Source organism: Eulemur rufifrons, chromosome 7 (assembly GCF_041146395.1).
Source record: "Eulemur rufifrons isolate Redbay chromosome 7, OSU_ERuf_1, whole genome shotgun sequence".
NCBI classification, from domain to species: domain Eukaryota; kingdom Metazoa; phylum Chordata; class Mammalia; order Primates; family Lemuridae; genus Eulemur; species Eulemur rufifrons.
The window spans coordinates 183,320,850-183,869,758 of NC_090989.1; the positions used below are offsets into that span (position 1 = coordinate 183,320,850).

The 548,909-nt window shown below is 43.3% G+C and overlaps 2 protein-coding genes and 1 non-coding gene across 4 annotated transcripts; 2 read left to right on the forward strand and 1 right to left on the reverse strand.

Annotated features, from left to right (window-relative positions):
* Positions 1–10,197: 10,197 nt before the first annotated feature.
* ITPR1 (inositol 1,4,5-trisphosphate receptor type 1) lies at positions 10,198–330,723 on the forward strand. The gene is made up of 62 exons (XM_069476048.1): positions 10,198–10,406; positions 11,251–11,326; positions 31,584–31,691; positions 35,590–35,660; positions 124,776–124,891; positions 133,990–134,076; positions 136,418–136,576; positions 138,452–138,550; positions 139,705–139,788; positions 139,906–140,052; positions 145,440–145,535; positions 146,958–147,002; positions 150,541–150,695; positions 154,141–154,240; positions 155,223–155,383; positions 155,897–156,038; positions 158,075–158,233; positions 160,540–160,712; positions 161,985–162,104; positions 163,066–163,260; positions 165,864–166,115; positions 166,620–166,761; positions 167,510–167,690; positions 168,728–168,915; positions 172,469–172,607; positions 173,319–173,377; positions 174,548–174,709; positions 174,796–174,966; positions 175,449–175,514; positions 176,219–176,356; positions 178,384–178,509; positions 181,944–182,144; positions 183,574–183,825; positions 187,979–188,104; positions 190,942–191,070; positions 195,261–195,381; positions 197,910–198,094; positions 202,009–202,157; positions 203,155–203,266; positions 208,597–208,629; positions 216,642–216,677; positions 218,239–218,286; positions 223,532–223,664; positions 225,654–225,844; positions 255,550–255,730; positions 257,234–257,487; positions 263,543–263,743; positions 265,285–265,395; positions 267,440–267,535; positions 270,004–270,126; positions 271,164–271,268; positions 274,233–274,425; positions 280,493–280,615; positions 286,380–286,555; positions 290,579–290,743; positions 295,540–295,735; positions 297,104–297,196; positions 298,763–298,902; positions 299,370–299,535; positions 303,093–303,253; positions 320,747–320,908; positions 329,632–330,723. Exons 3-62 carry the CDS (start codon positions 31,600–31,602, stop codon positions 329,716–329,718), a joined length of 8,274 nt encoding a protein of 2,757 aa, XP_069332149.1. The 5' UTR covers positions 10,198–10,406; positions 11,251–11,326; positions 31,584–31,599; the 3' UTR covers positions 329,719–330,723.
* LOC138388929 (U7 small nuclear RNA) lies at positions 73,259–73,320 on the reverse strand. The gene has a single exon (XR_011234384.1). It is a non-coding gene; the product is annotated as a U7 small nuclear RNA (small nuclear RNA).
* Positions 330,724–435,176: 104,453 nt separating the features above from the next.
* BHLHE40 (basic helix-loop-helix family member e40) lies at positions 435,177–443,073 on the forward strand. Of its 2 annotated transcripts, XM_069476046.1 has the most exons (7): positions 435,177–435,994; positions 436,171–436,348; positions 437,680–438,013; positions 438,181–438,250; positions 438,516–438,623; positions 439,515–439,638; positions 440,963–443,073. In XM_069476046.1, the coding sequence occupies exons 3-7, from the start codon at positions 437,934–437,936 to the stop codon at positions 441,817–441,819; spliced, it is 1,239 nt and encodes a 412-aa protein (XP_069332147.1). In that variant the 5' UTR covers positions 435,177–435,994; positions 436,171–436,348; positions 437,680–437,933; the 3' UTR covers positions 441,820–443,073. The 2 variants fall into 2 exon arrangements, with proteins under 2 accessions (XP_069332147.1, XP_069332148.1); XM_069476047.1 differs by having other exon boundaries at positions 435,177–436,348.
* Positions 443,074–548,909: the final 105,836 nt, after the last annotated feature.

Below are 548,909 nucleotides of genomic sequence, written 5' to 3' on the forward strand. Positions count from 1 at the left end.
TATATGGCCTTTTGTGACTTGTTTCTTTCACTTAGTGTAATATTTTCAAGGTGTACCCATGTTACAGCATGTATCTGTAGTTCATTTTTTATGGTTGAATATTCCATTTCATGGATAGTCCATGTTTTGTTTATCAGTTGGTGGACATTTGGGGTGTTTCCACTTTTTGCCTATTATGACTAATGCCACTATGAATATTCATTTATAAGCTTTATGTGGATGTATGTTTTTATTTCTCTTGGATAGACAGAAACCTAGAAGTGGAAAACTCTGGGCACTTTGACTCCACTCTACTTGTGGCCATGATAGGCTTCTGAAGCCTGGCCTATCTAGGATACAAATAACTTACTAGTTAGTATTGGCTGTATCTGAATTTAATAAACAATTTTAAGTGAATGAATTTTTAACATATGTGTTACCAAGCAAGCAATGGGTTCCCTGCCTGACACACATAAAAGGCAATACCATGTCATTGGCTTTTGAAAAATAAAAGCTTTATTGCAAGTTGAATGGCAAGGAGACAGGCGGCAATGCTCAAATCTGTCTCCCCAAACTGAGGGCTGGAGAAGGATTTATGGGCAGAGGGTAATGCGGCATGATTTGATTGGACCTTGCAGTGAGGTGATGCTGGGAGGTGTGATCTGATTGTAGCATGCCAAGAGGTGATGCTGAGCCTTGTTTCTTAATTCAGTCCCGATTCCTCAATGCAAGCACTTTGGTTCCACCTGTGGTAGACTTAGTTCTGGCTGGCTCTGGGGTCACAAATTGGGCACCCTTGGTTCATCTCGGTGTGCTCAGATTATGTGACCTGCAACCTGGGTGTTCATGGCAACTGAAAAATAACTCACCATTTTACTATACATAGTTGAACCAGATTGGGCTGGTTCTGTGGTTACATATGTAGTTGAATATTAAATAACCAGGGCCACCTAGTTTGTTTATAACAATTTAGGGATCTCCATTATCACTTTACCTGACACTTAGAGATCCAGATATTCCATTCATATAAGTGATGCTAAGAAACATAGTAACTACAAGTGTTTACACAATAAATATTTATTGAGTATCCACTATGTCCCAGGTGCTGTGGTGGGAACCAAGGAACCCATGGAATCAAAGGACATAACATTGGAAATTATTCTGAAATCCACCTGTGCATTCTAAATTCTACTCAAATCTCTTATTATTGTGTGCTTTATTGATGCCAATATTTGCTAAATACATAGCTCTGAAGGATGTTTCATCCTATGAGCAAAAAGTTTTCTACACTTCCTGAACGAGCTGCTTCTTTATGGGGTAATGATAAAGGCCATGATTTCTTTCCCCCAAAATAGACCTTTAAGGCAAACTCTACTATTTCCTCATTTCCCCAAGATTTTTCTGCTCCTACTGCATTTTAAATGCGATGGTGACACAAACTAAGAATCATAATTTAGTGGCTACAGTTAATCAAAACTTACTTGCTCATTAAGAGTTATTCCATGGAACACATGACACGTTTCTCCTCTGCCTTTACCTTCTAGTATGAATTAACATGTCACCAAGTGCTACTCTTTTGCTTCAAAACATCGTTCCAAAGTAGGTTAGCATTATAAGAAGTCTTTTTTTGCCTTTTCTTTTTAATATTGGTGCCTCTTCCCTTGTGATGTGCTCTGAAATTAAGTTAAGTGGAAGAGAAATAAAGGCCAATTTAACCTGAGTACATAGTTTCTAATACTGATTTTGGGTCAGAATGTATACACTCTTCTTTTAAGTAAGAACAACCAATGTAATAAAAAGATTTTCTAATAGCAACTTTTCTCATCCTACTTCTTTAACCAAGTGAAATTTTCCAAAACCAGATGAACTTAAAACATTTTGCTTTTTCTGAAGGCCAAATGATCATTCAATAATGCACAAGTTTAAAATGATTAGCAAATGCTTGTGGAATTCATCCTTTTTCTTTCTTTCTTCCCTCTCTCCCTCCCTCCCTCCCTTCCTTCCGTCCTTCCTTTCTTCCTTTTTCTTTCTCTCTTTTCTTTCCCTTTATATTTTTTAGAGGTGGGGTCTCAGACTCTGCCACCTAGGATGAAGTACAGTGGCTCTATCATAGCTCACCACAGCCTGAAGCTCCTGGGCTTAAGCGATCCTCTGGAGTAGCTGGGACTGTAGGTGCACACCACCAGCCCAGCTGAGAATCCTTTTTTAGAAGACCAAATCTATCTACCTGTTTCTACATGGAAATCTTTTCACTGAGCCTTATTACAATGTTTCCTCATTCAGGTACAAAACAATATATTCAGAAACTTAGAAAGAAAGGCCTTGCTTTTCTCATGAGTGAGATTCTTTTGGAAACAATAATATTTTTCTTTTAAATACCCTTATTTATTTTTGATGTTAAAAATACTATATGCTTATTTGATTTTTTTCTAACGAACACTGATCTTTACAAAATGGCTAATTTTCTTCAAGATAGCCAATATTTTCTGTTTCTTAAGATTTTTCAGATATTGAGTAAGACTTAGACCACTTTTAAAATTGATTTGCTTTCTGCTTCCTCCCCTTCCTCCTGCTCCTGAGAGGTAGCACAGTTATAAATTTAAATAAGAGGGCTTGTTTGGGGGAGAGTTGAATAGAGAAGTTACCCAGAAGCAGCTACTTCCTTCCTTCACTTGCTGCATTATATTCAATATAACTGTTTCAATGACAAAGGTTCATCTTGATAATGTGTTCATTTAATGGAGAAATATTGCAGTGTGAACGACAGGTGTCTGGATGATGGTGAAGAAATCAAGGAAGACCAGAGGACCTGACAGCATCTGGGCTATTTCCTAGGTCACAGCTACTATGTCTACAAAATGTTACTGGAAAGAAGAAACAAAGAAGGAAATGTCATGAAAGACTGGCTGATGACTACAACCTATGTATGATTAAAAAGTAGCCAGCTGGGCACAGTGGCTGTGAGTTTGAGTCTAGTCTGGGCAAAATAGGGAGATCATGTCTCAAAAAAATAAAGCAGCCAATTTTGTTATTTGTCATCCACTAAGCACCACGTTTGAAATTCCTCTGGAAGGAAGGTAGTGATCAAGAAAAAGGCAGACAGCAAAGCTCTTTGTGTTCTACTCAGTCTTATCAGTGCCTATCATAGTACCTGTAGAGTAGGTAGGTGCCTATTAAATATCAGTTTAATAATGACAGCTTGGCACTTAAGCAACTAACCAAATGTACCCGGATATTTCCTGCTGCCCTACCTCCCACCCCCTCAATCCTACTTCCCTGGGCGGACTCTTCCTAACTGATCTGTTTCATTGACCTCAAACTCCCCATCTTGGTTGAACTCATGATACAGGTTACCCATATCCAATAACTACAATTAGAGAAAAATACTACTTAAAACCTGGGAATAAAATTAAGTGGGAGCAAAAGGAAGCAGTTAATTTGCTTGAGTCTGGATACACTGATAAAGCATGGGAAGTGAAACAAACGATATTGATAAATGAATTAAGTAGAATTTAGTGCCTGGTTTAGTAACTAGGTTTATTGAGTATCAAAAAACTTTCCCAAGAGAAGGGAAAGATGAAGCCTGCAATAATTCTCTAGTTTTCCACTTCCTGTTTCTTATGCATAATTCTCCTTGCTTTTCTGGTTGAATTAGAAAGACCCTAAGAAGGACATACTACAACAAATAGAATTACTCATAACTCAGAGACTGTTGACACAAAGTTACTTAGTTGTAGTAACTAGCTTGTTTTGCATTTTACCCAAAAAACTAAATGTACATTTTTCAATAAGTTATTGAACCATAACTTATCACCTTCAAAAGTAAAAAATAATTACTTTTCTAGCATAACTGTGAAACTATCACAAAAATGAGTATAGAAATATCTATAAATGTGGCAAGATTTTAGATGGTTTTTTGAATAAGATAGACAAGTTTAAATGTATAACTTTTTAGAATAAATAGATATGCACTTTTTGAGAGTGAGTTTCAGATACCAAGAGATTTCACTTCAGAATACTTTAGGGTCTATCCTTAAGGACAGGACATCTTCCTACATAGCCAAAACACCATTATCACACCTAAGAAAATTAATTATTCTACAATTTTCAGTAAAAAATAGTCTATATGTAAATTTTTCCAGTTCCTCAAAAATATCTTCTATAGATTTACCTTCTTATTTCTTTCAATCCAGGATTCAATAAAGGGTCACATGTTGCATTTAATTGTAATTTTTGTTTTGGTCTGTCTTTTTTCAATTTAATTTTTTATTTATAATCGACACGTAACGATTGTATATATTTATGGGGTACAATGTGATGTTTCAATGCATGTGTACACAGTATAATGATCAAATCGGGGTCATTATATCCATCACTTTAAACGTTGTAATCTAGATAATCTTCTTGCCATTTTTTTTAATGACATTGATTTATTTAAAAAGTCCAGACCAATGGTCTTGTGGAATGTCCCACATTCTAAGTTTGTTTGATTGCTTTCTCATCAACATTTTTGGCAAGAACATTTCATATGTGTGTTGTGTACTTCTTTTTCTATTTTTTGAGACAGAGTCTCACTCTGTTGCCCCAGGCTAGAGTGCAGTGGCGTCATCATAGCTCACAGCAACCTCAAACTCCTGGGCTCGAGTGATCTTCCTGCCTCAGCCTCCTGAGTGGCTAGGACTACAGGTGCGTGCCACCATGCCTAGCTAATTTTTTTTTTTTTTGGTAGAGACAGTGTCTGCTATGTTGCCCAGGCTGGTCTCAAACTCCCGGCCTCAGGTGATCCTCTTTCCTCCGTCTCCCAAGGTGCTGGGATTACAGGCGTAAGCCACTGGGCCCAGCCAGTTTTGTGTACTTCTTACAGAATTTTACTGAGAGATAAATAGTGTCTATTTGTCCCAGTATTGTTGATGGTGAATTTGATCACTTGGTTACGTGAGTGAATCACGTGGGTGATTGCCATGTCTCTTCATTGTAAAGGTCCATATTTCATTTCATAGTTAGTGGGTAATGTGCGGGGTTAATTTTTAGGACATATGAATACCTTGTTCCCCATCAACATTTCACCCAGGGTGTTTGCATCTATTGATAATCTGTCTAAATAATCACACTGGAAGTTGCAAAATGGTGATTTTCTAATTTTCCTAGTTCTTTTACAAGTATTAACTGAATTCTTCTGTAAAGAAGAGCTTTTTGTTTTTCTTTTGACATACAGCAGAAATCTGACACACAGATTTCATTTCAGTTCAAACACTAGGATAAGATAAAAAGGCTTTTCCTGAGATTTCTTCAAGTCTCCAGATCTAGCTTGTCTATCAGAGCAATTTAGGATGACAGTCTTGCAGATGAGAGGCAGGAGATGGGGGGAATGTCTGAGTTTATAATAAACCCCTGGTTCTGCATGTTTCACAGAAAAATAATGCATAAGATAGTAATAGGTTCTCTTTGCCTATGTGGTTCTAGACAATATTGGCAGCAGTCATCAGAGATGGTATAGCAGCCACTTCTATATGGTATAAAGTACTAGTAACTGTAAGTTTTTCATTCTTTTGCAGCTTTTATGCTGCTTTCCAGATCTTGAATCTTTGACAATTTGTCCATGCTCTCTCCACTCACAAGGTGACTGACCAGCAGTCTCTTCTGCACAGCAGGGATGGGACAATAAAAATAGGACCTCTCCCTATTCGTGTCTTCTCTCAGTCTCACAGGATGCTCGGAGCCTAGATTCAGAAACATATTACTTTTCCTAGCTTCATACCAAATTGTTCTCTCTCCTGCTCTTGTTTGAACACCAACTATACTTTTCCCATGCCAAGTAGGGTTGCTGTGTTTCTGCAGGTCATTTCTTCTGGTCACCCTAGTAGTTCCAGTTAGCGGTTACTGAACACCTATCCCAGAGCTGAACTAGATGCTACATATTTATAGGACCTAGTTCCAATCTATCTTCAAAGAGGTTATCTGGTTGGAGAGAGAAAATCACAAAAAAAGTGGAGCTAAAAGATAATCTAGTCTTGTGGGGTAGCTATGAATGAATTTTGGGAGATTGGTACAAGAAACTCCAAGAACTGGTACTAAAATTTGGAGTATGTGTTGTGCTAGGGCAAGAGTCCAGGGACTTTACTAATATAAGATTTTCAAAGAGGGCTATTACTCCATCCCACCACCACAAAAAAATTAACAATGATCAAAAGAGATTAGTTGGAGGACTAGCTATACAGTAGCTATTTATCTACTGATATTTCTCATGGTCAATAGTAGTCTATCACACTAGGTAATATACTGTCAGCACCAAAAAAAAATAGATTGAATTATATGACTTGGGCCTTGAATATTCTTTCTTGCTATTTAAGTGTGACTTAGAGAAGCTATTAATTAAAGCATTTAAGGCTCATTGTGACATTCATAGGTAATTGAAGGTTTATACCTGAGAGAAAATTTGGAATAGTGCTACCCCAATATTCTCAGCTGAGTACTGGTTTGGAGCTGAGTACTATATCAAGACATGTCAACATCATCTCCATCCTTGTTGAGAATGTTCTCTTACTTTGGTATAGCTAGGGTGAGTTTGCAAAGCCCTTTCACGTCCAACGATCCATTGATCCACTGAGGTTGGCAAGGCAAGGATTATTGGATGCACTTTATCAAAATAGAACAAAAGTGGATGTTAAGGGTGCACCTGAGTGTCAAACCCATTTTTTCTGACCCCTGCTTTCTCTAGCATATCTTGCTCTCTTAACCAAGGCAGCATTTGAGAGTGGGCTTCTAGGCAGATGAATTCAGTTGCAGTTTTCAGCTGTGTACTGCTGATGAAACCTGTTTTTATTTGTAGGTCTTCCCTGGGGGTAGGCTGGTGTGCTAGTTTTGGACCTTCTTCAGACTTCTGCTTAGTCTATAATGCTGTACTGACTCTGCAAAGCCCTGCTACTTCCCTGCACGAGCATTTCAAAGGCAAAGTCATAAATGGTCATTTTCATGGCTGGTCATCATCTTGGACTGTGATCTGAGGATTCAGATTCTTGGTTTCTTAGATCAGCGCTGTCCAATAGAACAAAATATGAGCTGCATGTGTAATTTTTAATTTCCTAGTAGCCACATTAAAAAAGTAAAACTAAGCAGGCAATATTAATTTTATTAACTATTAATTTTAATAATCTATTTTATTTAACCCAGTATACCCAAAATGTTATTTCAACATGTAATCAACACACAAATTATTAAAGATATAGTTTGCTTTATTTTGTACTCTTTGAAATTCAATGTGTATTTTACAGCTACTTCACATCTCAGTTAGAACTAGCCACATTTTAAGTGCTAGCAGCCTTATAGTGGAAAACACAGGTCTAGAAAATTCTTCCAGAAAAAAAATAAAGTGGAAAAATAAAGCAGCCCCCTTCTCTCTACTGACAATGAAGAATGAGTTGGGCAGTGACTCTTTTGCTCTGACATTCATCATCATCATCATCATTAATCACACATTATCATAGACAACCTCTTCACATCATAGCAAAGTTAGCCATATTACTCTCTAGTGACCTAGTAGCTTCCAGAACTTGCAAAATGTTGGATAGGACTATCCACACACACAGGCAGAGAAAACAGGCTATGATATGAGTGGGCTAGAAGGCTTATTTGTTCCAAAAATAGCTCATGTACCCTGTCATACACCAGACACACCTTCCATTAAAATATTTTTTAACAAACATTTTTTTTCACACATCTCTTAAAATGTGCAGAAAGAAGACTAAGTCCTGCTGGGTCAGGGGAGGCAGGAAGTACAAGCATGAAAAAGACAGGGACCTTGCCTTCAGTGAAATGTGTGGGCTCGGAGGGAAGGCAGTGGATAAGGCGGGCAGGAGACAAATGTTCAATGTACGATGAGGATGAGAATTGTCCAACTCTACCTCTCAAACATGACCAAGCGCTCTTCAGAAAACCCACGTTAAAATTCCACTGTGTTTCTGAGTTAGACACACATGCAATACCTACCCTTCACTATTTACCAGTTATATTAGCATGGACTGATTTGTTGAATTTGCTTGAGAAGTAGAGCCAAAGACCCTTTGAAAATGGAAGAGGTTGTTTTCATGGGGGAAGAGAAGAGAGGAGACAGATGAGGAACAGCTCCTTTGTGTGGCAGGCTGGGGAAGTTTCGTGATGAACGGTAGGGGAAGTTTGAGGCATTAGGCACTAGACTCTAGTGCCCAGTGCCTGGGGATAGTGCTGAAAGGGAGGAGGGGCAAGAGTGAATAGAATGAAGACAAACTCTGTCTACTTCAGAGCTTTGCCTCTTCCTGGACAGGTATTAGATGCTTCTGTGAGCAAGAAAATAAATACAACATCTATATTTACATTGGGAAGGCAAGAGAGTCAGGCAGCCCAGCCACCTGTGTGACTTTGGGGAAGTGACTTCGCCTCTCTGTGCCTCCCTCTCAGTTTTCTCATAAGTAAAAAATGGTCCGTTAATAGGATATGATAAGGTGATATACATAGTTTAGAACAATGCCTGAGGCATGCCGTGCACTCAGTAAATGTCAATAATTATTATTAATTTTGCTCCTCTAATTTGTTCCTAAAGTTTCACAAAACTCTTGACTCTCTCTATTTAGCAACCCTGATAAAAGCAAATGCTAATCAGAATCTTCCTAAGCTGGCAAAACTAGGGCAAAGAGATGAAAATGACTTGCCCAAGGGCTCAGAGGCTGCTCCTAATATGGGGAGAGAGGCCATTGGAGGTGGTGATGATGGATTTCCCCAAAGACAAAGGCTTAATACGCTTACGTGCTGGAACCTGAATCCAGGCAGCACTGCTTAACTCACAATATCATTTTGGGAAGTTACCTGAGTTTTCTGAGCCCTCAGTTGTGCACCTGCCAAATCAATATAATAAATATACCTAGAGTTGGTAAAACTCAATAGCATGATGCATGAAAAGCGCACCATGTGGTCTGGGCTCAGTTGAATCAGCCTCCCCATTTATTGCCATTATCATTACTGTTGCTGTTGTTACCGCAGATCTTAGGCGGCATCAGGCAGTGCCTATCCTGTCCGGGATGCTCTGATGTGTGCTGGCTTACCACTAAGGCTCGGCACCCGGCACCCCGCAGACACTTAGGAAACGTTTGTGGAATGAATATACGTCAGCTGAGACAGGGAGGGCAGCAGCCTGACTTTGCCTCCGATCGTATCCCTTCTCCTCCTTCCAAAAGCTGGGGCCCGAAGCATCCTGTAGCCCGGGAGTGCGGGCGCTACTCGGCAGCGGGCTGAAACCACCTCGCCCCAGACGCCCCTGTCGGAGCTGCCGCAGGGCGCCCCGCCTGGACGAGCACCTCTGTGAGCGGCTCCCTCCCAATCCCTTATTTTTCTGGTTTGCGGTTTATTTACTTAACCATTTACAGCTCCCAGGAACAGAGGGGCTGCTAGAAGTAGGGTCACGACCGAGGTGGCGGTTTGACTTTATTTTCTGCCTCCCAATCTCAGTGCTGGCAAGTCACAACACAGCTCCTTTCGTCGTGCACCGGAGAGGTTTGTGTTTCTTTACCTCCCGCGAGGCGACGAAAGACACACGGTTTGGGTTCAGAAAAGTGCTCTCACACGACTTGCCCATGTCCCCGCTTGCGTGGACCGTCGCTCCCAGACTCAGTTTTTCGTGCAAATCCGAGCAGGGCGAACCAGGTTAAATAAAGACAACCTCGCGCTTTTAATCCTTGACCGCAAACACTGGCGTTTCTGTGCCCCGGATTTCTGAAATTCTTGGCTCGGGGACCCAAGGCAGGGGGAGGGGGGTAGCAGCTTGTAAAAACTTCCCAAAGCAGAAAGCCGAGCTCCTCCCCTCTCCCTGGCCCCCAGGGACACCTGCATTCCAGGGAAGGGGGGGCAGCCAGAGAAGAGTCCCCAGGGGCTGGGGGTGCCCCCCAGGGGAGGCTTGGGGTCGCGGGCTCCAAGCACCGCCGACCCTCCCAAGGAACTAGCTCCCCACCCAGGACAGCCAGCAGGACGCCCCTCCCCGATCCCCGCGCGCGTCTATTTAGAGCCCAGCCTGGGAGCCCCGGGGATTCTGGGACTTGTAGTCCCTCCGCGCAGCCCCAGGCGCCGCCGCGACCCGGGACTCGGACTACATTGCCCAGGGAGCTTCCCGGCCTATATAAGGCGCCAGGAGCCACTTCAAAGTGCAGTAACCATGTGGATGTGCTGCTGAAGCGTTTCCTCAAGCTCGCTGGGGTGGGAGGAGAGGAGGAGGAGGAGGAGGTGGTGGAGGAGGAGGAGGCAGGGGGAGGAGAGAGAAAGCGCACGCCGAGAGGAGGTGTGGGTGTTCCGCTTCCATCCTAACGGAACGAGCTCCCTCTTCGCGGACATGGGATTACCCAGCGGCTGCTAACCCCTCTCCTCGCCCTGCTCCCCCAAACCGGCGTGGCTCCCCGGGCACCAAGGTAGCGGTTGGGGCCGGGCAGAGGGCGCGGGGAGTTGGCACCGGCTCCCCAGGCGTAGAAGTTTTTGCCCCGCTCTCTGGGAGTTCTTGGTGGATGTGCATGCACTTGGCATGCATTTGGGTGTTTTTTTTTGTTTTTTTTTTTTCCTGCGGGCAGTTTTTTGGGGGTGGGGTGGGGAGGTGCTCATTTGAGGCTTAAAAAAATCCAAATATCCTCTACTTTAGTGCGTGGCTTTGAGGACTCCCCATCCTGGACTGGAATGGCATTCCCCCAAGTTGGAAACTGTTGCTGCAGCTGCAGGAAATAGTTTTTTTTTTTTGGAGGGAGGTTGTGGGGGTGTCATATGCGTCTGCTCAAGGAAACAGCCTTTCTAAAAATGTAGCCCTCTCTCGCGCTGTATGGTTGCGAGAATAATGCATGTGTGGGGGCCCCCGTGGGGAGGGTTTTAAAAAACGGAAGAAAACCGGGGGAGCGGTGAAGGATGAAGTGTGGACGAAGCTCATGCCCAGTGAGGATGCGGGCTTCGAATACTTGGCCTCCGCTCTGGGAAACAAGTGCTTTGGGATCTGCCAGACACTTCCCTTAGTTCCATCCTCCAGCACTAGCACGTTCGAAGTTTGTGCGTGCCCTAGTCGCACTTGTCAGTTACAGACTGGAAATAAGTCAGCGTGGTTTCCTGTGATATTCGCCCAAGTGATCCCACCAACCTGCCTGCCAAGTTTGGAGGCGGGTCTCTCCAGGGAAGGAGGCTTCAGAAGGTGGAAACCTGGAATTTGGAGCCTTTCTTTTAGAGACCTACCTTCTCTGCTCTCCTACTCAGTCTTCTTTCTTTTTAAATATCTAGGAGCTGACTCCAGAGGAGCAGGATTTGCACCCCTGGCTGGGCCTGTTTTGGCAACAGAGTGCCTGACTCCGGTCAGGTGAGTGCTGTAGTCAATAATGAGTTTTTTGTCCTAAGCCTGTTTTAAGTCCTCTCTAAACAGCCATGGAGGTGGGGAGTAGGAAAGAAAAAACAAACTCCATAGCTCTGTCTTCGAAATTTGTGACTGCCTTTGGCGAGGGCTTTAGGGAGTGGAGATCCAGTAGACAGGCCCTAGCACTTTCCAACATGGTTCAGAACTGAAGCAGCCTGAAGGTTTATGAGAGAGGAGAAAGAAAAAGCCATTAAATAAAGCAATAAAGGGGTGGCCCGTTGCTGGCCTGAGAGGAGTGCTGGTGATTTGAATTCTGAAGGATGCAGTGCATTTCATCTGCCAAGATATGTAAGCAAAAATTAACTGCTCTCTCTTTCAAAATAGTCACTTTCTTTTTTCTTACTGTGAATGTGTACTTAATCAGAGTAGGCTGGATTGCAAGAAATGAAAGTGGTTGCTGCAAATAGAAAGAATTTGAACTTTAAAAAGGGAAGTAAGTTCTTAAAATATAGATACTAGCTTCCAGCCCTTAACTCAACCCACCTGAATATCAGAGAATCTGAGGGGTCCGTGTTGTTTTGGTGCCTGTCATGGAATATGAGCTGAGGGCAGCATTTATCTGTAAACACAATAATTCCTGTTTTTTCCCCAAAATGGTCAGACTGCACTTGAAGAGAGGGAGGTTTCAACGGGTGCATGTACATCCCCATTGCTGCAGATTTGGCCACCAAAAGTCTTTTCTTTTGAAATGGTCAGGAACAGGGTAAACATCAGGGTAATGGGAGTGGGGTAGGGGTGAGTGGCTGGGTCTTAGTAACTTCTTCAACTTTCTAAATATTTAGCTGTTCCCTGGGCTACAATCTTTGGGGTTTTCTAATTTAGAAAATAAAAGTCAGACACTTCATTATAGTAGTATAGTGCTTTTGTTTCCTGTTGATAAGATCCTCAGGAGTACTGGCGGAGTGAGAAGCCTTTGGATATGTGAGGTCTAGTTTCTTCTTGGAGTTCTTTTATTGACTCACATGGCTGTGTGAGCATTCAGAGGGCCAAGAACTGGGTCCAGTTCCCCTCTTCAGAGTAAGCTGTAGATAAGGAGAAACTGATCCACCGACTCTTCTCTAAGAGAAGAAGAATATTAAGATTGACACATTAAATACTTGTATGCCAGGTCCAGAGCCATTTATCACAGAAACCCTGTGAGTCGGGTACAGGTGAAGAAACTGGGCTGCAGAGAGTGCCATCGTTTGCCTCAGTAGCTAAGTGTGAAGTGGAGGCAAGGTAGAAGCCCAGGCGGTGGGATGGACTGTGCTGCGTCCCACACGTGGACCTAAGTGGGTGGTGGGGGCGGTGAGAAGGATGCTGGGAAAAATGGTAAACTTACTGCTATTGATGAAATAACTTGCTCTTGTCTCACCAGTGGTGAAATAACAATACTTAACCTTGATGTAAGAAGGGAATGATGTAGCCACAGACATAGGGATAAAAGTGTGGATATTTGAGGAGGCGTTAGATATTGTAATGAGTTCATTTTGGAAAGCTGTATGTTGAAAGCCTGAAATGAGGAGAGTAGAAAGAAGCAAAACCAAACCATAGGGAACATTGTCTAAGTTGAGCATTAGGCTCGTGGCATAAACTGAAATACGTCTTGATCATCTACATCAAAGCATCTGAGCAGGTTGAAAGGATCGGGTGTTTCTCCATCTGAGTAATTCGAAAGTTTAAACTGTAGTTAGTCTGAACTGTGAAATGTTGATATCTTTTCATATACCCTCCAATTTGTTTTGTGACCAGTTGTGCAGAACATTTTTCTTTTTCGTTTCTTTCTAGTACATTTGCGTGTATGTGTGTTGAGTGCAATCTGCTCGTTGAATAATTCAAATCAGAACAGAAAGACTTCACCCTTATCAGGCAGGGAAAGTTCTTCATGTTCTAAATGAATTACTCTGGCTTCCACATTGAAACCCATGAAAGTCATTTGGGGTTGACAATAGTATTACCAGTTTAAACAAAGTGGGTGTTTTTGGAAGGAATTGGCATCTTTTCTTTAGGAATGAGAAACGGAATGGTTGCTTAGAAGAGAAGAAATAGGTGAACTCCACAAGCATCATTTGTCTTTTTCCTCAAGTTATTTTCAACTGAGGAAGACCGGATATGAGAGGGAAAGAATGATTGAGGGAAAAAAAGAAAAAAGAAACCTCTACTCCAATGGTGTATAACCAACTGATTTCCAGAGAAAAAAATCACATTGCTTTTCAGCTCATTTATAATGATCTCATGGAAACTCTGACTTTTTTTTCACAAGCAACTCTTAAAAAAAAAAAAAAACCAAAATGAAATAAACACCAAATATGAACAACAGGAAAAAAAACAAACAAAATAAAAGTAGGCCTGGAGTTAAGTTTCTAGGTCAAGCTGTGTTTGGATACATCTAATTAGGGAGTCTACACAAGGCCAGTGTCCCATCTTGTTTGCTATTGGTTTGATTTTTTTAAAATAAAACACATTGCATTTGCAGGCTTTCTGTTAACTAGAAGTATATGCAATTTTTTTTATTGTTGCTGTTTTAAGTTTTTGCATGGTTCATTTGATGAATGCAATTAAGGCTTGAAGTCAGTGAGATTAATGACATAACTTCTGTGATTCCTTTCAATTGTCTTAGTGTCTGTGGTTCTGAGATGATTGCTAATGAGGATGAGCTGAATAAACTAGTGAAACCATCACCTCTTGAACTTTAGAGTCCCTAAATTGGACGTAGTTTAAGGCATTTGGTATGATAAATCTATTTATCAGATTCTAATGCCTGTTAAAGTTGCGATTCAAGTGTTTTATTCTTTATTCAACAAATTTCAGTATGGGGGTCCCTCAAAAAAAAAAAAAAGAAGAAACATAGAATTACCATGTGATTGGGTGATTCCACTTGTAGGTATATACTCAAAAGAATTGAAAGTAAGGCCGGGCGCGGTGGCTCACGCCTGTAATCCTAGCACTCTGGGAGGCCGAGGTGGGCGGATCGTTTGAGCTCAGGAGTTCGAGACCAGCCTGAGCAAGAGCGAGACCCCATCTCTACTAAAAATAGAAAGAAATTATATGGACAGCTAAAAATATATATAGAAAAAATTAGCCGGGCATGGTGGCGCATGCCTGTAGTCCCAGCTACTCGGGAGGCTGAGACAGGAGGATCGCTTGAGCCCAGGAGTTTGAGGTTGCTGTGAGCTAGGCTGACGCCACGGCACTCACTCTAGCCTGGGCAACAGAGTGACACTCTGTCTCAAAAAAAAAAAAAACAAAACAAAAAAAAAGAATTGAAAGTAAAGTAGGGACTTGAGCAGATATTTGTATACCATGTCGATAGAAGCATTATCAAGTAGCCAAGAGGCGGAAACAACCTGTGTCTTATCAACGAATGAACAGATAAACAAAATGTGAAATGTACATATAATGGAATATTATATAATACATGTATGAAATAATTCACCTGACAAAGGAAGGTGAATGTGACACATGCTACAAAATGGATGAACCTTTGAAAACATTGTGCTGAGTGACAGAAGCCAGTCACAGAAGGACACATACTGTATGATTTCACTTATATGAAGTACCTAGAGTAGTCAGATTCCTAGAGACAAAGTAGAATGGTGCTGGGTGAAAGAGAAGGAGAAATGGGGAGTTTATTTAATGGATACAGAATTTCAGTCTAGAAGAATGAAAAAGTTCTGGAAAGGGATGGTGGTGATGGTTGCACAACAATGTCGGTATACCTAATGCCACTGAATTGTAACCCTTAAAACTGGTGAATTTTATGTTATTTTACTCCAGTATGTAAGAACAGCAACAAAATGGGGTAAGGGGTGTTAAGGGAGCACTCAGGTGGGGATTGCATCTTTAATATGGTGACATTTGAGCACAGGTGTAAAGGAGGTGAGCTAGTTCGCCCTGTAGATACTGGGGAAAAGGTGTTTCACATATCCAGAGCAATGAGTACGAAGGCCCTGAAATGGGAGCAGGTGTGACATGTTGGAGGAAGGAGGGGGGCTCCAGGGTGGCCACAGCCTAAGGAGCGGGAGTCAGGGACCTATGGCATAGAGGCTGGATTTTGCAGGTCGACAGTGATTTACCTGAGGACTTGTGCTCTTACAGAATTCACATTGTGGTTTTCAACATCACTGAACTACATTGTCCTTTCTGAAGAGACTCTGGTGAGGCTGGCAAGATCACATACCAGATGGGAACTTGATAGGGGGTAAAACCCAGATTTCTAGACTGTCTGGTTAATCACATGACTTAACCTGGGATTCACTTCAGTAGGAGAGCAGTCTTCTTTGATAAATGGGTGAACCTACACTTGGTTCAACAGCAAATTCAAAGAGCCTAATGATAATCCTGGGGCTTCAACACAAACCTATGCCCTATTGCCACCCTGCCGTGTGTCCAGTGTCATTTTGAGGGAATTACCCAGGAGGACTGATGTGCTCTCCAGTGTCCTTGGGAAATAAGTTTTACATCAGTGATTCTCCCTCCCGATAAGTGGATCCCTACATATGTGCAAAACTTAAACCTCAAATTTTGTCACTTATTACATAAGATATGCACATTCAGGCAGCACACACCCGTAGTCCCAGCTGCTCGGAAGGCTTAGATGGGAGGATTGCTGGAGTCTGGGAGTTCAAGATGCAAGGAGCTTTGATTGCAATGAGCTGTCATAGCCACTGCGCTCCACCCTGGGCAACATAGCGAGACTGTATCTCTATAAAAGAAAAAAAATTTAAAGACAAAAAAAAAGATATGCATACTCATTGTAATGAAACATTAGGAAATAAAGATAAGCAATATAACAAAACATAATCCTTTCCAACCATCCAAGATTAGGGTTCCAGGCTTTTCCCCTTGGTATACATATGTAAAAATTATATGTGTATTTAAATATCATAAAAAGGAACTTAGAGTACCTCCCATTTGGTAATTACCTTTTGCCCACTCAGTACATCCTGAACATCTTATCTTGTTAATAGACATCTGTGTCTCATTTTTACAAGTGTCCCTTTGTTGGGATTTCATTTTTATTGAGTCTGTGTTCATGCTTCCTTGAGATACATATGTACATACATACATGTTTGTATAGAAATACATATAATTTACACATACACTAAACAGTTTGAATTAGGATCCAAATAAGGTGGATACATTATAAATGGCTATGTCTTTATTAATCTCAATATATCCTCTATACCTCTTTTATCTCCATGCTTTTTTTGGTTGTTATTGAAGAAACTGAGTGACAGATGTCCCTACAGTTTGGATTTTGCTGACTGCCTCAGTGCGGTGTGGCTGAGCATTTTTCTCTCTTCCCTCTATCTACCCTAATTTGGTAGTTGGATGTAGAGGCTTGGTCAGAGTCAGGCTCTTTCTCTCTCTCTCTCTCTCTCTCTCTCTTTTTTTTTTTTTTGCCAGGTCTACTTTGTGAACTTCACTCAGAGGAGTATGAGATGTCTCCTCTGGTATTGCAGCAATTGATGCTCGTGCCTCAATCCATTAGTTCTCTGGTCAGCAAGAGAGAGGCTATTCAGTTGGTTCCTGAGATGTTCACACAGCCCTTGGAGTCTCTTGCTTTCTTGCTTTCTGTATGACAAGGTGTTCTAGGCTCACCTTCTGTTTCTTGTCCCAGACCTGGAATCAGCCTTTTCTCCAAGGAGTCCTTGTTCTTTTAAGAAAAATGGTCTTAGAGATCTCTGTGTAGGGCTAGATAGGTACTCTTATCCTTCTCATCTTACAGGTGAGAAAACAGAAATTAAAATGAAGAAAACACCTGAACATTTTTAACATAGGCATTTCCAAAATGCAATTAACACTTTTTTGCCTTTTTGCAAAGAATTCTGAACATAATCTTAACTTTAAAAAAAAAAAAAATTAGTCTCAGTTTAGCCTTAGTGCACTGTGGCTAAGACACAGTAGTCCTCCCCAGATAGGCAGAAATGTTACTTTTGTTCTGCATCCCTGTTTTTCAAACTGCATGGCAACTCACAAAGAGGTCGTGAAATCAATTTAGTGGGCCTTGATCAACTTTTTTTTTTTTTTTAATGAAGTAGACTAGAATAGAAAACATCAACATGTATCGCATGGGTAGTTAAGAACTGTGTTCATTGCAACAAAATTCCCCCTCTCTTTCTGTCTCACACATACACATACATGCGCACACACAACGAACATTACTTTGTAAGTTCAATACTTGTCTTACTGTAGGTTGTAGTCAAAAGTTTGAGAAATACTGTTCTGTATCTTTGCTTCTCCAAGTGTGGTCTCCAGCCCAGCATTATTGGCTTCAGCTGGGAACTTGTTAGCGATTGCAGACTGTCAGACCGCACCCCAGACCTACTGAATCAGAACCTGCATTTTAGCGAGATCTGCAGGTGATTCACACACACGTGAACGTATGAGACAATCTGTACTGGAGAATGCTTGCCCCCGTACTTTTTCAGTACTTGTCTTTTTATGGTTCCTTTGTTTTTTTCGTGGCTTTCACCTGTTGAAGCCGACCTTTGTACATACACCTGGCAGTTTTTTCATTTTCAATTAAGTGGAAAGGCAGGCTACATCACCAGCCTAAGGTGAGAGTGAGTAGTTCTGGGGGAATTCTCTGTCAAAAATAGGAACTTTTATGCTTACATTTGGAGGACACTTTTATTGGCTGTTCACATAGAGGTAGATAGAGACCGAAACTACATGTAGAACCTACTTAGGGTTGTGAAGTCACCAATATAAACCAAAACCAAATCTGCATTTTAAGCTACTGCTGTCAGATACCTAGAGGAATTTATGTCTTATAATGTTTTCTGACCTGTCCCATTAGCAGAACTTCTTGATTGCTTGGTATAAAGTTGTACATCAGAGAAAGATGAACATAAGAAAAATACCACTAGCCTCCAAGTGCCGTGGTGTTCGTTTGCATTTCAGGAGGAACTTTATCTGGGAAGTGATTTTGTTTTGCAAGAACAGCTTAAAAGCATCCCAGGCACATATTTCTGAACAGAAAAAGCTGATACAACACCCAGACCAGGGACATTCATTTTATTTGCCTTGTCGTGTGTGTGTGTGTGTGTGTGTGTGTGTATGTATATGAGAGAGAGAGAGAGAGAGAGATCATGTTCTGACTGCTGTACCCTCCCCCACCTGCTCTGTATCTACCTTGCCAAATCCTTCTGTTCCTTTAGGGCCTACCCAAATGCTTCCTCCTCTGGGAAGCTTTACCTGGTACTTGAAAATCTGTCATTTGAAACTCCAGGGCACTGAAACCTATTTTCCTCACAGGACTTTGTTTTTTTTTTTTTTTTACATCCACAAGACTCCCTGGCACATAGGAAGTGCTCCCAAAATATTTGTTGAATGAAGTAATTTATATATTATACATGTTTTGTCTCCTGTTAAAGGCTGTAGTCTGCTGTTTAGAAGAATCTAGTGTTTTATAATATCCCTCCTCTGATTAAATATTTCTTGAATCGGCATATTGCTTACAAAGCCGGGGAGAGCGAGGTGAGGACCATGCAGAAATGTATTAAGCAGTTTCTTATGGTAGCTCTTGAGATGTTCAGCACAACTCTCGAGAGGACGTTTGGCTTGGGGGATTGTTGAGTATTAGTACCAGGGAGTGGGAGGAAGAATCAGGTAGTGAAACAAGGCTGCTTTCAGGTTGTGAGGGTATTGCCCTGCCGAGCCACCAGCTGGGGACACGGGAGCACACGGTGGTGACTGTTGACTGCTTCTAGGGTACGGGCAAAACACGGAACATCTGTGCGTCTGTTTCCCCTTCTGTAGAATAGGTGTAAAAATACCTGCTTCGGGTCATTGCTGCCAAGTCGTATAATAATAAATGTTTGCAAAAGGTCTTAGAGATAAAAAAAGAAAAACAAAGCAAGACCTATGTCCTAGAGCAGTGGTTTCCAAGGCAGGGGCAGGGGTGTGGATGGGGCTGGTGGTGATTTTGGTGATTTCCAGGGTTCCTTTGGTATTGTCTGGAGGCATGTTTGGTTGTTACATCTTGGGGGACCAGGGGGAGGGGGCTGGTGGCTCCTTGTGGGCAGAGGCCAGGGACGCTGTTCAACATCCTACATTGCACAGGACAGTCCCCCCGCCACACACACAAGGGAGAACTATCTGCTCCAAATGTCAGTAGTTCCAAGGTTGAGAAACCTTGTCCTCCAGTGAATTTTTCAAGCTTAGTGCGATTTTTATCTCTCTCTGAGGATATTGACCTAACTTGATTTGCTGGTTTTTTGTGGTTTAGGCTGTGTGGGCAGAGAGGTGTCTCCTCAGGCTGGGGCTGACTTCAACTTTTTAACAAAATAAATAACCTTTCCCCACCTCCCACTAGCACTGGCCTTGGTATCGCGAGCCCTGTGGTCCAGGTTTGGCCACTGATTGGCTGTGTGACTGGACTTCAGGTTGGTTGGTTTTTCTCTACGTATATAATGAAGAATTTTGGCTAAATGATCCTGTACCCACCAGGTCTAAACTTCTCTGGGCAACTGTGAACTTTTGGTTGGCTTCTCTTGCTTTGTTTGGCCTTGAGGAATGAATTGAAGAGCTGAGAGCACATGTCAGTATTGGCATCTTTTTTGAGCAATAACTGTGTGTATATGGTGTACCTGTTTTGAGAGTAGGTTATTTAGCGGACATGTTTGTGAAAAAGCGAGTAGGTTTACTTTTGTGTGTCTGTGTTGGGGGGATGTATAATGAGCAACACTAGAGAATCGCTCCGAACTTCAGATTTACAACTGCTGTTTCTGAGATTGTCATGAAGGGCCTCGCTTAAAGTTGAAACTTCTGAGTTGGTGACTTCCTTTGGGACTGGCTGAAAACGAAAGCAGAATGCAATTTTCTATGCTGTGAGAGCCGTGCTTTTTTGCGATAGAATAAATTGTCTGGTGATGGGGACACGAGACGTGCCTGAGGACAATCTGATGAGCAGCTAATGGGACAAGGAGTCAAGGAGAGGGTGCTTGAAAACGTGTGGAGAGCAGGGGGGCATCGTGTCCAACTCAAGAACGTCTTGCTCTTCATCCTCATTTCACAACAAAGATGATATCGTCAGGCGTCTTTGCTCAGAGGAAGTTCTGAAATTAACCCCGAGAGTGCCCAGTAACAGAAGCAGAAACTGTTGTAAAGAGAACCTTTTTGATCCCTCTTGGAAGAGTCCACCGTAAATGTGTTAGGTTTTCTCTGCTCTGTATTTACAGCCATATTACCATATATGTACCTGGGTGAGGACGTCGTAGGAGACTTGTGCTCCTCTGGAGGGAGTTTCCTTGGCCTCTTGCCAGGAGATTGATCAAATGCCAGAAACTCTTCCTTTTTCTGGGCACACTGTTGTCTTTCCTCTGAAAGACCTTGTGGTTTGCATGGTTCTGTCCATGGTTAACCTGCCCCTCTGGGGGCTGCTTGACCTAAAAATGGAAGCAGGGCCTTTTTGTGTTGGTCTTTCTCCGTGGTCCAGCAAGGGCCAGCTGCCATATGGTCTCTTGGCTCTCCAGATGCTTTTAAGCCTTCATGGATATGCCTAACTTTAAAGGCAGCTTTTTGATTTTATTGTTTTTAAGGCAAGCAGTAACGAAACCAGCACCAAAGGACTTTGGCAAGGGCCCTTTGTTTTTTAGGAGGTGGAGGGAGTGTGGACATGCCAAGAAAGAACAGGGAAGGCTGATGGATTTTCATTGGCTACGTTCTTCAGCAGAAGAATGACTGTCCAAACGCATTGTGCTTTGGAGCCAAGTGGCAAAGCTTGGTGACTGAAGGGTGGACACAGAGGATGTTATGTGAATGTGACGCAATCATGCGGTCCTCACCTGGCTGTGCTTTGGTGGTTTTGGTATTAGAAATAGCAGGGAGAATGGCCTGTTGGAGTTGGCACTGACACGCTCAGGTAAATGCATTTCATTACATTTGCCTTTTTTATGTTCATTTAAAACTTGCTGGTTGGTAGGGCTGATCCTCAACTGATTGTAAGCCCTAAGAAGTTTGAAAAGAGTAGTTTATAAGAGCAGAAAACAGAGCAGATTAGAAGTAGAATAATAACAGCAAACAGGAGCATTTCTTGTGTTCCCCTTCCCATGTGCTAAGTAAGCGGATTATTTTCTTATTTAATCCTCAGCATAACTGTATGAGATAAGCCCTCATTTCCCCCACTCTGCAGATGAGGAAATTGAGGGCCAGAAAATGTAAGTAACTTGATCAAGGTTATGATCTTCCCATCATACTTAGAATAAAGGGCACACTTTTCACGCTGGCTTGTGAGGTCCCACTGGCCCTGGCTTTTCTACCTGACCTCACCCTGTACTTTCTTCTTTTCCCCATTAATGCTACCGACTTTGGGCTGGCTTTCTGTTTCCCGAACTTGCCAAGTTTTTTTCTGCCTTAGGGTCTTTGTACTGGCTGTTTGCTCTACCTAAAATGCTCTTCCGCCTGAGTTTTTTGCATGACTGCCTCTCTTGACTTTCAGGTCTTAGCTTAAATGTTCTCATCTTGTTTGCTCTGACCAGCCAAAATTAAGCTGTCACTCAATCATATCATCCAGTTTTAATTCTTTGGGTGTGCTTATCACTATCTGATTTGTCTTACTTGTTTTATCTCATGTATTTGTACGCTGTCTGCCTGCCTTCACTGGGTTACAGGTGTCATGTGAGCAGGGGCCTTGTCTGGCTTGGCTTGTCCTGTATCCCCAACGCCTGGAGTAGTGCTGGTACTTAGTAGCTATCAATAAATGTGCTCAATAAAAAAGAGGATTTAGGTTTCAAATCGAGGGGTACACTCTCCAAAGCCCTGGCTGTTCGGTTGTATTTTTTACATTTTCATACTTTTATATAAATTTATGAAGTTTGTAAAGTGTGAGTTCTAAGCACACATCCAATGCCAGAGAACATCTTAATCAAAGAAAAGTTTATAGCAGCATTTTCCAAACTGTTGGCTCTCAGGAGCTCTTTACATGCTTAAAAACTATTGAGGACCCCAAATAACTTCTAGTTGAGGTGAGTTAGTTCTGTCTGTGTTTACCGTATAAGAAATTAACACTGAGAAAATTAACACTAAGAAAACATTTAAAAAACCTGTTACACATTAACATAGTAACTTTTTAAAATGAATAATAACTATGTTTTCCAAAACAAAACGTTTTATGAGAAGAGTGGCATTGTTATGCACTTTTTTGCAAATCACTTTGAAGTCTGGCTTAATAGAAGATAGCTGGATGCACATATCTTCTATCTCTTCCTGCCTTCAGTCTGTTGTGACATCATATGCCTTGTAGCCTCTGGAAAACTCCACTGCACATGTGTGAAAGATGGAGCGAAAAGGCAAATAATACCTTGGTGTTATGAAAACAGTTTTGACCTTGAAGTTTCCCTGAAACTGGAGCTGCTGTTGAGAGCCACTGGCTCATAGGATAGATGGGTAATTTGAAAGATTGGGTGGTGACGTAGAACATTTGAGAGAGGGAGAAGTTGAGGGCTTAAGTGGCAGGATGCAACTGAACATCCCTAATTCTGGGTATCGTATCAGATCTTTCTGTTCATGCATGGGAACACCTTTCAGTTGTTTTTGCAAAACAAAATTACTTCCAAGCTAAAGCTCCTCCTGAATGCAAAGGAACACTGACAACTTGGAAACTGGTGGTATCAGTTCATCTTTTTGTGATGAGCAAGGTTATACCAAACAGTCCAGAAGTTTTGCAGGGGGATGGATCATTAAAAAATTATAAAGCATAGTTTCCTCTCTGTGCCTAAGAATAGCAGCATCTAATGCAACTTCCTTTATAGTTGTTAGTCTGCAACCCTTACTTGATTCTTCTTGTGGCTTTTGACCTCAGGTGAAGTTGTGTCCTACAATAGGAATTGGATTGTCCTTGACACTTTATTGCTTTTAGGTTCTGTTACAACTGGTGTTACAGGAACCAGCTGGAATTTATTAATAATAAATGAGATATAGTCCTTGCTAGCCAGCTTAACTGTTTAAGAAGTGTAAATGATTACAAATCCAGGCCTCTGGGGAGTAGTTTGCATGTATGTGTCTTGGGTGATGTATATAAGATTCCCACTGTTAAGGTAATTGGGTGTTAAAACACATGGGTGCTTGGTCATTAGGAAATCAGTGGTGCACTAGGGGTGTAGGCATGGCAGGGGGTCCTAAGTGTCTGACCCCCAGTGCTTTGCAAAGGCCTCATTAAGGTCAGACTGTCAATGGGACTTCCCTCACCCCCCAGAGAACACACTGAAAGGCAGGCTGTTCACCCCAATGGCCAGGTGGCTTCATCTTAATTAAACAAGGGAGGATTACCTCTGTGTGTCAATAAAAACCTGCACGTCTGTAGTTTTGGGGTCTGTTAACTGGTATAAAGTCAGTTTCTGATTTTCTCCCATGCCCATCTACCCTTGAGGATGAAGTGATACCTTAGGTAACTTCTTGCTTATTGAAAGTATTCTACTTTAGTCTCAGTTTCAGGAGTTGCTAACTTTTCAATTCTAAATTGTGTGTAGGCGAAAGTCGAGAATTTTTTTTTTTTATAAAAGTGAATATAATGCAATTAGTTAAGTGTGTGCAGGAGAAATAATAGGTGGAAAAAATTCCAATAAATGAGTTTTCTGACACAGTCAAATGAGTGAGTTTTCTGCCACATTCAAAGCTTTTAGCAAAGAAAAAATCTAAAACCTATCTTGAGCTGCTTAAAATTAAATGAGCACATTTCTTTTTTGGTGAGGCTGTGCTTTGGCCTGTTTTAACACCAAAGTGGAAGAAGTTCTAAATATTGAATTATCATCCCTTTGAAGAGGTTTCCACCACCACTCCCAGCAGGGACTTGGTTTGATGTTAGAAGAAGGGGGAGTTGAATTGAGGTTTGGCTATCTTGGGTGTTGTGGATTTGGGTACCAGAAGCAGTGATACTTTGGTTGTGCTTTCCCAACATCAGCCACCTCATAACTTACAGAGGATTTAAACAATTCTTCGGATGTGTTTCCAACAGTGTTGACCAAGTAAGAAGCATATATCAAGTTAGATAGCTGAGTGAAAACTTGGAACAAAAGTGGATGTTTTTCTTTCAGTCTCATTCAAAAATATAAAAATGAGCACCTAGTAAAGGCCAGATATTGTCTTGAGCACTTTGTGTGGATTATTTGATTTACTCCCCACAAGGACCCAGAGAAATATGAAGGGTTGCCCCCCTTTTTTTTCAACAGATAAGGGAGCTCAGGTTCATAGGAGTTATGTAAGTTGCTTAAGGATACACAACTGGTATATTGATAAAGCAGGAATTCAAACCCAGGTGTTCTGTGTTTCCAAGTGTACATTTTTTCTTTTTTTTGAGACAGGGTCTTGCTCTGTTGCCCCAGGTGGAGTTCAGTTTGCTGCAGACTCAAACTCGTGGACTCAAGTGATTCTCCGGCCTCGGCCTCCCGAAGTGCTAGGATTACAGGCATGAGCCACGGTGCCTGGCCTCAAGTGTACATTCTTGTCAGCATTCACAGCTATTTTGGACATAAAAAAGGATTGGTCAATGGGGATAAAAGTTAGAAATTTTGTTTCTTGCTCCCAGATTTCTTGTAGAAATCTGCTGTAAAGGGCAAATCGGCTTCTGTTAACACGACAGTGTAAACTTGGTTTTAATTTGTTTGGGAAAACAATTACTTAAAAATCAGTGTAAACTCTTCTAGGCAGCGTACAGGATGGCACTACAGTGACACTGAACTCAGGTTTGATTGCTGTGTCCCAGGCACTGTACCAGGTGGTTGGGTGCAGTCGGGAAGATGACAACTGTAATCCTTGCTCTCGTGGGTGTGCACTCTTGTGGAGAAGACAGATAAGTAAACAAGTGAATAAGCAATGTTAGGACAGTGGTTGCGGCCCAGGTAGGGTGATGGGATGCTACAGAGAGAAGTATGTTGGGGACATACAACCCAGATTTGGGAGGTCAGAGAGGGCTTCCCAGTGGTGGTGACGTCAAACTGGGGCTGTAAAAGTGAATGGGAGTTGGCTGCAAGTAGTGGTAGGGAAAGGGGGTAAATGTCTTAGGCAGCATGTGCAAAGGCCCAGGGGACGGAGGGGCGTACAGAATGTTGGGGGGCCTAGAAAAAGTTCATTATGGCTGAAGTATGGAGGGCGGGGGTAGACGTAGGCAGGGGCTAGATCATGAAGAGTTTCAAAGAGATTTTGGAAGTTTTTAAGCAGGGAATGGTGTGGTCTGATTTATGTTTCTAGAATATCATGCTGGCTGTTGTGTGCAGAATAGATTGAGGAGGAAAGACAGAATCAGAGACATGAGTTGAAAGGCTTTGTGGAGTCCAGGTGAGAAATGATACTGGCTGAGACTGAGGTTGCAGGGTGGCGTTCAAAAGAGTTAGAAGGTTCAGGGGCTATAGCAAAGCTTAAAATCAATGAGATTTGATGCTTGATTAGACTTCTTCATTAATTGGCTTGACAGATTTTTACGGAGCACCTACTATGTGCCAGGCATTGGTGTTGGGAATACAGTTGTGTACAAAATGGATCCCAAACAGGTCTCTAGAATGCAGTGTGTGCCTTGTGCGGGTGTCAGACAGGAATTACACAAATAAATGTGAATTTGTGATTAAGATGAAGGCTGGGAAGGAGAGATCCATGGTGCAGAGAGGTTGTAAAAGTGGAATTTGACCTTATCTGGGAGGTTGGGAAATATTTTCTGGTGAAAAAGGTGATTGAATTGAGATCTGAAGGGTGACTTGACTTTAACTAGAGCAAGGGGTGGGCTAGGGATGAGAGGGCTGTGGGCTTGAGAGCACAACATGGGCAAGGGCCCTGTGCGGGGACAAGGAGACAGGGAAGACTGACAGTGCCACCAGGCTTGGGGTGTGGTAGCTGAGAAGTGGGTATGAGGAGGAGGAGCAGACAGGGGAATTCTCTGTGCTATGTTAAGATGCCGTGGGCAGCCAGGAGCAGAAGCCTAGTGGCTCTTGGCCATGAGTCCTCGTCATGTAGTGCTGACTGGAGCCAGCAGAGTGGACGAGAAGACTGGGAGAGGTGCAGAGGAGGCAGAGAGCAGCACGACCACCCCTTCTGGTTTCTGCGCTCCAAGGACATCTCTGAATTTGTTTCTATTTGGACCTTTCTTAGGAATAGCTTCAAATGTCCCTTTTCTTAACACACTGCTTGGGGAGCAGTTTTGGTGGAGAGCAAAGGGAGCTCAGCCAGGGGTGGTGGGAGGCTCAGCAAAGCTGCTGTGGCCTCCATCAGCATGTATATCTCCCAAAGGCAATAATCCACCTCTCTTTGCCCTGGGCAAGCCACCCTGGAAGAATCCTACTTTAATGGGTGATCTGACTGGTCAAAGTGGGATTGGGTGGGGGTGAAGGTCTAATAGTGATAGTTTACGTAGATTGTACACCTGCTTCGTGCCAGATGCTTGCCCAATGCTTTATAAACACCGTCTTGCTGAAGCTCCTGACAGCCTGCTAAGGTAGGTACCCATTTTACAGCTGGGGAAAGCAAGGCTTAGGGAAGTTCCTGAACTTGCCTGAAGTCCTGTGGTGAGTAAGTGGCAGAGCTGGGGCTTGAACCTGAGCACTTTGAATTAGGAACCTCAGCTCCTGCCTCCCAGGGGGTGAGGGGTACTCCTGAGGGCCATGCCCCATCAGGAATGGGGGAGGATGGTGACACTTTGTAAAAAGAAGCAAGTTTTTTGTTTGTTTGTTTTAAATAAGACAGGATCCTGCTGTGTCTCCCAGGCTGGAGTGCAGTGGCACAGTCAGAGCTCAGTGCAGCCTCAAACTCCGAGGCTGAAGTGATCCTCCTGCCTCAGCCTCCTGAGTAGCTGGGACTACAGGCACATGCCATGTCAACTGGCTAATTTTTCTATTTTTTTTTTTTTTGTAGAGATGGGGTCTTGCTATGTTGCTCAGGCTGGAGAAGCAAGTATTACGGAAAAATAAGCTAGATAGCATTCACTTGTTTAGAAGTCTTTGATGCATCAGAGAACAGAAGAGTAGCAAAAGTTCTGGGAGGTGGCTCTCCTTTTGTGGGGGTAGGGGAGGGTACAGGAACAATTTTTTTTTTTTTAACCAAGGCTGTTTGAATATGAAATTGCCCGGTGTTTAAACAGAAGCTGAGACTATCCACAGGAGACGTTATGGGGGGATTCCATTACTGGGCGAGAGATGGAATTATATGCTTTACGGAGTTCCTTCCAACTTTTATTCGATGTTTCTGTGTATTTGAGAAGGCCAGAAATGCTCTGTGGTTGGGAGTTGAGTATAATTTCATATTATTCAGCTTTTTCTCAACAGTAGAATTAGGGAGGATAATTATCTTCCCTAAAGTGAAATAGATTGTCACAGGTCATACAGGAGTTCATTTGTTATGATACCTAGCTGACTTTTAACAGAGGATCTTTTCCTTTACTGAGTTTAAATTTTGAAGCTCTAGAATCTTCCAGAATTCCACTTTATCTCTTACTAAAGAATAATAAAAATAGCTAGCATTGAGCAATACAAGTATGCCAGCCACTGCACCAAACATTTTTCAGGCATTATTTCATCTATTCCTCACAGCAACCTCTTGAAGTAAGTATCATCCCCATTTTACAAACGAGGAAAGGAAAGCAGAGAGGTTTACAGGGGCTGGGAGGCAGAGCTTAGAGACAGAGAGCCAGGGTGCCGGAGCTGACCACCTGGACCCGTCCTCCTGTTTGTCAGACACGGCTTGTCAGCAAAGAGCCCTGGGTGTCCACACAGCCTTGGAAGTCCCACAGTCACCCAGTTCCTTGGCAGGTTGGAGCGGCTCTGTTTCCTCGTAGGTGGTCCCCTGTCATCCTGTGAGTGACACGGGAGCCCTGAGTGCAACTGCTAGAAGGTTGCAGGCACAAATGGCCCACAATCAGATAAAGAGGCAGGCTCTCCCACCCTGCTTCTGAACAACAGGAAGTCTTCCAGAAGGTTGCTCCCAGGGCCATCCCTCACAGGCGGACTTTCCACCTCCTCCCCTCCCGCCACAGAGGCCTGAGCTATTGACTTTCCCGGCCTTTGTTTTTCCTTCCAGGACATCACTGATAATTGCACCAGGACATCTCCCCCCTCCCCGGCAGCTCTTCCCCCACTCCACTGAGAGGGGACACCGCCAGGGGTTTCTAGCCAGACAAGGAAGCCTTCTGCCTGGTCCTTTGTGAGGGGAATTGTTGCCTGAGACCCCTGGGGAAGAATCTGTCCTCCCCACCCTCGTTGGTTGTTTTTAATTGGGACCCCTGGCAGATCGCCCAGTTGAGGATCATTAGCTGTGGTGGGTGTACTGGCCTGTGTTTTCAGGGGGAAATGGGAAATGTGGCTAAAGGTTACTCGTTCAATTATCTTGTCTACTTAATAAGCATATTGGTTAGAAAGAAGATATTTAATTTTTTTTTCTGACTTAGGAAAGTATTACATGGCCATGGTAGAAAAATTAGGAATAGAATTGTGCATAAAGAAGATACTCAGGGCCTGGTGTGGTGGCTCACCCCTGTAATCCTAGCACTCTCGGAGGCCAAGGTGGGAGGGTCGCTTGAGGTCAGGAGTTCGAGACCAGCCTGAGTAAAAGCGAGACCCCCCCCCCATCTCTACTAAAAATAGAAAAAAAATTAGCCTGGCAACTAAAGATAGAAACAAACAAACAAAAAATTATTTGGGTATGGTGTCAAGTGCCTGTAGTCCCAGCTACTCAGGAGGCTGAGGCAGGAGGATCACCTGAGCCCAAGAGTTTGAGGTTGCTGTGAGCTAGGCTGATGCCACAGCATTCCAGCCCTGGTGACAGGTGAGACTGTCTCAAAAAAAAGATACTCAGTTCTTCTTAATCTTACCACCCAGAGAATAAGAATGGTTAACATTTTATAACATTTTAGCTCATGTTCCGGGGATCATTGTTGATAAAAAGCTCCACTTAAGAGTCAGATAGACCTGAGTTATAACCCTGGCCCTCCTCCTTGCTAATTATATGTGACTTGGGCATCTTAATCTCTCTGCACCTCAGTGTCCTCAACAATAAAATAGCAACAATGGTAGTGCCTACCTCATGTTGTGGTCATGAGGATTCAGTAAGGGAACATTTGTAAGACCCTTAGCACACTGGTGGGCATGGTAGTGCTTGGTAAGTGCTAGCCAGTATTATCAGAAATGGAAATACGCAGAGCCGGGCTGTAGAAATGCAGTGTCCAGACATCCGTTGCAATTACTAACTGCAGGCAACATTGGGTACATCATGCTTTGCCATTACAGAACACTGAATTGTGTCTGCTTCTTCCCATTGAGGGCCTGGAATCTTTGACTAAGGTATCCAGTTGGTGGCAATAGTTCAGAAAACAGCAGTCACACTACTATTTCCTGGCCTGGTCTCCACTGGGGCCAAATGCTCATTCGAAGGGCAGTCCCAAGAGGAGGGCGTTAGTCACACTGGACAAGGCTCTAGTCCTCTTGCCGGAGCACATACCTGCTCTCTTACACTTGGCGACTGCCCGGTGTCCTTCTGAGAGGCCAGAGTGTGCAGACGCAAATTTGGTCTGACTCAAAATGCAAACAGAAATTGTTTTCCAGTAATTGGTCCCGGGAGTACGCTGACTTCTCACCCTTTATCATAAAGCTTTTAAATATAGGCACATAAGGGAAATATTAATGCCCCTCAATGTTTTTCATTTGTACAGCCTTTTTGGATGTTGTTTAAAACATTGGTTTGCCTTTAGGTGTAAAATATCCAGTTAGTAAGAAATGATGCAATGATTGACAGGGTTCCAGAGAGGCGTACTTGGCAAACTGTCCCTCTGCACATCATTTGTGTGTCTTTCCTCAAGGTCTGGAGATGCTGGCTCTTTTGTTTGAGAGTTTATTCTGTTCTCAGTTGCTGTCTCCCTCTACAAAAAAAATTCATGTTCAATAAAATGCTCTTTATCTCTCTTGCAATGTCTGGGTTGTTTGGGGCGGGGGGAACAAATTAGCTTTTCCCTGTGGCTTCTGACAAGCAGTGAACTGAAGTTCTTTAACGATTTGTTTTCAGCAGCTGGCATTCCAGCTCAGGTAGGAGGATGCTTCCCGAAGTTTCATGCTGATCATTGCTGCATAATTCTTCCTAAAAGAATACCTGGCACCCGGAAAGCAGTGGAAGGACAGGCAGTACTGTTCCACACCATCACAACTCTTGTGGCTGGTGTGGGGTAAATGGTTTCTGGAAGGGGAACTTGAGTAAACAGATGGCAAAAGGTGTCTAAAGGGGTCTGGGTTTGGAGGAGGGGTCCTTGGGCAGACCTCAGTTGCCCTGGGCATCAACACACCAGGAGTCTGAGGAAACTCTGGGCAGTTAGCTGCAGTCCACACCAACACACAGTCTGCCCACATGAGTTTGTTTTTTAAATGTCAGTTTAGCTTTTTACAATTGGCTCCCACTCCTCAATATTTATGGCCCTGATGAAAGCTGTTTCTGTGAATCACACCAATATTTTTGTTGACATTTGTGTGTGTGTTTAATGATTTCTGGGCTGTGTAGAGATTTCCTGAGACTTAGGTGCCTTTCTAGGACTGGCTCTAACTAGCTGTGCGTTCCCGGCCAGGGAACCTTATTATTCTTGCTCGAATACAGAAGGGGCTGGGCCAGGTGCCCTCTAAAGGCCTTTCCCCCTCTGGAAGTGTTTCTTGGTGAAGGATGAGAAGCAAAGACATTTCAGTAGCATTTGGGTGAAGCGCGCACAGTTGTTGAATTCTTAAAAGGCCGCGGGACTTTGTGGTATTTGTTAGCGGGTTTCCTTTTATTAATTTCATTTTGTTGCTTTGGTTCCTTGGCCTGGGCCCTATGGCCTTGCCAGACCCAAGTTTTATACCAGGTGTTTCCTTCTGACTTAACATTCCCTGAGGCAAATTGAATATGTTAATGTTTCATAAGTCAGACTTTCCAACTCCCTAATCACTGCAGAGTTCTTGGCCGAGTTCCCTACAGCCTTTCTATTCACTGCGGTATTTATCATCGAGGGTCCTCAACTTGTAGAATCTGATCCAGGCGTGGTTTTGTTAGAAACAAATGTTACTGTGGTTGGAATATCCTGAAATTAAATAATATATGGGGAAAAATGTTGTTGCATATGTCCTTACTTGGCTCATTGAATTGCCTGCCTGTCAAACTCTTATTTAAATTTGACTTTTAAGTAAGGCGCTTTGGAAAATTGAGCTCAGCCAACTCTTAGTGACTTTTTTTCCCCCTCGGAGCATTTCTTTCCTTCTAACAATGTTGCATATTTTACTTTGTCTAGGATTTTCGAGAAAGACATGTCTGACAAAATGTCTAGTTTCCTACATATTGGAGACATTTGTTCTCTGTACGCCGAAGGATCGACAAATGGATTTATTAGCACCTTGGGGTAAGAGCATGCAATTTCTTGTGTGGCGGGATTTAAGACATCATAACATCAGCTTAAAACTGTGATTTTTCTTAACATAAGAATGTCACCATTTTACTTGGCTTTCCAGGGGTGGTTGAAATCACAAATATCAAATCCTATGTTGGCTAAGTTTAACCTCTTATCCAAAGACACAATTTTCTGTTATTTCTGAAAGAGCAAATCCTCGTTAGTTTAGGACTCTGTTAATTCTGAATTCATTATAATTTGCTGTTCCTTCCTCTATAAAGGGGAAAGTGCTAAGTGTATGGAATAAAGTTTAAAGATGAATATTTATAGACTCCAAAGAAGTGCTTTTCAGTTTTATAAAAGCTCTTCTTTTCAAATAGTGACTCATTTGTAATATAAGCAAAGACCAGGACTTCTGGGATGTTTATCTCTCTTTTTTGAAGCAGACCTTTCCTACTTTGAGCTGCTATATGCATTTGAAAGTTATAAATTGCACAAAATTCTGTAAATCAGATTTTTTGCTCTTTTGTGCTTTCTTCAATCTTTATATAACTTTTAAGGGTATTAAATATATTCCATAATGTACTCATTTGATTATCTTCTCCCTGCTCCTCCTAATCCTATTGTCTGGAAGAGGAAATGAGAAGTGAAATAGCCCCAAAGGCGGACAGAAGCAGAATGGAGAATCAAGATGGTTAACTTCAAAATAGTCTATATTGTCGTTGTGTAGGAAGGAGTAGTTAGGCCTAGGGTGGCATTGTTGAATTTGGCAAGAGCTGGTCTCAACTAAATGGGGGGAAGGAAGGCCAACAGCTTCTCTATGAACCTTGTTCTTATAGCAGCCAAAACCTTTCAAAAAAAAAAAAATTCTAGCTATTATTTAAAGCATGCTTGTTTTCTGGTATTTGTGCAGAATAAGTATTCCCAGGCTCTCCTTTGAGTTACTCCACCCTCAAGGAGTAAGTTATTTCAGATGCACAATTAGAGCTCAATTAAACCTGTTCTCTCATTGTATAAAATTTCATTTTCGAAAGTCATCTAATAAAACGAAGTCACCAAATCCAATGACCGTTTCTACATTTGACCACTCTATGTTATGGACCCACCCTTAACAATTTACCTTATGTGGCATTTGGCAAAGAGGCCTCCTGCTGCTCGCACGTTTCTGACTGCCCCTTCTTGGCCGGCTCCTTCCTCTTCTCATCACCCATGTTTTGAATCTTCCACCCTCTTCTTGTTCTCAGCAATAACAATAATAAATGGCACTCCCTGAGCCCTGTGGGCGTTCCCTGTGTGCCAGGCCCTGTGTCTGCGTTGTCCCTTAATCTTCAGTCAGCTGTTCGTGATGAGCATGAAACTGTCATTATCACTGTTTATGGAGGCAAAACCTCTGAGCTTCAGAGAGGAGAGGTCACATGCCCAGGGTTTCACAGCTCGGAAGACTCAGTGCTCCAAGACTAAGGCTGCTAACGGTGACCCTGTGCGGGGCAGTGTCTTCCTCCTCCCTGTCTGCCCACAGCCCCTGTCTGGACGCCCTGTTAAGCCTCAACGCCACCATATGCCACCTTTCCCCTGGGACCTCTGTCCTCCCAGCCACCCCAGGGCCTCCTGAGCCCCTGAAATCTTAGCACCTTCTTTGCCTTTCTCTCTTGCTTCCTGGGCATCTATTCTTAAAATTCATGTGAAGTCCAAACTCTTTGCTTTATAAGTGTTTTCCTCAAGTATTAGAAACAAATTAATGATGAGCACCCCCGTCCTTGTTTTTTTTTTTTTTTTTTTTTTAAGTGAGGATGGCTCATTTTTGAACCTTGGGTCACTAATACTTCCTTCAGATGAATACTTTATTTTCTTGGTTACCTATATATATATTTGAGCACAGCAAGTTAAAAATGGATTTGAAAAGTAGGTTTGACCTCCCTTCCTCCTTTTCATATTTTTAACATTTCCGGAGTACTGGTCCTGGACCACGGTGAGTGACTGCCAGTCTTCATGGGACTTGGTGTCTAGCTCCACAGCCCCATCTTATCTGTGTAGGTGGTGGTGACCTCTGAGTGGTTTTCTTGACTCGTGGAACCTTGGAACTGCAGCAGGACTTTGGAGAGCCAGTGCGTGTGTGCATGCGCTCATCAGTGATGCGCTTCGGAATCACCTTTGGAGCTTAGGAAAAATAAGGGTTCTCGGGTCCCGTCCTGGAACACGGCTTTAGTAAACTGGGATGACAGGGTCCTGGTGTCAGTATATGTAGAAACAAAGTCTGATGCATCCCCCTAGTTGAGAATCCTTGGGACCAAGCCTTTCATTTTATAGGTGAAGAAACTGAGACCAAGAGGGGTAAAATGATGTCCTCACGGTCATGCAGAGTCCCATCTACTACAATTCATTTGTCTTCCAGACTCAGCTGAGGCCCTTTCTCCTACCACATTCTCCTTGTTTGAGAACTTGATTAATTAACCCAGCCCTACCTGGGATTCTGAGCCCGCCCTTTCCAGTATTAAGTTAGCTCTGGTGGCATTACTGTACTTATGCTGGCAGGGGCTCAGGGCAGGGGCTTTACATATGCACATTCTGCTCTTGATTTTTGCATAAGAACTCAGGCCATGCAGTGAGGTCTTATACGGAGGCAAACTGCTGGTGAGCTACTCTGGACGCTTTGATTTACCCACCAAATAGATACCAACCTGATAACGTTGGGCGGCTTCTGGGCAGCAAAGCAGGCAGCTTACTGCTTTTGTGGAACTCGTAGCCTGGTGCCCCTTTGGAGTCTCAGTCTGTGAGGTTGGGAGGACAGAGGAGGAGAGACAGGGAGTGGCTGGGGCAGGAAAGGCTTGGGGGGACTTTGTGCAGAAGGTAGAGCTCTGAATTGGGGTCTTGAAGAACAGGCAGGACCTTAAGAGGTGAATTTTGGAGGAACAAACAGTGAGAGTAAAGGCTGAACGGTACCTTGCCTTTGGGATACAAGGCAGCACAGAGTAATGGAAGCAATCCTGGAGGACCATAGCATGTTAGCTGGGAGCAAGTTCTGTGGTCGCTTGGAAAATGAGCCCGTCCTACTAATACCAGTTTTAGGAACTTGCCCAAGTCATGTAATTTCACAGAGCCTCAGTTTCCTCATCTATTAAAAAATATATTTTTAAGTGGTTCTCCTAAAAGAATCATGCCAGTTAGATTGATAGGTCAGGACTTTAAATACTGGATCTTGATGTAGTTTAGACTTATTTATTTGTGATGTTTTGGTACTTTCCCCACTAGTTGCTTTTGAAACTCCGCAATCCTTTCATATCCCCCTGTATTTGTACTCGAGGTTCCCTCTACCTGGAAATGCTTCCCTCTTTAGCCTCCCACTCATATTTCAGCTCTTCCAGTAGTTCTAACTTCCTCTGCCTGCAGCTTCTCAGATGGCCTCAGGCACAGTCCACTTCTGGCTGTATTTTTTTCTTCCTTCTCTTGCAGCCCGTAGATTGTATTTTCTTTATCAGTTGGCTTTTACAGCTCCTGCACTAGCCTTGAACTCCCTAAGGGCAGAGGCCTGGCTCATTTTCATCCTCATCCTCGGGTCCCCAGACCTAGTACAGTGCCTGGCAGAGTTGCCGCCTCAGCTAGCGTTAGTTGGCTGCACTGACCCCTTGCTGTGTCTCCCCACGTCAGCATGCTGCGTGCTGTATGCAGATCCATCGTGGATGTGGTTAAGGGAAAGGAGCATCACAGAAGCAGAACCTTGGGCTTTTGGATTAGGTTTAGCTCCATGCATAGGAAACCTCTAGTGTAAACAGCTCCCTGGCAGGAGAATATGGCATAATTTTCTAAATTTTGCACAGGAAAAGCCCTGGGATATCTGATTTTTGCATAGTGCTTAGGGTTCTATTTTTCTACCCTTGTCTTGATATAGCTTTTATCTGTGTCTTCTTTGCAGCCTGGTTGATGATCGTTGTGTTGTACAGCCAGAAACCGGGGACCTTAACAATCCACCTAAGAAATTCAGAGGTAAGGTGGTGGCCTTCCTGGAGTGGTCACCTTGACTCACCTGAAAATTCGTGAAGTGTGTTGCTGTGTGTATGTGGGTTTTTGTTTTTTTTTTTTTTTGTAAGCAATTATTGGTTTGCTACCTTATGTATTTTTCAGAGTATGATTTCAATCCAAGCTTTATAACTTCTTGAAAAATGCATAAATAAATCCAGTGTCAAGATTGGAATGACTTTTATTAGAGCCTTAATTTGTCTATTGAATAGATGTTGGTAAGTGCTAATTCAGTTTAAAGTCTTAGATTTGTGCAGGTTTTTCTTCAAACAAATAGGATCTATGGATCCAGTCACAGGGAACATATGTTATTTCAGCAGATCTCACTGTCCCTTTGGGGATGCTGATATTCTTAGATACCTTAACTGGAATGAGAAGTTCATTATTGCATTTGCTTTTTGAGTCAAAAGACGTAGGCAGGGCAGCTTTCCTACCAAAGTTGGCTTTCTCTTCAGGCTTCCTGCATTTGGTGTCTTCCTTGAAAGGTACCTTAGTTTATTGCAGGAGGTGTTTAAAATATAGTTGGTATCTTAGATGGTAAAATTTTTGTTTTTTGGTGGTGGTGTGGTTAGCGGTTCTCAGCTCTAGCCATATATTAGAATTATCTGAGGGAGCTTTTAAATTAAATAGATGCATAGGGCCCCACCCCAGACCAATTAAATTAATCTCTGGAAGTTGGGGCTGGAGCATTTTTTAAGGCTTCCTTAGTGATTCTTATATATAGCCGGGGTTGAGAACCCCTGGGTTAGGTATTTGATGCCCTCGGTATCAAACGACTCAAATCTTGCCATTTGCAGATTGGATCATTTGAGTTACAAGTTCTTATTGTTTAGTGGTTTAAAAACTGACTTTTTTGGATAAAAGCTAAAGAAATTAGAATAAAATAGAAGGCAGACATCCAGATGGAGAGAAACCATTTGGAAGACATTGTGTTGAGCCGCATCCAGTTGGCAGGAGACTAGCAGGAGAATGTTTTCACCTGGGGTGGGGGAGGGGAGCGGGCTGTTTAAAAAAAAAAGAAGCTGTTGCTACAGGCCCTGAGTAACAGAACCTGAAGTGACTATTGCCTCTGCCACCTTTTTCTTCTCCATCTCTCCTCCATGTCTCTTTCCTAAACAAAATTTTGAGTGCTGCAGAAATAAGATTTGATCCACTGATCATAATCCAGTCACTCATAGAGTTAATTCCCCTCTCTGAATATTAAAAGGGACAAGATTGGTTGACTGTAGCAGGCACTGTGCTGACGACTGTGCCTGCGTGGGCTCGGGGAGCCATCCCTCCATCCCGCGAGGGGACTGATGTACTTAGAGGTCAAATATCTCGTCGGGGGTCACATGGCTGGTGACGGATGGCGTAGGGGCTGTGGTTTCAACTTTGGCTGCAAGGGGAAGTTACCTGGAGAAGTTTCAGAAATACTGATGTCTGAGTTCCATGCCCAGGGATTCTGATTTAATTGGGCACTGGGATTTTTGAAATCTCCCCAGGTAATTCTCTTGTGCAGCCAAGGTTAAGAACCATTGCTAATAGAGCCTGGGCTATCAACTACTGACTTTTATTACTCCGGGAAGAGCTGATCCAGGCTTGGCTTTTGCAGCTGGGGCCAAGTGGAGGAATGTGAATCAGAAGCACGTTGCTTGGGTCCAGCGTGAGCTCTTATCCCATCCTACACGCTGGCCTTGGGAGTTGGGACGTGAACCTGGGAGAAAGTTTAATGCATTGTACAAAGTTAACCTAAAAAACGAATACGTTTTCTTTCTTTTAAATATGTACATATATTTTAAAATTTGATTTATTTTTAAATTGACAAATATTGTGTACCTTCATGGTGTACAACATGATGTTTTGGAATGTGTATACATTGTGGAATGGCTACATGGAGTTATTAACATATGCTTGATTACCTCACATACTTCTCATTTTCTTATGGGGAAAACACTGAAAATCTACTTTTAGCAATTTTGAAGTATACAATGCATTGTTATTAACTATAGTCATCATGTTATACAATAGATCTCTGGAACTTGTTCCGCCAGAGTAACTGAAATTTTGTATCCTTTGACCAATATCTCCTCCATCCCCCACCCCAGCCCCCGGTGACCACCTTTCTGCTCTTGTGTCTGTGAGTTCAACTTTTTTAAGTTCCACATACAGTGAGATCGTGCAGTATTTGTCTTTCTGTGTCTGGCATATTTCCTTTAACATAATGTTCTCCAGGTCCTTCTGTGTTGTTGCAGATGAACCAGTGGCTATTTAAATACGGGGTTAGAACCTTAAAATAAAGGACCATAGGGGAAGTTGGAGGAGATATGTGTTTTTCTGGCACTAGAGTATAGAAGTACCTGGTGTTTGGATGTATATCTGGTGGCTGATTTGAAGGGACTGTTTTGAGATAAAAGCGACAGTCTGATTAGAGGCCATTTGGAAAGAACTAAACCTCTTTTATGGCCTGGCCTGGTTCTACAGGTAGTCACATGACAGTGACTTGATTTGTTGACTCCTTTTCTCCATAAATTAAAAATAAAGGTCTCTAGTTTGTGAGCTGGTTTGTACTGGTGGGAAAATCTGGTTCAAAACAAGCTCTGCCGCAGGCTTTGTAAATATAGGTCAGGACTTCCTTAATTCCACGTGCTAAACCTGAGGCCCCCTGCACACAGGTGAGGGGCCCAGGCAGAGCTGCCTTTGGAAGCTGCTGGAGTGCTGGAAAGATCTGCCTCTCTACCGTGGAACTTGGGCAGTGAGGTTTTAAAATTTTTTCCAAAGCATTCCTTGAACTGTGGTTCAGCATACTTAAAAAAAAAAAAAAAAAAAAAAAAAACCACTTTTTTTTTTAATGGAGAAAAAAAATCTCTTTTGGAAGGGATCGCTGCATTTTCAAATATATATTTGAAGTTGAAGTCATTTTGATGTTTAGAAATCATGCATAGGGCAGTTGGGCAGTTTGGAGGCATTTTAAGTCCATTTCCTTAAGGAGCCATTGCACCCTGGAATTTAACAAATACATATGGAAAAGCGAGGTCGTGGTAAGTAGCCAAGTGGGATGATGGAGTCTTCATCTGAGCAATCGGCAGAGCTGAGTGTAGTCATTTGGGTTTGCTCTCCCTTCCATTGTTTCTTTGCCAAGTTATTTCCTATATTGAGAACCATCATAACCTGTTCTTAAGTAAATGGAAATCAAATGCCTGTTTATGCAACATTCCGCGTGGCTTTGGACTTTGGGTTTTAATTTTGTGAGCTGCTCCTGAGATCTGCAATCCTAGTGTTTAATAACATAGCTTCTTAGATCAGGCTTCCTGGGTTCAACTCGAAGTCCCGCTAATTCTTAGCTGTGTGACCCTGGATAGATTACTTACCTCGGTGAACCTTGGTTTTCTTATCTGTAGAATGGGAGGTGACAATAGTCCCTACCTCATAAGGTCATTGTGAAGATTAAACGTGTGCTAAGAATTTAGTACCGAGGGAGCCTGGCCCTTTGTAAGGCTTAGTTATTCTTTTCATTCCCAGTACTTACTACAGAGCCTGGTACTCATAAATGGTGGCAGAAGGGAAAGGAACTATATATGAGTCCTTTAGTGATGTAAGAATAATTATGTGTTTTAAGGAAAAGTAGGCAACTAAAAAAAAATCATTATGCATTGTTACTCTTTTTGTCTTTAAATGTGGGTAGGGGTGTGCACGTGGACCCCTGGGCCTAGCCCAGTGCTCCCATATACAAGCTGTGTAACCTTGGTAGAGTACATACTTTTTTTTTCAGCTTGTTTCCTCACCTGTAAAATAAGGGAAAGGAATTCCTTCCTTCCAAAGATAATAGGATTAAAGATAATAATGATAAAGAGCTTACTAGAGTGCTTGGTGCACAGTAGTGGCTCAGTGACTGGGAGCTGGTTTCTTCCCCCAGTAGACGTAGAAGACTTAAACATTGCACATACTTGCTTCTCCCTGATGATTAAAAGTACACTTCGAAAGAGAATTGCTCTTTTGTGTGTGATTTCTTTGAATATATCTCCTGCCCCTAATTTCCCCCGTGAGGAGGAAAGATTGGCTACACATGTGTTTTGCATAAGTCAAATCTTTTTCATCATCTGAATGAATTTCGGATAATGTCATTGTCCTCTAAGTGATGAGGAGAGCTGAGATGTAGAATAATTCAGCTACTTTAGTTCTTTTGTTGATGTGGTACCATTTTAAAGCCCTAGTGTCCATGGAAAGTAAGGCAGAATCCCTTTTCCCCCTGATTTGTGTTGGCTTTGCCCATAATCTTGAAAGAATAGGGAAGGCAAACATCAGATTGAAACCAGGAATAGAAACGTTGTGGTTAATGAATTCCTTTTTCTGTATTATCGTTTCCTCTTCCCACTTCTACCCATCCCTTCCTCCCCACCCCGAGAAGCTAAATATAAAGGCATCTTCTACAAAAAAAAGATGGAAACTAGCAACCAGTCTCTGTTCTGATCCCAGAGTCTCTGCTCTTTTACATATAAGTAACCTGCAGGGTTGTTGGAGTAGAAACAAGGGAACTGGGATTTTTGGGAAGTAAGATAGGCTTTAGTGTTGATCATATCATTTATTGTGTAATCTCCTTTTTAAAGATCGGGGCAATGGTCAAGTCCTCGCCCTCAAAACTTCATCTGCTCCATTTATGGCAAGAGGACAGTCTTGGCTGAAAATTCTTGATGTGGGACAGATGTTATCACATCAGTGGTACCAGAGTGTGTGGCTTTTAACTTTACAGGAAACCCCTTAGTTTCAGACTAAAAGCTGTTTGAAGGGAAAGTTACAGTTTAAGATGGGGAGAAGTTTGGACAGGGAAAGAGGTGAGGTGAAAGGAAGTATTATTATATCATTAAGTGGTTTATATGAATCGGGGAGATCAGCTGTCAGGCTGAATGTGTGGATCTTCTAGATAAGTATCTTCCCTGCTCCCTGTGTTCCTTTTCTCTTCCCCTGTTCTCTCCCCCAGTGAAGTCGGTTTCCAGCACAATAAATGCAATCTAAGCTAACGTATTGTGAAAGTGAGCGTTTACCTTGGGCACTGAAGCTTGACGATGTACCAGCTGCTGGCTTTGGTGATAGGGGGGCGAGATGAGTTACCGTCTTCCTTGCTTTCAGGAGTCTTAGGGTTTCATGGAGAAACAGATCCACATTATAAATTACAATAGCAAAAATTGATAGAGCATTTACTTTGTGCAAAGCACTTCCCATGACTTATATCTTTTAATCCAAGAAACCATCTGCCAGATGCAGTTATTGATGTTCCCATTATGCAGATGAGGAAATAGAGGCTCTAAGAAGTTGAGTAACTTGCCCACAGTCAGCTAAACATCACTTCTTAGGATAATTATCATTCATTCCACAAACACTTACTGGGTACCTCCTATGTGCCAGCCATTTATACTCCAGGGAGGAAAGATACAGATAGTCCCAAGGAAGTCCACACCAAGGCATAGTTAAAATCCCTAAGGAACGTATTTATTGTCCTCGTGGTAGCTGTTTATATGGAAGTAGAAGCAAAGCAGGTAAAATATCCTCCTACATAGATCTAAAACTTGCCCTGCTGGGACAAAGTAGATGGTGACACTTTCCACGTGCATGATCTTCTTTAGCTTTGCAGCACCCCCTCAGACCAGGGCACATGTATTTTATCCCTGATGCCATTTGGGCTGACGAGTTGGGAGCTGGCCCAGCATCATATGATTTGAGAGTGTCTGAGTTAAGCCAGAGTCCTCTGCCGAAGGCCTGGCCCAGTGCTGTTCCCCCTCTTGCCCTGTGGACGCTTTTCTACCCACAGCACAAAGGTGCTCTCAAGCTGCAGCCCTTATCACTTCTGCAGTCTTTAAATGAGAATGGGCCGAGGTATTACTTTTCCGCTATCTGCCGAAGCTCTTCTTAGCTTTAATTTAGGACAATTTAAATGAGGAAGAATGCCAAGTAGAAGGATGGAAGTCCTGGACCCTTTTGACTTAATGCACCTTTAGGCATTGCCAGGACAAGCTATGGGGTATGCAGCGGGTTACCTATAACATAACGAGTCAGTCCCGTTTGTACTCTGAATGAGGGTCTGGCCTAGCACAGTGTAACCCAGTCACTGGGCATTTCCACAGGAAAACGTTGGCTGAAGATCTCTGGTTCCTGAACATGTACCCTGCTTAAGACAGTGACAGCCTGAGTATTGTGCTGTCAGGATGATACTGGGATGGAGAGGAGTATGTTGCTTGGCTACAACATGTCACTCTTGGCCCTAAAGCATGGCCATGAACTGGAGGATCAGACTTGCGGCCTTTTAATTTTTACTGGATCCTTCTTTCCCGAGTCCCAGAGTGCATGCACTGTATTAGCTCACCTGCTAGGGGGCTTGTGGATTTAGTAGGATGGTTTTGTTGAGAGAGAAAGAGAAGAGTTTCACATCTCATGCAAGCTCTTTGTGATTGGCCTTGAAACCTCCCAGCAGCTTTGAAAGGGGCCTCAAATAAGAATGACGTTTTTCATGGTCTGGTGATGAGTAGTGTTTGAGTGTCAATAACCTACTTAAGCGATCGTCGTCTTGCCTGCAATTTAGGTAGATTAAGGTAGGGAACAGTTCTTAGCAGATGTAGGAAAACTGCCAAGATTAACATAGAGGAAGCCATACCATCTGACTTCAGAACTAGTGTCCAGCCCAGTGTCTGCCACTAACTGCTCTCATACCTTTGGGGGAGTCATTTCATCTCTCTGATCCTGTTTCCCTGTCTATTCAGTGGAGTAGTAGAGTTTAGGTCAAGTGACTTCCAAGATCTCGTCCAGCTTGAAACTTTGCGATTAGTGGCAGAAACAGGCTGGTTAACATTTCACAAGAAGGCTGTGGCATTCAGGAGCCTTATGTTGTCCAGAAGTAGGTCCCTATTTCTTTAGGATTACAGGTCGTCTTTGTCAAGATATAATGAATGACGAAATAGCCATGTCTTACCCTGAGGCCAGATGGGGACATAGCCAGGATCTTGGGTCACAACGGTCATCTAGGGTGGCCATAGCAAACTCACTGGCTTAGCTTTCTTTCAAACCACCCTCCTTTGCTGCACATTGTTTTAATTGTTGCTAAGCAACAGTATTTCTTCCTTTTTTCTTTGGCAAAGCATGGAAGGAATGAACCCATATCTTACTTAGTTTTAAATACCCTCATGCAAAGGGGAGGACCTAACTTAAAATCTTGTTTGTTCTTTTGATTCTAATCCATGACAGGCCTTTCGCAGAGGGGGTACAGGACTTAGTTTCTGCCTGTCTTGTTAAATAAGACGGAAAAATCAGTCTATTTAAGGTGCTTGTCAAGTACATGCCTTGAGGCACATTGAAGGTTTTGTGTGTGTGCAGCTGCCTCTCAGAGGGTCTCTTGCAACTTGTTCTGTATACGTAAAATTTAATAAAAAGATTAAAAGGTTTTTTTATAATCTTCATTTCAGATTTACAAGTTTATCCCAATCGTGCACCAACAGACTCCGTTTAAAGGGAACAAAACTGTAATTTAAATCAATTCCCTGGGCAACCTAGAATGTTCACAGTGTGTTACACAATCGCTGGGGACGGTGCCTGCTGCTTGATTATGCTGGAGTCCCACACACTGCAGCATATCCCGTGCTGGATTTCTGCCTCCTTGCTCAGAGCTGTGCCGTGCATGTCGGAAGCCTCTGGGTACCCTGAACATGGGCATGAGGGAGCTTTTGCCTACTTTGATGCCCTGCATACTTTTTTTTTTTTTTTTTGAGTACCTGAGTTACTCATGGAAAGGAGACCTCAGATCCCTGTTTTATATTCATTTACTCTTACAATTTAGTTGCTAATGAAGAAAAATTTTCATCTCTATGTGCATAAAATGCTTCTGGTCTAACAAATATATTTATCTTATATCTTGTCATCTAATTGAATCACAGTATTGCTATTATGGCTTCCTCCATCGAGGGTGAAATTGATTTGGAAATCCTGGAGAGTGTGATGGGGTCACATTGTCATATTGTTATATGGTTCTCCTGAAAGCCCTGTGTAGTGGTTGATTAAGGACTTTTTCTTTTGGCAAAGGGTTTTATAATCCTGTCATCAGAGCATTGATGAAGATGTGTGGTGAATCACTTGAGCTTATGATAACTCTTTCCCTTTCTTATTTGACAAGTGAGGAAATTGGAGAGATTTAGGATGTCTCCTGGGGTGAAAGAGCAATGCTGTGTCAAAACTGGGATTGGGACACATTTTGAGTTTCCACCCGCACTGTCTTTAGGCTTCTGTTTGAGCCATGAATTCAAAATAATTTTGGTCCCATCACTCTGTAATGATAACCTGTGTTGTATAAATGCAAATAATAGTGAATACCTTATATAGTGCTTACAGACATTAGTTGATTTAATCTATTTATTTAATTTGTAGTTTGATTTATGTACACTATTTAATCCTCATAATAACTCTATAAGGCAGATGTACCCTTTTAAGATGAGGAAACATGTATAGGATGTTGAGTGTTTGGTTCAAGATCACATAGCTAGTTATGGCGCAGCCAGGATTTGAACCCAGACAGTCTGACACCAGAAGCCCTCCTCATACCAACTACTCTAAAGTGCCTTTAGAAGGGACTGGCCTGAAATATTCTTTGACAAAATTACTGGATTTCTTAATCAGTTTCCTCTTCTGTGACCCTAAAACATGTCATTCTGAGCTGCACTGACACAGGAGCAAATGTCTGTGTGCTAGAAGGGTATGCTAACCACCTACTTAACAACCTCGAGTACAGTGTTCCAGCTGTCTTCTACTTTTGTCTCCTTGGGTAGGTTTTGGAGCACCTGGAGGGACCAAATCTTGCCCTGCACTCCTGAGCCAGTGCCTGGCATAATGTCAGTCCTTAGTTAAAAGCTGATTGAAAAGGAAGGGGTGTTTTTTCTGATACAGTTTTTCCTGTTCCTGGTTCTATAGGTGTTTTTGTTGGTTGTAGCGGCATTTTCACTGATGACATTTTAAGTCAACTGGTTGCTGATTGTTTTACACTGAAGCCTTAAGCGATCCTGTAATCTTGCTCCAAACTGTCTGAGTATGGCACTTCTGAAAAGCTTTCTTGTAGTTGACTTGTCTTCTCCCTGGAAAGTAGACTCTTATTGGCTTCATCCTCTGCGGGTGTCTTCTCTTTGACCCTCCAATGTTTAATCTTTTTTATCTCTTTCATGCATATAGTTTTGAGATTCCTTGGCTGCATTCAATGTATGATCATGAAAAACAAACAATTATGAAGTGCCTGGCCTTGGCCTTCTGGTAGGGTCATGGCATGCTTTTGCTCTTGGCCGTTGGAGCACCCCGGTGACGTAAGTGGTGGTATTGTCCCACTTTACAGTTGAGTGTCCTGAGCCCATAGAGGGCCAGGAATCAAGCTAGGCCAGGGATTTGAACTCACATCTGGAGGACTACAGAGTGTCTACCACTCATGTGAACTTAAAGAGTTGTGCTGCTCAGAAAACATCTGGGGCCTCTTCCGTCCTAGGTTCCACATTTAAAAAGCATATTGCTCAGTGGGAATAAAGCTAACGGGGGTAACTAGGAGGATAGGTTTCAAGTCAATACTGAATTAGGACATCTAATTCAGTCACCTCCAGCAACATTGTTTCTCCCCCAAGTTGCTGTAACAGACTCTTCCTCTGTGTCCGTAATTCACCCTTTGCCTCCTTTGTGCCCCAGCGTGGGTGCCGCCTCCAAGCCACCGTTCACTGCAGCTGGAGGAGTCAGGACAGGTTGGAAGGTGTCGCTCGGCTGCTTGGAGCCCCTTGTTGCTTCCCAGTTGTGCTGGGGATAAAAGACACACTCAGGGTTCCCAGCACTCTATATGAGTCGCTACTGTCACGTCTCGGCCTGATCTGCGGTTTCCGCTCCACGTTCCGTGCTGCAGCCAGACTGGTTTGTTTCCTCCTGGGAGTCAGTGTGCTTGCTCTGCACTCTGGGCCTCTGCATGTCCTTTTTCTTCAGTCTGAAATTATCTCCCTATCTTAATTGTTCCTCCCTGGGCCCCCAGTCTTTCTTTTTTTAATTGTTAAAATTTTTTTTATGTATTTATTTATTTATTTGAGACAGGGTCTCGCTCTTTTACCCAGGCTGGGTGCGTCATAGCTTTCTGTAACCTTGAACTCCTGGGCTCAAGCGATCCTCCCACCTGACCTCCCAAAGTGTGGGGATTACAGGCGTGAGCCGCCGCACCTGGACCCCCTGTCTTTCTAATGCCCACTCATCTTTGGAACCCCAGACATCTCCTCTGGGGCACCTTTGCTGAGCCTTTGTGTGCAGGTGAGCTGTCCCTGCTTGGGCTCAGACTCTGAAGCCAGACTGTGTGGGTTTGACTCTCAGCTCTGCTTTTTACTGGTCATTTCATCTGAGACATATTATTTAACTTCTCAGTGCCTCCATTTCCTCATCTGGAAAATGGGGAAATTATTATATGTGCCTCATAGGGTTTTTTTTTTTTTTTAATTTAAATGAATTAATCTGTGAAAAGCACTTGTTGGCGTACTTGGCCCGTATTAAATGCCATAACGCTGTTCGCTCGTTTTTGGCTTTTAACTTTTAACTGTTGCTGGTTTTGACTTATCACTTATCCCACTCCTTTAACTGGGAGGACAGAAACTGTGCCTGTTTCCCCTTTCTGTGGAATGAAAGAGAAGAGACCTCTAAGACATTGCTTCAGAAACTTGAATTTGCACAGGAACCACCTAGGATCTTATTAAAATGCAGATTCTAATGCAGTAGGTCTGGGATGAGACCTGAGATCGTGCATTTCTAACAAGCTGTCATGCTCCTGCGAGGCTCTAAGGAGCCACTGACAGTTGTCTTCCCTTATTTGAGGGCTGTCATATAGAAGACAGATGCTCTGAGCCCAGAACAATAGAGAGTGAGGGCTAGTGGATAAAAGTGACCAGAGGGAGAGTTTTAGCTTTAAGGAACTTGATTCTGACTGTAAGTTATTCAGGGAAGAGGCCTGCCTTAGCTAAGTTTCCCCTGATTCAAACGGGGCTGACCATCTGTCAGGGATTTTGGAGATGGAATTTCTGCTCTGGGACAGAGGTTAGGTAGATGATCCCATTTGACTGTGTCTGTGTTTTCCCATCGAAAGTCCCAGCTGTTCTTCTGCTTTTGCTTCCTGTGAAAGCCGTATGGCTGGGAGCATTGGGTCAACAAATAGCTGGGAGAGCACAGATCCCCGCTCTAGATGAGAAGCTCTCTGGAAACCAAATGGGTTCCGTTCAATTGGTAGACAACGTTGTAAAGTAGTGGAAAATGGAGTTATTGAATATTTGGAAAGGTGAACAAATAGAAAAAACAAATATCTTTCCAAGTCAAGGTCCTGCCGGATCTGGTTTGAATCAGTAGGCAAGTTATATGGATCGGGGAGGCAGTAGAGCATACTGGTTGGGAACTCTGGCCCTGGAGTCAGATGTGGGTCCAAGCCCCTGCCCCACCTCTTACTAGCTTTGTGACCATGGGCATGCTACTTAATGTCTCTAAGCCTTAGTTTCCACACCTGGCAGCAATGGTTAATAAAAGTATGGAACTGATGGGATTGTTTGAGGATGAGATGGTGCGTGTAGCACAGTTAGCAAACATGCCTAACACAACCTCAGCATTCCATAAGTACGAGCTGTTGTGACTGAATTTGCAATTAGCAGCTTTGAGGACATCCCTTAGGGAGATCAAACGGCCCTTGCCATCTTGTAAAACATCGATTATTTTAAAAATTCAGTGCATGGAGGATACAAAGATATCCATGACCAGGCTGACTTTAGCCTTTCTGAATTTCCTAGATTTTATTGCGTGGGCCTGATAATCAGGAGAACCCTCTGGAGCCTGTGTCCTTTCAAAGAGAAGCCATCAGGCCATTTTTCTCTTTGCATAAGCCTGGATTCGAGCCTCAGTTACTGATGGGTCATTTGCTCAAGGTGGTAATCCTGCCTTCTGTATAGAGAGTTATAAGCCTAGCCAAGAGAGGAAGTTGTGTTTATCTTACCCCAAACAGCAGGCATTCCAAGGACTCTTGACAGACAGGAGGAAGATATTGCCAATCTGCTCTTTCCCAAGAGCCTCCCTTCCCCACCCCCCCTTGTGTTTTTTGCCAGTTTGGAGAAGTGCCTGCCAGTAGTGGCATTCTCTACCTGGCTTTGAGGGCAGTTGCACTTCCAGAAGGGATGTCCAGTGGCTGCTTCTGTAGTGTTGGCCAAGGTGGGGGCTTCTCTCCCCCAAGGTGAGAGGTCAGCATGGCTCTTACATGAGGCCAAAATTGTGCTCATGCCCATTGGCACTAGTTTGGGGGAGATGAGTGGAGAGGGGCCACAGATATGGAGAAAAGAATACATCTCTTCAAAGAGCCCATCTTTTTCCCTTTCCAAAGCAATAGCTGGAAGTCAGTGCAGAAAAACTCCAATCTGAGCAGTTGCAATAGTTGAAAAAATAAGTTGGGCAATTATTCCTTTTACTGAGATTTAAAAGTTTCTTTTTTCATCTGGTATTTTTCCGGGTACATTTGAGTTCCAATTTGGGTGCTTCTGAAATGTCTGGATGTTTTGTGCTGCTAAAATTATATGTGTCTAAAAATGTTATCAGTGATGACACTTATATATAAGCTTGCTTGGACTTATGCTAGCGAATTTCTGTGACACAGGTTCCCCTCCTCCCACCGTAACCATTCCCAGAAACGTGGCATTTGAGGTAAAGGTAGGAAATAGAATAATCCAACTTCGGTTTAGCCATCAAGTGGAGAACTGTCATTGGAGAACTTTGCTTCAGTCTTGTCGACAAAGAATACTGGGGTTTTGTTGCCATAGTTTCAGTGAAAAATTTGACCTTAGCTACAATAACATACAGTTAGAAAGAACTAGCTAATCGGTTTTCTAAAATTAGTGTTCTCTAGTACATAAACCAGTAGGAGCAGAGTATTTAATTAAATATTATACAAGGATATAAAAGCCCAAGGGAATGCAGTCCCTTGATCTGGGCAGGGGGAGGGACGAAACCCATAATCCTCCTTTACTGGTCTCTTGCAAGCTAGAACAACTTCACTTTAAGAAAAAAAAAAAAAAGTTAGCATTGATTTTATTTTCAGAACTGTCAGGAATGAATTTATACAGCTTGCTGAGAGAGCAAAACAGAACATTTCAGCATTATTTCCCGTTGTCCCCTACAGGGTACAGACTAACAAGGCAAGTTGTGAAATCGATGTTGGGCCAGGATTCTGATCAGGACACTTGTTGGTGATCTTTTAGTCTACTTGGTGTGGAGGAAAGTTATTTCCTATCAGAAATCTGGGCATTGTTGAGCAAGCTGGTTCCTAGACCCTGGTTCCTTTGAATGCTTAGTGTGTGATTAAATGGGGCCAATATCTCGTCCTTCTAAGTACAGCTGTGTTCTGTCTCCCTCAACCGTTAGTCATTGATCACAGGATTTAGCCCCAAGCAATGATCTGTATGTAGATTTTGTAAAATTTGGCATCTCTTGTCATGCACCTATTAAGAACTGCAGTAGCTCATCTTTCTGAGGATGGCTGAAAATGTCACCAGTGTGTGTGAACTTGGAAAGCTGTGGTACCATTTTTGGAATGAAGTGGCATTCTTGTCTAATTTTTTTTCAATCACCTGCCATAGATGCTGCAGAGGTGCAGTTGAATTCATTTGTTTGCCAGGTTTATTGCTGATAGGAAACGTTGCTCTCAGTTTTCTTGAACTTACATCGTTGTATCTCCTTATCAATTACATATTGATAAACTTTCTATCTTTATTTCATTTTTATGATTTCAGCTTTTTAGTTTTATCTTAAGGTAATTGTTTAATAGAAGTTCAAGGGTGAGGTATATTTAAGGGAATATAAACTTTTTCCGTTTGACCTTTTCTTTTTTTTAAAAAAAACCATTTTGCATGTTTCTGTAGTGGCAACTTGAGTGTTGCAATGCAAAATATGTCCTTGGCGGGACTCTTAGAAACATAGCCCCAGAGGTCATTGGATTGTGCAAGCTTCTCGACTATTTACAAGGTCACTTACCTGAATGAATAGAATTCCCTGCCCTTAAGGAATTTGCAATCTTATGAGAGATGAGTGAGAACTACTTTGTGGATTATTCTTGGAGAATGTTGAGCTTTTAGTCCCCTGGTGTTCATTGTTTTCATCTACTCTGTCAGGTCACTGTGCCCAAATAATTTGAACTCATCTTAATAACAGCTTAAGAAAAAATGCAGTTAGAGAGCTTGCTGGAAAAGTGACAGCATGCATTTTAAATTACTTCTGGTTGACCTGACTTTCATTACCCATACATCCTCAGGCCCTTCCATTAATTTGGGTAATTGAGTTGGTATTTAGCAAATATCATTGAAGAGGTTAGGTGTGTTAGGTTGGTTGGTGGAACGGTGAACTAGCCAGACCTTTGATTTTGGGTGGTAGCCAGCGTGAACTAGCTTAAACAGAAAGGGAATTTTATTGGGTCAGACAATCCCAACTGAATAACTGAATTGCGTGAAGGACAGGGATGCAGAAGAGGCTCAGAAAGAGACAGATTGAGGCATCTGAGTACCCTAGCGGCCTGTTGCCCATATCCTGTCTCTTTCTGTCTCTCTATATCTTTTCTTATCCTGTCCTCTTCTGGTTTTGGTATCCAGGTTATACCACACTCTCAAAATGAGTTGTGGAGTATTTCCAGTTTTTTCTGTTCTCCAGGAGAGTTTGTGTAATGTTGGAATTATTTGTTCCTTGACTGTTTGGTGGAAGCTGTGAGCAAAGTAGCCTCAGCCATTAACTACTTATTTGAGATTCCTTATGTCTTTAAAGGGCTATTTCTTCTTGGGTCAGTTTTGTAAATTCTATTATATTTTTCTATAAATTTACCCATGTTGTCTAAGTTTTCAAACCTATACTATCCTCCTATTATTAATTTCTGAAGTGACTGGTTTGGTCCGTGTGTGTGGTAGGCTGAATAATGGCCACCACTGATGTCCTCATCTGAATCCCCAGAACCCATGAATATGGTACATCTCATGGGCTCTTAAAGATCTTGAGATGGAGAGAGTATCCTGGAATTCCCGGTGTGCCTGAGGTAATCACAAGGTTCTTAGAGGAGAGGGGTTAGTAGGAAATGTGAGGATGGAAACAAGAGGTTGGAGTGATGTGGCCATAAGCCAAGGAATGCAGGAAGCTGGAAAAGGCAAGGAGATGGATTCTCTTCCGAAGTCTCCAGAGGATACTGCTGACATCTTGATTTTAGACTTCTTACCTCCATGACGTTGAGAAAGTAGATTTGTGTTGCTTTAAGCCACTGTGTTTTGGTTGTTACAGCATCAGTAGAAATACTATAATGTTTGTGCATTCTTTTTTTTTCCTAAGTATTGACACGTTTTCTGTCTTACTACTTTTTTCATAGAAACACATTAATTCTTTCTATTGTAGGTTGGTTTTGAAGTTCATTTATTTATACCCTTGTCTTCATTATTTTCTTTTTTCTATTTCTTTGGATTTATTCTGTTCTTCCTTTACTGCTCTCTTAGGTTGCATAATCAATTTACAAATACTGAACACTTCTCAAATTGTAATGTTAAACACTTTGAGCTATAAATTCCCCTTAAATATTGCTTTAGTTGCCATCCTACACATTTTTGACGTGTAGTATTTTTCTTACTGAGTTCTAATTATTTTCTTTTATCTGTTATCATTTCTTATTCCCGTGAGTTAATTAGAAGTGGTTTTATATTTCCAATTGTATGAGGAGTTTCTAGACCTCACTTTCAAAAAAAGTTTTGCAACTTAGTTGTATGTTGGCCAGTTAATATCTTTGTTTTATTAGTCCTTTACAACTTGAGAGGCTGTCTTTATGTCCTAGTGTGTGATCAGTTTTTGTACATGTTCTACTGTGCTTGAAAGTGTGTTTTTTCCATTCTGAGGTGCAATATTTATATATGAGTTTATTAGTTTTTTTTTTAATCTGATCTATTCAGTGTTGAAAGACATTTGTTAAAATTTTCCACTATTAATTTTTTGGCTTATGGAACTGTTCTGTATCTTGATTATTGTGATGGTTACATGCATGAATGTAACCATGAATGTATATATACATTAAAACTCAGAACTGTGTACCAAGGTGCTATGGTTTAAATGTCTTCTACCAGGCTGGGCGCGGTGGCTCACGCCTGTAATCCTAGCACTCTGGGAGGCCGAGGCAGGCAGATCGTTTGAGCTCAGGAGTTTGCGAGCAGCTTGAGCAAGAGCGAGACCTGGTCTCTACTGAAAAAAATATAGAAAGAAATTAGCTGGACAACTAAAATATATATAGAAAAAAATTAGCCGGGCATGGTGGCACATGCCTGTAGTCCCAGCTACTGCGGAGGCTGAGGCAGGAGGATCGCTTGAGCCCGGGAGTTTGAGGTTGCTGTGAGCTAGGCTGACGCCACGGCACTCACTCTAGCCTGGGCAACAGAGTGAGACTCTGTCTCAAAAAAAAAAAAAAAGTCTCCTACCAAAACTCATGATGAACTGGATGAAGTGGCTCACGCCTGTAATCCCAGCACTCTGGGAGGCCAAAGTGGGAGGATCACTTGAGCTCAGGAGTTCGAGACCAGCCTGAGGAAGAGCAAGACCCCGTCTCTACAAAAAATAGAAAAATTAGCCAGGCGTAGTGGTGTACACCTGTAGTCCCAGCTACTTACGAAGCTGAGGCAGGAGGATCAATTGTGCCTAGGAGTTTGAGGTTGCAGTGAGCTATGATGGTGCCATTGCACTCAAGCCCTGGTAACAGAGTGAGACCCTGTTTCAAAACCAAACCAAAGAAAACAAACAAAACAAAACAAAACAAAAACTCATGTTGAAACTTGATTTCCAGTGTGGCAGTGTTGAGAAGGTAGGCTTTTTAGGGGGTGATTGGATCATGAAGATTAATTCATTCTGCTTTATGAATGGATTAATTCATTCATGGATTAATGGGCTAATGGATTAATGAGTCATCATGGGAAGGGCACTGGTGACTTTATAAGAAGGGGAAGAGGGACCTGAGCTGGTATGTTAGCACACTCAGCCCCTTTGCCATGTGAAACCCTACACTGCACTGGGACTCTTCGGAGTCCCCACCAGCAGGAAAGCTCTCATCAGAAGTGGCCCCTTGACCTAGGACTTCTCTCCCTGTATAAATGTAAGAAACAAATTTTTCTTTTTATTACCCAGTTTTAGGTATTCTGTTATAAGAAACACAAAACAGACTAAGATGCAGGAAAAAAGTGAATTACTGTAAGCAGATTTTTTAAAAGAGAATAAAAAAATTCCCACTATGACAGTGGGTTTGCAATTTTGCCTTGTAGCACTTTTTTTTTGTTTTTTTGTTTAGTTTTTTCTTTATGTATAGTGAGGTTATGTTAGTAAAGGGTTACACTTACAAAATTGTTATAACTTCCTGGTGAACTAAATGTGTATTATGTAAGAAACATTTTTATCTCTAATAATGTTTTTATGATGCAGCCTGTTTTGTCTGATATTAATATATCCACATCAGAATTGTTTTAATTAGTATTTGGTTTGGTATAAGTTTTTCTTAATGTGTAAATTGTGCCATTATATGCTAATAAAAAAACATATAATCAGATTTTTAATACTATTCTGACCATCTTTTTTATTAATTAAAATGTTTAATCCATTTACATTTGTTATAATGTATTTTGATTTACAATTTTAGCTCATTTTTTAACCTCTTTTTTTGTATTTTTGTATTTTTTCCTTTCTAGCCGTCTATAAACTTCCTTGAAGGTTTTTTTATTGTTTTCCATTCCATTTTTTCCCTTCTACTGATTTGGAGGTTTTTTTTTTTTTTTTGTTTTTTTTTTTAATAAAAAATTGAGACAGAGTCTCACTTTGTTGCCCAGGCTAGAGTGAGTGCCGTGGTGTCAGCTTAGCTCACAGCAACCTCAGACTCCTCGGCTTAAGCGATCCTACTGCCTCAGCCTCCCGAGTAGCTGGGACTACAGGCATGCGCCACCATGCCCGGCTAATTTTTTGTATATATATATTTTAGTTGTCCGTATAATTTCTTTCTATTTTTAGTAGAGACGGGGTCTCGCTCAGGCTGGTCTCGAACTCCTGACCTTGAGCGATCCACCCGCCTCGGCCTCCCAGAGTGCTAGGATTACAGGCGTGAGCCACCGCGCCCGGCCAGGAGGTTTTATATTATATATTATAACAGTTACTCAAGATATTTTAATGTGCATATTTATTAATAATTAAGCCTAAAGTTAATAACTATTACTATTTTTTCCTATAATACTAGGACATTATAGAACATTTAAACTTTTGTCATCCTCTCAGTGTATGTTATTGTTGTTTATAATGGTAGTGCTTTGTTTTTTATATAAACTTGCATAGTACATATACTTTTGTTTTATACTGTCATTTTTAAATTGATTTACATATTAGTATTTATCAGACCTTCTATCTTGAATAATTTCTTTGTGCCTCAAGAACATCCTTTAGAATTTAGAGAATCTCTTAGTAGTAAATTCTTATTTTGTTTGAAAATACTCACTTTTATTTGTTTGGAAAAAGTTTTTTTATTTTCAAATGATAGTTTTGCTTGGTTTAGAATTGTGGAGTGATGGGTAGTTTCTGTCAGTGTCACTGTTGTTTGACTTACATTATTGCTGTTAAAAGCAATTGGCAGAGGCTTTGCTCTGTTTTTACCTCTAGTTGACTTTAGGATATTCTCTCTGCCTTTAATTTTCTGCAGTTTTACTAGTATGAGTTACGGGTGTTGGTTTCTTTTTATTTATCTTGTGTGATATTTGTTAGATTCCTAGATTTGAGGTTGTTTATTGTTAGCAGTCATGGAGAAATCTGAGCCGTTGTCTATTTGAATACTACCTTTCCCAGTCCACTGTCTCCTGGAACTTCAGGCTGTTTTTTAACTTCTCTATCTTTTCCATCTTTGCTCTGTAGGCTGGACTTTAGATTACTTCTCATCTATCCTTCTTTACTATTTCTGTTCTATTCTAATCTGCTCTTTATTCTCTGAGAGTTTAATTTCATTATTTTTCATTTCTAAATGTTCTGTTTGGGTCTTCTAAAAATGTTTGGTCATTCTCATTCCTCCATAGTTTCAAGCTTCTGTTTTACTTCCTGTTACAAAAAAAGCATACTTTAAAAATATACTGTCTCTAAAAACTCCAGTAGGTGAAATCTCTGCAGATCTTATTCTATTTTCTGCATTGGCTTCTTCTATAAATGGTATCTTACTTCCCCGTGTGTTTTGTGATTTTGTGTCTCTTGGAATTCCATTTGTGGGAATTCTTTGAGGCCTGGGTTAAAATTATGTTCCTCCACAGAAAATTGTTTCCTTTTGCCAGTTGCCTGAGGTGCTGCCAACATAGGACGACTTTAAATCATTCTCTGCCTGAAATTTTAAAAATTTTTGTTGTGGGTATTTTCTGCTTAAAGTTTTGGGGATTTCCTACATGGTGTGAGTCAGGGTGACAAACCAATATGAGGTCCCATGGCAGTTTTGAATTATTAGAGTTTTCTCTTCCATACCTAGTGCCCTTACCCTCCTACTTTTTTAGGGTGAGTTTGTTTGTTATTTACCATTACATTGAAGGTGTAGCTTCTCGGGGGTCTGAGCTTTTTGCAGGGGTCTCTTAGAAGACTTTGGACCTTGCTTAGGCTCAAAGCTTTATTTCCTCTGCCCAACACAGGTATCCAAATGGAAGCCTCAGGTCACTGGGCTCTCCCGATGTTCGCAGAGTAAATGCTGGCTTTAGCACCGACTGACCTCCCAGGGGTCTTGTTTCTTTATTAGCCTCTCTGGATTCCCTACTAACTACCTAAGTAGATGGTTTTAAAATGTGTTTTAATAGTTCATCCAGCTTTTTGTGTGTGTTTTAACTGAGAGGCGCATTCTGGGTACCTTGTCTGTGACACTGTAAGAAATGGAAGCGCGTACCTGCTTGCTACCTGCTGCTGTCGGTCTCGCTGCAAACCGTCATTTTTTGTGTGATGGAAAACATGACTGCCAATAGCTCCTAAAATGTCTAGTCTTACAGTTACAATCCTTGGAGAGAGACTAATCTCTTGAGTATTCAGAAATTCTACTACTAGGAAAGGGACTCTGTGGTTGAGCTTGGGTCAGATTTCCTCCTTGGGATCAATCTGCTTAGGCTGCTGGATTAGGGTTACCTGTGTTAACATGGAAGTTCCCAAGAAAACCCCTGGGATAGAATCGATTAAAAAAAAAAAAAAAAAAAAGAGGTACTAGGCATGCAATCCAAGTGTGTACTGCAATGGTAATCCGGGGATGAAGAATGGTATTTGAGTCTATTAGGAATGATTCTGACTGCAAGTAAGAGAAAAATCCACCCAACAGCGTCTTAAGATATTAGGGCATTTGATTTTACGTAATTAGAGATCCAGAGACAGGCAGTGTCAGGTAGAGTGAAAGACGCAAAGTCCTGCCTTTTTCCTCTACATACTTAGGGTATGGTAGGCTTTTCCCTGCCATGTGCTTGTCCCCTCACCGTTACCCAGTGGCTGTTGTGGCTCGAGGCATCCTGTTTGCTCTCATGGCAAGGAAGGAGGAGCAGGGGCAGCACAGCAAGCTCTCCTCCTATTCCTGTCCATTTTATAAGGCAGCAAAAGTTATCTTCATGTTCTCAACAGTCTACTTTTATTTCTTTGGTCAAAATTAGGTTCCATGCTTACTCCTAGCTGCAGAGAGTTTAAGGGGAAGTGAGGTTCTGTCTTTTCGGCCTTTATATTAGGAAGCAGCCAGGGTGAGAGGTGTTGGAAATGGTTTGTGCAGACAACAGGGTTTTCATATTATGGTCTGTTGATTGCACATCAGAGGCTTCACGTGATTTTTCCTTCCATCTGGTTTTTAGTGACTTGGATATTGAAGAGCATTGGGCTTTTATCACTAGTATAAATAATGCACCTATTGGTAAGAACAAACAGATCTTTTTCTAGTTGAAGTTACCCATGCAAAGACATCTTAAATGGATGCAGGCAACCATAGGTATTCACCAGGTGCCAATATTCACCATTAATAGTATGACTATTAGTAACAGCAGAGGATTTAATGGGTAATAATCACTTCATGTGCTTTATTGGCTTGCATATTTAGTATGCTGCAAGCTAATAATTTCTGCTTTTTGTATATGATTCCCTAGTTTGGCTAGATAAGTGGGACTAGGTGGAGAAAAGCATTTCCTACCCATGACTGGGTTTCCGCTGACTGAGAAGCATCCCCTTAATTGTTTTGGAATGATGCTGCCAGTTTGCAAAGGGAAATGGATAGTCCTATATTTTACCTTTATCTGTCATCCCTCTTATGTGATGGTGTTGTCAGAGGGTCATTCTGTTAGCTAATTTTTCCCCCTCCAGGATGGAAGAAGTAATTCTTTTCTTTGGGAGGATAGTGTTAGAGATCAGGAAGTATCTTCTCTAGGGAAGATGCTAGGATTGCTGGTGCATTAGAGTGTGTGTGTGTGTGTACTCAAGCCTTTCATTTACCTTTGTATCATTTTTTTTCCTCCACACAACTTTGTGAAGTTGGTGAATTATACTCATTTTCTAACTGAGGGAAGATGGCCTCATAAGCGATGAAGCTTGCCCAAACTAAAAATTCTAGCAAAAGGTAGGGACAAGACTTGAAGTTAAGAGGCAGTTCCTGAATCTTTCCTCCTCTTTAGAAGTTCTTGCCTCAGACAGAGCTCAGGCATCTGCTTAAGCTCACTGTCCACCCAATGTTCCTCTGACCACTCAGGGGCAAATGTGTGCTCTGCCTTCCGCCCACAGAAATCAGCAAGCAGTATCATATTTTTTTATTGTTTCCTCTTAAATGTCATCTGCTTAAAAGGGGTTGTGAGTCTGTCATAGGAGTGGACAAATAATTTAATGGCAGAGGTGTAGGGTGGTGATTAAAATTCAGTGAAATAAACCAAGCACTGGGAGAACTCTGGCTATTTTTCCCCCTCTTCTGAATTAATGTGTGCTGCATTCTGATGTAAATCTTGACAGACCACCCTGGAGGAATTGCTGTGTTAGGAAGTACGAGCAGATAAGATAGGACAGGGAACCACTGGGCTGCCTGAGGGCTGACTTTGAGTGTTCAGAAAACAGCCTTGGTTTAGGAGCTGGAGGACTTGAGTCCCAGTCTTTGCTTTGTCTCTGCCTAGCAGTGTGACCTTCAGCCTTGCTCTTGACCTGTCTGGGCCTCCGCTGCTGCTTCTGTGAGGTGCATATGTTGGACTAGATAATGAAACACAACAAAACTTGTATTGAGTGTCTGTTCCATGGAAGGCCTGGGCTAGGCACAATTTACATTGCAGTTGTATTTACACCTCTTCCCTCACTCAGATCTCTCATGTTCCTGATAAAGTTTAATCTCTATTTTAGGAAGGATTAGGTCTAACATTTAGTTCTTGCATCTCAGTTTTAAGAAACCCATAATAATCCCTCAGATTTAGCACTCACATTTATAGGAAAAGCAACTTATATGCATTTATGAAAGCCACTTAGTAAAGAAGTTAAAACATTTTTCTAAACTTACCTATAATGGGAAGCTCAAACGTGAGCGATGAAAAGACCGTTCTTCGTTTGTCCCTTGTGTTACTGCTCTTGGATCCTCTGCTTCCACTTCCCTCTAGATGACATGGATTTATCTCTCTTAATTATATCCCAGTCCAGTGTAGCTTCAAAGGACTTTGGCAGGTAGGGAGGCAGAATAGCTTGGTGGCGATATCAAATACTTTGTAGTCTGACTTAGGTTCACATGTAATACTAGCTTTGCCATTTATTACGTGTTAATGCCTTTGAAGCTCAGTTATTTAAACTGTGAAATAATACCCACATCAAAAAAGATAGTCCGTTATGAGTCTTGTAGGCACATAGTAAATGTTAATTCCCAACCTCCTTCCTATCCAGTTACACTGAGAGTCTGAGTCACTTACCCAGTCCAAGAAATTGAGCCTCAAAGGCACCAAAAACATCACCCTCACCCTCCCCTCCTTGATGGAGACTTAACAGTAGTAGTGTGATAGATGGAATATGAAACAGAATACCAGCCTATTTCTTTGCAAGAGGGCCTAAGGGTATCATTCAGATTATTTAAATGCAAATTACTTCTGTATCCACTTAGGAAGCAGCTGCAAGATTGGGTACCTGCCTGTGATAAACCATCCCACTTCCTATTTCTTGTGTTGAATTCACAATCAGACTCTCTTTGAACTCTAGGCACTCATCAGAATATGTGGGGTGATTGGGTAAGCACTGGCTGAAGGGTTACTAGAAAACACCATTTAAAAATATTCCTTTAAATGGAGTCTTCCCCAGCACAGTTCAGGTTTGTTTTTAGTAGAGGATAAAGTTAATAAGATTTTAATCTGACTGTAAGTGGAAAGACAGTGCCAAGATTAAATTGCAGTTGAGTTAAAACCGGTGGAATTGGATTTGGTTAATTAATTGACCATTATGTCGCAGTCAGTGTTCCTCTTGAGTTTTTCACCTTTGTGCTGCAGTCAGACATCAAGTTTGGGTTGCTTACACATTTGGAGTTCCTTTTCCGCAACATTTTCTAGCAACATCATCCAAGAGCTTGTGAAGTAAGAAGGGATGTGCATGTGTGTGGAACTAGGATGTTCTTGTATTTCTAATAAATACTCAGTCCTTTATTTCTCATTTCTCCAATGGCACTTACCTTTAATTTGGCCCGTTTAGCAACTGTTTAATTTCCCTCATGCAGAAAATAAATTTCAGCACCTTTTCCTGAAGCCCGTATGCCTCCTTGTGAAATGTACAGGTAGTGATGAATGAACGCTTTGTCCTGTTTATTGGCATTGTGCCGGTGACCCTTCTCATTGGTCACTGCATTTCTTTCAAGGTGACATGAAAGGCATTTTATTGGGGGGAGTGTCTCACTCTAGACAGGCGTTTCATTTTGGGGCTAGTTGGCACAGTGGTCTTTTAATATGAAATAACTTCTTAGAACCCTACATTCTCTGTGAGAGACACAAACTTACAGTAAGTGTTTGTATTTGACACTTGGTCCGATTCTCAATCTGTGACTGCTGTTAAGAAAATCTGGGTTGTTAACTCTCCCTTCTCAGTAAAAACTGACTTCTTGAAATAGAAGGCTGATGCGTGTTCTCACGTTACTAGGGACTCACTTTTCAGGTGAGTAGGACTTGTTTTCTTCTTGGTCACAGAGTGCAAATAACACCAGGACACTCTTGGTTATCAAGTTAGCAGAAAAGAGCTTAAGCCCTCTTGATTTGTTAATTTTTAAAAATTATTGGTTAATATGAGAGCTATAGTATGGAAATGTTTTTTTTTAAAAAACTTCCAATATTGACTTACTCTATAATAAATAGTTTAAATAAATATGATACTTTTCTTTTTCATAGTAGACAAATGGGTATTTAGTAATACCCAGTAGACTGATGGATATTTAGTAATCGTCCCTAACGTTTTGTCACAGAATAATTTAGAGACTGATGTCACAGATAATTTAGAGATTTATCAGATTAAACAGGGGGTTGAAATTATTTTTCTCTGGCAAAAAAATAAATAAAAAATGGACTTTCAAGGTTCTAAAATCCTGATAGCTCCATCATAAATGAAACATTACAATGGTCTGTTCATTTCCCACATACATCAGTCTTAAAGTTTGAGGGTTTTTTTTGTTTTTTTTTTTTAACTTGGAACATTGTGGTGTGTCTGAACGGATGAATTTTTCCCAAGTGAATTAGATGCTGTCTTCCATCTGAAGAGTGGGACTGCTGTACTCTTCTGGGGGACAGAATTGAATTCTGGGGAAACCAAAGTCTTTGATCCTTCATCTCGGGTTTTCTTCAGTAGCCTCTGGCTCCTTTTTTCTTCTGAAACTCTGCCCTGAATTGCTGAGAAGTAAGAATTTTTGAGAGCTAACTACCACTTTCTATCCCTTGGCCATTTCTCTGTATTTTCTCCCATGGAGTGATTCTGATCTAGAAAATGCCGCACACCCATGGGATCCCTTGGAGGAAGGAGGTCGGAGAAAGGAAACGGATGTGGATATTCCTACTAACTGAGAAGCCAAGGGTGGTTGCTTTTTCCCTGCCCTCAAGAAAGTAAGATTTTCTTCTTGAGACAACCCTTCAATGCCCGTTTTCTTTGGAGAACTGTTTCTGCTGATGAATTCAGTGTCTGCAGCATTTCCTGTGTTTTCAATCTCTTTCTTTTTTTTTTTGAGACAGAGTCTCACTCTGTTGCCCAGGCTAGAGTGAGTGCCGTGGCATCAGCCTAGCTCACAGCAACCTCAAACTCCTGAGCTCAAGCCATCCTCCTGTCTCAGCCTCCCGAGTAGCTGGGACTACAGGCATGCACCACCATGCCCGGCTAATTTTTTCTATATATATTTTTAGCTGTCCATATAATTTCTTTCTATTTTTAGTAGAGATGGGGTCTCGCTCTTGCTCAGGCTGGTCTCGAACTCCTGAGCTCAAACGATCCACCCACCTCGGCCTCCCAGAGTGCTAGGATTACAGGTGTGAGCCACCGCACCCAGCTGCCAGAACTTGCCTCTAGACCAATCCCGGCCTCAATCTCTTTTTTTATAGTATAACATTCACCTGTCATTGAATCTGCTAACAACTTGGCACATGCCAGAAAGAACTGGGTTCTTGGCTGGGTTGATTTCTTGCTATTTAAAAGTTCCCTGAGACCCCAGATCTCTCTGAGCAGGGCCACGTTAGAGATTTCCAGCACATGTGCTATTTAGACCCAACGGGCCACAGCAAGCTCCCCCCTCGCAGCAGAAACAGTGTAGGTGCAGATGTCCCAGAGCACCAGTGACAGCAGATGGCCCCTGACAGGTCTGCCCTCAGAGCACGCAGTGACTGTATAACCCACAGACATGCTGGCGTCTACCTGACAGAGTTGTGGCAATGACTTTATTGGGTGCTTCATGAAAATCACGTAGTACCTGGTCTGTAAAAAGTAATTGCAAACTATTGTTATTCTTGTGCCTGGCACGTAATAAATGTTCCTAAGTTGTTAAATGAAAAAAAATTTCCCCGAGAGTGTAATTAGACCAATTTTCTTCAAGTTAGATTTCATCCATGATACAAGGCACGTGCTTTGCCAACATGGGCTGAAAGAAGTAAATATTCAGCACTGACTTGAGAAGATGGCGATGACTCCAGCAAGAGCCAAGATGGCTGGAGAAGAGGAGAAGGGCTGAGCACAGAATAGTGCTGCCTGGCTTCGTGTTTGCGTCTTCCGTGGGGCTGTCTGCCCTCTGCACAGAGCAGACATAGCTGCAGTACTTGTGTATCCGTTTGTCAGGGGCAGTGACTTGGAAGAGAAGGTGCCAGCTGTGGCTTCTCACAGCGGAGGTTTGGAGGCCACGCACAGGGCTGCAGGGGAAAGCCTCTTCTACGGCCTGTGTTTGGCTGGTCTTATTCTGGTTTTGGTCTGCATGTAACACCAACAACAAAGACCATCTGGAGTCTGGAAGAGAAAAATAATGGGAAAGGAGAGTGTGTGTTAGAATCGGTCCAGCATCGCTGTATTTATGGGAAGAGCTCTTTACTTGACTCTCACTTTTGGGGCTGAGATTTGACAGAAATGAAATCCTAGAGTGATTCGGAAATGTGTCCTTAGGAAAACGCTGTCTTCCGGTAGCTTCAGCATACAGGGCTTTTTATGAGGACAGATCTTTCTAATCTCTCAGTGTTGCCAGCAACATCCGTGCTGCTTATCTGGAGAGTTTATTCCATGTTTTAATTATTAAATATAAAGGGTTGAGTAGATGTTTCAGGGTTGACGGTCCTTGCTTATGAAACAAGGTCATAACAGAGCTAGCCCCTGGCCTTGGCCAATGACTTACCATTCATTCAACAAACATCTCCCAGTTGTTATATTTACAACATGTCCCCATGCAAAGATAACACCATGTGTGCAGTGCTTTTAGCAGTTTCTGAAGGGTAATTCTCTTATTCCTATGAGGAACCTGAAAATCAGAGAGGTCAGGTCAAGGTCTATAGCTGGTTAGTCAAAGAGCCTTAGCTGCAATGAACCTTGCTCTTTTTGCTTTTTCTCTGCTAAGACCTACTCTCAAACAACTTAACTTTTAACAGAAGAGATAATTTGATTGACTCCAATGAATGCTTATTAAGTATACTCTGGAGGCACCATGTTGAAACAGACTTGTCTTTAATCTGGATCTCAAGACACAGAAAGTAATCCTGTTTGTGTTTTTATGCCTTTAGGGTGCTCATCACAAGTCAGATGCAGAAATTACTTGGGTCATGATTTATTTTATGCTTACCTCCGTTGCCAGGCTGTGGGCATGGACTTTATCTTTCTTGTGGACCCCAGCATCCCCAACACCAAACGAAGCATCTGTCACAAAACAGGTCCTCCGCAAAAGCGCACTGAATGAGTGCACTGTAGGGAATAGGGTAGTCCTGTTTCGCTGGCGTAGCAAGTGCTGTGGGACGTAGATGGAGTCTGTTGGGAGGGGAGGGGGCGCTGTCGTGAGCAGGGAAATGGACAGAGAAGACATGTTATGTGGGGCCACGAAGGACAGTGGGAGTGAGGGGTTGGGCTAGAGGGGTTCACATCCTTCCACTGTGAATTACAGGACCAGACCCACAGAAGGGCAGAAGTGAGGTTTGTTGTTTAGTTTTTTTTTTTAAGTAGACAGGGCGTGTGAGGTGGTGGTTGATTGGTGTGATTTTGAAGCCCTTAATTGGCTAAGATGTTGGATTTTGTTCTTAGTACTATTAATTTTAAAAAGCATTTGCTATGCTAAATGCATTATGTACGTTACCTCATTTAGTAGTGAGGGCAGTCCCACGAGATGTAGTATCTCCATTTCATAGATGAGGAAACTGAGGTCAGAGAGTTCGAGTATCTTGTCCAGGATCACAGTCAGCGAGCGGCAGAGTCAGTGATGAATTCTGTTCTCCTTGGTAGGAACAGAGGCCCACTGCTGTCTGTGAGCCCCCCTTCCTCTGTGAGGATGGGAGCAGTGTATCATTCCTTATATTATCAGAAATGAGCAAAATGCTTGGCACATTATAGGTGCTCCAGGTTTTGAGAGAGTGAATTTTTGTCTAGTCACAGAAGGAATCAGTACTTTGTTTTAGGAAGATTAGTTTAGTAATTGTACGTTGGCCGAGTTAATAGATGGTTTTTGTGGATGTGAATCAGTGTTTTTTTTTGTTTTGTTTTCAGACATGGTCTCGCTCTGTCGCCCAGGTTGGAGTGCAGTGGTGTCATCACAGCTCACTGCAACCTCAAACTTCTGGGCTCAAATGATCTTCCCACCTCAGCCTTCTGAGTATCTGGAATCACATGCCACCGTGCTTGGCTAATTTTTTTTTTTGTAGAGATAGGATCTTGCTGTGTTGTTTGGCTGGTCTTGAACTCCTGGCCTCAAGCAGTCCTCCTGCCTTGGCCTCCCAAGGTGCTAGGATTACTGGCATGAGCCACCGTACCTTGCCCAATTAATATTTTTGATGCTGGCCGTGTGCCAGGCACTGTTGTAGGTGCTGGGGACCTACAGTGGTGAGGTAGCAGTGGGTTGGACTGGAGGAACAGAGGTCATAGGGCAGCCGGAAGGCCATTTGGGAAGGAATGAGGGTGAGGTTGCAGGTTGCATCAGTGGGAGAGAGCATGATGGGCAGCCAAGGAGACTGAGGACTGAGGTTTTGGTTCATCCATTGTGACCTAGAATCATGATAGGGGCTAGTGACAGAAAATAGCGCTCTCAATGGTCATTGGATGGAGGATGGTACCCTGATTTTAAAACAGCAGTTTCTTGTCATCCTGTGTGTGGGTAGATTAACTGGGTTACATGTGTTTATGAACAACAGTGTAAATATATTTCTGATGACAGCCCAGAGAAAAAGCAAAAATAACAATTAAAGGAACTGTTGCTCATATATCAATTGATAAAAGCAGTTCTCTTCAGTAAGAGCACATGGCACCAGTGTGGAGGCTGGGAGTGAAGAACGATTGTGTTACCGAGAGCATGATCCAGGGATGGAGCTGTACCCACACGGTACGTGTCTCCATCTGGCACGGGCTGTGCTTTTGAAACAATGCACCATGTTCCGTAGGGTTTCTCATAAATACTTAGCAGGATGGGGTGTTGAAGAATTCAGTGTTTTTATTTATATAGAGCACCAACATCCCATAATCAAAGTCAGGGTATTTGGGGGCTGAGATACAGCCATCTCTACCTCCACTCTCCCTCCTTTTAAGATGAGGAAACTACCTTAGGTGTTTCCTAAGTTGGTGACTCAGCCAAGATTGTGCAGCCAGTTATTATAGAGACAGGACTAGAAGCTGGGTCTTCAGAGGTAACTGATCACTTTTAGCAATTTGGTACCTATCTTTCCAGAACATTTCCTGTTCACTTGAAGGCATGTTAAAAAATACAAAAATGTATATTTTTATGAATTTTTTTAAACCTGTAATTATTCCACAATTTGCTTTTTTTCACCTGACAGTACTACTTTAACCTATTTTTTTTTTTTGGTTAATGTCTGTGCGTACAGATCGACTACTTCATTCTTTTTAGCTGTTGAGGATTATTCCATGGTATGGTGTGCCAAAGCGTAATTAGCTGTTCTCTAAATGATATACATTAAGTTGTGTATTGTTTACTATCATGAGCAGTACTGCAATTTATTTAGCAAAAATTTATACAGCCCTTTGTGCCCTGTGCTGTTCTCAATTCTGTGCACATATTAACTAATTTAATCCGTGTAACTGAATAATGAGTCTTGTCTGTGTTACAAAGAAGCTGAGGCAGGGGCAAAGTTAAATAATTTGTTTAACATCACATGAGTGTGAGTCAGGAGTTGAACACGTGCAGTTCAGCCCCAGGGTCCGTGTTCCTGGGCATTGCATTGTTTTGGCTTTTATCTGTGAGATGCTTTACACAGCTCTTTGTTCACATGTACAAATGTTTCTCCACGGTGGGTAGCATAGAAATAGAATTATCAAATAAACTTTTTAGTTTTTAAAATAAATTTTATTTTTTAGAGCAATTTTAGGTTCGCAGTAAAATGGAGAGGAAGGTACAGACATTTCCCATGTGCCCCCTCATCCCCCCAACATCCCTCACCAGAGTGGTATATTAAAATCAGTGAACCTACATTGATCCATCATTACCACTGAAAGTCCATAGTTTACATTGAGGTTCAGTCTTGGAGTTGTACATTCTGTGGGTTTGGACCAATGTGTGATGACACGTATCTGCCATTACAGTATCACACAGTAATTTCACTGCCCTGAAAATCCTATACATTCTGCATAGTCATCCCATCCTCCCTCCTTTCAAACCCTGGCAACCACCGATCTTTTTACTGTCTCCATAGTTTTGCCTTTCCCAGAATGTCATAAACTTAGAATCTTATACTGTGTAGCCTTTTCAGATTGGCTTTTTTCACTTAGTAATATGCGTTTAAGTTTCCTCCATATCTTTTCATGGATGGATAGCTCATTCCTTTTTAATGCTGCCTAACCTTCCATTGCCTGGATGTGCCATGGTTTATTTATCCATTCACTTACTGAAGGTCTTCTTGGTTGCTTCCAGGTTTGGGCACTTTTATGAATAAAGCTGCTGTAAACATCCATGTGCAGGTTTTGTGTGGACGTAAGTTTTCAGCTGCTTTGATACCAAGGATCATCCAAGAAACTTTATTTATGGAGAAATGGTCAAGCATTGAGACACAAGGAGGCTTTTGAGTGTTGATAATAATCAGTGACTGGCCTTTAACACTGCGCTCAATGCTTTATATGCATTACCTCGTTTAGAACTTAAAACATGTCATCAGATAGAAACTCTTTAAGGAAATGACAGTGTAGTAAGATTCTTACGGTGCAAGATCACCCATTTAGTAAGTGACAGTTGATGACTTGAACCAAGAGCCTCCATTCTTAATCGCCATTTAATTTCCTTTTTTTCTTTTTTTTTTAAATTGTCACAGTATCTTGCTGTGCTGCCCAGACTGGCCAGTTTCCTTTTGCCTGTGTTCAGTTGGGTCTCCTTTTGATGCAATTTTTTTAGCTAAAGCTTTGACTGAACTTCTAAGTAGTTACCTGTGGCTTGCTAGCTTAAAGAATTTTATATATCTTTAGCACATGGAGATAAACTTGCAAAATAAAGTAATTCTGTTTGAGGTTTCTTTTTCCTTCAGATTATTTTTGCAGATTTTATACTTTTTTCCTCCATCAAAGTTACAGTGTAGAGATATGACTCAGAAAGCCAGGTGGGGGTAGGGGTGTTCCCAATTATTCTAAATGTAGATGTGAATTAGGGGCTCTATGTGGATGCATACCTCACTTCTGTAGAAAATGTGGTTATTTTAGTCCTCACTGTAAATTCACTGATATTTATAAATTCGTGGTGTGAACCCATCTAGTTTTAAAGTGAGCCTTATTAAGACCACGTAATATGCTTTTTACCCCCTGCTTTTCTTTTTCCTACAAGAACATCCTCTGCCCCCTCTGAGTAAGTTTATAAAAGTGTTTGGGCCATCCTCAATGTGGCCAATTTCTCAATTCAGCTTAAAAACTGGAAAAACATGCTTTGAAATAGATGTTCTGAGTGAGAATTTCTTCTGTCATTTGACAGGTTTGGTACGTGTGAAATGTAGGGGGAAAATCTTAACTGGAAATAAAGCCATCCAGTAGAATGCCTGGGACGATGAAGAGTTTGAAGAAAGTTGTGAGGATGTACCAAAAGCAAATAGTGCAAGAAAAAAGAAAAGCAATTAGAAACTCCAGAAAAAACTTAAGCTAAAATGGAAATGTGTTCATATTATAGTATTTAATATGCATTAAACAATATTTACATGGTCATAGTATAAACACAGAATCAATTTGTAGATAAAGCGCAAAGCTCATGGTTATAAAACAATAATACTAATCAACCTTGATGATATAAAAATATACAAGGTAGATGGTAAGAAATGGAAAGATATGGAGAGGTGAAAGGGGTACTAATAATCTCAAAGTCGGGCAGGTAAGAGCTGCTGTAGGTGATACAACAGGAATTTGCATTTTTAAAAAATAAATGAAAAAAATACATAGACAAAGAAATAGCAATCTTTTTATTTACTTATTTTTTCCTAAGCCACTTAAACTTGTGTAGTTAGAAACAATATCTTTTTAAAAGAGGAAAATAACTACTAAGCAATAACAAAGAATTAAGAATATGTCTTCTCTGGAGAAGGTAGCTGGGGAAAGAGGCTCCTGGGACAGGTCAAGGGACCATTGCTTCTCATTTTTAAGCTAATTTGATTTTAAAAACCTCTTTTCCAATGGGAATTCCAAAATCCAAAAAAAAAAAAAAAAAAAAAAGAAAAGTAATAATAAAAAAAGAAAAAATGAACTCCCAGGGACCTACCAGCCTTAATAGTGTTCCACATTTTACCATTTTTGTTCTTTTTTCTTCAAGTATCTTAAAAAAATATCATGCCATTTCACCTGGAAATACTTACAAATACATCTCAAAATTTAAAAAAGACATTTACTTAGATAACCACAATACCTTTATAATATCTAATAAAATTAACAATTCCTTATTATTATCATATTGAATTTGCTTTCGCTGAAAACAATTTTTTTAATTTTCTTATTTTTTAGAGATGAGGTCTTGCTGTATAGCCCAGGCTGATCTCAAACTACTGGGCTGACATGATCCTTCCACTGCCTCAGGCTCCCAAGTAGCTGAAACTATAGGCACTTGCCATTGTGCCTGGCTGAAAAAAAAAATTTTTTTTTTTGAAAAAAATTTTAATAGTTAATATGTTCAAATCAGCTTCCAAACAAAGCTCTCGTTTATCGGTGTTATGTCTCTTTAGTCCTTTTTGAGTTTCTTTTACTCTAGAATAGTAACCGTTTCCTTTTTATCATACCGTTGACTTACTGCATAATATTTGATATTAAAAATGTGTGCATGCATTAATTTGATTAAAATTTTTAATTTAAACTTTGGTTAAACTTTTAATTTTAAAAACTTTTAATTTGATTAAAAAATTTAAGGTTTAAAAAATAGAGACAACTTTATATATTTTTAAAGCCTTATGTTCTCCTTAACTTTACACGCTAGTAAAAATTTATTTTCAGTGACTAAATTTAAGCATCTGTAACGGAGGAACATTTATTTATCAATTATTTTGAGCAGGATTCTTTGTGTGCGAAGAAGAATGAAAACTTGTTCTCTAGGATTTTTTGGTGAAGTCAGAGAGGGGGCAGTTCATGGATATGCCTGCCAAGGAGTTTTGCCATATGGAATTGTAATTATTTTTAAAGCTAACCTCACACTATGGGAGAATTCACTTTATACACATAAGGAACCTGAAGCTCTGAGAGAGAAAGTAACTTTGTGTAAGGTCACCCAGCTAGTAAATGACTCAGCCTATATATATGAATGAGGTCTTTCTGCCATCCAAGTACTACCCAGGCCCAACCCTGCTTAGCTTCTGAGATCAGATGAGATCAGGTGCATCCAGGGTGGTGTGGCCATACACCAACAATGTCTTTCTTCTGATGCTCTTAATCACTAAGCTGTATGGGGCCTTCCAGTTTGACATGCTAGTCTCCCCCTCAATGGGCAGTGTTGTGAACTCGTTCAAAGTGTGGGCTTTGGAGCCAGACTGCTTGGTGTTTTGACCCTCGCTCTGACACTTAATAGCTCTGTGACTTTGGATGAGTTATTTAGCCTTTCTGTGTTTCAGCTTCCTTGCCTATAAAATGGAGATAGTAGTGCTGCCTTATAAGATTTAATGACTTCCTGTTTGTAAAGACTTTGGAATAGTACCTGGTACATACATAAATAAAAAAGATATTTAAATAACTACAACCAAAAACATTGTGCTTGGTATATATATGGATGGATGGGTGGACAGACAGATGGACAAATAAATAAGAAAAAGTGGGAAGCGAATTGTAGGCTATTTTCCTTTTATTTCATCAGTTAAGGGAACCTTCTCCCTTTTATGTAACAAGAATCTCCATCTGGTCCTAGAATATTGTATAGGTTTCTTTTCTAAAAATTGTAATAAAATCTCATTGATACTATACACACACATTACTGATTATTTTGTAAATTTCTTTATGCTCAATGTTTATATCAACTTTCTGATCATCCCTTTTCAATTTGTTTTGTTCATCTTCATGTGAATAATCAGGAAGCATAAGAGGTGATTATCATGTTAAGATTTCTGTGGAAGGAAAGAGAACTGGGTTTGGGATTTTCTCCCAAGGAGAAAGAAAAAAATGTCAGTCACTTTACACCCTTGAAAAATCTTCTTGAAAGGTTCTGGAGGAACAGATTAACTTTAGTGTGTGGGTAGTAGATGAAGTAATTTAGCCTCTGCCACGTAATCTATCCCCAAGCTCTTATGAAGAGAAGAAATAGAAATGGCAGTGGATAATGATAATGCAAGGGAGTGGTTGGTGGTCACTCCAGAATGCCTATCTTGGTTTCACTGCCTTTTTATTGTTGTTTTTTTAACCTATTGAACTTAGCTAAAACATAATTTCTTTGAATGCAGCAGCCTAGACAACTTGAGGACCCATTAGTTGCTTCCAAGATGGCACCTTGCTGCTTTGAAGATGCAGGCTGATGTGACTGAGGGGCCTGTGTCCATTGCTACTGCTGGAGGTGTGCATAGGACATGGTGGAGAGTCTTGTGTTTAATGTCTCTTAATCCATGTTCAGCAGCTGACCTGGTTGGCTGTCATTTGTCAGTTACTCTTAGGCATTAATAGTATAGGTTTGTAAGTGCCAAATCGTTTTGGGTAAGTAGTCTCAGATGAAATGAGATGATCTGTTTGGCCTAGTAGCTGATTCTTCCTGTAATTAGTAAGAATGCGAGTAAAATTCCATCTTAATAAATGCAACAACTGCCCTAATTGAGAAAGATGATGTGGAATTTCCTTTCCATTGTCCACCTTTATTGTCCTGAAAACATTTGACCACTTCTAGTGACCGATAATGATGATGTGACTGAGTGGTTAATGATGGCTCAAAAATTCCTAGCTTGATTTCACTGGCCTATTTTTTTTAGTAACCTCTTGAACTTTGCAAATACATAATTGTTTGGATATGTGTACTAAGAACCAGAACTCATTAAAGTACATTTCTGGGTTCAGACTTACTGACTTTTGGATTCAATGTGATATACTGACCAAAAGGAAGAAAAAAGAGAGCAAATAAGAAAGAATGTATATTAGCTAATTTTATCTCTGATTTTTGGATCTGGAATGGATTCTGGATAGTGTTAAATTGGCCTCGGGACTTTTTTGGGTTTTTCTTGATCCTGGCATTGGCTTGTAATATTGATGGTTTAGCCTGAATGACTTAAAGGATTTTATTTTTAATTTAATGTGGGTTAGAAGAACATGAGCAAAAGACCTGCCAATAACTATTTTAAGATATAAACAGATAACTGTTTGTTTTGCTATAAAGGTCACATTCAGGATTCAGAACTCATGACTCTCAGGATGGCAGTTTTGCTTAGAGGAATGATTCAGACGAACTGACTTGAATAGCTCCTAGGTCACTGACATTTATTCAACTTTGTCTTTAATGCTTGTTTACTTTTTGGACATGTAAAAGATTGGAATTTCGATACATCTCATCAAGAATTTTGATACTCTATCCTGGAGAACATTTAGGGGATTAAAAATAAAATTAAAACAAATTTTGATACTCTAAAAAATTCTTAATTCCCAGTTTTTATAGAAAAACTATTAGTCTGTTATGTTAAGTTGCTACAAGTATATTTGCATTTTGGATTGTAATAGCCCCCAATTTTATTAAAAGCTTATCTTGTGGTAACCACAGATTTTTAATTTTTACTGATAGGATGTGCAAAAAATATTGAGTCAAGCAGTTAGACTAATTGTTTAAACTGAGATTACTTAGGAAAGGATATCTGGCGTGTTTATATTACATTGAGCAAATTGTTTATAGTAGAGATCATTTAAGTATGCATTACCAATATCTCAGGTGTTAGATTTGCCAACCCTGTGTGCTGAGATTTTCCAGAATCTCGTAATTGCACTGGCTAGTAGTTCTCACTTGAATAAACTTCAGCACTTGGTACTGAGCTGAAAATAGCTCACCTTTGAAGGTGATATTCATTCAGAAAAATATTAAGTGCCTCCAAGGCCCTGTGCTGTAAGCCCTGGAGATACAGTGTTGAATGAGACAAATGTGGTCTCTGCCCTCACAGAACTTACATTCTACTGGGGTGAGGCAGACATCACACAAGTAAATGATAAATAACGAACAGGGTCACACCAGAGAGTGATAAATGCTATGAGGAGTATAAAATAAAGATGATGTGATGCGGCATGGCCGGGGGTGGCCAGGGGGGTGGCGTGGGCCAGCACTGAATAGAGTGGTGGGGGAAATCTTCTGGAGGAGGTAACATACTTGTTGATACTGACAAGTCTGTGAAGAGCCTGCCACGTGTACCTGTGGGGACATGGTGTGCCAGGCAGCAGGAACGCCGAGGGTAAGAGCCGTGACATGGGCACGTGCAATGTAGGAGAAACAGAAGGAAGGCTGGACTCAGGGAGCCAGTCGGCATGTCCTGACCCATCCACACCACATGGAGTGGTCGAGGCCGTATAGAAAGTAATTTGTCCTCTCTATGCGCTTATTGAGAATTATCCCATAAATTGGGCTTTTATAAGCTGCATAAAGTTGAGGCAATAAAAATGTGAGTCGTACCAAATTGCAGAGTACTTGTCCCAGTGCCCTGAGCTGTGTGGGTGTCCAGTTCTCATTCCCCTTTCTACTCTACTTCCTCTTTCTTTGCCATCGAGAGGAGACCGCTAGGTTTATCTGTGTGGGGTGTTTTGGGTATCTGTGAATTGACAAGACCAAAATGCTTGTGTTTAGGATTTGGTGGGTTCACGGTTGGTTTGTTAAACAAAATTGATTTTTATTTAGAGGGTATATTCTCTAGGGCTGCTGCAACAAAGTACTGTAAGCTGGGTGGCTTGAAAAACAGAAATTTGCTGTCTCACCTAAGTTGAAGTGTCATCAGGGTGAATGTCATTGGAGTAAGGTCCCACCCTACTCCAGAATGACCTCCTCTTAACCAATTATGTCTGTCATGAACCTATTACCAAATAATGTCACATTCTTCTTTGGTCTGAATGTTTTTGTCCCCTTGAAATTCATATATTGAAACCTGATAACAACCAAGGTGATGTTATTAGGAGTGGGGCCTTTGGGAGATGATTAGGTTATGAGTGCTCTGCCCTCACGAATGGGATTAGTGCCATTATAAAAGAGACCCCTTGTCCCTTCTACCATGTGAGGACACAGCAAGGAGGTGCCGTCTAGGAACCAGGAACAAGGGCCTCAACAGACTCTGAATTTGCTGATATCTTGATCTTGGACTTCCCAGGCCCCAGAAATATAAGAAATACCTTTCTGTTGTTTATAAGCCACCCAGTTTATGGTATTTTGTTAAAGCAACCTGAATGCACTAAGACACAGTCTGTGGTACTGAGAGTTTGGACTTCAACATAGGAGTACCTTTTTTTTCTTTTTAAAGAGTTTTCTAGTGAAAACTAGAAAACGTGCTGGACAAATTCTAAAAGAGCTGTAACACTTGACATGGGAATTTTTGGGGGGAGAGTGAGGAGGAGACATAATTCAACTGATAAACAGAGGTGTGTATAATTTGGCTAAACTCACTGTCTCTCACAAATGGAAAAAATGAACAACGCCTACAAATTTCTTGAAGCTGTCTAACCCATTTTTTCAGCTCAGGCACCTGGAAGCCATGGCCCCTTCTTGATTAATAACAGCTGATGTTTACATTACTGGGCAGTAGGCTCGTGTGTGACAAGGTCTTGACAGATGTTACCTTGTTGACACACCCTCTGGAGGTGGTTTCATAAGCAACCCCACTTTACAGTAGAGGGAACTGAGGCTTAGTTCTGTAAGGAACCTCTGGTTCATCACCACATCAGCTCTAGTTTGAACAGTATTTTTCATATGGATTTTAAATTCCTAGCGTTGGTGGAATAGCCATAACCGCTAACATTGGAAGCTGCCATAACCACTAACAGCACCTCCAGGTTAAAGGAGCTTCTATTGTTGGGTAGTTTCTTCTCTTCCTAATTCCAACGCCTGGTCTGTTTAATGCCTCCCCTGTTCATGATCCCTGAAAGATCTTAATGTAATATGCAGCACAACTGATAAGATTAATTAGTTAATATTTGTGAAGCACTTTGAAGATGAAAAGCTCATGAACACTTAAAGTTAGATTAAATTTTGTCTCCTGGTGCCAAGGAATAAACACTCTCTCTTTCCTGCGTGGGGTCAGAAGTGCCCCTTGGCATGCAGGAGGGCACGTTCCCACAGAGAACAGGCTGTGTCGATTGTCTTCCCAAGAGGAAGATCTGAATGGCTACCCCTTCTCTTTTAAAATGGATTGGATTCTGCAAACTATTGAAGAGTTGACTCTCTACTAAATAGAAGTGTGATTGATACCGAAACAGGATTAAATTTTTAACTTCTAGGGAATTGAGTGCAACCCCAGAAATTTGGAAATGAATGTGAAAATGGTCTGAAAAGCAATCTCTTGTTCCAGTGACTGTATCAACACCCAGAGTGATATTGATGTTTCAGAACGTTAGGTTGCAGTTAGCTGTTTCCTTGTTCTTTTCACTTGTTGCCATTTGGACCTAAGGTTTATGCCAGGAAGTTCAGATTTGCTCCTCATGAATCTGAGTGGCATAATATTGGCCTCTTCTTCCCCATTGCTCTTCCTGGTAGCCAGATCCCTGTGCGATGAGCTGTAACATATCCTCAGATGAACTTCATAAAAGCATGTTGGAGATGGGAGAGGAGATCTATAAATTCAGAGGACGAATAAAATGTCAGTGACTTGTAAGAAGTTGTAAGCCAAGTTAGGAGCCAAATTGGAAACTGAATCTTGGATTTTTTTTTTTTTTTTTTTTTTAAAGGCTTTATTCTTTCCTTCTCCTGCTGGCTAGGTCTTCCAAGTGCTGCCCTCAACCTGTGAGTCTAACAATTGCTTTTCAAACGGACAGTTACTTTAATGAGCCCTGACTATATATTCGAGCAATATTTTGTTGCAGAGGAGTTGTTTTCCCAGAATTTGTTGACCTTTATTCCAGTCTCCCCATTGAGCAAACCTCTGTCTGTTGAATCAGCTCCTGGAGAACCTCAGCTCTGAGTAAATAAAGAGCTTAAAGGTAAGAAATAGGTGGGTCAGTTGAGCCAAGTGGGGCCAGGTAAGATCAGAGTTCAGACCCAGGTCAAAGTGAGGAGAGGAGAGAAATAGCCAGCACTGTTTGGCCCAGGATGCATGGACACACACACACGTTTAAACACACTGCAAAAGTGGAGGTGTTTCCCGAGTTCTTTTTTTTTTAGGCAGAGTCTCACTCTGTTGCCCAGGCTAGAGTGCCGTGGCGTCAGCCTAGCTCACAGCAACCTCCGACTCCTGGGCTCCAGCAAGCCTCCTGCCTCAGCCTCCCGAGTAGCTGGGACTACAGGCACGTGCCACCATGCCCGGCTAATTTTTTCCATATATATTTTTAGTTGTCCAGCTAATTTCTTTCTATTTTTTTTTTTTTTTGTAGAGACAGGGTCTCGCTCTTGCTCAGGCTGGTCTTGAACTCCTGACCTCAAGCGATCCTCCCGCCTTGGCCTCCCAGAGTGCTAGGATTACAGGTGTGAGCCACCACGCCCGCCCCGAGTTCTTAACATACCGAATGCAATGCAGGTGTGTTCCTGCATCTTGCCTGTGTTGTTCCTGTAGGACTGTAACCCGGACACCTGGACAGTAATCAGCCCACCCTTGGCCACTGCTAGATACTCTCCTGGCACCAAGAGCCATCCAGACCAGTTCTCAGGAGAGTTGCATGTTTACTAGGCCCCCCTCTTTTCCTCTCTCTTCCTCTGTTCCAACGTAGGTAATCCCCCCTTCCACGGCCTTTCTCTTGGATGTGCATCCTGAGGATGGTACAGTGTAAAGACTGCTTGGGTTGAATCCTGGTTCTGCCACTTACAACCTGTATGACCTCTAGAAAGTCATTTAATCTCTTTGCCTCAACTTCTTCACCTGTAAAATGGGGATAATAAATTTCATTGGAACATGAAGAGTTAAATGAGTTAATATGTGGAAAGCCCTCAGGGTGCGGTCTGTGGTGTGTTCAGTTAGTGTTAATTGAGGAGGAAGTGAAGTCGTCTCCCCTTCAATTCCTACCTAGGTGACATTGGACAGTCTCATACTTACCATCATTATTGTTCTAAAGCTCTTCCTCTTTCTTACCTATTCTGGTAGCACTAGTTATGAGGATAAGAGACCTCATTGCTAACAGATTCTTTGTTGAATTCCTGGAATGCTCCAGGTTGAAGGTGAAAAGATAAAGCATAAAGATAAACTCCTTTTTTTGGAACTTAAATTGTTATGGGAAAAGAGGCATGTCAGCAAGGGATTGCAGTGTAGTGCGGAAGGTGCTAAACCCCAAGTGCAAAGCAAGACTGGAGACAGGCAAAGGAAGACCATAGTGAACCCCAGGGAGTGGGCTTGGGGGTGGGGTTGGTCACGGAGGGCTTTGCAGAGGAGGTGACACTTGAGTTAGTTCTTAAAGGGGTGAGAGTTTCAACGATGGAATATGCAACTCCATCAGTACCCCTGATAAGTCAAATATGTTCAGGCGAGAAAGCTGCTCGTTAGATTTAGCAGATGTGTGGTCACTGGAAATCTATGGCAGGGTCGCTGCAGTGGGGGAAGGTAGAGGGAGCCTGAATGCAGGGATCTGAGAAGAGCAGGGGATAAAAAAGTCTGTGCCTTTTTACAGACTGGGGCCCTGCATGCCAGGGTCCTTACATAGAGTTTATGATAAAACTTGCTGGTGCTAGCGATGTTGTCTCAGAAAACTGCAGAAGACAAAAAATAAGAGCTTTGATGGGAACTGAGGCCCAGTGGAAACTACTCGTACTCTCTTGCTAAGATCCTCACTGTCTTCCAGGACCTGTGCAGCCTTTCATCTTTTTCTGTTTTAACTTCTCTTCACTTCCATTCACTCCCATTCCACAGAGCTTTGCTGAGCGCTGAGTATGAGCCAGACACTAGGGGATCCCAAGCTGGGTGAAGGCATTGTTCCTGCCCTGGAGGTGACCTTGAGAGGGGAAGACAGTTCCGTGAAGAAAGAAAGACAGTGTGAAGTGTGGCTGGAATCAGCACCGTGTGTGAGGAGGGAGTGTGTCCTGGTCTAAGACAGGGGTGGCCTCGGGGTGCGCGAGGTCTTGCCATGGGGGTGGGTACTGACGGAGTGAACACAGGGACTCCAAGCAAAGGGAACGAAGCCTGCAAAATCATCGGAGGAAAGGCCTTAGCTTGAGTGAGGAATGGGCTGAGTTGTGTGGCTGGATTAGAGGGTGCCGGGGTCAGGCAGGAGGGGTCCCAGGTGAGGCTGGTGTGTTGATGAGGGCTCTACGGGGCAGGTGCTTTTAGGCACACGGACTTTATCATGTGGAATCCAGGGATCCCGGGAAAGTTTTTAAGCCAGAAAGTTACATTATTAAATTAGACTTTAAAAAAAAATAAAAAGTTAATTCTGGTGACAGTGTGGATGATAAGTTTCCTTATATTTAATCTTTCATATACAATGTAAAATTTTTGAGACATTTAAAAATTTCTAACATAACAGTCTATATGTCTGTATATGTTCCTAACAGTATAATAATATAACATTATAACCATTCTTTTATAAATGTATAAACGATGTTTTAGGTTTTTGTGAGTACATTTTTGTGACCACAGTTTCTATGGAAAAATGAATATTGAGTGTCAAAGAGCAAAACTTGGTGTGTGAGAGGTTTGTACATTGGTGATCTTCTATGTTGGCCTTATCCATAAGGTAAAGGACCTTAAACTCAGATCTCTGGCGCGTTTCTTTTTGTGTGTTAAGAAGGGTCATGGAGCTCCTGACCCCAACACTGGGAAGCAATGATTCCATGTGTTTGCCAGCCTAGGTAGCACAGCTGTTTTGTAGATGTCTTTAAAAGAGTGCACGGATATTTTGGTATTTGAGAATAGGTCTTGGAGCTTGTCATGGAAGTTGCATAGTTTTTGAAATTAGTCCTTAACCTTAAACTTTGTTCACATTGAACTCTAGAACAGCTGTGGTTTTTGAAGACCAGCTGTTGAATGCATTCATGCATATTTAATTAAGTTTTTTTTAAGGGCTATTAAAGATCTGAAGACAATTATATTCAGGTTCAAGGAAAGGACTTCTTGTGGGAGTTTAATATTTTTAAACTGTTGACTGACCAAGGACTGGTATTTACTGATGTTCTTGAGTTCACAAGTCCCAAGTATAATAGGTAAGGGATCGTGCTGCTATTCAAGTCCTTTCTTCTCCAACTCTACAATTATACTACTCTTCAGTTTGGAGTATTGTATATTTTCACACTTAACATTTTGAGGCTATTTCACTGTACAGTACAAATACAGTTGCTGAGAGAATATGATAAGATTTCAAGCTTTGTCAGAAGCAAATATGAGGTTGTTAGGCATCTTTCAAATTTCTTAAGCTCCTGAACCTGATGGTATTATCAAATTAAAGATATAGACTACTAAAATCTTTCAGTTCATTGAAAATTTTTGTACTTCTCATAAAATAGCCACCACTTAAATGTTCAAAATTTCTTATAATCTATGATTTAGCATTTATGAAAACTATGTTAACATGAATGCATTTTAAATCATTCTGTAAGTAATGCCTTTGGAAGTCAGTATGAAGTTTTACCTAACAGTACAAGTAAACCATGTAACCACTTATTAAAGATGAATGATATTTTTATGCTGAAAGAATAAAAGACTGTTTCTTAAAAGGAAAAAAAAAAACCAGACTGCTTCTTGAGTTTTTCACCACTGTACAGAGTATCATGAATAGGAGAATCTGAATGCCTAGCAGCCGTCTGTATTATTTTGTTTATTTATATATTCATTTAATTATTTTACAGTAAATCTTAAAATTATAGCTAATTCTGCAGTAGCTGGGGACATCAGCCAAATCCTGTACATCTAGATATTTTTGAAACTCTCTTTTTTGCTCTATCAATTACTCTTTGTCCATATTTGGCCATTTTTAAGTAGCCAAGTTGTCCTTACTAATCAGTGGTGATAACTGTGGATAGGAAAAAAGTCGATCAACTGCAAGTGTGTTTTTACATATGATGTATTAGTTATCTTTGCTACACAGCAATTACAAAACTTTGGGGGCATACAACAATACATGTTTATTGCTCGCGTGTCTCGGGTCACAGAGGTTCTGCAGATGTTGGGTGAGCCTGCTCACGCGCCTGGGTGTTGGCTGGCTGTTGGGTGGGGTGAGGTGACTGAGTGACTTGGCTCTGCTCCAGCGTCTCATTCTCCAGCAGTCATGGCAATGACAGTGGCTCTAGAGAGCAAGCCTCAGTGCACAAGCCCATTAAACCCCTGCTTGCGTCACGTCTGCTGACCAAAGCACGTCACTTTGGGCTGAGTCCAGAGGCAGAGTTGGCCACCTGACTGTGGTAGATTGTCACTGCAAAGTTTTATGTCAAAGGGTGTGGATACGGGGAGGAGTTAAGAAGTGGGGCCAAATGATGCAATTCACAATTTTTGTTGATAACAATTGATGTCCCTTCTTACCTGTCACATATGTTATCTCCTTTCTTTAAATCTTCATCAGGATTATTCGGTGGCAAAGAACAGAAACTCATTCAAGTTGGTTGAGGATTACTATAAACAGAGCAGGCAAACTTGCAGGCATATAAAAGTAGGAAACCAAGAACAGGCAGGTCTCACCAGAACTGGGACTGTTAGATACTAGGCTTTGAGGTTATTCTCTTTTGGCTGTGAGGGACCATGGACCTTCTTTCGTCTCTGCTCCTCTCTCTCACGTATGACCCAATGTGGGCACCTTGATCCCAATTCTGTGCCACTTTGTGGCTCAAGCACCCACTGTTATCTCACTGTCTGGGTCTAATTCATATCCCCACATCCTAGCTCATGCATTGGTTATTGCTGGGTCTACTCTTAAGTCTCCCAGGACTGAGTGCTCGGTCTTCATCTCTTTACTCCTTCACGTACGGGTAAGGTCCAGTCCTATGACTTTAAATGCTGTCTTTATGCTGATGATTCCTAAGGTCTGTCTCCAGACTTGCATATACTACGTCCTATTCACATCTGCACTTGGATATATCTCATAGACATGTCAAATGGATTACTTGATTTCCTCCTCATAAACCTGCATATCCCAGTCTTTTCTCAATACATGGCAATTTCAGTTTTCTAATTGTTTAAGTCTTGGAGTCTTTTTTGTAATGCTTTATGAAATATTTTTAAATTATGTGCACATATTATAGCTCTCATGTACAGCATAAAAGAAAGCAAATTGGAAAACTTAATATGACATGGGTGAAATAAAATAGATATTGAAGGTCTTAGAAATTAGGATTTTTAAATTTACTAATATAAGCAAAAAGGATATTTAATGGGTTTTGTTTTTTTTAATTGTGATAAAAAACACGTAACACAAAATTTACCATCTTAACCCTTTTTAAGTGTACAGTTCAGTAGTGTTAAGCATATTCACATTGTTGTAAAACAGATCTCCAGAACTTTTTCATCTTGCAAATCTGAAACTCTGTACGCATTAACAACTCCCCTTTCTCCCCTCTCCCCAGCCCCTGGTAACCACCATTCCACTTTGTTTCTATGACTTTGACTACTTTAGATAGCTCACATAAGTGGAATCATATAGTATTTGTGTTTTGTGACTGGCTTATTTCACACAGCATAATGTCCTCACAGTTCATCCATGTTGCGCATGTGACAGGGTTCCTTTCCTTTTTAAGGCTAAATAATCATTGTATGTAATACGACATTCTGTTTATCCATTCATCCATCAGTGGGCCTTTGGGTTGCTTCTACCTTTTGGCCATTGTGACTAGTGCTGCTACGACCATGGGTGTTCAAATACCTCCCTGAGACCCTGCTAACAGTTCCTTTGGCTGTATACCAGAAGTGTGATTACTTGATCATATGGTAGCTCTATTTTTCGTTTTTTAGGAACCTCCACACTGTTTTCCATAGCAGTTGTACCATTTTGTGATCTCACCAGCAGCGCACAAGGCCTCTAATTTCTCCACATCCAACCAAGCCTTGGAGTCTTTTTTGACCTCTCTCATCCCCTAATCTAGTCCATCAGTAAATCCTCGTGACTTATATTCAAAATATATCCTACACCTGACTGCCTCTCATCTTGTCCATCACTGTCACCTTCTTCCTAATCCTGGTTGGCTCTTGTCTAGACCATGGCACTAGTCTGCTAACTGGTCTCCCGGTCTCAACCCTTGCCCCCTACAGTCTGATCTTCAGAGAGCAACCAGAGTGATAATTGTAAAATAGAAGCTAGATCTTGTCACTTCTCTGCTTAAAACTTTCTAATGATCCCCATCACACTGGGGATAACATATTCAAAGTTTATTAATGGTTTCGGTTTAAAACGTCCTAAAAATTCTCATTACTTTGCTCATTTGGCTTCAGATACAGTGATTTTCTACTGTGCCTTCAATACACTAAGATTGTTCCTGCCTCAGAGCCTTTACACTTGACGTTTCCTCCACCTGGTGGCTTTATTCAGACCTTTGCTCGATTTACTCCTTCCTTTAATTCAGGTGTCTGCTCAATTGTGACCTCTTTACAGAGGCCTTTCCAAACCACCCTCTCTAAAAAGGTACTCACTACTCCTTTTCCCTCCTCCCTTCTTATCCTGCTTTTCCTTTGAGCACTTGCCACTTTCTGACATCATATTGCATTTATTTGTGACTTTCTTATGGCTGTTTCCCCCAAGAGAATGTAAGCACCATCAACACAAGGCTTCTATCTCAGCATCTGGATGAGTGTCTGGCACTTAGAAGGTGCTCAATAAATATTGGTGGAGTGAATGAGCAAAAGAATGCGTTGTCGTCTTGTGCCTAAACAGCTTTGGCCATGGTGACAGAGGTAACCTCGTGTACACATGGTGCCCTAGGTGGGGCTGATTTCCAGGGAAAATGCTTGCAATGTCTAACCACTTCCAGTTGATTTCTCCAGGTAGAAACCATTTGTTGGCTATTGCTCACAAGGTCTGAGTGGGAAAGTATAGGTGGCTCATCCAACCTCTTACTGAAAAAAACAATTCAGGGATTGATGGGAATTGTTTCCCTCTGTTCTTTTGGCCTCAGATCACCCTTTCTGAGCCTTGGCTGTTCTTTTTTTTTTTTTAACCTGCAGTCACATTTCCTATTGTAATGTGAGGGCAATGCCTCATTGTACAATAAATGCTGGAAATGGATTTTAAAGCATCACAAAGCAAAGCCAGAAATTCCTCCTGCAGGGGAGATGGTAGGTTGACAAGTCCGAGAATTATATAATGGGATCTCCTCTTACCCTCCTTGTAAAAGATATCCCTCCCCCCACAAAAAAACCCCACCAAAACAATGGGCTTTTCTTCTCGGCTTGTTTGGGATATTCCTGGCATCCTCCTACCTACTGTCCTGTACTTTGGGGCTCTGGGATTAGAATCATGTATAATAGCTTTGTTTTTCCCCCAGCTGGGTTTGTGAGGAAGTTATTCTGATGAAAACAGTCAGTTAATTCTAAAGGATCTGCACACGCTTGCTGAGCAGAGAACTTCTACCTTAAATGGTCTTCCATGCTGTGGAAGGGAGCTTCTGATGCGTCAGTCACAGTGATAATGTCATAGGATTGGAACATCATCTTTGCCCGTTCACGCCTCTCCATGGCCTTGAGGAGTCTATTTCATTTTCAGTCTTACTAGTCTGTTAGAAACAATGATATTTAAGATGGGTCTGAAGGCTCCTGGGGTCTTGGGATAGGTGAGCAGAGCTCTGTCAATTGCAAGAGATTCAAAGATGACTGCAAATGCAGTCTGAGGGGCGCTCCCTGAAGCACCACCCCAGTGTGAGTGAGGCTTAGTTTTTTTGGAGTGGGTGCTGCTTACACAAGTGTGTTCACATTGTGAAAATTCAGCCTCCCTGCTTATGATTTCTTTGCTTTTCTGCATGTGTGTTATACTTTAGGAAAAAGGCTTTCCTAAGAAAACAAACCAACCCTGGTTCCTACCTGCAAGGAGATCTGGTGGAGCTATTTAAATTTAAGATCACGTACTCGGATTAGTGGTAGGATTAAGGAAAGCATATTATTATGGGAGCACAAATAGAAGAGATCAAACTCATGTTTTGGGGGAGGACGGAGGAAAATCAGAGAGAAGCTTTAAATGGGATTTATCTATAACCTTTTCCTGGCTTCCTCCATATAAGATAAGGATTTACATGAGGAATCCAGAATAAGTAGTTTCCATCCTAGCTTTGTGGTAGCATGCCTGAGGTTAAAACACGTTTGGGAGGTAAAATATCATTGTCTAAAAAAGCAGAAAATATGTTAAAAATATCACTGCTCTCAGGGACTTCGGTTATGTCCCCAGACGTACCTCACTATTGGCATGGATAACCAGATGGGTGAGTGAATAAGAGCTGAACCCCAAGACTGAGTATTGCTCATCAGTGTGTTTTGTTAATGTGAAATATTTAATTTTATGAAGAGCTGGCAATGACCCTGTATTGCAGGAGGGTCAGGGACGTGTGTGTGTATGTGTACAAGATTATAATAGGAATAATTAGCAAGCATTGCAAGGTGGTGTAAAATGAATTTCTCTACTGTAAATACGTTGACCTCATAGAAGGAACTGATGGCAATTGGATTCAGAGCAGATAGTACTCAAATTGACTTTTGGACAATAGGTTCCAGGCTTGTTATCTTGCTAACAAGTTAAAGATGTAGATTCCTGGGGTCCTGTCCCTGGATTCTGCGGGTCTGCGGTAAGGCCTAGGGTTGTGCATCTTCACAAACAGGTTTAGGTGTAGGTGGTTCACAGACCACAGCATGAGAAGTGATGACTGGGCATTTGGTAGGGAGAGAGGGCAGCGCTGGTGGAAGCACATGCTTGGAAGTAAAAAATGACAGCATTCAGTGAGGAGCCAGGCTAATTCCTGAGGCAGAAAAAGAACATTTATCTAGAAGCAGCAAATATGGCAGGCAGTCCCTAGCGTTGGAGGGACTGATGGTGGGACAGGTAATGACAATTGAGCCTGTTATCCACAGGATGCTACAGTCTGTAGATAATGTTTTTCTTTGAAAGAAGCTTCAGAATGAGGTCAGTATTTAAGTGAAAATATCACTCTTGAGGAATTTGCATCTCAGCACGTCAGAACTGGAGCAAACCTCTTAGAGGTTATCTTCTTTTTCCACCCTGCCACTTAAGAGAGAAGACTGGGAGACCAGAGCCCAGGAAGTCACTTGTGAGGGGTGAGCAGAGATTTGGCTGAAGCTCAGAGATTTCCTGATGAATAATGGACACTAGTATGTTCATTCATCAAACTCTTACTAAGCATCTACTCTAAATGCTCAGTCCTAGGCTAGGCCCTGATGGAGTTTACAATCCAATGAAGGTGTCAGTTGTAGAACAAGTGTGGCAATTTCTCCTATGGTGATTTGTGTTCTCCATGATGCCAGTTAAATGTGGCAGGGTTATTTTATTGGAAAACAAGCTTTGCATTACACAGACCCCTACTGATAACATCATTGAAATGAGGGCCTGGGTACACGGTGAGCCACACTGCTCTCTACACGGCTGCACTGTTTGAGTGGCAGTTTCATTTTAGTGCAGTCTGCTGTGATTGATTTGGATAGTGTACAGCAGTGCTTCTTAACTTCAATGTGCAAGGCTTTTTACCCAGGGATCTGGTTAAAAATGCAGATTCTGTGGGTCTAGAGTAAGGGCTGAGATCCTGTATTTCCAGCCAACTGCCAGGGATGCTGATGGTGCCGGTAGGTGGACCACACTGACTAGCAGGAATCTAGGCACCTGGAGATAGATCTTCAGTGACCCAAAAGACCGCTACTATCGAGATTCGTTTGGTTTTTGTTAGTTTTGATCAAGCGATCTGTACTTTTTCAGCTTGTAATAACAAGGTACACTATAACTACAAAAATGCCTTTGCTGTTGAAATTTGTCCAGAGAAACAGCTTTATAATTGAAAGTCCTCTCCTCTCTAACCTCTAACCTCTTTGACCTCATTGAAAGAAATAACATCACTTTGGATAAAACAAGATTTCTTGATTTTTACCAACTGTCACAAAATAGCAGAACAGACTGTAATTACAAGTGTGACAAATGTTATAAAAGAAGTGAGGCTGGGGTGTCTATATTGGGGTGCTCTAACTGTGGTACATTTGGCTAGATGCCATATTGGTGTTTTTTCCCCATATTAGTTTCTTGTTCTTCTCCTCCCCTCACCCCAATCTTACATTAGTGCATGAGGTAGCATATGCCGGCACAGAAAATGTTGAAGGATAATTGCATTTTTACCTGAAGCTCATTCAACAACCAATGCCAGTAAAACAGCACATTCCAAATGCATTTTGAAATACTAGCCCTTCCGGCTCATAGTTTGTTTATAACAAGCAGAAGGAGAAAAATTATTATTTCAGATTGCTATAGTGCTTGACACTGTGGGGCTTTTTAAAGGGCATAAGTGAATACATTGAGCTTTTGTGTAAGCATGTTTCTTTTTAAAAATTGTTTGATATGAGATTAAAAACTTAAGTACATAAGATTCTATAGAAAGCAGACTTTTTTCTGCTGCTTCTTTGTTTCCAGTTTGATTTTTTTCTGTCTTTTGAGTGACAGGATCAGAGAATGCACAAATCATAGGAGGGAGCAGTCTAGTTCGACCTTCTTGATGCATTTCCTTCCATTGTGTATTGGCCTCCATGTTCCAATGAGAAGTTCCCTGTCTGACGACAAGGTTGCTAATCCGGTTGTTACTCCAGGTGGCTTTGCCAGTGAGAATTGTGGATCATGATTATCCCTAGAACCCAAAGACGCTTTGGTGCTTTTCCAGCCCAGTGGTTCTGTGTTCTGCGTGGGCAGCTTCAGTGTTTGCGTTATCGTGGTTTACAGAGCCCCGTGTTCAGTAATCCTCCAGCCGACATTTGGGCTTGGGATTTAAGCGTGGAGGGCGCTCATGATTGCCATGACGAGAGTGGCCGAGGAACAACAAGGAATTATGGATGGCCAAACCTCAGAAGATTTTTCTTATTGTGGATTTTGAATGTGTTTTAGGTTTTATCTGTGTGAGCACACAGCCCTTATGCTGGTCTATGTAGACATAAAGCAAATGAAGTAGATGACGGTGAACTTTGCAGTGTCATCAAGAGAGTAGGGACTCCAGGGGTCAGGCATCTTCTGGTTTTTGTCTTATTTTCAGCCTTCTACAATCCTGACTAGAACGAAAATTCAGTCGACCCATGTGCTATTGCCCTTTTTGACCTATCAAAATGTTACATTTGGTCCCACCTAATCAGTCATATGAGCTGTGAGTGCTGTCGTGACCTGAGCACTCTGATACAAAGCAGCACTGTTTGGGCAGTGAGGCTATGTGGTAGGCTTGGGGTCGGGTTCCAGCCCCACAGCTCGTCAGCTGTGTGATGCTGGGAAAGTTACTTAACCTCTTCCAGCTGCAGTTTCTTCTAAAAGACGTGCTGGTTTGATGATGAAATGAGATACTGTAAAGTACATACATAGTACCTCGAACATTGTAAGCACTTAATTATAGTAATGCTGTTGAGCATTTGTTGACTCCTGTAAATATTAGTTATATAATTCTGATCATAATACCTTAATGTCAATAAATACCTCTAAATACTTGCTATATTATTAATATAGCAATATATTAGTTATATCAATTATATAATTAACAATATATTATATATTAACATATATATTACTATGATATATAAAGCAGTTTAATATGTGTGTATATATATCTGTAATATATATTATATTTAAAAGTTTAAAATAATGGATGAGAGGAAGCACCATGTAGATTCTTTAACTTGACCAACAACTATCTTTGTGGAAATTTATTTTCCCCTTTTAGGTTAAATGGCTCTGAAATTGCTGGTTGCTGGCTTGAGTGTGCATAAAGAAAGGGAATCTTGGTCAATTACCAATTGAGTATGTCCATTCTGGTGGTTTCCCTTTAAATAGAAAGTGTATCACTGATCAAGTTTCCTTTCTGTAGGAGAGTTTGTATTAGACAGGTATTGAACTAGGATTTTTGTTCTAATGAGAGTTGAAAGTTGGCATTGTCAGATGGCATGGTGGGTTCTTTCTGGTGCCATATGAAGCTAGGTTGGACGTGGGCTTTGTGGAATTGCTCTCCTCCATTACTTTTTTATTAAAGTACATCCCTGCCCCTTGCAGATTCCAGGCATATTTTGTCTGGAGTGGGCAATTAGATATAACTGCATTTTGAATGTTAAATCAAGCCTTAAATTTTTTTTTAACCAAATGATATGTTTTAAGTGCTTCTGATAGAGGATATTAACATTATTAAGCCTTCAGGGGTGAGGAGGAAGGTTACATTTTAGGTTATATAAGGAATCGTCTGGTTTATGGTTCAGACAAATGATTTTTCAGATTGACTCATCCAGCCATTCCTTATGACCTACATCATCCTTTCAAAGGGGAGACAGAACAGAACTCTACAAATCTCCCACATTATGTTTTGTAAGAACTGCCAAGCCAGTTGTTCAAATCGACCTCGTCATCCTAATATCCCTGGCAGGAGAAACGGGTGTTCTAGGAGGTGACAGATGACCAGTGGAGAGCTCACCGTGCCTGTGTTCCGCAGCTCACTGTAAAGTGTCAAGGATGTGGCTTTTGCTGTGTTGTCCCAGAGGTCGTTCATAGTTCCCCGCAACTGTCCTTGTTGTCCCCCAACCTCTTGCCAAGACAGAGTTTCCATGGCTGAGCTGGGCAGAACAGACCCTGTCTGTGGGCAGGCCTCGGGGGCTGAACTGAGCATGCCAGTCCTCTTCCCAGGCCCTCCTATCACTGATTGGGGCCGCCTGGGTGCGGGCAATTGAGGGGGAGAGTAGAGAGAGTGGTGCCCTTGGGCAGATTCTTCCACCACGGAAACATCAGGCAAGAGAAATGAAAGTTTCCAGCTTGGACCAGCAAATATTTATTGTTTCTGTAAATACCAATCATGTTAGGAGCCAGAGCAGTTAATTAAACTCTGTACCTGTGGACTCCAGAACCCATAGGACTTAATTGCACTGACCCTGGGATACAATCCAATCCCTACCTCTCTGCATGCTAAGCTTAAACGTTTCACAAGGTTAAAATACCACCTATTTCAGGTACAGATGAAATTTCTAAGTAATTCCCCCAAGAATTACCTCGAAGGGGACCCAGATCCATCCTGACAGCCCAGCCTCCTTGGAGAGGGTTTTTGCTGAGGCAGCATTGGCAGGGTAGAGGAGGATTGTCACATGCAGCACTGCCTGTGCTACAGAGAGGTCCTTGAGATTCTCGTCCAAGCGTGGAGAAGATTCTTGTCTGTGTGGACGAAACACATCAACTGTGATGCTATGCTCATCTCTGTCGTGAGCTTCCTTCCCTGGTGTAGGGTTAAAAACTCCCATAAAAGACTGCTTTGATGTTCTCAGACCAGTTGGTTTACATTAATTTTTGGTTGCTTGCCATATTCTATATGAACCTCTTTTAGGAAAATTTGGGATGCTAGTGGTAATCTATATTGGGAGCCATCTCGACTCAGTATTAAATGAGTCTGGGAAAACAAGCGACGCCTACCCCATTACAAGTTTTATACGAAGCAAACATCTATTTTTGCTTTCTGCAGACTCCACTGTATGAAGCGCTAAAAATAACCAAATGCTCAGAAACCATTTATGATGCAAAAATGACTGTAGGGGGAACCGTGTTGTTTTCTGCCCTGGTTATAACTAAATAGTATAGGGCAGGAATTGTGCCCCAGAACATGTTTTGCAAGGTCATTCTGAGGCTTTTCTGGTGTTGGAGGGACCTACAGTTGTCCCTGTGGACTTGAAATGTCATCTTGCCCACACAAACTGTTAAAGAAACTTAAAATAATTTTGACAGGCTTTTTTTTTCTTTATTGCCTAAAAGCAATAGTCTATTTGGGTCTTGAAGATTTTGTGAGGTTTTTTGTTTTGTTTTTTTAGGACTCTTTAAAAAAGGCAAATGGAAATAAACAGACCATAGGTTACAGTAACCAAAAGACGGGGTCGTTAGGCCTTTTAAAATCTTTGCCACGTTTCCTAACGCTGACGTCGTTTCTTAAGCTGTGCTATGCATGAGACTTGGATACTCCATAGCTTCCGTGCCGGCCTGAGTTGTATTACCAAGAAGTGTATTTGCCAAGGTGGTCACACTGGCATTGGGAATCAAGCTCTGAGCTCAGAGGGTAGACCTCTTATATTTATCAAGCAGGCAATTTTCCTCTCCCCCAGCAGAGAAATAAAGTTTTGAATCCAGAAATGTTGGAACGTACTAAAGGAACGGCTGCTTAGTTTAATGTTTAAAGGGTGTGTTGCTGTTGCATCTATAAGAACCTCCCCCAGCACATCTGAATGTGTCCAGGAGGAGTCAGGTGGACCCAATTGTTCGCGTGCTGTGACGAGGGGGACAGTCAGCTCCACGGCGCCCCGCCCATGCACATATATGCATCCAGCTTGTTCTCCGGCGTGGGCGTGGAGATTGGCATAGTGTCTCGTGTGCCTCTCTCTTCTGCTGAGATTTGTATTATCTCCAAACTCAAGGAAATAAGATCCAAGACGATAAGTGACTGGCTGTGTTGCTTGAAAAGGAAGTGGACAGAGAGGACTCACATTCTGGAAGGGACTAGCAATTGACTGGACAGTGTTTTTTCTGAGCTTCTTAACCCTTTAAATACACCCCCTAAGGGCTGTGAAAATTTCTTGCCTTCTGTTAGATTTTTCTGTGAGCTGAATAGCTTTCAGAAACCTAAATGACTCAGGGAAAGTGAAAGCAATACTAGACTTTCTAGAAAAATTTATGGAATGTGTTCTTCTCCCAGCTATGTGTGTGCTTCAGGGAAACTGCTTCCTCTGCTATTAATACGACGTGTCCATGGTTTTGGGCCTGGTGTCACATCTGAAAACCTGCAGAAGACTTAGTGGCGAAATCTAAATCAGAACCTTACACAGATCTTCTTTTTTTATTTTTTTGCCCCCCGCCTTTATTTTAGCAATCTTTCTCTCCAATATTTATTTAAATTCTCAGCATATAAAAGACTCCTGGCATATGGGGGGAGAAAATGATTTTTAAGAAGTCAAGCCATTTCTCCTATAAGGGAGATTTGCTAACACAGGACATTGGATTGGACTTTCTTTGGTCCACTTTTTTGGTAGCAAAAAAATAGTTAAATAAATGTTTAAATGGAAGTAGTCTCATAAATATTTTGACTTTGAAAAATGAAAATTTATTGTGTAACTTTATAATAATGTCTGTGTTATAGCTGAACTTCATGCTTATAAAACTCTACCAATGAGAAATTGGGAAAAAAAAGTTAAGTGTTTGAGTCATAGCACCGACACCCGTTCAGTTTGCGTTTGTGCGTTTTACAAGAGAATGTGCAGTAGCTCAGCGGGTTTGAGCCTTCCTGAAGGTTGCTGCGGGGCTGGGATGAGTGCATCACAGGCCTCTGGTGAAGTGTTCTTCCGTTGGTAGTTTCTCAGCATTTTCCCTTGCCATGCGCAGTCCAGGCTAGTGGAATGGGGATACTCACATGTCTGTCACCCAGCTGGCTAGTTTTAGGAAAGATACGCTCGAGCCTGTTCCTCCTTGGCTTTTAGCTTTCACTTGCCTTATTTGGTAAAGCTGTGGGGTTCCTGATTCCTGGAAAGGGCTGTTTCACCAGTTTCAAGGACTATTTCCCACTTCCATCTAGTTCTGAGCTGGGAACTGGAGCTTGCTTGCAGCTCTGGGGTGTCTGTTTTGAACTGGGGCAGTTGCAGGGTTGGGGTGTCCTGAAGAATTCTTACGGTGCACATGGCTGATGGTGAGGTACCACTCACTAACGAGATGTTTGCACATCAGATACATAATTCAGTGTAAACTTCCCTTTGAAACTAGGAACTCCTGAAAGATTCAGGCTTTTTTGCCTCGTCCAAGGGCCCGAGATGGACATGCCCTTCTCACTTTCCCTAGAATCTTGCTATTTCCACGGTCCTTTCCCCCAATTATTCTTCCCGTTTCTGCCTTCTCTCTACCTCTTTTGGGGCTTTTTCCTTTCCCTTTTAAGGAATAGATGATTTTGCTCACATTAACGCTCCACATCCCAAGTTTTAATAGAGCTCACGGTTTATTATTCTCTGAGCACCTCTTCTGATGTTATTTATAGGGAAACTTATTCTTATCACGTTCATTATATATGAAGTCATGTTCTTAGCACCCACCTCACCCCGCCACCCCTTCTAAACCAAGTGGAGTCTAGAATCCTGACAACACACCCTTCTCTGGCTTCTAAGGAGCATTGTTTTAAAAATAATTAGCTTAAGTTTTGCAGAGATGAGAAGGTGTGGCTTATTTCTTGGAGCATATGTCTGTTTTGTGTTTTAGCCTAAAAAGGGAGTTTGGAGGCCCTCTATCCTCAGAAAGTTAGTTTTATTCTTTCTAATAAAAGGTGAGGATGGAGAAAGGGGGTCGAGGGAAGAGAGGAAGTGAGGTTGATGTAAGCTAATCCTTTGCTCTTTGCCCAAAGAGAATTTTCTTTTTTTTTTAAATTTAAAGTAGAAGGAAGTTGACTTTATTAAGGGTTTGGAGGGAGGGGGCTGAAGGAAGCGGTTTTCCCTCCCAGCATGCGGAGGCTGCCACTCAGTGGGAGAATCGTGAAGCTCCGAACGCACTTTCATTTTCAAGAACTTGGTGGTGGAGCCTTTTTTTCCTGTCTTTGCTGTGTTTCTCTCTTCCAGCCCTGCCTGTCACAGGAAGACCCCTGTTTTTCTTCCTTGCCCTGCACTTCCTTTCTGGGGTGTGTGTGCGAAGTGAAGGGATCGTCCTCATCATAGGAGATCCCAAAAGGCTAATGAGGGGGCCCATGTGTGACACCCAGAAATTTACTGGGGTGGGAGGTAAAGGAGGAAGACAGAAGAGCAGCCTCTGAATTCAAACACCAGAGTGTAAACTGAGCTCACCACTGTCAGAGCACGTGACTCGCCTACCCAAATGGGTTAGAGGCACTGGCGTGACCCACCCTCCCAGTGCTCATGGCGTGCTGCTGTTCCCTGCCCGGGCAGTTGTGTTGGCATCTGGACACTCAGTTCTGTCCCATCTCATCTGGGTATTTCTGTTTCCTCTTTGCAAAATAACTAGCACATTTGAGAAGATTCAAAGCAATATGCTAGGTATGTTATGAACAAGTTTGCCTAACGCTGGGCCAAGCATGTAAACCCAGCCAGTTATCTCTGCATACAGGATATACGGGAGTGTTTTGATTTAACTACCTTAAGTCATTCTTCCCTAGAGATTAATGTCTCTTGGCTGGAGTTGGTTCCTTGGTCCTTCTTCGTACTCATTCTTATCTGTCCTGGTGCACATAATTCTTTGTCATACTAATAATTACTACTGCTACTAACACGTGTATTGAACGCTTGCATTGTACCTGGTCTTTACTGAAAGCTTCGCCTATTTCTCCCCATTTCTACTGCACAGCAACACCACAAGGCTGGTGCTGGTCATATCCTTGTTTTACTATTGAGGAAACTGAGGCTTAGAGGATTAACCTGGCCGTCTGACTCTAGGCATGGTCTTGCCACCTGCTTTGCTCTGCTGCCTCCTACCACTGTGTAAGTCACTGGCTGCAAGTAGCCTTGAGGGCTTTTTAAAATTTAACTAGTCTCTGGAGCTCCTGGTAGAAGAACTGCCGAGATTAGATGCACGCCAGTGCTTTTGGTGGTTGGTGTTTCTTATATGAGGTCACCCCTTTGCCCTCCTTTGCTGCCAGGTTCTCTTTTAAACTTTTAAAGTGACTGTGGTCACTTTATTGTGTGCTTCTTTGACCCTTGTTCACTTTCCTGTCAGGTAGGTCTCAGACCTGCAGGTCCTCTAAGGCTGTGGTCCCCAAACCCTGGGCTGTGGACCGGTACCCGTCTGTGGCCTGTTAGGAAGCAGGCTGCGCGGCAGCAGGTGAACAGCTGGCGGAGGGCAAGGGAGCGAAGCTTCATCTGTATTTACAGCCACCCCCCATTGCTGGCATCACTGCATAAGCTCCGCCTCCTGTCAGATCAGCAGCAGCATTAGATTCCCATAGGAGCTGAATCCCACTGTAAACCGCACATGCGAGGTATCTAGGCTGCACGCTCCTTATGAGAATCTAATGCTGATGATCTGAGGTGGAGCTGAGGCAGTGATGCTAGTGCTGGGGAGCAGCTGCAAATACAGACTATCATTAGTAGAGAGGTTTGACTGCACAATAAATGTGATGTACTTGAATCATCCTGAAACCATCCTCCTGCCTCCTGGTCCGTGAAAAATTGTCTTCCATTAAACCAGTCCCTGGTGCCAAAAAGGTTAGGGACTGCTGCTCTCTAAGGCATTGGTTCCCAAGCTTGGTTATGCCTCAGATTCACCTGGGAGATTCAAAAAATTACATTCTTGGGCTCTATCCCTGCAGTTGGGATGAGACTTGGGAATAAATGTTTTTTCATTTCCCTGGAGATTGTGATGACCAATTTGCTTTGCTTTAAGGCAGTGTTTCTCAAACTTTACAAGCAAACTGTGTGAGCCTGTTAAAATGCGGAGTCTGAAATAGTCAGTCTGATCTGCAGTGGGGCCCAGACCCAGCGTTTTCTGACAAGCTCCTAGCGGTGCTGGTGCTGCTGGTTCACAGTCCTCATTTTGAGCAGCTGGGGCCTGGACCATGCGTCTCACACACTCCCTTACTCTCTCAGTCCATTTAGTGAGTTGGATCTCATCCTGGCTGGAATCTGTGGCTTCCAGCCACCGTCTGGAGGTAATTGCTTCCAGGGTAAACTGAGAAAAAGGAGAAAGATGGGAGGATATGGAAAGAGAAACTGTCTAAGTTTGGGAAGGACTTGTTAAAGACAGGCATTGTTAATTAGTAGCTTGGTATCTAATCTTTGTTGCTGAAGGCTGCAAATCATGCTGCCTGGAGTCTTGAAGACAGCTTCTAGCTGCAGAGGTTTTTAACACCTCTCATCTGACTTTTGTTAAATAGCCTGCTGGAATCCAAAATAGAAGCTGTGTAGGGAGATTCTCCCTGAGCCTATTTCAGCTGCCAAGCTTGCTATGTTAAGGCTGTATTGATTTCCTCCCCGCTACCCCCCGTCCCGTTGGTATGAAATCAGTTATATGATATCACAAAGCCTCAGAGACATTTGGTTCAATTGGACGCTTGCTCGAGTGTCCCCTGAGGACCCGGGGATCCCTGCACCTGGCTGCCCAGCAGAATCATGTAAGAGGTTTAAAACACTCTTTTCTAATGTATAAGAAATGGACGCATACAGTCTCCTTGTGAAACATTAAGGCATCGCTGCAAAGGCTGAATTTTCCTTGTTCCCTTCCTGACCCTAGCGTTAGCCACTATTCTCAGATTGCTCTGTGAACTTCCTGACTTTTTTCTTTGAATGTATTCACATATGTATGTACCTGTTTTTTTTTTTTTTTTTTAAGTCTATTACTGGGGGTGTATTTTAACATTGCAGTGGGTTTTTAACCCTGTATTTGAAGTGGTGGTGAAGCCCTTTCCCCACTTGGCCTTGCAGACATGGTTCTGTGCTGGTCCTCCTGGGCCTCCCCGACTCTCTGCCTCGCCCCCGCCTCTAAATGTCGGTCTGGTCCCAGGCTTCGGCCTTGGCGCTCGTCTCTATCTGTGTTCACTCTCTAGATGATCTCATCCCGTCCCAGAGGTTAAATGTGCTGATGACTAACAGATTTGTTTCTCCAGTCCCCATCTGTTTCCTGAGAGCTAAATGCACATGTCCAGCTTTCTGAGTGACACTTCCACTTGAATGGACCTCAGAGGCATATTAAACTTATAATCTGTCTCAAACTGTCAGGTTCTCCCTGCCTCAAACCTGTTCCATCCCTGGTCTTCCCCATCTCAGTGCATGGAGACTGTTTTGGCTTGTAGTGTCTGATTCCTTTCCCTGCCTCACACATCATGTCTTAGCTGTCTGAGGCCACTTTGCTCTGCCTTCAGTTATATTCCCCACCTGCCTACTTCCCACCACTGGTCTGTAGCCCCTACTCTGCTCTAAGCCACCATCATATTACTCAGACCAGTGTTTCTCAGGCTACTTTGAGTGGACCTTGGAGCAAGAAACGTATTTCAGCTGGAAGCAGTGGTGCATGCCTGTGGTCCTGCCTGGGAGGCTGAGGTGGTAGGATCTCTTGAGCCCAGGAGTTTGAGACCAGCCTGGGCAACATAGCAAGACCCCATCTCGAAAAAAGAAAAAAGAAAGATATTTCATATTGAAATCCAGGAGACATATTTGGACATATAAACAAAAGGTTCAGAAAACAGTCCTTATCTTTACTGTTTGTGGTATACCCTGATATTTCATTCTCTTCGTGAAAAAAAAAAAATGGTAGTTGAGACCCACTTAATTCATGTTATGACCCAGTTTCAGTCATGATCTGCAGTTTGAAAAACACTGGTCTGGATCCTTGGTATTTAAGGTGATCTGTGGAGCCAGCAACATTGGAGTTAACTGGAAGCTTTTTAGGAATGCACATCTCAGCCCGTCTACTGACCCAGTGAATCATTACCTGCAATGAAGGAGATGCCCAGGTAATTTGTAGGTACCTGCAATGTGAGTGGCACTTGTTCAGAGTGACTACTGTGGTCTTCCAATAGTACATCTTGTTGCCAGCCTTGCCAGCAGTCTTTTCTGCTGTGTGTGGAGCTAGAGTGGTCCTTATAAAGCCATTCAGGTCATGCTGTTCCCCTGCTTACCCAGCTGCTCACCTGGAACAGAACCCTACAGGACCCTATGTCAAGCCAGGTTCTTAACCCTGGATGGCTGCCAATTAAGATCACATGGAGGAGTTATAAAACAAACAAAAACAAAATCCGGTGTCTGGGATGCATCACAGGAGAATTGGATCAAAATCTCTGGATATGCTGCCAGGATTGAGAACAGTTGTTTGAGAAGATCTAGCTCCTGCCTACCTCTCAAAACAGACCTACCTATGATGTGTCTCTGCACAGATGCTACCACCCCAGGGAGACCTCCCCAACCTTCCTGTCTTACTGCCTTTATCCCTTTAGTTACTTCATCCCTTTATGTCTCTCTGCCTTGCTTTTTTCATCTTTATAGCAGTTGTTACACCCACCACTGTATTTTGTGTTGCTTCCTTGATTATTTATTCTTTATCTCCGCCTGTAGAATTTAAGTTGCACAAGGACAAAGACCTTATCTGTCTTGCTCAACACTGTATCCCTGTATTCCTAGTACCTGGACCAGGGTCTGAGCCAGAGGAGATGATGAATTAGCATTTAGGAATGAATGAGAGTAGTATCAGTGGTTGACTGTATTATGGTTTTTCTGGCTTTTTAACCACTGAGTTGGTCCTCGTTGGACAGAGGCAAGAAGAATGCTTCATTCCTAGGAAACTGTCACTCAGGTCCTCTTCATGTTTTGTTCCTCTTTATTTATTTATTGTTATCATTATATGAGAGGATCTTGTTATGTTGTCCAGGCTGGCCTTGAACTCCTGGGCTCAAGCAATCTTTCTGCTTCAGCCTCCTGAGCAGTTGGAACTACTGGCATGCACCACCATGCCCAGCTCAATTTTGATTCAGGAAAATGTTTCCTTGTTCCTTCCTAGGGGAAGAATATAAAGAGAAGAAAGAAAAAAAAAATGGCAGGATAATCTGATTATTTTCCTGAAGCAATTTGAATTTCTTTAGACCACCAGATCTTTGCCTTGAATTGGATTTGCTTTTTGATAGGATTTGGAAGACTTTTTTATTTGACCTGGGAAACTTTTTTTTTTTTTTTTTTTTTTTTTAAGAGAAGCTTATGATTACCTACAGTAGTTAAGATTGATATTAGAGTGTTAAATGTCAGGGGTTATTCTGGCTTGGATTTGGAGGTGATGTATTTAACATGATGGCTTACTTCAATTTAGTTGATTTTTTTTTTTCAAGTCTTCATTTGGAGCAATGTCAGTTTAACAGTCAGAAATGACATAACTGTATTACATAATCAGACTTTTCAAGGATGCAAATTGAAAAGGCTTTGCCAGTTAGGTTTTAGACCTTCTTTTATTTTGTATGCTTTGAGATCTATCTTCCTGCTTTTGATCTTTTACCCTTGATCCATCCTTCTTCAGTAGGTTCATTCAGAGCTGGGGTTCTGAGGACTTCTTCAATTTAAAAGAGAACACATGAGAATAATAATGTCTATGTGTAATAACAGCAAAGTTTGGGTGAGGGCAGGGAATGGGAGTTGTGTCAGTTTTGTTTAAGAATTATCAGTAGTGCCTACTTGCCTTACCTGGGAATGCCAGGAAGTTGCTTGAGCAGTTGTTGTTCAGGTGTGAGATTCAGTCCTGCACTTACAGTGAGGGTCATGCTTGATGTTTTGTGTTTAATAACAGTCGGTCTCTGTTATACACCCTGTCTTTTAGTTCCAGCACATCGATGGATTATTCATTGTACATTAAACATTTGCATCAAGTTTTGCTAGTTATGGTCTTTGGTCTACTGTGATACCATTTCTTCTTATTAAACAAAGTGGTTACTCTTGCTTTCTCTCCGCAGTCTTTATATTAAATATTAGTCATGATCCTCTGGAGGCAGACAACCAAAAGCCCAGCACATACAGCAATTAGTTGGCTCCCATAACTGGCTGGAGCCGAGGGGCTGAAGTGATGTCGCTGTGTCTCTGGGGCAGGACTCTGCCACCCTCCCCCTGTCTTGTCTCTGCTTCCTTCTGGGCGGGCCTCATTTTCAGGCAGCTTCTCCCTTTGTGGCATCCAGACCATCGTCTACAGCTCTGGGTTTGCATGCGCTTCTCAGCTGTGCCAGGGGAAGGAGAATGTCTTCACCCGGTTCCTCGGCTGGTTAATCCCACCAACTCTGGGGCCACACGGGTCGTGGACGTTAGATCCCACGTTGACTAGGGTGAGGTCGCAGGCCCCCCTTTGGAGCAGGGAGGTTGAGTGAGCCCCACCCAAGCACATGGGCGCTGAGTGGCGGGAGGCTGGCTCCCTGAGGACATGTGGGAAGTATTCCTGGAAGAGTGGGGTATTGGTCTTAGAGAACAACTGGCTTCCCTGTATAATCACTGGAAAGCGATCTGTGGTCTCATAACTCAGGACGTGCTATGTGCTGGACAAGACTTGCTTTGAGTCAGGAGATTTTAGCTGTTCTTTTTTGTGTGTGTGACATAGGACTCTAAGTGCTTCTTCATTAAGTCATTGAACAGCAAGGTGTGGTGTTGGGTTGAAGGAAATTCCAGCTCTTCTGATCGTCGCTTTGGCACTCGGTGCCGTGACTAACGAACGCATTGTTGGTGCTTTACCTGTAGGTTCCACATGTGACATTTATTTACGTGTTTTTGTGAACGTGTTATTTACCTTCTCTGGATAACTATTGTGTTTGTAAACAAGAGGCTTAGACAAGGTCACTTGTAGCTGTACAACTTTATGTTGTCATTGAGACCACTCCCTTCATTTACAGTAAGAGAAGGAATGTTAGCCCCCCAAAGGGTGAAAGATCAGAGTTGGTTGCATTTTATAATTTACCTAGGAGCCGAGTCTGGGTTGTATTTTATAGTTTATCTAAGGGCTGAGGTTTCCAGGAGCGAACACAAGGGGATGGTAACAGATGTTTTTCTTAAAGCTTTGAATTCAATTCAGAAACATAAATTGAATAATTACATGTAACCTTCAGGTGCAGGTTCCTTGAGAGAATGCAAAAGTAGGTAAGATGGGGCTATGCTGCCCTTCAGGCATATAGAATACTACAAAAGAGAAAGAGTAAGTCTATTTTATTAATATTATAGTGCCATTATAAAGCATGATCAAATAAATACTAGCCAGACTTGTAAAATATACCAGGAGAGACCAGTGCAAAAGATGTGTTATTAGAGACACGCAGGGCAAGGTGGGAGAAGAAGCTGGAAATGTGGTTGGAGGCACCTTTATTCTTGGCAGTGACTTTGATGAGTTCTCCACCTCCGCTGGGGCTGGCTGTCTGTAACACTGCCGAGAGCTGGGAGCGTGGAGCCAGGGAGCCTGCCAGGAGAGGCTCTGTGGGAGAAGATAGGGGAAATGTTGGGACTCAGAACCCATGGCAGAGGCAGCAAGAAAGGTGGAGGTGGCCATAGGTAGAAGGTAGGAGAGAGAAGGTGAAGATAATTTTAAGCATTCTTTCCTGATTTAGCAGGAGAGTAGAGTTAATCAAAACAGATGGTTAGGAGAAGGAGAAGATTTGGGATGGGGACAGGGACAGAGAATGATTTGAGGCTGGTTCATGTTGCCATGGCCATGAGGCAGATGTCAGCTGGCCGCATCCTGGAAGGCTGAGGTGTGAGCAAATGTGGAGGTACGTTGTAGGCACTTAAATTCTGGAGTTCAGAAGAGAGGTTAGTGCTGGAGATGCTGACATGGGGATGTCTTCAGCTAAGAAGCTGCATTGCTGAGAATGTGGGCTGGCTGCCTGTAACAGAAACACAAACCACAGGGATTTAAACAGGATGGATGTTTAGTGCTCTGCCTGGGTCCCCTGGGATCCCCACGTGTTTCTCCCTGGTTTTGTGGGCATTTGCTTCTTGCAGCCCAAGCCCCTGGCTCGTTGTCAGAGGACTGCCCAGGGGCTGTACAGCTACTTTGTCCTAAGACTCAGAGACCCCAAAATGCCAGGGTGTCTCTGTCCTTCCCCACCCTCACCAGGAACTGACTGGTACAGAGGAATGAAAGCCCAGCAGCCCAGCCTTAGGTCAGGATAACAGGAGGCATACTGTGTTTTCCAGAGTTCCTCATAGGATCAGGCTGAAGCTGTCCTTCATAGAATTTTGCCTAAAATTCCATCGTTAGAGGCTTTCCCACCTTCCCTTTGTCTTGCTTCCTTCTAGGTTAATCGTGGGAGCACTTCCTTAATATATCACTTGTATGTGAGTCTTTGTGCCAGGGACCCCTTCTGGGGAACCCAACCCAAGATAGAGGTTAATTTTTATCTCAGGTAAGTGCAGTGTGGTCTGGTGTGGCAGCTACGTGGTTAACAAGAGCTGGGTCTCTTTTCTCTTTCTGTTCTCCCATCCTTAGTGTGGGCCTGTTCTCAGGGTGTCTCCTTATCTTAAGATGGCTACTCTAGCTCCAGCCATCACGTTCACATTCCAGGAAGCAGGAAAGAGGAAAGGGCAAAAGGACGAACCTACCCACCGAGTGAGTCTTCTTTTTAAAACCCTTGGCCAAAAGCCCCACTGCCCCACTGGCCGCCTCACGTGGTATCTGCACGTGAGGCTGGGAAGCGTGTGGTGGTGCTGTTTTCAACCTGGGGCCATTGCCGTCTCCCATGCTAAAGTGGTCTTTAGTAAGGAAGAAGGGGGGCGTGGGTACTGAGAGAATGCAGCAAACAGTCTCTGCCACAGAAGTTAAAGCTGAAACGAGGGTATGGATGTTACCACTCATGGGAGCCTGGTTGAGGAGGGGGAAGTGACAGCGGAGTGATTGAGGATGGAGATTCTGGATTGAGACTTGGTTTTCCTTCTCCGGGGCTCCTGTTTACCTGATGTATAACTTGGGCTAATTACTAAGCCTCAGTTTCCTCATCTGTAACGTGAGGATGGTGATAATAATGGGACCTAGCTCCAAAGGTAGCTAGGAGAATTTGTCAAGGCAGATACCGTAATAAAGCTCGTAGCAGTGGACCTGGTCTATGTTACAGTTAATTTTGGCCATTTTGTATATGAGGATCGGGGGCATTGGCTTAGGAATGTTTTTAAGAAGCAGAGAAAGGAAACAGTGAAGAGGCCTAAAAGAGACAGCAGCACCGAGAGTCGGGGATTGGGGATGGCAGGGAGGTGGATGCTCCAGCGGGAAGTGACGAAGGTGTCACACTGTGCCAAGACTGGGGAGGATGCCGTCTGAAAAGTCGGTTGACTTTAGCACTTAAGTCATGGGTGACCTCTGAGTGAACGTGGGTAGCGTGGTTGTGGCAGAGTGTTCTGACGTCGCAAAGGCCAGTGTCACCCTCATTTCATAGATGAATGTGGTCGATGTTTGTTTTTCTTTGGAATTTACCCAAGTGCACCCTGCCCTGCCACTCCCACCACCCCAAATTAATCAGGGTGAGACCAGAATGAAATCCAGACCCCTTGATCTGTGAGGGCCCCGCTGTGAGTACCGGCAACATTTACAGAACTGTGAAACTCCCAAATTACAGACGAGTACTGTTCTAAAAAGTTCTCTGCATCTCGGAAAGCTCACCAAGCTTAAGTTGGTATCTGTATTTCAGTTGAGTCCCTACCATAAAATTCCCTGATAAGCCAAGAATTGGGAAAAAAGTCCCTAAAGTTTGTTGTAAAGGGTCTGCCTTGATGGTGGAAAGCCAAGTCCGTAATCAAACAGATAAACTCTTTCCATGAGTGTTTCTCTCCTGCTCTTAAAGTATTAGTTTTTAATAATGTTTATGTCTACTCTATATTTCATAATCTTTGGTTCCAAATCTCAGATGTTTTAGCTGAGTGAAATAATAGTTTATCATCCCACATGGGTGATATTTACACAAAGTGATACTTGTGCTTTGCTAATCTCTTGTTTAGAGAGGGCAGGGTTACAACATGAGGTTTATTTATGGTCTGAAGGGTTTAGTAACTTGGTTGCAGGTGGGTTTTTGGTTCTCGGAACCAAATTGTTATTGTAATAAAGGTGTAAAGTGTCACCATTTCAGTTTGGAGTTGTGTGGGTCATTTGCCTGCCTCTTTGCTAGGATCCTTTTAATTCTAATATATGGAAATCTGCCTCCTCCCTGAAATCCTAGACAGCTTCTTTGGGATCAGAACTGCTCATTAGTTGCTGGTCTTCCCACAGTCTCCTTTCATTAACATAGCCTGTCAGTGTCTAAACCCAGCAGCTGCTCCATGCTCGTAATACAGGGCAAGCCAGAAATCACTCCAGCGGGGAATGGGAATGTGATTAGAATTCACATTAAAACAGGTTGACTTTATATTGTTTCTCTGGGTCGGTAAAAATATGTCACCTTTTAGAGGCTGATACTCTCAGTGTGTTGACACGTCAACAGGGGTTTGTTGCTTACTTACGTTCAGCAAGCGTGAGTTAGGACTGCAGAGCAATGAGTGAGTGAATTTGCTGAGGACTGGGGCAAAAGAGAAAAGGAAGTGTGTGGCCTGTCTGAAGGGGTCTTCTTATTCACCTCCAACCACTTGCTGCCATGCAGAAATATGGGCCCAGTGTTGCCAAACCTGGGTTTGTTTTGTTTGTTTTTTAATGAAAAGCTGTGGAGGTAGATTTTAATGTGAAATTGCCCGCTTGTAAAAATAGTGGCAATTAATACAAATCTGTTCAAAACATTGTACGGGCCAGGTAGAGCATTGTCCATGAGCTAGATTTGGCCTGAAGTCCACCAGCTGGCAAATTTTGCTACGGTAATGTTTTTTAAGTGAAGCTCCTATTAGTAAAGTGTCCATGTGTGCAGAGCAGTGAACAAGGTTTTACGGGGCTTGGGGTATATGGAGATGATGAAGACATCATTTCAGCCCCCACAAAGCTCGGAGTATGGTAGAGAAATGAGACAGTAATCTAGGGCCATATGTAAGAAGTCTAAGAGAGAAGAAAAAAGGGCCGTGGAATTGTCCAAGTTGCAGAGATAGGTGACTTCTGGCTGGTGTCACCGAGGAAAGGGAGCGTTTGAGTCCTGTTTTCAAGGAGATGGGGCAGGGGAGGGCATTCTAGGCCCCGAGGAACATGAGTAACATGGTGGGAGTGAGAGAGAGAGGAAACTGTGTTTCGGAAATGGCCAGTGACCCAGTTTGGCTAGAGGTGAAGTGCTAGTTCCCTCTTATCTGGAGGCTCTGACCCTGTGTGATGTGTGAGCCGTTTTAGCTGCTGCTCATTGCAGGCCACCTCCTAGCTTGGCAGATCGCTCCTGGATGTCTGGCTGGAGTCTAAAGTACACAAAGTCACAATGGTCTTCTCGCCGGTGTTGATGCCTGCACTTGGCTTTGCAGACATCCATAGAGACGTGTGCATTGGGAGGCTATTAGTGTTAGAAGACTCAGATTCAGAGAGCTGGGTTGTGATGCGTCCCCTGCTGTGTGATTCTGTGACTGATGCCCTGCAGAGTCTTCTTTCTGTGTCTGTGGGTTGGCACGTGGCATGGGCTTTCAGCATCTATGCCAGGTCTGTGCAGCCTTGCATGGCTCTGGATAGCAAGGCAGGCCGAGCTTCACTGTCACCTCCTGGTTAAAATTTGTACCATCCTTCTCCTCTCCCCTGGCTGTAAGGAAGCAAGGCCTCCTATGTGACCTGTCACTGGCTTCTGCACATGTGTGACAGTCAAATCTCTCTACTTAGATAATGCATGATTCTTGAGTGCAGCAAGGAGGTCTTCTCCCCACTGGCTTCCCTGGATGTGTTTCAGTTTGACTGGAGAATTAAAGCATAAAGGCAGACAAATTTTAGGAAACGTGGTTATCACCTCCATCTTTGTGATGTTCATAAAGCAGGTGAGATATATTTGGTTATTAAGTACTAAGTCGCTATCTCTGACATTTCACTTTGACATGTCTTGTTTTATGTTTATTGTGAAGGTGCATCCTTTGTCTTTCAAACACACATTTTGGCTTGTGATTATCTTTCACAGTTTTTTAAAAAAAATTTTTGTGAAACCATAGCTACGTCAAAAGATTCATGTTATTTTGGAATATGAATTCCATTGTGGAACCAGTGCAGCACAGACAGCTGGAAATATCAACAAAGTGTTTAGGAGGGATGTGGCTACTGAATGCACAGTGCATTGAGGGTTTGAGAAGTTCCATCATGGTGATTTTAATCTTGAAAATGAGCCACGTGGGCAACCTGAGACAAGGTGGATAATCATGAGCTAAAAGCTGTAGTGGAAGCAAATCCATCTCAACCTGTGCGTGTGTTTGACATTACTATTCCAACAATATTGGACCATCTGAAACAAATGGGCAAGGTAAAGAAGCTGGATGGATTGGTACTGCATGAATTACACTAGCATCAGAAGAGAAATCATCTTGAAGCTTGCCTTTCTTTGCTGTAACAACATAAAGGTGAACCATTTCTATACCATATTGTTACATGTGATGAAAAATGGATTCATTTTGACAATCACAAGCGTTTGACACAATGGTTGGATAAAGATGAAGGGCCAAAACACAGTCCAAAACTGAATATTCGTCAAAAAAAAGCTAATGATGTCTGTTTGGTGGTCCAGTGCTGGTATTATCCACTACAGATTTAGGAAACCTGGTCAATCGATTACAGTGGATGTCTACTGCAACCAGCTGGATGAAATGATGAGGAGGATGCTTGCGATTAAGCAGCCGAGATTGGTCACTAGAGACAGGCCAATCCTCTTGCAACACAATGCTTGACCATATGTCACCCAAACAAGCTGCTCAAACTACAGAGGCTCGACTTAGAAATTCTCTGTCATCCACTGTATTCAGCAGACCTTGCACCGACTACCACTTCTTCCAGGCTTTGGACCACTTCTTGCAAGGAAAAATATTCAGTTCCCAACAAGCTGTGGAAAATGCCTTTCACGATTTCATCCAGGCTCTCCAGGCGTCTTCACTGTTGGTATAGACAAGCTCCCATTAAGATGGCAAAACTGTCAATAATTTAGGTGCATACTTTGATTAATTTTCCTGCTTCTTGTTTGAGATATAATAAACTACACTTTTGATTCAAAATTGGACATTTCATATTTAATGACCTAATATTAAAGGCTCCATGAAGTCTTACAGTAAAATAAATTGTCTTAACTTTGTCCAAACGAAGTTTCCAAAATTACACCTAAATGTTTGGGCTCTAGATTAGGGTGCTTCAGTTCAGGTGCAGTCTCATGTAGGTTACTCAACTTCCCTGAGCCGCCCTTTCCTCTGAGAACATTGTCAAGCTTGGCATCCTGGTACCTCTCAAAGTGGCCATATTCACTTTATCTCTCCTACAGCGTGGCTTCCAAAAATAAAGGTCAAACATGTAAAGGTCCTAGTGTGGGCTGTAGTGCATAGGATCATTACTGATGAGTTGTGTATGTGTGTGTCCGTGTGTGTGTGTCTGTGTGTATTTTCCCGGCCATCACCTATTTTTGGAAAAATCTCATTTGGAGATTGGTATTGAAAATATTTACTGAGAGTTTCCTGTGTATAAAACCTTTCATTTTTTCTACAGTCCTCAGAGGGGGATTCTTTATTGTCAGCCACATTTTGCTGGTATGGATATGGGATCTCAGAGAGGTTGGAAACATTGCCTAAGGTCACAGAGCTAGTGGAGGTAGAGTCTGTCTTGAACCCAGAACCTGTGTTTGTAGTCTCGCCATCTACAGTTGCAAATCAACAGCCCATAGGCTGATTCCTGCTCATACTTGTCTTTTGTTTAACCTGTTCAGTGTTTTAAAAATCGAGTTAGCTCATTTACCCTTACAATTTTAGAGATTTTACACCAAAAAAGAAAGTTTTGGCTTTTGGGGGGAAACACGGAAGATCTAGCCACATTGGATTGGCATTCCTGGATGGCAACAAGTGTCAGAAACTCAGTAGCAGCTTTCCCCTTTTGAGGAGACAAGCACTGTGTGGTTTGCTGACATCCCTCTGTTAGTACTTCTTCTGGCCCTCACCTTGCAGTTCTTGGGTGGCTGCTGTAGGCAGTTGGGTTTGTGATGCATACTTGATCCATGAAAACTATGGGCAAGAGAAGTAATCAGTTCTGAAAATGGAAATTGTTGAATGAAAGTAATTGGCTGATACCTCCACCTACTCAGTGGTGGCATTTTTATAGTTGGGGTCCTTGGGGTCCTGGCCTTGACTTCCCTGATGCTAGCAGGGGACATCTCTCCACGGAATCAGGCTTGGCGTAGACAGTGTCAGGTTTGCATGTCAGTACGCGCTGTTGTACGATAGTAGATACAGTCGTTTTGTGTGTATGTTTTAATAGCTTTATTGAGGTATAATTGGCATATAATAAACCCCACGTTTTAAAAATGTACAATGTGATAAGTTTTGATACACATATACATCTGTGAAACCAGCACCACAATCAAGAGAATGAAGATCTTCATCAGCTCCAGAGGTCTTTTCCTGCCCCTCTGTAGTCCCTACCTCCCCTCTTCCTTACATGCCCCTAGGAAACCCCAACTGCTTCATCGCTATAGATCAACTTCATTTCCTAGAATTTTGTATATAAATGAAATCATACAACATGTCCTCTCTTCTGTCTGACTCCTTTCACACAGCATAGTGACGTTAAGATTCATTCATGATGTTGCATGACGATAGTTTAGTCTTTTTTTTTTTTTTATGGGTCTGCACTGTTTCATTGCATACCTTAGTCTCCAGTCGAGGCAGATTTGTGGACATCATGGCCCCTGGTTTCTGGTCCCCACAGCCATTTATCACACACATCCCTCAAGTTCCCTGGTGGGTTAGAATTGGCATTGAGGATTTTAGTGGTCTTACGTTGATTCTGTGATTCTGAGGAGACGCCCGCCCCCAGGTTTTGCTGTGGGTGGCCTTGCTGGGGGAATGTGGGTGGGCTCTTTGAGGCCCACAGGCTGGAGCTCAGAAAGAACAACATCTCTGTGGACCTTCCTGTTGTGAAACAGCTTTAGTTTTGAGCTCCTAAATCGAGAACACTTTCCTGGCATTTGACAAATGTATGTGAGTGTTTATATGTCTTCCACATAAAATGATAGTCCGTGGGCTGTTTAGGAATTGTCATGTGGAGATTACAGTGTGAAGGGTGGCATTCTGGGAATGTAAAGTTAATAATGGTAGATACCTTCCTTGGAAGGTCAGGATTGTGTCATACGAGCTAATTTCTATGGCCATCCCTCTAAGATTGATTTGCTCTCCAAGAGTGAGTCCCACAGAACGTCAGTAGCCATCACATCACAGGAAGGGAGAAATAAAAATATGAGCACCACTTAATTTTTCAGTTGTGTGGTACAGCTCATGAAACCACATCATGATTTTGTGGTCTTCAGAAAAATTCATTCAGTGTTACATGGAATAAATAAATTCTTAGTGAATTTTTAGAATTTTTACAAAATAAATGAGAAATTCTTTTTCTTTGTTTCTGGTGGTTGAGTATGGGGAGGGTTTGGTGGACATTCATTACCTGTTAGAAGTAAAGGGGAAGAATACCCATAGTTTTATGGACAATTGGTTTTCAACATAGGTACCAAAGCAATTAAATGGGGAAAAATGTTCTAATGTACAAGTTGTGCCCGGATGACTGGATTTCCATATGCAAAAGAATGAAGTTGGACATCTGCTTTATATACAAAAGTTCACTCAAAATGGATTAAAGATCTAAATCTCAGAGCTAAAGCTATCAACCTCCTTGAAGGAAACATAGGTATAAATCTTCATGATTAGGTGATAGGTGCTTAATATGACCCCAAAAGCATAAGCAACAAAAGAAAAATTAGATAAATTGGGCTTCGTCAAAGTTAAAAACTTTGGTAATTTAAAGGATATTATCAAGAGAGTGAAGAGTCAACTCACAGAAAGGCAGAACATATTTGCAAATTATTTTTCTGGTAAGGGACTAGTATCAAGAATATATAAAGAACTCTCACAGCTCAACAATAAGAAGAGAAATAACTGAATTTAAAAATGAGGAAAGGATTTGAATAGACATTTCTCCAAAGAAAATATACAAATGGCCAATAAACACATGCAATATGTTTTATGTATGTGCGTAATATCATTAGTCATTAGGGAAATGCGGATCAAAACCACAGTGAGAAATCGTTAGGGTAGTTATAGTAAAAAAGATGGACCATACTAAGTACTGGTGAGAATGTGGAGAAATTGTAATCCTCATACATTGCTGATAGGATTGTAAAATGAGGCAAACACTTTGTAAAACAGTTTGGCCATTCCTCAAAAAGTTAGACATGGAGTTACCATATGACCCAGATTTCTACTCCTAGATATATACCCAAGATAATTGAAAATATATGTCTGTGTAAAAATTTGTACATGAACATTTAAAGAAGCTTTATTCATAATAGCTAAAAAGTAGAAACCACTCAGATGTCCATCAACTGATGAATGGATAAACAAAAGTGGCATAGCTTCACAATGGAGTATTACTCAGCCTTGAAAAGGAATGAAGTACTGATGCATGCTACAGCATGGGTGAATCTTACAAACATGCTGCGTGAAAGAAGCCTGTCACAAAAGACTACCTATTTTATGATTTCATTTATGTGAAATGCCAGAATCCGTAGAGGTAGAGAGTGGACTACTAGTTGCTAGGCTCCGAAGGGAGAGGAGAAGGAGGAGTGACTACTAATGGGTATAGGATTTCTTTGGAGGGGAGGGAACAATGCAAATGTTCTGAAATTGGATAGTGATGGTGTGGTACCAACTCTGAATTTTCCAAAAACAGCCGAGTTATACTCTGAATTTTCTTGGATATGAGTGATGTCTTAATAAAAAATGACTACATGTGAAAAATGTTCAAGCTTACTGGTAACAAAGCATGCAAATATAACAACAGATGTATCAAATAAAATAATGAAGCATCAACTTTGGACAAACAAGTGAAAAAAGAGGTAAAGAGGAAGGAAATAAGGCAGAACCTGCTTTTTTGGTTGACAGTTTTCTAGTGGTGTCTGGGGATATATTTTAGATGGGAGGTGCATTCATTTATCAGAGGTCATTGAAGGCTTACGTGCTGGCCAGGCCGTTTGGAGCACAGTGGTGAGTAAGGCGCAGGACCGGTGCTGTGGGCGTTCGCAGAGTTGTGGAGGTGGGAGGGAGGTCTGGTGGGGAGGATGGGAGTAAGACTGAGGCTCGAAGACGCAAAGGATGTTACATTCCCGAAGATGGGCCAAGGTATTTAAGAGGGTGTTAGAAGGTAAAACTGGATTACTTGGAGTGTGGTTATGTGTCTCCCTGGCCTGGGAAGAGATAGGGGGTATCTGATTCCGACAAGAGATTGTCTAGGGGATGAAAGGGGGGGTATCAAGCTGCGTTTAACAGCAGAGTCAGGGAGCATTTCTGCTGTGTTGGCATCATCTTACCAGAGCAAGAATTCATGACTTTCCATTGCCAGATACGTGCCCTGTGTGAATGAGCTGACAGGGGGTCATCTTAGCTGGAAGGGGCCCTGCACGGAGGAAGACCTAGGGGTGGAGTGCTGGCTCTTCAGTGGCCAAGGGGGGACTGTGACTGCCAGAACAGGGGCAGTGTAGTGGAGGGGCCTCTAGAGATGGCAGGCCGATCTCCAGGATGCCTGGGCAGGTGACAGCAAGAACAGATGGGCACCACGAGTCTTCAGATGTGACGCCCCAGGAAGGACACGGTACTCCTTGTGTGGCGTTCCAGCTGGAATCTAACCATGAGGAAACATCAGACAAGCTCCAGATGAGGAGCAATTTATTATTTTTTTAAAACGGGGACTGTGTTCTTCAAAAATGTCCTGGTCATAAAAGACAAAGAATGACTGTAGAAATGAGACAACCGAATGCAGTACCTGATCCTAAACTGGATCCTGGACTGGAGGGGGAAAGTGCTAGAAAGGACAATTTCGGATCCTATGACAAAATGGGAATGTGAACCGTAGAGGAGATGAATGCGTGTGATCGTGTTAATTTCTTGACATTAACTGTGCTGTAGCCATATCAGAGAATAACCCTATTTCTTTCCAAGTGGACACTAAAATAAGGGCATGATGTGTATGACTCGACTCTCACATGGTTCAGGAGATTATTTCGTAGGTGTGTATGTGCACATCTAGAGAGAATAGGAATGGTGGAGCAGATGGGCAAAAGGTTGACAGTAGGTGACTCTGGGTATAGAGTAGTCTATGTACCGCTACTCTTGCAACTTTTCTGTAAGTTTGCAATTGTTTTCAAACAAAAATCCGAGAAAGAGTGCCCGTGAATGAAAAAGGCAGCTTTTAGCATCTTTCATGGAGGCCTAGAGTGTGAAGCCAACCTGTCCTGCCCTGCTCGTCACTCATCTGTCCCCGTGCGCTCTGCCTCCTCCCAGGTGGGAGGGGAAGGTGAAGCAGCAACAGGGAGAGGTGGGGGAGGTGGGGGCGAGAGGCAGGAAGGAGAGAAGGGGCGTGGGGAGGAGCATCTCAGCTTGAAATACAAAGCTCCCAATAGTGAGTCTAGATGCTTTTAATTTTTGGATTGGCATTGTTTGTAACCCTCGCTGTTGCCAGAGGCTTGACCAACTTTTTCTTTTTAATCCAGTAACAACGGAAAGAACCATCCCCACTGAATAAAATGTTAAAACAGCAGTGGAAAACAAAGATGTTTTCTGATTCTATGACATGAGTCCTGAATGGCCACCGTACCCATTGCGTAGACATGTCGTAAGGCAGGACTAGTGCAGATGCTGTTTGGGATTGGAGGAGGGAAGGACGAGCCGCGTGCGGTAGGGTGGGTAGGACGGAGGGCAGGAAAGTCTCCCCGTGGGAGCCGAGCTGTGAGGTGAGCGTAAAGCATGCGATGAAGGGTGGAAAATGGCACGGATGCTGGCAGAGGGAAGGAACGACTCGGTAAAGGCAGAGAAGAGTGATATATGATATACGATGCGTATTTGTGAGAACTGTAAAGAATTTGGGAAGGCTGGGACCAGGCATGGTGGCTCATGCCTGTAATCCTAGCACTCTGGGAGGCCAAGGCAGGAGGATTGTTTGAACTCAGGAGCTCGAGACCAGCCTGAGCAAGAGCGAGACTCCGTCTCTACTAAAAATAGAAAGAAATTATATGGACAACTAAAAATATATAGAAAAAATTAGCTGGGCATGGTGGTGCATGCCTCTAGTCCCAGCTACTTAGAAGGCTGAGGCAGGAGGATTGCTCGAGCCCAGGAGTTTGAGGTTGCTGTGAGCTAGGCACAGCACTCTAGTCCAGGCAACAGAGTGAGACTCTGTCTCAAAAAAAAAAAACAAAAAACTGGGATGGCCGGAGTGAGGTATGTGTGCAGGAAGCATTTTGAAGCAATGCAGCTGGAGAGGTGGCCGGGCCAAGTGAAAGGCCTGGCATGCCTGGCTCATGGCCTGTCCCCCACACCAGGCAGCAGTCATGCCTGAGGCCTTCATCAGTAAGCTGAGCTGTGCCCCCACGGGACTTGGGAACCACCACCCTGACTGCTGTTAGTGACTGGAGCCGGGTAGAACCTCGCTACTCAGAGTGGTCCAAGACCAGCAGCTTCTGCCTCACCGTGTTAGAAATGCAGAATCTCAGACCCTTCCGCAGACTTACTGCATTAGAGTCTGCGTTTTAGCAAGATCCCCGGAAGATTTGACTGCACATTAAAGTTTGGGAAGTACTGTTTTTAGAATTCAATTATCCTGTAGGTCAGTGTGTCTCAAAGTGTGGCTGGGGGCCACTTGCCTTAGAATCACCTGGAAAACTTATTAAAAATGAGTAATCCTAGGCCCACACTGTCCACCCAGGCATCTTGTTTTAATAAAGTCCCTTGGCCATGGTGACACCAATGGGGGTGGGGTCCTACTGATGGCTCACCTGTAGAGCCAGGGATGCTGCTAAGTGCCCTACAGTGTGCAAGGCGGCCCCCACGTCGACGTACACATGGTGCCCAGCGTGTCGGTGGGTGTTGAGAAACCCTGTTGTCATCTATCAGCTTTTTGAGGGTGGGGGTCGTTCTCGAGGTGCCTTCCTTGAGAATGTCTCCTGTTATAAGCCACTATTTGGGGTGGGAACACGTTGTATTTTTCAGGTGGGTGTTCTGGGGGAGAGAGAAAGTTTGACAGTCATTGTACTTGGCAGATATTTTGACTGAAAAAGGCTGCTGGGTGGTAGGCTGTGATGGCAACGATAAAAATAAAGTGTTGGTAAAGGAAACATGGGTCATGAGATAAATTAAGAAAGCGACTTTTCTCTTTGTTTAGGGTACGTATGTGATGTCTTTGAGTCCTAATTTGTTTGATTAGTTCGTTTTTGTTGGGCATAGGGTCAGCGAAAGGGTCTCTTTGGAAGGACTGTTCACTGAGGGTATGTTGAGCATGTAGACATGTCAGAGCTGTGTGAGAGTGGCCCGGCTCACGCACGCACGGCAGGGGCTGGTTGGGAAGTGCTGGGATACAGGGGAAGGACTGAGGTGCTCAGGGTTGGGTCACCACGTCTTGAACAGGAAAGAACGGAAGCGAACAAGGTGAACGGCGCGGTGCCTTCCTTTGGTCCTTGTCTGAAAGCAGTAGTGACAGCTCTGTTTAGCTGGCTGTGTTGACTTGAACCCCATGTGGAGAACAAGTGAGGAAAAGACGTTGTGGTCCAAGGGCGATGTCCAGTCCAGGGACAGGAGGGAGGAGGGCAGCAGTCGGCTACACTGGCCATTTCTGTTCTAGACGGTGGGCCGTATCAAGAGGTCTGGCCCACTGCACAGAAGAGTAAATTCCTTCCGGGGCTGTTGCACTGGCTAGAATGCAACAGATTTCTCTGGCATCTCGGTCTCTGTATGTCATCCATCCCTCTTCCTGCCCTGCCCTTTGGCTTGGCCACTGGTCCTGCAAAGCCCAACAAGGAGCCTTCTCTCCCTGCCTCTCCCGTCTCTACCTGGGTGGGGTGAGGTGCCCTCTGTGCTCCAAACACCCTGGAGTTACCTGTTGGTTCCTCTGTCTCCAAGATGACACTTGGGTCCAAGTTTTACTGGCTTTATCTCCTGCACACAGGCATATAATAAATGTTTGAACAAAGGAAAAATGAAATTACTTCAAGAGAAACAGTTTGTTTTTGCTTTGTGTAATGGGAGTTTCTAATGGGAAAAGTATTTTTCCAGGAGGATCTCGAGATGACCAATCCTGTAGCTTATGTAACTCCTTTCATGCCAGCTGCTTCAGGCCTTCAGAGTGCCCTTTTGTAGAAAATGTCTCACATCCTCAGAGGTTCCAAAGTGCTGTAATTTTTGAAATAGCCAGGCTGTGCATGGTGAAATTTCATTTGCCTTTAACCCTGAGGGGTGCTGAGGATGTAGAGTTCTACAGCAAGGGGTTTTAACTCAAAGTGCACAGTATTGTTTGCTGTTCACAACCTGGCTTACAGCAGGACATTCTCTCATTTTTTTGTGCATTTCTTATTTGACAGGTTCATCTGGCTATGTCCTGTCCTTCCTTCCAGAATATGTTGGTTTTCAGGTGGATCGGCAAATTGGACCTTCCTTCCTTCCCACTGAATGTTTGTTTTGTTTTTGTAAAAATTTCATACTTTAAAATTTTATAGATGATTTTTGAAACTTTCTGTTATACAAACATATAAGCCTACGTGTAAGTTGAGAGAATGATGGTATAATGACTCTTCATGTACAGTCGGCCCTCCAAATTGGTGGGTTCTACATCCGTGAAACTCAACCAACCTTGGATCAAAAAGATTTGGAACAAAAACCAATAAAAATAACACTATAGTAAAAAATGATACACATAAAAACATAACTCTTTATATAGTGTTTATATTGTATTAGTATTATAATTTATTTAGAGATGATTTAAAGTATTCAGGAGGATGTGTATAGGTGTGTATGCAAAAACCACACTATTTTTGTATTGGAGGCTTGAGCATCTGTGGATTTTGGTATCCAGTGGGTCCTGGAACCAATCCCCCAGGGATACTGAGGGATGACTGTAGTCAGCACTCACCTTTAACACGTTGACCGCCATGTGAATTGTATTTAACTCAGGCTAGTTTTGAGCCCAGGGCCACGTAAAGCAAAACTTTGCAGTTGGTTTGTGAAAATCTTACTTGTTGATGTTCTTATTGTTATAATTAATATTGACAATTCTAAAAACATGGATTGCATTGCATATAATTCACACACAGAAAACAATAAAAAAATAACAAATTAGAAAGGATCATTTTGTTTCAATAAAACACTGTGGCCCCAGGTAAATTTTTTTTTTTCTAGTGTGGCAGTCAGTGTGTTAACAATGACCAACTCTTGGCCAATCTTGTTTTTTCTATGTCCTCTCACTTCCCTCTCCCTGATTAATTTGAAGCTCATATTACACATCATATCATTTCATTAGAGATTATGTTTTTAAACCACTGCTTACTAATGTCATAAATCTATATGAGTAGAACAGGGAATCAGGGAAAAGCCTCTCTCTGTTGTGGCCCTCTGGGCACTGGGCCAGGGAATACCCATTGCCCGAGTGTCCTATGGGTGACACAGATAACCGAGGGAGTTGATGATGTAATCTCTCTCCCTTCCTCTTTTCCTCTTCTCCATCACAGACCAACAACCCCATAACCCCAAACCCTGAAAAAACATAGCATGTTTTTCCAGCGATGGAAATCAGACACTGTTGGTAACCTTTTAAATGAAGGGAAAACTTGTTTTTCCATTATTAGTAAGATCATTCTTCTTTTCATGATAACATGAAAAGTATTTCATTTTCATTTTTTATTGAGGCTCTTCATATGTATGTGTGTATGTGCGCCTAAATGTACAAAGCTCATGTATAGCTTGGTGGAATTTTGCAGACCTATATGCCCACATGCCCCCCACTCAGACTGAGGTAGGGAATATTTCCAGTCCTCCAGAAAGTGCCTCTTCCCAGAAAATACTGCCCCTCCCTGCCGCCTGTTGTCATTATAGATTAGTTTTGCCTGTTTTTGAACTTTATATAAATAGATTCATTCAGTATAAGTGAACTCTTTTTTTGCTTTGGCATCTTTCACTCTGATGATGTTTGTGAGATTCGTCCACGTTGCTGTGTGTAGCAGTAGCTCAGTTTTTCTTGCAGGGAGGCCTCCTGCGTCGCAATGCAGTATGAGTTTCCATTAGCTTATCCCTCCTGTCATTCCACAGCAGCTGTGTTCATTGCTTACCCTGGGCCAGGACCTGTTTGAAGGTCTTTAAGAGAAGTAGTTAATGTCATCCTTTAAGTTAATTTGTGAGTTAGCCCTTGTGGTTTAGGCAAGAAACTAAAACTGATAGAGGTTGGGTAATTCCCCTCAAATCTTATGGCTGACATGTGACAGAGCTGGGGTTTCAGCCCAGTCAGTCAGATTCCAAATCGGTGAACACTTTAATGCTTCCAGATCCAGATTTTCTGTTAGTTGCATGACGTACAACCTGAGCTTCCACACGGGACGTGTCCCGAGGGAGGAGCTGTTGTGGACACAGAGAGCTTTCGTCACCTGGATGAGGCTGCTCAGAGCAACCAGGGTGGAAAGCCAGGTCTCCAGATTCCTTGTGTCTTATTTTTTTTGGCGTTCTCTTTGGTGATGGCGAAAGCCTTTGTTTCCATTGCCAGCAGTGTGAAATACGTCTTATCAGTAACTCTGCAGTTTAGCTGGGACTCTTGGTTGGGAACTGGTTTGTGACTGCCCTTCCCTGGGTGAAAGCTGATTCATGCTCAATAAGCCTGGCCAACAGGTAAATAAAAATGTAATCACCCAAGGTAAAGTAGGTCAAAAAGGAAGTTTCTATGTGTATTTCCAGTTTATTAAGGTGTTTGTGAGTGACGGTCCTGCAGGCAGGAGCAGTAATGATTAAAGACAGAGGGCGGCAGCCTTGGGTGTTGTCAGCCTGGGTTTTCTGTTTAGAGAAAGCATCTGATTATCTGAAGTGGGAAAAAATTACCTCGTTGTCCTTTGTCTCTTAATAACAATGTCTACATTTTTTGCAGGCAGGTAATGGAAGGTTTATTTGCCAGCCCCAATTGGAAAATGTCACTTCAAAAGCCTACTGTCATGGCTTGGGAAATGTGATTAGCATGCAGCATACACAACAGTGTTTTACTGGTTTCCTCTTCTAGTGAACTGGAGTTAATTACTTGGTCGTAGAGCGCTTTTGTTGGAAATTTGAGCAGGTTTTCCTCTTGCTAACTGCTGTTTTAGGTTGTTCTTCCACCTTGAGTATCCATGCATTTATTCATTGGCCCCATATTTACTGAACGTACTGGGGACAAAATAAGAAATAAAGCAGTTAAGCCCTACTCACATGAGGTAATATGGTCTAATAAGTTTGAGTTGGAAAAATTCTTAAAATATGGCTTATTTTATATTACCCTTCACTACTACTTTTACATCTTAACCCCCTTGGTGGGGAGTTAATACTCCTCTTTCTTTATGTTAATCACATTATCTTTTAATTCTGAAATTTTTATTCTGTTGCTTCTTATGCTCTTCAAAAAAAAAGGCAAGCTATGCTCAACGCTTAAATTTCTTATATTTGTAGCTCATAGATATTGCCCCTTGATCTCACCCTATGTAAAATTGCATTTATATAATAAATGCTGACTGAATAAAGAATTTTTAAAACAATGGTAGCTTGTTGATTGTTTTTTTGGTCAATGAGATAGTTTTGAAGAGTTCAAATTCGGTAAGAAAAGGGACTGTGTCTAATTGCTTCAACTCAACCAGTGGATGGGGCCAGGGGATGGTGTGTTAAGAGAGAATAAAATGGATTATTTGTTAACATGAAGGACACACTGCAGCAGGGACTGGCTAGGTGCACAGCAAATACATTTCTTCTTTCTGAGCACACAGCTGAACTGTGTTTCTTAGCTCTTTGCTTGGTGGTGGCGTCATGTGATTGGTTATGCTGACGATGCATGATGCAGGTGTTGTCGCCTTCAGGTCTGCGAGAGCTGGTGTGCCTTCTCGTCACTCCCTTCCCCAGAACGGCCTTCTGCGTGTGGATGTATGAGGTCTGGGGACCTGTGTGAGGATTTCTTGGGAATGTGGGCCCCGGGGCAGAATTGCTGGATTGTATGTTCTAGTTGTGTGTGTGTAGTTACTTTGACTCATGCCAGGTTGCCACCCACAGTGGCTACACTCATCAGCCGTGCAGACAGGTTTCTACGTCCCCATTGATACCTGGCGTTATCCAGTGTCTCCGTCCGTTTGTGCTGCTATAACAGAATTCCATAGACTGGGTATTTTATAATGAACAGAAATTTATGGGCTCATGGTTCTGGAGGCTGGGAGGTCCATTATCAAGGCACCAGCAGGTTTGGCGTTGGGCGAGGGCCTGGTTTCTGCTCCCAAAATGGCGCCTTGAACACTGCATCATCCAGAGGGAAGGGATGCTTTTGCTCATATGGCAGAAGAGAAGAAGAGTGAGAGAGACCCGCCCCTGCGAGCTCTTTCAGTTAGGCAGTAAACCCACTCATGAGAGGGGAGCCCTCTAATCATCTCCTAAAGGCCCTACTTCCCAATACCATTATGCTGGCAATTAAATTTCAACATGAGTTTTGGAGGAGACAAACATTCAAACCATAATATCCAGTTTTTATTACCTTTTGTCAGTCTGTAGTTGTAACGTGATTTCTCAGCAAGAATTGAACATCACTTGAGTACCAAAAGGTAGCTTAAAAATTTGCATATTTTCATTGGTGCATGCATATCCTTTCAACAGCCCGACATGAGGCGTTGAGGGGGATGGAGAGTAACTGCTTAATAGGTACAGGGTTTCCTTTTGGGGGTGGTGAAAATTATTTGGACTGGATAGAGATGATGGTTACACAATGTTGTATGTGTACTAAATGCCACCGAATTGGTCACTTCAAAATGGTTAATTTTATATTATGCAAATTTCACCACAAAAAAGTCAAATATTGACAAAATACAGAATAAAAATAACAGTCTGACATCTCACGCCTTCTCACTTTCCCGAGGCAACAATTTCAAATATTTTAACATTTTCTTCTGGTATTTACCACTGTGTTTCTAGGTGACGTGCATCTCTTGATGTCTGTAGATTAATCTATTTTAAATACCATTTGTCAGCTTATTGTTTTTATAGATGAAGTTGGCTTTATGACACTTCTTTGTTCTTCCTCCATCTTCCCATTAGATTTATATCCCATTTTGGGGGGGGGGTGCTAAACCAATACTCAGTCTTAATATTTTTATGACCATGTAAATATTGTCTGCCATGGAGCCAAAGACACTGGATTTTAATATGCAGCTTTCCCCTGGCGTTAGTGGTAGTCTGGGTTTTCTTTATTTGCATAACCCTCTATAGCATTTACTCAGTCTTCCCTCTCTCCAGAAACCTCACTGTGTTTTCCCTGTGGCAGATGGATGGGAAGATCTGTCCCTCTTGTGCCTCACCACTGTCTTCTGTCCCTGGAGTCCTTTGTCTCTCTGCTCCAGGTTGTGGTGGGGTGATGTGCCCTGCACAGTGTCACTGTGGGACTTTCTTCACCTGATCTATTTGTGACACCGATGACCAGAATTAAGAGTACTATCTCTGCCAAAGAGCAAGGGTTGACATTTGAGCTGGTCCAGGACAACCTCTTTGATAACCAAATGACTGTTCACCCAAAACTGGAGAGGATAGTTTTTTTTGAGTACCACTTCCAGCAGCTTCTTGGTTTTGTCTTGACTGTACTGTACTCTCGTGCCTTGTTAATTTAATGCAGTTCAGGATTCTAGGTTGAGAATTATTTCCAGACAGGATTTTGAAGACACTGCTCTATTATATTTGAGCTTCCAGGGTTGCTGTGAGATATCTCATGTTCTTATTCCCTTTCTTTTGTTTGAGCCTATTCTTCTTGCTGGGGGCCTTAAGGATCTTCTCCATGTCCTATCAGTCTGAAGTTTTGCAATGATGTGTGTGGGTCCTTTTTTCCTTACCTTATGCTGGGGAGTTTGTGGGTTCATTCAACGTGGGGAGTCATGGCCTCCAGTTCTAGGATATTTCCTTGTATTTTTCTTTGATTATTTTTATACCTTCCATTTCTTTCTCTGACATTCCTCCTAGATGTTGGGCCTATGGATTAATCTGTTAATTCTTTCTTATTCTTTTCTTTCTTTCCCTTCCCTTCCTTTTTCTCCCCTCCCCTTCCTTTTTCTCCTCTCCCCTCTCCCCTCTCCCCTCCCCTCTCCTCTCTTCTCTTCTCTCCTCCTCCCCTTCCCATTTTCTCTGTGTTTTTTGTTTGTTTTTTACTTTCTGGGAAAGTTTCTCAACTTAGTTTCCAACACTTAGTACCTTTAAAACTTTTGGTCATTGCATTTTAAATTTCTCAGAGTTCTTATTTGGGCACATTTTAAAATTCCATGCCTTTTTTTTTTTTTGCTTTATGATTATAATTTCCAATCTTACCTCTGAGGATATTAATTATAGTTTTTGTTGCTTTCTTTTTTGACCATTTCTTCTGTTCCTTGTAATTGTCTCTGTTTCCTCAGTTATTTGTGTCTGTTGTTTCATATCTGTCTTTAATGCTGGAAGATTTTTATCACGTGTCCTGCTGACCTTGGGTGCCTGGTGAGGTTTGAGAGTGAAGCCCACAGAGCTGATTGAATGCTCTGTGGCCATGGGCTAGGGCTTGTGGAAAGGTGAGTTTCACTCAAAAGTGATCAGGCAGCAAGCTGTTTTCCTCATGAGAGATCCTCCAGGGGCCAGACAGACAAAATTGAGGATGATATCATTATTATTATTGTTATTGTTATTTGACAAGAGGGAAAACATGCTTCCACAAATTTTTTTATTGGTGAGATTTATAACTTTCTTTATGGAAGCTGAAATTTGAATTTCACATAATCTCACATGTCATAAATATTACTTTTTAAAAACTTTTTTCCAACTATTTAAAAATGTAAAAACCATTCTTAGCTTCTGATCCATGCAGAAATGGGCTGCGGTGGACGAGATCTGGGCCTTGGGCTGTAGTTGGCAGACCGGGTTCTGGATGCTCGGCTGGAGAGGGGCCTGGCTGGGGTGGAGCCTGTGCATCTTCCTGTCCTACGTGTGGATTTTCATTTAGTCCCTTTATTTCTGTTTCCATTCCTCAGTCCTACATGCCTTCACTGTACTCGGTCTGTGCAGCTGCAGAGCCTCGATGGTCCATTTTCTCCAGAAATTCAGCCTCCTGCAGGGTTCGAGAAGGAATAGTTGTCTTGATTGTGTGGGGTGGGTGGACATGGGGAGATAACTGCTTTTCTCTGTGTTTTCAGCCAATCTCCCCCTGCAGGCTCCTCCTCCCGCTCGTGCCCCCCATGCTGCCTGGAGCCTCCAGTCCCTGAGCCCTTAGGGCTCTGCAGGGCCAGTTAGTTGCTTCTTATCGGTGCCCCTCTGCAGAAGCACAGGCTTCGCTTTGCTTCATCTGCCAAGTTCCTCCTCCATCCTCTTTCCGTCTTCATTTATTGCAACGTGGGAAGATGGCTTTGGGTTTTCTAGAAGATGGAGTTGGGTTTTTTGTTTCTATTTTCCTTGCGTTTTTGTTTTGTTTTGGTTTTGGAAGAGGGTAAAGGAAGTAGAAAGGTCTTGATTCTGCCCTATGAAAGCTTTGAATCACGTTCAAGCTTAGATTAACATACTGTTTATAATTGAGGAGGGAGCCTGGGGGTCTCCCTAGTCCCCTATGGATTGCCGCAGTGCATTTGTAATGCTGACTTCCTCAACTTTACTCTCCTCTCCAACTCCCCTCCTTCCTCTTCTCCTTCTGCTCCCCATCCCCTGCACCCTTAAATAACTGACTGTTCTCTATTTTCGTCCTGCTGGTTGATGGACGGCCTACCCACTGCTCACCGCGTCAGTGTGGATGTTTCCGTAGGCATCTCAAAGTGACACAGCCAAAATGAAATTCTTGGTGTCCACTCCTCTCCCCCAAGCCCACCCCTCCCCAGCCTTCCCTTCTTAGTGGGCACCGTCACTACTAGAAAGCTCCCTTAGATGCATCACCCAGACCAGGCTCTGACTGTGCCTGAAGCCCTTGAGTGCTCTCCCACTGCTTCAGCAGAACTCAGTCCCCCTGCGTGGCCGGCACACCCTGTGCGGTGCACCCTCTGCCCGCCTCTCACCGTGTCTTCTGCACCTCTCGCTGCCCGACTCCTGCCAGGCCCTCTTTTCTGTTCAGTCTACCAATCTGTCGGGATTTTCCTCCACCTCAGGGCCTTTGCACTTGCCATTCCCTCTGCCTGGAAGACTTTGCCTCAGATTTTTATCAAGGCTGGCCCCTTCCTTCCCATCCTGCACCCCATGTCCAGAGGCCACAGGCCCAGAGTTGGCTTTCCCGATGCCCCTGTGGGAAACACCACTTCCCCGCCTCAGCCGCACTGCGTCCCGATACAAATCTTGCCTGCAGAGTACTTTGAACATGCTGTACTCCAACTTGTAGGTTTGACTCGTTCGTCTCTGTCACTAGGAGTGTATCAAGAAACTTGTGTGGCTAGTTTATGTTGTATGTTCAGCCCCTAGTCCTGCACCTGCACAGAGTAGGCATTTTAATAAATAGTAATTGAACCGGTGATAATTGGAAGTCTAGAACGGGAAGTGAACTTTAGAGGACGTATCTGCGATTGTTTCTGGAGCCCTAGGGATTGTAGCTCACTTAAATCACTAATTCAAGCCCGTGGTTGTGCTCCTACTGTTCCTGGGCCCTGGATTGCCACAGCATACCAAGCAGACAGAAGTCTGTGCCCTCAGGGACCTTACACTCTAGAGGTGACAGTTGTAGAGATGGGGAGGAGGGTGTGGACACAGTGGAGTTCAGCGGTTCCAGCAGCTTTTACTCTGATAGTCACTGAGGTGGATTCCTCCAAAGGTCTACTGACTTTTCTGCTCTCTCTCGTCCCTCTGCGCCCATCCCAGAGTGCTTGGAGTATACCTGTGTTTCACTTGCCCCCATCTTCTCTCAGCGGTGCCCCACAAGTCCTGCCTTGATAGTTCAGCTCCTCTACCCAGCACAGTTGAGCGTGCTCCCTCCAACCAGGCTCCACACCCCCTTTGCACACTGGAAGATGCCTGTGGCCTGTTCTGTCCAGTTTCTAGCCCACCCAGCCCTTTAACATGTAACCCAGCCCCCCATTAGCTAAACTCTCCTTTGCCAACTCAACGTGGCATATGCTAAAGCTTTGGAATATTCCAAAGTAGTTTTTTGAAAGCTTAGTTTAGCTTATTCCTCAAAGGCCTGAAAGAACATTTATCACCTAAGGTACTCTTTGTGGCATTTCTTTGGGGCGAGATCAAACCACAGTGCGTGTGTGTGTGCGTGTGTGTACACACAGATACCTACATGTATACATTCTCCCCTCCACCGGAATAGATGGTACTCTCCTGCTGGATTTCCTGTTTCTGTATATTTATATTCTTAGTGTTGTATTAGGACCCAGTGGAAATTTAATTTTCCCTGCTGTTCCATCCAAATAGCAAAGGACAATATGGAGCCTCCAAATTGGAAAATTTAACCTTACATTTGAATTGCTTAATTTAATTTTTACTTTGAATCAGTTGCTAAGCAACTGGGAAGACAGGGCAAAATCAGCAAGGCTAATTTAGTTCTGTTACTAGTATTTGGCATCTCTTATATTTACATAGACAGTTGGTTGTAAATACACTTAATCCAATGCAATGCTCTGTTTTGCCCAAGGAGATTAGTTGGTATGGAAGTTACAGGAAGGCTTTGGTGGATTGACAATACTTAAATTCACACTCTTACCTTGGGTGAATGTAAAGTTATCTGAAGTTTCGAGCCTGTGATGTAGCCCGTTTCTTTGTTAGGTGAAGTGCTTGACTTGGTTACACCGTGAACGGTTGTAAAATGGTACTTTCCATTGTATGTTATCTCTTGGCCTCATGGACCCAGCCTGATTGTTCCCCAAATCAACTTTTAAATCAAGTTTTTTGAATGCATACCATTTAGCTATCATATGAAGTATGTTGGAGGAAACAAAATAGGTCATTTTACTGTCTATATCTTACATCTTATGATTAATGAAAATTGAAATTGTTAACCTCATTTGGTCCCTAAAGTAAGTCATATGTCAAATGTTAATGCCGGTGACTTAAATATTTTTTGATACTTTTTAAAAGTCATGTGATTTCAAGGAAGTCATTCTGGCCTAACCCAGATGCTACTCTCTGTCCTGTGTCAAAGATAGGAATTTAATGCTGAGCAGTAGTGTCACGGTGGTGTGTGATCATTCATGGGGTGAATGGAGGGTTCACGTATGTTGAGCTGATAGAAAAGCTGTGTCTCTTGCCGTGATGTCATGAAGTTGGCACTGATACAGCAAACGACCAGCACGTGTGCCTTTCATAAGAGGTGGAGAGAGCAGTCCTGTCTTTTAAACTGGTCTGCTGCTGTGCCCTTTGTTCTGTAAAGTCCTGGGCAGTATCTTTCATATGCAGTACAAATTACTTTCAGTAGATGGATTAGATTCTTGATAAAGATGGATATCAGTAGTCTTATATGTACTGTATTACTGCTAGTGACCAGGTGGAAATATTTAATGATGAGGGAGATTATAAGAATGGGAAAAGTACCTGTTACTCTACAATTCAATGATACTTTTATTTTATTTTTTTTTCCCTGACCAATGTCAGATTATTTGTGCAGTACATGGTAATAGTTCATTCATCCTTAGAAGAAAAAGTGATGTGAATTAGAGGAAAGTCCTAGTGTTTATGTACTTCACAGCAAATGAATTTTTTTTACTTTGAGATAGTTATTTGGCTAGGGCAGTAAAACTAGGTATTTACCTGTTCAAGGTCCTTTAAGGGAATCTGTTTTTAATGAACAGATAAAAATAAATGCACAATTAGTAATTTCCTTAAGAGCTTGTTCTGACCTACTTTCAGGGTGCAATTTTTCTGAATCTGAATATTCAATTCAACTTTATTAATTTTACTCTACAAGTATTTACTGTTTGAAAACCCAGTGTGTCAAAATGTAAACGTTTCAAGGGGTATGTCAGTTTTAAACATTAGTTTCCTAAAGCAATTATTTGTTGATGGCATATCCCTATCAAAAAATTTGATGACTGAGGCAGGAGGATCGCTTGAACCCAGGAATTCAAGACCAGCCTGGGCAACATAGTGAGACTCTCATCTCTAAAAATAAATAAAAAAATAAAAATTTTTAAAAATTTAAAAAACTTGGCATCTATATTCCTAAACTCTGTGTGTATATTTTAAAAAGTTATATACATGTGTTATTGTACTAATATATTATATACATTATAAAACAAGCAAGAAAATAGAAGTTAGTAAAAAAGATGTAGTGCCCTATTATTCATGATGTCTTCACATTATTAATACCTAAGGCACATAGGTGCTTTAGGGTCATGTCCATCATTAAAGACAACATTTTAAGTGATTTTCTTTATGATTTTTAACTTCTGGGGGATGTTTTCCAGATCCAATTAGATCATCATTCTCTTTTCCTTATATTGGCTCACAGGCAGTATAAGGGAAGGGTTGCTTCTGCCTTTTTTGTTTGCTGGGGTTGCATCACTACTATCTTTGATGTTTTGATTTCTCTGCGGAATTCTTTTGAAGCCACTCATCTGTGTTGTGAGGGTTGGTTATCTACACAAGATAGTGCATAAAGTCATTTAAACCCAGATGTGCTAACTGGAAGCACATAGAAATGCACTGAGAGTGAGGGGACAAGGGCACAGACTCTCCAACGCGAGTTCAGATGCTTTCTTCCGCACTCTAGAGGGGCATGTTGCAGATGACCCTCAAGAGACCACTGCCCTACGAGTCCCTCCAAATAAGCTTCTGTCATTTTTTTCTTTAAATTCAATAGAACTGAGGAGAGTTGGATTTGTATGAAAAATAATTTTAGCCGTTGTTGTATCCAGTGAGGACTATTTGTCCTTACGTTTGCCCGTCATAAAGTAAAGGAGATAACTACGGGATAGTATTAAGAGCACTGGATTTGGACACTGAATTCCACCTCTGCCACCACCTAGCTCTGTGGCAGAGTGATTGACTTTCTGGCAGCCTTGGTTTCCTGGTCTGTAACCTCACACAGTGGTGGTGAGAATTAAATTTAAAAAGAGAGATTTGTAAAAGGGCTTTGTACCATCATTTAGACTTACGTATAATGTGATGTATAATGCCTTATATAAGTAACAGTGGAAAGCCTGTTTTTCATGTGTGGCGTGTGCATACACCCTCGGTAACAACTTTGCTTTGTTTGCTTCTCTTCCAGACTGCCTCTTTAAGCTATGTCCCATGAACCGCTACTCCGCCCAGAAGCAGTTCTGGAAAGCTGCGAAGCCAGGGGCCAACAGCACGACAGATGCAGTCCTGCTCAACAAACTGCACGTATGTTCCGTGAGGGCTGGCGGTGCGCGCGAGTCTCCAGTGGCCACTTGGGTGGTGTCTGAGTAGATGATGGTGGGGACGGGTTGTGCAAGCCTGCTGCCTCTAGCTCTAGGCTTTCTCACTTTCTAGTGTGCTTTCATAAAGGGGAGAAGGGGAGCTGACCCTGGGGAGGGATAGGTCCGAGCCATCGTGCGATGTCTGGAGAGTTGCTCTTTTCTCAGCCCCTCCCTATTGCAGGGGTAGCTTTGAGTAAAGAAGTGGTTGTGAGCACAGACTCTGGAAGCAAACTGCCTCGACTGCAGTCTGGCTCCACTGCTCCTTAACTGGTGGTCTTGGGCAAGTTACGTAGCTATTTTCCAACTCTTGTTACCTCATCTGTAAAATGGAAATAACAGCATCCACCTGAGGAGGTCATTGTGAGGATTATATAAAAGGAGACATAAAAGGCACGTGAACAGTGCCTGGCACATAATAAATGCTTTATAAATTTTGGCTACTACCATGGTATAATATTTACCCTATTATTTGGCATATAAGAGATGTGCTCATTCTACTGCTGATACGCTGTGTGATCATAGCATTTTTTGGAGCCTCTCTGAGCTTATTTCACCTTCTGTAACATGATGACGTAATTATTCTATTGCCCTGCACTCTGAGGCTAATCTGTGTTGACATTTTCTGAGATGTTTAAGAGGACGTGACATACAACCAATGTAGTGGTATTGAAATTGCAACCCATTTCCTGTTCCCCCCACAGACCTGCTTTATTTTTTCCCTTCATCTATCATGATCTTTCTAATATACTGTATTTACTGACTGTCTTCCCCTGCTAGAATGTGAGCTCCGTGAGGGTAGAAGCGTATGTCATTTTTGCTTGTTGGTGTAGCGCTCATGCCTACAGCTGAGCTGGGCACATAGCAGGCAGCCACATGTTTCACCCAAGCAGCAGTGATGTTTCCTGGGGCTCAGTGATGACAGCTGAAGACCTATCGGAGCACTGAGGAGCTCATGGGGTCATGCATCTCAGCGTGCTCTGTCACTGACTCGCATGTGGCAAAGTCCCCGCCAGCTGCGACTGGGAAGGCGGGGCTCGTGTGGAGGGACTCCTTCCTTCAGTGGATGCTGTTTCAGACGAAGTATGAGAAAAGCCCAGGTTCCTCACCTGCCCTTACAGTCTGGTGTGAGCACACGGAAGCCGTCACTCCCGTCACACCTAAAATGAAATCAGGACTTTCAGTCGTCATCTACGAGATCGCACGTCCTGGACCGTGTCGTCCCCGCTGAGGCTTCTGAACTTCACTCCAGCCATCCGAGCTTTATTTTTCTTAGCACCCCAGACTCTTAACAGCCTCATGACCTGTGTGCTCTCAATTTGTCCTGTTTAGAACATTCTTCTCCTGGCTCTTCCTAAGCTGGGACCTTTGCATCATTCACATCTCAGCTGAAGTGTCATCTCAGCAAGGTCCCCCCCTCCCTTATTTAAGAGATGTCTTGCTTATTTTTCTCCCTTACAGCACTTTGTTTATGTCTTTCTCAGCACTGATCATAGTCTGTAATTACATTTAGTAGTTTCCTTGATTATCACATGTCACTCTTTAGAATGACAGCTCCGCAAGGTCAGGGGCATCGTCTCTCTTGTTCACTATTGTGTCTCCAGCTCCTATAAGAGTGTCTGGCACGTGGTAGGCACTTAAGAAATATTTGTTGTATCATGAATGAACACTGTGCATGCTAGGTGCTGCAGATGGAACTGTGACAGTCTTAACCTGCTGGGAGCTTAATATTGAATAAAGAATAAAGAGGTAGTGACAAGGCATTGTGACAAGTGCTATATTACAGGGCACACCACCCGAGGCTACGGAAACACTTAGAAAGGGCACAATATCTGACTTTGCTGGAAAGGGGGGTGATACAGTAGTTAGAGGAGAAGGCTTCCTGGAGGAAGCAGAATGTGATAAGTAAGCCCCAGTCTAACGTAGCTGTGGGATTTAGAAGGCAGAAGAAGAAGAAACAATGGAAACAGAGTCTTGGAGGCTAGAGATTGCTTTGGAGACTTTAGGAATTGCATCATTATGATGATGATGATGATGATTATATCAGACATACTCAATCTCAACAGACCCATTGCACCTTCTTAGCAAATATTATGTAACTTTATGAACATGAAATAAAATTCATAAATAATACATACCAAATTTAACAAAATAAATTGTAAAGGAGGAAGAAAAGGAAAGTTATAAATTGTATACTTTCATTAAATTAATGCTCAGGGATGATTACCCTAGAAGACATAAGGAAGTAAATGCTTGCATCTATTTGTTTAAACCCCATGAACGAAGCAGCTATAGGCTGTGACCGATGCAGGTATATGATATTGGCAATACAAAAAGTGTGTTACTTGTGACGTGATTTTCCAAAAGAGTTTGGATCATAATCCCCAAAGACATAATCCCAGATGATGAAATCTCTAAAGATCAAATTCCAAAAGTCTAAATCCTTAAGTCCAAAATCCCTAACGTCTAAAATCCCAAAAATCCCAATCATAGGATAGTTGCGTCATATTAGACCAGCTCTTATGGACTATCTCCATGCAATTGCTCATAATCTGTTCCTGTAATGTACTTTTTCATATGTTGACTTTTCTTTTCTTTCTTTTTTAGTTTTCCCCCCCACTATTTTAAATTGTCAGCATTATTTTTTACAATTTGCTTTGCTGCATGTTTCATCTTCATATCAACTGGCTGCGCACAGTTACCATCGGTAGTGATATGCGTTCATACATTTCCCTTTCTGACCTATTTCTTGATGGACACGGTTTGTCTGCTCATAACCCATGTGATTGTTAATATACTTGCATGTTTATGCTTGCAAAAACATGTAGTTATTGCCTATTATATTTTGTAAAATGGCCTAGGAAGTGTTTTGTTGTGTTTTTATGTTTCTCCAATAAATCCCCTTTAAAAATGTAAATAAATATTTTTTAAAGAATTTTAAAAATTATTTTTTCCAGAATTACGTTTTTTTGGGATTTCTATCTTTTGGGATTTTAGATTTTAGGGATTTTGATCTTTCAGGGTTTCAACATTCGAGATTACGGTGTTCAGGATTGTGTCTTTGGGGTTATGATTGGCTTTCTTTCCAAAATGGTCAGCAGCTCTTGGTAATATTATAAAGAATGCAAAGTACACCTTTTTTCATTAAGTAGTTCTTGCATTTTTGGAAAAATTAACAATACTAGTAATAAAACCATGCTTTGTGTTGATATGTAAAATGGGGGGGTGCCTAGGTTCAGATAATTACAGATAGCTTTTAACCTCTGTGAATGTCCAGCCAGACATAGAATGGTGTGGGGTGAATGATGGTTTATCCTTGTATGGAGCTGCACCGTGCACTAAATGGCACCCAGCATCCCTGGCTCCTGTCGTCTGAATTGCGTATCAGTAGTACCCTCGTCCTCTTCTAGACATTTTGTCCATCCAGAATCCCCCAAAGTCTGTGCTGGGAGCATGGGAATCTAGTGCATATGACTGGGGCTTATCTTTGTGAACAGAATGATCTGTGCCTTTAGTTGTCTTGCCTTTGCCTTTGTAAAGATCATTCTGTTCAGTGAGATCTTATTAGTACATCTGAAACTGTTTCTTCTCCTATCCCTTTTACAACAGGGGTTGTCAGTCAGTTTCCTCTTGGCCAAGCAGGAAGCTGACAGGGGCAAAGCGGGCTTGGTGGGCAGTGCTGCCGAGTAGAGGGCATCTGCGGGTGGGTCTGTAGGGGCAGCTCCACCCTGCGCAGGGGTGTGGGCTGAGAGCTGCTCCCAGGCCATCTGCTTTTTCAAGAGAGGATACAAATCCATGCTTTTATGTATAATATCTCAATTTTTTAAAAAATGTTGGCAACTAATTCAATTAAAGGTTAAGACATACACTCAACACCAACACAAAACGGCTTAGGCTGAATGTGGTTCTTTAGCCTCATCTGTGACCTGTGATCTATATGTTGTTTCATCAGCAGTTCCTTTTGATGCTTCTTCCTGCAAATGAACTGTGAAAAAGCAGCTCAGTTGAAAAAAATCCAATCTTAAAGCTGATGAAGAACTTTTAACTCTGTATTCAAAAGAGACAGAGAGAGAGAGAGAGAAAAAAAATTTCATGCTATTTGTGTTTTTAAAAAAATTATAAAAGGAAACCAGTTCTTTTCCTTGATTTAAGATTACTGATGTGAGTTTCAGGGTTTGAGTGTTGACTTGGTACTTTACTTTGTGCAATTCCTATTTTCCAGCGTGGTTGGGACTTTTTCTCTTAGTGTCTGAAAGTCATCTACGTGTTTCAGTGCAGTCATTAAAATGTTGTATTTTGGGCAGCCACTTGCCTTTTGGGGCTGATGGCCAGTCTCCAGTGGGTTTTCATTTTTATTTTTGTCAACTGCTGTGCAGCACCCCAGTCAAAGGTCAGATTATTTTAAATTAATGCCATTTTAGGAATTAGTTGTCTAGACCACTTGACTTCCTTTTAACTAGGGTAAGCAACATAAACAGCACTTTGAAGGAGAATGACATCTAGTGGTGGGTTACTGTGTGTGTCCTTCCCTTCTGCAGGAGTAACTGGTCATGATTTCTCAAAAGTCTCTTGGCAAAATGAGTTTCCCGGATTTGTTCTAAAAGTCTTTACTACTGTTCTCTGACAGCAGTTTACCTGTTACCTTGAAGCAGGCACCTGCATGGTCTGGGTTCTGAAAAATGATCACTTAAGTTGCTGCGTTGACGAGCTGGGAAGAACGGGAGGGGTGACAAGTCTTGATTGTCTTTTAAAGGCTGGGGCTTGCACTGCTTGTTTTCTGAAGCCTTGATTCAGTATCATATTATGCAATTCAGAGCTTGTTGACCTTCAATAACCTTTCCCTACCATTCCAGTGACCTTTCTGTAGTAATTTAATAATTGTTTTTCTATTTCTGAAATAGAATAACGGGTGACTATGATGGGGTTGACCTTGGTGTTGCTTAGGGAGCATGGTGAATAATAATGGTAGAAGCCAGAGCATAGAGTGTTTTTCCCCCTGGAAATTAAAAATGGTCCTCAACCCATTATGCAAGGGAAAAAGGGTAACAGGTATTTAAATTATCAAGATTTTAATATAATGAAAAGGTAGCAAATTTAAGATGGCTTTTAAAAACAATTCAGACTACCTGCCACAGAGAGATGATAATGTTTTTGAAGAAATTTCACCACGTGTATTGTAGGAAAAGAATTCCAAAATATGTATGAATAGGAAAAGGAAAAAAATTAATTGATGAGATTCGTAAATTTTATCCCTCAAAGATAGCCTTGGTTTTTACTTTGGTGTGTTCCCTGCTCCCCCACCTTCTATTGTATTCCCGTCTCTACATTTTAAACTATCAGTGTGCGCGTGCTATCTTACTTCCCTTTCTTTAACCTGCTTTTTTTTTTTCTTAATATGTAATGAATAAATAGGAATCTCTATCCTCATTTTTAACAGCTTTGTGGTACTTCATTAGGTAACGGTACTATAGTTCCAGGTAACCAGACCCTACAGGGTCCTGACAATGTTGGCCATTCTGAAAAAAAGTTGCATGGTCTTGTGCATATGACAGGTTATCTGCTAGGAGAAATGCCTAGAAGTGGAACTGCTCAAAGCTTTGCCCACTGGAAAGTTTTTTGGTCACTTTTGCCAAATTATCTCCAGAAAGGTTGTACCAGTGCCCTGTCTTACAGTATGGGCTCCTTCCTGGGACACCCTTGAGGAATTTAACAAACCAGACCTCATTCTTTTCAAGGGTAGAAACAACCTCGATCATTGGGCCCAGAGATAGTTTGTACCTGGCTACCTTTTTATCTACCTATTGCCTTGCCTATTGAACCTAAATATCATGATGGATGTTTTTATCTAAAAACTAAATTTGGTTTATGTGGGGTGTTTTCTAAGGACTGATGTGTGAACTCAACACACTTGATATTTATGCCGTTCGTAAAAGGTGAAATGGAGAGTTTTCTCTTTAAAGAGAATTTATAGGAAAAGTGAATTCTTCAAAAATGGCCCATAAGTTTAATGAGCGTAATGTTTATTGAGTAGTGATGTGCAGGTTCAGTTATCATTAAACTTTATAACAGTTAAAGTAGTTTTAACTCTTAGTTTAACAGTTTTAAAAGAGTTTTAGATGAGATATTTGAGAATATCTTAAGAGAAATCTTTAGATATTTATTCTCCAATTTTGTTTTAATTTTCGGTTCTACTTTTATAGATCTTTAGACAAATGCGCTTGCTCTTTAGATCTGCTAGTGTTTAATTAATCTTTAATATGGAATATACGCCTTCTTGATGACTAATTTGTCACTTCTTTTTCGATATGATAGTGACCAGTGAGTTACTGCCTTTCTTCTGTATTTAGTCTAAGCACAGGTAGGAACTTCATATTTTAGTGTTTCTCAAACTGAACCCATTGGAAATTTTTGAGAGCAAGGGGAATGTCTGTGAGAATTTTCCCTCTTAAAGAGGAGCTCTTGTCTCATTTGAGTACAAGAAATGCTACTGAACAGTTCTCTATAGGTGAATCCTTTCAGTGTGATGTTTTGAGCAGAGAAAAACTACATTTGCATGTTGCAAAATGTTGTTTTATTTTACTGAATCTGCTGGTTTTTCTTCCTTTGACATTTCCAGTCAATGTTAGCTGAGAAATGCTTAGCAGAAAGAACAAATGGCTCTCCACAAAAGCATAAAACTTCATTCCAAATGGATTCAGTCCAGTGTTTTGTTTGGAAAACTACCTGCAGAGCCTGTGGCTACTGTAGAGATCGCAGGAGGGGGTATGAGGCACAGGCATGAAATTAGGGGGAACAAGTGGTGGGAGGCCACGAGGGAGCGTGATGTAGGGGAAAGAGAACATTCAGGGAGCTGTGCTGACGGCAGCTTGGAGGCCAAGAATCGCCGCGTGGTCAGCTCTGGTATTATTTCTGAATGTGTCTTGAATCCAGCGGATTTTATCCTTGTGTAACTGGGAATAGCAGATTGGAAACTGATTCCAAAAAAAAGAGAGGGCAGCCTCTGAATGGCCCATTGTTTTCAAGAGCCGATGCACATGCGGTCAGCTTGCAGTGATCCACACCAGCGTGTGCAGATCATTTCCCTCCTGTCATACGGTTTCATTCTGGTCTAGGATTGCTTCCTGCAGTTTCTTTTTCTCTAAAGATGTACCTTCCTGATAATACCTATGCCCCAGGTAGAGGTGGAACGGTTGCTGAATTTGAAGGAAAATGAAAGATTCCTGCCCCAGCCAACTTAGGTCACCTTTTGAAATTTTCATCATGAGAACATTTCTTAGTTTTAGAAACTGATGTGTAACAATAATGGTTAAAATTTATTATTGAATGCCCATTATGTGTCTGGCATACATTTTCTCAAATCTTTACAATAGCCCTGAAAGGCTTGCGTTGTCCCCATTTTGTGATGAGAGTACTGAGTGAGACATGGTGACACTAACTGATGTGGCCAAGATGGTAAAGCCAGTATGTAGGGGACCCAAGACCACATCCAGAAGGGCCCTGTGCAAATGAATATGTTACCTAGGAAAGAGGACCTGTTGGCATCTGGTAGCGTCTTGCTTTAAGGAAAGGGGAAGCTCTAGGAAGAGAAAGTTGGAAACACTTCTGAAGTACATCATTCATCATCGGGGTTTTACCTCCCATCAGATTTGATACTAATTTCTTCCTTGTTATTTTACTTCTCTTTCACCCAGTCTAGGTTTGGGAGACAGGCCTTCGAATACCAGCTTGCTGATTGCCTAGGGTGCATAGTAACATGCTAACAGTACTTTCAGAGTGGTACAGGTGAATGAATGAAAAATGGCTGTTCAGGATGGTGGCCCTGGCACCCTCTGTCCAGCTTTGCCGTGCTCACTAGCTTGCCAGGTTTGGCTGGTGATGTGTCTCAGCCTCTAAGTTACTCGTAATATAACTGTGCAAATTTGTAGTTAACCCAAATGTGGACTTGAGGATTATCTCTACCTCTTAATAAATGTGTGATTTAAAAAAAATTATTAAGCAAAATTTCAAATGTACACAGAAGTTGAGAAAATGGTATAACAAACCCCCTTTGTACCCATCATTCAACCAGCTATGCAATTTTAATCAAATTTTATTTAAAAATTTTTTTTTTGTTTTAATTTTAGAAGCAGAGTTTTGCTCTGTCACCCAGGCTGGCATGCAACGGCATGATCATAGCTCACTGCAGCCTCCAACTCCTGGGCTCAAGGAGATCCTCCAATCTTAGCCTGTCGAGTAGCTGGGACTATAGGCATGCACCATTGCACCTAGCTAATTTTTAAAATTTTTTTGTAGAGATGGGGTCTTGCTATGTTACCCAGGCTGGTCTCGAATTCCTGGCCTCAAGTGATCCTCCCACCTAGGTCTCTCAGAGTGCTGGGATTACAGGCCTGACCAAACTTTTTAATCTGAGTCTGTTTCTTCTTTAAGATTGGACAATGGTCTTCCCCTCAAGGAACTACCATGAAAATTAAATTATAATTAACGTTTCACAATAATACCTAACACTTTTTGTGCTGCAGTGAACAGGCACTATGCTGTGTGGTTCCTATGAGGTGTAGGTACCATTTTTATCCTCATTTTACAAAAGAGAAAACTGAGGCTGACTGATGTTGAATAACACACTTAGGGTCACAAAACCACAAACCACCGCAAACCAGCATTTAAATCTAGTTTTATTTAACTCCAGAGCCTTAAAGAGGACTTTTACAATTCATAAAAAGGCTATGCAGATTCCCTCCCACCCCTACCCTATTTTCTTTAAAAAATTTATTTAAGCTTTTGGCTTAGTCTGTCCCTAAGCAAACGTCCATAAATTCCTTAAAGAAAAAGTGCATTTTAAAGAAGCCAGAAGGTCAACAAAGCAAAGGCAAAGTGGATTGGCTTCTCAGACTCCTTGGCTCATTTCATGTAGCCTTCAGGGTGTACTCAGGATTTTGCTCATTTCTGTGATTCTTGTATTAACTGGTGACATTTGTTTAGCATCACTGCAGAGGAATGGAACCCATTGTTTCCTCTTTGTGACCAGTCTTTCTTTTCAATGTACAGCATGCTGCAGACTTGGAAAAGAAGCAGAATGAGACAGAAAACAGGAAATTGCTGGGGACTGTAATCCAGTATGGCAATGTGATCCAGGTAAGTCAAGGCGGCTGTTCCCTTCTGGAGCTGCTGTGTTATCACACAGAGGATGGAACTGAGAAAACACACACCTGACACAGGGCTTGGGCACCTGTACAGTAGGACTCCATGGAGACAGCCAGTTTATTGCAAAGAGTAGAGTGTTTCTTGTTATGTATGATGGACTCTTAGGCTTTTGTGTTGGTTATGTCTCAGTGTGAGAATCTATTAAATACTTTACTCTCCCTGTGGCTGATAATTTAAGGTATGTGTAGATATCTCCAATGAGAAGCTCCCTACCTGAAAAAGAACCTGGCTGTTGCAGTTTTGTTTAACTTTAACTGCTTGAAAGTTCTTCGTATTTGGTGAGAATTGTCTTCCCTGTAACTTTTATCTGTTGGTCAATAGCTGCTTACTAGAGATAATAAGAGCAATTTTCTACCTTCAGAATTTTTTAAATAAAAAATATTTATCATTTGGAAAAGTTTTATACTTATCAAAAATATGATTGTTGTCTCATGGTTGTGAGGTTTATTTGCTTATCTTTTGTGCCCTTAAATTTGGCATGGGGATAAGACACAATCCAGGAAACAGCTGCTATAGCTTTTGCTATACAGATCCCTCTGGGTCTATCCCAGTTTGAAGAAAACTGGGTGAGGAAGCCCAGGGCCAAACGTGGCCTTCTCGGTGTGTTCTGTTATCAGATCATTTTGACCCAGGCACAAAGGGTAGTTGGTAGTTACCAACTTTTGAGCACTTGGACCCATTGGGTTCTTTTGCTTCATTATTTTTCTTTTTGAAAGATTTTGCTTACTATGTAAATGTTCCTAATTACAAAGGTATTCCTTCCCATTTCTATTGCTGTTAGGTATAGAGAAGTACTAATCAGGAGGATCGGAGAACTAGTTTAAAAAAATTGGTAAAAGCAACCTTTTGGGGTTATTCATAATTAGGCCTTTTGAAAATAGTAAAAGTAACTTCTAAAATCTGCTTCTGAACTCATCTGAAGATTAGTTCCTGCCAGTCCCACTCCCCCTCCTCAAGTTACATCCACTTGAGAAATGGCCACAAGGGTCCACATGGGCTCCAAGTTCAGCCTCAGCTCTCTTGCTGGGCCAGGCCAGTACCTGAAAGTTAGGACTCTCCGATTGAGTCAGATCGGAGAATATGGCTTGGGATGAAGATGAAAGAGGCGCACAGAGACTAAGGACACAAACTCTTAAATGCATTCGAATTTGGGTTTTGTGACTTACTGTGAGATTTAGGGCAAGAAATCTTACCGTGTCTCAGTTTGCTCGTCAGCACAGTGGAAATGCTAACGGCCTCTGCTTCCTGGGGTGGTCGAGAGGTGCCTGTCACAGAGGAAGCTGTGGATACGTAGTAACTAATCTTAGTTATTATTACTTCCCCAAAGCCTGGACCTTGGGTTCCACCTGTGGGTAACTGGTTTATAAACCGAGTCTAAGCACCTGGACTGGACAGGTGTGTGCAGGCCCAGGGTAACAATGGGGGCTTAGGAAGACATTGCCTTCCCCTTGTTTATCTTGGCCCAGGGTGCCGGGGACTCACAGATCAGAAAGATTGCTCCTCCACTTCGAACAACACTGTTAGAAGATTTAGGGACCTCCTAGGAGTATTCTAGCAAGTGTATCTGTTAACATGTGAAAGTGGGGATATTGGCAGTTAGCGACGGAGTCCCGTGCAGATCCTACCTTTTCCCCAGGGCTGGGGAAGCCTTTGTATTTCCTTCCATTTTCTCTCAGAGCCTGTTTAGTTGGGAAGCCTTGGCCAACTCTTCCTGGTCTAGACCAACTATCAGACATACTGTTTCCCATCTAGATCTTCAATCTTTCCCTATATCATGTAACCGTTACCCAAGAATCAAAACTAAAGTGTTTGGAAATTCAAGCCATGTTCCAAATGAATGACAACCCCCTAATGCGGTTGTCTTCTACATCAAACTGTTTCTTGTGCTCAAAATTGTCTTCCTTAGCTGCACATTTGTGTCAGGTTACATCGGGCCATAGTTCGTTAGTCCCTTTACACGAGGTTAGGCCTGTCCCACTAACAGATAGCAGATGGTGGTTCAGTGGACCCAAGCAACGTCCGTCTTGTCCAAGCCTATATTAAGAAAGAAAAAAAGGATTTGTTCCTTCTATTCTGCTCTCCACTTCTGCTCCCTTTACTCTTCCTCCTGTTCAAATCATTCCAAGCCTCAGGCACTTTGTGATTCTCTAACTTCACAAGCAGCCCAGTGTGGGGAGGAACGTTTGATACGTAGTATGTATGACGGAGAGAGAAATGGTAGAAAATCCAGAGATTTTCTAACATTCACGTTTTTCTCTTGGTGGGTTTGTAGCTCCTACATTTGAAAAGTAATAAATACCTAACTGTGAATAAGAGGCTTCCGGCCCTGCTGGAGAAGAACGCCATGAGAGTGACATTGGACGAGGCCGGAAACGAAGGCTCCTGGTTTTATATCCAGCCATTCTACAAGCTGCGGTCCATCGGAGACAGCGTAAGTGTGGATTCCCTGCCTGGAGGTGCTCCGTGTCCCGCCTCCAGCCACAGCTGCGTATTAGAGTCAACTAGCAGAAGTTTGGAGTTGGAACCAGAAGCTTGTCCTGTATGCAGACAAGGGAATTGCTATGGAAACTAGTGTTTGGGAAACAGGGCAACATGGGGAGACGTGTGACCTAAATACAGTCGCTATGCTTTTCCTGCTGGACTTCTGAAAAAAGTGTATGACCTGCCTATTACCCCAGTAACTTTACCAGGAAAACAGCTATTCTGTATTAATGTCCTAGAAAGGACCCCTGCCATTCCAGATCTGCTATTGGAATAGTAATGTCTTTCTATTTTAGACAAACAGTTAGTGAGGGAGGGGGGATGGGAGGAGAGTAGACCCGGGGCTTGGCCTCCTTGGTTCCCGCGTTGGTCGGCAGGCCGGTTCTCCATCTGCTGCAGCAACTGCAGTCGGTCCGAGCTGGGCCTGCTCCGGGGGGTTTTCCAGGATATAAAGCCACAGGAATTCTTTTCAGGGCGACTTACAACAGTTCTGATATTTGTTAGCTAAATTAGTCAGCCATTACGTGGGCATATACTTAACAATGAATATGTTTAAATGCTCTCAGCTATATTTTTGACCTTGTTAAAGATTCTAAAGTAGTTGCTTTTTTTATTAAAAAGAAATGTGTGCCTTAAACAGCATGAAATCTTCTCAAAGTGTTCAGCTAGCCTTAACCCAAAAGTAGGTTTTGACATTTTTTAATAGTGCCATTTAAGTTTGCAAGATTTGGACAGTTTAAATATGTTTGTGTATTTGTATGTGGACTGCGTTGTGTATAATATACCAAAGGCACCCAGTACCCCACTGTTCCTTCCCACCTGGTGTCCGTGACTACCGATCCTTAGCTGAGAATAGAAGGAAAAGTCCAGTAAAATTTAGGTATCACCACAAGTGTTGGATTTCTTGAATGAACTTATATTCATCTTCTGAGTTGGAGAAAGTTTAATTGTATGCGCTCCCCCAACATATCAAACTAAAAACAGATGGGTTTTCCATCTTAGGAAACCATCTTCTCCACTCTCCTTCCTTCTAACCCCGTGATAAAACACAAGTGTGTTGTGTTCTGAATTTTATTTTCAGCAAAACCTTTGCTTTCCTATGCTTTAAAAAATGAATCTATTCAGCCATGACTTAGTTGAGAAGATAAGATGGACTTGAATAGTTATGCTTTTAGAATAGTGTTTTTAAAACTATAGGTCAGTTGAAATCAGTTTAGTGGCGTGTGACTTTCATTTGAGAAAGTGGAGCAGAATAGAAAGTGTCAGGCTGTGTCACACATAGCGCTAAGTGTAGTTTTGGGTGGGGGTAACTTTTGTTCCAGTTATACGCATATGCATATGAGTCTATGGCTGTGTGTATGACTTGGCCGTAGTAGAAAATGTATTTCTTTATGTGAGTTGTCAAAATATGAAAGTCATTGCTTTAGAAACATGAAATCATGGCTTTATTCTTTCATAGATAAAGACTTACCTTAGACCATATCCTGTTGTTTCTAAAATTTAGTTAGAGCTTATTTATATGAGTCCCTCAACTGAGCCTAACAGAGGTAAGATTTTTTTCTTACTGCTCCGGACTGACTTTGAAACATCTCTACGCAATCAGTGACAGTCATGGAACAAAATGCAGCCTCAGCCTTGTAAACACGACCCCCTGCCTGCACAGGGGCAGGTTTGAACAGCTGTGCAGTATGTGCTGTGTCTTTCTGCTTGCTGGGGATGGGCGTTCCTCAGTACAGGCTTCTATGGCTCCTCTAAGACCTACCCCGTAGTCAGTCTGCAGTCCTGATCGGTTTTGTGAAAGCTCTATTGCTCCTTTCCATTCCAGGTGGTCATAGGTGACAAGGTGGTCCTGAACCCCGTCAATGCTGGTCAGCCTCTGCATGCCAGCAGCCACCAGCTGGTGGACAACCCAGGCTGCAACGAGGTGAGGACATCAAGTTATAGCTTGTGGGTGGGGTCCTGCTGCAGGAGCAGGCCTTGCTGGGGCCAGTGTGTGAGCATGCTGAGAGTGGCTTCAGCAGTGACTTCGGGCAGTGCTGTCCCTTCTGCAGGTGAGGAAACTGAGGCCCAGAGTCAGGGCTGTCACATAAGGTTATGCAAGTCTGTTTAGTAGGTGGGGGCTTATGTTCACCCCAGTGCTCAATTTGCTAAGCCTCGTGGCACTGGGGGATAGATTTCCATTTTCTTTAGCCAGAAAGGACCCCCTTTTACTAAATTTGCTGGGCCAGAGTGGCACTTTTTTCTAGTTTGTCTCCCTAAATAGCGTGCCTTTCTCCGATCGCTAGGAAAGGAACACTACAGAACATCAGCAGCCCTGCAAGGGTGATATCTTGCTTTTGGCAATACATCTGCTTAGCCTCTAAATTGGCAGCTATAGGATACAAGGACAGTAGCTAGCTTGTGACATAAATATTTTGTCTGATGGTTAAGGACACAAACTCTGGAGTGGGACAGATGTGGGTTCAGACCCCAAGTCTGCCATTCCTAGCTCTGTGATTGTGGGTTAGTTGCCTAGTCTCCCTGGGCATCCCTTTGCCTGCCTGAAATGGCGGTGATGGTTGGACCTATTTTTAGGGTGTTGCTGAGGACTGTGAATGTTAGTACTTAGCTGGGGGCCTGGCATAGATTCTGTGCACAAACAATGGCTGCTGCTTTAATGATGATCATTAACATTTTCAAATATATACACTGGACTCTTTTTTTAATTTTATTTTTTTTTGCCTTTGTAGCTCATTTCATTTTGTAAGTACTTGTTTTTGTTAGGACTTTACCTTCTAGCTGTAGAACAAGAGACTTGGAAGAAAAGGAAAATACCATTCCAGTAGGGCAGGAGAAGGTTGGTTCCATTAGTCATGCTTGGAGCGTACGTAGTGATTGGTGCAAATGAACCATTTATTGCTGAGCACTTCTAATAGGCCAGTGGAATTTGCAGGTGCTGTGATCTTAATGGTGTCAGTCTTCGGGGTTTTAGGCTGGAGCTCAGCCATACTTTCTTGGGCTACAGTAAGGAATTTGGGGGCTGGATGTCGTAGTTGCTGTGAGGGGTATGTGAAAAAATGACTCCAATTTGTTTTCTAGGTCAATTCTGTCAACTGCAACACAAGCTGGAAAATTGTCCTTTTCATGAAATGGAGTGATAACAAAGATGACATATTAAAGGGAGTAAGTTGGATGCTTTTTGGGCCAGCAGCTTTTTGCTACTTAGCTCTTCTTGGGGCAGAAGTTTAGTCCTCTTTTTAAGCTCATTTTTCCTTAATTCCTCCTTGCGTTGATTTGCAGGGTGACGTGGTGAGGCTGTTCCACGCAGAGCAGGAGAAGTTTCTCACCTGTGACGAGCACAGGAAGAAGCAGCACGTCTTCCTGCGAACCACAGGCCGGCAGTCAGCCACGTCTGCCACCAGCTCCAAAGCCCTGTGGGAGGTGGAGGTGAGCGGTAGGGTGGAGAGCAGGGAAAAGGGCCTGTGGGCTTCTAGGACATGAACCTGTAGATACGCTGTGTGTGTGTGTGTGTGTGTGTGTGTGTGTATATGTGTGTGTGCGCGCGCGCATGTAAGTCACAACAGGTGCTTATGCCCACTCCATCCCCAAAATGGGTTGGAATGAGGTAGCACAGTGAGTGCATCACGACATATCAAAAGGGTGCCGGATGTTTTCGTGGAGGAAAATATTATCTACTTTGGAAGCAAACTCAAAAGTGAAATTGGAAAATTCTTTCCCTGGGACATCTAATTATGTCTTCTATTTTTTTCTCTCCCTTGCTTGTTTATCTGGCACAACAACATTTAATCAAGTGTCTACTTGACATGATAGATAGGTGACTCCCATGTCAGGTGATGGGATGGAAATGAAAAAATTATGCACCAAGATAACTGGAACACAGCAGGACTGGAGAGGTGACAAGAGGCACGTTGCACATGCCCAGGAGTTTCAGTGAGGGAAGAACTGGCTGTGTGAGGGATTAAGGAAGACTTTCTTAGGGAGACAGGTGGTGCTTGCAGGGCGATCTGCATTTCAGAAGGAAGAGGTGAATGGAGTAGTTCACTTCCTGTAAGAGAATGGCACAGAATTGGAAATAGGAGGCAGCCTTGGGATAAAAGTCAGTAGCCATTTGGTGAGGAGAACAGGACAGGCGTGAGAAATAAAACAGAAATTGTTTGGAGACAGGAGCCATATATCCAGGCTGTAGAAAGTTGGGATTTAATTTATAGGCAAGGGGAAAAATGTGGAAAGTTGTTTTGAGCAAGAGAGTAACACAATCAGTGTGCTACTTAAAGAAGATAGGAGATTCTGCCCACGGCGTGTAGATTATTGAAAGGAGAGACTAGAATCGCAGGACCGAGAAGGAAATAGTTTGAGTGCTTGATGACAGAGGCAACGAGAGCGTGGACTAATGTGGAGTTCAGTTCCTCACCCGGGTCTTCCTCTCGTAGGTGTGTTTCTCTGTTCGCTGCCTCTCTTCCTCCTCCCTAGCTTCAGCTGTGTTATGTTTCAACTGCCGTCTAGCTGACCTACCGTGAAGTGCCCAAGTCAAAAGTGCCAGCTCAGTGAATCTTTACAAATACATTCAGCCATGTAACCAGCACGCAGACCGAGAAACAGAACAATAGCTGCACCCCAAAGGTCTTTTGAGCCCTTTTCCAGGCAGTGTCCTTGTTTTCCTCTTGGAGAGAGAACCGCTAATTTGGGGTCTATCTCTGTAAGTTAGTAGTGCCTGTTCTTGAACTTGATATAAATGAAATCACACAGTACATAGTCTTTGTTTGGTCTGATTTTTTTCCCACTCAGCCTAATTATTTGAAGATTCACCCATGTTGTTATGTGTATCAGATCGCAAATTCCTCTCTGTTCCTGCTCCGTGTTCTATCACATGGATGTCCCACAGTTAATATGTTCACCTGTCGATGGACATTTGAGTTGCTCCCAGTTTCTGACTATTACAAATAAAGCTTCTAGGGACATTTGTGTCCAAGCTTAAGTATGGACTTAAGCTTTCCTTTCATTCCTCCTGGCAAGATAACCTAGAGTGGAATAGCTGGGTCATATGGTAGGTTCATGCTGAGCTAATTAAGAAACTGCCAAACTGTTTTCCAAAGTGAATGGACCATTTTACATTCTCACCAGCAACGTATGAGAATTGCAGTTCTTCCACATCCTTACCAACACATGGGATGGTCAGTCTTTTCAATTTAGTCATTTTGATAGGTGCGTAGTGCCATCTTACTCAAATATTTTGGCTATGTTTAAAATTGTCTCAACACTCTTTTAACATGGAAATTGTCATAAGTTCATCTTGGCCATGGTATAGAAAAGTTTCTACAGTTGACATGATAAAAAGGAATCCATATGAAGTTTTTGTTAATTTCCACCCTCTATCCCTTTTCCTCCTCTCTACGCTCATGGCATTTGCCCTCTAGTTATCGTAAGGACCTGCCCATCCTGCTAGATTATAAACTCCTTGAGAGCTAGAACCTGGTCTCGAACTTTGTCTTTGATCATTGATGTCCCTATGGTCCTCGCCATAGAGTTTTTAGTACATTCAAAACTACCTCTCAGAAACACTTCTCATGTGTGATTTGGATACTGTTGCAAAAAAATGGGGGGAGACTTTCTCATCTTCCCAAGTTAATGCAAAATGGGAAAAATTGAAAATTGAGAAAACGGGAAGAAGTGAGCTGCCGTTTCATTAACTTAATATGCCCAGTTCCATGGAGTTCTATGAACAAGATATTTTTACATAGTTGACATCATTTTATAAACAACTTTATACCTTCCTTTAATGTGCTGTTATAAACTGAAGAAATTTAGAAATACCAAAACCCTACAGAAGTCACTGTGGCTGACTTTAGTACCTTAAAAGCAAGTACTATGTCTCACTCAACATTGAAATGAATAAAATATGGTGACTTTCTGTGGAGAGGTTTTTGAGGTATGGACTCCTAAAAATTTAGGTACTTTACTTGACAGTCCACTTCAGAGCATTTTGTATTTTTTTTTTTCTTCTGAGAAGTAGCAGCTGTCTAATTCTGATTCTTTGAAAGGTTGTTTCCTGCCAGTTTTTCCGCTTGAATTTCCTAGGAAAACACATTGACTGTCTCTCTTTTTAATTTTTTTTTTTTTTTTTTTGGCAGATTCTGGAAAATAAGGAAGACAACACCATGTATTCTATATTTTTAGTTGTGATCTAGGGTCTATATTACACTTCTGTAGCGTATTGCAGTCAACTTCATATCATACCCTATTGTTTACATATGACAGAAGAACCCTTAATGGTGTACTTCTCTTTTCCCTCCTGTCCTTTTTGTTGTTATTGTCATACGTTTTACTACTACATATGGCATAAACCTCCCAGTGCATTTTTATTTTGCCTTGTTTAAATAGTCACTTATATTTCAAAGGCATGTAAAAACGAGAGAATGGTAGTCTTGTATATTTACCCATGTAATTATTCCTAGCTCTTAATTCCTTGGTATAGATCCAGGTTTTCATCCATTTTCATTTCTTCAGCCTCAAGAACTTCCTTTGTCATTTCTTGTGGTGCAGATCTGCCAATGACAAATCCCCTCAGCTCTCATTTGTGTGAGAATATCTTTATTTCACCTTCACTTAAAAAAAATCTGTTTATTTTCCTTTTTTTAAAGTAACAGCTTCATGGGGCTACACTTCACATTACCACACCATTCACACACATAAAATGTACAGTTCAGTGGGTTTTAGTAGATGTACAGGGTTGTGTGACTATTGACACAGTAAATTTTAGAACATTTTTTTTTTTTTTTTTTTTTTTTTTGTTGAGACAGAGTCTCACTTTGTTGCCCAGGCTAGAGTGAGTGCCGTGGCGTCAGCTTAGCTCACAGCAACCTCAGACTCCTCGGCTTAAGCGATCCTACTGCCTCAGCCTCCCGAGTAGCTGGGACTACAGGCATGCGCCACTATGCCCGGCTAATTTTTTCTATATAGATTTTTAGTTGTCCATATAATGTCTTTCTATTTTTAGTAGAGACGGGGTCTCGCTCAGGCTGGTCTCGAACTCCTGACCTTGAGCAATCCACCCGCCTCGGCCTCCCAGAGTGCTAGGATTACAGGCATGAGCCACCGCGCCCGGCCAATTTTAGAACATTTTTTTCATTCCCAAAGAAACTCTCTTCTCATTAGCAGTCACTCCCTGTTTTCCCTTAAAACTTCCCCACCCTGCCGCCCTTGATAGCTAATCTATTTTCTAGCTCTGTAGATTTGCTTATGCTGGACGTTTTGTGTAAATGGAATCCTACAACATGTGGACCCTTGTATCGGACTTCTTTTACCTAGGGTAATGTCTTGGTCTAATTCAGACTGCTATAGCAAAACACCACAAACATCAGAAATTTATTTTTCACATTTCTGCAGGCTGGAAGTCCAAGATCAAGGCACCGGCAGATTCAGTGTCTGGTGAGGGCCAACTTCCTGGTTCATCTGCTGTGTCCTCACATGGCAGAAAGAGAGTTAGGGAGCTCTCCTGAGTCTCTTTTCATAAGGGCACTGCCCCCATCCATGAAAGCTTTGCCCACTCATAACCTAATCACCTCCCAAAGCCATCTCCTAACACCATGACCTTGGTGGTTAGGTTTTAACATAGGAATTTTGGCAAGGAGACACAAACATTCAGACCATAGCAGGTAATATTTTCAGAGTTCATCCATATTGCCACATTTATGAGTACTCATTTATTTTTATTGTCAAATAATATTCCATTGTATGGCTGTACCATATTTTATTTACCCATTTATCATTCAACAGCATTTGGATTATTTCCACTTTTTGGCTCTTGTGAATAATGCTGCTACAAATATTCATGTACAAGTTTGTGTGTAGATGTGTGTTCTCAAGCCCCTTGAGAGTGGGATTGGGGTTTGTGTAGTAACTCCAGGCTGTCTTCCGAAGTGGTCGCACCGTTTTATATTCCCCCAGCAGTGTGCTAGGGTCACAGTTTCTCCGCATGGCTTTCATTTCTGAAGGATGTTTTTGTTGGATATAGAATTCTGGGCAGATAGGTTTTCTTTCTGTGCTTTAAAGATTTGGATCCACTGTCTTTTGGCTTGCGTTGTTTCTGATACTAATTAAGTGGGTTTTAAAAATCTTTGTTCTCTATATAGTGTCGCTCCCACACGGCCTCCCCCAGCCATTGCTTTAAAGATTTTTTTATTTCTGATTCACATTAATCAGATTACCATGTGCTCTGTGTGTGTGTGTGTGTGTGTGTGTGTGTGTGTGTATCTTGCTGGATTTCACTGAGTGTCTGGAATCTGTTTTTCCTTTAAAGAGTACTGAATTTTTCTGTTTTGTTAGTAAAGTTACTTGTGGATCAATTTGATCCTTTGGAGGCTCGTTTTCAAGCTTCATTAGGTCAAGTGTAGTGTAGCCTTAATTTGGGGCTAGGTTAGCCCTACTTCTAAAGTGGGACCCTTTTGATGTCTCTGTTAATGGCCAAGGTGTTCCCCAGGGTCTCTCTGCTTTGGCCTGTCCGAACCAGGGCACCTCCCAGCCCCATGTGAGCTCTGGGAACGTTGAGCTTTCAGCTTTCTTGTTCTTTATTTGGCCATGTTAACTGGGAGACACTAACTCTTCTTTGGAGAGACATTATTTAGTACTCCCATATGTCTGAATTTGGTTGTTACATGTGACACTTGCAGGGAGTTTGTTGGAAGATGCTGATTTTTTCTTTTCCAGCTTGTAAATACCACTCCTGAACTGTGACTTGTGATGTCTCAGATTCAGTGTCATCCTGAGTATGGGTTGATATTTCATCACCTCCTGGTGATCATTGTTCTTTTTTGCAGGTGGTCCAGCATGACCCATGTCGGGGCGGAGCTGGTTATTGGAACAGCCTCTTCCGTTTCAAACACCTGGCCACAGGGCATTACTTAGCAGCAGAGGTAAGTAGCAGCACCCATGGTTTTCTCTTTCAAGGCTGATGCACCTAACTAACCACCTTTTCCTCACTCTCCTGTAGCCATTGGGTATCTAAAGACTTAGGGAAATAGTCACCTTGCTTTTTCTCTTGTTTTTCTGTTTCGTTCTGCCTCATTTCCCTAGAAAGAAAGAGGCAAAAATTATAACCACATTTTAGGACTTGACAGGGATTCTGATCAAGATATGGGGAGAAAGTAATTAGAAAATAATGCCAATCTACCTGGCTCTGTGGCATGATGGACAGCGCATTGGACTTCTAGACAGAAAATAATGCCAATATAGGCTTTTAGAATTTTCTTTCTGTTTTGCTCTTGCATACTTCCCTCCCCACATCTTACCTGCCAGCCCCACTGCTAACGTGAGTAACTGAGTCTCGGCTGCAGCGGAAACCTGGTATGTAAAGTCGGAAGCCTGGAAGCTTTAAGACGTGTACAGTTAGACAATTTTATAAAGAAATCTGATTACTCAGAGCATGAGGGAAATAGACAGGGGCTTATCTTTTACTTGTAGGAATGTCAGAAATCACAGAAATTAACTTTAATGTCTGTGAAGGGTTTTTGAGGACAGGAAAGACTCAGTACTGAAGGATAGGAGGAATTTTAATTTCCGTATCAAATTAAGGAGCCATCCTACTGTGACAGATGCTGAGTTTTACTCTGATCTGCTGGAAGATGTATGATGCATATTCATGTCAGATTCTAGTCGTACATCAAAAGACCCTTCCTGTTGTCTGGCACCATTGGTGAGACCACTCAGAGATTTCCAGGGTGACACGTGGGCGTCCGACGGCTTCTGCGACCAACCTGAGGAATGCTGAAATCTAAATGTGTTCATCCCCGGGGTGCCTGATATGTGTATGAATGACAGTTTTGAAATGGTTAAGAACTGAAGATCAAGTCTAAGTTTAGATTTAAGATGGAGCCGTGGGGGAATCGTGGACCCAACTAATCATCTGTCAAAAATGTTGATTTATTTGGTGTGCCAAAGACTAATGGTGATTGTGTTATCTGTTATGTTTTGAGGCTAATGTAGCTCTTTCTGGAGAACTAAAATTTTTTTTAACTAAAAATAAGCAGGATCATCATTGACTGTGTATTGATCTTGTATTTATCTCAGACTTTTAACTGTTGCTTTGCTGGTGAATTCATTGTGTTTCTCCGTCTACACTTGAGAGACGTCTGTTGGTGACTGGTAGATTGTTCCATGTGTGTTGTACCCATGTGACATGTGTCATTGTTGTAGCATGCTGTTTTCATGAACAGAGGGAAGGGACAAGTTCTTAGCTGTTCAAGGATGTTTGCAGGCCTGGAAGTCTCCTGCAAGTGGGGCCCAGTCCTTGACAAAGCAATGGATGTTTTAATTTCCTAATGATTCTTTTTCATCAGGTAGACCCTGACTTTGAGGAAGAATGCCTGGAGTATCAGCCCTCAGTAAGTATGGGCAAGAGCCTTCCTGTCTTCATCCCGTAGGGTGAGGCCAAATGACCTGGAACCCCATTTAAGAAACTGTCACTGTGGCCATTGAGTGCTGGGGAAGGAGAAACCTGCTGCCTTAAAAGAGGGTCATGTTCTTTTCTTCCCTTGAGGGGGATCATATCCCTTTGCGTCCTGATTGATCCAAGGGTCTGTTGGTCGTGGTGCTGCTTCTGTGTGCCTGGTCGAGGGTTCTCTGCCTCCGAATTGGAAAAGTTTGCAGTATCACTTGGAATACTGCTGGCTTGGAGACAGTGACGGCCCATGTAGAAGTTGGCCTTTTACAAACACTCATCTTACTGCTGTTGACCTCAACCTATGACTCACTCTGATTTTTCAAGGAATAATCGTGTGAGGTGGGTAGTGTCACTGAGACTGTTCAGGTGACACAGGTGTGGTGCACCTGGCGTCTGAGTAGACACTCAGTTATCTTTTCTGTCCTTGCTTTCTGCAAAGTCAGAAATAGGCTTTTGTTTATAACGTGGTTTGTGGAATATTAATGCCAAGTGGAATTTTCCGTGGAGACCCTGTGGCCAAGTTCTGCTGCTGTGTAGGCACTTGGGGTTCAGGAAGGCAGTGGTTGTGTTACGTGGAAATGGTGGGTATAAGTAAAACAGTTTTCTTGTGGAGTGCCTGATTCTGGTCTAGGATAAAAAACAAACCCAACAAAGTGAAAAACCAAGTAGATATTGCTCTATTTGACATATGTGTCTGTGTGATGATCTCAGTAGTGGATATGGTAGGCAGTATTGAGGGTATTTCTTTTTTTCCTTTGTTTTAAGTTTTTAAAAAATTGGAAGGACTTTGACATAGGCACATGAATGGAGAGGGCTGGAGTGGAAATAATTCAAAATGTCGTTGTCCTTGGGAAGCGTTGTGAATCCTGCAGTCACAGTTACCGTCCAGTTGTGTTTGGGACGAACGTGAGTTTTGCAGGAGACGCGGGGGAGTCACAGCTGAGGGCTGCTGGTTGGGGGACTCGCTGGGGAGCTTCTCCTCCTTTTTCTGCCCCTTGCTGGAGCGCCTGAGACTCACCTTCCTTCTTTTACCCTCATCATCCTCACTTTGGGAGTCCATTGTGAAAGCTTTCCTCCCACGGTTAGTATGTCTGGGGAAACACTGACCTAGTCCCACTTCGTGTCGGTGCGCAAGGAGTTTCTGTCAACGCTCTTGCAAACCCACTCTGCACGGCATTCATGGAGTTACTGCTTGAACACTTGCACTGGCAGAGGCGTTATGTGTCCTAAAGCAATTCTTGTCCCTCGCACCTTCTTTATTTCAAGAGAAGGAACTACCCTTGTGTGACTTGTATCCAGTGGTCTCCATGCTGCTGTCTAAGGGAACACAGAGGAAGTGTCACCTCTGAGGTTGAGCAAGCCCTGGCTTCATTCGGTGACAGCTGGTGTCTGAGTGCATCTTGTGCTCTGGGAGCTATGGGGCTGCTCCCCTGACCCTTTGGTGTGTGAGGGAAGACTGGCATTTGCAGTGTAGGAGGAAGAGCAGAGTGATGAAAAGCAGGATGGGGGAGAAGACGGACCTGGGTTTAAATACCAGACCTACCACTTATGAGCTGTGTGACCTTGGGCAAGTTACTTTCCCTCTCTGAGCCTCAATGCTTTCATCTGTATAAATGGCATGTTTTAAATTGTCCAAGATCAGGCAGATCTAGATTTCATTGGTCTGGCTACTCCCCTACAGCTCAGACTGTGGTCTGCCTGTGGAGGAGGGATGCGTGTTAATATTGAGAGACTCCTGTGCCCTTCACCCTCTTTGTGGCTGGGAAACTTGGCTGGAAAACCTAGAGTTGTTTACACGTGGGAGAGGGAGCACCCCGTTCTACCCTGCTCACTGGCTTCCCCGAGACTGGCATCCAGTGCCGTGGTGTTTGCCTCAGACCCCATTCAGCTCTGTTGTGCTTGTCCTTCTAAACTGAGCACCCTCAAGTGCGGGCTCTTGCACATGTGCCTTTCCTCCCACTAGGTGGCAAACGCCGACTGCACACTGCAAGCGTGTGAGGCTGCGGTTTCTCAGTCACTCTCCAGACACAGTGGACTTAATGCGATTGTAATTTTCCTCCAGACTCCCCGCAGGTCTCCGCTGTTTAACTGCCAGCCTGTGGCCGAGCCCTGTGTCTCAGACCATCCTCGGGTCAGAGTTTATTCTGAAAGTACTATGGGGAGCACTTTGCCAGGTAGTGAGGAGAGAACAAACGTTCAAAGATCTTTCCCGAACTGAGGCTGTAGAGGTGTTCTGTTGCTCTCTAGTCGACTCTTATTTTTGCGTAACTAGAATAAAGGGTCTGGGGTTTGTTTAGGTAGAGGTACGAGTTATAGAGGAGAATGCGTGGAGCAAGGAAGAAACAGAGGTTTTGGGTATTAAAAGAACTATTTTGTATATATATATATTTTCAAATTTACAGACAGAAGTTGTGGCCACTGCTGAGCGGAGAGAGCAGACTGCAGCTGCGCTCCCACCTCTAAGGCCCCCGGAGTTAGGTCTCAGGCTGTCCCCTTAGCCTTTGCTTTCATTTGCTGTTCTGGATTCTTTTGTTTTCCTGGTGACCTCTCCCGCCTCCCAGTTTGGAAAGGAGGCAGGGCTTCGGCCTAAGAAAAGCGAGCCAGTGACAAAGACAGTGTGGTTTCCCAGCAGATGCAGGTGGATGCTGTCACCCTGCAGGCGCGTCAGGGGTTGAGAATAGTCCCCCGAGAGCGACAGCACGGAGGGAGCCGGCAGAGCGTCCCAGAGCCAGCGCCTAGTCGAAGCCCTCCCCTTAAATCTCCTCAGGCAGATAGACGGGCTCTGGCTCCTAGAACGTGCTTTCCCAGCCGCTTGGGAAAGCTCCGGTCACCGTCACCGTGCACCAGCTTTCACTCACATTTTCTGCAGTCTCCGCCAAATCCCTGATGCAGCTGGAGAGGCCCTTCTTGTCCGAGTTGTCATCAGCCGCCCTCCCAATTAATTATGGACATTTTTTCCAGGGGTAGGCTGACTTCTCAAATAATTTATTTTTTGGCCACGCTGAGATCGCTGCTTACGAACACTTGGACTCAAGTTTCTTTTATTTTTGTCTCCTGGGAAGTAGCTGTATGTATCATATTGTCAGCAGAGAGTTATCACCATAGATTCACACAACTGCCCATGACCAAATCCACGGGATAAGTTTCCTCAACGCGCGTCCCCCTCCCGCAGCTGTGCAGATGGGTGTGGCCCTGTGGAGTCCTTTATCACCACGAGCTCTTTCCTCGGCCATCGATTGTTGTTAACTCCACGCTGTTGACACATTTTTATCGCAACACGAGGAGGTAGAGAGTCAAGATCCTTGGCTCACAAGGCCAGTTATCATCTTCTGGGACTGCTCTGACACTGTGGTCCTTTTCCTGCCAACTGTTGACACTCACTAGCGTTTCTTCTCTGTTCCCGTGGATTGTGGAGTAACTGTAGTGAGTGAAGAGGTTTGGCATGCAGAATTCTTGATTCGATGACTTTTCCTTCTCAGGTGGACCCTGATCAGGATGCATCTCGAAGCAGGTTACGAAATGCCCAAGAAAAGATGGTGTACTCCCTGGTCTCTGTGCCCGAGGGCAATGACATCTCCTCCATTTTTGAGCTAGACCCCACCACTCTCCGTGGAGGTGACAGCCTTGTCCCAAGGTATGATTTTTAAAATTGCTTATGCCAGGAGAATCAGGGCCAGTATATGCAGCCTGACCATGGCTTATATGATTTGAAGCAGAGCATGTAGCTTTTTAAAAGCTTCCCTTTTCATTGACTTCCTCCTTATTACCTAGCTACTTTAGGTCTGTAGAACCCAATTGCATTTCAGTTTAAGTAATTGTTTCCATATGTTGTGTTCTCTATTCTGGAAGTTATTTAATGAATTTTTCTTAGGATCCCAGAAGACGGGAATGACATTTATATAATATGCTAAATGGTTTAGTTTGTCAGGAAAAGAACAGAAGCATGTCATTTAAATTATCACATTGTTCCATCAGAAGATGCTTCCTGGCATACTCTTGGCAAAGAGGGAGCGAGGTGCTGCTTGGCCATGTTCCCCAGTGGGTTGGAAGCGATCCCCATGATCCTGTGGGAAGGGAAAGTTTAAGTTTCTGGGTCAGCCGACTGACCAGGTTGGAGACCCCCTGCTTCCATATTCTCTCCATTCATTACTGTTTTTTCTTGGCAAACTTTCTTTGTGGGGAGTTGTCCTCAGACTGATTCAAAACTCAGAAGCAGGAAAATCTTTGTGATCACCCAGGAAAAAGCATCTGGCATGGTCGACCAGTGTGTTCACTTACGATCTTGGATTGGGTCTTTGCTGTGTTTGCTTGGAATGAATTTTTATTCATTCTTGCCCTTGGCCACCAACTTCAGAGCCAGAAGAGAGCAGGGTATCGTGTTCATTGATCCTGTGGAGTCATAAAAAAACCTTAGGTGCAATACACTCATTTCTCTCCATCTTAAGTTGTGTTAAATTTTGCTCCTTTAAAGATCAGAAAGTCTAGGGTTAGATATATGAATATCCATAAAATGTTACAAGCAAAGGCAGTTTTGTAATAGTCGTAGTTAAAAGAATCTTTCAGAACCAAAGTGAAAGAAATAATGGCAAATCCTGGATATACTAAACAAGATTATAAAATTGTAGCATATGTAAATTGTGTGCGTCAAGTGAACATTGGGAGAGCATCCAGCTCTGTGGCTCTTTTGGAATTGTCCTGATGTCATGGCTTTTGAGTTAAGGATTGGGAATGGGTCTTTGGAGGAATTGACAGAATGTCCTTTTGTGTCTTAAATGAAATTCGACATAGAACTCTATGGAACGTAATCATCCAATTAAAAGCTAAGCCCTGAGCACTGGTAATACTTTGAAAAGATGGAAATGAATTCAAGTCACTCAGAATAAAAAATGCAAATCTCTTTGTCAAATATCTTGTTCATGTTGTTTAACTTATATTTATGCTAGTCAAGTAAATATCACTATGGTTGCCCTCTCCTGGCCTAACTTACAATGTTCAGAACAGTTACCGTGGGGAAAAGAAGGGATCTACTGAAGAGGTATGACTGGTTCCATCTTGTTGCCCTTTCTCGTGAGCATGGTACGCCGTTGTTCTAAATGCTTTTTAGTGCAAAAACTTGCATTCTCTTTTCTCTGCCCCTGCCCCACCAACGTTTAAAGTTCCAGCTCAAGTTTTCTGTAACAGAAAACTTTTGTGACTCTTTTGAGTGTTCCTTGACTATCTCCCAAGGTAGCGCTCTTTGCTGTGTGTCCGTTATTTACGATTGCCTGGTGTGCACTGACCTGCTCTCACTCCTGGGATGGTAGGTTTTTTAAGCACGAGAATTATGTCATTATTTCTACTAGTTCTTCAGAAGACAAGCAAAATTGAAAAACATTGTAAAAATGATTCACACTCACTGTGAAAAGAAACAGCAACAACGTTTTAAAACCTCATGGAGAACAAAGAAGCAAATAAAAAATCACATACAATTCAACTATTCAGAAGTAACTACTGGTAACATTTTGGTTTATGTACTTTCAGACAGGTCTCTGAGTATACGGAGATGACTATATAATTTATTATAAATGGGATCATATACTATTTTTTAAAAAATTTTTTTTTACTGAATATTTTTTATATATTTCCAAGTAAATGAGTCTTGATTATCATCATTTTAAATAACTGTAGTATTCCATTTGTATGCACTTATAATTAACTAGACCATTATTGAGGCATTGGATTGTTTACAGGTTTTTACTATTATAAATAATTTTTTGTTGAACATCTTTGTGCCTCATTTCATACCTGTGCTATCATCTCTTAAGGAAAAATATCCAATAATGGGATTGCTAGATGAAATGACAGACACGTTTTACACATTATATATTTTATATGTTACATACAAAGTGCCAGACTCCTTTCCGTGGTTTTAGCTGATTACACTCTCACCAGCAATGCACACGAGAACTTATTTCTCCAAGTTTGTGTTGATAATGGGTTTTATCAGTTAAGATCTTTGGAATATAATACAATAAAATGATACATTGTTTTAATGTGTATAAAATGTATGTAAGGTTGAATGCTGCCATTGATTGGCCATTGGTATTTCATTACTAAATTACTGATCCATGTTCTTGTCCAGTTTTCATTTCCAATATTCATGTTTTCTTACTGATTTTTTAAAGCTCTTTATAATATGTGTGGATTTAGTAACGTTTTTATGCTAGAGGGTTTTTTGTTGTTGTTGTTTTTAAAGGATAGAGTGCACTGGTGCTGTTATAGCTCACTGTAACCTTGAACTCCTGGGCTAAATGTTCTCCTGCCTCAGCCTCCCGAGTAGCTGGGACTATAGGTGTGTACCGCCACACCTGGCTAATTTAAAATTTTTGTAGAGTGGGGTCTCACTATGTTTTCCAGGCTCAAACTCCTGGCCTCAAGTGATCCTCCTGCTTCAGCCTCCCAAAGTATTGATTTTAGGTGTGAGTCACCATACCTGGCCTAAGGTTTTTCTTTCAACTTTGTTCGTGACTTTTTTTTTTTTTTTTTTTGCTGTACAGATGATATAAACCTTAAACTATTTAGTAAGGTTTATCCATCTTTTACTTTTAAAATTTAGGAATCTTACAGTTCTCCATGGGGTCTATTAAAAAATAAAATTTAGAAATCTTATATTTTGTTACATGGTTCAAAAGTCTTTTACTACCACAAGATTAGTAAATATTTACTCATTTTTCCCAAGTGAAATTCGTGATTTCACTTTTTTGTTTTATTGATCCATATAAAATTCCAGTCACTGCTTTATTATCTCTTGTGATCAACTCAGTAAGTACTTTATGTTGCTCTGTGTGATGGTCAGTCTGTGCTGAGATGCTCATTTACAGGGTATGATCTTGTATTTGGAAATACAGCCTTAGAGTCACTGTGAATCGTTTTCTATCTTAAGTGCCTCAGAAGGTAACTTGGCCCAGAACCATTTGTTCCTAAGTTATATAAAGCATTTTGGCATTCCTTGCTATTTTGATAAAATAAATTCTAGACCCAGGACTGTGGAGTAAACCTAAATATTCCTGTCCCTAAGACCCTTCGTTTTTTCCCTTTAGGAACTCCTATGTTCGACTCAGACACCTGTGTACTAATACCTGGGTTCACAGCACAAATATTCCTATCGACAAGGAAGAAGAAAAACCCGTGATGTTGAAAGTAAGTCCCAGAACTTGGCCGCCTCTCCTTGGTCTCATGTTCCCTGATGAAAGGGCTCCTTTGAAGACAGGCCAGGGAGTGTGGCGCTGTGAGTTCTTGTTGCTTTGGCAAGAGTGTGGTCATGCCAGACTTGAATGCAACGAAAAAATTCTCTCCAAGAGACCTGAGTGAAGCAAGCTCAGGGCTTTTGAAATAACCAGAACCTTTTATTTTATTCCATGGCTCCTGCCCTAGTGGTTGAGCAATTGTCAGGATTTCATGACTGTCTCAAGAATGCTTTTGGCTGGGGGAATGTTTGCTTGTGCCCTGAGGCATATCAAATGTCTAGTTGATTTTCCCCAATCCTTATTATTTATTTCTCTATGTATTGCAATCTACACTTTTATTTCTTGAACGTTCTCTCAGTCCCTTTACTTTCTCTCCCTACCTTTCCTTCCCCACTGTCTCCAGGTGCGTAGAGCATAATTATACACACGTGGGGTTTTTGTTTTAAAAAAGGGAAGTATACTCAAACAGAACTGTTCTTTTGATGTGGCATTGGAGAAGATTATGGGATTTTTTTCTTCTACTTTCATGAACATTTTCGGGTTTATAGAAAAGTTGGAAGAATGGTGTCTATCCTTATGATACTCCCCACTTAGAGTCAGTAATTACCATTTGCCATATTTGCTTTTTATCTGTATATTTCTATGTAGACATCTTTAATTACAAGAACCTTACATGTTCCCTGTGATAAATGAAGTCGCAAAATGATAATAGCATTCCCTTTCCTGCCTCACTGGTCCCCATAATACCAATTTCCAGAGATGATAATTGTTAACCATTTGGAGTACGTCCTTCCACATGTTTTCCTGTGTTATTTTAACTGCAAGATAGCCCCATGTTTTTTGAATTGCCCAATATCCCATAAGTACAGTGTTTGATTAATGTCTTACCCTCTGCATCCGAGAGACTGTCTCACAAAGGCCACCTTGAATTTCAGATTGGCACCTCCCCCGTGAAGGAGGATAAGGAAGCCTTCGCCATAGTTCCAGTTTCTCCTGCTGAAGTTCGGGACCTGGACTTTGCCAATGATGCCAGCAAGGTGCTGGGCTCCATCGCTGGGAAGCTGGAGAAGGGCACCATCACCCAGAATGAACGAAGGTGAGCACCCCGCAAGCCCAGCACGGCCGTCCTCCCCACCGCGGCTTCCTGGCCGCCCTCATGGAGGGGGAGGGTGGCGACTCTGCACAGCTGAGTGGGAGGGCAGCCTGCCTTAGCATTTATGGGTGGCTTCAGCTCGTAATTTTCCAAAAACAGTACTTTTGCACTCAATTTTTGAGAATCTCTAAAGTTGTAAAGATGTCTTTCTCTCTCTCTCTGGCTCACCCTTGGTCTCTAGAACCATGTTACTAAATGTCATGAGATGAGGTTACTCTGAGATAAAATTTGATAGCTGGTGTCTTGTGAAGGTGATCATCCTTTTGTGGACAATAATGTGTTTTCTGCATTTCACTCTTTTTGGTGCTTGGCCTTGGTTGTCAGTTTCAAGGAAATTGGAAGGAATGGGTCTGGTCCGGCTTAACTGGTTTGTCAGTCCAGAAGGCTCCCGAGGTGAAGCTTTCAGCCTGTCGAACGTTGAACACTTCTGTCTCTAACAGCTTTTTTCCTCCTAAGGTCTGTAACCAAGCTGCTGGAAGATTTGGTTTACTTTGTCACCGGTGGAACTAATTCTGGCCAAGACGTGCTTGAAGTGGTCTTTTCCAAACCCAACAGAGAACGGCAGAAACTGATGAGAGAACAGAATATTCTCAAGCAGGTCAGTGAGACATGATGTGGGGAGGTAGTGTCATAAGATGTCAGTGATATCACTGCTCTTGTGGAGAGATTCTCACCTGGAAGGCTTGATCAACTGCCGTTTTAATAGATTTTATTTTTTAGAATAGTTTTAATTTCACAGAAAAATTGTAAAGTAAGGAGAGGCCCAAATGCCCCCCATCCCCACACATACGCAGCCTCCCCCACTATCAAATTCGTGCATCAAGGTGGTCCATTTGTTACAATTGATGAACCTACATTAACCCATCATCCCAAACCCATAGTTTACATGGGGGTTCACTCTTGGCGGTGTGCATTCTGTGGGTTTGGACAAGTGTATAATGACATGTACCCCCATTATAGCATCATGCACAATAGTTTCACCACCCTCAAATCTCTGCGCTCTGCCTGTTCATCCCTCCTCCCCAATAACCTTTTGCGACCATTAATCTTTTCACTGTCTCCATGGTTTGCCTTTACAGAATGTGATGGAGTTGGAATCATGAAGTATGTAGCCTTTTCAGATTGACTGTCACATAGTAATATGCATCGGAGGTTCCTTCATGTCTTTTCATGGCTTGACAGCGCAGTTTGATTTTTTTTTTTTTTGGAGACAGTCTCACTCTGTCGCCCAGACTAAAGTGCAGTGGTGTCGTCAAAGCTCACTACAACCTCAAACTCCTGGGCTCAGGTCATCTTCCTGCCTCAGCCTCCTGAGTAGTTGGTAGTACCGGCACACGCCATCATGCCCAGCTAATTTTTTTTCTATTTTTTGTAGAGATGGGATCTTACTCTTGCTCAGACTGGTCTTGAACTCCCGGCCTCAAGAAATCCTCCCATCCCAGGCTCCCAGAGTGCTAGGATTACAGGCGTGAGCCACTGTGCCTGGCCTGTTTGATTTTTACCATACTTGTTGAGTATAAATCATGTGAGAGTTTACCCGTTAGGAACCTCAAGTAGCAGTCAGTTGACAACTTTATTTTCCTCAAAAATATATAAAGTGCAATGTGTCCTTAAGGTTTTTTTTTTTTTTTTTATGTTTGGGAGAGTTGGAGTATTTGATAAACTTGGAAGGCCTATATTGGCTCTTACAGCGCACCCTATAAATCACCACAAAATCTTTCCATAAAGAATGAGTAGTGGTTTACTAGAAATACATAGATGGTGTTATTTGAAATCAATGTAAACAAACTGTTGTAAAGACAAATTGAAGGCAGGAAAGTGCCAAATCCAGGTTGGGTGAAATGCACAGAGATGCATATCTTTCTGTAAACCTACTGAGATTGACCCACAAGCTTGGTGTGGAAATTTCTGGCCATCAAAGCTAAAAGTGAAACATATTAGGGCAAGTCTCACAGTTTTCCTTTAGGAACATGAGATTTGAGAATACTTTCTGCTTTTGCTCTGTGATATAGTCAAAATTTATTAATGCATCATGTTGCAACAAGGATTTCAAGTCCAAGAATAAATTATGTGCAGCTGTTTTGTGCAATGACTCCCAAATCAGATCTCTGGCTTGGTGCACATTTCTATGATAGCAATTCCTTGAGGGGCCACAATAATTGATTCAGTGGCAGGAGCCTTCATTGATAGTGTGTGTCAGGCTTGTTACCCCCCTTTTCATCCTTGTAACACCCTTGTGATGTAGGTATTACTCTTGCCATTTTACTGGTGAGAAAACGGAAGTTTACTTTGACCATGATCTGTACTGCGAGGAAGGAACAAGATGTGTGATTTTAACCTAGAATCTGCCGATTCCAGAGTCTGTGCTCTTAACCATTTTGCTCTAAGCACTGCACCATCAGGTGTGTCAGGACCGGTCGGGTCCAGACAGATTAAATTCACGAGTACCAGTCTGAGTTGATGGGCGGAATAGTTTTCAGGTTATTGGTATGTTTAGCTAGAGAAACTTTCCCACCTGGTCCAGCCACCACTGAGCTTGTATTCTTCCCAGACAGAGGCTTAGCCTTGGAAACACCAAATGATGTTTGGAAACACCAAATGATGGCAGGTTTTACTCTTTCCTTTCACAAACAGATCTTCAAGCTGCTACAGGCGCCCTTCACAGACTGCGGCGACGGCCCAATGCTCCGGCTGGAGGAGCTTGGGGACCAGCGGCACGCTCCCTTCAGACACATCTGCCGGCTCTGCTACCGGGTGCTGAGACACTCGCAGCAAGACTACAGGAAGAACCAGGTTGGGGTTAAGGATTGATGGGAAGTGACTGTCAGTCTTCTCCCTGAGGTTTAGGAACTTTCCTCGTGAATTTTAAGCATCAAGTGTATATTTATATAAGAGATAGAGAATAGTTAAGGGTTGTTTGCTCTTGGAAAGGAAACACAGATTGTTTGCAAGCCCAGGAAGAATATTATTACAGAATCCTTAAGAAAAAGGTACCAGAGAATTCTCCTTCTGCAGCCACCTTTCCATGAGATTTCTGTTTTGGAGTTGGTGGCACATTTGTAGTATTTTTAATGGCATATTCCCTTAAGGCTTGGGGGTGAAATGATCCAGTGTGTTTATATTAAAGATATAGTGGAATCTCTTCCTCCTGCCCACTCTTCTATCCTCCATCTTTGCTAGGAACATTCTCTTTATTTTGGTTCTGGCTTATGTTTTATGATATTCTAAGTCATTATCTATAGATATGTGTATGTTATACATAGGTATACATAGTATGTGTATATACTTACACACGTATATACTACATATATATGTGTGTTGTTTTTCTCCCATGAAATAAAAGTTCTAACCTCTTTGGGGGCTCCAAATAACTATGAGATTCTAAGGAAACCCGAGAACTGTGTTGCTGCATCATTTGTTCTCAGTTGGGGTACTTTTGTTCCCCATCGACATTTGACAATATCTGGAGACCCTTTTGAGTGTTCTAACTTGCAGATGCTACTGGCATCTAGTGGATAAAGACAAGGGATGCTCTTAAACACCTAGCAATGCACAGGACATCCCTCCACAACAAAGACTCATCCTGCCCAAAATGCCAGTAGTGCTGAGGTTGAGAAAACCTGTACTACATGAAGTCCTGTAGACCAGTGGTCCCCAACCTTTTTGGCAACAGGGACCATTTTCATGGAAGACAATTTTTCCATGGACCAGGGGGTGGGGCGGGGGGGGGTGGTTTTGCGATGATTCAAGTGCATTACATTTATTGTGTACTTTATTATTATTACATTGTAATATATAATGAAATAGTTATACAACTCACCGTAGGTTGGGGACCCCTGCTATAGACATACAAAAGGATGCTTATTGTAACCTTGACTCCAGTCACTTTATGTTAATTATCCCTGCCTTGTGGTGCAAGAGGCTTTTGTTTTTAAGGTTTCACCTGCCTCTGTAATTGGTCTTTAAATCTAAACTTAACTTTGTAGTTAAAGGTTTTTATTGTGTCATCAGAAAGGTAGTGTTGACCTTAAGTAATGCTTTAGAAATTTAACCTTGTTAGCAAACTGTGGTTACTTCAGTGTGTTGATATTAAACATACCCAAATAGTGCCAGAGGGATTTCATACTGCTCCTCTCTTCCATCTTCAGATAAAGGAATATCAGGGTCTGTAGGGTGTGCCAGGACATTTTGCTTGTACAAGAGGAAACTAAATCAGTCTCCCTTGCTGTTGCTTAGATTGGACGGCTTTGCTTAGTTGTGTACAGACCCTATGTCAGACGGCAGATGATGAATTCCCAAACATGCATCCTTACTGAGTGTAGGCTGAGAAACATGGCCTGTATTCACCAGGTTAATCCTGAATAGTTTCCAGGATTTAGGAATTAATGGGAAAAAAATTAAGCAAGTTTCAAGGGCCACTTGAACTTTGAGCAAGCAGTCTGTCCTGGGCAGGGACATATCTTTGAACAGAAACAAGCAGCTATTCATCAGAGGTTTCCTCGAGTTCACAGATATTTCTATGGAATGTGATGTCTGATCCCAAAAGAGAGAAGCAAAAGTTGTATTCATATTTTCCACGAACGTAATTGATTATCTTAGGTATTCCTGACTGTCTTGTGCTACCCACTGACTTTTAAAAATGTATTTTTAACCCAGATAAAGAAAATGAAATGGGGTAGCATTGGTCCAAATTCCAGGTAGGCTTGCCCTGTGTTTATTCAGCAGCATAGAGCAATGGGGCACAGTTAAGTCCTCTTGAATTAGTAATAAATTCAGAGGTAAAAACAGCCTTTGACCTTTAAAAAGAAAATAAGTCACTAGATTAAAATTTATACTGTGCAGTTAATAAAATATCCATATGTAAACACAGGATGTTTTGCTTAATTACATTTGTATGGCAGGTTTAGTAAAATGAAGGATGTGAGGGAGTCTACAGCTATTGACCCAGAGTAGAAAGTTGTAGAATGATGCTCTGCTCCGCTGTAATTACCCTTATGAGTGGTCATTCTCACCAGGGAACGTTGCTGCTTTGCCTGTTTTAAACTTAACCATGTTGTCTTTTCTCCTTCCTGCTGACCTTTCTTTTCTCTCTCTAAAAGGAGTATATAGCCAAGCAGTTTGGCTTCATGCAGAAGCAGATTGGCTATGATGTGTTGGCTGAAGACACTATCACTGCCCTGCTCCACAATAATCGGAAACTCCTGGAAAAACACATCACTGCAGCAGAGATTGACACATTTGTCAGTCTGGTGCGAAAGAACAGGGAGCCCAGGTGAGGTGGGAGTGGGGTCCCTGGGGTGGGAGGGCGTCTGTGCATTTAAGATGTGGGAACTAGCTGGTGCTTTTTACTAGGATTCCTTTCCTCAGGCTCCTAGGGACAGGTCTTGATTAGTTAGGTATTGGGAGGCTCTTTTGATACCTAACAAGTAGGCAAGAACATGGCATCAGAATTATTGGAATGAGTCGGGGGTGAGGGTTGGGGGGTGAAATCCTAGCTCTAAGTGTACCAGCCAGTGACCTTGGCTTTTTTCCTGGGCTTTAATCTCCTCATCTGCTAAATGGGTAGGTAGTTATGAAAGTTAAATGAGAATAAGTACATGTAAGGTGCCTGGCACTTAGCAGGTGCACAGTAAGAGACAATGTTCCTTGGCTGCTCGTTCACTTTTTAGCATCCACTGATTCTCAGTTAAGACACGTGCCAGCGCCTCCCCCCGCCCCCCCCCCCCCCCGGCAAATTAAATATCAATAGCAAGAATCTTTTGCAAACTCAGTTGTTCCCTGAGTGTTGTTATTGGCATCACTGAATTCTGTCCATTCTGTCTCATTCATGCAGATCTTCCACTCTCCCCTCCCCGCCCCTCCCCTTCTCTTCTCCTTCTAATTAAGACTCACACTGTTTCAGGAGGAGTGGGAAGCCGTTTACCGTGTGGGTGTCACAGATAGTCACACTGGAGATGAAACCATTTAGGGTTGCTGTAAAAATGCCTACTACCACCCGTAAAAATAGCCAGTGTTTTCCGGAGCCCGCGCACGTGCCGGGGAATGAGCTGAGGAGGCATTTCCATGAATTCTCTCCCTTGCTCCTCGGGACGGCCCTCCAAAGTGACACGTCATCCTCCTCTGTGGATGAGAAAACCGAAGCACAGTGAGGTTAAGGAATTTCCCCAAACAACGTCCGTATCAGAACTTGGTGACGTTCCCACCAAGCAGGCGAACGTCAGGGCCTCGCCCCTCACAGCTCCGGCTCCCGTGCGCTTTCTGGTCCTTCGTCGTGTGACCCGCTTTCTCGTCTTGTTCCTTCCCACTTTTTCCTCCCCTCTGCCTTGACCACAGCCACTGCCATCTCCCTCCTTTGCTTCTGTCTTCTTCTGTGTGGCATCTGGGTTTCTGGTGGTGCCGTAGACACTGGCACCAAAACCTAAAGTGTCACTGACTTCTGTTCAGGGGATGTTGGATGTGTCCCCCAGAGAAGAGTCAGGCTCCAAGAGCCAAGCCTCTGCTCTGTCTACAGAAAACGTTTTGCTCTCTTTCTGTTTCTGGATAGATTCTTAGATTACCTCTCTGACCTCTGTGTCTCCATGAACAAATCGATTCCAGTGACTCAGGAACTGATATGCAAAGCTGTGCTGAATCCCACCAACGCCGACATCCTGATCGAGACCAAGTGAGTGGGGTCCGGGTTTACGATAAAGACAAGGAAGGGGTCGAGATGGAAAATGTGTGGGTCAGTGGATATTTGTGCTCGTGAGTAATAAAGCCTAACCCCTTAGTTTCTTGAGTTGGTCTGAAGTCAGGGTGGTTGGCATTTGATCTTCCGTTTAGAAAAGTCTTGATTTAAAGAATTATTGAGTTTGTTTTTGGTGTGGCCTCTTCTGCACAATGGTGTCACTTACTTTACATACAGGTTTAAAAGTCACGTAAACTCACCAGGGAGCATTTTTACACACACGTAGTTTAATCTTAAGAGTTTAAGATTCTTTAATAAGTGTGATCATCAATTAAAAAATCTAAAGGGCGTAATTAATATTCACTGTTATTATAGTAAGTCGGTGTTGGGAAGAGTTTTATCACTGCTGAAAAGGTGTTTATTTGTCCACAGGAGTTTTGGTGATTCATTTCTGGCAAAGGAGCAGTTTTCCTGACAAGTATGGTGTCAGTAATGTGGATAGCGTTTATAGAAAGTGCTAAATGATGCCCTAAGCTAGTGATTCTTTTTTTCCCTCATGCATAACTCCATGTTGGGCTTGGGCTGATGCAGGATTTCTCAACCTTGGCATTTTGACATTTTGGGCTGGATAATTCTTTGTTGTGGGGACTGTCGTGTGCATTGTAGGATGTTCAGCAGTGTCCCCAGCCTCTACCCACTAGATGACAGCAGTACCCCTCCCTTTCTGTTGTGACAACCAAAGATGTCTCCAGACATTACCAAACGTCCACTGGGGACAAAATCACCCCAGTTGAGAACCACTGGGTTACAGTGTATGAAGAGGTTAACATTAGGCTCTTTGTGGCTCTGCCCATGAGAAAGATACAAAACCAAGTGGCTGTGTGTCTTTATGCTGAAAGCAAAGCTAGATTTATAACGATGTCAAAAATAATGACTTTTCCCTCGTCTTATTTTCTAGGTTGGTTCTTTCTCGTTTTGAATTTGAAGGCGTGTCTACGGGAGAGAATGCTCTGGAGGCAGGGGAAGATGAGGAAGAGGTGTGGCTGTTTTGGAGGGACAGCAACAAAGAGATTCGCAGTAAGAGTGTGCGGGAACTGGCGCAGGATGCCAAAGAAGGGCAGAAGGAAGACCGAGACGTTCTCAGCTACTACAGGTGAACAGGAGACGTGTGGGGCTTGGGTTGGGTGCCCCGAAAGGGCGGCACTTAAGAATGAATTGCGTATTTGTTGTTTACTCCAAGGAATCATAAGGTGTCTTAGGGTAAGATTATCTAACAAAAAGCCAGATGTGTATTTCAGGAGTTTAGAGGATGAGATTTCAGCGATCCTCAGTCACTAGACATCAGGGTGTGGCTGGGTCACAAGAAGGGTGGGTGGTTGCATCAGCGCCTGCTGGCAGTTGTCAGCAGCACGGCACGGAGATGTGGCAGTAGGTGGGGGCAGGCTCCCTGGGTTCAAATCCCGGCCTCTCTGCTTGGTAGTTTTTTAACTTTGGTCAAGTTAGACTTTATGCTTCAGTTTCTTTATCTGCAAAATAGAGGTGATAGTGCCAATCCCATGGAACGTTTACAGACAGAGGTGGTGGTGGTGGTGGTGGTGGTGGTGGGGTGGTGTATTCCCACGTATATGTGTATTTTTATATAAGTACATACACACATCTATTTCTACATCTGTCTATACAAATATGCAATGAAAACCTTGAGTTTCCACTCATACTTCCAGTTCTATCCCAACACGAAAGGGATCACTCCAGCCCCTTCCGTTTCCTAACTCCGACTGGCCACCGTTGTTCCCGGTGTGCTTACCTGTTTGCTTACCTGTTTGCTCATCCCGCTGTGTCACCAGCCTCACCTCTGCTGCTCGTCACCTGGGTCCCGACCGGTGTCTCCTTGGCTCCAGCTCTAGGACCTGCTAGCCCTGCCACTGGGAGGGAAGAGAAATGAACCAATAAATACTTACAAAAGTGGAAGGATACAGTGCTTCCAGTATTTTTTAATAAAATAAATAAAACTTTGCAGTTAAAATGCTTTTTCTTACCTTCTATATTCTATTCTCCTCCCTTCCATTCATGCGTGGGATGTGCATCCTTTCACATTCTCTGTGTATTTCTATTTCACTACATTTGAATGCATTCATAAATCATACATGGTATTTTATCTGTTCTTAAAATTTTATGAAAAATGTTAAGGTACACCAGTAAGTACCATACTCTAAATGCTATTCTAAAACTTGCCTTATTTATTTAATATTGTTTCTGAAATGTATCTGTATTAATAGAGGTAGATAGATCTATTTCTTTAATTTTGATGGCTGAATAGTATTCTACTTTATTAATATATCACATTTTCATTGCTTGATATTTCATCATATGACACAGTTTAGTTCTTCATATCAGGGAACATCCATGTTCAAATTTGTCTGAAAATGTGTGCGTGTGTGTATGAGTTTTCATTGCACACCAGGAGCTGGATTGGAAGATATTCACATTTTAAACTTTAATAAACAGTCCTAAATTGGATGTTTCAGTGTATATTCCCACCAGTTGTAGATGACCACTTTTATTTCCTCGTGCCTTTGCAAACTTTCAATTTTGTGATACTTTTTAATTTTTGTTAATTTTGTGAGTGTGAAATAGAATCATGTCTAAGCATTTCCCTGATATTTAGTAAGCCTGAGAATATTTTAAAATCGTGGTTATTGGTAACACATAGAATTTTAAATTCAGAAGCCAGTATCTGCCTGCCAGTTTGAAAGCTTATGGCTTTACTATTATTTCACATTGCGTGCATGTTTACTCTTTCAATGCTTGATGAATCTTCTCACAAGTCAAGGAGAAAGAGTTGCCTCAGCAGGTCAAGTTGAGATTAGCAAAGTTCACTTGTAATTTGATGTAATTGAATGAAAAAGAAAAGTAAGGAGTCCCCTACTTTTGTATATCAAATTTTTTTCACATGTCATATAAGATCCTAAGAATGTTATAAAATTTCTAATTAAACTCAATGTGGGTAGTACCTTTAGCATTTCCTACATGGTTTTTATTCTTATTTATTTATTTTTTTAGCGACAGGGTCTTGCTCTGTCGTCCAGGCTAGAGTGCAATGGTGCAGTCATAGCTCACTCTAACCTTGAACTCCTAGGCTCAAGTGATCCTCCTGCCTCAGCCTCCCAAGTGGCAGGGACTATAGGTGCATGCCACCACACGTGGCTGATTTTTTTTTTTTTTTTTTTTTTTTAATTTTGTGTAGAGACAGAGTCTCATTATGTTGAACAGGTTGGTCTTGAACTCCTGGCCTCAAGCGATCCTTCCACTTCAGCCTCCCAAAGTGCTGGGATTACAGGTGTCAGTCCCCACACCCAGCCCCTACATGGTATTGAATGTACTGTATAAAAACAGCTGAAGAGAAAGAAATAGACAGCCATCTTAGACCTAACCCGTCTTCTCCCATTTATTTTATAAGATAAGGGCCTAATAGAATCAGATGGTGACATAATTGCTCCGACACAGCTGAATAAACGTGTGTTTACTGTTAGCTGTCAACCCACACTCTATGGCATAGCTCGAATTGTTCTTTATCTGCTTGGTACCAAAGCCAAAATCCGGTGTACGAGAGCAATTTAGGGGTGTTGACGTATAAGTTCTGATGACTGAATGTCACTCCTATAAAAGTTGGGGCCATCTGAACTATCCCGCAGTGTGTTTCCATTCATCCTGAATGTCTCTGGAGAGTGAGCCTCACGTCACCTTTCTTTCCTCCAGGTATCAGCTGAACCTCTTTGCTAGGATGTGTCTGGACCGCCAGTACTTGGCCATCAACGAAATCTCAGGCCAGCTGGACGTAGATCTCATTCTCCGCTGCATGTCTGACGAGAACCTGCCCTACGACCTGCGGGCGTCCTTCTGCCGTCTCATGCTTCACATGCACGTGGACCGGGATCCCCAGGAGCAGGTCACGCCCGTGAAATACGCGCGCCTCTGGTCGGAGATTCCCTCTGAGATCGCCATCGATGAGTGAGCCTGCCCCTTCTCCCTCTGGTCGCTTTAAAACCTCATGTTTGTAATACTCTGTACAGCAGTAGATAAACCACAAGTGGTCTAGTTAAATCACAGAAGAAAGATGAAGTGATTTTTTTTCTTTAAGCTTAAAATAAAATTAAGTGGATGGCAAATATTTCTTCCCTAAGGAATGTAAAGGATGGCATAATTGTGTTTTTATATCTCTTGTTTATCTCCCTCTTTCATTCTACCAATACTTAAGTGTGTACTGTGTGCCAAGGACTATATCAGTGAGTAACCTAGAAAACTACCTCTACGCTAGTTGGGGGAAGACAGACAGTAGACAAGATAAGTGACTAAAATATGTACGCTGGTGATATGTGCTAAGGAGATAAAAACAAAGTTAGAGTCAAAGGATAGGAAGGGTTGGGGGACGTTGACTTTTGAGGCTGAGAGGCCCGAGAAGGCCTCAACAGGAGGAACCTGAAATTTCCTTTCCTTTCCTTTCTTTCCTTTCAGCTATGATAGTAGTGGAGCTTCCAAAGATGAAATTAAGGAGAGGTTTGCTCAGACCATGGAGTTTGTGGAGGAGTATTTAAGAGATGTGGTTTGTCAGAGGTTTCCTTTCTCTGATAAGGAGAAAAATAAGCTTACGTTTGAGGTAAGTCATAACGAAATGATCTATGTGCGTTATCTGTATTTCAGTGGTCACTTTTCTCTGGGGTAAATAGAAAATATTGGAGTGGGTGGTGATTTTTTTTATCATGATGTTCTAGTTTTTTAATGAAAAGAAATTGAGCTCAGTTTTTCCAGTGTAAAATAGAACTGATAGGAGTCCCTTGGCTTAGTAGTAGTTACATTCTTAAAAGAAATACGCACAGTGAATTGAATCACATAGAAGGATAGAACATCATGCATACTCTGTACTTTGTATTAACAATGACAGGAGAGAAACAGACTGTGCTTGGGATCTTCCGTAGATTAACCATTTGAGGAACATAGATCCTTACTGCCTTTGAGTGAAAATGTTTCTGAGACCACTTTTGCCTTGTAAGAGTTATATTTCTGAGGACTGCAGTGTTGTTTTCCATGTCCTTGCTAGGAATAACTCTTCTTGCCCAATATTATTCCTGGGAAGCCGTGCAGACCAAATGGTTAGGTCATTTTTTTAAAAAGTTAACTAGTCATCAAAGCAGGTCAGTAGTTTTGCAGGTTTCCATTTCTTATTTTTCCTCTGTATGAAACCAAATGAAATGTTATCAGAAATTGCAAGCAAAGTATATACCTTCCCTTACTGTTAGGAAGGCCAACATCTGTCAGTTTTAAATTGTCAATATTAAATGGAACTGAAGGATGCAATTTATAAAATACCATCGTCTTCTTTTTTTTTTTTTTTTTTAATACAATAGGTTGTAAATTTAGCTAGGAATCTGATATACTTTGGTTTCTACAACTTCTCCGACCTTCTGCGATTAACCAAGATCCTCCTGGCCATATTGGACTGTGTGCATGTGACGACCATCTTCCCCATCAGCAAGATGGCGAAAGGAGAAGAGAATAAAGGTAACAATGATGTGGAGAAGCTGAAGAGTGAGTATCTGATGGTGCCCATACATCTGAGAGATGCCCTCCCAGCCTTTCCTGTTACACGCATGCCATACCTTATGTGTGACGCCGTCTTCTTTCCTCGTCTGTTCCTTCCCAACTTTCCATCGTGAACATTTTCAAATACTGTTTAAAGAAAAGCAGAAAGAACAGTACAGTGGGGTCCCATATACCTATGACTTAGAGTCCATGATTTTAACATTTTGCTGCTTTTCCTTTGTATTCATGTATGGGAGTCTGTGTATATATTTTGTTGAATAATTTGAAAGTTACCTAACATTTTGAATGTTTCTCTTTCAAAAATGCATGTCTTGTCATTGTTCTTGATATTCATGAGGCCCTTGATGACAATATTCGTATATGACGAAATAAAAGCCAGGCTTGTTTCTTGGTAGCTATTTCCACTTTGTGAATTCTTTGGATAGGAAAACCTGCCCTCATGTGTTTATTTCTTCCTCTGGTTCAGGGTCAGAGTAGCACATGTTTGTTAGATCACGTATAGATTTTTGTTTAACTGGTCTTCTACAGCTAGAAGAGAAAAAGTACATTGATTTATCTCCCACTATTTGCTAGGTCCTGTGTTTAGTCATTTTGTGTATGTTATATCATTTAAGGCTTTTGTTGTGTATACTGTATCATTTAAGCCTCCTTTATTTTCATTTTATGAAAGAGGAAACTGAACCTCAGAGGTAATATAACGTACCCAAGATCAAGCAGCTTTTGGTAGCAGTACCAGGATTTGTGCCTTGTTAACTCTTATATCCCTAATTCTGTGCATAGTAACAAGCACATAGTTGGTGACTGATAAAATGTGGCAGATGAATTAATATACAGAAATGCTCCTTTGGGGATTTCAGAGCCCACACTCTTTCCACTATCAGAAGTCCCAAGTTTTTGGTGTGCATTGACCTTTTCAGGTTCCCAGGGGCCTGAGAGTGTATTGCAATAGGGACATGTTACAGAATGACAGATGCCTCCGGCTGTCTACAGATGTGACCGTGGTCTGTCCTGGCCCTTCCTAGGCAGTAACGTGATGAGGTCTATTCACGGAGTGGGAGAACTGATGACCCAGGTGGTGCTCCGGGGAGGAGGCTTTTTGCCCATGACTCCCATGGCTGCCGCCCCCGAGGGCAACGTGAAGCAGGCAGAGCCAGAGAAGGAGGACATCATGGTTATGGACACCAAGCTGAAGATCATTGAGATACTCCAGGTACCCATCAGCCAGGGGCAGGGGCTTCACAGGGGCACCCTCCAGATCCAGTCTCTCTGCTTTGACAGAACCCAGGGCTCTCTGGGAAGAAAGTGGGGGCCACATTCTCAGTTCATCCCTCCATGTCATTTGTGCGCTGGCTTCTCTTAATCCCTTTACTGTCATCTCCACCCTTCCCCAATGTGGCTATCGCTCCAGCCAGGCCAGAACATCCCGTAGTGACCTCAGCTTTCCATAGTCCTTGGCCTCCCTGCATCCCCTCAGCTTAGAGTTCACTTACCTGCTCCTCCATGTGGCTTATTCATGATTCAGTTCAAGGTTCCATTAACTTTGCAGAGCCTCTTTGTTCCCTCCCTTTTTCATTTTGTATCCATTCATTCATTCAAGAAATATTTATTAAGACCAACTCTGTACCAAGTCCCTTTTCGCACTGGGGACCTAGCAAGGAACAAAATAGATTAAATTCCTGCTCCCAAAGAACTTAGATTTTGATAGGGGGCGTAGGCATATATTAAAACCAAGTGCTATGAAATGTTAAAATATAAAGGAGGGTCAGGATGCCTTGGAAACTGTGGGGGATGTGGGCCCAGGGATACTGCATCTGATGGGCTTAGCAGAGAAGGCCTCTCCAGGAAGGTGACCTGAATGAAGCAAGGCACTGGCCTTGTGGATATCTAGGAAAAGAGTGTCCCAGGCAGAGGGAACAGCAAATGCAAAGACCCTGTGTTGGAGCAGGTTTGGGCACAGGTTGGGTTCAAGAATGGGAGAAGATGATTCCAAGGAGTAAAGATATGTAACTTTTTGGTCAGATGGACTGTAAAGATGCACAGAGAAGTGGGGGGATGGACAGAGAGCGATTGTTGGTAACTGGAAGGTTTCATTTTTGTTGCAATTTTTAAGTGGGTAGATTTAAGTTTGTATGGTGAATGGGAATGATCATGTAGAAAGGGGGAAGTTGATGTAGGAAAGAGAATTGTTAAGAGCAGAGTCCTTGTGTAGGCGAGTTGGGGTAGCGTTCTAGCCTATCCGTGTGAGATCCTTACCACAACTTAACCCCGACAACCTGTGCTTCCCTCTTCTGTACCACGCAGGTAATTTTTACTCATCAGCAAAATCCTCTGCTCCTAAATGGAGAGAATCATGTTAGCACCTTTCTGTTTTATCCCATGTCGCCTAATCTCAATCCTACGAGATATAGTAGATATTTATGACTGTGTATAGACTTGAGGATTTCTTTTCTTTTTTTGAGTCTGAGATCACATTTTACCAATGCTTTGAAAGCATGACTGGGACTCCTCAAAGTCTGCTTAGGACAATAAAGAATAGCTTTAAGTAAAGGAGAAACGTTAGTGAATTTATGCCGGACCAAAAGTAGAGCAAGGTTTCTTAAGTTAGTGTCATGTATGCTTATTAGAAATGACACAGTGCACAACTTGGTTGCATCTTGAGGTCTGCTTACCGTAGTGGTGTGAGAATGACTGGCGATTGAGTCATTCTTTCCGCAGGTGCTTACCGGCCCCTCCTGTGTCTGAGGCACTTTGCAGGGTGCCGTGAGGAATGCAGAAAGGATTCGGACAGGGGCTGCATTCACAAGGGGTTATAGTCTAAGGAGGGTACAGTGTGATGAAGCTGTGTGCATTTGGACATGAAACCATGAGAAAAGTGTTCTCCTGAGCCACAAGTGTTCTCACGTGACTCTGAAGGGTAGAGATCAGAGAAGGTTTTACAGAGGAGCCTTCAAGCATGGACAGGCTTGGTGTGTATGGAAATGAGAGGCTCTTCTCAGGTGGATGGAGGGGCTTGAAGCAGGTGGCCGTGGGGTGTGGGTCAGTCAGCAGTTCTCCTTGGGCAGGGCAGACATGGACTGTTGAAGGGCAGTTATCAGAAATGAGGTTGGAAGGGAGAACCGGGCCACATTCTAGGGAGTTCTGGGTGTCTCAGGTGTTAAGACTTTATTCTGTGGTGAGCTTTTGAAAGTCTTCAAGCAGGGAGCTCACATAAGAAAAAGCACCTTTGGGAGGTAGGTGTGATGCATTTGGTTCTGTTGGTGGCCCAGGTGGGAAAGGATGAGGACTTGAGCAGGGATGAATGGCAGCAGGGGAGAAACCCGTGAGAAGTGGCAGACGGAGAACCACCAGGCACAGTCTCTGATTGGATGTGTGTATCCAGGAAGGAGGCGCTGAAGATCCTGAGATTGACTGAGGTTAAGGGGGCCCAGGTGAAAAAGTAGATTAAGGCAGGACTGCCACTGTTAGGGGGTTAGTCAGGGTTTTCCAGAGAAACAGAACCCATAGGATATGTGCAGATACACAAGAGGGCATTGGGTGATGTAGTTATGGGGGCTGAGAAATTCCAGTGTGGTCTGCAAGCTGAGACCCAGGAGAACCAGTGGTGTAATTCAGTCCTGAGTCCCAAGGCCTGAGAAGCAGGAGAGCTGGTGGTGAGACTCTAAGTCCAAGGCCCAAAGCCCGAGAACCCAGCGCTCTGGTGTCTGAGGGCAGGAGAAGATGAGTGTCCCAGCTCCAGAAGAGAGCAAATTTGCTCTTCCTCCACCTTTTTGTTCTTTCCGGGCTTTTGAGGGATTCGATGGTGCCCACCCATTCTGGGTGAGTGCAGACCTCCTTTACTCAGTCCACAGATTCAAATGCCGATCTCTTTCACAAACACCCTCGCAGACATACCTAGAAATAATGCTTTACCAGCTAGCCTAGGTTATCCCATAATCCAGTCAAGTTAATGCCTAAAATTAACCATCACGGTTGGTTTTGCACAACACTGAGTTTGAGTCTCTGGGAAGATACCAAATGGGTGTCCAACAGGCAGTAGGAAACATAAACTGAGACTTGGATGCTGGCCAAGGATCTGTCTCCACCTGGGAGAGGTGGCAGCCCTGAGACTGGGGAAGGTTGCCAAGAGGGCAAAGCTGAGATAGGGAGAGAACACAAGGAAGAATTTCAGTGAGATCCTTAAATAACACCAGCTGGTCGATCTTTCTTCTTGGTTCTAGCAACAATCCTGGAAAAAGTGACCGTGTGCTGGAATAGAGGGTGAGGGAATATAGGAAGTGAAAGACGTCCCCGAGGGCTTGTACCTGAATCAGAGGAAACAACTGGACATAGAAAATATGAACCAAGCTAATTTTCAGGAGCAAAAACAAAGCTCTGTCAATTCTCTTAAATTCAAAGCAGGCAACTTCACTCTTGTCGGTGTTGAGCCCAGAGTTGGCCTTCAATACTTAGTGCCATGAAGTAATGCTTTACAGAGGCTGGAGCCAGGAGTGAGTGATTTAGTGTTCCAGTTGCTAAATTCATTGCCAGGATGCAGAAGTTTACAGTAGACGCTAAGGTGCTGTGGGCTGATCTGACACGCCCCATGGAAGTCTGCTGCTGCTAAGATGACTGTTGAAATCTAAGCCAAATATTTGACTCACTTAGTGCTTAAGGTAATGGATGCAGCTGATACCAGGCCCCGCCAGAGTGCAGCGGCTTGGCAAAGTGTTCAAGGTGGCATGTTAATGTAACCAATCTGTTTCCATTTCCACTTGAATCTTTAGTTTATTTTGAATGTGAGGTTGGATTATAGGATCTCCTGCCTCCTGTGTATATTTAAGCGTGAGTTTGATGAAAGCAATTCCCAGACTTCGGAAACATCCTCTGCAAACAGCAGCCAAGAAGGGCCCAGTAACGTACCAGGTTAGTGATTCCAGAATGGAATTTCAGCCATGGGGTGGGACCTGGGTCTGATGAAAACTGGGAATCCAAACAGTTGTAGAAAAAAGGTAAAAAATGAGAATGTTTTGGAGGATTATTGTATTTTAATACACAATATTACTCTTTTTGGGCAAGGGAATAATTGAAAGAGCCCAGATTCCTCCTGGGATGGATCTTGTTTCCTTCCCTCTTGGAGGGTCTTAGGCATCGGACAGCTGAGGTTTCTAGTGTTGCGGTTATCTATGAAGTCCCCCCCCAATAACCCAAAATGAAAATAATAACAAATAAAAACTCTCCAAGAAACCTTATTGTCCAGTAGCATCTTTGATTCATTATGGTCCACTAGCAGCTTTGACTCATGTTGGAAGTTTGCCCTGCCCAGGAGATAGTGGTGAAGGGTAAGGGAGAGGGTACTGGTACAAATAATCCCACGTACCAAGCCCAAGCTTTCTTGGAGGAGGTCATCACTCCCCTTTAGCAGGGGGCCATGCAGTGAGGGGAAAATGGCAGCAGGAATGTGGGACATTGGATAGCATCATCTGGGCTGGCTGGCTTCAGAGTTTTACAATATATGATTCTGGAAAATTTGGGGTTAACCCAATAGCTTTGCCCCTGTAAAACTTTTTGATAAATTCGCCAGCATCATATTTTCAGACCTTCCTGCATCTGAAGTTGTGTTCTCTAACTTTTCAGGTGCTCTTGACTTTGAACACATTGAAGAGCAAGCAGAAGGCATCTTTGGAGGAAGGAAAGTATATTTTCAGTTACTGTTTTATAGGTGGTTCTACAGTTGGGAAGACTGCTCTTCTATAGCTCTCAAAGGCTGTTCCTTGACTGTATTAGTAAATATTTAGTCTTTGGAATTAGGTTGTTTTAATGCTTTCTTTGGAACTCTTAGTACACAAGTCAGAGTTATCTCAGTTGGCTTGGTGGGTGAGTGTGTTTCCTGCCTAGGACAGAAAGGATTTAAGGAGGTTTCCCAAAACATATACATTACAAGATTATTTTTAAATGGTGAAGAAATACAGTCAAAAGAAAGAATAGAGAGAGGGGGCTCAAATCAGAGTGAGGTTAGTGAGATTATGTCATTTTGCTGCTGCTGGGCTGTTTTATCCCTGAGCTCTTTATAGGCTATGCAACAAAGAAAGCACAATCTTTTCTTTCATTGTTCCTGATATTAAAGTCTGAAGCCCTTTTAAAAATATCACATTGCTCAATTTTGACTTAAAATGTTACTATTATGAAACTGATATACCTATCAGCATAAAATACCCTATGCACATAGTTCTTGTAATTGACACACTTGGTTTGATTATCTATTGCTGTATAACATATTACTCCAAAAAACTTAAGGATTCAAACAACAACCATTTTATTGCCTCTCTCAGCTCCATAGGCTAACTGGGGCTAAGCCGGCTGGTTCTTCTGCTGGGCACTGTTGGGTCTGTCATGCAGCTGTAGTGAGGTGGTGACTGGGGCTGGCACCTTGGCAGGGATGCCTGTGAGGCCTCTCCCTATCCTCCTCCTCCACCCTGTCCCCCTCCTATTGCTAGCTTGGGCTTCTTTGTAGTGTGGCAGCTGACTCCCCCAAGGGGACAAGCCAACAGGGTGCAAGCACTAATTAAGGCTCTGCTTGCGTCGCATTTGCTAATGTGCTATTTGTCAAAGCAAATCCCACAGGCATATGTGGGAGGGGAGGGACTTTGGTTTAAAAATTGACAATTGTGACATCCCCCCACAATATAGTTGCAGAAAAGCAAAATTGTATTGTTAAAGGAGCTAGTGTGAAAAGTCAAGTCACATGACTTGAGCATACCGTGTTAGAAATCTAACTAGTTCAGGTGTCTCTGGGTCCCAGGTGCGGGAGCGGAGGCGGCTGTGGTTCATCGGGCCTTTCCCCTCCCACATGCTCCTTTAGTGAGGAGAACACCCCGCTGGACCTGGACGATCACGGCGGCAGAACCTTCCTCCGTGTCTTGCTCCACTTGACGATGCACGACTACCCGCCCCTAGTGTCGGGGGCCCTGCAGCTCCTCTTTCGGCACTTCAGTCAGAGGCAGGAGGTGCTCCAGGCCTTCAAACAGGTAGCTCAGCTTGCCCGTTGGTGTGTCCTTTGTGTGTCGTGTGTCCCAGAAGCTGCTGTGTGCGCCTAACGGATTGCGTTCATTAGGTTCAGCTGCTGGTTACCAGCCAAGACGTGGACAACTACAAACAGATCAAACAAGACTTGGATCAGCTGAGGTCCATTGTGGAAAAGTCAGAGCTCTGGGTATACAAAGGGCAGGGCCCCGATGAGACCATGGATGGTGTGTCTGGTGAAAATGAGCATAAGAAAACAGAGGTGAGCGGAAACCCAAGTTACACCGCCAAAGTAGATGGGTGGGCTTCTCAAAACAAGTAAGCATCCTGCTCTGGTTTGAGGTATAAGTGCAGATTATAGGATGTGTTTTATTTTCATGAGATCTGCTTGTTAAGTAGCTAGGGTGACAACTGTTTCACTGGGAAATAAGGTACAAAATCAGTTCAGCTGTGTCTCCTGTGTCACCATGAATCATGTAGAGGAGACTTCGGTGCTGAGTGAATTAGCACCAGGCTTCCCTCACAGACCCACTTGGGCATAGAGCTGTGCTCTGGCCTGGCCCACTGTCCTCGCCCAAGGGAGGAGAGTTGCGAGTAGGTAGATGACTCGGGCATGAACCCAACACGGCTATTGGAAAACAGTATAAAACTCCCGTTCTTTCAGAAAGGGTGCTGCTAACCCTAACCAACTGACGGTAGCCCAGGGGTTGTACAAACCACACTTATGTTCACTTTGGTCCCTAGGAGGGGAATAACAAGTCACAAAAGCATGAAAGCACCAGCAGCTACAACTACAGAGTGGTGAAGGAGGTAAGTCCCCTCCCCCACCACCATTTTTCCTTCTCTGTGAATTCTCTAAGGAGCTTTAGCTTGGGATGGTCAAGTTGAAGGTACAGACGTGAGCTTTTTTCTTCATATCGTTTAATAGGGAGAAAGCAGAGCTCAGAGGAAGCTCAGGGGTTTTAGCATCAGATTTGGGCTCCAAACCCAGCTCTGTCACACGTTATTTGTGTGTCCTCGGTTTCCTCACCTTTCCTTGGGACAACCTTTTATACGTACCACATATTTCTGAAGCTTTGTGATTGAATTAAGGACCAACTGATATTCCGTCCAGGATTTATCTCAGGGCCAGTGCACAGTGTCCCCAGTGAGAGCTGTAGTTCTTTAGAAATCTTTGCACAGGTGGTTCAAAGTTGGGGGGCTGGGAGCTCTGTGTGTTTTACTGCAGAGCAGCAGTCGTGCCAGGCTGCGCCGTTTGTAGCAGTCTCTCTGCAGCTGCCCCACTGGCTGTTGAAGCCCTAACCCAGTGCTTGTTCTGGAAAACGTGTTCTTAGTCTTACACAGATTTGGTTTGATGCAGTCGACAGAGATGCTACATATTGGAGGAATTCCCTCCATTTTAGGTTTTTAATGCATTGTGATCCCTTTTGTCTCCCTGTCCAGCATGACCCCTTACAGTCTTTTTCCACCTCTAGTTCCTCGTTTTCTGAGGTTCGTTTCTCTCTTTCCACCAGATCTTGATTCGACTCAGCAAACTCTGCGTCCAGGAGAGCGCGACCGTGCGGAAGAGCAGGAAGCAGCAGCAGCGACTGCTGCGGAACATGGGCGCGCACGCCGTGGTGCTGGAGCTGCTGCAGATTCCCTACGAGAAGGTGAGTGGGCCCCACGCGCCCCCGCAGCGCCCAGCGTGGGACAGACCCTGCGTTTCCCCACACCCTTTACGTTTGGGTGTCGTTGGTGAAGAACTGCAGCTCATGTGGCTATCATGACTACAAAGCCATCTTGAGTAATTTATATGAAACAGCATCATGAAAATAAAACCAAACACCCATAAACAACCCTCATCCCCAATTTTAAGACTGTATCAAGAAAGAGTCCATTTCCTCTCCCTTACTCCTAAGCCACGTTGGGTGGAGATAGCAAGGTCTCTTACCAGGTCACAGGTGTGTCTGCACGTGGGCTTGTGCGTCAGTTTCTCTTGCAGTGTTCCAGAACAGTGGAGGGGTCCCCGAACAGGTAACCTCTTGTGATACAATATGTGATGTGATTGGAGATTTCCTGCCTTATAAAAATCCACTTCAAACCACAAAGTCTCTTCAGTCCCCTTGTGTGCCGGCGGATCCTTTTTTAGTAGAAGGAATGGAGGCACAGAACTGCTCACTGTGCCTCTGTCAGCCCGCAGTGGCTGTTGGTCCCCAGCCCTCTGGTTTCATGGAGCTAGAGGGTTCACCAGAGTCCCCCTGTTAATGAGAGGCAAATGTATTTCCCCACTCTACCTTACCAGGACGTGCTCCTAAGGTCCTCTTTAATTTTCCTGTTTTGGGTGCATTGTCGAAGCTGGTAGCTGAGATTTCTTCTTTGACTTCTTGACAGATGTGTCCTGTTTTCTCAGAGTTATTTCTAGACCAGGGGTTAGCAAACCACAGACATAGGCCAAATCCGGCCCACTGCCTGTTTTTGTACGGCATGTCAGCTAAGAGTGGTTGTTACATTTTAAAAAATAGTTACGTGAGTACCTGCATAATGTCCTTGATTTTGCCTCTTGACCCACTAAACCTAAGATATTTATTGTCTTGCCTTTTAAGAACAGGTTTACTGACCTCAGTCTAGACCACAACCAATAGCTAACACTTACCAAGTAAACGCTTTATAAGCACATCATGTGAGTTTTCTCATTTAATCTTCCTAACAGCCATGTAAAGTGTGCACTTTTATTATCTCCATTTGAAAGATGAGAAAACTGAGGCTCTGAGAGGTTAAGTAACTTGCTCCGGGTCACACAGCCATGAAGTTGTAGATGTGAGAGAAAGCGAGGCTATCCGGTTTCAGGGCCTGCGTTCCCAGCTGCCGCACTCCCTGCCTCTGGGAGGAGGTTATGGCTGCGAAGACCTAGGAAGACCGGTGTGGGCTGTGTGACTATGAAGGATGGTTTCCATTTTAGGGATTCTTGTTCTGTTTTTACTATCTTGAATGTTTGCTTGTTCAGAATTGGACAAAATGGCAGTAGGTTTTATGTCTCTGTCTTATTACAGGATATTTAATTCTTTACAAATACTGTTTATGCTTTTAATGTATGAAATGAGAGTCACATAATTTTGTGTGTGAGAATCACACAGTCACCCATGTGAAATGCCAGGGCAGGTATTGTCCCCATTCTGCAGATGGGAAAACGAAGTCTTAGGTTAAAAATCATGCCTGAGGTGGCAAGGAAATGAGTTAGGGCAACTGCGCCTGCCCTAGTTTATAATCTAAGGAGATTTCCACTCTGCCACGTTATCTGCTGCCAAAAGTTATTATGTGCCATTGGTTGGGCAACTTAAAGAGGTGAGTTTGGGGAGCGAGCGCTCACCATCATGAGGAAGTTGGCCCCTGCTCTGCTGTCAGTCCCTGTTTGCAGAAGTAGGTTCCGAAGTCTCAGCCGTTGCTGGGCAGGGGACTGGCAGAGGCTCTCTGTATTGCTCCCCTTGTTCCCCAGTGCAATCTTCGTTTTCATGGATGAGGCACAACCAAGTTACTGGCTTCTTTTCAGGGTCAGCAGTACAACACCTAGTATGTACCCGCAGCAGGCCCTCAGCAGACACCTCCTGACTCCCACGTTAGCAGAAGCATTAGGCATGGGAGAAGCTGGTCTCCTGGCCTAGCAATTTATCTGTCCTTTCATCTTCCTCCTCCCACACAGGCCGAAGATACCAAGATGCAGGAGATAATGAGGCTGGCTCATGAATTTCTGCAGAATTTCTGCGCAGGCAACCAGCAGAATCAAGCTTTGCTACATAAACACATAAACCTGTTTCTCAACCCAGGGGTAAGATTTGAGGCCTGTGTACAAATCTGAGGGGGGAGGAGGGCAGGAAAGAGGGAAGAGGAACAGCTTGTTCTTTTGCTGTTGTGGCTTCTGGGGCTTTTTACAGTGTATCATTCATTCCAAATGGGAACATTTTTACCATTATCAGGAAGACGTAAATACTCCTCATCTTTCGGGGCACAGGATGGCCAGCGGGTCGAGGGTGGAGGAAGGAGGAAGGTGGTGAGAGCAATAAGATACATTTCTATTTTTTCCTAATAACAGCTCTTCTGTCAAATTTCAGCAACACAGAAGTGCTAAGTCTCACTTTCCAGACACATCTTCTGAGATCATGCATGAAGTTTTCTGTTTGTACAAATATGTAATATATCCATATAAAACATATCTACATTACTTGTTAGTTTGTTAAATATGTTGTTTAAAATGTATGTGTATTATACATTTTTTTAAAGAAAAATGATGCCACATACTGCACATTGTCTTGCGTTTTGCTTTTTTCATTCAAGATATCTTGGCTGCCTTTGAAATAAGAGATACATAAAATTTTCTCTTTCTTTTTGATGGTTAAATGACATTCCATAGAATGGCTGTAATTTTTTAAAAACCATTCTTATATTAATGGACAATTAGGCAATCTCTAGTTTTTGACTTTGTAAACAATACCGCAAAGGACATCTTTGTATATGTGTAGGTTGGTGCAAAAGTAATTATGGTTTTAGCATTGTTGAAATTTGCCATTTGATATTGGAATACCTTCTTAAATAAATGTTAGACATCATTTTAATGTGCATTTCTCACTTTATGGTTTTTTGCCAATGACTTATTACTTGCTGTTTATTTTATATGTATTTTAGAATATGGAAATGATGTTAGACAAAAAGCAAATTCGAGCAATTTTCTTATTTGAGTTCAAAGTGGGTTGTAAAGCAGTGGAGACAACTCACAACATCAACAACGCACTTGGCCCAGGAACTGCTAACGAACATACAGTGCAGTGGAGGTTCAAGAAGTTTTGCAAAGGAGACAAGAGGCCTGAAGATGAGGAGCGCAGTGGCCGGCCATCGGAAGTTGACAATGACCAATTGAGAGCAATCGTTGAAGCTGATCCTCTTACCAGCTAACAAGGTGTTGCTGAAGAACTCAAGGTCGACCATTCTACGGTCGTTCAGCGTTTGAAGCAAATTGGAAAGGTGAAAAAGCTTGATAAGTGGGTGCCTCATGAGCTGACTGAAAATAAAAAAATCGTCATTTTGAAGTGTCATTTCTCTTCTTGTACGCAACAACAACGAACCATTTCTCGATCGGATTGTCATGTGCAACGAAAAGTGGATGTTATACGACAGCCAGTGACAACTAGCTCACTGTTTGGACTGAGAAGAAGCTTCAAAGCATTTCCCAAAGCCAACCTTACACCAAAAACAGGTCATGGTCACTGTGAGGTGGTCTGCTGCCAGTCTGATCCACTGCAGCTTTCTGAATCTCAGTGAAACCATTGCATCTGAGAAGTCTGCTCAGCAAATTGGTAAGATCCACCGAAAACTGCACCACCTGCAGCTGGCATTGGTCACCAGAAAGGGCCCAGTTCCTCTCCATGACAATGCCCGACTGCATGTTGCACGGCCAACACTTCAAAAGTTGAACGAATGGGACTATGAAGTTTTGCCTCATCCGCCATAATAACCTGACCTTTCACCAACCCACTACCACTTCTTCAAGCATCTCGACAACTTTTTCCAGAGAAAACGCTTTCACAATCAGCAGGATACAGAAAATGCTTTCCAGGAGTTTGTGGAATCCCGGAGCACAGATTTTTACGCTACAGGAATAAGCAAACTTATTTCTCATTGACAAAAATGTGTTGATTGTAATGGTTCCTGTTTTGATTAGTACATATGTGTTTGAGCCTAGTTATAATGATTTAAAATTCACGGTCCAAAACCGCAATTACTTTTGCACCAACCTAACACATAAATACATACACACACTCTCACTCATTAGTACTGCTAATGCTTTCCAGAAAAAGGATTGATGAATTGTAGGATAATACAGGTTCAGTAGCCCAAACCTGAAAATCAAAAATGCTCCAAAATTTGAAACCTTTGGGTGCTAACATGATGCTCAAATTTCAGATTTTTGGATTTGGGATGCTGAACCGGGATGGTATAAAGCAAAAATTCTGAAATCCAGAACACTTCTGGTCCCAAGCATTTCAGATAAGGAATACTCAACCTATATTCCCTCTTTTCATGTTAAGAGAAAGAAAAGGCAAAAGATAAAAAGATTTAGAGCCTCTACCAAATGTAAACTTCAGCAACTCTGGGTAAAAAGTAAAAAACAAATCTAGAAGATAACATACTAATATCTTCAGGACTGTGTTATAGGCAAAGTTTTCTTACACAGTATGCAAAGAACACTAATTACTAAGGAAAATACTGATAAATTGGATTTCATTATAATTAAGAGTTTCTGTTTGTCAAATGACACCATTGAGAGTATCCACAGGCAAGCCAGAGAGTGGGAGACATTTGCAATGCATGTGATCTGCAAAGAGTTCATATCCAGAATATGTATAACAGACTCAAAAAAGTCAGTGAGGAAAAAGACAACCCACTTTAAAAACTGGCAAAAAACTGGAATGAACACTACAGGGTATCCAAATGGCCAATAAATGTGACAAAGTGCTCAACGTGATTAGTCATCAGAGAAATGCAAATGAAGTTATATATGCACGATAGGATATGACTAAAATTAAAAAGACTGACAATACAAAAGTGTTCGCAAGGATATGGAACAGCTGTAATGTGGAATATAAATTAACATCTTTCAAAAGCTGTTTGGTAGTGCCTTCTAAAGCCAAACGTATTTATACTCTGAGACCCAGCAACTCTACTCTCGGATGTAAACCCAACAGAAATGCATATGTTAAGTTTACCAGAAAACATGTACAAGAATGTCTAGAGCAGCTGTATTTTAATATTTGTAATACTAGTAGTGTCGCTATTTATCAAAACTGTAGTACCCCAAATGCCCATCAACAATAGAACAGATAAACACATTGTCATGTGTTCCTGCCCTAGAACACATGTATCAGTGAAGAAGAGGGCACGAAGTTCAAGAACAGACAAAACTAATCTATGGTAATAGAAGTCAAGAGAGTAAACTGGGCTGGGGCATAAAGGAGGCCTGTTTTGTTTGTTGATCTGGGTGCTGATGTTCCCTTTTTAGTCTGTTTAGTTGAATAATATTGATTTATTTACTTTTCTGTGTGTTATTATATGTCACTGAAAAGCTTTACCACGAAAGAAGGCAGTACAAAAGCAGGAATGGAGAAACATGTCTTCGTGGCTTTAAATGCTTCTTTTTCTCACTTTTTTAGTCTCTTCTATCTTCCTTTTGACCGTTTCCCTGTGCTCTTGTCCCCCTTCTCGTGCCAGATCCTGGAGGCACTCACGATGCAGCACATCTTCATGAATAACTTCCAGCTTTGCAGTGAGATCAACGAGAGAGTCGTTCAGCATTTCGTTCACTGCATAGAAACTCACGGCCGGAACGTCCAGTACATAAAGTTCTTGCAGACGATTGTCAAGGCAGAAGGGAAATTTATTAAGAAGTGCCAAGATATGGTCATGGCCGAGGTGACAATCATATATGTCTATACCTTTATCTGGTGTTCTGTAGAAATTTTAAAATTATTTAATCTTGTCTGTATGAACTTGCACCCTCTTCAGGAGCTATATGGAAGGGCAGGAAAGTAATTGTGTGGTGATCTCAAATCTATTAATTCTAAGGCAGTTTGGCTGGGATTCTTCTAGTTGGGAGAAAAAAAGAGGAAAAATGAACTAAAATATAGTGAATGGGGATTAAATGTGGTCAGGGCCCAGTTAGCCAGAACAGCTTCCCTTCTTGTGGATTAGGACTTTTTAAAAAAATTATTCATCTAATGAAGCTGAAAACGTTTTGCCTGATGATTCTCAAGGAGCAGCTAATCTGTGGAATCGAGGAAAAGTCTCAATATGGTTCGTTATGGGAAGTCAGCACCTGTGCATGTTGTCCCTTATCAGAAAGGCCCACTCTGCCACCCACGTGACTTGACTTTAATCCTTCCACCTTTTTAAAAAACGAAATCGCCAGTAAATCCACCTATCACTTGGATTTGTAATCCCGTCTGCATTCTAGCTCCAGTGGCAAGGAGGGTGGTGTGATTAAGAGGTGGCTCAACCTGGGCTGCAGATGTCAGCTGAACCCCTTTAGTGGCCGTGGGATGTGTTCCGTGAGCTCTCAAACCCTCAGTGAGCTTTTCCATAAAGTGAAAGTACAGCAGGATTGATGTGAAGAGTGGCTATGCGGATTAAATGAGATGATGATGACATTAATAGCTAACATTTTTTAAGAAACTGAAACACAGGGAATCCATCTGAAGAGTGTATCTTGGCATCTGGCTCATGATTAGAGCTCTTGACTTCCGTGCCAGCCCTTTTTGGATCTTTGTATTTTATGTAGTGCTGAAATTGATTTATTCTTACATAGATTTGTGAGAAGCCACACACCCTAGGGCACAGGTTATGAATAGGAAGGCCTTGACTTTTTGATGTGTTTTGGGAGGAGGGTCTGTCTTAATTAGAAGTGGACAGTTTGTGATGGAAAAGATAAGACAGTGGATGAAAGACTTCTAAAGGAGATACTTTATAAAGGTGTAAAAAGAAGATGGAAACATTTAAAACAAGAAAAAAAATATGGCCTAATTATTAGATTTGGAAAGACAAGTGTAAGCTTGCAATCTATATTTCCACTTGATAAGCTAATGCAGATTTTCTTTCCCCCTAATATTTTTTTATGGCCACTGTTGTATTTTTATCTCTGTGGATTAAAATTATGATGTGAAGATTTTTACTTGTTCACTTCTATAAACGAATACAATCTAGATGAGTTTAGTAATATAGGTATAAGACTGATTTAGGAAGGTAAATGCTAGCAGAACACCTTTCTTTCTCTGCGAATAGATTTTGTTATTCTGCCTCCACCCCTGCAAGCTTGTAATATAAACAAGCCCTGTCCTTTTTGTAGCTGGTCAATTCAGGAGAGGACGTCCTTGTGTTCTACAACGACAGAGCCTCTTTCCAGACTCTGATCCAGATGATGCGGTCGGAGCGGGACCGGATGGATGAGAACAGCCCTCTCATGTACCACATCCACTTGGTCGAGCTCTTGGCTGTCTGCACGGAGGGCAAGAACGTCTACACGGAGATAAAGTGCAACTCCCTGCTCCCGCTGGACGACATCGTTCGCGTGGTCACCCACGAGGACTGCATCCCCGAGGTGAGTGAGCCCAGCGCGGGGACACCCTTCTTGTCTCTCTCTACGTGGTGTGTGAGGCCATGGCTTGGTGGAGAGTCGTGGTGGGTGGTCTGTGTGAGCCCCCACAGTCCGAGAGCAGCAACTCATCTTGTAGTGGGATTTCAATTCACGGAAACATTTTCTCGAGCATTGATTTTGTGTGAAAGAACATGGGGAAAGATAGTCTTTCCTTCTGTCTCCTGAAGAAGAGCTGGGGGGAAAAAGCTTCAGCTCTGCAGAACTAATTCAGGCCGTTGAGCAAAGAGGATGGGACCTGAATGAACTTCTCAGAAATGAGATTGAGAGTGGGTTGCAATATAGTTCCTGCGAATGTAGACTCAGTCTGTAAGTTAATCCTTTAAAACAAAAACTCTCATTGCAGAAATACTGACTAACCATTATAAAAAAAATTAAGAGCTACAGGTAATCAATAAGAAAATAAAAATAATCTATAATTCTACTCACAATGAGTAAGTTTTAAAGTTAATCCTTCCAGGTTTCCTTTTTTTTTTCTCTATTCATGCATTACTGGTTATTAACAAAAATCGGATCATATAGTATATATTTTCTCCTTGTATGTTTTAAAATATATAAAATTAGCTTATATTTTAAACTAAATATATATAGTATGTACAGCGTATGTAGCACTATCAAATGTATTATTTGTGTTTTTATATTTATTGTAAAAAGTTAATACAGTCATGTGTGGCTTAACAATGGGGGGTGTGTTCTGAGAAACTCATCATTAGATGATTTTGCTGTTGTGTGAACACCATAGAGTGCACTTACACAAACCTCGATGGCAGAGCTTGTTACACACCTAGGATGTATGCAGGGCCCGGTGCTCCTAGGCGACAACCTGTACAGCACCTGTGCTGAACACTGTAGGCAGCTGCAACACAACAGTAAGGATTTGTTTATCTAAACATAGCTACATATAGAAAAGGCACAGCAAAAATACAGTGCTATCACATCGTGGGACTGCTATCATATATACAGTCCTTTGTTGACCAAAGTGTCATTATGCGGCACATGACTGTACATTTTGGAAAGTTCACATATCAAAGACTCTAAAGGGGTAAACCATGAAAACTCTCTTAAATCTGTTCCCCCCCCACAGAAAATCATTTATTATGTTCTTGTATATCCTTCCAGAGATTTGCATATCAGCCCATGCAATATGGAACTTTATGTCCCCACCCCCCTTTTTTTATAAATACAAAAGGTCACTATCCTGTACCTTAACACTGTAATTTCTTTCCAAATCAGTTCATAAAGAGATTCCAGATTCCTTTTTTACTATTGCATAACATTCCAACATAATTGCTCTCTGTGAGTGTTGAACTAATTTATAATAGGAGGAGATAATAATAAGTAATAATTGCATTTTTCACACAACCTTGACCACACTGTGTGTTACCAAACTTTTGGATTCTCATGTATCTGATAGATGAAAACAGTATTTCAAAATAGTTTTAATTTTCTCTTGTTATGGGTAAGGGAGGTAGAATATTACAACTAGTATTAGGGATGAGGGGACTATAGTATTATAACAAGCTTTGGTTTGTTTTTTATCCTTTTTTATTTGAAATACAATAGAAGTACAGAAAAGTATACAAATCTAAATTGTATAGTAGAATGATTATAAAGAGAACAGCTTCATAACCACCACCCAAGTCAAGAAACATAGCAAAAACCTCCCCCACACCCCTTTCCTGTCTTCAGTTCCCCCCACCCCCAGGGCTCCCTCCTGAAGGTAACCATGAGCTGACTTTTACGTAATCTCATGGCTGCTTTTATGTATACATCCATTCCTAAACAATATAGTCTAGTTTTATAAGGTTTTGAACTTCCTTTATGTATCATTTTGTGTCTTTTTAAGTTCAGTTTTGTGTTGTGAAGGTTCATACATCTTGATGTGCGTGCTGTATCCATTTCCTTTGCTTTAGAGCAGCGGTCGGTCCCCAACCTTTTTGCCACCAGGGAATGATTCATGGAAGACGATTTTTGCATGGACAGTGCCGGGGTTAGGGGGATGGAGGAGGTGATTTGGGGATGATTCAAGCACATTACATTTACTGTGCAGTCAAACCTCTCTGCTAATGATAATCTGTATTTGCAGCTGCTCCCCAGTGCTAGCATCACTGTCTCAGCTCCACCTCAGATCACCGGGCATTAGATTCTCATAAGGAGTGTGCAGCCTAGATCCCTCACATGCACAGTTTACAGTAGGGTTCTCGCTCCTATGACAATCTAATGCTGCTGCTGATCTGACAGGAGGTGGAGCTTATGCAGTGATGAGAGTGATGGCGAGCGGCTGTAAATACAGATGAAACTTCACTTGCTAGCCTGCTGCTCACCTCCTGCTGTGCAGCCCGGTTCCTAACAGGCTATGGACCAATTCTGTGGGGGTTGGGGACCGTGGCTTCAGAACATTCCTTTCTTTCATGGCACCATGATACAATTTTCCATGCTTCTATTGTGTCCAGCCGTCGGGACCAGTGCATGCTTCCTGGCCCACACACGTCCACTTCTGTCCAGGGCGTGTGTATACTCAGAAGTACAAGTGTGGGCTTGTGGGGTGCATTTTTTCAGTTTGACTTGATAATATCCAATTGTTTATAGCATAATTGCTCCAGTTGCCATCCCTGCTAACATTTGATATTATCAGATCCTTTAACAATTTTTTTTTCAATGTGTTGGTTGTGTAAGTAGTATCTCATAGTGGCTTATTTTAAGTTTTGGAATCTTTGTAGAGATGTCTACATTCCATATGATTCATTCATTTAAAGTGTACCATTCAGTGGTTTTTGATATGTTCACAGGGTTATGAAGTCACCATCACAATCTAATTACAGGATATTTTCACCACCCCAAAAGAAACACCATGCCCATTAACAGTCACTCACCATTTCCTCCCCAAACCCCTAATCCTAGGCAACGGCTAAACTTTCTGTACGTACGGATTTGCCTATTTTGGACATTTCCTATAAATGGAATCATACAATTGTGGTCTTTGTGACTGGATTTTTTCACTTAGCGTCATTTCTTTCAAGGTTCATGCAAGTTGTAACATATGTCAGTACTTCATTCCTTTATATTGCTGAGTAATACTCCATTATATAGGTACACCACATTCTGTTCATCCATCAGTTGATGGACATTTGGATTGCTTTGACTTTTTGACTATTGTGAATAATGCTGCTATGCACACTTGTTTACAAGTTTTTGTGTAGATACATGTATTCATTAATCATAGTGGCTTTAATTTCTATGTCCTAATTCCTAAATGAAGTTGAGCCCCTTTCCATGTGTTTTTTAGACACTTGATATTCCTTTAAGAAAATATCTGATAAGACTTTCTGCTTGCTTTTTCTCCTGAGGTGTCTATGTTATATGCACAGATCTGTAGGCATTCTTCATTGCTATGTGCATTGCAGATATCTCCCAACTGGTGCCATTTAACTATTTTTTAATGATGCCTTTTCATAAACAGAAATTATTAATTTTAATATAGTCAAACTTGTCCCTATTCTGTGGTCAGAGTTTTTGCCTCATTCTTTTTTTTATTTTTTTTTTTTATTTTTTTTTTTTTTGTTGAGACAGAGTCTCACTTTGTTGCCCAGGCTAGAGTGAGTGCCGTGGCGTCAGCTTAGCTCACAGCAACCTCAAACTCCTGGGCTCAAGCGATCCTACTGCCTCAGCCTCCCGAGTAGCTGGGACTACAGGCATGCGCCACTATGCCCGGCTAATTTTTTCTATATAGATTTTTAGGTGTCCATATAATGTCTTTCTATTTTTAGTAGAGACGGGGTCTCGCTCAGGCTGGTCTCGAACTCCTGACCTTGAGCAATCCACCCGCCTCGGCCTCCCAGAGTGCTAGGATTACAGGCGTGAGCCACTTTGCCTCATTCTTTATCCCGAGGTCATGAAAATATTCTCTTCCAAAAGCTTTATGGTTTTTAATTTTATAATTGTAAATTTCAAATATAAAAAAATGATAGATACGAAAGTTGGCAGAGGAACAGAATGACCATCTTTCTTGGTCCATTGTTGTCACCATGAAGATGAAGCAGCTAATCAGTTCCACACATACCAAGTTGATTTTTCAGAAAAGCTTGTTTGTATCTTGCAGGTTAAAATTGCATACATTAACTTCCTGAATCACTGCTATGTGGATACTGAGGTGGAAATGAAGGAGATTTACACCAGCAATCACATGTGGAAATTGTTCGAGAATTTCCTTGTAGACATCTGCAGGGTAAGGCTCTCTGGAACTAAGGGGACAGAGAGAGAGAGAGAGAGAGAGAGAGACTCTCTCGCATCCCTGTGCAGACATCAGGAAAACAGCGGTATCGTTTCTACTCTAATTTGTGGCATGAGGAGGCATTTGTGACTGTTATCCTTTCTAATATCTCATTTCTTCTTACCTTGTGCTCTTGGCTGAGAATAGATCTTATTTATCAAGCTTTAGGGAGGCCTAGGTTATTTCTGGGTTTCTTTTTATTAAATTTCAAAATATTAAGGGGCTACAAATGTTTTAGATTACATGGATCAACTTTTGTAATGCTAGAGTCCTGGCTAAAGGTGTGAACACTTAAATAGTGTTCATAGTATCCACATTAGGTAGGTTTTTGCCCCCCCCCCCCCCCGGTTGATTTCCACTGAGTTTTACTATTTCTGGTTTTCATTTGACCCCTCTGGATTGATTTGTGAATAACCTGGGCATATTAAAATGGAATTTATAAGGATTACTTTTCCTTGATAACATGTCTGTGCTTGAAAAATACTTCCCTGAGCCTGAGCATTTATCTCGTGCAATCTGTGAGGGAAGATTCTGCAAAGCACTTCACCTTCCGTTTATTGCTTTCCTGACCCAGACGCGTGGTGGCCTTCAGGACACCTGATTTGGTTTTGCACTGAGCTTGCTGTTCATTCTAAAGCCACAAGACTACCACATAACAAAGCACACGGTGGACTGAATATGAGTTATGTGGTGGGGAAGGTGGGGAAGTGGGGTAGATAAGAAGATTTTTTCAGAGAATTGTGAGATACATTGCAATTTCAGAAACATTGTGATGTTAAAAAGAAAAAAAAAAAAAGGAACATTGTATAATAGAATTCTAGAATGTGGTATTATCTGCTTGATTGTGCAATTACCAGTATGAGGCAAGAAGCCTGCGAGAACTTACTTTCCGTGTATGGGAGGACTATATTTAACACTAGTCAGTTGCTGGTGTCAGAGACATACTTTTTTTTAAAAATTTCAGATTCCTTCCAGTCTTTGAATCCCTTTAGTCTAGGAGTTTTGGGTTTGGAATGGGAGGCCTACTTTGTTTCTATTTCTTTTTTTTTTTTGAGACAGGTTCTCGCTCGGTTGCCCGGGCTAGAGTGCCGTGGCATCAGCCTGGCTCATAGCAACCTCAAACTCCTGGGCTCAAGCGATCCTCCTGCCTCAGCCTCCCAAGTAGCTGGGACTACAGGCATGCGCCACCATGCCCGGCTAATTTTTTGTGTGTGTGGGTGGGTGGGTGGGTGTATAGATATATATATATAGAGAGAGAGAGATTTTTTTTTTTTTTTTAGTTGTCCAGCTAATTTCTTTCTTTTTTTTTTTTTTTTGTAGAGACAGAGTCTCGCCCTTGCTCAGGCTGGTCTTGAACTCCTGAGCTCAAACAATCCACCTGCCTCGGCTTCCCAGAGAGCTAGGATTACAAGCATGAGCCACCACGCCCGCCCTACTTTGTTTCTTAAAACCAGGGCTCTGTGAAATTTTCTGTAAAGGACCAGATAGTAAATATGTTTAGTTTTGTGGGCCATTTATCTCTGTCACAGCTACTAAATTCTGCCTGCATAATATGAAAGCAGCCATGACAAACAGGCATGGCTGTGTTCCAATAAAACTTTATTTATAAAGACAATCACCGGTCCTTACTTTGCTCTGAACCCTGCATTAAATTGTTCAGAAATGCTGTAAAATCAGTTATTAATTTCGTTCTTTGCATGTATTCTCAAACTGCTTAGTATTTAAGGTCAGAACATGAATGTCTCTTAAATAAAATTTGATTTTTTTAATCCATTTTCTTTATTATAAGCAATTTTATATTTCAAATTACAGAACTAATAAATTTGGTAATAAAACCTGATTTGAAGAGGTTAGGTGCAGTGGCTCATGCCTGTAATCCCAGTACTTTGGGAGGCTGAGATGGGAGGATTTCTTGAGGCCAGGAGTTTGAGGCCTGCCTGGGCAACATAGTGAGACCCCATCTTTAAAAAAAATTAGCCAGGTGTGGTAGTGCATGCCTGTAGTCCCAGCTACTTGGGAGGCTAAGGCGGAAGGATTGCTTGAGCCAAGAAGTTCAAGCCTACAGTGAGCTATGATCGAGCCACAGTGGCACTCCAGCCTGGGCAACAGAGCAAGACCCTCGTTCTTAAGAAAACAAAAAACTTGATTTTAAAACTTTTGTTCTTTAACCCTATAAATGGCTAATCTTATTCTAAGTAGCAGAATTAAGTAGCTAAAGATGAAATCTCAGGTGTCTCCTCATCCCAAAACCTGTATAGTCAGTTATTCTGAACCATGGTCTGCTATTTTGAACAATGTTGTGTATCAGTAAAATTTCTACTGAAAGGAAGAGTGCTGTAGGATTGGAGGCTGTCATGCACGCTGGACCTCAGTTGGATGGAACCATGGCCTAGAGTAGGAGAATGGCTTAACCAGGAGGGCACTCAACTTTTATGGGAAATTTAAGGTCCCTGTAGTTATTAATATTATGCCTCTTACTTCCTTTTGGGGTTTTAGATTTGCCAGACATGGGTAGGAATTTGCAAGTGATGGCCTTGTTAATCCCATGTCAGTTTTAATGTTTTGTGATTCTACATCATGATATCCAAGCTGATCTGCTTCTCTTTTTCCATGATTTATTTTTTTAATCATGGAATTAAATTAATGTTACCTCTTAAGGGGAGAAATATCGACCTACAGGCATTTTTTTTTTTTTTCATTGTTAAGGATAATGAACAGGAGGGGTTCTCAGATTTCTGAGTATTTTGGTGTAGGTTTTGGTACAAGGTTGCCAACTCCCAATTGTCTTCCAGGCCTGTAACAACACAAGCGACAGGAAACATGCCGACTCAATTCTGGAGAAGTATGTTACCGAAATTGTCATGAGTATTGTGACTACCTTCTTCAGCTCTCCCTTCTCAGACCAGAGTACGACTTTGCAGGTAAGAAATACCAAGGTAGAGCAGATATTCGCAGACCTTCAGCCGCTGCGCCTGCTGCTAATTTTGGAGTGAGCAGCTGTCAATGCGCCGCTCTGCAAGGCATTAATAAAAGATGCTTTTCTCTTGGTGGAGGACGGCTCTTACAGGGTCTCTCCAATAGAGAATTACCTGAGGATGTTCTTATACTGGATGGGTCTGTTCGTTGTTGATTTGCTCCTTAAAATCCTTTCCTTTTTTTACCCCCCCACCTTCTGTGGTCTTCATCCCTCCCCCCAATCCTAGAGAGCAGCTCTCAAATAAACGTTAGCGTATTATTAACACTTAATTTTTTTAAAAATTGAAAACACCTGAAAATCTCTCTTTTAACTGGGAGTGTGTACTTGGAGTTCATCAGAAGTGCCGTGTGGCTGGCGTGAGAGCCTGTCTGGCCATGGCGGGGGCTGCTGCATCGCTCAGCTCCCCGCACCATTCATGGGGAATCTGCACACGGTGCCTCCCGCAGTCGTGCAGTGCCCAGTCCTGTGACCCTGCACGGGATTCTCGGCGTACTCCCCACATCAAAGAGCCTTGGATCCGTGGGTCTGGGGGATGTTTTCATTATTTTTTTCTACTTGGAAAAAATAACTGTTCTTTTTGCAACTCACATCTGGTCTGTTGGCGTGGTGGTCTTACCGCAGGCCCGTTTGCACAGGCTGTGCAGCGAGAGCTGACCTTGGTCTCCGGTGGGCAGAAGAGAAGTATTAGCTGTCCTTGTCACATAAAGACCTGTCGGCTATCCTGGGGCTGATGCCCAAGGTAGCTGGATTATAGACAAGTAATGAAAATAAATGTAAATTCTCCAGGGGAGGATTGTTACATTTTTTTAGCTACTGCTATATTCTAGTAACTGTGTAAGAGTTCATATAAGCCTAGAACAGCCTGTGAGGTGAATGGTATTATCCCTGTTTTGAAGCTGAGTACACTCAGCGCAGAGGATTTAATTACCACACCAGCCACAGTCACGGCTATTAAGTGGCATAACTTATGATTTCAACTCTATTCCGTCTCTAAAACTTGATTATGAAATTTTTAGTGAAGGACTGAGGATAACCTTCTATTTAGTTTAGGTGTAACTCTAAAAGCCAGCAGTTAAACTAGAATATGCAGTTATGATGCTGCCTTCAGAATGTCTGAACATACCTCCTAAGTACTTGGTGGACAGGAGCTTGTTAGATCCCAAGCTCGTGAGTTACGGGACTTGTTCCTTACCAAGTGCTTTTATACCAGGAGCCCTCCAGGAAAGCTGCTTTGGTGGTAGTAAGGTTGGACTTCATTCTCTTATAATATAGAGTGACAATTTCTGTGGCAATGCCCATTCCCCAACACACCATGAAACAGTATTGCAGAACCAAAATGTCAGAGTCAGTCAGTCAAATTAATGGGAAAACCCTAAACACATACTTGTGTTTCAGTTTTTCATCTTGGCCAGTAGTTTTTCCTCCTTTTGCTACTTTGCTTATGAACCACTTTTAGCCCCAACTGATACGCAGAAATTGTCAGAGAAGTAAATCCCCAACATAAACATTGTTGTCAGTACCTAGCAAGGTCCAGATTGTCCACATATATTCAGAATATAAAGTCCAACTTTTTTAAAGAGGTGGCTTATGGATTTCTGGGACATTTGTTGTCAACAAATACTACTTTTGATGTTCTCATAGCGTTTTTGGTTGTCATTGAAAGGCATCTTATCTGCCTAGATAGATGCTCCCTTCCTTCTCTGTCTCCTTCCTCCTTCTCTCCTCCTCTCTCCTTCCCGCCCTCCCTTCATTTGTGAGGGAGGAAACTGGTGAACCTGGGTCTGGCTGTGTTGTGTTTAAGGTGCCAGTGGAATGTCTAAGAGGCATATGGAAATGTGGGCTCCGGAGAGGAAGAAAGAATTCTGGAGGTTTTAGAACAGGACAGAGTTTGGTTAAAATCCATTTTGCCCTTTACCAGCTCTGTGAACTTGAGTATGTTACTGAACTGCAGAACCTTTTTTCTTGTATGTCAAACGGGAATATAGCGTCAACCTTGCAGGCTGTTGTGAGAATTAGAGATAATGTTTATGAGACAGCTAGCACAATACCTAGCACGCAGTAGGTGCTCAGTAAATGGTATCTTTTGCTATTCCTGCTAGACTGCAAGCTACGTGATGACAAAGTTATGCTGTCTGTGGCTGGTCATCTCACATACTGTCCTATCCCTTGTACCTGGCATCGTGACTGTCACCGAGTCACTAAGTTGTTGAGTAAGCAAACGAATAAATGAGACTCGGGAGTGTAGTACAGACCAGAGATAAAGATTCACTAGTTGAAGCCTTAGCCCGGAAAATGAAATGGCAGACGAGAAGGGACCTGGAGTGAACACAAATAATGAAGGACAGAATGTGAAATTGGCCAGAGGAAGGTCAGGGAGGCATCGTGCAGGCAGGAGAAGATTCAAGAGGAAGTGGGACCTCAGGAAAAAAGACAGGGGAGAATTTTAGGAAGAAGGTGATGGTCACCCATGGCCTTTTGCCCAAGAGGTTGACTGAGCTGCTGCTGCCAGATCGCACATTGAATTTGGATAATTAGGAGAGAGCTGCCCTTACTCGTTTTAAATCTTTTGTATATCTGGGTGTCAGATGGGAGCAGAGCAAATGTTCAATGAATATTGGTTCAGTTGAATAAATTTAGTCAAGAGACATTTCTTTCTTTGAGTTAGGCTCTTGGCTCTTTCCATCCTAAATCTGGCACTTATCAGCCAGTAGACTGGGTGATGATGCCACTGCTCACTTCACAGGGTGACGGTGCAGCTGAGTGAGATACGTATGTAGCACTTAGCACAGGACCCAGTGTGTAGGACATGCTTGGGGTGAATGGCAGCTCTCATTGGGCACTTTGAGTTAGCTCAGCAGCTCACAAGCAGCCACAAAACTCAGGCACTAAATATTAGGTTTTCCTGGCCAGTTTCTCAGGCTCTCTATGCTCCTGATACAGTTTACCCAGGGCTGTGAGGACTGACTAGGGCAGGAAATACTAGAGAAGGCAGTGGGAGTCTGGCTCCCAGGCGGACTCAGTGGAAAGAGCGTGGCTTGTGGCGTCAGAGAGCCCTGCAGTTGACGCACTGCTTTGCCATCGCTTCTTTTTGCTTTTGGATACTTTATCCTTTCTGTGCCTTTGTTGTTCAGTTATGATGTGAAGGTAACTCCTATGTCACAGAATAGTTACTGAGGCCCAAATAAGATCATACGGGCAGTTCCTGGCACATAGTGTGACTTAATAAATGAAATTTTCTGAACAGTGGTTATAGGAGGAGTTCTGAATTTTTAATTAAAGTCCTTTTTCCCCCCCTAATACTTTCCATTGTTTTTATTTGATCTCAGAAACCTCTTCAGAGTTTTCCAGTACTTATTTTTTGTTTTGTTAACTCTGACTACTTTTTGGAGGGCTGTGCAGGCTATCTCCCCCTAAACCAAAGACTGATGAAACAGCTCACCATAAACAGTTATCTTTGCCTTGCAGGTCCACAGCTGCCCTTTGGATGGAGACCAAAATTACAATTTTTTAATGCATTCGGAAAACCAGTCAAATTGATTAAGTGGACGTTTGAGTTCTCTTACTTCAAAATGAGTACAAACTTATACCTTCATAAAAAGGAATAAATCCTCCCATATAGTTAACTTCTAAGTACTCATCTATAATGAATGAATATTTATAAAGAATAACCATCAGAATTCTCTTGTCTGTCAATGAAGACATTGCCAAAAATAAAGAAGTGGCATTATAGCAGAGATCCACTTAGCAGCTTGTTTTTGCTGATTAAAACTATGGGTTCTAGTCATGGGATAATGTCTGGAAGGAACTGTGGGGTTAATCTACCTCAGTCCACTTTGTTCATATATCGGGCAAAGCTAAAGCTCAAAGAGGTGAAGTATTTTGTGTAAAATCACGCAGCTGGTGGGTAACTGGACGAGAATGGCCGTCTTGGGACTTTGACTCCACTGCTCCTTCTTGTGGCCAAACTTAGCATCAAGTTTGTGCATTGCCTTAAAATGCTTCTAACTTTTTCTGTCTTGGCTGGGCAACTTCTGGAATCCAGCAAGGCAGTGTCTGTCTGATGAGATCACCGGTGATCTACAAATAAAAGTGGTCTTTTCACATCGCCTCTCTCTCGGCCTCTCTTTCCTGCAGACGCGCCAGCCGGTCTTTGTGCAGCTGCTGCAAGGTGTGTTCAGGGTTTACCACTGCAACTGGCTAATGCCGAGTCAGAAAGCCTCCGTGGAGAGCTGTATTCGCGTGCTGTCTGATGTAGGTAAGATACTGAGTCAGTTTGGACAGAACATGATGAAGATGAATTGCCTAACAGTAGTAAAGGCTACCATTTATTGAGCACTTATTCTAGCCTTTCTAAGGTTACACAGACAGGAAGTTGCAGAGCCAGACCTGGAACCCAGATCTTCTTGATTCCTCAGCCTTTTTTTTTTTTTTTTTTTTTTTAAATCTCTCCTAAGCTGGCATCTCCCAAAGACCCAGTGGATCCCAAAGTAAGATAGGCTTTGAAAAACAAGATTCGATGGTTACATCAGGCAACTCTTGGCAAGTCGCAGTGCACACAAGCATATGGGACGTCCCTCATTTGAGGGACTACTTTGTTTAGTCCAGCAAAACATATTTGACCATGTGGAAACTGTTTTTTCCTGCGAAGCACCTGTCAGATCCCGAGGCACACCATTTCTCACCAGGCACACTGCTCCCTCTGCCACTTGGTGAGAAGCGGTTCTCCGTTCCTCTCCACCCCTCATGTCTCACCTCTCACAGGCAGCTTTGGAAGGAAGTTAGCACAATTGCCTCTCCCTTCACCCAGACTTTATCAGACTCTATTATGCTTCCCTTTCCCTGACCCCTATAAATGCTATGCAAAGGGCTGAGCTTCCTGCTTACAGTTGAGAAGAGAATAACTTGCCCGTAGAAGCTATTTAGATCCCTGCAGACAGTAACCAGAAGATCAAGATAGGTGTGGTTCTTAGCACTATTTAGTGGCTGTCCTGCAAGAATAGATTGTGTTTATTAGGACCTCTTGCCTGATTTCCTTTACTCTCGTGTGGTGTGTGTTGGTGTCTTTTTATATTTATTTATGTGGCAATATTTCACACTAGGACATTAGGCTTTGACAGTATATACACCACAGGTTCATGATGTGGTATCTCAGAAACAGGGCCCTGCAAGGGAATCCCCAGAGAACCCTATACTGTCTCCATACATGATCATCCACCTTAAAGGATGTGCTTGTTGAGGCCAAAGGAAACATACAAGTGAGTCCTTGCCAGGAAGTTAGTTGTTGGTTAAAATTTGAGCAAGTCTCTGACTTGACTAGCAGCTCAACCCTTATTAGAGGGGTGAAATCTTTTAGTTGTCTCAGTGGTGATAAGAAAAAAAGACAAGGAGAGTTGATGTTTGTGAAGTGGTAGGGCATGAAAACAGCACAGCCCATTAACTCTAAGAACTCACTTTTATGTCCCTTGTGGAATTACCTCTTCCTGATGAAAACCACATCCAGAGTCCACTGAGTTCGTTTAGCTTGTAATAAGGTATCCAAGACATAGGAGTTTCTAGCTGAGAACAGTGTCTCCTGCGCATCTTGCTTTTTATATTCTTTATATTTTTTCCCCAGATTTCTTGCTTTCTATATTAAACTGTTACAAAGTTTTGCTGGCTGGCTGATGGTTCCTTTCCCTAGACTTTACTTTTTTTTATTGAGATTTAAGTGACTGCTTCTCAGATTCCCCTCTCAGGATGCTGGAGTTGTTTTTACAGTTAGATACAGGTGCCAGAGCACCTTCTTTGCTTTCCTGTTTTGAAGCATTGAAGACAGGAAATAGTTGTTTTTTGGAGACACTCCCACATGGGAAAAAGGATTATTAGTCTTAGTTACCTTCCCTTTAAAGATTTTAGATGCACAGGAAAGTCACAAAGATAATACAGAGAGTTCCCACAGACCCCACCCCGGTTCTCCCAGCGTCAGCGTCTTGCATTATCAGGGCGCCTTTGCCGAAACGAGGAACTCACACTGGCACGGTGCTGTTGCCTGAACTCCAGACTTGATTCAGATTTCACCAGTTTTTCCACCGATGGCCTTTTTCTGTCCCAGAAGCCAATCGAGGTGACCACATTGCATTTAGTTGTCATGTCTTCCCAGTGTCTTCTGGTCTGAGACAACTTTTCAGTCTTTCCTTGTTTCCTATGACCTCGACAGTCTGGTCAGGTGTCCTGTAGAATGTCCCCTATTGTGGGTTTGACTGGTGTTTTTCTCATGGTATCCTTTTTTTAAGAGGGAAAAAGAAAGGCCTATATTGAAAGAATAGCTTATGTCATTGTAAATGCTATCTTTGGTATTATGTTTGGCTTAAGTCAGTATTTTGTAGACTATTGTATAGAATAACAAACTTGAGAAAGAATGTTTAGAAAAACAGTTAATTGGCCAAATAAATTCTCTGTCCTGGTAATTCTTAAAATACGTGAACATATCAGCAACCCTAAGACGCCATTCATTGAGGAAACTCATTGGACTTTGACTCTGACTTGCCCACACTTTGTGACCTCGGAGCATCAGAGCATCTTAACATTCCTTGGAGCTACTGTCCCCCAGAATTCACATTGGGAAACCTTAACGTGAAAGATGGTGGAGTAGAGTTGAGCTCCTCAGTCTTCACAGTCGATACCATGCAAGATGGCACGTTATGGGCATGGAAAAAAAAAATCTGCCTTATGGGGGATGGGGAGTTAAGTCCATCTCTCTACGACAGAAGTTGTGGTCTCACGAGTCGTCTTTCTCCCGTACAGCCAAGAGCCGGGCCATCGCCATTCCTGTGGACCTGGACAGCCAAGTCAACAACCTCTTCCTGAAATCCCACAACATTGTGCAGAAAACAGCCATGAACTGGCGGCTGTCCGCCCGCAATGCTGCTCGGAGAGACTCTGTTCTGGCAGCTTCCAGAGACTACCGGAATATCATCGAGCGATTGCAGGTAATGCCTGGTGCTGAGAGGAGTGGTGCTTAGCCTGGCCTACGGTGGTTCCCACAAACAGCAATGTGTCTTGGAGCCAGGAATATCCACATGGGGCCATGGGGAGGTGTCAGGGTGGTGATGAATAGTCAGTGTTACAACGTATGTAGAGCCAAGAGTGCGAAGCTACTCAGGAAGAAAAAGTTCCTGACAAAGTGATGGTCTTTAAAGGTTATTCATATATTTACAGATGTCTTTGTGAAGAGTGGGGACTTTGATCTTATCAGGAAGGAATATGTATGTATTATAAGGGGATGCTTAGAATAAAGGTTCTGTTTTTTCCATCACTCTGGGATATTTAGACTCTTGAATCAGCAGGTAAACAAGTGCAGTGATACATGAGAGAAGAGTTTTATATCAGAATGAGTCAGATGAAAATAAAAATATTATACAGTCCTAGCTAGATTACATTCTTTGTTTCTTAGCACCTACCAGGAGATCTGTTCTCCCTTTGTTAAGGGGAGGGTAGCAAGTATTAGGTAGATGTTAAACACTTATACATCCTAACATTATTGTCTTTTTTTAACAAGCACCTGAAATGATTCTCTCACAGGTAGTACATGGACCACAGTTTGGGAGTCACAGATCCTTTGGATGAGCACGGCACGGTGGTTAAGAGTGTGGTCTCAGGCTAGTGCCCAGGGTAAAATCATGGCTCTGCTGCTTAGAAATGGTGTGACCTTGGGAAGTTACTTAACTTCTCTGTGTTTCAGTTTCCTAATTTGCAAAATAGGATAATAGTACCTCAGGGGGTGATGTGAGGATTTAAGAGCGTTGATAACACATTCCATTTATCTGTGTCTCGTGAAACAAATTACAACAGCAATTACTTTGTTCTCTCTTAGTGTTCTAGGGGTTGACTTGGCCCAGTGAGGTGTTTCTCACTCAGGAGGTTGCAGGCAGATGGTGACTGTGGTTGCACTCATCTTGACACCCTGCTCACTCACATGTCTGGCGGTTGATACTGGTTGTTAGGTGGGGTCTCAGATGGAGCTGTTGACTAAAACATCTATTAATACGTGTAGCCTCCTCATGTGGCCTGGGCTTCCTTACAACATGGCAGCTGGGTCCCAAGATGAGCATTTCTGGAGAGACACAAGTGAAAGCTTTGTCATCTTTATGACTTACCTTCAGCAGTCACATAGCATCACTTCTATTGTGCTGTGTTGGTCAAGGTAGTTTCAAAGGTCCACTGAAGTTCAAGGTGGGGGGGATCTAGATCAGCATTTGATGGGAGGGATGTCGGTGTCACATTGTAAGAAGAACATGTGAGATAAGATATACTGTGGTGGCCATGTATGGAAAATACAATACACTTAAAGCACCTAGAACAGTTCCTGGCATGGAGGGAGCACTCAGTTGAGAGCTACTATTATTATTACTATTGTTGTTGTTAATACTATAATTACTATCATTAGTTCATCGATCTCTGTGAAGTTACATAACTTACACTGATACATTCATCAGCCTCATGCTAGGACTGGGGATGGAATGGTGAGCAAAACCAGAAATGATATTTGTCTTCGTTGTGTCCAAGTTTTGGAGGGGAGAGGGAGAATAATTGTAAGCATAAAAAGATGAGAAGGACAAATGTTACAGAGGAGAAGTGAGTAGTGCTTAAAAGATTCTGATGAAGATCCTAATCTTGCCTGGGGTTAGGGACGTGGGAGTCATGGAAGGCTTTGATAAGGAAGTAACATTTGAACTAAGATCAGAAGGAACAGTAGGACTTAAAGAGTGAAAGGAAGGGAAACCGCATGTGTAAAGACTGTTACACAGAAAAGATAGTGCAGCCAGAGACCAAAGGAAGGGTGGTGTGGGTGTTGTGGCTGGAGCCCATGAGCTGGGGATGTTGGCAGGGTTTCACGGATCGAGTTAAGAATTTCATTTGAGGTTACAGTGAGCCATGAGGATGCGACTGCACTTTACCTGGGGCGACAGGACGAGGCTCTGTCTCAAAAAATAAAAAAAAAGAACTTCAGCCTTTGTCAGGACAGAACCGGTCTTGATTCCAGATGGAGTGCTTCCTGAGCCCACGGTGCTTTTATTAACAGAAAGGACAGGGATGCTGTAGACACATACCTGTAGGAACATACAATATTTTCCTACCTGCTGAAACTAAATAATATCTGCAATCGAACACACCAGTTTCTTGTGCTTTTCTTAGATTTATTATGCATGTTCTTGGGAAATGAAAGAAAAGACATAAATAGATAATACTGTTATAAAGACTTGGCCAGTGGCCTAAGGGATCCTCAGTATCTGAGCATTTATTGTCTCAGTCCCTGTAGTTGTGAGATTGCCTAGTACAGCAAAAGGTGTCATAAGAAATTCACTCACACACTGACGACTTATGTAATTAATCCCCATTTAGACATCCCCCTCGCTTAACACTGGCATTTGCCCTACCCATCGCTTCGCCATCTTTGTTGGTGTCTCCCTGGTTGCTATACATTTGACAATACAATGCAAATCAATTGCAATGTAAAGTTCAAACTTTGCAAAAGATGCAGGATTTCATGAAATACATGAACATTATATTAAAGAATGATTTAAATCCCATGAAAATGCTATAGCCAAAGATTTGCCAGAGTTAGGACCAGTAACTACTGGAGAAGAGAATATTGACAGGGTGCTTCCAAAGGGGAAACTGTTGAGGAAACTGATAAGACCCTCAGAGAATTTTGCAAAAATGACGCTGTTTTTGACTTACATGTGAAAATCAGCATGAATTAAGGGATGTTGCAATGTACTATCTTATAATCTGTTGAGAAAACTACCCCTCCAAAGAAACCATTTAATTCATTCATGCATTCTTTATGCATCCTAGACATTATCGAGTAGTTACAATTATCACCCAAATTTTGTTAAATATAAGATGAAATTATCTTCATGTGGTTTAGTTTTAGTTTCTGGGTAAAAGACCAGTCAGTTCTTTCCTTGACCCTAATTGGGTCTCCAGTTGAGGTGAAGGCAATTTAAATGGCATTCGTGTGCAAACGTCCTTGGATAACTAGGCCCTCCTGGATTAACCAATGTCCTATGTTCGGCCCCTGTTTTAGCCAGCATGCCTCTAGTTAAGTTTTGAGTCACCAAGCCATAGAGCAGGCTTTAGCATCTTTTGAAGATAATTCCGCATCTGTTTTCTATCATTTGCCTTTAAATGGTGTTTGTTGTGTTGGTTTTGCTGCTCTTTCAACTTCTCTCTGTTTTCCTTTCCTACAGCTATGTGTTTTGCATTTGAAGACCATCATGCTATCAGGGTACATGTATTTAGCATGTTGATACAGCATGTTCATTCATTTGTGTTCTCATGTTTGTATGACTTCTTATTATGTGAATAATTCATGCTCATTGAAAATAATTAGACAACACTGACGAGTATCTCTGTATAGAAGATTAGAATCACCTATAATCCCACCACCCAGATAAAAACAAAAGTGATGTTTTAATAATATTTGATGTTTATCTTTTAGATATTGATGTTGTTTATAAGAATAGGATCATAGAGTTCATACTATTGTTTGACCATTTTTATACTCATATCGTAGACATCTTCCCATGTTGTTAACCGTATTTTTTTGCTTTAAATTTTAAATTGTATAGAATGATCCCTTGCGTAGGATAAGGCCATCTCGAAAGAAGGGGTGGTGGGAATGTTGACTTGTTTTTACTTTGTTTTCTGCATCAGGGGCTCATGCTTCAGGTAACCACTGGGCAGTGTCTGATAATTTGAGATAAACACCAGATAGCGCTAAAGTTACTCTAACCTGGCCTAGCCTGTGCGTCATGTTTTAGGACAGAAATCAGTGTTCTTCCCCTCCTGTGGCCGGTGTCTGCCTGAGCTGTTGACCGAGGCTGTGCTCCCATTGCAGGACATCGTCTCTGCGCTGGAGGACCGTCTCAGGCCCCTGGTGCAGGCAGAGTTATCTGTGCTGGTGGACGTTCTCCACAGACCCGAGCTGCTTTTCCCGGAGAACACAGACGCCAGAAGGAAATGCGAAAGTGGCGGTTTCATTTGCAAGTAAGCAGCCTCTCTCTCGGGGGTGGTCAGTTGCCAGACCGTGATGACCAGACAAAGCATTTGTTCCTGAAGAAGGAGACATTGTCCTGGTTTTTAACTTTGATGAATGCAAGGTCATATGCTAAAGTGCAAAGTAAGTTTGTCTATGAAATCTGACTTACTGCCACTGTTTTGGTTTGTTCTTTTGTTTTCGGTGAGAATTTTTCATGTTAATTGCATGCCCGTTCATTTGTTTTCCATTCAACAGATATTTACAAAGCACCTACCATGTGCTGTGGTACAGACATAAAAAAAGTCATGACCCTTCAACCCTCAGAAATCTTTGACCTACCCATGACCTCATAAACTTTTCCTAACAATTTTGTAGTTTCTTAGTTTATGCCTTGGGGCATAATCTGAAAGAAGCAAGTGGTTCCATGACTAGAAATCTCCATTAGACTTTTGCCCTAAGGTTAGTTGTTTGTTTAGCTTGAGTCTGGGCTCTGCCTGTGAGGTTAGTACTTTTCTGGGCCCCCTAAGGACAAGCCTGTGGATAAGGGAACAGTGTGTGTTGGCCCCAACCATCAGCCTCAGGAGGTGTTTTGTTTTTTTTTTTTTTTAAAAAAAAAAAAAAAGAAGAAGAAGAAAAAAACACTGTTGGCGTGTTTTAGCCGTTACTGGCAGCCCTCGGTGGATAAATAAGCACATTTTATGACCAAGCAGGTTTGAGAGGACCTCTGTCTCCTTTTTCCTCCCCTGATAATCTCTCCATTGTACGCGCGGCTCCTGCCCGGTGAGCCTGTTTGCCGTTACCAACCAGCAGGTGTCGCTGTTGAGACACAGTCGCTCACAGGCGGGTCTCAGTGCAGGGAATGCCCTGAAGGATGTTTAAGCTGGGAGCCCTTAATAAATACTTGTTCGTTAACTGCGACTAGTTACAATAAATTGCTTGTGAAGTGTTTTTAATTGAAAGATAGTTCCGGGGATGTAATCCGTGGCTCCCCCCCCCCCCATGCAGGTTAATAAAGCATACTAAACAGCTGCTAGAGGAAAATGAGGAGAAGCTCTGCATTAAAGTCCTACAGACCCTCAGGGAAATGATGACCAAAGACAGAGGATATGGAGAAAAGGTACTGCATTTTACTTTCATGTTGAAACCATGTTCTACTATTAAATTGAAGGGGGTGGTATTTAAAAACCCACCTTAGTTCAGGCATTACTGACTGAGGAGTTAACTTTTATTTTTAAGCTATTTATCCTGTCCCTAAAGGTAGTCAAATCGTATGACTGTTTCCTTTAAAAGTCATACGTGCTTAGTCATCTCTTATAGGCTGCTGCTTGCCACATAATCTAATGTCAGAGAAGTAATAACAAGACTTTTTATCTGTTAAATTTCCAGTGAAAAGTAAATGCCTCTTGTGTATCAAAGTATGCATTCCTGAATTTGGGGTTCCAACTAAGCACACCTGTGGGTTTACTTCATTCAGATGAAATGTTACACAGTCTTTCCAGGGCATCAAGAAACTCCCTCCGGTTCTGACTGGTACTAAGGCAGGCAGACCTGTCACCATTTCTGATGAAGGTTGTGAAATGGACGATCCCCACGACCTGGTAATTCTTAGTGCATGCAGTGAGCTAGGATATGGCCAGACCATTCCTCACACCTCCGATACTGAGCAAAGTAGGACAAAAACAATCCCCATGGCCCCTCCTTTCAGCCCCCAGCAAAAAATCAGGAGCATAAGTTTAAATCTTACCCATTTTAATTTGAAGGTAACTAGTTGTCTACTGGCCACTATTAGCAATATCTCTGTAGATAAATACACTGATATGACTGACTTAATCAAAATACCCAGCCACTTATTTTTTCAGCTCTGGGAAGAAGCCTTGATAATTAAATCACAGCCTTCCTTGTCCAAATGGATAGGGACAACCAGATCGTCACAAGTATGAAAGTCTGTCTACAGGAATGTTGTTTCCTAACCTAGGCAACATTTCTCATTAATATTAGAGCAGTGTAACAAGTGAGAGTCCTTGGATAAGAAAACGGGAAAGTATACAATCCTTATTGCAGTGTCCGTTCCTCCACTGTCCCCAAATCACAAGGCTTTTAAATGTTACTCTACATTTTAGAAATATATAAATTAAAAGGTGAGTAAGTGTTGACTAATTAGAAAACAGGTTTCTGTAACTCAGTAGGAATTTTGCGGAGGAAACCTTCAGACAAATGTTTATAAATATAAATAATAGAAGGGAAGAACCCTGGTAAGGTGAGAAGTGGAAGGGTGGCCTCTTCAGACAGATACTGGTATAGGCACCTGGGGAGGTCTTGCTCTATAAAAAAAAAAAAAAAAGAAGGAAAACAGGGGAAAGACTGATGGTAGAGAATGCACTTACCAGACACATAAATAATAACCATTTGTTTCACAAGATCTTCATTTTTCTTAAAATGAGCTTTTAGAAATGTTTGTAAGATATGATTCTGGTTACAGAAATTCATTCACCATAATAAGGTCAAATCTACCAAAGGAACCAGCCTTAACCAGCAGAGTGAATATATTTGCATCTGTGAGCATAAAACTTGATTTTTCAAATATGGAAACCACAATTTTCTCTTATTTGGACTCGCTGGTCTTTTTATAATCGAGGTATTGAACCCTGGTGTCTTCACTGTCATGAATGTTTTGAGTTGTGATTATACACGCAGTTGCCTGCAGTTGTCTTTTTATACATGGAAGTACTGTCCCAGAGTTTCCTGAGTCTCTGTTGCATGGCACACAGGTATTTTAGGGTCTTTGGGGCCAGGTGGAAGGTGTGCTGCCCGGCTTCCTGTCCCCACCCATTAGTGCCAACTGGGAGCACGTCCCAGACCAGTGAGGATGCCACATTGGAGGCATCATAATGTTGCCTGTTACAAAACTGACAGAGAATGACAGCAGCTGGGGTTAAGAGGACCCCCAAAGGAGATCACTGTGAAAGAGTAAATCATCAGGGTTTAGCAGAGGTTCCTGAGCTCAACTCACATCCCTTTCAGCTGGTGAAGAAATTAGTCACACCTAAGCAGAGAAGCTTGGAGGAAAGATGACATTTCTTTCTAGTCTGGTTGGAGCTATCATCCCCCTTCGTGAAAGTGAAAATACTATTGGTCAGTATGGGAAATGCCATGAAACTGAGGAAGACATTCTAGAAACCTATGTTAGTCAGCAGCTCCAAAACCTACAGCACATTCTGTTTTTTTTTTTTTTTTTTTTTTGAGACTAGTCGAGTGCAGTAGTGAGGAGGGAGGAAAGTAGTACAACAAGGAGCTCAATCTGTAACTGACTGTGAACATCTAACTCACTACCTTCGGACCAGCCCTGCAGCACTTTCCTGCAGTGCTTCTGGCCCGACGCCTTGACTGTTGGAAAACGCGACTTAACCATTCACATTGATTGAACCTCAAAAGAGAGAGGCAGAGACAGAGGCAAAGAGAGGCTCGCCAAAGCACTTTTGTTTCTCCCGACCTGGTAGCTGGTATTAACTTTGTTTCACTAAGGCTTTTTGAAGATGCCTTTGATGGTTTACTGGCTCTCCCCGTTTGATTAAAGAAGCTTGACGCACAGGGCAGGCCAACTTTTTCAAGGGTGGACATAACCCTTTCTCAAGCAAACCAGTTGGCATCAGTGGATAAAATGAATGAGGTATTCTTTGGCCTGGGTGCTGAGGACACCAGGGTGAGTGTGGAGGCTGTCGCCCTCCTCCCGTCCCAGTGTTCCTATTAGTTGTCTCTTACGTGGAACTAGCCTCATGACTAATGCCTTCCTGGGGATGTCCAGGAGGGTGCTGCCTCCCCGCCCTCCCCTGAGCCTTCAGAGCCATAGGAGCCCTGGCATCACCTCATCCAGCCTTCCCTCCGCACACGCGGGCTCAGAGCCGAGACGGCTGCCCGAGGTCGTGGAGGCCGTCTGCAGCAGGGTCAGGCCTGGAATCCAGGTGTCCCGACTCCCAGGGCAGTGTCCTTCTGCCCCCTGCAGCTGGTGTCCACTGCGTGCAGGTCACGTTTTCTTGTTTTTTTTTTCTAAGCTATAATCCTTAATGGTGATGAGACTTAGGTGCCTTTACTCATCTCTACTCTTTCATTCAACCCTGGGACTCAGTCAAGGTCACCGATGAAAAAGAAAGTTGGCATCATTCTTCGTTATCTTGTTCAGAAACGTTGGTGTGCTTGTATGGGTTTACTTGCCTGGAAAACAAAGAAGGCCATTGAGAACTATCACCTGTGTTACCAAATAGACTAAAACATAACAGAATTGCTGTAAGACTGACCTATACTTTTTAAATGTCACACATACCCACCAGTTTCCTAGAGTATGCCACGAGTAACAATGTTAACATTTATCGACCCCGTTATGTGCCACTCACTATGCTAAGCACATTTCCTACCTTATCTCTGATAGGCTCAGAGATGGATATCACTATTGTTTTAAACTATTTTCTACACAAGGGAGAAAATAGAGACTCAGAGAGGTTCAGAAATTTGCCTGGGGTCACACAGCTAATAACAAGGGAGACAGGAATTCAAAACCAGGCAGATGGTCTGATTCCACGGCCTCATGCTTCACTTCTGCGTCACCAGTGAACAGACTGACACCATTGAGTGCTTTGACATCCACTTACAGGTTGAACATTTAAGTTTCCATTATGTTACACAATTATTTGAACCATACGGGCCGGTGGCCCTGAGAGCAGAACTTGAACTTGTGAGCTTCAGCTCAGTTCTGATTTTTCACCTGATTGATAACAGTCTCCAGTTGATGCCAAGTGACTCCACAAGTTGTGATTGTCCCAAGGTCATCTAACACCTGCAGTTTTGATCAGCTCCCACACGAAGGAGTCAGATAAGCGAGTAGCAAGCGGTTGGTCCACTTGCCTCGATCCCCTGCCCCAAGAAGTGCCCACCCAAGAACTGTCACATATGCTGAGAGTTAGGGGCTGGCAAAAGATTATCACAAGATTTTAATCATGATCGCTAAGGAATAAAAAAAAAATCTTTAACTGTTAGGATTCTAAAATGCAAAGGATTACCAATGCATAGTCTTCTCGGAGTGGTAAATATAAAATAAGAAATATTTTAAATTATGACCAAAATAATAGTGAAATACATTTTTGCATTATGCCTACAGTATCTTTCTGTCCCGTGTATTCAAAGTTAATAAGCCATAAAGTTATACCAGGACTTTACAAACACAGTCTGTGTGCAAAGCCTGCGAAACTCTGCTTTTAATCTGCAGGTTAAACCGTGTCTGTGTTGTAAAGAAAATAACCTCCCGTAGCTAAATATCTCTAAGATTTCATTTGAATCTCTCTATAACTCAGAAAATCTGCAAGCCCCTAGACCCTGCTTGAAAAGGGAGCATAGTTATTTTACGTATTGGCTACTCTGTAGTTTACTGTAAGTTCTTTATTTAAATGCTGTTGACTTAAGTTATTAGTCAAAGAGTTTTGGAAAGAAATTCAGAGACCAGGAATCAACAGATAAGGATATCTTAGAGTTTATTTTAAATCTGTTTTCCCTTCTGAATAGTAGTAGCTGTTTTAGTACTAGAAGAGTATATGACCTCAGGTAATACCAGGGTTTTCATTTCGTACAAATTGTCAGTCCGCTACTAATGACCAAAGCTGCTTTGCTCTACGTGAATAGAGTACTAACATTTCTAACTACTGATGTATTTGATAGCAACTTATTTGCAAAATGTACTAAATATTAACAAAGCACAATCAAATCAGTTGACGATTATTCTTCTATGCTTAAACAAGCACAACTGTGATAATTCTCTTGTTTTTTTTCCCCCTGCAACTTGATGCTAATGAGTCCATGTTACCAATGTCACTTGAGTCACTAAAGCATCTCAGGGGGAAATGTTTCCTTTAATCACCTACAGTGCTGGGATCTGGCACATCAGCAGGACCAGGCTGGGGATATGTTGGTCTTATCACCTGCTGAAGTGAAAGCTTGGTGCAGTTTGTGTTCCTCACTCCATTGGATTGTAAAATGAGTCTCAGGAAAGAATTTACTCCTAAACACAATTAATCCTACTCTAGTCTTTTGCTCTACTCATCACCCTCTTCTGGAAAAAAAAAAAAAAAAAAAAAATTGGGGAATTTGGCCGTGCTCCCGGGTCAGTCCAAGTTTTCACGTGTACGAGTGAGCACAGGGCCGGGTGGACTGCAGGGGCTGACACCTGACATGTGAGTAGAGCGTGGCGGCGCCCTGCCCATTTCGATCCCCAGAGGATATCACTGTGAGCTGTGGCAGTGTCCAAAGTGCCTGAACCTCTTAAGACAGTCACCATCTAACAATGTTTTAAGGTGAAAGAGTCAGCAATAAGAATACTTTTTACAAAATCTCTAATGCTTGGCTGGCTTATATTTCCTTTCTTAACGTTTCCTTCTTTTTCTCTCCCCTTTTTTTCTTTTCCAGCTAATTTCCATTGATGAATTGGATAATGCTGAGGTCCTAATTTCGTTGTTTTTTTGTTCTTAATGTCCCATGGTGGTGTTTCCATGCCGCTCCTCCACTTAGCCCCGTGATCCGTCCTCTGGTGTCCTCGGCGTCGAGTGTCTGACTTTGTGTCGCGTACTTCCGGGAGTGAGTGGAGTCTGTTGTGTCAGTGTTAGCGTTTCCCATGAGTTTGTTTGACATTCGTCCTTGGAGATCCCATCTGAGTCTAGATAAAGATTTCCTTCACTGCAATAAGATTTCAATCATTCACTGTCTAGAATCTCAACTGAATTTGTGGTTGATGCTGGCCATTAACGTATCTCTGAAACTCAATTTTGGCATTAGTATAAAGAGCCCCTCTATCTGTAGGGAAAGCATCTAATGCAAAAAGGTACAACTGCATTGGTGTAGTTTGAAAGTAGAAAAAAAAAAAAAGGCCAACACTACTCTCTTGGTTTGCATGTTGAAAAGCATTGAGTGTTCATATAAAAGTTTTCAAAGTGCAGTGTGAATTCCAAAGTGCGAGTTGAGACTTGCCACCTAAAGGCTCACTGGTGAGATTAGGAATGTCCTAGATCCTGGCTTCTCTTCTAGGAGGACTACCTGTAGATCCAAAAATTGAATGTTATTCAATGCCTACTGTACTTATGTATCAAATTAGTTTCACTTCCTCAGAATTACCCTGGAGACTGACAAGTGGTTGTTTTGCTTGGGATTTGGGGACTTCTTAAATAACTTTTGTTTTGAATGTTTTTTTCAGCATTCCTTGCCATAGTTTTTTGGCTACAATACATGCTAGGTAAATGGTACCAGAAAAAAATTAATTTGGATTAATGTATATAATTGAGAGGATTTAATGGGTTGGCACATATGGAATAAAATTTTACTTAACTTTTAAAAATCACTTTTCTGGTCTACTTATCTGTTCTTCTTTTGGTAGACCAATGAATACCTTATTTTGGCTGAGACAGACATACCAAATAGAACATGCTGTCTACTCTAATACTATAATTTCAGGAATACTAAGAAATGGTTCAGATATACCTAAGTAGGGTCTGAATTACAGACTTGAAACTGAAAGCCAACGAGTGGTTATGAATTTGGTCCACTTGCCTTAGGATGGAGCTCAGAGCGGTTAAGTGACTAGTCTTAGCTCACACAGCTACAGAGTGGCCAAACTAGGACTAGCCCATGGCTGGCTTGGCTTCTGGCCTGATGTGCTCGCTGTTCTACCACAGGAAATTCCATAAGTACAGAATTTTCCTTGTTTTAATCAGGCACAAACAGGTAAGGAGGCCATGCCTTCTGGGATGACTAGAAGGTGCGAAAGACAAAAGGGAGTACAGCAACTTAATTAATTGTTCTGCCTAGGGCGATTTTTACCATTTCCTGTTTAGCTTTCCCTCTTCTGGGTTATTTGTATGCCAGAAAAATACGCTATGCAGATTGCGTGTTGGTACCCTCTGGTGCTCTTGTTTCCACCCAGAGTTGTGAATGCCTTGCTGGGTTAAATTTTTCCTTTGAAATACTGAGGTTGAGTTTCTATCTGCTTAAGTGCAAATTAAGTCAGGGAAGGAAAACCTTCCCTAATCGGAATCTGCGGTGTTATTAATATACTGTTTTGCACCATAGTAATCAGTTGATGTGTTTGCTCGCTCAAGATAGAACTTGGGTCTCCTGGCTCGGAGTTTATTGCTCACTTATGGAAAGATTCCACAGTTAGAGCAGGTGTGTTTATAATTATACTCTAGGAAATAGAATACTGTCTGTTTATAAAAGAAGAATGTCCTGGCAGCCACTTGGATTCTTTGAAAATTCCCTGAAGAAGCAACTGTGGATCCCCTTTGCGTTGTTACCCGTGGCAACCGTCAGAACCCTGGGACACTAACACCCTGTCCCTGGTCCCTCAGGCTGGTGGATCTGGCCCTCTCGGAGGAGATGCCTCATTGGCCTTTGTCATCGATGCTGTTCCGGAAGCCACCACAGCTCCTACGGTTTCTCTCCCCCGCCCAGCCTTTGCTCGGCGTGTGCTCCTGAAAACCTGTAGCCACGTCGGCAGACACTCAGTGAGAGCTGCTGCCGGCCCAGGAGCAGGGCAGGGCCGCACACCCAATGTTCTGGATTCTGAACACGGGAGGACAGCCCCTGAGGTGGTGTGAGGCCTATCTGGCGGGCCCCGGTGCCCGGATGGAGGAAGGGCCACCGCCCTTTGATGATGAAGGCCAGTTGGGCTCTCAAGAGAGATGCACAGTGGATAGGCTTGAATAAAAGCCCGCAGAGTCCGCGTCACTGTGCTGAGAAAATAGGGTGAAATGAGGATAATTAATTATAGATTCCCTGCTAGATAAGTGCATGGGTTGGGGCCTTCCCAGCTGCCCTCTAAAAAAATTTGTTTAAAACCAGGAAGAGGAAGGGTTTTTGTTTTTTGGCAGACAAATAGAGTCTCGATCCTTACCCCTTGGTTTTCTCCTTTCCACCGGGGCTGGGGTCCGGGGACAGATGGAATGAAGGAGAGACAGACATTCCTGGCCTCAGTCTTCCTTCCACTCAGAGCTTGCTGAATTGGTACCTGTGTGTACAGCTGTGTAGCCACCGCCTAAATCAAGATACGGAATGTTTCCATCGCCCATAAAGTTCCCTTGTCTGCCTAATCTTGGCTCAAAACAGACACAAGCTGATGCTAAAGACATTTGTTTGTGACCAATATTTGAGTGCCTTCTTTGTTCCAGGCACTGTGTTGCAGGATTTGGGTACAGTGGTGCCCCAAATGGGCACAGTGTCTGCCATTCTGAAGCTTATAGTTTTGTGGGGCAGATAGACAATAATGCATATTAATGTAAAATGACAGCTCTCAACCCTGAGAAATGTTTGAAAGGAGGAGTGCGTGGAATCATGGGAACGTGGAATCCGGGGGCTTCTCCCTAAGCAGGGAGGTCAGGTAACAGCTTAGGAGGTCAGGTAATGACAGGTGAGGAGCCCCAGCAGGGGAGTCATGTGAGTCACTTCTCTAAACTGTGAAGTGCCACGCTCATCAGAAGGATGATTCTGACGAGATACTCAAACTTGGGGCAGAAGGCGGTGAGCGGAAGGGAGTGCGCCTGGTTTTCACGTGTGACTTTGGGAAGGAATGGGACACTCAGGAAGTGTGTGCTGTAGCTCAGTGCATGTGCCCATTTCTACATATTTGGGATGTGATCCCCACTGAATCACTATCCCTTGGAACCATGGGACCTCTGAAGCCACTGGGGTCAGCTAGCGACTTTGCTGTCCTGCATTGCAGCAAAAAAGCTAAGTAACGTTCCCAGTTATTCGGGGTGGCTGCAGCCTGCTCATATTAATACCTCATTTGCTTCCACCTTGAGTTGCAAAAGATGCCACTAACAGGGAACTTTGTAAAATTCAAGGGTGGTGGGGGGAGAGGAGAAACACAGAATGATTAAATTTCACCTTCAGGGGGCGTTCTCATGACGCCCAACCCAGGGTGGAGGTGTCCTACTTTTTCTACATTGCTGTGAACTGCTGGGTTGGGCACCTGCCAACATTCAGGCGGCAGTTACATAAGAGCTTTTTTTCCTGGAATTTAGGCTCACTGCTGATGTGTGACCTTCAGCAGTAATTGCCAATAAATGCAGTGGGGCTGTTTACTGTTAGACACTGGCAACCACAGAGCAAGCTCCACTCGGAGCATACAGAAGCTATTGCCGAGTCTGTGCAAGGTTTTTTTTTTTTCTTTTAATGCTGAGATTATTCCATAATGATTGAAGTTGTTTAGTTTAGTCATGTCAGAATGCATTTTTGAAAAATGAACTTCGCTATTGAGTTCTGATGAACTTGTTCTGTAAAATACAGGTGAAACTACATTATTGGAATTAAGTAACATTTACTTAGTTTTGTTTCTAAAAAACGAATGCAGTTAGTAAAGAGAATTGCCTTAGCTGTTATGAAGATTTAAAATTGTTCTACTGAAATGCTAGATAATTTCTATTTTAGCTTAATTTTCCTTAAAGCTTTCTCTTCTCTTGAAGTGGGTTTTCAAAGGCTGAGGAGGGACAGGGCCCAGCAAACATATTTGCAAAACCCATTCACTGCTTGTGCCTCCCTCCTCTGAGGTTATGAGTGAATGAAAAGGAACTCTGAAGATGTTCAGGAGGGCTGGAGGTGTGAATTCCCTTCGATATGCTGATAACTGGGTCTGTAATGCAGTTAACCTTTCTGGAATCGCATTCACTTTCTGCCCATGGTGGTCCACAGAAAGAGACATTCTCTTTCAAAGGAAAATTCTAGAAGCCCAAGGGCAGCAGGGGGATTCCTGCTGAGGGCTGTAGAAAACAAAGGGTGCTTGCAGGCTGTGCTCTGTGCTGGCCTGTGACAGGCACGCAGAAACGGATGGATGGAAAGATGGATGGAAGTGGGAGGGTGCTGTTGTGCAAACACCAGAAATAGTAACGCTAGGAAGTCTGTGGGCTTCTTTTTATTTAAGAATGACAAACTACCATTTCCCTCATTTATAGTAGAAACTCCTCCCGTGATGAAGCGTCAGGCACGTTATGCATGTGTTGGAGGTGAATAGAGCAGTGTCTTCTCTGTACGTATCCAGTTACTACTCAAGGACCTTTGTTATGATGCCCTGAGCTCTGGCCACATCCAGGAAGGATGTCTAGGATTCAGTGACTTGAGATGCAGTTGAAGATCAAGGAATAGATATGCTGAGGTGATGGGGGCAGCCGTTGGTTTCCGAGCTCAAAACTCGGCCACGTCAGATCATTGTTGATCCCCCGTGGGTGTGGGAGACGCACCTTGATTGGAGGTGTCGGCACCGAAATACAGTGACTGGTCCCGGGACTAAGGAGGAGGGATACGAAACGAGGGTGATTCAGACACGCCCGTGCTCTCCAAACATTCTCCCTTAAAATGTGTTCATTGAGGGCTTCAGCTTTCATCTTAAAAAAAAATTAACTTTGATAATAAAACTGTGACTCCATTTATTAAACATAATTTTTTGCTTTGGGTATTATACATGATATTTGTGTAGCTTTTATCTTATTTGAACATACATAGTTTATTAAAATGCTTATGTTTATCAAAATTGGAGCTTACTACTGCTGTAAAATAAACCTATCCTCAAGGAAACATAGCGAAAATCCTTATAGGAGGAAGTGTGCAGTCTAGGCTGTTGGTTATTTTACCAAATTACATACCAGGTATGGTCTGGCCTTTTGTGTGACTGAAAACATTTTGTGTCCTAGCAAGTTGTATTATTTAGGAAACTTGCTTGTTAGGTATTATGAAATGAAGTTTACTGAAAATATACCGAGCATTACTTAATATTTTAGCTGGAAGGAATCCTAAAGAATATCTGTTCCAGTCTCCTTGAACTCCTTGAACAGGTCAGCAGCCTGTTCAGAGAGGGTCAGTGACTGGCTCAAGGTCACACAGAGAGCCAGAGCCATGCTCTTAGTGAGCCATGGTCACATGACCTCTGTCCAGTGCTCTCCGGTTTTCTAGTCTATTCTATAAATGGATCGTACTAAAAATTGTCCTTCTGGTTAGATACTGAATCCTGAAGCTGTAAAGCATCCTCTCTTGTATCAAACAACTTTATGAAATTTTTAAGGAAAAAAAGATAATTTAAATTCATTTTTTAAGAATTAATTAGGCCAGGCAATGTGGCTCATGCCTGCAATCCTAGCACTCTGGGAGGCTGAGGTAGGAGGATCACTTGAGCCCAGGAGTTTGAGGTTGCTGTGAGCTAGGCTGATGCCACCGTACTCTAGACTGGACAATAGAGTGAGACTCTGTCTCAAAAGCAAAACAAAACAAAAATAATTAAACTAATTGTAAAATAAACATGACAACAATTTATGAAGGAAACAGTGTCAGTATAATCGTAAAACATAACCCATGCCCTCTGAGTGATTAAGAAATAGATATATACTACCTTTGGCCATTCTGAAAGAATTCAAGATGCTTCTCTGGACAAAGCACAGGCAAGAGAATTCAAGCAGACAAATGACATACTAGTTCCAGTTCCATCTTCTTTATTTTCTTAGCTTTTGTTTTGATTGGCAAAGGAGTAAGAGGGTAGGTAGCTCTGTGGGTTCCTATAGTAAATCCACGCCTGTAACCCTTTTGTTCTAATCATATAGGATTAGTGTAAAGGATGTGTTAGTGGGAGTGTGGCTGGTGCAAATAGTAGAAAATAAAGTTTCTTTCCGTCTAATCTCTGGCTGCTTTAAAATGCACGGGCAAGCCAGGTGCGGTGGCTCACGGCCTGTAGTCTCAGCTACTCAGGCAGGAGGATCGCTTGAGCCCAGGAGTTGGAGACCACCCTGGGCAACAGAACGAGACCCTTGTCTCAAAAAAAAAAAAAAAAAAAAACTACAGGCAGTTGCTTTAATTCTGCTTTTTCTTATGTGTTCATTTTGCACTAAGAGCAGGCAGCAAAAATGTTTACACAATTTTAATTCTTTAGCCTATGCATACGGAATGCAAGGGTAGAGTTAAAAATCCAATGTTGGATTGTGATATTATGTATACCATTTAAAAAATACACATACTTGAGCTCTGTTTTTACATTCCTTGCCATGCACAAGTCCTTTCTGCCACCGTGTGCCACCACCCCTAACAGGAGGGTGAATACTTCAGAGGGAATCTTCTCTCTGAGGCTGGTGGAGTTGGACTCACACCTGAAAGGTCTTCTGTCTGGAATTGAGGGAGCAGCCCTCCGTGCATGCCTTCTTATCTCCAGTGAAGTATTAATAGTTTAAAGTCCAGGATCTTTATTTCATTTTACTTACTGGGAATTAGAGAAAAGACAGAAATCATTAGGTTACATAATATAGCAGCCCTGTATTAAGGATTTTTTCCATCTTGAGGGTACTGCTGAGCTGGATAGAGACACCACCACATTTCACAGCTTCAGTCCTTCATGCTTTCAGCAAGGCTCTGCCCTGCCACCCGACAGCCACCTTCTGGCCTCGGGAGGGGTGTGCTGCGTCGCTGGGGCACTGTCGGAGGCCAGGGTCACCCAGTTGCAGTGAGAGCCTTGGCTGCATCCCCTGGCCCCAGACTGTATACCTCGCACCAGTCTGCCATGCCGCTGCTGTGTGACTTTGGTCCTGAGCGGCCCGGGAGGGGTGTGGCGGTCATGTCTGACATCAGTTCCCTCCTCCGAGCACTGGTGGGAAGACAGCTTGTGGCGCTGTCTTCACGTGGAGCAGTGGACTCGTCTCCAGACACAACCTTCTCGCAGCCACCACATGCGCCCTCATGCTTTCCTTGCACGTCCTTCGGAGGCATCCTCTTGTCTGTCATCCGTGGGTTGGAAATGACGGACTGGAGGGAGGTGGCTGTGTGGCCTGGCAGGGGCGGGGCTGGGAACCCAGTCCATGAAGCCCTTGAGGGAAACACGGGGGTAGGATGGCCATCCTGAACTGGACGCAGGGGACATTGCTCCTCCCAGAGACACTGGACGGGAAGGCTTCCATGCCTGAGCCCGAGAGCTGGGGTCTTACTCTGCTGCGAGACAGGATGTGGGGAAAGGAGAGGCTCAGGAGAGAGCCCTGTGCTCGTCACAGTGGGCATGCGGCCCTTTCACAAGCTTTGGGGCCCTGCTGTTATCTCCCCCCCCCCTTCTGCCCTTCCCAAGCCTCATGGGATGCATGGATGCACGCTGTCACTGTGGCTCGCTCCCAGATGTGCGGTGGTTCTTCCTTTGACACCTTCTGTTTTAAGACATAGTTCCTTCTTGGTTAGTGGTAGATTTTTTTGTTTCTTTCCTTATTTTAAATGTGTTTTTCCATCTCAGGCCAATTTTCTCTTCCAGCACAACCACATTCAGTTTGATCTAAAAGTATTTGGTCACTTTGATTGCTGAAGCCCGCTTCAGTGGGTGACATAGCAAGGTCACCTCCTCTTTGATCTTTCCTCCTGTGTTTTGTCCTTGAGTGTTGGTCTGTGGACTTCTTTGTGGCCCACGTGGTGCAAGTGCTGCGACTAATGAGCTTCGTTTTGCTCCCAACTAGCTGCCGCCAGCTCCGGATTCTGAGAACGCCACAGAGGTGTGTTGCCCACCTATATTTGTAGTGCCAGTGCCAGCAAATATGGGTGCTTCCCAGCTGTCTGGTTGAGTGTCTGAACTGTCGTGATGAAACGTCTGTCCCGGTGGTAGGTGTAGGAGGGAGGTTTCTAGGCTGCCTGGGAACCGATCGTGGCTCTAGTGGACGTGGCTGTGGCTCTCGGTGTAGAAGGAAAGTCCTAAGAAGCTGGCACTAAACCAAGCATCCTCCAGGCGGGAGGACGGGGCTCTTTGAAGGTTCCCACATAAAACTGGGAGATGTTCACTTGAGATGTTCACTTGAGAAATTTGAGGATGTTAAGACCTCACTGTTGTTAAACAAAATTGACTTTGGGTCCTGTGCAGAGATGATGCAGTTTTGAAGTTCTGGATATTAATTTACACTTTTAATGAACACTGTTAATAAATTTGTGGTTTCACAATGTACTTTTTTTTGTTCCGTCCTTCCTGCCGCTAACTAAACTTGCTAAACGAGCGACTAAAATTTATTAAAGTGTGTAAGATCATAGAGAAGCTTTTTGAGGAAACACATTTCCAATTTTCAAAATTTAATTTTGGGAACTTAAAAAAATCACAGTAGTTCAAGGTAAAGTATACTTTATTTGAAAGGAGTCTATTAAAAAGTGAAAACAGGCCGGGCGCGGTGGCTCACGCCTGTAATCCTAGCACTCTGGGAGGCTGAGGCGGGTGGATTGCTCGAGGTCAGGAGTTCGAGACCAGCCTGAGCAAGAGCGAGACCCCGTCTCTACTAAAAATAGAAAGAAATTATATGGACAACTAAAAATCTATATAGAAAAAATTAGCCGGGCATGGTGGTGCATGCCTGTAGTCCTAGCTACTCGGGAGGCTGAGGCAGTAGGATCGCTTAAGCCGAGGAGTCTGAGGTTGCTGTGAGCTAAGCTGACGCCACGGCACTCACTCTAGCCTGGGCAACAAAGTGAGACTCTGTCTCAACAAAAAAAAAAAAAAGTGAAAACAAGAACACATGATCAAACAGCCAAGTTGCAGTGTGGGTGTTATCTAAGGATCAGTCTCTAATATTCTAATCAGAGCTCTTCATTGCTAACAGTTTTTATTAGAGTACTTGTCTACTGGTGGGTGGGGAGAGCCGTGGTCCCATGTCTGTGTCTGCTCAGAAGCGTGTGTATTGATGTCCTTATGCATGTGCTCTGCGATGATGCATGTATGAACCTTAAGGACCTGCCCAGTTGAGTCTTGCATTACATCCCCTTTTGGGTTAATGTAACAATATATAATATAGAACTTTCTTTTCAGGATCTTTGCAATGAAGTTGGCCCAAAAGTCCTAATATTTGCCCATTTTAAATAGCACACAAGGGCGAGGGTGGGGGTGGGACAGTTGTTACGCAGTGTCTGAAGAGTCAAGCATGATTATTTGGGGGAAAAACAAAAACAGACCTGTTCTCCTTTTGTGTAACTCTTGGCTGTATATGAGCTCTCGATGTATTTTGCTTGTGTTGATGCTGAAGATGGTAGTGTCTCCCTAGTGTGGTACTTAAAATGGCATTTCTGCGTACTTAGCAGGAGGTTGAAGCAAGTCCACCCCTGAGGCAGCTGGAAGACCATAAAAGGGTACGTAGCCTTGAGTCTTGGTTGTTGGGAGCCGATAACCCTAACGCCTGCCTCAGCCACACAGTGATTGAAGGGCAGCTTCTGTTGTTGTTGATACTGTTAAAGCGTTAACTGACTCGAGAGCAATCATAGCCCTGTGTGTGAATGACACTAACCGGCAGTTCTGCCTCTTACCTACCTGATCAGAGCACTGTACCCAGCCTCCAAATAATGACCAAGTAAGCTTTTCATGTCTGTCCTTCTTTTTCTACTTAGGTGAAATCTTAAAAAAATTTTTTTTTCTGTAATGACTGGTGATCATTATAGATAATTCATAATAAATTATAACGAAAAAAGACTCATAATTACATTACCTGGCCATTAGAGCCACCAACATGCTAATATTTCCTTCTACGCAGCCGTAAGAGCTGCTAACATTTTCATAAATATTTCCTTCTACCCAATTTTTTTTTTTTTTTCCACACATGAGCGTGTGTGCCAGCAGGCACAGCCACACTTGCATTGCCATTGGGATTATTCTGAGTATACAACTTTTGTACCTTGCTTTTGTCATTTTATATCTGAGCATTTTTTAAAAATCTTTGAAAGTTAACAGCTGCCTGAACTCCCCGAAATTAACAACTGGTTCATCATTTTTTTCCTTTGACAGGGACGTGAGCCAATGTGTGCATCTTTGAATAGATTCTAGAGGAGGAATTCCTAGGCCACAGGGTAGATACTTCCTGAGGGTGCTGATTGTGCACTGCCAGCCATTTTCTACTAGGCTGTACACATTCACGAGCGTGCCGATTTTTATGTTTCCCATTTTTGGAAGATAACTACGCGTCCCGGTTTTCTGAGAGTTTATCATATGCAATTGCTGTGCTAAGACCTTTACCTATGTCCACTCATCAATTTGTATTAATGCTACACTGACCCAGTGACACAGCCTTCATCCCCACTTCACGGATTAGGAAATTGAGACTCAGAGAGGTTAAGCACCTTGCCCAAGGTCATGGTGTCAGAAAATGACCCATCATTGCAACAACTGCCTTGGAGTTGTGGGCATCGGTGTCCTGGAGAATTTGTGCCTGAGATATATGGGTAGCCTGATGCTTCATTCTGCTCACACACCCTGGCCCCCGCTCAATCCCACCACATCCCAAATCCCTTTCGTTCTCGTGCCCTGATGGAGAAAGAAACTGATTTCTCAGACTAGGACCAGAGAATAGTTCCCAGGAAGTTGGCATTTCAGCAGAGTTCGAGGTGCAATGCTGTAACCTGCCCAGGATGTCTGGCATCCTGTGTCTCCCACATCTCGTGGACCAAGGACACCTTGAATTCACATATGTTCCTTCCTTGTCTGCTCTTTAACAATTGCCCTGGGTGTTAGGAGTAAAGACCTTAGGCAGAGGCGCACAGTTGTCCCTCATGTCCTGAGCTCTCATGGGACTTAATATTGAATGCTGCCTGTGCCCATGAACTTCGAGTGAGAAACAAGTTGATGTTTCTTTTTGCCAGGCACTAGCTGTATGATTTGAAGCAAATATTTAACTTCCCTGTGCCTCAGTTTCTTCCGCTATAAAATGGGATAATAGACCCCATTCCTTAGGACTGTCTACTGAGCTGTTTGAAAAGCACTCAGCACAGTGGCTGGAATATGATAAAGGATATTAACTGTTATATTAAATAGTTACCTTGCAGATTGAGCTACACTTAGGTGATATTGTAGGCAACAGGAGTAGGAGAAGGAAGGTATTTTTAAATCCAGTCACTACCTCAGTGCTGACTAAGGTGTGAGAGGCTCACAGCTCACAGGAGAGGGTGATCTTGCCTGAGGCACATGATTTTTAAGTGGCTGGAACTTGGGAAACAAAACGGTCAGTTCCCTCTGCTTTGCGTGTGGCGATATTAACTCCTTAGTGCCTTGCTCAACACGGGCTCTGCTCCTACACAGTTCATTAGCCTCATGTTTAATTGACATAGGTGAAACTCGTTTTAGTGCAGTGGCGGGGTAGGAGCTTGGTTTCATGGCTCCACATCACTGAGCTACCAGTTTTCATTGTTTTAACCTGACACTTATTACAAAGGAAACACTCTTGACTTTTTCTTTTCTCAGTGTTAGGTAATAATGTGTGTGGAATTTCTTACCGAGACAAACATCTGATATTTGTTTGCATACTGTAGGTGTAAACTGCTGGCAAAAAAAACTGGTATTATTTTTAAAAAGGGTTGCACAGCCAAATGTTAAAGCTGAAGAAGTGACGTTATTTGGGAAGTCGTTTTTTTTTTCCATCTGCAATCAGATTTCTCAGCCTGGTACATCGTGAACAGCTTAGTGTTGTTGAGTAATTTATATCAAGATGATTAGGAAGGCTTTTCTCTACAGATTTTAATTTTTCCCAAATTAAACCACTGGCTGAGAAAAACAGAATTTTCCTTGAACCCAAGTTTTCACACTGGGGATTTGCATAACTTTTAATAATTCTTATCCATTTTCTCTTTCTGTCCCCTTTTACCTAAAATTCTTAATCTTTATTCTTTAAAAAAATGAACGAATCTCATCCATTCGTTGTTTTAAAAAAATTCCACTTGCTTTCTGGTTTTGTTTTTTTTTTTTCCCCTTGCAGTTTAAATTTTTTGTGTGTAGAGGTGGTGAGATGAGTATGTGCCAAAAACCTTATAATTAAGAGGGGAAAAAAATAAAAGTTTGTGGGGTGGAATTTTTTTTCCCCCATAATGAGCACATTTCATGATATTCTCTTATGGGGGAAAATGTACCATTTGATGCATCGGTTGCTATGGTAACTGCTAGGGTTTTTCTGTGGAAGGAGAGGCAAAATGGTAATGTGAGATCCCTTTGTAACTTCAGTTTGGCATCCAGGCTGCATAAATGTGGACTTCCAGTTCCTGGAGTCCACGTGCTCCTTTCATTACCTCCTGCTTGCTTGATTGCAAACTGACCAGGGTCTTGCTGTTTACCCTCAAAACCACAAAGAGGGGAGGAAAAAAAAAATACAAAACCAACCACCAGGAACCGAAAATCTAACTGAATCACTCCAGCCCCAAGTAGAGTCGTGGAGCACAGGCTCTAGTCGAGACCTCCTTGAGGGATGCCTGTTTGTTGACTGGTCACCGCCATACTTCTTTGGACTTGGCCATTCATCCCTGTGTTCTTCCAGATTCTTGTTGTGATGGCTACATTGGCCGTCTTCCCTGGCTGCGGTTTACAGGTCTCCCCCAGCCATCCACCTCTCAAACGGTGTTCTCAGGGTGCCAAAGGGGGTGTAGTTAGAGAGTTAGGATGTTAACTGCCGGCCATTCCTGTTGTTGGAACCAAAAGTCTGTATCTTGTTGAGAGTAAATCTAATAGATGCATCATGATATTAAAGAAGGGAAATCACATTTAATCTATCATGTTCAACATGGTGGGAATCTTTGCTTTCCCTCATTTCTTTCTCTGTGGGTTTTCTTGAATGTTCCTTTAAAATTTGTGTTTCTCTTAGGAAGTCAGCCTTCTAAATCACCCCGTTCCCAGTGACTGCCTTGGAGGGCAGTGATGGGTTTGTACTGGTGCCTGAGACTGGAACACCAGTAAAGCCGTATCTTTAAAACGAAGTGGGGTTTTCTAAGCCGTTAAAGAATCTTGTGCTGAATTTTTTTTACCCCACCTTTGAGCAGTTTGTTTAAAAAGTACTTGAAACATCACAAATAACATCCCCATTTGAAGCACTCTTGGAATTTTGAATTTACAGTCAGTCCAGGTGGGGAATGAGTTTCACGAGCTCATGGAAATTACCCTCCTTTGCCGAACTACGATGAGAGATGTATTTGTGGGTCCAGTGGAAAGAGGAAAGTTGGGATTTTCTGTTTCCTACACATTCATTTAAAAATCAGTCCCCTTTCCTCCATCTCCCCTGCCTCCTCTCCTCTGTTACCCCATCCCAATCAGTCCCTGGAGGCTTTGACTAGCAGCAGGGATTAAGAGATAAAGCTGGCCGGTAGCCCTGACAAGAGCCCAGAGTTTTCTGCTTTTCCGCCTTCCTTCCGTGGTCCCCCAAACCCCCCCCCCGCCCCGGTTTTGCAAACACCTCACTCGAAATCTCCAGACCTATTCTCAGAGCTTATTAACAAATCACTTTAAATTCTACTGACTCATGTTCCAGTTGCAGGTCTCTTCAGAAGAACTTTTGAGTCTCTATTTTAGAGACCTGCCAGATTTTAACACCTCCCCTCTCTGCTAGACTTCTCACTCACCTCTCTTGACGATGCACCAGAGGAACTCCATGCCTTACTACTTTGTCCTGGGGGAATTCAGCCAGCCTTTGACTTTTAGAAACCTACAGATGAGGAGAGGGTCTGAGCATCCCTTGGGAGCATGGCTGAAGGTGTGACAAAGCTGGGACTGTGTGCTGCCGGCTTGCCACTGTCCTCTAGTATTACTGAACAAATCAAAGTGTGGGTTTTTTTGGTTAGAGTTGTGAGAAAGCTGTTAGATCCCCTGTCCAGGATTCTTTCGATATTTATATTTTTAAAACTTTTGATTCCGAGAAAGTTGCAATATACACAAACAAGTCAGAAGAGTTTTGACAGTGCCCATTCATAACTCAGCTTCAACAGCTATCAACTCTGTCCCTCCCCACAACCTCTTCTCCCCTGTTATTTTAAAGCAAATCCCAGACAAAATGGCATTTCATCCATGATGATTATTTTTGGTGGGACATATCTGATATCTGCTACTAATTTATTTCCCATACCGTTATTTTTTCTTTACCATTTGGCCCATTGACTATTTTTGTAAGAAAGGCTTACTTTGGATTTATTACATCATTATACTCTATTGCTCTGATAGCTTGCTATTTTTTAGGACCTTGGGAATAAACCCCGTGCTTGAAATAACATTTTCATATTGGAGAGTAGAAGCTGACCTGTAAAATTTTCAATTTGTCCAAATTTTATCAACTTACCCCAAAGGGATTTTTATTGTTCGTTGCCCTTCAAAATTAGTCTTCTGTCTTATCACTACGTGAGGGGGTACTTCAGATAGTCAATATTCTAGATTTCTTCCTTAAAAAAAATGATCTGGTTTTCTGAGAAAATATTGAAGTTAACCTCAGAGTTTCTAAATGCTTTTATTGATAATTTATCTTTTCACTGAGTGAAACTAGGCCAATTATAACTGAGTACCCCTGTGTTTTTTTGAATATTAGTCTCTCAGTTACACATTAAATTCAGAACCTGATTTCATTATCCTGTTTGAATTAAGGGTGAGGCACTCAGGCAAATTTTGGTCAACCGTTACTATGGAAACATCAGACCTTCAGGAAGAAGAGAGAGCCTTACCAGCTTTGGCAATGGCCCACTATCACCGGGAGGACCCAGCAAGCCTGGGGGAGGAGGTAGGCTGTGTGGTGTGCTGATGAACTTCTTGTGTGAATCAAGTGTGTCACGTGACAGCTGCATGTTTCTGCCTAACAGGTTGAAACTCTAACAGCAGATGAATTTGTGTTGTAAGTGCATTTTTTAGCAATTTGTTTTGTCTTTTGGTCTACCATTAAATTGATGCCTAAACGTATTTCCCTGCAAAATAGCATTTCCCTGCACTTAGGTATTGGCTATGCCTTTTGCTCCTCTTTCCCATGCAGTGAGCCTCTTGGTGATATTCGAATGACTCAAGGTACTTGATTTTATTGCAGATTTTCCTGTGGTCGTTAGCACTCATGTCATCCCATAAAATGATGATGGTATTGGCAGCAAGGATAGTGAAAGCTACCGTTTATTCTGCACTTACTGAGTGCCAGGGGCTTTCCTAAGCTTGTTGCATTCTTTATCTCATTTTCTCCTCCAAGTTACTCATTCAGTGGCAGGTACTGGCTTCATCCCAGTTCAACAGAGGAAATGGAAGCTTGTTAATAGCTGGTCTATAATTTGAATCTGATATCTCTGATTTTGATGCCCATGCTGTGTGCATCTGCATATTCTTATAGGAGTTTACCAAAAACAGTCCCTGTACAGAAGTGCTTAAAAACAGATCCTTCAAAGTGTTTCAAATCATTTTAAGCACAGTGACAGGTAAAAGTTGCAAAAACATGGAACTCAATGGTAGGTGTTGCCTAGGTGGGCTTTTTAGGGAGCTCAATGCTCAAAGTGCAAATGTGATTCCATCTTGTGGTGATGACTGTGGGGCAGCTTCTGATCCTCAGTGGGTTCCATGCTCAGTGTTTGGTAAATGTGTCCTGGCAAATTCTAGGGAGGGAGCTTGGATTTCTCACCAGATGAAAAGTTAACGTGTATCTTGCCCAGTTCCTAGGGCTGTACAGGTTTCAGGGTAGACGCAGTTCTCAGGGCATCTCAGAGATGGAAACTGAGCGTTTCAAAACCCCAAATTCATGCGGGAGTTCCTCACACAACCTCTCAAAACTGTTTACTTCTGTAGTGGGGTCATTTAACAAACATGGGAGGCCCTTGGGAGGCACCATGAGGGGAGTTGGAAATATAAGGCAAACGTTGCTCTGAGAAGCTGGAGCAGGGAAGACGCACGACCCAGTTTCTTCCTTGCACTGTGGTTTTAGGGCCACAATGAAGGGCAGGCAGCACAGAGAAGGAGGCATTTGAGCTGAGCTCTGCAGAGAAGGACCGATAGATGATTTTCCACTTTCTGAAACTGATTAGCCCATTACGTGTTTACTAATGTTTCCGTTATTGCCAATAGTAATGCAAGGCAAGTTCTCAAATGTGTACTTTCCAGACATAATCAGAACCCACTCTACTAAGTGGCTCAGGTACTCTCTTCTTAAGGACAGTCATCTCATCTCAAGCACAGTGAGGATGGAACTCGGTTTTGTTTACTCCCCTACCCCAGCTCTTGGCTCCATGCCAAATACTGAGTAAATATTGAATGAATGAACCAACAGATACATTATGTGAAAGGGTGAGTTTGGGGTTGGGGGGGGGGTTGTAAGAAAGAGGGCCAAAATAATCCCTGTAGGCTAACCTTTCTTAAGAGTGTTCTGAGAAGTGTTTGAGTTTGGTTTGTCTCTTCAACTCAAACCAGTTCTTAGTAATTCTGCCCCAAGTTATTGTGCATTACGTAAGGGAGAGTCCTCGCTGGATGGATTTAGGTCACTTGCTGGAAGTGTCTCTCTCACTCTTCATCTTATCTGCCCAAGTTCAAACACCGTCTCTCCTGCTTACAAGCAGTATCCTTAGACAAGTGACTTCATCTCTCTATGTTAATAATTAGTGTCTTCTTTGTGGTGCTGTTAAAGAGTTAAAAGAAATAATATGGGTAAGGGGTTTAGTGCGTAAAGTATTGGTGCACATTAAGTATGCGATGAACGTTAGCCGCTCTGATTGTACTGAGTAAAAACAACGTTCCATCTTCCTAGGGGGAGGTTCCGGATCCAGTTCCACGAGCAGGGGTGAGATGAGCCTGGCTGAGGTTCAGTGTCACCTTGACAAGGAGGGGGCCTCCAATCTGGTAATCGACCTCATAATGAACGCGTCCAGTGACCGAGTGTTCCATGAAAGCATTCTCCTGGCCATTGCCCTTCTGGAAGGAGGCAACACCACCATACAGGTAGGAAGACAGCTTGGCTGCTGGCGTGGCATCCCTGCCGAGCAGGAGGAGAGCCTGTTCTGGGAGCCAGATACCCAGGTGGTGCAAGGGACAGCTCATTCTTAGGGCACGATATTCTGTTCTGAAAAACAAATTCTACTGACATCCTGCTGTGATCCATTTGGTCATAATTCAGACTTGGTTGCAAAACATGAGTTACATTTGAAAACTGATAAAATGGTGAGGATGTGCATAGAAAATTGGCCCAAGATCTAGGGCATAGTGGGTATTCCATAAATGTTTGATGAATGAATGATTGAAGTTTATTTATGGTTTTTATCTAAGATTGTAGGGAATGCCATCACAAGATGACCCGAAGGGGGTGTGGACTGTGTGTGTTATTTAGAAGAATTAATTTGTATATCTATAGACACTACAGCTATTGTTTACTGTAAATTTCTCAGCCTTTTAACTGAAAATTCAATAAAATCAAACCAATTTGAACTAATATAGATGAATAGGGAAAAGGCAGGATTAGTAAAAGATTAGTCAAAGTTTAGTCAAAGATGAGTAGATGATTTTTTGGAAGCTAAGTATGAAAGCTTATATTTAAAATAATAATAAAAACCAGAATTCTTGTAGAAATCTTTAAAATATCTTCCAGTTTTAATGATATATAAATAACACAACTTTTATGTAGAAACAGCATTTAAAATGACTCCTTTAAATATTTCTAATACCTCCTTCATGCAATCTTTTTTCTTTATTGGCTCTCTGAGCAACAGTTTACTTGGAGATGTGTGTGTGCATATGGGTGTACACATATACACACGTATTTTGATAAAAGCTTGTTGGGATCTAATTCACACACCATAAAATTCACCATGAGATATATATATATATATATATATATCTGACCTGACATATTCTTGGCCTTGAATTGAAATTCAGAGTCTGGATTAATGAAGTCTTGGTTCTTTGTGCAAATTAGAAAGGGCGTTTCTTCCTGTGAGTCGACGTGCCCCAGGCCAGGGCACCTGGCTTGGCAAGTGCAGCACAGGTGAGATTTCAGGCCCTGCCCACTCTTCCAGCTGGCACCCTCGTGCCTTACACAACCTGCGCGGCCGACCGTGGTGGCCCTTTCTTCTCGCCTTCCAATCCCCACTGGCCCCAGCACACACTTCGGAAGTTTGTTACTGTGCATTGCACCCAGGTGAGATTTGTGACGACAGGTTAGTCGCCTAGGCCGATGGCAAGGTCCACAGCTGTCTCAGTTGTTGCACAGGTACACGAGTTGTAACTTGTTGGGACTGCTCCTTGATTTTGTCCCGTGGGTGTGAGCGGGTCCTGCAGTCCTTGTCATGGGGATGTTGCCCCTCCGCTGCCGTGTGTGTGGCGTCCGGGTTCACGTGTTGGGACGAAAGCAGTGCTGAAATGCTCCTTGCCTTCGCGCCACATGACTTCCTGTGACTACATCAGTTGCAGTAAATACTTACCGAGCACTTTATATACATGTTACTTCACACACTGGGGCCCGTCCGTCCAAGAGAATTTTCTCTGGGCATAGCCAAGTGTGAAAAATGAGGGCAATGTGGTGAATTTTTCATAAATCAATGTATTTAATTTGAAGGACTATCTGACCATTTTATCCTGAGATTGTATCTCTCTAGTTTTTATTTTTAGCTCCAGTGTCTTTTTAGTGCAATAGTGTGGATTACGGATGATAGATTTTTTTGTTTCTATTGGCCAAATAAGAAGGTAGAACCCCTAGGTCATTCCCTCCCTTCCCCAGTATTTTTTAAAGCTTTACTAATTTGAGAAATCTCAGAATTCCAGAAGCTCAGTTGGTAAGAAATTGGGTGTCTAGGAAGGAGACATGCACGTGGAAAGCTGTGTCTCAAGGGTAAGTTTCGTGCTATCCGAGAGGTAGCAGTGATCACTGAAGAAGTACCCACATCTCTGTGAGGACTTTGCGCAAGGTCTTTGGGGAAAATGGGCTTTGAAGGATGAGTGCAGGTCTGAATGGCGGGAACTGGGCATGGGGCTGGGGCGTGGGGAGCGTCTGTCACACTGGAAGGGAAGGCCCGGAGCCGTGGAGCAACAGTTGTGTTCTCAGAACAGCGACTGGGTCCTGGAGACGAGGTGAGGCCAGAGGGCCTGGGTCGGGGCCTGGGCTTTGTGCTGAGCTGCAGTGGCAGTTCGGCCGCAGTGCAGCCCTCCAAGGGGCTTCAGAGCTACAATTTAGGACTGTAGATCTGGCAGTACAGGGACAGGCACGTTGAAGAAAGCAGGGGCCAGAAGGAGGCAGTCTAATGATTATTAATAAAAAGTTACCTGGCGGTAATTTAGGGGAGAGCCAATGAGAGCCTGAACTCAAATGAAATCTCTGATTAAAAAGGTCATAACTTGGGAGAGGGTATTTTCTGGAAGGAACACAAGGCAGCTCTTTGGGTGCCGGCAACATACTCTACCTCTTCATCCGAGTGGTGGTTGCACAAGTGTGTACATGTGTAAAACTCAGTGAGCCATACACTTAAAATGGGTCTGCCTTAGTGTACCTGTATCGCACCTCAATAGAAAAAGAAAAGAAATGGGGGGAAGATGAGAGTCTGAACCCTGCTGGGACGAAAGGGTGGCAGGGTGGGCAGGATGTCACAAATGGAGACCTCGCTTCCCTGCTCCGGGCCCCGGCCGGCCTCATAGACACTGAGTAACCGTGGGCTGAAGCGGCTCCCGATGGCGTGTGGGAGAGAAGGTCAGAGGTCCCAGCTGGCTCTGGGGGCCTCGCGGCGGGTCTCGCCAAGGCGCGGAGGTGCGTTGATGGAGGAGGAGCGACTCAGCCTGCGGCGGCTGGCGGGGCCGAGGCTCGCTGGGGAGACGAAGTCTGGGGCTCTGGCGAGATGCCGTGTTTTTCACGGTGTACCCCTGGTGGTGACGGCAGGCACACAGAAGCTGTTTTTCCTTCAAGTTCTTTATCTTGTAAAGTAATTATGAATATTAGTTTCATGTTTTCACACATTCATTACTCATATGCTCAGGCTCCAGATGAAATGCCACGATGCAGTTACGGCAGTTCAGCCGCCTGGGGAGGGGAGCCAGGGTTCTCATGAGTGGCCAGGCTGGCTGTGGGGGCCTGTGGGCCCCCTGCCAGGATGGGGGGCCAGGGCCCCGAGGCGTCACGTGCGTGTTCTCGCTCTCCCTCCTCCCAGGCTGACCCCCACTGCCTCACAGAGGCCTGTGGTTGCAGGAAAATTGCCCCCAGCCTGGAGTTGACTTGTGAGACCCCCTTGGCCCCGAGCTTCTCTTTCTCTGGAGAAAATGATGTGGAACTAGGGTTGTGTCTGGGGCCAGTTAAGGACAGGAACCCTGAAGCCCCAGGGGAAGTGATTCAGAGTTTCGTCGTTCCGTAGAGAAGCTGGTTCAAAGTAGTAAATGACCAGCTGGGAAGCGAGTCTGACTCGGGTTGAGACTGCAGTGGCGGCTGTTAATGATTGCTGAGATGCCGTCATCCGTTAAAGACAAGGCCGGCTCCAGCCGGAGCTCGCTGATCAGTATCACTCCCGCACAGTGTGATCCCTGCGGTCTCAGGATGCAAAATCCGTCTGTGGTCAGGTGGGCTTCTTGAGGCTGTTTCCCAACGACAGGTGGTAGAAAGGGGAATTGCAGGGAAGCAGTCAGGGCTACATGGTTCCAGAACTGTATCTCTGTATTTGCCAAGTTCTGCATGTATGAGTTCTACATCCGTGGATTCGATCAGCCTCAAATTGAAAACACTTAGGAGTAAAAAAAATAAAAAATACAACAATAAAAATACAAATTTTAAAGTACACTATAGCAACTATTTCCATAGCATTGACATTGTGTTAGGTATTACAAGTAACCCAGAGGTGATATAAAGTGTGTGGGAGGATATGCATAGGTTCTATGCAAATACTGTACCCTATTATGTAAGGGACTGGAGCATCCATGGATTTTGGTATGGGGGGGGGACGGTCCTGGAACCAATCCTTCGTAGATAGCGAGGGACAACTGTGTGGCTTGTCCAAAGATAGGGCTGCAGAGAGCTCTTATATTTAGTAGCACGTCCTGTCAGGATTTGGAACACGTTTCACATGGGGAAGAGAAATGAGACCTGCTTTCAAGTCCAGTTTTGTGTGAGATTAGGGAAGTTATCCTTGGGCTTCTGTCCCTTTGTTTATCAAGTGTGGGGCATAGGTGGACTCCTGGGTCCCTTGCAGCTTTGAATCAGGAGGTTTCAGCAGTCGTTAGATATTTTCCCAGGGACCCTTAGAACCCAATAGCAATGGTTGGCTGGTGCCATTTCTGAAGTCTTCCTTGGCTCATGAAAATAATTATTAAAAGTAATGGCAATTAGATAAACCATAGTACAGCCAAACAGTGGAATACTAGTGAGCAATAAAAAGGAATAAAATATTGATAAATGTAATAACTTGGATGCATCCCAAAAGCATTATGCAGAGGGAAAAAAGCCAGTCTCAAAAGGCGACATACTGTATGGTACTATTTGTGTGACATTTGAAAAGGACAAGACTCTAATGAGGGGAGAACAGATCAGCATTTGCCAGGGTTCAGGGTGAAGGGAGATTTTGACTATAAAGGGATAGCACAGGGGAGTGTTTTGGGTGATGGCACCCTTGTGTGTCCTGCTTTTGGTGGTGGTCACACAAATCTACATGTATGTGAAAATTTATACAACAGTACACCAAAAAAGTCATTTTTACTGTATGATATTTTCAAAAATTTAAAAAAGTAAAAAATGTAACAATGATAATAACAGACACTTGTGCTTAAGGGCTTTTCATGTATCATCTCATTTAATCTTAACGTCATCCCTGCGAGGTAGGTGCCACGATTATCCCTTTCTATGGATGAGGAAACTAAAACTCAGAGTGGTTAAGGAGCTGGTCCCAAATCAAACAAGCAATAGGTGGCAGAGCCACGATTTGAACCAGGGCAGTCTGGCACTCCAGACTCCTCCTTGCCCTTCGTGGTTTCATTCTTCAGGATGATCTGAGGAAGAACGGCAGGTGCTTTAGGAAGGAAGATGACTTGGCTCCTTGCAAGGTAAATGCTTGTCCTCTCCAAAGACCAGAGGCATAGGAGGGTCGGGAATGGGTTCGTGGTTGCAGAGCTCAGTAGAGGAGACAAATGTGACTAGCGTCCAATTTCATTCTGCTTGGTGATACACTGTTTATGAAGTCTTCTCATTTAAGAGATCTCATGTGGGTCTCCTAGTTCCCCTCTGGAGTATGCTGGGCCTGCATTATCCTCGTTGTAGAGATGAGGACACAGAAGCTCCAGGAGGTTGTAACTTACTCAAAGCTACAGAGCTAGATATCACCTGTGCTAAATATACTATGCCATGTGTCCCCCGACCCGCATCTGCCATTTTAGTTATCTGTCCCTGAGTAACTAACCCCCTTAAAACTTAATAGCTTAAAGCAATGGCCATTTTGATGCCAGTTGTGATTCTGTGGGATTGGGCTCAGCTGGGTGGTTCTTTTGCTCTGTGTGGTCTTGGCCGGGGCTACAGTCATCAGGATTTGAGTGGTCTTAGAACAGCTAAGGTGGCCACTGGATGGCTGTGACACTTGGTGCTGGCTCTCAGCTGGGGCTGTTGCCTGGAGTGCCTTGGTTCTCCATGTGGCTCAGAACCCAGCATGGGTTCTGAGAAGTCCTGTTTCAAGAAGCAGGAAGTGGAAGCTACTAGCCCTTTTAAGGCCTGGGCTGGAATTCCTAGAATGTCATTTCTATCACATTCTGTTGGTCGAAGCCAGTCATGAGTCAAGCCCAATTTGGAAGAGAAGGGAGAAAAGCTCCACCTCTTGTTGGGTGGGGTATATAGAAAGAGAAAGGGAATTACCGGGGACAACTTCTGGGAACTGGCTCTCTCACTGCCAGCCCCCACTATAATTGCTTGAACACCTACCACGGGTCAGTCATGCCCCTGAGCTGCAGAAAAGGGAGGTACCATTGTCTCTACAGCTGGGGAGTTTGGTTCTCCCTGGACACTCAGTCCTTTGCAAAAATATTGACTCGTGTCCTCCTCCTTTTGGATGGTGTGTGAAAACTCAATCCTGTCTTGAGGATAAGGTCACTGGGGACCAGAGCTCTCTGGAAATTCTGAATTTCATTGCACAGGCCCTAGAAGATTCAATTTGTGGGAATCCAAAAGTAATGACATACAGGGCTTGCTAGGCACCCTTAAGGAGAGAGTTTGCTCCCTTATTCTGAAACCTTGTCATCTGTCACATTGTCACCTAAAGCCCTGAAATGCCTGGATACCAAATTTAGGCTATTTCCCAGTCTGGGATAATGGGCTCATAGGGAGAGTATCCCCAAGTCCTCTGGCACCTTCTGTCCCTGTCCTGGCTTCTCTGATAGTGGTAACATCTGAGGATGGATCTTACCTCCCAAACTTCTCCTTCTCCTACCTAGTTCCTATCAGAGCAGCTCGGGCTTCATGTTAAACCCTCTGCTTATAGGATCAAGGAGATGGTACCACAGCCCTGGGAGTCTCCAGAAATGGATGACACGTTGTCAGGCGATAGGATCAAGCTTGTCTTGACGAGTACTTCCTGCTTGCTTTCTTCCCACTCTGGTGCCACCCTCTTCCTGCCAGCCCCCAGAAGAAATATTTCCTTTCGGCTTGATGTTTTGTAGCAAGTGGGAAACTATAAAATAAGCATTTGCTTATGAATTAATTTTTGGCACAGACAGGCCTCAGCAGGGCTCACGGCACTTTCATATCCGTCCCTGGAGTCCTTGCCAGTTTCTGTGTTCCTTCCTCCTAAGATGTTCCCACCAGCACCCGGGGGAAGTTCCCTCCGCTTCCTCTTCCTTGCAGGAGGACAGTGGCTGTCCTTACCTGGAACGAAGGGCAGGAGAGTCTATCTTTGAACATACCTAGTTTGGGGGGTTATTTTTTTTAACCCAATACAGATGTTTGGGCATACATGTGTCAACGTGACCATAGAAAACCTCATAGCAAATTAAAGGGATAGATATTTGAAAAAAAAACTTTTTTTTTTTTTTTTTTTGGGCTAGTTGCTTCTGGTTGCAGAAGCACAGGGAATTTTAGGTATCAAATGGCTGCCCGTGGCTATTTCCTATGCCAACGTCTCGTCTGCAGACACACCCGAAAAGGGTTTTCTTTTCTGCACGTACGCAGCTAGCGATGGAAAATGTGAGAAGTGCTCCATCAGGAAACCGGCCTGTGAATTCAGCAGAGAGAGAGAGATTCCTAGTTTGTGAGGCGTTTCCCCCACCCCACGCTTATTTTTGAGATTGGCTTAAGAAATCAGCCCAAGAGCCAGTATTAGATAGGAAGCGTCATGCCCATTCTAGAAGCCACCACGGACCACGGTGTGGGGGGAACACATGGCTTTGGTCACCTCTGACCCCGGTCAGCCGAGACAAGGGCGGGAAGGGCGACTGGATGTGCCTGTGCTGGAAACGGAAGGCCAGGCGGTGAGGAAGCTCAGCCTGGCGTTGACAGGGCAGTCACCCTGAGGAGGAGGAAAAGATTGGTGTGTGAGCAAGTTACGTAAATGGGTGTTGTTTTTGGCAGGGAAGTCAGAAATGAGTCACTTCAAAGTGGTGTTTTCTAACCTCAGGTTTTATGTATGTGGGAAAGGAGCAGAGCCGGCAGTGGAGGCAGAGGGCAGCTCTTCCCAGCCAGTGGGGGTTTGGGAGCTGCTGGCGTTAGAGAAAGAGGGAGGCAGCTGGCCTGTCCCCAGCAGGCCTCCCCCAGGTCGCTGCCCTGGCTGAGCTCAAGGACAGTACAGGGACCACCCCTTTGGGCACGGCCCTCCTTTGAGAATGGGTGGCATAAAGGTTGGGGATCTAGGGAGAGACGCCCTAGAAGGAAGGGGAGGGAGCCTGCCACGTGAAGGGACTTGGCCTCCAGACTAGCGTACTTATGTCGGATTCCCAGCTCTGGCCCTGCCGGCCTTGAGTGGCCTTGGATTTTCTCAGGACCACATTGAACTCAGTTTTCTCATCTGTAAAGTGAAGATTAGAAAAACCTAGTCCCTTCCTTACAGAGTTGTTGAGAGCATTAAACAAAGAACGTGGGGGTAAAGTTCATGGGGTGCTGATTTTGTGGAGTGGGAAGGCCCAGGTGCAAGGCCTGCGTCTGTCGTGCCCACCTCAGGACTGCAGGCAAAGTCCTTCCCATCTCCCAGCCCAGTTCCTGACCTGGAGAGCAGGATGGTGACAGTCCCCACCTCACCTGGTGCCTGGGGTGGCTAAATAGGACATTCACAGAGGGTCCTCACACGGTATCTGGCTGGTATAAAGATCTCAGGGTGTGGTGGTTCTTATTTTTATTAATAACATTTTTATTTATTTATTTTAGAGATGAGGTCTCACTCTGTCACTCAGGCTGGAGTGCAGTGGCACAGTCACAGCTCACTGTAGCCTTGAACTCCTGGGCTCAAGCGATCCTCCTGCCTCTGCCTCCCAAGTAGCTGGGCCTGCAGGTGCACGCCACCATGACCAGTTTTCTGATATTTTACTTTTGTGTAGTGATTTATCATACAATGGGCCTGGGGGAATGCTCTGTTTTATGTTATTTCCATACTCAGTTAACCTAAATCCCTCTGATTGTCTGTTGAGAGCAATTTTAAAAGTCCGAAAGATTGAAAAACTTCATTGCCTTGGGTATAAGTTACTTAGACTCTGAGAGACGTTCTGGATGAAGCACAAAGAAAAAGGTCAATCTAGTCACCTGGCGGTTTAAAGTGCTGTCTGGCACAGGCCGTTGTCTTTCCTTTCCTCCCTAATAATGCCTGTGACATAAGTACCTTACCCTTCCTCTCCATCCCCAGGAAACTAGAGTGTCCTTGAACAGGGTCTTTAGGATTATTGGTCTACACCCAGATCTTAAGGTAGAAACTCAAAATTCAATAGCAGTTACCATCCTTGGGCGCATATCAGACTTGAGTGGACTCGCCTGCAAAGGAGAACAGTAGCTCCCGCATCTTGGTCCTGGCCCTCACTGGTGTAGCTCTCCAAGTGACAGTGGACACTAGGTAATGCCTGGACATCCTGGCACTCAGTTTTGCAGTTCAGAGTGAGAAATTCTTGCAGGAATTGTCAGCCTTATTCATTTGTGTTTCCTTCTAGTTTAGTTATAAGAAGCACAGTTCCTTTGAGAGGGTCCCAGGGGAATGCGTACATCCTGGTTTCATGCTTCCAGAGGAATTGGAGACCCGCTGTTATTTCTCTTCTTTCCTGAGGAGCAGAGCCAGGACTATGAGTAGAAGTGGACAGTTACGTATGTCTGCTCGTCCGGCCTTCCGTGAGAGGACTGTGGTTGTTTGGGGGAAGGGAGGAGGGGAAGATCTCTGGAAGTAGAATGTTAATCTCCTTCCTTCCTGCAAAACCTGTAAGCAGCAATTAGCTTCTAAGAGGAGATGCCTTTGAAGGAAACCTCAGGTTTGTTTTCCTTGGTCTCCAAATTTGACTACGGCCCAGAGAAGACTTGAGAATAGTTGTTAATTGAGCCATCACTTTATTTTATCCTATTGTATCCACAAGAGGTCCAGATTTTCCTAATTCCTTTCTCTTCCTTCAGCTCTAGCAAGAGGTCTGTGCTCTTCCTGGCTTTCCTTAATGACGTCTGAGTATGGAATGCCTCTTGCGAAGTGCCAAGCTGAAACCGGAATGTCCTCTGTGGGTTTGCAATATGTCCAGGGCTTGGTCAATGGCGGCACCTGGGCAAAATCCAGCCAGCCGCCTGTTTTTGTAGATAAAGTTTTATTGGAACACAGCCACACTCATGCCTTTGCTATTGTGCATGGCTGCTTTTAGGTTACGAGGGCAGAGTTGAGTAGTTGCAACAGAGACTATGCGGCCCTCGATGCCTAGAATGTTTGCCATTTGGTCCTTCGGAAAAATGTTTGCCAACCCCTGGTTTTGTTTAATCTTCACTACTTGAATATTAAGCTGCTTAAGGGAAAGAACCATGGCTTTTCCCCTTTGTTCTGTGTTCTTCATCCCCTGGTAAGGCAATTACAGGTTTTAAGTAAATATTCACCAGATGAGCAATATCTTAAGACCCAAGATATTCTGGCCACTTACTCAGCTAATAAGTGAAAATTCAGAGAAAGAGTATTCTCTTCGTTCTCTTTCTTTTCTTTCCTCTTCCTCTCTCTCTCTCTTTCATTTTTGGTTGGGGAAGGCCAGGTTATTTTTAGAAGATGTTTTCCTTCCTAGAGGTGATCTCCCCTTTTCCTCATTGCCTCTGCTGGGTGTATTCCATCACCTCTGTTTACCACCTTTCGACACAGGTTTGGGATGCAGAGTAAGGTAGAGCCATTTCTTGTGGCTTGAGGGTCCAGACACCTGAGATTCCAGACTTTTGATCTGTGAGCCCTCCCCGACCGTCCTACCCAAAAACATCACGTTTCAAGGTTAGTCACTTCCCCATGGCCTAATGCTGTGCTATTTGTGCCTCCTGCAAAGGTGGTGCTAGTAAACACAGGGACTCCTCGGGGCATACACCATGGGACTTAAAATATCTCAATCGTGGAGCCTTGTCCTCAGCCTATTTGTCCTCTTTTTCTACAAACTGCCCAGGTGATCGAATCTACTCCCAAGGCTTCTAGCTATCATCTGTGCCAACAACTCCTGGCCTGCCTCTCTGCTGATTTCTAGATTTCTGCTCACATCCCAGGTGGGCATCTCCACCTGCGTCAGCTCTAAGCTAGCAGGCCCCCGTCACGCTGTCGCCTCCCTTCCTCCACTCCGTTTTCCCTTTCGTGTTCCATTGTCAGTGGGCTCAACTCCGTGAGCCCTGCAGTCACCCAAGCTAGAGACCTCGCAGCCAACAGTCTTCCTTCCCTCTTGCTCTCCCCCAGGAACCAGTTCCGTGCCCATCGCACCTCCCCACGGTTCAGCAGCCAGCATCCAGAGAGGTTCGGTTAGGACTTATAATGGGCCAGGTAGTCGGCCCTGTAAAGTCAGCGACGTGCCCGGAGCCGGGGTCTGAAACGAGGTGCTATGGCTTCAGAGTTCATGCTCTTGACCACTGCGCTCTGCATCGGTTGCCTGTGCTCTGAGCCCGATGGCCTTTCACCAGGATGATGGAATCTCTTCACGGCCTCCCTGCCCTGGGGTGCTTCTCTCTTCCACATGGCTGTCAGTGATGTCCCCAGCAGAAACCTGACTGCCGCTTCCCCTGTCTTGACAGCCTTCTGTGGAGGACGGAGTCCCTGGCCACCCTGATGAAATCCGGGCACTCTGCGTGACCTGCCCCACCCGGGTTTCTACACTCCCCGCCCCCACACTCACTGTTCTGCAGCTGCGCCTCACGTGTGCCAACCCCTGGCCGAGCCGTGGGCCCAGATGCCTTTGTTCCGTGTAGGATGTGCCCTCTTTCCCTCTGCCTGGCAGGCTCCCCAAGCACCGACTGAAATGTCTCCTGCTCTGGAAACTTCCCCTTCATCCCCTGAGGCAGAGGCAATGGTCTCCGTCTCTGGTCTGTGCTGTCTTTGCTTATAGTAATGACCACACTTGAACTGGAGCTTGACTGTAAGACCTGACGGGTCAGAGACCAAGTCTGTCTTCACCTCTGAGTCCCCTAGAGACATCACCACATGTGCCGGATGAAGGGTGCTCAGTGGGTCCTCGAGGAGTCAGTGTGGGTGATCCTGCCCTGTTAGGGAAAGCACTGAGGTAATGCGCAGAGAGCGCTCAGCTCAGCGTGGTGCTTAACACATAGTAACTGCTTGTAAATAGCAGCTCTGGCTCCTTGCTGGTGGTTTATCTTTTCTCTCAATCGCCCAAGACCAGTTTCTTCCAGGGTCAAGCCTCCGCCTGCCCCCCTGCACGTGGACTGTGGTGGGTGTTCAGGGAGTGTTCACTGAAGGACTAGAAGTTCTGACCCACCATGTTACTTAAGCCTTATCACCGTTTCTGATTATAAACATGAGAATGTGAAACGTGAAATTGTGTTGTTAATGGTTACTACCATTTTAAAGGGGAACTTCTTTAGAGGTGGAAGGGAGTTATGTTGACCTGAGCCCAGGGGAAATACATAATGTCATTTTGGAGAAATATCCTTGCGATGCCAGCGACACTTAAAGGGTTTATGTTCTCCCTGTTTTCTTCTTAATGATAACTGTACGTAGGAGAATACACTTGATCTTAGCCAAAAGGCCGAGAAGCGATGCAGACAGTAGTATTAGTAACAGTGAGGGCGTCTGCGGCAGGAGCTGGGCTGGGTCCTCTGCGTGCTCTCATTCACTCTCCACGCCGCTCCTGCGTGGTACGTGCTGCTGCTGGGACCCCTTTTTGCTAATGAGGAAACAGAGGACCTGAGGGGTCAGGTTCCTTGCTCAGGGTCACAGAGCTGGCTGGTGGTTGTGTCAGAGAGCCTGAGTTCTTCGCCTCTCTGCAGTGCTGCCTCCTTACGTGAGAAGCCTCCGCTGATTTCCCGAGCACAGACACGGCCCCCCGCAAAGACCTTGCTCCTGTCGGCCGGGCAGACCGGAATCTGCGGCTTCACTCTCTGTTGTTGTCTTTGGTGGTGGGCTCTTCGTGGGAGGCGCTCTGCCCTCCTGATACATCAGAGACAGCTTGGGCAGTTGCAGTATTTGCTTTGTTTATAAATTTGGCCCGTTAATGCTGGAGGAGGAAACCATGAAAGACTTTTCCTTTCAGGCTGAGCGTCTCGTTTACCAGATAAAAATTATGCATGTGCCCTACGTGGAACTTCACTTCCAGCAAGTTCCAGGTTCCCAGGTCTATGAAAGTTCATGACAAGGAGACTGTTTTGCACAACTTCCTCACCGTGGAGATTGAGGAACCCTCATTGAATTAGGGTTCTTGTGAAAAGTTATTAACAATTTTTGTTGTTTCTGTACTTGCATCTGAAGAAGCATGTTCTTTAGCACAACGTGAGGCTTATTAGATCTCAGCTTTTGCCTGTTTCACTAAAAGATGCTGCATGTACCAGATTCTCCCCATTCTTTGCTGGTTGAAGAATATTTGTGTTTGGGGGAAGGAAAAAGAAGGGGGGGTTACTTCTTGTCTTTATAAAATGCCCGTCACTGTATGTGATGCTGTTAAAGGTACTTTATCTGGACTATGTGGGATAGCCCCAATTACAGATGAGGAAACCGAGTCTCAAAAAGAACCACGTGTCATACCCAAAGTCACCCACTTGGCAGAGCTGGGATTTGAACACAAGGCCCTCAAAAATCTCTCAGCTTTCGACCATGCTAGACAGGCTTTAAGTTGCTGGGGTCTAAAGTGAGGGAGCTCTTCAGTGCTCTGTGTCCTCTTCGGTGCCCTGTCTTGTTCTCCTTGGGGGTGGGCGTAGGCTCACTGGTTATTTGATCTGAGAAGCAAGTGGTCACTGCTTGGTTATCCAATGAGTTTAAAGGTAGACTTATGAACCCAGACAATGGAAGCACATTCGGTTTTATAACAATGTATGAGCTTTCCTGATGTCCTTGTGAGTAGCTTCCTCACAGTAGTCAGAGGTGAACTTGTCCCTGACAGAAGGAAAGCTCTTGCTCAGTTACTCTCTTTCTTTGGGTTTTCTGGAATTCGTCTTGTGGGGGAGAGTGAAAGCTAGGATGCACTGCGGATCGCTGTTGCAAACCCCTCTACTACTTCCAATTAGTGGATGCTTGTGTAAGTTGTATGCCTGTCTTATATTTACAAGAGGAAGTATCCCATTTAATTTTATTTTCACACCAAAAGCCCAAGTGTTAAGAGAACACGATGTTTTAACACTCCCTCGGTTATCAGCTGCAGAGCGGAGGTTGTATATTGTCACATACAGTTTTCGGAGTGTATTTCTACATTTGTTACCTGGCAACATTGCCGCATCGGAACATGAAGCTGTGTTGGTTCCTACCAGATCCTCGCTGTTCACGCTGTAGAAGGTAGAAGTTGCTTTGCTCTGCAGGGATTTTAGAAGAGGAGAAGGCAGGAGGCTAGTGGGGCTTGGTTGACAGATGGGCTGATGTGCTTCGGTCACATGACTTAGGACGACCAGGCGTTGGGCAGGGGATGTGGACTCCTTGTCCCCTCTCAGCAACAACTCAGGTTCCTCACTCCTCTGAAGAGGTGTTGTGTTAGGTAACCTTGAATACTAATAGGTGGTTCTTTATCTTCTTAGAAAACAAAACAACAAACTCTTGTTCTGGTCATTTTATGAGTCATCTAGATACTTTTAATACTGTAATGGCAAATGGCTAATACATGAGCATCTTTTTAATTGCTTGTGTTCGATACCCAATATCTTGCCTAGATTATGCCTTATTGTGTATGTGACCACTTACAGGCTCTGATGAGAAAGGAAATCTCATAGTAGGAATGACAGTCACAGCATCTCTTGCTATGGTAACCCTCTGAGCTGACCAGAGCTCTATGGGGTATTTAGTTTTGCTGATACATTATACATTGAAAACATTGTGTATAGAGCTTTCTGAATTCCTTCTGAATTTAAGAGGGCTTTGGGGAAAAAAGGAAAGAACTTTTTCAATTCTTAAGTAGGGCCTCCGCTCCATTTGACCAACACCTAACTGCCTGACCCTTGAAGACATTTGCATTTCAGACTTTTGCATTATAGGTTTGAAAGTCCTCTCAGTTAAAGCCACACATTCTAAGACTCAGGAAAATCTTACTGAGACCAAGGGTGTTGAATTCATCAGCACCTGTAGCGTTTCTCGAAGAACGCTTGCTAGGGAAAAGTTCCTGTGGTAACAGTTTTTAAAAGAGTTTTGTGGCATCAACAGGTTAGACAAGAAATCAGAATCACGGGGCTCAGAAGTGTATCCCATAAACACGCACTCATTTTGAACTACCTTCTGACGAAGACACTGACGCAGGAGTCTGTTCATGAGCCTCAACAGGTGCTGGAGGGTCTGGCCATGTTGGGCCGCATTTCAGGGCACCTGATTTGTGTTTTCCTACGTAGCACTCGTTGATATCAGCGTCTTTAAGGAGGACGCCTTTTTCATCCACTGGACTCTTATGTCTTGCCTATTAAGGAAGAAAAAGACAACCGATTATGCCTAGAGGGTATTTAGAAACTGTCAGCTTTAAATATATATATAGTCTTGGGTTTTTAGAAAACCCAAGATGCCATTTTAATGATTCTTTGCTCTTGGGTGTTACATTTACTCCTTAATTTTCATCAGGAAATGTTCTGAGAGGAAGCCACTGGATTCCTTACCTGATTTTTTAAATAGCTAGTGGATTTTTTTTTTTTTTTATTTGTACCTGAGGAGGACTTGACCCTGAGGGTTCCGAACTTGGACGGGCCATCCTGAGTACCCTTAACTTGGAAATCTATATCCTGCTTTTTAAACTTTAAGATGATTCCTATCTGGATGAAAGTCCTCAACTGGCAGGCCGAGGCAAACTCTAAAGAAAAACAAGGTCAGGCTGCATTTTTTTGGTAAGCACAGGAATCAACAAAGAGATGTTATATAACTTCTATTTATATCCTCCTTGCTCACTATCTGCAGGCAGACAAGAGTCGCTGAGAAGGGATTTAATGAGCTCTCTGGGTTTGCTCACCTTCCTGAGCTGGTAGGAACCAGCTTGTTCTCAAATGCGTCAGTAAAGAATCTGGCTGTGGGTGGGCGGCCAGGGTAGGTGGACTGAGTGGTTGCCATGGTGTTTTTTAATTCTCCTGTCTCTCAGAGATCTCACTCCCCCCTTCCCTGATTCTTTCCTTTTTCCTCCTCCTTTGCTTTGCTTTCTTTCTCTCTTTCTTCTTCTTCTTCTTCTTCTTTTTTTTATCTGTAAACTTCCGTGTTTCTCACACCTACTCATGATTCTTGACGCTGTCTCCGGAAACAGCATATTTTTCCTCTCCTTCCGAAGAGCTCCCCCGTGGCATGGCTCTGGACATCAGAAGAGGTTTTTTCCTAAGCTGTATTTTTTACACATTCCTCTATTTCTTTTCCCGTGATTTTTTTTTTTTTTTTATTATCAGCCCCTCCATTAGAGGGACCAATCCTAGAATTCTCCCATCGTACCTGACAGAAGCTCTCTTTCCCAAGCAGGGAATTTGGATTGCTCTAAAACCTGGTGGATTGTGTTGCTAGCGGGGCAGTCGATATGGCCCGGAGGAGAAGGGCTGTTTGTATTTCCACACATTCTCTGTGCTCTTGCCCTGGGTGGAGTGATGTCTGCTACTTCTCTAGCACATTGTAAAATAGAACCACATGAGGACAAGAGAATGGGTTTGCCCCACAATAATTCCTGGAGCTTGGGCAACTCCTGTTACCTGAAGGTTGCAGGTTGAAATCACTCAGCCTGCAATTTTAAAAGCTTGGCTGCTCCATCACATGCTCAGCAGGGAAGCCAAATGTGCAGCTCTGAAAACCCTGTGGCTGCCCAGGGCCACCTGTACCCTGGCCAGCCTGACCGTGGCCACAGAGGCTCCTGGGATGACTCTGTGTTGTGTGTCACATTCCCACCAGAGCAGAAGATGCGAGTTAGGCAGGTTAGAATGAAAAGGTCTTAGAAAAAAAAAAAAATAAGCAGTTGCATGAGGAGAGGCTGAAAAAATTTTTAAAAAGCCAAGCCTACCCCTGCCTTGCCCAAGAGTTGTGCAATCCTTAATAGCAGTAGCCTGTTTGAATAATCAAAGGCAAGCTGACTTCCCCTTATTGGAGACATCTGCATAAAATATCCCCGGATTCCAGACCAAGTAGGTAATTTTCTTTTTTTTTTTTCTCTCTGAGTAACCAGAGGGACTTTCCTTTTGGAAATCTTCCAGCAGAGTCAACTGCGTGGCTGAGACGATTTTCTCATTAGAAAGTTGCCAGCAGCTTAATTCCTGATGCAGGACGTTAAAGGTGCCGCACACACAAACCTGGAGCCCCTCCTTCTGAGAACTGACTCGATATTCACAGTCGGCTCTGGTTCTTCTGCCTGGACCCTCCTTTCACAGAGAAATCTATGCCCACTTAGATTTCCTGAGGTCCTCTACCTTCCTTTTTGAAACCGTCAGATGCTCTCTCGAAGTTTCTACCACTTTCTTATGCCTAGGCTTTAAACTTTTCATCAAGACGGCCCAGACACTGAAGAGTACAGCTGTCTGAAGTCTTTATGCCTCTTGTTTCCCTTTGAATTCAGGACTTAAAAAAAATTATTGCTCTTTGGGGAGGATATATTTCAGTTGCCCTCACCATACGGTGTTTGAGAAATGTGTTTTTATTAGCCTCCTTGCAACACAAGCCCACAAACTGTTCAGCCCAGAGCTTGTAGCTATCAAGTCTGGGGAGGGAGCCAGGTTCTGAGACCGAAGGCCCACAAATGGCTGCCCCTCCTGCACTGTAGTTAGCAACGCCAGCTGCTGTGTCAGTGCGGCCGGAGTAGTTAACAGTTAACTAGGTGGACTAAGGATGCCCAGCCAGGCCGAGCCCATCACAGAGTTATGTGCAAAAACCTGATAAGCCTCTGAGAGGTGACACCGCCACGTCAGCCACCTCCGGCTGGTCTGTGGCATGCTGCATTTTCCCACTGAGCAGGACTTTGAGCTTTCACATGCAGGGATCTTGTGGTCACCGTGTTAAACTTCAGCTGCTCAAGTGATGCCCCTGCGTGCTGGGACGACTGGCGTGCACCACTGCACTCAGCTTAATATAGTCAATGTTTATTGAGCACTTACTGGGTGCCAGGTGCAAGGTGGCCATGATACAGTTGGAGAAGAGATTAGCCTGGGCCCTGCCTTCCAGGAGCTTACAGTCTCGAGGGAGAGGTAGCTAGGAAACCAGTTAACAGCCAGCTAAATCACAGCTTGGAAAGTGTGATGGGGGAAGCAGACAGGGCCTACTGAGGGGGGTCCCGGAGGGCTTATCCAGGGAGGTGCCATTCAAGCTGGGACCTGACAGCTGAGCAGAGAAGCAGCCCTGTGAAGAGCAGAGAGGGCACGAGCATTCCAGAAAATGGCTGGCGTGGGCGTGGCAGGTGGCAGCAGCTGAAGGAAAGGGGCCAGCGTGGTGGGCGCAAAGCTGTTGGGGGGTGGCAGAGCAGCATGAAGTGTCTGCTCCACCAGGGTACCGCGCTTGTCGTCAGGTGGGAGGCCGGATGAGGTGATCTCCGAGGTCCCTGCCAACCCCTAGTCAGTCAGTGCTTCTAAAGGGCACCAAGTTGGCTCAGGTCCGTCACCTGCTTGGATACGCGCGCTGCTGCCAAAGCCATAATACACAAAGCGGCACTTACGCAGATGAGCGCCGTGTAATTTCACCCTGCCCCTGTCCGTCCACCGGGCCATCTGTGCCCCTCGCCCTCTGCTGCCAGGGACGCACTCCGCGGCCCCGTGGAAGTTCCCTGGCGGCCAGCACGCAGCAAAATGGGCCTGCGGGGTTGCGAGACATGAACGTTCCGGAGGGAAACCACTGGAGGCTGGGCTCTGGCTGTGCCCGAGAGTGAGTGGAGTTGAGCAGAGGGACGAGGGTGACTGCAGGTCCTCCACCGGGGACTTACTCACTTTGCTTGGTGTTTTGCTACTTGTGAGCTGGTGTCCTTGCCCCTGGCACTCGAGGGCATATTGATTTTTCTTCAGATTTTATGGTCGAGTGGACTTGTTAGGTGCTTGGAGAGCAGGGAGGAGAATGTGGCTGATGCAGAATACCTGCCAGGTGCTGTGTGGGCTCTTACCTGTGTTCCTTCCCTTACTCCGTCCAACAGGCCTCTCAGATGGTTCTTATCCTCCTCCTTCCCCTTGCAGATGAGGAAACTGAAGTCATTAAATAACCTGTCCAAACCGACCCAGTTCCTAGCTCACCCCTATTCGTACGTTTCTACCTTGCTAAAGATGCAAGATACAGAGCTCTCCCTCTGAGCCCTGGGACTGCACAGAAAATGGGTGGGCCAAGGATTAGGCTCGGCATGAGTATAAATCACACATTGAGTTCCCTGGGAACCTCGGAGTGTTGAGGGCAGGAAACATCAGTCAGTGTTGATTCATCATCCCTCAGGTACACACTAAGATCTGGAAGGTTTTTCCCAAAGTGCAGCTGCTGCTTCCGTCCCCTTTCCCCATGACACAGATTGACCCCTGAGGGAAGGAACAGTAGCCAGGTCACCACCGGATCCTCAGTCCTGGACCCTCGTCACAGCAGGGAGCTCCCTGCCCCCTGCACCCTCCCGTGCTGATGTGCAGGACGCATCTCTTGGTGGTGGAGTTTCCCAAGCACCTCAGGCATCTTTCTTTTCAGGTCTCCCGATACGGGCTGGAGGCCTGATGAGAAGGCCTCCGGGTCCTCCCGTCCACAGACTCCACAGCCAGCCTGTGAGTGGGCCGAGATAGGACCTGAGAGTGACACCTGTAGCTGAGCCACAGAATCAGCCCTGGAGCCGTCTTGAGAGGCTGTCGTGTGTCGCTTGGAGCCCAGACGTGCAGTTCACATTGCTCACTTCCTCTTCTCTAGTTGAGTCGATGTCCGTGGACTGAGATTCTAAAGCCTCCCTGAGTCCTTTGACAAAAGTCCTTCCTGAGATCTGACCAAACTCGCCTTTGCTTCGTAGTGCCTTTTTTATAAGCCACATGTTGGCTTGAAGAGCTGCCGAAACACCTCCCTGCGCTTCTGGAGGATTCATCTGGGGGCTCCCTGCCACAGTCTCCTTCCACTTCAGGCAGATTTGTGGGTTGCGTCTGTCCCACTCTTATTTTTATGGGTGTCATCTACTTTACATTCCACTGGTCATCTTCGTTTTTTTTTCTGGAGGCTTCCCATTTTCTTCTCTTCACTTTGGCTAGAAGGGACAGACGGGTGCCAGTGTACCCTGACACAAGGTGCTGGCCTTTGTCATGCATAAGGTTTGATCATTGAACCCAGAGGAAACTTGGAGTCTCCTTAACATCTTGTTTCTGGGCCAGAGTCCCAGGTTCTTCCAGAGTGGCCCACCTCCCTGAAATCTGTCCAATTGTACTGTTAAATATTACTGGAGACCACGGTCACTGATGGCCTACGTCCACAATCAAGGGCTTTGTAAGAGTGCATCTTCTGCATTTATCTTTAGGACGCACAGCTTTTGGTTGAGATGTTGTTGATGAACATGTGTGGCACTTAGCATTCTGACCCACACAGGGTCATTCTGACCCACCGTACTGCTTGCCAGGCAGGGCAGAGGGCTCTCAGCAAGTGCTGGTTCCTGTGGGCACGGGGAGATAGCAAAGGAGAGGCGTTAAGCTTTCTGTCTCAGGGGAAAAGTGTTTCCTATAGAAAAGGTTGGACTTTGCTGCTTGCTGAAGACCGAATTAATTCACTGGGAAGCATCATAGAGATCCACGGCTTTGGCCTTGATCTTAGAGCGCAGGCCCTTCCCTAGAGCCCAGTGACCAGATTAATAAGAGTGAGGGTCTCCTCGTCCTCCACCTTTGCTCTCAGAGTCAGCCATCAGCAATGGGCCTCCGCCCAACCCTTGCCTGGCAGAGGAGTTGAAATGGCGTGTTTGTCTCTAAGTCATCAATACTTAATGTCATCAAGTGATCAAGCCATACTGTGGCTCTACAGTGTGGACGGGGAGGACCTCGTCTCAGAAAAATGAAGTTGAAATGTTGATGCCTTTCCAGTGCAGACTTGCTTCGCTCCATCCCTTCCTTTCTGCTTTGACGTTTATATAATTTCTGAACTCATGAAAGCTGGAATCATCCTCAGAGAGGTCGATAAACTAAGAGCTCCAGATGTTGACTGGGTGAAACCCATCGCACTTTGCAAAAACGTTCCTTCTTTGAGTGATAATTTATGCCAAGGGCGTGTTCAATTCTGAATGCCCATTTCATTAATGATTAGACCCTTTTCATACATCCAACTTCCCCTGAAATCAAGAATGGTTGAAAATGCTGGGAGACAGTTCGTGTTGAAAGACTTGGTTGGGGCTGTCTCCGAGGAGGGTCTGGCACAAACTTGCATTCTGCCTTGGGGTGTATTAAACTTTGAGATGTGGAAGCAAAAATGTTTATCTGTACGTGAACAGAAATCTGAATGGCTTTTACAGCTAGTGAAATTCCAGCCAGACTTTTTTTTTTTTTTTAACTTCCTTTATTGTGACAGCTATCGGGAATTGCTGTTCATTGTGTTTTGCTGTCACTTTAGAGGCCATCTTGACCTTCCAGAACCATCTGGAATTGTTTATTGTTGGGTGTAATTTGGACACTAGACTTTGGTCATTGCATAACGTCAGAGCAGTGGTGGAGCCTGTCTTACATTTGAATTCCTTTCCTTAGAAAGTGTTATTATTGTTAGATAACAATGGCACCTTGCATTTGAATTAGTGCTCAGCAGGAAAGCGTTTTTCACACTTAATGTTTCAAAACTGCAACCTTGCTGGGCCCCCAGCTTCCATGTGTTGCAGACAAGACGGGTGGTAAGACCCTCATTTTTCAGGTAAAGAACCCAGGGCACAAAAGAGCATAAGTAAATTGCCCAAGATCACATGGCTGGGTAGCAAGGAGCCGAGACTGTGATCGAGGCTTCCTGACTTCCAGTTCTCCGAGGCTCACTGTGCCCGACCGGGTGTGTTTTATTACCTAGTTCATGGTTCCTGATCTTTGAGTTTTGATTGTTATCATTGGTTTCTAAGAAAAGGACTCAAGACCTACAGCAGTCATTGTATAACAATGGTTTTGTTAATGATTTATACTCTCCAGCCCTGGCAAACCTTCAACTAGCAGAAAGAGGTTGTTTGGGAGCCCATTTTAACAAATGTATTAAACGTCATAGGAAACTTGGGCATTCATGTGTGAACCTACCACAGCTATTCTGTCCTATGAGAGGAGTCTGTATTTATGCCTCTGAGAGACTTAGGGGGTAGGGGCAGGGGCAGGGGCGGGGGGGGATTATAAAATGCCAAAAGGTATTTGGAGCAGGACAGACTCTTGCTCAGGTGAGAGGTGTTTACCAAAGCAGGTGGTTGAGAGCAATGGAGCTTGTGTGCCGGGCACCATCACCACTCACCAGATGTATGACTTGGCAAGTTACCTAACTTCTTGGAGCCTCAGTTTCCTCATCTGTAAAGTGGGGATGATAACGGCACCTGCCTCATGGGGCAGTTTTGAGGATTAAATGAGATAATGTGTATAAAGCACTCAGGCAGTGCCTGGCAAATTGGAAACATTAGTTGCCACTCACCTTAATGTAACTTGCAAAGAGAGGATTCCCAGGAAGGTGGTGAACTCTCAGTTACAGGTGTAGGAAGAGAGTCAAGGTAAACCCCTCATCTTGGTGGCCATTGACATGGCTCTGTCACCTGCAGAGCTTCTGGTCCAGCTGGGCAGGAGCGGGTTGGTCTGATTGGAGACATCCCCGCAAGTCCCAGAGACTTCCCCAGCAGGTGTGACTGAAAGAGAAAAATCAAAGACTCTAGGGAAGAACTTTCAGCCCTTGGAAACTCCAGCATGGGCTCACTGTGCAGCAGCCACATTTTTCAAATTCTTGGATTTGGCCTGAGAATTTAACTAATTTTGCAGCAGGTAAGTGAGCAGCCGTGCCGAGTGTCACGGGCTGCGTTGGTCAGGGCATGTCTTGCGAGGCAGTCAAGCGGAAAACCTCATTCTCTGGATTCTCTGAAGGCCCAGAGTGAATGCTTCTAAAAGGTGGATAGCTGCAGGGTGGAAATGCCTGCCTTTGGGGAAGGATCAGTCAGGCAGTCAGGTCACTACGGGCTGCCTGCCCCAAGGCCATCCTGCCTGTTCCCACCAGGCTCCATCCTGGGACACAGTGTCTCTGCTCCCTGCCACTGCCCTGTCCTGCAGCCAGGATGCCCACAGAGGGGCTCCTCCCCTCCCATCACAATGGCTTCGAGCCCCACCAGGTACAGGCAGTCTGGCTCACATTCCAGGAGCATCGTAATCCTTGGAGTACAAGGCCTGTCTTCTCTCGAAGTTCCTGAATTCTGGGAAAGGTGCCTTCTTGATAAGGAAGATGTTTGCTGCTCCTTCACTTACCTTCCTCGGTATGTGTCCAGGTCATGGAGAAGGCTTGTATCTCCCACTATTCTTCTCCCCACCACCCCTCACCCACGCGGTCTAACTGAGGCTGGGACCTCTTGCACCTAAAGAAAGGAGTATCCACCCCACCCCACCCCCTCCTGCCCTCTGCCTTCCTGCTGCCTGCAGGGTAGCTGCCACTGTTCGCTGGCCCCGACCTCTCGTTCTGAGGTGAGGCAGCTTGTCACAAACCATGCTCTGTTTCTTTGCATGGACTTGGGGGTGGGGAACAGGTAGTAGATAGCTGCCAGGCTACTTGAGCAATATTTTATTATTTCCAAGACTGATCTGAAAAGGTAGTTTTATTGTTCTTTTAATCTAAGGCCCTGATTCAGTGGCCCCTGTACAGCTCAGTCAACCCAAGGCAGGGAAAATGTCCATTTGACAATTATCTGTGGGCAAGAATGTTAACTCAGGCTGTCGTTTCCACTAACCCCAACCCAACGTGGTCAAAAGCAGCTGGCTTGGGCAGTCAGGTGAGGGAGGTTCCACATGGCCTTGGCAAGTCCCTTTCCCTTTCCCTTTCTGGGCCTCAGTTTCCTTGTCTGTAAAATGTGGAAGGACGGACTACCGTGGTTGTTTTTAATGCTGTTCTGCAGAGCCCTTGAGTTCCAAGGAGTTGTTTCGCTGGCGGGAGGGAGGATCCTCCTGGCCCTGTTTCAAACCCAGCCGTTCTCCTGTCTCTCCCCTCCCGGGGCTCTTTATCTAAGATGGTGTTTGGGGAGGGGAGAGAGCAGGTTTCCCTGCTGGGAAAGGCATTTGGAAACTGGAATAGAATGCCTCCAGCTGCAGCATTCTGTGATCTGTGTCCTCTTAACTCTTTTGTTTGGTTTTGAAGCTTGGCTTACAGTGGCTGTGCCTCCTGCCCCCGACCACCTGCCCTCCAGAGCCGCATGGAGATGGCCACGGCCAGCGGTCACTGCCTCATCCGCCCCTGTCCCTTCCTGAAAGCATGTCAAGGGCAGACGTGTTGTCAGGGACTGGCGCTAAGGATCTGCCCCCACCAGCTCCGTTTCCTTCTCCTCCCCAGCCTTCTGCTCCTGCCTGGCCACTGGAGCTGCTTGTCTTTGTGTTGGCTAAACATGCGGGCAGGGGGGAGAAGGAGGAGAGTTTGTCGTGGCTCTGCCACAGGTCCCTGACCTGCTCTAACCCCAGCTCCCTCGTCTCTAATGTGACAGACATTATGATGGTGATATCTGTCTTGGCAATCTCCTGAGACTCCGATGAGACAGCATATACGAAAAGGGCTTTGGAATCAAATACGATTTGGAGATAACAGGATGAGGAAAGGTCAGCCGTGGGGGAGGCAGACGCCCCCCCTTGGGTTGGTGGCCTCTGCGGGTGGCCCCTTACCTGGACAGCTCTACCTAGTTCCCTCGCTCTCTGGGATCAAAGCTGACTTTCTATTCCCTCTCTATTTTTATTGTGATACAATTTACATGAAGTAATATGCACAGATTTTAAATGTAGAGTGATTAGATTTGCCAAATGTTTTTGTACTTGTCTTAGTTTTCTGGGGCTGCTATAACAAATTACTACAAACTTAGTGGCTTAAAAGTAACCAAAGTTATTGTTTTACAAGTTCAATGTGAATCTTACCAGCCTGAAGTTAAGGGGTCAGCAGGGCTGTGTTCCTCTCTGGAGGTTCCAGGGGAGACCGTGTCCTTGGCCTTTTCCAATTTCTAGTGGCCACCCACACTCCTTGGCTCGCGGCCCCTTCCTCCATCTTCTAATTTAGCAGGGGCGAGTGGAGCCCTCCTGACGTTGCGTCTCTCCGTCCTCCTCTTCTGCCTCGCTTTTCCATTTTTAAGGACCCTTGTGATTACGTTGGGTCTGCCTAGAGAATCCAGGCTAATTTCTCTACTGATTAGCAGCCTGTATTCCATCTGCAACTTTAATTCCCCTTTGCCATACAAGGTAACATCTTCACAGCTTTCAAGGATTAGGACGTGGATGTCTTTGAGGGAGCCATTGTTCTAGTGTAACTACCAGCCTGATCAAGATGTCTCTTTCACTCCAGAAAGTTCTCTTGTTCCCCTTTGTGCTCACTTCCCACTCACATCCCCCAGAGGCAGCCACCGTTTTGATTTCTCTGAACCACCGACCAGTGTTGCCTGCTCTAGGCCAGATTTATGTTGAAGGGCTACCTCCCACCTGCCGGGGGGCCCGGAGTGGAAAGTTTGGAAAAGTGAAATCTCTCTGTGAGGGTTTGCTCTTGGTGCTCGGGGAGGGTCGATGAGCTGAACCAGGGAAGTGGGCACCTAGCCATGTGCAGAGGCCCCGCGTCAAGAGCCTGAGGACTGGCAGGCTCTGCGCCCACCTGCTCTGGTCCCCAGTCCCGGCAGCACCTAGAGATACAGTCCCGAGCAGCGCGTTGCCGCTCCCCCTCCCAAGCCCTGCAGATATGTTATTGCAGAAAGAGGTTTAATGAGCAGGTCCATGAACTGTGCAGGGCCCTGGTCTCGCTAAGTCTTGGCAACACCAGACATCAGAGAGGGCAGGTGAATGCCTCCAGCAGCCACAGCCAGGCTGTTCCAGAAGCCCCTGACTGAGGACCCCCGTTCCTCAGCCTCCCTCCTCTCCCATGGCCCCCTTTCCCTCTCAGGGGAAGGATCTTGGGTCTTCACCCACACTACTGTCATTTTTGCTTCTACTCTCACAGAAGACACCACCGCTTCCCTTGTGGAAACCAAATTTCTTCCTTCCAGGGTGTATTTTTTATGTTTTTTAGAGACAGGGTCTTGCTAAACTTGCCCAGGCTGGCCTCAAACTCCTGGGCTGAAGCAATCCTCCTGCTTCAGCCTCCTGAGTAGCTGGGACTACATGTACATCACTATGGCTGGGTGGGAGTATCCTTCTAGGGTATCTTCCAGGAGACCTGGAGCCTAAGGCCTTGCCTGTCCTCTCTGTTGTACCCTTTTCACCTGGGTGCCCTGGGGAGGCTGCATTCTTCACAGTTTGGGTGTCTTGGGGGTGTGCTAAAACAATGTGCATTGTCTTTCAGGGTCCCCTGATCTCTCTAAAAGGAACAGTAATTGTAATACCTCAGCAGGTTGCTGCAGGAAATAATGCATGTGAAGGCTTGCCCGAGTTCCTGGCACCTCATAAGCAATCAGTAAATATTAGGCATCGTATTATTATGATGATCTCTTTGGGCCTTCCTGGCCACGCATGAAGTGCTATTATTGTGCCCATTTTGCAGGTGAGAAGATTCAGGTTTCAGACGTTGTTACTTTCTAAGGTGACAGTAGCTATAAGTCTCTCTAACCTAGAAACGGCCCTCACCACCTTGCTCTCCTGCCCTAGCTGCTCATGGGGTCGCCGTCTGCGTGGGGTTTTCACGTCCCCGTGATGTAGTGGTAGCAGGAGAGCAACACCACCAGTGGGCACGTGATACACAGACGGCATGCACCGTGGCAGCCCCTTCGCGTGGGTCTGTAGGGGCTGCACCTTGCCCCCGGTCACAGAGCCAGCAGGCGAGGGACCCGGGATCCAGGGCAGGCAGTCCGACTGGAAAGTCTGCCCTGCCAACCCCTCTGTTAAGAAGCATTTTCCTTCTGTGGAGGCCCTGGTTGTATTTCTCCTTTTGATACTAACAGGCATGGACCTCGGAGCCAAGCCTGAGACTGTCCGGAACCATCTCTCCCATCCTTCAATTGCCAGCCTTTTCCCATTTTAGCTTTCTATGCTGACTCATGTCTTCTGGACCCTGTTGTCCATTTTATTATTTTACTGAGCATACGTGGTTGATAAAGCTGCTTTGGATCTGTGCAGAATGAGCACGCCGGCACGGCAGAAGCGCACAGCAGTGCGGAATCCTTGGTCTCTTGCCCTTTCCCATTTCCTAAGAGCTCCCCTTACCCCGACAGTGTCAGGTGACAGCCGTTGGGTCAGCTGGCTGGCCGGCAAGCGGTGCGGTTTGTCACAGGCCACCCGTGTGTGCCGTGTTGCGCTGCTATCGGATGACAGATGGCGGGCTTTATTTATTTACTTACTTGAAGTGCTTTTGATTTTCTTGAATGACCAGATTGTCTCAAAATGCTTTTAAAGCTGCCTCCATGCAACGAGAAGATTGCTGGGGTAGCCACCAAAGCAAATTGTCCTGCGCAGCCACCTTCTGGCGGGCCCACAGCTTCAGCTGGCAGTCCCCCATGACCCCCTGTGGTGGGGAGATGTCAGATGCCTTGTCTTGGTGGGAACTTCAGTCACAATGAGAAGGTGGAGGTGACTCACGCCTGTAATCCTAGCACTCTGGGAGGCCGAGGCGGGAGGATCGCTCGAGGTCAGGAGTTTGAGACCAGCCTGAGCAAGAGGGAGACCTCGTCTCTACTAAAGACAGAAAAAATAGCCGGGCATGGTGGCGCATGCCTGTAGTCCTAGCTATTCCGGAGGCTGAGGCAGAAGGATTGCTTGAACCCAGGAGTTTGAGGTTGCTGAGAGCTAGGCTGATGCCACGGCACTCTAGCCTGGGCGACAGAGCAAGACTCTGTCTCAAAAAAAAAAAAAAAAAAAAAAGGTGGCTAGAGAGTGAGTTCTTCATCCACACACCTCGTGTTTCTTTTTCTGTTGTTGTTTTTTGTTTTTTTGGTCTGTGGTGCATGATCTCTCAGGAGAACGACTGCAAGTTGCTTTCTCTTGTTTGAGTGGTCTTCTAGAATTTATTTAGGGGATTTACCTCTGTCACGTCCACTGAATGGGAAAAGGATCTGACTGGGGGCTCCAGCGAGGAGGAGCCGTGAAGTGATGGGCTATGCTCGTGCTGTGCCTTCTGGGCCTCTTCCGGCTGCTCTGGAGGCACCTGGACACCAGACAGGTGCGGCGTCTGCCTTCCTAGCGCCTGTGCTCCGTGTGCAGCAGACAGGCAGGGGACACACAGCACCACAGTGCGATCCAGAGTGTTCGATTGCGAGGGAGAAGGTAAAACAGGGGCGTGTGAGAGTGGGTAGGAGCCGTTTTCGGGACAGCCCCCTGAGAAGGTGGGACTCGTGGAGACACAAGAAGAACCTGGCAGTGGCACTGTTGGGGCCGCAGCACCGCAGCACCAGGCATCAGCAGCCTGGGGGCCGCCTTCATGAGGACAAAGGGCTGTTTTAGTAAACGGTCGTTAGGGTGGTTATCGATTCACTGTGTTCTCCTCACCAGCAGCTGGTTTCAGGGGAGGGTCCAGGCCCCTTTTTGCTCACTGTGGTTTCTCCTGTAACTGACACAGTGCCCGAGTCGTGACAGGCACACAGCAGTAGTGGATGGGTGGACGGCTCGATGGACAGGTGGATGAAACAGCAGGCAACCTGAAAGAAATAAAAAGCAGTAAAGGGCAAAGGAGGATGTGAAAGACTTAGCTTGGTTCCAGAGCGAGGGTCGTAGAGGACTTGGTGACACACGGATCCACGAGGCTGAGCATGGGCAACTGGTGGTGTTCACTTGCCTGCTGGCATCTGGGAGCGGCTGGGGGGAAACCAGAGAACCGGGGAGCACGGGCAGGAAGGACGGGTCCCGTGCTGTGTGTGAGAAACAGCCAGAGGTGAGGAAGAGCAGTGAGAGCAGGAGAAAGCACATGGCCAGGAAGAGCACTGTGGGCAGATGGGACAGATACGTGTCAAGATAGCGTGTGGGCTGGTGTCCGGAAGGGTCAGAGTGATGGAGTTGCACGCTGGCAGATGGACGCCTGGTGGCCCCTAGGGCCTGCTGAATCCAGCGTGGGCGTGTGTGGGGGTTGCAGGACTTGGGGGCTTCGACAGCCTGGTGAGATCTGAGTCCTTTCTGAGACTGGAAGCCTAGGGCTCCCTCCTGTAGAGAAGGGCCGTCTTTCCTAATGGGAGGATCTGAAATGGCAGAAAGATCCGACAGGGAGAAGTAAATATCGTGCATTGTTTGGAGCTTTGTTTTATTCCTCTGGAAATGACCGTATTGTATTTTTATGTAAATAATTTGCAACAGCAGGATGTTTGCAAAGGGGTGAAAAGCAAATACTCATAAATGAAGTTGAGACACCATATTGTGTTTTTACATCAACAGTGTACACTATTGCTTGCAGTGGGTCCAAAAACAAACGTGTATCCAAGAGGCGAGATACCTGTTAATTTTGAGCTTCTTCATCTAACCACTGTTACCTGTTCTTTGAGGCCTGATTTGAAAATCACCTTTTTCATGGATTTTGGGATCACTCCAGCCCAATGTCATCCTCACCAGCTCTGAGCTTCTCTAATACGATCGTGTAGCTTCCTGAGCAAATTATGTTTACGTGTTTAGTTTGACTTATGGACGTGTCATCCTCACCTGTTAACGAGCCCTGTATGGGCAGGTAGCACATCTTATTCATCTGTATATATGCTCCAGGGGAGGGGCACATAGAAGTTCTTGAACAAATGACTGCAGTAATCACCAAAAATACAGTCTGTGTCCGTGGTTAATGGAGTTGTTTTGTGTGTGAGCAGGGGTGGCAGGGAGTTGTTCTCAGCTGGCTGAAGTCTGCCCACCACACTTTACCATGCTCCCAAAGCCTGCATGACTCTTCCAGCCATAGCAGTTTGTTTTAAAGGCTCTGCGTTGAAAACCTCAGGCCTTAGACCCCGGAGAGCAATAGTTCGTGGAGCAGTGTTCAACCCTGGTCCCTCGATTACTTGTGAGTGAGGTTTTACAGCTGGCTCTGATCGCCATTAGGTTTTGGTGTCGTGAGTGGGGTTTGGTAACTAGTCTGTTACTGTGTTGAAAATCTGTGGGTTTTCCTTTCTAGCACTCCTTTTTTTGCCGGTTGACAGAAGATAAGAAGTCAGAGAAATTCTTTAAGGTCTTTTACGACCGAATGAAGTTGGCCCAGCAAGAAATCAAGGCAACGGTGACAGTGAACACCAGTGACTTGGGAAATAAAAAGAAAGATGATGAGGCGGACAGGGAGGCCCCAGCACGGAAAAAAGGTAAACGTTCTTCAAGCTTCAGTCAGCAGGGCTGTGAGCAACAGGAGTCCCTTGTTCCCGTTATTATTATTATTTTCATTATTTCTAGACTCCAAAAGCATTGTGACCTGGCTTTCAGGAGGAAAAAAAAAAATCTGGTTCTGATATTGTTCTTAAATAACCTGAGCTGAAGTTCTGCTTCTTGGGAGGATCTTCTTGTTTAATAAATTAATGAACATTCTTGGTCAAGCTTAGAGTTTTATTAGCAGGGGATCCATGAATATGCTTTTCTTGTGATTTCCATATAACGTTAGAGAAAGTTGGGGAAATGCATCCTTTCAAACTGGGTGTCCTTTGTCAGATAATTTTCTCTTATTTTCTAAGGCATTTGAAAGTTTGGAAAGCTTTTTAACCATCATCCCACTGGAAGAAAAGTAGTTCCAGGAAGTGGACCCACAAGTTATGGAGTCAGATGGCCTTGAGCACGTTTTCCACTCTAAGCTTCACGTTTCAAGTTTAGAACAGCATTTCTCAACCACAGCACAGTTGACATTTGGAGAATTCTTTGCTGTAAAGGCTGCCTTGTGCATTGTAGGATATTTAGCAGCATCCGTGGCCTCTACCCGGTAGCGGCCAGTAGCACACCCCGAGCCCCAACTAAAAATGTCTCCAGACATTGCCAGTTGTCCCCTGGGTGGGGCAAAAATCACCCCTGGTTGAGAACAACTTGTTTAGAATGGGACTAAGGAGAAGAAAAAGAAGAAGGGTGAGTAAGTACTTAGTACTTACTTAGATTCGTAGTAAGTACTTAGTATGAGGCACTGTTCAAGGTTCTTTTTGTATGTCAGTTCATTTAGAACGCAAGTCAACTCTGCAAAGTGAATAAAATTGTTGTCCCCATTTTACAGATGAGGAAGTGGAGGCAGAGATGTAATGAACTTGTTAAGGACGTGCAGCTAGAAGGCAGTGGAGCCAGTGTTTGAAGCCAGGCATCTGGCTGCAGAGGAGATGCTGCTGACTGTGGTGCCACAGCTTCCTCACAGGGTTATTCTGCAGATTGATTAGAGGAGATAACACACACAGAGTGCTTGATCATGGTGCCTTGGCACCTGGTAAAGGGTCAGTCAGCTGTTACAGTGGTAGTCATTGCTGTTGTGATTAGCATTATGTTGAACCTGCCAGGCACTCTCTCCGGGTAGAATTCACCAGTGCCCCCCCTTGTACAGAGGAGGAAGCTGGGGCCCAGAGCCTTAGACTTGTGAGGCTGACAGAACCTGAACTAAGGCTTTTCCTCTAAAACACGTGCAAGCATTGGTGAAGCATTAGAGCAAGTAAGGCTGCAGGCTTGACTCAGCTTTCATGCTGTCTAAGGACAGAGAGAAGATGGTGACTTCTTGGAGTGTTCTGCCAGCCTTGAGGACCTCCAGTGGACACAGGACCTTGGGTTTCTGAGTGTCATCCTCGGTGTAGTGAGTAGCACTCCTGGGGTTCTGTAGCGCTGACTGACTGACGCTTGCCTTCTAGCTAAAGAGCCTACGACACAGATAACGGAAGAGGCTCGGGATCAGCTCCTGGAGGCATCCGCTGCCACTAGGAAGGCCTTCACCACCTTCAGGAGGGAGGCCGACCCCGACGACCACTACCAGGCCGGGGAGGGCACCCAGGCCACGGCCGACAAGACCAAGGACGACCTGGAGATGAGCGCGGTCATCACCATCATGCAGCCCATCCTCCGCTTCCTGCAGCTCCTGTGCGAAAACCACAACCGAGACCTGCAGGTGAGGGCCCGGGCGGGGTGTGCAGGGAGGGTGGGCGGGCAGGGCCACCGGGGCCCGGCTTCCTCTGACAGCTCAGCTCCCCTCACTTTGGCCAGATTGCTTGAGTTGAGGATCGAGCAGCGTTCACTGATGTGAAAGGCTAGGCGGCCAGTGGGCTGGTGTGTCTCCTGTCTGTCTTCCCCACTGTCCCCACAGAGCCAGGGACCACGTGACTGGTTCACCAGGGCAGGTGCCTGCTCCACATGTGTCTGTTGGTAACATGTGTGTCTTGTAGCTTGCCACTGTTTGGCATCTAGGTGCTCGGGTAAAAATTGGATCGATGAATGGCTAGATAATTAAATATATTAAATATAATAGATTTACAAAATCAGATACATAAAAAGTTCTAATTAAGTATTTGTTGGTTGGATGAATAAAATGGCTGCCTTTCAGTGTTTTACACAAATAAGGACTCCAGAATCTTTGCTGGACTGATTATTCCAGAAATCTTTTGTTCATTTTGTTGTTTTTGGATGATAACAATGGCCAAGTTTTATTTGGTACTTAGAATATCCTGGATGCTATGCATCGCTTATGTTGTTCTACTTCACAGGCGAGGAAACCGAGGTGCAGGGGACCCAGTTAGGGAGTGCAGAACTGGGACTTGAACCCAGGCAGTCCGATGCTAGAGCTCCTGCTGTCACCCAAACCCTGAGAGACAGAGGGCATGTTATCTCCCTGGCCAGGCTTCCCAGCAGCAAAGGCTACTTAGGAAGGGCCAAGGATGGATTGCAGAGATCTGCTTCTTCCTCCCGGATGGGCCTGGGTTTGTGGAGGTCCATCACTGCCCTGGAGAAGCACACTGGGACGCTGGGTCCTTGGCCACCACTTGGTTTTGTCACCAACTTTTGGACCTAGGGGAACCACCCCTTTCTGCCTACATGGTGTGAGAATGAATAAGTGTGTCTGAACATCTCCTCTAAGATGGAATGGAACGTTTCCTCCAAAGACACACACGTCAGCCGTGGTAGTTTTGTGTACTTGGATTATGATGGTATGGGCAGGAGATGATGCCCGTCCAAATCTAGCAAGGGGCAGGTGCAGCCTTAAAGTATTGGCATGGCTGCTGTTATCTACCCGGTGACTTGATGGCCTGTCCCACCTCGGCTGTGGCCAGACCATTTGGTGCTGCCACAGTGAATCGCTCTCACTTAGCACCTGCCACAGAATCCATGTGTGGATTAGCTGAGTAAAAAATTACGTTGTCAAACAGTAAGGCAGAACATTAAAATGGAACCAGGAGAAATCTGCATTATTAATACTTTCCTGTGGTTTTTATGTTTAATAAAATTGGTCTGAAGATCCTGAACTTCAAAAAAAAAAAAAAAAATCTCCTATCTGAGGTCGTCAACTGGCCAAATCTGACTCATATGTAAAAGTGCAGGGATTTCACCCAAACCCCGCTGTTGGCCACGCTGGACCCACAGTGCCGCGTGGTTTGTTGCCAGCAGCGAGTGGCCCCGGCAGATGGGGTTGCTTTCTTTCTGCACTTGGATGCCCAGCCCATTTCAGCCAGTGACATTTCCTGCTTGATCCCTGTGTGTGTGGGATCCTGGCTGTCAGTTTTCTTCTCTTGTCAGTCCCTTGTACTTTCCTACTTTGGGCTTAGAAAGTAGCCCTAGATCCACTTGCCCGGCACTGTGTCTCTCGGTGGGGTAGAGCAAAGCCCTCATGCTCAGAGGTGCAGGATCTGCGTTCCATCTCAGTGGCTGGTGTCCCTGTCTGAAGGCCACTGTGTCCCTGCCATTGTCTACCCTCCACCTTACATATCTATACCCTGAATCATGAGGAGACGGGCCAAGGGAGGTGTGAATGATCCATGGAGAGCCAAGCCTGAGCCGCTTGGCTGTGGCATCTTTGTGGCTGGGGCGGGGGGCAGGGGGGAGGGTCTGTTTCTGGCTGCTGGGGCTGTTTCTGGCTGAGCATGGTGGTCAGCGTCCCGTACTGTTCCCCTGTGCAGGTGTCCCCCAACCTTTGAGGGGATGCCTATGCATGTGTACGTCACTGAATCAGTATGGGTGACCGCCTGCTCTGTGCCCAGCACTGGTGGTGATAGGACTTCACCCCTCCCCTTGCAGAGATGAGTCTAGGGCAGGAGTCACTTGGGCCAACCGGAGATTGCAGTGCAGTGTGCTAAGTGCTGCCATGCTGGGATCCTCAGGGCTTTAGGGGATCAGAGGAAGGGAACCAACCCAGTGCCCAGCACACGCAGGTCCGGGAAAGCTTCTGAGAGGAGCTAATATCTGCGCGGTTCTGAGCTACTGAAACACAAGACTTCCTTAGGTAAAATCCTGCCATGAATGTCAGAGGGGGCAGTGCTCACGTGCTTGTTCCCGGGCAGGGTTCTGCTTGCATGGGCTCCTCTGCCTTCGATCTTTCCCTGACCTTCCCTCCTTCACCAACACGCCCACCTTCCTTCCACTGTGGAAGTAGAGTAAGGCTTTAATCGCACAATCGTTATTTCTTATTTGGAAGTCTTCAGACTTTTAGTTTTGTACCTTAGCTCTTCAAAAAACTCTCCTTCAAACTGATGCTCTGAGAACCCCACAGGCAGAAGTGCCTTTTGATAAAGTCCTTCCAAAACTCGGTTCTCTGATACATTGCTCAGTGGGAAACAGTGCTGTGGGGGGTTGGGGCATATAGTATATTTTAATTTTAATATAGTTTTTAAAAAAGATTTAGCAACTCAATGTTTGAAGGTACCATAAAGATTATCCAATTCAGGGTGTTAAACTTTTAGAGCTTTTTTGGCCACAAAAACCCTTTGTGTTTGAACATCTTATATAGAAATGTACTAAGCACAGCAGATAAGAGCAAAGCTGCTCTGTTCAGAGGAGAAGCTAGAGAATCTAGAGCTTTCCTTCCCTCCCTCATCTATAAGACCCCTGGGATGGCAGGGGTGGAATTCCAGGGAGCCCCCAAGGTTCTGCAGGGCCCAATTGGAAGCCAGTGATTTGGACCCGTGGTTCACAAGGATGAAGGTTAGAATCATCTTTAAAAACTCCCACAAAACATGTTCTGATGAAATGATGCTTGTAAGATTCCAGTTCTCAAAATAACGGCTTCAAGCAGGACTCAGCTACTCCGAAGGCCGTCCTGCTGGCGATGTCCTGGAACGCGGTGGATCACTGGGTCAGGGTTCCCGCGTGGATCTGGGGGAGGGAGGAGGCATTCTCACAGGGAGAGAGTTTTCAGCTCCCCGGCATAAAGAAGCTCAGAATAAGTCGGAGAGAGAAGGAATCGAGCCTTTTGAAGCAGCACCCTCTGGGCTTGTGCCCAAAGTTTCTTGTCATATTTATAACCTTAACTTTCCTGTTGGTAAATGTTCAGTAGAGATAAAACCACCAAGTTTGACTTTGCCACACGGGCAGTTACTGCCTTAAGCAAGCCTTGTTTACAGTACTCAGAAATGCATGGGAAGGACTGTTCTGGAACCAGTTTGCATGTGCTTTCGGACCGTCCCCCGAGCAGCTGGCTTTGCTTTTCCCTTGGGTTAACGAATGCAGGTCTCGCTCTTTCTCCACCGACGTCTGTCTAAGCACAGACTTAAGGTCCTTCCTTTCCTGTCCACCCATCGCAACTTGATCCCTGGCCCTCTAAGGAAGACTGCAAAAAGAACAGGATTTCTCAACCCCGGGCAAGGCAGGGTGGTGTGTGTTGAAAGGTGAATTCCGTTCTCTGAGAAAGAGTGTCCGTGTGCCTCTTAGTGACATTTTCTGTGAAGCACAAGAGGAAATGGGTCTGAGTTAGGGAAAGGGAGATTTGGGCTAGACACTCTAAAAACCGCGAGAGCTGGGAGAGGCTTTCGAGACAGGGCAGCCAGCTGCCCTTCCTGGGGAGTTTGAAACGTGGGCCTGGTTAGCCTTCCCAGCATCCATTCCATTTGATTCAGGCTTTTTCAGCCCGTGTTTATAAAGCACCTGGCAGGTGCCAGTGCCCATGCCAGCTGCTGGGCACACAGTGCTGTCGGCGTGATCCTGCGCAGAGCTGACGGGCGTCTCTGTGGGCGCGTCACCTAGCGTGACCGGGGGCTGAGAGTGGCGGGGTGCGGGGCTCCCATCTCATTGGATTGGCCCTGGAGGGTTAGGGAAGGCTTCCTGGAAGTGACTTTAGAGACCACATCCTGCAGGAAGAGGAGTTAATCAGGTGGAGGCCCGGAGAGAGTGACGGGCAGAGGGAATCACCTGGTAGAAGCCCAGGAGGCGAGGGAATGAAAAGTGCTTGGCCAGCAGGAAGAAATGCATTGCTGCCAGTCAGAGGGGCGTGGTGGGAGCAATGACGTCACTGAGCAGAGAGGGGTGTGGTGACAATGATGTCACCGAGCAGAGAGGGCATGGTGTGAGCAGTGATGTCACCAAGGATAGCGGGGCATTGTGGGAGCAGTGACACAGGAATTAAAGAGGCAGGTGGGCCTTGAGGGCCATGCTGTGAATTTCGGCTTTGGCCAGCTGGTCCTCTCCACAGCTGCCCTGGTCCCGAGCATTCCTCCACCACCCCTGCAAGGTGAGGGGCTCAGAGGGGTAGCATCTTCCCTCCAGGACCTGGGCAATGTAGGAATGCCTGTAAAACTCTCCTCCAGCCCTTGGAGAAACAATGTATCACCTCATGAAAGCCTACACAGTGATCCAAAATCATCTGTTTTTTCTCCACCTCCCACTAGGACCTGAACTTGTTATTGAGTGAAAGGGACTTAGGTTAAGTTTGGGGTGGGGGGAAAGGCAGTTTGCTTATTGAGTAGAGCATTGAACTTGGTTTCCAGCTTTTAATCTGTGTATTCACACGTCTTAATTATACAAGGAATACTTGAATATATTCTTTTTATAAAGGCTCAAATGAAAATAAGTATTTAGCTATGAATTACCTCTCTTCTATCCGTAGAGAACTATTGTTGATTTAGACTATTTCAGTCCAGTCCTTTTTCTGTGTATTTGAATGGAAGGATTTGATGTCCATATTAATCTATTTGCCTTTTTTTAACTGTATGCTCCAGAGGCCTTTCCATATTGACACACATGGATCTACTCAGTGTTTCTAATTTATCATATTGAATGATATTGATATACTATAATTTATTTAGCTACTTCCCAGTGGATGGGCATTTAGGTTTTTCCCAGTTCACTGTTACAAATGGTGCCATAGTGAACATCCAATACATACTTTGTGAGTAGAATTACTGGATCAAAGATTACATCTGTTTTGTCTTTTGGTTATATCCTTTGGTATTACCTATTTTCTGTGTTAAATATGTGTCAATTTTATGACTGTGAGAAAAAGAATAGAGTTAATGTTTGCTGTTTTTTTAATGAACAGATGAGTGGAGTCTCTGACAAAAATCTCATCAAAATACTTTATGAGGTGGTTCAATGTGGCTTTATTTTGTTGAGAGACGTATCTTGCTCCTGTGTCTCTTGCTAACATTGCAAGTTTACCTGGAGAATACATCCCCAGGCACAAGTGCACACACACTTACTCATGCTCACCCCTTCCTTTCATAATGGAAGTAGGCAAACAAGATAGTCCAGGCTCCTGCCATGCTGATCACACCTCCTTTTATGGCCAACTGTCCCCAGTACTGGGCTCTGGGCCTTCAGCACCCAGACCGCGCCATCATCTTTTCAATAGAACCACTGCACTTGGAAATGTCAGATGCCTCTGGACTTAATACCTGATGGAAAGGAGCTGGGTTGGGCAGGTGCAGAGAAGGGGTAAGAAGGGAGTGGAGAAATGAGGACTGAAAAAGAGTATAGGTATCCGAAGCGGCCCTCACGGAGGAGTGCCACATTCAATGTAAAGACGCCCTGGCGAGCAGGCCACGGTGTTGGCAGCCATTGCCATAGACCGAGTTCACTGGGTGACCATCGTGGGGTACTGGGCCCACTCTTGTTGCGTCTCTCTGCATAATCGCTGATCAGTCCAGGGTGCCAAGCTATCAGAGACAGTCAAAATGGCAGGATAAATGCTGTTTTCCTCCTTCCCTTTGTCTTTGCTTCCCACCCTGGGGACTGCCCACTTACAGAACTTCCTTCGTTGCCAAAATAACAAGACCAACTACAACTTGGTGTGTGAGACGCTGCAGTTTCTGGACTGCATTTGTGGAAGCACGACTGGAGGCCTTGGTCTTCTCGGATTGTATATAAACGAAAAGAACGTAGCACTTATCAACCAAACCCTGGAGAGTCTGACCGAATACTGTCAAGGACCTTGCCATGAGAACCAGGTAATTCCGTTTGTATTGGGGATGGAAAAAAAAAAAGAGAGTAAGTTTCTCATTTTGGAAATGTTGACAGAGACTAGTTCAGAAGTCATGCGGCATCGGCCCATCAGCCCAGGGAGTCAGTAGGACTGAAGGCCTTTTTCCAGTGGTCAGAAAGTAGCCGTGGTGCATTATTGCACTTCAGAACTTTACTAATGGTGGGCATTGGAGAGGCTGTCCTTGGTCTCTGCACTTGGCTTGATATGGCTTGGTATGGTTTGGTTTGGTTTGGTTTGAATGTCCAACTATAACTTGACTTTTAGGGGTAGATAATAAAGTGGGGGTGAAATTAGAACCAGATGACACTGACCTGTCGTAAATACCAGGAAAAGTCAAAGGGTGGCTACTGGAAGGGGGTTTAAACCTAGCTAGGGAGAAGAAAATTGCTGCACAAGACAGCTTGAAAGTAAAATGAGGACATTTTTAACACCGTGGACATTCAGGGAAAAGAAAGACCAATTGGTCTTGACTTTGGCCTCTCAAGAAGTATGTATTTGAAGTAGAATCCAGTAGTTTTTTTCTCGAGTAGAGACATCACTTGTACATGGTATCTTGAAGATTTTGTGAGTTTTTTGCACCGGTGCTGGGATGAGCATGATTTTTAACTCCCAATTATAGCTTTGTCCTGGCTGAAGAGGGTGGGTCTAGGCTTAAAATGGCCAGTTCTAAACCCAGTGGCCAGGGAAGGTATGAGAGTCTGTGTTACTTAGGGAGCCAGGACCTTAATTCAGAGGAAAAGAGCAGTTGATGGGAGACAACTTGCTGCCTATTAAAAACCTGGTCTTGGTTGTCTGTGAACGTGAGGACAGCATTTTGTCAGATCCATTTTCCGCTCCTGGTTCCCTGATGAAGCAGATGGTGTAGTCCTAGTTAAAATGAAAAGGAACAAAAAAATACAACAGGCTTGGGGAAAAGGCTTTATTTGACATCTAAGTGAATTTCCTTGTTACCTCAAGTTTGCTTTTCTGCCAAACAGAGGCCTGTTGAAAGGAACAGACCAGAGTGGATCGTGCTGCAGATGGGGATGGTACCTGGGGGGAGATGATTAATTCTGATATTGTGTGCGTGAAGCAGGAAACTTGCTTTCCAAGCTTAAGCCTTTACGCTAAAGCACAAAATGTGAAAAGTGAGTGATGTAGAGAGAACGGAACACACCTTGAAAAGGGGAAAAAGGGCTCAGAACCCGGTTATCAGTCACACACCATATTTTCCTTTAAGAACAAAAGCCAACTGTGCTTGCACGATTTGGATTAGACACGACCAATTTATCAGTTACGAGTTACAGTGCATGGGGACTTTCCTACTGTTTACTGTTAATTCTGAAACTAGAGATTTTCATCTGTCTTTTATTTTTACCACTTTCTCACGGAAAATTTGCAGCTCTCCCCTAGAGACATTACCGGGAGTGGTAAGCACTGTGTTGAAATAGCAGGTCAGCCTGTCAGCCTTTGACGTCTGATTTATGACCAGCATTTGTGTAAACGTCTGTGTGTGTCTTTGCTCAGAACTGCATAGCCACCCATGAATCCAATGGCATCGACATCATCACAGCCCTGATTCTTAATGACATCAATCCTTTGGGAAAGAAGAGGATGGACCTTGTGTTAGAACTGAAGGCAAGTAGGAATTGAAAGCAAAAGGCCGCAGCATGTGGCAACAGTTGCTTTTGTGTTTTGCCTCGGCATGTGCCATGGTCATTGTGGTGACACTGAATATTAAAGACAGTTCTTTTAAACCCAATGAATAATCCAAGTTGCAAGTCCCGACTAAAATGTGTAACTTCAACCTTTCCCTTCCAAATAAAGGTCTTAGGAAGGTCACCTGGAATGAAGACTGCTCACTCCAAGCTGAGAAACAAATTCAAACAGCATCCAAGTGCTGAAGCCTTGGTTCTGAAAGGCACAAGGAGAGAAATGGAAACTCCATTTTCTCTATGATATTTGATATTTTTCCCCCTGTGAGGAAAAAGGGCCACTTGAAGAATAGTACAACTAAGCCTATCTAGGGGAAAAAAAAAAAAATCTATTTTTACTTAATCAAGGGAACACCTTTTTCTATTCTGTTATTGATTTAGCAGAAGGTTGGTTAATAATGTTGGTTTAAAATAAGGAAAATTACACTGACCAAGCATGTGCCTATGGGCCCCTGCTGCGTTTCTCTGAACTGTGTACAAACAACACGGCAGGTGGCTGACACGCAAGCCACTGACACACGACTGCCTGTAGCGCTCACGTGGCTTTATGGAGCACAGGTAGTGACTTCGAGGCGCTAAGCTGCTGCCTTTACGAGCTAGCCTCTTGGATGTGTCAGAAGCTGAGATACGATTCCAAATGTTGATTTCTTACATGTTCCCCCCAAAATCACCCTGTTTAGGGGTTCCACAGGTTCTGCAAGAATCCGAAGATTCAATTCTAAGAATTGAACTTGCAACCCCTCAAGTGTCCAAAGTGTGTTTTGAAACATGTTGGTCCTACTGCGCACATTTCCTTTTTAACTGCTCCCATGTTGGGGCATGTTGAGATCTGTCTGTACCCACACACAGCAGTCCGCACTTCATCATCATGAAGGAGTCTGGAACCACGGGGTCTGGCTGAAAAGCTGATCTCTGTTTATTGCATGGAGGGTGGCACAGGAAAGAACATTAGAGAGAGTGTTAACAGAAATCCACAGGAATAGCACAGTTATTTTTATTTTTTCTTTAGTATTTAGAACTGAGAGTCTAATAATTGATTTGGGTGTATGGTTTGAATGGATTTTTTTCTTTGCTATTTTTTTTAATGCATTTTGACAAATTTTGTGTTAGAATTGACTTGAAAACCATCCAAGCTCATGTACCTGGCTACAATTTATCAGAAAGGACACAATGAGAATTTCATGTGCTCCTGTCAGCATTTCAGTGACTTTTTCAACTAATCCAGTAATCTATGGATTATTATAGAAATTCCTGTCCCGTGATAACACAGCAACCTCCCTGAACGGCTGTGCCCTGAGTTTGGGGAAGAAAAAGGCCCCCTTCCCCTAAACATAAAAAACAACTTTGGAGTCCTGTACACAAGGAAGCATACAGGTGATAGGCCCAGGGCCTAACACGAGGTCAAGCCAGGTCGTGCAGGGTGTGGACAGGTGCACGCTGGCAGTGTAATGGGAAGTTAAGAGTAGGCATGCATACAGCGTTCCTCCAGATCGCTTTTGTTAATTATTATCTGCTGTACTCTCATTATAACATTGGGGGTCATGAGGGCTGATAGAAACATTTTAAGACAGGAAGGAATTATCTTTATTACCTGTCTTCTCTGACCTGCAACTCTGAATAACAGAGTTTGTAACTATACCCACCCTGGAGGCATCGTGGTTCTATATAGCAGGTTCTTCTTGACCGCTGTCATCATGAGGGTGACGTGCATTCACAAGCACCCATGTTGAAGTTTCCAGTGTCTGCTAAAACTTGTACCAGCGAACAAATATGCCTGAACAAATACTTGCCTCTCTGACCCAAATCAGACTCTGCGCACGTTTCTGGGGTCTGCAGCGGCACATCCTCTGCCTGGTGCGGGTGGTTTTTGATGTACTTGATGCAGGGCTTGTCCATGGGCACTTGCACCCAGGCCAGTCATCCGAGCAGCCCCTCTACATGTCCTCTCCCTTTGTTTCTCCAACTAGAACAATGCCTCCAAGTTGCTCCTGGCCATCATGGAAAGCAGGCACGACAGTGAAAATGCAGAGAGGATCCTTTATAACATGAGGCCCAAGGAACTGGTGAGTTGGGAGACTGAGCCCCTGACCTTGGCACCAAGGAGCATCGGAGCAGTATTTGGGGCAGAACAGAGGGTCTCCTTCCTTGAGCTTTCCTGAAGATTCCCCAAATCAGAAGTATAGGGAACATTTAACTCAGCCCCTTCACTGAGAAGTGAAGTTTGGATTGAATGCCTGGTGTTTTACCCTCTTCCTTGAGCATGCACCACGTGCGGAAGCTGCCCTCCCCGTTCCTCCCTGCTGGGGATGGTGTGCAGAGCATGGTCAAGGAGCCCAGCAGACCTGAGTTGAAGTCCATAGCTCTGACTTCATTGCTGTGTCACCTTGGGTAATCACTTGACCCTTCTGAGCCCCCATTTTCCTGATCCGTAAAAGGAAGATGATAACGTTACGGGGTGGGGGGTGGTTGCTTTGAAGACTAGATGGGAAGATTCACATCAAGTCCTTAGCACAGTGCCTGGCGCATGGTAGACCCCCAGTGAATTAGAGCTCCTTTTCTTCTCATTCCTCATTTACTGCTAGCATTTTAGCCGTATCTTTGTCTAGTGCTGAAGAATTCACATCTCTTCTTGGTGCCAATAGTCTGGGCAACAGAAGAGTGTTTTTTGGATGCCAGTGTTTGTTTCTTATAAAGAAAACATGATCTGGTTTATTTTTGAGGGGTGATATTCACAATTGGCTGTGACTTGCAGGTTGGGAGTTAGAGCTGCGAACTGTGAGACAAGCAGCTGTCAGAGACAGTGGCATGAGTTGAGGACAGAACTCTCTATTTGGACTTTTCCCCATGCAAATAAATTGTAACTGACAGACTTAAATGAGGGCACTAAAACATTTCTGCCTCCTGGTGCCCTGAATGTGCACTTGGGGCCAGGCTAAAGTCCCTTTATGTATTCCTTTAAAGAAAGCTAAGAGCAGCCCAGCTCTTTGATCTCTGAGGTCGGGGAGTGAGTTCTCAGCCCGAGATGGAAGTCCTCTCCAAGTTTACATAACAACTTACGTAACTGCGGGTTACTGGGGTGGCTAGGGTTTGTCCTTCTTGAGTAGGGACAGGATGACTTTGCAGAGACCCCATTCCGGTTCCCATGAATCAAGAATCAAAAACTTGCCCCAGTTCTTCTGACCTATCTTAGGTGGGAAAAATGTCAACACCCAGTGCCGTGGCTGCCACCGGCTCCGGGGTTGCCCCCTTGTGGTTGGAGAGCATCATTCTGGCTCATGGGAAGAGTCAAAGGCTTCCTGGAACACACACTGTTCTACGAATTCAAATAGCAGGAAAGCTCTAATATCATGCGTGCATGCTTGTGCACGCACACATGTGTGTGTGTGTTCTGGCCTTGATGTCCTGTCTGTGCAACATGTTAGCTGTTCTATTTGGTATTAGAGAGAACTGGCAGGAAAAAAAGGGAGCGAGACTCTTGTCTCCAGAGTTATCTGCAGGGCCTGACTTGGTGTCAGTACGGAAATGCGTGGCCCTCTGCGTGCTGGGTGTTGGATAATGAGAGTTCAGGGTAGTGGCCTGGCAGCAGCGCAGGAGCCTGAAGTGCCTTGTGAATCATCAGAGAGAAGGCTTAGATTTGATAAGTGCTGGCCACAGAGTGCTTTGTCCAGGCGGGGGTGAGGGGGGTTCAGATAGGGGCGGATCCAGTCCCTGCTCTCCAGAAACCGAGGTAGATGGGAATGCGAAGACGGGTCCAGAAATGTGTGCTGAGCGCTAGGTGAGCCACGTGCGTGGGTCCTCTGGGGACAGAGTCATGCCACTGTAAAGGCTCACAGGGCCAAGTTCAAATCCCAGCTCACTGGCTGTGACTTTAGGAATGTCCTTTAATCTCTTTGACTCTGTTTCCTCATCCATAACAAAAAAAATAGGAATCTCTGATACCTCATAAAATGTTTGTGAGCGTTAAATGTTTTGAAAGAATGTCAAAATACCACACGTAGTGCTTGGCACGTAGTAAGTGTGCGGTAGGTATTACTGGTTCATGCTATTACTTAATATTTTCACGTGGAATAGGCTGTGGGGGACAGGGAAAAGTTCAGAATCAGAAAATAGTTTCACCAGCTGTTCCTAAAAGCTAGTGGGTTTCGTGTTGGTTTTCCCCGAAGTGGCAAGGGTTGGGAGTAGGGAGAGCTGGTGGGAGGAAATGCACAGGTGGGAAAGATCTGGCTTCTAGTCCACATTCAATGTGATACTGCATCATTTCAAGGTATTTTTTATAGCCATCGCCCCTTTCTAGAGTAGCAGGGCGTGAGCCAGCCGTGAGTTCCATCAGTCGCGTCAGTGGAGGTGGGTGGGTGGTGACCGCCCGTGATGGTGTTGGGAAGGCTCCCGAGGCTGTGTCCAGGCCTTGGTAGGACGGGTGCCGAGCGTCACGGGCAGTGTCTGCCCCAGAGGGGAGACAGCTCATGTGCATGTCCAGTCTTGCGTGGTCTTCCTGGAAACAGGAGTGCTATTCCTTGGGCCTTCCTTGCAGGTGGAAGTGATCAAGAAAGCCTACATGCAAGGTGAAGTGGAATTTGAGGACGGGGAAAATGGTGAGGACGGAGCTGCCTCCCCCAGGAACGTGGGGCACAACATCTACATATTAGCTCATCAGGTAGGCCCTGTCCCCAGCCCGCTCCAGCTGCGGCTTCCCTGTGGGCCAGTTCCGAGCCAGAGGGGCCCTTAGGCTTGGTTTTCCTTTGAGGCTTTCACATAGGGCTGTCTGTCCCCGGGAGCATGTGGCCCACAGGTGCTTTTGGCAGCCGACCCAGTGTGCTGAGTCCCAGGACTTCTCCATTTTTCCACTGTGGTAGGGTCACGGAGTTGGAAATCCCCACGCGTCTTAAATGCATTTGTCCCCAGGAAGTGACACTTTTATGACCTTGGAGACAGTTGAAAGGAGCCTTAGGCTTTTATAAATACTGATGAGTCTCTCAACAATCTAAAGAAACAGGCTTCAGCTTCCTTGCCTATCGCATTTGGAAATCTGTGGGATCTTGTCCTTATGACTTCCTTTTGTTTCCCTTTTTGGGGATATGATAATACTTTATGTCCTGGCACCAACATGCCATATTTCGTCATTCTCTTCCCAAGGGTCTGGGTTTTTGAAGATACTTCCTCCTTGTGGATGTGGATGTGCCTTGAGCTTTCTGGTGTGTAGGGGCGGGCTGTGACCCTGCTGGAGGCTTGAGTTTCCTGTCCCTGTTACCTCTTGTAAATTCAGGTATAGGAACTAGATATAAAATGATGTGGTATTGGGCTTGAGGTTGGTAGGTCCCTCCTACTGGCTAAAGAATTTCAGACGGTCTCCCGCCCCTTATCTCCTCCGTGACCAGCATCCAGCCACTGAGGTTTCTGGATGGAGGCTCCATGGACTGTGCAGAAAACCCCATCTCCCTCCTGTTTAGCTAATGAATCAGAAGAAAGTGGAACCTTACATGGGCATGAGCTTTCCATGCTTTTCTACCAATGTCCCAAAATAACTCCTGGGCAAAGCACACCTTGATGGGATGGAGCGAGCCTCCTGGGGCCTTTGCCCTTCGGCCTGCCACTGGTTATTGTGCACTTTTTTTATACCCAAAGTTAGAAAGGAGCTTGTGTTCCTGTTGTGAAGAGACACCGACCCCCTGTATTTCTGTCCTTGTGTTCTAGTTGGCTCGACATAACAAAGAACTTCAGAGCATGCTGAAACCTGGTGGCCAAGTGGACGGAGATGAAGCGCTGGAGTTTTATGCCAAGCACACAGCACAGATAGAGGTAAGAGCAGAGAAAGTCCAGGGCACGGGCCTGCGTTCAGCGTGTGATGCCCCACTCGGGGGCTGGCATGCATTCATTGGTCTGAGCAATAAAAATGTGTGAGCACCTACTGGATGCTGAACATCCAGTGATGGCCAAGACAGTGAAGATGGCTGCTCGAGGTCTGGTGGGGATGCAACACTGAGCAAGCCCACGTGAGTGAGTCTCATTCGCTGCAAATTCTGACAAGGCCACAAGGACAGGTGGGAAGGCATCATAAGAAAGTCCAGCAGAGGGACCTGCTGTAGATTGTGATGATCGAGGAGCCCTGTCCTGAAGACATGGCATCCAAGCACAGACTCTGGAGGTGGGAAAATTCTAAGGGAGGTGGAGGAGCTGAACGAGGCCTCAGGGCTCAAGGCAGGAGGTCAGTGAGCCAGAGGGAGAGCAGCTGTCACACGCAGATCTTGCAGGGCTGCGTGTGACACATCTGGGCTGCACCCCCAGAGCAAAAGGGGACTGTGGGGAAGTATTCCCCAGGGGAGTGTTGCAATGCAATCTGTGTTTAAAAAACAACAACAACAAAAAAAGGAAAATCATGATGTACTGTGAGCATGGAGATGGCCCTCATGAGGCAGGGGAGACTCTGCCTAGGGCATACTAAGATTCCAGAAGCAGGTGGTCAGAAGACATAGGTTAAAAAGAAGACAAGCTGAAGCCACATTTATCAATATTACATTGAAAATTTGACTTGTTAAATTCTCTCAATAAAGCTTTATAATTTTCTCTGGGAAAAAAAAAAAACTTACTAATCCTCTGAGAACTCTGAAATAAGGCTCAGAGAGGGGGTGTCACTGGTCCGATTACCAGTGACAGAGCTGGAGTGTTAGTCCTGATCTGTCTGGCCCCGGGGCCCACGGGTGCATTTTGTGTTACCCGCATTGTCTCTTAGCATCTGGGAGAACAGATTTCTAGCTCCAGGTTCTAGGAAGTAAGGGATGGGTGTGCCTTGTTCTGATACTGAGGAAATGCACAGGTCTAATAGTAGCGGTGGAACAGAGGTTTTGAAGAACTAATAGACTCCTCTGGGCAATGTAAAATGTCCAGAATGGAGACATTTCAAGAAAGTGTTCTTACCCGATGTCTCAGGTTTCTGGGTTGTCCTCACAAAGTGCCTCGTTTCACTGATTACCAACCATGCCAGTGTACATGAGCAGATGCCCTTGATTTCCCGTTAATGCCTAGAAGCTTGACTGAGGGGCCAGTTCTGTCCTTAAAAGATAAGCCTCAGGTGTTGGTGACCTAATGTCACTGGAGGATAGAAGCTTGGGGCTCATCTCAGGGAGCCCCTTGGCTTGCTTGGGAGAAGACTGAGGCCTGATCAGGTTAAAGGGGTGTGTACAAGGTCCCCCAGCCCGTTAGGAGAATGTATTCTCCTGCCTCCCAGTTCTAAGTCTACTAAAAAAAAATAATGGTATGTATAAGTCTTAAATGACAGAGAGAAAAGTGGCCAGGCATGGTGTCCCTAGCTCTCAAATCCTGCTCTTGGCCAGTCACTCATCTCTTCACGTTTCCCTAGGGAGGTGTCTGTACAGAGCCAGGGACATGCTGTCATTACCTGGGCTTTCCTCCCAGACCCAGTGTCTTCACTCCAGTGAGTTAGGAAGCTGGGTGGCCCTGGAGCCAGCAGGCCCCTTCGTCTACTCCCCCTTTCCCTCCGGAACCCCGCTGCACACCTCAGATCGTTTTCCTTCGGTGAAAGGAAGGACTGATCCCGAGCCCGCGTGACTGTGTAATGCAGGCAGCTCCTTGTGGCAGGAGACTAGGGTTGGTCCCTGCCTGTGTGCACACCAGGGTCACCTGGGGAGCTGGCTGGTGTGCACATTTTAATGAAGGACCAGAAGCAGTATGGTAACTAAGCGTCCCAAAGCCTGACCTCCAGCTGGAAGCGCTAGTCTAAAAGCCACATCCTTCAGAACTTAGGGAACCAGTACTGTGTGGGAAGCTGTCTCACCTCTGAGAGTTTCCCACTACAACTTGAACTGAGTCACCTCTGTTGCAGCGTCAGGGAACAAAGGTATTGGGAGAGTGAGAACCAGCTCTTCTTGCAGAGGGCGTTTTCCCTGGGCCTCACCTGACTTCTCCAGCCTCTGGGAGGAAGTAGAAAGAGAGGCCTTGCCTCTGTTGTGCCGCAACCCATGGCAGAGATTTTGAAATCAACACCCGGCATGACTGTGACATGGTCAGGTGTCCTAGACCTTGAATAACCCAGACCAGACTACCTTCTCTCTGGAGATTGAGCCAGTCTAGGAAGGGTACCTGAGCGCAACGAAGCTAGTGTAGGAAACAATGAGTGCTGTCCCCGAGTTAAGTGGGCATATTGGTTCATGTGTCATGTTTTAGATGCTTTGACAAGAGACAGGAGGTCATTGCAACTGGGTGTAAACCAAAGATCTGTGTAAAGATCCTATCTAGGAAAAATAACCCAATTTTGCTATCTGAGAAAGGGTCTTAGGTGAAATTTGCACCACTGCCTAACCCTATGCTCTCCACTATGGTAGTCACTAGCTGTGTGCGGATATTGAAATTAAATAAAATTAAGCATTCCACTCCTCAGTTGCACTAGCCACATGTGACTAGTGGCTATCGTTTTGGGCAAGACAGACACAGAATCATTGCATCATTACAGAAAGTTCCAGCCTCCTCTGAATCTGCTCCCACAACACAGAGTAAACTGTCCCAGATAAAAGTTGGTCACATCGAAATTAATGGGTCTGAGGTCAGAAAAATCTTATGTCCGGCTTACCAAAACTATCTTTTTATATAAATCTAAGAGACCCACAGGCCCAGTCTGGGGTTATAAAATCAGAGAAGATCATATCATACTTGATCTGGAACACTGAGTCCACCACCAATAGCAAATAGTCTTACTTAGTAAGAGGTTTCAAAGATGAGTGTCGAATCTCGTCTGTTCTCTCACCCTAGATTGTCAGATTAGACCGAACAATGGAACAGATCGTCTTTCCCGTGCCCAGCATATGTGAATTTCTAACCAAGGAGTCCAAACTACGAATTTACTACACCACAGAGAGGGACGAGCAAGGCAGCAAAATCAACGACTTCTTCCTACGCTCCGAAGACCTCTTCAACGAGATGAACTGGCAGAAGAAACTGAGAGGTGGGTTGTGACACTCCTGCAGCAATACAGGGACATGTGGTTCTGGGCTTTCACAAACCTGGGCTTGATGGTGCGTTTATCTCGGAGCAGGAGCCGAGCTAGTGTGATTTATGATGGTTTGCACTCCGGCCCCCAGGAAGTCATAGACACTTCTGTAGCTGATAAACAGGCTCCTGAGTGTGGCAACTTCCCTGAAAAGGCTTGCATCATGCAGCATTTGACTTCATTGGGGAGCTCCATAGATGACTTTTAAAATGCCTCTTTTTGCTGTCTCTATGTAGAAAATAAAAGGAAGGAGAGGAAAAAAAAAAAAAAAAAAGCAGGCCCTTGAGCTCACAGGATGGTTCACTTGAGCAGGAAATTCAGACAGCTTGATGGCTCATTTACTAGCACACCTGCCTTGGAGCCTCTCATATTTTCCCTTTTTATAGGGTAGCTCGGATTTTAGACCCTAAATCATTTTACAGGCAGTGGAATCATTTGCCACATAAGATGCGTCGCTGCTCACCAGTGAGTCCCATTGAGAAGCCCAGCCAGTCGGGTTGAAATTACTCATCTACAACACGTTTATAGGGCTTCCCCAGACGGCTTCTCTGCTCCTGGTTTTCACTGGGGTTTTAATGTGATCCTTCAGTACTGGCAGTGCGCTTGGCACCGGCTGTTAAGATCAACTTAAAAAGGATCATGCTTTATTTCTGTTAGGCAGGAGCCAGATTTTTTATTTGAAACCCTGGATTCTGGCTACAGTGGGTGAGGTTTGGAGCTCTTTCTGTGGGGTGCGGCTGGCCTGGGGGAAAGCCGGGTTGGAAGTCAGTTTCTGGGAGCTTTTGTCCTTTCCCTGATTTCCAGTCTGAGCAGGGACAGACCTGCCTCCCTTACTGTGCGTTTCTTCTTCCCTTTCCTCCCTACCTCCCCGCAGCACCAGATTCAGCTGGTGGTGGAGAGGGTTGTACAGGCAAGTTTGCCAAAAGGCCTCTTTCCACCCCTGCTGCATTCTTGCCTCCTCTGAGGGGCACCTCGCCGCCCAGCACTTTCAAACACTGTGAAATGTCTGGTCAGGCCAAACCTTGGCCTCACCCAGCTCCATGTCTGGAGCCTGATCAAGGGCGCAGGGCCCTTTAGCAGGCTGGAATGCGTGGCTCCCCTGGTATGGACCTCAGGAGACCTAGGCTGTGATTCTTCCCGGTATCGGAGTGTCCTCATGGCCTGCTTTGTGCGGGTTCCTCTAAGACTCTTCCAGCTCAAACAGCATCACGAACGTGGAGACTTCCACACGGCACCATGCTCGGACAGTAAGAGAAAAAAGGTGCCCTGTCCACAAAAGTGAGGTATTCACAGGCCCATTCCATACTCATATTTTCAGCTGTTCTCTTATATAGGGGAGAACCTACTTGTTGCTTTTGTCCTTCCCTGGGGTATTCTATAATTCTAGCATTAGGAGATAGTCCTGAATTCATGTGTCCAAACCTCCATAATAGTTAATAAACTGTAGTTTTACCCTTATCAGTATGTGTGTCTATGAGACTGGTCAGTATATTCATTCTTTCAGAATTGTGTTATCAAATATTTGTATCTAAAATGTGTATTTTGTAGGCTGTATGTTTTCGGCTTTTCTGGTGAGGGGAGATCTCTCCTGCTTCCTCTTTCTGAGATGTCATCGGCAGCCTGGGTAGTAGGAGTCCCTCAGCCCCAGGAGTGGGGATCTGAGCTCCAGTCTACTTCTGCCACCCACGGGCTCTGTGGCTCTGGGGCAAATGACTCACTCCCAGGCCCTCACCTATAAAGTGGGGAATTAAGATAACCTGACTGATGTATTCCAGCATGGCCATCTCGTTATTCCAAGACATATTACATTGTAGCTAATACTTTCCCTTATTTCAGTCTTTCTTTTTTAGAAAACAGTTTTTGTTTCAGTGAAGCTTAAACACAACTGTAGTTGTCAACTGAAAGATTTTAATTGGCTTCAAAGCTATCTTCTGGTAAGAGAGGAATTGAAAATAATGACTTGAATTAAACATGATTTGCATATTTAGGGAGGGGAGAAATGTACTCGTTAGAAATACAACTAAAATGAAATTCATTTTTTCCCTCTCAATAGCTTATTTCTCTTCTGATAAGTCTGCAGGAAAGATTTTTTTTCTGGCTGATTCATGTAGTTGCTTTATCTTTTCCCGAGTGTCACAGAGGATCTCTGTCCTGCGGTAAATCTGTAGCTAGGATTCGGACACAGAGTAGGGTGGGTCTGAGATGGATGCTGCTTCGCATTTTCCTCTGCAAGGTTAAAACCCCCAATTGCCCTGCTCTTCTAAACCCTCTTCCCTGCTTTGTTTACACAACAACACACACATACTGCTGTATGCATTCAGACCCTCTCTGACGTCTTCTCCTGAAGATCCTCGCCCTGGTAAAGTGAACACTCTGGGCTAGGAAACCTAGGAGATAGTGAGAGAGGAGATCGAAGCCAAGTTGGATATGGTGATACTCTCTTGCTTGGGGTTTTCCCTCATGGTTTTCACACTCATCAGCATACATGGAGTCCAAGTCATCCGGCAAGACTCAGTTCCTTTAAAACAAACAAAAAGACAGGCACAAATGTTACCAAGAGATGCCCTGGGTTGCAGTTATTAAAGTTGCCTGTGTATGCAGGATCACGGCACTCCACCTACAGTGTAGCCGGTGTGTTGGTCCAGCCAACTTTCAGCCCCTCCTAAGGTGAAAACATGCTCCAAGGTATAGTGGGGAATGCAACAACGTATAAGCTGTGACTCCTTCCCGCGATTTACCACCTGAAGTGGGCAGACAACACGGGTTTAAGTGGCTGTAATGCCAAGCCGATTATGACCAGAACTATAATCAAGCATTGACACGTTGTGGAAGTGTGGGAGAGGAAGGCCTCCCAGAAAAGGTAGGGTCTGAATAGCATCTAGAAGGATTGGTAGGACTTGGAAAGACACAGCCTGAGTGACTGGAGGGAAGGGGGAGGTATACTGGTCTCCTACTGCTGCTATGACAAATGACCACAAAGTTTGAAGCTGACAACAGCATGAATTAATCATCTTATAGTTCAGGAGATCAGAAGTCTGAAAAGTTTCTTACTGGGCTAAAATCAAGGCATTGACAGGGCTGTGTTCGTTCTGAAGGCTCCAGCCTTTTCCAGCTTCTAGAGGCTGCCGGCATTCCTTGGCCCTTGGCCTCTTCCACCACCTTGAAGGCTATCAGTGTCCAGTAGAGCTGTTCACATTCCGCATCACTCTCACTCTGACGCACCTTCCTCCCTCTTTCACTTATAAGGACACTTGTGATTACAGTGGGCCCACCCAGGTAATCTAAAATACTCTCCCCATCTCAAGATACTGAACTTAATGATACCTGCAAAGTCCCTTTTGCCATGGAAGGTAACACATCCACAGGTTCCAAGGATTAATGTGGCATCTTTGGGGGAGCCAATATTTTGCCCATCACAGAAGGTAGGGTGGTTGCTTTCTGTTGCTATGTTCACAAATTACTCCAAAATTTAGTGGTTTAAGACAATAAATGTTTATTTTCTCACAATTTCTCAGGGCGAGGAATCTGGGAGTAGCTTAGCTGGGTGGCCCTGACTTCAGGGCCTTTCACTGGGTTGCAGCCAGGTTGTCAGGCAGAGCTGACATCGTCTGAAGGCTGGAGTGGATCTGGACAATCCACGTCTTAGCACTCTTACGTGGCCTTAGCAGGAGGCCTCAGTTCCTGTCCACAGGGACCTCTCCGTAGGTCTGCTTGAGTGTCCTCCCAGCACAGCGAGTGTTCCTCAGAGCCAATGATGGATTCAAGAGAGCGAGCGAGGAGGAAGCCACGCAGCAATGATTTCACTCTGCTTATTAGAAGCAAATTGCTAAGTCCAGCCACGTTCAAAAGGAAGGGAAATAAACGGCACCACTTGAAGGAAGGAGTAGCAAAGAATTTGTGAACATAGTTGTAAGTGTTCACAAAGGGCGTGCACAGAGGCCGGAGAGTACAGGGTGCGTTCGGGGAACACCACCAGACAGGGACGAAAAGCAGAGTGTTTGGGGAAGGGGAACGGGAGAAGAGTCTGTAAAGGTAGATAGGGACACAGTTCCAGGAGCCAGAGGAGATAAAAGATAACCGCATGTCAAGGTTGGTCTCTAAGTATCTTCTTGCAACTGGATAAATGTCCAGTTGATTTGATAGACTTGAATGTATGTTCAGATTCAGAACGATACTACAATTTAAGTGGAATGTTAGCCTTACAAAAATAAGATTTACTTGCGGACTCTATGCCAGAGTTGAAGACCATTTTTTATTATTATTGTGTTAAAGTATCCTGTAGTGATGCTCACCTCTGACACTGAGAGCTCCCGCTGCAGAGCCTTACGTAAACGATCCTTGTTTCCCCTCCAGCTTGTTAGTATGAGCTTTGTATACGTGAGCTGATGTGGAGAGGATGTCATACCTTCCCACGTGCTCGTCACTCAGCTTCAGCAGTCACCAGCTCTTTGTCATTCATTTCTCCATCCTCTTCTGGAGTTTTCATTTCCAGATCATAAATGGGCTTCGGTCTCAGAAGAAACACCAACAGCGTGTTATTTCTAGAGCAGATAAACGTCTCGTCTTAAATTTGCTTCAGCAATTAACTTACAAAAAAGTAAATTGTTGCCTGGTGGTTGAGTGGATCCTGGTCAGCTCCTCTCATGAATTATGACACAAGTCACTTATCTTTATCCCTGTCTCTGACCCCAGAGGATCACCAACCTGGCTAATGTGATCACCACAGCTTGCACCCTTTGCTGGGTGCGCCTCAGTTTCCCTTGTTTGTACAGGAGGGATTTTAAAGTGGATGATTGCTCATAGCTCTTAAACTCCACAGTTTGGAAACGTTGCCTGTTACCAAGTGCAAACATGATAGGAGCAATTATTAAATTACCCAGGGCTCTATTTAATTGTACTGTAATTTTATTTTGGATGGAAGCTCCCAAAGGCTTGGCTGCTGCTACAAGCATTATTATAGGGCCATTGGATATGTCATTGGCTGCTGTCCTAAAGTTAAATGATGACTTCATTGGGAAAAAGAAATACACGATAGAGATCCATTCTCACATACTAGAGGCTTTTCTCCAGAGGGAGATAATGTTAAATGAGACTGTTTTTTGGAAACTTTGCCTCTGGCGTGGACACTGAAATTATTCCCACCACGTGTATTTCTGAGCATCATCCTAAGCGTAGGGCACCACTGACAAAGAGTTCAGGGGAAAAGGATGGACCACTGCAGCCAAGTGTGGCCACAGGTTTGTTGCTCCAAGGCTGAGAATGCGCAGCCAGCATGGGTCACCTGTAGGAAACAATGGGTTAAGATGGCAGCAGTGCCCAAGTGTCTCTCGCCCCTTCTTGATGGCTTTGGTGCCACATTCTTTCTCTACCGTTGCCTTCGGAACTGGTCACTCTGCCGCTGGCCTCATAGTCAGCAACTCGCACTCACTAGTTCCCGTGTCCCCAGGAATGATCATCAGACTTCAGGGAAATGACTCAATGTTGGGAAAGGGATCATTGTGTTGCTTTTAGGTGCCAGCAAGTTGGAGGAGCATCTTGAGCAAGGGAGGAATGTGGACATGGTACCAGTCCTAGTCTGAGGCCCAGCCGGGCCAGCTCCCCCACCCGTGTCCCACACTCCTAAAAAGCTAATGGAATTCTTGGATCTCTCCGGGCATCTCATCTGGTCCTGGAGCCCTGGGGGGATCCAAGGGCTCGACACATGATCTCTGGATAACCCCCAGATTCTACAGCGGGTGGTACGGACCGGGGGATGTGGGGTTTTTAGTTGCTCCGACTTTTCTCCTCTTCTTCCTTGTCCCCCAATACATCTTCTGCTCCAGTAAGTACCCCACACAGAAATAAACCAATCTGATGTCATTATGTGCCACGTTCAAAACAAACGATCATTTTTACTGTCGGGGTAAAAGCTGGGAACAAAAGTGGACATGTGGGGATGGTGCGGGAGGAAGGGCTGCGTTGCATTCCCAGCGTCACAGCTCGGGGTCTCCGGCCTCACATGGCTTCCCCTCTGTTTCCGCAGCCCAGCCCGTGCTGTACTGGTGTGCACGCAACATGTCCGTGTGGAGCAGCATCTCCTTTAACCTGGCTGTCCTGATGAATCTGCTCGTGGCGTTTTTCTACCCATTCAAAGGAGTCCGAGGAGGTACCCTTATCTTTATTTTCAAGGAAACTACTAGAAGCAGCAGGAAGGCTATCACTTCCCTGGAGGTACTGGCACAGTATTTGGGATCCCAGTCATCCATTCTCCGACAAGATGAGGTTGTAGTTGTTGCCACAGATTTAGTTTTGAATCTAACTTAAAATAATTTAAATGTTATGTTCATGTAATTTTTAACCAGGAAAGGAAAATAAGAAGCTATACACTGTTAAAACTGTAGGAAATTGTCTTAGCCCCCTTGTTTTATATACTGGGAAACTATGTTTCAGAGAGGTTGAGAGAGTTAGCCAAAGTTGCACAGCTGGTTAATGGCAGAGCCAACCCTGAAATGTAGATATTTTGATGCTTAGTCCAGTAAATGTTTTCCTACACCGTATTTCTGGAATTGACTTCAGACTAAAGAATTTGTAAGAAATCTCTGGAATTTTTTTTTTGGCTAGGGATCAGAGGGGAGGCAGGAGTTGAAGGACTGCAGACTGTACATCCTTGAATGTTAAGTACCTGCCATATTCACATGATAAAACATGATGTCCCTGGTCTTCATGGATCCCTCGCCCAGTGTCCTCTCCATCATCTGTATGAGCATTCTACAAATTTTGCTGAGAAAAGGCAGACAATTCAGGAGGGGCATTTTTCTGTTTGGGGCCCCTTGACTTGTTAATGGCATTCTGTAGGCAGTCACATTTGTGACGTGCTGGTGGCAGGCATTAAAAGCCCCTTTTGTAACACCCTCTACAGCCACCTGGGAGGTCTACTTTTCAGCTAAATTTTTCACCAGAGCTTTTTGGCAGATCACCTCATATATGTATAACAACCTGCCAGGAACCATCTTGCGTGAAACATAATGGGGAAAAGAGCCCAAATGTAAGACACAGAAGTAGTGCAGGAGTAAGGTTTGGGCTCAGCTCTTGAGCTTAGGAACACAGATATCGACTCAGGCAACAGGTGTATAAGAGTAAATTTAAGGACCAACTTGAAAGTGATGACATGTTATGTAATGCTTCTATATCTAAATTACCCATTTGAGGAGTTTGTCTTTGGCCTCACGTTGCATTGAAGGCACCATTTGAATGATTTTCCCCCTCAAAACACAACCTAAACACAAGTCCAGGGGGGATTTATTTTTTTTTAAATGCCATGTCAGGAAACATGACTGCCCACATCTGAAAAGACTTGACAGGAACACAGGGCTGCAAAGTTTACTCTGAGGGGACGTCCGCACTTACCAAGCTGTCAGTTGGCAGAGGTGTGGGCGGTGAAGGGGTCAGGGAGGAGCTTGTCAGCTGTGACAGAGGCCCAGGTCTCCTTCCACCTCAGAGAAGTCGCCATGCTCCTCACAGCAGATCATTCAACCATTACGTTGGATGTGTTTTCATGTACCCTCTGTTTCCTTAAAAATGTTTCAGGTAGCTTTTTATTATTCACTTTGTCCATTTTTTCACTGAATGCATGCAGCATTCAGGCCAGTGTCTGGGGACAGGGCATTGATAGCCCCCTGCCCTTCAGCGATAAGCCTCATACAGTGGAATTCCTAGACTTGAGAAGTCCAAAGACTTGGTGTCTGTGGCTGGCTCCTGCCACTCATTGCCATGTGACTCTGGGCAAGCCGCTTCAGTGAGTCCTTGTTACCTCCTGTATTAAGAGATGCTTCAGTTGAGCCAGTGGCTGTGAAACTTTGGTCTGGCTTCAGAAAGTCCTGTAGCATTTAGGGGGAAATACTTGCCAACCTAGTCAGGATCTGGGGAGCACACGTTTTTTCTCATCAAGGTCTGAGACCCACTGGATGAGATGATTGTTAGGGATCCTTCCAACTCTAAAACAGTGCGTTCTGAATGTGGCATCAACTCTGGCTGATCTGTAGGAGTCAAGACTTCCTGTTTCGGAATTACGGGTTTTAGAACTTGATGCTGATAGACTAAACTGAAAGCATAATTAGATCTTGTGGGAGGGAAGAGAAGTTGATCTGACGTACGGAAGCCGTTTTCCTTATGTAGAGACTGAAATTGCCTCAAACACATGAATTCACTCTCAGAGGGATTTTTTTTTTTTTTTTTTCCTTCTGTAAGATGTGTTGAGGGCATTTTCTGGACTCGCTGCTAACCCTCTTCAGGAGAAGCATTGTATTAACTCTGCCTAGAAACAAGATCTGGCTCATTGACCTGAAAGTATTTCTTTAAGATCAGTATTTGTTAGGATTTGTTGCATACTAAAAACAGGATTTCCAAAATATCCTTCTTGAATGTGTATAAAGATCTTGTTACGTGTGTAGATGTGGTTCTGTGGCTTATAAGATTTGTGGCTCCCAAGAACACCAGTGGCCTTAAAAGCTCCTTTCAAAAGTATCATTTCTTCCCCCTTTATTTCAGAACTGATGAGTCACGCAGTCTTTCAAAAACATGAAACTTTGGCAGCTTCAGATTGCTTACTGGGAAGAACCCAAATGTCCATTAATTATTGAGTGGGTAAATAAATTGTTATCTATCCATACTATGGAATACTCAACAAGAACAAAATATCAATACACTCAACAACCTGGATGAATCTTTAAAACTGTCTAGGTGTAAGCATGCCATCATGACTTAAAACAAATACAGTACTACTTTTTAAACTTTATTATTGAAATTTTCAAATATACACACAAGTAGAAAGAACAGTGTAATGAACTGCCATGTACCTATCAGCCCAGCTTTAACAATTAACATTTTGGCCATCTTGTTTCATTTATCCCCCTACTATATTTTTTGAAACATTTTAAATAAGTCTAGGCATCTTGGTTTTTTGTCCATAAATATTTCAGTGTGCATCTCTAACTTATAAGGACATTTTAAAATATGTATAATCATCATGCCATTATCATATCTAACAAAACTAACAGCAAATCCTGTAATAGTCTGTCCAAATACAGATTTCTCCAACTGTCTCAAAGATGTCCTTCTAAAGTTGGTTTTTTGGAATCCAGCACTATTTTTTAACACTGCTCTTATAAAGGGGAGACAGCATTTTTACATTGGTCTCTTCAGGATTTGGGTACATACATTGTACTGGCCACATTTATTACACTGAGATCATATTAAGAGTCAGTTTAAAATGGCGATAAAGCACTTAAGAAAATGAAAAGTATGCCATGAACTGGGAAAAATTATTTTCAAAACCTGTATCTGATAAAAGGCTTATGTCCAGAATATTCAAAAAACTCTTAAAACTCAATAGTAAAAAGACTATCCAGTTAAAACCAGGGGCAAAATATTCAATCAGACACTTCACAAGAGAAGATGTACAAATGGCCAATAAGTACCTGAAAAGATATTCAACATCACTTGTCAGGGAAATATTAAAACCACAACAACATACCACCACAAACCTTCTAGAATGGCTAAATTAAAAAGACTAATAGTCCGAAGTATTGGTGATGTGCAGCAAATGGAGCTCTCATATTCTGCTGGTGGGAAGGCAGTATGGTGCAGTCACTTTGGAATATAGTACAGTAATGTCTTATAAAGTTAAACATACACTTAGGATCCAACAGTCTACTTCCATGTGTTTGTCCAAGAGAAGTGAAAACATGTTCACTCTAAGATTTGTACTTGAATGCTCCTAGTAGCATTATTTGTAATACCTCCAAACTGGAAAGAACCCAAATGTCCATTAATTGTTTAATATCTGGATAAATAATTTTAGTATATCCATACTGTAGAATGCTCAAACAATAACAGAACAAAATATCAATACAATGATGTGGATGAATCTTAAAAACTTGCTAGGAGAAAGAAGTCAAACACAAAAGACTACCTACTAGTATGATTACTTTTTCCATTTTTATGAAATTCTACAAAGTACAAAACTATAGTGACAAATCAGATCAGTGGTGGTCTGGCTTAGGAATGAGGCAAGACATCACCTGCAAGGAGGCACAAGGAAAGTTTTTTTCTGTTTTTTCTTTTCTTTTCTTTTTTTTTTTTTTTTTTGAGACAGAGCCTTGCTCTGTTGCCTGGGCTAGTTGGAGTGCAGTGGCATCATCATAGCTCACTGCAACCTCCAACTCCTGGGCTGAAGCAATCCCCTGCCTCAGTCTCCTGAGTAGATGGCACGTGCCACCATGCCTGGCTAATTATTTTATTTTTTGTAGAAATGGGATCTCAGTATGTTGCTCAGGCTGGTCTCAAACTCCTGGCCTCAAATAATCCTCCCACCTCAGCCTCCCAAAATGCTGGGATTACAGGAATGAGTTATCACACCTGGCCTCAAGGAAATTTGTTAGGGTGGCAAAAATGTTTTGCATCTTGGTTGTGGTGACAGTCAGACGTGGAGGTTACACGACTATATGAACTGCCAAGATTCACCAAATTTTACACTTACAATGCATGGGTTGTTTTTTTTAATGGTGGTTAAAGACCATCCACTTCAGAGGCAGGTAGACTCCAGCTGTTCCTTTTGTCATTTTGGGCAAGACATGAAACTCAAGACTCAGTTTCCTTTAGAGTAAAATGGAGATAATAGTACCAGCCTCACAGGGTGGCTAAGAGGATTAACAAATGATAACCAACATAAAGGGCTTCATAGCATGTCTAATGGCTGTGAAGTGCACAAAAAGCAATACGTCTCCATATCCACTTCTTGAGTTTCTGAGAAGCTTCTGCCTCTTTGTGCCCATTTCTAATCAGCTTTTCCTTTTGAAGGAGATCAAAGGGGAAGAGGTAAGTGGCTGGGCTTAGGGGAAGCTTTTAAAGGGAAAATGCATCTCGGCAGGCGTGGACTAAATGAAGTGGGGCAGCCGGCCGCTCGTGGCAGAGCTGTGACCTGCAAAGGTGTCTCTTCCCGATGGTGCTGCAATCCCAGCAGTTATGAAGAAGTGAAACTGCTTTATATAAGTGGCCTTAATCATGTAGTGCTGCTTGTTTACATTTGAAGGAGACTCAAAATGTGACAGCATTTGAAATAGGGTTGTTTTTTTTTTAATGAGTGTTTTACAGAACTATATTTTTAGCCATGTTGGCTCACGTTATATAACCGAGCCGTCTCGTGGGACACTCTAAATAGAACTTGCAATAGCAAGAGATGACAAAAACTGGTATAAGCTCTTTGACTGCAAGGATAATCTAATTGTAGGATGCTGCTCATGATACGGAAGTTGCCTTCCTCCTTCCCTTGAAGAAGTCTGATTCAGGGGACCTGCAGCTTTCCTTTGCATACTTTTAATAGAAAACCAAGTTTAGGCTTCCAGTTTACCTTCCCTAAGAGTGAAGTGTGACACACGTGTGAGTTTTATTTATCGAACAAGCATTTGGTGAGTGCCTACTGGGCAACACAGGTACTTCTCTCAGGGGACGTGGAGTCTGGTGAGAGAGACACACACAAGTAAACTGACCATTCGATAGAAAATGGTATTCTACAGGGATGACCAGAAGGTGCGGGGAACATGGAGAAGGAGGGAACACCTGGCATGGTTTTGGGAGGGGGAAGGGAGCGGGGGAGACTTGCTAGAAGAGGTAATATCTAAGCTAGCACCTAAGATGAATAGGAGATGAAGAAGAATTTCCCAGGCAGAAGAAACATGTACAAAGGCTCAGAGGTCAGAAAACTCTGCTCTGACTGGTTATGTCTGGGGCAGAGAAACCGAGGTGAGAGTTGGGACAGATAAGGCCAGAAAGGTGATTGGAGAAAATGGAATTAAGCGTGTTTTGGTGTTGTCACCAGTGGTCTGTTCTTAGTGAAAGCACCGATGTGTGAGAGCCCTGCTCTGTCCTCGCAGGAACACTGGAGCCACACTGGTCAGGACTCCTGTGGACGGCCATGCTCATCTCTCTGGCCATCGTCATCGCCCTCCCTAAGCCCCATGGCATCCGGGCCTTAATTGCCTCCACAATTCTACGATTGATATTTTCAGTTGGGTTACAACCCACGTTGTTTCTTCTGGGAGCTTTCAACGTAAGTATGCGTGTCTTCCTCGCCACTGTTTGGTTTGCGGGCCAGTAGAGATGCCTTCTGTTCCAGTCCCTCAGATGCTGGCCTGTGCTTTCAGTCCAGAAAAGCATTGTTTGGGGCAACTGTTAAAATAGCAGAGGCAAGAGATAGTGGCAGGCTGACACCTCCCTCTTGATCTTCTTGTGGTGCACTGGGCCTCTGAGTGCATCCTTCGGGCACCGAGAGTCTCACTTTTAGGGAATATCCCCCTCGGGAGTTGGGCAGGAACAGTGATGGCAGTTGAGGTTTAAGTTGGTTTGCCGATCTGGTCGAAGGTTTGTTGGGAGAGGAGATTTTAGCCAATAAGTCAAATGATGAAATATTAACACAGCACCCACTTCTGGTGAGGGCCACATGGAAAAGAGGGGGGAGGTAAGAGGGTAGGAGATGGAGCAGGTAGAGAGGGAAGAGGAGAATCAAGGACAGTTCTTTAAAAGTTGGTGGTGACATTTGGAAATGCTATTCCACTGCCGTTCAAGGATGGAAGCCAAGTGCATCTGTAGGAGGATTCTTAGGAAATGGAGACAGCTGATGCAAGACCACAAATTGGAGAGGTTTCCTGGTGAAGGGAAGGAGAAAATTTGGACATGTGAGGCGCTGGGGGGGTCTAAAAATGCCTTCCAGAGGTTTCTGCCCTGAGCATCTAAGGAAGTTGAGGTCTCTGTACAAAAATGGAAGTGATATTGCAAAATAGGTTAAAATAGTAATTCGGTACAACAGTAAATGTGCCACAGTGGGTGTCCAATGGCACTGGCAGCAGGGCCTTTAGAGGAGAGACCGCGTCCAGCTGATAAGCCCAGGGTGGAAGTGGCGTCTGAAGGTGGGGAGGGTCTGGCCAGGAAGCAGGACGGAGCTGGGCGTTCGGTGTCTGTAGACCAGAGCAGAGCAGTGGGGAAGCCCGGGATGTTATCAAGAGGCTATGAGGAGTTGAGTTTCACCTCGTTTGTGGTTACATAGTGATTGGTGGGAACAGATTCCGCACAAGTCACCTGTTGCACTGAATTTCAGGAGAGAACAACTGGACTTCATCCTGCAGGTCAGCATTTCCAGAGTGTGTTCCAAGTTGATAAATGTACGTGAGCAAAGGGTCCCGTGGTCGAATCAGTGTGGGACGTGCTCGGTGAAACACAAAGGTTTGGTTACTGCAGGATTTCTCAGAGACTTCAATATACTCATATGGATTATGAATCTCCAAGAAAGGGAAACAGTGTATTTTGTGTTGCCCGAACTTATTGGCCCACAACTTTTTTTTTTTAAGTATCACTCAAAATCAGTGTCGTATAGAATATATGTTGGGAAACACTGTTCCCAGCAGTGGGAAGTGCCTGGGGTGTTTTTGAGCCAAGAAATGGTATCTACAAAGTATTCTTGAGAAGATTCATTCAGCAGTGATGAGTCGTGCGGATCCAGTGGGAGGGCTAGGGCGGGTGGACCGTTCCGGGGCTGCAGCGGTGCTTTGGCTCACGTGTGACAAGCCTGAGTCGTGGCCGTGGTGTAGAAGGAAGAAGGAAGGTACAGACCTCACAGATGCGAAGGAGATAGTAACACGTGGCCGGCGCAGAGCCAGAGCCTTCACCTGAGAGCCGTGTACTCGGCCTCTTCTTCAGGCAGAGGAGGTGTCGCCGTCTTGATCGGGTGATGGAAGAAGCAAACACAACTCCAGATTTTCAGTCACGGATGACTGGGGGAAGAGTTAATGCGGCCACCTAAAGTGAAGTCACGCAAAGATCAAGTTTTCAGGGGGAAAGCACATTTAAATTGTCAGCATAGTGGGCTTGAGGTGGTAAGACATGCTGCCAGCGTTGGCTCTGGCATCTGGAAGTGCAAGGCCAGCATGACAGAGACACCGGGGTGGGGAGGGAACGTATCTGTATCGCCTGCAGCAAGAGGAAGCTGTTTAGGAAGGAAATACAAAATAATTACAGAACTAAATGGAAGAAACTCTCGGTGTTTCAGAGGTTATCTTCTATGGGCTGTTGAGTGCTTTTTTCCTCTGGTCTTTAATCATCCCACCATCATCACTTCTTTAATATAAATCGTGTGAGGGAAAGACTCAAATGAGACAATTAATTGCCATTTATAATAACATGAGCTGGGCAGGGGAAAGCCAAAATAGCTATAATAAATAATTATGGAGAGGGAAATTCTAAAAGAGAGGAACTCCCATGTGGAGCTTGTCAGAGAGGGAGAAGTAGCTGCGGGCAGAGACAGAGCAGGGATGCTGGACATCTGAGAACTGTAGGAGGACAGGGTGGGCCCTGAAAGCCCAGTGCCAGGAGAGCGGCGAGAAGCGTGGCAGGCAGGGGAGGACTGCTGGGTGTGCCCTTGCAGAATCCACAGGAGGCTTCCCACAAGCTGCTTCTGTGGAGGGTAGGGGGCCTGGGGGCCAGATGGAAGACTAATCGGGCAGAGTAGCTGGGGAGCAGGCAGCAGGCTGCAACCATCAGTGGGAGCTCTCTGTTGGGGAAGCAAGAGAGGAAGCCGGGGCAGCAGTTACAGGGGAAAGTGGATTCAGGTGAAGCAGATGGCTTGTAGTTAAGACCATAGGAGCCTGGGCACATTGGAGGTCCTGCAACATCAACCATAGTATCATTTTCTCTTCTGCACCCTCCCGAAAACCCCATCAACACGGATCATCTGGAGTCGATGATACTTTCCTACACTATGAAAGACCCTACACTAGCAAAGGTTACGATATTGGGGGGAAGAAACTGGCAGATTGAATGTTTAGCCCGTCTGGGAAAGCCAGAAGTTCTCTGTGGGTGTTGGCTTCCTTGCTTATCTGATTGCCGAGAAGCTCACTTACACCAGCCTACCAGATTAACTGGCAGAATTTCCCCAGCACCTGTGGCCAAGGGAGCTAGGGTAGCAGAAGATGGTTTCACCAAGTGCATCCGAAGACCTTGCTCTCCAGCTTTCTCCTGAGTCAAGTCTTTCTGTCAGTATGTTGCTAGAGAGGGACTTCTAGGCATGGGGTTTCTATCAAAGGGGGGACTATACTGTACAGTCGATCAATTAGGACTCCTTCAGTTACAGGTGTCAGAAAACCTATTCCATGCTAGCCTAAGCAAAGGAGAAAATATACTGGTTCATTTTAACCAAGAGATCAAGAGCCTAGCTTCAGGCACTGCTGAAAACAGGGGCTTTCAGGACAGAGTTCCTCTTCCGGTAGTGCTCTCAGGGTTGGTGGTGGGGCAGCTCCAGAGCTTACAGCCTTTTGGGTGCAAGGTCAGTGGGAAAGAACAAAATTGTCTTTTGCTGCAATCCCAGGGAAGAGCTGTGCCTACCCCTGAACCAGCCATTGTAGCCAGGAAAATACAATATTGTACTTGGCCAGGTTGAAACCCCACCCAGGCCTCAAGGACTGGTGCTTGGAGAGAGGTGGATCCCCAAAGGAAAATTAGAAGTTATTTCCAGAAGAGAAGGCAGGGAGATAGAACTCATCCTGAAGTCCGTTACATTTTGTCTCCCACCCCACCCCCGCCAAGAGAAGTCTCATTTTCCCTGTGAACTTAGGAACGATGGAAGACTGGCTGCCTCTCATTAAATTGTAACCCTATAGTGCCTAGAATGTAACAAACTCAGAAAGCACTTTTGATCATGCTGATCACAGGGTTCGTGGATTGAGGTGACTTCTGTGTTTGACTAACTCATATAAGGATGTTAGAAATGATTCATATCTCATTTTCAAAATCATAATCTCAGTATGTGTTAATTTTGTTTTTGCCATATAGAAATGCTACTTGATTACTGTTGCACATAGTTATTTGACTACCATGTAATTTGCGATATGCCTGAAAAGCAAAGTAATGAAATGACTTAGAGCCCCCAAATGGCTCTTGGAGGGTTTGGTGGGCACTGGTGCAAAAGGAAGCTTGTGCCTGGGCATGGTTACTGAAGTTCATTCGTGTGGGACTCTCTCTCTCGGCTCTCATGAAGAGTTTGGTACAATCCAAGCCGTCTGACTGGTCCTGTCATTGTTCTCAGGTCTGCAATAAAATCATCTTTCTAATGAGCTTTGTGGGCAACTGTGGCACGTTCACCAGGGGCTACCGAGCCATGGTTCTGGATGTCGAGTTCCTTTATCATTTGTTGTACCTGCTGATCTGTGCCATGGGGCTCTTTGTCCACGAATTCTTCTACAGTTTGCTGGTGAGTACCTGGTGTCGAAATATTTTACGTATGGAAACCTAGAAAAGCATTCTGTGTCCTCTCTCACCACAAACCCTTCCTCTTAACGGATTGGCACGCCTGGCCAGCAAGGTCGAAGCCCCGCTGTCTACAGTCTTTGGGGCATCTGGAAACAGGTCACAGGAAACAGGTCGGCTCGCAGGAACCCAGGAGGTGCAGAGCCACCCTGCGTACCGTCCTTCTCAGCAGTGGCAGACGTCTACGGTCTCGTTCAGGAGATGTTACTTCTACATGCACCTTGTTTTTCTTTCCTCCGTAGACTCAGCCAGCACTAACCAAGGGGAATGCTTTTGAGACTATCATCTAACACTCCTCATGGCATCCATTTCTCACGTAGTGACCCCAAGAGTAGGAGCTAGTTTCAAAGCCCCAAGATTCACGATCATGAACTCAATAGATTTATCGGTCCAGGAGGCCTTTTCAGAAGTTATTGTGTCCCACCGTGAGCCCAGTGCTTAATATCTTGACATTCTACGAAATGAGTTAGGCATTTCATAACCTTATTCCCAAACAAGTTTTAAAAGTATATTAATAGATTAAAAAAAAAAAACAAAAACTGCTTGCTCCCCCATAGTTAGAGGGACTCTAGACCCCTAGAGTTGTAGATAAGAAACCATTTCCTTGTACCTACTTAAAATGACGGGAAGCATAAAACTGACCTATCTGCAAGCAACACCGTAGAGAGACTAGAGATACTAAAATGTTTGTCAGGATGAAAAAGATCAAGGCCTAAGTGTTGGCTTAGCAAGAGTGATGGACTTGGAAAAGGAGAGCATGGAAAGCTCTTCAGGGAGGTGCTGTCCATGTGGTTGCTGGGCTGGTTACTTAATGCTCTGTGCCTCGGTTTCCCCATCTACAAAATGAGAACAACGTATCTCTCTCATAGGGCTGTTGTAGAGATTATATGCAGCTATGCATGTCAAGGTCTTAGAATAGCACTGCCACACGATTGCTGGCTATTAGTGTCTTTGTCATCCTGTAGTCCTTTTCCCAGTCAGAGCACCATAAAGAATTCACCATTCAGATCACCAACATTAGCTCATTTCGTTAGTGGCGAATGTTGGCAGGCTAAAGAGAATGGATTCTTTCCCTGGTCTTAAAATAGGCCTGGCCATATTTTGAGGTTTTAGGCAAAGAGGTCTCAGGTTGTGGTCTCAGATTGCCATTACGTGGCCTGCTTTGGTCACTTTGCATCAGAAATCTTTAGAGCCCTGTGTCTGTTTGGGAGCCTTTTTGTCTCATGTAGTAATGTCCCTGGGTGAGGTTACCGGTTTGTGAGTCGGGGAGACCCAGGTCTGCCCGTTGCACAAATTCCTGTTGTCCCTTGGCAGGGAGGCAGCACAATTCCTGTTGTCCCTCGGCAGGGAGGCACATTTCGGTGGGTGGTCTCTCTCATCCCAAGAGACAGGAGAGTCCCTTTCCGACAGTGCTGTCTCTCCCTGATAGAGAGTGTGACGGTTCCTGCCGTCAACCTCCAGTTGGCTTCATTTCCTTTTCTGTCTATTTGTGTTTTTTTGGTGCTTTGCCGTGCCAGCCGGTGCCAGTGTCAGGTGCAGGGGCTGTAGCGGTGAGGCGGGCACGGCCCCTACCCCCGCAGGCCTCACCGTCTGGAAGGCGGTAGCTGCTGCCCTGTATCGGGTGCTCCCTGTGTCTCCGCCCCTGCACTCTCTCACTGCCACCTCCGAGGCAGATGGGATCTTCACGTTGCAGCTGAGGAAACCCAGGCTCGGCCAGGTTGGGTAACCTGCCCAGAGTCACAGTCAGTCAGTGGCAGAGGCAGGAGAACCACTCAGTTCTGTCGATTCCCAAGTCTAAACCGCCTTTCATCTGAGCACGTGAAAAAGTCCCTGCGTCAGTGAAACTGGTATGTCACATTGCAGTTTGCATCTGTGCTTTCGAATCTCTAAGCTGTCCCAGAAAGAGTGACTCCAAGCTTCTGATGGTGTCACCTGAGCTCAGTTCAGTTTGCGAAGAACACAACAGGATCAAACTGGCCGGTGGCTGGATGTCTCCCCTGTGCTGGGGTGGGGGAGGGGTTGCTAAGCCGTCTGTACCTGGACTTGTCTGTGGCTTTGAGTGATGTGCTCTTTTTGGTGTCAAAAGCAGTATTGAATGCGTCTGGCGAGAACCACAGACAGAGTACTGAAACTGCTCAGGTAATTCCACTAACGAGGAAAGCCTGCAACCGAGAGAAATTGGGCAGCCTGTGAAAGGAGAGCGACCTCCAGCCGGGAAAACCCATGCCTTACTGGGCTGGGGGAGCTCCCTCCACGCCAGCAGGCCAGAAGGGAGGGAGGGTGATCTGGTGGCCTGATTAAAGTGCTGTCCCCCGCCCCCAAAGACTGGCTGGACCCGGTCTCGAGCCTGCATTAAAGTTGTGTCCTTAGAAAAACATTAACACCCGGAGATGAAATGTGCAAAGTTCATAAGCAGGCAGTTAACAAAAGGAGACTAATCCAGATGGTCAGTAAACGTGGAAAAATGTTCACCCTTAACTGCTAAGCAGAGACACGCTAATTAAAACAACAGCATGATCCCGTGTTTTACCGGTCACGTTAAGAAAGGTTTAAAAGCGTGATTGTGCCCAGTACTAGTGAGAGTGGGGTGAGATGGGCATCATTCTTGACTAGTGGTGAGTGTAAACTCACACCACCTTTCTGGAAGGCAACAGGCAATATGTTCCTTTCATAATGAACATTTGACCCAAAGATTCCATTTCCAGAAATTGGCCAAAAAGAAGTAACTAGACAAGCATGTATAGAGGCATGCACAGCGGTGTTCATCAAAGCATTATTTATAATGACTTGTAATTGAAAGCATTTTGTGACTTTAAAAAAAAAATAAAGATATTGGCTATGTTAACTGTATTTTCCATACAGTGAGATACTAGGTAATCATTTTTGTCAGAGAAACGTTCATGATGGCTCAGTGAAAGAGGCTGGCTACATGCCAGTATTATGATCTGATATTTTTGTAAAAGTATGTACGTATATAATACATTTTTTAAAGGCCAGAAGGAAGTAACTTGTTGAGTAGATGTCTGTAGATGATGGAATCATTAGTGAATTTTTCCCTTTGTGCTTTTCTGTGTTTTCCAGGTTTCTCCGTTGAACAAGTTTAATTTTCTAATTAGAGAAGGCTTTTCCTTTTTATAAATAATACACGTTTATTGTTTTAAAATCAGAAATTATAAATAAGTAAAAAAAGATTGCTTGTCATTTCAGTGATTTGGGGGCTATATAATCTCCATGGTTTTAACCACAGAAAACAAGTACCATGTGTTTGTTGCCTGCAGTTGCTCTCACTTGCCGCTTCATGTTGAGTTGCTGGAAAATCTTTAACCGACATTAACAGCAACACTTAGCCTTTTGTACTCCTGTGTTCACTAAATGCCTCTTTCCTGCTTCCTTTTAAGTATCCTCCTTTACCCAGGGCCCTTCCCAGAACTAGTCTCAGAACACAGATTGGTGTTAGGGAGGCAGAAAAGCTAATTGACCTGAAAATAACCTCGGATGTAAAATTCTAAATTGGAAGGGACTTGGAGATCAGCTAGTGCAGTCCACTTATTTCACAGACGAGGAAAGCGAGGTCCCAAGAGGTTAGATGGCTTGATCAACGTCTTGCAACAAATTCAAAGCAGAGTCAGGATTCAGGCCCTTCTCCCCTGACTCACTTCACTGTGCGGTCACAGCCTAGAGCCACGGTGGAGACCAAACCTTCAGGAGAGGATTTTTGTCAGCGCAGAGACCATGTTAAAGCCTAGTCTCCAGGTCCAAGAGCAACCCCGCTATTCCCCACCAAATACCTGTGATCTGTGATCGTAGCTCTTGGAAAACCAGCATCATCCTGCATACCTGTGTGTACCTGCAGGAATCCTGCATTTCTCCGGAAACCAACTTCTTGCAAAGAACAGGTCCCTTAGCAGAGGGCAAGCTTAGACTGTGAACACGCTGTGAACGGCAGGGGTCTTCCTCCCGCTAGGGGAGGACAGTAAGGGTTTAGGCTTTCTGGTGTGTTACTACCACCAAAGTCCCTGGGATGTACTAGCTCTGTGACCTTGCGCCAGTCTCTCCATCAGGAAATTAATGATGATTACCTTTTATTGCATTTGCTCAGCGTACACGTATGCCCATATGCCCAGCACTGTGTACACACTGTTTGTTCTTCACAATAACTGCATCTTCCAGTCTGCAAATGAGGTCACTGAGGCTCAAGGGGATGGGGACAGTCCCTAGCCCAAGATCATAGTGGCAGTCATTAGTAAAGCTATGATTTGAACCTATATCTAAGTCCAGAGTCCTTGCCACTTACACTGGCTTACAGTACGTCTCCCTTCCACTAGACACTCAGCTCCAAGAGGGCAAGGACCAGGGTGACTGGCCCTCCATGGAAACTCAGTAAATGCTTCCTAAATCACTGGATGCCAAGACCCGCATCACTTTCCTCTCCCTTTCTGAAACTCATTGGCACAACCATGTATTTTCTCTATTCTTGGGACGTCTAAACGGCTCTGTGTGCTACTTGAAATTGCTATTGTTTCCTGCCTCCCTCTTCCATGTTTATTTTTCCCTATTTCTACCATCTCAGTTTTCACTAAGAGAGGCAAGATGTTCGGTGTCAAGATTATAGTATAATGCCTTTGAATTTCCAATAGGGTGACCCCTCTATAAACCAAGTTTTTGTTGTGGGATATTAATATACATCTAATATACGGACTTCTTAAAATTATACTATCATCTTCTTTTTGTTTTTTAAAGCTCTTTGATTTAGTGTACAGAGAAGAGACTTTGCTTAATGTCATTAAAAGTGTCACCCGCAATGGACGGTCCATCATCTTGACAGCGGTTCTGGCTTTGATCCTGGTTTACCTGTTCTCAATAGTGGGCTATCTTTTCTTCAAGGATGATTTTATCTTGGAAGTAGATAGGTTGCCCAACGAAACAGCTGTTCCAGGTGGGTTTGGGATCTTCTGATCTTTTTTCATGTTAAAAGAATATTTCCTGATTATAACTGAACTAAAGAAAATAATGACTTTAGCGATGTAGATATCTCCCCGAAGACTATGAATTCCGAATACAAGGCATAGCTCTCACTTTATCCAAAGGGCGATGTGGTATATCAAATGCTGCAGGTGAGTGGCCAGATCTTACATTTAGTTTATTTACTAACATCATATTTTAAACTAGTACAAGTTTTTTATAAAACAAATTGTTTTATATATATTGAAAGCATTGGCATATGCAGCCCTTTGACTTAGTAAATCTACTTCTAGGAATTTATACTTAAAGAAAAAACCTTCTGACTATGCATGTAAAAACAGACACATAGGGGAGGATGTTCACTGCGGTGTGAAACTGGAAGCTGTCTAAATGGAAGGGGGCGTTGCATCAGGGGGTGTATCCATGGGGTGGCGTCCCTTGCATATGGCTGCCTCTTTGTAAACCTTCATGGAAAAATACCCACAAGATATAGTGGGAAATGACAGAAGGATAACAACAGTAGGATCACGTGTATATTTTTTAATTAAAAAGCTCATACACATATATATATATTTTTTTAATATAGATGAATATACACCAGACTGCTAGCAGTGGCTACCTCTGTATTTTTTGTTGTTTTTGTTTGTTTGTTTGTTTTGTTTCTATATGCAGGTTTTACAATGAGCTTGTGTTATTTTTATATATAGCAAGAACAAAAGAGATTTCCAACTTTGAGAATGAAAAAAATGACCATATACTTGAGTAATACCCAAGTGTTTCTTCTCAGTGGAAACAGTTGGCACTTAGTAAAATATTACTGGTTTTTCACCAGGCAGCCAGGCACCCTGAGTCTAAGGAACAAACTAGAATTGTTGTGACTGCCTGAGCCAGGCAGCCTTTGTTTTCTCCTTCCCGAATTCTGTATTCTTGGCATGTAACTGCAGCCTCAAGTCGGGCCAGCCACGTTAGGGTTCTGAACTCACTGGTCTGGACCTTGGATTTCCGTGAGTGCCCGCTGGGGCCACGCAGACTTGGTATAAATCTTGCTGGAGTCTCTGTGTTCATAGTGTCGAAGAGTTTCAGTGGTTTGTCTTTAAAGTTGGAGAGGTGCTATTTAAGTGTGATATTTCTAGTAAGCCTACAGGAATTGACATTTTTGGCTTTTTTCCCATCCAGATCACCACATGAAAGTGTAAATTGCATCTCTGCTTTGAATTTATATGCAGGATTCTAGGGTGTTATTTATGTAAAGAATTGTTTAATCAGCCGTGAATTGGGGACTTCAAACATTTTAACCGTATGCTGCCAGACTGTTCATCATAAAATTCCTTCTTTCTCCCAGAAACCAGCGAGAGTTTGGCAAATGAGTTCCTGTTCTCTGATGTGTGCAGGGTGGAGACTGGGGAGAACTGTTCCTCTCCTGCACCCAAAGAAGGTAGGACCTTGTGGCCGCCAGCCTCGAGCTAGTGTGAGACTCCTCCAGAGGCTTAGATGATGCCCGCGATGTTGGGAGCAGATTAGAGCACATTTACTGCTCCGAAGTAAGGCCTGCAGCAAAGGGGAGAGGCTGGGGAAGAGGGGAGAGTGAAAGGGAAAAGGCAGCTACATGTGAAGAAAATACCTGATTAGACTCAGCCAGTTTTTGCTGAGTGCCCGCTATCTGCCAGGGACTGCGCTGTACTCTTAAGAGACAGTAATGTGGTGTGGGAAGCAAGCAGGTGATACTAGATAGGTGATTACTGGAGAGTATGCAAAATGCTGGGAATGAGGATGGCATACAGGAGATAGGACCCAGCCTGATATTGGGGTGCGGGAGTATCACTGAGAAGGTGATATTTAAACTAAAACAGAAGACTCCTGGGCAGAGGAGGAGAGGAGTAGGTATTCCAGGTGGAGGGAATAGCTTATCTAAAGGCTTAAAGGTTTAAAAAAAAAAAGTTTGGGAGATAAAGATTAGGAAGGAGAGTAGTAAGAAATGAAGCCAGATATAAAAGCAAAGGGTTACAGCCGGGCGCGGTGGCTCACGCCTGTAATCCTAGCACTCTGGAGGCCAAGGCGGGCGGATTGTTTGAGCTCAGGAGTTCGAGACTAGCCTGAGCAAGAGCGAGACGCCGTCTCTATTAAAAGTAGAAAGAAACTATATGGACAGCTAAAAATGTATATAGAAAAATTAGCTGGGCATGGTGGCACGTGCCTGTAGTCCCAGCTAATTCAGGAGGCTGAGGCAGGAGGATGGCTTGAGCCCAGGAGTTTGAGGTTGCTGTGAGCTAGGCTGACGCCATGGCACTCTAGCCTGGGCAACAGAGTGAGACTCTGTCTCAAAAAAAAAAAAAAAATAGCAAAGGGTTACATCATGAAGGGTCTTACATGTCAGACAGAGGAGGTTAAACTTCATCCAAAGGACAATGGGGGTTGTTGAAAGGGGAGTGATAAGATGAGATCCATGTCTTAGCAAGGCCATTCTCACTGCAGCTGGCGAAAGGAACAAGGTGGCCAGCAGGGGATGGTTCTTCCTCCATAAACCAGTAAGAATGAACAGCCTCCAGAGTAAAGCAGTTTATCCAGAGGACCTGCTGTAAAACCTGCCATCAAACTGGATTTAGTCCTCACAGCATGCCCAGTAAGGAACCTGGGTCCGGTAGCATTACCCTCATCTGAGAGGCAAGATGCCTGTGACTCAGGGTGGTTAAGCAACTTATCTGACGTCAACTGACTATTCACAGCTGGGACTAGAGTTTAAAAATCTGAAAAGGATAAGGGAATGTTTTAGATTTAATAGAGGAAGGACAATACTGACATAGCTTGAGAAAGTAGCAGGGGTTAGCGATGAAACCAGAATGGCCCCAGATGACTTGAGCTTTTGAAAGGGAGATCTGGACTCTTGATTTCATTCCTTCTCGTGCCTGTTGGCTAGAAGATGGCATTCAGGACACATAATTTCAAAATCGGTCTCCCTTTCCCCCGCCCGTTTGAAATGTGTTATTCCCTGCCGTGCTGACAGAGCTGGTCCCCGTGGAAGAGACGGAGCAGGATAAGGAGCACACATGTGAGACGCTGCTGATGTGCATCGTTACTGTACTGAGTCACGGGCTGCGGAGCGGGGGCGGAGTAGGCGACGTGCTCAGGAAGCCATCCAAAGAGGTAAATTAATCCCGAGGGGAAGGAAGGGCACAGGGGGCGGGAGGGGTGGGTGGTGAGAGCACAACGCAGTGGTGTTGAGTGTAAACTGAAGACGCAGAGGAAGAGCCTGAGCGGCGCTGGGTGGCTGCGCGGAGCCAGCTCGTCCGGGCTCCCCGCCTGCGCGTGGTCGCGTGGACGGAGCGGCGGGACCAGCTGCCGGCGCGGGCAGCTGTCTGTCCCCGTCCGGAGGCTTAGGGAGCGCTGCCTTCAGGGCCGCCTCGGGCCTACCCGAACGCCTGGCCAAAACCCCTGCTGGGCGTGTCACGCCACACTTGAAGAAGTCACAGTTTCAACACAGGGTATGACAGGAGACACGGTTGTGGGTTTTAACTTCCGCCCAGGGAGACACGGGGCTCACTGGGCCCCGAGCCCTGCGGACCAAATGGTGGCGAGAGAAGCGGACTGATTCGGGCCCCTCTCTGTTCCAGGAACCCCTCTTTGCTGCTAGAGTGATTTACGACCTCTTGTTCTTCTTTATGGTCATCATCATCGTCCTTAACCTGATTTTTGGGGTTATCATTGACACTTTTGCCGACCTGAGGAGTGAGAAGCAGAAGAAGGAAGAGATTTTAAAGACCACGTGCTTTATCTGTGGTGAGTGTCACCGCCCAGCCTCAGCAAGGGAGCAAAGGCCGGCGTCCAGAGGCACGTGGCGACACAGGGTGTGGCGGGGCAGGTGTGTGCCCAGTGCTCTGTGGGAGGCAGCGCTGCTTCCTGTTGACTCTGTCCTCAGCGGTGACTGCGGCCCTCCATCGCCCTGACCCTGCTAGGAGGTGTTAACATGTGGAGTGCTGGTGAATTCCCTGCAGCAGTCGCCCATGTTTCAAGGAATGAAGTTTTGGGAAGCAGAAATGCGACTGCACAGGATTTCAGACAAATGCATCTCAGGGTCTCTTTATTGCGGGACAGCCTGAGCTCCCCTCAGTCCCATTCTGAGTAGACTAGAGTGGAGATCTTTCATCCAGTTCCGGCCTGCGGGTGTCTTCGCCGTGGGTGGCATCAGGCTTTAAGTGAAGAAATATTCCTCTTAGAATAAATAGGGTGGTGAAAGGTTCAGAGCTTGGACATGGGAGTCAGACCTGGGTTCTGATTGGGCTTTTGCCACTTACTAGCTGTGTAACTGTGGGTTAGTCACTTAACGTCCTCAACCTTTTTTCTTCATCTGTAAAATGGGTGTAATAATGTGCACTTTTCTGCATTATTGTGAGAATTAGGAGAGAGTGCTATGTGACACTCCTAGCATAGAACATGGCACATGGTAGGCACCTGAGGATAAGTAGTGAACTGCTACTAAAAGAGGTGCATAGGGTCCCAAAGAGGTCATTTTCAGTATAACTACAGGAAAAGATACGTAAATGTAAACGAACTGTGTAGGCGTCTAGGAGCTGAGCAATCATTTCAGGATTATTCATAATATAGTTACTAAATATATAAATTTCCTACTGATACGTATACTAAAACATGAGCATTTTCCATTTAAAGACTTAAATTATTTGACTTTTGCCCCCTTGAAAACTTTTAAAGCTTTTTGTTTTGACACAATTTCAGAGTTACAGAAAAGTAATAAGACTAGGACAGGCGGGGTGTGGTGGCTCACGCCTTCAATCCTAGCACTCTGGGAGGCCGAGGCCGGAGGATCGATTGAGGTCGGGAGTTTGAGACCAGCCTGAGCAAGAGCGAGACCCCGTCTCTACTAAAAAAATAGAAAGAAATTATCTGGACAACTAAAAATATATATAGAAAAAATTAGCTGGACATGGTGGCACATGCCTGTAGTCCCAGCTACTTGGGAGGCAGAGGCAGAAGAATTGCTTGAGCCCAGGAGTCTGAGGTTGCTGTGAGCTAGGCTGATGCTACAGCACTCTAGCCCTGACAACAGAGCAAGACTCTGTCTCAAAAAAAAAAAAATAGGACAAAGAATTTCTCCATACTCTTCACTCAGATTCCCCATATATTAATATTGTATCACGTTTGCTTTATTCGTATATACACGCACTATTTTTCTGAATAGTTTGAGTGCAAGTGGCTGACACGATGCCCTTATCCCTAAATATTTTAGTATATATTTCCTGTAAATCAGAACTCTCTTGTATACAGCAGAAATATCAAAATTAGAAAATTAAAACATACAATATTAGTCTTTAATCTATAGACATTATTTAGATTTCACCCTTCATTCCAGTAATGTCCTTTGTAAAAAATCCCAGGGCATGAATAGCACTCAAGTCACCATATCTGTTTAGCCTCCACTGACGTATTTTAAGAATATAGGTCAGTTACTTTGTAGAACGTCCCTTGATTTGGGTTTGTCTGATGTTTCCTCATGGTAAGATTTGAGGGTATGTATTTTGTACAGGAATATCAAAGACATGTTGTATTCTTCTCACTGCATCCTATCAGGAGGCACACGATGCTGATTCATCTGATAACCGGTGATACTAACTTTGATAACTTATTTAAGGTGGTAATTGCTAGGTTTCTCCATTGCAAGCTGCTCTTTATGGAAAGACAGTTTGACACTTTGTAAATATCCCATTCTTTTTTTTTTTTTTTTTTTTGAGACAGAGTCTTACTCTGTTGCCCTGGCTAGAGTGCCGTGGCATCAGCCTAGCTCACAGCAACCTCAAACTCCTGGGCTCAAGCAATCGTCCTGCCTCAGCCTCCCAAGTAGCTGGGACTACAGGCATGCGCCACCATGCCTGGCTAATTTTTTTCTATATTTTTAGTTGTCCATATAGTTTCTTTCTATTTTTAGTAGAGACGGGGTCTCGCTCTTGCTCAGGCTGGTCTCGAACTCCTGAGCTCAAACAATCCACCTGCCTCGACCTCCCAGAGTGCTAGCATTACAGGCGTGAGCCACTGCGCCCGACCGATATCCCATTCTTATATTAAATTTTCACCCACTGGTTTTAGCATCCATTCATGATTTTTGCCTGAATCTATTATTATGATGGTTGCCAAATGATGATTTCCTTATTTTATTATTCTTTCTACATTTGTTAATTGTCTTTTTATTTGAAGAAAGAATTTTTCTTCTCCCCGTGTATATTTGTATATTTTTATTTGTAACAACATGGACTTGTAGATTTTTATTTTATCCAGTGGACTATAATCTTTTGCTGTCATTATTTGATGCTCAGATTGCTCCAGATTTGGCCAGGGAGAGCCCTGTCAAGCTGGCTTCTGTGTGTAGGCATATCATTATCATTTTCTTTGTACTTTCTTACTTTTTTGGCACCATAAGATATTCCAGGCTCAGACTCACATTGTACCTTTCCTGACCCAGCCCTGGAATCAGCCATTTCTCCGAAGATCCTTGGTTGTTTTTAGTGGAGAATGGTATTTAGAAGCCAAGACCCTTGGGACTAGGTATGCTCATTCCTACTGATGCTGCTCCCAGGGTTTATTAGGGTGCAGATCTAGAGGACAGGTGTATGTGTATACGTGTGTGTGTGTGTGTACGTACATATACATGTGTATCTATACCCATCCATATATATTTTTAGAAAAAAATTCAATATTACAGGAATTCTGTCTTTCTTCCTTTTCATATTTGTGTCCTCTTCTTTGGCAGTGAGGAGTTTGGCTCCCATTATCTATAATGTATTTATTTATTTGCTCAATCCTAAAATACATAGAAACTAGTTTCAGAATTGCTCACCCAGACCTCATCAAAATATAAACTTACCAGCTAGAGTTCAAAATTTGGTTAAAGTTCTTATTGTCTTTATTCTTTCTCCTCTAAAAACTTTTTTAACATGTCTGCATTTTGGCATTTACCTGGCAAAGGGACCTCACCATCACTGGTTGCCTGCTACATGTGAGTGTGTCACACATGTTACCATTTAAGCCCTAAACAGTCCTGCAGCCTAGGTGGCTGTCTTCCCATTCACCGCCAAGGCTGCTAAGGCACATGGAGCTTAAGCAGCCACTGGTAAGTGGCACAGGTGGGATTCAAACTGGGGTCTGTCTGATTCATACCTGTGTTCTCCTGCCATAGTGGGGACGTGAATGCATTTATGAGGCCAACAGAATCCAACTCCTGACAGAGAGAGGAGACAGCAGCCTCCTCTGTGTTGACAGTTCTGTGATGGATTTTTCTGTACCGTGTCTGCTCATTTGGGGCCGGGGGCTTTCTGTCTCTTTTTTAGGCTTGGAAAGAGACAAGTTTGACAACAAGACTGTCACCTTTGAAGAGCACATCAAGGAAGAACACAACATGTGGCACTATCTGTGCTTCATCGTCCTGGTGAAAGTAAAGGACTCCACAGAGTACACCGGGCCTGAGAGTTACGTGGCAGAAATGATCAAGGTGAGTGGGAAGGTCTCCGGGAGGGCCCGCTTCTGTGCTCCGAGCGTGGTCCTGGCAGCCGGGGAGCCGCCCTGCAGGGAAGCCACAGCTGATGCTGGCTGAGCCCTCCTCACGGATGAGGCACAGTACTCTGTGAACTTGGTGTGTTCTCTCAGGTGACCCTGGGGACCCCCAGCCGGGTGGTGTCAGCCTGTTAAAGGAGGAAACACTGAGGCTCAGAGGTTAGCGCATGGACGTGGGGCTGGCTTTTAACCCAGATCGAACTCCACAGCCCCAGTTCCCGTCTCTTTGTTAATCTGCCTCTCTTCTTGATAATGCTCTTTTTTTCCCCCGTCTCATGGTCTCTAAGCGGTGCCTTAAAAGCAAAATGATCACGCTGTGTAGTTCAGCATGATTTGTGTTTGGCCTCAGCCTAGCCTTTCTGGGAGACGCTCTGCTAAGCATCAGGAAGGGAGCATATGATGGAGGGATTCGAGTTCCAGTCTAATCTTCCTGCTGATGGGAAGTGTGGACTGCCGTGTCGCAGGAAGGGCGAGAGCTGCCACGGGTTTTTAGAGAGCTCTTCCCGGGCAGGGCTCTGCGGACGCACCAAACGTGTGCGGTGGGAGTCCCGGGCCAGCTGTGCTTTCTGCGCTGCATTAAAGTGTTCAGGGGTTTCTGGCAAAGTGAGCAGCTGTGAACTGTGAACTCTGGGGAGCTTTGTGGTTTGCACTGACTCACTCAGAGGAGCAGGGGAGCCATTAGCCGCTAAGAAAGACAAACGCAATCCGGGTACCTGATCATACGTTCTCCTGAATGAGCCTGCCTGTGTTTCCTGTGCGGATGAAACTGTCAGGCTTTTTATGGTAGGATACTGGAAGTCAGGCCTGTTCAGGTGGGTGTCTTCACTGGTACGCCTGGACGCGGGGCTTGCGGGTTCATCGCTGGCTGGGCAGCCTTCCCCTGCTCATTTCCCGAACACCCACATCACACAGGCTCTCGGGCCTCTCCTAGGTTCCGGAGCCCTTTCTGGGGATTCTGCGCCGCCTGTACCCTTGAGGACCTTAGGATCTAATTCCATGCTTCTCAAATTTTAATGTACACGTGAATCATCTGGAGAGCTTGTTAAAAGTCAAATTCCGACTCAGCAGTCACTGCCAGGACTTGAGATTCTGCATTCCCAACAACCTTCCAGGGGATGCCGCTGCTGCGGGTCTGTGAATCACCCTTCCAGTAGTAAGAGTCTAGCAGGAGACACAAAACAGATACCGGTTTAAGAAATTACTGTCCAGACCGGTTATGTGAACGACGAGGAGAAATATTCCTAATCCTTTCTGTGTCCTCAGCCCTCTGCAGTCTGTGAAGTTCCTCCATATCTCGCATTGTATTTGGTCATTAAAATCAGTGGGGATCCAGGAGGAGGGAGCTTTTGGGGTTCGAAGAAATGGACAAGGGATCATAGCAGACATGACTTTTGAAAGAGAGGAGGATAAAGAGACAAGGATCATAGGTTAGCAGAAGGGAAGGAGAAAAATGAACACAGAAGGGGGAGGAAGAGACACAGGTTCCAGAATGAGGGTGGTGGTGTATCCCCTTTGACAGATGAAACCCGGGTTGGGGCTGAGTGACTTGCCTGGGAACAGCCTGGAAGGAGCAGAGCCAGAATTCAAATCGAGGTTCGTCTGAGTCTAGAAGTCACCCCACGGTCATGTGGTTGGTAGGAGGCTGGGAGGGTGCCGGTGACACCGGGCCAGGTGGGAGCAGACTCCTGTTTTTAAGGAGATTAGGAATTCTGGTGGGTGCCAGTGCAGATTTTCACAGGTTAGGTTTCCAGGGTCAGCGCACATTAACTGAAAAGTCCTCAGATCCTTTCTTTTCCCCCAGTTGTTGACACTGGCAAGTTAAACGCTATTTAATCAGCATTCACGCTGACCCAAACCTGTCTTCATGAACAGATGATGACCTTCGTTTGCATTCAGTGCCTTAATGTCTAGAGGAGATGACCTGTACTTTTCACCCTTGTCACAGGTCCCTTTTCTCCCCTCACTTTGTTCTCTTCTCTCTAAAGCATTTGAATGGGCCCTATCTTTAAAAAATCTTCCAGGAGCCAGTTTTGAAGTTTTCTGCTAATCACCTTACTTTCCAGTCACAGAAAACCCTGGTGCACTTTTGGGTTTCTGTCTGAATCATGAAGACTTAAAGGAGTCTTGTGAGCAGTCAGTTGATGAGGATTAAGAGCCAGGGTGACCTCTAGCCTGCCACCCAAGCTGGGCAGAGCCCACTGCGCTGCGATGCTCTGAGAACCCGAGCATTTGGTGTGCGTTCCTCATCCACGACGTCATTCTTTGATTGTATGAGACTTCTTGTCAGAGAGCCTAAAAATCTGTAGCATCAAAGAATTCTTAACTGTGAATGTCAAGGTTGCTGAGGAACCACATGTTGGGTGTATCAAGCAATGGTTGAGAGAAGTGTTAGATCCACCAGCTGAAAGGCTGTGCCTTTTCGCCAACCCTGTGTTCAGTGGTGTTCAGTCTTGAAACCACATGAATCCCTGCTGGGGACTCCTAAGAGAGCATTAGCCACAGCGGGTGGGAGCTGGGGGTGCTCAGCTGAATCATTCAGCGGGGGCTTGAGCCCCGTGGGACCTCAGAGCTGTGGTGCAGAGGCTACTAGCCCACACTGTGGCCCCGACTCAGTCATGCCCTGTGGAGGCAGCCACCGCCAAGAGACGGGGTCCCCGCAAGCCTCCCTCCTTGGCGGAGCATCTTGCCCGTCGCTTCTGGGAGGAAAAATCAGTTGATCTCTTTGGAAAGCCAACCTCAGACGGTTGCAGTGACTCCACCATGGAGGACAGAGAAGGAGCAGCTGATGCACAGTGTCCGAGATGGAAGGAGAAGCAGGCTGCCCTTTTGCTTTCCTTGTGTCCCAAAACAAATCTTTGAGCTGGCTCTCCCGCGGCATGCAGGCCTCCGGAAAACCACCTCTCGCCTAGTGACAGAAGGTCGGGGTGTTTCATGCTTCTGTGGCTCTACTTTAGCCCATTGATGAAGATCCCAGAGCCTCCTAAAGACTTGGGAAATAACAGCTGCCAAAAGGCCACCCGACAGAACCCGTGGGGAAGGCAGCTGGGAGCAGCTCCTTGCAGACGCAGCATCAGGGATGGCAAATAGGTTGTCATCACAACCAGCAACTGCTTGGTCGAATCTGCCTGGGCACTGTGTTGAAAAGGGTTTTCAGAAACTCACGCTGACTTTGAGACAATGACATCTGACCAGTCAGGAAGGAGAGCGGTGAGCAGAGTGGCTGTATGCAGAGCGTGGCCCTCCCTGCCTGGACCCTGGTCCCAAAGGTGAATTTCCTCCTTTGGTGGCTGCTTGACCTTATGAAAACACAGGACAGTCCTGCTAGGTCAGATACAGCACCTTTCCTGATTCCTTCTGGAACTGGCCCACAGTCAAGGGGACAGGACCTCTTCTCTCTGTAAATGGCATCAGCGCATTTCCTGCCGTCCCAGGAGGGAGGGATAGAAGACACATGTGAAGCAGCTCTGGCTCACAGTTTAGAACTTCACAACCAACTGTTCATTACAAATTGATTATGTCTTGACATACAGAAGAGCACATATTCTCATCTCTCTTCTTGTGGTCTGCCCCTCTCTCCTTTCACTGGAGATGGGCATATCCTGGCAAAGCCATGGCCAGGCTGATGCCTGCCATGAAGTCGTTGCTGCCCAAGAACTGGAGGCAGAAAATCCAGGGTTAAGAGTCTCCGCTCTGCTCCTTCCTAGCCGTGTGACCCTGGGCAAATGATGGGACTTTGCTGAGCTAAGTTTCCTGTCTGTAAACTGAGGTTAATGCCACCTCACTCATCCACTGAGTAGTGCAGATGAAATGAATGTTTGAGACCCGGCAGGTTGGTAGGCACTCATGGAGGGAGGGGACGGGTGACAGAGCAACTGATGGCGGGCCTAGAGCACAGGCAGCCAGGAAGCAGGGGCTGCGGGGCTGACAGCAGAGCTGACGGGAGCATCGTTTCCTAGGGTTCAAAGACCGTAAGACACCCTGGCTACTGGCACGTTGCTGCTAGGAAAAGTCAGAGTGGGCATCTTGACTCTATGAACTTCTCATTGGGAGAATCCCTATGTCTTCCTCTCTCTTAAATTTTAAATCTTTAAGTGTCCTTAGATGTTGAGGCAGGGCATCGTTGACATTATTGTTCTTTCTCCGTTGAATCAGGTGAAGATACTGGTGAATTCCACCCATGTGATTAGTGGTTTCCTCCACTTGCTTTCACTGCCCAGAATTAGGACCTCATTTGATTTGGGGAGTGGACCCTGAGTTCTGTGTATTCAAGACACACCTTAGATTATGTCATGACGTCATGCGTGGTTTGCTGGTAGGTTTGTCCTTCAACTCAAGCACCTGCTGGAAGGTGGTGCTGTCACTCACGTGACCAGGAAAACTAACCGTCCTCACAGTAACTTACAGTGCCACTTAGTCCAGCAGAGACAGCCTCTTGTTCATTGACTCAGGCCCCAGACAGGGCTGTGCTTTCAGAGAAATGTGACTCTGGAGTGACCTCACATAGCCCCTGGCAAGTCAAGGCAAGGGAAAAAACCCCGAGTTCCTTTCCCCACAGGAACTAGAATTTGGTGCTACCGTGGAGAGTTTTGGTGATAGCCTTTTAAAGTTAACAAGGAAAATTTTATTAGCTTGGATCTGCATTTAAGTTTTCATAATAATTTATGTGTCACACACCCTTCTTTGATTACCTTTAACACCGTTTGGTTTTGCTATAGTGCCAGTTGCACTGAGACTTTGTGTTAGTCCATAGATGACAATTTGAAAGGCTATGCTATTGCATGTATTTAATCTGAGTAAGTGGTAAATTCATTGTGAGTACTTTGCCCGAGAGAATTTAAATACTGCACCATGGGCATGAAGTAGATAGAAGATCGACATATGCTTCCCAGCAAAGACACAGCAGCCCATTTTTCCACTACAGACAAATACAGGAGACTACAGTATTCTTGAAAGTTAGAAACTCAAGAAGCATTAAGGAGGGAGATTGGTTAGAGAAAACCAAACAGTAACTTAAATATAAGGCATCTCTTTTGCTAATTAAATATAGATTTCATTTCTATATCTTGGAATTCCTCCCTGCTAACAGAAGTCTTACATTTTCAGAGGGGTGTTTTTGAGTGATCAGATATTGTTCAATCACGTTTCAAAATGTTCTGATATCTTGGGCTGCTGTGGCTACCTTGTCTTCTCCAGGATAATACGTAAATTAACTACTAAGATGGACAGTGAAATAACGGGGCAGAACCTACCACCCCGCGAGAGCCTGAGTGTCTGGGAACAGGAGTGGTCCGTGCTGGGCTCCCCTTTGCCATGGCAAGACAGATTGGATAACAACCAGTAACAGGTCACATTTAACTTATACGTATGAAATGCACACTGTGCGTGCGTCATCTCCCTTAATCCTCATCACAGCGTAGTCAGTGGCACTACTGCCATTTTACAGACGGGAACCGAAAGTTTGGGAAGGTTGGGCAGCCTCTCCAGGGTCGTGCTGCCGGGGAAGTGCTATAGCTGAATTGGAATCCAGAGCTGCCGAAGCAGAACGCGCCCTCGGGCTGTCCTGCCCCACACATCCGCGTGTGGCCAGAGATGCGGGTGCGTCTGTGCATGGGCACACGCCCTCCGCGTCCGGAATGGGCAGCCGTTGGTCGTCTGGCTTGTCTGACTTGGATGGGCAGCAGCACACACCTCCCCCAGTGACACGGCATTAGCCCCCTTTAAAGGGGCCAGATGCAGAAAAGGCTCCCCCGGGGTCTTCGGGGAGAAGAGTGGGAGAGACTGCTAGCACCTCAGTCAGCAAGACCGCGGTTAGATGGGGTGTAATTCTCGGAGCTGCCACCTCAGGGACTACAGGGGTTGTGGAAATGACAGGAATTTGAGGAAGGGTATAAAGCGCAGCTCTTGCAAAGGATATATCTGAAATCTATATTAATCTTGACTTGCTAAAATGATAAACCTCACTACGCTCACTTAAGCTTGAAACAGAATGACATGTCCTTTGGTATAACCAGATTTGGAGAGAGAGAGTGTGTAAGTCAAAGGAGAGGGACAGTTCCCTAGAACCACAGGCAGCCTGGAGCTTCCACACCCAGGTGACTCATCTGAGTGAGTATAACTCCTGATAATTAAACATTAGAATGTCTGGTCCATTATCTTTTAAGCCTGATGCCGACTTTTTCTCACAGCTGGGGTAGACACCTTTCTCCTCCCTCCCTTCTCCTCCTCCTCCGTCTTCCTCTCCCCCCTCTTTTTTCTTTCCACCCCCCCCCATTTTGCACACATGACATTCCTTTGCAGATTTTCCAGTTTGTTTCATTATGTATTAGTTCACTTGATTTCTTCAGAAACGAGCTGTACAGGGATATGAAAGCAAAGGAGCAGTTTTCCGGATCAAAAGTAGCGTCAACATGGCAGCAAATGGAATGCTCTCAGAAGGTCTCGGGTGCTTTCCACATAGGAAGGGGGAGTCCAGAAGCCCAGATTCCTGGAGAATGCTTTTCTGACAGCTGTGGGCAATTTGCACCAAAAAAAAAAAAAAAAAAAAAAAAAAAACCTAAGAGAGAGCCTTTTTGCCTGACAACATCTCAGAGTAAATTTTCCAAGCATATAAATTCTATTAGTGAATTAAGTACTACTAAACATCTATGAGGACACATTGTGAGAAGACTCAAAAGCTATAGGATATCTGACCCCAGCACTTGTGTTTATCTATATTTGATAAGAAGACACAGGAAGCAGACAAAGTCACAAGCCACACGTTAAGAGCAAAAGATCACAATGGGAACTGAATACTTGCGTGTCTCTACTGTTTACAGGGGGAACTGTTGACAGTTTACAAGGGGAACTGGCCAAAGTCCTGCACCTTTCTTGACCCAAGAGAGAGCTGATGCTGTAAAATCTGCAGGCAGGCTCTCGCCAACGTGGGGACAGCAGCTTTCTGCCAGGGGTAGTCCAGGGAACCACGTGAGGGGCTAGAGGGAGGAACTCTGAAAGAAAGAGACGGAGAGTTCCTTGTGGAGCATAACTGGGTGACAGTGAGACCCTAGATGTGTCGGGGGAAGGGATGGTGGCAGCGGTGACCAGAGTAAGGGAGTAAACATAAAAGTTCACACAGCCATGGTGAGGAGTCTCAGTTTGAAGTCCCTGCCACGCAGCACTTAGGAACAGGGCAGGGGCAAGGGAGGGAGGGTCCAGTGGGGCATGCACTTCACTCTCCCCGGCCTGCTTTCCGCCGAGTTTTCGCCGCCTCTGTGAGTCAGGCGGGCAGGTCCCGCTGCAGATAAAGTGACCTGGGCACCCTCCACCTCGTGCAGGTGCGCGGTAATGGGTTTGGGTGTTTATGCTGGAATTCCGGTGAGGGTGCTGGGAGGAAGGGAGTGCCTGGATAAATTCCTGGGACACGGACATCTCAGCCTCGGGAGCTGTATCAACAGCTCCCTGCCGAACCTGGGAGGCCACCGGGTCACCTGGGCTCCGAAAGCCCTCAGCCGTGGGCGCAGATACAGCCTGTGCTGCCCTCTAAATACGATTCCCAGAAGGCGTCCTGGAGTGAGCTGACACCATGGCAGAGTTCAAGAATATCAGAGCGAGGGAGAGGCGCAGAGGGATTTGGCACTGGCTTCCCGGTGGCTGGAAACAGCGTGTCAGCGTCATTGGACTCGCCGCCCAGCCGGCCAGGCCTGCTCTCGCCCCACCCTCCGCACTGGAGCTTGGGTTCGCGTCAGTGGCAGCTGCACAAAGTGGTTGCTGAGCTTAAGTTTCCCCACCCAGCCCTGTGGCACATTCTGCCCTTTGGTGTAGAGGGGATAAAGTCACCCTCGTCCCACGGAGCACTTCATGGGCACTTTTCTCTTACTGTGAAGCACTTGGCCTTTGGAGCCCAGTTCTGCACTGACCTCCCAGTGCTCCCCTCTGAATTGTCCACATCCTGACCTTCGTGGAGGGTGTTGTAGGTGCTGGTTGTGACAGTGAGTTGAGCAGGGCCATCATCTGCCCTAAAGGAATTTATGTGCCAAAACAGGGCACAGGGGGAGTCAGGTATACCCAAGAGTCCAGTCCCTGAGACTGCAGGACATGAGGGCTGTGCACAGAACTGTTAGGCCCGCCAGCTAAAGGTTCGTTTCACCACCTGTGAAACCAGTTCTGCCCATTGGTTATTGCTTCCAAGGATGTAAGTACACGCTGGTATATATATAAAAAGTATTTGCATATGTACACATTTCCCCGAACCAGGCAGATTTTGTTGATAAGCTCTAGAAATGCCCTTTCTGTGCCCTCTCCTTACCTCCCTCCCTTTTCCCCCACTACAGACGTCCCTCTTGCCCCTTCAGTTGCAGACACCTTGACAGCCTTCTAACCCCTTTATTTCTCATTTACTCTAAGTACTGACTGTCTCTGATAGAGCTAGACTGTAGTATGTCACATGCTCCTGAGACGCGTGTAACCAAAACAATGCTCTAACCTGGAAAAGGTTCTGAATTTGACTGTCTTTATAAAGTACATATATTCAGAATTCTTTAAGACCTATCTCTTTAAAGTGAAGCCTGCTAGCATGTCTCCAGGGAATATGAGAGCGAGGAAAAGTTGTTAGTATCTAGGTATAGTCACTTGTATTTAAAGGTTGTACAGGTGGACAAGCCTCTGGGTTCTCACCTTTCACAAGGCCTCTCTCTGCGGAGCCTCAGTTTTACCACCTGTAAAATGAGGACATTGAACCAAAAGGTCTCTCATGCCATTTTTAGCTCTAAAATTCCACGAAGCAGTGTTCAGAGTGGTGACAGGAATTCATGAGATACAACAGGGAGGTGTGGGCCTTAGGGTCTGTATTGGGAGCCAGGATGTGGTGGTCAGAGGCGGGGGAAGACCTTTGTGAGCAAGCTAGTAAGTACTGGGGTCAGAGTGCAAGGGGCAGGTTAGGAAATGGGGGATTTGGCAAGGATGGAGGAATTTGGAGAATCTGCACATGGCAGGTGATCTCTTTCCTAGTTAAGAGATGAAACTGTGTGGCATCTTTCTTCCAGACGGTGACAGTGCTGGTACCCTTCTCACCTCCTTATGACTCTCACAAGACGGTGAGAAAGATAACGTCTTCCTATCACTTCTTTCTCAGAGTGTGTCTAGGCAGGGCTGACCTTGAGTGAAACCATTTCAGTCCAGATAAATTTTCCGGTCTGTAAACCCATCGGATGATGAAGCTTAGATGGAACGATGTGTGTGAAGCAGCTTATTGGTGAGGGTGTGTGTGTGTTCAAAGATAAATTTATTTTTTTCTGAAACAGCAGCAAACACCTTTGGAAAGATATTTAAGTAGGCTTAAAACAAGAAAAAAATATTGCATAAAAGTATTAAAAGATAAAACTTGAATACTAATGGAAGTCTAGAAAAGAATAAAAGAAAACCAATGAAAATTACTAAAATCTCAGGTAGACCAACCTTGGGCAAAGAATAAAAAAAAAAAAATTCCCATAGATAAGCACTGGGAACATTCTGGTATATTTCTTAGCTAATTGAAAATGCAGAGGAAGTTGCCTAAGCAAAATGTCGTCAGCCAGCTTGGATGCTGATTTGGGGAAAAGGGTGAGTTTGCCTGATTGTTCCTTGTTAGGAATCTCACGCGGGCTGGCCCTGCCCTTGTCCAGCACAGGCAGCGGCCCCACCTTTCTCTTCTGTGACCTCTGGGTTCCTCGACCTGGCAGCCCCAGGTGCCCAGGACCCAGCTGTGCCCCACTAGTTGTGCACCCTGCCTTCTCACCGACCCTGTGGGTGCCCGGGGGACACTTCACCTGTGGCCCCAGAATGACTTGAAAGAATGATTGTGCAGCTGGCTCTGCCTAGAGATTTCATCAGAAATGGGTGTGGTTCTCTCTGCTGGCACGAGCCTGTCTTTGTTACGCTGTATCATCCAAGAACAACTATTGAGTCTGGGAAGGGTCATTGGTCATTCCAGCCCAGCTGAAGATTATATAATATGGCCTGTTTTGGTAATGTCATTCAAAGCTCAAAAACAGAGCCGGACTGACACCTCAATTTGTGCACAGTTTGGACAACCTTCATGTGGCTTAGTTGGTAAAAGAGAAATCAGTAGCTCTAAACTTTTATCCCAGAGAAAGAGAGGAACTAACTTGACACAGCAGATGAGCACTAAAACTGGAGTCAGTGTGTGCATTGCTGTGCTATGACTCTCTGCTAGCTTTGTGACCTTGGCATATGACATACGGATTTATAATACTTTTGCATAATGCTTGCCAGTTTATGGGACACTTTCACAGCCGTTTGATCCTTACAATAACCCAGTGAGGTGGCTGGTGATCTCTTTGTGGAGGGTGGGGAGGAAACAGAGACCAGGTTGGTTAGCTGACTCATTCAACTCATTCGTTGTCCTGTGTACACGTTGGAGAGTCACAGCCTGAACTCTAGCTTCTGACTCCAGGCTGGTCCTCTTTCTACTGGCACACTAATGTCACAAGGCTATTGTAGACATTTACAGAATCTATGACATACAGGAATATTTTATGTAGTTTGAGTTTACTGTACTTCTGGGAGAGGGGGGGGGCTGAACCCTTGAATTTGGGGCTGGCCAACAAGTTCCAGGTGTGGAATCTTTTTTTTTTTTCTAATTAATAGACTATTTTCAGAGCAGTTTTAGATTTACCAAAAAATGAGACAGAAAGTGTGGAGTTCTCATACAACCCTTTCTTTCTACCTCACTCCCCACTTTCCCCTGTTAGTAACGCTTGGCATTGCTGTGGCGCACTCACAGTTCATATGCCGGCATTGGTACGTTATCATTAGTTAAAGTCTAGAGTTTACCTTAGGGTTCACCCTTTGTGTTATACATTTTCTGGGTTTGGACAGATGCCTAATGCCACGTACCCGCTGTTACAGTGTCACACAGAATAGTGTCACTGCCCTGAAACTCCTCTGTGCTCTCCCTGTTCCCCCCTCCCTTCCTCTGAGCCTCTGCCAGCCACTGGTCTTACTGTGTCCAAAGTTGGGATCTATTTTTTTTAGGTTTTTTCTTTTAATGTATAACAAATACTGTCCATGGCAATTTCAGAGTCATGGAACGTAGTTCAAGATGATTACCACCATTTTTCACCCAGACCAACAGATTCTCTTGAGGGGAGTGGGGGAGTTGCTATGATCTTGGAAAAATGAGCTTCAAAGATTAATAATAATCTTCTTCCTTTTCAGTGGAAATAATCACCCTAGCTTACGAAAGGGACAAATGATTTGAAGTTTACTGAGTGTCCTGTATTCCTGCTTTAGAAAAGTTAAGTGTTATCCCCAGTCCTCCCTCCTCCTCCAGACACTGTCTGGGGTTTTGCACGAGGCCAACGTCTGCTCCAAGCCCACCCTGGGCGCCCTCTGACCACTCCCGTCCCCTGAGCAGCCCTGGGCATTCTGGGAACGTCCCGTAGAAACAGCTGCCACGTGAGCTGAAAGGACTTCTTCCCCGAGGGGATTCTCGAGGGTAGGGAAGCAACCCGGCCCTTTTTTTTCTAGGACCCATCTTCACTCCTGTTTCCTTTACCCTCAGGTCTCCCACCCTAAACACCTGACTCTAATCTGGCTGTGAAAGAACAAAGGCTCTACCTGAGCAGCCTGGCTCTGAGGAGGTGATTGATTACCTCGCAGTCTTTCTCAGAACAGCCTCTTCATTTGAACGTGGGGAAAAAAAAAATACCCCACTTCTCAGAATGATTAGCATTTGCATCATACAATCCAACTTCCTCCTCCGTGTGTGTGTGTGTGTGTGTGTGTGTGTGTCACACACACACTCTCCCTCTCTCTCTCTCCCTCCTCTCTCTCCCTCTTTCCAGTCAAGAACATTTCAAGGGCTAGTCAATGCCACCCCCGTGTCTAAAACTTTAGTGTTTGCTTTTGCAGGGACTTTTCCAACTTTACCTAGAAAAGAACTAACCAGAACCTTAGCACTTGTGGTCAGCCTGCTTCCGGCTGTGGCTTCAGTCAGTTTGTCTGCTCCGACAGAGGCAGCACTTGCTGTGACGGGAACTGCCCTGGCTGGATTGTAGGAGGACCCGGGCAGACGGTGCCTAATGCCATTGGTATGTGAGATGCCAGCAGCAAGGAAGCAAGGAGGACAGCTCAGACCCAGAGTGGCAGATGTGGCCGGCCGATGCTCAGTGACCCCATAGCCCTCTTCCACCCTACCCTCCCGACCACATACACACAACACAGACACCCCACCCAAGCCGAATTCACATATAAACAGTGTCTTAGTGGAAGATGACTTTCCCAAAAATGCACTAGCAGCTAAGACACTGAGACACGTTTCTGATCTTGAACAGACACACAGGCGAGATTCTGCAAATGTTTCTAGGCCTCAGACCGGCTGGCTGGAGAGCCGCGGCTGACCAGCTCACTGGGGTGACCTTGCACTCGAGCAAGCTCAGCATTTTGTATGAAAGTCTTAGCTAAAGAGAAAGTAATTGGATTCAGGTGTTCTCTCTCTGCTCCCATTTCAGTAATTGGGATAGTCCAGACATTTTCATTTTGAGATTTGGATTCTGTCTGCAGAGGGAGGTCCTGCTGGTGAGGAACGTGACGCCACCCTGGCGCTTACCGCACTGCACAGGGTGCAAAAGCAGCTGGCAATTGAGAGAACAGTTGGGCTAGAATTGCTCATTGATTTTAACTGCTAGGTGCTCCTTGGTAATTTGAGATTTGACTTAACAGCCCAGGATGATTATTTTATTAAAACACTAGCAACACCTAGAATCTCAAATTTGGGGATCTACCCGCTTGAGTTTAGAAAAGGTAACAATGCTTGCCACCCAGGGTATCTGAATTCTCTGCAGTTGAGCTTGTTTCCTGTGGTTTAGGATCTCAGTGGGGTCCCTCCTAGCCCAGCTTTTCATTGTTAGACATTCAGGGGACACTGGGGGAGATCCTGTATGGTGGCGATTGGTAAATTTCTAGATCAGGAAGTCCCTCTCCTGTCTTTGCATTGAAACCCTCCTATGATGGGGAGAGAGAAGCTTTCTCCATAAAAGCAGAGAACAGGGCCCAAGTGGCTTGCAGCAAGTATGACTTTCTTTGAAGTGTTGAGTTTTATCTTTAACATTTCACTGAATTTCATATTCTGCTCTAGGGCATTTTTTAAGTTTAACATAAAAATATTTTTAATCATTGACCATTGACTAAAATGGACATCCTAAAAAGATGCGTTATTTCTGTCTGTGGCTTTACGTACTCTTTGGGCAGGGCCTTCAAGTCCCGAGATTACAGTTCCCCGCTGTGGAAGCATGAGACGCAGGGTGTCAGTGTCTCTCTTCCACCACTGAGGCACGGAGCACAGTGCCGGGAGTGCCCTTCCCCATTCATTCCTCCAGCGCACGCTCTGGGCACTCAGGACCTGGAGCGAGGGCTACCCCGGAGCTCCACAGAGGCAAAGAATCGCATCCTGAGACCCAGCTGTGGCCGCAGTCCTTGGACTGAAGCACCTTGAGAGCAGGGACTTTGTCTTTCTCGCAAACCCTCAGCACTCGGGCCCTGCCAGACACTGAGATTACAGAGGACCAGTAAACGGCTGTCGAATGGAGGAAGTCTGTACATGTTGCATTTATTTGTTCAAAGACCTTCTGAAGTCATTGCTTAGGGGCCCAGGAATCACACATGCCATGGAAGAAGGTGGGAATCTGCCACAGGAAAATACTCATTTTAATCTATAGTTACTCGGTCACGTGTTATTAGAATAAGGGAGAGAAACTGTTCCTTAAACTTCCCAGCTATGTGCAGACTCTTGCCTTGGTTTTCTGAAGTCTTTTGAAGGCCTCATTAATGTGGACGCTGTTTGGAAATCTGTGTTTTCTATTTTTACAGAGGGTTTGCTAAGCAAATGAACATATGAAGGATTTGAAAGCCAGATTTTAGATGGTTTTGCTAACATTTTAGGCAGTTTAGCATTGATTTGCATGTCAGTAATAAGTTAGCTACAGGTGAGTTCTGGCCACTTAAGCAGCCGGCACATCCTCTCACACTCTGCCCAGGTCTGGTCAAGGAGGTCTTTCGCAGATCTCTTCCTCCTCTTTCCCTCTAGTCTTCATTTTTTTTTAATTATTATTTCATTACATATTTTTTTTTTTTAGAGACAGGGTCTCACTCTGTCACCCAGTGCAGTGGCGCAATCATAGCTCACTGCAGCCTTGAACTCCTGGGCACAAGGCGATCCTACCTCCTCTGCCTCTGGAGCCGCCGTTGCTGGGACTGTAGGCGTGAGCCACCGCGCCCAGCTTCTCTCTAGTCTTCAGCAGTCTGAGCTGCTCCTCCCTGCCTGCCCTCATCCCCGACTCCAGCCACACTGGTGGCCTCACCATGCTGTGTCCTCTCTGTGGAGATGCCCTCGCGCCTGCCCTAGCCTGGCCAAGCGCTAACCTTCCTCAGGCCCAGGCCTTGCAAGAGGATTCTGGCCAATCTGTCACTGCTGTTCGGTTCTTTCTTTGATGCTACTCTCTCTACTGCTCCTTTGGCATAACATAACCTGCTTTATTCCATTAAAAAAAATCTAGATGTCCATTAAACTACATTGCAAACACTTTGATGGCAGGAGCTCCATCTCATATGCAGGTGTCAGAGTGGTTCCACGGTAAGGAGGTGTGGATGCAGGCACTGTGTCTAGGCATGTAAAGTAAGTGCTCCTGAAATATCTGTTGAATTTGTTATATTTTTAAAAATACTTTGCTCCAAGAGAGCTGATAGTGCTTAGACTTTTTATTTGAATCCAAGTATCAAATATTTCCCCCCCAAAATATACTTAATTACAGAAGTTTACAATTTGTAAATACTAGATAATTCTCGGGATTCTCTTTGAAAAATGGGAGTTAGCCACCTCCCCCTCATCTGTCTCCCCTCCCCTACTGTCCCCTCCCTCCCCACCGAGGACAAGTTACTCTCCTTGTTTCGGGGCCTCAGCTTCCTGCACTATAGAAACAGTGGTAGGATTAGTGATCTCTGAACTCCCTCCTGGCATTACACCCTATCCCGTCTCAATTGATGGCGTGTCCATGTGCTCCTCAGATTTTAACAGTTCAAATGGGACTTTTCTTTCCTCCTCAGTTTTTTCTCCTCCTCTGGGGTCAGTCTGCAAAAGTGTGTAGCAGTTGCCGTGCACACCTAGGGCCTTCTGCTGTGGGCTCTCTCTGCAGCTGTGCTTTGGGTTCGTGGCTTCATCAGCGCAGCCCACGTCATCTCTCGTCCCTTTGCAGGGGCCCGTTTGCCCTTGTGGGAGTGAGTAATCGCCTGCCCGCCCTGCGTGCCCTCTTCTGGAAAATTAGGTTTATTCCCCCGTTAGAGCTGACGCAGTGCATGGGCTGCCTCCTTGGTGGGAAAATATGGCTGTGTCTGAAGGATTAACACAGGAGCGCCGAGTGTCATGGGGATGGGTCACCGCGCTGCACAGTAGCAAATGGATTACAATCGGGGAGACGCTTCAGATTTTCAAGCTAGTCATTTTGAAATGGGATATTTTGCCCATTGGTCTGTGGTGGGGAATTCATGAAAGCAAATGTGGGCTGATATCAAGGCATAAGTGAATGAAGTGTTTATCTCAGGGCATAGGAAGGTAGAGGCCCTCATTTTTCTCCTCCAGCAGTCGTCATAAGCAACTCAGGACTGCTATTTAAGCATTTGTTATCAGGGCCCATGCAGAAAAAGAGTGGAATATCATTCCCTCCTTCCACGAGCATCTGTCCAGTGTCTACTGTGTCCTAGTCACTGTGCCAAGGTGGTTCCCACTGTCATGATGCCGACAGGCTAGTGAATTCCTACCTACCAGACCCCCTGCCCCCAAGTCTCCAGCAAACACTAAAGCAGATGTGATGCCATGTCCCAGTGTGCTGTGCCTGCCTTGTGATATTGTTCAGCTAGTTCTTACCTGGCTTCTAGATTGCTAGATTGCCTTAGGTCAAGACACGGTTTAATGATCTCACTTGATTAGTAATATTTAGACATATCTCATGGAATTTTGTTTTTTATTTTAAACATGTTGATGCCTCCTATTGTATACAGCAGAGGTTGGCGAACTCCAGCCCATGGGGCACACCCAGCCTGCTGCCAGCATTTGTTAATATGAGTTTTACTGGAACACACCATACCTGTTCATTCACATATTTTCCATGGCTGTTTGGGGGCTGTAATAGCAGAATAGTTGAGAGGCCTATGGTCCACAAAGCCAAAAATATTTACTATCAGAAAAGGTACTGAAAATGGTGCTGACCTCTTGTGTACACAAAACAACAACATGGGTCTGGTGTGTGTGGGTGTATTGGGGGGTGGGGATGATTTGTTTTAGAAAGTCTGTTAAATTTATCCTGAGAAGATCAAGATGGTCCAGGTGGGAATGACACCAGATAGATCCGGAATGAGTCAGTTTTCTTCGCCTTGTCTCGTGCTGACGAGGCTTGTCTTACATGCGTTCCTCCCTCTCCGTGCGGAACGTATGCACGAGGTGTGCATGCATGCGGCTCGCTCTCCAGGAGAAAGGCATCCGTGGGCAGGAGGAAGTGAGGTAGGAGGAGTCCCATTCTGTGAACCAGTAGTGAGAAATACTGTTCACAGGCATAAGCTGTAGACATCAAAAGGATGAGATAGACGGGGAGGAAGCTGAACGGGCCTTTCTTACTCCAACTGAGAGCATCCCCCGCCCACGTCACGCAGGAAGGAAAAGGAGGCACGAGTAGAGGAGTGGTTTCCATAAGCTGACAGACGGGGAAACTGAAAAGCCCATTCCCCATTTTTAGCTTTCTTCATAATCCTCTTACCCAAGCAAACCCATGCATACATGTATCTGTTAAATGCCAGAATACTTGGGGTCTTAAAATTCACTTCCAGAATGTTCGCAAATGGTTTCCCTGGCGTAATGCATTTTAAAATACACAGCACAATATGAGGTCCGTAAAGTAGTCAAATTCATAGAGACAGAAAATGGAATGGTGGGTTCTATGGGTATGGAATTTCAGAGAAAGATGAAAAAAATTCTGGAGATGCAGGGTGGTAATGATTACCCAACAGTGTGCATGTACTTAATGCCAGTGAATGAACACTTAAAAATGGTGAAAAATGGCAAATACTATGTTATGCATATTTTACAATTTTTTTTAAAACTCTTCAGTCATGTAATATGCGAAGATAAGGGGGGCAGTGGCATCCTTCAAATTTGTAGATTGGGACTCTTTTTTGGAAATCTACTTTCCCCTATAATTTAAAGTGACTTCCTCTTCTAAGAAGTACATTCAGTTGAAAAGTTAGTTACCGAATGGTTTTAAAAAATACACAGGACATTAGTTCTGCAGTAGACAGAGATAGCTTAGTCAGAGGTTAGGAAACACGGCACAGTAAAATTGCCTTTCTTGTTTCTGCGCCTAGAAGTGACTCCTCCTACTCTTTTTTATTTTTTTAATGTGGATTCTAGGAAAGAAATCTTGACTGGTTCCCCAGGATGAGAGCCATGTCCTTGGTCAGCAGCGACTCTGAGGGAGAACAGAACGAGCTGAGGAACCTGCAGGAGAAGCTGGAGTCCACCATGAAGCTTGTCACTAACCTTTCTGGCCAGCTGTCAGAACTGAAGGATCAGGTAAAGAAAGAGATCCCATCTACACACACACACACACACACACACACACACTCGCGTGCCACTTCCATTGTACCAGTGCTGAGGGGGAGGAGTCGGTAGTGCTTATGTTACGACCTCGGGCACTTGACCTGGATGGAAAAGGGAGCCGGGCAGCAGAGGACAGAGTCACCTGCCCCACCCGTCTCCCCACCCACCCCCTTCAGTGTCCTTCTACAGGATAAGGCCACGGTGGTACTTTCAGTGCTGCTAAGGACATGGTTTTAATGTGAAAAACAAAACCAAAAAATGGCCAAATGCAAACGACTTCAATGAAGTACTATAAAAAACCACGATACAGAAAGCTATACCCTTTTTTACTTAGTCACTGGCGGGAGATTAAAAGCTTTTTCTTGTTTTGCTTCCTAGCCCTCAGATTTGTCAAATGTTCACCCAGGATTTAAATTCAGCATCTTGGGGTAAACCATAGTCATGGAAACACCCTTTTTGTTGAATCCATTTATCAAATGCTTATGGAGTGGCTACCATGGCACAGGCGTGATGCCAGGTGCTGGGGCTAGAACTGAACGATACAGACACAGTCCCTGGTCTCACGGAGTTTAACAGTCTGCAGAAATGCCCCCATCCTGCTTCCTGTCCGTTAGATAAATGCTTTACCCGCTTCAGTAATGGGGGGGGCAGGTTTATACCGAGCCCTAGGTACTCTCTCCCCACCCCTTGTGACCCCCTGAAAGTGAACACCACCGTCACCAGGTGGTTATTCAGTGATGGGCTGCAGCTGCGTGTCAGGGACATGCAGCGGGGGTGGCAGGCAGACTGAGCTTGGTTTTATGACTGCTTTTCTGAAGCTGACTGAGATAATCAAGTTCAGATAGGGGAACAGTTCAGCATTTTATGAGAGTTTCTGAAAGCTTTTTAATCAACTCCATAGACAAGATTATAAATGCTGCACAGCGGTAGGCAGCAGGCACGTCTGCCCTGGAGGTAGGTTGCAAGGTACACCCACAGGTGATTTATCACTCTTATATACACCGTAACTAGCGAAGACCTCATCTAGAATAAACTCTTCCTGGAGATGGTTTACAGAGCATTTTTAATAATCCTACTTTGAATTATATTTCTTTTCCAACTAAATTATTCCAAACTGTGCCCTAAGATACCATTTGGTCTCAAGTTCTTTTCTTTTGCATGTATTAAGATGCAAATAAAAAAGACTAATGAGGAAAGGCGTCCTTATTTATGAAGGCTGTCTACAGCTCTGAGCTTGGTAGCTACCTAAGATGAGTAATAACCTAAATAAGTAAAACTAATGAAGATCTAACTAGATTACTTTGCTTATTAACTTTTTATCCTTGCTGTGAAACGTTGACAAATGTTCCCCAGGACTACACTGACTCACGAGTACCTTGTCGCTACAGCTGCTTCTGTTACCTCCCCTCCCCCACCGCAAAATGTGAGGGGAACTTCTTAATGCATGTAGCAAGCCTGACTTCTCTTCTTCTCCTGTTTGAGATAGCTGTGGCTGTAAGAATCTCAGTTAAATGAGATGTGTGAAATTAGGTGCCCAAAATCTTACAGACACTGATCTAATACTGACTTATATAAAGGAACTGTTGAGCTCACCATAAAATCTGGTGCCATTTTTCAAAGAAACAGATGATCTTTGTTTCATGCCCGTGGTACAAGAATTGCAACAGTTAGGCATTCTAGATGTCACGTGCCAATGCAACCAAAATTCATTCTTGCTCATTCATTACTATTTCTCATCACACTTGGAAGCTCTTTGGGGGCATGTTTCTGTTGATATGAGAAATTGGGTGTTTCTAATTTACTAGAGGATTTCTTAAAATGTGTCTGAAACAGACTATTACTGGGTATTCTATGGTGGTGAAACCAAGCGAAGCCCTTCCCTACGGGCTCCACCTGCCCTTGCAGTGCTCAGAATCTGCTGTTGTGAGAGTGCTGCTTCGATGCGCACTTTGCAAACCAGTGAACCTTGTCAAAGGAGTGAGCTGAGCTGAGGAATCAGCAAAAAGAATCACAGGTGTGGAGGAGACACCCAAGGCTTCAGATGTCATCTCACCCGGTTCCTTCGCTTTCTTGGTGAGGATACCAAGGAGCACAGAAGGCTTTTAGGAAATTTGTTTAAACTTTATGTGACAACGCCAGGGCGGGAGTGCTGGATCCCTTGGTCTGGGTTTTTGTGTGTGTTTTTGTTTTGATTTGCTTTGTTTTGTCACTGTACTGTACTGTGTGCCTTTCACGGTTGATTGTTTAAATTCTTTTTTTTTTTTTTTTTTCCAAAAAAGCCTTAAAGTTTCAGAAGTTCATCATGCACTTCAGTGGTACAGTAGATACACTCATTGCCCTTTTACAACACCTGAGCATGGTAGAAACTAGGCATTTTTGTAAATCCAAGGTAGAATTGTTTCTGTTAAGCCAAAATTTTGGCTTCAATAAAATATGTAAAATTTGATTACATAGGAACTAAAGTTCATTAAGTGACATCAGAACCAGAATGGTTTAAACTGTTTGATTCTAGCCCTTTATACGTTTTTTGTTTTAAAGTTGGCAGTTGGAACCACTCTTCAAAAAGCCTTTCTTTCCCCTGTGAATGAATTTGAAATTGAACTGTATTTTTCTTGCAAGACATTAGAGGCTAAAAAGAAGCATGAGAAGCCAGTAGGACGTTCTCAAGTGCTTTTAATAGGATTGATTGAGGTGCCAAATTACAGGAAAAATTCAGCATAGCTGCTTTTCGGGGGTGGGGGGAGGATTTGCTTCTTTCAAAAGAACTTTAGTCAGTGTTTTCTTCTGATTATATAACTTCTAACAAACCTTTAATGCATTTGTTTAAGAATCAACTTGTTGAATGGATATGAATTTTATTAAGTTTGGTGTTACAGCAATCTTAAAGATTTCTTAAACTGTTCTGCACTAAAAATCATACAGATGTGTTAGAGAGTTGCTGGTTCTTAAATGGTAATTGTGAGAATTCCTGGTGAGGGGAAAAATTGAATTAAAAAATAAAAGCTCTATGAATGATTAATGAACAAGAAACTCTGTGATAGATACTGTTTTTAAACAGCTATGAAAGAATACCATTCACTGGTAAAAGTGCTGGAAAACAAAAATTGCTTCATTAGTTAGATTTTTTTTTTAGATCTTTTGACTCAAAAACCAGCCTAATGGAGCAGTAATAGTTTAAATGTGGATGACTTTGGTTTTAATCTTTACTGTTATTGACCTCTTTGGTTATTGTTTTCTTAAACTACCAATTTGGGAAGAAAAAGTTCCTGTTAGGATAGTAGCAAAATCATGGTTAGTGGTGTCACTTTTTCTATTCTTGCCAAGAATGGATGGTTAGACTTGCTGTTCTAAGTGTTACTTAATGATGCCTCTCAAAGTTTCCCCTCCCAAGAGATTCTGAATACTAAATGTGATTCTTTTACATTCTTATTCCAAGGAGGAGAACTAATGTAAGAACTTAAATTTTTTTTGCATGTTTTCTTCATAATGCAAAAGAGCAAATATTGAGAAGGGTTAACTTTTTTGGAAATGTGACTGGCTTCCTCTAGGACAGTGACCCTGGTTTGTTGTTGCCAGGAATACAAGTGCCTGAAAATTCAGATCATGTTAGCATGTTACGGTGTTTGGCATTTTTTCATGCAAGAGGGTTCTCGTTAACATTAACTGCTTAAGGAAGGAAGGAAGAACAAAAGATTAGAACAACTGCCCCAAATTGGAAAATGGAATATGAAATAAACCTTACTGAATGTGTCTGTGTTCCTTACACTGTGCTGGGACTAACACATCTGCCCTCTAGGATCCCATAATCTAGCAGGGAAGACAAAGAAGTAGACTTCTAACAATCTAATATGGTATGAAAAGCTCAGTGACCTGAGGCATGAATAACGATTCATGGAGCACACAGAAGGAGGGAGGTAGGTTGGTCCTGTGCGAGGTTTGGAGCGAGGAAGGAGTTTAATTTCTCCAGTCTTACAAGAAGGTGACTTCTGAGCTGGCAGGGAGATGCAGGAGGGGGCTTCCCAGGAAAGGAATCAGCATGAGCAACGGCATGAGGACGCATGGCATGCTCAAGGAATGGCAGTATGTTCTGGTTCGTTCAATTCCTTCTTTCCACCAACATTTATGAAACACCTGTTTGCAAGGTACAGCACTAGGTGCTGGGGATACAAAGGTGAATAGAACCCGTGCTCTTTCTTCAAGAGCTAACACTCTAGAGTGGGAGACAAGTGAACAGATAAATTATAGTTAAACATGGTAAGTGTGCAACAGAGGTATGAACACATTGCCCTGGGAATGAAGACAAAGGAGCAATTCATTTGATCTGATCTTAGGGAGAAGAATAATTACCACAGAAACCTTCTCAGAGGTGATGACGCAGGAGCTTGGTTTCAAAGCTTGAGAAATTTTGCCAGGTGAAAGGAATAGAGCGTCAGGGAGCAACTCTAAGAATCCTACTAAATCAATGTAATTGTATTCAAGAGATGCTCAGTTTTAGTTCTCGGTATTTGAAAATCATCATTCTGAGCATGACTGATGATATAGGACTGTAAAAAGTAATTCTGCTTACTAGGGTTCCCTGGCTATTTAGAAGCTGAGTGACCGACCTTACTGTGACACGAACGCAGCTTTTCAAAGACTATCAAGATCCGTTTTAAACCAGAATGTAGCATTCGTGTGCCGTCAGTGAACCTTCCTTGCTGTGCCAGCCTTTAATCATTTAGAGGCCATGCTGCTAGATTAAAATTTGCTCATTTGTACTCTGCACCTAGTGCTTTCATGAAAGATCTTTCGGATGTTTGGCTGCACCTGACTTGGAAAGCTACACAATTCTTTGCTTCTTGTTTAGACTGAAGTCAAAAGGAGAAATGCTGAAATTCAAGCTCGTTTCTACACTGGTTTAACTACGAAGAACAGCACATTGTTTCAGCTGTTCCTCCTCAGCTACATGAGGATTTTGAGGATTTTAAAATGTACTATAAATGGGACATCTTACAGTACTCACTATAGATGTTTCAGTATTAGAATGTTGAACATAATTACCTTAGATTTGAATCTGATGGATATTTTTATCAAGAGCCAATTTTGATTCAGATGTCCAGAGAGAATGCAAGAATTCATGTGTCATATTCGGTTCTCCTTCCTCAGCTGAATCTGTGAATATGGTATAGTTACCTATCTTTTAAAGATTTCTCACTCACCTAGGGAAACTTTAGAGGCTAGCTGGAACCTATGTGAGAATATGCTAAGGATAGATTGTGGTCATTATTTATATTTGTTTTGATATAGGTAATAGTAACAGATAGTAGTGATGCCTTATAATAAAATATATAGTATGTGTAAATGTGAGTGTACGTAAGTAGGGAGGGAGTTAAGTAGATAGATAGAATTGAGCTAATAAAGCCAGAAATTATGTGAGAATATGTACTGATGGGCTGTGGAAACCTAAGTGGTCAAGCAGTGTTGGCCTTCGTTTCTTATAGGTCAGATTTAGTCCTTAGGGGTTTTGTGTTTTGTGTGTGTGTGGTTTTTTGTTTTTTTGTTTTTGTTTTTTTTAGTTCCCTTATAATTGTAATTGGATGATAACATGACTGCTGCCAAAAGGTCCAAAGACTTTAGCAATTGCCCAGTTCTTAGCAGTCATTTAAATGGCAATGACTTTGCCATAAATGACAGCTATTCTGTTTAAAAGGCCATGGTTGATTCCAAACAGAATCAAATGTGTGCCACCCGTGTGCTCAGCTGCAGAGAATCTTCTCCAAGACTGCCTCTCATTTGAGAAAAAGAATATTGTAGATTATCAGCAAAAAGCGCTTCTAGAGCAGTGGTTCTCAAAGTGTAGTCCCCAAGCTAGCAACATCTAATCACCTGGGACCTTATTGGTAATGCAGATTCATGGGCCCTGCCCCAGGCCTTCTGAATCAGAAACTGTCTTTCTGAGCTCCTTCTGGGTGATTCTGGTGCATGCTGAAGTGTAAAAACCATTCTTCGAGGGAAACAGAAAATAAAATTAGACACTTATATAGTTGGTACTCGAAATTATTAGAAATATGACCTCCTGAGCAAAGAATTGGCCACTAACCTACATCAGTGAGGAGCCTTAAGCTTTGTGAGGGAAGGAGGGTGATGTGATCACTATCTTAAAAAGACAAACATACGAGATTCCAATAGGACCACTGAGATACCAGGTGGTGGCTGTGAAAACAAGAAGGAGGTCAGTGCTTGAAGTTTAAGACTCCTTTGCTATAAAGTTTGATGCTTCAAGTTTGAAAGAAAGACTGACACATTGAAAAGTCAAGGAGACCTAAGTTAACAAACAGGGATGAAGATATGCATACATACAGGGTCATCTCAAATACAAGTCATTATAAAACACAATTAAGGCCAGCTGAGGTATTTTACCCTATAATCCCAGAGCATTAAGAGGCCAAGGCAGGAGGATTGCTTGAGGCCAGGAGTTAGAGACCAGCCTGGGTATATGGGGAGACCCCGTGTCCACAAAAAAGTGAAAAAAAAATTAGCGGGCATGGTGGCATGTGTCTGTAGTCCCAGCTACTCGGGAGGCTGAGGCAGGAGGATTGCACCCTCAGACTTTATTTGAGGTTGCAGTGAGCTATGATCATGCCCCACTGCACTCTGGCCTGGGCAACAGAGGGAGACCCTGTCTCTAGAAAAAATAAAAATAAATAAAACAAAATTACAGAAAAATGTTTTAATGACCAACTTTGAGTCAAAAGATCTCAGCAGCTTTAAATGTAAGCTTTAAGTATCCTTCAATAGGGTTGATCACACCAAGATTTCTAAATCGATTTGAATGCTTGAGAGTATCAAAATTTAGTGACGTCACCTGCCAAGAGAAAAAATCTGAGCTAAATATCTGAACTATCAGGTAGTAAGATGAATGAATTACTGGTATTTTAATCTAATTGTGAATTTATTTTATATGTCATATTAGGTTCTCCTTCCTCAGCTGAATCTGTGAAGATAGTATAGTGTGTCAAATCTTCCTTTGAAGATTTATCACTCACCCAGGGAAACTTTACAGGCTATCTGGAATATCCTAATTTAATTCTATATAGAAAAGCTTTATTAAAAGCTAGCTTTTGGAAATATTCAATCCTTATAAATCTTCTCATCTAAATTATAACAGAGAAAGCCACAGGAGCCTAAAAATAGTATTTTGATTTGAAAGGATAACCGCTAGTTTTGAAAAAGAAAAATAACCACTTTAAAATTCAACCTAGGTTCCCAGACTTCACCACTACCCAGTATATCCATGTAACAAAACTGCACTTGTACACCCCAAATCTATAAAAATAAAGAGGAAAAAAAATGCACCTGGATTAATTATCCTTGTTTTATGTTCTCTTAGGCTATTTTGTACCAAAAATTAGTTCAAGTGAAAACTGAGATGTAAAGCATCCACTATGTGACACTGTACTAGGAAATTTATGTACATCCTCTCAATTCTCTACCTATGAGATAGGAATTATTCTGATTGGATGAATGAAGAAACAGACTTTGAGAATTTAAGTGACAAAGCCATAAGGAAATAAGTCTGATTCCAAAGCCTACATTCTTTTTACTACTCTACCCTAATTCCTCTCTGATTTTAGGAAACTGAAAATCTAGGAGTAGGACCGTAAGCCACCTGTAGACAATTTTATCCAATACATATTTCATACAGCCTTTTTATGTGAACTGACTTAAACACCCACCCTTAAATCCAAAGTTGGGACTAACAGGGTTAAGAAAAAATTTTTTTCTTGTTTTTTTTTTTTTTTTAAGACAAAGTCTCACTCTGTCACCCCAGGTAGAGTGTAGTGACATCATCCTAGCTCACAGCAACCTCAAACTCCTGGGCTCAAGCAATCCTCAGAGTGCTAGGATTACAGGCATGAGCCACCTCGCCCAGCCAAGAAAAATCTTAACGCAGAGAGAGAATTAAGTATGTCCTAAAATACCCAGAACAGATCTAGAGACCCATCAACACGAGAACATAATTACTTCAGCAGCCAAATAAATAGAACCAACCTCTTGTTTGGGGTTGAAGGCACTTTTTCATTTGAAGTGGTCTCAGGAAATGGTTTCTCCTGAGCTAAAGCAAGCTTCAGTGTCTCTTGGTGGCAAGGAGTAGACGCCACTGATGGCCAGAGCATTATTCATAGTATTTAGTCATTCTGGATGTCTACCCTCAGGGATAGGTGAGGACATTTCTCGTTTCCTCTCTAAACAACTACTCAAGAGTCAGAGAAACCAGGACCCACTAACGAGTGTGGACATAATCCCTATCAAACCTAGGATTCTAAACACACTGCTTTTCTTGATAGTATGGTGTTTTTTTACTATCGTGCAAAGCCACCATTTTCCAATGAGTCTTCACATCATTTGGAAATGGGTTTGGGAAACTACCAAGAATCCTGTGCCTTTACTGTTTTTTGTTTGTTTTGTTTGTTTCCTTATGAAAAAAGTAGCAATACTTCTGAATGTTTTTTGCATGACTATATCAAAAATTCCCCATTCTGCCTAGGAAGATGCCCTTTTTGAAGTGCTGTGTGTTTGACATAGTGACGGTACACTATTTGTAGAAAGTGGGTTTCAGTATAAACCATAACCACAGAGGTAAATCTATGGTTCAGTATATGATTTGAAGTACAGGAAGTATCTGGGTCTAATGATGAAACTTTTTAACTTTCCAGATGACAGAACAAAGGAAGCAGAAACAAAGAATTGGTCTTCTAGGACATCCTCCTCACATGAATGTCAACCCACAGCAACCAGCCTAAGCAAATGAAATAAAGGAATTGTATTTACCTTTTATAATTATTATTAGTGTGGGTATGGCTAATTAGTTCTGATTCACCCACTAAGGTTACATTTATGCTTAGTACATTTGTAAATACTCAGTTTTATACTGTATGTATATGATTGCTACTCTAAAGGTTTGGATATATGTATTGTAATTAGAATTGTTGGCATGATGACATTTCATTTGTGCCAAAAATATTAAAAATACCTTTTTTGGAAGGACTACAGAAAGCACCTGATTTGCACTTGAACCATATTATAGATTTAAAAGTATATGACATGTATTTTGTATTTAAAACTAGAATAGCCAGTATTTATGTTTTTTATAAAACTGTGCAATACAAATTATGCAATCACAATAAATTTGTAACTCCCGAGTGTTCTAAAGGGAGTGCATATCTTTGAAGCTGGTGTGTTAATACTATGTAATAAATGGTTAAATATCAAACAATGCTGCTGCCAAAATTATATTACTAGTGAGTTTCAGGCCCCTGGGCGTTTTGTACCATGTAATTATCCTATGGTGATGCTGTTTCTCGTTGCTAGTGGCATTAGTGCCAACGTCTCAGTGATGATGCTCCAAGTCTATGAACTGTTAAATCAGCATTCATTTTAAGAAAAGCAACTTTAGTTTCAAAGATACTTTCAAGCTTCTAAATTGATCATTTAAAATATTTCTTTAAATAAGAGGGCCAAATTAGAGGCTCATACTTTAGCTTGTGAAGAAGATAATGAATTTTTTTTAAAGGGAACTTTTTATGCAATGTTCAGGATAAACGCATATTGCTGGCCAATCAGTGTCATCTCCTGGGTGAATTTTGATGTCATGTTGTAAAGAAATGAATAATTGAGGGTTTCTAGATTATCTAGTCCAAACAATAGTTTATTTTGTTCTTCATCTGAACCAACATGCTACAGTAGCTAAGAAGTATTAAAACTATATACATCCATATAAAGATTATCCCATTAGAAGTCATAGTTGAACACTGACATGTTATTCTTCTGAAAGAGCCACGTTTTGGTTTTATTTCTTTGTCACATGATTTCTTTTCTCGATGGATGAAAAGTACGAAAGGAAACTTTTATATCTGTTGCCTAGTTTTGTACATGGATCTCATTTTACAAGAGAATCTTCTCTGCAAAGAAGTTTTAAAATGTACTGAAAGCAGAATTCTGAAATGAGTAAAGTTTGTAAATGCATATATAAAAATATTTAATAAATGATGCAGAATAATACACGGCAACTGGTGGCTTTCATTTGGCATTTGTGACTTAACAGCTGTTCCAATTATGTACTTTCTTTGGGACCCATTTAAAGTCCAACTGGTTTGGTTACCAGATTTAGAAAATATCCAATTATTAAGAACACCCATTACAGTAAACCTGAGGAGAACCACTAGAACAGCTATTGGAGAATAGTTAATGTTCTTTCATTCTTCTGGATTAGTGACTGCCAGCCAGGCTGTCCTGTCAGCTTTCTCCTCTGCTTTCACCAGGGGATCTTAAACTTGCTGTCTGCGATGCGGAAGCATCACTAATAGTTGAAGTTTATTTTAGTTCATACCCAGTGGTTCAGGGTCCTTCGGCAGACAGTGTAAAAATTTTTTTTTTTTTTTTGCAGAGCTACCTCTTCTGTCCAAATGTTGTAAAACCCGTTCCCTCTTCAAAGCAGTGCTCACACTGGTTGCTCTTTTTGATGCTGATTTTCTCTATGCTTTGGTAAATAAGAATAACTACCGCCCAATGTTGGGAACTGGGTCGGGACTAAATTCCAGTTCAATGGCTAGTTTCGTAACCAATGCTGCTTCCTTATAAATTTGATAACTTAAAAAAATCAAATTTTTCTAGTCAGTACAGCATAGCACCACTAACTTTTTCATTAATAAGGAAAGCCCAAGATAGATACTTAATACTTTTATCTATAACCAAAATGGCAATCCATGCCAAACCCCCACAGCATGTACATCAGCCAGCAAGGACTTGCTCTTCCCTTGGGTTTTCTCTTTGATCTCTCAGCGCTGCCCAACAGGACGTGGCAGTGTGTGTGGGTTGTCTCCCAGGTCCCATCCAGTTCACTGGAAAGTTCTGCATGGACATGCCAAGTTGCAGCTTTTACAGGTTTGTCGTGTTTCATTTGAATCCTGTCACTTAAGATATAAATCTTCATTCAATTTGCCAGCTTCAGCAGAAAAATAAATGAAATTGGAATGCCACCCCACCCTGCATGCAGTAGGTCCTAGCCTTGGAGTTGGGTGTGAACACTAAAGCTAGTACAAATGAAACATACAATTGGAAATTAAAACTCCCGTGGCCTTTGATGTGTCATTGTGATCGTGCCTGCTTTCCTCATACAGTGCTTTTTCAACACCTCTATTTAAAGGCTCAAGGTCCAAGTCACCTTCAAAGTTACCCAGATGAAGAATTTGTTATCAGGCTATCAAGTCGGATAGTGTAGCGCTAAGGTGCAAGCATTTTGGCTTCGTTTATTTAATTTTAAAAGCTTGCTACAGCACCAATTCAAGTTTCAAGCTTTTGCAAATTTCTGTAACAAAACCATTTGTTAAGGGGTGTGAGAAATTCCGTTCCACCTCTCTAACATTTATGGGATCTTATCCTTTTCTACTTCTGTCCCTAAAATTGTGTAGCTATAAATCTTTGTTTCCCACTACAAAGGATGCTTCCACTCTTTGCCTTGGTCCTAAAGCTCTAAATGATATTCCATCCTGTACAATTTTTTAGGACTGCAAATATCTCTATTCCCCCTCACACACACATACAAAACACAACTTTTTATTTCATTCTTTAAAACTTTGATTCAGTTTATTTGGTTTGCTTCCACGTTTGTGTTCCTTATTCGTTGTTCTTTGTTCAGCCGATTTTTTTTTTATTCGGTTGTACTTGCTGAAAATGGATTGCTTAGTTTTGCTCCTGTAAAAGCTGCTCTTTCACTCAGTTTAAAATTTCCTAACATAAATTATAAAGTCAGCACACTTTATTTGTGGAAGCTAATCAACAGCTCAGTCTTTGCAGTAGCAAACTAAACAAAGCTTTACTTATGTGCTGGGGGAAATTATCAAGATCTTTACGGTAAACTAAGGAATTAAACCCATGAAAAACCTCAATCGTAGACCTCTGTATCCCCCTACTGTAGATGGTTTGGATAAAGCATTAATGACAAAGAGCCTCAAAGCGTCTGATAGTTATTTTAAGGCTAATCGTAAGACTGTTAGTCTGACTTCTGAGTGGCACAGAGGGAAATTTATTCTTCCAAAATATTAGGAACATAACTACACACTTACAGTAGTTGGTTTTTTGCCAAAATAATGTCCATTACAGATTTTTAAAGGCAAATGTGTGCTTGCTAGAAGACAACCTACATGACAATAAAAGTCATCTCTACAGAAGAGGACTCCTATTGAAGTTTTAAAACAATATATTACATCTACCAAATCATGCAGCAGGAGTAAAAATTATTTTAAAGATAAGAAACTGAGCCCTAAAGAAGTAAAGAAACTTGCCCAAGGACACGGCTCCAGAGTAAGCAAAATACAGAGAGCTCTCCCTACTTGCTCTCCCTTCCGGAATAGGGATATGTAGTATCTTACCCGTAATCGGTTTCCCGTAACAGTTTTCCCCTTACAGAAAGCTCTTATGCATAGTTTTATTTTGTCCTACATGTCAAAAAATACAAAAGGCAACACAAACTGCTTTTCTTTTCAGATCCCTTTCATGAGAGGATCTACAAATTAGAAAGTATTGACTATGAATACTTTGTCAAGACCGAAAACTTTGTGGCAAAGATAAGCAGCAAGTGAACTCCTAAAATCTTTATCTTTTATGACTACAAATCTCACACAAATACCTGTTATTTAACTGTGCTTTTCCAAAGGAAAATCCACTCTCCCCCCAAGCTGGGTGGCCTCCTCCCAGGGAACACACTCAGGTGCGTGCTGGCATCCTAGGCCACCACAGAAGTCGGCGTTTGTGTGCAAACTTGGCTTTGCTCCTGTTCCTTCACTGACGATTTGTTAACAATCAACTAGAATGTTGGAAAACCCCCATACAGATTTCGATTTTACAGAAAGTACCCAAAATTCCACTAGTTTTGCATCACAAAGTAGTGGTTAAAGTCAAGTTTTGAGTAAAACGCCGTGTGTGGTTTTTGTGGGTGGTTGCAGCTCAAAATGACTATTAGGCCTCATCAATTATCTGACGGGAGGGAGCATGATGGCAATTATAGCTGAGACAATTAGGGTTATCATAACAAACATCTTTCCATCTTTGCTGTCAGATGCCACATTGGGCAACTCTTGGAACCTATAGGCCAATTCACAAGCGTAACAAGCCTTCAAATCTGGACCCAAAAACCTACCAAACTGAAGAAGATAAAAAGGTAGACCACTGGTAGTAGGTTTTTATGTTTGGCCACCTCAGGCAATGCCTCTGGACTCTCCAAGCTGCTGGTGTTTTAAATTTATTTGATAAAACAGATCTCTAGCTTACTTTTTTCACAACATTTAAAAAAGAAATTACCAAAGGAGAAACTCAAAATATTTTAAGGTCATGACAAACCAGTGTGAAAGAGAATCCTAACACCTAGAAGTGAAACTGCATCATCCACCCAGCCTGGAAAGAAAAAAGAAAGCTCAAAACCACTGTAGAATAAGAATGCAGAGTTTGAGAAAACCCCTAAGGTGAATTCTGAACAACAACAAAAAGAGTCCCACAACATGAGAAGTACATACTGTATATGCAAGAACCACGAATGGAAAGAGTTGGCCAGCGTTTTTGTAATTACCTCCGAGAGGATGGTTGGTCCCATGCAAATGGAACTTTAGACAACCCAGGAATTCCACCTGTTCGCTCTTGAGCGTAAGTCACATACTTGTCACCTATAGCAGCTCCTAAAGTCTTACCAGAGGCTTTCTGTAAAGTTCTGTGGAAGAAAAACAACAAAACTTTGGTATGAAACTGGGACAAGGAGACCTGAGCCACAGAAAGCTTGGGTGCTAAGTATCAATATATGTCAGAGCCCACATGGCAACATGGTGGAATGAAAAGAACGTGGACCTTGAAGTTGATAAGAGTTTTAATGCCAGCGCTCCCACTTAAATGTCATAACTTTGAGCAAGGTATTTAATCATTTTTTAATGTTCGATTTCCCACTTCTGAAGAGTAGAGATGCTATCACTTACTTCTTTGGGCAGTAATGAGCATTAAGACAGACAATATATAAATGTGTCTCGCATATACCCGGTACATGTTATTTCCCATGCCTTTGCAACATAAATCATTTCTTTTTCATATCTACCCACAATCTCAGCTAACTATTGCATGACCAAAAGCTTTCTGTTCCTACTAAATGGGTCCAATGTTGTTACTGTGGGATCCTAAATCTGCATGTCTTAACATGACATTTTGGGTCACATCCAATCATTTAAAAAAAATTTATCTCTAACATCCAAATTATGTTTTAACTATCAGTTTGAACTGAATAATTCATGAAGAGAGAAACATCATACAGCTCCTGACTTCCAGATAACTATTCTCATGATCGGTGTTGAGTTCAAATCTGAGTCCTTTCTTTAAAAATCTTCATGGAAAGATGTTTTATTTTAGGGATGGTAATACATTTTCTTAGTTTATGAAGTACATTCACCTACATTCTCATTTGAACTTCCCAACCCTATTAAGTAGATATTATCCCTGACATCTGAATGGTCCGAAATTGTGCTATATATATTTTTTTAAGACAGTCTTGCTCTGTTGCCCAGGCTGGAGTGCCGTGGCGTCAGCCTAATTCACAGCAACTTCAAACTCCTGGGCTCCAGCGATCCTTCTTCCTCAGCTTCCCGACTACAGGTGCGTGGCACTATGCCCAGCTAATTTTTTCTATTTTTCTTTTTTAGTTGCCCGGCTAATTTTTTTTCTATGTTTTAGTAGAGACGGGGTCTTGCTCTTGCTCAGGCTGGTCTCGAACTCCTGAGCTCGAGTGATCCTCCCACCTCAGCCTCCCAGAGTGCTAGGATTACAGGCATGAGCTACCACTTGGCCCTAAATTATACTATCTTTCATTTAACATTCAAACACAAATTCTACACCACATCTCATACAACTATAGGAGGCACAGAATCCTCCTTAATAATTCCAAGAATCCTAAGGTGAGGACTTCCATCTTCCTAATGATCCCTTGACACTTTTTGATCCCAAATCTTGATTCCAACCCAATTCTCTGTTCCTTCTCACCATCTCCTCTGTCTTATTCTACTTCACCCTTAGTGGGGACACAGCCCATTCTCCCTTCTGTCCCCAAAGTACCATTAATATCTGGTGTTCTAGAGAGCAGATCTTTACTGGAGGAAGTGACAACAAGGAATAGGAAACAATTCAAGGTTGAGATCAGTCATCAAAGCTCCCTCCCCCATCCTTCTCCGACATTGAGGGAGCAACTTCTCTTCTCAGCCTGCCGGCCTACAGGGGCCTGCTCTCTGTCACCACCCTGGCCCAAACAAACAAAAGCAAAATTAAAAACAAAAACCAAAAATTCTTATTTATTTTTTTTTACTATGTAGAGCAATTTTAGCCCTCAGATCCCAACCATTCCCATCTAGATTAGTCCTTTACCTTGGCCTAACAAAGATTATAATTCTGCCAGTCTTAGTTTCCAACTCAGAGAGCAAATTGGCTTTTAAAATAGCATTTTTTTTTCCCTGATACATCCCTTACAGATCAAGCAATCACTCTAGAAAGTTAAAGTGATTTGGCCAAACCAGAACATCAGACCTGGGATTCAAAGCCAGGTCTGTGATTTAGCACAGCCTCCGTCACTGCGTAAATTCAGACCCACACAGACTGCCATACCCCTGTGTCCACCCAACGCCCTTGTCTAGCAATGCTAAAAGGCAAGCCCTCAACAATCCATGTAGGATTATGGCAGCTCCCAGATTATACCTGAAGAGACAGAGCACATTTTAGGTAGCATAGGGAAATCATGGCCATTTTGGGTAACATAAAGAATTATGGTTCATTTACATATGAATCATATGTAAATAGCTGAGTTACATTCTCCCAACCAGATTTAGCAAATATTAGAATTTCTGCTAATCCTAGAAATTTAATAATGGGAAAGGGACTTGGGGGTGGAGTGGAAATCTTTCAGTCCTCATTTTATACTATTCCATAAACTGGAACTCTCATAATTGCCGGTAGGGAAAATGGTACAACCACCTTGGAAAATAATTTGGCAGTTTAAACACACACACACACACACACACACACACACACACACACACACATTTATTATATTATCCAGAAATCTTACTACCAAGTATTTATCCAAGAGAAATGAAAATATGTCTTACAAAAACCTATATGCAAATTATAAACAGCTTTATTACCATCACTCGAAACTGGAAACAAACCAAATGTCCATCAGTTGGTAAATGGTAAAAAAAAAAAAAAATTGTGACGCATACATACCATGGTGACTGTGATGCAGGGAGCCCACATGCTGGGAAGGACTGTTAAAGTTTGGGTTTAACCTTTATCCTTTTTAGCACATTCAACATGTACACTTTTTGAACTGAGTATTTCAGAGCTGGTAGGAGAGGGTAAGTACCAAAAATCTGCTCACTGAGGAGCCCTACCAGGGCTAGCAGTGAGAATTAAAAAAAAAAAAAAAAAAAGGGTGCTCCCACTTTAAAAAAATAATAATTGTGTTTTAGAACTTGCAAATCATATACACCCTGTAGGTATTTTGCACTAGTGTCCTATTGTTGCTATAACAAATTACCAAAAACTTAGAGGCTTAGAACAACACTACAAATTTATTATCTTACAGTTCTGGTTGTGCACATTCTCTCTAGAGGGCCTAGAGGAGACAGAATCCATTTTTTTGCCTTTTCCAGCTGCCCGAGGCTGCCTGCATTCCTTGGCTTGTGGCCTGTTCCCATCTTCAAAGCCCGAAATGGCCAGTTGAGTCTTTCACGTGCTGCATCACTCTGACGCCCCTGCCTCCCTCTCTCTCGTTAGGACCCCTGTGATTACACTGATCCCACCTGGATAATCTAGGCAATCTCCCCGTCTCAAAATCCCGAATTTAATCCCATCTGCCAAGTCCCTTTTGCTGTGTAAAGTGACATGATGATAGGGTTCAGGTATTAGGACACGGACATATTTAAGGGGGCCACTCTTCTGCTCACCACATTTGCCCCAGCAAAATCTGGGCAGGTTAGGTTTAAGACAAGAAAGACAAACCACATATTTGTCTTCAAACTCTGACTGATTTGAATACAATTAGGAAAGCCACATTTTCTCAGGGTCCAAACAGGCTGAACAAGTCAGTTCATTAACATGATTGTATAAACTGATAAAAGTATAAATGATTGCCTAAGAGCCTGGTGCTTGCTTTTACATTCACTATTGATACTCTTGGATCTTGGACAACCAGAAACAGCTATAAAAAGATGTGTGCTTTTTTTAGACACACACACACACGCCATGTACACATATATCCCATTAGAGATTTTTCCCAAAACTTTTATTTGTGAGGACTAGCACATTAAAAGAAAGAAAGATCCAATGAGGTAGAAAGAAAAGTGGACCATAATTTCCCAACTAGATAATCCTTATTGATAAAAAAAAAGTAATGCACACCAGTATGAAATTAGCAAATTTAAACAATATGCCATCAATATCTCTTTTTTGGTGAAGTGTCTGTATGCATTTTTTTGCCTACTTTTAAATTTCTTTTGTTGTTATTAAATTTTGAAAGTTTCATTTCTTATATTCTGGTTATCAGTTCTTTATCAAATATATATTTTGCAAATATTTTTTTCCTGGTCTGTGGCTTGTCTTGTCATTTTCTTAGCGAGCTTTTGAAGACCAGAAGTTGTTAACTTTGATAAAAACCAATTTTATCAATATTTTTCTTTTATGGTTCGATGCTTTTTGTGTCATAAGAAAGCTTTGCCTACGATCCCAAAGATTTTTCTCCTACGTTTTCTTCTAGAACATTGCACAATATAACGTTCTGTGATGATGGAAATGTGCTATAATCTGTGCTAGCCAATACACTAGCTACAGAATTCAGCAACTTTTAAATTTTACTTCATTTTAATTAGCTTAAATTTAGAAAGCTTCATGGGGCTACCATCATGGGACAGGAATTTCTAGCAGTGTTACAGTTTGAGGTTTTACATTTTGATCTATGATATATTTCTAGTTAGTTTTTGTATATGTACAAGATATGGATCAAGGTTCTTTTTTAAAAATATGAACCAATTATTGCAGCACTATTGTGTGGAAAGACTGTCTTTTCTCCAATGAGTTATCTTGGCACCTTTGTCAAAAATCAATTGATTATGTTTGTGTGGGTCTGTTTCTGGACTCTATGCTGTTCCATTGACCTATGTGTCTGTCCTTTCATCAATATCACACTGTTTTTCTATACATTCAGCTGATCTCAGCAACAGTGCCAAAAATACACAACAAGGAAAGGACACTGTCTTCAACAAATGGTGTTGGGAAAACTGGATAGCCACATGCAAAGGAATGAAATTGGACCCTTATCTGATACCATGCACAAAAATCAACTAAAAATGGATTAAAGACTTAAATGTAAGACTTGAAACTGTAAAACTCCTAGAAGAAAACCCAGAGGGAAAGCTTCATGACACTGATCTTGGCAATGGTTTCTTGAATGACACCAAAAGCATAGGCAAAAAATGCAAAAATAGAAAAATTGGGACTCCATCAAACTAAAAAGCTTCTGCACAGCAAAGGAGACAATCAACACAGAAGGGCAACCTACAGAATAGGAAAACGTGTTTGCAAACCAAAAAGTCTGATAGTGTGTCAATATCCAAAATATATAAGGAACTCCTACAACTCAATAGCAAAACAACCAAACAAAAACAACATGATTAAAAAAACAGGCAAAATATTTGAACAGACATTTCTCCAAAACAGACATACAAATGGCCAACAGGTATATGAAAATATGCTCAACATCACTAATCATCATGGAAATGCAAATCAACACCACAATGAGATATCACCTCACACCTGTTAGGATGGCTATTGTAAAACAACAAAACCCAGGATATAACAAGTGTGGTGAGCATGCAGAGAAATTGGAACCCTTGAGCACTGTCTGTAGGAATGTAAAATGATTCAGTCACTGTGGGGAACAGTATGGAGATTCCTCAAAAAATTAAAAATTAAACTACCATATGATCCAACAATCCAATTTCTGAGTATTTATCCAAAATAATTGAAATAAGGATCTCCAAGAGATATCTGCACTCCCATGTTAATTGCAGTATTGTTCACAAAAGCCAAGAGGTAGCAACAACCTAAATGTCCACTGATGGATGAAGAAAATGTGGTGGATATATATAATGGAATATTATTCAGCCATAAAAAGGAAGGAAATCCCATTATATGCTACAGCTTGGATGAAACTTGAGGACACTATGCTAAGGGAAATAAGCCAGTCACAGAAGAACAAATACTGTATGACTCCACTTACATGAATTATCTAAAATAGACAAACTTATCTAAGCAGAAAGTAGAATGGTGGTTGCCAAGGGATGGGGGTGGGGAAAACAGGGAGTTGCTATTCAACAGGTATCAAAATTCAGTCACACAAAACGAAAAAGTTCTAGAGATCAGCTGTGCAACTTTGTGCTTATAGTTAATAATATTGTACACTTAAAAATTTGTTAAAAAGGTAGAGCTCATGTTCTTTTTAAACCACAATTTAAAAAATCATTTTAAAACCATCCTCACATAGCCATCTGATCTTTGACAAAGCAGACAAAAACATACACTGGGGAAAAGAATCCTTATTCAATAAATGGTGCTGGGAAAATTGGATAGCCACATGTGGAAGACTGAAACAGGATCCTTACCTCTCATAAAAATCAACTCACAGTGGATAACAGACTTAAACCTACGGCATGAAACTATAAGAATTCTAGAAGAAAATGTTGGAAAAACTCTTATAGACATCAGCCTAGGCAAAGAGTTTATTAAGAAGACCCCAAAAGGGCCGGGCGCGGTGGCTCACGCCTGTAATCCTAGCACTCTGGGAGGCCGAGGCGGGTGGATCGCTCAAGGTCAGGAGTTCGAGACCAGCCTGAGCAAGAGTGAGACCCCGTCTCTACTAAAAATAGAAAGAAATTATCTGGCCAACTAAAATATATATAGAAAAAATTAGCCGGGCATGGTGGCACATGCCTGTAGTCCCAGCTACTCGGGAGGCTGAGGCAGTAGGATCGCTTAAGCCCAGGAGTTTGAGGTTGCTGTGAGCTAGGCTGACGCCACGGCACTCACTCTAGCCCGGGCAACAAAGCGAGACTCTGTCTCAAAAAAAAAAAAAAAAAAAAAAAAGAAGACCCCAAAAGCAATCACAGCATCAACAAAAATAAATAAATGGGACCTGATCAAATTAAAAAGCTTCTGCATAGCCAAAGAAACCATCTCTAGAGTGAATAGACAACCTACAGAATGGGAGAAAATATGTGCATACTATATATCTGATAAAGGGCTGATAACTAGAATCCATACAGAACTCAGGAAAATCAGCAAGAAAAAAATCAAACAACCCCATTAAAAAGTGGGCAAAGGACATGAACACAAACTTTTCGAAAGAAGATAGACTAATGGTCAGCAAACATATGAAAAAATGCTCAACATCTCTAATCATCAGGGAAATGTAAATCAAAACCATAATGAGATATCACTTAACTTCAGTGAGAATGGCTTTTATCAAAAAGTCCCAAAACAACAAATATTGGCATGGATGTGGAGAGATTGGTGCACTCATATACTGCTGGTGGTACTGCAAACTAGTACAACCTCTATGGAAAGTAATATGGAGATACCTCAAAGAACTAAAAATAGAGCTACCATTTGATCCAGCAATCCCACTACTGGGCATCTACCCAAAGGTACAAAAGACATTCTGTAATAAAGATATCTTCACTCAGATGTTTATAGCAGCACAATTCACAATTGCAAGGATGTGGAAACAACCCAAGTCCCCATCAATACATGAGTGGATTAATAAAATGTGGTATATGTATACCATGGAGTTCTACTCAGCCACAAAAAACAATGGTGAACTAACAACTCTTGTATTACCATGGATGGAGCTGGAGCCCATTCTCTGAAGTATCACAAGAATGGAAAAACAAACACCACATGTACTCACCACCAAATCTGTAGTAATTGATCAACACTTATGTGCACATATAGAAGTAACATTCATCAGGTGTCGGGCAGGTGGGAGGAAGGTGGAGAGGGTGGATATATCCACACCTAATGGGTGCAGTGAGCACTGTCTGGGGGATGGGCATGCTTGTAGCTCTGACATGGGTGGTGCAAAGACAATATATGTAACCTAAATATTTGTACCCCTGTTATATTCTGAAATTTAAAAAAATAATTAAAAAAATCATTTTGTCTTGATTATTGTATCTTTATTGTAAGTGTTGAAATCAGGTAATGTGGGTCCTCCAACTTTTTCAAAATTGTTTTGGGTGTTCTAAGTTCTGTACTTCTCTACATAAATTTTAGAAATAGCCTGTCAATTTCCATAAAGGCGACTACTGAGATTGTGACTGCAATTGCATTGAATCTATACATCAATTTGGGAAAAAATGTTATTTTGACAATATTGAGTCTTCTGATTCATTAATACAGTACATCTTACCACTAGTTTATGGTCCTCTTTGATTTCTCTCATCAATGTTTTTTAGTGTTCAGCATGCAAATCTTGCACATATTTTGTTAGATTTATCCCTAGGTATTTAAATTGTTTGGATGCTATTGTAAATAGTACTTTTTGAAGCTTCCAGGTTCAAAATGCTTTCTGCTAGTATGGAAAAAGTATATGTTGGTGCAAAAGTAATTGCGATTTTAGCATTGTTGACATTTGCCCTTTGATATGGGAATACATTCTTAAATAAATGTGGTTATGTTATATATTATTTTAATGCGCATCTCTCATTTTATGTTTTTTTGCTAATGACTTATAACTTGCTGTTTATTTTATATTTATTGTAGACTATGGAAATGATGTTAGACAAAAAGCAAATTCAAGCGATTTTCTTGAGTTCAAATCGGGTCCTAAAGCAGTGGCGACAACTCACAACATGAACAACGCCTTTGGCCCAGGAACTGCTAACAAACATACAGTGCAGTGGTGGTTCAAGAAGTTTCACAAAGCAGACGAGAGCCTTGAAGATGAGGAGTGCAGTGGCCGGCCATCAGAAGTTGACAAAGATCAATTGAGAGCAGTTGTTGAAGCTGATCTTACAACTACATGAGAAGTTGCTGAAGAACTCAATGTTGACCATTCTACTGTTGGTAGTTTGGCAATTGAAGCAAATTGAAAAGCTTGATAAGTGGGTGTCTCATGAGCTGACCGAAAATCAAGAAAAATCAAATAAAATTGAAAATAAAAATAGAAAAAGTTTCTATTCATATAGAAAAGTTTCTTTTCATATATTGACCTTGTATCCTGTGACTTTGCTAAATTTACCCATTCCAGTAGCTTTTTGTAAATTCTTTGGATTTTCTACATAGACAATCATATCTAAAAATGAAGGCATTTTTATTTCTTCCTTTCTAGTGTGTATGCCTATTTATTTTTCTTGCCTTATTGAAATAATCTAGGACCTCCCAGACAATGGTGAATGGGAGTGGTGAAAGTCAACACCCTTGCTTTGTTCTGATCTTAGGGGAAAAACATTCAATCTTTCATTATTAAGTATAATGTTAGGAAGGTTGTTCATATGATGTATTTTCTATCATTTTATATACTGTATTTTTATTTGCTAATATTATCTGTAACATTTTTGTGTTTATGATCATGAGGGATATTGGCCTATAGTTTTCTTGTAAAATCTTTTCCTGGTTTTGGTATCAAGATAATGATGGCGTCATAAAAGTAGCTGAAAAGTAGTCTCTCCTTTCCTATTTCTGAAGAGTTTGTGTAGAATTAGCATTATTTTTCCCTTAAATGTTTGTAGAATTGGCTATTGAAGCCACCAGATTTTTCCTGTGGGAACATTTTTAGATTACCTAGTTCTTCTTAAGTCAGCTTTGGCAATTACTCTTTCAAGAAATTGTCTATTTGTTATAAGTTATCAAATTTATTGACATAAAATTGTCCATAGTATTATCTTATTATTTTAATGTCTGTAGGATCTATAGTGATGTCTTCTTTTTGCTTCTTGATATTGAAATTTATGTCTTCTCTCTTTTTTTCTTCTAAGTCTGGCTAGAGGTTTATCACTTCTAACTTTCAAATACAAGCTTTTGGCTTTAGAAACTTTTTCTATTTTTGTTTTCAATTTTATTTCTGCTCTTATCTTTATTATTTCCTAGTTTTTGCTTGTTTGGGGTTTAATTTGCTCCTCTATTTTTCAGTTTCTTAAGGTTGAGGCCCAGATCACTGATTTGAGGATGTTTTGGTTTCTAACATAAGCATTTAATGCTATGCATTACCCTCTAAACACTGCTTTAGCTTAGTCCCACATATTTTGATATGTTGTATTTTTATTGCCATTCCATTCAAAATAGTTTTTAATTTCCTTATGCCTCTTTGACTTATGAGTTATTTGGAAGTGTATTGTTTAATTTCCAAATATTTAAGAATTGTCTAGATATTATCAATTTCTAGTTTAATTCTATTGTGATCAGAGAACATATATTATTTCAATTCTTTAAATTTCTTTAGCTTTGTTTTATGCCTTATGTAATCTAACTTGGTGAATTTCCCACATGCATTTGAAAAGGATGTGCATTCTGCTGTTTTCGGATGGAGTGTTCTCTAAAATGCAATTAGATTAAGTTGGTTGATAGGGCTGTTCAGGTTTTCTATATCCCTATTATTTTTCTGTCTACTAGTTGTATGGATTACTGAAGGAGAGGCATTCTATCTCCAACTAAAATTGTGCATTTGTCTATTTCACCTTTGGTTCTATGAATTTTTGTGATAGGTGCATTCACAGCTATGACTATTGTGCATTCTTGAGGAATTGATCCCTTATTCATCATGTAATATCCTTTTTTCCTGGGAATATTCCTTGTTGTGAAGTCTACTTTATCTAATGTTAATATGGCCACTTCATCTTCCTTTTGATGAGTGTTTTACATGGCATATCTTTTTCCATTCTTTTTCTTTCAACATATCTGTTTTTATATTTGAGGTGGGTTTCTTACAGATAGCATACAGAGTTGGGTCTTGATTTTTTTAATCCAATCTGATGATCCTGCCATATTTTAAAAAATAAGCTAAAGTGTCCCCCTAACCACTCCTGCATTTTAAGATTTGGATGTCTTTATATACTAGGCAACCCTTTAAGTCACCAGCTCTAATTCTATGTTGATGTTATGTTTCCTGGTCCTAGAGGTTGCTTATAGCCTCGTCATACAAATTAAACATAACACCTTTCTTCAAAAAGAGCTTAAAGTATATTTCATATGTCTATTCTCCCAATCCTAATGAAAGAAATAGAAGCAAATATTAGCGCCCCCACCAAGTGACTTCCAAAGCTTTGTCTGCAACTCAAATCTCCCAAGTCACTGTCAGACCCACTAAGCCAAAACTCTACTTAACACCTTTGATGTTTCACAGGTACCTATTGCTCGACATGTCTAACAATAAACTTGTTATCATCCCCCCTCCCGAACATTCTTCCCTTCAAATTAGTACCCCTGTTTTATGTCCCTCCTCTCAGTGAATAGTAGCACTATCCTCCCAATTGCCAAGTCAGAAACCCAGGCACTACCCTCTCTTCTTCCTCCATCCAACCTATCACCAAACCCCATTAATTCTACTCTTGTATGTTTTTTTCCAATATTATATCTTACTTGATATCTTCCCTTCCCCATCTTATCTGCACTGTTACTACCCTTTTTCAGGCAACCATCATTTCTTACCTGGATTTCTGCAATCGTCTCTTAATGATTGATCCTCCTACTTATAGCCTAGAAGCTCCCAGCATTCTCCTCCCCAGCTACCCAAAACCTTTATTCACAGATTCAAAGTCCTTTGAATCTTTCTTCCTTATCCAGTCTCATCTTTCACTACTTCCTCCTTCAGCGAAGGCACTGCTCCAACACACACAGATAAATCTATACTAATTAACGCTGCGCTTCCCAGGTCCCGGAACAATGGATGCTCTCTTTAGTATTCATGTCTTTTCACTTGCTGTTCTTTTACTTAGAACATCCATCTCCTCCTGCCTTCACCTAACTTTTACTTATCCTCCAGGTCTCAGTTAAGGCAGCGTTTCTCCTGGGAAGCTTTACAAATCACCCTAATCCATGTTATGTGCTCTTTACCCCTTTAGCACTTAACACACTGAAATTATTTTTCTCTCTGTATCTCCCTCTAGATTGTAACCCCCATGAGAGCTGGGGCTACTTGTTCATTTTATCATTCTATTCTCAACAGTGTTAAATGCAGTAATCCTTAGTTTGTTAATAGAAACAGGTACAAGCCAGAACAAAGGAGTCAATTGCATATATAATGCAAACATACTGCATCTCAGTCCACCACACTGACCGTGGGCTCAGTCAAAATATGCGGTGCCTACCACGTCCTATTATTGTGCAAGGCATTACAGCACTAGGACTCAGAAGACCTTCGGCAAGTCCCTTCACCCCTCTGAAATTTTGTCTTCATTTTTAAAATGGGTTAAGCAATACCTACATCAAAGTGATACTGGAGAAATCAGGATGAGAGGAAAACATGGAAAGCTTTTTGTAAATCAATGATACTCAACATATATATTTGTATCATTAACTAATCCACAGTGCCCAAATTCTGATGGCTTATTTTTATCCATCAGTGTTCTCCACTAGTAACTTCCTACATTTTCAAATTTATTTTTATTTTAATAAAACACAGGATAAACAGAAATTTGCCTTTCCTATTCTGAAATCTAAAACCCTGTTTTAAAACCCTTATCAGCCAATGTCAATTTTATGAACAGATTCTCAAGTAGTTGCTATGCGTTAAATTAAAATTCTTGATTCCCTTATTAAAGAAAGGGTCAGCTTTGGTAAAGCCACACTATCATTGTTGGGTTTAGTTATTTCATTTGAAACAAACAAAAAAACCAAACAAAAATGTTAGAGAAAACCAGTATTTCTTTTTCTTTTTTTGGAGACAGAGTCTTGCTCTGTTGTCTGGGCTAGAGTGCTGTGGCGTCAGCCTGGCTCACAGCAACGTCAAACTCCTGGGCTTAAGCGATCCTTCTGCCTCAGCCTCCCGAATAGCTGGGACTAAAGGCATGAGCTACCATGCCGGCTAATTTTTTCTATTTTCAGTTGTTTGGTTAATTTCTTTCTATTTTTAGTAGAGACGGGGGTCTTGCTCTTGCTCAGGCTGGTCTCGAACTCCTGACCTCGAGCGATCCTCCTGCCTCGGCCTCCCAGAGTGCTAGGATTAGAGGCATGAGCCACCACCGCGCCTGGCCGAAAACTAGTATTTCTTAATGAAACGTCATAAATGATCAGGATTTATATCACAATTAAAAGATATAACTTTTTAGGAAGATTCTTTTATCTTTAAAAAGGGCCGGGTGCAGTGGCTCACGCCTGTAATCCTAGCACTCTGGGAGGCCGAGGCGGGTGGATCACTTGAGGTCAGGAGTTCGAGACCAGCCTGAGCAAGAGCGAGACCCCCGTCTCTACTAAAAATAGAAAGAAATTATCTGGCCAACTAAAATATATATGGAAAAAATTAGCCGGGCATGGTGGCGCATGCCTGTAGTCCCAGCTACCCGGGAGGCTGAGGCAGTAGGATCGCTTAAAGCCCAGGAGTTTGAGGTTGCTGTGAGCTAGGCTGATGCCACGGCACTCACTCCAGCCTGGGCAACAAAGTGAGACTCTGTCTCAAAAAAAAAAAAAAAAGAGAAAACAATGCCATGAGTTTCCTGAGATGGAAGATTATATAATAAACATTGTTTTATTCCCCAGTGTCCAAAATAGTACAGCTGACCCTTGAACAACTTGGGGATTGAGGTACCCCACACCAATGCAGTTGAAAGTCGTATAACTTTCGACTCCCCCAAAATTTAACTAATAGCCTGAAAGACTTACTGATCACACAAACAGCCGATTAACATATATTTTGTACATTTCATGTATTATATACTACATTCTTACAATAAAGTCAGCCAGAGAAAATATGTTAAGAAAAATCATGAGGTAGAGAAAACACATTTACAGTACTGTACTGTATTTATTGATACATTTACATTATCTGCTTATAAAACAAATTGCCTAAGATGGCAGACAACAGCACCTGCAGACATCAATCTACAGGATACATCAAGCAATTCAACTTTTTCTTGTAATGTCATGACGTTTCTCTGCTTCTTGGGAGCACTTCCAGCATCACTAGTGGTACTTCGTGTGGGTCCCATGGTGTTATTCAAAGTTACTGTCTTGCACTAAACACTATGAAAATAGGAGAGAATCTCAAAAGATCACCTTTTACCACAATACGAAATTTACTGGAGAGGTTAACAGCTCACGGGGAAGTGATTAGTGCCATACAGTATTGTAGACAGATGCTCTCAACATTTGCGCACACTGCAATAGCAATAGGAGGTGGTTACAGAAGTATTACAGTAGGCTAAGGTGGGTGGATTGCTTGAGGCCAGGAGTTTGAGACCAGCCTGAGCAAGAGCGAGACTCTATCTCTACAAAAAATACAAAAATTAGCCAGGCATGGTTGCATACACCTGTAGTCCCCAGCTACTTGGGAGGCTGAGGCACGAGGATCACTTGAGCCTGGGAGTTTGACGTTGCAGTGAGCTATGATAATGTCAATATGTACTACAGTTAATTTTATGCAGCTATAATTTAATACTGCATCTTTACGTTTGTTTATATTTCTCTTGATTGCAAATATCACCAAGTATAGTCTGTGTGCGTAAGTTTTGATAAATTTTAACTTTTTATAATGTGTGTATTCTATGGTAGACAAAATAGTCTAGTATCTGTATGTATTATATTAGGTGTTCATGACATAACTTTTTCTTGATTTTTTGCTATTCTAGACTATCTGGTTTGCCTGTTTTTTCAAATTGTCACAAATCTCAAAAAAATTTGCCAATATATTTACCGGAAAAAAAAATCCATGTATAAGCGGACCTGTGCAGTTCAAACCCATTGTTGTCCAAGAGTCAACTGTAAAATGAAATCATGAATATAAATGGTAATATAAATAAATATAAATGGCACATTCTCAATGACTTTATTATGAGTGTTGTAGTTATTCAACATATTATACTCTGTGAAATAATGTATGTTAAACTGAAATAACAAGACCAAGGACCACTACGTCTTTCATGCCAATTTCAAGAATCTGGAAGATTAGCAGCTAAACTCCACAACTGTTTAAAATACTAAAATGAAAAATTGGTTAAATGGAAAAGTCAAACCTCAGAAACCTTCATATGCTTTCAGTAATTTATTTTTAAATTATTATTCATAGATAACATAAATCAAATGGCTGCATTTTCCAACAAGGAACTGTGTGTGGGCAGACCACGGACTTTAGCACACAGTTAATCAAGGGGCTGAGGCTCAATCGGCTACTTCTGCATATTTTAGATGCATGGCATCACATACTGTGTATAGTCATGGTAGGCTTACAAAAAGCTAGTCACATCCTGGCAAAACATGTTGTGTGATAAACAGACCATAAACAGAAACTATCACTGGCACTAGGGCAAAATCCAGCTGGGTTTCTTTATCCCTAATCCCAGTTTCAGCTGCAGGTTTTTTCCAGAAAGAGCAGTAGTTTTATTTACTCAACACTCTGTGGAAGTCAGGGCGTGGTTATCTTCTCTAAATAATATTACAAATGGATTTTCTCTTAACTCTTGTAGCAACAAGATCTTAAAAGTGGTTACTGGTAAGAAAAGGTGAGATTAAGGTCAAAATACATGTCTACAAAAAATAGCTTCTAAGAACAACCTAAAGACAATGAAGACGGGGTATTTTTAGACCCCCCCCCCCGCAAAAAAAAAAGGAATAATACAACACAGAACACGAATATTTCTCAAGCTTTCAGCATAGAGCCACAGGAACAGATGAAGAAAATGGTTTTGCCACCTCTCCTATTAAGTGCTGACAATTTTATCCCAAATTATTTTAACAACTGTCACAAATACAGATCCATCACGTTTCCTTCTTGATTATAAGGACTAAATGTGAGAGTGAATGAAATGTTTCCTTTGGCTTTTCTAAAACACTACATAAACTAGAGAGATTTAGAAAGTTAAAACCAAGAATTTTTTTCTACCGCAGGATCAATGGGAGGGAGCGTCCTTCATAAATGAATAATTGCATTCCTTCCTGGCTAGCCGACGGAGTGGAAATCGACCTCTGTTCCGCGGGCGTGCACACCCTGCTCACACGGTCCCTGTCTGCATGCCCCAGGACGTCGCTGCTCTGAAAGGAACAGCTGTACGGACAAGCCCTTTGCACGGCCTGAAGCCTGTAACTTGGGTCACGAGCCCAGTACGTGCCAGAGACTACGGAGAACATGCCACACACCTCACCTCTTCTCATTGCCTTTGAAGCAAAGTCTGCCCTGACGAGGAAACTGAGGCCAAGCTCGCACAGGCGCGCAGCCGCACCAGCACGGGGGCCCGCTCCCTGGCACTCAGCCCCGCAGAGCCCCACTAGGCACCTGGCTCCGCGGGCGTCCCTGGCACTCTAAACACTCACTACGCAGGTAGTGATTTAACGTGAACTCTCTTTTCTCCTTGGCCACTGTCAGCCCGCAAGACCTCAGGAAGCGTGGGGAAACCGAGGCCCGCAAATGACCTGCCCAAAGGTCACAGCTAATAGCGGGCAGAGAAGGGCTTCATTCGTCTGGAATACTGCCAGAGCCCCTGCCGGGCTGACCCCATCCTAGGTCCCCGCAGCCTTTGAGGGGAAAAGGCCTGCGCCTGGACGCTCCTCCCCCGGATCGTTTTTTCCCGTCAGCAGCTTTCATCCACAAGGGAAAGCGGCGGCCCCACCCTCCACCAGCTGCAAGGCAACGCGCCAGGCATATGCTGCCTGTTCCCAGCCACTCCCTCCTTCGCCTTCACCCGGCCACCACCTCCGCCCTCGACCCAGCCGCGCTGTGCGCCTGCGCAACCCGGCCCGTGGCTCTGCGGGCGGTCTGCTCACGTGGGCCTCCACATGGCCCAGCCGCCGCCAATAGCAAGGCGGGGCCTCGCGCTCACCACGCCCCTCCGTGCCCCGCCCCGTGGAGGGAGCGCAGGCACTGCCCCGCCCCACCCGCCCCGCGGCCCCTGCTTCGGCGCGTGCGCGTGGTAGGGGTTCGGCAGGGGGCGGGATGCGGTTGACGCTGCTGAGGCCGCAAGTTCCAGTGGGATGGCCATGATGTCGGGGCCAGCTTCAGTACAGGAGGGGGAGTTCCCTGGAAAAGGAAGGAAGTGGCTGTCATGGGCCTCAGATACTGCTTCAGATTTTCCCATTTTGTGACGACATGCAGATGACTCGCGCGCGCGCACCCTTCCACCAGCAGTTCCTTCGACTGCGGCTCTCCGGCTAGTGCTTCACGTGCCGCAGTCTTCATGCTCGTCGTCTGTTGCGCTCCTGTTGTGGGCCCAATCTTCCAGTTGGAGTAGGAGACTTTGAGAGATTGTCCGAGGTCACCTGGCTGACCAGTGGCCTGCTCTAGAGGCTAGGCCAGGGCATACTTAGAACTCTGATACTTTGACCCCTCCCATTAACTTGACCGAATTGTAGGTATTCCTGTGCAGCTTTCTGGCGGGTGCTTTTATTAAGAAAAGGCTATATGCAGACTATGTTGCTATATTCAAAATCCGAAATGCACACCTTGGGTCAGTTGTGTGTGTGTACTCTCATACCATGGGTCCCTTGAGAAAGGAAGGCTTGTCACTGTTTTTAACATTACTTTGAAGCTGTCATGATGGAACGTGGTAAGATGGGGCATCCCTGGGACAGGACTTAGGTTAACGTACGTCCTACGTTTATCACATTTGGCAGCATTCAGTTTTGCTCGGTTATGCGTTCCCATGGATTTTTTTTTAGGTTGATACCTGGATGTGAATACCATGAGGAAGTCAATCCAGATCCGCTAGTGAACCCCCACATTTCTTGTTAGTATAGAATCGCTAGTTCTCCTGTTTTTCCCTCCATTTTCTCTTATGATGATAGTTTACTGAAGATTATGGTCAGAAGGTAGTAAGGAGAGTGGAGGGATTAGGGAACAATTATAATTGAACAGATAACAAAAACCTTTACTGACTTGAGATCTTCAAATTCTGGTCTCTCCTTGCCACCATCTCTCCCAGAGGTTTTAGAACTCAGTGACTTTTCACAGACTGATTTGAATCTGTTCATAACATCTGAAAGAATATCTTTCCTATATTTGGATTAGTATGGCCTCAGTTAAATTGTGACAGATGGAGGCATCAGAAATGGGGAGGGAGGCCGTGCCAGGTATTAGGGAAAGGAGGAGGAGGAGAGCTTGGTTAGGGGAGATAACAATGAGAGTTTAGAGAAATAAAAACAAACAAAAAAAGAGTAAGTGGCAGATCTAACAGATTATTCTATTTTTCAGAGTAATGGTAAGTTATATTCTTCAGCATGAGGGTTTGTATATTACTTATGGTGACCAAAAAACATTACCATGTCCTCATTTGAAGAGTTATTTTAGTTAAACAGGGCCTGAGAGATCTTGGCAACAGAAGAGGAAGGGCATAGGGAGAGGCTGAGAACTTAGTGCCAGAAAGATAATCTAGGATCAAGTGGATCTCAGTTCCAATTGTTGTAGTGTCACCACGGTACAGAAGTAACTAGCTAGGGCCAGGTACACAGGACTCTGCCTGTTGCTGAAATTCCTGGAGCAAATGCAACCAGTAAGGGTGCAAATGCTGTCCAACAAATTGGAAAGCCCCAGATAGCTTACTGAATCATGAGCTCCTTAAGATAGAGACCCTGTGCACCTAGCATAGATATCATATGTACTGAACCTCACCAAATACTGATCAAAGACTTAACTCAGGAGGTCCCTGTGGCAACTTCTCCTCCTCCTAAAATGTTTTGAGAATACTTGCTGAAGGAACTGTATGTTTCAAAATTATAAAGCCCATGCTTAAAGATTTCTAAAAAACAGACCCCCAAAAATCTGTTTCAGTTTGCTTTAGGGGTCTCATTTTGCAATAGGTTCAGATTGTTTAACACAACATTTATAGAGGCGTTCAGTTGGCTAGGTTATTTTCTCAAAGCCTAGTTTCCAGGATCCTTCCCCCAATTCTTTTTTTTTTTTTTTTTTTTTGGAAACCTAAAGCTTCCCACTCCTTGTAAAAGATAATAACTTAGCTGAGAAGGGGAACAGTATTTTGATTTCCCACCTTGTGGGGCTGAAGAGGAATAAGTTGTAACAGGAGCAAAGTCCTGAAGACAGAAGAATAGGCCTCAAAAGCTTAGATTTTGTGATGATTGACGAGGTAGGGAGATGTCACACCAGTACACAGTGAAAGATTAAACAGCAGCCTAGAAAAGCACAGGCGGATCATTCATTCATTGTGTTTCTGTTGACAACCCCTCCTCCTCCACTTTCTAGGCTAATGTAGGTTCTGCCTTGATTAGAGGCAAATTTTTGGAACTAGACAGGACGTTGGAGCTCATGACTCATTCTGCCTTCTTGTCATTTGAGCAAACAGGGTTAAACATTATTAGGTGACTTGGCCAACACCACAAAGCTAGTTAGTGGCAGAACCAGGATTAGAACCACTCCCTGCCTATTCAGACTCAATTGCTCTTTCAGTTTGTCTCCAAAATGGCCACCATCGAGCTCTTCCCACCCTGCCCTGTATACGCATGACACACTACGCATTGCGAGGTGGCGTCTCTTTTCCCTCCCCTTGACTTGGTTTGTGACTTCATTTGACCATTAACAGGATGCAGTGGAAATGACAATCTGGGACTTCCAAGCTCAAGCCCTGCATTTTAAAAAAGCTTGGATTAGACCACAGAGTGATGAGACCAGGGGCCACGTGGGAGCACAGCAGCCGAGTGAGGGAGGAAGCCTTCTTGCATGAGCCAGCCCAGCTCTCGCCCAGTCCTTCTTGCATGAGCCAGCCCAGCTCTCGCCCAGTCCCGGACCAGAGACTCACGAGAAGCAGACAATAGAAAGGGTGCTACATCTTCTGCCTTTTTATTAACTTGATGATCATAATTAAGAACTCAGGCCATGAGACTATATTTAGCTTTCAGAAGTCTTATTAAGAGACCTAGTCAACCAACACTTACTTCCACCTGCATCAAGAGCTCTTGTCAAGACAAGATGATTTTCTGCTTTAACTCAGACAATAAAGCTCTAATTTACATTACAGGTTATTAATTTGCTGATAACCAACCCTGCTATGGGTATGTTCACTTCTTCTTAGCATTTACCTATAACAAAGTTTTTTTCAAACCCTAATGTTCTGGTTATCTACTGCTACACAGTGGACCACTGGAGAACTTGGTGTCTTAAGAAGACACTACTTACTTTGCTCACTACTTTGTAATTTGGGCAGGGCTTCATGGGGCCAGCTGGTCCCTGCTGCCCTCTGCATCAGCTAGGGCTGGCTTAAAGGCTGGGGGCTGGAACAATTTGAAGGTGGAGGTTGGTGGTGGGAAGAAGACTCAAACAGCTGGGGACTGGAACAGCTGGGTCCCTCAGCCATCTCTTTCCACAGAGACTTTCCACATGGTCTCTCCAGTTTGGTGGCTTCAGGCTGGCTGATCCTCTGACATGCCGGCTGGAGCTCTCCAGACATACTCCCAAAAAAGTGATCACAGCAGAAGCTGTATCAAATTGTATGACTTAGCTTTGGAGGGCATATAGCATCCCTTCTGCCCTGCCATTGGTCCACACATATTCAAGGAAATGGACCATAGGCCCCGCCTCTTGATGCAGGAGTGCCAACATCACACCGTTAAGAAGAGCCAGGTGGGTAGAGGCTGGTGCCACCATATTTGGAAAATACAGTCCTGCCTTGCCCAAGTTCCTAACTGCATCTGAATTTCATTTAGCTAAAGCTAAAAACTTGGTAGAAAAATTAATTCGAGGAGCTTAAAAAAAAACCCACCTTATTGCCAATTGCAACACTTACGAACATTAATTCAGTTTCCCTCTTGGTTTGGGGCTATAGTTTAATCTCTCCCGTAGGGATTTTGATTAGAACTAGGGAGGGGAGAATATGAATAATCTATCATCATTGCTGTTTTATAAGCCCCCTTCCTTTTTTAAAAAATGGATTTATAGCTTACAGTTGACACAAGTAGGATATTCATAGCAAGGTTGAGACATTATGAATTTAATATGGTTCTGACAGCCATATATTTAAGAAAATTAGTATGTATGCTCTGTAACAAGTTTTGGATGAATACTCATAACTTATATTTCTACATGCACGTGCATGCACACACACCTCTACTCGTGCAGTATCTTATTCCTGAAGGATTTCCAGCTTCTCAGACCAGTTTACCTGGCATCATTTTTCATTTTTCTTAAACCTGCCAGCACCACACCAAAGGGATGTGGTACTTTTTTAACTGTTTTCCAGTACAGGAAGTGTGTAGTGTCTTACTTTGATTCTGGTAGGAATCATATCATGGCTGAGATTTAGTTAGCCAAATTGAAGTTTTTGTGTGAAAAGCAAAACTAACAGTTCCATTATTGCAAAAATGTGCACAAGGACATATACCAATTGGATAAAAACTGCTATATTTCTGTGGCATTTTAGAGTTGTGCTGTGAGCAGCTTCTTACAATTGTTACAAGTAAAAATAAATATCCGACAAAAATTATCCATATATTCCCAGATTATTGTGCCTAAGTACTTCTCTATCTGTGTTCTGAACTCTAAACCTTGCTTTTCCAACTTGTTTTCTTCTAGAATTAAGTTTGCTCAGCTGTGTTTTCATAATAATCTGAAGACATGATTTTATGAATCTTTTCACGTTAGCTTTCTAGACTATCTCTGTAGATTTCACTTTGAAGCTTGCCAAATAGCTATATTACTGAAACTTCAGTATGTGTCAAAAGTTTGCATTTTAAATTGTCTCCTCAATAATGTGATTTCAGAGATGTTGCTAAGTCAACTGACTCCTAATATTTCATGTCTGAAAATTAAATGTATCACCACCAGAACCCATCAGTGAATAAAGAACTCTTTTATAAAGTGAATTATCCGCTTTGATTGTTTATGGGGAATTTTTCATTTTCATAGTTTCTCTCTCTTAAAGCTGAGCGATCCAAGAATATTTTTTTTTCAAGAAGCACAATAGAGCGAGGGCTGAGTTTGTTCCTAGCAAATATTTTAACATTTCAGTTCATTTTTGAAGGAGTGAATTTGTCTTAAAATTGTTTTTTAGGAAAAAGAAAATTGTGTTAAATTCCAAACTATGGTAAAAGAATGCTGGGAGGTGACTTTAATTTAGAACAAGAAATATAATTGCTAAGAAATCAGAGTGCATCTTTGGCACAAGCTGGTGAGAGATGTTACTTTTCTAGTGGCTTCAAAAGAGGATCCTGTCTCATATAAAGCCCCTGGATCAACGCATCTCCTAGCCAAATAAGGCGAGGGCCAGCCAGCCAGCACACTGTGGTTGGCAGACTTCTGCGTATGCCCGTTTTGCAAAGCCACATTAACGGAGGAAGCTGAGTTTTGAAAGTAGCTTTGACGGGCTAGACACTCACAGAAATTGTCAGACAAGTAATTTTCATTTAGAAATGAGAAAGTTCCTGGAATTACAATTTGTTTTTATCATCCTCTACCCGCCCCCCCCCAAAAAAAGTGAAGAATGATTTGAACCTACCCTGTTAATGTTCAGCTTAAGTTGAACTTTAGCCTTTGAGCTATGTGACGATATAGACTGACCGTGTCCAATCTTTAGGGGTTCTCTTAACCCCACGAGAGCGGTTCAACAGGTGTTTCAGGTTCCCTGTGTGTTTGCTCCACCCCAGTGAAAGGTCCCAGGGAACTCACCTGATTGCCTTTTCCAGTCTTGCCATTAAGACTGCAATTGAAACTTGCTTTAAAAAACAAAAAAAATCACTTGTCATTTCACCTAATCTCTCTGAGTACTATTTTTCTCTTTGGTAAAAGGAAGATAATCCCACGTGCCCTACTTTTTTACAAGAATGTTGTGGGGGAAAAAAAAGTCGGACAATAAGTAGTGTGAAATGAACATTTACCATAATCTAGTCCCTCTGAGCACACTATATGCATTGTCCTACCAAATCCTCATAACGACCTTATGAAATGGGTACAGAGAAGCTTAGAGAAGGTCAATGCCTTGCCCAAGCCATATCCAGTAAGTGACAGAGCCAAGATTCAAGCTGTCTGACTTCTAATAACTAAGCTATTCCACCTCCAATATAACACGTACGAAAACAATTTTCCAATGGTAAAGTGCTAGGCAAATATGAAGTATCACTGTTATTAAAGCTTCTTTGCTGTGAATCTTTATTTAAAAAGATACATTATATGGATGTGACATCATATATCATTTTTTAATTTTTTAAGAGACAAGAGTCTCACTGTGTTGCCCAGGTTGGAGTGCAGTGGCACAATCAAAGCTCACTGCAGCCTTGAACTCCTGGGCTCAAGTGATCCTCCTGCCTAAGCCTCCTAAGTATGTGGGACTACAGGCACATGCCACTATGCCTGGCTAATTTGTTTTGTTTTTTTTTAATTTTTGTAGAGATGGGGTCTCGCTATGTTGCTCAGGTTGGTCTCAAACTCGTGGCCTCAAGTGATCCTCCCACCTTGGCCTCCCAAAATTTTGCGATTACAGGCGTGAGCCACTGTGTCTCGCCTCCATATATCATTTTTAAAGGTTCCATTTTTGTCTACGTCGGGGGCATGATGATTTTATTCAGACGATTTTTTTATGATAGTAATATGGTCAGGGTAGAAAACACAGAAAAGTCTAAACTGAAACCAAAAAAGTGTGATGGCAAGTCAAGCATAAAAGTGTGTAGGATAAGCACCAACCCACATTTCCCCCCCAAAAAACATAAGGCCATTATAACATCTTTCTCAGAAGAAGAATAAAGCATTTTAGCACCATGCACATGGTTAACACTGTGATATTAAATGAGGGTCAGGATGACATACTGGCCATAGCAAGTTGTCAGCTTTTCCATTACAATTAGAAAAAAGAACTGTAAAAATAATTTAAAAAATAGCTTGGCTACAAAATGCCCGATGGAGGTAGGATTTGGCAGATACCTTGAGACACTAAGTTTGCTAACAGTTCTGAAGAAAGATTCATTTCTAGAAAACCCAGATCTTGAAGAAAGACTCCAGTAGTGTAACAGTTTGCATGGGGTAGTTTAAATGTATTGATTTGTAAAGGATGACTTGAGTATTGACTCAGACAAATGTTCATTCTGGAACCAGAGCAAAGGGTCAGAGAATTCCTAGAATTCAGAGTTGTACCTTGGACTTTAGAGAGACATTTGAGGCAGAAATGTGAGTGGCGAGCAGGAGACTGGACTCTGAATATGAGGAATTCTCTTGCAAAAGGAGATTATTACTAGAAATGACCAGTCGGGAATGTCTGTTTCTGTGCTTTTAGTTAACTGCTGGAAGGAATAAATCTAAGACAAACCAGGAGATCCCAAAGGGCAGGAAAGGCATCCAGGGAGCCCATTAGATAACACATGCAGAGACGAAAGACTCCCACAATGACTGCAAATGTATCTGCCCCTAACTCCATTCCTATTGAAAACTGAGGCACTTTTCTCTTTTCTGTGCTATGTTGAATTCCCTTCTAATTTCAACTGCACTCACACCTGAGAGGAGCATGTTCATATGCTTCCCTAGACAGGTGTCACCCACAAGGCCTCTCCCCAGATCTGGAGGCTGCAATGAACCTTCTGAAACCACTACTTTGTCATTCACACCTGATCGTAGCCCTCCTCTGTACCACCTCTGCCTTCGTCCATGGCATCTGCAGCCACTACCTCGGGAAAGGAAAGTTCCAGGAGAAAAAGATTGGGGTGGGGAACACACACACCACACACCCCACCCCTCGTAAGTGTCCCCAATGACAAGTTAAGCAGTTTTCCCAAGATTATGTACAGTTCCTGAATCCTGTAAGTCTTGCCCTTACTCTTCTCTAAGCATGAGCAATTCAATTCTTTGATTCCTGGCCAGTTATAGGAGAAGGAGAGAATATAGAGAAGGAGAGAAAAGAATTGACCTTGATCTCTTTCAGCAAAGCTTTTCTGAGCTGAGGGTTCATGTAGCCTTTCTTTTTCTGAAATTCTGTGACCTAAATCATCGTAGACATTTAATATAGACTTAAGTAATATATGTAAGGGAGCATACATTTTGTCACCCAAACAAAATAATCTGCTGAAAGAAGAGGGACAAAGTCGTATTCCCTTAAGCATAGAAGGTGCTTACTAAATCCATTAATTGAAAAAAAAAAAAAAACCCACAAAACTTAGAATGAAATTAGGAAAGAAAGTTTAAATTAATGTAATTGTTTTATTATACATTAGCCAAAGAATAATTTGATATTATAGTAGCCTTATTGTTTTCATTTCTCACATGCAGTTTTCATGAAGACCCATTAAGAAGGAAACAGGCCGGGTGTGGTGGCTCACGCCTGTGATCCTAGCACTCTGGGAGGCTGAGGTGGGAGGATTGCTTGAGCTCAGGAGTTCAAAACCAGCCTGAGCAAGAGCGAGCCCCATCTCTACTAAAAATAGAAAAGTTAGCTGGGCATGGTGGTGCGTGCCTGTCATCCCAGCCACTTGGGAGGCTGAAGCAGGACGATCACTTGAGCCCAGGAGTTTGAGGTTGTAGTGAGCTATGATGATGCCACTGCACTCTAGCCAGGGCAACAGAGCAAAGCTCTGTCTCCAAAAAAAAAAAAAAGAAAGAAAGAAAGAAATCAGAGACATTCATGTGCTGCTCAGGCAACAAAATAGGCATTGATAGTTAAGAAAAGAAATACATGTTGTAATCCTATCTTTGTTGCTGTGCCACAAAAATAATTCATTCCTGTCCCTCATACTAGCTACTTTACAGTTGCCCTCTCTCCTTCCACTTTGTTCCAATAATTTCTTCATCCACCAACGGTAACCATCTATTCGGTTCTCAACTGTACGGCTCCTGTATAGTTATCATAAGCTACCTCAAACAGGTTGTTTCGCTATTGTGTAGGCAAGCCCAATGTGTACTATTTTGAGAGTGTAGCAGAACATTTAAATAGACGTAGGACTTAAACCATCCAACCTTTTAGTCCCAATTTTGATTCACCCATTTCCTTATTCAGAGAAAAATTCACACATTGATCACCATTTCACAGGAGAAAGTAGCTCAATGCTCATAGTCAATAAACTTTAAAAGAGATTTGGAGATTTTCTCAGTACTGCTTATTTTTTCTCCTTTTAGATTTTGAAAAATAATCTATTCATTTACTGAACAGTGTTTAAAATTAATTCTGACTTCATGTGTTTATGTCTTACATGTCATTTATGGGCAAAATTATTCAATGTACAGTTAGTGAGATTTTTTTCCCAAGTGATCAGTCTATATTTCCAAATAAGAAATTAAACTTGCACATTTGATATGTTCACTTTAATTTCAAGACCAATATTCTGAAGAAAGATATTCTGACCCAAACTTAGAAAGTAAATTTGATTTCTTTTTATTCCAATTTCATATGCAAGATCCACCTAAGTTCTGCTCCATGTTCTAATACTAATGAAATTGCTTTCTTTTTCTAGAATACTAGATAATTTTTCCCTTTTTTCTAGAATACTACATAATTTTTCCCTAAGTGTCAAATAGTCATGGTATTCTTATACCCATGTTTATATTAAACTTAATATCTGTTTGGAAAATAATTCATTAAACCCTCTAAAATGCTAGTATTGATGTCTTCCTCAGGAAGAGTGAAAGAGCTGACTTAGGTTTGGGCTGTTTATAGTGACAATCTAGCAAAATAATCAGGGGGAAAGAACATTCCTAGTTCGTGTTCCATTGATTTCATTTACAGAATGCCAGCTGGTTTCAGCCGTGCTTCCCTGTTTATAGGAATGCTAATTTCAAGCTTTTCAAACAGAACTTACTTGATTAAGGAAAGTCAGGAATAAAACATGAGCAGGTTGTCCAGTATCAAATGTAGTCTATGTTCCTGATGCTCACAACTGACTCATGAGATTCCGGTGTCTCAGGGATCTCTATTTGGTCTCTTATTCTCAGCCATATAATCTTCCAAATTAAATTGCACCAGAAATAATCTGTGGACACCCCACAGAGAGTAAATCAAATAGACACATCTCTGTTCCTCCTCTTTTCCACGCACACATGACTTTGCAGGCAGGCCTGATAGTTCCACTATAATCCCACAATTACAATATTATGTAACCAGCCTGCTGTTGTTTCCAATTAAAAATATTTTTAAAAAGTGACAAAACCGTCCTGCAATGAATGCAATTTAAGGTTAAGCATCCAAGTAATCACACTGGGGGATTCAGAGGCAGATCTAACACACTTTCTTCCAACTCTTTGCTGAATGGATCCATCTATCCCTTTAAAATACATTATGTTTAATCAAAAAATATTTCTGCTCTGAGTATATGAAGATTCCATGGGATTTAAGAGATTTCACCTGGAATAGATATTTTTTTCTTTTTCATAAGATTTCAGCTTTTGGGGAATCAGCTCTGATATGAATATTTTCACATAATTGCAAACATATTTTTCATTCCATGTAAATTTCTAAAGGTGTTGATCAAGGAAGCGACTAATGCAAATTGTTAGCAGAAAGAAAACATCTTTAAAATAAAAAAATTAAACATGACAGTTACCTAAAAGGAGCCTAAAAACAGAAACAGCATGGAACATTTGTAAGAGTTGAAACATGTAAAAATGTTTTCTTAAAAAAGTTCAGAAATAGATCCAAATAGATAAAGGATAAAAATTGCATTACAAATCAGTGTGGATGAAAACAGAGACAGTTCAATATTTGACATTGAGATAACAGGGTAGCATTCTAGAAGGAAAACCTGATGTCTTACACAAGGACAAATTTCAAATGAACACAAAATTTAAAGGTAAAAACCAAAAACTACCCAAAGTCCTAGAAGAAAAACAGGATACTGTCTTAATGACCTTGGATATAGTAGTCCTTTCCAACTATGAGTCAAATCCAAAAGCCATAAAAGAAAATATTGATAGAGTCAACTATATAAAAATAAAACTTCTGTGGCAAAAGTCACTACAAGCAAGTCAAAAGACAAACGATAAGGTGAGATAAAAATATTTGCAACCCGAACTACTAATAAGGAGCTTATCTTCCTAAAATAAAAGAGCTTCTTTAAATTGAGAAGAAAAAGACTAACAGCCCAATAAAAAAAATCTTACAAGAGAAAAACAAAAAAATGAGATACTATATTCCTTCAGTCATTTACCAAAAAAAAAAAAAAATCTAAAAAATTGATAACATCAACAGAAGTGCAAATTAGCATAACTTTTTGGCAGACATTGCCAAAATGCCCTGCATAAATTATTAATGATTATTCCTTTGACTAGCAATTCTACTTCTGTGGATATATTTTGTGCAAGGTTATTCACTACAGAATTGTTTATTGGAAACAACCCAAATGTGCATCAGTTGGAGACCACTTAAATAAGTCATGGTACTTCCATACAGTGGAATACTATTCAGCTATAAAATATAAAGAGAAAACGAAAGGGTCTATGTATGGATACAGAAAGATTTCCAAGAAATAATGTTAAGTGGAAAAAAGAAAAATCAAGAGCACAAGAGTGTCTGCAGTATGCTACCTTTTGCTTAAAAAGAGACAAGACTATATCAAGATTTGCCAGTATGTGCTAAAGAACTATCTATCCATACACATCATAACAGCATCAGGTGCATGGTTGTGTATGGTCTAAGATAGTTGGAACCTAGGTGGATGGGGAACAGGATTGGGAGAAAGAATTTTTTTCCAATTTATGTTTTCCAGTAATATACATATTACTTATTCAAAAATCAAATTGAAAGTAATATGTTTACCTAATCTAAGCCTAGTAGATGATTATATGTACTTCTGATTATCTCTTTTTTTTAACTTCAGCTTATTATGGGGGTACAAAAGTTCAGGTTATATACATTGCCCATGCCTCCCATCCCCCCTAGTCTGAGCTTCAAGTGTGTCCATTCCCTAGACAGTGCACATCGCACTTATCTCTTTAAGGATACATTTTCTAAAATTGCACATTGTGCTGGAAATTTAACATTAAGTAGGTTTGGTTGAAATTCATTATTGAAAGAGTAGGTTGCAAAAATTATTTCAATCATATTCTTGACCTTTCTTAGTCAAGTTAGGTTTATACTTCACCTTCAAATACAATCATTCCATTTTTCTTGGAAATATGTGAGAACATTCACAGATCAAGAACTCAAGGACCCTAACCTTGTCACTGAAGAATTTTAATCAATTTGAGGCTTTTTATAAACATATAAACATGTTAAGTTATTTTATGTTAAAGTTTATATTCTTTATCACGTACATGAAGTTTGACTAAAGGAGTTAATTGGCCATCTGCATTTCTTATCTATTTTTCTTCCTTCTAAAGGAGAAATATAAAATCCTTTTATCCTAGGATTGGAAATCATTCCTTCAAGCGGTAAGGTGTTGTCTTCAGTGCATGCAAGGATGATTTCCTGCCTGTATAAGATTCCCACCAAATGATACCATATTTCTTTTAGAGATCTTTTGACCATTTACCTTATTTACCTTGTATTTAACGGGAACTTATTTTTTTTTAAATTTGATGTGATTAAGATTTTATTCCAGTTCATCCCAAACACAATTTTGCCTTCAGGAACTGCTTAGAAAAAGTTCACTCCTCCACCCTATTCATTATATATCCTCAACCCACCCTGTACATATCATTTGAAACACTCCACATAGTTATTAAATAATTGTGTAATTTGTTGTTCCGTGTTTGTCTTCCTGATAGAATGCAAGCACAGGAACCAAATCTCTCCTATTCACCACATTATATTCCCCATGACCTAAGAACTATAACAAAATGTCTTGTACATTGTAGATTCGCAATGTATTGTATATTTGTTGAACAAATGAATTGCCTTTGTTTCTTCCTAACATCTTTCCATCTATTAGAATTACAAGCTCCTAGAGGTCAGAGGCTGTTTCAAAGGAGTTGGTTGGGTATAGCTAACACAGTATGGAACCAAATTATACACTTCATTTATCATTAATGAAGCAATTACACATCAATGGCAACACTAATATTGATGGACCCCATAATTCAACATCCTTGAAGTAATAGAATTTAGCTGGCTTGACTAAAAATAAAATTGTCGAAATATTTTGCACCAAAAATTCTAACAACCAGTGCTTCTTAGCTTTACTAAGAATATCAACCTTTGCAATGAGGGGCTACCTCCAAGGTGGGTTCTATATGGAATACAGTTTACCTCCAGTAGGCAGTATTTACAGAAAGGCCAACAAAACTGAGCTAGAGTTGGATACCAAAAATATTTATAGTATGTACAAATACAAAGCATATCTTCCATGCAAAACTGTTTAATTTTCCTTGAGTTGTTATAATGACAACTTCCTTAACCTGATAACAGATTTTTAAAAATGTAATCATGTATTTATTTTATGGTTCGCACAAGATGTACCTTTTAGTACATCCAGATTTTCATAACCCGTCAAACAGTTTTTCAGTATGTGTTATGGCAGGATATTCTAGAACTGCCAAGAAAAGTAAATTCACAGAGCTGCCTGCAATTCACTAACTATAACAAATTAGCATAAGCAGCCCCATTTTAGAAGGAACGGCTTTACAAGTTACACAGAAAAATAATGTGGTTTTACATTTATATCATTAAAAACTGCCCATGTAGTGCATGGTTATAATATGAATATTAAACACAGCCCAGATAATTAAACATAGCTACTTAGTCTATTTGAGGTGTAACTCCTTAATGAAACATTTGGTTATGATCTCAAGACTAACTAGGAAAACTAGCTAACAAGTACCTATTTTTACAGAATTTTTTTCTACTTTAAAAAAATGCATATCAAATAAAACCTCTCAACACTTGTCAACTCTCCTGTGAACATACCATATAAATGGACTGGCTCCGGTTGCCAGGGAACACTAAAGGCCAAATTACTCTCTTCCACCCATGCTGTGAAGTTCAGAGAGAAATCTGTCCTAGACCCAACCATACAGATAGCATACAATGCACCATTTAGCAAGAACGAAAGAATGGATAAAATTCTTCAGATTTCTCTGCACAGTAGCAAAGATCTTATTTTGTTAGTTACCATCACAATCTAAAAGCTGGTTGTTCACAGCACATAACGAAGGTATTTTCAAATATCTAATTTGTGTGAGCTCTATTAATGCCGACCAAAACTCCAAAAAGGCATAAAAAACTGTGGCTGCAGGCTTAGTGCAACTGGTTGCCAGTGTAATGCCAAAGAGGTCTCTTCAGTACCCGGAATAAAATAATGGAAGCGAATTAGAATTCTTTTTGTACACTATCCTGGTAAACATGGAACTGTTCATAAACACCTCAAGAATATTATTTTTTGACCAGCCTGGGCAACATAGCAAGACTCTTTCTCAAAAAAAGACCCCTCTTATCTTCTTACCGATCTGAATACCCCATCGGGCAGCTCCAGAACTTTGCAAACGCAGTTGCAGGACCTTCCCTTCACCCTCCCACTCCAACAGGCGGGCAAGGGTGGAAAGGCCTGTTAGGACCAGCCCGCTTTATGATGGGCGGCAGAGCAGGGAGGCAGGGGAAAAGCAGAGGTAGGAGCAGAGATACAAACTAAATACGGTTTAAAGAGAACTGAGGAGATGCCTGTCCTGCCGTGGACCACCACCAGCAGGCTCTTATTTTTCAGTCTTTAATGCAGACAGTTTGCCCACGTGCTCTCTCTTCCCCAAACTTGAACTGTCAGACAAGCCCTTCACGCTCCCACGTGCCTCCTCCCAAAGGCTTTCCCCCGGGTGTCCCCACCGCAGAGAAACACCGCTGGTCGCCCAGACTAGAAATCTGGGAGTGTCCCACTTAAATCCCCTTTCGAACAATCACCAAGGCCGGTTGAATCTACCTCTTAAATAGTTTCAGTGTTTCCAGTGTCGTTCGTCCCTGCCGTGGCCACCTAATCCAGGCCATTCTGGTCTCTTTCCTGGATTTTGACAACACCCCCTAAACTATCCACCCACCTCCAGTCATACCTCCTTCCAGTCCATTTTTCCCCCACTAATCATATCATTCCCAAACTTAACATCTGACATTCAAGCCTTCATGTTTCTTCCCCCCTTATCCTGCCCTCTGTTTACCGGCCTCGTTCCATCTCGAGCCTCTTCCGCGCACGGACACCAAAATGCTCTCCCTTTTGGTTGCCTGAGAGCAGCGCGCTGGATCTAGACTTGGGGACTTTTTAATCTGTCTTTTTCTCTCTGCCAGGAACACTGACCTCTCCATTTGCCAACTAGCATCACCTCCTCGCCCTTTTCACCCCACGTGGAAATCCCTTCCTTCCAGATCGCAGCACTGAGGCTGCAGGCGGCCACCGGTACTCAGAAGAATTACTACCGGAGCCAAATTCGAGGTCCTCTGCTAGACGGCAAGCGCCTGGGAGCTGGTTCGTTGCTCACCACTGACTCGGCCTGGGCACGTAGTAGGCCTTTGTAAATAATGAGATGAATGAATGGAGGAGAGAGATCGAGACAGAATCCGACTAGTGCATTTCATGCAACCCGTGCGTAGCCAAGTGAGGTTTTCCAGCTGTTTAAACTTGTAGAATTGGCGCGTCCCAAACGCACCAGGTAAGAATCGCCTGAGTCACTTGACGGACTGACAAAGTCCTTTCTCTTAGACATACAAGAAACTGGTAAAAGTGTTTGAATCTGAAGAGAACCGGCGATCAGGACCAGGAATGAACCTGCTTTTCACTGCATACCCTTTTGATTTGGCTTAAAAAAATCATAAACACACACTCTCTCTCACAGTAAATAAATATATTTACTTTATACGTCCTATATATCACCTCCAGGTAGGTGAATTGGGATGCTGGGAAGACAAAGTTGGGAAATAGACTTTTTAATGACACTCTTTTATACCTTTTGGAATTTCCAATCATGTTGAATGTCAAAAATTGAAAAATTAAACAAAAACATAGGTTTTCAGGTCCCAGGTTCTGACTCATGAAGCTGGAGGTGGGGCCTACAGATCTGTATTTTTAACAAACTCCCTGGGTAACACCCATGATCAAGTAAGTTTGGGGAACAGTGTTAAGGTTAGACTTAGAGATCATCTAATCTGTTAGTTCCCAAATCTGGGCATCATCCTTGATTTAATCAGAATACCCAGAGAAGGGGCCAGAGAAAACCAGTGTGTTAAAAAGTACCTCAGTTGGCCGGGCGCGGTGGCTCACGCCTGTAATCCTAGCACTCTGGGAGGCCGAGGCGGGTGGATCGCTCAAGGTCAGGAGTTCGAGACCAGCCTGAGTAAGAGCGAGACCCCGTCTCTACTAAAAATAGAAAGAAATTATATGGACAACTAAAAATATATATATAGAAAAATTAGCCGGGCATAGTGGCGCATGCCTGTAGTCCCAGCTACTCGGGAGGCTGAGGCAGGAGGATTGCTTGAGCCCAGGAGTTTGAGGTTGCTGTGAGCTAGGCTGACGCCACGGCACTCACTCTAGCCTGGGCAACAAAGTGAGACTCTGTCTCAAAAAAAAAAAAAAAAAAAAAAAAAAAAGTACCTCAGCTGATTCTGATGCAGGCACTGGCTTGCAGTTTGCACTGAGACCACTGATCCCACGCAACCAATCACCCACCCAGTACACAGATTTCTTCTCAATGGCGCGTGCACAGAACTGTCTCTGTCATTCTCATAGCCAGCCTTCAACAGAGCCCCCAGTGACTCTCATCTGAGATTCACACCCTTATACTGTCCCCTCCCACGATGAATAGGGCTGACCTGTATAACCTATGGGACATTGTGGGAATGATGGAGAGTGACTTCCAACACTAAGTTATAAAAGATATTGTGGCTTCTGCCATGTTCTCTCTTGGATTGTCCACTCTGGAGGAGCCAGCTGTCATGTTGTGAGGACACTCAAGAAGCCACACGGTGAGGAACTGAATTCTCCTGCCAGTAGTCAGCACTGACTTGCCCCTTACATGAATAAACCATCTCGGTCTTGAAAGTAGCTCCTCCAGCCCCAGTCGGGCCTTCAGAGTACTGCAGCCCTGGCTGACATCTGGACTGCAACCTTGGAAGAGACCTGGAGACAGTTGTGGAAAGTAATAAGTGTTTGTTATTGCTTTAAACTGCTAACTTTTTCTGTGTGTGGGGGGGGGGGGGGGTACTTGTCACACAGCTGTAGATAATTAATATAATCATATTTTCCCATAAGTGCAGTTCTTACCAATGGCCCCTTTCTGTCTTATTTTCATCTCTCAACTGGCAAAATTTTGTAGTTCCTTCTCCCAAGCCTGCAAGTAAGGCATCGTAATATATTTGCTTTCATGGGTTGAATGTTAGTTCAGAGTGCCATCGTGGAACTTTCTGACATGGGAAACACTACTTCTCAAAAATACTGTCAGTCAGCAGTGTGGAGACTCCTCAGTCCTGCTCTCTGGGGTTCTCAGCGGCTTGGATGGAGTGGATGGGGAAAAACCAAGTGATCTTTTTTGTAGAGATGACGTGTACTGCACTTGTCTACTCTAGGCTCTACTCTGGCATTCTCCGTGCCCATTAAAGCCTGTTTCCAGCCTTTCTCTAGACACAGCAGGCAGGAGGACTATAAATGCACTTTAGCTTGGGATGTGGGATCTGTTCATTACACTCTGCTAGCTTGTGGATCCTGAGCTGCAAATATTGGTCTCTATTTTGACAGAGGAGATGAGCACCCGATTTTCATCTGGCAACATCGCCAGCATCAGAAAGAGTATTCCATATGCAATTACCCTCCAAGTCCTAGGAAAACTCCAAGTCCTTGGAAGGAAGCCAGCCCACTCTGTCCTTGATATCATCTGCAAAGTCAGAACGGCAGGAATCACATCAGACTTCCCCAGGGAATTTTCAGCCAGAGTCTTAAACATGTGCATTTGCCTCATGCCATCTCTTCCCCTTTTCTGTCAGGTTCTGATAGTTATGATCATTTAGCTTTGATCTGAGTGGACACCTGATTATTTAAAAAACCAGAATCCTAAACCCACTTGTGTTATTCTGCTTGCAGATAAAAGCAAAGGTCCATTTGTGAAACATCAAACGGAATTAGGAAAATGTGGGCTGTGTGTTGCTTGGTGTTGCCTAGCAATATGGTTAGGGCGCAGGAATCACAGAGAGGATGAAATTCACACCCACAAGGAAATCATATTATTCATAAACACATGCGTGCACACACACACACTGACATTTCTGGAAGAATGTTATAAACTGTGAGTACAGAATTACAGTCACAAGTAGAATGGTCTTCAGAGCATTGTAGAATAAACATTCTAGGTGATTGGTTGTTTATATTTCAATGTATATATATATATATGAGTACATCTGTCACTTAAAGGCAAAATATTATAAATCTGTGAATAGAGTTTACAACATCCCTCATAGACATGAGCCCTGACATTATAAGTAAAACTTATGTTTTAAAACAAACATATTAATATGTAAAATTATAAGAAGGAGTATTTAATATATAAAAACAATTTTAACCCCTTTGCTCAGCCTTATTTCAAAATACCCAGGTTTGCCATGAATTTCTATAAGAGCTAAGTATGGTGGTAAAATGCATGATCAAAGCTGGGTGCACGGGCTCACAACTGTAATCCTAGCAATCTGGGATGCCTAGGAGGGAGGATCATTTGAACTCAGAAGTTCGAGACCAGCCTGAGCAAGAGACATCTCTACAAAAAAAAATAGAAACAATTAGCTGGGCGTGGTGTTGTAGGCCTGTAGTCTCAACTACTCAGGAGGCTGAGGCAGGAGGATTGCTTCAGCCCAGGAGTTTGAGGTTGCAGTGAGCTATGATGACACCACTGCATTCTAGCCAGACGACAAAGCAAGACTCTATCTCCAAAAAAAAAAGGGCGCCGGAGAATCCATGTAAAGGATGGAATGGATGAATGGAATAGAGTAGGGCTTGGGGCTCCAAATACATTAGCTTTTCTTCTCCTTATTAGTACTGTTTTATTATGCAGAAGGCCTCCTCATTGCCTTTCAATAAATATAGAGAGTACCAGTTAACCCGAGCAAATGTGGTAAGTAGAGCTTTTGCCTGTAAGAAGGCTTTGGGTGTTAGGAAGAGAAGGTTATGGCCTCTAGTCCTTCCTAACCCAATCAGTGGCTCTTCCAAAGTCAAAGCCAAACAACGTGGGTCCAAGAATGAGATCCAAGCCTCTAACTGGGCCATTCACTGAAGGAAAACTCCCACTACCTGAGGTTGTTCCACCCTAAGGCTACACAGCCCAGTGCTTTCTCAGCTCCAGGCTTTCCCTCGCTGAACAATATCCTGCATCCTCCCAGGTGACCAATCCGGCAGTCTTCTAAAAGGGCTCCCATCTTTCTTCCTTCCAGCTGACCTTTGAAATGTTCTCAGTCCTTCCGGGCAGAGATGTAATTTCCTGGATACATACTGCTTTCCCAGGCTCTGTCCAGGGGAACTGGCAGGTGGGGAGGAAGGGGGAGGCATCAGCTGACTCTTCTGCTTGAGCTGGGAGCTCTAGTTCCTAGAAGTGTTTGTGTCTTCATAATCTAGGTGAGAAAGAGTCACAACAGCTGCGTTGCCAGCCTTCCCCTAGGGAGAGGTGAGCAATTAGCAGGGCACCCTGCGTAGCAATATGTGTACCTGTATAGGCACAATAGGAACACTGAGTGATTTGTGAGAATAAGAAAATTAAATGGATTATATTTTAAAATTCAAAAGTCAATCAAGAAGCAATTTTAAGAAGGAATATTTTAATTTATTCCTAATATCATTTTACTTGTATGAATTTGGGAAAGGGTGGTTTTGTTTTCTTTTGTTTTTCCCCTCTACCAGTGAACTATTTGGGACAGAACTGAATCACAAGTGCTTATTGCTACTTATGATGGTTTAGAAGATTTCATTTATTGAGGCAAAATAAACGCTCTTTTGGTTTTTAAGATTCCTTGAAACATTAGGTTAAAAATAAAAGAAAGGACTCCATATATATTAGCAACAAGAAGATTAAATTCCTAGGAATAAACTTAAGAAGTGAACAAGAGCTATAGGAAGATGACTTTAAAATGCTACTGAGAGTCACAAAAGAATAACTAAACAAATGGAAGGTTTTATGTGTTTTTAGATAAAGAGATTCAACTATATAAAGATATCAAGTCTTTCTAATGTATAATGCAAAAAACTCAATTTAAAAAAGGAGTTTTAAAAACTATACAAGCTCATTTTAATATTAATATGGAAAAATAAACAAGCAAGAATATATAGAGAAATCCTGAAAAAGAAAAACAAGGGTTTCTTAGTTGTATCAGATATTAGAATATATTATAAAGCTACAACATTAAAAAGGTATGGTATATGCATAGACAGGCAGCTCAATGGATGAGAAATGTGAAGTCCAGAAATGTACTCAGATAGAAAAAGGAATTTAGTATATGATAAAATACCATCTCACAATGTCAGAGCAACTGGATAGCCTTTTGGGGAAAAAAATTAAAAGTTGGATCCAAACCTCACACATTTTACTGTGATAAATTCCAGATGGATCAACATTTTTAGAAAGAACAAAAGAGGAAAAAAAAATCACTAAAGCACCAGAATAAACTATTAGATAATTTTAAAATATAATCTTGGAGGGGGGTAGACCTTTTGAAATATAGAATAAAAATCAAGATCCACAAAAGATTGTTTTATACATAAAATCAAACATAGAAATCTAGAAAGATGGCAAAAACAAAACAAAAACAACCAAAACACTCCACCACCTGGCAATATATATCAAAATGATAAATGAAATGTATTCTGACGCAGCGATCCCACTTGCAGAGATTTATGCTGCATTTGAGCCTGACCATGTGTAAAATAATGTATGTACACGGTTATTTAATACATAATTTTCTGGAATAGCAAAAGATTAGAGGCAATCTAAATGCCTATCAATAGCAGATTTATTAAATAAGTTGTGCTACATCTATACCATGGAATATTATGCAGCATTAAAAGATAAGAAAGCTCTTTATGTAGTGATGAGAAATGATTTCCACGATCTATTGCAAAGTAAAAGGTCAACAAGAAACAGGAGTCATCAGTTACCTTCAGAGGCAACAGGGAAGGAGATTTTCACTGCATGCCCCTTTATTGCCCTTGGAAACTTGAACCCGGTTCAGTATTTTATGTGGTGTTTTGTCAATCTTGCTACAGCAAACAGCTAAAGATCTTTTAGGACTTTCACATTAACTTAGTGTTTATAGAGTTGCATTTTAAATGCAAATCCTCCAAGCAAGGAGAATGCCAAATAAAGCATATTTCTTATGAATGTGTAATTTTCTACTGGGTTATTACCTGATTTAGTTTTTCAGGTGAGAGCTACTGGTTGGCTGAATTCTGAGATGGCCTCCAGGTTCATTTAAGTTTTATTAGAACCGTGTTCATTTGTTTATTATTTATGGCTGCCTTTGCGCTACAACATACAGTAGTTGAGACAAGAAGCTGTGTGACCCCAAAAACCTACCATCTGTGCTATCAGTCCCTTTTTAGGGAGTTTGTCAAGCCCTTGCTTAAACCATTCTGAGTTGGGTCTCCTGGAGTACATGCATGCCCTGTGTGACCCCTTCCCTTGACTGTGGGCAGGACCTGTGACTATCATGGAATGTCGCTTTTTTGATTAGGTTACATTAGATGAGACCCTCTGAGCAGATTGGAGGCGCCTTTCTCTGCTGGGCTTGAAGAAGTGAGGTGTCTCATTGTGAGGGGCTTGTGGGGGACACAGAACTGCGAGTGGCTTTAGGAGTTGAGAGTGACCCCCAGCTGACCTCCAGCAACAAAAACCCAGGAACCTCAGTCCTACAGCTGCAAGGAACTGAATTCTGCCAACAACCGCAAGGCTTGGAAGAGGATTCCAAACTGCGGAAGAAAATACAGCCTGCTGACACCTTGACTGCAGCCTTACAGGACCCCGAGCAGACGGTCTTAAGCCTCGCCTGGACTCCTGACACATGGAAACTGAGACGGTTTGCATGTCATTTTAAGCTGCTGTGTGGTAATTTGTTACATAGCAATAGGAAACTAATGCAGATCATAATGTGGATTGCCTGGCCAAAAGCAACCACTCACACACTTCACCTTCCTTCCCAGTCTTAGGAAGTGAATCGAGTCTTTTAGGAGGCATCTAGAAAAGTTTTCCTTGCTCCTAAAAATGGCACACAGGCAAGAGACATTTGTGGCCTTTGGACACCCTTGCTTGAAGACATGTTGTGTGGTGAGCTGTGGTCGTTTCATGACTGGAAGGAGCCAAGACTGAGGACACAGCCTGCACAAAGCTGGGCAAGCATATGGAGAGAATTTAGACTCTGGGTTCAACTGTGGACCTACTGAATTAACCAACCCTGAAGCTAACCCTCCTCTGGAACTTCTTGTTACTTGTAAGACAATAAATTTACTGACTGTTTAAACCAGAGGTCAGCAAACTGCAATCCACCTCACCACTTGTTTTTGTAAATAAAGTTTTATTAGAACACTGGCATGTTCACGTGTTTACATATTGTCTATGTCTCCTTTCATGCTGCAACACAGAGTTGAGTAGTTAAGACAAGAGGCCACATGGCCTGCAAAACCTACAGTCCTACAATCTTTACTATTTGTCCCTTTATATAAGTTTGCCAACCCTTGGTTTAAACCATTTTGAGTTGGGTCTCCTGTTATTTGCAGCCTAAAAGCATTCAGACAATTTCGATCTCTTTCATTCTGATGAAAATCGAAATAACAGTAAACCATAACTGATAAAAATGACTGTTTTCGTCCATTTGGGCTGCTAAAGTAAAATATCATAAACTGTGTGGCTTATAAACAGAAATTTATTTTTGCACACGGTTGGAGGCTGGGAAGTCTGAGATCAAGGCGCTGGCAGAACCCACTTACTGGTTCCCACATGGCCATCTTTTTGCTGTGTCATCATATGGCAGAAGGGACAAACCAGCTTCCTTGGCCTGTTTTATAAGGCCACTAATTCCATTCATGAGGGCTCTGTCCTTATGACCTAATAACTTCCCAAAGGCCTCAATTCCTAATATCATCACCTTGGGGGTGAGGATTTCAACATACAAATTTGGGGGGACACAAACATTCAGACCATAGCAACGACTCTGCATATTGAAGTATAACCTTATTGAAGTATACCATACATACGTAAAAATTTACAAATCATTATTATGCAGCTCAATGAATTTTCACAAAGTGACCATGCTTGTATACATCGCCAAGCCTCAGAAGTCCCCTTGGACCCCACTTAATCACTATATCCCCCTCCCCAAAGATAAGCACAGTTCAGACTTCTATCAGAATAGATCTCTACAGACTAATTTTGTCTGTTTATGAACTTCACACAAATGGATCCAAAAGCGTGTCCTTTTTGTATTTAGGTTCTTTTGTTCAGCATTCTGTTTGTGAAGTTCATCTCTGTTGTAGGTAGCAGTGGCTCGCTTATTCTCGTTGCTATGTTCCATTGTATGAACATATCACGATTTGTTTCTCCATTCTACAGTTGATGAACATTTGAGTTGTTTCCAGTTTTTGATTCTTATGAATAGTGCTGCTCTGAACAATCTTATATTTTGGTGCATGTATATACACCTTCCTGTTGGAGTAAAATAGTGGGTCCTTCATAGATGATTTTTACTACGGATCTGCAAGTGATTCAATGTCAGAAGGTACATAATTTAACTGAACAGAAATTCGGTCTTATTCCCACTCAACTTTAAAATCAAGATTAATTTGGCAGAGTATTGAACTCAAAAGACCACACAAAATCAGACAAAGAACTAATTAAATTGAAAAATTGAAACAAGTAAAAATGAGCTGATTTTCCCTCCAGCACCTACTTGAAACCATTACTTTAAGGAAGTTTCAAGCTGCCTGCTTAGAGACTGATTTTTTTTTTTTTTTAAGCAGCTGAATTCAAATCAGTATTTCTTTTGGAAGGCTGGGAAGGCTCAGATGGACTTGGAATGTTGCTGAGTCACAGAGGCACATTTTCTGGGATGCACTCCTTACTTTGAGGAAAAAGTGATGAAAAGTTATAGATGGAGAGGGTGGCAGGGAGCCTTGGAGACTTAGATCGAGCTCCAACACAGAAGGAAAGCAGAATGACTGCAGTCAGCTTCCCCTGACTTCTCTACTTAGCAATCCTATTGCAAAAAACAGCCACAGGAAATCAAGATTTCATTAGCAGGCACTTTCTCCTATTCCAGCCACCTCTATTACTTCTGCCATGTTTCCTTCTTCATGCAGGCAACATTCTCCAAGGGCCTGAAAACTGTTCATCTACATTAGTTTTTTTTACCAAGCAGTCCACAAGGATTGCACAGATAGCGTATCTTTTCCATGTCCCTACATGGAAATACAGGTAAACTGAGAAAAAAATCCTACAAAGGGCAATACGGAGGCTGATTATTAGGCATGCACATTTGATTGAAGTTCTTTTTCCACTCATCAGCTGCTATCAAACCAGAAGAGAAGATTCAATCTGATAATTATCAAGATGAGTCATCTAGGGTCAAAGTCAGGGCTTTGTGGTTTTAAGCTGTTGTCCTCCCAGCAAGAGAGCAAATTGAACTATTTTGGCCTGTCTTTTCTCTCTGGACAAGTCTTAAGGTAAAAATTTCTTTAAGAAAGAACGAGAGAGAGAGAGAGGCGCAAGTGTCTCAAGCAGGATCCTAACAGATATTTTGCCACCCGAACTTCCCAGGGTGGAGCAGCACATGTCTTCTCCAAGGGTCTGCTCCGGGCACAGTGTGGCCTATATCTCAGGGTTGGTTCCTCGACTTTAGAGACTTCAGCGTCTCCCTCGGCCTCAGAGGGCCACTGGCCACGAGGCAGCCCTTCTGTCTGTAGACCCTGCCACAGTCCCTCTTTAGGACAGATTGTGAAAATCTGGAAAGGAAAAAACAGTGCAGAAAGGGATTTTCCCTCTGTATCTTTATAACTGAATAATACACAGGAGAACTGGGCAGAATATTACAAACTTTGGAAGCACCGATAGAACCAATATGTGACCACATTGTCCAGGGTGGTGCTGTCTGATTTTTAATATTCTCTCCCATCATTAAACCAAAAAAGAAAAAAAAAGGTGTCCTAATGTTAATTTAGAAAATAGAAAATTCTCTGGTCAGAGAATTTCATTGGTAGCTTATAGGCACCTTCAGCAATCTGTAGGCTTTACATCATCCATCAATAATTATTTCTGTTTTGCAAAGCTCTTGGATCTTAGAAATTGTAAACAGACTATTTTAATTTTGATAATTTTATTACCACCCCCCAAAACTATTGAAAGAGAAATTCCTCCGCCCCGTCAGCCTACCTTGAAAGCCTTTTGCAGACATTTGTTACACCCCTATGAGGTAGCTAGGTCTGTTATCTCCATTTTATGGCCGAGGAAAGGTCGTGCACGGAGTCAGGGGCGAATTCGAGGCAGAACTTGGTGTTCCTGGCAGCCTCACCAAGCGCGGCTGCCTCTCCTTTCTTTAAACTGCCTTAAAATAGGACTTTCACGAATTCTGATGAATAGGTTGAAACTCTGCAGTGCTTTATTTGTTAACGGTGACTTGGTAACTGCATATATTAATGCTGTTCATTGACTTACAGCCAAGAGCCACTCATTGACTAGGTGCTCAGCCCGAGAGGCTATTTTCCTTATTTTTCACGGATTAGAATAAAACACTTCCATGTAACCATGTGAGATTACAGTTACACCAAACACCAAAGTGAAAGTGTCAATTGTTGTCTTTTTGGCCTCTAAGGGAACGGAACCTCTCCCTCTGTACAAACCCATCCCCACACCTTCTATCCTGTGACCCTCACCTGACTTGCGCCTTGGGGTCCACCCTCCGGCCTCCCCAGGTGCTGCTGAAAGTGAATCGCTCACTGGTTCTAGGACACACTGTGACCCCCTCTCCACCCCATCTGCCTTTATCCTTCAAAATCTTTTTATCATCTCAAGAACACCTCCCTGAGAGGCCACTCCCTATTTCCCCACCAAGCCTGGTCTCTCTTCCTTTGAAGCTTATCTGATGCCATCTTCTTTGACCTTTTGCGGTCTAGCCTCACAATCCCTTAGGTGGAGATTATAAATTACTTAAGGGCCCAGATGGTTTTACTAGTCTTTGGATAGTCTGAGATGGCAAACACGGTGTCCTTCATACAGTAGGGGAACTGCTTACCACAAGGGTGGAGAAATTTTTTCTGTAAAGGACCAGTTAGTAAATATTTTAGGCTTTGCCAGCCACAAATAATCTCTATTGATTGTTTTTTCTTTTTTACAACACTTAAAAAATATAAAAAAACTTTGGGAGGCCAACGCAGGAGGATTGCTTGAGACCAGGAGTTCAAGACCAGCCTGAGCAACAGAGTAAGACCCCTGTCTCTACAAAAAATTAAAAAATTAGCCAGGCATGGTGGCATGCAGCTGTAACTATTAGGGAGGCTGAGGCAGGAGTATCACTTGAGGCCCAGAGTTAGAGGTTGCAGTGAGCTACGATCCCGCCACTGCATTCCAGCCTGGGCAAAAGCAAGACCCTGTCTCTGAAAAAAATTTAATTTAATTTAAAATTTTTATACTCTAAAGACGTTTTTCTCTGAAATTAAATACTACAGTATTTATATTTATTGTGTTTTAAAAATCCAAAGATTTAAAGCATTTATTATGTGGAAACATTCATGTAAGTGGAAGTATGAACTTGCAAAATCCACGCATGCATCTTTTTGTGTCATTAAAGGGCCAAATTCCATCAGCTTTACAAAGATTCTTCCATGGCTAATGAGGTTTCATTGCTTTTTAAGGAAATGGGATAATAAAACTAGCTCTGCAACTCTGATAGGATTTTTTTAAGGTGTTGCAAAATGTTTCATTGGTCCCATCAATGATTGCTGTAAAGCAGGATCTTGGACAAGTTAATATGTTTAGTGTCTGTTGGAGAAAGGGGAACCTTCGTACACTGTTGGTGGGAAGGTAAATTGGTACAACCACTACGGAAAACAGTATGGAGGGTCCTCAAAGAACTGGAAATAGAACTACCATATGACCCAGCAATCCCACTGCTGGGTATATAACCAAAGGACGGGAAATCAGTATATCAAAAAGATATCTGCCCTCCCATGTTTCATGCAGCGCTATTCACAACAGCTAAGATTTAGAATCAACCTAAGTGTCCATTGACAAATGAATGGATAAAAAAATTATGATGCACATACAAAATGCAATTCTATGTAGCCACAAAAGAGAATGAAATCCTGCCGTTTGCAACAACATGGATGGAACTGGAGAACACTATGTTAAGTGAAATACACCAAGCACAGAAAGACAAATCTTGCATGTTCTCACTCATATGTGGGAGCTAAATATTAAAAACAATTGATCTCATGGAGACAGAGAGTGGAATGATGGTCACCAGAGGCTGGGAAATGTGGCAGGGTGGGAGGGACAAAGTGGGGATAGTTAATGAGTAGAAAATATAATTAGATAGTTAGAATGAACAGTATTTGATAGCAGAGCAAAGTGACTATAATCAATAATAAGTTAGGGTGTACTTTAAAATAACAAATAGAATCACAAAGAAATGATAAATGCCTGAGGTGATGGATACCCCAGTTACCCTGATTTGATTAATACACATTGTTTGCCTGTATCAAAACATCACCCATATCTTATAAACATATACAACTATTATGTACCATTATTAAAAATTTTTTTTTTAAATTTTAAAACTTGCAGAAAAAATAAAATAATTTGCTGAACAAAAAGAAAAATTTTAGTGCCTGAAACTCTAGAAAGGAGGACAAAGAAACTATGCTTTTAAAGTCTCCCTGACCCGGTTTACCATTAGTGCCCACACAACGCCATCCACACCATCTCCCTGACTCAGGGAATACTGCACAGTAAAAGCATTAACTGTTTAGTCATTTCCTGCATCACGACATCACAGCCTTCCCCTATTAACTTATCTAACTGAGTTATAGTTCAAACAGCCGGTTTCCATATCAGCAGCTATTTGGTTTAACATCTTTTCAGCAAAGCTGCCGTGGGAGCCTTGCAGACAACCTCACGTTAATGCCCCACCTGTTCTCCTGAGGAGAGCCCGCGGAGAAGAGTGTTGACCCAGGTATTGCTGAGAATTTGCCAGAACGTGTGATTTCTGAAACTTTTGCAGATAAAAATTGTATTAAAGATGTCACATCTGAAAACCTCGGAACTTCAGCGAAGTGTTACTGTCGGGTGGAGAGCACGTCGAGTCATCAGTGTCTGAGGAAGTCTGTCTCCCTGCATAGCGCACATACACTGCAAGGGATTCTGCACCACTCATCTGAAAGTCAGGCGGACAGGGCTACAATAATCCAAGCCTTGACGATAGCAGTTATGACAGCACGTTGACTTCTTCCTCTTGACAGGGAAGCCACGATGTTTCAAAAAGAAAGCTCCAGACAGGCACGGTGGCCCACGCCAGTAATCCCAGCACTCTGGGAGGCCGAGGCAGGAGGGTCGCTTGAGCTCAGGAGTTTGAGGTTGCAGTGAGCTATGGTGACACCACTGCACTCCAGCCTGACAACAGAACAAGACTCTGTCAGGGGGAAAAAAAAACCCATTAGCTAGGTCACCAATTAAGGGAGCAGAAAACAGCAAGAAGGAAGGTATAAAATTATCTTGTTAAATGACTCTTCAAAATTAGAAATATCTAACACGCAAAGAATATATGATCTACAGCAATAGAGAATTTTATTAAAAATAACCTTGTCCTATAAAAGTAAAGTTGATCTATGGTAAACTTTTAAAATATCTTTGTCTCATTAGAAGACAATGGGTTTTCATGCTAGAAATAGCTATAACTTTTTAAAAGATCATTTGATGTTTACTTATATATTTAGAAAATGCCATTTCCTACATCTAAAATGGCTTTTGAAAATGGAAAAGGCAAACAACTGAAATTGTACTGAATTAATTATACTTTTGAAACTTCCAACAACCCTGGTGAATCATTATTTCCTACTCTATTGTTTATTTTTTGCTATATGAGTGTCTCATGGTTTGGAAGTGGGTGAGAAGAAAAAGTAGAAAATATATTGTCTGCTTTGGTTTTGAATTCTTAGCCTGGCTGTATCTGGATTTAGGGCTATTGCCCTTGTCAATTGGATATGGGCGAATGGGACAGTTATAAGATAAAAAATGTATTCTTAGACAATAGGGTGATAGACAAAATAGAAAATAGATAATGATAGACAACAGATACACAGACGATAGTGGTAGCTAGTGAAACAGGTAATAATAGGTGATAGACTTTCTGCTTCAAGCATTGTGTGTCTACAGAACAGCTTACTCCTTCCAATCTTTTGGAAGCAACAATAGATATTTTCTATTTTTCAAAGTAAATACTATTATAAACATCCTTTAAAATTTTTTTTTAATTTTTATTTTTTTTTTTTAGAGATGGGGTCTATGTTGCCCAGGCTGGTCTCAAACTCCTGGGCTCAAGCGATTCTATCTCAACCTCCCAAGTAGCTGAGACTACAGGCCTGAGCCACCGTGCCCAGCCCAAGAGCATTCTTTTAACCTGCCCCAAGTCAAGGGTTTTGAAGCCTCCATTTTATTCCTTTATGTGCTGATCATGATGACAATAGTAGTTAATATTTATAGTAGTTCCTTGGTATCCACGGGCGATTGGTTCCAGGACCCTCCCACCCCACCATGGACACCAAAATCCAAGACGCTCAAGTCCCTTATATAAAATGGTATGGTATTTGCATATAACCTAGACAATCCTCCCCTATACATCACATTATCTCTAGATTACTTATAATACCTAATACAATGTGTTATGTAAATAGTCATACTGTACTGGTTTTTATTTGTATTATTTTTATTATTTTTTTTCCTGAGGATTTTCCATCTGAGGCTGGTTGAATCCTCAGATGTGAAACTGCAGATATGGAGAGCTGACTGCACTGGACACTCACCAAGTGCCAGGGCTTATGATAAGGTCTTAACGTTTTCTCATTTCCTCCTCAAAATAACACTATGAGGTAAGTATTAGTATTATAATCCCTGTTTTACAGATGAAACTTTTGGGAGAGCGAGACAGCTAAAAACCTGGTTTTGAGTCTACTGGGTATTTGATTAAATGGAAGGAAGACAGGGGAGATGAAGAAAAGTTTGGGCTAACCTTCATATCCTTACATCAAATAAGTATAGCCTTGGTGTCAGAATCTGCAAATCTCTGTCAAAGTGGTTTGGTGGCAAATCCTACTTCTGATCCTTGAATTTGAACTTTAATATCCAACCTTGAGGCATGACTGTTAGGGTGTGAGCTAGTGAATGTGGGTTTTGAGAAATATTTCTCCAAACAAAGATTAGGATAGAAAGAAGGAAAAGTTTATTTCACTTTTTCCAGATGGGAAAAAGGGCCAATACAGAAGTGAAAGAGGTAGAGTACATTGGGCATAGAAAACCAGCTACCCAGGCTTTTTATTTAGGGGTTGTAACAGGTGTGAAGATGATTTATGGCTGCAGCCATTAACAGGGTACAGCTACGAAACTGCTGCATCCGTTTCTTCTCTTTTTCTTAGCGGCAGGCTGATAACAGAAGTGGCTGCCTTTTCCACTGTCCATTCAGGAACTCTTCAAGGCTGTAAAAGCAAATTCTCAAAAGCAGTTTCTGGGGAATGTAAAGGGAAAGATTTACATTTCCTTTCTGTCTGCTTAACCCTTTTCAGATGTTGTGAAAATAGAACTCCATGGGGTGCCTGTTATTAAGAAAGCTCATATGATTGATCTTAGCCCTTACTGAGAAACTATGGGTTAGATAATTTTTCCTGTTATTTCATGAGCAAGGCCATCCTTTCAATGACTATATGACTCCAGGACTTAACTAACCTCTTAATACATCATTACCCATATCTATAAAATAATATAAAATTATCTACCTCACAGAGGCATTGAAATTTCCACCGATATTTGACATCTTCAGATGAAGACATACGAAAAAGTAGAATAACCTATTCCAAAATTAGAAAGAACCATTGTTTGGTTTTTCTTCTTTCATAATAATTGCTATTTCTCATTTGTAAGTTTGTGGCAACAGATAGACAAGAAAAAAATCAGAATCCATGGAAAACATTTTGACAGGTATCAGTTTTATACATTTACAGTGTCTTTTCCTAAACTGTACTGTTCAACAAAAATCTTTTGGCTAGGAGATGCATTTATTTATTTATGAGACAGAGTCTCACTCTGTCACCCCAAGTAGAGTGCAGTGGCACCATCATAGATCACTGCAATCTCAAACTTCTGGGCTCAAGTGATCCTCCTGCCTCAGCCTCTCGAGTAGCTGGCACTGCAGGTTCATGTCATGACACCCGGCTACTTTTTTGTAGAGACACGGTCTTTTTTTTTTGTTGTTGAGACAGAGTCTCACTTTGTTGCCCAGGCTAGAGTGAGTGCCGTGGCGTCAGCTTAGCTCACAGCAACCTCAGACTCCTCGGCTTAAGCAATCCTACTGCCTCAGCCTCCCGAGTAGCTGGGACTACAGGCATGCGCCACTATGCCCGGCTAATTTTTTCTATATAGATTTTTAGTTGTCCATATAATGTCTTTCTATTTTTAGTAGAGACGGGGTCTCGCTCAGGCTGGTCTCGAACTCCTGACCTTGAGCAATCCACCCGCCTCGGCCTCCCAGAGTGCTAGGATTACAGGCGTGAGCCACCGCGCCGGGCCAGAGACACGGTCTTGCTCTTGCTCAGGCTGGTCTTTGAAATCCTGAGCTCAAGTGATCCTCCCACTTCAGCCTCCCAGAGTGCTAGGATGACAGGCGTGAGCCACCGCTCCTGGCCATGGAAGATGTATTTTTAAAGGCATATAGAATCTTAGTAATTTATATCCCCTGTACATCCTACACATTCTGTATTACAAAGAATAGGAAAGAAAAATGTGGAATCATTGTTACTCTCCAAGAGCACATGTTCATGTGGACCTTGCTACAAAACCTAATCAGCCACATGGAAATGATTTAGCTTTCTGAAGATTGCACAGGAGTCAAAGCACAACTAGACAATATTGTTTTAATTTTTCAGGTTGCAGAACTATACAAAGAAAAGAGAGCTGATTTTTTTAAATGATAGTTAAAGACGTCTGTGAAGACAGTTGAATCTGGGTTGGCAAGGCAAAAAGTCAAACAGCAGATCAAAACAAGAGAAGAAAACTGTGACTAAAATAAAAGTGATGATATGTTCATCTAATTTAAACATTCAAGTCTGTGTAAATGAATTAAAGAATTTTCTCTGAAAAGTTCTGGTAATTTCTTACCAGTTGTTAGATAGACCAAATAATTTAAAACAAACAATCTGTGGAGGTTGAATTAAGGTCCTGGTTTTTAACATTATTAGTAAGCAGATGGTGACTTAAAAAAAGATCACAAAGTAGTGATTATTAACGCCACCAAATCAAGCTACCCAACTGGTATTGCCCATTCTTTAACTACTTCATATAGCTCAAACCCAGCACCACTGCACACGTATTGTCCTGGCATTTCAGTTTCTTCATTCAGCAAGGACAGAAGATGTCTATGTGACACAGCTGTCAGAAAGGAACACCTGAAGATAGAAGAAACTCTAGGATGGAATACAAGGCTTAAGACCCATTCCTCAAATTCAAGGGCTTCTAGCATCTCACATATGCAACTCAACTCTAGTTCGCAGAAGTGCTTTTCATGAAAACATTGTATTATGATTTAAACACTTTTCTCCAAATTAGCTAACTCACTTTTCTTGAGATTAGCTAGTTTACAAGAGAACAAAATTGATTAGTGAGAAAAACAACTTGACTAATGAGTGAGCTCTGGGAATAGGCTTCTGGGTATCCAAGAAGCATTAACTCATACAAATAAGTTGGAACAATGACTCCAGCTGGGAAAAGAACAAAGTCAGAACAAGCAGTTGCCTAGGGCAGTAAATTGCCAAGGGTGGCAGACTCTCCAAGTGGCTTCTGTGAGAGCAAAGGCAGCCTTTGAATTTAGATATTACCCACTTTGCCTGGAGTAGGTGAATCTGTACATCAGGTACTCACCCCAGAATTGTACTGAGCCAGCAGCCACTCTGCTAGGCTCAGGGGGTGGATGACAGATGGCTGTTTTAAAAGTGAATATTCAGAGTTCAAGGTGCAATTTAAGGCTTTTTCACTCTATGGCTCCATACACAGCATTGGCTATGAGCCTAGCTTGCTTTCCACCCCTTTCTCCAGTTCAGCCCAGGCTACTGACCATAAGCAAAATGGCAATCACCAGGTAGCAATGATTCATCTTTGCACTGGCTGCTAGGAAGCTTAGAGTCTTTTTTTCTCCTCCACTGCTTGCAACTGAGTTGGGCTATTGGACATCTATGTCTGGTAGAGCATCATATTTTCTTATCCATATTTTTTTCTTTCCTCAGACTCCACTTTATTTTATTCTTGAACAGAGCGCATATTTGTATAAATTGCTTCAAACCCCTCTGTGGAAACCACAAAGAGACAAACACATAAAGTATTGAAAGAATGTTAACATGATAGATCGGGAGCTCTCAGAATCCTTTTGGCAAAGCAGAGATGTCACTTGCTTAAATTGTTAACCCTGGAGACTCTAAATGGGAGTAAATTCCTCAAGTATTCAAGTTGCAAGGCTTTTAAACTCAAGGTAAAGGAGAATTATGAAGGGTCTGAAGAAAAGAATGATTTGTTGGATGGCTGTAATATTAATGCAAGTTCCATTTCCTTTGTTAACTTCCTGCTTGTTCTTTGAGCTTTTTTTTTTTTTTTTTTTTTTTTGTTAGCTAAAACGCAAAATAATGCTGGAAACTATTTTTGAAATGGGCTTCATTAGGCTAGATTGTTCACACTGATCTCTCTTGGCATTTTACATAATGTTTTGTTACATTTGGGGCATCAGTTAAAAAGAGATAGTAGAATCCAATGTTCAAATATAGCTTCATAAGGCAGCTATTGAATAACTCTAGCAAATCTTGTGGCCATTTTGAATGTAATTATGAATTTATAGTGGAGGTTTTCTCTCATTATTCTTAGGAGGGGGTGGGTCTACCTGTCTCTAATAGACTTGGCAACTTAAGGAAATCAGTCAGCTGCTTCTGGCTCCCTGGTCTTTAAACCAAGAAGGCTGAAGTAGATCGTAATAACAGGGCTGTAGAATTCACCCACTGCTTTCATAATCATTAGCTCTTTTGATCTTCATAGCAACCCGAAGGTTGGCAGGGCAGTGGTTATTTAACAGACAAGGAAATGGAGGCTCAGAGATTTAAAAACATGTCTAAGATCTTAGAGCAATTAAAATAGAACACCTGAGACAGAATCCAGTTCTTGGAGATCTGCAGTTTTAGCATAATATGGTTCTATTGGAATCTCCTACACCTCACTTATATGTAGAAGTAAGAGCGCCAGTGTTGGGGTGGACACCAGGCTGAATACACTATTGGTCTGACTCCTACGGATTGACTTTTGATCGTGTAAAAGAATGTATAGAGTCTAACTTTAGCAAGAGCCAGCTAATTGACAGCTGGAGTGAGGTCACAGGTTTGGGGTAAGGATGGGTTAAGCCAGCCCTGCCTTGCTTTTGGTGGGGCGCTTGGCAACAGTGCTACCCCAGGTGGTTCCACACTGTAGCATATGCTCAACCTTTTAGTAAAGGCCACGGTCTTATTTAAAAACAAAATATCTAAAATTTCTATTATGAGCTTCCCAAATCCCCATTAAATAAAAATGCAGTATTTTCCTCACTCTTCTTCCTATGCTGACATTTTAAAATACCATTTCCCTATTTCATTTTATATCTTCAGAGAGGAAACCATGTAATGCAGCAGAAAGAAGCCCTTTTGGAATTCAAGAAAACTGGGTCCTGCGCCTTGCTCAGCTCAGCAGTGTGATTTTGGACAAGTTACTTAACCTCTCAGGACCTATTTCTGCACAGGAAATCTAGGGGTTTTCCTATCTAAGCTTTGAGATCTCGTCTAACTCTCGAATTCTATGATTCATTTCTAACTTAGGTTTCTCTTATTTAATGTTTGCTATTTGTTCTGTTCGAGTTTAATTCATTCTTGTAAGCCTCGTTTAACTTCCAATTTACAGCACTTTTATTATTTGCACTCTCTGATTATGAGTAAATACGCTCCAATCCCTGCTGGACTCTGCTATGTTCTCCAGTGTAACCTTTATGTAATTTATCGTGTTTTGACAAGTGTTAAAGGTACCAGAGTGCTCATCACCTGCAGGAGTTAGCCAACTCAAACTGCCTTAAACAAGAGAAAAGATCTATTGACTCATGTAATTAATAGTACAGATTCAAACAAAGTTGGATCAGGGTTCTTGATCCATCTCTCTGTGATTCTGTTGACTCTACCAATTTGGGTTTTATCTGTTTTATCTTGAAACAAATAGCAAAAGGCTACAGCGGTTTGGGGTCTCCTATCCCTGCCCCACAGGGGCTATAAGAACACCCTACTGTCTATTCTGTATTTTAAGAGACAGGAAACTTTCTCTGGAACCCTCAGAAAATCCCCATTTGTGTTTTGTTGTCCTAAACTAAGCCATACCATGGTTCCTGAACGTTCAACCATTGTGGCCCGAGGAATGCCATGCCAGGCTTAGGCCTGGGTATCAGAACCAATCACTGGCAGGGGGTGGGGCTACCATGACAGGCTTAGACCAATCAGAGCCACCCCTGGAACTGAAGTCCAACCCCTCAACGACATAGTGGCTTCAAAATGGTGGGGCAGAGGAAGTGGAAGGGGCAACCTTACTGTCCCATTATATCTTGCCTATCCAGCTCTAAGAACATGGTGGCAGAGATTGCATCCTCTGACCCTCTATGTGCCAGGCACCCAGTTAATGTTTGTTAAATTGGATGGAACTGCACTGAATTTCAGGGAGTGGTGAAGAGATGAAACCAAAACAGAAAATAACACCCAGTTCTCTGTACCTCTTCCTCGCGGTTCTATTCTCGTCATGGCTGTGTTCATGCTCCCTAACTTTCCCCACTATTTATATGTTACCCCTCTTATTTTTAGCCATAAGTTTTACTTAGTCTGAAGATAAGCAAATATTAAGTCTCTGAATATGCATATTCTCTAAATATGAATATAAGCCTATTTGCAAATCTAGCACTTACATTTAGAGTGCTGTTGGCAGGATTCTGAAAATCAGGGTTTTTTTTTTTTTTAATGGAAAAATGTACTACAGCAGAAGGATTTGTTTTCCATAAAGCAGAACCAACTTTTTTGATTTCAATGATTTTGATACTTCCATATATGCTTATATACTAATAAACCATTAAACAAATAAATATTAAATCAGACCTCATTGATTATCGAATCCTCTGCCACTAAAAAATCAAACTTAGAACTGACAGAGCCATCTCAGAAAAGAGAAGGGGTTGTGGGAGGGCTGGGACAACTGTGTTTATTCAGCCTCTCTCTCTTCCATTCTAGCCCCTCAGACAGTCCCATTCACTCAGAAAGCGCAGAGGGCACTGGGATCTGGCATTAGGTGACATTCATAAGTGACAAGGAATAGGAAGCCCCCTGTATGGGTTTAGTAGCATGCCTCTTCTCAATCAAGACTGCAGCAACTGACTGATCACGGCTGTCCCTCAGGGAGTGCAAGATCCAGAGCCACCCAACCCAACAATGCAGCTCAGTCCTTTATGAGCCTCTACTCAGCACACACTCAGTGTCAAGTTCAGTGTTCTAACATATGGTCCCTGCCCTGAGGCAGGGAGGTGGACAAGGAAACAGGCAATTACAATCCAGCAGTGAGGTCATTGGAAGAGGTAACCCTAGAGTGCTGTGAGGGCAGGGAAGAGAGGCATGTGGCTGTTTAACTAAGAGGGGTAGCTGTCACTCAAAACACAATGCCAATGAGGCCCCTGCAGTTGTGCAATGTGGCAGCCCTGACCCATGCTCCATCTTAGCTGGTCAAGGAAGCCTTGGATATCCCAGCAGAAGGGATATCCAAGCTGAGCTTTGAAGGAAGGAAGAGGAGAGCATTTGGACACTTCACACCAGGTTCAGGAGGGTGTGTGCACATAGACACTTAAGCACTGCCCAACCCTTAAAGAGAAATGTGGACAGCACATACTCAAGTGAGTGGTTGGAAAAGGAGCACTCCCTCTCCTATTGCAGGGTGAGATGAAGCATGTGATTATGGGCTGCGCAGATCCGTATGAGCCTTGGATCTTTTTGGGTAGTAGCTGATACTTTATCAACAATCGTAACAATTGTCTTCCTGAGTCCCTGCATATCTGCTAATGCTGGAGAGTTTGGAAAGGAGTCCAAACTCAGAGCATGTCTTGGGGTGTCTTCAGACAGGTTGTCATGGTGAGCAAAACAGGAATAATTAACTATAATAGTTAATCCTTCTCTGCCTTTAAAAAGTCCCACCGAGCTTGTGTTTGGCAGCTTGAGCTACCTATAAAATAATAAAAGATTAGTAAATAGCAAAATTATTCTGTTTGCCACATATGTGCACTTTGAGAAATTCACTATCATAATTCAAGAACCCAACCCAGCACAGGTTTTAATAGAAGCAGGTGCATCTAAGTAAAAATAAAATAAATGGAACAATGTTCAGTATACAATGATGGATGTCTTGAATAACCTGGGTTGACAGATATGAAATGAGATTATAAAAACATTGGCATTTTTAAAATGTGTTATTTACATCATTTCTTGAAGCCAAACACTGTAATGTGATTAACGTTATTAGAAAATCTGGAATCAGATTAAAATTGATCACCAGTTATTATCATTTTTGTGATATGTCATAGTCCTGCTTATATTTCTTTGGGTTTTGAAAATGGAACTGCCAGAGTTAGGCTTTTAGGACGCACACTTGAAAAGATAAATTATGGACTATAGAAGCATTTTCCAAAGTGTTTATGAGATAACTGTTGATAGTTCCAGAAGCATCCTTAAAGAAAAGACAATTTTTATGGGATAAATTTTACCCCTCGATGAATGCTTCCTCCAGTATTTATTAGAACTTTCATGGGACTAGGTGAAATCAGTATTTCAGGCTGATAACTGTCAAAGTTATGTCCTTTGGGATCATAGGAGATCATTTTTGCTTTCATTTGTCTTTATAACACTGTGAATCCAAAGAAAATCTGAAGTCTCCATTCTTCCTCTACCACTGTAGAAGTTGAATGTCACATATAATGACTTTGCACTCCAAATAGTGTGCTTAAGCAAGCCACTTGTAATTTCAACCACAATCGTAAGAGTTTTGTCAATGCCCCTGTGGCATCTAGACTAGCCATGAGCAACAGTAGTTTTTTAGGATGAACACAAGTTCCTCTTTTCTCGCTAGTCACTTTACCTTTTGCAAAACAAAACTGTTTTAAAACCTTAATCTTTGCAAGAAGAGCTACTTTTCAGGCAGATAAGTGCTTTTGCTTGCATTCTCATAGAGCATTAATTGCAGACATGCAGATATACATAAACTTCTACTCATTAATAAGCACAAAACTAATTATCATCCTCATTTGAATTCAGACCTATCAGCCCTCTCTTAATTACTCCGATCTTACCATAGTACATAATCAGAGACATGGAAAGTTAAGTTTTTTATAACAAAGGCCAGACTTATTTGATAGGTTTGCAAGATGATTTTGTTGTTAAAAATCATTGATGATGGCTTATGTCAGAATATCACCCTTGAAAGGGGTCATATTTAAAAAATTCATGCTATGACTAGATCCAGATAGTCTTCTGAAGCCACTCATCTGAACCAGACAAAAGCATTTTTGCATCTGTGTTTTTTTTAAAAACTATTTATTGATAAAGTATAACATGTATCGAGAGCCCTACATTCTACGATTATAGCAAAACCTAAAAAACAAATGGATATTTTTAGCAGATCAGTCTTCACCTTATCTGTATTCTTCAGAAGCCTTTTCTACTTAACTGGGTCCCTTTTTCGCTTTCTAAGACTGATATTTTTCTGATATCCATATAGGAAGTATGAGCAATTGTTGAGATTTTTACTCAAAAGTCTGAATATAATTTCTGTGTGTTATAGATGTGACCATATGTATGCTGAAACAACTAAGATATTTAAATTCAGTTAGAGAATAATGAGTTCTAGTCTATCTCTTTCATATCAAGAGTAAAAATTTGTTGAAAGAATGAGTTAGCATTCACATTTACTTGCCTGTGACTACACACACACACACACACACACACACACACGTACATATTCACAAAAACCCTACTAATAGTAGCAAAATATCCCATGAATAGGTCACAAAATGTGTCTGGCTTGAAACAGAATTTGCAAAAAAGAAAAAATAGACCTTTTCAACTTGGTGGTTGTCTTTGTCCATTTCTGCTACTATAACAAAACACCTTAAACCAGGTAATTTATACAGAAACAGAAATTTGTTTCTTACAGTTCTGGAGGCTGGGAAGTCCAAGATCAAGGCGCTGGCAGATTTGATGTCTAGTGGAGGCTTGCCTTCTGCTTCACAGATGACACCTTGTTGCTGTGTCCCCAATGTTGGAAGGGCAAAAAGGGCTAAACAGATTCCCTCAAGCCCTTTTATGAAGACACTAATCCCATTCATGAAGGTGGAGCTCACATGACCTAATCACTTCCTAAAGGTTCCACCTCTTAATATCATTGCATTGGGGATTAAGTTTCAACATGAATTTTGGAGGGACACAGACATTCAAACCATAGCAGTCATGGTTCTGACATCTACACAAGAGTAATCCTGTGATTTCTTTACTTAATGCACAGGCTATTATAATTGCTCAAGGAATTGATTGCCAAATCAGGGATACCAAACTGGGTGGCTTAAATAACAGCAATTTATTGTCTCAAAGTTTAGGAGGCTAGAAGTCCAAGATCAAGGTGTCAGCAGGGTTGGTTCCTTCTGAAAACTGTGAGGGAGAATCTGTTCCTCTGGAAGCTTCTGGTAGTTTTCTGGCAATCTTTGCTGTTCCTTGGCTTGTAGACAACATATCACCCCGATTTCTGCCTTCATCGTTACATGATGTTCTCCCTGCATGTCTCTGTGTTCAAATTTCCCCTTTTTATAAGGGCACTGTTTATATTGATTTAAGGCCAACCATAATGACCTCATTTTAACTTGATTAATTGTATCTTCAACAACCTTATTTTCAAATAAGATCATGTTCTTAGATACTGGGGTATGGGGGTTAGGACTTGAACATATGATTTTTAGTGGGACACATATCAACCCATACAACTAAGAAAAAGTGACCTAGTTATAAAAAAATTTTCTAGGGCCATTTAGAATAAAAGGATCAATTATTAACATATCAAAAGTCCAGTAATCAAAACCAGTGTCCCGGTTCGCAATAATACTTATTGAGCACCTACATGGAAGAGGCACTCCCTACTCTGAAATAGCCTCTCCTTTAATTAATCCCAGATTAATGGAGTTGAGATATATAAGGAAGAAAAGAGATAAATGGATTTCACTCACTCTCCCTCAGGTCCAGGTCTTTGACATTCTCTTACGGTTAAAGGAGGGGCTATTTCAGAGCGGGGAGCACCTCCTCTGGGATTAATTAAAATTCCTAGGTGTTGTGATTTAAAAAATTTTTAAAGATATTAAAGCTCCCACACTGTGCATCTAATAAATGTGATCTAATATTTTTCACTAAGTGAAATGGAGTGAAATCATAGAATCATGAACTGTCAAAGCTTGGGAGCTATAAAGACCATATAAATCATAGATGAAAAAACTGAAGACCAGAGAAGTTAAATAGGTTAAGGTCACATGGCTAGTTAGTGGCAGATTAGAGATTGAAACCTTGGACCGTGACTTGGATTTCTAATGCAATCACCTTTCCATTGACCCCACAGTAATAAGCTGATCATGCCCTACTACTCTAAGTTAATAGAATGCAACATGATCTATTGCATTCTTCTAAATTTCTATTTGTATCTACAAGTTATCTAAACCACTAGTTGGAGATGAGATATATAAGGAAGAAAAGAAGTAAATGGATTTCACTCACTCTCCCTCAATTCCAGGTCTTTGACATTCTCTTACAGTTAAAGGAGTGCCTATTGCAGAGCTTAAACAGTAAAAATGGACTTTTTCAATGAAAAGTTGTGGCAGACACCACTTAAACTAAGAGATAAACTTCTTTTTAAAAAAGAGACAGAGACAGGGTCTCACTCTGTTGCCCAGACTGGGCTCATAGCTCACTGCAATCCCCAATTCCTGGACTCAAGTGATCCTCCTGCCTCAGCCTCCAGAGCAGCTAGGACTGACTACAGGTGCCTGCCACCAGGCCTGGCTAATTTTTTTTTTTTTTTTTTTTTTGTAGAGACAGGGGTCTTGCTTTGTTGCCCAGGCTGGTCTTGAACTCCTGGACTCAAGTAGTCCTCCCACCTTAGTCTCCCAAAGTTCTAGGATTACAGGCGTGAGCCAAGGGCAACCAGCCAAGGGATAAACTTAATACCATTAGTAGGGAAATAACTTGGTGTTATATGCCTCCTGAAAGGATGCCACAAGCATATAGTATTATTCTAGCAAAAATATTTAACCTAGATCTGACCAAACCTTTAGAATTAACCTCCAGATTTACCGAAAATACTGGGAATAAAAGATGTGTAAATGATACCATGGGGAAACAATCAGACAAATCTAGACTGTGGGACGTTCTAAGAGTCAACTAACTTATTCTCTTCAAAATTCAATATTTTTTTTTTTAAAAAGATATGGCAATTGTTTTAGGTAAAAGAAAGATAACAACCAAAATGCAACATGTGGACCTTGAGTGAATCCTAGCTTTAAAAAAAGATAGCTAAAATAGATGTTTTGGGGGACAAATAGGAAAATTTGAATACAGAACAGATGTTTGATGATATTTAGGAATAAACTGTTTAATTTCTGTGTGATAATGATATTGTGGTTAAGTAGGAGAATTTCCCTATTCTTTGGAGTAAAATGTCAAGAAATCTGCAAACTTATTTTCATGTGGTTCAGCAAACAAAGCAAATAAACATATCATTATAGATAAAGATGGCAAAATTTAAAAATTGTTGAATCTAAGTAATTGTTAGTTGAGTTTCCCTGTACAATTCTTTAAACTTTTCTGTGTGTTCGAAATCTGGAAAGTTGGAAAAAATGATATTAATTTTTTTGCTGGAGTATTCCCATAAATAAAAATGGGGAAATGACGTGAATGAAAGTTAGGCCTTATTTTCTTTAATAATTTTTATTGTGCTCTACACAATAGTAGGGGCTAAATAAATAGGAGGGATTAAATAAGTGTTTGCTAATTTTGAATTCATATGACCAATATTGCTGATAATTAGGGTCATCCTTCAATAGAGGATTGATTAAATAGTGGTGCAGCCATATAATGAAAAACTGAGCAACTTTTTTTTAAAAATGAGAAAAATTTCCTCTTTGAGAATGAAAAAACAAAGAAAAAAGAAAGAAAAAAATGAGAAAAAATTTTAACACTGATTTATAAAGCTTTCAAAGATATATTGTATAACACTCAAGTGCACATACAGTAGTAACATTCATTGGATGTCAGGCAGGTGGGAGGGGGGAGGAGGGGATGGGTATATTCACACCTAATGGGGCGATGCGCACTGTCTGGGGGATGGACATGTTTGAAGTTCTGACTTGGTGGGGCAAAGGCAATATATGTAACTTAAACATTTGTACCCCTGTAATAAACTGAAATAAAAAAACAGAGATATATTGTAATGTGAAAAATGCAAGGTGCAGGCCAGTGTACATGCTAACATTTATGTTAAAATATATTTTCTTACATATTAATAAACTATCTCTGGAAGAACACACAAAAACCTTTGGGCTGCATCTATGAAAAAACCCACAGCTAACATCATACTTAATGGTGAAAGACAGAAAACTTTCCTCCTAAGATCAGAAATATCATAAGGATGTCCACTATCACCACGTCTCTTCAACCTGTTAGTGCTAATAAGTTCAGCAAAGTTGCAGATCAATATACAAAAGGAATATATAAAAATGAGTTGTATTTCTATACACTAGCAATGAACAATCCAAAAGTGAAATTAAGAAAACAATTCCATTTGCAATACCATTAAAAATGAAATACTTAGGAAAACACTTAACCGAGGCTATGTAAGACTTGTACACTGAAAACTATAAATCACTGTTGAAAGAATAAAGAGGACTTTAATAAATGGAAGAACATCTCATATTCATAGATTGGAAAGCTTAGTATTATTAAGATGGCAATATGTCTCAAATTGATCTACATATTCAATGTAATCCCTATCAAAATTCTAATTGCATTTTGCCTTTTTTCCAATTTGCCAGATGGATAAACTGATCCTAAAGTTCACATGGAAATGCAAGGGAACCCAAATAGCCAAATAAATAAATAAACAAATAAATTTAAAAAAATAAATAAATCTTGAAAAAGAAGAATTAAATTGAAGGATTCACACTTACTGATTTCACAACTTACTTCAAAACAATGATAATGAAGACAATGCAGTACTGGCATACAAAGAGACATATAGATCAATGAAATAGAATTGGAAGTCCAGAAATAAACCCATACATCTGTGGTAAGTTGATTTTTGGCAAGGGTGCCAAGACAATTCAATATGGGAAATAATAGTCTTTTCAACAAATGGTGCTGGGACAACTGGACAGTCACAAGCAAAAGAATAAATATTGACCCCTATCTCATGCCATATACAAAAATTAACTCAAAGTGGATCAAAGACCTAAATGTAAGAGATAAATCTATCATAAGACTTTTATAGTTACAAACTATGTTTATAGTTAGAAGGAAACAGGGTAAAATCATGACCTTTGATTAGGTAATGTTTTCTTAAATATGAAACCAAGAACATAAGCAACAATACAAAAAATAGATAAAATTGGACTTTATCAAAATTAAAAAAACCTTTGTGCATCCAAGGACATTATCATAAAAGTGAAAAGGAAACCTATAGGAGAAAATATATTGCAAATCATAGGATCTAGTATCCAGGATATATAAAGGATTCTTATAACTCAACAATAAACAAACATTTCTATTCAAAAAATGGGAAAAGGACTTGAAGAAACTTTTCTCCAAATAGATGTACAGATGATCAATTATCATATGAAAATATGCTGAGCATCATTAGTCATTAGGGAAATGCAAATCAAAATCACAATGGGATACAACTTCATACTCACTAAGAAGGCTATAAAAACACAAAAATGAAAACAGAAAATAAGTGTTAGGGAGATGGAGAGATTGGAACCTTCATGTATTCCTGATGGAAATGTAAAATGGTTCAGCCACTATGGAAAACACTTTGGCAGTTTCTCAAAAAATTAAACATAGAGTTATCATATGATCCAGCAATTCCACTCCTAGGAATACACTCAAAAGAATTGAAAATGTATGTCCACACAAAAACTTGTTCACAACTATTCAAAGCAGCATTATTCATAATAGTCCCAAACAGGAAACAACCCAAATGTCCATCCATGGATGAATGGATAAACAAAATGTGGTATATCCATACAATGGAATACTGAGTCATGAAAACGAATGATACATGCCACAACATGGATAAACCTTGAAAACAGTATGCTGAGTGAAAGAAGCCAGACATGAAAGGTCACATATTGTGTGATTTCATTTATATAAAAAGTCCAGAATAGGCAAATAGAGATAAAAAGTAGGTTACTGGTTGCCAGGGGTTGGGGAAGGGGATTGGCAGGTACAGGGTTTTTTTTTTTTTTTTTCCCCTATAGAACGATGTGGTTGAATGTATAGTGTTTCATTATATTAGGTTGGTGCAAAAGTAACTGTGGTTTTGGACTATGAATTTGAAATCATTATAACTAGGCTCAAACACATCTTTATTAATCAAAATAGGAACCATTACAATCAACACATTTTTGTCAATGAGAAATAAGTTTGTTTATTTGTATAGGATAAAAATCCATGCTTTGGGATTTGATAAACTCCTGGAAAGCATTTTCTGCATCCTGCTGGTTGTGGAAGCATTTTCTCTAAAAAATTTGTCGAGATGCTTGAAGAAGTGGTAGTGGCTTGGCAAGAGGTCAGGTTAATATGGCGGATGAGGCAAAACTTTGTAGCCCAATTCCTTCAACTTTTGAAGTGTTGGTTGTGTGATGTGCAGTCGGGCATTGTCTTAGAGAAGAATCAGGCCCTTTCTGTTGAGCAATGCCGGCTGCAGGCATTGCAGTTTTTGGTGCATCTCCTCGATTTGCTGAGCATCCTTCTCAGATGTAATGGTTTTGCTGGGATTCAGAAAGCTGTAGTGGATCAGACTGGCAGCAGACCACCAAACAGTGACCATGACCTTTTTTTGGTGCAAGTTTGGCTTTGGTAAGTGCTTTGGAGCTTCTTCTCGGTCCCACCCCTGAGCTGGTTGTCACCAGTTGTTGTATAAAATCCACTTTTCATCGCACGTCACGATCTGATCAAGAAATGGTTTATTGTTGTGTACAATAAGAGATGACAGCACTTCAAAATGATGATTTTTTTTTTATTTTCGGTCAGCTCATGAGACACCCACATATTGAGCTTTTTCACCTTTCCAATTTGCTTCAAATGCCGAACAACTGTAGAATGGTCGAGGTTGAGTTCTTCCGCAACTTCTTGTGCAGTTGTAAGAGGATCAGCTTTGATGATTGCTCTCAATTGGTCGTTGTCAACTTCCAATGGCCAGTCACTGTGCTTCTCATTTTCAAGGCTCTCATCTTCTTTGCAAAACTTCTTGAACCCCCACTGCACTGTACCTTCGTTCATTAGCAGTTCCTGGGTCAAATGTGTTGTTGATGTTGCAAGTTGTCTCCACCACTTTACAACCCATTTTGAACTCGAATAAGAATATCGCTTGAATATGCTTTTTGTCTAACATCATTTCCATAGTCTAAAATAAATATAAAATAAACAGCAAGTAATAAGTCATTAGCAAAACAACATAAAATGAGAAATGTGCATTAAAATGATGTATAACATAACCACATTTAAGAATGCATTCCAATAACAAATGGCAGATTTCAACAATGCTAAAACCGCAATTACTTTTGCACCAATCTAATATTGAAATAAAGTATATAATAATATACTTTAAATGGCTAAAATAGTGAATTTTACATTATATGAATTTTACCTCAATTAAAAAAAGTTTTTTTCTAAACATATGGGCCCCAGAGAAGGGAACTGGATGGGCAGGGGACAAGACTAGGAGAGAAATACTTCACCATATCTACTTTTGTCCCTTTTGAATTCTGCACCATGTGAATTTGTTTTAAAAAAAAAAAGTATAAAAAGCATTTACAGATAAATAAAAGAAAATTACTGGGTTTAAATTTTCACTGACAAAATGGGACAAATTCCAGATCTGGGAATTAATGGATGTTCAAACCAGATTTTTAAATTGCCTATGTTGAGGGCCTTTGAAAAGACAGCTTCTTTTATCTTATGGGTGGAGACAAATGTCCCCGTACATGGATTGGATCATCTCTGAAATCTCCCTTTCCATCCTAGATTCTAGAAGGTCCGTACTTCTAGGAGGCAAGATTGGTATAGAGACCACACCCTGCCTCTTATGGGAAGGTCTGATTCTCTTCTTCCAATCAGTGACAAAAGGTGGTCAGTCACATGTTATAAAATCAGACCCAGTCACCTACATGATGTGAACATCAGGCTGCTTCCACTGGAGTCCATTCTATGCTCTGTTGAGCTGGATTCTGTGTGTGTGTGTGTGCGTGTGTGTGTGAGAGAGAGAGAGAGAGAGAGAGAGAGAGATTTTCAGAATCACCAAGAAGCTTGATGAAAATACAAAAACCAGGCCACAAATAAGAATCTCAGCATCCCTGTGGGCAGAACCCAAGAATAGGTATTTTAAATAAGCCCTGGAAGCCTCCAACCACACTAACTGGAAACCACTGTCCCTGTAAACCAAGTGCGGTATTTGCAGCAGGTGAAAGCAGTTTGGAGCTCGGAGGCACCTTCCTTTGTTTTCATATACCCAAAGGTCTACCTCAAGGTCAAGGACTCAGCCACTTACAAGGCGAATACTTCTCAGGACTTTGCCTGCCATGGGGCCCAAGTTTCCTCATTTAAGGGAGCTATTCCTTTGGGGTAAAGCAAGGTAAAACATTAAGCTGACATGAGTTACTAACACCTCAGTGCTAAGGTATGTGTCTGCTTTCAAACCCATGAATGCACTGCAAGGCTCTTACAGGTCAGGCCACAGTGAAGATGAGTTTTAATGTGGGATAAGATGGTGACAGGGACAGCGAAGTGGTCACTGATGTCGACTGGCAAGCCAGAGAGATGCTCGAGGGTGTGCACGTGCGTGAGTGGTGTGAGGTAGTGGTGAAGTTGTGGGAAGTTTGGAGGAGTATCAGTTACATGTTCTCTGCATATCAAACCACCCTAAAATGTGGTCACCTAAAACAATGGTTTATTATTTCTCACAACTCTGTGGGTTGTGCTGGTCTCAGCTAAGCTCACTCCTGCGGCTGCGGCCAGCTGGTGGGTCAGACTCCACTGGGCCCTGTGGGAGCAGCTGCAATTTCTGGGCCTCTTTCCCCTCAGGGCCCTTCATTCTAGACCTCTTCATGGCACGGTGGTCTTGGAGCGGTGTTCCAAGAAGCAACAGCAGAAGCTGAAAGGCCTTTTGAGGCTCCTGAACTTGCATACTATGACTTCTGGCACATTCTTTTGGTCCATGGAAATTATAGACCAGCCCAGGCCTAAGGTGTGGGAAAAGAGACTCTACCTCTTGGCAGAAGTAGCTGAAAAATACTTTTGCCATGTTTTTCAGTCTCCCAAAGGAGGCAACGTGAAGATCCTAGACACCCAGAGGAGAGACTTCAAAGTTGAGAAGGGGAAGAGGGAGAAGACTGCCAAGGGGAGGTTCAAAATATGAGGGCAAACACTGCCTCGTCCAAATCTTTTCCTTGGACTCGCCAAGGGTACAAACCCCCTTAAATCCAAAGGAGGGAAGAGTCAATCCATTTCTTTCACCTCAGCCACAACAGCAGTTTCCCTTTACCAGTAAGGAAATTTGCGCTTTTATCAACACCACACTGATGAAAGCCACATAAAATTTAGAATTAAAGTGCAAACAGAGATTCCTAGCTGGTCAAAAGTGGGGATGGTTTCTTATATAGATTCAAGTGGTCTGTCCTTACAATTAGTAATAGTCATCATTTGGCTCCATTTATACACCGTGTCATGCTCTTCACACAGACTATCATTCCATCTTCACCATATGACAGGTACGGTGCCATTGCCATCCCCAATTTACTGATGAAAACAAGGCTCAGGGAAGCTAAGTGAGTTGCTCAAGGTCACCTGCGTTAGGAATGGCAGAGCCAGCGTTCACACTCAGGTGGACTGACCAGGGTCCACTTCCTCAACCACTACCCCATGCTGCTTTCATAAATGTTGGTTGTTGATGACGGTGATGTGGAGATGATGGCTTTGCTCTTTCAAAAACCAAGATATACAATGTTTTTCATACTGTATAAAGAGAAAAAAAAAGATCCACACTGTACAAGCTATTACCAATGGGCTTTTTCCATGTGCATAAAAAAAAAAAATCATGGAATGCCTCCTAGCTGGCAGTCACCGTTTTAGGTACTTTTACATGTAGCCTTATTGAACCCTCATCACGTTGCTGAGACAAGAAAATAGAGGCTTGGAGGTAGTTAGACTCACTCAGGGACACGCCACGGGTAAATGGCAACACAGTGCCTGGAATCCACATCTTTCTAACCTTGATTCTTGTGTTCTGCTTAGAGCTCCACATTGGTAAAACACCTATTCTTTTCCTAACCATGCCCTATAAACTACAATTACTCTGAAGATAGTTTTAAAAACAGTCAAGCCTAGGCCTTGAGCTCATACTGGCCAAGTGTCGTTTGAAGGCTTCTCCCTCTCCTGTCACATCTGGCAGAACTTTTCAGCCTTCTGAGGGACCAATGCTTCACTAAAAGCTTACAGACAAATTCCTCAAATCCTCTGTATCACTAAAAGTGAAATCTTCAGTAGTGACCTTTGGGACAACCAATATACTTGGGGGCAGTTATAACAGTTCAGGGAACAGAAATTTTTTTAGATGTTGTGTTCTAGTTGGAGAACTGGAAAGAAATAGGAATTGTACAATGGATGGAAAAAACTTAAATAATTATGCTTTAAAAAAGGTTTTAGGGACTTTAATTCCCTTTAAAATAGAGAGATGGAGAGCCTTTCCAAATATAATCAGCCCAGATAAATCAAGGCACATCAGTAATATTAGAATAGGTTTTCTTTCCCATTCTGCCTAACAGGATGTCTCCACATTGGTCCAGCCGAACACCTCCTGTCTTCCAGAGAGCAGGGAGTGCTGGACTTTATCCAGGCAGCCGATCTGGATATTGGCTCTGTGATTTATATTATAGATTTATTGAGGTCTATTTTACATAACATAAAATTCATCCATTTCAAGCGTGCACTTCAATGATTTTTAGTAACTTTACCAAGTGATACAACTGTCATCATAAATCAGTTTAAGAAGAATTTCATCCCTGCAGTAAGATCCCTCGTGGCCATTTACAGTAAATCTCTGTTCCCAGCCCTAACCCCAGACAATGGCTGATCTACTTTCTGTCTTTATAAATTTGCCTTTTCTGGATAGCTCACGTAAATGGGCTCGCACAACACATGCTTGCTTGTGTGTGGCTTCTGTCACTTAGCACAATGTTCTTGAGGTTCATCCATGATGTAGCAAGTGTCAGTTTGTTCCTTTTTGGTGTGAAAAGAATTCCGTTGCATGGACATGCCACACGGTCTCTATCCATTCTTCAGTCAACGAACATTAGGTTGTTTCTAGTTTGGGGCTATTACGAATAAAGCTTCTATGAACATTCATGTGTAAGTCTTTGTGTGGACACACGTTTTCATTTCTCTCGGAAGACATCTAGGAATAGCATTGCTGGTCACATGGTAGTTTTATGTGTAACTTTTTGAAAAACTGCCAAACTGTCTTGGCATGGCTGATTTTTTGAGATGAGGAAGATCATTTCTGGAAACTGGTTTAAAACCCAATCACTATTTCCTATGGGTCCCCAACCAGAAGCATTCACCCACACTTCAGTGGGCTCCAGTCTGGCTCATGGGTATGAGGATAAGGTTTAAAGATGGAAGTACTAGAGTTGCCCTCATAACCTTCCCTGAGTGGAAAGATACCTGTCTAAGGAGACTAAGACAAATCATAACAGCTATTCAAAGTTTTAAGAAATGGAAAAATAAGGCAACCTGCAGTAGCAAACAGTAGAATATTTGTCATCTACAATGTTTTACTGGCAATTTGTATATCATTCCCCTAATGAGAATAGCTGTCATTTAAAAAAATCATTTTCTCCGTCACTTCTAGTTGTACCCACATGGTTTCTAATACTGGCCTTTAAAGTGTTTGAAACAGATGAGCACGGTGGCTCACGCTCATAATCCTAGCACTTTGGGAAGCTGAAGCAGAGGATAGCTTGAGGGCCAGGAGTTGGAGACCAGCCTGAGCAAGAGCGAGATCCCGGTCTCTACTAAAAATAGAAAAATTAGCCAGGTGTGGTGGCACACAGCTGTAGTCTCAGCTACTGGGGAGGCTGAGGCAGGAGGATGGCTTGAGCTTATGAGTTTGAGGTGCAGTGAACTATGATGATGTCACTGCACTCCAGCCCAGGCTACAGAACAAGACTCAGTCTCAAAAAAAAAAAAAAAAAAAGAAAGAAAGAAAGAAAGAAGAAAGAAAGAAAGAAAGAAAAAAAGGAAAAGAAACATCATATTAAATTGGAGGCCAGGCGCGGTGGCTCACGCCTGTAATCCTAGCACTCTAGGAGGCCGAGACGGGTGGATCGCTTGAGGTCAGGAGTTCGAGACCAGCCTGAGCAAGAGTGAGACCCTGTCTTTACTAAAAATAGAAAGAAATTATGTGGCCGACTAAAAATATATATAGAAAAAATTAGCCGGGCATGGTGGCGCGTGCCTGTAGTCCCAGCTACTCAGGAGGCTGAGGCAGGAGGATAGCTTAAGCCCAGGAGTTTGAGGTTGCTGTGAGCTAGGCTGACACCATGGCACTCACTCTAGCCTGGGCAACAGAGCGAGAATCTGTCTCAAAAAATAATAAATAAATAAATAAATAAATTGGAACCGTATCTTCCCCCTCCCCCATGAGCTACTCTGAAAAATAAATAATTTGGATTTCTGCCTTTAGAATAATAATCTTATAAGTGTGTGATTATTTTTCTAAATGGAAGTTGAGGTGCTTCATTGTCCAAAGGTCTAAAGATAGTGGATATCAAATGCCCAGCCTGATTCCTGGAAAATTCTCCCATGGCCAAAATCTGCCATGACTGTGCAGCTGAAGTAACCGGGAAGAGAGATGGGTGGGAGAAGGGTAGCTTCAAATATATTGCCATAAGCAGAATACAGAGACCATGCTAAGAGAAATTAGGAATTGGATGATGATTTGTTCTTTCTGGAAAATTCTAAATCCTAATGTCATCCTGAAATGAAGTTAAAAATGGAATGCAGGCATTGGAAAATTATCAGTTTTGCAATCATCAAAGTAAATATTGACACAGACAGGAACTGTCAATGGATGCTAAGTCTAAGGGGGCAAGTTTGATGAGGAGCTAGACATATGCAGGATCTTTAAACGTCTCCCCACAGATTGCTTAGTAGGTGGAAATGAAAAAATAGTAAGTATTCAGTGGAAAAATCAGACACAGCTTTAACCAGGTGATCAAAATTAACACTATCAGCAAGGGGCAGGTGGACATCACATGCCACACTGCACAATACTCTGAGAAGGACACACCATCACTCAGATGGTGTAATGGGTAGGGGTGTGTACCCTGAATCTAATCATGAGGAAACATCAGACCAAACTGAAATGAGAAATACTCTGTTTTAAAAAGGGGAGAGGATCTTTATTCTTCAAAAATGTCAGTGTCATAAAAGACAAAGGCTAAGAAACTGTTCAAGATTTTAGGAGTCTAAACAGACAAGACCACTAAATGCAATGTCAGATCCTAGACTAGATCCTATATTGAAGGGGAAAAAAATGCTAAAAAGAATATTATTGAGTCCATTGACAAAATTGGAGTATGGATGGTAGACTAGATAAGAATATTATGTTAATATTAAATTTCCTTTGGTTGATAACTATGTTGACGTTGTATAGGAGAACATTTTTATGCCTGGGAAATATACACGGATGTATTTAGAACTGTAGTAAAAGGGATATGATGTATGCAACTTTCTCTCAAATGGTTCAGAAAAAAATCGTGTGCACATGTGCATGCGTGTGTGCACGTGTGTGTGTGTGTGTGTGTGTGTGTAGTGGGGGAAGGGAGGTGGGAAGAGGGAGAGAAAGAAAAGCAGCAAACCATAAAGGAGAGAAATGTTAACAGGTGGATCTGGGTAAAAGGTATAAGAATGTTCTTGGCATTATACTATTCCTATAACCTTTCTGCAAGCTTCCAAATAAAAAGTTCAAAAACATTTATTTTATTGAACAGGCAAAATTAACTAGAGAAGTAGTTGCATTTTGGGAGGGAAATTGGTTGGGATTTGAGGGAAGCTTCTTTTTTTTTTTTTTCTATCAACCTAGCAACAAGGTCTCACTCTGTTACCCAGGCTGGAGTGCAGTGGCATCATCATAGCTCACTGCAACCTTGAACTCCTGGGCTCAAGCAATTCTCCTGCCTCAGCCTCTCCAGTAGCTGAAACTACAGGTGCACACCGTCACACTTGGCTAATTTTTTAACATTACTTTTGTAGAGACAGAGGTCTTGCTGTGTTGCTCAGGCTGGTCTTGAACTCCTGGCCTCAAGCAATCTTCCTGCTTCGGCCTCCCAAAGTGCTAGGATTACAGGCCTGCGTCACTGCGCCTGGCTGGAAGCTTCCGGATACAGGAAATTTCTTATATTTTGATCCAGTTGGCAGTTATATAGGTGTATAATGTAAATATAAAATGTAAAACTTTAAGGAGTTTTACATTTAAGATTTTCAGACTTTATGTAAGTCATACCTTGACACAAAATTAAAAAGAGAATAAAGGAGAAAAAAATGCATCTTATGTTTCTTAGTGGGTAAAGAAAACATGAAAAATTAGTGTTTTCATTTATTTTTATTAATAACAAGAGTAGAGGGCATCTGATTGAACACATTCACTCCCTCTCACTTCTTCTGTTGTGTTTTTTTAACCTCTGTCAACTCCTGAAATTCCAGAAGTGACCTTAGTCCTTTTTAAGTTTAAATTTTTAACAAAAAAAAAAAAAAGGAAAGAAAGAAAAGAAAACCAACCACGACTGCACAAGAAAAGGATTTTTCTTAGCCAATAAGCACAATACACCTCTGAGTTAAATCATTTAAAAGTGGATTCCAAACATAATTAGATAGGACAGGGAAATAGCTTATGGGCCAATTCAGAAGTTAGGTAACAGCAAAACAACTTAATTTCCTTTCCACACACTGTCTCCTCTTAAAAAGATGATGTCTTTTCCACAGAGCTATGTTATAATTGTAAAATTCAACCGTCACAAGCAGCCAAAATTCCAAGATACCAGGAACACTTGTTACTTCTGAGACAATCAGGAATTTCTTTCCTCCTCCTTACTAACAGACCCCTGTATAATGCTGTCATTATCATGTCACCATGAGATGCCCTTCAGTGCAAATGTCTTGTGCTAAAGAAGACGGAGGAGAAACCAGAAGGCATTTTGGGTCCCCAGTGACCACGGAGCCATCATACTAGTCCTGGACTGTCTACCTCTATGTGAGAGAAAAACAAACTGGTATCTTGTTTATACAATTGTTATTCTGAGTATAAAACCTATCAGACACATCCCTGGTCAACAACTGCTCTTCACATTGTTGTGTCTTCCTGCAAAAAGTATGCAGATAGAGATCGTTCGTAAAAAAGGAAAAAGGACAGCGTTCATTAACAGATGGATAAACAAAATATAGTGTGTGTATATATTTTATATATATATATATATATATATATGATGAAATATTTAGCCTTAAAAAGGAATAAAATTCTGACACATCCAGCATAAATGAACCTTGAAAACACAATGCTAAGTGAAATAATCCAGACAAAATGACAGATATTATGTGATTCCACTTATACCAGATACCTAGAATATGAAAATTCATGGAGACGGAAAGTAGAATAGTGAGTACAAGGGACTGGGGGCAGGGGGGGACCAGACAGACAGTGGGGATGGGGTTTCAATTGGAGAAGATGAAGATGAAGAAAGTTCCTGAGATGGACGGTGGTGACGGTTACACAAAATTGTAAATGTATTAAATGCCACTGAATTGTACATTTAAAAATGGTTAAAATGATAGATTTTATGTTATGTCTATTTTTCCACAATTAAAAAAAACAAAACAAAACCCAGAAGACAGCATCTCCCATCATACTCAGAATAAAATCTAAATTCCTTGCCAAGGTCTACAAAGTCTGGTGTGATCTGGCTCCCACCCCTCTCTCCATCCTGTCTTGTGCCTCTCAATTTTGGTCACTTCACCGAAGCCACCTTGGCCTACGTTCTGTTTCGTGAACATTAAGCCTTCCCTCCTCTCCGCCTTGTCCCTCTGCTGGGACGCATTTCCCTGCCCTGGTGGCTGACTCAGGCTCATCCTTCCAGTCTCAGGTTTCAACTCCCCTTCATCGTCTCAGAAAGAGCCTCCTTCAGGTGGCCTCCCCAGTCAGTCTCTCTCTCGCACTGTCTCCATTCAGTTTATTTCCTTCCTGGCATTTACAAGCAGTAATTAATCTTTACTTACTTATCGTCTGCCTTCCCCACTAGAATTAAGCTCCCCGGTGGCAAGCTCCTTGTCTCCGTCCCCAGCACAAGTCTACTGCTGAGCACGGAGCAAGCCTTTGATAAATATTTGTTGAAGAAATGATAAATATATAAAAAGAGCTTTCAAGTGTCAAGGAATCTGACTTAATTGCATTTTTAACTATGTGAAGCTTGCATTTAAACATTCATTTTGAAGTTAATTTTCTAATAAAAAATAATAGCTCTCATTGGCCTAGTTGGTTTCACATTAATGATTTTTACAAGACTCTTTCCCACATACAAGTATGATGTGGTAAAAATATAATCTAGGAAAAGTTACCTATTGTTATTTTTTTAAAAAAAACACTTTTAGACACAAAAGATTAAGAGATTTCTTAAACTCCTTTACACACAAATTATGAAAAAACAAAGATCACAGAAAAAGGAATCACACACCCTTCAGACTAAATATTTTCCAGAACAAAAGTATTATAGTTCCTTTGCTATGTCAATAGAACAAACGCTAAATTTTAAAATTATAATGGGAAGTGGACAACAACAAAAAAAATCCTGAGAGATGGAAGAAAATTGAATTCACATATTAAAATTCTGCAACCTATACGAAGCCTTAGTTTTTGCATACTGGTTACGTGATAAATTTACTATTTGTGAAAGTGACAATTTCAGAATTATATGTCCCAGTGGTAGTGTCTCTGTTGGGCAAAACTACAAAATGAAAGGAATTCACTCTGCAATTCCCATCCTCCATCCTCAGTGCCCAACCAATACCGCACACCTTGCCCTGAACTATCTTCTAAGTGTGAATTAAAACCCAATTAAAACCTACCTATCCTAAGTCCAATCCTGCAAGCCACCATTATGGGCAGAAAATTGAATACACTAAACCATAATGATGTGTTAATGGAACCCAAAGTGTTGATGGGCCAGAACAGATTGTCCACTAACATATTTCAGCAGTGGCTTTTAAAAAAATAATGCCTTAATAAAAAGGTACAGCTGCATGGCTTTAGTAGTGACATGGAGTGAGCATGGGAGGAGAAAAAGGTTTTAGAGGAAAGAGTAGAAAGCCAGGTGCCTATGGAACAAAACAAAAGGAGATGACCAGTAGGTACCTGGATACGTGGCTCTGAAATTCAGAGAGAGATTTGGGCTGGGAAAACTAGACCTCGGAGTGTCAGCACATGAATGGTAACTGGACCGGCAGAAGCATGAGTACCTAGGATTGTCCAGAAAGGGTCACTCCTCTTGGTCTGACTCACTCCCAGAGCTCCCGGCTGGTCTCTCCATGGCCATTCCTGCCACCTCCATGCTCATCTCAGCTCAGCAGCCAGCGTGATCCTTTTAATGGCTTGATCCTTCTCAAAACTCCCTTGTGACCCTTCACCTCACTCTGAAGAGATAAAATCCAAATAGTAGTTTACAAGACCCTGTAGGACCTGAGAGCCCTTGACTTCTGACTTCATTGCCTACTGTTGACTCCATTCCACCACTGGGGGCATCCTTCTTGTTCTCCAACCTTCCAGACAAGCTCCTTGCCTTCAGGTTTCTGAATGACTGCTCCCTCTGCCAGAAATGCTCTTCCTCTAGCTATCCACACGCCAGCTTCTTTACCTTTTTTAAGGCTTTGCAAATGTTACCATCTCAAAAAGGCCTATTCTGAGCACTTTTCTTTAAATTGCCCCATCCCCTCCCCCTACTCTACTCCCTACGCCCTTTCCCTGCTCTGTTGATTGTCTTTTCTAAAGCACTTATCAACTTCTAGCTTTTGTAATCATTTATTTTGTTATGTGTACATTTAAACATTTCTCCAAGGGCAGGAATGATTTTTGTTTGCATGTTTTGTTTACTAATGTATCCCGTGTAACCTAGAACAATGCCTGGTATATAGCAAGATCAATATATATTAGTTGAATGAAATCTACAATAGAATTCTAAGGAACTCTAACATTAAGTGTTGGGCAGAATTTCCAAAAGCAAATTGAGAAGGAGCTTCCTATAAGACAAAAGAAAGTTAGGAGATTACGGTTTAATTGAATAAAAGAGAAAAAATATTTCAAGAACCAAGGAGTGATCAATAGCATCAAATGCCGGCCAAGAACCAAAGGAGATGAAGACCGAAACACCTCCGTTGGCTATGGTAACAAGGAGGGAACTGACTTGGTGAAAGAAGCTTCAAGGACACATGGTGAACACAAATTAGAAAATTGTAGATAAAGCTTACAAAAAGTTAAGGGAAAAGAAAAGAAGGTAAAAATTTAAACCATGAAATCATCAGGCTTACACCATACAGATATAGGATTTTATCATTTGTTTCAGTTGTAGCTGTATAACAAAGCATCCCCAAACTTAATGGTTTAAGACAGCACCCATTTTATTATTGCTCATGAGTCCGTGGGTCGATTGGGTTCAGGTGGGCAGTTCCGTGTCACATGATGTCAGCTGCTAGTGCAGCCATCTAGGGCAGGGTCCACAAACTTTCCTATAAAGGGCCAAATAGTGAATATTTTAGGCTTTGTGAGTCATACCGTCTCTGTCATGGTGATTTAACTTTACCACTGTTGTGAGAAAGCAGTCATAGATAATATACAAAGGGATGGGCATGGCTCTGTTCCAATAAAACTTTATTTACAAAAATCAGATGGTGAGTCAGATTTGGCTGAGAGGTTAAGTTTGCCCACCCTCGAGTCAGGGCTCAATCCAGGGTGGCACATCCAAGATGGCTCACTCCTGGAGTGCCAAGGCACTCGTGGAGTGCCTTGGCCTCTTCATGTGGCTTTGGCTTCTTACAGCATAGTAGCTGGTCCCAAGAGTGAAAAGCAGAAGTTGACAGGCTTTTTAGAAGCTTTGTCCTGGAATTTGCATAGGACCACTTCCCCCATATTCCATTAGTTAAAATGAGCCCCAGGGCCAGTCCAGATTCGAGAGAGGAGATTATGAAAGGCTATAAATACAGGGAGGCAGGGTTCACTGGAGACTACCAAATGTAATAGACTAGCACACAATTTAAGAGTTTTGCTAATTAAAACTGTGCTTCATTCCACATTCTGTCTGGAGACCCTCACCTAAGGGAAAGGTTTGGGGAGTTGTAAAGCCATCCTTTGATCCTTTCAAGAGTTCTTTTTAGTATCACTTGAAAGAATGAATAATTTATTATTTTGAGGCAACAGTTCGTTCCCATTAGCTAGAGAAAACTCTAGATCTTCTGACACCCACCCTGAAAGTGCTATTTCTAATGCACTGCACTTAAGCTAAAAGGCACTACAACCCATTAAACTTAGATTATAAATGTGATAGAAAGGTGTTTTTAGTAGTAAGATTAAAGCAATCACACTTAGCTACTTAAAGATCTATTCAAGTGCTGTTATTTTGCAAAAGTAAATTATAATCTATATGTAGAATATTCATTTATTCACTTATGAATTAAAAAAAAATTCACTGTTAACTGTTAGGCCTTATGTTAGGTTTTGGTAGATACAGTCATCACCTTGTTCTTCTTTTTTTTTTTTTTTCCTTGTTCTTAATGTAAGAGTGTAACCTATTAGGTGACCTTTAGTATACAGTAAAACAAAGATTGCATGAGATCAAATATTTTCAGTGAACTGAAAAAAAAGGAAGAATTTAGTTATCATTAAATTATTAAATCACAAAAAAATTAAATGTATATACATATTTTAGGTTGGTATTCCAGTGAGCCATATAGTTTGATGTATCCAGATCATTTTAATCAAATACTATCACTATATTGACAAGAACTAGTACTAGCCAGGCCTGGTGGTGTGAGCCTGCAATCCCAGCTACTCCCAAGGCTGAGGCAGGAGGCTCACTGGAGCCCAGGAGTTTGAGGCTACAGTGCACCATGATCACACCTGTGAATAGCCACTGCACCCCATCCTGGGCAACATAGCGAGACTCTATCTTTAAAAAAATATATACACATATATACACACACACACACACACACACATATATATAATAAAAATTTTAAAAGAAGGTAACACTAGAACATTATAAAAGGAACCGATTATGCCTTTTAAACAGTCTGCCCCCCGAAAAATGCTGAACATACTGTCAGGGATATGTGGTTGTAGGCCAAGGGCTACAAGATGCCACCAGATGAGTATAGCACATCTTTCTATGTCTATTTTGCTTAAATATTCTGAGAGAAAAAAAAAATTTTAACTGATAAGTTCTTTAAAACATAATTCTTATCACAATACAAAATATTTTAAAGGCCTTTACAAGTGAAAATTAAAACACTATTAAATAACACTTAGGTGAAAGTGGAAATATTAATAAAAACTATAACAGTGGCATTTCTAAAAATTAATGATGGAAGCACTATATATGAAGATTTATGGGATACATGAGAGCAGTGATTAGAGAGAAATTCGTAGCCTTAAACATTTATACTAATAAAAATAAAAGAAGAGGAAAAGTAGATTAAATTCCAACTCAGAAAAGCTAGAAAAACAACAACTAAGCCAACCAAAATAAAGCATAAAGAAAGTAATGCCTATTAAAGCAAGAAATTAATGAGCTTAAACACCAGGAAAATAATAGCACTAACTAAATAAAAATGGTGGTTCCTTGGGTGGAGAGTAATACTAGATAACCTAATCAAGAAGACAAAGAAGAAAACAAAAATATATGACAAAGAAAAGTGAGAAATAACTTTTTTTTTGAGCCATTGCCTGGTCTAGAGTGCCATAGCATCATCATAGTTCACTGCAAACAAAAACTCCTGAGCTCGTGTGATCCTCCTGCCCCAGCCTCCCAAAGTGCTAGGATTACAGGTGTGAGCCACCACATATGGCCGAGAAATAACTTTTAACATGGAGAAAAACTTTAAAATCATGAAAGACTACCTCACACAGTAGTACATAAATAAATTTGAAAACTTAGATGAAATGGATAACTTCCTAAGTATACAATTTTGCAAAATTGACCGCAGTAGGAGAAAACACTTAAGCAAACAAATTTCCATAGAAATATTAAGGAATGTTTCAAAGAACTACACCATTAAAAAATTATCCCACTCAGATGGTTTCTCAAGGAAATTATAGCAAATCTTCCAAATTCCAACAACAATGCTACATGAATTATTCCAGAGCATAGAAAATGGAAAAAAGCTTCTAAATTTTTTATAAACCAAGATTAACATTTATATTTAAACCTAATAAATACAGTCCACATACAAAAATTATAAGTCAGTCTCAGTTATGACTATTGATGGAAAAAAAAACCCAAATTAAACATTAGCAAACAGAATCCAATACCACATTTAAAAATACATCATGATGAAGTAGAGTTTATGTCAGGAATGCAAGAATGGTTTAAAATTAGGAAATCTATTAAGATGATTCACTGTATTAACAAAGGAACAGTTATATGATTATTTCTATAAATGTTGAAAAGGATTCTGATAAAATTTAATACTCATTCCAAATAAAAAATACTTAATAAAATAGGAAGATGGATATTTCCTTAACACAATAAAAATACCTAAGTCTGAAAGCCAGCTTTTTATTTCATTGAAAAAAACTGGAGACATTCCTACTAAAATCAGGTATATGGCAAAGATGCCAACTATCTCTACTACTATTTAACACAGTATTGGAGATATCAGCCAATGCAATTAGACAGGAGGAAGAATTTGAGGCATAAGAATTGAAAAAACAGAAGTAAAATTATCTATATTTGCCGATGATATGATAGTATGCCTACAAAACCTAAGAGGTTCAATGGTAAAACTAACTCAAACAATAAAATAATTCAATAGTATGACAGGATACAAAATTAACCTACAGGCCAGGCATGGTGGCTCACGCCTGTAATCCTAGCACTCTGGGAGGTTGAGGCGGAGGATCACTCGAGGTCAGGAGTTCGAGACCAGCCTGAGCAAGAGTGAGACCCCATCTCTACTGAAAAACAGAAAGAAATTATCTGGACAACTAAAAATATATATAGAAAAAAAAATTAGCCAGGCATGGTGGCACATGCCTGTAGTCCCAGCTACTCGGGAGGCTGAGTCAGACGGATTGCTTGAGCCCAGGAGTTTGAGGTTGCTGTGAGCTAGGCTAACACCACGGCACTCTAGCCCAGGTAACAGAGCGAGACTCTGTCTCAAAAAAAAAAAAAAAAAAAGAACAAAATTAACCTACAGAAATCAATAGCTTCATATACAAAAACAATGACCGGTTGGAAGAGATAATGAAAGCAAAAATTCCATTTACAATATCAACAATAATAAACATAAAATGCTTAGGTGTTAATAAGAAATGTGCAAAAGCTATATGAAGAAATCTTTAAAATATTCCTGAAAGTCACAAAGGTACATTAACTGGAAAGACATCCCTTGTTTTTGAAAAGTAAGACCACCATAAAGATGTCACTTATCCCTAAATTATAAATTTAATGCAATTCCAAAAAAAAAAAACCTGATACTTTTGTTTCTAGAGCTAGAAAAATTTATTCTAAACTTCATATATATTTTTTTAAAAAATAAAATAAATAAGAATAGCTAGAAAAACTGAAAAAAGAAAAAGAGGGAGAACTAACCCTAACAGACATTAAAACATACTATAAAACTTCTATAATTAAAACTGTGTGGTACTGGAGCATACAAAGACAGATTAGTAGAAAAGAATAGGAAGTGCAGAAATTGACCCAAGTATATATAGAATTCTAGCATTAGACTATATATTCAAGATAAATTCCCAGAAGTGATATTGGTGGGGCAAAGGGTAAATTTAGCTATTTTTAGATATTACCAAGTTCCCTTCCATTGGGACTGTTCTCTTTTGCATTCCCGCCAGCAAATGAGAATGCTTATTTCCCCACAGTCTCACCAATAGTGTGTGTTGTCAAGCTTTTGATTTTTTGCCATTTATATAGATGAAAGTGATATCAGTCTTAATTTTCATCTCTTATTATCAGTGAAGTTTAATAACTTTTCATTTAAGAGCCATTTTGTATTTTTATATCTTTTTAATTCAGGTATAATTTATATACAACAAAATGTACAGATCTTAGGTATTCGGTTCAATAAATTTTGATGATTGAATACACCTGAGTAACCACCACTGAGACTAAGATCTAGAACATTTCCATCACCCCAGAAAATTCCCCTGGTTCCTTTCCAGTCAGAACTCCCACATCCTCCAAAAGCACCCACTTTCTGATTTCGAGCATCATAGATTAGTTTTGCTTGTTCTTGGACTTGGTATAAATGGAATGTGTATCTGACTATTTTATATGTCTGATTCTTTTGCTCAACATCATTTTTTAGAATTGATCCATGTTGTGTATTGAACATCAATTCATTCCTTTTTATTACTGACTAGAATTCCATTCAAGGGATATAACACAATGTTTGCAAAATTACTTTTTCTCTTCTATATAGTTTTTCATTGTTGAAGAAATGAATTTACAAATATGAAAAAGGAGAAAAATAGAACAAGTCCTGTGGTATTGGATTGCAATTGGAGCTGTCAGTATTAACTCACGGTTTTTAATTTGTATAGATACAGAAGTAGCTGTAGATATGTGCAGATACATGTCTGTATGTGCATGTGTATATACATACATGATTCCCTGGCTCTATCTACTAATAGAGCCTGGGAGGAGTGTCATTCCAATAGTAATAAGCACACCTTCCACCTAGACCTTGGTTTCTAAATACCATTCTCTATGAAAAGGAATCAGGGCTCTTTGGAGAAATGGCCAATTCCAGGGATGGGAAAAAAAAGGACAAGGTTGTCTGGAACATCTTCTCTCAGACAGTAAGGACATTTTCAAAGGCTGATGTGGCTGTCTCAAAAGGACAGGAGTACCAGCCTGAAGGTACTTTGGCTACATTTCAGGCAATATGAACATCAAAATGAATAAAGATAGAAATAGATTATAGTACACTGAATTATTATTACTAATTGTTACCAAAAATAAAAAAAAAAATAATGTTGGGCAGAGGGAAAGCTTTTTTTTTTTTTTTTAACAGAATGCTAACTATTATAATAAATGTAGAAGAAATTATAGAAATAGAAAGTCACTGTTTCACAACCATCATAGTAATAATTGATTCAACAAAAATCACCTTTGGGTGGAAGGTTGTTGGAAAACAGGATATTCACAAGATCTCATGTGAATCACTTATTAATTATACAGGGAAAATGTACTGTTATAATGGTAGACTTGGCAGGCATGATATTAACCAAGTAGTCAAAATTAACATCACCAAAAAATTGATGTCACATGCCCCCAGGGATGCACTGAGAAGTATATATTAATAGCATCCAGACAAAAATGTAGATTCTAATCATAAGAATCACAGAGTTCCAAATTAAGGGACATTTGGCAAAACAACTAGAACTTGGGCTCCAAAAATATCAATGGCATGAAAGACAAAGAGAGGAGACCAAAGAAAACAGACAGCTAAATGCAACATGTCATCCTTAATTGGATACCAGAGCAGAAGGGGGGAAAAAAAACAACACTTTAAAGGACATTGTTGAGGCTTTTGGGAAAATCTGAATATGGGTTGTGCGTTAGATAATAATACTGCATCAAATGTTAAACATCTTGAGTTCGATAATTATTTGTGGTTATATAGGAGACTGTCCTTGTTTTTAGTATTAAGGAGTGAAGTATCATTATACCTACAACTAAGTCTTAATTGGCCTAGAAAAAAAGTAAATTTATGTGTGTTTTGTGTGTGTCTCTTTCTCTTTATACATTCGTGTGAAGAGAGAAAAACAAAGTGGATGTAGTAAAACATTAACAACTGTTGAACTTGAAGGATAATGGGTATTGTTGGTACTATTTTTTTTCAACTTTCCTGTAGATCTGAAATTTTTCAGAATAAAAATGTGGGGGAAAAAAACATTATTTTTAATTTGAAACGGAGACTTCCAAAAGAAGTTTAGTCTGACTCTGCCTGCTTTGCATTATGACCCTAGAGCCCCACGAAATAAAAACTCACTATCTTCAAAGTTACTTCAAGATGAAGGGTCCCTCAATGGGGAGCCTTAAAAGCCTTGTCCAAGGGATAGGATGCATCCCTTTGGGGCTGGCTGGCATCCCGAGTTGTTTGAGCAAGTTAAGGTCATAGCTTAGAGTAGATCCATTCCCTGGGCCGTAGCAACCATTCCTTGGGGGAATGGCCTCTTCTCATTCCATGTGCTTCTGCTGTGGTTGCCAATCATGAGAACCTGTCCCTGGGCCAAAAGATGGGCAAGTAATCCAGGACTGGTCAGCTGCACCCCAGCACCTTAGTTACAGTGATTAATAGCTCGGAGAAGAGTATGGGACCAAAGCTGGGCCAATCAGGCTTCTATCCTGATATTTTATTTGTAGGTGCCAGGAGATATTTTACTTATTTATGAGTGCTCTTATTTTTCCCGGGATCCTTTGGACAGGATGATGTAAATATGCACCTGGCTGTAACCAGCAACCAAAAGAGTCCAGATTATTGCAGTCGGCAACTGTGCCATTCCACAGCGTGAGCTGCAGGCAGAATGAGAAGCCTTCACCTTTGCTTCAGGGTCCTTTAAGGAGATCTTTTGGCTCCTGGCTGCTCTGGTTCTAAATTGTAGGCAACATCTTATGCCACACACCAAACTCTATTCTGTAGGTCACATGGCACACATGCAGCATCCACGCCCCTCTGCCAAATGTCTTCTTTGCTCAAGGCCCTGCTCTCTCATTGGTCTTTAATTCTTTCCACAGCCGTGGAAGACCAACCGTGACAAGACCTTGCCTTGAACAACGTGCGGTGGCACAGCACTTCCCAAACGTCACACTGGTTGCCTTACATCCCCCTTAAAAGTCCTAAAAGCACAGCTCTCTGGGTCCCACTCCCAGGGGTTTTGACAAGAGAATCTGTACATTTAACAAGCCACCCAGATCATCTGAATGCTGGTACCAGTTTGGAAAACACTGCAGCGGCAGGGAGGGATATCAGGATGAATGTGGCTTAAGGCTCTCTCTCAGGCAGCATTTAAATTAGTGCGGAAGATGAAGCAACTCAACTAATTATACTGTGCAGGAGGAATCGGGGAGGGGCCCAAGAGAATGTTTTGTGCTGAGTGCTCGTGGGTTTTCCCTCTTAGTTATCAGGCCCGCTTTGTGTCTCAAAACAGGGCCTTCCGGGGAAGAACATGGTCGTGGCAAGTCCATGTTGGAGATTTGGGGAAATCAGACCATTTAGGGAGCTACGGTTGGTGCCTTTTATGGGAAGCAGGGGTGGGTTGGAGGAGCATTGTGTGTGTGTGTGTGTGTGTGTGTGTGTATTGTGTCATAGGGTGCTGTGTGTATGCTGTGAGTATTGTGTGGTGTGTGTGTGTGTGTGTGTGTGTGTGCTGTTTGTGTGGTATGTCTGCTGTTTGTGTGGTGTGTGTACTGTGTTGTGGGATATGTGTGTGTAGTCTTACCTAGGGCTCCTGGCCTGCACGTGTTCACCCAGCCTTTCGGAACTATGTTCTTGGCAAGCAACAGAATGTTTGATGAAGCCAAATAAAACTCTAAGTGACATTTTCATCAGATGCCATTTGTGACAACTTTGTGGACAAAAAGCACAGTGCCTTGTAGTTGTACTAACTGTAGTTTACTGGCCACCCATTACATGTTAGGGAACATAATAGCTGCTTAACATTTATTCTCATTTGATCCTATGAGAATGCCATGAAATTAGAACTATTATTTTACAGATGGAGAAACAAACTTAGAGGGCTTAGTACACCATTTGTTTGAAATTTTTTTTAAAGTGTTTTTGTGAGTGATCCTTAATAGATATTATAACGAAATGTTTATTAAGTTGCAAGATTTTTCCTCAAATACCATTTATTTGATGAATATTTATTGAGCATCTATTATGTGCATAGTACCTACTAGGTGTTATAGGAAAGATTGAAAAATATCACAAACAACTCTTCTCCCTAATGAGCAGCTAATATGATTTGGAGGTAAGATAATCAAAAGATATTTTTCTGAGCTGTTTTCCCTGTGTTGCTCTTTTACAGCAATTATCAAATTATGTTTGGACTGACAATAATTGTGCAAGTCTCTGTTGCTCCTTAGCCCCTTAGGGGTAAGGAATTTCATTTTACTCACCTTTGTATTCCTAGCACATAGTAAGTGCTAAGTCAATGCTGATTGAATCAATAACTGATAAACTGGAATTTGGAGGGTGTGAATAAACGTTCCAATCCTTCCCTTATTCGAATGCTAGAGGGCTTAGTGCAACTTGCAAACGAATCTAAACCGAGAACAGAAGAAAACTTTGCAAAATAATGAGTATATTCCGTACACAACCATTCGAGGTATTTCTTAACCAACATCCTCTCATGTCCCATGAGCTGTTAATAAGTATTTCTTTAAAAAGAAAAAGGAATTTCCACAGTTCAGTACAGCTGGAAAATGCAGGGTTAGACAGGATTACAGGATTTCCTTACTGCAGGAATTCTCAGAGCCTGTAATAGACTGGTGTGCACTATGTATAAACCAGAAGATGCAGGGACTTTGAAGGACATACTGTATATGGTGAGTGATATTTTCCAAATTTATTTGACAGAGGACACTTTGGGACAGGAGTGGAGGGAGTAGAGGAAAGAATTGATGGCAGGGCCAGGACTAGAATAAGGTGAGGCACCTAGAGCACAAATGTTAAGAAAGCACCACTTACACGAAAGCACTCAAACAACCCTGAGCTGCGGGCCTTCTTAAATGCTGTACCCTTGCAAACGAATCTTGCCTCATCCCAGGCCCAGAGCAGAAATAATACCTAACACCATCCCCAAAACAAATATTCCATAAACCCAACTGGGCACATGTTCTGTGGCCACTCCTCATTTACAGTATTTAGCGAGGGGTAATCATTTTGAAGACAACAACACACATTTCTGAATCATTTTTTTCCCATTTTGTAGTGATTCTGGCTCAACTTGAGAGTTGTGGACTCCTTTCCTGCCCCTGCTCCCGAGGCAGAACGTTCTACGGAGGTCCGGCCAAGGGCGCAGGAACCCCAGATGGTGTTCTGAGCGGGGCCAGGCTGCCTTTTCAAACTGGTTCAGAGAAAGGAAGTCCAAATAGAACTCATTTGTTCCACACACCAGAAGAAGTTGCTAGTTGCTCAATTTCCTTCATTCTTGAAAACAACAGAGACTAACGAAAGTCAATAAAGGAATCCCTAATGACCAGGACAATGTATGGCACTCAATAAGTTTAATGAAAGAATGGGTGGAAGAGGAGCCAGGGAAAGAATCCCAGGATTAACAGATGGGAATCAGAGTGAGGCCCCTGACCTCCCCCACCTCTCTCTCTTTTTTTTTTTTTTTCCTTTTTTCTTTTGTTCCTTTGCACCAGGGCAAGAACTGACTTCTCTTTAGAGTCTCTCCTCCGAGCCGGATGTTCTGCTTAGATCTTTGGATTTTTCCATTTGTACAGTCTCCTCATTAATGTCCCTCCCAACAGAAAGTCCTGTTTGATCTCAGAGCTAATGACTAAAGCTGGGTGGGGCAAAAGGCCTGAGAAAAAAAGTGTTTGTTCAAGAAAGCGTGTACACTCTGCAAACTCACAAATTTTTTTTTTTCCCTCGTCCATTTTCTTTTTTCCGGTTTCTTTTAAATCCATAAAAACAATCATCTTGAAGGGTTTATAATGGCGAATGCTCAGGGGCACTTGGTATACTCACGAGTTTAGTGTCTCTTTACCTCTTGGCAACTCTCCCCCCACCCCCTTTTAAGTGAAAATATTTCAGGGTAAAGGCAATCTAAATAAACATAGTAAAATATATGGCGTTTGAACACTACATTGGCATGATAACCATGCCCACTTAGATGGCATGCGGAAATATTGGATAATAAAGCTTCATTGGTTTGGTCATTATCTAATTAGACTCTATCACAAGCAACTGATACTAAAACACTCTAGTTCTACATTATAGTCCAGTCCACAAAAGAATTAAAAAGCTGCAAGGGCATATTTCCAGAATTAAAATGGTTCCCCATATTTACTAAATATCCGTATATTCCCTAGGCAATTGTTCCCTGAGAACTTGCATCAGAAATTTAACACCCCAGGTCTAGAAAGCTGAAAGGACCTCGTCTGACTCATTGGTATAAAGGGAGACTTACGCCTGCACTGTCCCATGAAATTATCAATCTGTCTTGCCCCTCATAAATTTGCAAATATTCCTTCTCTTTTTGGTATTGCATTTCATCAGATCAGAGCCTTTTCAGTAACAATACCTATTTTCCCTTCATGACAAAACATTTCAACTAGCACTTCAGATGTTTGTAACACATGCAATAATTTCTATAATCAAGTGGTTGAATCTGTGAGGATCCATGCAATGTACCACGTCCTTCAAAGTCACTAAACCTGACCCTCCAAACTGCAGACACTGGAGGTCCAAAGCTACCAATTTTACTTGCTGCTTCTGCATTTTATCTTTCCATGTTTTTCAGAAACACTTTCACTGCAACTCAGAGAAGCAGAGAAGAGGACTCAGAACAACTTTTGGGGTAAGAAGAACCCTAGATTCTACTCCTAAACACTCGATGATGGGGAAAAGCACTGAACTTACCAAAAGCTCCATGAAGCAAATATTTTCTACCTCTGCAGGATGTTGTTGGCATAACATGAAGGTTGTAGATAAAGGCCTCCTCCAGTTCTTCTGCCAGGACAAAACCTCTTAGATGAAGAGGGGGAAAATGCCCATTGGGTTTGGGTTGGCTTGGTTGTAGAAGGAGGTAAACGGGGTGCACCATGTGGGTTACTTTGCTGCCTCAGTTCTGGAGTGACACTGCATCTTAACCCTTGAGGATCAGGTCTCTAGTCCAAGAGAGTCAGTTTTTAATTGGTCACACCGTTGTGCATGGCTGGCCATCCCCAGCTGATTTCAATGTGGTGTCAGATGTTCTAAGAATTCGTTATTAATATGATAATGAAAACCTGGCTCAGGTAATGAATTAACTTGGCGTAACTTCTCCCATGCTGTGATGGTATTTGCCCCCTCTCCGGCCTTCCTAAATTACCATAGGTGGTTAGGTGTCTGGGTTTCAAAGGGTATTCCTATAGGTGAAGTGAATTCAGGAAGTGGAATAATCAACATACATTCTGCACTACGAAGGCAATTGGAGTTAACTGACAACACGTGCTAATGTACCAAAAACCAGGTATTACCGACTATTAATAAAACTGCAAATAATCCAGCCCTTGGCTACCACCACAATCTCATCTGGTGTCACTCCCTCTATATTCACCACCCTCAGGTCACACTGGTCTTGTATCTGGTCCAAGAACATGCCAAGCCCCTTCCCACCTCAAGGCCTTAGCCCTTTCTGTCCCTTCTACCTGGAAGACCTCCTGGCTTTAGTGCCTGGCTCCTTCTCATTCCTTGGGTCTCAGCCTAAATATTCCATTATCAGAAGGGCCTTGTGGCCTCCTAACCCCTCATCGCGTTAATTTCTATCTCAGTACCTGTTCGTTTCCTTCACTGCGGTCATCATGTTCAGAAATTAATTGATTTGGGCCAGGCGAGGTGGCTCACGCCTGTAATCCTAGCATTCTGGGAGGCCGAGGTGGGAGGATTGCTTGAGCTCAGGAGTTCGAGACCAGCCTGAGCAATGAGCAAGATCCCACTGCTGCTAAAAATAGAAAAATTAGCCTGGTGCGGTAGCGAGTGCACCTGTAGCGAGTAGCGAGTAGCACCTCAGCTACTCCGGAGGCTGAGGCAGGAGAATCGCTTGAGTCCAGGAGTTTGAGGCTGCAGTGAGCTACGATGATGCCACTGCACTCTACCCAGGGCAACAACAGAGTGAGACTCCGTCTCAAAAAAAAAAAAAAAAGGAAATGGAATTCCCCTCCTCACTCCCCACCCTCCCTTCATATTAAAAACAAAAGAAATTAATCCATTTTGTTTATTTGTTTACTCATCTTATTGTGTGTCCCTCCTGCCTCTGGGAGGTTAGACATCGTATTTGCCTTTCCAGTACCAAGCACAATGCCAAGCACAGGAGGGCATTTATGGATTAAACTGTGTCCCCCACAAATTCTAGTGTTGAAGCCCTACCCCACGGTGTGATGGTGTTGGAGACGGGATGTTTGGGAGGTGATTAGGTTTATATGAAGTTATGAGGGTGAGGCTCTCATGCTGGGATGAGTGTCTATATAAGAAGAGACCCCAGAACTCATCTCTGCTGTGTGAGGACACAAGGGGACGGCAGCCGTCTGCAAGCCAGAAAGACCGCACCCGAACTGGAGCACGCTGGCACCCCGGTCTCAAGCTTCCTGCCACCGGAATTATGAGAAAATAAATTTCTGTTGTTTAAGCCACCCAGTCATGGTATTTTCTTATGGCAGCCAGAGCTAGCTAACACAGCATTTAATAAATCTTTGTTGAATGAATGAATATATAATCCCCTGTATGGAATCAAGACTTTGTCTGTCATCTGAGTGGTCCTAGGTGATTTTTAAACTGTTAGCCAGCATTTCACACTTTGTTAGACCATTGTGATGTGTAGCTTTATTAAACACAATTTATCCATTTTTCTTGCTACTCTTGTCACAATCCCTATTATTGCTAAACTGTATTGACAGGGACATCTAGGCAAAGTCCTGGGCACAGCTGGCCACCAGATCCGATATCTTAACCAACCAGCTCATCTGTCAAATAGCTTTTTTTTTTTTTAAATACTGGCCAATTGTTTGAGTTGTTCAAAAGTTTTAGCACCATGTAGCCTAAGTCACAAAGTTCTGAACACCTCCATGGAACTGCATGATCCTTTGTGTAATAAATTTATACAAGTTAATTCTAAAAATGTCCACGAATTTTCTTAGATTCTAAGAGATGATGCTTTAAAAATGGGTGTAGTCATTTTGTTTTCACGCTGGTCACAATTCTTACGAACATGATTTCATATTCCTCAGAATCATCTATTATCTTTTTATATAACTAAAATCTGTAACTTAAATTTTCCTTATTTATTGGGAAAAAAGATATTAGGTTATTCTGGGCTACTTTACCATGTTGGGGAAGATCAATTTTATCTTTTTCTGGGCAAAAAAATTCAAAACTCCTAAATTGTTTCCTTGCTGCTGGTCCCAAAGAGCAATCGACAATCTGTATATGAAACATCCAGTCTTAGAACCTGAGTTCACCTTCAGTACATTTTAGAGAAGCTTCTAATTATGCTACTAACGTCCAAATTACATCTATGTGACCATATACTAAGCAAACACTGGCATTCTATTAATAAAAATAAACAGTATTAACAAACCTTAATTTTCATTAACAAACCTTAAGTCATTACTCTATGCCAGGCACTGTGATAAGTATTTTAAATAATTTAATTTGATCCTCACAATGATCCTAGGAAGTAGGATCATTCTACAGGTAACCCATTGTACAGCTAAGCAAACTGAGGCTTTAAATAAGAAAGGGGCACTGCTAAGAAAACTAATAGTGCTATAATGACTGAATAAACTTGGTTGAAGTACTTACGAGAATAAATTATTTTCCAGTTAAAATGCCCATGTTTGTATGCAAGGAACATGATAATTTTGAATAAGCCTTATCTACTCATAAAACAGTTGCCCTAAGGGAATAGCATGCAATAATCTGTTAGCCTAGTTTAAGTTACTCATATGCTTCAAAGTAATAAAATTGCAAGCTCAATGGTGGTATAATCATGAAAAATTTTGTTTGCAAAATATGTGTTTGGTAGAGAACGTTCAGTAAATGTTTATGATTAAATAAATGAATGCAATCCCTTAAATCTTCTTTAATTAGATGTCACCAAAGTTTTAGACTACCTCTCTCTGTGTTTCTTTGGTAAAGTTTCAGCAAATTGAATCTTGATCTTCTGCCGGTTTATAATCATTTCCCAAATTTCTCCATCCTTTCTTCCTAACAAGGTGGCCTGAACCCTAATCATCTCTGTTTGCAATTAGCACTGCCTTGCTAAGCCCAGAAAATGATGGGAAATTTATTTTCTCATCTATGGATGCATTAATTAGTTCTGTAATGAATGTAGGACTAATAGCTATCACAACTGCAAAATTCCAATTGCTAAGTCTCTTCTGGCAAAACAAACAAACTTGGCTATTAGAAGGAAAAAAGGGTGGTGGAATTCAAGTGCTAATTCATAACCACCCCATGAATATTTTCTGCGATTGTCCGTGCTGCCAACACTCTTGTAGATAGCCAAACTCTTGGCAGCTCCCTAAGGCTACCCAACTGCTCTCCATTGTCTGTTCCCACCCTTCCCTCCCTACAGCGTTGCACACGATGACTTCAGGGAGGCCTGGGAGTAGAGCCCTCTAAGGCCTGGTGCTGTATGGCGATGAACTGCCCCAGCCCCTGCTCCTAGAACGGCAGATGCCCACTTCAAGAAAAACTTAAGCCACGTCCAAAGAAGCCAGTTTGATGAACTATAGGCCTACCTTTCACTAGATTTCCTCAACATTAAAATATCACTTTTCTCTGTACTTTGTGTGACTGTAAGCCACATTCTAGCTGCTTCTTGGGTGTTCTGAATTATTGGTTTTATTTAGTTAATTCAGTTAAAATATTTTCTCTGTTTCCTTCATACTATAAATTCATCTTAGCACAAATGATTACGTTCCATTGCTATGATCCACCTAAAAATGAAGGTGAGCATAGTATAGGACCTCACTAGTCGTAGATCATAAGCATCATCTAATTGTTGTTAGAAATGCAGACTCTCAAGCCCAACCCCAGACCCACTAAGAGAGAATGTGAATTTCAACAAGATGCCCAGGTGATATGCATGTAAGCTGTGAGAATGACGGCTGTAAGAGGCAGATTAGGGAGTGGGACATTATCCAAAGAAGAAAATAACACACTTTAGCGCACTACCCATTCTATCCAATCTCTGAAAATAAATGTCACTTGCTAGGTGCCCAGAGCATCTCTTCTTTGCTTTACTCTTTATGCAAGTGTGTGTGTGTGTGTGTGTGTGTGTGTGATTAGCACCTCAGCACCTGTTTGATAGACTAAAATCCAAACCTTTACCATCCTGTATATATATGTATATACTTATATATACATATATATATATATTTTGGCTTCTTGGTGGACTTTACTGTGGGAGGCGGAAGGATATCTATGTGCACGTGGCCGAAGCACTCTCTGCCCGAGGTCCAGGAACTTTTTTCCCCTAGGTGGAAGAATAAGGGACTGGTTCTCCTTTTGTAGCCCAGGAAACAGGTCTTCAGCACGACCGTTTTTTTTTTTCCGATGCCTGGCTTCAGCCTTTGAATTTTCCATTCCTGTATGATTGGTTTCTTCCTTCTGTTTCCTACATATCTTTTCATCTCTAGTGAGAGGCAGTTCGCTGGAGGATTTCTACTTCCAGGTCAGATGTATAGGTTACGAGAGACTGTTGTTCTAACCCTAACAACCAAAAAAACAAGGCAGCTAAGCTCAAAATAATTTATGTTTTAAACCCATCAGAGAACTGAGGGCACAAAGAAACCCAAATGAAGCAAACTCAAGAAAGTGGCAAGCTCTACGTGGGAGAGGAGAGACCCATGGTCATTTTCACCTCTGGTAAAGGAAGGAGAGTTTGTAAGCAGCTGGGATGAGGGGAACTCAGCTTAAATTTTGACAAGCTCGGAGTGGCTGCCCGTGGGCCGACGAGCCCCACCCACACAGCGAGCCTGCACCTGCCTGCCTCCTCTCTCCCAGGAGTCCTTGCACAGTGCTGGAAATAGTTCATCAACGTTGAGGGCAGGAGAGAAAGGCTAAGGGAAACGCCCTGAGGCATTTTGGGGCTTCACAGAGTCTAGGAGGTTGCTAAGGCCAGAGAGGAGCAGAAGGGCTAAAAGAGCTCTCTCCAGAGGTGCTGAAAGGAGGCGACAAATGGCAAAGAGAAATCAAAAAGCTATTGGCTGGGCTGTAAAGCAGGATGAGATCTCCCACAGTTCTGAAACCTGTGAACTCACTTCTGAAACACAGTCAGATCTCAAGAATCTCACCAGTGCTCAGATACCCAGCTCTGCTCAAGGCAAATTTCTAATCCCACCCTTAAAATATTTGAAAGTGGTAGTGTTAGCTGGGCATGGTGGCACGTGCCCCTAGTCCAGGCTACTCAGGAGGAGGATTGCTTGGGCCTGGGAGATTGAGGTTGCAGAGAGCTACATGGGCACCAGGGCACTCCAGCCTGGGCAATACAGTGAGACCCTGCCTCACCAAAAAACAAAACAAACAAACAAACAAACAAAAAACCGAGAAAGCAGTAGTGAACTGAATCAAAGTAAAACCACAATAATGTCCAGACCCAGATCAATTACAGCTCAGATTGACTTAGCCCCTCACAGAAAAAGGGGCTTGCTCTTTTTGTAGAGGTAAATATTATTTGCTTTGTATTTATTCTATTTTTCTTTCATACAAAATATTCAGTATACAATGTTAAAAAATCCAAGACCTGTGGAAATGCAAGAAAATGTGCCTCTTGGTTAAGATAGAAAAGAATCAATAGAATTGGATCCAGAGCTACCTTAAAAGTTGAAATTATCAGACTGAGATATTAAAATAAAAAATAGCTATAATATAAAAATGTTAAAGGATCTTATGGAAAGGAGGATGATATTCATAAAGAGATTGGAAATTTCAACAAAGTGGTGGGAACTATAAAAAAAGGACCATATGGAAATGCTATAAATGAAAAACACAATCTCAAAAATAAATTCATTAGTAGCACCTTAGTAGCAGACTCAAAAGCAGAGGAAACTGAACATCTGACGGTATTTGGGCTAATTTCAAACAACCCAACATATGTGTAAATGGAATCTCAAAAATAAGAGAGACAACATGGCAGAAGAAATCATTAAAACTTTATTGGCCAAGACTTACCAAAATTGATGAAAGACATCAACTCATAGAACCAAGAAACTCAACACACTCACAAAGCAGAATAAATACAGAGAAATCAGCACCTGAACAAATCACAGTCGTAAGCGGTAAACGTGAAAAGCAATCAAAGGGGGAAAAAGATATAAATATAAGGGAATAATGATACAAATAACACATGACTTTTCACTAGAATTAATGGCAGCCAGAAGACAATAGAACATCTTTAAAGGGCCAAGAGAAAAACAGTGTCAAACTAGACTTCCATACCCAGTGAAAATATACTTCAAAAATGAAGGTGAAATAAAGTTATTTTGAGATAAATAAAAGCTGGGAGAATTCATCTCCAGTAGACCCACACTACAAGAAAGGCTAACATAAGTTTTTCAGACCGAACAGAAAGGATACCAGAAGGAAACCCAGATCTGTAGGAAGAAGTTAAGAGCTCTAGAAAGAATTTTTTAAAAAAGGGTAAATGTTAAAGATCTTTTACAAAGTAATATATCTATATCTCTATCTTTATTTATCTATGGGTGTGTGTCTGTATAATATTCTAAAAGATCACTGTTTAAAGCAAAATCCCCAATATATTATCAGGTTTATAATATATGTAAATGTAAAAAATAAAATGTCAGATAACAAGAACACAAAGAGTTGGGGGTAGGAGGAGAAATAGAATTATACTGTTGTCAAGTTCTTACACAGTCTGTGAGGTTGTATAATAATTTTTTTTATTATTTGAAAGTAAACTGTGATAACTTAAAGATGTGCAGCATAATTTCTAGAGCAATGGTTCTCAAAGTTTGGTCCCCAGACATACATCACCAACATCATCTGAGAACTTACTAGAAATGCACATTTTTGAGCAGTATCACAGACCTCCCAAATAAAAAGCTCTAGGGATGTGGCCCAGAAATCTGTGTCTTCTGGGCCATAAGAGCACCTGGTGGTTCTAATGTATGTAAAGTTTAAGAACCACTGCTCTAGAACAGCCACTAAAAGTACATAACAAAGAAATGTAGCTGAAAACAAGAGATAAATGGACTGATTAAAAAATGCAATACACCCGAAATGAGACAGGAAAGTAGAAGGAGAAACAAAGAATAAATGGGATAAGTAGAAAACAGATACCAATATGGGAGAATTAAATGCAGATTTAAACCTATATTGGTAATTATATCAAATATAAATATATTAAACACTTCAATTAAAAGGCAGATATTGTCAGATTGTTATAAAAGCAGGATCCAACAATAGGCTATTGACAAATACAAAATTCAATTATAATGACACAGTTTGAAAGTACAAGGGTAAAAAATATATACCACATAAATATTAAGTATAAGAAAGGTAAGGTTATATTATTAATAATATCAAAGTAGACTTCAGAATCAATATATTACTGGAGATAAAGAGGGAAAGTATTAATAATGAAAGGAAAAATCATCAAGAAGATCTATCAGTCCTAAATATATATGCAACTAAGAATAGAGTTCCAAAATGTATAAAGCAGTTGGGTGTGGTTGCACTTTCCCAGCACTTTCGGTGTCTGAGGCAGGAGGATTATGTGAGGCCAGGAGTTTAAGACCAGCCTGAGCAACATAGCAAGACCCTGTCTCTACAAAAACCAAAAATTAGCTGGGTATGGTGATACATGCCTGGCACATGCCTGTAGTCCTAGCTACTTAGGAGGCAGGAGGATCACTTGAGCCCAGGAGTTGGAGGTTGGAGTGAGCTTTAATCATGCACTCCAGCCTGTGTGATATAGTGAGACCCCATTTTTTTTTAAAATGCATAAAGCAAAAATTGACAGAAATGGACAAATTATAATCATAGTTGAAGAGATTTCAACACTCCTGTCTCAGTAATAGGACAAACTGCCAAAAAATCAGCAGAGATATATTTGAGTAACACTGAAAATCAACTTGACCAAATTGATTTTATAAAATACCCAACAAATGCAGAATGCACATTACTTTTAAACCCTCATGGAACGTTCATCCTGACAATGAAAGAAGTTTTAATAAATGTCAAAGAATTAAAATCTAATGCAGTGTGTCTTCTGACCCAATAGTAATACATAAGAAATCAATAATAAAAAGATACCTGGCACTACACTCTATTTAAGCAGCTAAAATTAAAAATAATGGCAATACCAAATGCTGGTGGGTATGTGGAGAAACTAGATCTCTCATACATTGAAATTGGGAATATAAAGTGGCACAGCTACTCTGGAAAATTGTCAGTGTCTTAAAAAAATAAACATACATTACCAAATGACTCAGTAATTGAACTCCTGAGGATTTATTTCAGAGAGAAGAAAACTTATGTCTATACAAAAATGTGTACACAGATGTTCATAGCAGGTTTGTTTTTAGTAGCCAAAAATTGGAACAACTCGAACGTCTTTCAGTGGGTAAATTATTAAACAAATTGTGGTACACCCATATCTTGAATACTACGGATTAAAAAAAGAAACTTTCTGTTGATACACAAAACCACTTAGATGAACCCCAAGAGAATTATGCTGAGAGAAAAAAAAGTCAATCTCAAAAGGTTTTTATAGTGTATGATTCTATTTATATAACATTCTCAAAATGATAAAATTACAGAGACGGAAAATAGATTAGCAGTTGCCAGAGCTTAGGGATGGGTGAGCAGAAGGAATGGGGTAGCATGAGGGAATTTTGTTGTGATAGAACCATTTTGCATCTTGATTGTGGTGGTGGTTACACTAATCTACACATGTGATAAAACTGCAGACACACATACAAGTGAATGCATGTAAAACTGGAGATATATGAATAATGCCTGCAGATTGTACCAATGTCAATTTTCTTGTTTTGGCATTGTATTATAGTCATGTAAGATGTTCCCATTGGGGAAAACTGAGTGAAGGATACATGGAACTTCTCTGTACTATTTTCACAATTTCCTGTGACTTTATGATTATTTCAAAAGAAAAATAAAAAGTTACCTAGAAATTCACAAATACTTGGAAATTAAACAACACTCTTTTAAATAACCCATAAATCAAAGAAAAATCACAAAAATAACAGAATATATTTTGACCTGAATGATATGGAAAACACACATATCAAATATTGTGGGATGCTATGAAAGCGGTGCTTAATGGAAAATTTTTAGCTTTAAATACTTTATTAAACATAAGTAACAAGAAGAAAGGTTTAAAATCATGTTACATTGCATCACAAGAAACTAAAAAAAGTAGAGCGAATTAAATTCAAAATAAGTAGCAGAAAGGCAGTAAAAAATAACAGAAAATTGTTGAAATATGAGGTGAACAAACAATAAAGAAAATTAACAAAATCAAAATTTGAGGCCAGGCATGGTGGCCCACGCCTGTAATCCTAGCACTCTGGGAGGGTGAGGCGAGAAGATAGCTTGAGCTCAGGAGTTTGAGACCAGCCTGAGTAAGAGCAAGACCCCGTCTCTACTAAAAATAGAAAAAAAATAGTGGGGTGTGGTGGTACACGCCTGTAGCCCCAGCTACTTGGGAGGCTGAGGCAAGAGGATTGCTGGAGCCTAGGAGTTTGAGGTTGCTGTGAGCCAGGCTGACACCACAGCACTCTAGCCTGGGCAACAGAGCAAGACTCTGTCTCAAAAAAAAAAAAAAAATTTGATCCTTGTAAAGATTAATAAAATTTATAGTCCCCTTAATAAGATGATCAAGAAAGAAAAGAAAAGAAAATAGAAATTAACAAAAATTTTTAAAAGGGTTTATCACTACAGACTAAATAAACATTTAAAAGGATAAAAATTTGTACCAATATATTGACAAATTTAAATAAAATAGACAAATTTCTTGAAAAACACCAGTTAACAAAACTGACAAAAGAAGAAATAAAGAATGTAAATAGCTCCATATCTATTAAAGGAAACATATTCATACTAAAAACCTTCCCCCAGAGAAAACTTTAGGCTCCGGTGGCTTCTCCCTTTAAAGAAGAAATAGTACCGATCTTACACAAACTCCTTCAGAAAAGAACTACTACCTCCCAACTTGTCTTGTGAGGTCAGCATCACCCTGATACTAAAAGCTGATAACTATTAATATTACAAGAAAATAAAAACTACATATGTATACCTTCATAATCATAGACATGAAAATCCTTAATGAATATTAGCAAATAAAATGTAGTCATAAAAATATGGATAATACCTTATGATCAAGATGAGCTTATCTTAGGAATGGAAGGCTGGTTTAACATTAAAAAATGTAATTCAAATTATTAACAGAATAAAAGAGAAAAAACATGATTGTCTCATTGGATGCAGAAAAATATTTGACAAATTCGGCCGGGCGCGGTGGCTCACGCCTGTAATCCTAGCACTCTGGGAGGCCGAGGTGGGTGGATCGTTTGAGCTCAGGAGTTCGAGACCAGCCTGAGCAAGAGCGAGACCCCATCTCTACTAAAAATAGAAAGAAATTACATGGACAGCTAAAAATATATATATAGAAAAAATTAGCCGGGCATGGTGGTGCATGCCTGTAGTCCCAGCTACTCGGGAGGCTGAGACAGGAGGATCGCTTGAGCTCAGGAGTTTGAGGTTGCTGTGAGCTAGGCTGACGCCACGGCACTCACTCTAGCCTGGGCAACAGAGTGAGACTCTGTCTCAAAAAAAAAAAAAAAAAAAAAAAAATTTGACAAATTCAAAATTCTTTCATGATAAACTCTCTCAGCAAACTAGCAACAGAAGAAAATTTCCTCGATTGAAGGAAATGCATATCAGACTTACTGATAAGACTCTGAATATTACTGATGAAACTCTGAATATTTTATCCCTATGATTGAGAATAAAGCAAGGATATCCACTCTCAGCATGTCTATTCGATAGTATAGGTCCTACCCAAATTATTCAGGCAAGAAAAAAATAAATAAAAAGCTTAAAGATCAGAAAAGAAGTAAAGCTGTCATTATTCACAGGCAACATGTTTGTGTATGTAAAGAACCCCACCAAAAATACTACTTGAACTAATAAATGAATTTAGCAAGACTACATTTTCATGTACACTCACTAAGCAACTGGCAAATTTAAAAAAAATTTCAGAAGCATCTAAACGATATCAAATAGCTAGGAATAAATCTAACAAAAGATATGTAAGACCTCTCGAAGGAAAACTACAAATATTGCTGAAGGAAATGAAGAAAACCTAAACAAATGGAAAGCTATACCATATTCATAGGTAAGAAGTCAAAATATTGTTTAAATGTCCATTTTTCCTTAACTGATTTATAGATTCAATATAATTCCTATAAAATCCTGGCAAAATTCTTTGAAGAAAGATGCAAGCTAAATCTAAAATTCATATAGTAATGCAAAGGACCTAAAATAGCCAAAACAATCTTTAAAAAGAACAAATTTGGAGGATTCACACTATCCAATTTCATGATTTCTGTAAAGCTCCAGTAATCAAGAAAGTGTGGTATTGGTGAAACCTAGAGAAATAGAACAATGGAACATAATAAGTAAGTATATAAATAGAACCACACATATATGGTTGATTGACTTTCAACTAAGTGGTGAAGTCAATCCAATTGGGAAGCAAAAGTCTCTTTAAAGGTTGCTAGAACAAAAAACTGAATCTTAACTCTTCTTGCACTTCATCAACAAAAATTATTTTGAGATAACTCACAGATCTAAATATAAGAATCATATCTATAAAGCTTCTAGGAAAAAACATAATAGAGTATCTTTATGACTGTAGTCAAAATTTTTTGATAAAACACACAAACTATAAAAGAAACTTGATAAATTGTACTTTATCAAAATTTAAAAGACATTATTAATAAAATCATGGTTTGTTGTTGGTTTTTTTTTTTTTAGACAGGGTCTCACTCTGTTGACCCTGCTAGAGTGCAGTGGTGTCATCATAGCTTACTGCAACCTCAAACTTCTGACCTCAAAAGATCCTCCCACTTTGGCTTTCCAAAGTGCTAGGATTACAAGTGTGAGCCACCACGCCTGGCCCATAAAATCATATTTTTGACAAAGGACTTATAGTTAAAATACATAAGGAATGTCTACAAATCAACAATATAATGGCAAAGTTGCAGGACAAAAGGTCAATATACATAATTGGATTGTGTTTCTATATACAACAATAAAAAAGATAAATAATCCAATTTAAAAACCAAGCAAGAGATTTGGACAAATACTTCACAAAAGAAAATATGCCAATGGCCAGTAAGCACTAGAAAAGATGCTCAACTTCATCAGTCATCAGGGAAATGTAAATTAAAACCACAATAGAATATTATTCCACGACAACTGGAATGGCTAAAATAAAAAAAAAATCTGTCTACCCTAACTGTTGGTGAAGGTGTGGAGCTACTGTAGTTCTCATGCATTGCTGGTGGTGTTGTAAAACGGTAACACCTCTTTGGAGATCTGTTGGCAATTTATAATAAACATAACATATATTTAACCTGTGACCCAAGAATTCCACTCCTAATATCTATCCAAGAAGAATAAGAACATACATTCGCAAAAAGACTTTCACAGGAATAGTAATAGCAGCCTCACTCATAACAGACCCAAACTGGAAGCAACGTGAATGTCCATCAACAGGGACCTACACAAAGAAATCGTGTTATATGCATACAATGAAATATACTTGGCAAGAAAAAAAGAACGAACTCCTGATACCTGCAACAATATGGCAGAATCTCAAAAGCATGTTAAGCGACAGAAACTTTACTAAAAACAGCACATTTGCCGGGCGCGGTGGCTCACGCCTGTAATCTTAGCACTCTGGGAGGCCGAGGTGGGCGGATCGTTTGAGCTCAGGAGTTCGAGACCAGCCTGAGCAAGAGCGAGACCCCATCTCTACTAAAAATAGAAAGAAATTATATGGACAGCTAAAAATATATATAGAAAAAAAAAAAAAAATTAGCCGGGCATGGTGGTGCATGCCTGTAGTCCCAGCTACTCGGGAGGCTGAGACAGGAGGATCCCTTGAGCTCAGGAGTTTGAGGTTGCTGTGAGCTAGGCTGACGCCACGGCACTCACTCTAGCCTGGGCAACAGAGTGAGACTCTGTCTCAAAAAAAAAAAACAAAAAACAAAAAACAGCACATTCATATATTAATGTATGAATCCCAATAACAGGCAAAATTAATCTATAGTGATAGAAATCAGAAAGTGATTGTGCGGTGGGGGGTGGATTGGAAAAAGATATGAAGGAACTTTCTGGGGTGATAAAAATGTCCTATATCTTGTTCGGGGTAGTGGCTACATAGATAAAACATATTTACCAAAAATCAAGAACCAAACATCTAAGATCTATGTATTTTATTATCTGTTTATATTTCAATAAAACAATTAAATGTAGTTATTTTTTTTTAAAGAGCAGAGACTGATAAGGGTGATTATATATAGGAAACAAAGAGTAGAAATTAACAGATGTTTTCCTGGCTGGAGACATCTATACCATTGAATCCAACCAGGATCAGCAGTCTTATTTGACATTTTTCTAAGTGATTTGAAATATCTTCGAGTGTGCAGATGCTACTGATACCTTTCTGGTAGGGGTAAGCCAAAACTACAACACTGTCTTTAGAGGAGAGCAAGTTTTCAAATTGCAGATCAGGATCTACTGGTGGGTTGTGAAATCAATTTAGTAAGTTAAGACCTGAATACTTTTAATACTAATAAAATAGACTAGACTAGAAAATGTCAGAATGCATATAAGAAGGGGAAGTATTGTTTTGTAAAATTTTTGTCTGCAAAAATGCATTGTACTGGATTTTTCCTAAGTGGTTTTTTTTTTTTTTTGTGAGCAATTTTTGCTCAAGGGTACAGGACAGAGGGTAGTGGTGATTTATTGCTATAGCCCAACCCAAGCCTTGGCTGTCCTATGCTTAAATATGCTTAAGATGTGTGTACATGCAAACGTGTGTGTATTGAGTCATGAAGTAAAATGTATTTCTTATTGTGAACTGTGATAAAAATTTTTGAGGCTCCATGAACAGGCAAAAAGTGATACCTGAGCAAATAAGTTGTGGATATGTGCAGTGGGGCTTTGGGCTCTAACTTCTTAACAGGAAGGGCCTAGGACACTGTAGGGAGTAACAGCATAGACTTATTCTAGCACACAGTGTCAGGCCACCAAGATCCTGAGCCACATTAGGAAAGAAAAGAAAGATCCTACCCTGCCCTTGTTCAAATTATGTTCTCTCCACACTTACAAGAGACAAAACAGAGAGAATGGCTACAAAATGGCAGTATTACCCAGTGCAGCTGCTCAGTGCTACAGTGCACAACTCCAAAGGGTGCTCTCATACTACAGACTGCAATGTGAATGGCTCTCCCTGCAGATGAGCAGTGCACAACCTATACAACCCTACCAGGTAGTCATAAGTATGATGATTAAGAGCACAAGCTTTGGAGTCCAACAAACCTGGGGTCTTATCTCAGATCTAATACCAGACTGTACAACCTGTATAACTGAGGCTTTCCTGAGAGTCAATTCTCCAAAGAGGATAATTTATGTATCTATAGGGCCTAGTTCAGTGCCCGGTGCACAGTGGTTTTCAATAAATGTCTCAAATGAATTAAGCTAATATTAGTAACTGCCTTATAAGGTAGTATTGAGAAATTAACATATAAAAGGTTTTACTATCCACAAAAGATGACAGACTAAAATAGTAGTCTGTCGCCTACATGCTGCGAATTATTTTGTTTAATCTAATTTTTTAAAAATAGTTATAAGCTATTGAGAGGAGAACGGCAGATTAAAAAAATAAAATAGGCCGGGCGCGGTGGCTCACGCCTGTAATCCTAGCACTCTGGGAGGCCGAGGCGGGTGGATTGCTCAAGGTCAGGAGTTCGAGACCAGCCTGAGCGAGACCCCGTCTCTACTAAAAATAGAAAGACATTATATGGACACCTAAAAATCTATATAGAAAAAATTAGCCGGGCATAGTGGCGCATGCCTGTAGTCCCAGCTACTCGGGAGGCTGAGGCAGTAGGATCGCTTAAGCCCAGGAGTTTGAGGTTGCTGTGAGCTAAGCTGACGCCACGGCACTCACTCTAGCCTGGGCAACAAAGTGAGACTCTGTCTCAACAACAAAAAAAAAAAAAGTAAAAAAATAAAATAAAATCCAGTTACAGTGGAACTTTGGTAGGATGGGGATAGTTCTTGCAGCTTGAGAGTACATTTGGAACAATAAAAAGTAGGAAATGCAGACACTGTATTTACAATCGTAGAGGAGGTAAGGGCAAAATGTATTGATAAACTCAAGACAATTTTAAGAATGACATTGCCATGAGCCATGAGGCTGAAATGTTTGGGTTCACTCCTTCCATGAGATTGGGGGTGACAGCAAATGGGGCATATGTACTTTCCTCTCCCTGTCCTTACTTCCTGGGGGCACGGTGGTTTTGACGCAGTCATGACAACTACTCACCCTTATTAAAGTCGCACAATGAACCAGGTCACCCTAGATTGAAAGCACATATCCAAAGCGGACTCCAGCCCCCTCCTTTGCTTTTGGTCCTGCTGCCCACCCCGGGGAGGAAGATGCGGTGCAGAGTCATTCCCTCCAGAGAGATGGCTGACGACAAAAGCCAGCAAAAGTACATTCCCGGGAGGGAGGGATCTCTGAGCCCCAAAGTGAAGTCAGGGCCAGCTAGCAGTTAGAAAAGGAGGCATTTCTCACACTTGCTAATGAGTTTGACGCTTCTGAAATATAAACAGGAAGTGGGAGCTCTCCAAAGCAACCAGAAGGAAATACACTCCCAGTTTGGTCAGCGTGTGAATCCCACTTCTCTAGGTCGTCAAGGACACTACCAATTAAGACTGTCCCCCAAACTGCACCCGAGGCTAATCTTCACCCAGTCCCGGCAGTGACCCCATTTTTTTTCAATCCTTCCCCCAGCCAGGTCACTCAGCAGCGGGGTGACTGACCCGAAGCGCAGTGGGAAAGGCTTACAGTCATCTCTCAACTCCCCGAACTTGCAGGGCAGGGGAACGCAGAGGTCAGTGAAATCCCCAGCCAGGCCTTATTTTAGTCATGAATTTCCACTGGCTCCCTCCTCTGACAGTATCAGCGCTGCTCACCCCGCCGGATTGGAGTTTCAGCTGTTTTCCCGGCTCCAGGCTGAGTTAGAAGGTCACAGAGACCGGACTTTTCCGGGGGAGGTAGGTGGGGGCCTCCGGCGGCCCAAGTGAAATTGCAGAGATCTGGGGCCGCTGGAGGAGGGCCTCCCGCCCCGGGCTCGGGGCAGGGGGTTAGCTTCTCCCCCTTTCTCAGCCCAGGCATGTTGGTTAGTATTAAAAACAAAAAACAGAAGTTCTCGTCTTTTTTTCTCTGTCAGCCAGTGGCCTCGATATAATTCTCCCAAGGGCTGCCTTCCCTTCATGGAGGTTCCTGTAAGTTCAAGGGCAGGATCAGCGTTTGATTCACCACCGTGTCTCTAGCAACGGCGTAACGCCTAGCACAGAGCAGGGGGCTCAGCATACACGTGTTAACTGAACGAACGCAAAGATTTCACGGTAATTGGGCGCTTTTGTTTTTTTTTCCCCTTGCCTCTCCCTTCCCTCCTGTCCTGGGTGCAGCAGACCGCAGACAGCGCCGCCGAAGTTCCCGGCAGGCAGGGAGATGGCCGGCCCCCCGCTGGCACTCCGCTCCCCGAGGTCTCGGTCCCGGGGTCAACGCTGAGGGGCTCGCAGTCCGCGGTGCAGCGACGCGAGCCCTGGCCACGTGAAGCGTCACGCCCTGCGCTGCTGCAGGGCAGGCGCCGCCACCGCGGTTGTGTAACGCTGCAGCCGGAGGGGAGGCGACCCGGGCGCCTCTGCTCCGGAGGGGGCAGAGGAGGGAGGGAACGCCGGGCACTGCGCCCGGTATCTTTCTGTGCTTGACTAGCTGGGGGTTGGGGTGACACTGGGGCACCCAGGGGGGTGCGCAAGTGGGTGCCCGCCCGCAGGCTGTGCCCCGGAGCTGAGCGCCCGGGGAGCAAGGGGCCCTCGGCTCACACCCTCGGCGGTCAGGTGCGCGCGGCGTGCTCGGCGGCGGCCTCGGCTGCCCCTGCGCTTGGCCGCCAGCCCGCTTCCCATGGGGTGACATCCGCCCCGCCCCTCGGTCCCTCCCCAAGGCGGGCAATTCCTGGACGCTAGGTTGAGGGGTGGGGGCAGGGAAGCCGGGACGGAAAGAAACCCCAGCCTCTGGGGAAGGCAGGGGGGCCGGGCGACTCCCTCCGCTGCGCGCCGGTTCCTCCGAGCGGGCCGGGCGGGGGAGGAGGAAGAGGGTTGGGCTGGAGCTAGCAAGGGGATATTCCTCTCCCGGCTTGAGTCAGACGCGGGCGGATCCGTCCTCCCCCGTTCCCTCCCAGGAGACGGGAACTTACTTCATTTCCCTGGGGCAGGTTCGCCCACGTTACAAACTCTCCCCCTCCCCCCGCTCCCCGGTCCCTTCCAGCTTCCGCGCCCCCCACCCAGCTGGGCAGGACGCAGGCCGCGCTGCCACCCCCTCTTCGGGGAAAGGCGGCCGCAGCCGCAGACACCTGGGGGCCGAGGCTGGGGGGTGGGGGCTCCCTAGCAGCCGCCAGAGCGTTGTCCAACACGTGAGACTCATGTGATGAAGCCGGGGGAGGGCGGGCAGGTCGCTCCTTCCCTCCCCGGCAGCGGCCAGACGTGCCTGGAGTCACAGGGTAGAACACGTAGCTCCAACCCACCCACTCGCTCCCATTTAACCCAGCCCGCAGCCTCTCCATTACTCCTCGGCTTGTGCCCCCCCACCCCCCCACTCCGCCCTAACCGCCCCCCCCCCGCTCCCTCCCGCCTCCCCGCCCGCCCCACTTCTCATTCACTTGGCTCGCACGGCGCAGACCGCGCAGGGAGCACACACCGCCAGTCTGTGCGCAGAGACGGAGCCAGAGGCCGCGGGGACACCGGGCCATGCACGCCCCGAACTGAAGCTGCATCTCAAAGCCGCAGCTGCCAGCAGCCCAGGGGATTTCAGGGAGCGCAGACTAAGAGGAACCTCTGCGCAGAGACCCCCGAAGCCCGCTCCAGGGCAGTTCTCACTCCGACGCTCCGCTAGTGCAGACAGGAGCGCGCAGTGGCCCCGGCTCGTCGCGCCATGGAGCGGATCCCCAGCGCGCAGCCACCTCCCGCATGCTTGCCCAAAGCGCCGGGACTGGAGCACGGAGACCTACCAGGGTAAGTTGGTACTTCCTGGCCCCTTTAAGCCTCAACTTCAGCCCCGTGTTCTGCGCCGCTCTCAACTTGGAGCTGCTCCGGACGCATCCGGGGGTTCTTGCCCACTAGGGCGCCTGCAGCCGTTGCGCACGCAAAGTCACGACCCTTCCTGGCCCCTCTCTCTGCAGGATGGATTTTGCCCACATGTACCAGGTGTACAAGTCGAGGCGGGGAATAAAGCGGAGCGAGGACAGCAAGGTAAGCGCATCCTTGGGGACCCCGCGCCCCAGCCCCTCACGCGCGCTGAGTTTCCAGCAAAAGTTTTCTCGCTTTGAGGTTGGAGGGTGGGATGCAATATGTGGGCTCAGTGCCTCTACTGAGTGACCTGGAAAAGAAGGGCCAGAAGGTGGTTCTGGGTGCGACTCTGCTTCCCCACGCGACTCTTGTGCGGCGGGGCAGGAAGAAGAGGGGGGCTTCGCATCCCCTTCCCCAGGCGCCCACCGCCTCCTGGTGCGTCTTGCAGGAGACCTACAAATTGCCGCACCGGCTCATCGAGAAAAAGAGACGTGACCGGATTAACGAGTGCATCGCCCAGCTGAAGGATCTCCTACCCGAACATCTCAAACTTACAGTAAGTGAGAAGCTGGCCCGTCTCCAACCTAGCTCTTCTGCCCAGAGGGCGGGCGGGGGTCACTCGCCGCCTGCAGGCCCCGCGGGGAACTGCAGACCAGACGGATCAGAGCTGGCGGGTGGCTCGGTGTTGGGGTGCCCTTCCCCAGGCCTGGGGTTTTCTGGCAGCGTCATGCAAATAAGGTGAAAGCCTCTTGGATCTCTCCAAGTTGGCTCCAACACCAGTTGGCCTTTCTTCTCAAGAGTTTAAGATTTTCCCTTCTGGTGATTTTCAGGGTTCTCTAGTTTTCCTGACTTACAGGAGCAAGCCAAGGAACATGCAGATTTTATTGACGCTTTCTCCTCTTTCCTCCCTTTTTTGTTAAAATCAGGGGACTTGCTTTGCTGTGTGATTTTTACATCCTATCCTTTCTTGACAGTAGCTAGCAGCTACTTGGCAGCCTTTGGTTGGGGAAAGGGAAAAATTAGTATTTGAGAGGAAGGGAAAAAAGCCTAGATGAGCTGGACGTTCTGAAAGGGTGTCAGGAGAGAAGCTAGGGAAAGCCTCTTGGCTGCCAGACGCAATAGAAGTCCCTCTTCGGGTTGACACCGCTGCAGAGAAATGTTATCTCCGGATTCCCCTGAGTTAAGGTCAGCAGCCGCTGCTGGAGAAATTTATTTGTCAAAGCTTCTAAAATGTCTCCAAAGATAGATGACACCCGTTTTTATTGTTTAATTATATATAATATATATCTTTTTAAAAACATGATCTACATATTTAAAACTAAATTTAACCAACCAGGAAAAGCTGTCCCATTTTTTTTTCTTTAAGAGACATTTCTTATTACTAATAAGTGTCTCAGAGGTGGGACTTCTCTGACCTAAACACTGACCAAGGCTCTTTTTTTTCCAGACTTTAGGTCACTTGGAAAAAGCAGTGGTTCTTGAACTTACCTTGAAGCATGTGAAAGCACTAACAAACCTAATTGATCAGCAACAGCAGAAAATCATTGCCCTGCAGAGCGGTTTACAAGCTGGTGAGTGTCGGTTTGGGTATCACGTCTTAAAGAGCTAGAGCACAAATACAGAGAGAGCCTGTGAGCTTAACATCTGATGTAAGAAACATTCCTGCAGCAAATTGCTTATGCATGTTCATGGGGGGAGATGCAGTTTTATCTTTCCTAAAAGGTCAGACTTTTCATTTGGAATGCTGCTGTGTGCCACCTGGCATGAATACACATTAGTGAAATGATAAAATATTTCTGTGGCATTTTGGCTTAAGAGTCTCTGGGTTCTGGGAGATTTCCCCACTCCCTTTTAAAATGCCAGGGCACCTATAATTTGCATCGTGGGTGTTTTGCAGTTGGTCTTCTTAGCCCTCTTTCATTGGAGAATAGATCATGGGTATGTCCCAGTGTTTTGCTGTTTCTTTGCTTCCTTATTGCTCCATGTGTGGTATGATCCTGGCAGGATGCAGCAGGAGTTTTTCCTGCATTTCATGTGGTTCCCTGAATAGCCAAGAGGTATCTTGGTGAATTGCACAATCTAGCGAAACCACTTAAAGTTTCGTCATTCATTTCTACTAACTTCCAGAGAATCAGAGTCACCTTCTACTCTTCTAGTCTCACCCCCTTCCAAATAATACTGTACAGACTGGGGAGAATTATTTTACCCACTCCCTCATTCCATTCTTCTCTGCTTTTCTCTCCAAGGCTGGTGTGATGAGAATCACAAAAATCCTGCAAGTACTTCTGCCAGTTTCCTCATTAAAAATAGGAAGATGATCATATCTAATTTCTCGGGGATTATGGATAGATACATGGAAAAGACTTAGAAATAGACAGCCTAATTAAAGATGACAGCATGACTGCAACTTTTATAAACCATTGAAAATAAGCTTACTTTAGGTGATAAGTCTTCCTTTATTTATTTCATTTTGTGACTATCTAACCTCTGCTCATTTTACCACAGTGAGATTGATGTTCTATGAATTGACTCTTAAGTTTACAAACAAACCAGAATGTTCATTGCTGTGTCACAACAAAAACTCGGGAATGACCTATAAATTCAGCAAGAGGGGGAATAGTCCGTCTCTATTAATTATAGTCTATTTCTATGATGGACATTATGTTGCCATTAAAACTCATATTTTGTCTCTGGTAGGATTATGGATTCTTTTTATTTTATTCTTTATACTTTTCAGTGTAATTTTTCTCAGAGCGTATTACTTTGTAGTTAGGAACACAAATCTGCAAATGCGATTGTTTACCAAAAAGGAAAGCCCGGGTCTTTGGAGTCTAGTTATCCAGGTGCACCGCAGGGCTTGCTGAAATGTCTTCCTTTGCATCTGTGTTTCCCCAGGTGAGCTGTCAGGGAGAAATGTCGAAGCAGGTCAAGAGATGTTCTGCTCAGGTTTCCAGACATGTGCCCGGGAGGTGCTTCAGTACCTGGCCAAACATGAGAACACTCGGGACCTGAAGTCTTCTCAGCTTGTCACCCACCTCCACCGCGTGGTCTCAGAGCTGCTGCAGGGTGGTCCCTCCAGGAAGCCGTCAGACCCAGCTCCCAAAGCGATGGACTTCAAGGAGAAACCCAGCTCCCTGGCCAAAGGCTCGGAAGGCCCTGGGAAAAACTGTGTTCCAGTCATCCAGCGGACTTTCGCTCACTCAAGCGGGGAGCAGAGCGGCAGCGACACGGACACAGACAGTGGCTATGGTGGAGAATCCGAGAAGGGCGACCTGCGCAGTGAGCAGCCATACTTCAAAAGCGATCATGGACGCAGGTTCACCGTGGGAGAAAGGGTCGGCGCCATTAAGCAAGAGTCCGAAGAACCACCCACAAAAAAGAGCCGAATGCAGCTCTCAGATGATGAAGGCCATTTCCCCAGCAGTGACCTGATCAGCTCCCCATTCCTGGGCCCACACCCACACCAGCCTCCTTTTTGCCTGCCCTTCTATCTCATCCCACCGTCAGCGACTGCCTACCTGCCCATGCTGGAGAAGTGCTGGTATCCCACGTCCGTGCCAGTGCTATACCCAGGCCTCAATGCCTCCGCCGCAGCCCTCAGCAGCTTCATGAACCCGGACAAGATCTCGGCTCCCTTGCTCATGCCCCAGAGACTCCCTTCTCCCTTGCCGGCCCATCCTTCCGTCGACTCGTCTGTCTTGCTCCAGGCTCTGAAGCAGATCCCCCCTTTAAACTTAGAAACCAAAGACTAAACTCTGTAGGGGATCCTGCTGCTTTGCTTTCCTTCCTCCCTACTTCCAAAAAAAAAAAAAAAACAGCAAAAAAATGTTCGTGTGAGTGCAGTGAGATTGTTCCATTGTGTATTCTGAGATAATCTGAGGCATGGAAAGAAGATTCAGGGTGTGTGTATGTGCGTGTATGAGAGAGTGTGTGTGCTGTAAGCACATGTGTGCCTGCGTGTTGGTATAGGACATTAAAGCTCCTTTTGGCATAGGGAAGTCACGAAGGACTGCTTGACATCAGAAGACTTGGGGGTGGGGGGGGCGGACTGTAGCAGACTTCTGGGCTTTTCCCCACCCAGAGAATAGCCCCCTTTGATACAAACCAGCTAGATTTTCAAAAGCTTCAAAGTCTTGGTCTGTGAGTCACTCTTCAGTTTGGGAGCTGGGTCTGTGGCTTTGAGCAAAAGGTGCTTTCAAAAGAGGGCTTTCCAGAGCACAGCTCCCAGCCAGCTGTTAGGACCCCACCCTTTTCCCTTTATTGTCGATGTGACTCACCAGACGACGGGGAGAGAGCAGTCAGACTGAGCTTTCTGCTAGCGTGGTGAGGTAGCAGACACTGGCATAGCACGGTAGTGGTTTGGGGAGATTTCCGCAGGTCTGCTCCCCACCCCTGCCTCAGAGGAATAAAGAGAATGTAGTTCCCTACTCAGGCTTTCGTAGTGATTAGCTTACTAAGGAACTGAAAATGGCCCCGTTGTACAAGCTGAGCTGCCAGGGAGAGAGGGAGGAGTTCCCCAGGCCGCTGGCACCTGTCTCTGGGTCTCACCATTAGGACTTGCTGCCCAGGGAACCAAACCAGGGTCTGAGAGAGGCCGACGCCCTGAGCGCCCCAAAGTGCACAGAGCTGAGTAACACTGCTATCCTCAAGCAGAGCTAGACTCGGCTTTAAATTCTATCCTGAAACTCCTTTTAACCAAGCTTAGCTTCTCAAAGGCCTAACCACGGCATGGCACTGCAAGATCCTTTCTGTAGGCTAAATCCTCTTGCCCGACGGCATATGGAGTGTCCTTATTCTAAAAAAGGATTCTGTCTCCTTCAAAGAAGTTTTATTTTCAGTCCAGAGTACTTGTTTTCCTGACTTGTCCAGCTAGCCTCGCACCAGCTTTTCAAAATGCACTATGCTTGATTGCCGATTGTGTTTTAACTTTTTCTTTCCCTGTTTTTATTTTGGTATAAAGTCATTGCCTTTATTTGTAAAGCTGTTATAAATATATATTATATAAATATATTAAAAAGGAAAATGTTTCAGATGTTTATTTGTATAATTACTTGATCTACAAAGTGAGAAAAATGAATGTATTCCTGTTTTTGAAGAGAAGAATAATTTTTTTTCTCTAGGGAGAGGTACAGTGTTTATATTTTGGAGCCTTCTTGAAGGTGTGAAATTGTAAATATTTTTATGAGTAAATGTTAAGTAGTTGTTTTAAAATAATAAAATAATCCTTTTCCTGTGGAAGAGAAAGATGGTCTCCTGAATTTTTAAAATAACTCGATTGTATGATGTGACTGTCTATTCTATTTTTTTGGCTGAAGGCAACAACTATTAATAGTTAATCTTGGTGTGATTTCATTCAACTTTTCATGTGCTTTGTATTCAGTCAGAATAAGCTTAGTCAACTTGGTAGGTAAATATTGGTTTAATTTTTTTTTTTTAAACTAACCTTTGCCAGGGGTTCGCACTCATCTCATGCCTCCTTTCCCAGAGTTAAACAAAAAGTACTTTCCCCCCGCCCCAGTCTGCTTTAGTCATGGGCCTTAGAACTTGACAGAAAACTAAGGTATGAAATCGTGGGCTGGAGTGTCTGGGGAGCTTGCTGGAGGGGTAGGCACATTGAGAAGAGATGTAATAGATTATTATGCAATGATATGGATGCTGGGGCTAGCGCCTCTTTGCCAAGGCAGTCTAACTTTTTCAGATCTAGCAAGGTCTAATGGATTTGCCATATCCTGTCTTATTGCTGCTGGAGGCAACATTCCGTAATTATTTTCTACATCCTTCCTGAACTTCCTCTCGGGTGTGTTTGTGCGTGAATGAATATTTGGTGTTCCTTAGACAAGTGCTCTTATTTAAAAAAGAAAAAAAATTCCATGGGAAAAGAAGTGGGAAATGACCCGGTCGAGTATTTTTGCCTCTCCCCTTCACCTTGACTTGGCAGCATTCCTGTCGGATGCTCTCTCTCAGAGGTGTCCTGATGTTTCCTGATGGCCATTGCCTGTCTCCACACGCTGCAGCCCCCAAAGCATGAGTCTTCCAGAACCCTCCGGTTGTCTGCAGCCCAAGCAGGGAAGCTGCCTCCAGGGATTTCTCAGCCTGGCAGAGGCACCACCTGGCCATTAGGACTGTCTGCTGCAAATGTCACCTTCTCTGTCTCTTGACAGGCAAGAGTGAGCATTTTCTCTTGTTTGTGCTAGGTGCATGTGGAATGCACCATCTAAAAGGCACAATTGTCCCCAGACCATGTGGTGTTAGCTGGTGGTCTATCACCTCCCTCTTTGTGCCTGTTTTTGACTAGATAAAATAAGGATTCTGAGCCCTTCTCACAAATCCTATAGCAGGCAGATGGCAAATTCTGTAAGTCACTCTTTTTCCCAGCTCCTTAAGGCCTGAGCCTCCAGATCTGCCTGCTAAACCCCTGAATTCCTCCATGAGTTGCCAGACCTTTCTAGCTAGACTTTTTTGGTAAAAGCTTAAACAAGTCAAATTTATCTTGGTGAGGGAGCCCGGGGTTGAAATCAAGGCCAAACTCTGTGTGCATGCCCCTCTCTCTTTCCTAGGCAATGACTCAAGGAGTAGCTGTGGGGACAGAAGGAAGTGGTAGCAACCCGAACTAAAAAAAGATTTGAGGGTTCCACACGCAGTCAACCCAGAATCCCCCTCCAGGAACCTGCCCCTGTCAGATACCCCTCAAAGTTGCAGCTGTCCCTCTGCCTCCTTTTCTGCTTCCAGTTTGCCCTTGACCTTGCTTCTAGCCCAGTTTCAGCAGGATCCAAGTGCGCCCAGAGGGAGGTGCGGGGGAGGGGCTTGCACCCCAGCCTTCTGCCCGCTGGGGACAAAGAGGACCTCTGTTTAAATAGGGGGGTGTGTGAGTATGAGGGGGTGAAGCACTGGCTCTGGGCCCAAGGAGAGGTGGCAGGAGGCAGGGGAACGGAGCCTTGGGATCTGGCCGCCTTCAGACAGGGCGTGATCCGCCGGCCTGCCGGCATGGTCTCACCCAGCGCTGACCTGCCTCGCCTGTTGACACAACGTCACGTTTCCGACTGCAGCCCTTTCATGTGCGGCCCGCGGCTAAATGCGGCTGCCGGTTCCTGGAAGCAGACGTGCCTGGCACCGCGTCAGCAGAAACCTGATCCCCGGGGAAGCTTGGCAAGGCCTCGGGATCGCTCGGCCCCCAGAAATAGGGCCTGGCAGCGGGCGCGGGACAGCGCCCCCCCCCCCCAGAGCTCAGTAGGGGGGAACCCGAGCGCTCTCCTGCGGGGCTGGGTGGGGTAGGGAGCTGGGTTTATGCAGAGCACCCGGACCAGGGCCCAATTAACTGGAAGCTAGCAGCTTCTCACGGCCATCGCTCATTAATGCAGCCTAACAACCTAGAAGTACCATTATGGGTACTATTATAATTTCCATTTTGTAGATAAATAAGAGCAGGCTCAGAGAGGGGCTGTGACTTCCCAAAGTCAGACAGCTTCCTTCTAGGGGTTAAACCATTAGTAGGATGGTGGATTTGTTCGATTGTGGACTTTTATTTATTTATTTATTTTTAGACACAGGGTCTCGCTCTGTCGCCCAGGCTGGAGTGCAGCGGGGCCATCAGAGCTCACTACAGCTTCGAATTCCTGGGCTCATGGGCCTCGGGCTCCTGAGTAACTGGCACTACTGGCGGTACACCATGCCCGGCAAATTTTTCTATTTTTTGTAGAGACAGGGTCTCGCTATGTATCTCAGGCTGGTCTCGGACTCCTGGCCTCAAGCCATCCTCCCACCTTCAGCCTCCCCAAGTGCTGGGATTACAGGCGTGAGCCACTACACGGGGCCCTGATTATGGATCTCTTAAGGCTTTCACAGAGCCCACTCGTTAATAATTGTAATAATACCAATATTGATATTACTATTAATGACAATAACAACACACATGTTTGTAGCATTTACTATTTGCCAGGCAGTCTTCAAAGCACTCCACATACAATAACTTAATTATCGCAGCAATTTCTGAGGTAGGTACAATTATTATACAGTTAATGAACTGTAGGCACAGAGAGGTTAAGTAACTTGCTTCAAGTCACACAGCTCCAGTGGTGAATTGGAATTCAAATGTAGGCAATTTGGCTGCAGAGTCTATGTGCTTAACTACAAAACTGCGCTGCCCTTCTAGTTCAATTAATAATGATAATAGTAAAATAGTAATAATTACAACTATTGCTACCATATTTTGAGTCCTTTCCTTATGCCAGGCACTATATTAAGCATTTTATGTGGGTTATCTCTGTTTCTTATAACAACTGTGAAGAGTAGCTATCAACATGCCCTTTTTTTAATTTAAAAAGATTTTTTTTAACATGCTTATTTTATAGATGAGAACACTAGAGCTCAGAGAGAGGAAATGCCTCATCTGAGGTGACACATCATGTAAGGGACAAAGCCATACCTTTTCTCTGGCATGGTTATTAACAACTGGGCTCTGTGAAAGCCTTAAGAGATGCGATGGCTCACGCCTGTAATCCCAGCACTTCGGGAGGCGGGAGGCGGGAGGCGGGAGGATCTCTTCTAAACCCAGCTCCTGTGATTCCGGGCTTTGACACACTATCTCATTTAATCCTCAGAATAGCCCTGTGGAGTAGGTACTGTGGTGCCCAGTGTGCGATGAGATAACCAAGCTCAGAATAAAGTTATTTGCCCAACACTTTATTTGCTTGCTTACAAGTGTCCCCTCTTACCACCCCACAGCCAAGAATAGGCCCATTCTCTGATTAGAGAAATGGATCCAGCAGGACTATCCGGGCCTATGGGGGACCCTACAGGTTGACGGTGCTGTAACCACAATCTGGGTTTGAAGAAACTCTGCATCGCAGTGTTCCGGGGTGATGCTGGAGAGATTCCTTTTCTCACGTCCCTCCTAAGGTTAGGTGGGGTGCAGGCGGAGGGGCCCAGGGCAGTAGCTGCACGGGTATAGTAGCCAAAGCACCACCTGGGGCAAGGCAGTTCTGCGGCGGGAGGGAGGGGGCTGAGATTGAGTTCCAAGCTCTCCTGTCCCCGCAGCTCCTGTCGCTCTCGGGTTCCCTCAGCGCCCCCACACCCTGGCCCATCTCTCCCCCTTGGCCGTCACCCCAGCACTTGGCTGGTGAGGGGTAAGCAGGAGGCCGCTCGCTTTGTGGAGCAGGGCCAGGATCTCAGGTTAAGCTCCATGTGCCACCAGGTTTTTCTCCTCAGGCCTCTGGCGCCCACCGCCAGGCTCACAGAGGAGACAGAATGTGTGGTGTTCCCAAGTGGTTTCCTGTGTTCACAGGATCGGTGTGTTCCCCTGAGACCCAGCGTTCCCTGAGGCGCCCCCCACGTGGCACGAAGGGAGGGAAGGCTGTGGGCTTCTCGCCCCTCATCAGCCGGAGCAGCTTTTTCTCTTCGATTGCTGAAAAGGCAGCACCAGCAACAGGCTTGGAAGGCCCCTTCCTCAGCCGCTGCCTTCACCTCACCCGCCTCTTTCCCTGGGATCCAGAGGGAGGCTGAGGCCATTCAAAGCCACCCCCCACGCCCCACCCAGCACCACCCCCTGTTTACCCCGAGCCATCTGTTTGGCCCGACAACCGCAGCAGAACATGAGCTGGGTGAAACCTCTCCCATCGGCCTTGGAAGCCACTGACATGTTCGTCTCGCGGCTGGGCCATCCAGTCTTGTGATGTGGCTGGATTTGGGCCCAGAAGGTTTCTTCCGCTATAGACGGGGCCCTCCCTTCCCGGGGGGAATCTCAGCAAAGACATGGAGGTGGGATGAAAGGGCGTCACAAGGCTGAGGGGTGGGGGGGTCAGCCTCAGGCTGGGACCAAAGGGATGGGGACAGCCAGCCTCTGCTTCCCCTAAGTCCTGGCCCTGCTCTCCCCAACCCCTCCACCCACCTTTGAGGGGGCAAAAGGTAACAAACTTGTGCTTATTTATTTGACTGAAGAGCAAATATGTTATTCTGAAACTGAATTACCGATGGGGATGTGGGGGTGGGGATTATGCAAGGGGCTCAGGGAATTCAAGCAGGGAGGGGCAAAGGAGGGAAAACCACTCTCTTTCCTGAAAAAAAAAAAAAAGGTTCTTAAAATTTTTAATAAAATATCCAATGTTTTGTATCTTTTTTACTATGGAGAATTTAAAGCATACACAAAATTAGAAACAACAAAAGAAAAACAGCTCAATTAAAAAATAGGCAAAGGATGGGAATAGACATTTCTCTAAAAAGATATATAAATGGCCAATACGCACATGAAAATATGCTCAGCGTCATTAGTCATCAGGGAAATGCAAATCAAAACCACAATGAGATACCACTTCGCACCCACTAGGATGGCTATGAGAGTAATAGTAATAATAATAATAATACTAAGGCAGAAAACAACAGGTGTTATCGAGGCTGTATAGAAAGTGAAAGCTTTGCGTATTGTTAGTGGGAATGTAAGATGATGATGCTACTGTAGGAAAAAGTTTGGCAGTTCCTTAGAAAGTTAAATATAGAATTACCATACGCCATAATTGCACTCCTAATAGGTATATGCCCTCAAGTATTGAAAACAGGGACTCAAATTTATGGACACATATGTTCATAGCAACACTGTCACAGGAGTCAAAAGGTGGAAGTAACCCGAATGTCCACCAAAAGATGAATGGATAAACAAACCGTGGCACATACATACAAGGGAGTGTTACTAAGCCATAAAAAGAAATGAAGTACTGGTACATGCTACCACACGGACAAACCTCACTGCCATCCTGCTAAGTGGAAGAAGCCAGGCGCAAAAGGTCATATATGATTCCACTTATATAAAATATACAAAATAGATAAACCCACAGAGACAGAACACAGATGGCTGGTTTCCAGGGACAAGGGGAAGGGAGAAAATGGGGAGAAACTGCTTAATGGGCATAGGGATTTTAATGTGGAGTGATAGAAATATTCCGGAACCAGACATAATGGTGGTTGCACAGCATCATGAATGTATTAAATGCCATTGAATTGTTCCATTTAAAGATGGTTAATTTTATGTGAATTCCACTTCAATAAATTATTTTTTAAAAAGCACCCAGAATAGCATAATGAACCCTCCATTTATCAGTCTGCCAGCTTCAGTAGTCATCAGTTCATGCCCAATTCAGTTTCATCTATAATACCCACTCCCTCTGCTCAGGTATGGTTTTGAAGCAGATCCGGACATCAAACAATTTCATGTGTAAATATTTCAATATATATCTTTAAAAGACGAGTATTCAAAAAAAAAGAAAAATACTACAACAGGACTATAATACTTAAAAAAAATTAACAGTACAAAAAGGCAATTTTTCAGACTAATTTTCTGAATAGGAGTATGGGATGGTTTCAAAACATAAAAAGTTATCAGTGAAAACAAATTGCTCCCCATCCCCCTCCATCATCCTGGTCCCCTGCCTTCACCACACTCACCCACAGTAGGCAGGCAGGCACTGTTTTAACTACTTTTAGAGTTTATTTATGCATATACATGTAAATGTGGATATGGGCTATCACTTATCCCCCTTTTTAACACAAAAATAGCATGCCATCCACATGTTCTGCACTTAATATTTAACTTATGTCTTGAGAAGCTATCCACGTGAATACATAGAAATGCTTTTAATTCTTTTTTTTTTTTTACAACTGCACAGTATTTCATTGTATAGATGTACTGCAATTTATTTGACCAGTTACCTATTATGGACATTTGGATTATTTTTTATCTTTTGCTGTCACCATTAGAGCTTCAAGGAATAATTTTATACATATGTCATTTTGCAGGTGTATAACAATATTTATGGGACAAACGCCCAGATGGGATTGTGGGCCAATGCACGAGCATCTGTCATTCTGATGGGTACCACAGACTGTCCTCCATGGGACACAGTCCACACTCTTTTAGCAATCCAGGAAAGTTGCCTGTCTGGGAGGCAGTTTGCAAGAGATATCAGAAACCTTGTATCATGTACATCTTGAGGCCAAACGATTCCACTTCTAGGAGTTAGCCTAAAGAAGTTATTAATTAGGTTTTCCAAGATTAAGCTACAGGATTGGACATCTCTCTGGCATTCATAGTGGAAAGGAAGGAAAAGAAAATCAGAAAAATGGTCCAGGGTTACTTGTTGAGTAACTTATACTATGTGCAAAGGTTGGAATGCTAAGTAGTCATGAAAGGTTATGTTAGCAAAGTAAGTTTATTATTATTTGTTGTAGAGGGGGGAAAGTAGGCCACAAAAAAGTATGTTCAGACAGATCCTATTTTTATTTTTTTTAAATATTTATTTATTTATTGAGACAGAGTCTCGCTCTGTTATCCAGGCTAGAGTGCCGTGGCATCGTAGCTCACAGCAACCTCAAACTTCTGGGCTCAAGCAATCCTCCTGCTTCAGCCTCCCGAGTAGCTGGGACTAGAGGTGTGCACCACCATGCCTGGCTAATTTTTCTATTTTTAGTAGAGGTGGGGTCTTGCTCTTGCTCAGGCTGGTCTCGAACTCCTGATTTCAACCGATCCTCCCGCCTCGTTCTTGCAGAGTGCTAGGATTACAAGGGTGAGCCACCACACCCAGCCCAGATCCTATTTTTAAACCAAGGACAATATGTACGTTTTTGAATGTTCTCTCTGCCTCAATTTCTACACCCGTAAAATGAGGACAGTAATAATCAGTCCACTGAGTTGTGAGGATTAAATGAATTAAAATGTCTAAGATGTTTAGAATAGTGTCTGACACAGAGGAAGCTCCATGTCAGGGTTTGATAAAATTAGTGTTGTCATCACTGTTGTTATTATTATTATTATCATTATTAAGTGTGTTATGGTTACATAGGAGAAAGTTCTGACAGACAATATAACAAAACTTTAACCGTCTTAGCAGGACTTTTATTGCTCCTTTAAGAATTTTTGCTGTTCTATATTTTCTTTTCTTTTCTTTTTTTTTACAATGAATGTGTTATTTCTGTAACATATTTCATGAAGTGAAAAAAGAAGGATAATAATGGAGTTTTGAAGTAATCTTGGAAATCTGCACCCAGCAGAGTCTAAGGAGATGATGTGGAAAGGAGAGGCAGGAGGCTTTTTCGGTTTTGCCAGCTCAGCCTTGGGCAGGGCCCGCCCTACACACTGGGAAGAAGGCAACTCCCGGCAAAGGGTGAGTGGAAGGGTTTAGGGAAGGCTCTCCCTGCCCACGTGCACACGGAAGCTTTGGCCAGGGGCCCTGACAATTAGGGAGATGACCAAAAGATGTCCATGAGGGTCTGAAGACGGGGGCCCTAACTCATTCACTGCCGTGCTCCCAGTACTCAGCCTGAAACAAGCAGGAATTCAGTCAGTGTTTCCTGAATGAACAAGAGAATCTAGGCTCTGCTGTGTGACCTTGGGGAAGTTCTTTCACCTCTCTGAGTCTGTTCCTTTGACCACCAAATGGAGATATTAGTGACCTTGTAGTGATAACTGTGAGGATGAAAAGAAATTCTTATTTAGAGTAGGTAGCATCGAGCTCAAATGAGGTATGTGATAGGTACTTAAGCATCTGTTGACTAAATGAATGAAAGGAAGGAATGACAATTTAGAAAATTATTCACACTAAAGTGTAAATGACTGACACATTCTTTCCTGAAAGACTGATTAGCAGGGGACAAAGGGAAAAGCAGGAAGAGACCTCATATGTGCATGTCAGATTCTGTGCTAAGTACTGCACTAGGCACCATGCATGCATTAGGTGGTGCAATCTCCATTATACATTTACAGAAATTAAGACTCAGTGAGATTAAGTGACTCACCCAAGGTCACACAGCAAGCAGATGGCACAGACAGGATTTAAACCAACATATGACTCAAAAGTCCTTACTGAAAGAGCCCTGGATGTCAAAATGGACAAAGGCATGAGGAGGAAAGAGGGTCAGAGACAAAGTCCCGACTCTGTGCTGAATTCCCCATCAGGCAGACCGGGTGCCGGTTCAGAGCGCTGGAAAAGCAGCCCCAGCTCCCTTCCATTCCCTCAAAATTAGAGAATAATTTCTTGTTGATAATAAAAAAAATCGAGATAATCTTATGAGGAAAATTAAGGCCTTATTGGGGTTTGTCTACATTTGTAAGTTTAGTGTTGTTTTCAGTTTGCATTTTCTACGGGCAGTGAGCACCTTAACACTGGAGCCTCAGGACCGAAGGGCTTCGTCCCCCCGCGGGCTTAGGGCCTCTGCAGATCTTACCCAGCAGTGTGACGCTAGGCCTCGGAGGGCAAGGGAGGAGGGGACCTGCCCAGGCTTCCCTGGGGGCTCGTGTGGCTACGTGCGAGCGGGGTGTTTCTCGGGGCAGTGGCCTCGGCTCCCCTGACCCGTGGCTTCTCACGGACTGCCTTTCAGACAAGGCACTCACTGTCCAGGCATGTTCCAAGCCACCGGCTCGAGTCCGAGCCAGCCCAGGCCTGTTGCAATGAGTCAGCCTTTCACTGGGGAAAAACGTGGTGACTGGCCTCCAAGTCACTTTTTCCAGCTTGGCCCTTGTCCTGGGCTAGGCCTGGGGAGCCCTTCATTTTTCCCTTTGGGACACTGCTGCCTATGAAGGGTCCCTGGGAAGCCTGGGGGCTGGAATTCCCTGGACTGAGTTGCTTCAATTCAGCCAAAGGAAGGTCCCTCGAGGTGTCTTGGTCGCTTCCACTTGGTCTCTCTGCCCCTCTTCCCCTGCCCACATAAGCAAAAGTAGAGGCCACAAAGGGTAAGTCTTTACCTCCCATACAGTAGTGCCCGGATGGTGGGTGGGGGGCGGGGGAGAAGGGGGGTTATACAATAAAGTCCACCCTCGTTACCTTTCACGGGCCACACTGGCACAGCAACCCCGGTACCTGGAGCTTGGGGCACACTTGGCTTCTTACCAAGGAGTGATGCTTTCCTGAAAGACGATGCTCCCCGGGGGCCCCTTGAATTTTAAAGCAAGCACGTTACCTTCTGTGAACCTTCCCCCACACCACCCCCAGCTCTATGCCAGGTGTCCGGTTTCAGAGCTGTTCACCTTACCGTCCCTTCTGACTCACCTCTGGCTCTCCAGGAGTTCGAGAGGCCTCCCCTGCACCGACGGGCCGAGACGGACTCTCCCAGTGCCACTGCGTGAGCCGGGGGCGAGGCAGGGGTCATTAGTCTAGGCAGGAGGGTGTGCGAGGGCAGGGGGTTGGCCCTCGTGGATCCCAGAGCAAATTCATTCTCTGGGGGAAACATCAACCTCCCCTGAGGCCCTTACTTAGAACCTCCTCTTCATTTTTGTGATTAGCAAAGATTCATCTCTCAATTGTTCATTCACTCAGGCCACAGATATTTCTTGACCCCTTTCTATGTCAGGCACTGGGCTTTGGGGCTACAGTGGTGCACAGAAGAGTCAGGATCCTGTCCTGGTGAAGCTGACCGTCCGAGAGGACAAAGGTACCGACCTGATAGTGACACAGATAGAAACCAACAATGCAGGATAAACGTGACGGAAGAGTACACGAGAACAGGTCACAGTGCCTGGGGTGTCCGGGGGAGGTTTGCTCGAGATGGACGGATAAGTTGGAGTTATCTGGTTGGGATGAAAAAAAAAAACCACTGAAGTCCTAACTCCTAGCACCTCAAAATGCGACCTTATTTGGAAATAGGGTCTTTACAGAGGTAATCAAGTTAACACAAGGTCATTAGGGTGGGCCCTCATCCCGATGGGTGTTCTTATCAAAAGGGGAAATTTGGACACAGAGACACACGCAGGGGGGATGTCATGTGAAGATGAAGGCAGAGGCGGGGTGATGCGTGTACAAGCCAAGGGACGCTAAGGACCGCCAGCGAGCACCAGAGGCTGGGGGAGAGGCACGGAGCAGACCCTCCCTCACAGTGCTCAGAAGGAGCCCACCCTGCCGACACCTCGATGTTTCTCCAGAACTTGAGATCATGCATTTTTGTTGTTTAAGCCACCCTGTGTGTGATCTTTTGCTGTAGCAGCCCTAGTAGACTGCTTCGGCGTTCCAGGCAGAGGAAACCGCAAATGCAAAAGCCCTGAAGGGAGGCAGGTTTGAGAAAGAAGGTGGCCCTGGCTGGAATGCAGAGCCAAGCATTCCTCTATGAGAGGGAAGTGGATCGGTGTGGGCGCCTCCGGCAACTGTAAAAACAACTATAAAAATAATAACCACCTTGGAGATATATAGAATGTACAAGATAAGCCTGGGGAGGCAGGAAGTGACCATGGCACTGCGGGGCCTCCCAGTGAAGGCGGGGACTGGAGCCTTTAACCCTAGAAGAGGGGAAAGCTGGCAGAGTACCCAGGCCACCCAGACCCCAGTTTGAGCTGTGTGGCTTTGGGCAAATCGCTTTTTGTCTCTGTGGCCTTAGTTCTTCAATCTCTTCCCTTATCCAGGACATTCTGTGACCATGTGACTGGCAGTGTGCCGAACGCTGCCATCACATGTGCAATGAGCCAGTGAGGGGGAAGGGAGAAGAAGGAAAATGGTGTCAGACACCGTGTTTGTTCTTATGAAGCTTATAGTCTCACTGGAGAAATGACATTCATCTGGGCCAGTGCACAATAAAACTAGCAAGTGTGTTAAGAGGACAGTGACAAAGGTGTTCTCAGGGGCCAGAGTGGCAGCTTCCCCGAGGGGGGTCCTAATGCCTGGGCCAACCCCCAGTGGCCATTTCTGTGCTGCTCAGCTCCACTCTGCCCCATAGCTGATTGGTCCAGGGATCAACACATGACCCAAGCTGGGCCACTCAGAATCTGTCCCTGGGATTTTGGTTTTTGGCCTGGATCTAGGGAAGAAAATTGAGTTTCTTTCTGAGGAAACAGGATACTCTTCGTGGCCATGTTTGCTGCTATACAGAAGGGCTGGTTTGAGGGAATGGAGCTGACAGGTAGAGACAAGAATGGGGAAAGAAGGAGAAAGAAAGAGGGAGAGAGCGTATGAGAGTATCCCCACGCTCCCCAGCTGCCCCGAGACCTGCTGTACCTCTGCTTTTCCTGCGCCTCCAGGAACTACCTACACGTTTTTCACCCCACATGTCTTCTTTTTGCCTAGGCTGGTTGGAGAGGAGTTTCTGTTGCCTATAATCATAAAAGAGTTCTTTCTCACAGAGGGGTCCACCGGCCAACCTCAGTGACTGTTTATTAATGAGGTGACTGCACTTACTTGGCCCTAGTGTGTGCTGTCGTGTCAGGGACCAAGAAGCTGTCCCTGCCCTCTCAGGGAACCCTCCATGGAGTTGAGGAAGACCATCCTCATTCTGTATACTACGCAAGGTGCTTGAGTCTCCACAATGCCTCCATAAGCCTGGCCTCATTTATTTTGCTTTGCAAACCCTATAAGGCAGGAGTTAAATCTTCTCCATCCCAATCTTACAGTTAAAGAAACTGAGGCTCAGAGGAAGAGAAATGTTTTTCTCTTCTAGTCTTTTTTCAGGCCCTCTAGTCCTTAAGCTGGCACACGTGACCTTGGATAGTTCAAGCCCTGATCATCCTTCTTTTATGAATTCATCAGTAAACATTTCCCTACAGATAGGGAAGGGAAATTACCAAAGGTTTGTACAGAGCCTGAAGTGTGAGTTCAGGAAGGCAGGCACGATCTTTTATCTGTATAAGCCCCATAATCATTATGTACACAGTGCTAGGCATAAATTAGGTGCTCAATAGATGTTTGCTGAAAAAGAATAAGAACATCTTATTTATGGAGTGCTTACTATGTGCCAGGAACTGTTCTACACGCTTTATGGGTATTCATTTAGATAACCCACACCCAGCCTTATGAGTTTGGTACTATAATGCCCATTTTAGAGATGAGAGGGCTGAGACAGAGAGAGGTAAGTTCCTTCTCTGACCTTACGCAGCTAGTAAATGTCAGCGACCTCCAGCCTGCTGGCCTCCATATGCACTCGTAGCATTGGACTACATTGCCCATCTTCAAATGAATAGTGAGTAAAAGCATACCAGCTAGCTACAGGCATATACCTCCACATGTGTTTAAGGAGAGCTTGTACTGGAGAAGCCACAGAGTAGTGAGGCCTAGTGAAATCTAAGCTCCAGAAAATTCTTGAAGGAAGTGGGATGGAACGAGCCTTAAATCTGGGTAAGATTTTTGAATATTAAAAAAAAAAAAAAGATATAGACACTTAGGCCCAGAATCTCCTTATTTTCAAATCAACATAATAATTACTTTCACGACCTGAGCACTTTCTCTGTGTCCTGCACCCTGCCTACTTTATCTTCTGAATCTTCTTGCCCTCTCCCTCTCCGAGTGTCAGAGGCCCGTCTAATCACTCTTTGAAACCACTCTCCTCTCATCCCCTACAGTCCACAGGCAAGACAGCCTCATGGGCTGTTCTTTGCAAAGCCACAGAATCTGCCCTTGATAATGACCAAGTTTCCAAGACAAAAATTGACATATATTTATGGCATCCATGGGCCCAAAAAGTTGAGGCCAAAGGGACCAGAACTCTGGCTTATGGGTTGGCTATGACCCAGGCCCGGAAAAGATCCATCCATGAAGGTGGACGGGCCTCAGGGGGGATGGCAGAGCCGGAGGAGGTCTCTGTACCCACAGGCTGCCTCTGCTGGAAGGCTAGATTTCACTCACTATTTCCACTGAAGATCTCGAGAGCACCCACTTCGCCCTGGGTGCAGGGACGGGCTGCTTGTTAGCTTTGAGGCCAGGCCAACCGCAAGACAAGAAAAGGCACATCCCAACTTCAAAGGCTGCTGAAGGCCAGGGCAGCTGAGCAGAGCTTCACACCCCCACGGTGAGTCCAGCTGCATCAGCATCAAGCAGGTGCAGGGCAGGATGGAGCTGCCTGCAGGCTCCGGGGGTATCTGAATTGCCGACAAGGAATTCCACAGGAATTTGTTTTCCATACAGCCTCATCTTTCAGGAGCACAACTTCTGGGATCTTTTGGGGGAGTCGTAGGGATAAAAGACCTTTTGGAGAAAAATGGCCCTTAAAAAATGCACCCTCACTCCTAAACACATTAGAACTTTAAAAACTTTGGAGCATTTTGTTGCTCCTCGAACTATGCTAAGCACTTTATATACGTGACCTCATTTAATCCTCAGGACACCCTAATGTAGAGATGAGGACTTTCCTCATTATATTTACTGGGGAAACTGAGGCTCAGAGACTTTTTAAAGGTCACACAGCTAATAAGTGGCAGAATTAAGAGTCAAACACAAGCCTAACTTCAAATTCCTGGCTCTTAACCACACTGCTATATTGAATCCTATTTAAGCACACATATTCACAAAAACCTAGATGTTGTACTCATATCTGTTCATTTAGCAAATATTTATTAAGCACCTACTACATGACAGGCACTGTTTTAGATGCTGGGGATACAGCAGGATGTAAACAAAACAGACAAAAACCTCTACCTTCATGGAAACTTACATTATATCAGTGAAATTTAAAAAGGGTTATTAAGTATGAAATGTCCAATTTCCTTAAGTGCTAATTTGACAGGTGATATCTCTGACATTTTACCTCAACATTTCTTGTTTTATTTTTATTGCGAAGTTACCTCCTCAGTCTTTCAAATGCATGTTTTGGCTTGTGATTATCTTTTTAATTGTTTTTTAGAGCAATTTTTGTGAAACCATGGATAAGTCAAAAATTCGTGTTATTTTTGAATATGAGTTCCGTCGTGGAACCAATGCAGCACAGACAGCTCAAAATATCAACGAAATGTTTGGGAAGGATGTGGCTGATGAATGCACAGTATGTCGATGGTTTGAGAAGTTTCGTTCTGGTGATTTTAATCCTGAAAATGAGCCATGTGGGCGACCCGACACCAAGGTGGATAATGATGAGCTGAAAGCTGTAGTGGAAGCGAATCTATCTCAACCTACGCATGAACTAGCAACAAAGTTTGACGTTACTATTCCAACAATATTGGACCATTTGAAACATGTTGGTAAGGTAAAGGAGCTGGATAGACATGTTCTGCATGAATTAAACGAGTGTCAGAAGAGAAAACATCTCGAAGCTTGCTTTTCTTTGCTGTCGCAACATAAAGGCAAATCATTTCTACACTGTATTATTACATGTGATGACAAATGGATTCTTTTTGACAATCACAAGCATTCAGCACAATGACTAGATAAAGATGAAGTTCCGAAACACAGTCCAAAACCAGATATTCATCAAAAAATGCTAATGGTGTCTGTTTGGTGGTCCAGTGCTGGTATTATCCACTACAGCTTCCTGAAACCTGGTCAGTTGATTACAGCAGATGTCTACTGCAAACAACTGGACGAAATGATGAGGATGCTTACGATTAAGCAGCTGAGGTTGGTTAATAGAGACAGGCCAATCCTCTTACAAGACAACGCTTGACCACATGTCACACAAACAATGCTGGTCAAACTATAGAAGCTGGACTTGGAAATTCTCTGTCATCCACCATATTCACCAGACCTTGCACCAACTGCCTACCACTTCTTCCAGGCTTTGGATCACTTCTTGCAAGGAAAAATATTCAATTCTCAACAAGCTGTGAAAAATACCTTTTGTGATTTCATCGCTATTCGCTCTCTAGGCTTCTTCACTGCTGGTGTAAACAAGCTAACGTTAAGATGACAAAACTGTGCCAATAGTTTAGGCTCACACTTTGATTACCTATACTGCTTCTTGTTTGAGATATAATAAACTACACTTTTGATTTGAAATCGTACATTTCGTATTTAATGACCTAATAACATTAAAGACAGAGACTATTGTCTCCATTTTACAGATGAAGTAACTGAGGTAGGTGTTCCTTGCCGTCTGCCTAACTCCCAAATCCATTAATTCATGTGTTTTGTTGTTCTTGTTGCTCAGCATATATTCCTTGAAAATTTACTAGAGGTCAGGTGCTGTTCTACATGCTGGGATTCCAGTGGGGACCCAAGCAGATACAGTCCCTGCCCTCATAGAATGTTCTTGTCAGATTGTTCTTGTGTGTCTTGTTAACCTGCAGCTGCTGCTCAGGGAACGTGAACAAGCTGTACTGACTGTGCCCCTAGGAAGGTGAAGCTGTTCCTCAGACAAGCCCAAAGCAGAAGGGGCAAGTCCAGCGGTGTGTGAAACGGCAAAGTCAGCACAAGTATTTGGGATCATAGATGCCCTTTGCTCTCTCTGTAGGGTGAACCCTGACCCAAGGTGTGTTAGAAGGAGCTCTAGGGTAAAAGTCAGTGGCTCTGAGTCTTAATTAGCCATGTGACTTTGAGCCAGTTGTTTAAGCTCTCCAAGCTTCACTTTCCTTACCTGTAAAATGGAAACTGAAGCACTTGCCTTGCTGAAAGTTTTCCGAAAATGTGGCGAATTCAAGTGAAATAATGGCTATATGAACATATTTGGATTTATCTCCTAAGTCCTACACTCTACTTTAGTGTCTTCCAGTTCTTCATTAACTATTACCACAACGCCTCAGAAAGGATCTTTTTATAAACTCATTCACCCAAAGGTATAAATAACTGATGAAATTTCAAGTCTTGCTTCTCCTGGGCCTAAAGGCTTTCTTATAAGAAAAAAGCCTATGGATGGAAGGGAACATCTGATTATGGCCAAATGGAGTAACAGGGACCAGATTTACCCTCCCACTTGAAACAATAAAAAGTACCTTAACTGTGTCCTAGACAAAGCCCAATAATGTGTCTAAGAGTACAAAAATATCCAATGCCCAATAAGATAAAATTTCCAATGTCTGCCATCCAGTGAAAAGAATTCCCATAGAAGGACCCTGGACTAGAATGCAAGCTCCCTGAGGGCAAGGGTTTTTATCTGTTTTATTTGATGTTGTACCCCCACTTCCCAGAGGAGAGTCGAACATATAGTAGGCACTGAATAACGATTTGCTGGATAATGAATGAATGACCAGGGGTGTCAGACATCACTGAGGATGATGGAAAGTGCTATTTTGTGCAGGGGGCTCTGAAGTCACCCAGTGCCTAAGGCCTGCCTGACTGATAAGTTCCCCAAATCAGCTCAAGCATAGAAGATGAGACCCTCTAGACAGTGACAGCCTTTAGGGGAGGGAGACCTGACAAGCCCCTGACATCACTCGGGGAGGAAAAGGAAAGCTTTTACTCATTGATAACCATCACTGTGAACCGCTGCTCCACACAGCACCCCAGCTACCCCCCCTTCAAGCCCTGGCCTGTTTACTGGAAGACACGACCCTGTTTTCTACATCCTGAGTGATGAGAGATTTCATCACTGGCTCAAGGCAAGACAGAGAAGGCCGGGTATCAGGCCCTGGTGATAAGTCATGTCAGATTTGGGGAGGTTGTGGTGGTCCGGGCAGCTGTAGACAGTAGCACATAGGTTGAATGCATCGGCTCATTCAGTTGTTAATCCTTGTATTGCACACATATTAATGTGGGTCATGCCTTGTGCGTGGGGGTTCTAGACACAAGACAAAAATGACAAAAATGAAAATGATGGCGATTGAAACAAATTGCAAAAGCCACCATTTCTGAATGATTACTTCAGAAGGCAACGTGCTGGGGTGGCCGAAAACATGGCTCTGAGCCAGGCTGCGTGGGTTCCGAATCTCAGCTCTGCTCCCTAGCAGCCGTGTGACTCTGGGCAAGTTACCTAACCTCTCTGAGCGTCCATTTCCTTGTCTCTAAAACAGGGCTGTTATGATTAAGTCAGCTAATACATTTAAAGCACGTAGAACAGTATTTGCTATTTCTTTGCTCGAAGTCATGTTTAAATACTTTACAGCCTAACACTGAAGGGAGGACGGTCACGGTTATTAAGAGCTCTGGGTTGGAACTTGGATACTTATTCACTGTGTGACCTTGAGCAGGTAACTTACCTTCTCTGAACCTCAGTTCCTTCATCTGGGAAGTGATGCAAAGAAAATTCCATGAGGGTGGGAATTCTGTTTTGTCCGCTCCTATCTCTGCAGTTCCTTGAACAGTGCCTGGCCCAAAATGGGTGGATACTCAAGAAAAATTCCTTGAATATATAATAATATATAATATTCAAGAAAAATTCCTTGGATATATAAAAACCGCTTACATAATTTGTCAGACCCGGTGCAAAATGAAACTGTGGGGCTCTTATTTTAAAAATTATTAAGAATTTCAAGACAGCAATCGTGGGGAGTTAAAACAAGTGTGGGGTCCTTCCAAGTGCAGGGTGGCCTTCTGTGACTGCACAGGCCACATGCCCATGAAGCTGGGTCTGCCCCAATACCTATCTCATACAGTTGACATGAGGAGAAAGTGAGTTATTAATGTCAGCACGTGCTTGGCTCAGAGCAAGCTCTCAATGCTAGCTGGTGTCACGCTCATACTGAACGCTCACCTGCAGCCCTGTGAGACCAGATAGGTGTCTATCCATCTCACAGGCTGAGGAGGTGACACTCACAGAGGTGATTAAGTGACTTGCTCGCTGTCCCACTATTTAGTGGTGGCGGGCCAGGATTTGAACCCAGTTTGGCCATGGCTGACGCCACTGTGAGCGCGCTCGGCGGGTGGAGGAAGAGGCAGGGCCCAGAAGCAGGGCTGGTGGGGGAGACTTCTGGGTTTGGACGGCCCCCCCTTTCTTTAGGGCTGATTGTTCCACAACCAGGGGTTTGTTCCTGCTGCTCAGTGGGGACTCTGCAGGCCCAGACAGGCTCCTGAGGAACAGGAGTGGCCCTGCCTGTCCTATGACACACTGGAGGGGGCGGTGGCCGGCGGGGATGCCAGGAGTCACACCCGCCCAAGCTGCGCTCAGAGTTGGGACCGAGGCCTGTGCCAAAGTGGCAGAGCCCAGGCTGGCCACGGAGGCCTGAATTAAGGGAGGAAAATCCAGAGTGGCAACCTCTGCCACTGACAGCCCCACTCTTCTCGTGACCTGTAAGGCCAGCGCGTCCCTGCCCCACTCCTCCCTGCTCACCTCAGTCCCACTGGCCTCCTTGGGCCTCTTGAAAACCCACCAAGTTCTTCCCACCCCAGGGCCTTTGCCCATGCTGTAGCCCCTGCTACAACCGACCTTTCCCAGGCTCCTTCACACCCATGGAACCCAGGCTCCAGGGTCACCTCCTTTAAAAAGCCTTCTCCTCTCCTTTCTAAAGCTCATACTTCCTCTCCGTCCCCTTGCTTCCTATCCCATCTGCCATCCCTGTCCTTAGTGACTTGCTTATTTGTTCCCCATCCCCCTCCCCTCACCAGCACCTACACAGATGAGCCTCGAGGGCAGGGAGCAAGTTGGGGCTCTGACACCCTCATCTAGAGCGGTGGCTGGCTGCCACATGGCAGGACTCAGTAAATATCTGTAGCATTGGTGGACAAGTGAATAGCTGTCCCACACCGGGAAACCAACTCGTGCTCCGGGAAACCGACTTGTGCTCTTTCAATCTCAGTTTCCCTATCTGTAAAATGAGATTGGTAGCTACTCCTTAAGGTGGCTGTGGGGATTACAATAAAGCCACCATTTATTGAGGGCTTACTGTGTCCCAGGTGCTGTGCTAGACACAGAAAACCCGGCAGGTGGAAAGTGCTCAATTATTGACAACTATTCCTTACATTGCTCCCGTTGCTACCACTGCTGAACTCCATAGGTTGGGGGCCCTGACTCAGGGGCTGGACCCTGAATCCTGAAATGCCCCCCCACTAACCCCCAGGTGCTACCCCAAGCAAGGGAGGCAATTCTGGGGGCTGGAAGCAGAGGGAACGCCCTGGGAAAGAAAGCGACTGTGCGGTTCTCAGAGGGGTTCCTTCTTTTCGGATTTCTCTGCTCTCTCCTGCTGATCCCATCCCACCCCAGCCCCCTCCCGCCCCACCCTTCCCAACCACATACCAAGAATAAACCCCACACCCTGTGTGCCTCGAGTGTCATAGTTTCCTGCCTCTACGGTCACGGGCTGCTCTCGGGCTCTGAGGGATTTTCCAGCCCAGGGCGGTGCTGGTGGGACCCAGGCAGTGTGACATAAGAGGGGCTGTGAGGCCGGCGACGAGCCAGGAAAGCCCCAGGCAGGCGCCGACAGAGAAGTGGGGTGGGGCCTGCAGAGGGCACCTGGGGCTCGGGGCCCTGGGAAGGGGAACCGGGCCTTGTGTCTCATGTCACCGAGGGCCTGGGCGCAGGCCGCCAGGCGGCCCGCTGTCAGCCAAGCCGTCCTGGCCTTTGACCAAGGGCCTCCAGACTGACCAGGCCCAGAACAAGAAATTCTGCTTAGCGTCTGAAAAATCCACGCCAGGCCAGGCCGGGTCCAGATGGATTCCAGCTTACAGCCCCGCCCGCTCCTTGGGGAAGTCCTGTTTTCTAGACCTTCTCTTCCCCTTCGCACAGTGACCAAGGACTCTGCCGTGACCTGCTCTAATCCCTTGCAGCCCCACTGATAACCATCACAGATACCATCCCTAGAGAGCTATTTCCCCTCCTCGGCCTTTCTCTTCTAATTTCCACTCCTGATATCCATCTACTTCTGAACCTGTCAAGGGACCTGGTTTCTAGTCCTGTTCTGGCTTGGACTGACTCAGTGACTTCCAGTAGTTTCCAGCCCGTCTCTGGGTCTCGGTTGCCCCATCTGTTAAACGAGGCCCCAGATGTTTCCTTTCCTTTCAGCTCTGACGTTCTATTACAGGATTCAAAGTGCAGAGATTCAGCCATAGAATCCCCCCAGAAGGCAGGGGAGCTGGCCTGGCCACAGCCCCAGGGCTTGACAGTGTCCCCACACAGCCCTGCCCGCCCGTCCAGGATTGAGAAGGCGCCTGCCGCCTTCCTATGTATGCAACCGCAGCCAAGTTTCTGTTGAATGGACAGAGAATAAATGTTTGGAGGATTCAAAAGTCAAAGTGCCTAACACAGTGCTTCTTAACACCTAGGAGGAGTGCACGAAGAGGAAGCCACAGCGAATGTAGAAGAAAAGCACAAGACAGAAATGTCTAAAGAAAAAAAAAGTGGCCAAAGAACAATCCACTCAACAGATGTTAGGAGCATCTCCTATGTGTACTGGGGTTACGAACATGAATATGGAACTCTAGAACTCAGAACTCAAGGCATGTAAAGTGCAAGAGGCAGATTCAGCCTGATTATTCTCCAACATCCATAGCCACTGTGTACAGTCGTGTATGCTGTTCACTGCACACGGGAACCCTCAGGGTTGGTGGGGTCTACAATTCAGGCCAGGCTCCATTTCCTAAGCATAGGCCTACGGGGCTGCATCTTCTCCTAATTTTCACAACTGTGCCTTGTGGGCTGGCCCAGACCCTGCAGCACTGCACTGCCTTGCTCTGACCCAGTCAATCCCCCAGCAACCAGAGTGCTCATTTTAGGTATAAATTACCACACGTGCACACACACACACACCCTCATGAGCACTCCATCAGCCTTCATTTGGCCTTCAAGCTCCTTCGTGATCTGTGCCCAGCTTCTTCTCTGCCTTCTCCTCCCCCTTGTGCTCCTCACTCCACACAGTCCACACTACAGCTCCACTTCCTTGACCCAGCCATGTTCCAGCTGACCTTTACACGTGCTGTTTCCTGTCTGGCGTCGCCCCTTTTCCCTGTGTGGCTGACTAATGCCTCAAATGGTCAGCTCTCAGTAGACATTATCCTCCAGCACCCCTATCAGACTCCACTCCTTATGAGACGCCCTCACGGTGCCTGTACTTCTCTAAAGCAGTTGTCAGAATTACAATTAAATGATTAACAGCATTAGTTGCTGATTATTACCTTTCTCCCCTAGGACATCAGAAGCTCCTGGAGCATAGGGACCACATCTGTCATCTGCTGTATATGCTACATAGGCCATCTGTTTGTCTACCTATTACCTATTTATCTGTCTGCTCTATGCTGTAACCCCAGTGCGTATAAGCTGGTGCTCAGTAACTATTGAATAAATGAATGACTATTGCTCAGTATAATAAAGGCCAGTAGAGAAGTGATCCCACTTGTTTGAGGACAGGGAAGGCCATACACAGTGAGGTGTCCTTGTTTCAGGGGAATCTGGAAAGACCAGTCAAGCCCCCCGGAGAGCACTGGACGCAGGCAGGAGCAGTGTGCGCTGGGCCCGAGGGGGCCTGCTCGCAGGGGCCACTGCCCGGCACGTGGCCGTCTTGCGAAACTCAGAGGTCTCGTCTCCCCCAGTTGTCTGGGTGTCCCAGGACGTAGGCAGCTACTGTGCTGTTGCTGAGAACATTTATAAGAGATTCTCCAAGTCTCCCGACGGAGGGAAGGCAAACCGCATATGGTTCCAAATTTTGTCATAAAACCACAACGTGGCTTCGGAAGCCCTACCGTGCAGTCTCAACTTGGCCGGCAATTTGGGGGCAGATTGTGCTCTTGGATGCGAAGAGGGCCACTGCGGTCCAGGGAGAGCACCACCAGGAGGCCGTAATGAACACCTTGTTGAGCCCGACCTTAGGCTGCTTCCAGCTGCGGGGTGGGGCGGGGCACCGCTGCCCCCACGACAGGCCTTTCCAATGCCAGCTCATTTGCCTCGAATCAATTACTTATTAAATTTTAAATTTAAATTACTTTTAAAAATTATCACGAACTCTTTCAAACGTGTTCACAATGAGAGAGAATAGTTATCACGAACCTCACACACAATACCCAGCTTCGAGGGTTATCAATTCACAGACAATTGTGCTTTATTTTTACTCCAAATTGGAATAGCTTAAATCAAACTCCAGGCAACACATCTTGTTATTTATTTTTACTCCAAATTGGAATAGCTTAAATCAAACTCCAGGCAACACATCTTGTTATCTGTAACTGCTGTGATCGGTTACTCCCTTTTAAAACACAAGTAGTCCCTGTTTGTTATAGGCAAAAAAAAAAAAGGTTTTCAATTTTAAAAGAAAATTACATATAGTACAACCCACCCAGTATTGATTTAAATGGAGTGGCTCTGTCAGAAGTGATCACCCAGGCTGGGTCTGAATCTCTGTCTTGTCACCTGCAGTTGCAGGACTGGGCGAGGTCCCTCAGCTTCCTCGGGTGTAGAATGGGTGTGTGCCTTGTCTGTGCTGCCGTGCGGATGAGAGGGATGGTGGCTACTGGCGAGACGCCTGGCCCATGCCGGGCAGGTGTGCTGGGCTCAGGCGGGAACAATGCGGAGGGAGCATCCCGCCTGCCCCCGGCCTACGTGCTTGGCACTGGAGTCCCTCAGAAGCACAGCTGCTTCACCCACAGGTCAGAGCCTGGCTTCTCAGGAAGGGAGGTGGCCCTGTGTGGGAGGGGACACTTCTGCCTGCCTGTGGGAGGCTGGAATCTCAGATCCCTGGGTCATTTTAAATTGCTTCCGGGGCCTGACCTCAGTGCTGGATTCTTGACGAATCCACACCCTTCGATCAGGGTGACTTTTGCCTTAGAATTCCACTCTCTTTGCTCTGGAGGGAAGGGAAGAGGAAAGGCTGAGAGGAAGATGTGGCCTAGACCCCCCCACTTTACAGATGGGAAGACTGAGGCCCGGTTGGTGAAGACACTAGGATCCCAAAGCTGCTAATGGCAGAGACAGGACCGGAGGCCAGGTTCTAGACTCAGGCTCCTCACCTGAAAGCACGGGAAATGCCAGCTGTTGTTAGAGGCCGGAGGCTCACCAGGCAGAAAGGCCAACCCTGGGGTGAGGGGCAAAGAGCCACTGAAGAGATTTCTTCAGCTAGGGTGAGGGCAGCTTCTAAGAATCAAGGACATGTGTTTTCTCCCAAGAGACTTTTGAAAGCAAAACTCACAGGGACCCCCTCCTTAGAGACAGGAGGTCACAGCTGAGGTATCTGCCCAGATGCAAACGACTTCCCCCTCTGTTCTTGTTAACGCTGATAAAGGGCTTCCTTCCGCATTCTGGGGACCAGCTTTCACCCCTTGCCGCTGGCCGGCTCAGCCCCCGTCCCCCTCTTGTCACACTATCCTCCCACCGCCTCCACCCGCTCACTGCCCTGGACTTGACCTCACCCCAGAGAGGACGTCCCTTCGACAGGATTGGGGGCCACACGACTCTCTCACCTCAGCTGGTTCCTTCTCTTCTTTCTGGCACCGGTAGGTTCGTGTTTCACTTCTCCACCGGGGCCAGGGCGGAGGCAGCAAGGGCGATACCGTCACCTCGTTTCTGGCAGCTGCGGTGGGCCTGGGTGGGGTGGGGTGGGGGTGTCTGTTCCTGGTTCTGCTGTCAGGAGGGCCCCTCCACCTGGCCAGCCCCAGTTTCCTCTTTTGCACCCTGGTCAGGGTCACATCTACCTCACAGGGTTGGGAAGTGGAGACAAGTGACAATGGCTAACACGAACTGAGCATCTATTATGTGCCAGGGATGGTGTGGGACTTACGTAAACCTCGCAACAACTGCATTTTACACGTAGGAGAACAAGCTCAGAGAGCTTAAGTGGCTTAATCCAAGATCACAGCGAGTGAGTGCTGGAGGCTGGATTTAAACATAGGTGTTTGGCCCCCAGAACATGAGCTCTTAACCACCTTCCTAAAAAGTAACATGTGCCCCACACACTCAGGACTACCAGCAACAGAAGCTGCAGACTTCTGGAAAGGGAGATATCACCTCCACTCCCACCTCACCGTATTTTGACAGCTGTGGACTGGAGGCCCTGCTATCTCCTCTCACTATGCAGCGGAGAGGCCTCTGGTCCATGCTCGCACTGGCACTCTCCCATTGTACTCACGAGGGAAGTGGCAGCTCAGAGACGGTAAGGCACTTGAGCAGGCTCACACAGCTGGCCCATAGCAGCAGGCAGATTTGAATGCATGCTAACTTATTCCATTATTGAGCACCTACTATATACCAGCCTGCATGTCACGTGCCGGCTGTGCAGTAGGACCCACGCCAGGGCTCCTGCCTCTCAGGCTGTACAGCTAGAGCGGGGTGGGGGTGGTGATGGTGGAAATAGACACTGTGGGACAGATCTTCACAGTTGGGCTGATCCCCCTCCACAGGGCTGTCTTCCTTGGACTGTTGACATTGAAATTGCAAACACTCAGCAGCCAACTCACCATTCATTGCCAGGATGACCGGAGCCACCCGCCAGCAGGGCTCTGGGAGCTAGACCCTGTGGCCACAGCAGGTCCTTTGGCGTGGCTCTGAATGGCCTCCCGTGCCCTGCTGTCTTACTTTCTCCTGATAACAGGAGAAACAGCAGCTGCCGAGCCTATGGGCCAGGAGAGGCCCCTGGGCTGGCCGAGGGCTGGGTGGGGCCCTGACTCGCCCGCACCAGCGAGCCTGTGTCTGGACACTTCCCCTCCAGAGCGCAGGAACACCCATTTGGAAACCAAGGTGAAAACGAGGGTGGAGCCCAGTCTGGGATTTGAGACTGAGCATCTCCTCGGCTGTGATTCTCTTTCCTGCCTCCTCCTCCTCCTCCCTTCTGCCCTCATTCAGCAGCTCATTCATTTGGCACAGCCAGCCAGGTAGCTCCTGAGCCAACCTGTCGAAGTCTCTGTCACCTTCCTCCCCCCAACTCTCGACAACTACTCCTCCTCCTCCGGCTCCCTTCCCTTCTCTCTCCCCCTGCACTGCCTTCCCCACGATACTCCGCTCACTCCACTGACGGTGAGAACCCCTTCCTCCTTCTCTGTCACTTTGCTCCCTGTTCACATGTTAAGAAAAAGTTATCTTTTTCCATGGCTTCAAAATAATATCCCAAGACTATTTTCCCCTTTAAAAGGCATTCATTTCATGTGCTTTGAACATATACATTGCAGGGATTACTTTTGCAAGAAACATACTGGGGTGATCCTTCTCTTGCAACAAAGAAAGAAGCACCATTACTTCTCTTTACCTGTCCGTCTCCAGACCCACTTCTCCTCTTTGCAGGCCTGCCTGCTGCAGGTCACCGAGACACTGCCCGGCTCATTGTTCTCAAGGAGGACAGAGATACAAGCTGGGAGTGTGGAGGGAGGGGTAGCTTCTACCGGCTTCTGAATCTCACAGCTTGAGGCCTTTGTGCCTCTGTCCACAGAAGTTCCCACCAGAAGTGCAGAGAAGGCACAGGGCCTGGCTTGTCGGATTTCGGCAAGCCAAGACCCACAGTGAGCTACTGAAAACATATTCTTCTCCCACAAAAGTGTTTAGTCATGGTTGGTAAGAGGCATGGTGGAGGAGGTGCAGGGAGAGGGAGGGAGAGAGAGAGAGAGAGACAGAGAAAGACACAAAAAGAAAGAGAGTGGAAGCAGGAAGGAAATGTAAGAGTTAGAGAAAGAAGGAAAGGGCAAAAGGTAGGAGAGACTTGAGAGAGAAAGGGGAAAATAAGAGGAAAAAAGTAAAAAGAATCAGAGACTTTTAGAGCTGGGAAGGACCTTAAGCATTAATTATTGATTTAGCCGACACAGAGCCTCCAGACTCACATTGCCTTGGTTCCCCACTTCCTAGCTGTACGACTCGGAGAGTTACTAATATATCCGTGCCTCAGTTTCCCCATCTGTAAGCTGCAGACAACAGTCTCTACCTCACAGGGCTCTGGGGAGGACTGCGTGCGTTAATACATTAAGCAAGTGCTCAAGAAACCCTAGCTGTTGCAATTATCATTTATTGAGCATTTATGTGGCAGGAAGGGTGTAAGGTGGGACCCAAAGATGACAACGACCCCTACTCTGTAGTTAAGGGGAGTGTGTGATCCAGTGCCCCCGCTCTGTCCAGTTTATTTGTGGTTATTAATAACACTCCCCTTTCACTCTCCAAAGTGTCATGATTTAGATGATAGGCTTATATCGTCACCTTGTTTTGGGGATAGAATGTGAGTAATCAGGCTGGGCGAGGCCTGCAGAAAACTAAGAGCCTGGGCCCCTTCAGGGTGACAGTCCTGCAGGCACGGAGCATGGCGGTGGCTTGTATCTGCAGAGTTTCTAAGAAAATCCAGATTTCTATGTGAAATCATCCAATTTTAAAAACGAACTTTATTTTTCAGACTTTTAAAAAATATGCTTTATTTTTTGGAGAGTCTTATTTCCAAAGTTCAACATCCAATTAAAAACTTTCCAAATTCCCATGTAGTCCAGCTAAAGTACACCTGTGGTTTGGGCCAGCAGGTCGTCCCTTTCTAGCCTCTAGACTAGAGGAAGTGACGACCTATTGACAGGAGCTAGATGAGTAAACAGGGGTGAAAAGCATGGTGACAGAAGTGAGCTCAGGGTGAGTCAGGAGTCAGAGGGGCAGCTACCTCAGCTGGCAGGTGGAAATCAGGGAAAGCTTCCTGGAAGAGGGTAAGAACTGAGCTGATTCCTAAGAGATGAGTGTGAACAGGTTCCAGAAATGATAATAATGATGGCAGGAACTTCTCTCCTTGTTGCTTCCTGGGTGTCAGGCATGGCTGTAAACAACTCTGCAAGCATCATCTCCTTTAACCTGCACAATGAGCCTATGAGTTAGGGACCATCATTATTCTCAGTTTTCCAGAAGAGGGAACTGAGGCACAGAGAGGTTAAGTAACTGGCCCAAGGGTACACAGTTAATGGGTGCCATGTGATCTACCACACAGGGGTGTTTAAGCATTACTCTAGAAAACTCTGTGGAAGAGCACAATGTCATGTCCAAAGACTAGAAGGCTGGAGAGAGCCAGGCACATTAACGACACCGAAGATAGGCCCTTGCGGCTGAAGTTTGGGATGTAGCCACTATTCGGAGTGAGGAGCTGGCTTGCAGGCTGGGAGGCAGGAAGGTGACAGGAGTGAAACTGCGCCATGCTAAGGGGCCTGGGCTTTAACCTCACTAAACCCAGGTCACACAGCCCAGCTCTGGGGCCAAGCCCAGGTCTCCCGACTCCCAGGACACGGCTGCACCCCAGGGAGTGACCAGAGGGAAAGGGAGAAGGCCCAGAACAGTGGCTTTCAAGGTTTTATACTGAAGATTAAAGAGTTATCAGAACAAGAGAAATTAATCTGCCCCATTCTGTTCCCTTGTATTCTCTGGGTGGACCCAAGTTGTTCTCTGGCCTCACCCTCCCCACCCACAGGCCTCTCGCAAACAGAGAGGGCTCCGCGCAGGGCCCAGCAACCAAGGAGAGCCGGCATGTCGGATGGGCTGGAGCCGGCCCTTTGAAACCACCACCGAGGGTGAATAAAGTCACTGGCAACCAGGGCAGTCTGGTTGTGGAGGCCGGGCAGGCGGCCCCGCCCGAGATGGAAGCCGCCCAGGGCCCAGGCAGGGCTGTGTGCAGAGGCCCGACAAGCCCTTCCCAGACAATTCCATCTCTGCTCCCCGGTTAACGCCTGCCCGCTGATACGTTTGATTAACGTGCACTTGCCAGGGCAGAGGGCAGTCGGTCAAGACCCAGGCGTTTAGACTCCGTCCGTCCTGCCCTCACTTCATGCAGGGCGGGGTGGTCTCGCTGGGTTCTGAGCCCCTTGGCTGGGGGGCTGTGCTAATTCGCACAGAGGCACCCAAACGGCTTGGCTGGCTCAAGTGGTTACAAAGATACTCGACGTACACTACAGAGTGCCTGTCTCCTACGCACAGGGTCCCTGAACGTGTGGGCTCGTGTTGGAGCAGGGGATGAAGACAACGGACAAGCGATAAAGTACATAAAATAGCCGCAGAGACAGGAGGGATGGTTCAAGACCAGCATCTCTCCACCTTGGCACTACTGACATTTTGGGCTGGATGATTCTTGGTGGTGGGGCCTGGCCTGGGCACTGTGGGATGTTCAGCACCTTTCCCAGCCTCTGCCCATGACATGCCAGCAGCAGCACCCAATCTAGTTATGACAGCCAAGCCGGAAATGTCTCCAGACATCGCCAAATGTCCCCTGGGGGCCCAAGTTACCCCTGCCTGGTTGAGAACCACTGCTCTACCCCAGAGCCGTTCACTAAAAATATAATGCAAACTACATGCATAATTTTAAATATTCTTATAGCCACATTTAAAACAGTAAGAAGATATAGGTGAAAAAGATTTTTAAAAGTATACTTTATTTTACCCCAGGTACTATCACTTCAACATGTAATTAATATAAAAGGTTATTAATGAGATATTTTATATTCTTTTGTTCTTACAAAGTGTTCAAAATCTGGTGTGTATTTTTTTATACTTATACACATCTCAATTCAGACAGTGTACTCTAGACCACCCACCACTGCTGCCTGCGTGGGGAATTTAAGTGTGTGCTGTTCCAAATCCACCAGAAAGAGCCTGAACCTGGAGCCTCGCTGTTCAAAGTGTGGTCCCCAACCCGCAGCAGCAGCAGCAGCAGCAGCAGCAGCCAACTCACCTGGGAGCTCGTCAGAAATGTAGGATCTCAGGCCCCTCCCGGAACTGCTGAATCAGAATTTGCATTTTCATAAGCTCCCAGGAATCGGTGTGCCCATTACAGTTTGAGAAGAACTGGGTGGGGGAATCAGAGTGCCCAGGTATCAGGCATCTAGAGGGTGACTCAAGTGCATGAAATAAGACAGATCAGTTAGTGGATATTGTGTCTCCCTGGTAACTAACCTCCTTGAGTCCCAGTTTCCCCATCTCTAAAATGGGTATTATTCAAACTCTTTCTCAGGGTTGGGTGGGACTTACGTGTGAACTCCTCACCACTGTGTCCTCTTCCTCTCTCGCCACAACGCCCTACTTATCACTCAAAAGCTTTCCAGAATTTTCTTAATGTTATGCCCTGGGTTGGGCAGGGGGTGAATAGGAGGCAGTTTCTGCTTCCAGGGATGCAGCCCCAAGAGGAGAGACCATCCTGAACCCAACTGCAGTGTTCCCCCCCCCGCCCCCCGTGGTAGGAGCCTGCTGCCCCCTCCCCACGTGGAGCAGTTGGGGGCAGTGTGCGTGAGGTGGTGGTTCTGTCACCTGTGTGGACTTCCTGTTCCCAAGGCCAGAACGTTCTAGAAAAATGGTTATTAAGGAGCTACCGGTTCACTGTTTGCCAAGTTCCTCTCCCTCAGCAAGACTATGTTCTAAGTCTCACCCTCCAGCCCAGGATCTGGGTAAAGCCTGGCTCTGCCTTCTGAATGTCAACTCCTCTTGATTTCTAGTTACGACACGTCCACAGTGGAAGGTGCTTATCTCCAAACCCCTCCACGGCTCAGCCTGGCGCTCACTCTCCTGCCTTCTTTCGGGTCACTGGGCAGGCTCCCTAGGCAGGCAGGAGGCGGGTGAAGCCACAACTGTGTCAGGAAGATGCCCCTGCGACTGCCCGACCTAGCCGGAGTGGGGAGTCGGGCGGAACACACAGAACTGCTAGCAGAGGGCAGCAGGCACAGAGGCAGGAGGCGGGGGTGGAAGGAATCCCATTTGCCTTGGTTTCCCCCTGTCCAGCAAGTTGGGATGTGGTCTCGGTCAAGCTGGATGCTGAATTAGGAGCCATGGTGGGGGTTCCTGCGGGGTGGCAGTCACATTTATGAGGGTGAGTGCTTCAAACATGAATAAAGTCCTAGTGTTTATCCTGCCCCCATTATGATCCAGAAACATTATCTTGGACCAGGGAAAGACTTTGAAAAGAGGAAGAAAAAAAAAAAAAGGAGGTGGGGGAAGGAAGGAAGGAAAAAGGGAGGAATGGATGAATGGGAAGAAGGAAGAAAGCTAGAACCTTAGAAAGTGTCCAAAACCTGAAAAAGATGCAAAAAGGACATAAGGAAAGAGGCAAGTTGAAGAAGAGATGAAGGAACTGGATTTGTTGCATACCTAATACGTTGTGGGCAGTTTACTGTTACGGTGTTTCTCCTTTCCCTCCTCTTTCTCCTCCAGCTCCTTCTTCTCTCCGTCTATACTCATTTTGCAGGCAAAGAGAACGAGGCCGAGAGAAACTGCTCTGAGTCAGAGAGCCCTGGGCTGGAGTGTCCCTTACCAGCTTAGTGACCTTGGGCAGGTCACGGAATCTGTCTGGTCTTCAGCTTCTCATCTGTAACAAGGAGACAATAATAACTACTTTGCAGAGCTGTGAAGTAAATGAGATAATATACGTAACACCTAGCACATGTCTAGCATTCAAAACATGGTAGTTATTAGCACAATTACTTTTAAGTGAGTTGCCCGAGGCCACACAGCTAGTGAAGACCGGAGTTTTGACTCAGGTCTGCTGAGTTCAGAGCACACACATTCCACCACACCAGACTGACTCACTAGGTGGTGACAAATCAGCAAAGTGGCACATAACCCATAAACCCTCCCTCCCACAGGCATACATTTATGCACAGGGAGTGACACCAATTGTTTTTGTCTGCCCAGCAACCATTCCTTTTTATTCTGGAAACAGCATCTATCCCTTTTTCAGTTTGTGAGATTTGGATGGGTTTAACACCATTCCCAAGTCTGGGGATGGATACGTGCCCCAAGCCAGGACAGTCAGAGTTAATTCTGATATTTTTTTGTTGAGAAGGAAGATTTCTTTCTAATGAGGTTGTTAAACTGGTAGAATATAAGCCTAGAGGTACTGGAAAGATTCTTTGTCACCTTGTGGGCCTATAAAGGCAGAACCAAGAGATTAAAAAAAACACAACAGATCCCTAACACTATCATTTGGGCACCCGGATACAGCTATGCCTAAAGACATCTGCTGGAATTTTTTTCCCCTCTAGCTGATTTGAATCCAGTTTCTTTCTTGCAACCAAAAGTCCTCACTGACTAATTTGAGGCTTGTTTGACACTAAGGCTTGTTTGACACTAAAGCTCATGTACCTTAAACCATCCCACATTGACTCAACAGTAACAGGAAAAAAGCAAAACAAATAAAACAAATACTTTTTCTTTCTCGCTTTCTTTCACCTTATATATATGGTACCTCTGCTAACAATTGCTGAATAAGTGTGCAAACGCGTCCAAGAACAGTCCTTTCACATTACCACTTGTTAATGACCTCATTACCTCCATAAACACCATTATTCTTTGTGTCAATACTATAGTTGTCCACATAAAACCTGTGTCTTCTTCAAAAATATACCAAGCTCAAATTCTGGTGCCCCTTTGAGAAAATCAGAGGTGGTGAAACATAAGTAAGAATATACATATTTTTACTCATGGTTTGGGATGGTTCTTGTGGTTGAATGCCTCCAAAGTAATCCTTCAATAAATACCTACTGTCCCCTTCCTTGTGCCAGTGTCCTAAGTTGTCTTAGGATAATCAAGATACATAGAACCATCCCATCATTTCTTAGATATTTAGCATTCCAACAAACGGAAAAAAAAGCTCTTTCCTCTCCCTTGCCAAGGATGTGTGTCTTCCATCTCTTCCTTAAAGACAGTGACTTGGCAGTCTAGGTCTCGACCTCAGAGTTGGCTTTGGTCACCGGAGCTTTCATGAAGCCATCTGTTGGGGTGTTGAGTCACTGAGTCATAAGGAGGAATGTCTCCCACTGAACATCACACCAGAGCAGCTAGACTCCCAGCTAAGCCGGCTGGTGACCTGGCCGCCCCCGAGCAGAGACGGGAGTTCTGGGAGGTGGAGGGCTGCTCGACGCAGACGGTCACCCTTTGATGACCTCACCTGCCAAACCAGTGACTCACCTCCCGATTTTCTCCCCTACCAGCCAAATCTTGCTCGTTTGGAATACCTGAGAGGAATACTTGCCTCCTGTGTTTAGTGAAAACACACAATTGGGAGCTATTTTTAAAGGCATGACGTTTTCACTTAACTTTCAAGTGGAGGCAGCAACCCAGGCAAAGCCAAGACCTGGGTCTCGGGTTAAGACTGCTGGTGCTTTAAGAAGCACACAAGAGTCTCTTTTTACAAGAAAGAGTTGAATAAGAATGGGGTTACTGTGTAGTTTGCTTTTTTCCTTAAATTTTTTGCATTGTGGTAAAATATACACAACATAAAATTTACCATTTTAAGTGTACAACTCAGTAGCATTAAGTATATTCACAGTGTTGTACAACTATCATCACTATCCACTTCTAGAGCGTATTCATCATCCCAAACAGAAATTCTATACCGTCAAACAAGAACTCCTCATTTCCCCCTCCCTCCAGCCCCTGGAAGCCTCTAAACTACTTTTGTGTCTGTAAATTTATCTGTGCTGGTTATCACATATAAGTGGAATCATAAAAAACTGTCCTTTTGTGCCTGACTTATTTCACTTGGCATCATGTCTTCAAGTTCCATCCATGTTGCAGTATGTATCAGGATTTCATTCCTTTTTAAGGCTGGATAATATTCCATTGTATGAACATACTACATTTTATCTGTCCATTCATCTGTTGATAAACAGTTGGGTTGTTCTGACCTTTTAGCTATGGTGGGTGGTTTACTTTTGAATCTTTAAAGACCATTTGTTTTCTTTAGTAGTTAGAAAATCTTCTCCGTAAAGCCTCTTGGAGTTCACCTACAAATTGGCACTAAGATGACCGGTTCAAACTACTTCTCAGGCGTATTGTGAAGATAACATTAATTTCTGGGTAGGAAAATGCTTTCTAAATTCTAAAATGCCCTACAAAAATGTTCTCACCTTGTTTATACTATTCGTTTAGCTTTTTACCCGTGGAGGAAAAGATGAACCCTATCCTAGCCTCCTTGCAAATTACAATAAATTCTACTGGAAATGGTCCAAATGAGTAAGGTTTTCCTGGGATGTCTGAGTACACTGCACTCTCCCTTCTCTTCATAGCATGGTGCAAGTGTTTTAAATGCCTACTACGGACCAGGACACTATTCTACTAATGACTAAGCATTAATTTACTAGCTTTGGGACATGGACAAGTTACTTCACCTCTGTGCCTCAGTTTCCTCATCTGCAAAGTGGGCACCAAATAATAGAACCGACCTCATAGAGTTTTGTATTAAACGTGGTAATACTTGCAGAAGATTTAGAATACTGCCTGGCATACAGTGGGCAATGAATGTTAGCTCCATTCATATTATTATTTATTTCTTTGAGATGATTTTTGTCCTAATCTTCTCAAATTATTAACACATAATTAAAGATTAAATGCATGGCCTTAGTGCAGTGAAAATGCATCAATTTCAGAAAAAAAAGGGCCAGGCCTGCCATGTTAATTGATGTTTTGTGAGGTTGCCTGGTAATGGTTGAAGACCTCTAGTACAGGACTCAGATCTGATTTTACCTCCTAGCTTGTCTCATGTTAACTGGATATTCTGAGTCTCCTTCTCTAGAAAATGGGGTAACACTTACCTCATAAGGTTATGGTGAAGACCAAATGAGTTCATGCCTGTGCAACTTTGCAAGCGCTCAATGTATGCTGGCTAGTACTGTTTTTATCATTCCCTCTCCCCGCCTGGCACGTTCTGGGTGCCCAAGAAATGCTTGCCAAAGTGAATTAAAACAAACATTTCTTCACTGAGTGTGGCTGAAGCCGGCGGATCTTAAGAGATTCATAAGAAACTGCTCTGTGGAAAAAAGGTAAGAAAAAAGGTAAGAAAAAAAGAAGTCAGTTCTACCAGCCACGTGCTGTTTTAGGGCTCTTCTCTGGGCTTTTCTCAGGAACAGTGCTTTGAAATCTTGACAACCATGCACAAAACGGAAGGTAGCCCACCAGGGTGGCCCCAGGGCAGAAGCCAGCACCCCAGAACCAGTGGTTTCCTGAGTGGGCCGTGCCCCGGGTCACTTACCGGGGGCGGGTTAGCCTCGCCGAGCCTGCCAGGATGCTATTCGTCTCCATGACAACAGAGTGTGCCAATGAGGAGACGCAGCAAGCAGTGGAGTCATCCTGCGAAACCAAAACCCCCCGCCCCCACACAGCAGGGCCCCTGGCCTCAGGAAGTGGAATTCTTCTGGGAAAGCGGCTGACGTCGCCGGTGGCCGCGGCCCCTGCCCCGGCCCTGGCAGGCGCTGATGCAAGCGCAGCCCCGTGCCTACAGGCAGCAGCCCCTGGGGAGCTGGCGCAGCGCTCCGTCTTGTTCCCTTCCGGCCACCCCGCCCGGTTTTCCCTGTGAGAAGTCAACAGCTCCTGGGTGGTTTCCCACCGAAAGGCCCAGTAGGGAGGGAGGGAAAAAAAAGTGTCTTTGCCTAAACCAGTTTTTCTCCCCTGCTCTTCCCAGCAGGCTGGGTTTGGGAGAATCCCAGCATCCCGACCTGGCCACATTTGGCTCAGTATGAAGGGCTCTCGATGCTCCCAGCCGCTCCCTGGGGACAGCCCAGGTGGCTCGAGATACCTGCTGCCAGCCGGGGCCAAGGAAACCGTCCAGATCACGAGGGAACCTTGTGTCTGGATGGGGGTGGGGCGGTCAAGGGCCTCTGGGGGAGAAGCCGTCCAGCCTGGGTTGGTCTCCATCGCCCTCTGCTGGGCGAACAGGAGAGTTGCTCGAAAATCCCTACTGGGACATGGGATTAGATTCTCCAAAATCCCAGGGACATGGTGAGGGGTGGGGGAGTGAAGTGGGGCGGGGGCAGCAATGTTAGAGACCACCCTCCTTATAAAACAAACCAGAAAACTGAGGCTTAGCGAGGGCAAGGGACTTGTCCATAGTCCCGCAGCTACTCTAGGACCAAGTCAGGACCACAGTTCGCATTGAAACCTTCATCGCACAATCTCCTAGCTTTTTAATGCGAGAAGTCATTACATGCTTGATTCCTCGTCACTGAGGCCTCGCTCTCTGGTGAGACCATTCACCATGGCTGCAGCCTATCCGCGCTCTAAGTGTGGTTCGGGACCCCAGCCCTCTCAGGGGGTGTGCGAAGTCAAACTATTTTCATAACAATACTAAGAGGATATTTGCCTTTTTCACTCTTTCTCTCTCACGTGTACAGTGGAGTCTTCCAAAGACCACATGACATGTGATGCTGGATGCAGAAGCAGATATGATACTCCAGCTGTCTTCTATTAAGGGAGACATTAAGAGATTTGCAAAATTGTAAATGCCATTCTCATTCACTTTTTTGTTTTAGAAAATATAACTTTTTATTATTTTTAAATGACTTACAAATATTTCTTAAATTTATTAGTTTTAATTTCTTTGCTTTTTTTTTTTTTTTTTTTTTAAGCAAGAGGGTCTCGCTCTGTTGCCCAGGCTGGTCTCCAACTCCTGGCCTCAAGTGATCCTCCTGCCTCGCCTCCCGAAGTGCTAGGATTATAGGCGTGCATCGTGCCTTCTGGCCAGTTTTATTTTTTATTTATTTATTTATTTTCTGAAACAGAGTCTTACTCTGTCACCAGGGCAACCTCAAACTCCTGGGCTCAAGCAATCTTCCTGCCTCAGCCTCCTGAGTAGCTGGGTCTACAGGCGCATGCCACTACGCCTGACTAATTTTTTCTATTTTTAGTAGAGATGGGGTCTTGCTCTTGCTCAGGCTGTTCTTGAAATCCTGACCTCAATCGATTGCCCCGCCTCGGCCTCACAGAGTGCTAGGATTACAGGCGTGAGCCACTGTGCCTGGCCTTGGCCAGTTTTAAAAACATTAATGGGTCCTGAGACCAAAACATTTTAGAACAGCTGCTCTATGTGAAGTAACCTCCTCTCAGTCACTGTCCTATCATCCTCTTTTACTTGCTTCAGAGTTCTTTTCACTAAAGAAATTATCTTGTTTTATTTTGAACGGGCGTATTGTTCAACTTGCAGATCTCGTTAAAATGAAGATTTGAATTCAGAACGTCTGAGGTGGGACTGAGACTCTGGATTTCTAGTAAGTTCCCCAGTGATGCTGATACAGTTGGTCCGGAAACCACACTTGGAGAACCACGGCTCTAGACTTTGCTCAGCCCTTTGAGATAGTGCCTGTCTGGAACCTCTCAGGTGAAAACAAATCAAATAGCTACTCAATGTAAGCAACGAGAGAGAAAGTTTACATAATTAGGACCAGTTCCTCTCTGTTCTGGACTAAGGACCACTGGAGGAAATTGAGGGTCAGCTAATTTGCAAAGTGGGAGAGGTGGAAAGAATGGTGTCAGGGCGTAAGAGGAACTGGAGCCGCCTTTAAAAATATTCATCAAGTTTCAAACAGTAAACTAAAAAGCAGTTTCTTTAATAAGCATTGAATCAGATATGCTAGGGGCTACATGGCTGAAAGCTACTCATAAGACAGTTATTATGCTTATTAAGCTATAATTCTGGATGGAATCAGCTAGAATCATCCCCAGATCTCCAAGCACATGGTAGATAGTTGAATGGTGGGAATTTTAGTTGTGAAAAAAACCTTTACTTGGGGGGGAGGGGTTGGATTTCTAAATATGCCATATAACATTTTTGCAGTGAGGTGGAAAATATATTTAAAACCAATTCTTTGTAACTGCTTCTGCTATCTAAATCGAGGTGGTAGTATAATTTACGTCAGTGGAAAAATGAATCTCTCTACTGGGTCTTTCCATTTACAGAAGGGAAGAAATAACACTGACATTGTAAAACCTCTGCCCATTGCGTTATGCTGCCAGTAAAGGGATTACAAAATCAAAAGCCTCCAGGAGCTGGACAGGTCACACAAATGGGAGAGTCCAGCATATTCCAGTGAAGAGCGTCTTGCCTGCCCAAAGGAGGCAGCCGTTACCCAACTTCTACTTGTTGCTGCCATGTTTGATTGAAGACCCCGTGTGGTCGAATATTCCCATTGTTTGAGAGAAGCCTGAAACTAGGGTTATATGTGACATGGATCAATTTTTTTTTTTTTAATGCCAGAAAGAAAATTAAAGTAAACACACGAACAAATTCTGTGCTGGGACGAACGCAATCTTCCAAGCCTTGAGATGAAAGAGTAGGAACCGGGTTAGGCAGGGCTTTCCTTAGCTGAGCACCGCGAAAGCCTCCAGGCAGACCACTCCTGAGGGGTGGCTCGGATGACAAAGTGCTTCATCTAATCAAATGAGAGATTTGAGTATTTTCATGGAAAAGGGGCAGCCCAAAGTGAGCCCTGTCTTGGTAAACAGAGGAGCAAAAAACATGAGGAAGAAAAGGAGTCAAGGACCTTGGAAGGAGGATGGGGCCTGAGGAAGAATGGGAATAGCAGATAATTCCTGGTTAAAATTGTGTGTGGGAGGCAGGAGGATTGCTTAAGCACAGGAGTTCAAGACCAACCTGAGCAACAGCAAGACCCCGTCTCTACTAAAAATAGAAAAATTAGCTGGGCATGGGCTACCTCTAGTCCCAGCTACTCGGGAGGCTGAGGCAGGAGGATCACTTGAGCCCAGGAGTTTGAGGTTGCTGTGAGCTAGGCTGATGCCACGGCACTCTACCCAGGGCAACAGAGCAAGACTCTGTCTCAAGGAAAAAAAAAAAAATTATGTGTGTATGTGCAGGGGCAGGACAGAGGGGGGCCTCTGTCAGGTGAGGGAGTTTTTAGGGGTGTTGGGGTACACCTGAAGGGAAGGAGGCTTCCCCTCCCAAGGTTGCCCCACCTTGGTGTTGCAGCTGAGCAGACAGAAGTTACCAGCAGCCTGGGGTGAGACGTGACTGAGATAAAATGGAGGGAACAGAGCTTGGCCCAGTGACTGAGAGAACACACAGTTCTAGGAACTACCAGAAAAACCTGGCCTTGCCTGAGAAGGTAGGTAGGGGCCTTCGGTCATTTTTGTGTTTCAAAGAGCAGGCAAGGCCCCAGCAGGCACCCCTGGCAAAGAGCCTGGTGCCCTTTGCCTCATCTGCCTTTTGGGTGAGGTCATTTAGCTTCCCTGGGCCTCAGCTTCCTTTTAAAATCGGGAATAATAGTATCCATGTCACCTTTGCCACAGGGTTCCTGCGAGGCACAATTAAGGTATTAAATGAGAAATGCTTTGTAAAAAGAAGAGATCCAGACAGACGGGTGGTATCGACTGACAGTTAATATTCAACTGGTCTGCATGACAACGGTAGGACAATAAGAACCTACCGTGTGCTGGCTCCATCCAAAGCTCTTTGTGTGCGTTATCTGACTGGAACTTTCTAACAGTAATGGAATATTGCTGTCCCCGTTACACAGGGAAGAAAACAGAGGTTCAGAGAGGGAAAGTTACTTGCCCAAGGTTACTTAGCTCTAGCAACTGGTAGAACCAGGTCTGCCTGACTCTAAATAGTATATTCTTAATGTCATGTCATTTTAATAATCATTCTTAACATTATGCTGGCATGCATATTGGAGAATATTAATCACAGATGCTTTTTAAAAATTATAATATGTTGTTATATATACCAGCAGTGCTTACTGGCTAGAATTTTAAAATATCGTTTTTGGTCCTTCACTCAATATATCTCTAGTGAATACGTTCTATGTGCCAAGATCTGTGCTACCTGTTGGGAATACCTTCAGGAACAAAAGATGCAGGGCCTCTTGCCCTTGTGAAACTTAGAAGATAACGACAGAGAAAAAGTATCACACGATTGCAATGCCAGGTGCCAAACGGGAAGTGCTTTGGGCTGAAGGAGGAGGGGACACCTTAGCCTCAGCTGAGGCCTAAGGAATCAAGGGAAGGTGGTGGAGGGTGAGAGAGTGCTCCAGGCAGAGGGAGCAAATAGCAAGCGAGAAGGAAGTAGAGAGTGCATGAGGCAATGGAGGAAATGAAAGTAATATCTCATGGTCCAACAGGGAGGGTTGGGGGACAGTGGTAATAAGTGACACGAGGAGAAAGTCAGGGACCAGATCACATAGGACCTTGTGAGTCATATTAAGTCATATATAAATAAATTATATATTATATATGGTTTATATATTAATATTCATGATATAATTTATATGCATATATTATGTAAAATATATCCATACATACATGTATGGATATACAATTTTTCCTTAAAAAGTAAACCAGAATCTTGCATGACCGTGTTTCTTAAGTTTTATTGAAACATAATTGATGTACAACAAATGACATGCATGGAAAGTATGTAGTCTGATGACTGCTGACACTCGTATACACCTGGGAAGCCACCACCACAGTTGAGACAAAGACCCCACCATCCTCCAGGTTTCCTCATGCCTTTGTGATCTTTTGCCTTTGGCCCTCTCAGTCCCCTGGCAACCAACTGATCTGCTTTCTGTTGCATTTTCTAGAATTTTATTGGCGTTTTCTAGAATTTTGTAAATTGAATGTATCGTGTAAGTGAGATCATACAGTCCAAACACTTTCATCCAGCTCCTTTCACTCAGCAAAATTACCGTGAGATTCATCCCTGTTGTTGCACACATGTAGCAGTGGATTGTTCCTTTTTATTGCTTGAGTAGTATCCTATACTATTTTAAAAGATTCTTTTTTCACTTAATACATCAAGATAGCTGGGCTCAAGTTTAAATTGCTGGAGCTCAAATATCAGCCATACTGTTTATAAATGGGTGACGTTGGGCAAGAAACCCTGATTTGTTACCCAGTTTCTTCTGACCTCAGTGACCATGTCTGTAAAAATGGGATAGTAGTACCTGCTTGGTGGGCAGGTTTCGAGGGATAGAGGAGATGATGTGTGTGTCTGTGTAAAGCAATTGCTCATTAAAAGTTATCAAGAATATTGTTATTAGTACTATTACCATTCGTACCTGGAGCATTTTAAGAAAACATCAGACAGCCGTGGAGCACTGATGTGCCCCTGAGGCTGGGAGGCAGTGACTAGAGACCAAGTTCCCTTCTGGTGACATCATAGGCTCTACAGTGGCCAGGGCTGGTTCCTTGACCTTTTTACACTCCAGATTCTCCTCCTCCTCGGGCATCATGGCCTCCAGAAGTGAGGTTTGGGCCAAGAAAGAGCTTTAAGAGTCTCTACGGGCAAGAGAAAAGGGAAGCTGGGTCACTGTCATCGGCTTGGTCACGCAGACAGTCATGCCTCATCGTTCCGACCCCAAAGACCCACATCTTCCTTGACTGCTCATTCAAATAACAGATTAAATCAACTCTGACACGCAATGACTGTGTTATGTTTAGAAATAAGTGTCTCCACGGCTCGCATACAAAGGAGGTGCCAGCCCTGTGCCCTGACCACAGTGATAGGAAGTCTGCAAAGATGATCTGCGCCGGTGCTATGCTTCCTGGGCTCCGTTTCTTCTGTTGCCAGGGCCAGGTCGTCAGTAGCAGAGAGAGCCGCGTCTTCTAGGAGAAATACACCTCAGCACCCAGGATTGGAGTCACAGAAGACCCTGGGTTCAAATCCCACCCTTGTGTTGGAGCCAGTTACTAACCCCTTTGGGCATCATATTTCAAATGGGGATAAAAGTATTAGTAGCACCCAGCTCCATGGACGGTTGTGAAGCCCAAAGGACAAGTGGGGTTGACAGCCCGAGTGCAGTGCCGGGCACAGGGGAAGTGCTGCACATGGGAAGTAATGGGGTCACCATGAGCGTCTATCTGTGTGTGTGTGTGTGTGTGTGTGTGTGTGTGTGTTTTAAAATAAACATTTTTTTCTAGCTCTAAGCCTTCTGTCTTTATGTCCCTCCTTAAATCACACCTTGCGCATCAGTCTGCCTATTTTAGGCATCTCACCAGCTGGACATGAGGTCCCACGAGGAACAGTCAGAAGGAACTGAGGACGCATAAGCTGGGAACTAAGTGGGACATGAAAATTGTCTTCAGGAAGGGCTGCCATAGAAAAGGTGTCTTTAATTAACTCTGTTTCACCCCAGAGGACTAGCACTCATGGGTGAGTGTCACCAGGAGGCAGACAGAGAGCCATCTTGCAGTCAGAGAAGTCTGCAGAAGGAAATGGGCTGCCTCAAGCCTCCCTCGGCTGCCATCGTGGGCGTGCTCAAGCTGAAACCAGACGACCAGGTGTCAGAGCTGTGGTCAAGGTGATTCCTGGTGCAGGAAGTTGGACTGGACGATTAGCTGTGGCTGGAGGCAGGGGAGCGGGAGGCAGAGGGGGCTCAGGGTCTCCACACTCTCACAGCTGCCACAGCACTTCCTCTTTTATCTGTTTTATAGATTTGGGTCCTTGAAGATTTGAAAAGAAGATTTTGCTATTTAAACAAAAGGGTTTTCTTTTAAGCTGCTGGCCTGGATGACCTTTTGAGGCCTCTTTGAACTTCAGGGCTCTAAGCTGATGATTCAGAATTGCCTGTGACCTTGTGTATTTGTCAGAACTCTTTTTGATTGCAGGTGTCAAAACTCCTCTTGATGAGGCTAAAGCAAGAAGGGGATTTAGCGGCTGGAGAAGCCTGCAGGGCTATCGTGGTAGCTCGCAGGATAGAAAACCAGCTGCAGCAACTGCAGCCTCTGGGACCAGAACCAGCAACTCAGTATGGCCCACACTCTCTCTCTCCGTCTGGCTCTTGGCTCTGCTTTTCTCGCCTCTCCCCGTGTGTCGGCCTCTGGTGTGCAGGACGGCCAGCAGCCCCAGCCATGGGAAACAGAGAACTTCTGAATCTCAGCCCCAGGCAAGGCCTACACCTACTGTGACTGTCTGGGACACATTTTACCAGACGGAAGAGAGTAAGAAGGCTGGTTGGGAAAACAAAAAGCAGTGGCTACTTCCATCGCGAGAGACCTAAAATGTGTATGGGCCAGGTGTGGTGGCTCACGCCTGCAATCCTAGCACTTTGGGAGGCCGAGGCAGGAGGATCTCTTGAGGTCAGGAATTCGAGAAAACGTGTATGGAAAACTTCAGCAAAAATTTAGTCCCAGCTACTCAGGAGGAGGATCACTTGAGCCCAGGAGTTTGAGATCGGAGTACGCTATGATGGCCACCTGTCAGTAGCCACTGCCCTTCAGTCTGGGCAGACCCTGTCTCTAAAAAAAAAAAATAAAGTAAAATAAAAAAATTATCATAACAATGATCTGGGGTGGATTTTTGTATTGTCATTTTACAGATGAGAAACTGAAGTCCAGAGATGTTAATTAACTTTCCCAAGACCACATAGTGAGAAATAAGACAGCTGGGATTTGGCTCAGGCCGTCCATCTGGACCCACATCTCACTTGCCTCTGGCCAGGCAAAAGATAGGGAAGCGGGTAACGGGGTTTAGGCAAAGAATAGACAGGGGAGCTGGGTGCAGCGGTGCTCGCCTACGGTGTGGTTTAGTCTGGAAGCTGAGGCAAGAGGACAGAAGTTTGAGGTTTGAATGATCTGTGATCACACCTGTGAACAGCCACTGCACAACAGCCTGGGCAACATAGCGAGACCCCATTTCTAAAAAAAATTAAAAAAACAAAAAAGGAACAGGGTTCCTAAAACACAAACGGTAGGACCAGGGCATAAGTTCTGGGGCTGGTGAAAAAGAACGCTGGACAGGGCGACCTGAATGTGAGGCCCGGCTCTGCCTCTGCTCCTGATCGGCTGTTAGCTGGAAGAGTCTTAAAAACGCAGATCCAACTGTGTCACTCTGGTGCTTGAGGTGTCTTAGTATCCTCAGGACAGTGTTCACATCTCTCACCAAGAGCCAGCGAGCTCCTACACGTCTGCTGGCCTCTGTGGCCGCTCTTTGCACCTCCCTTGTCCTCAATACTCTGGCAGGTTCTGACAGGTTTCGGGCTTCTTTGCACGCAGTCTCCTGTGTCTGGAACACCTGTCCCCCTGCTCCGTTTGAGCCCACACTCATTCTTTCCTGCTGGCTGCAGCTTCACCTCTCTGGTAAACACCCTCAAGTCATGCTGACTTCTTCAGCTCACCTCTCCCATGAAAACCAATGATCCTACTCTGCCTGAGCATTGGACTGTAAGCTCCAGGAGAGGTCAGGAGCCGTTTCTGCATCTTTCATCTGTCTCCACAACCCTAGCAGAATGCTTGGCACATACTGAGAGCCCAGTAAGTATTTATCGAAGGCTCAGTGAGAGTCTGAGCGCCCATTCTGGGCCTCTATTTTCCCTGTCGTCAATGGCAGATTGTGTAGGTGTCAGATTCCATGACTCTAAGAGCCTTCGACATGAAGCACCTGGGCACGGAGGGAGCTGGTGTCAGTGGGCGGAATCTGGTTAGATCTCAGAGAATGCTGTATTTTATTTGAAGCCTGGAAAGAAAAGGCTAGCTGGGGCCATCTGGTCTGGTAACAGGTGGACTCAAAATTGCAGAGGAGAAGTTCACTTAAAAAGCAGCCCTGCCTGCAAAAAAACTCACACTCTTTCCCCGAAGAAGGCTGTCACTGGTTCCTCTCTTTGGCTCTGACATATGCTTCAATCCCTCGCTCCTAAATGTGGTTGGTATTCAGGGTTTGCTGCCATGTGAGGAGAGCCGCTGTGAGAACTGAAAACAGCTTCTCTGAGAGCAATTAGCGGAAGGAAGAATTCAGTGTTGCCTTCAGGCCCAGAGTCCTTGCATGGTGTGTCAGTGGCTCAAATCTGGACACCAGAGGCTCAGAGCAAGATGGCGGCTCTAGCTATGTTGCAGAAGGATGAGGTCTTCTGCAGCTTTGGCTGCAACAAAGAGCTTACTGGGTCTGCCCAATGGGAGCCTTTGTCTTGGCTTGCCAGCCGGACAGGCTCTGGAGACCAGCCGAGTTCAGACCCTTCCTCTGCTCCGTACTGGCTGTGCAGTCTTGGGCAAATTATTGAACCTCTTTGGGCCTTAGTTTCCTCATCTGTAAAATGAAGATAGTAATACTACCTACTTCTTAGTATTGTAGCGAGGAGTGAATGAGCTAATGTGTGTGAAGTTCTTAAAATGGTTCCTAGCCCATACTAAGCATCATATAAATGTTTCTAGTATTATGTTACATAAAATTTTCTCAATACCTAGTCTGGTATCAGGCAGCTGGATGAGTATTTCTCAAAGAGCGGTTTGCAGACCACCTGCATCAGAATCACTTAAGCCAGAGGTGATATTCAAAATATTGAACCACAGAAAAGGCAAGTACATCCATTAATCAGAAGGGACAGCAGTTACAATCCAGGAGGCCCATCTTACACCAGGCATTAGCCCTGTGGTTTCTGAACCATGGCAGATCTGGGAAAGATCAGGGTAGCTGGGATGGCAGAGAATACTCAGATATGGTGACTAACCATCCTGCCTTGCCTGGGATGAGGCTTTCATTGCTAAAACCTGAACATCACAGACAAATCTGGGACAGTTGGTCACTGACACTCAGGGCTGTTAATACAATGCCTACTTACCAACTAGTTTAGAAATCTGTCAATATTTCAACAATCAGTGGAGCCCCCAGTACCTACTGGATGAATGTTAGCCTTGTCTGGGGACTTCTGAAAACACCTGGGCCCTTCTGCAGGCAGGTTGAATCAGAATCTCCACGACTAGGAAATCTGCATTTTCAACATGCACACCAGGCAATTCTGATGCCCACTGCAATCTGAGCTCCCCTTCATTCGATTGCCAGCTTCTTGAAGGCAGGGACTGTGTGTGTGTATCTCACTCATGACTTTATGTCCAGGGCCAGCACATAGGAGGTGCCCAGTAAACATTTGTTCAAAGAATAGAGACAGATCACCACATCATGGGAGACCACAAGCCTGGCGATTAAGAGCATGGTCTTTATACCTAGACCGAACTGAAATCCTGGTCTTTTATTTATCAGTTAGGTGATCTTGGGTGAGTTAATTCACCTCTCAGAGACTCAATTTCCTTACCCAGAGAATGAAACAATAATTGTACTACCTTATGCAGATGTTGTGTTAACTAAAATAATACACGTAGGGCAATTGGCCACAGTGCCTGGAATAATGATTTTCATCATATTTAATAAATAAATAATTTTCAATGAAAAGAAGCTTAGTATTGCTATTGTTGATTATTATTAACAACTTAGTTTCCTTTAATTGAGCAATTACTGATCAATATGGCAGAAGTGCTAGGCCCTGGGGATTCCAAGATGAATATGAAATGCCTTCCACTTTAGAAAGCAAATGACGTGGGCTGGGCGCGGTGGCTCACACCTGTAATCCTAGCACTTGGGAGGCCTAGGTGGGCGGATCGTTTGAGCTCAGAAGTTCGAGACCAGCCTGAGCAAGAGCAAGACTCCGTCTCTACTAAAAATAGAAAGAAATTATATGGACAGTTAAAAATATATATAGAAAAATTAGCCAGGCATGGTGGTGCATGCCTGTAGTCCCAGCTACTTGGGAAGCTGAGACAGGAGGATTGCTTGAACCCAGGAGTTTGAGGTTTCTGTGAGCTAAGCTGATGCCATGGCACTCTAGCCCAGGCAACAGAGTGAGTCTCTGTCTCAAAAAAAAAAGAAAAACAAAAAATAGAAAAAAAAAGTGATAGGTTTATTTCATAGAACATTCTCCAAGATATATTTTTCAAAAAGGAAAGTAAGAAATGAAAGAGTATGATGGTTCTCTTTGTATTAAAATAATTAAGAAAGAGACTTCCTTCATTCAATCCCAGCACCACCATTCACTAGCTATGTGATCTTGCACTTTGCTTTATCTCAGTCTTGGGTCATTGTGAGGACAAAGGAGGTGATCCACATCAGGCATTTGAGCCTAATTCTTGGCATAAATGAAGCACCCAATAAACGAAAGATATTACAGGTACAGAGAGAAATGTCTGGGTCTGTATACATCAGAATAGTCATAATAGCTCTCGCTAAGCGATTGGATTAGAAATGATTTTAGTCTACTTTTTGCATGCCTATGTTTTCTAAATTGCCACAATGAACATAAATTACTTGTGTACAAAGAAGAAAATGAGTCTTGACTATTGTCCTGCTCCTAGCAGTGCCTCGAATGTGGTACATACACAGTAGATATTTTTAGAATAACTGAATGAGTATTCATTTGCCCAGGTCATATGATTTAAGAGGTTTTCTTTATTTATATCAAAATACAGTTCTTTAAAATTTGCCAAAGCTTACCACATTGAAAGTTTTAAAAATAAATGTTTTCTATGTTCTGGTAACTGTGAACAAACAAAAGAAAAAAAGAATTAATCTAAAAAGTTTTATAAAAAAAAATGTTTTCCTGTATTCTTTCAGTGTTGTTTCATCAATCACTAAGAACTAATGGCTTCAAATTTAGAAGCTATTGTCTATTAAAGATTAAATTTTAAAAAAAGGATTTACATTGATATCAGTTGTATTAGTAAAGACTCTTAGATACAAGTTGCAGGTATTCAAATGAAACTGGTTTAAGCAACAAGAACAAAAAGATTTATTTTGGCTCTTATACGTAAGAGTCCCTAGGTATTTGGCCTTTTGAGGGGCACAGATGATTTCATCATGCTTCTCTCTTTCTAGACAGTAAATGAGATGGCTGCTGGTGGCTCCAAGGTTGCAATCTGAAAGAAAGAGATCTTTTCCAGTGACTCTAGCAAAAATCTCAAGGAAGCCTCTGATTGGCCAAGCCTGGGTCATGTGGCCATCTTTGGGTGAAGGTTGGAGGGAATGAACTGACCAGATGAAAGGGAATGGGATGAAGAGTGGAGCCCAAAGAAAATACTGCTGATCAGACCAAAAAACAAATGGTTGCTATCCATAAACAACCAGGCCCCTCATTTTCAGAGGAAGTTTCTTTGTAAGATTCTTTGACTTCACTGGGAAAACAATGCTACACAAAATGCAACAAATTATTATTTTGTTGACAGATCTGGACTGTCATTCAGATCCCAGTCTTTCTGGATTATGAGAAAGAAAAAATGTAGGAGATAAATATTGAAATAATGCCTCATGGTCAGGAGCAGTGGCTCATGCCTGTAGTCCTAGCTACTCAGGAGGCTGAGGCAGGAGGATCACTTGAGCCCAGGAGCCTGAGTCTGGGTGACAGAGTGAGACTCTGTCTCAAAAAAAAAAAAAAAAAAAAAAAGAAAGAAAAAGAAAAAAGAGTGCTTCATGATTAGACATTAAACCTTTTTTTTTTTTTTGAGACAGAATCTCACTCTGTTGCCCCCCGCTAGAATGCAGTGGTGTCATCATAGCTCACCACAACCTCAAACTCCTGGGCTCAAGTGATCCTCCTGCCTCAGCCTCCTGAGTAGCTGGGACTACAGGCGTGAGCCACTGCACCTGCCTAATTTTTCTATTTTTTTAGTAGAGACAGGGATCTCACTCTTGCTCAAGCTGGTCGCGAACTCCTGAGTTCAAGCAATCCTCCCAGCTTCAGCCTTCCATAGTGCCAGGATTACAGATATGAGCCACCACACCTGGCCAACATTAACTTAGTGTCATACAGAAAATTCAGCTTTTGGTCTTTGTTCTGCCACTTACAGACATCTCCTGGCCTCAGTTAATGCTTTGGTAAAATTAGAGAGCTGGCTTTGATGATTTATACTATCTCTTTTTGCTTGAAGATGCTATGATTCCAGACAAAGGTTCTTATAAGTGAAAGAGGGAGGCTGGAGAGGCAGAGGCAGAGGCAGAGAAGGAGATGTGGCAACACAAGCAGAGCTTGGAGCAATGCGATTGATTCTGGACTTAAAGATGGGAGGGGACCATGAACCAACGAGTGTGCCTTGGTAGCAGGAAAATGGACTCTTCTCTGGAGCCTCCAGAAAGAACACAGCCCTGCAGACACCTTGATTTTATCCCAGTGAGACTAGATTTGGACATCTGACTTTCAGAACTGTAAAGTGATAAATTCGTATGGTTTTAAGCCATCAAATTCACGATAATTTGTTGCAGCAGCAATAGCAAACTAATATAGGTAGGTACTGTAAACCTAATTTACTAGGGAAGACACAGCCATAAAAAATTTAAGTGACTTGCCCAGGGCTACACAGCTACTACATGGCAAAGTCAGAATCTGAGCTTGAGTGTACTTGACTTTAAAGCCCATGCTGTTAACCAGTGCCCTGTATTTTTTTGAGCGTCATGTGTATCATACAATGTTGGGCTGTGCAGGTCACAAAGAAGCCTTGGGGAATTTATGAACCTGTAGTGCATTAAACAATGAAACAGTAGTAATTACCTTTTATTGGAACTGCTCAGTATCAGGCACTTCACATGTATAATCTTAGCCCTATTACCTTTATCGTGAAAAGGAAGAATGTTACCATCTGTTATGGACTGAATTGTGTCCTCCCAACTCCCCAAACTCGTATGTTGGAGTCCTAACCTCTGACAGCTCAGAATGTGTCTGTATTTGGAGATAGGGTCTTTGAAGAGATAACTAAGGTAAAATGAGATTGTATGGGTGAATCTAGTCCAATATGACTGGTGTCCTTATAAAAAGAGGAGATTAGGACACAGACAAACACAGAGGAAAGATCGAACCAGGGAGATGGGCCTCAGAAGAAACCAACCCTGCTGACACTTTGATCTTCGATTTCCAGCCTCAGAATTGTAGGGAAATAAATTTTTGTTGTTTAAGCCACCTAGTGTGTGGTATTTTGTTATGGCAGCCCTAGTAAACTAATACACCATCCATAAGTAAATGGACTTACTATTGGCTAAACTACACACATTATATCTAGAAGAGTTGTTTACTTTGGGTTTGAGTGTCTAATTCTAAACCAGGCCAGTAGAATTCAAGAATGACTTCTCTAGTCAATGCATTTCCAGCAACTTCAGGGGGTACAAGGCCTTGGGTCTCAACACTCTAGGAGCCCAATGTACCCTCTCCCATCCTTTTCTTCTCTCCATCTCCCATGCTCCCTGCAGTCTATTCAGTCTCTTTACTCCACTTCTTCCTCCCAGGGTCTAGCCTTTTCTTTCACTTAATCTCCAGTATGGCTTCTCTGTCTAGCTCTATTGATGGATGGGGCCTGAATCTTAAAGCCAATGTGGGGAGGGGATAAGAATTCTGTGCAGTAGTCTGGCCTTAGAGCAAATTACCTAGAAAGGAGTCAGACTTTTCCCATCACAAAGATTAAATTTCTGTTGGTAAATCTCTTATATCTTCCATGTCCATCTCTGTCAGAGTCTCTGTTCCATCATTTGAATGTATTGGTGGTTAGGGTGTGTATCAGTCAGAAGAGGCTAGGTTTTGCTGCAGTAACAAACAACTTCCCAAATCTCATTAGTTTAACACAACTAAGTTCATTTCTTATTCACACTACATGTGTAATGTTGGCTGCAGGGGCCTCTGTTTATCATAGTCCCTGGGAAACCCAAGTTGATAGAGGCTCCATCTAGACTTCCTTGGTGGCTCAGGCAGGACAAGAGGGTATAGGAAATCATATGGGCACAGGCAAAATTTTACCTGGAAATGATACACACCCTTTCCACTCCCATTTTATTGGCCAAAGCAAGCCAAATATTTGTACCTTACTCCAAAAAAGATAGGGAAGTGGAATCCTACCACGTGCCAAGGAAGAAAGAATGCAAATATTTACAAACATTCCTGATAATCACTTTGGGGATACTTTTGACTGCAAGTAAAAAAACATCTGTCTAGAAGTGGGTAAAGCAATGAAGAGATTTATTACCTTATATCACAAGGGGCCCAAATAGCAGGCATTTGCCAGCTTGGGTCATTCGCTGGCCTAACACCACCATCAAGCACCCAAGTTTCTCCTGTTTTCTGACATCCTCACTGTGTTGCTCTAACCTCATAGGATGGCTCTCTTCATGGTCCAAAGCTGGTGACCTTGTTTGGCATAGCGTGTACAGATGACAACAACCAGAGGTAGAAAAGGAAACATATCTGACTTGTTTCCATTTTGAAAAAATGATGAAAACCTTCCCAGCAGCTCCGCAGCAGATTCTCCTCTCATCTCATTGGCCAGAACTGTATCACGTGCTCTTGTTCAAACTGCCCACTTGGCAGGAGGGTTGAGGCCTCCAAGGCCTGGCTTCAACCAAACGAGACTTATTCCCTAGGACTGCCTAGGGGGCTCGTCCTCTTGCTCCTCCAGAATAAAGGACATGGCTACTTAAAGGAGTGTGACCCAAACTGGGATTCTGTTTTTAAGACAGAAGGGGTGTATGAAATTGCAGTTGGGTAAAAAAGTAACAGTGTCTGTTGCCCGAGGCTCCCAGAAGGGAGAGGCGAGTGTGAGGAGAAAGGAGGGAAAACCACTCTTTCACACGTCTGAGCTCCCTGAATCCTCACATTAAATTTATGGGGTGGGTTTCCTTGTCCTGGTTCACAGATAAGAAAAGAAGCGTAATATACACATGTCTATCTGACTCCAAAGTCCTACTTATTACACTTGGCCTGTCTGTCTAGTAACTACAATTATAGAGTGGAATCAATTTAAAAAAATCCTTTGGGGAAGGCAGAGGAAGAGGTGAATCCCACTTCCAGTTAATCAACAATTAGCTCTGGTATAAATAGAATTTCCATGATCTAATTGGCTAATCACCGAATTCCCTTACTGATGTCAGCCAGAGATCTCTTTATAACAAGGGACAGTGCCGGCTTTGTGACAAGGAAGAAAGAGCAGATGTGTTAATCTGCAACTTTATCCAGGACTAAATTTATCTTTAAAAGGAATGTGGGCAAGTTGTCTATGGAGCAACTCTGTATTATTCCAGGGTCAAGGTCTGTATTATTCCAGGGTTGAGGCAAAAATCTCCCGAGACTCTGCCCTCACCAACTTCTTTCCTGGCCTTATCTCCATAAGAAAAATTTGCATCAGTTTAAAATTCAGCCTCTCCCTCTGGGCTTTGCTGATAGAAGCACTGCTAAATGTGGTAAGAGCGCAAATCTAAGCGTGCAGTTGGTGGGGTGGGGTGGGATAGGGAAATGTGGCAAGCGGCTCTTGGGGGCTCCAGGGTGCAGCAGAAGTGCCCCCTGCCTGCTGGGCTGACCTCCAGGTTGGATCCCTGGGCCCACACTGTGCGCTTTGCTGATTTCAGACCTCAGACCAGATCATAAAGAAGCCCAGGGCTGGGCGTGGTGGCTCACGCCTGTAATCCTGACACCCTGAGAGGCCGAGGCGGGTGGATCGTTTGAGCTCAGGAGTTCAAGACCAGCCTGAGCAAGAGCAAGACCCTGTCTCTACTAAAAATAGAAAGAAATTATATGGACAGCTAAATATATATATATATATATATATATATATATATAGAAAAAATTAGCCGGGCATGGTGGTGCATGCCTGTAGTCCCAGCTACTCGGGAGGCTGAGGCAGGAGGATCGCTTGAGCCCAGGAGTTTGAGGTTGCTGTGACCTAGGCTGACACCACGGCACTCACTCTAGCCTGGGCAACAGAGTGAGACTCTGTCTCAAAAAAAAAAAAAGAAACCCAGAGTCTGTCCCCCCCGCACCTACTAGGTGTCACTACCCTTTTCCAAGGCCCTCCTACGTGCCAGGCTCTGGGTTAAGCACATGACTTACACCATCACACATAACTCTTACTGCCACCCTCAGAGGAGGTGGTTTTCCCATGGATGAGTAAATGGAAGCTCAAGGCGGCAGTGTGCCCAAAGCCATGGGCAACGGCAGAGTTGGGATTTTATCGTAGGTCTGGCCACAAGCATAATGCTTGTAACTACTGTGCCCTACCTTCTCTGCTCACCAGAAGAACTTGATTTTATTTTAAGATCTCCATGAACAATCCACCAGGTGGCTATGGATGTGACTAGCCTATATAGACTCAGAAGTTAAAAAGAATTGCCCCAGGTCACACAGCTAGTAAGTGGCGGAGCCAGGATTTGAACCCAGATCTGAAGGGCCCCATACCCAGGGCTGCCTCTGTCCATGAATTGCCCCCTCCCATGAACGGCCTCCCCCATACATAAGCTGCTCATCCTGGCGTCTCCCATTGCTGAGTGACCTTCCACCTGGAGATCCAGCTTCTTCATAACAAAGAATTCCCATATTACAAAGTCGGGGGGGAATGATCCTGTTTGCTGTCATCAGCTGGCTTTGAGATACAGATTGTACATAAATTCTTTTCTCCCTCTCTTTGGAATAGCTCCGGGTTTTCAAAAGGAGTCTTCTGCCTTTAAAAATGCCGCATTCGTTTTCCCAAGCTCTCTTCCTTCAGGTTGGCATGCTTAAAAATAGAAAGACTTTAACCTGTCACTCAGCTCTCACTGTGTTATGAATCATAACAGGACTGGACGTGGAGGACACAGCCTTGTTCTAGGAACCAGTAATAGCAGCTGGGCTTTGTCACCTTCACGTACGCATTTCAAATCCCACTTGGGTGTCTATTTGGGGCCCACGTGATGGTGCATCCTTGACCCAGGGAGAACCGAGGATTGGGCCGTGGCCACCTCAGTGGATAGGCGCCCAGGTCCCAAAGGCAGCTGCCTCTGTGATCAGACCCTGGGCGGGGGCCGAAGAGTGGAGAAGAACCTTTAGAGGGATGGCTTCTTCCTCCTTTCTAGAAAAGATTTCTAAGTCAGGGATGATAAAATAATGATGACAAGAAGGACAGCAGCTGACATTCACCGCGCACTCGGCTGTAATTACTCTCACTGGTGTAACTGCTATTGTTCGTACATTAATTAACCAATTTAACTATGAAAATACCCTATAAGTAATAGTTATTCTTGCAACAAAGTATGGTGCTTAGAGATCAGGCAAAGATTTCTAAGCACAGAGACCGAGGTTTGACTCTTACTGTCACCTCTTGCTAGTCATGTGCGTTTGGGAAGTTAATTAAATTTGCTAGGCCTCAGGTTTCCTCCTCTGTAAAATGGTGACAATAATATTATCTGTTCCATATAATTGTTGGGAGGATTAGATATGTATGCAAAGCACTTAATAGCATTGTTCTTGGCCCAGAGTGAGGGCTCAATGATTGGAAGTGATCATTAGCTATTGGAAGTACAATGCTGGGAAACTCACACGGGCCCCATTGCTATTTATTCTTTTTCTTTCCTTCCTCCCTCCTTCCCTCCTTCCCTCCTTCCCTCCCTCCTTCCCTCCTTCCCTTCCTTCCTCTCTCTCTCTCTCTCTCTATTTTTTTTTTTTTTTTTGACAGGGTCTTACTCTTTTGCCTGGGCTAGAGTGCAGTGGCATCATCATAGCTCACTGCAACCTCAAACTCCTGAGCTCAAGTGAACTTCCTCCTTCAGCCTCTGGAGTAGCTGGGACTACAGGTGTGTGCCACCATGCCTGGCTAATTTTTCTATTTTTTGTAGAGACAAGGTCTCGCTATGTTGCCCAGGCTGTTCTTAAACTCCTGGCTTCAAGTGATCCTCCTGCCTTGGCCTCCCAAAGTGCTGAGATTATAGGCGTGAGCCACCGCATCTTGCCCCACTGCCATTTCTGTGCCTTGCAAAAGAGTTGGACTTAGAAGGCTGTTCTCTGCCTGTACCCTGTAAACACCTAAAAGGATCTGAGCTTCCCATTAGTGATGATGTGTAAGGAAAAAGAAAGAATGAAATAATTTCTAGAAACAAACTATGATTTCTTGCCCATGAACCAGAAAACGATGCTCAGGTGTCTTGCTTGCCAGATTTTAGCCTGACGGGGGTTTGTGTGGTGGAGGTGGGGAGGTGGGGGACGCAGGAGGTAGGGAGAAACCTGTTTTCTGGCTTTCATTTCTGCCTTGGATTTAGTACCAAATGTATTCTCTCACCAGCAAGATCAAACAGATGGAAAAAATACTCAGACCTGTGTCTGACATGGTTCATGGCCTCCGGCTGGGTGGCAGGGAGAAGGGGAAAAGAAATCAAAGTCTTTGCTACCAAAGCCATTCTCATCTGAGAGGAGAGGACAACATAAACCTTTTCTGTGAGCTCGGCCCAAATAGGACTAGAAATTGCTGCAAAAATGAATATGCAGGCCAGGTGCGATGGCTCACGCCTATAATCCTAGCACTCTGGGAGGCCGAGGCGGGAGGATCGCTCAAGGTCAGGAGTTCGAGACCAGCCTGAGCAAGAGCGAGACCCCGTCTCTACTAAAAAAAATAGAAAGAAATGATTTGGACAGCTAAAATATATATAGAGAGAGAAAAAATTAGCTGGGCATGGTGGCGCATGCCTGTAGTCCCAGCTATTCGGGAGGCTGACCCAGTAGGATTGCTTGAGCCCAGGAGTTTGAGGTTGCTGTGAGCTAGGCTGATGCCACGGCACTCTAACCCGGGCAACAGAGCAAGATTCTGTTTCAAAGAAAAAAAAAAAAGAACATTCAGTCAGGAATGTTGGTGGCCTAATTTGCTTAAGAGTTGAGCTTGTGAGCAGCTCGGAAAAAAAAAAAAAAAAAAAAAAAGTTGAGCTTGTTTATGGACCCAATTATCTTTTAGGACAAACCCAGTAACCCTGCTCTGAGATTCTGGGCTCCTGCTCTCTTCCCGTCCGTTTTCCCTCCTACTAACATCTACCAAGGGCTAACACAGTACCAGGCACTGGGTTGCACAGCAGAGGATATGGGGTCATGGATTTGACACAGTGGCTGCCCTCAACAGTGCACAGAGATGGATACTGAACAAATTATGACTCCAACAATCATGGTGATAAACGCCAAGAAGGAAAAGGCTCCAACAGACTAGGAGAAGAGTGAGCAAAGGCCACCCCGCCTAGCCTGGGGGTTAAGAGACAACCTCTCGGAGGAAGTGATATTTGAGCCGAGACCTGAGGGGTGAGCAGAAGTCAGCCAGGCAAAGACAAGGTGGTGGCGATGTGGGTGGGGAAGCTTAGCGTTTTTGAGAAATAAGGAAATGGCCAGTGTGGCTGGGACTCAAAGTGCAAAGGGGGAGAGTGATATGGTGTGGAGCTGGTGCAGTGGCCAGGGGCCAGGCTGGCCTGCTCGCCACTTGGTTTGTGTGTCTCCCGTTTAGTTGTGTATCCAGTTCTTAGAAGGGGGAAGGCAGGCCCGCCCTACCTGTCCTGGGGCCACAGGTTTCCATGCCGATGCAGTGCTCCTTTGGGTCTGGCTGAGGCCTCCTCCTGGGGCTTTGTAATGGGTCCTTGGGTCCCTCCTCACCTCCACTGGGTCTGCACAGCTTCTCCTGGGAGCTCAGCTGCCCCGAGTGCTGACAGCAGTGCTGCCCTCACCCAGAGACGTCAGGAGCCTTGGTTCGGTCACTTGGGTGATCTGATTTCCTCTTCTTGCAACCAGTACTGCCTGTGATCTTGCGCCCCAGCAAAGACTACCCGGCTCCAATAACTGGTTCCCTCTCTTATTATCATTTATAATAGAGAGAATGGCTACTGTCCATAGGCCCTTCTTAATCAGTTCTTTCAACTGGTGTTGAGCCTGTGGCTGCTCTGTGTCAGGTACCCAGGGGTACAAAGGTGAGCAAAACTAGACAGGGCCCTGCTCTTGAGCAGCTCACGGGTTGCCCATGCTAAGCACCTTACCTGTGATCTCGTTGAATCCTCATAACAACCACATTCAACAGGGACTTTTATTAGGGCCCATTTTATAGATGAGGAAACTGAGTCAAAGAGAGGTTAAACAGTGGGCCCAAGGTCACAATTCTCATCAGTGGCAGGCTGGGATTTGAACTTCTCTGATCTCAAAGCTCAAGTTCTTAACCAGTACTCTCTGTTCCCTCCACCCATCTCTCTCTCTCTCTTTCTCTCTGTCTCTTTATGAATTTCTGAAAGTATCCTGAGAATGTGATTCTTTTACAACCAGGGCCTTGTTTTGTAGGTGGAATCCCGCTCTATACCCCCTCACCTGCCTGTAGCTACAGCTCGCCTTCCTGTTCTTACATGCCCTATCGTGTCTTACTGGGCCTCTCTGTCCCTGTCATCTGTTGGCCTAGTTTCTTCCTATTGCCCCAGCTCTGTGTGCTCTTTGGAGCTGGAGTTTCACCTACTGCCTGAGGCTCAGCCCATAGCTCACAGATGCAGGTTTTTCGCTTCTCTGGAGGTATCAGCACGGCTTCTCTGTCCGCTCCACTAGCCTGCTGCCGACCCTTTGATCCCTGGCTGGTGATAGGGTCTGGAGTAGGTGTTGTGATAGCCCAAAGAGCTACTGAAAGACCTGAAGTTCTCCTAAGACTTATGACTTCAAGGAAGTGTTTCTCAAAGTGGGTGGCACCATCCTTAGGGGATATTTACCTATGAGGGTGCTTTTGGTTGTCACAGGATTGCAGGGGTGTGGGGATAGAGATGGGGAAGTCTGATGTCCTATTGGCTTTGGGAGCCAGTGTGAAATAGGTTTATGGGGCAAAAAACTGTCTTGTGTCCCTCAGGATCTGAAATGTCCTACCAGACATTTGCATAGGAAATACTGTGTAAATGGAAGGAAGTCTCTAGGACTTTACCAAGACTTGTTTGACATTTTGGAAAATAATGTCATTAGGCTAGGCACAGTGGCTCACGCCTGTGATCCTAGCACTTTGGGAGGCAGAGGCAGGATAATCACTTGAGGCCAGGAGTTTGAGATCAGCCTGGGCAACATAGCAAGACCTCATCTCTAAAAAAAATATTTTATTTTATTTTATTTTTTTGGAGGCAGAGTCTCTCTCTGTTGCCCTGGCTAGAGTGCCGTGGCATCAGCCTAGCTCACAGCAACCTCAAACTCCTGGGCTCAAGCGATCCTCCTGCCTCAGCCTCCCGAGTAGCTGGGACTACAGGCATGTGCCACCATGTCTGGCTAATTTTTTCTATAGATTTTTAGTTGTCCAGCTAATTTCTTTCTATTTTTTTAGTAGAGACAGGGTCTCTTTCTTGCTCAGGTTGGTCTCAAACTCCCGACTTCGAGCTATCCTCCCACCTCAGCCTCCCAGAGTGCTAGGATTACAAGTGTGAGCCACCGTGCCCGGCCAAAAAAATTGTTTTAAAATTAGCCAGGCATGGTGGTGTGCACCTATAGTCCTAGCTACTTGGGAGGCTGAGGTGGTAAGATCGCTTGAGTCCAGGAGTTTGGGGTTACAGTGAGCTATATGATTGGGCCACTACACTCCAGCCTGGGCACAGAGCAAGACCTTGTCTCTAAAAAAAAAATAAATAAAAAATAAAAAATAGATATCATTAACGGTAGCATCACACTTGGAATCTGAGTTACTAGTGCCACACAATTGTGTCAGTCTTCACTTACAGCTATTTCATTCACGGAGATTTTATGTATGCCTATTTAACCATTATTTTGACATAGTGAATTTAAAGTAAAAGGATCAACAATATTCAGTTGAATGTTGTCTCACTCCTCTGGAATCCAGACACATGTGTTAAAAGTGGGTGGCAAACATCCGACTATGTCATCATCTGCTTGTATAGTCACAGTCATGCTGGAGCATTTTCACATGGAAATACATATTGTACTCTATTTCATTTCTCCTTTAATGACAGCTGGGACTTTATACTGACTTTTAGAAATTATGTGTATGGGTAGATTATACCACCTATGAATTACAGTTCAGTGTAGTAAAGGCAATGTTACAAAAATATTTGTTTTAAGAAATGGGGGCCGTGACTGAACTAAGAATCACAGTTTTAAAAAAATGAAATGACTTTTTTGTGTGTATGTGCCAGAATTTGTACACCAAAATACACGATGATCCCATCCAAGCCTTTTTGGCAATCAAGGAGCATGGAGACCAGTTGGGAGCCATTGCTATCTTCCAGACAAGAGAGGATGACAGCTTGGATGATGGAGATGCTGTAGGGATGGGGAGATGGGGGTAAAGCTTGCTGATGGAGAGGTATGTGCATGTGTGCATGTATGTGCGTGTGTGTGAAGGAATCGCTAAAGCATGATACCTAGGATTTGGGCCTGAGTAACTGTGTAGATGTGATCCTATTTATAGAAATAGGGAAGATGGTAAAGAACGAGTTTGGTAGGCAGGGGCGTCAGGGAAGTGAGAGTTCCTTTTTGGTTAAATTCATTTTGAAAAGCCTATTTGACACGTAAGTGGGGTGTCAACTAGGAAATCGTAGTTCCAGAAATGGGTTTAGTGTGGTGATGTAAATTTCAGAGTAATCCACATAGAAATATATTTAAAGCCATGGGAGCCAACATCAGAAGGGGGCTCTATTTCCCAGTTTTTAAACACCTTTATAGCAAAGACGCTGTGATGAGAAAAAGAACTCAAGGAGAGGGAGGAGAGAGCACACAAGCCTACTGTTATCTATAGGCTATGTTTTGCAACACAAGTTTTTGGCTTTTGCAAGCGCCTCTTAGCAGGGCCTTGAGACGGCACGCTGTTATGAGATGTGGGATATGCACACCACCTGCTGGTCATGTCTTAGCATTTTCCAACACGCCGCCCTTGAAGACAGAAAAAATTTTCTTGCTCATCAAGAGTATAAGCAGCCGTGGAAAAAACCACAGAAACTAAGTTCAAGGTTGCTGCTCCCGGTAGCATACAGTCCCTTACTGGGAAGATCAGAGACGCCGTGGGTGTGGTGGAGTAGAGGGAAGAAACTGGGTTTGGAACAGAGAAAGCCAGAATTTAATCCTGCGATTGCTTAAGCAAATGTCAAATCTCCTAGCTTCAAGACGGTAGAGCAGCATGTGCAACAAAACTTTCTGAATGATGGAAATGTTGTATATCTGCACTGTCCGACGCGGTAGCCACCAGCCACAGGTAGTTGTTGAACACTTGAAATGTGGCTGATGTGACTGAGGAACTGACTTTTTAATTTTAATTACTTTAAGTTTAAATTGCCACCTGTGGCTCGTGGCTTCTGTATTGGACAACACCGTTCTAAAGACTCCCTTTCTTCATCTGTAGAAGGGGGATAACAACATCTACCTACAAGGTTTTATGCCAGCCAAATGAGATAATTTAGGAAACCATCTAGCACTGCTCATGGCTTAAAGCAGGCAGTCGAGAAACACGCGTTTGAATGTACACCCCAGGGAATCAGTAGAACATTTCACCTGCACCCCCCCTCCCATCACTCAATTTCTCACTAATCTCCTGCTGTGAATTCAAAAGGAAAAACAGGGAGATGCGTGAGTACCACAGGTCTGGCTTCCTCAAAAACATTCTGTTTGCAATGAATCAGGCAATGTGGTGTTTTGTATTTTTCCCCCTCTTCCTGAGACGAGAGACTGTATCAGCTTATGGTAAAAAAGTCATCCCAGTCAATGAATAATCAAAGGCAAAGCCAACCAGATGATAAATCTTGGCCTCCATCCTGTGAAGCCACCCACTAAGCAAAGTTGAATAAATCTGTTCAAGCTTAGCATATTTTTCAGGGTAATTGGCTGCAGTTTTCTCAGACTCTTTGATTGGTTAACCTTATCCTGGGCCTATTCCAAGGTAATAAAACAGAAAATGAAGTAAGTTCCGATTTTGGCTTAAGTTTCAGGGAGGGGACCATGGCGTTAGCTTTGACAATGCTGGGAGCAAAAAAATGTTTGTTCATGCTTCTTTATTCTGAATGCTGACAACATCTGGATTCTGTTATTTTCCCAGATGGTTCCCTTCTCCTTGGAGAGAGCTACAGGTGACTAAGAACATCACAAAATACTGTGTAATTAAACTAATTATGGCTCTGTTGATGCAGGATATTAGCATTTCAAATCATGGGATTAGGAAGCTGTAAAGAGAAACAAGAGGCACTCTCTGAAAATGGTTAACTGTGTGGATTTAGAGTCAGGAAATCTGGGTTCAAGTTCTAGCTTCTCCACCGCTCTGTGATTTTGAGCAAGTGACTTAATATATCTGAGCCTCAGTCTTCCTGTTAGTAAAATGGACATAATGCTCCCCACCTTGACAGATCGTTATGAGGAGAAATGAGAATATGCCTGAAAGATCCAGGCACAGTGCTTGGTATGTCAATAAGGACTCCAAGACAAGGAAATCTGGACACAGACAGACACAGAGGGAAGACGGTGTGAAGACACAGGGAAAAGCCAGCTAGCTATCTCCAAGCCGAGAAGAGAAACCTCGGAAAACACCAACCTTGCAACTGTGAGAAAGTACGTTTCTGTGGTTTAAGTCTTCCAGTCTGTAGCAGTTTGCTATGTTAGCCCTAGCGAACTCACACACCCACTTTGCCTGGTACTCTGTCATTCATTTTTCAGCAAATATATATATTTTTTATGTCTGCTGTGCTCCAAGTTCTGAGGATACGGAGGTGAACACTACCAAGTTCCTAAGCTCATGGGACAGATGTTCTCATCAAGTACACAAATAAGATAATTCCTGTCGACAGTGCAAAGGCCTCAGGGTTGACATGCGCTTGGAGGGTGAAAGAATAGGATGGAGACCTGTATGGGTGGAGTGGATTGAGTGAGGAAGAGAGACATGAGACAAGGCTGGGAGACAGGCAGGGTGTACCCAAGTCACCAACTGCACGTTTTTATTCTTATTTGATTCGTAGAAAGCCAGGGCTAGAACTCAGTCCCACTGACTCCCTGGCCACCACCGTCCTCACAAATGTCACGGTGATACTTGTTGATTGAATCCAGGCATGTCGTGGGCTCTGTGAGGCATGGCTCAGATCCTCATGCAGGAAAGAAGGACTCTTCCCCTAGGTGTCAGGAAAGATGCTGGAAGACAGCCTTCTGCTGCCAGCCAACTTTGGGGATTGCATTTGCTGAAGAATACTGCCTAGGACAGGCCATGCTTCCTTCCGGAAGTGACGCACATTCAATGACCAGGAGATGTGGCTGCTTGAAATAAAGACTGACCCCCTTGCTCCAACTCAGGGCAATCTGGAAGGACCAGTGCAGCTTCCGAGCTGCCTGTGGGGCTGGCTGAGGCCTCTGTTGACAGGTCATCTTCTCCATCTGTTCAATCCTCTTTCTGTCCCTTCTCTTCCACAAGCATTGTACCAAGAGCACTACCTAATAAGCATCCTGCTGCAAATATCCTTCACAGAACCTGCCTCTGGGGAACCCCAGCTGTGACACTATCCCTGTTGAAAATCAAGCACGGATGAACCAGCAAACGCAGAAGATCATCAAGGCTTCCCAGGGGAGATGTGCTGTGCACCAGGCAACTGTGAAGCAATTGTAACAGAGGGAAAGGCCTGGGGGGAAAAGAAAAGAGCAGAAAGATTTTCTGTCTTTTTAAAACTTCCCCCACACTTTTGGGAACTTGCAGCCTGGCCTGCACCCCTGAGGCAGGTTAAGTCTTTTGCTAAAACTCCCAGGTGGGTGCCAGCCTCCCAGGTGGGTGGCTGGCAGTCAGAGGTCACAGGCTTTGTTTTTGGCAGAGATGGGACGATTAGAATAGTTAACCAGAGTAATTGCCTGAAACTGAGAAACCTCCCTTTAAAAGCTCTGTATTTCTGCCTATGGTCAGGAAAATTTGGGATTTTCAGACAAGAAGGTCTACCACATTTCCTCCTTTGCCGGCAAAGTAGACTCTTTCTTTCCTTCCTGCTCAAACCGTTTGTCCTCGTTATTCGGCCTAGTGGATGAGTGGCGGCGCTTTCGGTAACACAAGGAGGGACGGAAGATGATTTTTAAGGGAGTTCGTGACTCCTCTAGCGGCGCTTGGCATAGCCACAATCTCTTCCCAGTGGTCGCTTATGCATGGGCTGGCACGTGACCCTGCGGCTGTGGCTCCAGCTGATTGGAGGGTGCCTGACTCAGGCAGCCTATGAGACGGCCTTTTGCAAGCCCTCTGTCCAATGCGTGGTTTCCGTTCACCCCTTGAGGCTCCTCCCACATCGCGGTCTTCTCTGCCTTTGCTTTCTAGCCTGGCTGACTCCCGCTGCTCTCCCTTCCCTAAGGCAGGTCACATGCCATTTCCTCTACCTAGAACAATCCGCATGCCTCTTGGGCGTTTGCCTAGCAAATGGCCATGTATCCTTTCCATCTCTGCCTGAAAGTCACTTCAAGAAGGAACAGCCACTCCCAGACTCGATATTTGTAGTTTTCCTTCACAGCCCTCGCCCCAGTTCGTGAGCCTCCGTTAGTGCCTGTCGCATTAGCGTCTGCATACTGCACCAGGCTGTGAGCACCTGGAGTGGCTGGTTCAGTTTGGCTCACAGTTATGCAGTAAGTCCTCACTTAACGTCCTTGGCAGGTTCTTGAATACTGTGACTTTAACTGAAAGGACGAATAATGAAACCCATCGTACACATAGACTAAGTGACATAAACAAGAGTTAAGTTCCTACCTGTATTGCTGGTCATAAAACATCATCAAACTTCTAAATAAGCATAGGGTCAAACGTTTCTAATACTAAACATTGAAATAAATGTGAGCTATACTTACAGTTAAGAAAGATTAATAAAAACAACAAAATAATTATTTATCCGCTTATTCCAGTTCAAGATTTCCTGTCCTGGCCGGGCGCGGTGGCTCACGCCTGTAATCCTAGTACTCTGGGAGGCCGAGGTGGGCGGATCGTTTGAGCTCAGGAGTTCGAGACCAGCCTGAGCAAGAGCGAGACCCCATCTCTACTAAAAATAGAAAGAAATTATCTAGACAGCTAAAAATATATATAGAAAAAATTAGCCGGGCATGGTGGCACATGCCTGTAGTCCCAGCTACCCGGGAGGCTGAGACAGGAGGATCCCTTGAGCTCAGGAGTTTGAGGTTGCTGTGAGCTAGGCTGACGCCACGGCACTCACTCTAGCCTGGGCAACAGAGTGAGACTCTGTCTCAAAAAAAAAAAAAAAAGATTTCCTGTCCCTGCAGCTCAGGGTGCAAGGCGGGAAGTACCCCTGGCCAGGACGTCATCCTATGGCGGGGTGCACTGGGACACAGACACACACCCATTCTCTCTCTGTCACTCAGACGGGGACAATGCAGACATGCCAGTGAACTAAATGTGTGCATCTTTGGGATCTGGGAGGAAACTGGAGCCCCCCCGGAGAAAGCCCAGGCAGACATGGGTAGCAAGTGCGGACTCCACACAGACAGTGGCCAGGGCTAGGAATGGGTTTTTTTCTCACCAACGTTATGACAAAATGACATTGAACGAAAGGGCATTCCTTGAGGACCTGCTGTACTCCCAACTCCCAACACTGAGCCTGGAACACGGGGAGAACCTGATAGTATTTGTTGAATAACTAACAGGGATTTTCTTACTGAATGGTGGCTAAATGAGCCAAATCAGGTCTTTCCTTAGAAAAACACGGAAAGAGAGTGTCAGAGTTGATGAGGATTAGGGTGGAGCAGTGGTTCTCAAAGTGTGGTCCAGGGACCCTGGAGGTGCTTGAAACCCTTTCAGTGGTCCATCCACAGATCAAAAATATTTTCAGGCCGGGCGCGGTGGCTCACACCTGTAATCCTAGCACTCTGGGAGGCCAAGGCGGGAGGATCGTTTGAGCTCAGGAGTTCGAGACCAGCTTGAGCAAGAGCGAGACCCCGTCTCTACTAAAAAAAAAAAAAATAGAAAGAAATTAGCTGGACAAGTAAAAATATATAGAAAAAATTAGCTGGGCATGGTGGCACATGCCTGTAGTCCCAGTTACTTGAGAGGCTGAGGCAGGAGGATTGTTTGAGCCCGGGAGTTTGAGGTTGCTGTGTGCTAGGCTGATGCCACTGCACTCTAGCCCGGGCAACAGAGTGAGACTCCGTCTCAAAAAAAAAAAAAAAATTTCAGATTAATATGAAGATATTATTTGACTTTTATCATTCTCCTTCATGAATGTATAGAATATGAAAAGCTCATTCCTATAGTTTCTGATTTCACATTGTAACAAACCTTTAAGTAATTATCACTTGTTAAGTTTTGTGGTAGTGTCAAAATGCATGAATACAACTCTCTTAAAAGTCTGTTAAAATACCTCTTTCTCTTTTCCAACCATACATTTCTCCGTGAGGCTGGGTTTTCTTCACAGACTGTAACCAAAACAACATATGGCAATATATTAACGCAGAAACATATGAGAATTCAGCGAATCTGCAATTAAGTCAGACATTGCAAAAGAATTGAAAAAATGTAAAACGGTGACACACTTCTCACTAAATACATTGTTTTGGAAAATATAGTTATTTTGATAAAAATATTTCTGTTAATATAGGATGGGTTTGTTATTATTAGTTTTAATATGTAACAATTTTTAAAACTTCCTAACTTTAATTTCCAATATGGTAAATATCAATAAAAATAACCCACATAAACAAGTGCTCTTGAAGGTCATCATAAACTTTTTTTTTTTTTTTGAGGCACAGTCTGGCTCTGTCACTGGGGTTAGAGTGCCATGGTGTCAGCCTAGCTCACAGCAACTTCATACTCCTGGGCTCAAGTGATCCTCCTTCCTCAGCCTTCTGAGTAGCTGGGACCACAGGTATGCACCACCACACCCTGCGAATTTTTCTATTTTTATTAGAGACGGGGTCTCACTCTAGCTCAGACTAGTCTAGAACTCCTGAGCTCAAGCGATCCTCCTGCTTCGGCCTGCCAGAGTGCTAGGATTACAGGTGTGAGCCACCATGCCCAGCCTCATCAATAAGCTTTAAAGGTGTAGAGGGATTCTGACATCAGAAAAGCTTGGGAACACTGAAGAGTAGTATGAATCAGAATTCTTTTGGATGCAAGAGATAAACTCAACTCCGACAGCTGTAAGCCTGTCACTCTCCATCTCTTGGTCCTTCTCCCCTCAATGTTGCATCATACTCAGGCAGGCTCTCGATGACTATCAATAGCTCCAGGTCTACATCCTATTAGCTTAGCCACCCCAGAACATGTGTTCCGATGGTTCCAGCAAAAGTCCCAGGGTAGACTGTCATCAGCCTGGATCCTGTCACACTTCCATCCCTAGACCCATCACTATGACTCCGACTGTCCAGGTCTCAGTCTTCTGTTCATCCTTGCAATGGTGAGTTTTGTGTGGTCCATCTTGCGTGAGCCACATGGACTGAGAGGGGTGGCTCACCAGAGGAAAGTCAGAATGCTTTTTCCATGAGAAGGGGAAAAACATGGGAGATGGGCAAACAATATTTGTCATCTGGGGAGGAACTGAGTAGAAGGCCGAGAAACCCAGAATAGTAAGTTCTCTTAAACAGCTAGACTTTAAGGGATTTAAGTTCCTGAATAAATATCCCATGTCCTTTCTTTTCTCTTCTTTCAAATTTTCCGTCTTAACTCCAGCACCACCGGGAACAGTCATCAGAAGGAGCATTTTAGAAAACAGGACAGTCTATGGCCACACCGCCCTGAAAACACCTGAGCTCGCCTGATCTCAGAAGCTAAGCAGGGTCGGGCCTGGTTAGTAGTTGGATAGGAGAAAACAGGACAGCGGACAAAGGTGGGGGGATTGGGGAAAGCCAAGCTGAGCAATATATGCTGGGACCAGACTGGTTGAGGGGAGGTGTATGGGGGCTTCCTGTTCCCCCCTCCACCATGTTGCTGTGGTTGGTGATGATGGAAAAGGGGTACCTGTGTCTCTGTACTGATTGCACGTGAGCATCTCAAGCATGTTGGGGACACACATTAAAAGCCTCACTTTCTCCTCCCTCCTAACTGTTCCTTCACTCCCCAGCACACACCGGATCACGTCTGAAGCCTGGACCCCAAACCGAATCTATCCTGAGTCCCACTCCCTCAAGTCTATGCTCTCCATTAGGGGACACTAAGGAAGACTAAGGTAACCCTAAAAGAGCTGGGCCAGCTTTGGAGTTTGGGAGGAGTACTTGCAGTTGAGAGTCCTCCAGTATCCCTCAAATAAAACCATGGAGGAAGTTGCCCCTTAGTGCCCCAAAGGAGAAGGCTACCCGTGGAGAAACTAGTCCTCAACTAGGACCACCCTTTCCCGTTGTCTCTGCACGGGTAGGCCTTCACTGTGGGCTTCCGCGAGTGGAAGAAAGATCGGACTTGTTCTGTGTGGCCCCAAGGCAGGGACAACCAGGGATGGAAAAAATAGGGAGACAGATTTTGGCTCAGTATAAGGGAAAATGTTCAGTAGAGATGTCCAAAGCTGGAAGGGCTGCCTCAGCTGTGCATTCTGGGGGAAGCGTCACTTATGTGCTTGCTCATGACCTCATTTTCTTCAAGGTGATCAGTCTTGGGGGTGCTGCAGATCAGCATACAAAATTAGCACAAGGTAAATTATTTGCTCTGAATAGTCCTTCCTTCCATGAGTGTCAATGCATTATTTTGGTGTAAAGACAGGAATCTGGAAAACACACTGTATTTGAAATATTCTTGGTTCCCCTCCATATTGCAGAAGCCCTCCCCTGCCCCACCCTAGCAAATCTGTTTACATTAAAATACTTAAAAAAACGACAGCAGCAAAATAACAATATGGAAAAAAGGAAGCCAGACTGAGAGGGCGGCCTGGGCCCGCAGTGCCTGAGGTGCTGAACAGGAGCTTCTGTGTCTGTTTTTCCTTTTTTCCTCCTCTCTCTTCAGAGAGGAGGTCTGAGGTGGCCGCCGGGCCTGGTCTGTGAAGGCGCTTCCGTGGCTTGGCTGAAGGAACACTGGAAACCGGGCTGGCAACACGGCCAAATCATCACTCTCCCCACTGCTGTCCACAGGGCGGGAGCAGCCACGCTGATCGCATCTTTGGAGCAGTTTGGGGCCAAGCATCTGCTTTTCCTTTTGCAATCCTCAGCATCTGGGCAAAGGAATGGATTCCTGATGCTAAGTGAGGACTACCCTGACCGGCAGCGGGTGACAGAGGGGTCAGCAGGAAGTGTGCACAGGCCCCTGGACTTCTGCTAGGAGGAAAACGGGAGAGGGCCGCACAGGGGACCTGGGGGAGCAGGTGCAGGAAGGTCACACAGGCAGCTGCTGTGGACGCCCTCGGGGATGCGGCCTTCTGCTTGCTGGCCTGCCTGGTGTTCTCTTCCATCTCCGCTCCGCGCGCTCCCCAGCGCTCCTCCCGAGCCTTCTCCTGGTGCTCTCTCTTCTCGGTGTCTGTCTAGGGTTTGCTTAGAGACTATAAGAGAGGGTCCCATTTCCGGAGAGCCAGTCAGAGAACCACCCTGTGCTGAGAGCCCCCAATCCGCTCACATCCCACACCACCTCACCTGTACATCTTAGAAACAATAGCTCTCTGCCCTGAGGGACTTCCGGCACTGCTGAGATGTGTTAGCTCTCAGAGTCTGTGATGCATGTTCTTCCTAGTTCCTGGTGCTTGAGTCTGAAAGGACCTCGTTTCCACTTCCACCGCCGCACACCATGTTCCAAGGTTCTGGTACCTAATTAGGAAAGTCATCAGTATCCCTAAGTTCCTCTGTCCCTCTGGAAAGTGACTGAATTACAAGAAAAACCTAAAAATTAATCTCCTTAATATTGCCACCATCACAGATTAGATGAGCACCTGTAGGGTGATGCCAGTAAGAGCAGAAGACTCCAATTCTTGAATACTGAGTACTTTATGTGGATGACCGCCTTTATTTCTTTCAATAGCACTGCAAGATAAGGACCATTATTATGCCCATTTTCCAGATGAGGAAACCAAGGCCCAGAGAAGTTAATTGACTCTTCCAATAGCACATAGCTAGTTTTATACTGAAAATGAAATTCAAGCCCTAGTCTACTTAACACCGGTGTCTGTGATCTTGACCATTATACAAACTGCCTCCGGTCCTTCCTACTAATCTCTCTGTAAAGGGTTATAAAAAGAATTCAAACATAAGATGGAGACAGGGATGTGAGAATTATCCTCTGTATTAATTAGAGAAATGTCACCTAATATAATAATTAAACTCCCAATTTCAGTGGCTTAACACAGTAAAAATGTATTACTCATGTAGCAATCTGAGGAAGGTATTTCTTTTTTATTTTTTTATTTACTTTTTCGGCGCCTCAGGAAGGTGTTTCTGATGGCTTTCCTTCACGTGGTGATTCAGGGACCCAGCTTGTCTCCTTTTCTGGCTCTGCCATCCCTGAGGGCCTTGGAGACCTTTGCATCCAGGAGGAAGGGGAGAGAAGAAATGGTATACTCTCTCTTTTTTTTTTTTTTTTTTTTTTTTTTGAGACAGAGTCTCACTCTGTTGCCCGGGCTAGAGTGAGTGCCGTGGCGTCAGCCTAGCTCACAGCAACCTCAAGCTCCTGGGCTCAAGCGATCCTCCTGCCTCAGCCTCCCGAGTAGCTGGGACTACAGGCATGCACCACCATGCCCAGCTAATTTTTTGTATATATATATTTTAGTTGTCCATATAATTTCTTTCTATTTTTAGTAGAGACAGGGTCTCACTCTTGCTCAGGCTGGTCTCGAACTCCTGACCTCGAGCGATCCACCCGCCTCAGCCTCCCAGAGTGCTAGGATTACAGGCGTGAGCCACCTCGCCCGGCCATGGTATACTCTCTTGACTGCCTTGGCCCACAAGTGACACCCACTCCTTCTGCTCACATTCCACTGGCCAGCACTGGTGATATGGCCTTGCACAGATATAAGGGGGCTGCGAGATGTATCCACTCCTGTTACCACATCACATCTGGTGCAACTTATATGTGATAAAGTTGTGTGTTGTTTTTCAGTTGCCATGGACCCCAGGTTGGAGGTCATGTAACCTAAGCATGCCCAGATGAACCAAGCGCGCAATCAGGGGCAATCTAAGTGCTTGGACTGAGGTGCAGGGACCGGATTAAGAAGTGGACACTGCATGGCAGGATCCAGGAGACAATCAGGTTGAGCCTTGGTGTCAACCCATGGCAGGATCCAATCAGAGTGTGTTTCCTGGCATCACCTCATTGCAAGATCCAATCAGATCATACTTCATTACCCTCTGACTATAAAATCTGCTCCAACCCCCAGCTGGGGGAGACAGATTTGAGTCCAATCCTGTCTCCTTGTTTCAGCCACCTGACAGTAAACCTTGCTTGCTGCAAAAACCCAGTGTTTTGGTGTTTGGCTTTCTGTTGCACATGGTCAAATGAACCCTGTTCTGTTCAGTTACACTTCCACGGCAGCCACTTCTCAGCATCAACTCTACCGTGGAAGAGGGAGTATAAAACGTTTGGTGAAAAGTTAGTTATTTCTTCTTCAGCTTCAACGACCTTAAATTTCTTCTATCCTGTAAGTTCCAAGTTTTCATAATTCAATGTGTCTGGAATACGTAGGAATCTGTTGAAGACCGAAGGTCATTTCAATATGGCCATATTCTTATGAGAGATGATGAAGACAGAAAATATCTGTGGCAGGTATGGTCTGTGGCCTGATGTTTTTAGCACCTGAAAAGTACGAGTACCTGTGTCTTTTTTTCATGTCCCAGTTAGTGCGGTTCATGACAGCACTCCAACCAGAGGGCAAGGTGGGTTCCAAGGGCAGGCGTCTGGCTTAGACTCCATCACTCAGTGCAGAAAGAGGTGCTCAAAGAAGTAGTTTGTACTAATGTTTAGAAATAAGCATCTGAGAAGTGTGGAAACATGCCATCCTGTTTACTCAGCCTCGCGTTAAGTGCTAGTGTTATCACCATCTGCTGTATGTGGAAGTCATATAAAAATGAGTCACCTGGCACCGAAAACCATTTGTGCACAGACCCCGCCCCCCAACCCATCTCTTAGTATCAACAAAAAGTCTCTGCTGCTTGTAAGTTCTAAGAAGTCTAAGAAAACAAGAGGTCCCCCAAGTGGCATTTGGTTATTCATCCTCCAGTACAAAAGCATCAATTCCTTGAACGTTTGTTGGTACTCTTGCTTTTCAAGGGTACTAGATTATGTCACATGGACAAATATAGTATTATTTCTGAATTCAGATGACTACTGGCTGGATCAGATTCCTTTGTGCCTCTTTCCCGTCTCATACTCATTAGTTCTTTGATATCTGATGACTTAACAGTGAGAAACACTAAGGGTCAAAAAATAATGCAGTCATCTCTCATGCATCTGAAAACATGCTAACCTTCTCCCCAGCAAATGACCCCAAACCTCTTTATCCATTTTGGGGTGATGTTTATTCCTTTTCTAGTTGAGTTACACGGCCCCTTTGGTATCCTATACCTTAACTGCTGAAATATAAGGTTAACTACTATTAACACATCTTATGTTAGATGGTAGAGCGACAGGAGAGGGGAAGAGAAAAAAGTGATGTGCATACAAAGCAAATATATTCATGTCAAAATAAGGAAGAGATGCTTATAACTATTACAGACCTGGTTTCTGCAACTGGTCACATGGTCATGGCTGATATTTACAATTGCTTTCTTCCATTCTCAGTTCCACATTGGTTATGGTCCTTCCCTGAGCTTAGACCTTCATTCGTAACCCCCTGACTGTGCCACCCAAAAAGCTGTCAGTTTTATGTGAGTTCCAGAACAGGAGAAGACTGTGCAGCAGGATCAGCTGCTTTGATCCTTGGGCCATGCGACCTAAAAGACAGGATGGTGCTTGAGGTACCTGCAGCCAAGAGATGCTGTTTGGAGCCACTGCTGGGCCCCTCATAGATGAGGCAGCATAGAATCTCAGGATTTGGGAGCAAAGCTGTGTCATCCTCTGCAGATAATTGCATATTCTCCTTTTGAGAAGCTATTTTGGGTTTCCTACTGGACCTCAGTGAAAACAGAACACTTTACCCTGGGCTACCAAGTTACGACGTGACCAGAGCTGTCCATCATGAATCAGGTATTATGCTCACTTGGTCTTCATCAGTCATGACATATCAGAACATATGTCAACCTGTACGTGCCCAGACGCTTTTATCAAATGGGTTTCTGCAAAAGTTATCAGGAGACCTGAGTATGGTCCTAACAAGTGCCACCAGCTGGCTGGGTGACTTGAGTGTTAGCTGCCCCATCTGTAAAGTAAGGGCACTACATACATCCAGAAAGGATCTAAGGAACCCAGTTAGGGCGGCATTCAATCAGCTGGAGTCTACGGAGCAGTAAATCTGTTCAAAAAGGGTTGTATCATCCAATTGGCTGGCTAAGCCTGTATATGCCAGTTGCTCTCTTGTGTGACTTCTCAGTGTCTGAATATTTTCTAACGTGCATGCGAAGGGGGTTGAGGAGGAGAATCTGTGAGGAAAGTATGTGTGTTGTTTCTTAAATTTATTTTTTTTTTATTTTTATTTTTTTTATTTTTTTTTTTTAGAGTCTAACAGTATATCTTGTTAGATACAGTATGTCCTCATAATGTATACATTATTTCTTGTACAATGATATGAAATAATATGGGAAATATTCATGATAAATTATTAAGTGAACAGTGCAAGTTAAAAACAATAGTTTCATATTTTTTTCCCCACCCCCCCATCCCGAGTCAGCACCTTCAAGTGTTACCACTCCCCAAACGGTGCGCAATGCACTCATTGTGTAGGCATACCCCCATCCCCTCCCCCACCCCCCACCTCAGTCTGATGTCCAATTGGTGTCGTTTCCAGATTTGTATTTAGGTGATGATCAAGGAAACCAATTTTCTGGTGAGTACATGTGATGCTTGTTTTTCCATTCTTGGGATACTTCACTTAATATAATGGGTTCCAACTCTCTCCAGGAGAACCATAGAGATGTTGTATCTTCATCATTCCTTATAGCTGAGTAGTATTCCATGGTATACATATACCACAGTTTACTAATCCAATCATGTATTGATTAAATTTATAAAGAAATATATTTTATGCATAATATAAACATAAATAGCAAAATTTATAAAACCAAAGGCAGGAAAGCAGGAGAAACCAAAACAGAGACAGAGAATTGCAAGATTAAAAGATATAAAAAGAAAATGTTGATAAATTATAAAAAAACGTGTCTTTGCACAGCAAAAATCACCTATACTGAGGTTCGCAAGGCAAATCACAAACAGATAAAATATTTTCAGTGCATTTGAGGAAAGGGTTGATGTCCCTCATAGACCAAAACTGAATAACTTATCTACCAACTCAATATAAAAAGCATCCTTTTTTTTTTTTTTTTTTTACAACTAGTATGCACTATTAAAAAACAAAAATTAGGCTGAGCCAGGAGGATGGCTTGAGCCCAGGTGTTTGAGGTCGCTGTGAGCTAGGCTGATGCCACGGCACTCTAGCCAGGGCAACAGAGCGAGACTCTGTAAAAAAGTATAAAAACAATTTATAAAACCCTCGTTTATTGCAGATGCCTATTTATATCACCTTGAGCTAGGCTTTCATGGAAAACAGGTTAGGAAGTTCTGTTATCAAGTACTCTGTAAAAATAAACAGCTGTTAAAATTGGTAAGTTTAATGTCTGGATTTATATATGAAAATGTTTACAGAAAATATATTGAAGTTAAAAAAAGCCAAAGATGAAATTACACGTGTCTTGATGACAACTATGGAAAACTGTATGTAATTACATTGAGGAGTAGAGGAAAAATAAGAGATGGATAGTGTTTGGGAACATGGGATTGTTTTTCTATTTATTGAATTAATAATAAACAGTTTAATCAATTAAGTTATCAAGTAAAGTGTTGGCCTGGATGCATTTTTTAAACTGTGCCCCAGATGGCCAAGAATAAGGCCATAGTTAGGGAGAGAGTGACCGGGGTTCTGGGGGTCTACCCTCTGCTTTAACTGAAGCAATTTGGCTTCTTTTCTTTTTTCTTTGAGACAAAGTCTCAGTCTGTTGCCTGGGCTAGAGTGTAGTGGTGTGACCATAGCTCACTGCAACCTCAAACTCCTGGACTCAAGTGATCCTCCCGCCTCAACCTCCCAAGTAGCTGGGACTACAGGTGTGCATTACCACACCTGGCTAATTTTTTCTATTTTTAGTAGAGATGGGGTCTCGCTCTTGCTCAGGCTGGTCTCAAACTGCTGGCCTCAAGCGATCCTCCCACCTCGGCCTCCTAGAATTCTAGGATTACAGGTGTGAGCCACGGCGCTGGCCTCAGCTTTTATCTAAAAGTGGAGACACAGGCTCAGGGGTCAGGAAGACTGAGTTTGAATCCTGACTCCCCCAATCACTGGCAATGTGACCTTGGGCATCTCTCTAACCCTCAGAATTCTCCTCTGCAAAATGGAAGAAATAAGAAAAGCTCCCCTGTAAGATTGTGGTCAGGATGAAATGAGATAATCCAGGTAGTAATAATATGCAAAACATAATACCAGGCACATAGTCAGGTATTTAATTAATGTGAACTATTATTAAAATTCTTTTACAGGCCAGGCACGGTGGCTCACGCTTGTAATCCTAGCACTCTGGGAGGCCGAGGCGGGTGGATCGCTCGAGGTCAGGAGTTCGAGACCAGCCTGAGCAAGAGCGAGACCCCGTCTCTACTAAAAATAGAAAGAAATTATATGGACAACTAAAATATATATATAGAAAAAATTAGCCGGGCATGGTGGCACGTGCCTGTAGTCCCAGCTACTCGGGAGGCTGAGGCAGTAGGATCGCTTGAGCCCAGGAGTTTGAGGTTGCTGTGAGCTAGGCTGACGCCATGGCACTCACTCTAGCCTGGGCAACAAAGTGAGACTCTGTCTCAAAAAAAAAAAAAAAAAAAATTCTTTTACATAAAGAGTTTCCATGTAAGTATGTGAGCAAGGCATATCACAACTAAAAGGGCTTGAGAAACATGAGCATGCTTTGTTTTTTTATTTTTTTATTTATTTTTATTTATTTATTTTTTTTTTTGAGACAGAGTCTCACTCTGTTGCCCAGGCTAGAGTGAGTGCCATGGCGTCAGCCTAGCTCACAGCAACCTCAAACTCCTGGGCTCAAGCGATCCTCCTGTCTCAGCCTCCCGAGTAGCTGGGACTACAGGCATGCACCACCATGCCTGGCTAGTTTTTTCTATATGTATTTTTAGCTGTCCATATAATTTCTTTCTATTTTTTTTTTTAGTAGAGATGGGGTCTCACTCTTGCTCAGGCTGGTCTTGAACTCCTGACCTCAAGTGATCCACCCACCTCGGCCTCCCAGAGTGCTAGGATTACAGGCATGAGCCACCACGCCCGGCCTGTTTTTTTATTTTTTAAGATCTTTTTCATCTCTAAGAGCCTGTGATCCTGCCATATGACAGACATATCTTGTGACAAAAAATTTCCCCATCTCTTCAACCTAGATGTCACTTCTGGTCTGTCCAGAAAAAAAAAAAAAAAAAAAAAAGCTGTTGTTGTATAGTCAGTTCCTTATTCCTTGCTTCTTGCTAATTTCATTTGGTTCTTCTAAATATAAGAACCAGCAGAAAAGTTACAAAGGCTTGCAGTATAACGTCATGCAGAGACACACTTACCTCTTGATTAACAGTAGAGTAACTGGCCAACTGGCTTGTGTTTTCCATGTAAACATTGTTCACTTAAAAAACCACATTTATTATAAAGTGTCTTCATAGTAGAAAGTGATTGAAAATGAGGGCCACATGTTTTATGGGAATGTGCTTCCTCCTTTGCCAACCAGTTGCATTCATAAAGCCAATCAAGTTTTTAGTGGTGACCAAATTGTATGTGAGTCAACTGATGTCAACCAGGAATCCCGCCCCCGACCCCAGCTCCTTTCCTCACCTTTCTAGACCCTGCCCTGCTCCCTGAGAGGCTGATCTCTGGTTTCTGGTTGGCCAACAGGAGGCCCCAGCAGGAGGCCAAAGGGTGGAAAGAGAAAGGTCTGGATATTTCTTCCTTTTGCTTCTGCCATGACTTGGCCTGGTTTGGGCAGTGGCTGCATCCCTCTGTGGCCTCAGCCTCCCTGGGGCAGCCCCTGTCCTTGGAGCTGTCAGCCAGGCTCTGGTTACATCTTCACGCCTGATGGCCTAAAGTGGGAGGTGGAGGCTTTTCCGGTTGCTACCCGCTGGGTTTCTTGGCATCCCCTCCCCCTTCCTTTAACCCTGCCCACGCCTCTGTACAAAGATACTCATTAAATCCCAGCTAATGATACCAACTACATGACACTCTGGGAAAGGCAAAACTATGGGGACAGTAAAAAGATCTACGGTTGCCAGGGGCTTGGAGGAGGGAGGGTTGAGTAGGAGGAGCACAGGGGATTTTCAGGGCCATGAGACTGTTCTGTGTGATGTTTCAATGGTGGATACATGGCATTGTACATTTGTCACAAGCTATGGAGTGTATAACACAAGAGTGGCCCCTAAAGTAAACTCTGCATTTGAAATTATCATGCTGTGTCACCGTTGGTTCATCAATTGTGGTGAATGTACTGTTCTGGTGTGGGATGTTGATGGTGGGGGAGGCTGTGCGTGTATGGGGACAGGGGACATATAGGAACTCTCTGTACTTTCCATGCAATTTTGCTGTGCACCCAAAAATGCTCTGAAAGATAAAGTGTGTTAATTAAAAAAAATTTTAGCTGAGTGTGCTCTTTCCATGACTGATGTACACCTGTTGGATGTGTACTGACATCAATGGTGTCATAAGAGTGATGATGATAAAGGAGAAGACGTGTCCAGCTAGCAAAAACAAGATGGTAATTATGTCTCAGATAGTATTAGATTGGACGGTGCAACACAGAGACCTAAAACAAAAGTGGCTTAAATGGGAGCAGTATATTTCACCCTCGATAAAATCCTCTATATTTTCATCCATAAAGTGGAGATGATTATTGTTCTCCTTCATTTGCTCAGTGTGAGGATTAAATGAACTAATGTTGTCGGGTGCGGTGGCTCATGCCTGTAATTCCAGTGCTTTGAGAGGCTGAGGCAGGAGGATTGCTTGAGTCCAAGAGTTTAAGGCCAGCCTGAGCAACATAGCAAGATCTCATCTCTACACAAAATAGAAAAATTAGGCAGGTGTGGTGGTGTGCACCTATAGTCCCAGTTACTTGGGAGGCTGAGGCAGGAGGATTCCTTGAACCCAGGAGCTGGAGGTTACAGTGAGTTGTGATCCCACTATCGAACTCCAGCCTGGGTGACAGAGCAAGACCCACTTTCAAAAAAAAGGAGAAAGAGAGAAAGAAAGAAAAAGAAAGAGCTAAAGAGCCAATATATCAAAACTCCTTGGTTCAGCAGTGCCTAGCATACAATAAATACAACTTTTATTGCTATTGTCATCATTGTCCCTTCTCCTTGCCCTCTGCATCCACCTTGCACCATTCATCTATTTGTTCTTTTGATTCTGTTTTGTGGGAAATGAAGTCCCTTGGTGATATGCTAACTCAACTTTTAATTTTTAAAAGTTTTTATATATAACTCTCTTGGTAGCTGGTTTTGGAGGCAACCAGCGTGAGATTAGTGGCAGAAGGTAGGCAGGAAAGCGGCAGTTTGGGACTTCGAACAGTGAGGTGTCCCACATGGGTGAGTACTAGGACAGATGCTTGGCAGGACCTAGCATTTCCCTGAGATTATTTTACAACGTGTATTGTCTAGTTTAAATTATGAGAGCATTTAGCTCCTGCCGAGCTGAAACATGCCTACATCTTTCAACATGGTGGTAACTCATCCAAAAGAGGCGAGAGCCTGGGGTGACTCATTGCTCTTGTTGAGTGCCTGTGTGAAGGGGTGACACTGCCGAGACCCTTTCAAGACAGGATTCGCGGAATGAGTTGATCATGTTGGATGTCAGCCTGGACCAGTCACTTCCCTAGTGCCATGACACAACCTAAAACCACCCCCAGACCTGGGGAGCAGAAACAGTGAAGTGACTGAGGTTAAACCTGAAATGACCGAGAAAACCTAGAACTAAGACTTTATTTTCTGCCACGCAGCAGAACAAGGGCTCAATCAGAGATTAAGCTGAACTGTGAAGAAAAATAAAGAAAGGTTCCGTTGAGGCTTGTGGGCTACAGAGTTTTTAGGAGTAACTGTGATATAAGCTGAAATGTGCTCAACTCCACTGTGTGCCAGGCACTATGCTGAGTGCTTTACATACGGGATTTCATCTAATCCTCACTGCGATCCTGGCAGGCAAGTATGTGACTCACGTTTTACAGAACAGGGGAATGAGGCTCACAGAAATGAAGCGATGGCCCAGGTTCACGCAGCTGATGAATGAAGAGCTGGTTTCCAGTCAAGACCTCCTTAGCCCTGCTGTTCCCTAAATCTATCAATTTAAACTTATTTTCCATCTATTGTAGTTAATTTTAACAAGCCTTACTTTTTCAACTAGATTATATTTAATATTCATGAGGACAGGAGCATTTCTAATTTATCTTTTATTGTTTCTTTTCTTCTCTTTGGAGACAGGGTCTTGCTCTGTCACCCAGGGCTAGAGTGCAGTGGTGTCATCATAGTTCGATGCAACTTCAAACTCCTGGGATCAAGCAATCCTTCTGCCTCAGCCTCCCAAGTAGCTGGGACTACAGGCATGTGCCACCATGCCTGGCTAATTCTTTTATTTTATGTTTTTGTAGAGATGGGGTCTCATTCTTGCTCAGGCTGGTCTCGAACTCCTGACCTCAAACAATCCTCCAGCCTTGGCCTCCCAAAGTGCTAGGATTATAAAAGTGAGCCACTGTACCTGGCCTAATTTATCTTTTTTTTTTGAGACAGAGTCTCACTCTGTTGCCCAGGCTAGAGTGAGTGCCGTGGCGTCAGCCTAGCTCACAGCAACCTCAAACTCCTGAACTCAAGCGATCCTCCTGTCTCAGCCTCCCGAGTAGCTGGGACTACAGGCATGCGCCACCATGCCCGGCTAATTTTTTCTATATATATTTTTAGCTGTCCATATAATTTCTTTCTATTTTTAGTAGAGATGGGGTCTCGCTCTTGCTCAGGCTGGTCTTGAACTCCTGAGCTCAAACGATCCGCCCACCTCGGCCTCCCAGAGTGCTAGGATTACAGGCGTGAGCCACCGCGCCCGGCCTATCTTTTAAAACTTTTTACTGAGGTATAACTAACTACTGTAAATACAAATATCAAGTAATGTGATCATTCAAATCAAGATATTTAGAACATTCTGGCACCAGAGAATTTTCCCCTGAGCTCTATCCCAGTCAAAATAGTACCACTATTCTTATTTCTATTACAATAGATCAGTTTTGTCTTTTCTTGGACATCATGTAAATGGAATCATACAAGTATATTAATATTTGTTAAATGACTTAGTTTATTTGGGTTTAGTCAATAAGCTCAGGAATGTTGAATAAATGTTTAAGGAATGCACGAAGGGCCTTTACTCTTGGTGGAAGACAAAGACCTATATAAATATAAACCTATATTTAAATCTGTGTCTAGGATATATTCATGCATATGTGTATATAGATGTGTGTGCATGTGTGTATATATGAAGAGCTGTTCATCTCTATAATAGCACTCTTTCCTGTATTTGAGGAGTCTGTTCAGTTCACTCTCCCGCCAAATAATGAGGACTTTAGGAGCACAGTTGTCATGTCATTCACTTGGCACATATTTAATATTCAGTGAATGTTCATAGAGTTTATGAATAAACCATACAATGTTTTCATGTGCTCATTGTCCATTTTTATATCTTTTATGAAATGTTACTTCTGCCTTTTAAAATGGATTGTCTTTTTCTTATTGAATTGTAGGAATTCTTTGTATATCTCAGATATAACTGCTTTGTCAGGTGCACGTTTTGCAAATACTTTCTCCCAGTCTGTAGCTCACCTATGCATTTTCTTAATTGTGCCTTTTGATGAGCAGAGGTTTTTAAGTTAAGAGAAGTTCAATTTACCAAATGTTTCTTTTGTGATTTTGCTTTTTGGATGTAAGTAACTCCTGCTTAACCACACGTCCTAAAAATATTCTGTATGTGACTCCAAAAGCTTTATGATTTGATATTCTTCTGTATTTGCCTCCAAAAACTTTATGATTTTACCATTTATTTACCAAAGGTAACATTAAAGGTACATGGACAAATATTTTAAAATTTAATTGTAATATTTCAAAAAATTTTTATGGCTACTTTCAATTTATAGCAACGGATACTTGCTTTCCGTTCATGGAAGCGATGCACAAGTGTCTTTTTCAAATAGATTTATTAAAGCTAAAAGGTGAGAATGAAAGTCTTAATAGAATGGATGGTAGTTGCAAAAATCATGAAGATGGTATGCAAATGAAATTTGGAAAATTCTAAACTACTGTGTAAAGAAAGAAGCTTTAGCTTTTAATTAATCTAGACAACGATCGATTTTTTTTATTGATAGCTGAAAATGACTCCTTTATTAATCTTGGCATGAAGGCCTTGGTATGATTCCCTTTATACCTAATTTTTTAGCTCAGATATATAGCCCAGGTTAATACAGTTTCCATGGATTAACAATTATCTAGGACACTAAACAAAAGCAAAAGCAGAGATAATTTAGAAACAGTGATACCATGTCTTAAAATAAACATTTGATGTCAACAATATTCATTTGGAATATAGTATTTATTCTGAATAAAACTCATCAAGAAATTCCTGGGACAGTACATCTTTCTTTCTTTCTTTCTTTCTTTTTTTTTTAAGAATTAGGATAGAGGAATATTGCATGTATTTGAGTTTAAATTTACTTTATTAACTCTGAGTTTACAAAAATCTTTTCCAGGTTATGCAAAATAAGAGAAGTGATCTATGAATGATCTGCTCTGTTTATCAGCATGGGTTATTGGAGGAAACTTTTATAGACAGCTCAGCTCTGCTAACCTCCTACCATACCCAATCAAAGCTGGTAAGGAAACTGGAAAGATATTGATTTGAATTTATTTAGAACAATGTCTCCAAACTTTTTCGATCTCTCACCCTACTGGTAAAAAGTTTTGAGCACATACTCCCAATATATGTATATATGTATGTTCATTTAGGTAGAAATTATATTGGACTACTCCACTCATATTAAATGTATATTAAATATATTCCTAAAATAGAATTTTAAAAGAACAAAATAAAGATAAAAATATTTTAAATTTATTTTATTTTGTATTAAGGCTACAAAAAGGCCAGGTGCGGTGGCTCACTCTTATAATCTTAGCACTCTGGGAGGCCGAGGCAGGAGGTTTGCTTGAACTCAGGAGTTCAAGACCAATATGAGCAACAGTGAGACCCTGTCCCTACTAAAAATAGAAAATGTTAGCCAGATGTGGTGGCACACACCTGTAGTCCAAGCTACTTAGGATGCTGAGGCACGAGGATTGATTGAGCCCAGGAGTTTGAGGTTGCTGTGAGCTAGGCTGACGCCATGGCACTCTAGTCCTGGCAACAGAGGGAGATTCTGTCTCAAAAAACAAAAAAAAAAAAGGTTGCAAAAATTATTTCTTCTTCTCTGTGACTGGTGAGGAATTTATCCTGAGAGTAAGAGAATAATCAGCTTTGCTATAATATTTTCTGATTGTCATCTTGTGGTTGCATTCTTGTTTTAGCTTGAGTCAGCAGCTTTGCTACGGAAATCTTTTTAGGCTCATTATTGATTATATGAAAGTTAGTTCTATTAAAATTGAAGAATAAAAATCTATAAACCCACATAAGTGGGAACACAGTAAAATGTGACTAAAGCAGATATCTTAGCTGAGTTCCCTGCAAAGTACAGCTACGTACAAAATCCTCCTTGCAGATAGTTCATTTGGGAATGTGGTCACAGGGAGTAGTAATGCAGGACGGGGGAGTGAAACTAAGGAGGGAAAATCAGTACAAGAATATGTTACCGACTTGCTCCTCCATAACCCCAGTTCAGGGAGATTAGTGCTCCGTTTGCCTGGGACCTTCTGGGTGGCTTTATGGAGTTCATTTCAGAGTTATGTTCCTGGGGGACAAAAAAAGAAGCATTTATCTATCATCTCCTGTCCCCCATTGGTGAAGAATGGCTTCACGGGCATAAGTAGCCTCCTCCTCTTGATTATTCAAAGGGGATTCACAAGTCCCAGAGCAGGAAGAGAGAGATATACAATGCGGGCCATGTTAGTGCTCGCATGATACTGGTCCCACGGCAGTGGCTGGAGCTGACTCTCTACCCCTTAGTGGGCCAAGAAAATTTTGAAGAGGTGCACAAGAGGTGTGCAACACAGCAGATGAACAATGACAAAAGGCTGTGTTTTCTCACCTCGTAAGTATTGTGATACTCTCTCAGAGTACCTCCCATTCCACACGTGCCATACGACTGTTTGGATATTAAACAAGGGGAAAGCTGTATTTATTTATTTCCCCATTTTTTCCTTCCTTTCTTTCTTTTCTTTTTCCATCTTTTTTTTTTTTTGGAAAGCAGTGGCTCACTGCAAACTCATAGCTCACTGAAACCTCAGCTCCTGGGGTTAAGAAATCCTTCTGCCTCAGCCTTCTGAGTAGCTGGGACTATAGGTGTGCACCACCATGCCAGCTAATTTTTTCTATTTTTTAGTAGAGACGGGGTGTCACTCTTGCTCAGGCTGGTCTCAAACTCTTGTGCTCAAGCGATCCTCCTGCCTTGGCCTCCCAGAGTGCTAGGATTACAAGTGTGAGCCACCTCACCCAGCCCCCTTTTTTTCTTTCTTTTTAGCGAATATAAATAGAAGTTATAATGACTTATTGCCATAACCAAGTGCAAATTCTTCTATACCCATGGAATGAGTTCACACTGTGAGGACTGAGGGTTCGGACTACCAAGAAAACTACAATAGAAGATGTAAATTGCTGCTGTTGAAAAAAATCCAAGCAGTGCAATCCAAAGCCAAAAACATTTAGATTTTCCTGTACTTGTTTGTAAAAACCAAAACCAAAACCAAATCCAAAACAAAACAAAACAAAACAAAAAAACCCAGTCAGGATTTGGAATGATTTATGGCCTTGCATTACTTTATTAGTATGGATGATGGGGTATTGGCAGAACAGAATCTAAACATTTATAATATATATGAAATAATAGCTGCTATTCAAAAATATTTACAAATGGAAAAACTATCTATCTCTTGTAAGTATGGGCATGGAGCCAGACCATGAGAGGGCAATTTTCTTGGACTATTTTGGTCCCTGAAGGAGCCCTTTTATTAAATTATGCTCTGGCATGATGCTCATGGCTTGCACTGAAGGAAACATAAGAAACAGCTGAAAGTAACTCACAGTTATGTTTTCTTTAGAGAAGGTTTTGGAGCTATATTCATTAAATCAGCTGGACTTTCTCCTGAGCACTGGTACCCTAGAGTATATAATTAGTCAAAATATATTTTAATCTTATATTCAATGAGCAGAATCACTCCTGAAAATAATTTTGTTTTTCATTTTGCTTTGTCCACCTGAAAGTTTAGCACTTAGTTTGCTGTCTACCTTTAACAATTGTGCAAGACTGGAGAGCATGCATTTCAGTGTACTAACACTTTATTGGCTTTACCTTATTATTATATTCTTATTTTCCCTACTTCACTACATTCTTAAGAAAGAAAATCTAGTTGAATTGTATGCATTTTTTAAAAGCAGCCCCAAATCTGTCTTGGAGTTAAGCTAGGTATAATTAAAAAATAAAAATTCCATTTCATTGTCCTGAAATCCGTATGAATAATATAAGTCATTCTAAGTGATGGACATTTTTTTAAAATTTAAAACCTCTGGAAAATCTAGACCCTATTAACATTTTCAAACAGTGATATTTTCTCTTTAGTCTCTAAAACTTTTTTTTTTACATGTTGCAGCCGATAATTAGCATTTGCTGATTCCTTCCCAGTTCAAAATGATTATAGATGGGACTTGATTAAATTAAAAACCTTCTGCACAGCTAAGGAAATAATCAACAGAGCAAATAGACAACATACAGAATGGGAGAAAATATTCACAAGCTATACATCTAATAAAGGGCTAACAACCAGAATTTACAAAGAACTCAAGCAAATCAGCAAGGAAAAAACAAAGAACCCCATTAAAAAATGGGCAAAAGACATGAATAGAAGCTTTTCAAAAGAAGATAGACAATTGGCCAATAAACATATGAAAAAATGCTCAAAGTTACTAATCATCAGGGAAATGTAAATTAAAACCACAATGAGATATCACCTTCTGCCAGTTAGAATGGCTTTTATTAAAAAGTCCAAAAACAAGAAATGCTGGCATGGATGCAGAGAGAAAGAAATGCTTATACACTATTGGTGGGACTGCAAATTAGTACAACTTCTATGGAAAACATTATGGAGATTCCTTAAAGAACTCGAAGTTGACCTACCATTTGATCCAGCAATCCCACTACTGAGTATTTACCCAAAGGAACAGAGGTCATTTTATCAAAAAGATATCTGCACTCGCATGTTTATTGCAGCACAATTCACAATTGCAAATATGTGGAATCAACCCAAGTGCCCATCTATTCATGAGTGGATTAACAAAATGTGCTATATGTGTACTATGTAATACTAGTCTGCCATGAAGGATGAATTACAGCCTTTTGCAACAATTTGGTTGGAATTGGAGACCATTATCCTAGTGAAATATTAATAACTAAAGAATGGAAAAACAAACACCACATGTACTTGTTGTCAAATTGGAACTGATGAGCACACATGTGCACAGAGGGAAGTAAAACTCAGTGAAATCAAGTGGGGGGAGGGGCAGAAGGGGATGGGCAAAAACCTACCTAATGAGTACAATGAACACTATCTGGGTGATGGGCACACTTATGACCCTGATTCAAGCATAACAAAATTGATACATGTAACCAAAAAACATTTGTATCCCCATAATATTTTGAAATAAAAAAAAAAAAGATACACAAGACAGACAAATGGGCTGGGTGCAGTGGCTCACGCCTGTAATCCTAGCACTCTGGGAGGCCGAGGCAGGAGGATTGCTCAAGGTCAGGAATTCGAGACCAGCCTGAGCAAGAGCAAGACCCCATCTCTACTAAAAATAGAAAGAAATGATCTGGACAGCTAAAAATACATATAGAAAAAAATTGGCGGGGCATGGTGGTGCATGCCTGTAGTCCCAGCTACTTGGGAGGCTGAGGCAGGAGGATCTCTTGAGCCCAGGAGTTTGAGGTTGCAGTGAGCTAGGCTGACGCCACGGCACTCACTCTAGCCTGGGCAACAGAGCGAGACTCTGTCTCAAAAAAAAAAAAAAAAAAAAGAAGAAGAAGAAGAAGAAGACAGACAAACGGAGATGAAAATGTCATCTCTGTTATGGATAAAAGGGACTCGAAACCATGACTGTGACCCAAGGGGTTAATAATTCTCCTCTGGAATTAACAGATTATCCCACCCAGGCGCTGGTAAGAATGGATTGTAGCGTTTCCTGACAGGGCACAGCCCACCTGGGCAGTCGACCACCCAGCGAAGAGCGGGCCCCAATTCACACACTCTTTAGGTTGGCAGAGTCCCAAAGAGCACATCCAAGGAGGGCTGAACTACCTTGCTCTGTCTATCTCTCAAAGACACCTCCTTCCCTGGGGTTGGGAGGAAAGGGGACAGAGAGGCAGGAATGTCACTCCATTGGGATGTTCCCTAGTGGTTGCTATTGGTAGTCTGGCAGGAAAGTTCTTGGTTGAAGACTATAAGATCTTTAGCATCCCTGAGTGGTGGATCTGTCATTTAACAACCAAAAGCATGTCCACATAGTTCCAAATGTACCTCAGTACCCCCACAGGGTAGAGAACCTTGCTTTAGAGGAAGTTCCCTCAAAAAAACAGGAGTTCTATGTAATGCGTGGGGAATGGAGGGTGACAGAGAGAGAATTTTCTTGCTAACATTAATGCCTTTGTTATTGTTAACTTTCTGTGGGCTTTACATTTTTAAACAAATTCCTTACAGAATGATACAAGTTGGCCTCATTCTGGCATCCCCAACACGCAACGTCGGAAGTGGCATTGTAGGGCAATCAGTCAGCTGCCAGATTTGCTTCAGTGGCATCTCGCCCTTTGGATAGGTAGTTCCTACATGTGATCTTAGGGACAGTCACATGGGAACTGTGGTGGTTTGGATCCTGACAAAGTTCATGAAAGCTAAAGCAGAGGAACAGGGCAGGTGTGGACGATGTTAATGGTAATTTTGGAGGACGGGGGAGGAGGTGAAGGCCACTCTAAACAAAAAATAAAGATAATATTTGCCCATGATATTCACCATTTTAGCCATGCAGAAGGACTAAAATGTTAACATTTCCAACTTCCATTCCTACTCCGAATCCGTCACTCCTAGAGTACAATGATTTTTCAATTCTACAAATGGTTAACATTGACTTCAAATAATATGCTCATGTTGGCCGGGCGCGGTGGCTCACGCCTGTAATCCTAGCAATCTGGGAGGCCGAGGCGGGTGGATTGTTTGAGCTCAGGAGTTCAAGACCAGCCTGAGCAAGAAAGAGACCCCGTCTCTACTAAAAAAATAGAAAGAAATTATCTGGACAACTAAAAAAAAAAAAAAAATATATATATAGAAAAAATTAGCCAGGCATGGTGGCACATGCCTGTAGTCCCAGCTACTCGAGAGGCTGAGGCAGAAGGATTGCTCGAGCCCAGGAGTTTGAGGTTTCTGTGAACGAGGCTGACACCATGGCACTCTAGCCCGGGCAACAGAGTGAGACTCTGTCTCAAAAAAAAAAAAAAAAAAAAAAAAAAAAATATATATATATATATATATATATGCGCTCATGTCTTGTTTCTTCAACTCTAGGTGGTATCTGTTGTCTCCATGCCATGAATGACAGAGAATTCAATTCAGTTTCTTTATCACCTATGTGCCCCTTCCCCATTCAATATGATTTTTAATTATTATAATGGTGATGTTTATAACCTATTAATAAAATAATATAATCAAGCCTATGTTTATTTTTGAAACTCAGTTATCTTTTGAAAGAAGTAAAAATTAGCACACCCATATTTCTATTTCGATGTTTCTGTTTTGATTTTTACACTGCAAGATTTATAGCTATAATTCTTTTCTTATTCGCCTAAAGATTGAGTTTAAAATTTTAAACTTAATAAAACCAATAATTACAATATTACAATTATGTAATTGCTATTTACCACAAAACCAATTGGCTTGTTGGATTACCTCCATAGCAAAGGAACGGTAACCTTGTGCCCTTAAACTTCAGCCTTTTAGGAGGGTGTCAAGGGAGTCTTCCTTTACCAATTCTTAGATTTCTTTTCTTCTAGGTCATGTTTAACCACCACTGCTGCTTTTATCTTTCACCATTTTCTTTTTTTTTAATTTCTTCTTCATTTTGTTTGAATGTCTCACTTTCAATTATTTTGTTGTTCTGTATTTTGGTTTATTTTATTACACACTAACCATGAAGGTGTTCTATATGCACGTGAGTCCTGTGATCTCTCCAGCAGGTCACGGTATTGACTGTGTAGTTCAGACTTTGATTTCCCATTGGAGATTGAACATTGGCATGGACGTGTGTGAGAATGCCCTCATCATAAGGATCATCTGAAATCCACCTTGTGGACTTACACATATTAAAACAAACCATCCACAACTTTGATAACCTACTGGGGGGAAGGAATGACTACAGCAACCCCCACCATGCCATCCCACGCTATGGGGCTGAGATCTTAAACCCAGAGACTCTTGCTCATGGCCCTTTATTCTCTGACTTAATTGATAGCACCAAAGATTCCTGAGAATTATCCTTGAGAGTCAAACTCAGCTTTCTCGTCTCTTTTCCCTCTTCACACCCAATCGTTAAAATAGGTGAATTTTATCTCCTAATCTGTTCTTTTTTCTTTTAGCAATATTTTGTGGAGGTATAATTTACATCCAGGGACATGCACAAATCTTAAGTGTACAGCTTGATGACTTTTTACCTATGTATACACAACCAAGAACAAGATATAGGACATTTCTTTTACTCCAGAAAGTTCTCTCATGTGTCTTGCTAGTTAATTTACCCCCCTTTCCTCTAGGGAACCACTATTCTGACTTCTCTCACCATAGTTTAGTTTGGCTTGTTCTAGAACTTTTTTTAACTGAATCCAACCTATGCACACTTGGGTCTGGCTCCTTTTGCTCAACATCATGTTTCTGAGATTTATCTATATTATTGTGGGTATCAGCAGTTCATTCTTTTGTACAGATGCATTTGATTTTATGAATAAACCAAAATTTGTTTTTCCATTCTCCTGTTGGTGGGCATTTGGATCGTCCCTAGATTTTAGCTGTGATGAATAAAGCTGCTATGAGCATATGTGTACAGGTCTTTTTGTGCTTTCATTCCTCCTGTGTATACACATAGGAGTGTCATTTGCTAGATTATAGAGTAAGTACCTGTTGAACTTTATAAAAAGTTGCCACACAATTTTTCCATAGTGCTTACACCATTTTACACTCCCTGAGAGTTTCAGTTGTTCTGCGTCTTCACCAATGCCCTATAGTTTTAGTTCTTTTAATTTTAGCCATTCTGGTGTGTGAATAGCAGTATCTCATTGTAGTTGAGTATTTATTTTAGAATTTTAATTTTAAATTGGGGGTATATGCATCCTAGCATGTACGACTGTATCATCCTGTTGCCTGCCTTTGTGTTGGTTGTATATGGAAATCTAAGAACAAAAAGTTTTCATTCACAATTAGAAAACATTACATCATGGACTTCTAGAATCCATGTTTGCTGAAGAACAGTCTGGTACCAGTGTGGGTCTTTGTTTTGCAGGTAACCTGTTTTATCTTTCTGGTAGTGAAGACTATGGATATTTCTTAAATAATTTTTTTCTTTTTCTTTTATCCTTACAGTTCTGAAAGTTGAACAGTATGTTTCTACTCATCAGACTCTTTTTATTCATCCTATTTAGCCCTCAGGGGGTGTTTCAGATTTCTAAAGGTTCACACCTTTCTTTGTGTTGAGGTCATTTTCTGCTTCTTGGGGGGATTATTTCCTCCTCTCTCTTGTCTCTGCTATCTGTTTCTTTTTTTTTTTTTTGAGACAGAGTCTCACTCTGTTGCCCAGGCTAGAGTGAGTGCCGTGGCGTCAGCCTAGCTCACAGCAACCTCAAACTCCTGAGCTCAAGCGATCCTCCTGTCTCAGCCTCCCGAGTAGCTGGGACTACAGGCATGCGCCACCATGCCCGGCTAATTTTTTCTATATATATTTTTAGCTGTCCATATAATTTCTTTCTATTTTTAGTAGAGGTGGGGTCTCGCTCTTGCTCAGGCTGGTCTCGAACTCCTGAGCTCAAACGATCCGCCCACCTCGGCCTCCCAGAGTGCTAGGATTACAGGCGTGAGCCACCGCGCCCGGCCTTGTTTCTTTTTTAATTATTGTTTTTTTCTTCCGGAACCAAGCAATGGTTATGGATCTGCTCTCTGTTTCTGATGGTCTCATCACACAGAAGTTAGGAGCTCCTGGACTTATCTTCCATGTCCTTTAACTTTTTTTAAAAATATATTTTTCACCTCTTTGCCTTTGTTCTATATCATAGGAGATTTGTTCAAGATTATCTTCTAGGCTGGTCCAAGGTAGTGAGTTATCTCACTTGATCGTTCACAGTCAGTTACAGATTGAACTCCTTGTTCTACTCTTTCCCCTCTTCTCACTGCTGCACTTGACTCATCTAAAAAAAAGAGAAAAAGAAAAAAAAAAGATTATGTTCTAGGTTGCTGCCTCAGTCCTCAACTCCATCAGTCCATTCAATATTTAATTTTGGTTACTCTGGTCAGATTTCTTCCAAATATTCTTTTTTCATAGCAGCCTATATTATTTTATGGTTGTAAACTATTCTCAAATCAGTTTGATGATACTTTTTAGTTCTTATTTTTATTTATTTATTTATTTATTTTGAGACAGAGTCTCACTCTGTTGCCTGGGCTAGAGTGCCGTGGCGTCAGCCTAGCTCACAGCAACCTCAAACTCCTGGGCTCAAGAAATCCTCCTGCCTCAGCCTCCCAAGTAGCTGGGATTACAGGCATGTGCCACCATGTCCAGATAATTTTTTCTATATATATTTTTAGTTGTCTGTATAATTTCTTTCTATTTTTTTAGTAGAGATGGGGTCTCACTCTTGCTCAGGCTGGTCTTGAACTCTTGAGCTCAAGCCATCCACCTGCCTCGGCCTCCCAGAGTGCTAGGATTACAGGCCTGAGACACCGCTCCCAGCCACTTTTTAGTTCTTATTCAAAATTTAAGGTTGGTGTGGTGGCTCACACCTATAATCCTAGCACTCTGGAAGGCTGAGGCAGGAGGATTGCTTGAGCTCAGGCACGAGCAAGATGAGCCTGAGCAAGAGTGAGACCTTGTCCCTACAAAAAGTACAAAAGAAATTAGCCAGGCTTGGTGGCGTGTGCCAGTAGTCCCAGCCACTGGGGAGGCTGAGGCAGGAGGATTGCTTGAGTCCAGGAGTTTGAGGTTGCTGTGAGCTAGGCTGACGTCACGGCACTCTGGCCCAGGAAACAGAGCAAGACACTGTCTCAAAAACAAAACAAAACAAAACAAACAAAGCAAAAATTTAAGTCTGCGTTCCCTGATTTTTTTGTATTTTGCCTTCTTGAATCAGGTGTTGGTGTTTGTTCATCTTGGTCCTTCGGTGTTTTTGGTTTTCCTTAGTTATCTGGTCTAGCTGGTCTAAATGCAATTTGTGGCAGTTTGTATCTTCCAAAGATGGCTACATGAATATATTCCATCCCACGTGTTCTTCTTATAATTTGATGCTGACACTGTTCCATCAAGAGGTGGGAGTCTGTCTTCCCTTTTGAATTTGGGAGGGTCTGTCTACAGGGAAAGGGATGCTTTATGACACCCGAAGCTAAGTCATTAAGGGAATATGGTTTCTGCCTGGATCTCCCTTGGACATGTCCCTTTGGAATCCTGAGCCACCAACTAAGAAGTCAAGGGTATCACTGGAATGGCCTCCGAGCTGCCCTTATCTGTGAACTCCCCTCTCAAGTTCTCTTCTCCCCCTTGGGAAGGATTGCTTTTCAATTGAATGGTTTCCCTTCACTGTATTCTCCATTCATCACATTCCATTTCTCCTCTATCTTTTAGAATTTCCCCCAATTTTTTGCTCTGCTCCTGCCTCCCTTATTTTTTTCTCCTTCGTAGTTATGGTTTCCATGGTATAAAAAATATCTTTTGTCTTCTCAATAGGACTTCAGAGGCCAAATCTTATGCTCAGTTGACCAGAAGTCTTGTAAAATTAATATGCACATATACATATATGTTTTCAAAATGGAATCAAAAGTCTGAGTAGAAAAAATGAAATTAAATAGTTTAATGAAGAGAATTATTTTTTGATTAATCATACCCAGTGAAGTTTGAAGTTCTGTGTTGAGAGTTGAGGGAGGAAGTGAATATTCAACATGATGGAAAGCAAGGTTTGGGTATGAAAACCCTTCTCTTGTGGCACAGTCAACAGAGGAGCATGTGGAGAAGTCAGGAGCCTGCCTTGCCCTTTGCCGCTTCTGAGGAAAGCATTCCCATGAGGGTCTTTCTTGCAGGAGTTATTCTATAATTGCAAAAATCAACTCAAGTCTCCCATCATATTCCATTTGATCTGAGATGGTTTCAAATCTATGTCTGAACTTGAGTAATGCCACCCTTCAGGCTCTGTATGAAACTGTCCAGCAGAGACACTCCATGTTGCAGGGTGGGGACCTGACCTGACAATCATGTCCTCTTTTATAGGAAATATATATCCTAAGTGAACAAACATAGAGATGAGTCACTTCACTCACACTATCTCCTGAGTCTCAGGTCTCCATGGACATCATCAAAGAATCACTGGGAGGCAGAGAGACTGCACGGCTGGGGAAATGTATCATGCTGCCTCTAATTCCCTGTAACCTTGAGATAACCTTGAGGTACCTCTAATCTTTAAATGAATCTCTGGACATGTTTGCTGTGGACAACTTAAATAAAACAGAGTAAGTTGTAACAACCAAAGTTATAGTGTATAATTGATTTCTCTGTTCAGCATTAGGGCTTCAGAGAGGGTAATACCTCTGTCATCACTTTGCAAAACACAGTGATTTATAAATGGAGCTGAGGCTGGGCACAGTGGCTCATGCCTGTAATCCTAGCACTCTGGGAGGCTGAGGTGGAGGATCGCTTGAGCTCATTAGTTCAAGACCAGCCTGAGCAAGAGTGAGACCCCGTCTCTACTAAAAACAGAAAAAATTAGCCGAGTGTGGTGGTGTGCACCTGTAGTCCCAGCTACTCAAGAGGCTGAGGCAGGAGGTTCCCTTGAGCTCAGGAGTTTTTTTTTTTTTTTTTTTTATTCTTATTTCAGCATATTGTGGGGGTACAAAAGTTTAGGTTATGTATATTGCCCTGCCCCTCCCCGCCCCCCGCCCGCCACTAGCCCAGGAGTTTGAGGTTGCTGTAAGCTAGGCTGACACCATGGGCATCAGAGCAAGACTCTGTCTCAAAATAAATAAATAAATAAATAATAAAAATATATATATATATATATGTAAATGGAGCTGAAATCTTTGCTAATGATCAACTGGTGTTTATTTCCCTCTGACCCTCTGCATCAGATCCACTAGTTGGATGAATAGCTTGTTTAAAATATAAATATCTGTGTCCCACTGGATACTTAACTATTTAATAGAATCTGTAGGGGTGGATCTCCGGGAATCTTCATTCTAACAGTTTCCTCAGGCAACCTATATACACACTGAGGTTCGAGGACTGCCTTAATACAGGTAACTTTCTTCAAAGGTGTGTGTAGGCCATTTGCACACCCCATGTGTGCAGGGCTTTAGAACAGCCCTTCTAAGAAGAGGTGGAGTCTATGCCATTGCCTAGAAAGCAGGGTGGGATCAGCCTTTAATATCCAAGAGCTTAAAGGGCACGCTGGGAAGTTCCCCTGGGAATGGAAGGGAGGTAAGTGCAGTCATTTCCTCCAGGGGGCAGATTCCTGTTGAGCCCACACAGGGGCTCTTGGAAGAGGAGTTGGCCTCAGGGGAGGGTGTCTGCAAAGATGTGGGTGAAGGGCTCCTTGGGTCAAGGTTGGCACCAAAGGAAAGGAACAGATATGATCCACCTTTCTTCAAAGGGTAGGCAATTGGGCAGGCAAGCACCCAGTCCCTGTCAGCAGCCCCACGTGACAGGCGGCTGTGGGCAGGGCTAGTATTTATCTGGTTACAAAGGCGTGGCTGGACGGGTAGCCAACATATCGAAATACTTTTGTAAAAGTTAATCAATAGCCATTGCCTCAATTCCTTCTCCCCACAGGTGTCCCCTCTTCCCTGACTACTCACCTGGCCCCCCCTTACCTCCCCACCCCGGCAATATCCCATGACCCAGTGATGAAAGGTTAATGCCAGGCATGGTAGGGATTCCAGGCCCCTGTACAAGCACTATGGCTGGCTTGTCCTCTGATTGGTTGGTGCCCTTCTGATTGGATGAGTAAATATTTTGGATCACACCTGTGATGGGTGACTCATTTCTGGCAATGACATCAAGTAGTCGTTTGGAACGTTAGAGCCCTGGTATGCCCTGGACTGAAAGACCAAGAGCCTTTCTGTTGGAAGCCTAGCAGACCTCCTTCCAGAATTCCGAGGATTACTAACATACCCAGGTAGGGAGAGTGCCCCAGGAGATGGATACCAGACTCCCTTCCGACCCTAATATGTAGGGCCGTGAGCTGGTTCTAATTCAATTTCAAAGTAAAGACGTAAAATCACTACTAACCCAAGGATCATGAGGCAATTCATACTGATTAAATAAGCATAAGGAATTATTATTTTTATTAAATTACTTTCTGTGCCACAGAAAGTAATTGTTGTATTGCTGAAAACAGATCATCAGGAACTGGTTTTTCCTAAAGCATTTAAAGTTCACACAGCTAGAATAGAAACCCTAAGCCTTTGGGGGGGGTTGTTTTTGTTTTTTTTTTGTTTGTTTCTTTGTTTTTTTCCTCTTCATCCACTGATACCCCAAGTGCCTAGTACAGTACCTGGCACATAGTAGGTGCTCAATAAATGTTTGTCTAATAAAATTACAATTTCAAAGGATTCCAAGTTTGTTTAAGTTCAGCAGAAGTAAGATGAAATTAGCAGGGGATATCAAATCTTTTTTCTCCTTGGAAGCATCCAGAATCCCTACCACTTGCAAAAATGGGAACCTTGGTTGGAACTTAAAAATTAGTAGCTCCAATTTGCAACCTCTGCTACTGGAGCAAACTGCAGTTTAATAATTTATTAAGTAGCAGTACCCTACAGACTTTACAAAAAATTAGCATATCCATATCATTCCAGGTTGGCAATTGAGCTCTGTGAGAGGTTCTCATTGAAGACTCACTAGGTGAGGGGCTCTGAGCAGCCTCCTTCAGACCTAGGGAATGATCTCGAGGGATTTATGAATGAGGCAAAGCCCTTTGCACTTGAACTGATTTCTTCTCGGGATTTTGCTTGTGTTGCATTTTCTATTTGCTTCTCTGAGCCTCATTAGACAGTTTCTTAAACATCCATTCCCAGCTGTCTATTTTGTCTCTTTTCCCTTGGAGCCCACAACAGCCAAACTCTAAAAACAAAACACCCAGAGAGAGCTGGCAGGAAGTTTAAATGCAGTAGGTTTTATTTGCGTTTGGGGCAACCACATTAAATTAAAACAAAAAAGCTCCTCCTTCAATGGTGCTTCACCTGCACATTAACTAGTAAAAGCTAATTGTGATATTAATCATTGTAATTTCTTGAGCACCCACTATGTGCCAGCCATGTACTTTATATACATAAACTTTCATGTTAATAACAGGGAAGCCTCATGGAAACTGAGGTTTATAGAGATTGCCTTGCTCAATGGAATGAGGCACAGTCATAAATGCCCATATCAAGGTGCCTACACGGTATTCGTTGCAAAAAGGCAAGTTTCACAACAGCACATTATACTTAGTTTCATTTTAGAAAATCTCATTAATAGAAAGTATATATAAAGCTGGGAGTGGTGGTTCACACCTGTAGTTCCAGCAGGTAGGCTGAAGAGGCAGAGGTGGGAGAATTGCTTGAGGCCAGGAGTTTGAGGCTGTAGTGTACCATGACCATGCCTGTGAATAGCCACTGCACTCCAGCCTGGGCAACATAGCGAGCCTCCATCTCTAAAAAATAAATGAATAACTATAAAGTATATGCAAACACATACAGATGCATTCACACCATATATGTTTGTAAATGTATGAAACGAAGGAAAAGCTGTGTCACCTTAGGCAACTTTCCAACCTTCTCTAAACCTTAAGTTTCACATCTATAAAGCAAGAGTATTACAAATATCTATCACATAGAAAGGATCGGAGGATTAATTGAAATGGTCTACCTAAAGCATTTAGCGCAGTGCTGACACAAAAACGAGCCTTTGATCCATTTTTTCCTATTATTACCATTATTTTACTATTACTAAGGAGAACTCATTAAACTGTCAACAGTGACTACCTCTAGGGAGTGAAGTTGGGGTTAAGGGAGGGAGATGATGACTTGTATTTTCTACTTTATACACATCTGGGCTGTTCCAAGTATTTATATCAATCAGACACTGCTTCTATTATATATGTTATATAAGGTATGTTTATAAAAAAATACCTCTCATACCAAAATTTATTCCCTCAAATGCCTTTATCTTCTCGCACAGGCAACCATGAAAATAATGAACTCTTTTTTAACAATCTGAAAGGTCTATTCCAGGGCTTCTGTTCCATTGCGTATTTTTGGCCCCAGAGCAGCGTGCAGAACCCGACGTTAACAGCGCTCTCTTTGGAAGCCCCGAGTCAGTCTTCCCCTGGCACATCGCCACAGCAGACCGCCTGCCTGGGCCTTGTCAACGCCGAGGGTGTTGGGGACGTGTCTATCCTGAATGAAAAGCTTCCAGCCCGGCTTTGAACTTGACTTGGCGGCAGATGAAAAGCTCCCCGAGCATCCCCAGACAACCCCGCTGCGCGTCGGAACGCCGTGCCTGCTCTTGCTGCCAGGAAATGCCCCTGCAGCGCGGCGCGCAGCCGCCAGCCGGAGCCAGAAGGCAGCGGGGAGCCGGGCCGGGCTGGGCGTCTGTTCCGCGGGACTCGCTGCCGGCGCTAGACAGGCCGGGAGGAGTCGGAGGCATCCTTTCAGAAGCTGAGCGCAAGCTCACTGACATCTCACTTTCCTAGGCCTGTCTCTCGATTCCATTATCAAAGGTTGCTTTAGGGGTTAATACAATCAGACTGAAACCTTGTCACAGGAGAAGACTGGAAGCAGCCATTGCTTCATTCACTGGGAGGCATTTACAGACCCCCTAGCAGGGGTCAGACCCCGGAGATGCCAACTTGAACAAGACAGTCCCTACCTTCAGGGGGCCTCATTCTAGTTAATAATAACACAGTAACAGAGGGTTAAACTGAAACCATTTTGCTCTGCTTTTGGCTGAAGCGCTAAGTAGATGTCACATGCCAACATATGCGTGAACTCCATGTCACGCAGGGCTTGAAAAGGGCTGGCTTTGAGTTGCTGAACCCTTCGCTCCCACTGAGGGTGGGAAAGGAGCCCAGAGAGGGAAATTCAAAGAAAAGCTAGTATTTGTTGATGCATTGAGTCCTCCCCTCACCCTCTTCCCCCAGTGAGAAGAGGGGGTGGTCCTGCCTGTCATCTTAAACCTGTGGAAAGGGGCTTTAAAGGGACCACTTAGTAAGGGTGGGGACACAGTGGACTCCTACCTGAATGATCTAGAACGTGAGGTACTGGCTAGCTGTTCTGAATGAGGAGCAAAGAGACGTTGCCACATTGGGGTCAGCCTTGTCCCCATGGTTTGTTGGAGCAAATGTTCCCAGGGGACCAGATGTGGATCATCTGCCAGAGAGAACTGGGATGGGGTTTAGATCTTGTTCATGGAGGCTTCTTGGTGCGGTGAAGAAACACCAGCAGAAAAAAACGGATAAATTCTAGATACTCCAGGTTCCAAAGGAAGAAATTCTTAAGCCACCAGCTGAAATGGAGATGCATTTGCCTGAATCCAGAGAATTGCAGGTGAGATATTCCCAGTGCCACGTGAAAGAAAGAGCTAGAATTGCAGGTGAGATATTCCCAGTGCTGCATGAAAGAAAGAGCCAGCCGGAAACATCTACCAACCTTGGAAAATGCCAGCACCTATCATGGCAATGTTGGTCAACACTTTCCTGGCCCCCTTAACTACTCCCTTATTCCCACTGTACCCCACTCCCTGCCTCTGCTAGATCTGATGCTTCATAGGCAGGGTGGCCATACTCCCCAGGTTGCCCAGGACAACACCTGCAGTCCTGGCATACTTATTAATAGCACCCCCTTTCATTCTCAAAAGGGTCCTATTTTGGATGATCAATTACATATTCATCCTTCTGAGGGAAAAATAGGAGTAACTGGTTAGGCAGGTGTAATGGGTTGAACTGTATCCCCCCAAAATGATATGTTGAAGTCCTAATCTCTGGTATTTCAGAATGTAACCTTATTTGAATTAAGGTCTTTACAAGGTCATTATAGAGTCTAAGCAAATTAAAATGGAGTCATTAGGGTTGGCCCTAACCCAATATGATGTCCTTATGAAAAGGGGAAATTTGGACAGACACCCACAGGGAGGATGTCATGTGAAGATGAAGGCAGAGATGGGGTGACGCGTGTACAAGCCAAGGGATGCCAGTAAACACGAGGAGCTAGGGCATGGCCAGACCCTTCTTCACAGACCCCAGAAGAACCTACCCCTGCTGCCACCTTCATCTTGGACTTCTGGCCTCTGTGAGACAATCAGTTGTGGTTGTTTAAGCCACCCAGATTGTGGTAGTTTGTTACAGCGGCCCTAGCAAACCAATACACCAGGAAACACAAGCAGCCAGTCTTGTCCTTCATCCCTTCCCAAATGTCCAATCTGTAGCTGGTTCAAACTGGGGGCCAAGGGAAATTTTTACCTGAAATAAATTTTGTGTTTTTTCAATTTCTTAAGACTAGACATATTTGTTACTGAACCTAACGTATGTGCAGTGATTTGAAGTGACAACAGGATGACTTGTAACCTAAGAGTGACCAGGGGGTCTTTGCCTGCCCGTGCCTGGAGCCAGCAGTTCATTCACCCAGCATCCAGCAAGACATGCTGCGCACTGATGGGGGGGACTTTGGCAGAGTGATGGTGGCCAGGAGCAGGTTGGAGCTGCTGCTTCTGGCACTGCTCCTGCCCATGCAGATTTATTCAAATCACACACTTTTTTTTTTTTTTTTGCAAGCATGAAACTAAGTTTATTGAGGAAGGACAAGATAGGTTTACAAAGCAAGAGCAAGATACATTCGCCACAGAACAATGATCAGACCCCTCTGTCATAACAAAAGGGCCCAAAGCACACAGTTGTCATAGCACTTTCAAGTAACTCTTCCCAGAATACCTCGGCTGCCCCAAATCCAGATAATGCCACCACCAAGGTAGTTGGCAATGCGCTGCAGCCAACAGCCAGTCTCTTCATGGTCTGGCCCTCTCTTCTATGTCTCTACTGTTCGGAGACTCAGGCCAGGAAACGTCTATACTTCCCCATCTTCTAAACCCAGTCCAAATGGCATCTAAAAGTCCACACTGGCAAGGAAAAAAAACAAGTCTTCATCGAATCTACTAAGTCCCCACCTTCTTTTATTGACCCTGTGTCAATGGAAGAGAACCCAAACTCTGTAAAATAATTTAAAGAGGTTTATTCTGAGCCGAGTATGTGTGACCATGACCCAGAGAGCCATGCCTAAGAAGCCTTGAGCAAGTGGTCTTGCCATGGTTGGGTTACAGTTTGGTTTTATACATTTCAGGGAGACAGGAGTTACACAGAAAGTCATAAATCAATACATGGAAGGGACACATTGGTTTGGCCTGAAAAGGTGAGACATCTTGAAGTGGGGCATTGCAGGTTATAGGTGGGTTTAAAGATTCTTTGATTTGTAGTTGGTTAAAGAAATGAAGCTTGATTGAAAGGCTTGGAATGTTTTAGGTTAAGATAAGGAAGTCTGTTGGTCAGAAATAAGTCACCAGACATATCCTCAGACTCAAGTGATCTGTTAAGTAAATTAAGGACTGCAGGTGTGGTTTAAGCTTCATCTTGCATAGCCTTAGGCCTGTTAATGAGTTGCAAAGGCTATCGGCATGATGAGGTGTGTCTGACCTCCTTTTTCATGGCCAGCAACTCAGCTTTAGGGTATTTTTGCGGTCCTCTTGGCCAAGAGGGGTTCCATTAAGTTTGCTGGGGGGCGTAAGATTTTACTTTAGTTCACAACTGTTGAGAATCCCAAATTTGATTGGTTTGAAGAACATGTGAAGGATTTGACTAGATGATGAATGCCAATACTAAATCTGCTGGAGTTTCATGTACAAGATGAAGAGAGGCAACATCCAAAATTAGTTAAGTCGTGATTTCCTTGACTATGGTTTAAGAAATATGGACACTCAAAACTGTCCCTTAAAAATAAGAATCAATTTTATCTTATCTAGAGGTAAAGGAGGGGATGTGAAGTGGAGATTCAATTTTCACTTGGTTCATTAAATCTATTAATAATAAGGCCATAAAACAGGTAATATAGAAAGCTTCCATGATTCTCTTTACATGTACATTAGAAGGAACTTCCAGGTATTACTGTAAATCCTCAATGTATTGTTTCAGCAGTACTAATTTAATGCCAATATACCCAGATGGAGTTTTGCATTGTTAAGCTATCACTGTTCTCTTGGAAACAATACTTTTTCCTTTGAGTCTTTGAATTTGACATTGCATTTAACTTTTTTTTTCTTTTCTTGAGACAGAGTCTTGCTCTGTTGTTGCCAGGGCTAGAGTGCCATGGTGTCAGCCTAGCTCACAGCAACCTCAAACTCCTGGGCTCAAGCAATCCTTCTACCTCAGCCTCCCGAGGAGCTAGGACTACAGGCATGTGCCACAATGCCCGGCTAATTTTTTCTATATATATTTTTAGTTGTCCAGATAATTTCTTTCTAGTTTTAGTAGAGAGGGGGTCCCGCTCTTGCTTAGGCTGGTCTCAAACTCCTGACCTCAAGCTATCCTCCCGCCTTGGCCTCCCAGACTGCTAGGATTACAGGCATGAGCCACTGTGCCCGGCCACATTTGACCTTTTATGCAGTAATTAACAGGTGCCAGGGCAATGATGGATTGGAATCTACATCCAAGTCCAAGCGTCATGCTTATCCTTGTAGAGTCCAATGGTAGGCATTTTTCATCACCTATCTCTGTCAACAAGAGTGCCAGATTCATTTAGATAAACTGATTCCAAAGAGTAGAATTGCATTAACCTCAACTAATTTCAAAATGCTGCTTTTTATTTCTGTATATATTGAATACTTTTTACAGTTTTAAAAGTTGTAAAGATCTGTTTTGAAGATAAAATTACCAATCTGAAATTAAAAAGGCAAAAATGTGAAGGAGCCAAAACTGTAAATCAAGTATTTGGGAAGTGAAAACTAGAAACTAAATTGCATTACATTCACAAAAACTTTCATACTCTTTCTGTAAATACTTTAGCAGTCCATTGCCTTAACCACTCGGCCACCTCATCCCTGTAAATACTTTTAAAAATCCATACAATTATGGATCAGAATAGCCACATTTGGAATACTTTTTGTTATCAGCCAATATTTTTAGATAAAACCAGGTTCTAAGTCTAAAAGTGGGCTTAATTCTACAGTAAATCTGTTACAACTACCCCGATACAGAGAAACCTTTTTAAAAATAGACACTCCCTATCCAGGTGTGGTGGCTCACTCCTGTAGTCCCAGGACTTTGGAAGGCTGAGGCGTGAGGATTGGTTGAGGCCAGGAGTTTCAGACTAGCCTGGGCTACGTAGTGAGAGACCCCTTCTCTACAAATAATAGAAAAATTAGCCAAGCATGGTGACGTGTACTTGTAGTCCCAGCTACTTGGAGGCTGAGGCAGAAGGATCCCTTGAGCCCAGGCATTCGAGGTTGCAGTGAGCTATGATCATGCCACTGCACTCCAGCCTGGCAATAGAGCGAGACTCAGTCTCAAAAAAAAAAAAAAAAACAAAACAAAAACAACCCACTGCAGTCTTTCGTTTTCATGGTCACATGCTGAAGCTTGGGTGTTCCAGCAACTCATATGACCGTAGCAGTCTTGAAAACCAGCGTCATTTTTTTCCGTCTCTAGAAATCTATGCAGGAACAACCAGAATGAATAGATCTGAATCTACTGTGTGTATGAATGAACATTCCCTTTTTGCTTCATACTGTCAATCTAAATAACAGAGAGAGACTCTCCAAAGGAAAAAGACATTTATCTGGGAATAGAGCATTGCAAGGGGAACACTGTGCCACAGTAAACTATGTGCATATTCAAGGAGGTAAAGGAAGACAAAGGTTTTTTTTTTTTTTGACAGAGTCTCGCTTTGTTGCCCAGGCTAGAGTGAGTGCTGTGTCATCAGCCTAGCTCACAGCAACCTCAAACTCCTGGGCTTAAGCAATCCTCCTGCCTCAGCCTCCCGAGTAGCTGGGACTACAGGCATGCGCCACCATGCCCGGCTAATTTTTTCTATATATATTTTAGTTGGCCATATAATTTCTTTCTATTTTTAGTAGAGACGGGGTCTCGCTCTTGCTCAGGCTGGTCTTGAACTCCTGACCTTGAGCGATCCTCCCGCCTCGGCCTCCCAGAGTGCTAGGATTACAGGCGTGAGCCACCGCGCCCGGCCAAGACAAAGGTTTTTAAACGAAAAAAATGAGGAGGATTTCATAATTGTTTTGAAATAATTATCCTTGGCTACAAAGATCAATAACAAGGGTGACACCAGTCCGAGGTTGGACAGACAGTTGCCAGGCAGATGTCCTTGCAGAAGTACTTTTTGGGTAAGGTTGTGATGGCCTTTATGAAAAGTTGCGGTTTTTGTAGAGTCTTTTTTTTATCAGGCACACAAGCAGGAGAAGCCTCTCTTTATGCCCTTCCCTGGCTCTGTTTGTCAGGATTTTCTTTTTTTCTTTTTTTTTGTTTTGAGACAGAGTCTCACTTTGTTGCCCAGGATAGAGTGAGTGCCGTGGCGTCAGCCTAGCTCACAGAAACCTTAAACTCCTGGGCTCAAGCAATCCTTCTGCTTCAGCCTCCCGAGTAGCTGGGACTACAGGCATGTGCCACCATGCCCGGCTATTTTTTTTTTCATATATATATTTTTAGTTGGCCAGATAATTTCTTTCTATTTTTAGCAGAGATGAGGTCTCGCTCTTGCTCAGGCTGGTCTTGAACTCCTGATCTCGAGAGATCCACCCGCCTCGGCCTCCCAGAGTGCTAGGATTACAGGCGTGAGCCACCGCGCCCAGCCAGGATTTTCTTAACATTGGTGACTCCGTTTTCATTCTGACAAGTTCAAGGATGCTGTATAGCTATTTTGGACTGTATATTGTGCGTGTGTATTTACGGTTTGATTCATAGTAACTTCTCATGTTATGGAATTGATTGGCATTGAACACAAATTATAAATATAAAGAAATAAATGGCTGAAAGAGCAAAAATAAAATGTGACGAGGGGGTGGTAGGGGAAGAACCAGCGCAGAGAGCAATGGCACACTAAGGGGGGAGGGGTGGCGCTGGTGCAGCAATAAATGGATGTATTGTCTGTAGAGAAGTGAAACAACAATACACCACAACAGCCTGCTTTTTATTACCACCATGCTGGCAATAGTGAACAGCGTCAGTGATAAAACACTCGCCTGGCCAGGGGCAGAAGCGGAGACGGAGGGCACTCCCACTGCTCCCCACCTCTTTGGTGCACCATTGCCCTAAGAGCAGGTTTAAATTAGGACAGGACAGTGGAAAATAGGAAAAAAAAAAAAAACCACCCCAAAACTATTGTCTTATCCAGAGGTTTTCAACTGGAGCCAATTTTGTTCCCCTAGAAAATTTCTGGCAATGTCTACAAAGATTTCTGGTTGTCACGTCTAGGGGTCAGGGTGCTACTGGCACCTAGTGGATGAAAGCCAGGGGTGCTGCTCAACATCCTGCAGTGCACTGGACGGCCCCCCACAACACAGGATCACACAGCCCCAAATGCCAATAGTGCGGAGGTTCAGGAAAACCTGACCTTGACATTTCAACCACAGGATGCACGCTGAGCGCTCCTCAACTGCAGCTGAGAAGGGTCCGGGGGGATTCCCAGGGACTGTGGCCAGAGACTGTAAACTCTTAGGAGGGAATTATGTAGGTCATTTTCTGGGTAGCATGCCTGCCATATGAACACAAAAGTAATTTCCACATTAAGCTTGGAATGTTAGATGGAAGAAGTAAGAACAGCACCATCTAATGGGCCCTCATTATGAGCAGAGCACTGTGCTAAGAGATTTTTTTTATAGGGTTGCATTTGACCCTCATGATAACCCTGAGAGGCAGATAGTATTATTCCCATTTTAGGCTAAGGGAGGTAAAGCTATATATTAAAGGTCAGAAGTGGGAGGACTGAGATGCAAACCCACACCTGCCTAACTCCACATCAAAACTTAACACTGACTAGTAGTAATCAGATCATTTGAAAAAAAAAGTTTCTATCCTGTACCTCTATGTTCTTTTCTTTTTCTATTGTTGCATTTTCTTCTACTTTCCTAACTTTGTCTCTTTCATAGATGGACTTTGTTTTTGTTTTGATTTCTTAAATCTATTTTAGTGGGATTCTTACCAAAGCACTTGACAGAAACCCAGATGCAACTGGATTAAGGAGAGAGAGTGAGAAAGAGACAGATAAATGAAAAATTCAGAACAGCTTCAGGCCTGGCTCGGTCAGGGTGTTCCAACAAAAAAATAGCAAAAGCCTTTCTCCTCTGCCAAGTGGTCATGTGTGTGTTTCTTAGTTATATTGATGACCCTTGTCTTAGTGTTTTGTGCCGGTTGATGTTACTTTGTTTCCTATAAATATTCAAAATCATAGATTATCAAAATTGAAAGAAAGTTATCTCAGAGATGAGTAGCAGCGCACAGGGAGTTTTTAGGTGAAACTATTCTGTATGGTATGATACTGCAATGGTGGATACACGATGCTATGCATTTGTCCAAACCCACAGAATGTAATTGAAGAAGGTGTGAGAGGGGAGAAAGTACATGGGAACTCTCTGTGCTATCTGCTCAATTTTCTGTAAACCTAAAATTGCTTTAAAAAATAAAGGCTACTCAGGAGTTCAAGACCAGCCTGGGCAACATACTGAGACCCTGTCTCTACAAAAAATTAAAAATTAGCCAGCCTTGGTGGTGCGTGCCTATAGACCTAGCTACTCCAGAGGCAGAGGCAGGAGGATTGCTCGAGCCCAGGGGTTCAAGGTTGCAGTAAGCTGTGATCTTGGCACTGCACTCCAGCCTGTGTGACAGAGGGAGACTGGGTCTCTTTAAAATAAATTAAAAAATAAAGGCTACTGAAAAAAAGAGAGCAAGAATTATCACCTTTAACATGCAGGAATCCCTTCCTCAACATTTCTGCCAGGTTGCTATGAAATCATAACATTTTAGAGATAAGAGGTTCTTAAATTGATATTATCCAAAACTTTCATTTCATAGACAAAGAAGCTGAATACCAGAGAGAGGAAGAGTCTTGCCCCAAATCACACAGCTACTTAGTTTTCAAAGCCAAGATAAGATAAGAACTTTTTTATTCAAGATAGTGCTGTTTGCACCACCCCACATTGCTTTGTCTGTTTTCCACCTTTGGAATTCTCCTATGATTGTTTTTCCTTAAAAGGGGGTTGACTAGCCTAGTTTTTAAATAATGTGGAATGTTCCTTCTAAAGAGGAGAGTTTCCTAACTGGTTCTTGCTTCCCTCTTCCTGAAGGCTTCCACTCTCCTTTTAAGAGATGGAGCAGGCCGGGGCGTGGTGGCTCACGCCTGTAATCCTAGCACTCTGGGAGGCCGAGGTGGCCGGATCGTTTGAGCTCAGGAGTTCGAGACCAGCCTGAGCAAGAGCGAGACCCCGTCTCTACTAAAAAAATAGAAAGAAATGATATGGACAGCTAAAAATATATATATAGAAAAAATTAGCCGGGCATGGTGGTGCATGCCTGTAGTCCCAGCTACTCGGGAGGCTGAGACAGGAGGATCCCTTGAGCTCAGGAGTTTGAGGTTGCTGTGAGCTAGGCTGACGCCACGGCACTCACTCTAGCCTGGGCAACAGAGTGAGACTCTGTCTCAAAAAAAAAAAAAAAATAAATAAATAAATAAATTAAATAAAAGATGGAGCTGACATTCTGCCCCTTACAGATCCTGGGGGGCTATCTCAACCTGCAGGGACACCCATGGCTAGTGACAACCTCTGGCTCTTTGGTTGACTGGGCCAAATGCACAAATGTCCTGTGGGTAAGCCTCACACGCTGTCACTTTAAAGTGCTGCTAGACTGATAATCAGGCCAGTGAGAACCTATGCAATGTGTCACACCTGTTTTATTCTTTGGCCAAAACTATTATCCCATTAGACAAATGGGAAGCTAATAAAACAAATGCCTGACAGATGAGATTTCAGGGTCCCCATGCTGATGGACTTATTTAGTCAAAATGACTTTTCTGATTTAAGTAGTAATGGTCCCTGTCTTTAAGGAGATTCCAATTTAAAATCACGCCCCTAACTGTAACATGTCCCTCCCTGTGCCTCAGTGTTCTGGTAGGTAAAGCTAGAACGGTCTTTAGGGTTTCGCCCAGCTCCGATGCCATAGAATTTACCTGGCTTATGCAACAGCCACATAGCAAGTGCGTGAGTCAGTCTTATCTCTTGCCCTCGTCCTTCACCGTCCACATTCCCAGGGCCGGGATTCCTGACCTTTATACATGACTTGTGAATGGGTCCATGTGTCTGAGCACGTGATCCTGAACTCCCATTCTTATAACTTAATTCTAGACAAAGTTCAAAGGGAATGGTGCATCCACAGGACTTTGTACACTACTGAAGTGAGTTCGCTGAAGTGAGTTAGTGAAAACATCAACTAAGGGTGGCATCCTTACCCCTATTTTACAGATGGGAAACTGAACCCCTGAATTGTTAGTCAAATGTCCTGTGTCACTATGTCCCAGAAATAATTACTATCATTTAGTGATAGTTAATGTTGTGCCAGGCTATGTTATAAGAGCTTTACGTGAACTCATTCATTTATTCCTCACAATAGTCCCATGAGACAGATAACGATGTTATCTCTCTTGTCAGCAAATGGAGGCACAGAGAGGTTAAGCAAATTGCACAGTTCACACAGCTGATAAGTAGAAAAGCTGGTATCAAAATCAGTCATTCTAACTAAATAGACTATTATCAGCAACTGTATAGTACTGCTTTTTCTTACTTAATATAATTTTATTTGCTCCTCATTCTAACACTGTGTTAGGTATTATAAATTGTGTGCTTGTAAGTATCTAACAAGCAGCTCCACAGGAGGCAAGAAATCCTGATTTGTAGTATTTATCAATTTCTGTAAATACCAATAGTGTAAATATACCCACGATAACCAATTTCAAGCTACCAACGTGACATCACTGAACACAGTTGGGAAGAGATGTTCAGTAGCTCTTCATTATATAGTATTGTCATCATACATACACAACACATGTAAGTAGCCTTAAGAACATAGATAATAGTAAACTACAGCAAAATATCTAGGAAATGATGAGTTTTGATTTTTAATAAAATGCATTTAACTGTACATCAAATGAACAAAGGAAGCTATAGAGTAATGCTTACAACATGTTCTCATTTTTGCAAATACAAGAAACTCTTGCGAGGTGTGATGGTGTGTGCCTGTAGTCCCAGCTACTCAGGAGGCTGAAGTGGGAGGATCCCTTGAGTAAAGGAGTTTGAGCCCAGTTTGAGCAACATAGCCAGATTCTTGTCTCTTAAAAAATAAAAATTAAAAAAAAAATTAAAAAAAGAGATTTCAAGCAGAGTTCTGTGGATTAAAAAAATAGAAAAAATAGAGAAACTGTCTACCTCATAAATGTGTGTTTGTTTATCTGATCAGAAAGAGTAAATGGGCTGGGCGCAGTGGCTCACACCTGTAATCCTAGCACTCTGGGAGGCCAAGGCGGGAGGATCACTTGAGCTCAGGAGTTTGAGACCAGCCTGAGCAAGAGCAAGATCCTGTCTCTACGAAAAATAGAAAAT

What these genes read in the sequence shown, in the direction of transcription:
- ITPR1 (XM_069476048.1), top strand. Translation starts at nt 31,600, where the DNA reads ATGTCTGACAAAATGTCTAGTTTCCTACATATTGGAGACATTTGTTCT. An exon ending in TCTGAGATCGCCATCGATGA is followed by an intron (nt 166,116 to 166,619) that starts GTGAGCCTGCCC and finishes CTTTCCTTTCAG; the next exon opens with CTATGATAGTAGTGGAGCTT. An exon ending in AAGATATGGTCATGGCCGAG is followed by an intron (nt 182,145 to 183,573) that starts GTGACAATCATA and finishes TCCTTTTTGTAG; the next exon opens with CTGGTCAATTCAGGAGAGGA.
- BHLHE40 (XM_069476047.1), top strand. Translation starts at nt 437,934, where the DNA reads ATGGAGCGGATCCCCAGCGCGCAGCCACCTCCCGCATGCTTGCCCAAA. An exon ending in AGCGGAGCGAGGACAGCAAG is followed by an intron (nt 438,251 to 438,515) that starts GTAAGCGCATCC and finishes TGCGTCTTGCAG; the next exon opens with GAGACCTACAAATTGCCGCA. An exon ending in CCGAACATCTCAAACTTACA is followed by an intron (nt 438,624 to 439,514) that starts GTAAGTGAGAAG and finishes TTTTTTTTCCAG; the next exon opens with ACTTTAGGTCACTTGGAAAA.